General features: G+C 36.9%; 20 protein-coding genes, 3 long non-coding RNA genes and 1 other non-coding gene across 39 annotated transcripts; 15 read left to right on the forward strand and 9 right to left on the reverse strand.

The window, feature by feature from the left end:
* Positions 1-1,148: 1,148 nt before the first annotated feature.
* LOC121725884 (UHRF1-binding protein 1-like) lies at positions 1,149-29,492 on the reverse strand. 2 transcript variants are annotated; one of them, XM_042113042.1, is made up of 30 exons: positions 29,245-29,492; positions 28,876-29,077; positions 27,379-27,486; positions 24,474-24,551; positions 23,647-23,751; positions 22,180-22,306; positions 21,008-21,168; positions 19,962-20,112; positions 19,562-19,688; positions 19,060-19,165; positions 15,225-15,336; positions 14,829-14,920; positions 14,103-14,238; positions 13,614-13,783; positions 13,150-13,264; positions 11,985-12,119; positions 11,224-11,393; positions 10,777-10,952; positions 10,364-10,509; positions 9,827-9,967; positions 9,542-9,710; positions 8,799-8,916; positions 8,387-8,521; positions 7,587-7,598; positions 6,662-6,790; positions 6,132-6,275; positions 4,439-4,588; positions 3,739-3,872; positions 2,833-2,944; positions 1,149-2,222 (listed from the first exon to the last, which is right to left on the reverse strand). In XM_042113042.1, exons 1-30 carry the CDS (start codon positions 29,286-29,288, stop codon positions 2,187-2,189), a joined length of 3,741 nt encoding a protein of 1,246 aa, XP_041968976.1. In that variant the 5' UTR covers positions 29,289-29,492; the 3' UTR covers positions 1,149-2,186. The 2 variants fall into 2 exon arrangements, with proteins under 2 accessions (XP_041968976.1, XP_041968977.1); XM_042113043.1 differs by lacking the exon at positions 7,587-7,598.
* Positions 29,493-29,741: 249 nt separating this feature from the next.
* On the forward strand, positions 29,742-34,117 carry LOC121726189. Of its 2 annotated transcripts, XM_042113421.1 has the most exons (6): positions 29,742-29,853; positions 30,088-30,326; positions 30,571-30,809; positions 31,532-31,651; positions 32,467-32,569; positions 33,986-34,117. In XM_042113421.1, exons 2-6 carry the CDS (start codon positions 30,117-30,119, stop codon positions 34,040-34,042), a joined length of 729 nt encoding a protein of 242 aa, XP_041969355.1. In that variant the 5' UTR covers positions 29,742-29,853; positions 30,088-30,116; the 3' UTR covers positions 34,043-34,117. The 2 variants fall into 2 exon arrangements, with proteins under 2 accessions (XP_041969355.1, XP_041969356.1); XM_042113422.1 differs by lacking the exons at positions 32,467-32,569; positions 33,986-34,117 and adding an exon at positions 32,414-32,444.
* Positions 34,118-56,026: 21,909 nt separating this feature from the next.
* LOC121726417 lies at positions 56,027-58,201 on the forward strand. Its single transcript, XM_042113778.1, has 2 exons — positions 56,027-56,425; positions 56,560-58,201. The coding sequence occupies exons 1-2, from the start codon at positions 56,343-56,345 to the stop codon at positions 58,061-58,063; spliced, it is 1,587 nt and encodes a 528-aa protein (XP_041969712.1). The 5' UTR covers positions 56,027-56,342; the 3' UTR covers positions 58,064-58,201.
* A 5,077-nt stretch (positions 58,202-63,278) lies between these two features.
* Positions 63,279-63,930, forward strand: LOC121725942. The gene has a single exon (XM_042113141.1). It carries the CDS (start codon positions 63,361-63,363, stop codon positions 63,643-63,645), a length of 285 nt encoding a protein of 94 aa, XP_041969075.1. The 5' UTR covers positions 63,279-63,360; the 3' UTR covers positions 63,646-63,930.
* Positions 63,931-143,489: 79,559 nt separating this feature from the next.
* On the forward strand, positions 143,490-144,643 carry LOC121725935. The gene is made up of 2 exons (XR_006035462.1): positions 143,490-143,699; positions 143,812-144,643. It is a non-coding gene; the product is annotated as an uncharacterized LOC121725935 (long non-coding RNA).
* Positions 144,644-150,312: 5,669 nt separating this feature from the next.
* LOC121725934 (SWI/SNF-related matrix-associated actin-dependent regulator of chromatin subfamily E member 1) lies at positions 150,313-177,979 on the forward strand. 6 transcript variants are annotated; one of them, XM_042113130.1, is made up of 16 exons: positions 150,313-150,326; positions 151,950-151,958; positions 162,138-162,225; positions 163,775-163,819; positions 164,092-164,309; positions 164,665-164,865; positions 166,685-166,766; positions 168,543-168,647; positions 169,377-169,510; positions 172,823-172,963; positions 173,462-173,581; positions 174,403-174,562; positions 174,792-174,893; positions 175,623-175,676; positions 176,806-176,925; positions 177,686-177,979. In XM_042113130.1, the coding sequence occupies exons 3-16, from the start codon at positions 162,159-162,161 to the stop codon at positions 177,718-177,720; spliced, it is 1,584 nt and encodes a 527-aa protein (XP_041969064.1). In that variant the 5' UTR covers positions 150,313-150,326; positions 151,950-151,958; positions 162,138-162,158; the 3' UTR covers positions 177,721-177,979. The 6 variants fall into 6 exon arrangements, with proteins under 6 accessions (XP_041969064.1, XP_041969062.1, XP_041969067.1 ...); XM_042113128.1 differs by lacking the exons at positions 150,313-150,326; positions 151,950-151,958 and adding an exon at positions 161,789-161,868; XM_042113129.1 differs by lacking the exons at positions 150,313-150,326; positions 151,950-151,958 and adding an exon at positions 161,823-161,864.
* A 1,228-nt stretch (positions 177,980-179,207) lies between these two features.
* Positions 179,208-183,725, reverse strand: LOC121726436 (RNA-binding protein 41-like). Its single transcript, XM_042113812.1, has 5 exons — positions 183,629-183,725; positions 183,201-183,473; positions 182,284-182,836; positions 181,356-181,503; positions 179,208-180,028 (listed from the first exon to the last, which is right to left on the reverse strand). The coding sequence occupies exons 1-5, from the start codon at positions 183,631-183,633 to the stop codon at positions 179,910-179,912; spliced, it is 1,098 nt and encodes a 365-aa protein (XP_041969746.1). The 5' UTR covers positions 183,634-183,725; the 3' UTR covers positions 179,208-179,909.
* Positions 183,726-186,599: 2,874 nt separating this feature from the next.
* Positions 186,600-213,709, forward strand: LOC121726341 (cathepsin O-like). Its single transcript, XM_042113659.1, has 6 exons — positions 186,600-186,899; positions 187,331-187,695; positions 197,772-197,904; positions 211,403-211,596; positions 211,868-211,987; positions 213,316-213,709. The coding sequence occupies exons 1-6, from the start codon at positions 186,708-186,710 to the stop codon at positions 213,503-213,505; spliced, it is 1,194 nt and encodes a 397-aa protein (XP_041969593.1). The 5' UTR covers positions 186,600-186,707; the 3' UTR covers positions 213,506-213,709.
* Positions 213,710-219,536: 5,827 nt separating this feature from the next.
* Positions 219,537-226,509, forward strand: LOC121726161 (galactose mutarotase-like). 3 transcript variants are annotated; one of them, XM_042113396.1, is made up of 7 exons: positions 219,537-219,561; positions 220,081-220,217; positions 221,066-221,284; positions 222,051-222,310; positions 222,827-222,983; positions 223,235-223,550; positions 226,498-226,509. In XM_042113396.1, exons 2-6 carry the CDS (start codon positions 220,089-220,091, stop codon positions 223,547-223,549), a joined length of 1,080 nt encoding a protein of 359 aa, XP_041969330.1. In that variant the 5' UTR covers positions 219,537-219,561; positions 220,081-220,088; the 3' UTR covers position 223,550; positions 226,498-226,509. The 3 variants fall into 3 exon arrangements, with proteins under 3 accessions (XP_041969330.1, XP_041969328.1, XP_041969329.1); XM_042113394.1 differs by lacking the exon at positions 226,498-226,509 and having other exon boundaries at positions 223,235-224,048; XM_042113395.1 differs by lacking the exon at positions 226,498-226,509 and having other exon boundaries at positions 219,538-219,554; positions 223,235-224,048.
* On the reverse strand, positions 225,852-257,743 carry LOC121726160 (tryptophan 2,3-dioxygenase). Its single transcript, XM_042113393.1, has 10 exons — positions 257,609-257,743; positions 251,585-251,754; positions 249,413-249,546; positions 234,353-234,475; positions 233,313-233,404; positions 230,038-230,182; positions 229,603-229,724; positions 227,608-227,735; positions 226,945-227,038; positions 225,852-226,113 (listed from the first exon to the last, which is right to left on the reverse strand). Exons 1-10 carry the CDS (start codon positions 257,623-257,625, stop codon positions 225,921-225,923), a joined length of 1,218 nt encoding a protein of 405 aa, XP_041969327.1. The 5' UTR covers positions 257,626-257,743; the 3' UTR covers positions 225,852-225,920.
* An 8,590-nt stretch (positions 257,744-266,333) lies between these two features.
* LOC121726041 (craniofacial development protein 2-like) lies at positions 266,334-267,020 on the forward strand. Its single transcript, XM_042113259.1, is given in 1 exon segment — positions 266,334-267,020. A coding segment is annotated over 1 exon segment (687 nt).
* A 3,717-nt stretch (positions 267,021-270,737) lies between these two features.
* Positions 270,738-278,254, forward strand: LOC121726646 (ecto-NOX disulfide-thiol exchanger 2-like). The gene is made up of 9 exons (XM_042114095.1): positions 270,738-271,147; positions 271,389-271,562; positions 271,666-272,165; positions 273,375-273,518; positions 273,663-273,846; positions 274,705-274,811; positions 275,362-275,466; positions 276,686-276,820; positions 277,113-278,254. Exons 1-9 carry the CDS (start codon positions 270,937-270,939, stop codon positions 277,488-277,490), a joined length of 1,938 nt encoding a protein of 645 aa, XP_041970029.1. The 5' UTR covers positions 270,738-270,936; the 3' UTR covers positions 277,491-278,254.
* Positions 278,255-280,290: 2,036 nt separating this feature from the next.
* Positions 280,291-293,194, forward strand: LOC121726649 (probable protein phosphatase 2C T23F11.1). Of its 3 annotated transcripts, none has more exons than XM_042114098.1 (9): positions 280,291-280,389; positions 280,853-281,052; positions 281,456-281,553; positions 282,792-282,941; positions 283,563-283,743; positions 285,132-285,223; positions 287,058-287,225; positions 290,482-290,771; positions 293,183-293,194. In XM_042114098.1, exons 2-8 carry the CDS (start codon positions 280,866-280,868, stop codon positions 290,572-290,574), a joined length of 969 nt encoding a protein of 322 aa, XP_041970032.1. In that variant the 5' UTR covers positions 280,291-280,389; positions 280,853-280,865; the 3' UTR covers positions 290,575-290,771; positions 293,183-293,194. The 3 variants fall into 3 exon arrangements, with proteins under 3 accessions (XP_041970032.1, XP_041970031.1, XP_041970034.1); XM_042114097.1 differs by having other exon boundaries at positions 280,291-280,385; XM_042114100.1 differs by lacking the exons at positions 290,482-290,771; positions 293,183-293,194 and adding an exon at positions 287,925-288,058 and having other exon boundaries at positions 280,291-280,385.
* A 10,219-nt stretch (positions 293,195-303,413) lies between these two features.
* LOC121726645 (transient-receptor-potential-like protein) lies at positions 303,414-340,958 on the forward strand. 2 transcript variants are annotated; one of them, XM_042114094.1, is made up of 24 exons: positions 303,414-303,434; positions 306,036-306,114; positions 307,265-307,386; positions 308,135-308,372; positions 312,888-313,030; positions 313,819-313,999; positions 315,021-315,212; positions 316,155-316,389; positions 316,812-316,952; positions 317,099-317,354; positions 318,027-318,160; positions 318,569-318,692; positions 323,171-323,366; positions 323,563-323,724; positions 324,139-324,358; positions 325,079-325,277; positions 325,598-325,704; positions 327,639-327,776; positions 328,864-328,946; positions 329,152-329,248; positions 329,802-329,881; positions 338,424-338,534; positions 339,636-339,758; positions 340,434-340,958. In XM_042114094.1, exons 2-24 carry the CDS (start codon positions 306,088-306,090, stop codon positions 340,569-340,571), a joined length of 3,447 nt encoding a protein of 1,148 aa, XP_041970028.1. In that variant the 5' UTR covers positions 303,414-303,434; positions 306,036-306,087; the 3' UTR covers positions 340,572-340,958. The 2 variants fall into 2 exon arrangements, with proteins under 2 accessions (XP_041970028.1, XP_041970027.1); XM_042114093.1 differs by lacking the exon at positions 303,414-303,434 and adding an exon at positions 305,454-305,471.
* On the forward strand, positions 321,357-322,941 carry LOC121726648 (tektin-1). Its single transcript, XM_042114096.1, has one exon. It carries the CDS (start codon positions 321,550-321,552, stop codon positions 322,834-322,836), a length of 1,287 nt encoding a protein of 428 aa, XP_041970030.1. The 5' UTR covers positions 321,357-321,549; the 3' UTR covers positions 322,837-322,941.
* Positions 335,864-336,913, reverse strand: LOC121726650. Its single transcript, XR_006035564.1, has 3 exons — positions 336,885-336,913; positions 336,118-336,210; positions 335,864-335,876 (listed from the first exon to the last, which is right to left on the reverse strand). It is a non-coding gene; the product is annotated as an uncharacterized LOC121726650 (long non-coding RNA).
* Positions 340,959-341,705: 747 nt separating the features above from the next.
* LOC121725944 (transient receptor potential protein) lies at positions 341,706-390,235 on the reverse strand. Of its 2 annotated transcripts, XM_042113143.1 has the most exons (21): positions 390,153-390,235; positions 378,025-378,188; positions 374,789-374,933; positions 364,005-364,100; positions 363,522-363,664; positions 362,191-362,392; positions 361,524-361,697; positions 360,871-360,969; positions 359,621-359,756; positions 357,895-358,047; positions 354,195-354,340; positions 349,406-349,646; positions 348,198-348,321; positions 347,696-347,891; positions 346,614-346,778; positions 346,000-346,219; positions 345,404-345,569; positions 344,770-344,909; positions 344,342-344,506; positions 343,407-343,508; positions 341,706-342,930 (listed from the first exon to the last, which is right to left on the reverse strand). In XM_042113143.1, exons 2-21 carry the CDS (start codon positions 378,180-378,182, stop codon positions 342,299-342,301), a joined length of 3,603 nt encoding a protein of 1,200 aa, XP_041969077.1. In that variant the 5' UTR covers positions 378,183-378,188; positions 390,153-390,235; the 3' UTR covers positions 341,706-342,298. The 2 variants fall into 2 exon arrangements, with proteins under 2 accessions (XP_041969077.1, XP_041969078.1); XM_042113144.1 differs by lacking the exon at positions 343,407-343,508.
* A 12,215-nt stretch (positions 390,236-402,450) lies between these two features.
* Positions 402,451-418,326, reverse strand: LOC121726009 (FMRFamide-related peptides-like). Its single transcript, XM_042113225.1, has 3 exons — positions 418,268-418,326; positions 404,049-404,176; positions 402,451-403,390 (listed from the first exon to the last, which is right to left on the reverse strand). Exons 2-3 carry the CDS (start codon positions 404,174-404,176, stop codon positions 402,964-402,966), a joined length of 555 nt encoding a protein of 184 aa, XP_041969159.1. The 5' UTR covers positions 418,268-418,326; the 3' UTR covers positions 402,451-402,963.
* Positions 418,327-434,828: 16,502 nt separating this feature from the next.
* LOC121725821 (proteasome subunit alpha type-1-like) lies at positions 434,829-450,289 on the forward strand. 2 transcript variants are annotated; one of them, XR_006035441.1, is made up of 7 exons: positions 434,829-434,917; positions 435,589-435,839; positions 438,965-439,124; positions 439,652-439,861; positions 440,383-440,565; positions 445,817-445,923; positions 450,278-450,289. XR_006035441.1 is itself a non-coding variant. In XM_042112930.1 (6 exons), exons 1-6 carry the CDS (start codon positions 434,915-434,917, stop codon positions 445,835-445,837), a joined length of 828 nt encoding a protein of 275 aa, XP_041968864.1. In that variant the 5' UTR covers positions 434,829-434,914; the 3' UTR covers positions 445,838-446,060. The 2 variants fall into 2 exon arrangements, 1 of the variants encoding a protein (XP_041968864.1); XM_042112930.1 differs by lacking the exon at positions 450,278-450,289 and having other exon boundaries at positions 445,817-446,060.
* Positions 441,518-443,938, reverse strand: LOC121725819 (alpha-N-acetylglucosaminidase). Its single transcript, XM_042112926.1, has one exon. The coding sequence runs from the start codon at positions 443,894-443,896 to the stop codon at positions 441,557-441,559; it is 2,340 nt and encodes a 779-aa protein (XP_041968860.1). The 5' UTR covers positions 443,897-443,938; the 3' UTR covers positions 441,518-441,556.
* On the reverse strand, positions 445,047-445,118 carry Trnaw-cca. Its single transcript has one exon. It is a non-coding gene; the product is annotated as a tRNA-Trp (tRNA).
* Positions 447,049-565,432, reverse strand: LOC121725820 (ras association domain-containing protein 10). Of its 2 annotated transcripts, XM_042112928.1 has the most exons (9): positions 490,955-491,004; positions 490,571-490,586; positions 484,849-484,916; positions 466,400-466,435; positions 451,044-451,179; positions 450,248-450,372; positions 449,650-449,861; positions 447,670-449,089; positions 447,049-447,164 (listed from the first exon to the last, which is right to left on the reverse strand). In XM_042112928.1, exons 4-8 carry the CDS (start codon positions 466,421-466,423, stop codon positions 448,300-448,302), a joined length of 1,287 nt encoding a protein of 428 aa, XP_041968862.1. In that variant the 5' UTR covers positions 466,424-466,435; positions 484,849-484,916; positions 490,571-490,586; positions 490,955-491,004; the 3' UTR covers positions 447,049-447,164; positions 447,670-448,299. The 2 variants fall into 2 exon arrangements, with proteins under 2 accessions (XP_041968862.1, XP_041968861.1); XM_042112927.1 differs by lacking the exons at positions 490,571-490,586; positions 490,955-491,004 and adding an exon at positions 565,290-565,432.
* LOC121725822 lies at positions 468,272-476,612 on the forward strand. The gene is made up of 3 exons (XR_006035442.1): positions 468,272-468,283; positions 475,219-475,231; positions 476,530-476,612. It is a non-coding gene; the product is annotated as an uncharacterized LOC121725822 (long non-coding RNA).
* On the forward strand, positions 549,936-567,064 carry LOC121726042. Its single transcript, XM_042113260.1, has 4 exons — positions 549,936-550,343; positions 550,419-552,084; positions 555,586-555,816; positions 566,922-567,064. Exons 2-4 carry the CDS (start codon positions 550,542-550,544, stop codon positions 567,062-567,064), a joined length of 1,917 nt encoding a protein of 638 aa, XP_041969194.1. The 5' UTR covers positions 549,936-550,343; positions 550,419-550,541.
* The last annotated feature ends 9,652 nt before the right edge of the window (positions 567,065-576,716 follow it).

A 576,716-nucleotide genomic window follows, 5' to 3' on the forward strand; every position in this document is an offset into this window, starting at 1 on the left:
CACTAGTTATTTAAGACTTTAAGTACTTACTCATCTTATACGAAACCTTAAAATGAGCATAAATTTGAAAATAGAGAAATGTGTAGAGAAACTCTTGTGATGATGATATCAGTTCGTACCGAAATGCGACGCGGCGCAGCCATTTTAAGAGAGCGATTCTGGGTGGAACTTGCATTACGCAATATTCGCTTCACTGCGGCAGCTCGAAATTCAAACTCTGCTAATCCAAAGTCTTTATGTGTTTTGAACAGTGACGGATTAAGACTACTTGATGCCCAAAGCAATCCATGCCTGTGGGCCCACCTACCCGTATGTCAACGAGAATCGGTCTTTAAACGTTTACCGTCTAATAAAATTTTACCGTCGAAAAATAACTAAATTCACAACAAGAAGACTAGGAATTATATAAGAACCCATTCCTTTAGCGCACAGTGTACAATAAACTTTGGTACGCAGGCACCATAAGTAGCCAAACCATCGGTACCTAACTATTAATTACATAAAAAGAAAAAAAAAGAATGTAAATAATTTAATCTAACCTGGCCGTGTTACACTAAAATATATTACTTTCACTAACAAATTTGTGGCACACACAATAACTATATCATATTATGTAAAATACTTATAAAATTCCACTATTCTCACATGTATGTGATGTATCTTATAAAAGTATGTTCCTTACATTTACGTCAATTCAAAAGTTTTCTCACTATAGTTTTTTTTACGAAATGTTAGAATGATAATAATTTATTTTAAAGGCTTATTTCAACAGCGCATGAAATCCGCTTGTCGAGATTCGAGCCATTTTTTTCTAATCAACTACCTAAATCTCATTTTGAGTATGCATTTTAAAGGCTCTCAGATAAAAATAATTGTGATTTGTACTAAACTATATATAATATATATACTTTTTCAGTTATGGCAAATAAAATTGTTAATTTGTAAAATATTATTTGTATTTCGTTTGCAATATTTTACCCATGTATAACAGTTTTCTGATATTTCGTGATGCTTGTGTTCATAATATCAAATGGCATCTCTTATAAGAACAAATACTTTCAGTTGTCGGGGGTAAAATAATTACGAACTGCTTTTAATCAAAATATAGCAATAGGCGGGTCCACACCAAGCGAGCCGCGTCTCGCGCGGCATGCGCCGAACGCTCGCTTGGTGTGGACGTTGTTAGCCCGAGGCGGGCGCATGCTCACGCTCGGGCGAGCGCGCGCGCGTCCGAGCCGAGCGGTGTCGGTTTTTTGAAATGCTCAAAGGCGCCTCAGTCGTTTGCCGCGCGCAATGTGGACGTCACATGTTTTGGTACCATCGTGTCTTTGTGCTCAACTGAGCGGCTCGGGCTGTTCGAGCGAGGCAACCTTGCTGTGTACGCCCGTCCGCCTCGCCCTCGGCGAGCATGCCTCGGCCGCGGCGGCTCGCTTGGTGTGGACCCGCCTATTAACATCACAGTCAAACAATAAAAACTATAATTAAAAAAATAAAACAAAATCATTACATTCGATAATCGATTGCTAAAATTGGAAATGTGTGTGGCGTATTTTACAAATCGCCAAATCGAATAACTTTCAAAATAATGTTTACTACTTGAAAGTTCAAGAATATAATGTGATGGAAATCAGTAGCACTATATTTGGGTCGGGGATGAAAGAGAAATTTGGCTATTGACCGAGCGTTGCTCGTCTCTTTTACTCGCGCACGAACATATTGTTTACTCGTTTTCAAAGTTATAATATTTTCGTACGCAAGAGTAAAGGATCATCGATAGGTCAATGGTTGAATTTCTATTCCGCGATAGCAACAGTTACTAGCATTGCGACAAGTATAGCACTGTAATATTTTTAGTTTTCTTAACGGGTGCCTAAATGCGAAGATTTTACACTTGGACCATCTGCATTATTTGTAATCAATAGTAGCAGGAGTACTGGCGGCGAGTTTGAAGCATCAAAATAATTTCGCACTATAGCGCGTTTCATTTCGCATCATGGGCGCTTCATTTATCAATTTCGCACTATTGCAAGGGCGCCTTATGTATTTCACTGTATTTACAGCTGGTCACATGACGTATAAGAATAGGGCTTCACATAAAGTCTGTTTCATATAGCGGGTCGTGTTCAAGTGTTTTTGTCGCCGCAGCAGGCGGTGCAGTCGAGACACTGCGGCGCGCCGCGCGACCGCTACCTCTTGCCGCGACATCCACCAGATATCTGCTCCTGAAATATTTTACAACGTTGTAATTGTAGAGACAAAAGTTGTAACTGTAGAGATAAAAAAGGAACATTATTTTAACTCCCGTTTTGTGTATTTAGTTCTTGGAAAGAGAACCAAAAATCAATACATCTTAGAGGTGACGACTACGACTATTTAGTTTCAGTGTTCATTCAAGCATTCAAGTATGTCGTAACGCAGATTAATGATTTCAGACCCCTCTCTTCCCGTAACGCAATGTAACATTTTACCCCCTCTCCTTTGAAACATTACATAACATTTTTAACCCTTTTTAATTTAATGTTGCGAAAATTCTACATTTACACTTTGCGTAAGATATTGTTTATATGGAACAACATCCACGTAATTCTTGGAAAGATTAACGCCTGCCTTACATAAATAATACTCGAGCGCCCCTTCTTCGCAAAATTATCAAGCGCTTATCTCAAACTTAGCTGCTAAGGGCCTGTTTCACCACTTCCTGATAAGTGACGAATAGGCTATCAGATCAAGTATGGAGCATCTGTCAAAAAAAGTTATTAAAGCCTATTCGGCACTTTATCAGAAAGTGGTGAAACAGGCCCTAAATGTTCAAAAATATATAGCAACGTGTACCTGCAGCAGTCGCACGGTCTCTAGCAGCTGGTGTTTGTCGGCGAGCAGCGCGGCGGCCTCCTGCTGCGCCGCGTGCACGCACTGCCGCAATACGCTCGCCTCCTCCACTTTACTTTAGTTAAGTTAATCAGGGTTAGTTAAAATAATAAGTAGTTTCGGATGATTCAGGTTACCGCTTAGTCAGCAATTATTTTGATGCCTACAACCACGATGCGATCCACCATTTTGTCTTGGCACTGCATAAACAAAATACTTGCTGATTTAGCAACAACTCGAATTATTTGGACTGAACTGGAATGGATAGGTAAGCAGATGTTTGGATATTGAGTACCATATTATTTACCTTGCTCACCTTTACATTTTACTCAAGATTATTTGTAAAGCATTATAAGTTAACCTCTATTCTGCGTACGCCGTGCGAATCTGCGAAACGTCGTTTGCGAAGAGTTCACGTCGACGTCGACTGAGACGACGTTCGCGCGGCGTATCTCAGAAATTTATAAAAATATCCCAATATCAAACACACAAACATATATTTAGAATTATCATAAAACACGCACATTATATCTAAATCACATAAAAACGTGATATTTTGTAAATAAACTATGAAGTGTACGCGATTCTCTAACATTTTTTCATTTATTGTTTTTTACCCTTCTTCTTTTGTATAGACTAAAGTAAAAGACGTGTGTGGCAAGCTTGAAAAATTGTCTTTATTTCTGAATACTACACTCCTTTGCCTCCATACAGCATATATTTGTGAATCAATGAACAAATCGGTAAAAAAATAACTGGTTTTTATGTATGTGTGCGTGTGCTTCTCAACCAAGATGGCGGACAATACTACAACCAGACTCTCGGACAGTGTAAAACTCTAAGCTTAAACTAATTTTACAGATAACTTACGCTCTCAAATCCCTATTGTCCTCTGCGATCCGGCTCAGCGTGACCATCCTCTTCCTTAGCTCCTCGTTCTCTCTAGCCAGGCGCTCCACCTCCTGAGCCGCCTGATGGTTGACATCGGGCGTGGTGGGGGTGACCTGGGGTTTAAAAATTCAATAATTATACACTTTTCTTCCACTTTTCCACTTTATTATTTTAAATTTTTTCGACAAAATCATCATCAGGTGTAGCGAGACACCTGAAGACTATTTTGTTGAAACCGGTCGTGTAAAATAATAACTTTGTAAAAATCTAAAATAATAAAGTGGAAAAGTGTATTTTTTTAATTGAACATGAATTTCCACCAAGAAGTTATAGTACAGCTTGTCAAGAACTACTGGACGCCGAACATAATCATTTTTAAATCACATAAAAAGTTAAAAAAAAACCTTGTAGTACAGTCCTCGTTGACTACGGAACCCTATAAGGAAAGCCGACCAAACGACGTAGGTCCAGGCCTAGGAATCAACTTCTCTGATAGTAGTATGTACTATCAGAGAAGGTGATTCCTATGCAAATCGGGGACCTAAGTAGTTTGTTTGCGTTACGTCAAACCCAGCTGACAGATCACAATTAACATTGAATTGACATATTCGACCAAATAACGTTGGTCTGTCAATTGCACAGGAATCAACTTCCTCGATGGTACATTGAATATCGTGACCTGGGGGGGTCCGAGGTGGATGACCCCGTCGTCCGCGCGGCGCAGCTTCAGCGTGGTGAGGTCGAGGTCGAGCGGCTGCGGCGGGGGCGAGGATATGGACCGTGGCGCTCGGTCCTCGATCAGGTGCAGTCTCATGTTCTCTATTAACACCTGTAATAAATCAGATATTGCTACTACCAATAATAAAAACTAAGGAGACGTAACTCCCATACTTCAATCGTTTTGAATTTGGTTCTTTTTCGAACACTAATAAGTATGATAATAGCTACGAAACACAAACATTCAAATTTAGGAAATAAAATAAAGCCGTTGACAATAATTCTCACATTGTATAGAAATACAAAATTGTGTACCGAATACATGCATAAAGCATGCATGTATTCGGGTCACATTTTGTCGCGGACAAAATTTTTGACACAGTTACTCTTCTTTAGTTTTTATTATTCGTAGTATTGCTAGTTTTCGAACTTCAAATGTCGCCAGAACCGTTTGTTTTGCAGGGAAAAGCCTTTCCCGTAATTTATAAAACACAAGATGTTGCCCGTAAATTTGTTGCAAATGCGTGTGTGTAGTGTAAGGACTGGGCATTTGCAATTAAATATCTCTTATCTCCTTTCCCAGGATTCAAAGGATTGAAAATCCTTATTATAGTTTGTGCGTTTTATGATGATCTGGGTGACGCATTATAATTGACAATAGTAGGGAAGTTACCTAAGAAAATTAATCGATAATTTAAAAATATCGAATCACTTCGTAAAGAAATTGCAATCGAAATTATCGATTTCGTACTGAAGTTTCAGAGTGGCGACGGCGATTTAAAATGGCCGCCCTTTTTATCGATTTGATTTCGATTCAACAGTGTCAATCTCTATTGGCATAAGTTCCATTTCATGCATCTGACATTTTTCAAATATTTTCGTAACAATAATTTTCACATTTCACAATTATAGGAAACATTTGTTTTTGTAGATGGAATATAATTTATTTCATTTTAATTTTTTTTGTTTTCTTGTAAAAAAAAACCCGTAGCAAGAAATATGAGAAGTGTCACCCATATCATCTTAAAACGCACAAACTATAATATCATTAATATCAGTTCAGCAGTTTGAATGGCCTATATTACACGTAATTATCATGATTCCGTGATAATATTCATGGTGTAAGAGGCCGAATCGCAGAATCATGATAATATCACAGACATTTTAAAAATTCTTGAAATCCACGCGATACTGGGGGCCGTAGCTTCCACAGATTATGCGATACGCGTAATACGCCCCAATGTCACTCAAGAGATAAACAAGTAAGTATAGATTTGATGCCATTGGAGTTGGATGATCATAACACATGCAGGAACCGTAGCGTATTATGTATAGTTCACAAACAGAATGTCAGTAAGCAGTACTTAAAGTTTAAACTTGTCTAAGGATTATACTAAGAATGTTTGTTAAAGCGGCACCTATTGTAGTGTATAAAGCTGGTTTCAGACTACGCTACAATTTAATAGCATATAGTATATACAAATATCGCGCACCAATCACCATACATTGTTAAGGACACGTTCACACTGTACTGTACTATATATTATTGGCTTGCTGTACGCTAGGCATGTTGCGCGATATTCTTGTGCTATGAGCTATATACTATATGCTATTATATTAAAGCGTAGTCTGAAACCCGCTTATATGAAACTCACATCAAGCGGCATGGGCGGCAGTATGACCTCGTCCTCTATGAACTCGGAGAGAGCCAGCGCGGTGCTCATGTTGAGGTCGAGGCTGAGGTCTCGAAGACGAGCTTCCATCAGCTCCTCGAACGGCGCCAAACCGGTGGGTTCGCCCTTCGAGAGAAATTATTTGTTTTAAATAAATTAGAGACGACTCTGTGGGAGCTTTTAAGTAATACCTTTACGCAATTTTTATTAGACATCCCTGTATCATTTTCAATTAACGACAACATTTTTGATTATTTATTGTGCAGTCATTTAAAAAAAAAAAACGTTTTAATTCTTTACAAATAATTTTTGTGACAAATATTAGATGTGCAAGCTACAGTGGTCAGTGGCTATTCACCTATCACTATTCTTATAATTCAATAAATCCTTCTTACTATTTTTCAATGTTGGCCAATACTGCCTTATTATATAACAATAGCGAACAGATTTAAAAATAGATTAATAAAATATGATTTGACTATCTATTTTACGAATTTTGATAAATTGATCACCTTCTCATTAAGTATCCTGGGTAGCTCGTTTCTCGCGAGTTTCACGGCGATTTTGGGCTCAATCTTTCTCCTCTCGTACTCGTCCGTCGACGGCTCCGACCACGCGCGGGCACGCATCGAGAACTTGTTCTGTTGGGGTGATGTTTATTCAGAAAGATATTGACGTAAAATAGTAGGTAGCATGCAACACTAACATATATTATCAAGGCACATTCGATTGATACCAAAACCCTTTACAACATTTTGATGTAACTAAATGATATACGATTAAATACAGCGGTCGACGAATGCACCTCAAAATTATGCATATAAATTAGACATACTGGCTATTCTATTAATTGCTTATCAATTACATTTATCAAATACAAAAATTTATAAAAGCAAGAAAACGAATAATAATAGCAACACATTTTAATACAATAAGCTAGCTTTTATCATACAAAAATTAGCAGTTAAATAGCAAAATAATACCCATACATGCAACATGCTAAGAAGCAAAAAATAAACTTAGTTTTGAGCAGTCACAGAGAATACCTATTTTGGTTATTGTGTGGTTAGCTCACTTCTGTATTATTGCAAGTTTGATTTCCACTATTACAATTTCTATAATTGTTTGCAGCATTTTATACGTATGTATTTACATAATTTTTCGTAGAAATGATAAACTAAATTAAAAGCAAAATGTGTCAAGCAATGCATGCTACAAAAATAAATAACGCAAATTTTGAAAGCATTTTAAAAGATACATCTGACTTTATTTTCAAATGATCTAATAGAATTACAGGAGATTAAAGTTTACTACTCTATTCACATGTATCTTTCTCATTCATTCACGGACAAACCCCCTTGGCTACGACACAAAACCTCTACATCTAAATGTAACTCGCACTGAAAGAAACCACTACGGTGTCAGAGCTCCAAATACCTTGAGCCGAATCTTTCGTTCACGATAGCCGAGCGGGCGGAGTTGCCATAGAGAAAAAAGACACAGAGACAACATAGTTAGAAAGAGACGGATGCATTCGATCGAATTACATCGTCGACACATCGAGGTCTCATGAGATACAACGATTGTACGGTGATCATGCAACGCCGCTCTGCCATAGATTAAACGTGGCGTCGTACAGTGGACTAATATTTTAAATAAGTAAATAAAACTACGGTCGAATGAGACAAAACTAAGTAGGAAAAATATTCACTTTTTTATCACTTAATCCATGGCAAAAGCTTTTAAAAACAATGAACAAAATTGTGTTTATCACATGCTTGAAAAAACATTTTTTGACGATAGGAAATGTAAAAATATGATTGGAGAGACAAAAAATTATACTTTTTGACATTTGAAATGGTTTAAACAGTGATACAAATCATCATAAATGCGTTTTTTTACTGGCCCGTACTTTTTGTACCTGCGCACACATGATTCATATCAATGTTTGTGACATCAGTATGAGGTTAAAAATTTTAATTAATAATTTTGTACATTACAATGAATAATATGTAATTACTTTTTCGGTGACCTAAAATTGATAAATTTTATTTTAATAATGCCTATTCCAACCAATTAATTTTATAATCTACAGTACTTATTATGTATTGTTTATCTTCTTATAAAACGTTTCTCCGGACTGACACATTCTATGATCATTTAATATGTTTGCTATCATAATAATTTTTATCTAGAATGTATGTTTATGTATGTATGTTTGTATATCTCGTCCGTACCTGGAACTCGTCCCAGGGTATGGCGGGGCACTCGTCGATGGCCACGTCGTCGGCCACGAGCCGCATGACGGAGCGGCCGGTCGTGCTCTGCTGTACGAGATGGATGTTGGACAACCGGAACGTGCATGTTGATATCTGTACAAAAAGTTTATCTATGACAACGTGAGTAAAGATTTGCAATGATAACATTAGTACGCCTTGCTCACTGCCATAAATTAATCTGCCAGTCACCTACGGCTTATTAATTTTTTTCTGGCCTCGTCCAATGTACGTGATAGCCATATTTTCTATTTTCGCATCACACTCGCACGAGTAAAAGAGACAAGTAGCTATGGCTCATGTACTGTTTTAAATCTGCACAGTCAACAATGGCAACATCTTTTACTACTAACAGCTATGAGCTACCACTTACCAAGTCTCTCCGCTTGCAGGAGCTAGTGAGGGAATGCTCGCTGGGGGAGGAGGATCGCTCCACGACCTCCGCGGCCATCTCTACACCCACACTCGCCGCACGTCCGTGCTCGAATTCACTAAAAAAAAGTTTTTTTTTTTACCAGCCGGGCTGGCCAACGGTGGCGCAGGATGCAGAAAATGGAAGACTCTGATGGAGGCCTTTGCCCAGCAGTGGGACAGCATAGGCTCACGAAAACATGTTTTGGACTGATTTCCTCCTTGTGGACCTTTTTTTTATGAAATAAGGGGGCAAACGAGCAAACGGGTCACCTGATGGAAAGCAACTTCCGTCGCCCATGGACACTCGCAGCATCAGAAGAGCTGCAAGTGCGTTGCCGGCCTTTTAAAAGGGAATAGAGTAATAGGGGAGGGTAGGGATGGAAAGGGAAGGGAATAGGGTAGGGTAGGGAAGGGAATAGGGGAGGGTAGGGAAGGGAATAGGCTAGAGGATTGGGCTTCCGGTAAACTCACTCACTCGGTGAAACACAGCGCAAGCGGTGTTTCACGCCGGTTTTCTGTGAGAACGTGGTATTTCTCCGGTCGAGTCGGCCCTTTCGTGCCGAAGCATGGCTCTCCCACGTATAATACATTGGCTATGACGCGTAAGAATTATTACGACGTTCAATGTTTCGAGATAAAATTATTAAGGTCCCGCATCGCTTGTTAGTGCTGCAGTGACGTCACACCTGCCCCCATACTCACTGGAAGGCGAGGTCGGCCAGGTCGGGCGACTCGGCGGCGAGGCCGACAACCACGTAGCGGTCGCTGTCGGAGCTGGCGGTGGAGGCGGCGTCGCTGCGCTCGTCGCGCGTCAGCGCCGCGTCAAGCGACGCCGCCAACGACGATAGACCGCGACGCACCGACGTTAGACCTACAAAGTCAATAACTTGAGGCTGATCTGTCTTTCGAATGAAGCCATCTTCAAAGCATCATCATCATCGATAATGATATTTATTTATTCTTAATTTATAAATATTATATTAGTACCTCCAAAGTTAAGTCCGGGGCTTGGTGGGGCCACTTCCTCGGCGGGCAGCGGCGGGGCGCTGAAGATGTCGACGGATGCCTGCGTCGCCAGCAGCCCGCTATCCCGCTCCAGCATAGACGGCGCCATTGTTGACTCTGATCCTGCACATAATATAATATGGTTTTTGAGTTTTTCTTTATCTAAATAAAGATGAACACTAGTGACAATATTACATCCTTATGCGAATAAGAGATAAGTGAATTTTGACGTGAAATTCTGTAATGTATGGACATATGTATGTACATACTTTGGGCACGGTGGAATTATAAATGCTTTTTGTAATATTATGGTATTGGTATTTTACTTAGATTTTTTTAAAATTGATTATGGGAAGCAAAAATATACTATTTATTTCATCATTTTAGCAAGAGAAATAAAGACATTAAATAATATATCTAATCGACTGTTTCGGTAACATAAAAAAGTGATGCTTGAAATAGCACGACCAGGCTTTTCTTATCTGCGTCCCAACTTTTTCATCATCTGCCGTGACTTACCTATCCTCAAATCCTGCAGGCTGGAGGTGTCAAGCGGGACGCTGGGCACGCTGTCGACGTCCCGCGAGGACTCCTGGCCGGGGCAGCTGGTCGGCAGCACCAGCGTCAGCTCCACCGACGGCACTACCACCGCCGCTACCAGGGACCTGGTGGTAGTATTTGAAGCGGTCGTTTCAGATGTTGCTTGCAACTTTGTTGAGCCGAAAATCGTTCGCGCTAGACGTGCAATTTTCCAGAATTAAAACTACCATAAAATGACCCGAGGCTTAAAGGACCTATGTATTAAATTTTTTCGGAATCGGTTGACCGTTTTAACACTCGCGACGTTGCTCTGAGTATTGACCTTAAAACCTTTGATTTGACCTCGAAGGAAGAACGAAGGAGGAGGAGCGGCCGACGAGCTAGTAACTCACCCCTGGTCCGCGCCAGGCATCCTGGCGGCCTGGTGGGAGAGCCAGGCGGCCAGCTCGCTGACCCGCTCCAGCTGGCGCAGCAGGAACAGCAGCTGGTAGTGGTTCACCTGCACGCCGCACAGCCCGCCCGCGCGACACAGCGCCCAGATGCGATCGAAGCCGTTCTCGAAACATATCTGCAAAGAGTTTACACTTCAGAGTGCGCTGTGGTAGCCTAAAGTTTAGGTTACGTACGGCTTATTCCTAAAACTGTACGTAAACTATACAAATACCAATTTAAAATTAATATTGGATCATAAAAACATTTTATTTAGAATATTATACTGCTTATATTCATGGTTTTGTAGCGCACTTTGTATTCGTTAGGTATAACGAACAGCAAAATATGACAATTAAATTCTCTAATTTAAGTTAACATACTACCACTTATTTCCATGTGTACCGTACCCATGCAGTAAAGGGCGTGGCATCGAGCAGAGGGCTGGGCTTGTAGTTGGTGGCGCGCGCGCCGCAGAAGTCCGCCCACAGCGGTTCGGCGCGGGCACACCACACGCCGCGCGCCTCGCGCCACAGCAGAGAACCGTGCGTGGCTGTACCGCGATCTATGTCGTCCAGCTCTAACACATAAAGAAATTAGGATTTTTAAATTTCGCGACGATATAAATATTGAATAATTATTAATAATTACTTTAAAAAAATTTAAGGCATTTTAATGATAAAATAAGCTATTTATTGCATTATTTGTTGTGACCTGTAGCCTAGATCTACAGGCAATGAAGCTGCGCGTCCACCGGGCCGGAATCGGAGCGTACGGTGCGTATTTGTCAGGCGCAGAAATTACGTTCTAGTCACTAGTGCACGCAGTATCATAGAAATCAATACAAAGCAACAAATCCATCTGCTGCCGATTCCGATCCGATTGCACGTCCAACGGATTGGAAAACGGACGGAAGGCTCACTTGCGTCAGTCTTCCAAATGCTTTGTCAAAATTCAAGAAGAGATGCTCTCTCTTCAAAGGCCGGCAACGCACCTGCATTTCTTCTAATGTTTCGAGTGTCCACGGGCGACGGTAGTTGATTTCTATCGGGATATCCATTTACTCCCTTATTTTATTTAAAAAGTATCATACTTTCTCTTTGAAACGAATGAGAAAACGTGATAATATTTAATTCGCGTAATTTAAACTTAGATACACAATAGTACTCACGGTCAGCGTGCAGTAGGAACTGTTCGTGCAACGGGTCGAGATCGTCTGGCGCGCTCGGGAACTGCCCCGCTGCGGGCGCGCCGCGACGCACGGCCGAGATTATCGCCGCTAAGTCCGCACGCGTGCCCGCTCCGGCTGTGTGACATTTATGATATGACTTTATACACCCGCAAGTCCGTTGTGTCAAATTCGTTGCGCGAGAACATTTTCCGGGATAAAAAGTATCCTACGTCTGTTCCCGGGACTCGAGGTATCTCCATACCAAATATCAGCAATATTGGTTCAGCGGTTTGGGCATGAGGAGCTAAAGACACATTTTCGCTTTTATAATATTAAGTATGAATGTTTTTCTTCTTCTGTTAAAATATATGTGTAAAATCATTATGTAAAACTAATTTAAATAAAATGAGTTTTGAATACAAAAAGGCAAAACAAAAAGAACGCCCGTGCAGAGCAAACGCGTCAGAAGTGAAATTTGTGACGGCGTCGTGACGCAATTGTTTTTTATTTCGACTCTCTTTTTAACCGACTTCAAAAAAGGAGGTTATTAATTCGACGCGTATGTATGTAATATTTCCAGAACTGCCCAGTTTTCGTATATGTTAGTCTATATCAGCGCCTGAGCAAATGTGCCAAATTTCAAAAGTGTATGAGTATGTATGTATGTTTTTATGTTTGTGTTCGCACATCTCCGGAACTGCAAGTCCGATGTAAGTGATTCTTTTTTTGTTGTACTAGGCATTAATCAACTTATGGAATACTCAATACTGCAAGTTTCATCAAAATCGGTTCAGTCGTTTTTGAGATCGAGAATTTTAATTCTTAATTACGTACAATTTTGAAGTCTGTTTTATCCCTCGATCGTGGGAATCGCATCGCAGACAATAGATTCTCAATTGTTATGCGGCAGCCGGGTGCCACTTGGGGATTGATGGGTTAAAATACTATTATTCATGACGCGATCTGTAAATTTCACTATCAATGCGGTTTAAGAAGTTTGACGCCAAAAATACTCTACAAAGAGTTATGTCTTTAGAGTTCAGACAAAATACATATTATCTACATCACATTACATTGTAGCAAGATGTCTTGCAAGTAAAAACAGCTACGTTTGTTTCGGAAAAATAAAATTGAAAGTTTTTAGAGCTATGAATGCGTGACTTACTGGATCTGGCGGACTCGCGCACGTTGGTGAGCGTCGCGCGCGCCGAGCAGATGTGTAATTCTTTGGGCCGGTCACGCTGTTGCGATACGTGCTCTGGGCCCGCCTCTAGGACTATCTGTCACAAAAAAAAAGATAAACTATAACGAAAGCTATAAAAGTATATACGATAAACCTGTATAATATAGCGTACGGTGAACCCATGGTATAAGCTATATTATAATAGTTCGTCCTTATATGAAGGACGAACCGTTATAATGCTTATACCATTTTTTAAAGCGATATAATGGATTACATCAGGTGCGGTCAAGTTTGGTCACAGGGGTTCAACATACTCGTATTTTTCGACACGTGTATTCAATCAATAACAAATTATTCGTAAGCCTGAAATTGAGATGAGGTCTTCATTTTAGGCTGCGATCGCGCCTATATCCCTTTGCGTCATTGCCCACGCGCACGTCACTTACTTTTGGCATGATCGCCTCTGCTCGCACGTCGACGTACGTGGCACTATCCGAGGGATCGTCGGGCAGCGCGGCGGCGACGTGAGGCAGGAACGCACACAGCCACGTCACACTCGGCACGTCCACGCACACACGCACAGGCGACACCTGTACGTACAGCTTCGGCGCCGGCACTGAGGAACATTTGTCATTTGTATTTGTTGTCGGTACTTTGAAACGCGTCGAAGTTATTTCACGCTGTACAACTTTGAAAAATGGAGTGCCCAAATAAGTAAAATAATCTACGTGCTATGCACATCATAGGCTGTCATATCAACCACATAAAAAAAGTCAAAAGACACGTTTACAAAATGGCCTCAAAAAGACTCTTATGGTCAGTACTCACTATCGGTATTGCTCGATAGAGTAAAACCGTATGTGAGAACTTAGCGTTACGTTTGACTTGCCTAGCACTATAAATGGCATACAACTTTGCCTAAAATACAATCTTACCCGGGAAACACACGTCGCCAGGATAGTAGAAGAACGTGAGTTCGGCGTGCAGCAGGCCCGCGTCGCCAGGGAGCGTCGCTCGCTCCGCGCTCACCAGCGGCCGCGGCGCCTCGCGAGACCGGGAACCCGTCGACACCTGGTCACCCCCACAAGTTGTAGTAATTATTAGTAACTAGATGACTCCCAAAAGGATGGATGAGATTTGCCAGGGACAGAGACGAATGGAAGGAAATGGAGGAGGCCTATGTCGAAGGACAACCTGACTAAATGTGTTTTTCTTATTTTGCTATAAAAATTGTTGGTTATAATGGTTACATTCAGTGAATAAAAGCTTTATATATTATTTATTTAATAATATTATAGATGACACCCGCCACCTCCTTATCGCGCGGGAACCGTCAACTTTTCCGGGATGAAAAGTGTCCTATGTGATATGTCCTCTCCCGGAACTCAATGTTTCTTCATACCAAAGTTTTGGAAAATCGGTCTCTGGCTTGGGCGTGAAGACAGACAGACAGTTAGACAGTTAGAGATTATAATATCAGAATGAATCAATAGTCTTAACACGTCCTAACAAGAAGAACGTAGGGATTCGTAACACGTAGCGTCAGATCAGAACATTGATAGACAGATGACGGGCCTACGTACGTTTATTCAAAATGATTGTTTAGAAGCGTCATTTTTAAAACCACTAATATTGTTAATCAATACAATTATATAGCTCACCTTATTGACAGTGAAGTCGTCTATCCGCAGCACGAGGCACGTGGTCATCAGCTTGCCCAGCTGCTGGAGTATTCTAGTTCTCGTTGGAGATGCTGGAATGAAAAAGGATATTTAGAATAGTTTCAAAAATAAGTTAAGGCACCCTATTTTTGGCTCCTTAAAAGTTTACACGACAGAAAGTCCTATTTATTGATAATTTTGGAACAAAAGTCCCAGTTGCCAATAACTGGATGACATGCCAACGATTTTTTCCCTAAATAGCTTGCTTATTAAATTTTATGGGTTTTCCTTTGGAGTAACCAATGCAACAGCTTCAATTACTATTGTCAGTTCTAAATAAACATGTATTCAATATTATACTCAACTCTATTTGAAAGGATACATAGAACAATTTACCTTGTGAGGTAGGTGTGGTGGACGGAGCGTTGGAAGCACTGTTGTTGTTGGGAACACTCGGTTTGGAGCCGTTCGATACGTTCGTGTCACCATTGCCCATCGGCGGGGGAACCTGATAAAAATACTCTTTGTATTCTCGATTTCATGTCCATACTTCAATATTCATCGTTATAGTTTTTGTTCAAAATATAGTTAAAAGTTAAACCTATCCCGAATAAGCGAAAGGCTATGTGGCGGTACCCATAATTCACCTAAGATTCCTGCATCGCGCTATCGAAGTTTTCTGAGCGCGTCGGTATATATACGACAGCTAAAACGTATCACGTGGGCTCCGGCCTGACCGAGCATAACACCTCGCTCGGTCGGAAGATCTTCCTTTGGCCTCTACGCATTATACCCACATTGGTGACTCTCGACAGCAATTATGGACTAAAATATTACTTTAGACAAGTTAGAAATTATTTGAACTTAAAGGCAGTAAATATTATTTCATTTCTTTTTAAAGTTGTTTGGCGGGGGTTTTTTTAAATTTCTTAATTTAATTTTATTTCATACTTTTTAAACTTGTATTGGTTATAGTGCAGAATAATCATATTCTCATGATTACCATCTATCAATGTCCTTTTCAATGAGGCCGTTAATATGAGCCCAAATATAAAACCTCCACTTTGGGTTCATACGAAGCTCGGTTCCTAGGTATAGAATCCAGGTGATGCTGCAGCAGCAGCATGTAAATATTTACTGTCTATCTACATCTTACTGGTTGTCGCAATTAAAATAAGCCCAAACACGAAACCTCTGCTCTAAGTTGGCGAGGAGTTGGATATCCTATTGATTACCAGGTGATGCTGCAGCACCAGGTCAACTTTCCAGTAATATGTGTATATGTATATTGTATACTCACAAATGTCACGAACTAGAATGAAATATAAGACCTATCAAACGACAACAAATTGCTAACGGCCTTTCATGAACCAGATAAACCCTGATTGTCCAGCACTGAGCAGGCTGATGTTTTTTTTTTTATTTTATTAAATAAGGGGGCAAACGAGCAAACGGGTCACCTGATGGTAAGCAACTACCGTCGCCCATGGACACTCGCAACATCAGAAGAGCTGCAGGTGCGTTGCCGGCCTTTTAAGAGGTTATACGCTCTTTTCTTGAAGGTTTGCAGGTCGTATAGGCCCGGAAATACTGCTGGTGACAGTTCATTCCAGAGTTTTACAGTGCGCGGCAGAAAGTTACGCGAAAAACGCACTGTGGAAGACTGCCACTCATCAAGGTGATGAGGATGGTATGTTTTTCGCGTGGGACGATAGCGAAAAGTTGCAGGTGGTATGATTTCGAACAATTCCTCAGAGCACTCCCCGTGATACAACCGATAGAGGATGCAGAGTGAAGCTACATCTCGGCGTAATTCCAGGGGGTCCAAGCTGTTTGAAACACTATGGCAGTCAACAATTCGAGCAGCCCTTCGTTGGATACGATCCAGAGGGAGCAGTTGGTATTTTGGCGCCCCTGCCCAGAGATGAAACCAATATTCCATATGAGGCCGAACCTGCGCCCTGTAGAGTTGGTGATGAATTATAGCTAAGAACACTCTCGATCATGTCAGCTTTTAAACAAAAAAAAAACTAGATCAAAATCGGTCCACCCGTTTGGATGCTACGATGCCACGGACAGATACACACACAGACAAACAGACAGACAGACAGACATACACGTCAAACTTATAACACCCCTCTTTTTTGTCGGGGGTTAAAAATGAAAAAGTATGTGATTCGATATAACCTAAAATTGCATTATCAGTCAAGTCAATTTTATTTAAGTTGCATTTTATAAAGATATTAATTGAGTACCTAACTATCGTTTTAGTGTTGATGAATGATGAACCACCATGTTCTCAAAAACCCGACGACAAAACTTGCAGTGATAGTTTCATAGAATACCTATTTTATTTAAATCCAAAGTATCAGTGTTTTTGTAAATTTAGAGACTCCGATTTTCTCACAGAGTATTAATATTGTAAAAAATAAATGAAAACAAGATTTTTAAAACATTACATTTATTTTTTTCAAGTATAAAGTATTGCTTGTATTTTTGTTACTGATTAAAGCAGCAATGTTTGCACTTGCCGCTCTGGTTATAAACGCAGCTGCATTTTACTTCAGCAACAACCGATCATTATTATCTATCTGTAAAAATGAATAAAAATGTTTCGACTCCCTTTATCTAAATGCTTAGTTACGTTTTTGGTTGGTTCATTACTTACGTTCGAACTTGTTTTAAAGGGTGCTAAAGTCACCGATGTTCAACGAATTATATTGGCTCGTATTAAATAACATTGCCATTAGTTCTTAGCTCTTCTACATCCCTTACATGTCCTGCTAACACCAATTTATTTCCTTTTAGCATAGATTGGGCCTTGAAACTTATTGAGTGTTTTATACTTTCAAAACCAGTTTTTTATGATTATATTCATTTTCCACAAGCAGTTTTTAACTAAATCTAACCCAAATACCATTAATTATTGTTCTAAATATATTTTATTTGCAATAATATTTACAAAATAAACTAATTCTTGTTGTTTATTTTTTGACACATGCCCCTAAAACTTCGTTTGATATATGTCACTACTGACGTGCACGTTCCGAATATATACGACAGCTAAAATGTATCACGTGGGCTCCGGCCTGACCGAGCATAACACCTCGCTCGGTCGGAAGATCTTCCTTTGGCCTCTACGCATTATACCCATAACCACAGAATATATATTAGTAGTACCAACAGATTTCCCACTCGTGCAACCCGTTTAAAAAATAACAAATCATGCTACGATACTATTAAGTTCAAATTCCGACCGCGCAGTGCTATTTGCCTACAATTATATTTGCCTACATGTACGCTCTCTTTCTATCGCGTAAGAGGCTCCCTTTCTGACGAAATCAAGATTGTCACCTTTTAGAAAATAAAATAATCTTCTTTTAATTACTATAGCTACTAATAGCAAACTTTTTTATAGTAATAATCAAATAGTAACCCAACGTATATTTTATAATAGTTTTATATTCGATTATAGTGTAAGAGCTGGTCAGGAATTTTTTACAATTAAACATAGTAACTTGTGTTTATTTATGTGTAGTATGCTGTATGCGGTTTGTTTGTAACAAATTAATTTATTTGCTATGTTTGTGTATTTTTTTTAATCTTTTTTTTTGTATTTTAAAGTCTTAAATTACTTTATTGAAATATTTCTTTGACTTGTTTCAATTGTTCATATTTATCAGATTAATTACGATTATGTCACAGCGGTTAAATCAGTACGTATTTATATGCGACGAAAAAATCTTGCGCGCGCGTCACCGCTCGCTTGTGAGTCCCTTGTAATCTGCCCCTTTAAAGGGGTACTTACAGTTCGATACCTAAACACGCGAGTGGAACAGGCCTGCCACATCTACGAGCTTATAATATCAATCAAGTTACTATTTTACAAATCTATCGAAACTTCATTCGTAGGTATATTCATATGAAATCGGTAGAATTTACTGACATACAAACGTACACAATATGTCAAAATCGCAGTCGGGTAATGAGTAGGTCGTAATAGGGATTCAATATTATGATTACTATAAGTCCAAGTACTAGTATCGCATAAAAAATTTCATTCCACATTTTATTTTTAACACATTTTTAGGGTTCCGTACCTAAAGGGTAAAAACGGAACTCTATTACTAAGACTTAGATGTCTGTCTGTCCGTCTGTCTGTCTCCAGGCTGTATTTCAAGAACGGTGATAGCTAGAGAATTGGAATTCTTTCTACTTATTGAAGGGGTACCTTATTGACGGGCGTGATGGGTCTCGGGTCCAGTGTGTCTAGCAGGTCTGCGCAGAACGACGACAGCGCCTGCGACAACCACTGACTGTGCGGAGTTGCCGCCTCCCTACGATAATAATCATTATTGATTAGTGGCTGTTTAATGAAAGGAGTCAATTTTATAATAGGTGTTACTGCCGATTCATTGCACAATATAAGATAATCGAGTTTAGGTGACGTACATTTCAAATAGAAAATGTGCTGACGTTACGAAATAAATAAAAATAAAAAAGTCAGACAACGATATAGGTATTTAACTAAAAAAATAATATTGAAGACCTTTGATTTTGAGATTAATTTTTTAATGTTGCCGACTCACTCGTACTACTGACTGATAGACTGTGCGTCTATCGATTGTAAAACACATTTAAGATTTTATTTGTATAACTTATTATACAGCACTCGAACCAAATTTTTTTAAATACAGCTACAATCATTATAAGTTAAAATTCAAGCATCGAACCTGTATCCCTTCCAATGTCGCCTGTCGCCGGCGGCGCGGTGGTAGGGGAAGAGATCGGCCTGCATGCCCAGCAGAGTGACTTGCAGCGCGCCACCTCCCGCCAGACACGGCATTTCTGATCGCCCCACTGTAGATGGTGATGATGAATATATAATATATATTTTTTTAACATCAGGACTTCAATATAACAGAGAAAGTTAAATGAATCTCAACATAACGTACGTGATACAGTCCACACGTGTAAATCTTTACATGGGGCGTGGCGCGGTGCCTGCTTTGAGACGCCAAATGCTTTGGAGCTATCGCTATTGTATGTAAACTTTTAAAAGGTAAGATGACATAAAGATGTCATAAAATATCATGTTTCATTTTCTTGCGTTGATAGAAAAAGTGTACGTACGTCCAGGATCATCGCACAGATGTAAGTCTATCCGCGGCGCCAGCAGATGGTACGAGGTCTCATACACGTCGTGCTTAGCGAACATCCGCGCCAGTATATCCCTCTCGCTCCCACCCCCACGAGTCTGTATCTGCTCTCGCGGCTCCTCTATCTGTGGACAATGTTCGATAACATGAACATGAGAAAATATCCATGAACCACCTTTAACATTTTTGAGTCGGCAACACTATTTCATCAGTTGAGACTTGAGAGTTAATTAATGATTGCAACATTTTATATCAATATCAGAATTTTTTATCCCAGAATGCCAGTGGCATATTATGATTAGTGTTAGCAGGCAGGAGGGCCACAAGGATTTTTGGCACATGTCCAAAATGAGAGCTAACTACGAGCTAACGTGAACGTTTTTTCCTTGCTTGGTAAGGAATTTTATCACAGCGCGATGTTCAATTTTCTCCATAGTTGCAGTTTGCTTCCGGATTGACTTGTTTAGCAAGCAAGTACTCGTAAACGAATAGCGCTATAGGGTTGAAATTTTATATATATACTAATTATGAGTGCTCAATTAGTATGACACTAAGCGAGCTACCCTATCCCCACTCCATACCCTTCATTCCGCGAACTTTTGGACCTCCCCTCGTATTTTAAAGTCACTTCGAGTGACTCGAGTGAAGTTCTGATTTCTCATCAGTAGTTTACATCCACATGCGCTTTCAACGCCGTCCAAGTGCCGAAAGTTATCTGTCATTTCCATATATTTCTTATCCAAAATATATACTAACATGTTTATTATTTAGATTTTGACCATCATTCAATATTTTACATATTGAAAGATGGTGATGGACTGTGCTAACTAAACTTGCATTCCAAGTATGTCGCTGGCAACTTGTAAAACCGGGAGGCATACGCCAAAAGAAGCATTCAAGAAGCAAGAAGCACCGCCCACGCCAGCGGCTCCGGACGCACCGCTAGCCGAGAACCCACTACCGCGCAGTCTGGGGAATCTGCCTAGGAATCAAGTCTCTATATTATATTCTCTATAGTACCTTCCTGGCGGCCTTGGCGCGCGTGGCCTGGTCGGTCGCGCGGCGCACGGGGCCAGCGAGCGCGGCGGCGCACGCGAGCGCGGCGCGCAGCTGACCGTCCGTCAGCGCCCACGCCAGCGGCTCCGGACGCACCGCCAGCCGAGAACCCACCACCGCGCAGTCTGCGGAACAAACTATTGTTAAGCTTGGTTGCAAAACAGGCGTTGTTAGTTACCATTAAGAGGATACACCAGGGGCGAGAGAAATTGAAAATAGGTATTTGAAAATGTATTGCTGTCTCACCAATCTCAAGTCTCCCACCGCAGAGCGCGACAGAGACATCAGACAACACGAAAAAAGTTCTAATAAAAGAACAGAAAATCTTCGATTCGTTGTCCGCTGATTCCTTCTCCAAAACTTAACCGATTTAAGTATTTTTTTCATTAAGAATTAAAGCAAGGCTTGAGCTGTGTTCCTGTTTTTTTTTTTTGTATATTTTAGCCACTTTCGTTTTCTGGGTGTTTGAACACAGAGGAAAATCTGGCCTGTTTTTTTGGGTTTTTGGACGTTCTTATTCTTTTTTAGTAATACAATTATGAAAAAAAAAAGAAAACATAGGGACATGCTAATAGTGGCTATTGATATTTAGGAAAAAATCATAACTCTACCGGCATTATCCAGGGAGGAAAAACGACGGTGTGGACTCCTCTTAACGATAATCGACCAAAATTGAGCGGTTACAGTTGTGTACGTTTGTTATGTGTATGGTTGGTAAATGGTGCAATCCATTATTTTTATTATTGACCAGAGATTTGATTTGACTTTTTGATATATTTAAACTTTAAAGTAAGTTGGTGCAATCCACTCTTAAATTTAGACATCACTAGGTTGTAACGGACGCTTCACATGCAATAAGTACTGCAGTGCCGCGTAGTTTTGCTGCGTGTAGTGGGCGTGGGTCGTTGCGTCGCTGCACCTTAGTGTAATTTACGCTTTGATGAAGTTTGATGACGTGCAAATACATAGATTTTTTGACAATTTAAAGTTTTGTGTCTTCTTGTAAAAGCTTGGGTTTTTAAAATAAATTAAGTTACAAACTTTGATCGTGGTATCAAAGAAATATATTCATAGGCAGATGGTGTTCATGCTATACTTGGATGGGTATTGGGTTCCTCCTAATCACAGGTGTTTACCTGACAGTCGTTTCTTGATGACGATGCGGCAGTGCGTGTTCCCCAGCAGCAGCCGCAGCGGCGGCAGGTTGGCGGCTGCTGCTCCCTGCGCCTTCGCCTCTATACGAGCGCTCTGCCACTCCAACTCCTGTGCGATCATACATCTTAGTATCATTGCTTTGTGAGTGCTATCAGAGAAGTCGATTTATTGACTGAGCTACGTGATTTTGTCGGGTAACGTGAAGCCCAGCGATCCGACTATGAATCAATTGCTCTGATGGTACTTGTCTATCGAAATCTGTTAAGAATCCTATGATGGAAGATTCAAATTTTTGGCATGGATAAATGAATCATTGTGATATTCAAACACCGACTCCACTTCAATTCAACTTACACCATGGATGGCATTGAATTATCATCAGCTTCCCTTGTTACTTAGGAGTGATTTTTAGGGTTCCGTACCCAAAGGGTAAAAACGGGACCCTATTACTGAGACTTCGATGCGTCCGTCTGTCTGTCTCCAGGCTGTAGGTATCTCAAAAAATGCTGTAGCTAGACTTCTGAAAATTTCACAGATTATGTATTTTTGGTGCCGCTACAACAAATACTGAAAACGAAATAAAATTTAATATTTAAGGAGGGCTCCCATACAACAAACGTGATTTTTTTGCTCGATATCAATAACCGCAACACATAGAAGTGCCTATGTGTTGCGGTTATTGATATTCACGAAATACTTAGTTGTATTAGTACTTTAATAATTAATAATAAAATTTAAATAAATGAAATAATTAAGGTGGGCCTCCCATACAAAAAACACAATTTTTAGCCTATTTTTGCTCTATTATGGTACGGAACCCTTCGTGCGCGAGTCCAACTCGCACTTGACCGATTTTATTTTCATTTTACGTCGGTTGGACGAGTATGGTACGATTTCATAGGGGATTAAATTATTGTTATTCGTAAATGTAGGCTAACTTTTCATGATCAATATAATACGTAGAATGGGGATGATGACAAGGTCAAAGATTAGCGAATTTTGTTAATAAAATAAAGAAATCACGGTAAAAAATAAGTGTACCCAAAATTTCAGCTTGATAGCATTTGTATTTTTTTTGTTATGCGCCTTCAAAGTGGGATATTCAAGTCGATTTTTTTTTCAAATATATTTCTTAATATTTGTATACCAATCGATAACTTATGCAATTAAAAGCAACTTTTGTTATGAAACAACTTTCATAAACGCAATATTTAATATACCTGTCGAACAAAGTTGTCTCCTGATGCGTACAAACTACGAAAGACTGACGTCATACTTTCGTAGCACTTTGTATGGAGCGTTTCTGGCAGGTTTTTTTAAGAGATATTTGAATTGTCATATCTTGGTGAATTTTTAAGCTATCAGAGTCATTCTTTCAACGATGTTTCTATTTTTTAAGTATCTTTCAATTACCGATAAGAAAAAAAAATAGTCATCATGCCTATTACCTTAAATATAAGTAACTGGCCCGTGTCGGGAGATTTAATTCTAGTCAGTCTGAGATCCCCCTTCCTGCCGTCCGGCGTGCGGGACTCCACCGTCACGCGCGAGATCTGAAAATTGCAGTTAGTCCGCTAAGTCAAATGACTATATTACATTTTAGAGAAGCGGTTATACAAGACCAAATTTTTTTTTTCACTTTTGTATGGGGAAACTCGTGACGTTCGGGCGCTTGCTCATACAAAAGAGAAAAAAAAATTGGTCTTTCAGCGCTGCTACTTTCACAGTGAACTCTCTATAAGGAACACATGCACACCCTAAAGTATTATCACTTATTTTTGTTACACCCTGTATAACCGCTTCTCTGAAATGTAATATTGGGCATACAGGGCACTAGTAGTGCTAAAACCGGCACCGGTAGTATTCGCGTGTGAGTTCAGACGCTACTCAGCAAGTAAACTTCAACTTGAATAAGGACGATTTTCCTGTAGGTAATGCGTGCTGTAACACGGATCCGGTCCGCATGCGGGTGGCAACTGACAACATGCTCCTGATCGCGCACGTAATGCCATCACATCGGGTAAAACATCTATGAAATGATAGGATGCAGGCTACATGCGGATCAGACCATGACATCCATGACAGGATAAGCACCCTAATATCGAAAAACACACCGACAGTTTCAAATGCATGAAAACAATGATAGCCAATTCCATTCTACGTCATTTGCACACGGAAGAAAACTCGCACTTAGTCCTCATTAAATTTATGCTTCAAGTTTCAACGCTCTATACAGTGTACAGTACCTAAATTAACCACAAGAATATAAACTCACTTGAACACTACTGGTGAACGCATCACATCGGAAGTCAATCTGGACTAGATTCACAGCAACTGATATACCGTCTATTACCTGAAATTAACATATTCGATTAGATTATTCAATAACACTTTCAGATCTTATTAACGCATCAATCCCCAAGCGGCAGCCGGCTGTCGCATAACAATTGAAAATCTATTGTGTCTGCGATTCCCACGATTGAGGTATTAAAATATAACATGCTGTGTGTTACCTACATAACATAAAGAATAGTCCTACCAACGGTTTCGAAAATCACCCAGCCTGAAGAATCAGCGTAAGCTCCTACTGAGCCATTACCACCTTTAAGCAAAAAGGTGGTGGAACATTGTTTCACTAATACTTAAGACTTACACTCATACGAAACCATAATAACTTGTTTATTAGACAACTTATACCTGAGTCGTTAACAAATACATAATATGCAGGACCATGTATGTGTGAATGTGCGAGTGTCAGCAGCTTTGTGTATATAAGTCGATGTATGTTTGTGACGCGCAGTCACCGTGTAAGGCCTTGTCAGTATGTACGAGTGTCAGATTCGGGACAGTAAAAATGCTATGTTTAATGTCGAATATTTGTTTCATTGCTGTCCGGGGCACACGCTCCAGTTTACCTGCACGGGCCAATCTCTCAGTTAGTCAGTGTAAAGGTGCCCATACACGGGACAATTTGTCGTTTCGATCGATCGTCAAGAAATTCGTCCAATCGATCTTTTGAACGTAAAATCGTTTACGATATTGCCACATACGTACAATTTGTCGTTCGATTTTAACATCGAGGAGATAAATCGTTACGATTATAATTGTCCCGTGTATGGCCATTGGCCACCTTTAGCATTATATCCTTCATACTTCGGCACGAATGGGCCGGCTCGACCGGAGAAATACCACGTTCTCACAGAAAACCGGCGTGAAACAGCGCTTGCGCTGTGTTTCGCCGAGTGAGTGAGTTTACCGGAGGCCCAATCCCCTGTCCTATTCCCTTTCCTATTCTGCCCTATTCCCTTCCCTTCCCATCCCTACCCTCCCCTATTACCCTATTCCCTCTTAAAAGGCCGGCAACGCACCTGCAGCTCTTCTGATGCTGCGAGTGTCCATGGGCGACGGAAGTTGCTTTCCATCAGGTGACCCGTTTGCTCGTTTGCCCCCTTATTTCATTAAAAAAAATAACGTGTCCGCAATCTTATTACAATTGAAAACAATAGATACCTCGGCACATAATAATAGTTTTAAACAATGGTGGTTCAAAAATGCATTTGAATAGAATATCAGAATGATTCAATTTGAAATATGATATCAGCATTCATCATCAATACCTAAATAGTAAAGCAATAGCTTGTTAAGGGAAGAGTCATGAGGTTTTAAAGAGTGCGACATCAAGAGAAACAATAGCCATAATACCTACTTTGTCGAAATAGAAAACAAAGACACAACTGTATTGATACTTATTACCTAGACTCTAGTTTCCTGTAACCAATTCGGACCTCTATAACGTTGGTTCATTTAATCAAATAATTTATACTCCAATTGCATCGGCTATCTATAGTCAAAATAATTTAAGGTGGCACCAGTGGTCATTGACTTTTCTAGTCTAGGAGCTCGCACTGTATTCTGTAAACTTAAGAAAAAAAAGAATTCTTATAATGACACATACTATTATAGATTAATCGGAAAACATCTTGGTAGCTCTTAATATGATAATTTCGAACTGTTAATGAGTTCGAATTCACATAGAGTATAAAAAATACCATAAAATTAATATACCTAGCGGAATAGAGAAACAAAGATCTGAGCAAGCGAGATGGCACTATAAGTAACACTGCGTGGTAGAAAGAGATGCGTGATTTGACGTGGCAGAATCCTTTTTTTCATCTGTTTTGACATTCAGTCTGCACTTATCGGCACGTTGACAATTTGAGCTCTAAGAAAAATGTATGTAGGAACATAATTTTCACACACACGTAAACAGATTTGTACACACAGATGTAAATCAATTTTGGTTTCGTTTGACAGCTCGGGATTGTTTCTTTATTCCGCTAGGTTTATTAACTTTATGTAAAATACAATATCGCCCTTAGACTAGAAACATCTGTCACTTCCTTGTCAGTCGCAGTTTTGTATAGAAAACAATGAAATATGACAAGTTTTTTGACAGGAGGTTAATGACCGCTACAGACAGAATTCAGCAATTTGAGAATAGTATTGTTTCATTAGTACTAGGTATTGGCCATCACTATCTTGAGTAATAAATTACGGCCTGTTGACTGTTCTACTTACAGATAAGCCGAGAAGCCGCGAAGTACAACTATGGATATTATAGAAACAATCTAGGCTAATAGATTGTAGTTACAAGTAACAACTAAGCATTGCATGTTAAACAGCCTTTACGTACATGTAAAATATTAGTTAATTGCCTGACCCGATAAACTTTGTTTTGTCACATTATTATTATTATATGTCATCGTGAAGTATGGATAATGCATTATACATCATATTATAAACCTTTCTCTTGAATCAGTCGATTAATTTCTATAACTAATAGAGGTAGCATCACAATCCGTTGCGTGATCCATACTTCCATACATATTATAAATGCGAAAATGTGTCTGTCTGTCTGTTACCTCTTCACGCCCAAACCACTAAACCGATTTCGCTGTAATTTGGTATGGAGATACCATATTTGGTATGGAGATACCATACCAAATTTCAGCGAAATCGGTTGATTGTTGAGTCCCGGGAAAGGACATAGGATAATTTTTATCCCGAAAAAATGTAAGGCTCACGCGCGATAATCAAATTTTGACGAAAAGCATAAATGTAGGGAGGTAAACAGCGACTTTGTTTTATAATACGTAATCTTCTTCATATAAAACGCATACCTTGTGTATGTAACTGTATTTTCCGCCCATCGCCGCCGCTCCTGCATTTTGGCTCAATGGTCGCGGCTCCTCGCATACTTCTAGAGCTATATGCACTTCGTCTAAATTCTGTAATGAATAAAGAAATATTATAGGGGGGTTCCCGTATAAAAATACATTTTTGAAAATCAAGAGGAACAGGATTCGCTCGATATCGCGCGCGAGTCCGATTCACACTTGGTCTATTTTTACAATTAAAGACGAATAGATGACGAAAACCTTGACCAGTATCAGTAGTTAAAAGTAAGCCGCAAAAAACAAGCTGTGAAGTAAACAGCTACGATATGAGAGCTTTTGAAATAAATTAGTAAGCATTAGCCTGTAGCCAACGGAAAGGATCAATGTTGAGTCAAAACTAACATAATATTTACCTAGTTCAAGCAAATCAAATAACATTCAGAGGAACATTCATGAATTATTAACGTAATCGCGTGGCGTGCGCGACGCACGTGTACAATTAACTGATCGGTGATGAGAAGCTAACAAAACCAATGCCAAATATCCAAGGCCATTGCTCAATGGTGCGCATCTCATGCAACTAAGTTTCTTTGTCTTGTCCTTAATTTTTTATAGAAACAAAATGTTGCCACAACTTTTGTTTTGCTAACAGATTTGCAGATGGTATTAAATGGAAAACTTTGTATATTACGTGATAAACCTATTCATTTTACTCCCCGGGAATCTAAGAATCATTTAAAACTTTATAAAATAATTTCAGCTCTACAAGAGATAACATCTCTTCATGCTTTAGCATTTGTCATATTGATAATATTATTAAAAAAATGAAATGAACTATTTGCAAATTGCAACACATGATATATTGCTTAAGAGCATAATGCTCAAAAATGTAATGTAATGACAGCAGCATAAGATATTTTTTATAGCTGAACTGGTCATTAAAAAAATGTATAATATGATTAAATTACAGAATTTTTATTTATATGTTTCATATCAGTTTTATTTCACTGTTGTTCCATGTTTAAATTATTATGAACTGTTTTTGTGTTTGTTTGAACAAATATTGTTGTTGCAAGTTGTGTGTTGTAGTGTAGTTTTTTAGATCTGTAGATCTAAAAAACTACACTACAACTGTAGATTGTAATCTACATTAAATAAAATAAGATTAATATATTCATGGGGTACAAATAAAATAGATTGATATATATATGTATTTTGCAATAAATTAAGATTTTGTAATAAATTTTAAAGCCTCAGCTAGTGGAATCCCTAAAATGCATAAATTGTTAAAACGTAGTATGCTATTTTACCAACATTTTATATTTTACCAATTTTACCAACAATAAATCGAAAATTATTTGACATGGGTATGGAGTAATCCTCAGAGAGATATAGACTACTTTTGGAAAGGAAAGTATCTTTCTAGTGTATATTAAAACTAATTACTAAAAATAATTCTAAAAGTAATCATCAAAAATTATACATGAGAAAGGAACTTACCAGCACTATAGGAACTGTTTTGAGCTTGGTCCATTGTATTCTAAATGACGCTCTGTTACATTTGGCGGAAGTGAGCCTCACCCACCCAGGGAGTTCTAGTAACTCTGTGAGCAAGTCTTCCTCTAAGGTCAGGTCTTGGAGCTCCCCTGACCCACGAAGTGCCGACAATGAGATCTGCTCCGGTGATAGGTTCTTAGTATACCTGAAACCCGGTGTACTCGTGAGCGCCAACAATAAGACAAAGATGTTTACAAGATTTCAAAAGTCATCTCTTTGTCTTCTCCCTTGCTAGAGGACTGTAGATTGTATAAAAATAGAATTGATTCCTGCGTTGTTTTACTTTAGATAAACAAAGTATGTTGTACCCACCTAGATAAATGTTTAAGTAGCTGATTTTTTATTATAGTCACCATACTGAAGTTTAGTTCTTTTCTGTTCCAATTTGTTAAAATTTCCACTCGTTATGTTTTTCTACCAACATACGCCCCATAATGTAAGCTTTTCTACGTATCATCCAGACTTATTAATTAAATCGTCACGAATTTTCCTCCAAATTATCTGGAAATTGGAGTTCTACGATTTCTGTGAGATTTTAGATTTCTGTTTTCAATTTTGACACATTGACGACAAGTGACAAGTGACAACTCTGCTCACACTCTGACATTGACAGTTTCTTTGACTCATAATATTTTTCTTGTACACCACCGGCCACCAGCCACTGCGTATTTTTTTGAAAGCTTTTTGTTACTTTGCTTGTATCCATTTATTCTTGATGTCTTCAAACAAAAAAAATCAAATGGCGCTAATTTTGTTTTCCGTCGTTGCTATGGATATTGTTTTTAAATATTGATTTATTGCATACAGAATCGTAATAATTAAAAATATACATTTTTGTATTTAGCTATTGTTATTCGCAATAACTGAATATTAATTTTATCTACCACTTAGTTTTTATATGAATAAATATTTTGACAAAAGGTAAGGGTAATTTTGATAGTTTATTGTAACAAATGGAATGTAAAATATATTTAAATTTCAACACCTTGAAGGCCTTCCCGGGTTGAATATTATTGTTTATGTAGCACTTTCTAATTTCCATATTAAAAGTAGAAGGTGTAGTACCTAATACAACCTAAGTAGTTAAATTTGATGTCTTTTCGCATTAGATTTTATATCTTTAGACAATAATGCACAGTAATGTCTAATTTCTAGCTGCTGCCTTCAATAGCACGCTTCGCAACATGGCACTTTACAGCAGTAATGTAGATGCCAGTCAGTATATAGACGCAGAATATTCCTCTGGCGACTCTAATAATATAAAATCCAAACAGTACCAGGAGGAAAATAATAACAACATCGATGAGTTATCACAGCATCTGTCTGAGATGGGCTGTATCGTGGACGCTGTGAAACGACCTCCAAATACATGCATGGAGACCTGCGTTTATGAGGTACGTATTGTAGACTCGATGTACTGCAAAAAGTTGTGCCTCATCACAATAGTCCATGCTGGCCCACAGCCCACTACAAGCGCCGTCGTCGTTGTGTAGACGGGCACGGGGTAATGGTGTATGATGGCGGACGATTTCCAGGATTCGTGCGTATTGGCGTGGTCTGCAGTGGGCCACCATGAGCCATTGTGTGCTGGCTTCTTTTATCTATCTGAATAAAAATTTTTGACTTTTGACTTTTGAGGAACCCGACGAAAGACTGAGTAGAAATAATATTAGCTCTGAAACAAACGATGCCACCAACGAAGACAATTATTCAGACGAGTTCGATGAGGAATCGAGTGATAAGGAAGAAGGCATACAACCACAACCGAGCAAAATCACTGAACACAAAATTGACAAGCCTCCATTAAAATTGTCGAAAAGTTGTTCAGGCAATTTCAGTAAGCCACCGTCGATATCAGCGAGATCGTCAGATTTTGGGTAAATACCTATTTCGGAAAATTGAAAAACTATTAGTAGGCTTCGTACAACCTTTAGTTTGCTCGCTACAAACATAGGGAAACCGAACATGAGCTGTTGTAGATTTTGAGATCTCCTTGGTGGGCGTAGGACTCCTAGGCCCACCAAGGCTAGGAGTGACCTAGGCTAGGAGCCTAGGATAGAGCGGGGCGAGTACGCGCGACGGTGACACGCTATTGGACATTAGAGTAACTATAATAATCATTATTCATTACGCCCACCACACATTCCCACCACTGTATCTCCTGTGTCGCCAGGATCGACAGCGGTATCCAACCACGAAAACTCTTTGATATGATCTCAGGGAGCCCGAGGGACATGCTAAAAATGTGTTGGGTCCTGCAACGAAATTAAACAGAAGAAAATAGGAGGAGTAGGAAGAATTCCAATCTTTATTCATTAGTGATAACTCGAGTGTTTATTATAGATATTGTGGATCGCAATTAGACGGTTATGGTACGGTACATTATATTATACAGCTTACAGCTACCTTACCTACCTATTGTACACATGCGTTTTTGACCTCTCCAGTTTCGCGATGCGACCTTTAAGTTGTACGTGGTCTACAGATGAATAATGATTGTGTGAGATATTCTTATACTCTTTTTTTAAACATAAATTTTACTGCACCTGTGGCAGAACAACCTGCGCCATAGTCCTGCATCGCGCTATTTTATTTTCAGGTCCACCTCAACAATCACCAGGAGTCGTCGAGTAAACATGTCGTTTTCCAACGACAGGCTCCGCGACATAGAGCGGCACAATCACATACTACTCAACAAGATATTGAGCGCCAGGAACAGGTAATAATGCAGGGGCGGATCCAGATTCCAGATTGCACGTGCCCCCTTAGCCAAACCCCATCCCCCATCCTGTTAAATCTGCCGCTATATATACTTGCTATAGACAAGTCAGATTTTAAGGCTTTCACAAGTAATCGCATCGCATCGCATCGCAAATACCTGCGACAAAATTCATAATAAAAATGACATTACGATGCGATGCGATGCGAATTCGCAGTTTTGTGTGGGAGCCCTCACTGTCGCGCTGACCGCTAGTTGATCGTCGGCGCCAACACCGAAATATATGAAATTCCAGTGCAGGCCGCAGACCGCTAGGAGTTATTTCAAAAACGCTTCCTAGAGTTTCATACGTTGGCCGTCGGCGCCGACGGGCGACGCTCAGCGAGTTTCCACCAGAGATGTGTTGCGAGGAACGTGCTTTTGAGAATCAATAGAATCGCTTCATTGACGTGAGATTGCCGTGACATCGCTCAGCGCGGCGATGCTATTGGATCTTAAAAACACATCCCTCGAAACACGCATCTCTGGTGGAAACGCAGCCTATCAGCCAAATAGTGAAAACATAAACTTTTCTTCATTTTTAGCTGCAATAAGGCTGCACATTTTTTAATGTATTTGAAAATAATTTAAAAAATGTACCATCGAGCGGAAATTGATTCCTAGGCAGATGACAGACCAACGTTATTTGGTCGGGTCATGTCAATGATTAACTCAACTGTGATCTGTCGGCTGGGTTCGACGTTACGCGACCAAACTACGTAGGTCCCCATCTGCCTAGGAATCAACTTGTCTACTAAACTAGTAATACTAAACAGCAAGTCGTCGATCCCGCCGCGCGACCGGCCCGTGTGGAGGCCGGTGCCCGCTGCCGCCGTGCACAGGAAGGTGCAGCAGAGGAAAATTGACCATGACAATATGGTACGTACTGACCACTAGCTGTGCCCCGCCGCCCGCGGTGTTGCACGCGGTTTATTAGGGAATAATAAACCACGTCCGCGTCTAACATCGCGGTAGTAATTAACTAGCTATTAAAAGCCGAGCTTTGTGAGGGCTCGCGTCGTCACACCTTGACTGACTGATGATAACACATCTACGCATAAATATAAATTACTATGTTAAAGCACAAATCAATAGGCTTTTTCCGTAAAGTGTACCACAAAATGTAAAGGTTGTGGGATATACTAGGGCTCGCTTCGCTCGCCCTGATAAAGTGATATTGAATGTGTGACACTGGACATATAAATCTCAAAGTAAAAAGTAGCCTATGTGTTAATCTAGGGTATCAACTAACTTCAAATTTTATTAAAATACCTCCAATCCTTTAAACGTGAAGGAGTAACAAACATACATACTTACAAACTTTCGCCTTTATAATAAGTGTGATACTCCGCATATTATTTAAATATGCAGCTTATGCAAACGCTTAAGCTGCTAACTTTCGTACCTAAATTACAACTGTCTATATTCTTCTATAGACAGTTATATTTTACGAAAGCTGTATGCCAATTGCCAAATGCCAATAAAATAGAATTAATCCATCAATCCCCAAGCGGCACCCGGCTAGTGACGCATAATAAATAATAATTGAAAATCTATTGTGTCTGCGATCCCTACAAGCTTGAAAGCTGCACCCAGCACTCTTGTATTCTATATTAAAGAAATGACAAAAAATAGCGCACATGCCAAGCACCTATATATATGTGCGTTTTAAGATGATATGGGTGACACTTCTCATATTCCTTGCTACGGGTTTTTTTTACAAGAAAACAAAAAAAAATCAAAATGTAATAAATTATATTCCATCTACAAAAACAAAATGAATAAAAATGAAAAGTTGCTAAATGCTAACTTTTTAATATAAAATTATAAATTTTAACTGTGAAAATTATTGTTACGAAAATATTTGAAAAATGTCAGATGCATGAAATGGAACTTATGCCAATAGAGATTGACACTGTTGAATCGAAATCAAATCGATAAAAAGAGCGGCCATTTTAAATCGCTGGCGCCACACTGAAACGTCAGTACGAAATCGATAATTTCGATTGCAATTCCTTTATCGATTAATTTTCTTAGGTAACTTCCCTACTATTGTCAATTATAATGTGTCACCCAGATCATCATAAAACGCACAAACTATAGTTTGGCTATCGTACCTATAGTTTGGCAATAGCCAATAGCGTCGCACAGTTCATGAATTAAATATTTTTTTAATATTTTTTTGAGGCTTTTAAAATCTACGCAGTTCTAAAAAAATATCCAACTAGCCTTAACTTTCCTTTCTTTAAAAATAACTTAGGTATAAAAGTTATATCCTCTTTTTTATAATTGTAGATCCTCCTGAAGAAGATCCAGCGCGCCAAGTCATCTTCGTGCAGCGTCCGCCGTTGATACACAAGTGGCGTCCTCTACGCGGGCGCACCCTCTTTACATTTGTTTTGTTTTTGTTACAAATATGTGCCTTTGTTGAATAATAATATATATTTTTCACTGAAACAAGTCTTTGATTAAACTACGAACTGCTTAAAGCAGCCTGGAAAGAGACTGTCATATTTACCGGTAAGAACGAAACTGTAGGTACGTTTTGGCTTTCGATCCCTGATCGAGTTATTCGAGATAACTTCAAAGCTTTCGGCTAGTAAAATTAGCTATAAGTACAGTATTTGAAGTGGAAAATTAAAAAGGCAGATCAGCCATTAATATCTTTAGGGTTCCGCAAGCGATACATAAATTGTTTTTAGAAATGTTATATCCCACCAAAACATTAAATGTAAAAAGGAGCCAAGCAAAATATTGCATAGCCATGCAATATATCTATCGTAAAAAGTTTTCAGATCACATTCAAGCCAAGCCTTCAACTTATTTTGTAATTTAAATCAACATTCAGTGAATTTATCAATAGTTTTCTGTATTTTATAATTATTATAGTGGCTCGGCAATGAGCACAAGAAAAACAAATATAAAACTTCATATTTTGGGTAGTTCACACTTACACAAACGGCAAGCGTAAAGTGTTTTTTAGTATGTAACGACGCATGTGGACGATGGTACCCAATAAATCCAATCTGTAGCTGATTATTTCTCTAGTGCTCAGTAAATGAATTATTATGTAGTCGAAACTCATTTTTAATGTTCTTGCAAAGCCACAAACATAAAAATCTTTTCTTTTATTTAATAAAGTTATATTATACTTTTCAGTTTTTAGGTTTCCTTGCCTAAAGGATGAAAACGGGAGCCTATTCCTAATGAGTCTAGACTTCGCTGGCTGTCTGTCGTCCGTCCGTGTTTCACGAGGCTAGATCTCGAGAACCGCAATAGCTAGATAATAGATATTTTAATTTTTTACAAATTATGTACTTTTGTTGTCGCTATAAAAGCTAATAGTCCAATTAAAATAAAATAAATGATTAATGGGGGGTCTCATACAACAAACAAGTTTTTTGCCCTCTTTTGCTCTATATCCATAATGGTAAAAGTAAGGTTTTTGAAATGTCAGAAAATACTTGATTATATTTTAACTTTACTTGATTGTATTTTTACTATCTTTTCTACTGCTCTCTTCACACTCACGCCCGTCTTTCATATGCCGGGTGAAAAAGGACAATCGCCAAGTTAGCGGGCAGTTATAGGTATTCTGGTTTTAAAGGGTTTTTTATATTAAAGTGGTAAAAAGTAATTCCAACATTGTATAGACGACTTTCTCAACAGTACATTGTATTTTTTTCATACCGTTAAGACGTCAATACAATCCATAAACAGGTGATATTCTAAACCTTTTACAGCAAAAATCACAAAACTGTCACGGGTTTGAGTTGGATTATTTAAAAATACTTAAAAAAATAAAAAATCTAGCTGCAACATTAGATTATAATTGAAATGATCTTACATGTTGTGCATTAAAACTTATAGAAATACTGTATTTTAACTGTTAAATCACGTCTGTTAAATGAGCGAAATCGGCAAAATTTCGTATTCTATATATCTTAATAATAAGAAATAAAAAGTATACATAAACTTGTGATTTAAGGGGGGCTCCCATACAAATTTACGGTACGGAACCCTATGTACGCCAGTTGGCCAGTTTCATAATTTTTCCTTTCATTGTGGATAACGTCCTTGTTGCCAAATTTCAAGGTTCTAAGTCTGCTAGAAGTACCTTAGAATTTTGATGATCTGTCAGTCAGTGAGTGACAAAATGTAGTAACTTTGATTATCCGTAACGTTATGTAATTTGGAGGTTAAGCTAGTTTTAATACTTGCTCCTAGTCACCGAAATTCTAAATCCCTAGCTTATTTAACATCGAAGATAAAGGGGGTGTGAAAAAGCCGCGAACCGCTTCGAGAAAAGTATGCTACGGCCGTGCCTTTGCTAAAAAGCTTGGCTGGAGCACTGCCGTGCTCCCAGATCACTTATCAGACACTAGCATGAGGACAATAATTCATTCAAAGATAAAACATTATTTTTATAGGGGGCCAGCTACCAGCAGCACTGGATTTATGAATAGGCGTATAGGCCTATGGGCGGCAGCGTCCTATAGGCGTCTTAGGATGGCGGCAGAGCTCTTACATAGGGGCAGCAAAATTAAAGTGCCTATACTCATAAAAATATTATAAATCCGGACCTGCCTAAAAAGGTTCACCAAAAAAGTTTGAGTACCGCTGGCATAGATAGTAATTTTGCAACGAAAGGTAATAAATTATCACCCTATCGCTTGTCTCTTATTCCTTCGTAATAATTGGTTAGTTAAAAACGCGTCATGTGCTTTAATTGTATTTAGCGATAACAAAATCAAGGAGTAATGACTGGCAAAGGTCGTGAGATTGCGGGAGAGTAAACAACTTCTACTGTATACAATATTATATTCCTAGAATGTATTTCAATAACAAATTTTCGCGAGATAATTACTTAAGGTCTTCAATATGATCATATTACTTATTATATTCTGGTATGTAAAAATCCAATAAAATAACTCGCATTATTGGCAAGGTTAGCTAAAACAACGTAGTGATTATATTCTCTTTGGCTAAAACTATATCTTGTACCTATGTTGTACCTACTAGCGCCGAGCCAAGATGCGGAATTATTGGTAAACTCTTGGAGGAAATGTCAAATTTTCATATTAGTGTAGGAAAAGTGTTCATAGATGGCGTTGCAATGCAGTTATTTGGTCAAAATTATTCAAAAGTTCGATTTAGCACTTTTGGCAGTAATAAATCGAATGTATTTTATAACTAACTATTATTTGTTAGGGATTTGTTTTTTTATTATTGTATTATTATTTGTTAGGGAATTTGCATTATTATTTGTTAGGGAAATTCGTTATGTAGTCGGATCGTTTTAATTCAAAGTTGGCTGGGCGGAATAAGCATTTATTGTAATATAATCCCACTAAATAACGTAGACGTGCGCTATCTGCCTTTAAATAAAAGCATAGCAAGCTTACCTACATAGCACCTTAGTACATTATATTTAATATTATGATGCACTTTGAGGTAAACGACTGTTCAATACCTAAATATTTGTATCTAAGACCTGATAAACTTCAACAACCTATCTATAAGTACAGTGTTTGATAAGAATTGTTATTTATTCTCAATTTGAGTAGAGTTCAAGTTCATGTTAAATGTTTGTCAGCTATGTAGACAGAGGTACCTATAGTCTACGAAACTAACTAAAGAATGGACTCCTAAGTTAAGAATAAACGGTCTTACCACAAAAAACTAAACATCTGTTGAACAGTTGTTTTGTGACCATTTTGTACTAAATTTTTCTCTAATCAACTGTTCAACGGGTGTTTAAATCTTTTGTGGTAAGACCGTTAATGTTTTGTAATGGTTGATCTAGCATGTAAAACTTTAGGGTTTTAAACCTATCTATTATAACCTACGAGGCCTGAGTTGACGCGCAGTGCAAAAAAAGTGAAATTGAAAAGCACTTATAGGTATTGCATCGTAAATTAAATTAAGTATATATAACGTTTTACCATGATTCCTAAGTTTTGTGACAGGAGTTAAACAGGCATTAGGCTACGATTAGCTACATAACATAATACCTAGGTATAATATATTCCGGGAAGTAACAAATTACAGTAATATTATTATCGATAAAGTCGATGATTCGTCATGTTCTAGGTACATCATGTATGATCTAATCGGTATTATTGTTTCTGAACATAAATTAATTGTTTTATTGATAGTAATTCCTTAAGAATTAGTCGCATTTGTCACAAAGAGTTATCATTTAACATTGGATTTATTCGATATCATAATATTAATATACCTAATGCTGTTTCCTAGAACGTAATCGTGCAATTGACGATTAAAAGGGCAAAACGGTCAAGCAATTCGGAAATATGATTGTTTAAAAAACAAATATTACAATTTATCAAAATATTTAAGTAATGAATGTTTGTACAATGATATTATTTATTCCGAAAATAATTTTTAAGGGTAAATCTACTCCAAAGCAACCAGAAACGGAGGGTGCAACTTTTCCGCCTCAAAAACTGGTTTCATGCGACATACATATGGCGTCAACATATCGAGCGAAGTCCAGTTCCGATATCATCTTGAGGGTAAGGCCAAATTAGCCTCGAAGAAGCTTGGTGTTCTTAACAGAGCGAGACAGTACTTCAGTCCGGACCAACGCCTACAACTCTACAAGGCGCAGGTTCGGCCTCATATGGAATATTGTTCTCATCTCTGGGCAGGGGTGCCAAAATACCAACTGCTCCCTCTGGATCGTATCCAACGAAGGGCTGCTCGAATTGTTGACTGCCATAGTGTTTCAAACAGCTTGGACCCCCTGGAATTACGCCGAGATGTAGCTTCACTCTGCATCCTCTATCGGTTGTATCACGGGGAGTGCTCTGAGGAATTGTTCGGAATCATACCACCTGTTTTTCCTATCACTTTTACTCACCAACTTTTCGCTATCGTCCCACGCGAAAAACATACCATCCTCATCACTTTGATGAGTGGCAGTCTTCCACAGTGCGTTTTTCTGCCGCGCACTGTAAAACTCTGGAATGAACTGTCACCAGCAGTATTTCCGGACCGATACGACCCGCAAACCTTCAAGAAAAGAGCGTATTTCCTCTTAAAAGGCCGGCAACGCACCTGCAGCTCTTCTGATGTTGCGAGTGTCCATGGGCGACGGTAGTTGCTTACCATCAGGTGACCCGTTTGCTCGTTTGCCCCCTTATTTAATAAAAAAAAACATGTAAGTACAACTATTTTTTCTTTGATTTGCTTCTAAAACCGTAAAGTGGTTTCCACTTTTTAGAGTGAAAGTTGCTTTTATTTAAGAGTGAGTAATTTCGCCCCTGAAAGTCTAAAAATGATACAGCTTTTCTTTCTTTATTATCTAGCAACTAACTGCTTTAATTGGTCTATACCCCGCTATATCACTCTATTGATCCTTACTGTAGAGTATTGCGTTTCTATAAAACCGTTCGTCGTGTGAGTCTGCTGTATGGTACCTAACGAGAGAGGTTAACTGCACAATAATTTAGATTATAGCTTATCTATCGTTATCACAGTATCAAGTATGCCAGTTTGCTCGAGCACCTATTTATAGAATTGCTCATTGATAAGAGATAATAGTTGCAATTGTTTGTTTTGACTTTTGTAACATAATTGTATATCAATAACATTAATATCCTATATTGTAAGGCCAAGAAGACACGTTTAATTAAATCTTTTAAACTGACGCTGGCCAATTTTCTCGAGCTCCTTTTTTTTATGAAATAAGGGGGCAAACGAGCATACGGGTCACCTGATGGTAAGCAACTTCCGTCGCCCATGGACACTCGCAGCATCAGATGAGCTGCAGGTGCGTTGCCGGCCTTTTAAGAGGGAATAGGGTAGTAGGGGAGGGTAGGGAAGGGAAGGGAATAGGGGAGGGTAGGGAAGGGAATAGGGTAAGGGATCGGGCCTCCGGTAAACTCACTCACTTGGCGAAACACAGCGCAAGCGCTGTTTCACGCCGGTTTTCTGTGAGAACATGGTATTTCTCCGGTCGAGCCGGCCCATTCGTGCCGAAGCATGGCTCTCCCTTTAGGGTGTCCCTGCATGTTTATCTGGCGAATTTGATCGGTCCCCCGTATGTGGGGACCGATCATGATTTTAATGTGTCTCGCTAGAGGCACCAGCCTAGACAGTAGACAGTAAACAAAAAGTTTTGCTCGACGTTTGACAACGCTTCTCTCAATATTTTGATACAATATGTGTGCAACATGTCGGATTTGGGTCGATTTTTTTTTATGAAATAAGGGGGCAAACGAGCAAACGGGTCACCTGATGGAAAGCAACTGCCGTCGCCCATGGACACTCGCAACATCAGAAGAGATGCAGGCGCGTTGCCGGCCTTTTAAGAGGGAATACGCTCTCTTCTTGAATGTTTGCAGGTCGTATAGGATTATTTGCTGTATGTGCAAGTGGCGCCCTCTGCGTAATATCCCTATTAATCAGATTACCTAGCAACTACGGGACGAACCTGGTCGTCAATGAGAAGAAAGGTTATCGTAATAGTTAATTTCGGCCATACTTCCTCGTGCGGGAGATAATTTTAGACGAAATTTAAGGTCGGGCTATAAAATCTCGTTACCTTGTCTCTGTACAGAATACACATTAATTTATTTTTGCGATGTTATTTTTGGACAAAAGTATTGAAATAAACAATACTAGCTGTTGTCTGCAGATTCGTTTACGCAAAAATATACACATTACACACCCAATTATTACGAGTGGGGACCGAATATTTTTTTAATAAATATAAAAGCTATATTATGTCCAATTTTTCAGGTTACAAAAGTCAAAGTTTAACCTTTAATCAAAATCGGTATATCGGCTTGAAGAGATATAAGTATAACAGACATACACATTTACGCATTATAATATTATTATGGATAACTGTTATTTTTGGATAAAAGTCACCACTCACCATATTCTGTTTAATTATTATGAGCTTCGTCTCGTAACAAGTAACTGTTTAACTGATCATTATGGTATTAAGTTGCATAATATAATATGCTTGGAGATATACAATATTGTATTTCATTCATACGCCACTGTAAATGCGATAAAATGATTTATTTGTACATTTGTTGTATAACTATAATTGTCTCATGGTTTTTCTGGAATTAATTTAAAAATTATAAACATTACTTAACCTCAAACTGCGAATACGGAAAATCCGAAATTTAAATTCAGTACGACGCAAACGTTTGTGTCAAGGTTTGAAAGCAAAAACATTATTATACAAAAATGTTGGAAGACATCAGACGAGACGTACATTTTTTTACGACGACATTATCTTTTAACAAGTCCGTTGTAGAGTTTAAACTTTAAAGCTGTTCTAAAACTAGTGATTACTAGAGAGTAGAGGCCAATGAACTTAAATCTGTTGTTGGAATAAATTAGTTTATCCGACTTTTTAGGATTCCGAAAGGGAAAAATGGTACTCTATTACTAACACTTAGTTGTCTGTCCGTCTGTCCCTCTGTCTGTCTGTCTATCTGTCTCTAGGCTGTAGCTAAAGCACGGTAAAAGCTAGATATATGAAAATTTCACAGATTATGTATATATCTTACCGCTATAACAACAAATACTGAAAACAAAATAAAATTAATATTTAAGGGGGGCTCCAATACAACAAACGGGATTTTTTTGCCCTTTTTGTGCTCTATATCAATAATGGCAACAGATAGGTATTTGAATTTTTCACAAAATCGTTAATTACACGTGTACTTTAATATGTAATATTAATATTAAAATAAAATAAAAAATTTAGGTGGCCTCCCATACAAAAAACACAATTTATGGCCTAATTTTGCTCTATAACGGTACGGAACCCTTTGTGCGCGAGTCGGACTTGCACTTGGCCGATTATTTTTTCGAACGGACATCGTAAGCCGGCTTATGTTTATGCTTATATTTCATCTTTACAGGGTGCAACAAAAGTAAGCTATATTATACTTAAGAATATTAATTAGTCCTATAAAGGATTCAATGGGAAAGTAGCAACGCTGAAAGTGTTATCTTTGACTCCTAGTTACTATTCAGAGAAACGTACCAACGCGAACGTCATGTATTGCATACAATAATTAGCAGAAAAGTAACTCTTTTAGCGCTGCTACTTTTATAGTGAACTTTATATTACGAGACAAATACACACTAGAGATGTGCCGACTAGTCGGTAAACTTTCGTAGTTGGCGACTAGTTGGCAAAAAGACGTTTTTACTATTTTGATATTATTGGAATTACATTAAAGAAAAGCCTTAATTTATAATATATGTACATTTTGAAATTAAATGAATTGTTTCTAAAATTACTTACTATGCAAAGAAAATATTTTTTTAAATATATTTTTTAGTAACAAATTAAGTATTATTTAATCAAGAATAAGTACATAAAATATATGATGAAAATCGATATTATTATAAAAACAAAAAAAAAACGTACGCAAAGTAAAAAAAAAAAAACAGGATCCGACACGTACGCAGGCGAAACCATGATCGGCTTGGCTGACTAGTCGGCCGATTAGTCGGCTATTTTGCAACCGACTAATCGGCTAGTCGGTTAGTCGGCCATAGTCATGCTCGCTACATCTCTAATACACACCCTAAAGTATTATCTCTTAGTTTTGTTACAACCTGGGTAATATTTATATAAGTAATATGGTGCATTTCGAAGTCCCCTAAATGCTCTTTTTGTCTGTATCAAGACATAAATAATTCATGTGTCCACATAGACAAAACAAAGTATTATATATAACTATTGTGACTTTCTGTCAGCAATCGACACTGACAATGCACTATTAGTTTTATACAACTGATAACTGTATAATACTTAAATTATTCTGATAATAATACGTCATGATGTGAGTTGGCCGTTTGAAAATGAATATTCTTATCAATATAATTTATTACTTCCGTAAGTAGATGTTAGAAATTAAAAGGACATTGTGCAAAAAATTATTTCTCTCTCTCAAAAATCTTCTATTAGATAACTACGACGAAACCCAGTGGAAGAGTATTTTTTGCAGACTAAAATCTGCTGACCATAAAAGAAACGCCTGCGTCTCAAACTGCCTCAAGTGATAGGTTTATGGGATTTATAGTTTTCTACTATACCTGAAATAACTAGAGCTAAGAAACGAAATAATTATGAACTTAACCACAGAATACATAATATTAATACAAGTGACTCAACCGAGAAAAATACAAAATATTATTATTAATCCACCAAATACGTACATAGCATTGGTTTCACAAGGAGCGTATTGAAGTCCTACAAGATTTGTGACGGAACTTCTCAAAGACTTTTCTTAGATTACTTTCCTCTGACGCACATTCTTGTGCCCGCGTCACTGTGGTATAACATGGACATAATTTATGGAATTCGGACACGGTTGTTCAGTAAACGTACTATAATGAGTTAGCACCGAACGAAATGCATTTAAGATTCTATATTTTACTTTATTTACTACACAAAGAATTTTATGACAGTGCTTAGTAGATATTATTATGACGTTTACTTGGTAATTATAAAATAATTAAAATAATCAATTAAGCGGTTTTCAATATGAATCTACATCGTTAATATTACGTAAAGGCATGACGTCAAAAAAATTCTCATACATACTTTAGCTTACATACTAGCTCATACATTACTTTAGCATTATATTATGGTAGTTTGACTCTACCATGGGCTGGCATTCCAATATTTCAAATTCCGCTGAACACGCTTTGCAACGCAATGACGTTCCTGCGATGTTTTTTTTGTCATAAAAAATCATCGCATTTATGACAAAAATATCATCGCAGGAACACAGCAACGTTTTCAGCGGAATTTGAAATATTGGAATGCCAGCCCATGGTAGAATCAAAGTACCATAATATAATGCTAAAGTAATGTATGAGCTAGTATGTAAGCTAAGGTATGTATGAGAATTTTTTTGACGTCATGTCTTTACGTATTAACGATGTAGATTCATATTGAGAACCGCTTAATTGATTATATTTTAATTATTTTATAATTACCAAGTAAACATAATAACTATTAAGTACTTTTATGGAACTTATATAAAAACACACACACTATAAAATAATATTTTTGTTAGGTACTGATTTCACGGCTCAATAGTAGGTTCTGTGTTAAAAGCAGACTACTTTTGTATTGGTGCACGGGCCCTCGGCTACGCCGTAGACGTGCTACGCGAGGAGCTACACGCGTAGCTCACTTTATTTTATTCAAAGTTTTAATCAGGAATATTTAAAAAAATTAGTTACATTTTTTTAAGACGATTCTTGGAAATTAGGTGTAGTATAGTATAATTTATTAAAAGCTTTTATTATTTTATTTTTTAACTTGCTCTGTATGTATGTAAGTATGTATGTTACGGTGAAATTTTGGAACTAAATTTAAGGTAGATATATTTAACCGATTGAGCTGAAATTTTGCAAACGCGTTTAGTTTGGATGACCATGCACGATATGGTATGTGACATCACTCTAAATCCAATATGGCCGACCATCCAAGATGGCGAAATAATTATTTTATGTCTAGTTTGCGTTAAGTACTAATTAGAAAATTTAGGAGTTTGCTGTTTCCAAGCGGGACATATTTAAAGGCGACTTTTCTGAAAAGTATTATGCAATGTATTGTATGTCATATATAAATTATATGTGTAATAAATCTTATTCTTTATGTAGAAGGTGTAACTTTACCTAATCTGGATTTAGCCGGACATACCATTACAATGTTTCACGATGAAATTAATATTTTCGTTCCTACGCTATTTATTACCTATTCTTAATCTGTAATGATAAGAAAAAAGTGCGTGTTTATTTTATATTAGAATTTAAAGTTCTATATGAACCATTGGTATAAATCATAAGCGTTATAAGGCTTACTAACACAGATGTAGGATTAAAGTGAATCCAGAATTAAATATTATGTTATCTCTTTGCACGTCGTATTGCTAAAGATATAACCTAAGTAGATTTGACCCAGATTTGTGCACTTGAGCACGTAAGCATAAACGACAGAAAGCTTTTTGTGAATATAAAATTATAAAATTACATTTTGTTTTCCAGAAAAGAAAGTATATGTCACTCATAACTCTTCAACAAACTTTTTCCTAATTAATATGTATAGGTACCTAGTGATACTTATCTAGCAATGTTGTACCTACACATACAATGAAAGTCACAGGTTATCACGAGAGTCATATCTGCGGGCAGGGGGCTATCACTGTAAACAATAATTGAGTAAAAGTTTTCCACTGGTGGATTAGCAACTAGATATGGATGTTTGTGTTCTGATGACCATTAACAATGTTTGTATGGCAGATAATATTAATGTTCCTTTGTGTATAACATATTACGTAATCTATATAATTAGTTAAGGTATCTAAAAAAAATAATTGCAAAGGAAATAATATTCTTTTGGCTGACCGTCATCGACGCTGACACCGAAATGTATGAAAAATTTGCGCAGATCGCTACGTCCTATTCAAAAACGCTTCTTAGAATTTTATAGTTTATACACCTGGGACCACCTTAGAGCGACACTAAACTCAGCTTTAGGTATACGTACAGAACATACTGTATACCTATATAATATGCGTCCTATATGTATGTTGTCAAGTTATAAAAATATAATACTTATAAAATTCTCATTTACATTTCAAAAATAACTGAGAAAGATGGAGGAGTGCTTTACGCTTCTTCGTGTGATAAATCCGTCTCTTTGACATTAATTAAGACCTGTGTTTCTGCATTCTACAATGATGATAATTTGTAAATAAAGAAACATCTGTAAATAACTAGCAGGATTTTAAAATTTATATTATGAAAAGTATTAAAATAAAATAAAATCAACTCTAGATCATACATTACAAGATTGAAATTTTTTTATGTTATTCATTAACACTTTTTATTGGCTAACGATAAAGCGCTAACCAATCGATATCGCTCTTGGAAAGATAAATTCTTGACACAAAAATCTCAAAAGCCGGGCATTAAAGACGTATTATTTTTTGCGATGGAATTTACTCTTACAGACAGCAAAGTAATTTAAGGAAGTGAATACGTTATGAAGATACACAAAAGTACTAAATAAGGGTTCATGACGTCACGGCTCGTCCGAAAACCGTCTGCTCATCGCGTGCGTCTCGCGTACAAGGAGAGCCAGTGCGTAACCGGCCCCAAACGTCTTCGTATTGATTTTCACCCGATTGTGCCAGGAAGGTTATGGTTTCACCTGGTTTGATCGGGATCTGTGAAACCCAGACGACAGGTTTTTGACCTCACTAACACGTCCAACATATTTGGCCCTTAAATCGGTGAAGCTGCCGCCATTTCTCCCTGTCTTCAGCCTACACTTTCAGTTCTCTGCATGACATGACATTATTATTCTGCAAATATAGTTGACCGATATACTATTTTCTTGGTCTTCCTCTACCATTCTTTCCTTCAACACCCAACATAACCCAATCATAATAATATTATATCGTAGGTCGCGCCATCTGCCTATGAATAAAATTCTCTTACAATATAATGGCAAGCTTTAGGGCATAAAAGACTCGCCGAATTCAAGATTCGGAGGTTCCTTAGATTTATGCCATGCCAGCCATGAAAGTGACTTTGGATACGTGGCAGTTTTTTTAATTTTCGTAAAAAAAAATCCTCTATGCGTCGGTACTTTAACGGAACTTTTTCTAATGTTTAAACATTTTACTATAACAATAGTCAATACGTTTGTCTATGATGGTTGATTTCAAACGTAGAAAATGTCTCTAAATGTTCGGAGGATCTTTTTTACGGGCAATTTGCACAATACTATTCATACCGCAACTCTTGTCCCACCTGCACCGATCGGGAGACGTGAGAGAGCCATGCTTCGGCACGAATGGGCCGGCACGACTGGAGATATACCACGTTCTCACAGAAAACCGGCGCGAAACAGCGCTTGCGCTGTGTTTCGCCGAGTGAGTGAGTTCACCGGAGGCCCAATCCCCTACCCTATTCCCTTCCCTACCCTCCCCTATTCCCTTCCCTTCCCATCCCTACCCTCCCCTCCCCTATTACCCAACTCCCTCTTAAAAGACCGGCAACGCACCTGCAGCTCTTCTGATGCTGCGAGTGTCCATGGGCGACGGAAGTCTTTTTTTTTGTGCATCAGAATGCTTTCCATCAGGTGACCCGTTTGCTCGTTTGCCCCCTTATTTCATTAAAAAAAATCGGCGGTAGCTAGTAGGTACTAGTAGACAAACACCATTGACATGATATTAGGGGACGTGCTGATCCTTTCGATTATATTTTAATAATTAACAATGGTTGCTATAAACAAATATATTATTGTCTTACATTTCAACCATTAACATAAGTCATATTTTTAAATTACAGTGAATTTAAAGTGAATAAAATAAAATCCGTATTTTGATAATAAGCAACGACAACAGGTAATATTTTATTACGCTGCATATTTTATTCGCAAATCGCAAAGAATAATTAAACAACAGTGTTTTCTTGACTAACACGTATTTGATATATTTTGTAACAATTAGATTATAACATGAACTGTTTTGTATAATAACCAAAACAAACAATTTCCATACAATGCTACAGCTGTTACCGTAGCCACTACCCAGTGTGAAGTTAATCAGGCATTTGACGTCAGTTACTGACGCATTTTGGTGAAAATTCCAGTTAAAACCATAAACCTATAATGCTAGTTAAAACTATCGCATTTACTGGTATATTATTGTTATGACTTTTCACGTCAATTTTTTTGGTAGATTGTTTTTTGCGCTAAATTGTTTTGCCACTTAACATACATAATAACTTTTCAACTCTGTTACTAATTTAATACAACATTTAGTACATTAACTTCTACAGCAATGGTATAATTTGAGATTGTAACAGTATACAAAGTTATACCTAATAATCAGCTAAACAATTAATGGTGTAACTTTTGCGATGTAGATTAAAAATAAATTTTGTAAACGCTATTGTGTCTGCAATAATAAAGCAAGTACTTTCAATAATAATTATAATATACAGGGTGTAACAAAAATAAGTGATAATACTTTAGGGTGTGTACGTGTTCCTTGTAGAGAGTTCACTGTGAAAGTAGCAGCGCTAAAAGGCCAAAATTTTTTTCACTTTTGTATGGGAAAACTCGTGACGCTCGGGCCCTTGCCCAAACAAAAGTGCAAAAAAGTTTTCGTCTTTCAGCGCTGCTACTTTCTCAGTGAACTCTCTACAAGGAACACGTACACACCTTAAAGTATTATCACTTATTTTTGTTACACACTGTAGACATAATAACGTTAAAAAGCAAATTACGTTAAATATTAAAAAGTACAAATAATAAAGTGAAGGCTGACTTAGGCTTGAGGCTACGGTTGTCTATTATTATTGAGTAAGTTTATATTATAATATATATTAAATAACTTTCTTGAAAATATATACTCTAGTGCAAGTAGAGGCCTCTGGCACGTTGGCTTACTATTTACCAATAATACCTAATTTGCCTATGATTGGCCAAGATCGGTGTTGATTGTAATTTGTAATTGCTACCGAGTTTCGCAACCATGTTGGCGATCATAGTTATCCGTCGTAGGATAAGAAATAAACAAACAAAGTCGTTTTGTCATGTCCAAGAATTTTAGAGTACAACTAGATGATCCAATACACTTCATGTACTTTCCTCCTCTTATAAACTTCCTTTGGACTTCCTTAGGCTAATATGAGCCAAATCGGTTAAGCCGTTCGCGAGTTTTAGCGGGACTAACGAAGTTCATTTTTATTTATATAGATGTAATACTTTACCTGTTTGTGTAATCCTGTCAATTATCGTATTGTCACAGTATAGCAATATAGGGATATGTCATATTGCTATACTGTGGTATTGTTGTGAAGTTTACAGAACTCGTTCCCTCTTCTCTGAACCCGCCTCTTTGGGTGGAAGCCAACGAAAACTGCGTACTGATAATGTGTTATCCAAGAAAACAAAAAAAAATACGTAAAATAATTTGGGAATATGAGTGGAAAATAGGGATTTCCAAAGAAACAAAATATTGTAGGCCTACCGACTTACTTGGGTAAGGATGTATTTCGTAGTTGCGACCTTAGAAACCTTCGCTAGCGCGATTCAAGACTGTGGCGCCTAATGGATTGCCACCATAGTAATTACTAGAAACAAACTTGAGATCCTTGAGAAGTTAGATAAAAAAACGTAATCTGTCATAATAAATGTTAATTAGTTTTAGGAAAAAAAATTATAAACAAAAAACTTTTTGAAAAGAAGAAAATAAATTTCTCCTTAAAAATGTTAACTAACAAGTTATAATCCTCAATATATTATACAATTTGCATGATATAAATTTTTACGTGGGAGAGCCATGCTTCGGCACGAATGGGCCGGCTCGACCGGAGAAATACCACGTTCTCACAGAAAACCGGCGTGAAACAGCGTTTGCGCTGTGTTTCGCCAAGTGAGTGAGTTTACCGGAGGCCCAATTCCCTTCCGTATCCTCCCCTATTCCCTTCCCTTCCCATCCCTACCCTCCCCTATTACCCTATTTCCTCTTAAAAGGCCGGCAACGCACCTGCAGCTCTTCTGATGCTGCGAGTGTCCATGGGCGACGGAGGTTGCTTTCCATCAGGTGACCCGTTTGCTCGTTTGCCCCCTTCTTTCATAAAAAAAAACCATATCGTGCATGGTCATCCAAACTAAACGCGTATGCAAAATTTCAGCTCAATCGGTTAAATATATCTACCTTAAAATTGAGTTCCGAAATTGCACCGTAACATACATACTTACATACATACAGAGCAAGTTAAATAAAAGCTGTTAATAATAATAATAAAAATCTAATAATGAAATGATGTGTGCCAAATGCAAATTACCAGCACGTGATTTTTGTTTGTTTGGCAGCGAAGACGGCGGCCTGCATACTCCGCGTCAAGAAATTCGAACCAAATTGTATTATAGGAGATAAGCCTTTAGCCTTATCCTATATTATATTATACTTTGCCTAATCCACGCACATTTTTAGATATTCACTATGCGAATATCTAAAAATGTGCGTGGGATTACCTAATCCCAGAACACTGACCTATACCGAAAAGACGTTAGTGGATGATATGGATAAGAAGAATGAATAATGACTGATTTTTTTCCTAAGAGCAATGAATAATGACTGATTTTTTTCCTAACGATTATCGTTGCGAATGGTACCTAAAAATCAGTTAACGATATCATGAAATTTTATTTTATCACTAGAAGATATCCACAGACCACAACTCCGGTGCACTAAAATTCGTTTGTTCGGTTATCCTGAGACTTAAATTATCTCCATACCAAAATCAACGGCTTGGAAAAGAGGAGGTTTTTTTTGACAAGAAGAGGTTACAGAAAGAGAATCTGTCTGTCTGAGACACCCTTTCGTAATATTAGTATGTATTTGATTGTCAACATTTAGGTTTCTAGATAAGTATGAACATATTAAAAAAATTAAGTAGATATAAAATTTATTTCAATGAAACATTTTTAGAGACGTAAAATAACGATAGTATCTGTTATACGATTAAGTTCGTTATCAAAACGGCACGTCTGGGTCGATAAGACGTTACTGGGACATCAAAATAAATAGATTCTCAGCATGTGTTGTAATAGATAGACGACGTGATTTTCTCTCAAATATTTATCACCACATACATTTTAATGGCTGATAATGTTACAATATTCTGATGACAGTAAAATAGAAGAGATATACTGTCGAAGTTCCATGTATGTACGTATAAGAAGGTACTGTACCTTATGGCACAACGGAGTTGCGGGTGTCATCTAGTAAATATGTATAATATATTATTACATATTAAAATTTTGTTTGATAATGAAATACAATATCTTCATTTTCCATTTTTATTTTGCATGTACGGTTGAATAGTTGCTGAAAATATATTTGTTTAGATTATTCAATACATAGCTCCACTTTCACGTCGTACAGTCGATTACCTACTCTGGTCTGTGGTATTACTTTTACACGGATGATTCGTTCTCCATCATCATGGATTTCGAAGACCTCATGAACATGATTGCTTTGGAATAGTTTGCGCCCTATAATTTTTAATTAGGTAAACAACCTGTTATTAGTAATAACTAATAAGTAATAGGTAACTAATAAGATGATCTTACAAATAAATAAATACACAGTAAAAAATCATATTCAATGAATTTGAAAGAATATTTCATGATCGTGTATATTTAAGTAAATATAGCTTTCGATACAGATTTTCTGCGGAAAAGTCTGTGGAAATATTCTGAAATCCAAACTTAATAGTAATTTGGATCATTACTTTTTATTGTGCTAAAAATATAAACAATTACCAAAAAAGTGCAGTGACTTGTATGAGAATCATAATATGAGAAAAGCGGTCACGAGTTTCCGCCGTCAACCGACCCGCGGCGTTGTCGTAGCTTAGCAACGATATCCAAGAGGCCTATAAACGTCTGACGCCGCGCCCGTCGTTTCGCCGTAGTCTATATTCACCTTTATTTTTGCAGCTTCGCTCATTCCCAGTCTCATAAAATAGAATTTATGCAATGGCTTCCACTGAACTCTGTAATGAAGCGTTTTTTTGATGAAAAACATAATAAAATGAATTCGATAGAATATATCCCTATGGCAATTGTGCCGACTATAGATAGCAAAATTATATTATTTAATTCGTGTTACGGACAGAATCACAAAAAGTTTTGCAACAATTTTGATCTAATTTGAATAGAGTAGAGATGGTAGCTTATTAATTGGTTGTTATGATTACCTATGATATTATACGTGGGAGAGCCATGCTTCGGCACGAATGGGCCGGCTCGACCGGAGAAATACCACGTTCTCACAGAAAACCGGCATGAAACAGCGCTTGCGCTGTGTTTCGCCGAGTGAGTGAGTTTACCGGAGGCCCAATCCCCTACCCTATTCCCTACCCTACCCTCCCCTATTCCCTTCCCTTCCCATCCCTACCCTCCTCTATTCCCTCTTAAAAGGCTGGCAACGCACCTGCAGCTCTTCTGATGCTGCGAGTGTCCATGGGCGACGGAAGTTGCTTTCCATCACCCGTTTGCTCGTTTGCACCCTTATTACATAAAAAAAAAAAAAACCTATTAGCCCAATATAATCCTAAGCCTGTATTTCAGCACCCCATACCTCCTCAATAATAATAACTAAAAGTAGATGATTAGTACTAGTTGTACAATACTGGGTTAAGGATGCCATAACGATTGTGTTACTGTGCCGTACTGAAGGTTACAATAACCACAGATCAACAGATCTCAACTCTAGTTGTTACTCGCAACTTCTGCTCAAAGTACTCTATTAACATCTTCTTGTGTTATAGGCATATTTACAGTCGGACAGTTATAACTTGTTTACCTGTTTATGTAATAGGGATGATGACAAGGTCAAAGATTAGCAAATTTTGTTAATAAAATGAAGAAATCACGGTAAAAAATAAGTGTTCCCAAAATTTCAGCTTGATAGCATTTGTATTTTTTTTGTTATGCGCCTTCAAAGTTGGATATTCAAGTCGATTTTTTTTTTTAAATTAAATTTCTTAATTATTGTATACAATTATGTAATTAAAAGCAACTTTTGTTATGTGTGAAGTAGCAGCAAACTTAAGTTAATAAAATAATATGTGAAGTGGCAACACCGCGCTTCCGCCCGGCGTAGGCGCCATCATCTGTGTCTTGCATTGACATTGACCTTTTCGTTTCCGCGCTCTGGCTGGTACTTGTGCCAGCCAGAGCGCCGCGTGTGAACTCTCTCTCTTTCCAAAAATATATTTTGTCAAGTTCCTAATTAATTATCTTGGTTATTGAATACAAATCGTTATATAGGAATACCTTTTTCATTTAACGCCTTTACAAGGTTTCACACGCGGCGCTCTGGCTGGCACAAGTCTACAAGCTTCGTGTTCATATCTTGCTGCTACATCGCGGGCACCTCATCAACATCGGTCATCGTCATCACTCGCATTTAAGTATTGTTTTGATTTTTGTTGGCTGCATTATTATTGGTTCCAAATATGTCAGTTTCATGTGAGGATTCTAGTAAGCTCACTGTGGAGGAAAATGAAAGGAAACTTATCAGGAAGCGAGGTATTTGTAAACAAAAATTAACACATTTTAAAAAATATTTAGAAACATTAGAGTCATCTCTTTCAGCTGTAAAGATTTGTGAGTTAAATTTGAGATTATCTAAAATAGAGGAATTGTACACAGAATTTGATCTCATCCAATCTGAAATCGAAATTATCTCCCAAATTCCAGAGCATCAGTTCACGGAGCGGGAGGAGTTCGAACTCACTTATTTCGAAACATTGGCAACTGCACGCGAGCTGAGCGGCCGCCATGCAGAGGCTAATGCTACGAGCAACACTACGGGCAGCGAGACGGGTACAGTACTTGCCGCACCAACAGGTCTGAAATTACCCACTATTAAGTTGCCTACATTTTCTGGTCAGTATCAAGATTGGCTTGAGTTTCATGACACATTTACCTCTCTTATACACAACAATAACACAATACCAAATATCAATAAGTTTCATTATTTGAGGGCTGCGTTAAAGGATACAGCGGCTTTAGTCATACGTTCTCTTGAATTTTCCTCGGAAAACTATGAAGTTGCTTGGGACTTGCTGTGTGATAGGTTTAATAATGATCGAGTGTTAGTTAACAGTCACATCACTAATTTGTTTAATATGCAACCAATTTACAAGGAATCAGCCCAGGCTTTGCGGGGCATAATTGATAGTACTAATCGAAATCTCAGGGCTCTGAATACCCTGAAGCTGCCTACAGATCAGTGGGACATACTCATTATTCATTTTGTAGCTGCTAAATTGGACCCTAGCACAAATAGGGAATGGGAGGAAGAGAGAAACAAAATGAAAGTTCTTCCGACCCTTAAAGATTTTTATGAATTTTTGAAATCTCGTGCGGACATGCTGGAGGCTATGGGTGAGACAAACCTCAAACCTAAACAACATAAAACGTTTATTACCTCTCTGCAGCAGAGCAATGCTAATACTAGTACTAGTAGGTTTGCTTGTCCAGTATGTAAAAACAAGCACTCAATTTATAAATGTTTTAAATTTAAATCATTTTCCACTCCTATGCGAATTCAAAAGGCTAAACAATTAGATTTATGCATAAATTGTTTGCGTTCAGGACATAAAGAAAGGGATTGCAAATTAGGGCCATGTCGTATTTGCTCGCAACGACATAACTCGTTATTACATGGACAGCAGCCAAGTTCTACTTTGGATTCAGCTGCAAGTACCTCGTCCAGCGTAGTCCTCGCAGCGGCTGCACCACAGCCCGCTGCCCCTGCACCGTCGCTCGCACCCCCCGCATCTGTCTCGTCTCATAGTGACATAACTCTGTCGAATACAGGAGGTAAAGTTGTTTTGCTTTCGACGGCTCTGCTAAAGGTTAAAGACAAGTATGGGAAGGAACACCATGTGCGGGCTTTGCTTGACAATGGAAGCACGGCAAGCTTCATAACAGAAAGCTTATGCACTAAATTGCAATTGCCATTTTATTCTACTGCTGCGTCGGTAGAAGGATTAAATTATCAGTCTTCACGTATAACTAAACGTTGTGAAATAAATATTGCTTCACGCATGTATCCATACAATGCGAATGTCAGTTGTTTTATAGTCCCTCACATAACTCAAAACTTACCTACTATGATAATTGATGTCTCATCATTCCAAATCCCCTCTGAATTGAATTTAGCTGACCCGATGTTCCACACCCCTGAAAAAATCGAAATGCTGCTAGGTGCTGATATATTCTGGAATGTTTTATTGAATAACAACGTTTCTTTGGGTAAGCACAAGCCCACACTTAGCGATACGAAGCTGGGATGGTTGGTCTCAGGTTCTGTACCGAGTTATCAAGGTATCCCTAAGCACTTCACCGTCCACTGCCATCATTTGTGTGAGAATCAACTCCACTTTGAGATGTCTAAATTTTTCGAGTCTGAAACAATTAATAGACCTGAGAGTTTAACTCCTGAACAGAAACAGTGCGAACAAGATTTTGTTGCCAATACAAGGCGAGATAGTGAGGGCAGGTTTGTGGTAAAAATACCTTTTAAAGAGGATCCAGATACACTGGGGGACTCATACATTTCTGCTAGGGCTCAGTTCTTAGCAGTAGAACGAAAGATGGCGCGACAGCCGATTTTACAGGAAAGGTACAAAACCTTTATTAAAGAATACTATGACATGGGTCACATGAGTGAGGTAGGTCATGATATTACTAGGCCCACACCATATTTCATGCCTCATCATGCTGTGTGCAATGAGGAGAGCACTAGTACAAAACTAAGAGTTGTATTCAACGCTTCAAATCCCACATCAAATGGGAAATCCTTAAATGATTTACAGATGGTAGGGGCAACTGTCCAAGATGATTTATTCTCGATTCTAATCCGATTTAGATTGCATAAGTATGTTCTTTGTGGGGACATTGAAAAAATGTATAGGCAAATATTAATTTGTCCTTCGCAGCGTCATCTGCAACATATATTATGGCGTTTTAACACGAACGACCCAATAACAAAATATACCTTGAATACTGTCACATATGGCACAGCATCGGCTCCCTTCTTAGCCACAAGGTGCTTAAGAAAGCTTGCTGAGGAGTGCAATGACCCTCAAGTTAGCAAAGCCATTGCTAATGATTTTTATATAGATGACTACATTTCGGGTGCTGACGCCATAAGTCAGACGGTAGATATAGCAAAGGGTGTAATAAATGAATTAGAATCCGCAAAATTTAAACTAAGGAAATGGCGGTCTAATAGCCCGCAAATTTTAAATAAAATGCAAGGTGCAATTGGAGCGAACGAATCAATCCAATTTCATGATAATAGTACAAAGGCTTTAGGCTTGCGTTGGGCATGTGATGATGATCAATTGTATTTCACAACTTCTGACATTTCACATAGTCAGTCCATGCCGACGAAGCGGACAATCTTGTCCACGCTAGCTCAGATTTTCGACCCTTTGGGGCTCATAAATCCATATATATTACAGGCAAAACTTATTTTAAAAAAGGTCTGGGAGTGTAAAATAGGCTGGGAGGACCCACTACCTCCAGAAATTCAATTAGAATGGTCAAAATTTCTTAAAGCGTTGCCAGATTTAAACAATTTTAAAATACCTAGACGTATGTTAGGGAATTCGGCAAAAATTGAACTTCATTCATTTTGTGATGCATCTGGTCAAGCGTACAGTGCATGCATATATGTTCGCACACTCTCTGGTGATCAGACATTATCTGTTCATTTAGCTGCCGCTAAGAGTAGAGTTCAGTCAGCTCGAAAGACTACTATACCTCGGTTAGAGCTCTGTGGAGCTCTACTGTCGGCACGACTTACAAAAAAGGTGAATAAGGCGCTCAGTTTGTACAGGGTCATTGACCGGGTGGTATTCTGGTGTGACTCTACCATTGTTATTAGTTGGATTAAAACAGAGTCTTCAAAGCTTAAGGCTTATATTAGGAACAGAGTGGACGAGATAGCTGAATGTTCTGATCCTTTGTCATGGCGTTACGTGCCTACAGCTCTCAATCCAGCCGATATAGGGTGTAGAGGCCTCGATGCCACTCAGCTTCTGCACGAGCAGAGGTGGTGGTCCGGCCCGTCTTTCCTTAAATACGACGAGTCAACATGGCCAGAGAATCCTGTAAAAATAAAGGAAGAATTACTACCTGAGGTAAATAAAAGAAATTTAGCTTCGTCCATTCCTTGCGATGTCGCACTGTCATCTCAAGTAACTTCCAGCGTCTCTAGTGAGATGGGAAATTGGATAGAAAGGTTTTCAAATTTTTGCAAACTACAGAGAGTCATGGCATATATTCAGCGCTTCATATATAACTGCCGTCACTCACACAATAAATACACTGGACATCTAACAGTCAAGGAACTTGTGTCCTCTAATCAAACATTATGTAAATTAGCACAAATGGAAATATTTCCTAAAGAATATTCCACTTTATCAAAAAATAATAACTTACCTGCAAAAAATTGTTTACAGAATATGCGACCGTTTATGCATAATGACGGTCTGATACGCGTCGGAGGACGACTATCAAATTCGGAATATTGTTACGATACCAAGCACCCTATCATACTTCATGCTTCACACCATCTTACGAAATTAATCTTCCAACACTATCACATACTCACTATGCATGCGGGACCACAGCATTTATTATCCACTATTCGTCAAAAATACTGGCCAATCGCAGGTCGTAATCTAGCAAGAAAAACAGTTCATGATTGTATTAAGTGCTGTCGTTTCGCAGGTAGATCAATCCAACCAGTCATGGGTAACTTGCCAAAGGAACGTCTTTCTATGACGTATCCGTTCTTAAATGTAGCAGTCGATTACGCAGGCCCAATCTTGATTGCTGACAAGAAAGGTAGAGGGTGCAAATTAATTAAATCGTGGATTTGCGTTTTTGTTTGTCTGGCGGTAAAGGCTGTACACGTTGAGCTGGTGACAGACTTGTCAAAAGATGGCTTCCTCGCAGCGCTGCAGAGATTCGTTGCTCGTAGGGGAAAGCCCATCAGTATCTATTCCGATAACGGAACCAATTTTACTGCGGCTAGCAGGGATCTGGCTAGGTTCTTGAAGGCGAGTGGTGAGGAGATAGGTGTCTCGGCATCAGAGTTAGCGATTAATTTTAAATTTTCTCCCGCGTATTCACCACACTTTAACGGCTTAGCAGAAGCAGCAGTAAAGTCGATTAAGCATCATCTAAAAAGAGTTTTAACACTTACCAATTTAACATACGAAGAAATGTACACTCTATTAGTAGGGATAGAAGGCATACTCAATTCTAGGCCCATAACTCCTCTTTCTTCCGATCCCACTGACCTAATCCCACTTACACCGTCCCATTTCCTGATCGGAAGAACAATGACCAATATTCCAGAGCAAATAGATGATCAGAGGCCATTACACCTACAGACTAGATATGAAAGAATAAGCACATTAAAGGGCCACTTCTGGAAACGATTCTACAAAGAATACTTTGCTGAGCTGCAATGCCGCCAAAAATGGAAAGGTGATCACAGTCAACTTCATCTAGGCGAGATGGTGTTGGTCAAGGACGATCGATTGCCTCCGAACCGCTGGCTGCTTGGACGTGTGGTCCACCTCTACCCTGGCTCAGATGGCATCGCGCGAGTAGCAGACATCCAGACGACCTCAGGGACTCTACGGCGCGCCTACAACCGGCTCTGCCCGCTACCTGTTTTGGAATCTTCGCTTCCAACGGGGCCAGCATGTGAAGTAGCAGCAAACTTAAGTTAATAAAATAATATGTGAAGTGGCAACACCGCGCTTCCGCCCGGCGTAGGCGCCATCATCTGTGTCTTGCATTGACATTGACCTTTTCGTTTCCGCGCTCTGGCTGGTACTTGTGCCAGCCAGAGCGCCGCGTGTGAACTCTCTCTCTTTCCAAAAATATATTTTGTCAAGTTCCTAATTAATTATCTTGGTTATTGAATACAAATCGTTATATAGGAATACCTTTTTCATTTAACGCCTTTACATTATGAAACCACTTTCATAAACGCAATATTTAATATACCTGTCGAACAAAGTTGTCTCCCGATGCGTACAAACTACGAAAGACTGACGTCATACTTTCGTAGCACTTTGTATGGAGCGTTTCGGGCAGGTCTTTTTTTATGAGATATTTGAATTGTCATATCTTGGTGAATTTTTAAGCTATCAGAGTCATTCTTTCAACGATGTTTCTATTTTTTAAGTGTCTTTCAATTACCGATAAGAAAAGAAAATAGCCATCATGCCTATTATCGCAACTAGAGATCGCCCAATGGTCGAAATTCGACCTTACTTGCAACGACATTAGGACTACTACCTATATTTTATAAAAAATATTGACTTCATCATAGTTTTTTTCAATTCTGGTCTCTGGAACCCAGCTGATCTCAGACTGGCATGGCGTTTAAGCATTGTCTAATAGTATCTAAAATTAAATAAAAAAAAACAATAATCCATTTTCAATTTGTCAACTTGTTGTCAACAGACTTCAACCATAAATAATAAATAAAAGAGTATAATTCGTATGTATATGCTTGTCACTCAAAAATCTGTCATTTTTCCTAGTAGTATAGTGTCTTAGTGTGTGTAACGTTTTATTTGTTAAAATATATATGACAATAGCATCATTTTAAAATAATATTAGCTCGATGCACTCCTTCACCATATAAACTATAACTGTGCGAAATTTCATGCACCTACGTTTCGCCATTTTTCGTAAAAAGGGTTACAAAGTTTTTCTCTCACGTATTAATATATAGATTCTTGAATGAAATAATTACTGTTTGTGGTATTGATATCTCTCAATGAAAATCATGTGTCATTGAATTGACTGTAATAACATTATATTATATCTTGTGCAACATTTCATAGTATTTGTATCACACATAATGTTCTTCAATTCATATTATTTATACCTTTTATACGTGGGAGAGCCATGCTTCGGCACGAATGGGCCGGCTCGACCGGAGAAATACCACGTTCTCACAGAAAACCGGCGTGAAACAGCGCTTGCACTGTGTTTCGCCGAGTGAGTGAGTTTACCGGAGGCCCAATCCCCTACCCTATTCCCTTCCCATCCCATCCTTACCCTCCCCTATTACCCTATTCCCTCTTAAAAGGCCAGCAACGCACCTGCAGCTCTTCTGATGCTGCGAGTGTCCATGGGCGACGGAAGTTGCCTTCCATCAGGTGACCCGTTTGCTCATTTGCCCCCTTATTTCATAAAAAAAACCTTTAACGCAATTAAAAATTTTGAGTGATGACTGTATTATATTAAAAATAATTAAGAACTAGAAGTTAACCCCAACTTTATTGCACACCAATTCGTTAATCGCGTGGGAGCCGTACATTTTTCCGCGATGAAAACTATGCTGTATCCCGAAACCGAAAATATTATACACATCAGCGGCTTAAGTGTGCTAAGGCAGATACTTTCGTATATTTTATAAATTAAAAAGTATTTACAAATATACATTATAAAATATTGCGTCATATAGGCTATAGCTGATAGCTGATATAGGTAATAGTGGGAAACTGTGTTATCGGCAGAATTCGCACAGCTGCGCCATGAAAAACCAAAACATTAGTGTATAGTGTACATACGTCATATGGAGATAATAATTGATAAACGTATTTTTATGGTTGTATTACCGCAATGAGGAAAAATACCCGCATCAACGTTTAAAAGATAAGCAATCGTACCACCAGTTCGACCAAAGGCCACATTTTACAAAGCCAGAAGACAAAGTAAATTAATATAAAAATGGAATGCTATGGAACCTTCACGTCACGTCAGCGGTCAGTCTGATGAGGTCTGACCCCTTGGTACCAAGACTTGTGTTAATATACGGGTACCGGACAAAGGAAACTTATTTAACACTTTTGTACTATGCATATTATACTTATAACTATTCCCTTCCCTTCCCTTCCCTACCCTCTCTACCCTATTACCCTATTCCCTCTTAAAAAAAGATTTCTATTGCACATAATATTTAATACAATATATGCATAATCCAGAAACATTGAAAAGTTTTTTTGTTCCGTCGGTTGGATTAAAACCTGCGATCCCCAGCTTGAGCCACCCCGCGCTGTATCCACTGAGCCACAGAGGTCGTCAAATTGTACCCTAATTGCTATATTTTTAGTGCGTAGACGGAAACAAAATTATAACAGCAGCAGCAGAAGTTACGTTTCGCAGAGTCCTACAGCCTACTATGTAAGAAAAACAAATAGATTATGCAATAGCAATCAAAACATTAATTATTATTGTTATTCGGAAACCAAGAATACTCGTAGCATTTCCCAATACCCATTTATAATTTGCTAAGTTCAGACGTCACACAGGTAACCATAACTCGACGAATCGGGTCACGGTTCGCCGCCGACGTCAAACTGATCTTTCGTGAAGCAATTTTACTTACTTACCCTTACTCCCGTCACAATCGAGAATCGAATCAACTCGATCACAAAACGATTTGGTTTGGGAGTACTAACATAACGTACACTTTCTTTTCATGGGGAAACGCTTTACGCATCACTGGCAGATTGAAATCTACCCACTAAAAACCACCTCAACTCTACCAGCGACAAAATACATATTATGTTATACTAGCACAAGTTCTGCAGGTGGTGTCTCAAATTGTAACTAATGAGGATCTAGATATTTGACGTTTGGTCAATTCGATGTCGATCGATTCGAGTTTATTCGGAAGTACGAATAACAATCGACATCGGCTCGTTATCGAAAATGAGTTTCGGGAGTAAGGTAAAGGTTTGTTTGGATTCGGGACAAGTTCTAGAATGTTATCACACTAAAAATAGCACTTCCATTAATCCAGAATTCAATTTGATGCACATTTCAGCTCGGAGATATAGAAATAGTTAGAATTAATTGGACTTTATCGAAAACTAACAACTAAGTTCAAATACCAGATACCATAAGATAGAGTTAATGTAAGTACACGACAAAATATTGCTAATATGGGCAAAATTTTATGGGCAGACTTCGACACGATATTTGTGTGCGTGCGACTAGAAATATGCGCATTATAATTGCATAAGTTGATAAAAACTTCCATGCAATAGCTTCACCGCGGCAATCCTCGAGTGCTACAAGTATTTTTTGTAAGAATGTCTTCCTATATGCATCTAAATGGAAGCAGCTGTAGTCGGTAGATTTAATCGTTAATTTATTATAAGCTTAATTTGAAGCATAGCAATTAATATGATCCATACATTTTCTGACTAGGTATCGTTAAATAATAAAATAGGATATATTATTCAATTCGAAATACAAAATTTCCCCGGCGATTATTATCTGACATCAATGGAAACTTTGAAGGTAACAATGTTAAGCGCCGCACTATAAAAGGCTTCATTGTAATAAGTAAGTATTCCAATGACTCATGGAGGAAAATTGTGTCAACCTGCATAGTTTTGTAACCTTTTTCCTATTTAAACCTTTTGCTCTTATAATTTTGATGGAAAACCCGCTGCAAATAAATTTATCCTCAAATTATGATAGTCCGTTGTGGTTTCTATGAATAAACATTAGGAGCACTTATCCTTGTTTTGTAGAAAACAAAACAATTTGTAGTATATTTTGCCCTCATATTTCTTGGCGGAAACTGTATAATGCAATTTATTGTAACGGGAAATTAAACATATTTACCTATATTTACTAACATATTTAATATAAACTGTTACTTAAGCTATACATATAGTTAGTTTAAGGACAGACAGCTGTCTATGGGCTAACAAAATGCAGGTTACTCGTCTATGGAATCAAGTCTATTTGCGACAATCTGCCGGGTTATAGCTGCAAGTCCTGTGACAAAATCATGCCTTGTGTTTCGTACGCATCAATAAGGAAATTCTTCGTAGCCGGATTATATTTTAATATGTAGGAAACCTATATAAGATCCCCCTAGCTGTTATGACACGAACGAAATCTGTTAACTCGGCCTATGACCTATTACACCAAATTGAAGGAAATAGGGCCCCCGCCCGACTTACTACGCATTTGCGAACGTGTCCAGAACTTTCTGAGATTATATTATGTGAAAACTATATGAAATAGTTTTTTTATTTTTTTGTTTTTGACCAAAAAAAATTACACATTATAAAGACGTAATAAAATTTCCTAAATTCCCCTGCAACTCTTCTGATGTTACGAGTGTCCATGCCCGATGGTAATTGCTTTCCACTAGGTGACCATTTGCCCACATATTTTATAAAAAAAATACTATTAAGGTGTTTGATGGAATCTGGACTGGATCGAAGCTGTATTAATGTAAGATGAAAACAACAGAATTAGGGTGCAGGTCGTTTCAGGTAGACGAGGTGATTGGTCTAACCTGTTTCAAGCGCCGGCCGCTGACACACTTTTCAGGTCACAGAGTTTTCTTCGCTGGAAAAACAAGTAAAACATTCTCGGAAGGATGAGACGAGGTCGGATTTTCTTGGATGACTTTAGCTGTTGAGTTTCTTTTTAAGATGCATCAAAAAAAAATTAAAAAAAAATCGTTTTCATGAAAAAAATAATCTCGTTTTGACTTTTAAAACATATAATTTATTTCTTAATAATAGAGCGCTATTCGAGTCTTATAGTAACATGAGAGACTAACTATTTAGCCTAACGTTTCTACATAATAGAGTTGATTCATCTGATACGGCTCGAAATCAATGAGCGTATAGAGCACAAATTAAGTAGTACTCAGCGAGTTCTGAGTAGAGTCGGTGTTGTGGAGTACTACCTCTATTAATTGTTAACGATACTTTATCTTGTGATCGGCCACGTGCCTGGAAACGCCATACTGATACACGTACATCGGTAATTACATCGGAGCTATAAAGCCTGATAACAGTCGGCGTGCGGCCCGCGCACATTCGCAGCTCTGCATTCACACGCCGTGACGCCAACCGCACACATTCGCACTCCGCGCCCTCCCTATATAAGCGGCCCTCCCGCCGCCGCCCGCCACTCGGAGTCTCGCATTCGAACCGAACGCACGTCTCTCAGTACCCTTCAATCGATAACAATGGTCGTGAAACTATCTCCCGCCGCCCTGTACGCGGACGCTTACCCCGCGCTGGCCAAGTCCCGCGGCCGGCAGCCAGACTGCGAGAGGCGGCAGAAACAGTGTGCTCTGCCCGCCCTCGTCGAGGACGACTCGGAGGCTGAAGCGATGGAGGACGTCCAGGATCACAAGTACATCCTGCACGCCGAAGTCTTGCGGCGCCAGAAGTCCATCTCGCCGGCGCGCCGCGAGAGGATGCGGCGACAGCTGGCTCTGCCGTCGCTGTCGGAGGACGAGGAGCCCTGAGCTGCAGGAGGCGCATGATTTGGAAAGGATATAGATGCTGTGGTCGCACCGACCTCGAAGATCGCCGGTCCCCGATCGTCACGCTCGAGCCGGCTCCCACTGGAAGAGAACCCAGGCCCGGGGGAGCCGCAGGAGCTGCAGTGACCGAACCTCGTGACTAGTGTCGACACTGTGTCGCCATGAACTGTGAAGTGAAACCAAAATATTGTAAACAGCGTATTGTTACCAAATTGTATAGTGATAAGATATTGTTAAGGTTTTCCAAATAAAAGTGTTATAAACGTATTCAATCTTTTAATTTGACTCCTCTCGGTATGTATTTTATGAAACACAATATTCTAAAAACCATAAAATGTTAAATTTTGCTTCCGTTGCTGATTAAAATTAACAAGTAAAGTACCGCTACATAGAGACGTTGAACTGTAATGGTAGTTTCAATTATTTGGCTAATTACAAGTAAATAAAAATAGTAGTGTGTGTATAAAAACTGGTTTTCGACTCAGTCTTTTATTAATGGCATTGTTAAATAATATTATGCATAACATGACTGCATAATTCTGATAATAATTTAAAATTATCTAAATTAGGTACGTGTCTTATCAATCTCTACATAGTCTCTACATAATATAATTCAACTCGTTGACTCCACTCTTTATGTACACAAGCAAAAGCGTATAAGATGCTTTAAAAAAATAAGAGAGTAAAGGAAATATAATAATAATATTATATTATTGAAAACGAAATAAGACGATCATGGCGTAGAGCCTTGGAGGACGCCGTATGACATAATATTGTTGTGATGAATCATACTGCACAGTACAATACTAAGCTCAAATTACTTAAGATTACATTATATTTTAAAGTGTACTTAACAATGTAGAGACTTTACAAATTACAACTATTTAAATATCAATTAGTTTCCTTTTTCTATACTTACAAAATTATTTAAATTTTAATTTTTAACAGAATATAACAATAGATAATAAAGAACGCCCAAATAAATAATTCTGATATAAAAATAGCGGCTGGTTTAAAAAAAGTTTCTTTCCTATAGAAACTCAACCTTAGTAAAAGGTTTTCAAGTATATTCTTCTTAACGAAAAAAATGAGTGGAAGTCGTAACCATGTCGCATCATACAAGCATACAACACCAAAAATGTCATCTACGGAAACATAATCTAGCACCCTCACCTCGTTACCCGGCCCTGCTCACGGGGAGGAGGGTCACACCCTACTCCCTAGGGAAAAGGGTAATCTTACTTTTCCGTCTACACTCTACTGAGTCGCTCTTAACTTAGCTACATTTGCAAACAAGACTATTTAAATATAACAAATTGAAAACAACATGTTTTTTAACACGCTTTTATAAGCTTGGTCTGACGGAATCTTTGAGCATGATTTTTTTACCTATCTCCAGTAGCCTGATTAAGAAATTCGAACTTTGCATACGTATGCCAACACAATAATATTTTGTTGAAAAAAAAATTGATGAAAAATTGAATTCGAATAATTCTAATAAAAGGTGAAAATAAATAAAGCATGTTTTTTTAGTTTTTTTTTTAACTATTATTTTTCGATAATTATGGATGAAAATAAAAAATAAAAGGATTTCAAGTATGGTGGAATTCTTAAACAAAAATAATAAACAGAAATAGGTAATTAAGAATTTTCGTAACATTTTACAATTTGGACTTAAGAGGATACACCAGGGGCGAGAGAAATTGAAAATAGGTATTTGAAAATGTATTGCTGTCTCACCAATCTCAAGTCTCCCACCGCAGAGCGCGATAGAGACAACACGACAAAAGTTCTAATAAAAGAACAGAAAATCTTCGATTCGTTGTCCGCTGATTCCTTCTCCAAAACTTAACCGATTTAAGTAATTTTTTCATTAAGAAATAAAGCAAGGCTTGAGCTGTGTTCCTATGTTTTATTTTTTTTTGTATATTCTAGCCAGTTTCGTTTTTTGGGTGTTTGAACACAGAGGAAAATCTGGCCATTTTTTTGGGTTTTTGGACGTTCTTATCTTTTTTAATAATTAAATTATGAAAAAAAGAAAACATAGGGACATGCTAATAGTGGCCATAGATATTCAGGAAAAAAATCATAACTCTACCGGCATTATCCAGGGAGGAAACAGGGGACAGCGTTTGTATGGAAAAACGGCGGTGTGGAATGCTCTTAAGTTTTAGTACGGGAGGCTTAGAACAATTTTTTATATTGTTACATACTATCAAGCTAACTTTTTGTGAGTAGCTTCATTTTGAAAAGACGAACAACATTTTTATCTGCGAAAAATCTTGAAAGTGGTAGCTAACAGAAATGGATTGTTCTACTAGTTAGGACAATGTTACTCTTAAATTAAATAACTATTAACCTATCAATATACAAAAAATCAGGTTGTTATGGTTCCGTTTTAGGGTTCAGTAGTCAACCAAGTTTTGTTGATTTTGAGACCACTTTCGAGATTTTTCGCAAATAAAAATGTGGTTCGTCTTATCAAAATGAAGCTACTCACAAAAAATTAGCTTGATAGTAATAAAAAAAATTGTTCTAGGGAACCCTGACTATTTCGCTTGAAGAATTATTTTTTCTACTCTTACAGCAGTAGTTTTTATTATTTTACAGCAGTAGTAGAGTTGTAATGCTTTTAAACAAAAGTAAATATTTGCGTTTATCTGGACATTTTGTTAACAAAGTGAATACTTATGAAGTTATCCATAGGTGCTATCTATTAAACGCTTATTATGTATTTAGCAGTAAGTACTATCTACAGTCAAAACCATAAGACGTGCCATGAAACTTGTAATAAATAGCCTTTTCTCACGGCGTGGTCCGTACTCAATTGAGCACGCGTCAGTGTGTCAGCAACAATTGGCTGACCCGCGGCAGTCGACTGACGCGGATGATGCAACAGCCGTGACCTGTCGTCTGCCGCCTTCGCAGCAACTATGTCAGGTGTTAGGTCATACTATTGTTATATTATGTTATACTAGCTAAAAGCCGAGCCACCACTCGCGTGTTTAGGTATCGAACTGTAAGTACCCCTTTAAAGGGGCAGATTACAAGGGACTCACAAGCGAGCGGTGACGCGCGCGCAAGATTTTTTCGTCGCATATATCTACGTACCTACTGATTTAACCGCTGTGACATAATCGTTATTAATCTGATAAATATGAACAATTGAAAAAAGGCAAAGAAATATTTCAATAAAGTAATTTAAGACTTTAAAATACAAAAAGATTAAAAAAAAATACACAAACATAGCAAATAATTTAATTTGTTACAAACAAACCGCAAACTACACATAAATAAACAGAAGTTACTATGTTTAATGTAACTTTTGTTTATTTATGTGAATTGTTATTTTTTTAAACGGGTTGTTATGAGTTGTTATTTTTTTAAACGGGTTGCACGAGTGGGAAATCTGTTGGTGCTACTAATATATATTCTGTGGCCGAGCCTTGTGAGGGCTCGCGTCGTCACACCTTAGCTGAATGATGATAACATATCTACATATAAATGAAAATTACTATGTTAAAGCACAATTATTAATCAATATAATGTATGATAGTTTATCCGTAAAGTGTACCACAAAATGTAAGTAAAAATGTAAGCACGGATATACTAGGGCTCGCTTCGCTCGCCCTGATTAAACGAGACAGGCATCGAGACATTGGGTTAAACTTAATCCTAGCTTAAATATTGTGTTCGTATTTATGAAACAGGTTGCACGATACTTATCCTTGGGTTAACTAGAACTAATAATCGTCAAGATATAATATCAAAACGATTTACAGGATATATTAATCGGTGCAACGACGGGAAACATAGTGTAGTATATTATAACAAAGTTATCTAAAAGGTGAAACCTTATGTGAAAATTATCAGTAACTTTTCGATGTGACAAATATAATTATAGTACTAGTCAAATTTATTGAATTATCTTTTAAATAATATATGAATAATTAAAAGTATAAAAAATATAGATCCAGGAATTTTGATAACACTATAAATATTTCCCCTCTTCCAAAATTAAGCCGCCTTGGGCACTAGCCCCGACTGCCCCTGGTATTAATCCACCACAGCTGCTATTAAACTTTTCATTAAATTCAAGTTTAATCATTACTGAATGCCTCTGAGTGAGGAACATTATAATTGAAGACATTTTGCAAGGCAACAGCTTTAATTAGAATTAAAATGTAACAACGAACCATCAGCATAAAGGTGTAATATAATATTTCGATGTAATTTAAAACATCAAAGTGAAGTTGCATGTAGTTAAAATTTAATGGTGAAAGATTTTGTTTCAGTACTTTAGTTTTGCAATAAAATAATGTATTTTAATACGGCCTTTTTTTAGTTACCCACTTCATCCAATTAGGTTTTCAATTAGAAAACTTCTAGATAATGTTTTTAGATGACCCCAGTCACCTAATCCTTTCGACTTTGAAATGGCCTATCGGACTGACCGACACAACTGACCTAAGAACTTGTATTTTGGTCAAAGTTATGATGAGGTATTTAAAACAAGGTATAGCAAGATTATTGGTTTCATATCTTATATCTTTAAACGAGCAATTCTTGTATATATGTATATAATTGGAATCTCGGAATCGGCTCCAATGATTTTCATGAAATTTAGTATATAGGGGGTTTCGGGGGCGATAAATCGATATAGCTAGGAATCATTTTTAGAAAATGTCATTTTATTCATGTTTTATCGAATACCGAGCAAAGCTCGGTCAAATAGCTAGTTCATATTTAAAGTTTAAAACATTCAAGTGTAAAGGTTGCATTGTTTGTAAGATATTTTTTAATTTTTAAGCTTTTATTAAGCTACAGCTTACATTTACAATCATAATTATTTTATATTATAAAAAAGAAATTTCATTTTATATTGTTACGTGCTAGGCTTCGAAGGATTTGGAGAGAAAGACCTGGTGACTCTCTTGAAGACTTTATTAACACTGCACTAAACACTAAGTCACAATACTTAGCACTAAGTCCAAACACTAATCACTAGGTCCAATCACTAATCACTATCACTGTCCTAGGCCGTAGCCAAGTCGCAGGTTTCACTGGTTCACTCACTATTGATCACTTGTTTTCGCCTCGAAGATCGCTCAGATCGAACTGACTCGCCGGGCCTGCCTGCGGCTTTTTATATGGCGAGACGAATTAAAGAAAGTTCCCGATTCACGTAAACAAGTAAACAACTGTGGGAACTTTCTAGGAGGTTCGAGCATATACCACAATAAAACTGCCGTCCTTACGATAAGTGCAGTAAGTTGAATTTTTTGGCAAATTTAATTTAGATCCAAAATAAAACACGTAAACAAACATTGGACCTTTCTAGAAGGTTCGAGTATGTAATTGCGCACCTCATGCCATCTAGGAGGCTCTAGGAGTAGGGGATTTATGTTGCCTGTGCTCCCTCGGTAAGTTTCGCTGGTTTGTCGCTAGATGGCACCACGTGTCTGTATACCATGTACCGTAACAATGTTAATGAGTTTGTGGGTTTCGGCACTTTCAAAAAGAAAAAAACATGCCTACATATTTACTGAGATTACTATTTATCATCTGTTGGTTTTTCGGCTTAGCCTAACTAAATATATTTATTTATTTATTTATTTATATTATACAGTAATAATCACTTCATGAGCTAGGTGACTTACTAGTAACTTCTCACATCCTTCTTCTTATATATTATTATATCCTTTTGTCGTAACTCCTGTAGCCGTAGTAACTAGTAAAGATAAGAAAATGACAAGTTAATAACTTAATTTATAGGCAGTTATCAATCCAGTATATACGTACGTATATAAGTATGTTCTAGAGTATTCCAGATTCAAACAATTTGAACTCTTATTAACATTTAACTAGTAAATGCTGGTTTAGTTCAGTTATTTGGAGTTAGTTGGGCCAAAACGGATGCGTGATAAGTGATAACCTGAGGTCAAGAAAATAAACAAGTTGATTTTTTTTTTAATGAAATAAGGGGGCATGCTCGTTTGCCCCCTTATTTCATTCGGGTCACCTGATGGAAAGCAACTTCCGTCGCCCATGGACACTTGCAGCATCAGAAGAGCTGCAGGTGCGTTGCCGGCCTTTTAAGAGGGAATAGGGTAATAGGGAAGGGTAGGGAAAGGAAGGGAAGGAAATAGGGGAGGGTAGGGAAGAGAAGGGAATAGGGGAGGGTAGGGAAGGGAATAGGGTAGGGGATTGGGCCTCCGGTAAACTCACTCACTCGGCGAAACACAGCGCAAGCGCTGTTTCACGCCGGTTTTCTGTGAGAACGTGGTATTTCTCCGGTCGAGCCGGCCCATTCGTGCCGAAGCATGGCTCTCCCACGTATATTAATACAATCCCACGAATAAACATTTTAGACAGTGTCAAAAAATTGTTAGGAAAATCAACAACAATTTTGCCCCATAATGATGGGCAATGGCGAAGCTTTAAACCAGCTGATGATGACGAATTATTTATGAATACTCAAATTAAACTAGATCTATAAAAAAGGATTATTTCAGGAAGTACGTTGCCACTGAGACAAACATAATTATACACAAGCATACCGAGCTATTATTTTACTTCTGATATTAGTTATTACTTTAATATTAAAAAAGGATTACATTTCCAAATAAACTAGAAACAAATTAATTTCTCTACGCCCTTTACTTTTAAAAGTCCGTCATCGAATAATATTTAGTAAGCTTACTTATTTTTTAATTAAAACTAAGTATATGTTTAAAATATTATTCAAACAATAGATTAGAGAATGCGTCAACGAGAACACGGTCATTAACTTGTGAGCCCTTTGCGAAAGGTCAAACGGCGCGGCGTAACGCGTAGCTACAGACCGTAGAGTATACAAGTTATACAAGAAATACACATACCTCTGATCTCAAAACTATTATTACATCATAAATATATAGACTACAATTATTTTTACAATTAATGATATTATTTAAATTATCCTTGGTGCGAAAAAGAATACAAAGATAGCAAAAAAGGATATGGGCGCCGAGCCCATAGACGGCCCTAAATTAAATAAAGAAATAAAAAACAAACATAAATATATACCTAATTAATATGTAGCACTATATATATTATTGCGGTTGTATATTTGTCGAGTTATTAAGAGGATTCCACACCGCCATTTTTTCCATACAAACGTTGTCCCCTGTTTCCTCCCTGGATAATGCTAGTAGAGTTATAATTTTTTTCCTGAATATCTACGGCCACTAATACAATGTCCCTATGTTTTCTTTTTTTTCATAATTTAATTATTAAATAAGATATGAACGTTCAAAAACCCAAAAAAATGGCCAGATTTTCCACTGTGTTCAAACGTCCAGAAAACAGATTTGGATAGATTATACAAAAAAAGCAAAACATAGGAACACAGCTCAAGCCTTTTTTTAATCTTTAATGAAAAAAGTACTTAAATCGGTTAAGTTTTGGAGAAGGAATCAGGGGACAACGAATCGTTGATTTTCTGGATTTTCTGCAGTTGTCTCTATCGCGTTCTGCGGTATAGGCTTGAGGTAAGGGAGACAGCTATAGATATTACACGTACTTTTTTTTCATTTCTCTAGCCGCTGTGGTATCCTCTTAAAAAATATGTTTTCGCGCCGATTCCGCGTCGTTCTTTTCCGTGGCTTTATTCTCCCTCTTAATATTAGGTAATATGTGCTATGAATTAATATATATTAATTGTAAAACTTAACAGTGCCTTTATTTAAAAATATCATAAATTTTCAAGTTATTTTTGTTCAATTCGGCCTTTATTTACCAGACCGTCGGGTCGCGTCGGTTGGGCAATTACGCACTAACACATTTTGCACCTGTCATTGTTTGCGTACAAACAAACGATTTTATTAAAAGTAGGGTGAATACTCCAATAATAAAAACTGAACTGATTAAGGACAGTTAAAAGTTAACATAATTTTTTACTTCATCATATTTAAAACAGTTTTAGTTATTCTTAAATGTTTGTTATCTGCATTAATCTACGAAACTTTAATCGCGGCATTAAGTCGATGAACAATATTGACAGAACTTTCCTTCGTTTATCTGAAAAGGATGTTCAAAATCCAACCACAGTGAGTCACACTATGAATGAACATACACGTAACAAGCTCGTTATCAACATTATAATATACCAGATGTTGCCCGCGACTTCGTCCGCGTTAGCATAGTAGATCGCAGCCCAAGTATTATTTATTGTACAAAAATATTCAATATACAGAATTGACTTTCCTACGATTTTATTACATATACTTAGATAGATGTTCCGCTCACCTTCGCTTGCATAATTTAGGAATTTCACGCAACCGTATATTTTGCAGCCTATGTCCCTTCACGTGGTATATTCTTCATGTTTGCCAAATAACATAAACATTGCTCCAGTAGTTCATAAGATAATAAGCAATTCCATATAATTTACCCCGTTTTTTCCACAGTTTCATCTATTTCTTCGCTCTTATTAGTCTTAGCGTGATAAAATATAGCCCATAGCCTTCATCGACAAATGGGCTATTTAACACTGAAAGATTTTTTTTAAATTGTACCGGTTCCTGAGATAAGCGCGTTTAAATAAGCCCTTTCATATAATTTCCCACGTTTTTTCCACATTTTTCTCTATTTCTTAGTTCCTATTAGTCTTAACGTCATAAAATATAGCTTATAGCCTAACTCGATGAATGGGCTATCTAACATTGAAAGAATTTTTCAAATCGGATAAGTAGTTTCTGAGATTAGCGCGTTCAAATAAGCTCTCTCATTTAATTTCCCCCGTTTTTTCCACATTTTCCTCTATTTATTCGCTCCTATTAGTCTTAGCGTGATAAAATATAATCTACAGCCTACCTCGATGAATGGGCTATCTAACATTGAAAGAATTTTTCAAATCGGATAAGTAGTTCCTGAGATTAGCGCGTTCAAATAGGCCCTTTCAAATAATTTCCCCCCCGTTTTTTTCCACATTTTCCTCTATTTCTTCGCTCCTATTATACTTAGCATGATAAAATATAGCCTATAGCCTTCCTCGATACATGGGCTATCCAACAGTAAAAGAATTATTCAAATCGGACCAGTAGTTCCTGAGATTAGCGCGTTCAAACAAACAAACAAACAAACAAACTCTTCCCAATTATAATATTAAATTATAATATTAAGTAAAGATTTTATGATTGTGTTATTAATATTGAAAACGTCTATTGTTCGTATATTAAATCAAATCATTTATTTGCGGAATAAGTAGGTGAAAATATGTTACAGATATAATAAAGGAGGTACAACTTATTCTAACCTATCTGAGGCATGCTAATTATTATTATTGTCAAAGTTCAATTACATTATTCTATATTATATTACTAAGTTACTGAAAAAAATATTAGGTGCGAAGTGTGAACAAACTCTTACAATTTTGTACTTAAATGTAAGATGTAAATTGAATACTAAGCATTTCTTTTATCTGAGTCAATGTGATCATTATATTTTTTTTATTTATTTATTAAAAACAGTAATTAAAATGAAATAATTTACTAAATGACGACAAACTTTCTACCATTTAATTTCTTAATTTTCTCACCGTACAAACCTTAACGCTCCCTGGACTTTCACGAATATTTTTAGACTAAAATTAGCCAAATCGGTTCAGCCGTTCCCAAATTTTCACGAGACTAACATAATTCTAAATAACCAAACATGTAGAGCTCAATAAATTGAAAATTGCCCTACTAATGGTATTTAATTAGATGTCAACGTAAAACAATAATTTACACAAATATTTGATATCGCGTAATGGAAGTTTCCTAATATCCCAATTAGTAAAGTGATAAAATCGTATAGTTATTCTACATAATTAATCTTTGAATTACTTATCTTAAGTTAAACTCTGTATTTTATTACGTACTACACTATATTACAGGACTCAGTAAAAATATCTTACGAGTATTTTTCGCGGTTTATGTAGGTAAGTATATTATATTTGGAAAATTGATATTTTATTATTATAAAGGAAAATTGTAGTCGGGGAATAGGGATCCCTAGAACAATTTTTTTAAAGTCTAACCAGCTGATTTTTTGTATATTGATAGGTTAAAGTTAAAGAGCAACATTGTCCTCCAAATAGAACAATCCAAATTTTGGGACCATCAAATCCAAGTATGTAATCCTTTCTATTTCTGTTAGCTACCACTTTCGAGATTTTTCGTTCGTCGTTCGTTCGTCGATTAAAGTTAAATTAAACAGCAACATTGTCCTCCAAATAGAACAATCCAAAGTATGAAATCCTTTCTATTTCTGTTAGCTACCACTTTCGAGATTTTTCGCAAACAAAATTGTTGTTGGTCTTATCAAAATGAAGCTACTCACAAAAAATTTGCTTCATAGCAATAAAAAAAATATTCTAGGGAACCCGGACTATTGATATTTTAGTGGAATTAAATTATAATCAAAATTTTGTTTTTTTCCCTTGTAGTGTATACAAGGTGTAAGAAAACTAAGTGATTTTTAGGGTTTGTATGTGTCCCTCTTATAAAGTTTAAAGTGCAAGTAGCAGCAGTGAAAGAGGAAATTCTTTTTTGTAGTCGGGCGGGCGTCGGGCGAGCGTCATGAATATTCTCATACAAAAGTAGAAAAAAGTTACTCTTTCAGCGCTGATTGTTTCACAGTGAACTCTGTATAAGGGACCCATACACACCCTAAAGGTCACTTAGTTTTGTTACACTCTGTATAAGATAGTATAAGGATAGTATGTATACGATAGAAGATAAGCATGTGGAAGAAAACCCAGTAATATATTTTTCATCTGTTAGTGTCACTGTGGATATAAAAAATTGGAGTGAAGTGGAGTTATCGGAAGTGAAATCTATAATCCATACTAATAATTAATATGATACTTATTATTAATACGAACGTGTGTATGTTTGTCTGTCTGTTACCTCTTCACGCCCAAACCGCAAAAAATTTCAGACAAATTCTGGCGCAACGGAGTTGCGGTAGTCATCTAGTAAGAAAATATTTTACTCATCTATTTTACTTCAGTAAAGTATCCAAAAGTTACCTGCCTCATACACCCCAAACTGCACGGCAACAACAAAAGACGGTTCATTGACGTCGGGGCATTTAATTTTATCCAACGATCGAATAAATTATTAAAAAGTATAATGTTAAGGCGGGGGCAGACAGCGAGCACGGCGGAGACACATGACAGCGCCTAATATATTCAAAAATAAAAAGACTAATTTATTCAGAACATCACCCAGCTTCGTGTGACATACATGTTGAATCGGTGTTATTGAAATGTTATCTGCTTTTTTACCTGAAGAAACCTGCGTTTGAATATTAAAAACGTGATATTTTTAATATTCAAACGCAGGTTTCTTCAGGTATCGCATATCGCCTAAAACTTTTTGTTGTCCTGAAAATTCGTTTATAGCTCGGAAATCGACATTTTCTGGGATAAAACCTATGGTGTCTTTTCCTGACACTATGAAGTATCTATATACCAAATGTTATCAAAAACGATTCATCGGTTTAAGCCGGAGGAACACACATACACTATTTCGAATTTATAATATCCACTATGGATACAGGAATGGCGTTACCGACGAAGGTATTTTTTGCAATAAAACGCCTAGTGAAAACCTATCATTATGAAAACAATAGGTCTTTAATTAAAGACATAACATTAGAAATCTTGAATGAGGCATTAGGCAACAGATGCAACATAGTATATGGTTTTGGAGAATTTATAAGCAGCCACAGAAAAAGATCTTTAGCAAGTCACAACTTAGTTCATTAAACTCATTTACGTTAAACTGTTTTTGATGGAATTTGGTGTGGATATACTTTGAATCCCAAAAAAATCCATTAATAGTTTGTATTGGTAAACAAATTTCTGAGCGAACAATTTTGCGGACAACATAAAATTTATAGTTATTGGACAGGCAAAATGCGTGTAATAGCTAGATTGCCCGCGGGATAGTAAAAGTTCTCAAAAAAAGAAAACACTCCGAACCCGTATCATGTCCGACTCACCCGTTCCATAGTCAGAAGGGGTGCTCCTCAGGCAATTGCAGTAGCAGCAAGCCCGTTGGATCTTGTAGGGGTATGATGCTTGTCTTCTCAAGCACGTGGTCCACTCCGGAGCGTAGCTGAAGTACTCTTGAATTTTGATGCACTTTGGTCGGCCGACCACACAAAAAGTTCACAGCGATTATATTGAAAAACCAAAAGAGAAAGAAACTTGAAATTCCAGCTGAATTAAGCCTTTTGAAGGAAAAATTATCAGAACAAAATTTTCTCGTATACCATCAAGCCCGGTCCGCGGCAAAAAGGGCCAGCAAACACTTGTCATCTGTGACACGTGTGTCAAGTGTCAAAGATATGTATTCTTAGTCTTCTTCCGACAGTGGTGAATTGCCATATTATGTTAAGGGTTCATCCAACGGTTGATGAACAGAAACTCCTAAACTGAGCTACATCCCAACAGTGGAAATCAAACACAACACAAATCCAGAGTGTAATTTGAGAACTTATTATTTAAATTATTAAGGAAATTAAGGAAATATAATATGTTAAATTATAACAAAATTAAGTGCACAACCAGTTATAGACAAAAAATATTATCTTAGTTGATACTTGTACCAGTTGGAATTATTGCTACTGTGATTTTAAATGTCTGCTAAATTAAACGCATTAACATAAAATATAAGTGTGTTTACAAGCATTATCAATTGAATTATAAATCAATAATATTTACAGAGATTCTACAAGTTTCTAACAATTAATTAATTATTAGTATGATAATAACGTGTTGTTGTTTCGCTTTATGCAGTTATCACTCAATACATAGCCAATATACGAAAACAACGTTATCGCCAGTAAATTGTATATAAGTACTTGCTTGTTGTATGAAATTAAGAGCAGAATTACTAATAATATTATTAGTACTTATACATATATTATCTAAAAGTAACACGATTTTCGTTAGAGACATAGATTTATATATGTAATAATTATGCAATGTTTAAAACCAGTTTGGGAAAAAAACAAACGTAGTCAGATTTCCACTACTTCTGAAGAATTTAATGCAATGTTTTAAATATATAGTGATATAGGTTTGAGTGAACAATCTGAAGAAAATGAAGATATTAAACCAATATTCAACTAATATGAACGGTTTGTGAAATAATCAGATTCTGAATCTAGTAATTTAAAAAAAACGACCTACTAGCTACAACTAGATAATTGAAATTTGAATATGATGTAAGTATTAAGAAAATTAAAATAAAATACTAATAGACGTAGCTTGTAAATTAATTGCGTCGAAATTCGATTTTACGTATAAATTATCAATTCTTCCGGGATCAAAACTGTTATATAACCCTTTCCCGAAACTACAAATGTATCTCCACACCAAAATATGTATTAACTAATAAGTAAAAAAAAAAATCACTTCACATGTTTAAGTGTGTAGGTAACAAACTTTCGCAGTTACAATATTAGTACGAATAATCTTGTTATTTTAAAAGAATAAATACAATGTAAGTAAACAGGTTTATTATTCAGCGTAGTTTTTGTTTGCGTATATTTATAATTATTATTTAATATGAAAACATTATTTCTTGCGGCCTTCGCGACGCGGAAGCTCCATGCGCAGTAAACAATACTATTGCAACTCCACAGATTTTCCTCTGGGAATGTAATTAACTATGTTTCATTGATGAAATTATCATATTTTAATTTTTATTGTGCAATGAGATAGTTGGGCAAGCTGCTGAGTTTATGTGGTTTTCATTTTGTAAGTTATAAAGCAATGAAGATTAATGCAACAACGTATTGCGCCGAAATTTCAGTGCAAATGACTAATTACTTGTAGTTCTAGTAGAAAAGAAAGGCCTAAATGTTGCCAATTAAGTTTCTATATTGTAAAACTACGTAGTAGTCAAAACTGAAAATGATATAGTGCCTATATCTATTAAATAGAGAAAGGACTACCTTGTTACAAACAAGGCATATGTGTTTAGAGCACGCACGATCTCACACAATATCCAGTGTCTACGTGTAAGTCTAGAATCTAGAGCTCAATAGTCTATCGATTGTAATTAATATCTAGTACTTAAACGGTATCAGCTTCTAGGTCAACGTGCTATTGTTTGGCCTCAGCCAACCCTCACGCACCCGACAACTGACTGGGTACAATTTACATGGCTAACCAGCACACTTACAGAATATGTTTAATGATAAATTAGCTTTAATTAAATGAAGATTTTGACATTTACTGTTCTGTGAAATTCTTCATTTATTAATGTAACTATGTAACTTAATATATGTATCTGAGTGTGGCAATTAGTGGGTTTATGCACTTTACTATATACGGGTTTCCGCTTTTTCCTTCGATCGCAGATTCTTGGAAATCTTTTGTTCTCGCGGCCCAGGATAACTCCTCGAGGCACAGCTAGTTACAAACCGATGGACCGAACGCCGAAATTCGGCATGGAGATACTTTGTGTCCCGAGAAAGGACATAGGATAGTTTTTATCCCGGAGAAATGTACGGTTCCCGCGCGATAAACGAATTTTGGTGTAACGGAGTTGCGGGCGTCATCTAGTAACTAATAAAAACCTTTTCGTCTTTGAGGTTACTATGAAACATATCTATATTGTGCACACATACTGCCAAGGTAAAGATGCGCTATCGAAGGCTGAATAAAACATTCATAGCTAGTTTGGTATTAACATTATTAGCGTCTGCCTACTAAGTATCGCTCAAACGATGTAAATTTACCAAGGAACTATCGGAAATTATACCGGAAGAAGTTAAGTCATGCATTGTCTTAGATGCGTAACCTATTAATTATTTTGTAAATAGGAAACGTGGATGTATATTTAAAGAGCTATGTAACTTTCTGTAAACCCATAGCCATTTTTATTAGTATTTTACGAAAACAATATCGATTTTTCTCGAGGTTTTCAACAAATACCTACCATTTAAATTAAAAATTGTAACTGGAGATAAATACAATCTTTATGACAATCAAGTCATGATATCCAAGATAACTATTATGTAATAAATCGTTAAAAAGGTCGTTAAAGTGGCAAAATTCGATATAAGCAAAAATAATTGTTCGTCCGTTAATCACAGTAACAATAATTAAAACTTTTAAAAGCGAAAACTTCTCGTGGTAAGTAGAGAGTGAGCGAAGATGAAAGTTATTGCGTCTTTGCAGACGCCTGTACCTCAGATCAATATCTTTAAATCCTAGGTAGAGGTGAAGAATAAAAATTAACTGTAAATGAAGGTTCATTATCAGTGATTTTAGGCATAATTATCACTTAAAGTATACTTACATTCGAAGTCTTGTGTGTTTGTTACTCCATTATATCCAAAACTTCGTAATGAATTTTGGCCTTCGCATGGTAGTAGTTTACGCTTTAGATTATTAAAATATAGGCTTCTTTTTGTCACACAAACATTGGGGCCAATTACAAAAATATAGTTATGTTAATAAGCGATGAATATAAACGTCATCTCACTTAATATAATAAGAACCAAGAGAACAGACTCTTCATTTATTGTAAATGGTTAAAGAAGGTCATCGCTTATATCATTAAAGGTTTTGAGGACCTTGTACTTGAAATTAACAGCTAAGCTAACATATATTTAAATATTATATACTTTGTATATTAAATATTTTACATATTATCTTAAGGCTAGTTTTGTATGAGCCGAGGTGTAACACGACGATGCAAAATACGGATACAAAAAAGAAGTGTAAAGCGACGTTTACAGTAATTGGCATTTTTGTATTGCAGAATCGCATCATATTGTCTTTTCCCGTTGCAGTCTCAGTACTGACCCCTGTGTGTCGTGAAAGAAAAGATCAACTGTCGATGTCGTAGCAAGCCCAGGGTTCTGAAATAGCCAGCAACACACAGATTTCAAATTTTGGATGACTCATTTATACTTCTTTTTATTACCAGATTATGGTTACTTCCAGTGCATCTACTAAAACATAATACGAGTATTATGTGCGTACGAGTACGAGACCAGTACGAGTAAGACCAATCTAGGTACGCTATAAGGGGAATACCCTAATTTTTCGTTCTTTTTGAAGTGAAACTTCTTTAGGCACGATGAAAATTAAAATATGAACTGAAGACGTGCGTGGAATGTGGATGAACACGATAACTAACAGTAAAAAATGCAATTTTTTACATAAATGGAGGCTTTAGGGGCGGAAAATTATTTTAAATAAAAAAACTGTGCATTATATTATATGCCAAATACATTACCCAGGTGATGAAGTAAAACAGTTATAAGTTACAAGGTTTTGTTATAAGGGGCAAAAACGTAAATGTTACAAAATGTTACTTATCGTGTTCTTCCACTCACGTCTTCAATTCTTATGACTAACATCATGATAATACCATGTTAATTTTGCATTTTGTTACTGAAATGATCTAAGAAACAATCAGACAAATTACCTGATGGTAAGCGATAGTCGATAGATTTCAACGATTTATGACGTACAATATTCTCATGCCAACGTACTCTGTACATTTCAATTTTTCACTATATGTCTCTCCTTTCTTGTTCGTTCCCTGACCACGTGCTAAAGTACTTTTAACAGTACACTGTACCATAATACAGTCAATGCCCCTAGAATACCTTGAACTCAGCCTTGGCGATCAGGGGCTCTACATTATAAGGTCATCCACATTGCAATACAGACGTTAGCCGTTTAATACACCGTTTTATATTTTGAGTGAAACTATTAGACCCGGCAACGAATGTTTTGCCATAATTCATTGTTTCTAGAAGAATTGGTGGTGGACTCTTAACATTAAGGGATGTGAAAAAATTATGTGGGACGATTTTCCGACCCACTTAATAGGAATATGATATCAATATCGGTTCAGCCATTTCGGAGGAGTTCGGCGACAAACACCGAGCCGTAAGAATTTTTTTGTACATTAGGTACTTAATGGAAGAATCGCGATGTGGCATCCGAAAATGTTTCAACACAAAATTTTCCGAGTTTCCACCAATCCAGTGATCCAAACCAGCGCGGGATTGTAGTAATGTAAGCCGGCCATTAAGGTGCTGTGGCAATACCATAATAAGTATTTATCTATTAACTATTTAATAGCACTAATAAATATACTATTATCAGAATAGTCAAACGTTACGGATACTGTCTGAGTTGATCCTGCAGTACGGGTTTCCCGGCGCGTTGACAGCGGCCTTCGCCGTTCACCAGCTGACAGACACGTGGACAAGGATATTGTTACTGTATAATTAACTTGCTTAGCTACAACCTTTGCTTTTTTAACTCTAATTAAACGAAGAGTTTGACAAAAACATGGCCGTTAGTAAATGAAATTGATTGAGTAGTTGTATGAAATTTTTAGTTCTGTAGACAAATACCTTGATGGTACTCTTGATAATTCTTATGCAGCCTCCTCATTCGTCTATGATGTACCAATACTAGCGATTACGAACATCTAAACCAGCATAAGGCTGCGTTTCCACCGGAGATGAGCTAAGCTGCGTAGCGACGAATGTGTTTTACAAGAACCAGTAGAATCGTTGCGCTGAATGTTGTCAGGCAAATGAAGCGTTTCTATTGGTTCTTGTAAAACACATTCCTCGCAACGCAGCTTTGCTCAGCTTCGGTGGAAACGCATCCTTATGCTGCTCATGATCGACGTTATTTATGCTTGTCGTTACAGCTTCGTAATAGAGGCAGTCGTGGTTATCGCTCGTGACCAAACGTAAAGGCCCCTTTGTAAAATAAAAAAAAGAAAAGGTTTTATTACTATTATCAAAACACTTTAAAATCTTAAGCAGTTTACTTTCGAAACGTTTTACTAAGCAGAAATATAGACGTGTAGAACTTTATACTATTTAAAACTACCTACACGTTTTATGACAAAACCATTCAATTATCCTTTATAGTATCGAACTACATTGCACGCAGCCAGCACGCTGTTGCCATGTTCTGTGTGTGATAAAATTTCTATTTTTTGGTTTGTTTCCTCTCTGAGTCACTCGAACAACATGATACACATCACCATACTGTGGGAGCCGGTTTAGTCGTATTTACATTTACACTCATTATTTTTAAACATCATTTTCAACGTTTAATGTATGTTGAAGATCAAATGTTTATTTTAGGAAAAAGGCTATATGAATTATTGTTACATAGTTAATCAATTTACTTTATTTTATACATTTACAATTATATTAGTATGTGCTTATATACTTATGCTAAAGGTGTAAGTTTGCTAAATAAGTATAAGATTACCTAGAACGAAACAACGTGTTAAAACTTAAATGTTTTGATGCAAGACGTTAATCGACAAACTTATTAAGTTAATAGCAAGATCGCTTTTGATTATGTTATAGTTTATAATAATTAAAATTGTAGACTGCAGTTCAACGAATCCATTTTTTGTACTAATGAATGTTGAAATCGAAGGTCAACCTAGAATTTTCTATGTAGGTACATTGTACAAGGTTTGCTTACTCCTTTGCTTGATTTTCGAATTTTTCATTGTCTGACTTACATAGTAATTTATGGTCTTTGTTAACTTTTCGATATTACGTACTAGATGTTTCCAGCAACTTCGTTAATACAGAGATTAGAGTTCGAAAAATTGTACATTTCTGTGGGTTTAAAAGACTATCCTTTAACTTTTCAGGGACGAAATATCTGTATATTATAGTAGTTGTATATAGAAGACGGTATAGGTAGATGGTTAAAAGTTTCAGTGGCTTAAAATTGATAGGTAAACAGAAACAGTATTTACACACACTATAATATTAGACATGAATGTAGGTACATACATTATACATTTTAACATAATATTGCACAACGTTTTGGAGAAATACTTCCTACACTGCAAGGATATAATCAAGGATGTTTTGAACGGATTCTCCAACAAACAGTAAAATGAGGTTGCGACCTACTCGAGATAGTCGAGATGAAATCCAAATGTAAACAATGATTCAGTCGTTGTGAGTTGTGACTAATGTGTGGCACACTAATATACAGTTATGTGTGTCTGTCATGTCCTTACGAGTTACAATATAACTGTGTCCAAACAACTATTGTTGGAGTTAATGCAAAATCTTTCTATAGTCTATAACTCTATACCATTATTATGAAGAGAAAGTATTGTTTATTTGTGTTCAATATTATTATGTTTTGAAACTGACCGATTTCGGTAAAATTTGGTACGGGAAAGGACATAGGATAGTTTTTATTGCGTAAAATATAATTTCCTGTGAGATACTCTAACTTGCCGCGGACAAAAGCCATATTATTTTATTAAACAACAATTTATACAACTAGAAGGACTAATCCGGGGAAGATTCAGAAGGAAGGGGAAGTAGAAGTACAAAAGGAGACTATTTCCGTCTATCCGTTTGGAAATAAATCTCTCTTTCTTAAGTTTTAAGACAGAGATATTTATTTGCACCGAACTCTAGATACTGATTTTTCTAAAAGCACAAATTCTATACTTAATTAAATAGCCAAGCATTTGAGGATTGTTTTTGCCGCCAATATTCTTTCTGAAAAGTTTATGGCTCATTAAATTTTTAACGTCAGAATGGTCTTTAAATAATAGAGACATCGAAACCTATATTGTCACCATCATAATTATCACGATGATTATCATGCTACATGGATGTTCACATTGCATGACCATGAGGCAAACATCAAAATCGGTCTAGTAAAGCCTATTCGAAGTAAATATAACCTTTTATTATAAACGTATAGATGGATATTAATAGCAAAATAACATAAAAGTTCTAAATTAGAAGGTACCAAACAAGTTCATCATCATCATCATCACATCAGCCTATAGTCGTCCACTGCTGGACATAGGCCTAAACAAGTTATGCATAGCTAATTAAAAATAGCACGTTCTCACAGAAAACCGGCGTGAAACAGCGCTTGCGCTGTGTTTCGCCGAGTGAGTGAGTTTACCGGAGGCCCAATCCCCTACCCTATTCCCTTCCCTTCCCTACCCTCCCCTACTATCCTATTCCCTCTTAAAAGGCCGGCAACGCACAAACGCACATGCAGCTCTTCTGATGCTGCGAGTGTCCATGGGCGACGGAAGTTGCTTTCCATCAGGTGACCCGTTTGCTCGTTTGCCCTCCTTATTTCATAAAAAAAAAACACTTACTATATTGTGGAAGTGTGTCGGTTTGGCTGATCGTTAATTGCTTGTTACCTCTTCACCCATTTGGAGTACTCCCGTCTCCCATTCCCAGGAATGGGAGTAGTGAGTACTCTCCCGGGGGAGGACATAGAATACCTTTTCACAAAAAGACTGTTCCAGAACTGTCAGTGCGAGTTCCTTGTGATTGGCAACATTTAATAACTTAAGATACAGTTAGACATGCTCAAAACTACATGCTTAAAACAAGCATGCTGGTTGAACTCGATACATGCAATGCTCGTAATCAGCATTTGCTCGGTTTAAGCATGCTGCCTGCTTGAAATAAGCATGTGTAACTGTGCCTTAAATATGTACCTGGCATTGCTGTTTGACAATCCCGCATAAGCTGAATAGCCTGAGCGTTACCGATTTCGGTTATTCGGTCGGAGTTACTAGACTCTGGCCTTGTACCATGAAACTGTTTAGGGATTCCAACAATCGGACGAGAATGCCGCGTCCTATTCTAACAAACGTGAAATGACGTTGTTAGAGCAGGACGCAGCAGTCTCGTCCGATTGTTTGAGTCTCAAAACAGTTTCGTAGTAGGTCTACAGGCACCAAACCGTAATTTACAGCGTGACCACATAATAATAATGCAATTCCTGCTGCAGAGCGCACATCCTCATGCTACACGTCAACAGACAGACAGACAAACAGACATAATGCGAAAGCGTGTCTGTTTTTGTGTCTGTCTGTCTGTTACTTTTTACTCCCAAACCGCTGAACCGATTTTGCTGGGTATCGAGATACTTTGAGTCCCGGGAAAGGATATAGTTTCACAAGGTGTAACAAAACTTAGTGATAATACTTAAGGATGTGTACGTGTACTGTAGTGTTATTAGTAGTGAGTTCACTGTAAAAGTAGCAGCGCTGAAAGACAAATTTTTTCACTTTTGTATGGGCAAGCACCACAGCGTAACGAGTTTCTCCATACAAAAGTGAAAAAAAAATGGTCTGTCGGCGCCGCTACTATGACAGTGAACTCTATAGAAGGAACACTTACACACCCTAAAGTATTATCACTTAGTTTTGTTATACTTTTTATCCCGGAAAACGCACGGTTTTCGTGCGATAAACGAATTTTGGCGCAGCGGAATTGCGAGGGCGTCTTCTGGTACAAAATAAATAATAATATGTCCACATATGCGGGGCTAAAATGGTCGCTTTGGAGAATCATGACATGAATCATAATATGATTCATATTTTTTAATCGCAAAATGCAACTCTGCTTGCAATTCATATCTAGTAATTCGTACTGATTTGACATTTGTCAGTTGACAGTTTTGACAATTCATTTGCTGAATTGATTGAGAGGATTTGCTAATTATATTGTGACCATTTTAGCCCCGCTGATCTGTCTGTTGTTTTTGATCACTCTTTATTTCTGCAGGACGTAGGTGTCGGTGCTCCGAAACCTGTTCTAGCGAGGTTTCGCAACACCGCACAATGCTCACTGACTCACGAGTCACGAGTCACGACTTATGTCACTATCGCTTGTAATATGATCGATGTTATCGTAACATATCATGTCATTGCACAGTTACAGGGGTTAGAAAATTACCGTGTATATCTACCAGAACACAAGAAATGTGTTATAATAGTACAGTCGAGTGTTTTATGTCATGTAGTAGCCTTTTACCGCAGCTGCGCCCGGGCAAATACAAACTCACACGAGTTTTTTTTTCAGGATTAAGGGTTGATCGACTACACGTACCACAACCACACCACACCGTCGCGACAAAATATGGTCATAATATCTGTATCACACACGCGATTGATAACGACTGCAAAATGTGGTGCGTGTGAATAGTCCTATAAAACTTCAATACAAAGTATAAATATGATAATATATTACCTTTTTTTTACATGGGAAATGCTTTGCGCATCCCCGGCGGTTGGGGACATCGGCCGGGGTATGTGGGACTCTCCGAAGAACTGCTCACTAAAACCCCATGGTTTTAGTGAGTAGTTCTCCCAAAACCCCCAAAACTCCCCTAGGCACAGTCACGGGCACGATTAACCCTCCGCAACTGTACCAGCGGTTGTCCGCGTCCGCAGACTCATCAAAGCATGTAGCCTTATCTAGGTCGTCCTGCGGGGTGGCCTAGAAAAGCGCCCGACCACGTGGTGTGGTTGTGGTCGTGGTGTTGTTGTTGGAACAGCCCTTATTATAGCCCTTATTATAGACTTATTATAGTTATATAATATATATAATGCAAACCTTAAACTTCTACCATTCCAAATTTCGTCAAAATCAGTTCAGTTTGCGCGTAAAGAAGTAATAAACATACTTCAAACTTTCGCTTTCACAGTATGACTAGCTGACCCGGCAAATGTTGTTTTGCCATGTACCTAAATTATTTCTAGTATCAATCTCATCAATATAAAATGTAGATAAAAACCTATTCTCAGGCCTAATGTACATACAAAATTTCATTAAAATCGGTTGAGCCGTTTTGGGGGAGTTCGCGCACAAACACTGTGACACGAGAATTTTATATGTAAACTGTATATTAGTTATGTGTGAAGTGTCTTGTATCATGTATGGAGTAAAAAATTGAAGTATTTTTTGTAATATTTTGAGGGGTTTTTAAATAGTTACCTATCTCAAAATGGTTTATCGGCTACAGATTGGTAAAAAAATGCACACCTTTCCTGCAGATTTGCATGTCAAATCTTTGTGTTCTCGAAAGTTCCCCTCTACTTGACATGCACAATTTAGTATTCTCGAAAAAAATGTGACGAATCAACAAAGGACGACCTTATCGTCCGTTTCGTGCAAATATCATGTAATTTGCATTACATGTACCCGATATGTACACCCGAGGAAATTGATTCCTAGGCAGTTGACAGATCTACTTCGTTTGGTAAGCTTGTGTCAATGTTAGCTGTGATCGGTCGGATGGGTTTGACTTAACGCGACCAAATTACTCAGGTCCGTCATCTGCCTAGGAATCGACTTCTCTGATAGTACTAAAGAAATAACAGTTGCGTGATGCGTCACCACAGACATAGATCAAGATAGATACCGCATGTCCCTCCATTTGTATGAAAACGAGCGTGCCACTTTTTTCTTACTTACTGTGACGTACCTACCGATGATAAGAAACGTGTCCATTATCTAGGCCAACGTTTCTATTCGAATTTCTACAGCTCAATACGGCACAATTAGGCATTTAGACATTTTTAAAATTCCGATTGACGTCCGATTCCGATAGCAGACTAAAGAACAGACTTTCGAAATACGAGCATTGCTCGTCGTTTGGGAACGCGATATGGCACGCGAAGTACCATCGAGGAAATTGATTCCTAGGCAGTTGACAGACCAACGTCATTTGGTCGGATCATGTCAATTCAGTGTTAATTGTGAGTGGCTAGGTTTGACGTAATGCGACCAAACTAAGTATGTCCCCCATCTGCCTAGAAATCAACTTCTCTGATAGTACATACACATGCGGTATCTATCTTGATCTATGTCCATGTGCGTCACATATGGCGGACCTAACGTTAGGGGTCACCGTATAATATATTGAATTTGTTGTGTCTGACTTGATATTAATATCATTTCGAATTCTGGACGTAAACAAGCTTACGACACCCTTGAATATCAAAAAAATATTCTGGAATGTTTTTGAATTAAGTTGAACTGTTGTAAGAAGAATTATATCGTTTATCGAATAAACGGAAAAACAGGATATGCAATACATATACATTATACAGTCCTTCATTATCAATTTGTTTTTCAACCTCTGAAATAAAGGGTCTTATATGTTCGACACGTCAACATTAGAGTTAAACAGTAAAGTACAATTCTGATACATGGACTTTCATAGGTTAGGACAACATTATTATTATTTTTATGAATAACACTAGTCACTACGTTACTTATTAAGTAGCACATAGTTTGCGCGGTTATTTAGCTTTGATGAATATGATACAAGACTACTTAAGGCGAGGCCAGTTCGCAGATTCTGGGAAAAGACTGATTTTTAAGATTCCAGACTGAAGAAATTATGTGGAATTCTCTTACACCAAAATTGATGTAGACTCAAAAAGGAACAAAGTAATAAAATAACCGAGCAAAATATTGAAAAATGGCATGGTAATTCTGTCAAAACATCTTGAATATCACCATAAAAATACACTTCAAATTCGAATATCTCGTAATTTTCAATGACAATGATATGATTTAAAAAAAAAAGGATACCTAGCTTTTTTATAGTTCTAACAAAGTTATCGACTAGTTTTTTAATAAATGATTCGGTCATTAATAAAAAATAAAATATAAAATGTATAATTTTCTCCTATTTCGCCCTACCACGTTATACGTGGGAGAGCCATGCTTCGGCACGAATGGGCCGGCTCGACCGGAGAAATACCACGTTCTCACAGAAAACCGGCGTGAAACAGCGCTTGCGCTGTGTTTCGCCGAGTGAGTGAGTTTACCGGAGGCCCAATCCCCTACCCTATTCCCTTCCCTACCCTCCCCTATTCCCTTCCCTTCCCATCTCTACCCTCCCCTATTACCCTATTCCCTCTTTTTTTTTTTTTTTTTTAAATACTTTATTCACTTTATTACAATTGTTTTACAGTATACATTAATACGCCAAACTGAACAAGCAGTTTGTAGGCGTTCCGCTCAAACACAAAAAATTACATGCAATTGTAATACAATAATTACACAAAATATAATACTAACAAGTAACATAATTATGAACTAACTAAAAAGTGTGTGTTTGTGTGTGTGTGTTTGTGCGTGTGTGTGCGTGTGTCTGTGTGTGTGTGTGTGTGATTGCGTGTGTGTGTCGGTATTTGTGTGTGAGAATGAGACTACATTTTTTTTATTACATTTTCTTAGTATATCCAAGCATTTCTTTGAGTTTTTGTTTTAATTTCTTTTTACACTTTATTTTCTTTTCCTCTCTTAATAACTTAAACTTATTACATAACTTAGGCACTATATACTTCCTAGTTCTTTCCCCATAATAATTATTTACTTTTATTTGCTCTAATTTTCCTTTTTTCGACTCTCTAACACTATATTTATGCTTTATCTTTATTTTAAATTTATCACTATAATATGTTTCTATCGCAATTAAATATTTCACTTTTTCACTTACTGGTATAATTTCACATTCCTGGAATAGCTTACAATAGTCGTCTTTGTATTTATTTTTTGTTCTTTTATCTACCATTATTTTTAAAAACCTTATTTGTATATTTTTAATTTGCTCTATATACGTTTTAAACGTTAACCCATAGCAATTTAATCCATAATTAATGACAGACTCCACCAGAGCATAGTAAACCATAAGCAGAGTACGTTTATCTAATATTCTTTTTAAAAGATAAAATTTACTGAGTACTGATCTCAATCTGTTACATACTAATTCAATATGCGGCTTCCAAGTAAAGTTTTTATCTATAATCAGACCCAAATATTTTATATTATTTACCACTTCCAATTCGTTACAATGACAGTTATTTTTTTGATGTAAACAGTTATATATGTGTCCCACTATGCGTACATTTGCTCCTGCTGATCGATTGTAGGGTGAGCATATATGCATAACTTTAGTTTTACTGGTGTTAAGTATTATCCCATTGTCGTGGGCCCATTTTGTTATTTTATCAAAATCACTTTGCAATTGACTTTCCATCAGTTGCAAGTTTTTACCTACTACTACCAAGCATGTATCATCAGCATACATGTATAACCTACTATATTCTACTACATTAGGCATGCTATTTACATGCATTGTATACCCAGAAGGACCATATACAGAACCAGTTGGCACCCCCAACGTTATGTCCGCATCTGCGCCCGTTGTATCATCGACAACGGTGCAGAGCGTCCTGTTCTTCAAGTAGCTCTTAAAAGGCTGGCAACGCACCTGCAGCTCTTCTGATGCTGCGAGTGTCCATGGGCCACGGAAGTTGCTTTCCATCAGGTGACCCGTTTGCTCGTTTGCCCCCTTATTACATTTAAAAAAAAAAATCACTTTACGCGGCGAGCGTCGTAACCGCCACTGTACAAGGCGCGCTGATATGAATGTTATTTTAATGTCCTTTACGTCGATATTCGTAGACAGACATCGACCTGCTTATTTTAGGGACTACCTGGCCTTAAAAGAATAATGATGCGCAAAAACCGTCACGCATTACTAGACAAAACGCTTCCGGTATCTGAGGACTGAATGTCGTAACTCGTAACTGTGCCGTAATATTATAACAGGCAAAATACAACAACACTCGCGTCACTTCCTACCGTGATCACGACTTAAACATTCGAAAAGAAATAAAATCCATACCAACATTGTAAACGCGAAAGTGCGTCTGTCTGTAACATCTTCATGCCCAAACCGCTGAATCGAATTTAATTTTTTTATAAAATTGAGTATGGAGATACTTTGAGTCCCGGAAAATATATAGGTTATTTTTATCCCGGAAAAATGTACGGTTCCCGCGCGATAAACGATTTTTGGCGCAACGGAGTTGCTTGCGTCATCAAGTATTAAAGAACGCAGTTGACGCAATTATATATTATAATTGTACAAGTGTGATGGAAAATTTAAGTGTACTTAAGTACTAAGTCTGTAATGAAAAAATTGGTATATCGTCGGGCCAGAAACACTACTCTTGTTATTGCTAAAGGTGTAAAAAAGTTATTGCTAACACTGTAATGGCGCAATTTTACTGGTCGATAAGGTCCGCATGCGGGGTGCGGGAGATTTCTGAACCGCATTCGGGAACCGATTCGGTCGGCTAACCTAACCTAACCCCCCCCGTACGTCATTTGGATTTGGTAGATCATCAGTATTAGTTGTGACTTGTGAGCCATCGGCTGGGTTTGACGTAACGCGAAAAAGGAACGTAGGTCCGTCAACCGCCTATGACTCAACTTCCCTGATACTGCTATCAGAGAAGTTGATTGCTGACCTAGGTAATTTGGCATCCAACCGATCACAGCTATTAAAAGATTGAATTGACATAAACTGACCAAATAACGTAGGTCTGTCAACCGCCTCTGACTCAACTTCCCTGATACTGCTATCAGAGAAGTTGATTGCTGACCTAAGTAATTTGGCATCCAACCGATCACAGCTATTAAAAGATTAAATTGACATAAGCTGACCAAATAACGTAGGTCTGTCTACCGCCTATGACTCAACTTCCCTGATACTGCTATCAGAGAAGTTGATTGCTGACCTAAGTAATTTGGCATCCAACCGATCACAGCTATTAAAAGATTGAATTGACATAAGCTGACCAAATAACGTAGGTCTGTCTACCGCCTATGACTCAACTTCCCTGATACTGCTATCAGAGAAGTTGATTGCTGACCTAAGTAATTTGGCATCCAACCGATCACAGCTATTAAAAGATTGAATTGACATAAGCTGACCAAATAACGTAGGTCTGTCAACCGCCTCTGACTCAACTTCCCTGATACTGCTATCAGAGAAGTTGATTGCTGACCTAAGTAATTTGGCATCCAACCGATCACAGCTATTAAAAGATTGAATTGACATAAGCTGACCAAATAACGTAGGTCTGTCTACCGCCTATGACTCAACTTCCCTGATACTGCTATCAGAGAAGTTGATTGCTGACCTAAGTAATTTGGCATCCAACCGATCACAGCTATTAAAAGATTGAATTGACATAAGCTGACCAAATAACGTAGGTCTGTCTACCGCCTATGACTCAACTTCCCTGATACTGCTATCAGAGAAGTTGATTGCTGACCTAAGTAATTTGGCATCCAACCGATCACAGCTATTAAAATATTGAATTGACATAAGCTGACCAAATAACGTAGGTCTGTCTACCGCCTATGACTCAACTTCCCTGATACTGCTATCAGAGAAGTTGATTGCTGACCTAAGTAATTTGGCATCCAACCGATCACAGCTATTAAAAGATTGAATTGACATAAGCTGACCAAATAACGTAGGTCTGTCTACCGCCTATGACTCAACTTCCCTGATACTGCTATCAGAGAAGTTGATTGCTGACCTAAGTAATTTGGCATCCAACCGATCACAGCTATTAAAAGATTGAATTGACATAAGCTGACCAAATAACGTAGGTCTGTCAACCGCCTATGACTCAACTTCCCTGATAGCTAGTAAGTACTATCAGATTAAGTTGATTCCTAGGCAGATGGGGGACCTACGTAGTTTGGTCGCATTTCGTCAAACCTAGCCGACCACTCACAATTAACACTGAATTGACATGATCCGACCAAATGATGTTGGTCTGTCAAGTGTCAACTGCCTATAATAGGAATCAATTTCCTCGATGGTACATTGTACTGTCTGGATCTTTTTCTTGGTAAATCTGTTTACATCAATTTTTTTGAGGAAAATACAAGTTTCTCTTATCCCGGGCTTTACCAAAAATGTGACAAATTGACATTTGCCGAGAGATATTGTATGTTCCATCGAGGAAATTGATTCCTAGGCAGTTGATTAGACCAACGTCATTTGGTCGGATCATGTCAATTCGATGTTAATTGTGATCTGTCGGCTGGGTTTGACGTAACGCGACCCAACTACGTAGGTCCCCCATCTGCCTAGGAATCAACTTCTGTGGTAGTACATTGTACAGTTAAAGTAGGTTCTCTAAGTTGTATACAACAAAGTAACAAAGTCGACCTCACAGGGAGGTCTCCAGCTCGGTTTGCATACCGGATGAGTGTGAGCGGAGAGCTGCAATCCTCTAATTCTTCTGATAGCGGGACATCCGCGTGACGTCGACTTGTCTCACCAGTCACCGAACGTAGTTTTGACGTTAGGGTCAATTCAGACCGCAACGCGACGCGTAGATGCATTTCCAAATTTCTATCGATTAGACAGATTTGCAAGACGTCTCACGCGTCAACAATTGGTTAAAAGTACCAATTGGTTGGTGAAAAGTACCAATAATAGGGTGAAAACGGGACGATATCCTACATGGTTCTATAATGGTTTATGGTTTTTTTTATTAAATAAGGGGGCAAACGAGCAAACGGGTCACCTGATGGAAAGCAACTTCCGTCGCCCATGGACACTCGCAGCATCAGAAGAGCTGCAGGTGCGTTGCCGGCCTTTTAAGAGGGAATAGGGTATTAGGGGAGGGTAGGGAAGGGAATAGGGTAGGGGATTGGGCCTCCGGTAAACTCACTCACTCGGCGAAACACAGCGCAAGCGCTGTTTCAGGTCGGTTTTCTGTGAGAACGTGGTATTTCTCCGGTCAAGCCGACCTATTCGTACCGAAGCATAGCTCTCCCACGTCTAGGATGACGATGATGATGATGAATGTAATTTGCATATATGATTTGCGTTCTTAAAACGTCAAAACTCCCAAACTTGTATCTATAAACTAGCTGTTGCCCGCGACTTCGTCCGCGTTAGCATAGTAGATCACATCCCAAGTATTATTTATTGTACAAAAATAATTCAATGTACAGAATTGACTTTCCTACGATTTTATTATAAGTATAATAAGTATAGATGTTCCGCGCGGCTTCGCTCGCATAATTTAGGAATTTCACACCGTACATTTTTCCGCAAAAAATAGCCTATGTCCCTTCACGTGGTCTATTCTTCATGTTTGCCAATTAACATAAAAATTGCTCCAGTAGTTCTTAAGATAATAAGCAAGTTTATATAATTTACCCCGTGTTTTCCACATTGTCCTCTATTTCTTCGCTTTTATTAGTCTTAGCGTAATAAAATAAAATCTATAGCCTTCCTCGATAAATAGGCTATCTAACATTGAAAGTAGTTCCTGAGATTAGCGCATTCAAATAAGCCCTTTCAAATAATTTCCCCTCGTTTTTTCCACATTTTCATCTATTTCTTCGCTCCTATTAGTATCAGCGTGATAAAATATAACCTATAGCCTTCCTCAATAAATGGGCTATAAAACACTGAAAGAATTTTTCAAATCGTCCCAGTAGTTCCTGAGATTAGCCCTTTCATATAATTTCCCCCGTTTTTTCCACATTTTCCTCTATTTCGCTCCTATTAGTCTTAGCATGATAAAATATAGCTTATAGCCTTTCTCGATCAATGGGCTATCTAACACTGAAATAATTTTTCGAATCGGGCCAGTAGTTCCTGAGATGAGCGCGTTCAAACAAACAAACAAACTAACAAACTCTTCCGCTTTATAATATTAGTATAGATAGTCAGTAGTGCTCTCAGTACCTTCTGAACCATGGTATACTTTGGTACAAAATCTTACTTGTTGGTTCCGAAACCGAAGTCACCACATGTTTCCATATAAATTTTGAAGAGTTGCCTCGATTAAGTAATCCGAAAAAATAACCCTTCATCCGGTCACCACTTTTGTGAAATGGTACCAAATTAGGATGATGAAAATCGGTTTACAAATAATCGTTGAACTTAAAAAAACGAACATAAGTAATACCTCTTCCATTTTTAAAGTCGGTTCAAATTGTAGCCTGTCGGGACACATTGTATGTGATAATTCCAAGATAATTCAAGATTTGAATGAATGAAAGATTTGACGTGACCGTCGGCGTTTTGCTGTTAGCTTACTCTTTTTTGTGTATTCTAAATAAATACTTACACACAAGCAAAAATTTTGTAATTTAACTATCGCCTTTATGAAAGTTAACACTTAACTCTAACAATTAATCCGTAAATGGAAGTTTCTGTAATTTTCTCGAGTTAGTGGGATAGTAGGTCGATCTTTATGGGAGTATCGCGTGCGATGGGGTCAGATAGACAAATCTAGATCTGCCCAATTTGCCTACTTTTGGCACTATTTCCTGTATTGCACGTTAAAGGTTATTTTACCTGGGGGTTATATTATGAATTATGATAGTGATATATTTATGTCGACGGCCGAAAGAGTTACTTGATTGAATTAGAGACTTCTGTGCTGCTATTATCTAGAAATGTCCCAACATCATTAAAATGTCCTTACAATAATTATTTCAAAAATATATTTTGCAGTTCTGCAAGAGAATTCAATCCGGGATAATCGTTCTGATCCCGAGATTTTTTATTGTAAATTTTAAAAGCAATGAAGGAATCAAGGGAATAAATTCACGAGGCTTTACGCACTTACTTTCATAGAGACATTCAAAATATACTAATCTCATGGTTAGGACCTTCTAAAATCTCTGGTTAGGACCATAGTTTTAACTTTTAAACTATAGAAACATACAAACTAGATCGAAATAAATGATCAAACTAATTGGGTGATTACTGTTTAATTATATATTATGAAAAATAACTAACTAAATTAGTGATGGGCTATTTGACTAATGACAAAATGTAAAAGTAATGAGCTAAAATAATACAGAAATGTTTGAGGTCAAGGACTTGTAGATAGTAAGTAAATAAAGTAATTTTTAACCTGGTTTATATTATTCAACAAATGTCTCTATTCCGTTCAGATAATTAGTTTAGTTCCATAGGTTTATATAATTTACAACTAATCCGCTATACCGACTTCGATTAAAGTCCTTGGTATACTATACTAGGAATTAGGATACTTGAGAATAGTCGTTATCAAAATAAAATGATTATTAATCTATTATTTTTTTATCAAAACGCAAATATAGGATAAATAGCGGTAAAGCGAAAGGTTTTTTCTGTAGTGGGTTTACTCAAATTGTGTCTGGAATCTGGATGGCCAATAAAATAGATAAAGGACAATAAATTATTATTGAAATGCCTAAAAGTAGATAGATGGAAGGATCGTTAATGAACACCTTAAAACATCGTTATTCAATTTAAAAGCGTAAACCGCGCGTTCGGGCGGGCGCATATCCAGTCTCCAGATATAGTTGTTATTTCGGCTGCGAGGACTCCCCGTATGCTGTATAATATAGACCGAGCAAATGCGCCAGTGTGAAGGGCCACTATAGCGACTATCTATGTAGTGATAGTACGATTACGGAAGTTCAGCAGACAGTAGACACCGCCTCGACACCGCCTCGACACCGCCTCGACACGACTCGCCAAGGCCACTCTCCTGTTATACAACCTTTGTGCTGTAACTTATCAGTTGTCACGATTGTAGTAATAGTAGGTAACGATTGTCTGAACGATGTATATATATATAAAATTGGAATCTCGGAATCAACTCCAACGATTTTCGTGAAATTTAGTATATAGGGGGTTTCGGGGGCGGGGGAGGAATAATTTTTAGAAAATGACATTTTCTAAAAATGATTCCTAGCTAGATCGATTTATCGCAATCGAAACCCCCTATATACTAAATTTCATGAAAATCGTTGGAGCCGATTCCGAGATTCCAATTATATAAATATATATACAAGAATTACTCGTTTAAAGATATAAGATACACCGGTTTCGGTGACGACGGCTGGTTTGATTGAAACCAGGCCAGGTACGCATGAGTAATTTTATAGTGCCCAAGTGTGTGCGCAGTAAACAAGAGCACTCTCTATTGCTTAGCTTTTATAACCCAGTGGGACAGAAGACCGACACGACTGGCGAGAGATCAGGCGCAGGACCGACTTTTTACATGCCCATCCGACGCATGGATCATCTTACTTGTCAGATAATCAGGTGATCAGCCTGCATTGTCCTAACCAAACTTGGAAATAACATGTTTTCAACGCGGGAATCGAACCCACGATCTCCGAGTCAAGAGCCACGCTCTTAAGAGGAGTAAGAGGAGTCCACACCGCCCTTATTTCCATACAAACGTTGTCCCCTGTTTCCTCCCTGATCATTTTCCTCCCTCAAAAATTATAACTCTACTAGCATTATCATGCTAGTAGAGTTATAATTTTTTTTCTGAATATCTACGGCCACCAATACAATGTCCCTTGTTTTCTTTTTTTTTCATAATTTAATTATTAAATAAGATATGAACGTTCTAAGACCCAAAAAAATGGCCAGATTTTCCGCTGTGTTCAAACATCCAGAAAACAGATTTGGCTAGAAAAAAAATTAAACATGCCGGCCGGACGCTGAAAGGCAGCAAAATTCCCCTCTCTTTCCGCTGCGCAAAAAAGCACTCCGTTTTTGATTTTACTTCTGCCGGCACTTCCCGTAGTAGATACAACCTAAACTTTTACACAAAACGAAGCATTAAATATAATAATTATAGTCACTGAAAAAATTATTAAAATCGATAGCCTTTTAAAATCGATATCCTTCACGTGGTCTACTTCTAATCGGTGCCAAATAACATAAAAATTGCTCCAATAGTTCGCGAGATAAGCCCTTTCAAATAATTTCCCCCCATTTTTTCCACGTTCTCCTATTAGTCTTAGCGTAGTAAAATATAGCCTCTAGCCTTTCTCTATAAATGGGCTATCTAACACTGAAATAATCATCAAAATCCGTTGCGTAGTTTTAAAGATTAAGGAGAACAAAGGGACATGAGGGAAAAAAAGCGACTTTGTTTTATAATATGTATAGATAGATAATTAGTTTTTACACAATCAAAATTAAGCTTTCTGGGTTTAGTATTAAGTAAGTAAAAAAATGATTCACAAAAGTCCCCGGCATAAGTATTGACGTTAATGATCTCGGAGGGTCTGGCGACTCTGGCGTGTTTACCACAGATTATGATTCAATTTCTTGTGCAAAAAATATGGAAAAACAGGTCAATTGATTCATGATTTACGTTCCGTGTAAACACCGTGTTTTTCGGACAGTCATAAAACGGTTTATTTTCCTGTCAGCATTGTTTGAAACCAAGAATTCGTGGAAATTATGATGAAAACAAAAATTGGCTTCATTTTTGTAAAAACGTTATGCAAGACGTGCACTTGACAATGCCGATGGCTAAGCTGAAGTTCCAAATTTAAAAGTATGGGATTTGACCATAAAGTTAATATACCTAGTAGAATAGAGCGGAATACATAGCAGAGTACATAGCGGAATAGAGCAACAATCTCGAGCTGTCAAACGAAACCAAAATTGGTTTTCATCTGTGTGAAAAATATGTGTACACGTATACACTTACACAAGCATGATTGAACATGAATTCTATGAGATTAAAATATTGTCAACGTGCGGCTCGTGCCGACTGGACGTCAAAAAAAGAGTGCTGCTATCATGTATCACACGTCTCTTTTTACCACGCAGTGTTACTGATAGTGACATCTCTCTTGCTTAGGCCTTTGTTTCTCTATTCCGCTAGGTATATCAACTTTATGGATTTGACACAGGTCTTCGCCAATTGAGGGGACACTAGTGATATCGATTAATATTGTGTAATATCTCAACATTTTGTTTTCCAAATTCACTGTCGATAGATTGAACTTCGACAATACATCTGAACTACGTAATCGGGGAGGTCTAAATAGTCTCAGACAGCAATAGGCTGATGTGGTACACCTTTATATCATTATAAATATTGACTCTCTTCGAAGTTTCTTCCGGTCTAAGGCATTTTAAATTATGTGCATTTTAAATACACATGACACATCACATATTTCAAAGTGTGATGCGGCCTCTCCAAAGGCACATAAATCATGATGTACCAACACTAATAACGAACTTTTAGAGGACCATATTCCTCCATAAATTAATTGCCTAAAATCGAAATCGATCGTGCATGCTAAAGTGTTCACAATCATGGTCCAACGTAAACAGCAATTAACTAAGATCACGGCTAATCAAAACAAAATCAACAAAATGAAACGCAATCCTAATCCTAGACAAATCCGATAAAAAGTGACAATACGCAGAACCCCGTGATTAAAATCAACAGCGTTTCAATCGCAGCGTTCACGTGTAGCCAGGGGGTGGTGGAGGCGAGTGACGCACGCTCGCGCCACCACGTTTCCAGGAATGGCCTTCTATCATGGAAATAAGGATCACTTTAGGGATCAATTCGAGGTAAAATAATGATGAATGGTCTACAGAGATGTTCTCACTATTACGTGTATCATTTATGAGCGACGTTGTAAGGCGAGATTAAGCATGTTTTCAACACATCTTCCGCAAAACGATGGTATCATTGTGATAGCTATAAATATAAGCTATGCATATTTACGAGAACTAGTAAGTAACACTAAATCTTCGTTTGGATGAAAGTTTCCCACACTTATCTAGTCCCCGACCAAAGCTTCGGCTTGTCTTTGCCACCTTCGGCTAAGCTCCTATGTGGAATGGAATCTCCTTGAAGAAGCGACTCTTCGAAACATTTTGCGATTTTGTCCTTTGGCTTCGTCTTCCATAGAAAACTGCGGCAAGAATTCAAAATAAAGTGTTTTCATTTTTTATGCAACATTCTCTGCATCTAGGTATTTGACATCGTTCCCGTAACGTGAATTTAGTTCAGCAACAGCGCGGCGCGGCGTGTACCCGACAATTTGCACAATGGACCCGTGACGCAGCCCGCGTGCACCCCCCACCCTCCCCCTGCTGATAGCCCACTCTATAGAGAACAATAGGAAAATGCACGTGCAAGAGTAAAAATGTAAAGGGTAAGCGTGTATTACCGTATCACTAACTGCCGCATTCAGAGACGTTAAGCTCGGCCGCACATTATCCGAATTTCTGATCAGAAAAATTCTTACGCCCCGCCCGCATACATTTTGACACGTCAGAATTCTGATAGTATGCGGAGTCTACAACAAAATGTATGAACAGGGTGCGTTCCGGCATGGCAGGGCCGGGCTTAATTATGCTTAAGCACCTGACTGAATATCAAACATCGTCCTTCTCTCTTCACACTCACGCCCGTCTTTCATATGCCAGGTGAAAAAGGACGGCGCGGAATCATCGCCGAGTTAGTTTTACTTGAATAAAAGACGAACTATAATGATTATGAAAAAAGTGTTTTGAGCAAATTTAGGTTTTATCAATACCTTTTTAGATATTAAAAAATATTAAAGTAAAGACAGCAAACTTCGGAGATCCAAGCAAAAATGTGTCTAAAAAAAGGTTTTTTGTAAAAAAGAAACTATCGAGCATTTTTTGAGTAATCGTGTTTTCGTCTTGAGCATTTAATCTTTATGAACTGAAGTTACTTGTGTCAAAAAATCAGTTTTCTAGACCTTACAGATTTTGAGATCTAGGTTAAAGTATGTAGTCAAGTTAGGATCATATGGGCTCTTAAACTGCAATTTTATGAAAAGTTTGATAAATAATGTATGGGGTTTGTGTCAAAATCTTTATTTAATTACAGTTATGGCGCGGCCATGCGTCTATCGTACGAAGTTTCATGCTATGAGACGATACTATTGAATAATACACGCAGTTCGTCCAATGATATCGTTTTAAGCACGAAGCACTACGCAGGTGCGGCCCGGGCATTAGAAAAATATTCGTCTCTGAGTGCGGTAGTAGTGTTGCCAGCAACTTTGTTGCGCTATTTAACCAATTTTCAAGTTTTGTGCTTTATTCGATTCAGTCCCTTTGCTATTAAACTATTAAAATATGTAAAATATAACAGCCAAGTGGCAAGGAACCGTCGTAGACAGCATGTCACGACACGTCTAACGATATTATGCTAATAGGGCTTTTGCCAAATTAGGAGTAGGAGGTCAATTCTATACGCTACGAATTTATGTTCGATTCGAGCCTATTTCCACATGTTTTTTTTTTATTTTTATTTTGAAAATATTATATTAGTAAACCAGAAAATGTAAACTAAACACAAATTACAAAATTGATAGTACTTTTTTCTTGTTTGTTAGTGTTGTTGTTAGTTGTTCTGGCCCAGAGAAGGTTATAGCCGAGTTATATGAGCTCTGAGGTTAAAACTTTGACATCAAAATTCAATTCTCTTTGCATAACAATACCACACAAAATGATTCACTTGATAAAGGTAAAGTGGTTATGTACTTTATGTAGGTAGTCAAGTACTTAGATAGCAGACCGTACTCCTAGATAGTAAACATAGTCCACAGATGACGTAGGTGTGACGTCACTAGTCTGAGCTACATCGCTATTGACACCATGATCAAACATGGCTATCGTATAACCAAAGTTGTTTTAGTTGCCATGGACCATGCTCGCACGTTCTTTTAATAGGCAAGGCAAGTCAAAGAGCGTGGTAAAATAAAACCTACTTTGAGTTTTTAAGGACCATTCCTACATTGAAAGTTTGGTTCAGGACTCAGGTCATTTATATGCATATAATGCATAGACGTAACTTTTTGTTTTAAAGACCTAAAAGTTCTACAATGCTGTTTTGGCGCGTGCTCAGTTTCATAATCAGATCCAGCACCGCCCGCGCCGTCATTTGAGAGACAGGTTTTTCCTATGGGTTTTTCAAACTCACATTGGCATCGACGTGTCATTTTCATGAAAAGGCCATGCCTCAACAAATTTTTTTCTTAAATGTCAACATAATCTATATATATAAAAATCAATTGCTGTTCGTTAGTCTCGCTAAAACTCGAGAACGGCTGAACGGATTTATCTTATCTTGGTCTTGAATTATTCGTGGAGGTCTAGGGAAGGTTTAAAAGGTGAGAAAAATTCGAATAATTGCCGGGAAAATCCTCAAAACAGCATTTTTCTATTTCCCATACAAACGTTTTCTAAATAAAATGGAGAGTCAATTTGTAATTTATTACCGCTGCATAAAGTTCAAATTCGCGTGCGCGTTGGAGGACCTAATATCGCGTTCTGAAACTCAACAAAAGTGAAAGTGAATCGCGAACGCGACAAAATTGCATAGTCTCAAAATACATAGTATATAAATAAACACAATTTTAGCTAACTTCAGTTGTTACTCTGTCCGATTATTTTTTTATTTTAGCTAACTTAAGTTGTTACTCTGTCCGATTATTTTTTTAATAAGACTATATAGAAATCGAAAGATAAATCTATATATATAAAAATCAATTGCTGTTCGTTAGTCTCGCTAAAACTCGAGAACGGCTGAACGGATTTATCTTATCTTGGCCAATTTTGATGAAATTTTTTGTGTGTGTTCGTGGAGATTCGAGAATGGTTTAGATTTACAGTTTGGTCTACTGGAAAATGTTTTTTCAATTAATTTCTTATTTATAAGGAGTTGTTGATTTTGGAATGTTTTACATTAGATCCGGCGGACGGCGCTATCATCGCATTCAATATTATTCTATTTCAATTTTAGTTTGTCCTGACAGATGGTGCTACGATTAATTTGAAAAAAATTTTGTTATTCAATTCATGTGCTGATTAAAATATTAAATAAATAACACATAGGCTACAATTTCAACCGACTTTCAAAATGGGGGAGGTGTTATGTTCGTTTTCTTATATTCAACGATTACTCCGCCGTTGGTTAACCGATTTTAAAAATTTTTCTTTTGGTATATAGGGTATCATCCCAATTTGGTATTATATTCAGAAAAGTGATGATCTGATGAAGGATCCATAAGTAATCGAGGGAACTCCTCAAAACTTATAGGGAAACATATGGTGACTTCGGTTTCGTGAGAAGTATTCTAAGCATATGCTACCAACAAGTAAGATTTTGCACCGAGATATACCTGGTATACTGTGGTTCGGAAGGTGCTGAGAGAATTCCTGATTCTTTATAGATACAAGTTTGGGAGTTTGGCGTTGTTTTAAGAACAGAAAGCATATGCTACTATGCAAATTACATTCTTCATCATCATCATCATCATCATCACTACCATATCATAGTCTTTTAGATCGAGACTCGAGTTTGTCAAGCGATAATTAAAAAAAATCTATATCTACCTAATATTATAAACCTGAAGAGTATGTTTGCTTGAACGCGTCAATCTCAGAAACTACAGGTCCGATTTAAAAACTTATCTCAGTGTTAGATAGATCATTTATCGAGTAAGACTCATCATTTATCGAGAAGGTTATATTATATTATTACTCTAAGACTAATACGACAGAAGAAACTCAGGAAAATGTGGGAAAAACGGGGGAAATATTTTTTATGGGAAAATGTACCTACGGATTCTGTAAAATTTCTAATTTACGCGGGCGAAGCCGCGCGGGACATCTAGTAATATAATAATGTTTCCTTTGAAATCTTGGTTGGTATGTTAGTAAGATTTTTTCTTAACTTTTTTACTTAGAATGTAGTTCAACACTATCAAGTCACAGCTAGTAATTATCTCTCAATTAGAAGCACTTAACCTTACTCTCGCTAATAGCTAACTTACTAACATACTTTAGTTACTATGGTCTATTTAGCAGGTATTCTGTGTCACTATAAATTCATCATTTATATCCACCTATATAAATGGGATTAGATTTGCATTTAAGCATTTTCCCGTCTCTTGTAACCACTCACCCATACATGCCTTTCCAACATAACATGGATTATTTTTTTTCTTGTCAGATAAACAGATGATCAGACTGTATTATTGTAACCAAACATGAAATAAATATTTTTCCAGCAAATCGAACCCACGACCTCCGAGTCGAGAGCCAAGCTCTTTAACCACCGTCCCACGGAGGCGTGGCCAGGTTCACAATACTACGTAGCAGAAAATAACCATCATGATGGGCTGGACCCTGACCCCAGGAGGTGGGCGATATATATAGCAGCTCTCTATTGGATGATCGCATTGTTTCGCGCGACTTCCGCCGGGCCCATTTTCGTTTGTAAATAATATCAAGATATATATACGACATCCTATAATAAACGTATATATTTTAAAATATGAAGTCCCACTTTCATAAATCTTGGTTAAATTTAAACCTGGATTATAGATGTGATATTAACCCTAGCGTTGACTTTCGCACAAATCTGGATTTAAATCCAGATTTGTACGAAAGTAAAAAAAAACATTGCTTATGTTGTGCATCAACACGGTCGTAGCATGAATCTATGTATAATGTATATTTCAAAGAAAAATATTAATTTTCTAATGAACTGTCTTACTGCGCTTACACGCGTTTGGCGTGTGTAACCTTACGTATTAAAGGAAATTTATTAAATAGGTAATTTCGAGCATTACCCTGCAAGTAAGCTTTTTTCGAAAACACTATTTAATTTTATTCGAATTCGGCTAATTAATTGGCTTTACCCTTAAATGTTATTGCCCATATATGAGACTTAATTAGGACGTCTTAATGAATAATGTAAGGAAAGAACCATACCTAATAACAAGTTAAGGAAACGTTCAATACTCATACAGTAAACATCGACCATTTTCGTTCAAAAGTGATGCTGCAGGCATCATTAAGTTTTAAAGTCTATGCTACAATATACATAAAGCTGAACATAAGACCTTCTCCTTTATTGAAAGTCGGTTACAATATAAGTTGGCACAGCACGAGCCGTGGTTATTGACCGCAAGTTACTCATCGCTGGGCGTCAGGCGGTCTGCCAACTGGCCCACTTGAACATAATGGACAAAAAACAGACATACTTACTTTATTATTAAATTAATTTATTAAAGGAGTAATATGCTATAGAATATTTAAATTATTCCCATATTATGACTTTCTTTCTAGTAATTGCCAATGGAATCCCACAGTATAGGAATAATTATTAGTATCATACTCGTATTTGTTGGTAGAGACTCGAATGGGACATGACTCTTCCCAAAATCTGGGTAAAGTTTTGGTGATTTTCGGATTATGCGAAATAAAATACTTTTAAAATAACAATTTATTATGCCACTAAATCACACATCAATATCGCCCACCAAACATCTCAAAATTTCAGACTGCGCCTGATCCGACTTATATTTAGTTGGCCAAGTATAATTCCATAAAGGTAGGGAATGCAATCCCGCAAGATAATTTAAATCCCTGTATTTGCGGGACTGAACTATCACAATCCCGCTGGATCCCGGTATTTGCGGGATCCCGCAGGGTGGACTTGTAAAATAAATCATTCTAATGACTTTACTTGAAAGAAACCGTTTTATTCATAGAAACTCAAAAAAAAACAAACTTTGTCAGGCACTTTTTTACAAGGGTTTATTAATACTTCATTCTTTAGAATAAGTATATAAAAATAAAAAAATAAACTTTTTTTTGGAAATGGCTACGTAATAGTGATTGTTAAGAAAATAAAATAATTTATTTTTAGCTTTTATAAAAATTATTATATTTTTCCAAATATACGGAAAATTTTGCTAAAAGACTCCGTTACATACATACAGCCCAAGCTTATAAAAGTATGTTAAAGAAGTTGTGTCTGCTAAACGACTTCTGATATTCGATACAAGGTAGCCAGGAGCTGAAAAAGTTGGCTCAGCTTCAACGCTGGTTGCAGGTACATTATTGTCATTGAATTATTAGGTGAATTGAAGGAAAATTGTTTAGTGGGCACTGGGCTGCCTGTAGCCAGTTCACGCACCCCCGCGCGCAGAGTTACACGTATGAATCACGCTTTTTTGTAATCCCATCACCGCGGGATCCCGCTAAATTTTCGACCGGGATTAGTCCCGCAAAATGCATGCGGGATCCCGGTATTTCGGGATCCCGGTATCCCGCTATTGCATTCCCTATATAGAGGTAATCACACGAAACCAGCACTAAGGTTACACCTACTCATCACCTTAAACTTTACAATTTTAGATAATAGATTCGCTTGATAAAAGCACGTAACCAAAAAAAGGACCACATTGATCATTTTAATGTTTTCTCATAAAACCGCTAGCAGTGTTCAACAAAAAACCTCTTACGTAATTTATTGTCGCTTTCTAATGCTTTCTAATGCTTTGTTGGAGCTAAATGGATTAGGAAAAGGATTAGGGCTGCCGTCGATAAAAATATATTATTAGCTTTGTCCACACTGTGCCTTTTTCTGTTCATCAAGGGCATGCGTTATAGCGCAGTCAACAGCGAACGTGAGGCATGCCCGAGACGCATGCCCTCTGACTGAATTGAACTGAACTTCAAAAATGACAATGTTGGCGTTGTGTTCGTTGACGCATTCAAGTTGAATGAAAGAAAATGACGAAAATTGAAGACAAAAGCGCATTATGTGGACATAGCTATAGTTTCATTAAGAAGTTAACCGTAATCTTATATTTTGCAGTATGTCTGAATATTTTGTTAAAATTAACGCAAAAACATTATAAAACACGTGACTATAATATTATATTATGTAAAAATATTATGATGGTTTCATATTATGTATTAGACAGCCCTGAGCTGGGGCACCGGAAAATCCATTGAACATTGATACTGCGTGTTGGGCATTGGTTGGATTCTCGAACCGTCTTCATGTACTATTAGAGAAGTGGATTCAAAGGCAGATGGCGGACCTGCGTAATTTGGTCGCGTTATGTCAAATCCAGTCGACAGATTACAATTTACAGCTAACATAACTATCCTATAGGCTATAACATTGAATTGACATGATCCGACCAAATGACGTAGGTACGTCATCTGCCTATCAATCAATTTCTTCCGTGGTACAATGAACGTTTCAATCCACCGCCGCTAATAATAGTAGCACCTCCATCGTGGGTATCATAGACACAATAGATTTTCAATTGTTATGCCGCATAACCCCCGGCTGCCGCTAGGGGATTGATGGGTTATAGGAATTTTTAAATATCTGATTCTTTCGTTGTAAGCACTTTTAGTACTGTTCATACAAATGTGAAAATATATGTATGTATGTCTGTTGCCTCTTTAGGCTAAACCACTTAGCAATTTTGTTCAATTTGGAATGAAGATACTTCCAGTTCCAGGAACGGATATAGGATAGTTTTTTATCCCGAATAATAAACGGTTACAGTGCAATAAAAGTATTTCAGTGTAACGATAATAATAATAAATAAATGGGCAGTATAAAGTTAGGAATCATCTAAATTTACCCCACTTCAACTCCTTGTAAACAAAAATATTTACGCAAAATTTTATTATTCAAGGTTCTTTTTGTTTCTTTTTTTTTGTCTGTCATGTGATTTTTCTTCCTACTCCTCCTATTTTCTTCTGATTAATTTCGTTGCGGGTCCCAAGACAGCTTTAGCATGTCCCTCGGGCTCCCTGAGATCATAATATCAAAGGGTTTTCGTGGTTGGATACCGCTGTCGATCCTGGCGACACAAGAGATACAGTGGTGGGAATATTTGGTGGGCCAAAGTGTTGTGTGACTTTTTCAATTTGTTAGGCTTATTAAATCAAGATATTTACGACCTTATACAAGCAGAACTTGCAGTAGAGAAGGGGAGGGTGCTATTTTTGTAGTCACTCGAGCATCATGGAGACTTAGTAGGTTTTGTACATTAGATAAAAACTGATTAAAAAATAATAAGAGCGTTTTTTATTTTAGTGGTGGGTTCAGAAACTGCAGCCATTTCAAAGTTTTGAAATGAAAATATATTTAGAAAATTGCTTATTTAAATCAGTTATACTTAAATATATTTTAGATAGCAAGGACTAAATAATTTAATTTAGTGCAAAATAAAATATCTGCGAAGCTTAGTTAGGAAAATATGAAGCTTTACTTTTTTATATTTTAAAATGTACCTATACAGGCTTACCAAACCTTTGACTCGTCAGTGCTTTATATGGAAGCTTCTTTGGGGTATACTAAACATCCAGTATCTTAATCTGACAAATCCGATGATATTTCAATGTAAAAAAAAAATTAACCCACCACATGAGAAATCTGATTTCTATACCATGATAACTAGACATATGTCGGAAGCCTATACAAGCTTAATCTGACACGCTGGAGCTACTCCCGAAATCCTCTCTTCCCCTCCCCAACTATTGTATAAGTTCGTGAATATTTTAATTAGCAAGAGGGATAGAGCCTAGAATATCTCGAGCATTGTGCAGTGGTTCGTAGCGCATAGCTACGGGCTACGCGACTAACGAGACCCTCATCACGATATAAATAAACTTAACAGGCTTGAGCCTGTAAATATTGATATTTACAGCTCAAATAACTCAGGACAGGTCTTTGTAACGGCGTAGTATACCTATCACCTACTAAACTATACTCAGATTTTAAATCCGAAAGTGTGTTTGTATGTTTAATATTACCTCCTCATTTTGAACCTGTTACTTGTACTAATATGTATTCTGTGCCGCTGTACTAAGTTGAATGGCTATGCTTTATAATTGGTGTTTGAGTCCAAAAACTTTGCTTTTATATAGAATTAAAATTAACTAACGGCCGCAGTCAGAGATATTTAATAATTGTTTATTAAACTTCTATTTAATTAAGTGTTTCACAGGTAATGTATGGGGCTTATGTCGAATCTCAATTTAATTTCAGGTGAAGTGATTACTATATTATTATTGTCTCTGGGTGTGGCAACCGGCAGTTAGTACGTTATAGTATAGAGTACGATCGTGTATGGTAAACATGTGAACAATGAAAATCATTGATTAATTCTGGCAACAGGAAAAAACCGTTTCCTTATCATTTATGTATGCGGTTCGCGAATGCATGTATTTTTGTCGGTTTCCGATTGCTATATCTGTTTTGCTATTTTTAAACATGTTGTGATGATACGGTACTATGACAATAATTGTTGAAAATTTTCCATAAACGACAATAGTTTTACAATTTTCTGTTTATTCAAATGTCTTCCGTTAAGTTGTTATTATATTTTAAGCACGATTAATACAGCTATATCATAGTTTATTTTTAGCGCAATTTAAGCGCGATTAATCATCCTAACAGACTTGGAACAGACATATTGCCAATTAGCATGGCATTCTGCCAGGAAACTATCGATCGAGACAAAACAAAGATTTCAATACTAAGGCTGGGGCTATAACATTTGGCGATAGAAAAAAATACTCTATTTTGTTACCAAAATTTAAAGCGAGAGAGACCGCGCTAAAGTGACACTACGCGGCTGCGACGCTTCGCGACACAAAACATGGATGGATGGATGAGGAACCAGAAGTGAGGCGTCGCGCCACTGCCACGTAATGTCGCATAGTGCGGTCACGCCTTTATTGACATTAAATCCTTTATCAAAATCCCTTAAAAATTGGTACAGTTTAATCGGGTCATTTTGTACGATAATATGCCTTGTCTTTACAAAATGTACAGTGTTTTGATCTACGCTGCCAGTATTTTCAAACATACCATAGCCGCCACGATGTTATGAGTTACTCACGTGTAACACTATCGTGTCGGTGAACAATGGACCCTGATAAGGTGTGAATGGTCACATGAATACCAATAATAATAACTTGGAGACGGATGTATTCCAATAAGATTTAATTATAGTTTTGGTACTTACTTTATTAAAATCAGTTTATCGTTGCAAGAAAATAAAATGATTAATTTCTTATCATGAAAGTAAATTTTAAACTTTTGAATTATTTCAGGAAACATATTTTTTGTTACAAAAATCGTCGCGTAAGGGATGATTCAAACCGCAACGCGCCGCGTAGCTGAACAACTAACTAACTAACTCCACTGGCTCAGCGACCCAAAGTGGATCTTGGCCTCCGAAATAAGCTTCCGCCATTGAGCCCTGTCCTGCGCTACCTCTGCCAGTTACTGACTTGAAGGTCACGCAGGTCAGCCTCAACAGCATCTCTCCAGCGATAGCTGGGGCGTCCAACAGGACGACGGCCTGTTGGACGGCCCTTATACGCTCTTTTTACCCCGCGATCCTGTCCCATTCTTTCCACGTGGCCCAGCCAACGGAGTCGGTGAGCCTTTGTTTCTCCGACCACCAGTTCTTCAATTTCGGCATTCTTCCGGATTCGCCAACAGCCGTCATTTGTTTTGGCTGGGCCCAGGATTTTTCTGAGGACTTTCCTTTCAGCGACTAGAAGTTTGTTCTCCTCCTTTTGTGTCAGCGTCCAAGCCTCACAGCCATACATTACTATAGGCCGAATAATCGTATTATAGATTCGGATTTTTGTATTTTTGCTGAGAAGCTTGGACACGAGCACCTTGTGAAGAGCTGCGCTGCATTGCAGGGCATTTTTAAGACGCGTAGCTGCATTTCTATATCTATAATATGATTTTTGTTTAAATTTTCCCTTCGGGTCAATTCAGACCGCAACACGACGAGGCGAGGCGAGGCGAGGCGCGGCGTGGCGTGGCATAAATTTGTATGGATTTGACAGATTTTAATTGCGCGAGACGTCTTGCGAATCTGTCAAATCCATATTATAAGTTAATAAATGCATCTACGCGTCGCGTTGCAGTCTGAATCAACCCAAAATACGTATATCACGATCCGCGCGGCGCTGTAAAGCGTTTTTCATTTGCTGATGGTACTTGATGTAAAAACAACTGAAACGGGGTTATCGATTGGTCAATGTATGCCATGAACTGTACTAGACCCGTTACAAGTGATTCAAATGAGGCGCGCTTATGTAAACGGCGCGTAACGGGCTGAAAACCGTTCGCACTGAAATGGGGCCAGCATACATTACATAGTAAACAACTTACGTACTAAATATTATTATTTTCGCTCTACATAAACAGAATCCTTTATAAGGAATTTTATGGGCTGCATGAAGCCGCAATGTAATTAACGACAGGTCTGCCCTGCCAAGCCAATACACTGTAAGTTACAAAAACCAGTTTCGAGATAAATGACAAAACATGCTTTTTATTAATATTTGCCCATATTAGATGTATTTGGTGCATATTACATAATTTTGTGCATTTAATAGTTAAGTGTACATGTCTAGTATGTAGCCAAATAGTTTTTTTTTTTTTTAATTATTTTATTACAGAAAGAAGTTATTCCAACTAACTTGTGTTGACAAGACAATTATAAAAATTTAATGTACTTCCCACAAGGCAACACACTGTAAAACCGGATACAGTGTTAAATCCTTGTCTGAAACTCTAAACTCATTATGCCAAAACACTGTATCTAAGCATACAGCTTTTATAAGAGGATAGAATATTAATTAATGAATTATAATATATATTTATATAAGTAAATTATAGTATTGTTCACCTTAGTATGACGATTTCTGTGACACTTGTAAATGAAAAAGCATTAAGTTGGATGAGTAATATATGTCATTGTCAGTAAACATAAAACTGAAGCGAAATACAACGAAAAAGGTAGTTGTATTGATAATACCTGGTATTATCAATATAACCTTTATCGTTGTATTTCGCTTCAGTTTTCAATTAATATATTTTTTTATTTGCCTATAGTGTCCCACTGCTGGGCAAAGGCCTCCCCCAGGATCTTCCACTGTTCTCGCTCCTGCGCCACCGATAGCCAGCCTGGCTGGTATGCCTCCAGCTCGTCACGCCACCTTCTTCTAGGCCGGCCTCGGCTTAGGCTGCAATGAGCAATCAACATTTAAAACTGAAAATTTTGTCATAGTTTAAGAAGAGAAGCTAAGTTTGTTCTCGCTGAAAACTTCCCGAAAAGGCTGGCATTACCCTTCTGCATGGCTAAAATTAAAACAATGAAAAACAAGTACGTAACCCTTACGCTCATTTTGGGTAACTTTGACTTTAACTTTGAACAATACATTATTTATTTATTTATTTTTATTTATTTATTTATTTATTAAAGTTAATTAAAACGGGTTACCCCAATTACAATAATTAACTACAATCTTGACTTAAAATTAAAACTTAAAATTAATTATGACATTGTTACAATACATAAACAAATTAGATTAAATAGTAATAGAAGAAACCCTTTCGTACTTACTTTCACAAAATCCTACACATGCTCTCTTCATATCCAACCACTTATCAACAAACACATCACATTCAGGATTAGCCGACAGAAGGGCGTTGAGCAAGTTTAGTGCTCGGTACAGCGGGGACTCAGCTCTCGCGACAGTCCGAGATGTCGGCAGTGCGAATAATTTTGGCCGACGGCTAGGACGGTGCTTTAGATAGTTGTCAGGCACAAACAAGCGGCACATTAAGGCATGGAGTTCAGGGCAATCGATTATATTGCGAAGGATTTTTAAGGCAACCAATAGTAGGTCAACGCCTCGTCGGACCTCTAGAGATTGGTAACCTAAGGTACCCAAGAGATAGCCAGTTGGGTACATGTAAGGGTAGTATCCGTACACTTTCTTAAATAAAAATCTGAGAAACGCCTTTTGGATTTTTTCCAGCATCAGAATTGATGTAGCTGTGTAGGGAGCCCAGACACACGCATTTGTTTCTAGCTTGCTGCGTACTAGTGCGTTGTATAGCAATTTTATAACGGCGGGATTTTTAAAGTCCTTAACGTTGCGGAGTACAAAACCTAGACGTTTGAAACTGTCTTGAGCCGTCTCATATATGTGGTCCCTAAACGTAAGAGTTTTGTCAAAGTACACCCCTAAGTCCTTGATACTATGGACACGGGAAATAATATGACCATCCATAGAATAATTAAAGATGATCGGGTGTAGCTTCCGCCCATAAGTCATTACGCTACACTTATTCATATTAAACAAAAGGTTGTTGGAAATACTCCAGTATTGTACAGCATCCAAGTCTTTTTGCAGAAGAAGACAGTCATAAAGAGATTTTATGATCATAATAATCTTGAGGTCGTCGGCATACAGTAAACACTTAGCAAACTTAAGAATGGTTGTAAGATCGTTAATAAATATAAGAAATAAGAGTGGGCCCAACACTGACCCTTGGCTAACACCAGAGCGTGTATGATAAGGGGCACTCTCAAAACATCCATACCTCACAAATTGTTTCCGATCACGAAGATAATCTGCGAAAAAACGAACAAGACTAGGAGAGAACCCAAGAGCGCTCAACTTTTTGAGGAGGACATCATTATCGACTCTATCAAAGGCTTTGCAGAAATCAAAGTATAGAACGTCCACTTGATAGCCTGCGTCAAGAGCCTTAGAAATTATGTCAACGTGAGCTAGAAGATTCGTACTGACAGAGCGACCAGGACGGAAACCATGCTGGTTGTCAGAAAGAATTCCACGGATCTGTTTCATTAATATATTATGAAGTACCAGCTCAAAAACTTTGGCAACAGAAGGCAATACAGCTATAGGTCTGTGGTTTTCTACAGACAGTCGATCGCTCGTTTTGGGAATAGGTATGACCCTCGATAATTTCCATTGTTCAGGATATATTCCGGCTTTGAGTGATGTGTTGAACAGGTGACATAACGGAACGGTAAATATGTCTTTGCACGCTTTTAGGACATATGGGGGTACACTATCAGTGCCTATCGAGCTGTGTGCTTTTAGCTTGTCGATAGCCTTTTCTACGTCACCATAGATTAAAGACGGAAGAATTATATTAGTTCCCACTGTATTTACAGACTCCAAATTGGGATCTAGTTTAGGTACATCAGGGAGAAAAACGCTAGAGAAGTATCGAGCAAATGCTTCTGCACTTTTAGTTCCAGAATAGAAAGAACCGTTAAATGATACAGTTGGTTCAAACCCACCCTTAGATTTTAAATTGGAAATGTGCTGCCAAAATTGCTTTGGATATTTGAACAATCTGCTTTCGATGGCAGAGCAATGGGAGCTATACTCGGCCTTTACTTTCATTTTCAGTTCCGAACGCAGGTTCTTAAATTGAGTGTAGATTAGCTCAGAACGAGTACGTTTCCATTTATTATGCAGTCGTTTCTTTTGTTTTAGACCACTAAGTATATCTGCAGTGAACCAGACAGGATACCGCCTGTTGCCCGAGGATTGTCTTTTTTTTCATGGGAACAGAAGTGTCGAAAGCGTTATACAAGATGTTATAAAATGTATCGGTAGCAGAATGGGTATCAGTATTATCTAGAACATTGTGCCAAGGGGCAGTTTTCAGAGTATGGTATAATTGCACAAAATCAGCTCTGGTAAAATTATAATCATGCCGCTTGTTGACGTTACTAGGTTCCATAGCCTCAGTGGGCTTACACGAGACGATGAAGACAGTAACGTCAAGAGGAGGATGATATAGGTCAATCGGGACCAGTTCCATTCCCGGTACATAGTCACAACTAGCGACAGCGCCCTTCCGCGTCAAAACAACATCCAACTTACTCCCATGCATATTCATCACATCATTTACATCATACATATTACAATAACTTAAGAAATAACAATAATAATTTTTTATGGTAACAGATGCACTATTCATATTAAGGTCTCCCAAAATTATGAAATGTCCCTTCAAGTTAGAAATTATTTCTTCGACCTTGTAGAACCATGACATATACTCATCATCTGCTGCAGTTGGCTTGAGGTAAACAACGCAGACGTAAATTAAGGAGCCCAGATAGGAGAAAGAGGCCCATAAATCCTCCCCATGATCAGTTTCGAGTTGACGACATCGGTTCAATGATATGCCTGGGCGAGATGCAAGCAAAACTCCGCCTCCAAAAGATAATCTATCTCTGCGTAATATGCTCCAGTTGCCTGCAGAGATTTCATTATCATCAATCGAAGTGTCTAAGAACGATTCGGTCACTGCTATAAGGTCATGTTCAGTAATCATCATATTAGATCGCCACGTAGAAAGTTTTGTTTTGATACCTCTTACATTTTGGTACAGGATATGAACGTTTGTATTTCGGACTTTGGGAGTGGGCGTGATGGTAGGTATTTTGAATTCGGGGTGAGCTACTGGGCCTTTGTGTGTAAAAAATTTCTGCGCCAGTACTTAATACAAATATTTTCTGTCCAATTTTGGGGTGCCATAACTTTATCCACTAATCTAGTTGGTACCCCCAACTTGAAAGAAGCGTAATTGCCACGAGAATTGAGAGCATCTACAGTGCATGTGTTCTTTTCACCAATGATATTGTCAAGGTGTGCACGTATCTCTTCATCCGACGTCCCTTTTCTGACATAGTAGAGATGCAAATATTTCCATTTCTCACTAGCTCGCAGGTTGGTTGTTCCAGGCGCTGCCGTCCCTCGTAAGATGGAACTGGACGATGACCGAGTTCGCCTACCTTGAACTTCTGTCCAGCCAGTTTCTTCCAAGGAGGTAGTGTTTTGGGCAGTTGCTGGGGGCAGAGAGGAAGTGTCTTGCCAAGCGGATGGTATATCGTTTCTTTTGTCATCAATAGTATTGCCGGACAGAGCGACTGGCTGCGTTGCATGGGTGCTAGGCTGCAAAGTGACAGCATTTCGCTTAGAAGGATATGCATCTGGTCTTGGTCGGGCATTTTTAGACGATTTAGCTCGAGATGTTATGGTATCGGAATCAGCTTGGCCTTTCTTTGCAGCATTGGGGCATGTAGATGGTTGGGTTTCTGAGAGCTTCTTCGCGGAGGTCTCCATAGCTCTTGCACTGGAGGATGGAGTACAGTTAGCTTTATACCCTGACGACTGCAGTTGTTTTTGGAGACTATCTATTTTTTGATTTAATACATTCACTGTCTGTATAAATTTAGTATTAAAAGGCTCAAGAACACGAGTGATAATTTCGGGCACCTTTTGTTCGAAAATTTTCACTAGCTCTTCGTTAATGATTTCTCGCATTATGTTATGGTCGTTAGGGACATTTACAGCTTCAACATGAGCTCGACGAGATCCACGAACAGTTGTAACATTTTCAATAGACATTGGCGAAGAAAAAATACCTGGAGTCCCAATGGAAGGCTCGCTATGATGGGTAGTGCGAGAACGTATTGGGGTTTCAGAGTTATCCCCTCTAGGAATTTTGCACCGGCATTCCTGGCACGTCCAGTTCGAGGTGAACTCAGGGGTCAGTGTCGCCTCGCCTGAGATGTCTGCGCACACGGTGTCGTAGAAACGTCGGCACTTTGAGCATTTGATTTTCCCTTCGGTTATGTAATTATTACATCCTGAGCAGTGAAAAGATAACTGTTGTGACATTCTGCACAACTTGGATTTCTTGTGGCAAAAAAGCCTGTTTATAAGAAGAAGAAGAAGTATGGCTGGCAACACCGCTGCAATATAGTCTATGTGCGGTGACAGTACTCAAGGTGCGTTGTCACCTGTCAGACGTCAATCAGTTCAAATAATTCAGGCGGTATAAACAAAGTATGACAGCTGTTTTTACAAATTTAATAACGAAAAAATAGTTTATTTCGTTAAAATCTTTGCTGATTGGATAATTTTCAAAACGTCTTCTATGTGTGAGTAAGCCGATCAAGGACAAAACTGAAAATATTGTATTGTATTGTTCAAAGTTAAACCGCAATTCAAAGTTACCCGAAATGTCGTACAGTATATTTTACTTTTAATTAGTTCATATGAACTCATATCGTACTGATATATTGTGTTCCATCATGCTAATAATATAACTATAATACAAAATATAAATTAGATGAGTGGTGTTTCATTAGTTTCCCATCTTGCGGTCGTGCGTCAGAGCACTGCAGACGCCCAGCAGTCTGAGAACATCCATTTATTTTATTTCTATTTATTCCTCGAGAGTTGTGGGTCGAGTAATAAAACTTTGTCAAGCGGCTGGAAAATATTATGCGACTGGAAAATATTATTGCAGTAATAACTCACGGCGCCCTGGATATTTTTTCTGCGTCTCGAGGATCGCACTAAATTCGGACGTTTTATTGCCAAGATATATTTTTACTTAGGTGTATACTCTAAAGTTTGTTAAAAAGATATTGCCATTCTAAGAATTTAAGCCTTAGAGGATAAATGTGAATGTCATTTACAGGAAACTCAATCTTCAAAAGGTTATAGATTGAAAATTCTTCCAGAGTATTCATAATAATTATCATTTTCATGAATTAAAAACAGCTCAAAAATCTTCTTTGAAATTGCTCTTAAAGTGAAAAATTCAAACATGACGTGATGTCTGGTGTACATTATTCCAATCCAGTGATCCAATCAAATGATGGATACCATACATACATATTTTTAAACGGGTCCTCGTATTGTCCTGGGCCTCTATCATGAGCTCTTAAATTCATTCACTTTACGTCCTTATACAGTAAGTATAAGGACGTAAAGTGAATGGATTTAAGAGCTCATGATACAGGCCCTGGTCCTTGAATAATAATATTATGTGACTAGACTAAACAATGCTAAGTAAATTCTAATGCGTTCCAATTGTTTTTTTTTTTTTTATGAAATAAGGGGGCAAACGAGCAAACGGATCACCTGATGGAAAGCAACTTCCGTCGCCCATGGACACTCGCAGTATCAGAAGAGCTGCAGGTGCGTTGCCAGCCTTTTAAGAGGGAATAGGTTAATAGGTAAGGGGAGGGTAGGGATGGGAAGGAAAGGGAATAGGGGAGGGTAGGGAAGGGAATAGGGTAGGGGATTGGGCCTCCGGTAAACTCACTCACTCGGCGAAACACAGCGCAAGCGCTGTTTCACGCCGGTTTTCTGTGAGGACGTGGTATTTCTCCGGTCGAGCCGGCCCATTCGTGCCGAAGCATGGCTCTCCCACGTCAAAATTCACACAAATGAGTAAATGCGATTCAACCAAAACTGCGTAAATGTATTGACATATTGTAACCCCTTTAAACGTATCACCATTTGCGTCGTAGTGTAGCTATTTGTCAAGTTAAACGGTGTCTGGGTGACACTAAGCAAGTCCCCTACTCCTTTGATCAGATGTTGATAGATGCGATGGACTACTCATGTACCATGTGTCAACTGAGTCTGTTTGGTGTGTGTATGTTCTATTCAATTTACATCACAGTAGAGTTGTAAAGTTAGCGCAGCCTCGATTAATGGCTTTGATTTCAAATACGCTTCACACCACGTCAGTCTGGCTTCGTATAAGGGACTCGTGTTACGGGTACCAAATAACAGAAAATATTTAATACTTTTATTTCATACATATATTTAAGATTTTTATTATATCAAACATAATATAGTTAATACACATCCAAGAGTCAAGACCCAGGAACATTGAAAACTTTTTGTTCTCAATGTTCCTGGGTTCCTTTCGTCGAAGGGGATTCGAACCCGCGATCCCCGGTTACCGGTCGGCAGTCACCAACTGAGCTACAGAGGTCATTTAAATCGATAGAGTTGTAAAGTTAGTAGTTGCGTAGCCTCGATAAGCCTTGATTGGGGATGATTTTATTTTATCTGCCTTGTTTATCATATATATAAGAAAGAGAAAGCATGATATCGGTAAGCGATTAGCAATAACCTCCCAATTTTGAAACTTCTATGCAATATCTACAGGGTGTAACAAAACTAAGTGTCAAGTGATAATACTATATGTTTCCCTGTTAGCGTTGCAAGAGCTTTTTTTGTGATTTGTATGGGCAACCGCTCCAGCGTTATTATATGAGTATGCTATAATATCGATATATCGATATAGCCATGTACAGTGTACACCCAGTGTATAGGTGACTTGTGTACAGGTGCGAAATTGAGTCACATAATTATATTCGGGTCGCCGTCGCTGTGATGACAAGGCTTAGATCCTCGGTGACCTTTGTCCTAATAAGAAGGTCAAAGGATCTGGCATTGTTCAAAGGATCAAATTACAAGTAGGTACAAACATGACACATTATTATGCTTAGCGCCTTCTTAAATGAATATAGTATATTGAATAAATAAATAATAACACGAATGAAACTAGGTATAAGCTAGGTACTAACATATTGCATTCTTCAGCTCACCGATTTTTATATAGCAGATGTAAAATAACAATTAAGCTTTAGTGTTGGAGTGAAAAATCTGTGAAATGCGGGATTAAAATATTGTAAAAAGTTTAAAACTCCATATCCGTTCCATTTGGAATGGTTCCAGTATGCGTTTCACAACTGCATTTATTTCGGATTTCTATTTCTGGAATATTCTTATTCCTTTAATCTAAAAATTTTAACGAATACGACTTAAGACGTACATCCACAAATTACAAGGTTTGCTGGAAGAGATCTCAAAGAGATAAGTACCTACGCCGATGCATTAATATAAATTTATAATATTTAAATGTATCTTTGTAACTTTGTCCATAAAGAATAAATAAATAAATAAATTTTATTGCCTGTCCTACTACTAATATATATTCTGTGCTCCAGTTTCGTTGCAGAGTATTTTAAAAACACCCTTTACTATTGACTCTAACGAAAACTACGGAGTTGTACTATTGTACAAGTGCGAGTCAGACTCGCGCACGTAGGGTTCCGTACCGTTATTGAAAAAAAAATAGGCCAAATTTGTGTTTTTTGTATGGGAATTTTCCCCCCTTAATTATTTATTTTATTTACTTAAATATTATTATTAATTATTAAACAAAATATATATTAAAGGCTTTTTTGAAAATTTCAAGTGATTGATTACGAGCAAAAAAGACCAAAAAAATCATGTTTATTGTATGGCAGCCGCCCTTATATATTATAATATTATTTTGTTTTTAGTATTTGTTGTTATAGCGGTAACAGACATACACAATCTGTGAAAATTTCAGAACTCTAGCTATAGCGGTTCATGAGATACAGCCTGGAGACAGACAGGCAGACGGACAGACGGACAGACAGACGGACGGACAGACGGTCAGACAGACGGACAGACAGACCTCGAAGTCTCATGAATATCGTCCCGTTTTCACCCTTTGGGTACGGAACCCTAAAAACTAACATGTAAGCGCCAAATATCCATCAACGGGCCAATTTATCAGACACGAGGAAAATGTTTTTTTTCTCCGAAATGAGCATCAACGTGAATATGTTGACTTGTAGAGTTAACTCAAACATTTACAAATCGCCGAAACATTACGCGGACACTTGTAAGAGCGAAGCGATAAGCAGGGCGATGAGCGGAGCACAAGCGGATCATGATTGGTATTAACCTCGTATTTTTTGAGGTTTGTTATATTAATTAGAAATTATAACAAACTAGCTGTCCCGGCAAATATTGTTTTGCCATAAAATGATTTTCCCTATTTTCCTGCTTTTCTCTTGAAGTTTTTTCTATTTTTTTTTCTATAGACCTCACGGAACCCAAGACCTTTCCAACGAATGCAAAACCGTGGAAATCGGTTCGTGCGTTCTGGAGTTATAACGTCAGGAAGGAAACCCCGACTTATTTTTATATATTAGACATTTAATGTTGGGTACATATTACATTTGAATCATAATAAATTATATTGAATACAACTTCAAGCATCAAAAGTCGAAGCCAAGATTCCGATAATAATCATAAGACATCAAATAATGTTACTAGTTGGTCGCAATAGCTATATTTGCGATTTGGCACCTTTTTAGCAAGTGAGAGTGTTATAATAATAGGGATTGTCGTTAGTAGCGTTACGCGTACGTACGTAACTAGATATTTAGTAATCTGTGCAATACCACAGAATACATATTAGTACAGTACAAGCAATACTACTACTGTTTGCTTCTTGTGGTCTTTGGTAACTTATAAAAAATAATTAATTTAACACCTTTACTGTGGTATCTTCATATGTCGCATTTGTTGAAGTTCAAAAATCTTGGTTATTTTACCTAAAAAATATTACATTTACAACAAAGTCAAGCAAATTACGCTTCATACAGATGAGTCATAACTCATAACATTTTGCCGGCCGCTCCGCGCGTCCGTGTTCACAGCTTACTTCACTTCACATTGCGTTTTAATGTGTGTTTTGTTTGCAGTTGCATCTCATTTGGACGTGACGACGTGTTACCTTGTTCTGGATTCGCGGGTGAGGTAATATGCGATAGTGTAGGCTGGATTTGTACAACTTGAGACGTGCAAACAGAAAATATGGAGATAATTGTTTATCTGGCTGGAGGCCAGATTGGTAATGTAGAGTTTCGTTCCCTTGTTTAATATACTACGCCCTTATTACTTACCTAGGAAATAAAAGGCTTGGTTAATGATTAAAAATGGGGGCTCTATAAATATTAAATTATAATGTAAGTTGTATCAAAAAGTTATTCTTTCTATAGGTCGATTATAATGTCGTATAAATCTTCGATATTCTACAACAATTAATAATGATAACTTTTTAATAATAACTAGATAGTAATTAATGTGTGAGTCTGTTACCTCTTCATACTTAAACCGCTGCTTTTTTAGAAATTTAGATCATTTTTAAAGTTCCGTACCCAAAGGGTGAAAACGGGACCCTATTCATGAGACTTCGATGTCTGTCTGTCTGTCCGTCTGTCTGTCCGTCTGTCTGTCCGTCTGTCTGTCCGTCTGTCTGTCCGTCTGTCTGTCCGTCTGTCTGTCCGTCTGTCTGTCTGTCTGTCCGTCTGTCTGTCCGTCTGTCTGTCCGTCTGTCTGTATCTCAAGAACCGCTATAGCTACGAGTTCAAAATTTTCACAGTTTGTGTATATCTGTTGCCGCTATAACAACAAATACTAAAAACAAAATAAAATTAATATTTAAAGTTGGCTCCCATACAACAAACGTGATTTTGTTGGCCTTTTTTGCTCGATATCAATAATGGCAACAGGTAGGCACTTGATATTTTGACAAAGGCCTTAATTATATGTCTACTTCAATATTTAAGAATAATATTAAAATAAAATTAAAAATTAAGGGGGGCTCCCATACAGAAACACAAATTTTCGCCTATTTTTCCTCTATAACGGTACGGAACCCTTCGTGCACGAGTCCGACTCGCACTTGGCCGATTATTGGTATATTATAAAAGATACTTTGAGTCCCGGGATAGTTTTTTGGGACGAAGTGTATGGTTAGTGGTTACGTACAAATTACAATAAACGCATATTTCTGCGCAAATGGACATGCAGGCCTGAAGGCATCTCTTACGTAATATTTTATTGGGTAGGTACAGATAGGTATGGTTTGACCAATAATCATATACTAAGTATAATAATGTTACATTGTCAACATCATTAGTAGATGCTATCATTGCTGTCCGGTTGGATCATGTTTTTGTTGTTTATATCCAAGTTATTTTGCATTGACAAGGCCAAGTTTATATTGTAAACAAGTACATTTCCATAGCCATGGGTTCAAAGACGTGTTTTATCGAACGTACTATGAGGCTTCACAGAACCATTATCTTCGCATATTATGTTTACAAACACTATTTTACTTGAATGCTAGGAATTTCCTTACATCACTGCTCGCTAATTCGGTAAGGAAGGACTCAATCCAAAGATGAACTTCGTAGCGGTGGGTCGGAATTTGTATCCTACGTTTCCCATGCGTAGGTGCTCAATGGGAATTCCCAGTGATAAATGGGCATTCTTTAGAAATAATTAAGCCACCGACTTCTTTTAGTATTCACGACCAAAAGTTTTACGCAGGTCCCGAGAATAGCACGCATTTATTCAAGGATCTAAAAAGTTTGGTGACATCTTTTATGTAATCTATGAGGCGACAGTTTGTCTGCGTGTCCTGTGTAACCTCGGCTATAAATACGAGTCTTGCGTTTCTTGATATGAGGTGATCTTCTCCAAAACATTGGCCCGACGCCAGAGCGCGTATAAAAATCTCTCGCTTCGTTTAGATTAGTTAGTCACACTTAAACTGCGTATTATTTATGATTACCGAGAAAAATATACACTTTAAACGTGTCAATGACTTTCCAGAATTTTGGCAAAACCCTCTCGGCTGGAGGTAAATGTTTTGAAAAAATGAGATGAATAAAAATCTCTCGGAAAAATATTTCCATTAACTTTTTTATAGCATTTCCTCAGAATTTGATGGAATCACCGTGGATCGAGACGCTTTGAATTTATTGGTTCAACAATTCGTTTTTAGGAAAATAGTTTTTTCACATCAATCCCATTTAAGTTTTAAGTAAGTACATAAAATTATGTTGCAAATAACTTTCTTTACATGCAACTACTCTTCTTTAATATATCACCTGTATCCATCTATATTATTCTATACTTACTGACAATGAAAATATTATGTGTCTGTTTATCTGTTACCTCTTGTGATGTGAGTCCCAGGAAAGGACCTAGCGCGGATTACTGCTGTATTGTGTACGAATTACGATTGCCGCATGATAAACGATTTTACGCAAATTATCAAGTTTTCAATAGTTTAGATTTAAATCGCATTACAAACTCTTCTGAACAGATGCCAAAACTGTTCCTGAAATCTCGGACTCGGAAAACATATTTTAAAAGTAAGTGCTTTGAAGATAACGTATTAGAAATACATAAACATCAAAAGAATAACGGACTTGACGTCGGGTCAGATGAATTATGAAACGCAGTGAATATAGGTTACACCACGGCCTGAACAACTGAAATTATCAATGTGTGTCAAGGCGATCATATAGTGTGTCAAACGCAAGGTGAGGTTACAGTAATGAATTGGGTTTTGATTAAACCAACAGAAGTACGAAGGGCAGGTGATTTCACGTTACATTAGTATTAAAGACCTAGAGATTTATCAAAGGTCTTATGGTATAATATGCAGGTAGACTAGAGACACCTACATAACAGAAATATAGTGGTAGAGACTAGAGATAGTTTCAATTAGGTAAGTTACTGATTACTGCCCTAAAGGTATGCCCTTATTAACTAGTCAGTAGTGTTTCCTCGGAATAGAATAAATTATTCTGTTTAATTGTTGACTATTTGGTCAAGCTATGGTATTGTGATGTCAACAAGTGATGTTTTCAAAACACAAACATGTTACAAACCTCTATCAGTTACAACTTACAAACGAAAAAGTAGACTCTACTGTCCGTGACAAACCGAATAATCGATTCAGTAACTTCTTGTACTATTTTCTATTCTGTGCTAGTGATCTGTAATTGTGTGCAAACATTTCCTCTTTATAATATTAATAAAGTTATAAAACCTATATTAATCATTTTACCTATATTTTCTTTTCTCCATATAATAATCGGACGACATAACAAACAGAGACAGGTCATTTATTTCATTATGTAAAATAAAATATTATATAGAGAGAATTATCTAAAAACAGGCGCGTAGATTATGACACGATAATGTAAACAAAAAGTTCATTAAATTGTGTTAGCGTACGCCGAGTGTCCAGGAATAGTTTTTGTGAAACAAGGCCACTTGCAGTAGAGTAAATATTGGGAGAACCGCGTGACATGCTAAGACGAGACTAAAATTTACGCAGCGTTATTTACTACTTATGAAAACAATGCCACTACTAGGAAGCGTAAGGAAAACGTTGTAAATTCATCCTAAGTATACAAATAAAGTGTACTTTGTAGTCGGTTAATTTAGGAGTGCCTCTAGTAACTATGTACGGGGTGAATATTTAGTCCGTTTAACTTTTAAATATTATAAAATGATTACTCTGGAATATTATAAGCATTTCGAATGTTGAGAGCCTAGCGACTTTTGGTTCGCACTCGTAGAGGGTGCAAGTTCGATCCCGGGTAGAGGCGTGTACCAATGAGATATTTTCTGATCTCAAGTACATAATACGGACGCTCGTACGGTGAAGGAAATAACATCGTGAGGCAACTCGCACATGGTTGGTTCCAGACTTATTGATCCTGCTCGTTCCTCTGGACTAGGCCGACTATGTTGCGAGAATACCATGTGTGCTTGGGGAACCATCATTCAAATATTGTCCCAGGCACTACAGTATTTGAAGAGTACGTGTATCATCGACAACGGATGCAAAAGCCTAGTTTTTTTTTTCGAATGTTATTCGCGCGTCAAAACATTGATTGATTGAATATTCGTAAGACGAATTTGAGTTATTAAGACCTCTCGAGACTGGAAAGGAAGTCTAGTTTACCGCGCGGTGAAAATGTTTATGTTCTCTTTTGTTTTAATTTTGTGCTAGCAATGAAGGCCAAGGCTGTAAATAAAGCCTCAGTTATTTTTTTATAATATCTGTAGCTATATGTCGCCGAAAGATCTAATACCTATAACCTACCCCCATTAAAATGGTTCCCATCAAAATATTAGTACAAACACGTTTATAAATAGGAGATAGTTGATGGTATAACGATGACATAACCTCAGGCATCCGACCTGGAATCAGGAATAGCGCGCTATAACCAGAAGTGGGCTGCGCTATGCGCCTAGATATAACAGAGCCCCTAGCCAACACGTTTTCCTTATCGTTTCTTTAGATAATCACCGATCAAAAACGTGTGGAATTGACATAACACGAATTCGACATTCGAGTCATGTCAGGTCAATTCCATACATTGCATTAAAGAAAACATGTTGACTAGGGGCTCTGGATACTTAGACAACTCGCCCATGATAATTTAAACAGCGAAGCTCATAAAAAAAGTATGGGATTTGAGTCATTTGACATAACGCGTTGTAATGCTTTGTCAAATCCTATAAGATTTTTATTTTGTCGATTACCCAAAGCAAGTTGGCTAAGTTCCTTGGCCTATTGTCTTATAATTAGTTCAGAGCTATAAAATGTGGGCTAAATTGTGAAAATATTATGACCGTTATTCGAATTTCTGGGAATTATTCAATAAAAATCGTAAACGCGTAGTAACCCAAAAATTTTACGTTCTGTAAAACTTCGGAATTTATGTTCGATACAAAAATTTGTTTTGATCCCGGTAAAATGTACGGTCTCTGAGTGATAAACGAATCGTCACAACGGAGTTGCGGGCGTCATCTAGTAATAATACTACATAATAATAATCTAGTAATAACACTTTTAATACTAGTAAAACAATACAATATTTTATTAACACAATAATTGGCTCCACACTCCATGTTTCATATTAATGACCGCCTAATTGGGTCAATTATTCGTCATTGTTCCGTGAATGCCTTTGAATTTTTCATTCATCGCCCCGCCCATGTGACATCACCACCATTCAATACTCGGAAACATCGCTACCACGAAATAACACACCCATTCAACGTGAATATTGTACAATAATATATTCCCTAGAGCCCAAAATGTTATTTTCACTATTTGCTTTCCGGAAAACCGCGAGCGTATATTGAATTGAATGTAATATTTGAAATACTTTTGACAAAATTAAAATACTGAGTATTAATAAATTTATTTAAACACGAAATTACTCTTTTCCATCTTTTCAAGGTTTAATATTTGGAATACATAGATTTGTGTTCATTTACTTGATTTACTCCACTTTAGCAATGAAGGTATAAGCCTCTATAGCGGCCGCACTAAGAGAAATTTTAGTATGAGCACATCTAGTTAAGTTTACTGGAGATTTAGACATAACTATAATTTCGTACAATTTCAACCTCACCATTAAATTAAAGCTGTCGTAAACGTTTCAATAAACTGTAGTATCAAAAAAATCGCCAAAGAACCACATCGCTACAATGATCACTATTGTAGCTGCTGTCGGTTAAACTTTCCGTTTTATTATTGTCGGCCATTGTGTCTGCTATTTTCGGCCACCTATAAATAAATATTTAGGTTACACTACTCAGCTTCCGTTTAGATACAATAGTTACTGAGATCTGACGGTTAACTAGTAGGTGGTGACTAAAAATAACAAGAGTCGATAGAATACAGAAAACCCTCTAACCCCGAAAAGTTAAAAACATACAAGTCTTACGAACAATATTATTCTTTGAGATAGTGCTTTAGACTATGAGGTATGGCTAGCAATGTTTTATTTAAAAAAACCTAGCTTAGCCTCTGAAAGTCCAGCGAAATAAAAGCAAGAACGAAGATATTCGCTGAACAGGACAAAGGGTATAATGGAGCATCGTTTACAGCCCCGTGGTCCTGCCGCTGCGGTGAGCCGACTACTGCGAGACGAGACGAACTAAAAATCGATACCTGACGAGAGTTCACTGAACCATCTCGAGGGATGTAGACCCCTACAGTTTACTACCCTACCCTAGGCGTAAAAAATATGTAAATCCTTTAGTTTTCATTAGGGACCAACCCTAGGCGTTAAAATTGTAGTACATATTACATTGTAATTATACTTTGCGCTATGTATTTCGTCGTTTTTCTAGGCCTTTGATTTGGACCATAATGTTAGACTATGATGGTTAACGATGATCGTACTTTTGTGCAGATGTCTACATTGGTATGGGCAATTAAGAACAAAAAATCGCCTTTATTTGTCCATGAAAGCTGATGTTCCTATACTCATCCACGGTCAAGGACCTGCAATATTTCGTCAATAGTATCAACAATGCCGACGCTTTGCGACGTTATAATGTGGATTGACCCCTAGCGTCGGATGCAAACGTATTTCTTAAGTTTTATTAAATAATACGTTTACCTTCTTCAGCTGAGATTTACAAATGTATGACTAGCACACTTAGCTTTCTGCCTCGATATTTAATTCAACGTCGTTCTAGAAAGTTCGCTGCATTGAACAGCTGAGAAATGTAATACATTCGTGTTTTGCCCGTGTATCCATAGTGACGAGCACAATTGGGCCAAGGGCCGGCCTGGAAATTAGGCCAGCGATGAATGTTTCATAAGACCAGAGCGAATGCTATGCCTAGTTTACAACGACCAACGTTTAATGAAAAAAACATAAGGCATTATTGCGTAGTTGCCGCCACGCTTGCTCGCAGGACCTTCAAAGCAGCGACTGAAATGATTAAGTTGGCCAAAAATAATTACCGTTCGACACGAAATAAGAAGCTAACACAGAACCACCTTTTAACAAAAATATTGGTCATTTTTTTAAGTTTCATCTGAGTATCTTCTTTTGTTTGTTGCAACGCAAAGAAAGGGTAAACCGCACCTGTTTTAGATTTTCTTCGTTTTTCATTGAACGTCAAAAAAAATTACACGTGTAATTTTTTTCAATAAATACGTATTACGTATGTAATACGATAAACGAAGCACTGAAAAATGATCGTGACTTGAACCAATACACTACGACGCGTGTAGCAAATGAAATTCAATTCAGGGTCATGAACTTTACAACAAAGGAGTGTTTGTCGTGAGTTTTGGGGTCAGCTTGGATACACACGTGTCAAGGGATTTCTGACAATTTGTGATCATCAGTACCCTGATTCCACAATTTTAATGCGATATTAGTAGCTTCGATTTATTTAATTTGGCATAAATATGGTTTCGTTTCTTGTTCGATCTAGTCCGTTTCCTATAAAAGTAGAGAATGTTATTCTTACGAACGTCAATATTTTATTGAATAACGCTAAAATTCAGTCCTTCGGCCTTTGTGTGACGTGCATGAGAACTTTTGCTCTACTTACTAATATTTTATTCCAAGATTATGCAATAATGTTGGATTGAAATATTAGTCGGGGTACTGGTTTTAACTAGAGTTATGAGTTCGAAATAGTGATGGAAGATGGACATGGGCGCCGGCAGGGGGGTGCTAGGTGGTGCACTTGCACACCTTGGGAATCTCAGGATCAACAGGAATTATTGAAATAAAAAAGCCGTCTATTGGAAATAATTTTTTATTCAAAGATAGTTCGTAATGTTTCGGCACTAAATGTATTCTGTTGACGTAAATAGACAGTCACTGTTGTTTGTAAAACGTATAAAGAAAAGAAAATAAAGAAAACTAAAATCTGCACTCCTTGAAAATTAAAGCCGGAAGGAATATCTCAGAACAAATAGTTACAGAAATTATTACTAGTGTGTTTGTGATGGCCATAAAGGTTAATCAGGCTCAAACTTCTATTGTATTGTCTTCAATGGAAATGGACAAGACAAACGTTTTGTTGATCTGGTATGAACTAGTTCACTCACAGTCTGCTCATGTCCGGATGATTCCGGGCTGACAGATCATCATGCGTCATCTATTGACTGATCCGCTTAACGAGCTTAATAGTGTTTACTTTCGAGAGCGTTAACTTCGAGGCTCAAAGGTTACAGGTAATTTGCATGTGTGTATGACGCGTCAGTGAGTAAAAAAATTTCAACAGAAGTACGTCTGTAGAGACATGCGTACATTGCAAGATTGATATTTTTTCCATTTGCTTTAGTTTTTAGATGGTTATATATTTTCAGGTAAAGAACACTTCACCCTTGGAATAACCACGATTGCTAAGCTGTCTATAGCATGTAGCCATGTACAAACGGCGGCATATTGGCAACCGTAGACGAATGTGTCCCTCTACTTTCCACTTGTACGATTAGTCTACAGCTGTCACCGCTCTAGGCTTCGCAACTACACTGCAGCGAATCAACGCGACACTTACATCACATTGTATTGAAAAACGAACTGTCGCGGAATTCCGCTGCCGCAAAGTGCGGTGTGTCTCATGTAATTTCATACAAAGAATATTAGGACGTGATTTGTCCTGTCGCTCCGCTGCAGAGTATTTACGTTTATTGTATCTCACCTTTATAGGCCAACTAATGACGCCCGCGACTCCGTTGCGCCAAAATAGGTGTTACGCGCGGGAACGGTACATTTTTCCAGGATAAGAAGTATCCTATGTCCTTTTTCTTACTCAAAGTATCTCCATATCAAATTTTAGCAAAATCGGTTCAGCTATTTAGGCGTGAAGAGGTAACAGACAGACTGATACACTTTCGCGTTTATTCTATTAGTATGGATATAAAGAGGCTACAGTAGATTTTGCAATGTTGATAATCATGTGCTGACGCGGATAGTCAAATTGGTCAGTCACAAGTCGCTATGTCACGACTCTGAACTTGGTACTTACGATTAACACTTCGTGCGGGTCGCTACAGCTATTTGAGAGAATATTATATATTTAGATAAGAGGTTACTAAGTGCGAAATAAATAAGGACAACTGCGAGTGCTCACTGGAACTATATCGAGAGAAATTTGAAGCAGAGTTTAGGATAAGCCCAAACGATCTTGCCGTTTAAGATTAGCTAGGAGAACAGATACCGTACATAGTTTATAACTCTCAAATCGAGAACTAAAAGCATACAGATTAGATACATTTTACGGGGCAGAGAGTACATGTCGCTGCAGTTGGAAAATATTATGTCATATTAAGCACACGTCTAGTTGATTTTTTATATTTTCTTTTTATAGTTATGTCAATTCTATACATTTTGATCCGCGATTCTATAAAGAAGCGATAAAGAAAACGTCTTAAAGCGCTTACAGACGAACGGCACGTGTCGGCGGTACGCGTCGGCGGCAGTCGACGGCAGACGACGGCACGTGTCGGCGGCAGTCGACGGCAGTCAGCGGCACGTGTCGGCGGCAGTCGGCGGCACGTGTCGGCGGCAGTCGACAGTTTATCACGCTTGCAGTTGTGACGTAGCGCGTAAAGGTAAAGGTCCACAGGTCGGTATCGTACGCAACGAACGTCTCGCATCAAACGGATATTTTTTTTACAGTACGTTCACTGTATCGGCAGCGTACGGATTAACGACTAGACAGTATATTTATCTTCAAATTACTCCAAACAAAGTTTCTAAGTCAAAACTTCTGCTTTCGACTATTCCATCCACACCCCCTTTTGAGCATTCATTTATTAGGCTAGTCGATAATCCGTACGCTGCCGATTCAGCGAACGTACAGTGAAAAAATTATCTGTTTGATGTGAGACGTCCGTTGCGTATGATACCGACCTGTGGCCGCTTACCTTTAGGCGGTACGTCACAACTGGGGGCCTACCACCACCTCGACTAAGCGACACCGTTTGACAGATAAGCAATAATTACTTTAACGTCAAGCTAACGATCTTAAAAAAGTTGATATTTCACAGCGGATTTAACAATGTTTTGCATTTTTTACTGTTTTTAAGTAAAATTATATTTAAAAAGTGAGTACGGTAATGTTATTGTAATCTTACAACAAAGTGTTCTGGAAACATGATCGTTTTAGGAAAGGTCGTGGTAGGCCCCCTGCATGCGTCATAAACTGTCAACGGCTGCCGTCGGCTGCCGTCGACTGCCGTCAACTACCGCCGACACGTGCCGTCAACTGCCGTCGACTGCCGCCGACACGTGCCGCCGACTGCCGTCGACTGCCGCCGACACGTGCCGCCGACACGTGCCGTTCGTCTGTAAGAGCGCTTAGCTAGGGGGCTCAGCACTGAGATATCGTATGTGGTCTTCTCAGTCTTTACATTTCTACAGAAGGATGTAGTGATAACTGATATCATACGACATACTGTAACTACACTATATTCTAGCTGGTGTGTATAACCTCCTCAGTCCTGCTGCCTGCAGTAATCAGTGCAGTACACGTGCGGCGTGCCTCGCCGGCCCTGAAACTTTATAACTTCATTAAACCCGCACCGTTACTGCGCTCTTATCAATTTACTTATATAAACTTTTAATGACTCCCACTAAAACCTGCGTGGTTAAAACTTTACAGTTTATTAAAGTTTAGCACGAAATATTCCGAGGGAAAGAAGTTTCCAGAAGGATTTTCTTCAAGCGCTTTAGACTTTAGAGTTTAGAGCGTTCAACCGCTTAAATATTCTTACGGATATTTTATCAAAGGCTAGATGGAATATCTACAATGTGTTTATGGTATTCTACAGACTTTGGTTCATAGGCAAATGTACGGTCTTTGTAATTTTGTGCGTGTTATGTCAAGCCCAACTGACAGATCAGGACTAATCAGGACTAATATTGAGTTGACACTTGACGTAATACCACCGGATAACATATCTACACTACTATTATAAAGAGGAAAGATTTGATTTTTTGTTTGTTTGTTTGTTTGTTTGTTTGTTTGAGTCGAATAGGCTCCGAAACTACTGGACCGATTTGAAAAATTCTTTTACCATTGGAATCCTGCATTATTTCTGCTGAACATAGGCTAATTTTTATTTTGGAAAAATATAAGGTTCCGTAAGATATTTGGGATTTTCGGACGCAAGGTTTAAAAAATCAACCAGAAAAGTTACTTATTTTGCGTACGCTGCCTAAACTATAAAAGATAGAGGCATAAAATGTTCTAAGTAATTATAGATCTTTTAAATATCTACAAAAAAGTCCGCGACACACTATACCTATCTATGTTGAGTGAGGCACAATAACCATTTTTTTATTAAAAAATCTAGAATTTTTTTTGGACTATATTTAAATGCGTTTATTTAAATCATGCTATTGACCCTTATCAAAATAATTATTTCATCACTAAGTACAGTTAATGTAGATAATATTCGGTCTTTGAATGATTAAAATTGGACGTTTGGTTTTAATGTTATGGCGAAATTAAAATATTACGATTTCTGCTGCACGTTGCGAATTGGGCGTCAAGGCGCGATGCGCGGGTGTGCGTGCGGTCGGGGAGAGATTTAATTATCAGTGCCACAGACTCGCCCGGAGAGTCCACGTAAATGTTACCTCGATCGTGGGAATCGCAGACACAATAGATTTTCAATAGTTATGCGACAGCCGGGTGCTGCTTTATTGATTTGATATAGACTATCGTGCTTCATTATTATAATCCTAATTTCAAAAAAGCTTTAAAAGTTATGACTACGAAAGTAATATTTTTAGAACTTTTTAAAATAAGTTTTGAATGACTATTATTTTTGATTGCTATTATAATTAATTAATTTCTTTACCTATAAATCTCCAATAGCGGCAGCCGGCTGCCAGCATAACAATTGAAGATCTATTGTGTCTGCGATACCCACGATGCCGATGCACGATGGAAGTATTAATGCATATTTTTTAATCCACACTATTTTTGCTGAATATAGGCTATATTTAATGGGAGAAAAAAGGGAACCGTATTAAGTGTTAATAATTGTGTGAAAAATCTACCAAAATATTCCTTCTTGCTTATCCATACTAATATTATAAATGCGAAAGTATCTCTGTCTGTCTGTCTGTCTGTCTCTCTTGCTTTCACGCCAAAACTACTGAACCGATTGCAATGAAATTTTGTATACAGTTATTCTAGAGTCTGAGAAAGGACATAGGCTACATTTTGATGTGGGAAAATATCTTATTTCCATGAAAATTTCGATGAAAATGAATTCGCATTGCGCGTGGCCAGCGCTCATCCCGGGGGTCCTGGGTTCGAGTCCCGCAGGCGGAACAAAAAGTTTTCAATGTTCCTGGGTCTTGGATGTGTATTAAAATAAAATTTCAAAAATCTTAAACATATTTTATGTATAATATTATAAAAAATCCAGAAATATATCGATGGAATGAACATTTTAGTTCTAATACGATTCAACAGATGGCGTTTTATTTTTTACTTTATTGTAACATAGAACTAATCATACTTATTAGTTAGTATGTTTTTGTTTATAGTTTTTAATACGTTAGAATATTATGTTTAATAATATTATCACTTGGTATAATAATAATCAATCTATCTTATCTTATGTAGAACTCCTACTGCATTTCTAATCCATACTATCCATACTAATATTATAAATGCGAAAGTATCTCTGTCTGTCTGTCTGTCTGTCTATCTGTCTTGCTTTCACGCCAAAACTACTGAACCGATTGCAATGAAATTTTGTATACAGTTATTCTAGAGTCTGAGAAAGGACATAGGCTACATTTTGATGTGGGAAAATATCTTATTTCCATGAAAATATCGATGAAAATGAATTCGCATTGCGCGTGGCCAGCGCTCATCCCGGGGGTCCTGGGTTCGAGTCCCGCAGGCAGAACAAAAAGTTTTCAATGTTCCTGGGTCTTGGATGTGTATTAAAATAAAATTTCAAAAATCTTAAACATATTTTATGTATAATACTAGCTGTTGCCCGCGACTTCGTCCGCGTGGACTTTAGTTTATAGCGCGCGGTGTCAACAAAATTTGTGTCAAATTTAAAAACTTTTTAATACCCTGGTAAGTGCTTCCGGTGTAGCGCGGCCCTTAATTAATCAAAATACCCAAAAACAGCTATGCAGTGTGCACATAATCTATACTAATATTATAAATGCGAAAGTATCTCTGTCTGTCTGTCTGTCTGTCAGTCTCGCTTTCACGCCAAACGCCAAAAGTATCTCTGTCTGTCTGTCAGTCTCGCTTTCACGCCAAACGCCAAAACTTCCGAACCGATTGTAATGAAATTTTGTATACAGATAGTCTAAAGCCTGAGAAAGGACATAGGCTACTTTTTTACTGGAAAAAAGGGTTGTAAGGGGGTGAAAATGCGTAAATTTGTTCAAATTAAGTTAGTTCCAACAATTCATAATAGATGGCGCCGTGCGTCTTCTACATCGCGCTGACGCTTGCTCAAAAGTCTTTCTATAAGACGTGGTATCATCTTTTTAAGTTTAGATTTTTTTCGATTGTTATATCTATTCTACGGTATTAAATAACTCAGTACTTTATCTGCAGTGACGTAACCTTAAATCTATCAATGATAAATAGTTTATGGGTAAAGTTGTGTAATTGGAGGGCTAAATAAGCTTTAAAATTTGGCATAAAGTATAAAGTTTAATATAAAAAAATGAAATACTTATTGTGTGCACACTGCACAGCTGTATTGATTTAAGGGGTACCAGGGTTTTTTTTATAAAAGCTTTTGACACCAATTTTGTTGACATCGCGCGCTATAAACTGAAGTCCACGCGGACGAAGTCGCGGGCAACAGCTAGTCGAAAATAAATCCATATGTCGGACAATACATCGCAAGTAACTTCCTGTCTATTGTTTTCAATCTTGCTACAAGAATAGCCATGAATGATATTTAAAAAAAAACTCCCAAAGACGTTATGGACACAGTAGTAAGTGTTTTTAAGGGAAATTGTTAAGTAAAAAAGTGTGTTACACCAAAGGAAACTAATCTACATAACCAGTACGCAATCAGGCACAAGACCTTCGTGGCCAAGGCGACGGCCTCGCCTCCTGGCCCCGACGCCATAGAGGCCTCTTATCAGCGTTGCCAGACGTCCCGATTTTGGCGGGACGTCCCGATTTTTTCATCAAAATTAAATGTCCCGCGCGGGACAGGCTCAGTCCCGCTTTTCGGGGAAAGCCCGACGTACGTGCAGCGTCAAGCGTGCTGAGAAAGAAAGGAGCGTAATAAAAATAAGAGTGTGGGAGGTAGAGGGGTGGATTTTCTTTGGCTACATTAGTTATCTATATTCTATTGTCACGTAAACATTATTTTTACGCAAGTAAAAAGGTAAAAATTTAAAAAACTTTTGATTTTATACCTTTTTTTACTTTGTCCCGCTTTTGACTGAAGAATCCCGCTTTTTCACTCAAAAAGTTCCAAAGTCCCGACTTGGCAAAAAAAAATCTGGAAACGCTGCCCCTTATGTACCTCACCTATATAATATTGTGCTGTAAACATAATCAAGTATAAGGCCCACTAGACATTCCCACCACCGTATTTCCTGTTTAGCCAGGATCGACAGCGGTATCCAACCACGAAAACCCTTTGACACAATAGACATAACTACCAGTAGTTCGACTGCAAAGAAACGGACAGGATTCAATATCTGTGAAATTCGTCGGGTTTCACTAGGACTATGAACGGAATGTGCCTCGCGCTGGCTGATATAATTTATTTTTAAATATTTAAAATAAAGATTTCAAAATTGGATTCTGACAATTTTAATCGCATGTGCCAAAACACAAACAACAAATAACAATACGACCAAAGAGGAACACGTCCAGCGAATATGTCATAGTTTTAAATTCGTAGGTAATAAGTTAACAACCCTAGCGACGAACTTCGTCATAATACGTCAAATTTAAAAATTTAAACATCAGTTCTAAGTCCGCATACTCTATAATTCTGTCTACTCTGCCTTTGATATGATCTCAGTGAGCCCGAGTGACCTTCTGAAGCTGTCGTGAGACCCGCAACGAAAATAATCAGAAGAAAATAGGAGGAGTAGGAAGTATTCCAGGCCTACCACACATCCTCAAAAAGTATCGTCTGGCATCGACAATATAATCAATTTTAGGCATGTACTATCAGAGAAGGTGATTCCTATGCAAATCGGGGACCCAAGTAGTTTGGTCGCGTTACGTCAAACCCAGCTGACAGATCACAATTAACATTGAATTGACATATTCGACCAAATAACGTTCGTCTGTCAATTGCATAGGAATCAACTTCCTCGATGGTACCTTCAAATGAAGGAATTTTAATGTTTTTCATCCTGTAATTCTCAATATTCAGCTATTCGCAACCGAAACGTTTGGTGAACTCTGATTTTACAACACGTTTCGTTTCGCTAGCAATACACGAGAAATAAATAAAATTGCATTTCAATCAATCAAAAAATCATTTGCATTGCGTAAACCACACGATTCGCGTCACTATTACGTAGCCGATAAGATCATTAACGGCCTGTGAAATGAATGACGTGGTGTACTCATAAATGTACAGATGTTATTGCCAATTACCTTATCTTAACTGTGATTTCATACTGACTAATGGGTTTAAACATCGAAAAATTATGCTATAGAAAAGTAACTGAGTCAAAAATGATTCCACGAAGTGCGCTCCAATACCACCAGTACCTTAAAGATTAGGTGGTTGTGGTACTCGTGCCGGTCATATAATTTTCATTGCCCCTGCTCCAATTGGTTGACAGCAAATGCAGGAGTCATGGCGGTCCACCGTATGAGAGCTATAATTGTTTTATACGTTATTCGGTTACATTTCACATTGTATTTTGATGGGTGTAATAGTTTAGGTAGAAAGCGTTATCGACAAATCAACCGTGGTCCGTGAAAGACGTTTCGTGGACAGAATTAAAGTATATGATATTCTGAATCATGCCAGAATACGAAGAAAAATTAAAGCAATGTTAAGTGTAAGTATAACTTATGTTACTATATTTTAGTCATAGATGTGTTATAACTATGTTTATTGTTTATACCATTATTAGCTACATATTATTATCAAAGTATTAAGGCATGTCTAAATTGTTTTATTATTATTATACGCTTAGTTATACATACTAATCAATATCGAAAACGTTTAACAATTTAACTGCTACTCGTCTATTTAACTTATCTTGTTATCGTTGCTATTTAATCTTACAAGGCATGACGAGGCAAATATTTTTGTTAAGTACTCTATAAGAATTTATTATATTTTGAAGATCTATCTTACTTTTCTCATTCGGAAATCAACTAAAAATTATTTTGGCTAACAATAGCTTTGTCCACACTGCCTTTTTCTGTTCGTCAAGGGCATGCGTTATAGCGCAGTCAACATCCAACTTGAGGCATGCCCGCGACGCATGCCCTCTGACCGTATCCAAAACTTCAAAAATGACAATATTGGCGTTGCATTCCTTGACGCATTCAATTATTGAATGCACCAATATGTAAAGTTGATGACGAAAATTGAAGATGAAAGTGCACAGTGTGGACGTAGCTAATAAGCTTCAAATACAATAACCGCTAGCACGTTTCAGAAACTTTTGTTTTGGAAGTTCGCTACATAATTAGCTCGTACGCATACACGTCGACAACAGTAAACTACATTGTTCCACGAGCCCTCACCGCTCACGTGCGGGTGTCTGGAGCAGCATCACGTGTAGACATTATACAACACTCGTGTCACGTGGACCGTGGTATAATATTATACATAATATTACAAACTAGTTGTCAATCGCCCAGCCACCCACTGGTACGCAATATTATGATGGCGTACAAAAGGGCACATTTTCCATACACGTTTAATGACCAAGTGATAATTTTTTTAGGAGCCTATGCTGTCCCACTGCTGGGCAAATGCCTCCCCATTACCTTCCTTTTTTTTGGAACGTTGTTTATCTTACCGCGCGTTGCGCCTTGCGGGGGCTAGACTGAAAAAGGTGTTACGACACTTTTTTATTAGTACCTGCATGGTAGGGGCAGAGGGCGTTGATAGTTTAGTTTTTTTTTATATAATATTGAATCTTAAATACTGTTAGACAAATAATACACGGCCAATCTGTCATCATTTGACTTAATTAATCTGAGGCTTGCTTCTCACTGCGTGTGATATCACAAGCCGCGCCGCGCCGAGCCAGCTATTACGAGCGAGCACGAGCCACAGCCCACAGGCGAGCACAAGCCACCCCTTCTCACGGCGCGTTATATCACAAGCCTTTCAAGTAAAATTAAACTTTATTCACACGATAATAGATATCATTTTGCTCTAAGTCACTACGTTAAATAAGTAAATTTTAATGAAATGCAACTTTATTCACTAGGCAACTAGGTTGCATTTCAATATATGCCGCTAATTTTATTATATTAAGTTTAATTCCTTTATTGTTGGTGAGTGGCAGTCTTCCACCGTGCATTTTTTGTGTAACATCCTGCCATGCACTGTAAAACTCAGGAATGAACTGCCACCAGTATTTGAGGACCAATACACGCCATAGGAATTTAGTCCTAGACATCAGGGTATCCCACCCTGGGACTTAAATCCCTCTGGCGTGATAATTCTACAACACCAAGAATGAGTGTTAGTGAAAAGAGTTTCATATTAGTTAATCACCTATAATAAAAATCTTCGTGCTAGCTATAGCGCGATGTAGCCGCCAAGCAGCAGCATCTGTTATCAAATAAATGAATTACAATTAATTTAATAAAATTAGCGGCATAGATTGAAATGCAACCTAGTTGCCTAGTGAATAAAGTTGCATTTCATTAAAATTTACTTATTTAACGTAGTGACTTAGAGCAAAATGATAACTATTTTCGTGTTAATAAGTTTCATTTTACTTGAATTTTTGTCGGCGTGGCGCGGCTAGTGATTTCACGCGCTGTGAGAAGGGGCCACCTCTTCTCACAGCGCGCCTGCTCGCCTGTTTGCTCAAGCCGCGCCTTTGAAGTTACCGACTTTCATCGGGTCGGGATGCGCCTGCACGAGCCACGCCGCGCCACCCCTTCACACGGCGCGTGGCTCGAGCGGGCGCGGCGCGGCTCGTGGTAGCACGCGTCGTGAGAACGCAACCACGCCACCACTTTCTTCGGGCGCGAGGCTCGAGCTGGCGCGTGATATTAAACGCGCCTGCTCGAGCCAGCCCGAGCCACCCCTTCACACGGCGCGTGGCTCGAGCGGGCGCGGCGCGGCTTGCGATAATACGCGCCGTGAGAAAGCACCATGAGACTGTCGCAGGAATTATGTCCAAAAAATAATAAAGTCAATATTTTGATAATCTAATATATAAAATTCTCGTGTCACAGTTTTCGTTGCCATACTCCTCCGAAACGGCTTGACCGATTCTCATGAAATTTTGTGAGCATGTTGAGTAGGTCTGAGAATCGGCCAAAATCTATTTTTCATACAAAAAAAAATTATATGGCAAAACAGCGTTTGCCGGGACAGCTAGTAGAATATAATATCAATAGAAAATCGTTGAAATTTGAAACTTGTAATTTAATTATTTTTTTTTGAGGTCAAATTTCGACCATTGGGCGATCTCTAGTATTGAGAAATAGACTCCTATAATCTTATATATAAAACGCGGGCAACAGCTGCCCGCGACTTCGTCCGCGTGGACTTCAGTTTATAGCGCGCGATGTCAACAAAATTGGTGTCAAAAGCTTTTATAAAAAAACCCTGGTACCCCTTAAATCAAAACAGCTGTGCAGTGTGCACATAATATTTCATTTTTTAAAATTAAACTTTATTATATTATGCCAAATTTTAAAGCTTATAACGGCTTGACCGATTCTCATGAAATTATGTGAGCATATTGAGTAGGTCTGGGAATCGGCCAACATCTATTTTTCATACCCCTAAGTAATAAGGGTTGTGCACCCTTAATAATTTATATGGCAAAACAACATTTGCCGGATCAGCTAGTATTTTATAACTTCGTTCCATCCGGGTGCCCCACACCTCTCAAGTTTTTCCTTCCATTCATCCGCCAACGTCGGCCAACCTGGCTTGTATGTGTCAAGTTCATCGCGCCATCTTTTTTGAGGTCGGCCACGGCGGCGTCGTCCATCATCAGGTACCCAGTCTGTGGTCTTTGCCCAGCGGTCAGGATGCATGCGGTCAGTTTTTGATTTAACTTAACTTTAATTAAATGAAAAGTTAAGCAGAAAAATTAAATCTTTGTCAAAGTAATCATTAAATTTCTTTAAGTCCATTTATAAATTTGTCACTTAGAAGTCGCCCTAGCATTTCGATGATAAGTGTTTTCTACAATCTCTAAATCTACATATATACGTATAAAATACTTATTTTCAGCCAAATCGCAAAAGGAAGTTCCAAAAGTCATAAGCTCCTTTAAAGCTTTATAAGCCTGCGTGTCCTTCGTCAGCTTTGGTTCCGATGTGTCTTCTCGAAAAGCTTTCGGAGCTGACGAAATTTCACAAACATAAAACTGAATCTCGCGATTATTTTCTGGAGATGAATTAATATTTTTATTTCGGGAAGTACATAAATTGTCTGGATACGTGGTAGGTCTGAATCAACGTACGTCGAGATATATTTTTATACCCACGTCCCCACGTGATAGCACATGTAAAACCTGTTGAGTGATTTACGGTATTAACCCGCAATTTTTTACATAAATGTAGATCGTGAAAAGTAAATTGATATTAACCATATCAAAGGAAATAAACACTTCATTACAGTTTCCGAGAAAAAGTAAGGTGCAAAGAACAGATGACGTGCAAATTTTCAGCAAACACGATTTAATAATCCTAAATCTTAAGATTACTATAATATATCGTACAGGCTAGTCTAACCGATGGAACGATTGCCACTGGTATTTGTAGGTACACTTCTTGTAATATCGATTTAGTAGAACCTATAAGGAACGTGCCCACACAATATGCTGTTAAATAACCTGTCAATTCAGCCTAGTTCAGTTTTAAACTATAACTTTTAATTATGGCCTATATACATCATTAGTAATTCTATTATCTCCATGTAATATTAGCGTTATATAAATCAGTGTTGCAATACAAAAAATATGACCACTATCATTTCCAACGCTTTTAAACTGTGTCCCAATTTCGATTGACGTCAACTTCTTGAAACTGGCGCTGTGCGTAGGCGCATTACAATTTTACGACGGTTACCAGAAATCACTATTGATTGATATGATGTAAAAATATCGCGGGTTTTATGTGTGTTATCCTTGGGTGTTATATATATACATATATACTAAACTTTTAAGTGTCTGTCTGTGGATCACTTTATGCTGTGGATTAACTTCAAAGTTTAGGGTCTGGTATTAGTATAATCAGGTTTAATTCGTGATAGACAGATGTTTGACATAGCAATTAACAGGAAAAACCCTATGCATACATAATAAAGCCCCGCCTGGTGGTAGGTAGTAGGTACAAAAAAAAATATCGACAGTGTATTATTTTAGTACGGTCTGTAATTTCGGATGGAATTGCGAGATTCATGTTTTGATTACTTATACTAAAGTAAGAGTATTCGGAGGAGGAAGATAAGATCTCAGAAGTAAAAAGTATTTTTAACCGACTTCCAAAAACGAGGAGGTTATACGTTTGGCTGTGGGTATTTTTTTTTATGTATGTTCAACGATTACTCCGCCGTTTGTGAACCGATTTTCAAAATTTTTGTTTTGTTATATTAGGTTTCACTCCAATTTGGTCCCATTTTCTCAAAAGTGGTGACCTGATGATGGGATCCATGAGTAATCGAGGGAACTCCTCAAAATTCAAATAGTTTCCATTTTTTTTATGGTTGTTTTTTTTTGGTTTCATATGAAGTATTTCAGACATATTTTACCAAAAAGTAAGATTTTGCACCAGGATACACCATGGTTCGAAGGTAGTGAACAGAACTCCTTACTCCTTATAGATACATATTTGGGGGTTTTGGCGTTGTCTTAAGAACTGAAAGCTTATACTACTATGCAAATTTAATTAATCATCATCATCATCACCACTATTCCACCATACGTCCATGAGTAATCGAGGGAACTCCTCAAAATTTATATGGAAACATATAGTGATTTCGATTATATGAGAAGTATCCTAAGCATATGCTACCAAAAAGCAAGATTTTACAATTAGATAATATACTATGGTTCCGAAGGTGCTAAGAGAACTCCGGATTCCTTATAAATACAAGTTTGCGGCTTTCGGAGTTGGTTTAAGAACTGAAAGCATATGCTAGTATGCAAGTTACATTCATCATTATCATCATCACTACCACCAGTCACTAGACCATGAATCATCTAATTATAACCCTATTATTCGTACTTTTAATCGTCTTTAAGATCGAAACCCGAATTTGTCGAACGAGTTAAAAAATTATGATGTTATGTCAATGTAAATGATTCGACCTCGGTGTTTAGGTTACCAAGTTAGCTATTTGATCATGAGATCTTTGAGGTATGCTAATCTCCTTAAAAATTTATACGGACGATTATAGTTATATTTGAGCATAATATTATATTATGTTGAGCATAATATTGCACTGATAAGTTTTCATTAGTGTAATGATAGAAAGAAAGTCACTGAACAGAACTTTAGAGCCTTTAAAGACAGGCGTATGAACATTCCGAATTCGGCTAAACCTCAACTATTTCTGTACTCAATCTTCATCATTTTGAAGTCGGTGCCAGTTCCAAAAGTTTCAAATATTCTGTCAGAGAACTGAAGATTCAGCTATATCTGGTACCGACTTCAAAATGATGAAGATTGAGTACAGAAATAGTTGAGGTTTCGCCGAATTCGGAAAAAGGCACTATTAGATAGGAAAAATTATTTAATACTTTTTAGTTCATATTATATGGATGTTATTATTGTTTTTACTCTGGAAGTCGGTTTTAATTTTTTGTTAAAAATAATAATATACTATCCTCATAAATATTATAAATGCGAAAATGTCTATGATCTGTCAGTTACCTCTTCACGCCCAAACCGCTTAATCGATTTTGTTTGTTATTTGGTATGTAGATACCGTATAGCAATATGACATACTAATATTGCTATACTGTGGTAGATACCTACTTTGAGTCCCAGGAAAGGACTCAGGATATTTTTTATCCCGGAAAAATGAACGGTTCCAGCATGGTAATCGAATTTTGACGCAACGGAGTTGCGGGTGTCATCTAATATTTAAATAAAACTAGCTGTCCCGGCAAATGTTGTTTTGTCATAAAATGATTTTCCCTATTTTCCTGCTTTTCTCTTGAAGTTTTTTCTGTTTTTTTTTCTATAGACCTCACGGAACCCGAGACCTTTCCAACGAATGCAAAACCGTAGAAATCGGTTCGTGCGTTCTGGAGTTATAGCGTCAGGAAGGAAAACCCGACTTATTTTTATATATTAGATAGGCTTAAAAAGTTTTAAGCTACAACAGCTATGAACTGATCTGGTCACATCGTGTTAGCAGAAACCAAAACTATTGTTTAGCCCACTTTGTAACTTTTATGGTCTCCTCAAGAAATTAGAGCCAAGAATGCGCAGAGGGAACTTGGTGTTGTAAGTCGTACGTCACTCGCTGTGGGGCTTCGTGGAATATGTATTTCCGATGCTTATAAATCATGCTGCTTACGAGAGAGTAAGATAATAAACAAAACTCTGAAAGATCTAATTATACTGTCACAATAGTATGTTATCATGTCATAATAATTAGATTACAATAAATACTTCTGATGATTTTATTTTATTGAACACTACTTAAGACATTTAATGGAATCTGAAATGGTGTAGGCTCTAAGGTGCGAATACCACAGAAATTGAACGCGCTTAGTGCACACTAAACCGATTCTAAACTTTGACTGGATTTTCCAAACCGTAAGGGGGCTAATGGTGGAAACAAAAATTTCCACCAAAATTATAATATAAAAAATGCAAGTTGTTGAAATCCATCCACTCTTAAACGCGTTTAATAATAATAATAATAATAATAATAATAATCATTTATTTGCCAGAGTGAAATGTACAGTTAGATGGTCTTCATAATAAAATACATAATCATAACACTCAACTAAACTAATAGTATGCAAATGTCATATTTTATAAAGTTTAGTCTAAAAGGTGAAGGAAAGAAGTAGAAGTACTTAATACTAAATGTCACATGTCATTAATGGAGAACTGTCAGAAATAAGTACCAACGAAAAAATCTTTTACTTCATAAAAACAATTATTTAAAAGCCATTCATTTAATTTTCTTTTAAAAGGAATGAAACTTAATTTTTCTAAATCTTTTGGCAAGTTATTATAGATTTTAATAGCCATAGAATAAGGACTTTTAAGAAACGTTGTGCTGCTACATTTGGGCATGATTAATTTATTAGGATAACGTTGTGATCTTTTTGCAACATTGTTATCCTTGTTTTGTACAAAGTATTTTGGATGTTTTTTAACAAAGATGCACATGTCTCTAATGTACATACAAGGCAGCGTAAGTAATTTCAATTTTTGGAATAAGGGTTTGCAACTTTCAAGCGGCCCTACACCACAAATTGCTCTAACACATTTTTTTTGCAATTTAAAAACTGAATCAAATTCAACAGAGTTGCCCCACATTATAAGACCGTAAGATAAGATGGATGACACATATCCGTGATATGCACATAGAGCTGCCGATATTGATACAGTCTTTGCTAAGCGTCGCAGTGCATACACGAACTTGTCAAGCTTGCTACAAATATAGTCAACATGTGCTTTCCAGTTGGAGTGCTGGTCAAACATAAGTCCTAAAAATTTTAATGATTCCACTTCCTCTACAATAATGTTGTCATAAGTGATTTTCTTGGGTATCTGCATTGCATTATAATATTTAAATTGCATTATTTTCGTTTTATTAAGATTAACTTGTAAGTCATTTTTGATCAACCATGATATTATATCATTGAGTGCATTTCTTAATTCTTGTTCGTAAAATAATATGTTTTGGCATTTGACCAAGATTGTAGTGTCATCAGCAAACAGAATTTTTAGATGTTTAGTTGCAGTTGTGACGTCATTTATGTACACCAGAAAAAGAAATGGACCAATCATACTTCCTTGTGGAACTCCTATGTCTAAATATGCATACCTAGATTTATAAGTTTTTTTAAAATTACCAACAATTTTTGTAATTACTGTACACACCTTCCGATTACTTAAATAGGATTTTATCCAGTCATATGCCTTGCCCCTGATTCCATATTTTTCTAGTTTAGCCAGTAGAATGTCATGATTAACTAAGTCAAAAGCCTTGGTCATGTCTAAAAATATCCCTGTGATAGGTATTTTGTTATTTAAACTTTCATGTATTATTTTGCTCAAATAAAAACAGGCTTCTGTAGTAGAGCTATTGTCTCGGAAACCAAACTGTTCATTAGCTAGCAGATTTTCTGAATTGAAGAATTTTTTAATACGTTTTAGCATGACTTTTTCAAAGATCTTTGCTAAAATCGGAATTAAAGTTATTGGGCGGTAATTATTTATTTCAGTTTTATCATCTTTTTTGAACAGAGGCCTAATAATTGAAATTTTTAGTCGACTAGGAAAGACACCTTGTTCTAGTGATTGATTTATAATTTTGGTAAGTGGATAGCATAATTGTACAGCACACTTCTTAATAATATCTGTCCGTATCTCGTCATAACCCACAGAATTGGTATTCTTTAAAGATAATATTATGTTATAGACTTCACGAGGATCTGTAGGGTGTAAGAAAATTGTGTTTTTATTCGTGTTGATCGGACAAGTATTTTTTTCGTTTGTACTTTTCCCTTTCTTTGGTCTTATATTTCCTATATTAGTAAAATAGTCATTAAATATTTTGCAGATGTCATTAGGTTCAGTATACACATTCATATCTTTCTTAATATACGCAATGTCATTATCTTCATTATTATTTCCTAAGTTTTCATTTATTATCTTCCATCCTGCTCTGCACTTGTTTTTTTGATTATTTATATATTTAGTGTTTTGTATTTGCTTTGATTTGTATATACATTTTTTTAGTAGATCATTATATTTTATTAAACGCTGTTTTGTATTGTAATTATTTATTTTTGAGATTCTACATTTTAAATACATTTTTCTTTTTACCAAACATGATTTTTTTATACCTTTAGTTAGCCATAATGTTCGTTGTCTATTCTTGTTATTACGTACTTTTATCAGTGGAAAACATAATTTATAAAAAAGGACTATTTGATCATGAAATGTATTGAATGTAACTTCCACATTTTCTTCTTCCCTTAACTCTGAAAATGACAAGGCTGAAATACATTCCTTAAATTTACGAATATTATCAGCATTGTAATCTCTTCTAAATTCCCAGGTGATGTTTGATTTTGGAGTCTTCTTTACTTTAATAGTTAATGTCTGAGCAGTATCATGATCAGATAGAGCCAGGTGATGAATATTTGACTTTGTCATTTTGAGATTGCTAACGATTAGGTCTATGCAGGATGATAATCTCGTAGGGCATGTTATGTGTGATGTTAGATTGTAATTTTTTAGTAAACTTCGTAATTCACGGGTGTTTTTGTTATTTTTAAGAGTGTCTAAATTCCAGTCACCACATAAAACTATACTTTTTTCTTTTCTTTTTTTGTTTGCGTCATGTAGTAGTTTATCTAAGTTTTTAAAGAATGAATATGTATCACTTTGAGGTGTTCGGTAAATACAAACAACATATAATTTATGATCCAGTAATTCTATTCCACAGCATTCAAATTCATTCGCTATTCCCATATTTTTAATCCATTTTATTTCTTTACAATTTAAGTAATTATCTGTCAGTATGCATGAACCCCCTCTTTTAGCGTTTCTGCAGAAAGCAGCAGATAATTTATATCCTTGCAACTGAAGTAGATTTTCCGAACCTTTCTTAATAAATGTCTCTGTTAGACATATAACTTTTAGGTTATTTATACTTTGTTTTTTTAAATCTAGTAAGGATAAGTGAAGTAACTCTGCTTTATTTATAGCCCCAGCTATATTTTGGTGAAAGATTGTTAAGTTCTCATCGAAAAAAATCTTCATTGCTCGTTTGTCCTATATTTAAATTCGATAACTTATTACTATTATTAATTATTTTGAAGTAGTATGGTATTGTACCTTTGACATTTTCTTTATATTTATTTATATTTTTATCTACTACTTTAGGTGCAGAAACTTCTTTGTTAACCTTTTTAAAATAGAAAGTTATTTTATTCCTTTGTAAGTCCTCAGTTTTAGCCGTTGTTTTTGTATGTTTGATTTTATTTGTGTTGTAAAATGGCAAATAAGTATTAACATAGTCACTATAATCGATATTAAAATTTATTTGTTCTGTTATGTCTTTTATGTAGTCATTATAATTTTTGTAAAACCTTTGTCCTTTAATAAAGGTGGTGTTTTTGTGCAATTTTAGGAGACACTGTATATGGTTATTTAGTGTCTCGATCCTAAGATAATCATTTGATTGTACTTCTAGGACATAGACACGTGCTTTACGAAGCTTATCTAAAGCGAGTGCTAGATTATTTAGAAAGCTACATGGATTTTTTTCATTTGTACCTACTCCTAATATAACGACATCTCTCTCTGTCATTGTATATTTTAAAGATTCACAACTTCTAAGAACTTCACTACATAATGCATTAGGTTTTATAAAAGAAAATATGTTATAATAGTTGTTATTTTGTTTTTTATTTCTAGTGTATCTTAATCTTTGAGATAACCCACTTACATTTTGTTCACCTAATATATGTATGTATTTCCCTCTTTGGATTGACTTTCTTTGAATATCATTCACTGTTTTTTGTTCCCTTATGAGATCCTGATTTGTTTTTTCCTTATCATTAGTTTTATGCGCAGAAGTTTTTTCATCTTCTTGAAAGTCAATTTTTCTTTTAACAGAATAGCTATTTATGTTAGGACGCTTTTTATTACTTTTTTTGATACTGCTAATTGGTTCTGAGTGGATTTTACTCAATAGCTTTAGTTTCTTTTCCAATTCTTGTATTTTTTTTAAGAGATTGCTATTTTCTAATAATAACTGTTCTATTTCTTTATGTGCTATGTCTAGTTGAAGTTGTACATCTTTAAATTTATCACGCAGTTCTTGTAGTTCCTCATTCATTGTAACAGATAGATTTGGGAGACTGCTAATTTCTGGATCACGGCTTAATGATGTAGGTGAATTAAGTGAATTATAATACATTGAGTTGTCCAAGTTTGCATCCTCGTAATTCAGACTATGCCGTCTCCTTATTGTCACATACTCATCATTATGATTGGCCCTGAGTTCCATTCTTTGTGGTGTAGGAAAAGCAACAAGGTAAGCGACTATGATAAGCAGGAATGGTAAAAAGAAAAAAAGAAATGAGAAACAATTAAATGTATATTTCAAGTGGTTTCACAAATTAGGTAGGTATAGTAATTAGACACATGCAAGATTTTAATAAAACAATAAAAATAAAAAATAAAATACAATGTCAATATGTTACAATATAATTATTATTAATATAATAGTCAATTTGTTTATTAATATAGAAATTAGTAATAATAATTAGTAATGTCAAAATTAATTAATATTAAATAAGTATATTAATTAAAATGTATAACAAAATGTCATAATCTATAATAAATATTTCATGTCAATGTACTGTATAAGAAAATTAAAATATTTAATTACATTAAAATGTCACTAATCATAAAAATTATTAAAGAATTAGTAGGTAATATTAATTAGTAGTCAAAATTCATTAAATTAAAATGTAAAACAAAATGTCATAAGTAATTTATAATAAATATTTCATGTCAGTGTACATAATAAAATTAAAATATTTAATTAAGTATATTATATAATGTCACTAGTCATTAGGTATAATTTGAATCTACTTTAGTGTTTGCCGTTTCATTTATTATTATTTGTACTTACAAAATTTTATACAGCACAATCTCACGTCCAATTCTATGGTGAAATAATATAGCAAATAACTAATAATGGCTAGCGGATTTGGGTAGGTACTTACTTCTGATTAACAAATAAACAGGTACTTTTTATTTTAAACTAACAAAGTATGTTAGATAATATATTTTCAAATTCTAGAGTAAGATGTATGTGAGAGTATATTCCAATTGAAGACAAGTTTGTTTTTGCTTTGGCACTTTGCTTAGGTACACGCTTCCCTTATAGTATATTCTTGGTTTTTCTAAGTCCAAAACATGCCATTTAAGTAGTTTTCATGCTAATAATATGTTACAGAACATTCCATTACAGATTTTTGATGTGAAAGTACCATAATTATGTTACAATACAGGAAAAGTAAATTTTGTTTTAGATCACTTTACTACACACTTAACTTAAAACTTATTCTATTTATATAGGCTTTTGAACTTCAAACCACAAACAAGTTTTCATGCAAGTTATTAGTTTTAAAGTACTTAAATAATTTTACTTAGGTTTTGTTTTTTATTTCGTCATGCTTATTCCTTTAATATTTTACAAAATTACAATCTTATTTCTTAGGATATCAGATAGATCCGATTGCATGCATAATATTGTACAGTTCCTTTAGGTGAATTTTGTTTCACAGAATATTATTATCAATAATTTACCTTACCTCAACCTTTAACTGTATTTTAACTGTATGTACGGTACATATAATAAATGATAGAAAACGATGTCAACATAGTATGTACACCTATTTTTAATACAATAAACAGCAGAGTCCGAGAAACTGAAACGAAGCACACTGAAAAGCTGCAATGAAGGTTCTTTTGTATCTTGCAATTTTCTGATTCCTGTTGGATTCCTGTCTGTTTAGACTTCCTCCCGGTGTAGTTATATTGGATGGGGAAAAAAAAAATGTTTTCGCAAGAGCAACTGGGCTTCTGGGAAAGTTGTTTTTAAATACTTATTATATTTGTGATTGACCTCTTAGTAGGTACTTTCTCATCGAAGCAGCTGCAGTGTAGCATATAATAGTGATGAAATTATCTTGCGAGATATATATAGTTTATAACACCGGATTGCATTTCACTGACTTTTGTATTTACTGGTCTGTTCATGAACTAAACGCGTTCACAGCAAATCCGTAAATAAGCAATAAGCTACACTTGGCGCACTTGCTAGACGCATGATATTGACTGGCTCCTATCGTGTTTATTGTGTTTTAAATATATCCTAGTTTTTTATTAATTTAAAATATTATTTTTCTACGTCACATTTTCACCAATTTCTTATCGCCAATACATATTTAGTTACTCCAATTATACCATTTCCAAGTAAGCCTAAGCATACTCCTTACTTGGAAATTGTTTAGAAATTATACGATATAAAACGAGACACAATAGATATTCTATTGGGTCTCGTTCACCGGTGAGTGTATGGGACTTGATGAATTAATAATGGAACTATAAACGTTCTAAATTCTAATACAATCTGAACTTTCTAAATGTCTAAGCCTGGGTTTCAAGCTGTTCCATAATTTCTATCAAGCCGAGAAAGATTGATAGATTTTTTTACCTGTTTGATGTCTGAATACTACATCTAGAGTTTAAGAGGCGGTTATTTCAAACAAATATATAATTTCAACCATTTATTTCACACTCATCGCTAAAATATATGACACGATTATTTCCTATATTTTATATTGAAATTTACAAAATCACTACATCTCACAGTGCTTTGTATAACAACATCAATTACTATATCTTATATCTAAAACATCAATAAAATTAATACTTATGCAAATATCACAGATTTTTTACTATAGCAAATTAAAATATGTATTGTTATTTTACTATTTAGTATTGTAGTATAAAATAATAAGTTAAGTGTTTTTTTTCTAAAAAGACAAACCGTCTTTGGAACTATGTAAGATTGTTGTAGAGGCAGCTACGCGCTACGCGGCCTCTACGATGCTACGGCGCGTAGAGGCTTCCTATAGGAAACTTTTTTTTACTCTTTAAACAATGTTGTTAATTATTATCTTAAAATGTTATACATGACAGAAAAATAAAAATTATACTGTAATAAATATAGAACAATTTACCATTTCTAGGTTAAAAACTTCAAATATTTTTAATAGTTAGAAAACTCCAGAAAGTGTTTAAAAACGATTTGTAATAAAATATGAATATAATTATTGTTACAAAAGAGGTTCAACATTTAAAGGTTTTAGGAACAATTATGTTCTACATCGTACTAGGTCTTGGCAAGAAAAAGGCATACAATATTCTGTTTGTACACTTGTTGAATAAAAATTTAAATTCCAGTTATGTAAAATACACATGTACACAAACTATAAACGACATACAGATAGGTTGTGACTTGTGTTTGTACATAATCTTAATTACAACTTGATACAATACAGTACATGATACAATATTTTATGAAAAACAAAATAATTTTACGTCTAAATATTGTATACGTCGTATTTTAGAAGAAGTATAAATAGTTAATAGTGGTTGTACAAAAATTGCTTGTTATTCCTGATACCCACAGGAAAACATAGAAGGGTCCTAGAAATTCTGCTTTTAAGTTGCAGATAAACGCAGTTCCATCGCATTGATAGTGTTATCTCTTATCAAGTTATGGTATCGAGCTTTACAGAAATACAACGAACACTGCGTAATTACACAAATTATCGGAAACTGTAGATAAACTGTATCACTAATCCGAATTAAGATAATATTGTTTACTTTGATAAATGAATGATAAATAAGAGATACGCATAAACTATACCCTGATATACTAATAAATCATAATTAAATAGCACTCACTAACACTTAAATATAAACATCGAACTCTACACACCAAACGCTGTCTGCAGCAGCTTCAAAGAACCACGTATCTTCCTTGGAACGTAGAATGCAACGTCTACTCTGTGCCTCCACGGGGCGGTGGGTTTCAAAAATGGAACATCTTTTTTTTTAATTCTCGTCGTTCTCGGGCAAAGCCGGGAGCCTCAGCTGCCGCCGCTGCCGGCGTCTCCGGAGCACCAGCTTGGACTTCCGCTCTGTGCTGCAGCACTCCTTGTCCTCGGGCAGCGTGGGCAAGCTGCGCTTCAACCTTCGCGGCAGGGCGCACTCGTCGTAGGTGCTCCTGTACCTTATCATGTCGACGTCGTCGGATAAGGGCAGCTGGAGGGGCATTTTGATCACCATGGTGCACGAGCGCTCGGTACGAAGGCTGCGGGCGGACTGTTGTGGCGGCCGCTCGGTGCAAGTGCCACGCTATTATTAGACGTGCATTAAACAAACATCGGTTTCTATCGATAGGTGATCGGGGAGAGATGCCAAGTGCGCCTCATCTCCTCTAGGGCTGTCTAATGCGAGATATTTTTTTTATTAGTCAAGTTAAGGTTTTACGACATACTACCTGTGCTAGTAACTACTTGCTCACATGATTCCTTACCGCAATATGAGCTCAACGACGTTGAATCATAATGTCCAAACACCCAAACCAAATTACTAGGAAATAATGCCGTAAGAAAGTTTCAGAAAAAGTATTACATATTATGTAGAAATACCAACACTCATTAATATTTTACATTAGTAATTTTCTGGTATTCCTCATATCATTGATTGATAAAATATTGTGACATACTAGTTACTCGTCGAACTATTCTAATATTCAGGTTAGTATTTCCTCAACACACATTCACAAACAATAATCTTGGGTATGCTTTTAAAAAAGGTCAGAAATTCAATTTGTGACTAATACAATAGCAAAAGTATTAACTAGAAGACGCCCGCAACTCCGTTGCGCCAAAATTCGTTTATCGCGCCTGAACTGTACATTTTTCCGTCATATAAGACGCAAAGTTTCTCCATACCAAATTTCAGCAAAATCGATTCAGCGGTTTGAGCGTGAAGAGGTAACATACAGACAGACAAACACACTTTCGCATTTATAATATTAGTATGGATTTGATATCTACTTTTTGTTGTTAGCACATCCCTTTTATTGCTTCAAGGTCAGTCGCACGAATTTTCGTCGGAATAGGTATTGACGATCATAATTCGTCTGAAATCATCCAGACGCTACACATACATCATCGAGTTTAGTATCTTAGTCACATCCAGCAGATGAAAATTAATGCGACGAGTTTGTAGAATATTATGTACTTTGGAATGAGCATATTGGTGAGATCACTATGAGAACTGAGAGAACTCAATATTTTTTTGAAGAAAGTCTTCGTCAATAAGTTTGGTGAATTAATATTTTTATTCTTGTCGCTGATTAGGCACAACATTGTAGTTACAGTACACAAATGTAGTTGACGTAGAAATAGATAAAAAACAATGGTTTTTGTAGGAAGAGATGGTATCTATAAAGAACTAGAAAATCACACTTTTCATAGCTAGCCAAAAACTATCTTGAACCTGATTGAAGTTTCATACGAAAGAAGACTTTCAAGCAATTCATAGTTTACAAGCTATAACTATTGAGTTATTGCAAAATAAATTACTTCGTCAGTACAGTGAAGTTGCACGCGAAGACAGCATGACCAATAAAACCGCGTGATGCTATCATTTGGAGAATGATATTGCGATCATCAATCGTTTTTTTCCATTACATCTTTATTACACTCTATAAAATCGTAAAACTGATAGCACATTAATTATTGTGCGGTTTTTCGGCGGCAAGAGGCCGTAATGTTACGATTGCTTTTTAAATATAGTTTTACGTTTCTACTCTTCCACCGCTGCAAAGCCTGCAAGTGACAATATTTTGCAGCCTCTGAATGACTTTTCTAAAATGATGAGTACATGTTATTACTACAACAAAGTATCATTAACTATAATATTAGAATAGCTTAAATTTTTGGATAGAACTGCTCAGTGCTCACTGCATAATTACTAACTAACCTAACATAACTCTGTCTCTTGATAACAATTGTCTCAAGTCCACTTGCTCTTTTCTTCAACTAATTAAGTATTAATTAAATCCGTTAATACTATGCATGGTCTTGGCAACTACTGTTATAAGCTATTGCTATATTTAAAGTGTAACGTATTTGTTTTTTTTTAATGAAATAGGGGGGCAAACGATCAAACGGGTCACCTAATGGAAAGCAACATCCGTCGCCCATGGGCACTCGAAGCACCAAAAGAGCTGCAAGTGCGTTGCCAGCCTTTTAAGAGGGAATAGGGTAATAGGGGAGGGTAGGGAAAGGAAGGGAATAGGGGAAGGTAGGGAAGGGAATGGAATAGGGGAGGGTAGGGAAGGGAATAGGGTAGGGGATTGGGCCTCCGGTAAACTCACTCACTCGGCGAAACACAGCGCAAGCGCTGTTTCACGCCGGTTTTCTGTGAGAACGTGGTATTTCTTCGGTCGAGCCGGCCCATTCGTGCCGAAGTATGGCTTCCTACGTATACTATATTTGTTGATTATTAAAATCACCTGACACCTGAATTGGGCCATAAAAATGCATTCGTATGTTGTTTTTCCCCGATAAGGGCCGGACGGATAAATACTCGTTATCACTTATCGCGGTTTCGCGACTGTTTATCTGATGGCGCCGTCGCCAAAAACATCGTTTTCAGGTAAAAACAAATACTCGCCATGCTTGAATGAATCAAGCACATGACTTCTTATCAAACAATATCGATAAGCTTAAGAGGATACAACAGGGGCTAGAGAAATGAAAAAAAAGTACGTGTAATATCTATAGCTGTCTCCCTTACCTCAAGCCTATACCGCAGAACGCGATAGAGACAACTGCAGAAAATCCAGAAAATCAACGATTCGTTGTCCCCTGATTCCTTCTCCAAAACTTAACCGATTTAAGTACTTTTTTCATTAAAGATTAAAAAAAGGCTTGAGCTGTGTTCCTATGTTTTGCTTTTTTTTGTATAATCTAGCCAAATCTGTTTTCTGGACGTTTGAACACAGCGGAAAATCTGGCCATTTTTTTAGGTTTTTGAACGTTCATATCTTATTTAATAATTAAATTATGAAAAAAAAGAAAACATAGGGACATTGTATTAGTGGCCGTAGATATTCAGGAAAAAAATTATAACTCTACTAGCATTATCCAGGGAGGAAACAGGGGACAACGTTTGTATGGAAAAAATGGTGGTGTGGAATCCTCTTAACTACGGGAACCCCGGAATCGGGCATGTCCATATTTTGCAAAATTAAAACTTACTTTGAAAAGATAAGAGAAGCGTAGCAATGTTTACTGTAGGAAATGTGACGACTCTACTTCACATATTCCTTAGACCTTACCTACTTCCCAGATTCTTTACTAGTTCACACTTCATCAGAGATCTTGCGTGAATTCCGAGGTGTCTTCGGTGGATGAGCGACATGGCACATCACTTCACCGTGGGGAAGCTCTGGTATATGTAAAAAAATCACGGAGGAATTAGAAATAGTGGAGTACGATCCCTCGCTTCGTTCCTCCAGCTTCACTTCGCTACATTCATGAAATACACCAGGAATATTTTGTAACTGAAAATACTAACAACAATCTATACTAATATATAATTTTGCAGAGTTTGTTAGTTTGTTTGTTTGAACGCGCTAATCTCAGGAACTACTAGTCTGATTTGAAAAATTCTTTCAGGGTTAGATAGCCCATTTATCGAGGAAGGCTGCAAGCTTTATTTGATCACGCTAAAACTAATAGGAGCGAAGAAATAGTGGAAAATGTGAAAAAAACGGGGGAAATTATATGAAATTGCTTATTATCTTTAGATTCTTAAGAACTACTGGAGCAATTTTTATGTTTTTTGGCAAACATGAAGAATAGACCACGTTAAGGGACACAGGCTATTTTTTTGCGGAAAAATGTATTGTATGAAATTCCTAAATTACGCAAGCGAAGCCGCGCGGAACATCTATATAATATAAAAAAAGTAGGAAAGTCAATGCTGTACATTGAATATTTTTGTACAATAAATAATACTTGGGACATGATACTAACGCGGACGAAGTCGCGGGCAACAGCTAGTCATTCATATTTTTATTTGGATGGATTAGACTGGAGTGCCAAAGTATTTAAAAAATTTAAGTTGGATATTCCGAAGAAATCCTGTTATTTGAAAACAACTTCTCTTTCTTTCTCAATATGCGAACTTGACTATCTTTTAGCTAAAACTTCGATATTATACATTCTACATTACTCTCTTTAATATTGTAGATATAGACATAAAGGTTAATATACAAGTTTAATGCATTTCAATTGAAGCGAACACGTTACGCCTAGGATACATCAATGACGATTAACTGAAAGAATCCGGAACAATCCGACTTTAATCAGTGAACTAGATTCCACCGCTCCACGCTCTAATTGGTTCTTCCAGCCGCTGCCATGTTAATTAGGCAAACAGCTGTCAATAATTTGGCTCATTTCTGTTCATTTCAGTAACTTAATACTAGTGCAGTAAAGTAAACAAGCTCTACCCTAGGGTCAATTCAGACCGCAACGTGACGCGTAGATGCATTTCTAAATTAGTATGGATTTGACAGATTCGCAAGACGTCTCAAGCTGACGACATCTGTCAAATCCATACAAATTTAGGTCGCGTCGCGTCGCGCCTCGCCTCGTCACGTTACGGTCTGAATTGACCCTAAGATTTTCTTTGCTTATGTAATATTATACTCTAGCCCTCGCGCGGCGTTACGACGTCGTGGCGCCGCGCGCGGAAACCAATCGTTAATCTAAGCCTCATACTATAAAAAATATTTAAGAGCAGCACACATTGAAAATTTGCTTGGCTGACAAGGACATAAACTTTTTTCGCTCGTGCAGTTTATGTACTGTGATAGTAGAGACCAAAGATCTTTTACTTATGTCAATGGTTGAGAACATGACTGTGACATTTTTGTGCAATAGCCAATAAATAATAATCATTATTATTAATAATATTTTTCGTCAGTAAGCTCAAAGCTGCGTCTTCACGTTAGGTACCTACAGCCTAGTTGGTAACCTATAAGTACATAGTTAGATACTAGGCAATTTTTAATAGACGAGCATCATAATATTGTTGGTAAAGTTCTTACCAACAATACGATGCTTAGAATGGTATATTATTGCATTTTTCAACGTTAAAAGTAGATAATAGATATTACGTCTCAACAGAATAAAACACTTTTTATTTGAACTAATCTCGTCTCATTTAACTCATTTTAAATGCCACTCGGTCGTACTGCGATAGTAATTAATCACTAGCTTAGCTCGGTATTCGATAAAACACGAATAAAATGACATTTTCTAAAAATGATCCCTAGCTAGATCAATTTATCGCCCCCGAAACTCCCTATATATTAAATTTCATGAAAATCGTTGGAGCCGATTCCGAGATTCCAATTATATATATACAAGAATTGCTCGTTTAAAGATATAAGATTATATAATGGTAGTATATAGTACTATAGTATAGTACTTTTGTACAGCCACGGATCTAGGGGGGGGCAAGCCGGGGTCTATGCCCCGGGCGGCAAATTCAGGGGGCGGCCAAATTCCTACTTCACGGACCAATGGACAACTCATCATTGACCACGTAATAAAATATATTATAATAGCACAGGTACAGCAATTTCATGGCCATATCAACTTGACCGATACCCTGAGCGCGGACTGCGGAGTGAGGCGTGCTGCACGAACATATTATTCGCGAGGCGCGTAGGCATAGTTCAAAATACGCGCCCGGCTCTCGCACGCTTTTAAACCCTACCCTGTTAATTATATTATAATATATCCTACATAATATTGATAGCTGAAATTATATGGATGATAAAGGTGTAAATAAACATAAGTAGGTAGGGGGGGCGGCATGGGCGTATATAAGGGGGGGGGGGGGTCCTGGGGGTCCGGACCCCCCACTTTACTATCCATCTTACTTGTCCAATCGACAATATAATATTATGGTATTTAGGCTGCCCTTCATGGGCGAGTCCAACTCGCACTTGGCCGTTTTTTTACGTTAGGGACCCCCCCCCTTATCAAAGCTATATATACGCCCGTGGGGGGTGGCATTTTTCAGTTTTTGCCCCGCCTGAACAAAATTGAAGATCCGGGGCTGCTTTTGTAATAACGGCTCCAACCCCTACCTCAAATAACGGTACGTTTAGATAGGAAGAGACTGCTTTCAGCAGTAAGGCCGCCATTTCAAACTGTTTTGTTTTTCTCTTTCTTTGTAACCTTTGTCAACTGATTTGTTTCATCTCCATACCAAATTTCATCAAAATCGTTTCAGCCGTTTGGGTGTGAAGAGGTAAAACCGTAACACAGACAAACACACTTGCGCATTCATAATATTAGTATGGATATTAGTCAGAATAGTCAAAACAAAAATCGGCAAAGTGTGAGTTGGACGCGCCCATGAAGGGCACAGCAGCAATAAGGTTTATTTTTATGAAATTAAAAGGTTTTTATACCTATATTTCAGTTGATTTATTGAAAGTTAAATTGAGGTTTATTATTTATTACGTATAAAAAACTACTTCCTAGATAGAATAGAATAGAAAATTGATGATTGAATGTTTTTTTTGTTTCAGTAGTAACTAATTATTAAAATTTTAGGGGCCCCTTAAAAATTTTAATAATTTTTCAATTTTTGTAGACGACAGACAGATCAATCTTCACACACACATTTTTTGACAGATCAATCTTGATCTATGTCTGTGCTACATCTACTTACCAAGTTTCAATAGTATAACTCTTCTTCTTCTTCTTTTATTTACGGCAACCCATCGCTTTTTGCGACAGTATAACTATTATAGTTTCGGAGAAAAATGGCTGTGACATACGGACAGACAGACAGACATGACGAATCTATAAGGCCAACACTAATGAAACACAATTTTTCGTGCACTTTTTCCACTATATTAAGAAATTATTACTTACTTATAAATTTAAAATTTATAAGTAAGTAATTACTTATAAAATTAAAATAAAAACTAACAAATTACACGACCGGTTTCGAAATAAATCAAATCAATTCGGTTCCTTTATTTGCAAAATGTGTGTAAGTAAAGATGTCCTTAAGAATCTATCCGAAAGAATCTATAATGGTTCCGTTTTTTGCCATTTGGCTACGGAACCCTAAAAACATATTAGGCAACACAAAAAGCCACCAGCTGATTTGGCCCGTATCATACGGATAAACTGTTGCACCCACGTCTACGCAATAGTCAATACTTGCCAACTTCCGTTTATTATGGTTATGCCAACTGGGCCTATTTTAATTAGAACTAGATATTATACAGGGTGTGACAAAACAAAGTGATAATATTAGGTTGGGGAAAAATTTTCTTCGCATTTTATATAAAAATTCAAAATGTTTTTTTATAAAGTTTATTTACAATTGACTAAAGTATATAGGTGCCATTTTGTTCGATAACTTTTTGCCATCTTGTTCGTAGGGACATGATCCCATTGCTATAAAAATTTTGGGGCTTCTGATAAAAAAAACTGCGACCTACCTGACACTGCCTAAGGAATTCTGCAGCGACCGAAACAGGTGGAAATCTGATGGTGCAAGGTCAAGAATATACGGCGCGGCGGATGCATTAACTCATTAAGAGGAACGTCCACACTGCCGTTTTTCCATACAAACGCTGTCCCCTGTTTCCTCCCTGGATATAGTTGAGGGTAGGGAAGGGAATAGGGTAGGGGTTAGGGGATTGGGCCTCCTGTAAACTCACTTACTCGGCGAAACACAGCGCAAGCGCTGTTTCACGCCGGTTTTCTGTGAGAACGTGGTATTTATCCGGTTGAGCCGGCCCATTCGTGCCGAAGCATGGCTCTCCCACGTATATATATGCCGGTAGAGTTATGATTTTTTTTTCTGAATATCTATGGCCACTATTAGCATGTCCCTATGTTTTCTTTTTTTTCATAATTTTATTATTAAAAAAGATAAGAACGTCCAAAAACCCAAAAAAAATGGCAAAATTTTCCTCTGTGTTCAAACACCCAGAAAACAATACTGGCTAAAATTTACAAAAAAATAAAACATAGGAACACAGCTCAAGCCTTGTTTTAATTCTTAATGAAAAAAGTACTTAAATCGGTTAAGTTTTGGAGAAGGAATCAGCGGACAACGAATCGAAGATTTTCTGTTCTTTTATTAGAACTTTTTTCGTGTTGTCTGATGTCTCTGTCGCGCTCTGCGGTGGGAGACTTGAGATTGGTGAGACAGCAATACATTTTCAAATACCTATTTTCAATCTCTCTCGCCCCTGGTGTATCCTCTTAACGCCTCCCAGCCAAACTCCCGTAATTTTTTCTGAGTGGCTAAAGATGTATGTGGTCTAGCATTATTATGTTGAAAAACCGCACCCTTTCTGTTGCTTAATTCCGGCTGCTTTCTCTCGACTTCTTGCTTTAATCTCATCAGTAGTTTGCAGTACAGTTCAGAATCGATGGTCCTGACTGGCGGTAACAGCTCATAATGAATAATGCCCTTCCAATCCCACCACACACACATCATCACCTTGTTGCGAGTTAACCCGGGTTTTGCCACGGTCTGTGAAGCCTGCCCGGCCTTTGACCACGATCTTTTTCGCGCGTTACGTCATTACGACGCGACGCGACGTCGCGACGTCTTAATAAAGAATCACAAATGAGTAAGTCAACTTGGGGAAGTCCGTCTGGGGGGTAAGACCATCTGGCGGCAATAACTTCCATATTTTAACGACTAGATTCATATGGCTCAGTTGGTAAAACAGTATTGCCGAGTTAGTTTGATCTAAGATAGTATTTCCCAACTTGTGGTCCGCGGACCCCTGGGGGTCCGCGAGTATTTGTTTGGGGATCCACGGTGTCATCTCTGGACCATACGTAATCCGATTTTTTTGCTGTTTATTTTATTAAGGGGGTCCGTGAAAACTGTGCTTGACTTCCGGCGGGTCCGTGGCTGAAAAAGGTTGGGAAACACTAATCTAAGAAACAGGCATGTCGCTACTAACTACCTGTTACAAAAAAAACGATCGGCAATTTTTTTCCGTTTTGTACTCGTATTCGGAGTGACGGCCAAGTCTCTGCCAAAAAAAAAAAAAGGCAATACGAAGGATTTTTTGGAGTTTCTTGGATTACGTAAGTAATTTAGTAATCCTTTTACTTATTACTGGTGTTCAAATCGTTAATATCGCTTTAATTTGGTTATTACCACCTGCAAAATATTTCTTACCTAAAAGTGCAATAGTGTGGAAGTCCGTCTAGTTTGCATAAGGAAAGGCCGGATTACCCATGTTAAAAAAATGTTTGATAGGCCTGAACCCAAACACATGCACTATCCTGCATATAAGCCGGCGGACTGCACGGCGGACTGTCGTGAATGGGCCCTTTAAAATCAGCCAGATACAATTGGTATAGCCCAAGAGATTTTATGACAAGTTCATACATATTAGTTATTAACTTATTACATACTATACCTAATGCGAAAAGACTTTTTCCCAAACCTATTTCTTATGGGCGTGTATGTGTCCTTTGTTTAGAGCTGACTGTATAGTGTATAGAGTGCCGGTTTTAGCACTACCAGCGCCCTGGGCGAGATTTCGTCGGCGCCCAGAGTGCTGGTAGTGGTAAAAAGGGAACACCTGCTGCCTGCGGCGCTCCTTTTTGTTATCCTTTGGCCCCTTTTTTTATCCGGCGCTCTGGGCGGTTGCCCAGAGTTGCCCCGTTTTTTTATAATTTGCCGTAACACGGCACGGCCGCGCCACCATAATACAGGGGACCTCTCAAGTATTTTGTAGCCCTTGCTATATTAATTACTTGCCGTTGCCATGGCCATTAAATTAACCCATCAATCCCCAAACGGTATCCGGCCGCAGACACAATAGATTTTCAATTGTTACTTATGCGACAATTGTAAATCTATTGTGTCTGCTATTCCCACGATCGAGATATTAAAAATATATATATATCCACAGCCGAACATATAACCACCTCGTTTTTTGGAAGTCGGTTAAAAACATTAAGATACGATGCCATACATGTACAATTTGCTTTCCTACTTTTATGTACCGTCACGAAAACAACGTGCCAAAGTGACCAATCTGCGGGGCTAAAATGGTCATATTTAGCAATTCCTCTCAATCAATTCAGCAAATGAATTGTCAAAACTGTCAAACTGAAAAATGTCAAATCAGTACAAAAATACAGAAATGAAATGCAAGCAGAGTTGCATTTTGCGATTTTAGAAAAATGAATCATATTATGATTCATATCATGATTCCTCAAAGTGACCATTTTAGCCCCGCTGTTTCCTTATTCATTGGTAGTGTAGGCCTTTAGTAGCAATTTATTATCTGTATTCTGGATGAATGGTCTATTGTCTATTGCAAGTGGCAACAAAATGAAGGCCTGTGATTGGGCAAATAACAACATATTATTATATCAGTAACCAATCGTATTTGTACCGTTTTTGACATCTAATTGCTGACTTTAGTTTTGATTGGTCTAAATTAGTAAACATAGACAATATAGAGGAGACTGTAGAGTAGAGCTACGAAACGTCAAACTTTTACGTTTTCCAGTTGTGACGCTTGTATTTTTGTAGTTTTTATTTGTTGTTTCAACTTTCTATTGCGAAAAAGTTATAAAATTTGCTGAAAATCTATAAGTTACAAAAGTTTATAATGAAAATAAATAAAACAGTTGGAAAATAAGACATTGTAAGTACAGTGCAATATTCCTGTAAGAAATCCCATACTGTTATACTTTGGTCCTGTAGGGTTCGCGATTGTTTTTAGAACAATAACTAAATACATTAACTTTTAGTACCAATAAAGTAGGTATATTCTTCAAGTTGGCATACTTGATAATGTATTTATTGTATGTGGGCCAGTAAAAACTCTAAATTCCTGTCTTAGCATTGTTCCCTAACCTTAAATAGCCTGATGCTTAATTCTGTGTTAATAATCTTAAATTTCTCTATTTTTTTGCAGTTGGAGTGATTGAATATTAAAATGGCAGCACCTAACACCTATAAACCAAACCCAGCCATGTCTATGCCAAGCCCACAAAACAATCCGCGTTTGTATTCCATAAATATACACTTCGAACAGTACATTAGTTACTTAGCTTAGAACTTGGCCCAAGGAATGCCAAAATAAACATAAAATATGCTTGTTATAGTGGTTCTCAACAGAATTCCATGATTGTATTCTTGATTATTCTATAAAATATACATTTAACTGTTTGTCTATAAAATTACAAAATAATGGTACCTGTATGCTGGCCAGGCTGACCAACAGTGTCGCATGAGCATTAACCCATCAACTCCCAAGCGGCACCCGGGTGCCACATAACAATTGAATATGTATTGTGTCTGCCATTCCCACGATCAAGGTATTAATGGACGACAAGTTGCAGTTGGACAATATGGATTATAAATATGTTCTGTCACACTATTATGAGAGACATAAATTACAAAGCAAAAATGTAATGTGGTGTAAGTTTGTGATCTGCCAAATGAATTTGAGACAAATTCATGATTGTGGCCTAGACATATAGTTTGTAAGTCAACACTTAAATAAAATTATATTTTAGAAAAATGTACAGTTCCTGCAGAATAATTATACTTCTTTTATTGCAGAATTTACAGAATGTGTTATGCTCTTCACTTGACTGTGCCAGGACATTTATATTTTTAAAGTGAATAACAGGTTGTCAGACTCGTAACTTATTGTCATATTATAGTAACCTGTGCTAGTGATACTTGAGACATAGCAGTCTAAAATAATATTTAAATGAATAATAATACAATTAGCTTATTTCTATTTGACTACAAAAATAGTTCAATGGTAATGACTGCATTGCGGTTTAGCTTTTTAATAGAGTTGTTTTCTTTTTATTTTAAAAAACTTGCATGGTAGAGTTCTAAAATTTTATTTTAGATTTAGTTTCTATTATTTGTAGACATTTAATGTTGAGAACCACTAGTTTAGAATGTTGTTAGATACTAACATACTAAAATGTATGTATTTGAAAGCTTTAAGAGTCATTCATATAGCCTATTGGTTAAAATATGTTCAATAATAATTAATGGGAAAGTTATATTAGTTTCCATTAAACCAGCTTTAAAGTTTTTACTTATTTACCAAACTAAAGTACCCTTTTGTGATGGCAAATATTATGCCTCAGACTGATATTTTTTCTATTTGAATAGTGCCAACTACAAAAAAAAATATTTTAACAATATTATAAGAAATAATTTTAGTAACTTAATAATAATAGATATATTTGTAATAACTTTATCAAATTTAAAAAAAAAATTGAAAATTTACTACTAATCATCATCTAGTTACAGCAAAATAGTTTTATAAATTTAATTTTAGCAAAAACAGTTTTTATATGACAATATCTTGATGTGACAGCATGTTTTAACCATTGTGTTACTAAAGCACATAATATGAATGACGAATGTACTGTAAGCTGGTATCTAACTGAACCAATATAGACAAGCATGGCGCATTCTCCGCTTACTCAGACAGATTTTGCAACTTTTAAACTTTTATTTCTTGTTCCCTACGCATTACTCTTATGTTCATTTTTATTTTCATGTTTTGTTATGTTCAAACAGACTACATGATTGCGGGGCCCCCAATGAGTTTCGGTATGATGAAAGGTAATGCCCAACGATTTTTCTTTTATTCAAAATTGTCCAATCGTTCCGGATTTAGATTCTAGGCCTTCGGGTCACGACGCCAACGCGAGACACTCGCAATCACATCTGTTTTACTTATGCTATGTTAGAGCCTACTAAATTTCCGTCTTGTGAACTAATCTGTTTTTAGTTATAGTGCATTAATTATTTTAATTTGCCCCGCCCGCTCCCGTCCTATCCTTTACGCTTTTTGTTTTTTCTTTCATTGTATTGCCGCGCTGCTTGGCTTGAAGGCGGTATGAATGCACCGCCGCACCATAACCAATACCAGTACCCCCAGTACGCGGGGGGTTACGGATGGCAACCACAGCCGCGTTTCGCTACAGAGAGCCGGCGGACTGGGTCGGCGAGCGGCGGGGCGGGCCAGAAGGATGATAAGACTAGTCCCTTTGTGTCCACCTCGCACTCCCACCCCGGATTCCAGCCGCAGAAGATCGGGAAGGGTGGAGCGGTGAGTATTCTCTTGTTGTTTATGAATGTCTGTTCATATGTGACAAATCTAGCTATGCTGATCTATAATATATTCCTACCAACTATGAAAAAAATAAAGTGCTAAGCATAGTAATTTTAGTATAGGCTGCATACAACTTTAAAATCCTTCGGCTAAAGTGCAAAAGTAGAGTGTACCCCAGGGCGCAGCCTAGCCGCCCACGATCACCCCTTGTCCCTCCAAAGAGACCTAAACATTAAACCGCGGAGTTGCGGGCGATATATATTATAATATAACTATCTCAAGAAATGAGATTCATATCTAGCAGTGTTCAAATAACATTTAGATTGTTAATGACACATCCATACTATTCCAGGGTGGGCTCCCCAAGCCGCCGAAGGCCCCGGAGAAGCCCCTGATGCCGTATATGCGGTACTCGCGGCGCGTTTGGGATGCGGTGAAGGCCGCGCACCCCGAGCTCAAGCTGTGGGAGATCGGCCGCATCATCGGCGGGATGTGGCGCGACCTGCCGCAGCAAGAGAAGTACGCCTACGTCGATGAATATGAGGCCGAGAAGGTAGATACCACCTTTTTCTTTTTTTTTTTAATCGAATCCAAAAAGATAGATACCACCTTTTTTTTTTTAATCGAATCCAAAAAGATAGTTTTTCAGTTAAGGCAATTTTAGTTCTCAATTATGTACAATTTTGAAGTCGGATTTATCTTTTTATTTTTTATACTGGATGTAACAAAACCAAGTGATGATACTTTAGGTTGGGTGTGTACATGTTCCTTGCAGAAAGTTCAGTGTGAAAGTAGCAGTGCTAAGAGACAATTTTTTTTTCACTTTTGTACAAAACTTGTGACTCTGAGGTGCTTGCCTATACAAATCACAAAAAAATTTAGTATTTCAGGGCTGCTACTTTCTGTGAAATATCTAATGAAATCTAGTACGTACTACATAGATACTGTGAGTCCTAGTAATGGACATAAAATAGAAAACAAAGAAATGTACGGTTTCTGCACGATAGACGAATAAGTGGTAGCTTTTTTTGAATAAGCTAAGATTCTTATTTTTGACCTAGAAAATGTACGGCTTCCGTCTGTCTTGGACAATATGAAGTTATGTTATATTTAAGTAATGAAAATATGTGTGTGACTGGATATTGCAAAAACTTACAAAGTTTTAAACTTAATATTTTATTAGGCGGTGTATACAGAACAGTTGAAAATCTATCAGTCTTCGCCCGCTTATTTGCAATGGCTGGCACACAAGAACCGAGGTACACATCATATTCCCACTCTGGTCTGCATCTGTGTGTACATAACCCACCGATCACTGTTTGAAGGACCAAAATAACACTACCACATTTGGTATCTGTTAAGCATCAGTGTCCTATCCCACAATTTTTTTTGTTGTTAAATTTTGAATGCAGTCTTGTTCTAAATCATCTAAAGAACAACTGCATTCATAACTCAATACGTAATTTTTGCGGGTTAGTACACAAATGCTTAACAGCGTCCATTTAACATTAGGCATTGACATACCATATCAAGAAGTGAGCCATTCTCTCACAGATACCTAAAAAGGCAGAGTATAAAATACACAAATTTATACCTAGAAAGGCAGAGATTTTATAAGTATTTAGTTCCTGTTTCTACAATTTACATATTTTAAGTTGCGAGTAATAAGATAATTAGTATAGATATAAATCGTAAATATTGTGATTGCTCTGTATGGTTTAGGAGAATGTTACTAGGTATGCCAAATTGCTTGAAATTTTGTCACAGTAAAGCTTTATTTCTCCGGTCGCGTGGTATTTCTCCGGTCGAGCCGGCCCATTCGTGCCGAAGCATGGCTCTCCCACGTCTAAAATAGACGACGTCTAAAATAGAGAATATAGTTTATAGAGCAAAATAGGCCAAAAATTGTGATTTTTGTATGGGGCCCCCCTTCATTTTATTATAATATTATTATTAATTATTAAAGTACACATATAATTAAGACCTTGGTGAAAATTTCAAGTGCCTGCCTGTTGCCGTTGTTGAGATAGAGCAAAAAATCACGTTTATTGTATGGGGTCCGCGCGGCGGAATTGTGCTATGACGTCACACCGTTACCGGGCGCCCGCGTCGTACAGTTACAACTTGTTTTGCTTATAAACCGGAAACTAATTAAAGTATCCAAGTAATTTTTTCACTAATATTCTTTATTTTTGACAGAGAATGTGGACTGCTAATAATCAAAATTAGGTAACATTCTCCATTCTGCTCAACTAAATACACCAGGAAGAAGTTTTCATAGCTCCATTTCAGATATGCTATGTCAGTGCCATACCCATGTATTTTGTTTGTGACTAATATGCACTGTGTCTCCCCTCACTAACGCACGCTAGGCGGAGTACGAGAAAAGCTTGAAAGCGTACCACAACTCCGCCGCCTACCTCGCCTATATCGCCGCCAAGAATAAGGCAGTCGGTAAGGGTATTCATGTTTGCATGCGATTTAAGATAATACTTAAATCAATGTTCGAGCGATGTAGTATGATCATAAACTTAAAAATTAGATATAATTAAGCACTCCCTAGACGGTAATTCAGCATTACATGCGTTACGTGCACGCATGATCTTATATTGTATTGATTGATGCGAATGACATGCAAACTACGTGCTGTACATTGATTGACAACTTCTTTAATTGTTCGTCCTGCAATATGTGCATTACATGCACGCATGATCGCGGTCGGCATGTCATGCATCAATTATGTCACGTAAATGCATGTAATGCTGAATTACCGTTTAGGGAACAATTTACAGATGATGAATCATGAAAGCCCGATTTCTGTGGGGTTTTACCAGGTCGAGTATTTTCATTACCGTTATTGATTAGTTAATTTTTTAAGCTAGGTAATCCAAAGCGATAGTATATAGATAAACTCCTGCCAGAGAAAACTCAGAAACAGGCCATAAGTGATGTAGTAAAATCATAAAAATCGCACATAACTAAATACGCATGCGTCCATTGACATTCATTTCATAACATCAAGAAACGAGTAAAGTACGGTCGCGTATCAAAAGGAGATAAACTTGGGGACAACTCATAGTACTTATCAATTTATTTAACTCTCACGACACCTAGGTGAAATATAGCAATACATATTCGTGTACGAGCGAAAGAGACAAGTAGGTAAAGCAATTTGTGAACTTCTACGTTAAATTATTTTCCCGCGACCGTATTTTACCTGTTTTTCTCTCGAAAGCCATCAATTCATCACCAATAATACTTACGGTACTTTTAGAACACTGGTATTATTTGTTTTACATAAAAGCTTTAACTAATATATTTTATGTGTAAGGTCACATTTGGAACTAACAATTTGAAAACGTGACATTAAATCTTGGAGTTATTACAATCCAATTGTAAATTAACTAGTAAATATTGATTATTTCTATGCATGTTTGCCTTTTCATAACATTGCTTTTCCTTTACATAAATTGAAAAGTTTATTATTTTCTAAAAAGTTAATCCGTTAATCGTTAATTAACGAAGTTAACATTTTGATTAACGGATTAACTTTTAAGTTAACTTTTAAAAATATTAACGGACTCATTATCTTCCGTTAATATGCAGAAGTCCGTTAATCGTTAATCCAATGCCTACTATTTACCGCACGGCACCGCGGCGGCGCGGCGCGAAAACAGGTTCAGACCGTTAGTATGAAACGACAAGTGCCGGGCGAGCGGGAAGCACGGCGCCGCGGCACGGAGGCAGCGAAACAAAAACAATACTAGATACATTTTCAGGCGCATGCGAGTGAGAAGAGATTTGTTTCGTTTTATCATTTTATTACTCAGCGCCGTTCCGGTGCTTATAGAGAGAGGGATTTGTTTATTGTTATTATATAAATCATTTGCATGTTGATAAAGAAGAGTGCAGTATAATTTAGTAAGGTAGAATACAATGATTATAGAAGTATTTTGTTTTGTCCCTAACATGTTAACTTCCAAAACCTTAAACCAACAGATTTTGTATGTACACTAACCGAATGATATAAGTTACAACAAGGCCATATTACACATATTAGCGGATTAACGATTAACGTTAACTTGCGTTAATTCGTCCGAAATGTAACGCTTTAACGTTTAACGAAGCTAACATTTTTTTTAACGGATTAACGATTAACGAAGTTAACTATTTGATTAACGGTGCCCAGCTATGTTTAAGTAACATTTCTAATCAGCATTCGGTCAGTAGTAGGCAACTTGGACGAAGAGAGCTCGAGCAAGAAGGGAAGCTCGCAGAAGGAGCAGCAGCAGCAGGACAGAAGAATCGACATACAGCCCGCTGAGGACGAAGAAGGTAAGCCCCAACAATATAGTGTAGCTGTGTTTAGTAATATCAAGTATATAATACAAGTATTTTCAAGCTGTGCTGGATGGCATTACAATTTTGATGACCATAATAAAAGTCACAAATATTCTGCACTCGTAACTAAGTGATCGAGTATTATTATGATATTCTTTGTTGTAATTAAAATTTCTGCATCAAAAGAACTTTTATTTACAACAAGTAGACGTGGGAGAGCCAGGTTTCGGCACGAATGGGCTAGCTCGACCGGAGAAATACCACGGGCTCACAGAAAACCGTCGTGAAACAGCGCTTGCGCTGTGTTTCGCCGAGTGAGTGAGTTTTTTTTAATGAAAATAAGGAGGCAAACGAGCAAACGGGTCACCTGATGGAAAGCAACGCACCTACAGCTCTTCTGATGCTGCGAGTGTCCATAGGCGACGGAAGTTGCTTTCCATCAGGTGCCGCGTTTGCTCCCTTATTTCATAAAAAAACAATCTCATAATCGGCATTCTAGCATGTAAAAGTCGGCATAGGTCTGATCGGTCTCTCTTGCAATTAGTGTTGCATTGTATATTATGTACCACTGTGTTACACAAGTGAGGGATCAGAATGTTCGTATGTATTAACACATACTTGGGCACTTCAAAAAATGAATCCTGACTATTTCCTCGTATTCCGTGAAATCGACGACCAACATCGACATGGGTGTTGTTAATAAAACTCTTCGATACATTCCAGACCAAGACGAGGGTCTGTCGGTGAAGCACGTGGCTTACGCGCGGTACCTGCGCAACCACCGGCTCATCAACGAGATATTCTCCGACACCGTCGTCCCGGACGTCCGCTCCGTCGTCACCACCGCGCGCATGCAGGTATCGGAATTTGGTGGCTTTCTGTCGAACCCAGCCGACAGATTACAACCAGAGTAAACGGAACTAACGAGTAGGCTGACTCAGAAGGGATCTCGAAATTTATACGTTTGACTTTGCACGTCGTATATATCGGCCGGCGCGCGCCGTACTAATGCACAGTGTATTTTTTGTCCAAAAAATTGGCCATGCCGTTTTTATTATTTAATTTTAAAGGATTTATGATTATAAATGCAGGACGAGAACACCCGATTGCCCATTTCATATAGAAAAATGCAAATTAGCACTTGAAAAAAATTCTATGGTTTCCAGAAAAACTATAGAAACAGTTATAGCTCAAAAGTTTGATATTCTTTTAAGATTTTATTAATTGATCTTAATAGTGTCTTAAAAGCCCTACGATAACGAAAAACATCCAGGCTTTATTCTGTTCAAGATAACGTTTTTATGACTGATTTTGTAAATTTAGGTTTTAATTTTTTTAACGCCATGTCTTTTCATATTTGGATTTGAAACTAAGACTGAAATATTCTTTTTATTGTTACTTATAACTCAAAAAAAATGGGATCTAAATGAGGCGGGGCACTGGAGTTATTCAATTTTATATTATTTTGGATAGGGTTGTTACCGTATAGTTTAATAATATTTGAAGTAGGTTTTTATATTATGCTCATTTTTCTAATGAAGTTCATAACTTCCAAAACAAATGTAAGTCATTTTTAATTACTAGCTACTGCCCGCGACTCCGCCCGCGTGGATATTCATTATGGTATCCACAGTTTACATTTTCTTCGCGTTATACTTTACTACTCTGTTCCCCTTTGCTTCACTGCTGTTCCACTCTTATATTGAGTTTTGAAGTCAGTCAAAAAATCTAACATAGTAACATGCCATGAATATACTTAAATAATATAAATAAGTATAAACATATTGTCTTGTTTGCATGTACTAGTCGAAACACTGTGTGTTTGGTAGAGTATTATTTTATGGAATTTCAAGTAAAAACATAGTTTTATTCAATTACCTAGCTGTTGCGCGCGGCTTCGCTCGCGTGACATTCAATTTCTCTGGACCTTAATTTGATCGTTTTAGTATCACAAACAGACACTTATTTTTTAATACTAAAGATTTATTTTAAGTCCAATGAAAGTCTCATAATTTTTAATATTTTCTATACAAATTATTATCAGGCGTCGTTGTAAATATCTAATATTTTACTTGTTATAATACGTTACCCAATAAAATTATTTAAAATGTTCATTTTTTTAATTGGAACCCGGACACCCGGTTCACGTGACGTTTTAGGACCAGAATAAAATCCAAAACGGGACCCGGTCTACACCGGCTACCTATTAAACAATAATTTCCGGTTATAGTTAAATCTATATGAGACCATTTTATACCGGAAATATAATTATCAAAGATTTTAAATGTCACCATATTGTGTACATCAGAAAAGTTTTAATTTGTTAAAAAAATTCCAAGTTAGTATATTATATTGTAGGATTCAAATTAATATGAAAACTGCAAAGCTTTTGTAATAGCATATTGCTTTACTGAAGTATTTTTATATTTAAAAACTAAAATAAAAGTAACCGTTTTAAGAATTCGCATTGCATTATAATTAAAATTTACTAATCGGGACTTACTACTAGAATAAGTCGCGTTAAGTCCCGATTAATAAGTTTTGAAAAGTAGCCGTTTTTTTTTTGTTTCTGCTCAAAAATATTAGTTACTTTAGTGACTCAATGTAGTTTCTCTAACCTGTCTAAAATGTCTAATACTTAAACAGAATTTAAGTATTAGACATTAGTCAGAAATAAAAAAAAAAAACAAAGTTCAAATGAATAAAAAATTTGGTATAGAAATATTGATAACCCTAAAACCATAGTTACCATAGAAAACTTTGGAAGCCTCTAACTTCGGTGCCCTTTATTATTTGGATTTACACGAATTCTAGTACATTTAAGTAACAATTCTGTATAAAAATAAAATCCAAATAATTATAAATACGTTCACAAAAAATTAAAGAAAAAAAAACATAAATCGTAAATAAATCTTTAAAAACTTGTTTAAGAAATATGTAAATTGGGTTAAATTGTGTTTTTTTTTTTTATTATTGTCGATCAGAATAATCAAGAAGACAATTAAGTAAATGTTTAAAAAGTTACGGCAATTTTTAACTTTTTTGAAAAAAATAATTATAGTGAATTTTTATTGTTCATAATAAGAAAATAACGCATGTAAATACTAATAAATTATTTACATAACATTTCTGTATGAGATTTCCAAAAAAAAAAGGCATGGCCAATTTTTTGGACAAAAAATACACTGTGTAATTGGTTAATATACTGTTGTACACGGCGTAACATGGCGGTAGCGATCATTGACTCCCTGTCAAAAACTTGTCATTTTCTATACAAAACCACGATTGACAAGACTGTCAACATCTGATACTTCATTGTAAACAGGGACAGGGAGTCAATGACCGCTACCGCCATGTTTCGCCGAGTACAGTATAAGCATCGTGAAACATGTCGAAATTGACACTCGCGCCCAACTCGCGTATATTCGCCCGTTTATTTCAAGTCGAGGTACTCCTTACTTCTGTCTACTCTGTTACAACCATAAAGTTAATATACCTAGCGGAATAGAGCAACAATCTCGAGCTGTCAAACGAAACCAAAATTGGTTTTCATCTGTGTGAAAAATATGTGTACGTATACACTAATTACACTTACACAAGCATGATCGAACATGAATTCTATGAGATTTAATTGTCAACGTGCGGTACGTGTCGACTGGACGTCAAAAAAAGAGTGCTGCTGTCATGTATCATACGTCTCTTTTTACCACGCAGTGTTACTGATAGTGACATCTCTCTTGCTCAGGCCTTTGTATCTCTATTCCGCTAGGTATATTAACTTTATGGTTACAACTAACATTAAATCGACATAACCGGACCAAATGAAGTACGTCTGCTACTGTGCTAATGGTAGTGTCGATGTAAAGCAGATAATTTAGGACTATTTTAAAACGCTGAGAGCCCATCGGCTATAAGGGCCTATTTCACCAATTTCTAACAAGTGCCGGATAGGCTATCCACCACTTAACTTGACAGATAGAGTATGGAGAATCTGTCAAAAAAGTTGTGGATAGCCTTCCGACACTTTACCAGTAAGAGGTGAAACATGCCCTTAGAGTGGTTTATTAACACGGGTCTCAGTGTATCAGCTGATGGTAGATATGGTAGACAATGCGTCCTTCGGGGATGATGTTGGAAACAGATACACGAAACTTTATTTGCCTTTACAGATCCTAAAAAAGCAAGTGCAGTCCCTCACGATGCACCAGAAGAAGCTGGAGGATGAGCTGCAGCAGATAGAGGAGAAGTTCGAGGCCAAGAAGCGCAAGTTCATCGAGAGCAGCGAAACGTTCCAGGAGGAGTTGAAGAAGGTTCGTTGTACAATGTAGATGGTCGAAATGACCATAAAGCCCAAGACGCATTTTGGTACATATAAACTTCCAGAAATGCCCAACATGACCAGTTCAACAAAAAACGTTTAGCTTGGGAGATTTTCTGCTCAAAATACATGTTATGTTACTATGTTTTATATAAGTTTACTCTATAAGATCTTTAATATCATTGAATATTCAATAGAATATAATCAATCTCCCCTTTACACTCGATACACACAAAACTGTCTGTTAATGTGTGCCATGATAATGCCTGCCTTCCAATATTTTAATACAATTATTACAACTTCGTTTCTAGTTCGATCCTGCTCGATTCCTTTCTAATTTCAAAACGCTATTCTGGCGCGATGCGTGAAATTACGATTATTACATTTTGCTAGCATACCATATAATATCATAGACAGGAAACTAATAAGGGTACTGATGATTTTACTCTGGTGAATACACCGTATCGTTCATGATAAAAATAATATACAGCACTGCAAACCTGCGGTAGACGAAGAGACGTTCGGCCGCATGGTGGAGCGCGCGCTAGAGCAGATGCGGCGCGGCGCCAACCCCACTCCCGCCGCTCCGCCCCCGAACAAGCGGGACGAGGTAATATACACTTTACAATTAGGTCATCGATGTTAGGTTTATATTCGCGTACCAATATAGAGGTTCAAGTGGGATTCACATACTAATAAAAAGATTAGCTTATACAGACGCCATAGTTATACAATGTGTCCACTGTCCGTGTCTGTTAAGTGTCATAATATCTAAAACATCAAACAAGGATAAAACTTTCAAAGTCAAAGTCAAATTCGTTATACAGTGTGTAACAAAAACTAGTGATAATACTTTAGGGTGTGTACATGTTCCTTGTAGAGAGCTCACTGTGAAAGTAGCAGCTCTGAAAGACGAACATTTTTTTTCACTTTTGTATGGGCAAGGGCCCGAGCGTCACGAGTTTCCCCATACAAAAGTGAAAAAAAATTTTGGTCTTTCAGCGCTGCTACTTTCACAGTGAACTCTCTACAAGGAACACGTACACACCCTAAAGTATTATCACTTGTTTTTGTTACAACCTGTATACATATAACTCTAACAATGTGTGTTACCTGTTTGTAAATACACGATGTCTTCTTATAAGGAATTCTAAAGGAGCTAATTTTATTAGTGAAGAAGATAAGGTCGTATTACAAGAATTAATGTAAATTATAAAAGTTTGGAGACTTTGATTTAAACTACAAAATTGCATGTTACCCCCGCGTTCCATTTCATGTTTAAAACGCTCAAAATGCCTCCTATTTTGAGCGTTTTGATCGTTTTTAACATCAAATGGAACGCGGGGTATAACATGACTTTAGTCCATAGATCAAGATCAGGCAGCAATGTAGACTATAAAGCATTAAGCAATCGAATAACATTGCTTTTAGCCGATGGATCAAGATCAGGCAGCGATGAAACCGGAGCAGAACGGGCCGAATGCGCCGACGCAAGTCGACAAGGTGTCCACGACGGACGTGAAGCCCGACGGCGTCACTACCGAGCTCAAACCGGAACCAGAAACCAAGGACGCCCCGCCGGAACCTGAAGGTATTATTTTTATTAAAAAGGCTTATAAATTGTGATTTAGAAATAGATAAACATGTAGGTAGGTAATAATAGGCCTTCGTTGCACATTCAAGCTGGACCAGTCTTTGTAGAATTCTTCAAAATATTTCTTTCTACATTAAAGTAGTCACGGCGTCAATTACAATATAATATCTATCACGATTACGATCTTGATAGAATTATAATATTAAACGACTCCTACACGTTTTAGCTGAGCGCAAGGAGGAGAAGGCGGCGGATAAGCCGGCGGAGAATAAGGACACGCCCCCCGCCCCCGCCGCGCTGCCGCAGATCACCTCACCCCCGCATCCTGGTATTTTTGTTTTATTATAATTCCTCCCCCTAACATTATCAGGGCTCATTTTTTCATCTTTCTCATTCCACATTTATCCAATACTTTTCATTTATTTATATATTACCCCCGCACCCTGTTATTCCATAAATAAAACTTTTTAAAACCTAGCGATTAAAAGACCGAAATAGGTGATTAGTTCCAGTGCATGCAAATAAATATGATTTAACTTCTTAATACCCTGCTATTAAAAGCCCAAAATAGATGATTCCAATAATTATTCTGCTCAAATTTGATAATCGAAATAAAAGACTGCAAATTAGCTAAGTCTAATAGCACGTAATAATTGTCGTGCAGCTTGCTAACAAATAAAAAAAATTGATTAGAATATTTTTACTTACCCCTTGTCTAAACAGATTGTATGAGTTTTTACTCCTCATCCCTTTTAACTTTTAAGCTACGAATAATAAAAACTAAGGATGAGTAACTGTGTCAAAAATGTGTCCACGAGTCTACAAAATGGGACCTGAATACATGTATACTTTATGCGTGTATTTGGTACACAATTTTGTGTAAATATAGAAATGACAATTATTGTCAACAGCTTTATTTTGCAAAGAGTGTTAGTGAATCGTTGCTATTGCCATATTTTAGTGTGCGAAAAGGAACCAAATTCAAAACGGTTGAAGTATGGGAGTTAGGTTTCCTTAGTTTTTATTATTCGTAGCTTATAAGTAATATTTATTCCAGCTATGATGGTGCCGCCGGCCCCCGGAGCGCCTCACGCCGGTCCACCTCCTCCGGGTAAGAACTATATATTATTTATCACAACAATTTTAGTTCATAATAAAACTATTTATTTACTAATATTTACTATACAATAACAAAATTTATATAAAACTCATGACATAGGAATATTTTAAAATGCGTCGAGCATAATACGATGATGATGAGTGCTTGTATAACTGGTAAGTGTGGCTGTGATGACGAGCATAAGATGTAAGACGAGCATAACTAGTAAGACAGTTTGGGTACAACTGTGTCCAGAGTATTCTGCTGTCGCACTCAACTAGGATGTGGGTGCACTTGACTTTTGTATGCAGCGTGCGCTTGTGCTTAGCGTAACACTGTGGTTGTACCATAAAGTTAACATACCTAGCGGAATAGAGAAACAAAGACTTGAGCAAGCGAGATGCCACTATCAGTAACACTGCGTGGTAAAAAGAGACGTGTGATACATGATAGCAGAACCATTTTTTTTTTCATCTGTTTGACGTCTAGTCGGCACTTATCGACAGATTGACAATTTAATCTCTTAGAAAAATGCTTGTGTAGGTGTATACGTAAACAAATTTTTACACACAGACGTAAATTAATTTCGGTTTCGTTTGACAGCTCGAGATTGTTGCTCTATTCCACTAGGTATATTAACTTTATGGGCTGTACGTAATGCGTGTGGTTGTACTTGAACGGAGAGGGTGCACTAGTACTGAGCGTATGTGTGAACTCGTGCCGAGCGTATGTGTGCACTCGAACTGTGGTGAGGATGCAATTAAATTGATCGTATGGGTGTCGTTGAACTGAGCGTATAGGTGCACTAGAACTGCGATACGCGAGTACTCGTGCTGACCTTAGGTAAACTCTAACATTGATGTGGGTGCACTAGAACTGAGCTTATGGACGCACTTGAATCGAGCGTATATGTGCACTCTAACTGACCATAGGTAAACTCTAACATTGGTGTGGGTGCACTAGAACTGAGCGTATGGGTGCACTTCAATTAAGCGTACAGGTGCACTAAAACTATGCGTATAGGTACGCTCAATAGTATAGGTTGAGATGTGGGTGCGCTAGAACTGAGCGTATAGGTGCACTCGAACTGAGCGTATACGTGCACTCGAGCGTATGGTCTTACTGAGCGTGTGCGGCGCAGGCGGGTACGGCGCGGCATACGGCGCGCGCTACTACGGCGGCTACGGCGCGTTCGGCGGCGCTTACCCCCACTACTACCCCGAGCCGTACCACCATGCGCCCGCGCATCACGACGTCAAGCGTAAATATCTATTGACTTGTCAAGCCCGGTGGCAATGTGGAACATAAATAAAGAGGCCAATTTTTTTATAAAGTTTCGTGTAAAATTTTGGCCTGAAATATTTGTCAGTGATGCATCGCCTTAAGTGTTTTATACGAGAACGTTAAAAGTTTCATAAATGCTTATTTTTATTAAAAGTTGTTAAAACTTTAGATTTTATAAATTTTGCCACTGGGTGCGATGAGCGTGTATTTGGAAGCTGCCTGCCGTACTTGGAAGCACGTTACACCGGAGTTGGCTGACCTTGTTGCTTCCAGTCGCAGGCGCGGATTGGAGTCGTGGCGTCTTTACTTGTCTCTGTATTTTTTTTAACCTGTTGAAAACGGATAATAGATCTTGAGGGATCCTCGTCTGCGACGTAGTCAACGTGTAATCCCATAGATGTTTGTCGTTGTGTTGTTTTAGTAGAACAGACTCCTAACCCTGCATGGTTTGCTTCGCGTATTCCAGCTGTCAGATTGTTGTAGCGGATCGAGGCAAGTTGCATTTAAATATAGTGGAAAAAACAATTCCATAGACGATCGTCTATATTGTTATGCGACTTGGCTATCGATCCATAGAGGCTTTTTTGACATAGAGCCAGAATGCTGCACGACTTAACAGTTAGCCAGAATATACAGGTACGTATTGGCTAATGATTGAGGTTTTGGTTAGCGTTTGCTGTGGAGAATGCTGTAGTTATTTTATTTATGAGTAGGTGTTAATCAAAAATTTTTTTCAGCCGAGGAGCCGCCGGCCAAGAAGGAGGGCGAATGATCCTCGCCTAAACGCGTCGTCAAACGACGGCGCAAGTCCTCCTCGAAGGACGCCCAGTAACTCTGCTACATGCTCGGTAAAAATCTGTGAACTTCTAGTAGTCAACCTCCCGAAAAATAAAAGCGTATTCCCGTTATGCGTCCTATAAAGCTTAAGGATATTAGAGTCTCTATTTCAAACATCGTATCGCTTTTAGTATAAGCGATACGATATTTGAAATAGAGACTCTAATATCGTCTACTAAGGCTGCGTTTCCATCAGAGATGTGTTGCGAGGAACGTGTTTTTGTGAACCAATAGAATCGCTTCATTGACGTGAGATTACTATGACATGATATGAAGGTCTAAAGGGGGGCAGTGTGGGACCCAGAAAAAAAATGTGGGCGTTGTGTAGAGGCGGGATGTGATTTGTACTTTCATTTCATCTGGATGCATTTTAAATTGAAACAATGGGGAGCGCTAAAACATATTTTTTTCTCAAAGTGGGCAGTAGACAAAGTAAGTTTGGGAACCCCTGGCCTAGACGATCAATTTTATTGGTAAAAATCATTGAACATTTTATTTGACCATAATATTGAAATATCAACCGTTCCGGGCGCGTTCAATATCAACCCTTGACGGTCAACAATATTGCACAATACGTGATATTGCAGTTTGCAAATAAAACTAATCGTCTAGGCCCTAGGGGCCCCTTAAGATCTATCTAGGCTAAGATATAGTTAAGATATTATTTAGGCTAAGTATTGGTAAAGTGTATTTTCTAGATAAGAAGGCATGTCTGCAACGCCGCTATAAGCGCGATAGTGCACATTATAAGAATTTTAAATTACGATAGGTAAGCAAAGACTTCTATTTAAACTGAGGTTAAATAGAATTCTTTGTAGGTAAGTAGCTGTTAGTTTTGGTATGGTTGGGGCTGAATTGTAAGCTGTAAAAAGATTTGTTGTTAAAACGCGTAGGATAAAGACTTCATTAATATTATATTAGACTAAGTGAACACATATTATATATCCTTTATAAGTATGTACTATGTATATGACATAATATCTAGTTGTAAAATCACTTTTATATTTTTCTAGTAATTGAAGTTCACAGATTATACTATGCAGATTGTAAATGACAATCAAGGGTCCTACATATTATTATAATAAGAGCTAATTGCTAAACCAACGATTTGATATCTACTAATAAAAATATAATTTCTGACTTAAGAAATGACATGCCAATCTTACATTCATGCTTATATTACACATCTTTATAGTTCTTACATGTAGGTAGGAGGATGTCTGAAATTCTCTTACTCTTAATGCGAACTTAAAAAGTAAATTACTTAAGCCACTTTGGCAAGAATAAAGAATTTTGATTCAAATACTACAATTTGTGTACTCACCTATACTGTAACTGTAATTCTCACTAAAATGTCTCGTGGAGCCTGGGTACATTAGTAACATAAGTTAAAATTAAAACAATTAAGTTTAGGTAGATTTTAATAAATAAAAGTTTAATAGATTTTCTTGTAACTTTTTCATTGAACATATTTTTGTCTAAGACTTCATATTGTAAAATGTAAATGTAGGCAGTAAGGACGTAATACATGGCTAATACATATAACTATTTTTTTATTTCATATTATTTGTGCTTTGGGAACAACAATCAGGATGTACACAAGACATGACAAAATGGCGCATCTACATTAAAATGCTAATAGTTTAAGTAGAAAAATCTCATATTATAAACTATTTACACCACATCAACTTATACCACAGAATATATAGTTAGTACCTTACGGTACAGAAATTTCACTCCCGAGTTTAGGTATGATAAACGCAAGCGTCCGGTCACCGGACTAGTCTCAATTGGCTGGCACTTTTGTATTCTGTGGCTGACGAATCGCGCGCTCGCCGCCCGGCCGCCGCGCCGCCACTCGCTTGACAGCCCTAGCACTTGGCAGATTGAAGCGAGACGGCATACAGTTATTGTACTATGAATATGTTGTGTTCCAGAATAGTAGGTAAATATCTCGGCGATTTCACGCCGTTTGTATGGAAGTGAGACAGGCCTGCTTATATATAACGAAACTTAACTCTTCAAAGACCAATGCAAGTGTTCTTCATTCCATGAAGAAATCTCTGCTGCCTGGATACATTAAAATCTCTGTCCATTTGATGTGAACTTTGTACAACACATAATTTATCTATTTTCTTCCACCTGTATCCGATTGCTGTTTCTTCCAAATTGCGCAATAATAGGTTGCCCACCTAATATTGTTCCATTGATTTCTGCTAAAGCTTGGATAGCTATGTGTTCCTCTGAAAAGTGAATAAATACTTAGACTCATATTATAGAGATTATAGGGAAGAATGATTTTATTTATGCAAAATATTATTCAGTCATTTCAATTTTCAAAGCAATTAATAATAAGCTTTGAAAGGTCGGAACTAACTTTGATTAAATTTGGCTAAATTTTATTAATAAAATCGGCCAAGTGCGAGTCGAACTCGCCCACGGGTTTCGGATAGGGTTCCGTACCGTTATAGAGCGAAAGTTGGAAAAAAATGTGTTTCTTGTCTTGTCTTGCCCCCACAAATATTTACTTTAATTTTATTATTAATTACACAGGTCAACAAAATCGAAAAAAATTTGTATCCTGTGCAAACTAATAGCAGTTCCTATAAGAGTTTTGTGTGCACGATATATGTTTCTATGAAGCTTTCTTTCTATCAGCTCAAATTTTTAAGATATTTCATTCCAAAGTTTCAAAAATCTCGCATTTTAGCCCATTTCAGAATCACATTGCTGTTGAAAGTATTCATTTTTATTAGTTTTGTAATATGTATGCCAGAGGGAGACACTTCTTATTGAGAATGTAACTTGTTTCAATGAGTTATGACTAATTTCCCCAATATTATGACGGTTTTCAAAATGCTTTACCTAGCTCAAACTACTACGTGGAGTAACAATTTTTGTATGAAAAAAGAAAGTTTAGTTTACAACTCTCTTTTAATAAAAAAATATAATATGCAATTTAAATTGAGATCTAAATAATTGATATTGTGTATATTTACTAAACATATTTTATCAAAATTCATGAAAATAAATTATTTCAATAGTTGTAAAGCGATTCTGAAATAGACTAAAATTCTAGATTCTTGAAACTTTGGAATGAAATATCTTAAAAACCTGAGCTGATAGAAAGAAAATTTCTTAGAAACATGTGATCGGGGCACAAAGTTCTTACAGAAACAGCTTTTGGTTTTCAGCACCAAATTTATTGTTGACCTGTGTTATTAAAGTACAGATAAAATTTAAGATATTGTGAAAATTTCATGTGCCTGGCTGTTGCTATTATTGATTATGAGAAAAAAAGGGCAAGAAAAATATATTTGTTGTATGGGCGCTTAAATATTTAATTTATTATGTTTTTGTTTTAGTATAGCCTGTCAAGAAAGTGAAGAAATTAAAAAGTGGCAATGAATTAAAAAGGAATGACACTATGATGTTGAGAAATCAAGAAGTAGAGAAATTTAATCATGGGGCAAATTAGTAATTGATAGATATAATAATAGAAACTTTTAAGAAAAAGAGTAAAGATAATAAAAAAAATATAATATTATGTAATATGTATGTACTAATTACTTTGGAATGTTGCAAATGCTTGTCCATGCATGCGTCCTGACATCAATTTCAAATCCACGGGTCCACCATTTTCCATCTGAAACTGGTTGAAGAGCAATGCCAACTGTTCATGTTTCAGTGATGGTGCAATATTCTTGAGGAAAAGAACCTAATAAAAAATTGTGCTTTAGAGTAAGTAATATCTTGGATGCTACAACACAACATCTGTCTGGCCTTAGACTAAGTATCCAAATAACTTGTAAGTAATATTAATAATTATTATCTTAGATACTAATATTATAAAGCTGAAGAGTTTTTGTTTGAATGTGCTAATCTCAGTGCTAGACAGCTCATTTATCGAGGAAGGCTATAGGCTATATCTTATATCTTTAAACGAGCAATTATATATATATATATATATATATATATATATATATATATATATATATATATATATATATATATATATATATATATATATATATATATATATATATATATATATATATTACGAATAAAATGAAAGTAAATTTTATTCGTCGAATACCGAGCAAAGCTCGATCAAATAGCTACTATTATTAAGCTAAGATCAGTTGCAGCGAAGAAACAGGAAAATGTGGAAAAAATGGGGAAAATTATATGAAATTGCGTATTATCTTAAGAACTACTGGAGCAAGTTTTATGTTTTTTGGCACACATGAAGGGATATAGGCCTATTTTTTCCAAAAAAATGTACGGTTTCCGTGAAATGTCTAAATTACGCGGGCGAAGCCGCGCGAAACATCTAGTTTTTAATACAGAACAAAGGGATTCAAACATGCAGCTTGAGTGCCTATTGCCAATACACCAACCATTGAGCAGCAAAAGGTTATCAATAATATTGTCAGACTAGCATGAGCTTTTGCTCAATGTATTAAAAAATTTTTTTTTTGGAATAATTGGTACTCACTTTAGAAGGTATGCCAGGTTCATAGTCTTTAAATCTTTCTATCTTTCTTATGTCATCTATCTTCATTTGTGTGCCTTCCAACAACTGTTGTTCAGCTGAATTCACAGGAAGTACAATGTCAACAGCTTTATATTCTTCATTATTTTCTGTTGGTTCAAGTCGGACAATTTTGTTGTCTTTTACGGTGTACATGGTTTTATTAAATGGACCCATGATTGGTTTCTTGGGTTTAAGTTTCATCCTGTCTGGCATTTTTTGTACATCCCACAGACTTCCTGGCTTAATCTGAGATGGACCTTCCATGGGATCTATATTAGGTGTTTTTTGCTGAGCTAGCAACCTTTCTCTTTTTCTCTCGAGTCTCCTTATAATTTTACGGCGTTTGGTGATAGAAATTGTCTGGTCTTGCAAGTGACCAAACAATTCTTCCTCAAGTTTTTTTAAATCATTAATAGGATGCCCTGGAGCGTAGAAACATCCGGACTTGTTAATCCTCTTAATGTCATCTTCACTTGAAGTGCTTGCTAGAGCTTCCTGTTCAATATTTGGCTGTCTGACAACAAGATAATAAAACTAATATTAATCAGTTTCTGTTTTAGGCTTTGACTAATACTGTGAGTATGATTCAATAATGACATAAGGTCAATGGGTGTTTTATTTAGTAATTAATAGTTATCTTATATCTTTAAACGAGCAATTCTTGTATATATATAATTGGAATCTCAGAATCGGCTCCAACGATTTTAATGAAATTTAGTATATAGGGTGTTTCGGGGGCGATAAATCGATCTAGCTAGGAATCATTTCTAGAAAATGTCATTTTCATCGGATACCGAGCAAAGCGCTAGTTAATCGGTCAAACAGCTAGTTAACTTTTATACTAGAAGGCTGGTGACAGTTACTAAAAATGGATTTACCTCTTATTATTTTGGTTATCACTGATTTTCGCATACAATACTTCTAATTTCCTTTTTAGAGCATTTGATTCTACTTTAGTTTTCTGTGTTAGTAATCCGGCTTCATTCTCTTCATACAGTTTTATCTCTTCCTCACTTAAGCCGACTTTTTTCAACCATTCTAGGTGTTGAACATCTTTTTCTGTGTTTTTGAACTCTTCCAGTGATGATAAGCCATATTTTGAGAACGGTAATACTTCAGACGTTTTCTGAAATTCTTTAGGTAGTTCGGAACTAAAAAAATAAATTATAAAGTTTTAATCATAGTGTAATGCGCGTTTTAACATGTAATTTTAGTATTTAAAATATTAAAAATACACTGATGAAAATACACATTAGGATATACTTACATACTTATGAAATTAAAGAAATATAGAAATTAAACTTACCTCATAGTGAAATGTACAGAATTTATGAAAGCATTTAATATAAAAATATATAAGTAAGCTTATAATTTTTATTAATATTACCAAAACAGTAATTTTATTAAAATTTACACATGATTTATGTAGGGACAATTAACACAAGTACAAAACACGGTACTAAACTGAAAACCACAGCTGAAAACACCAACAAAGATATTATGTCAAATCATGTCAAATGTCAATTAGTAAATTCCTTCGTCCTCTACTTACCCCGCGTTCCAGATGACGTTAGAAACGCTCACGCTCAAGACCGTAGTTTTTCCCGTTCCACTAGCATGTGAGCGTCAGTGATACAAACCCAAGTGGAACGGATTATGTATCGTTTTGAGCGTTTTGAGAAAAGTTTAAAAAAAGAACTATATTTTTTTATACATAGGTACAATAGACATAATATATACGATAGGTACAATGAACCGAACTTGGATATTATGATCCTTTTCTTCAAGTCGTAAATAAAAGTAATTTTATTGTTTATAGTTACATTTAATTTAAAAATACATAATATTATATTTGTTAGGTTTTTAGTATTACATTTTTTTACTTAAGTAATCATATTATAATATAGTTAAACTTTTATTATATTTGAGTTTTCACATTGAATCATATTTTAATAACAAATCCACATACTTTGAATATTGACTATAATAATTGTCACAATATACATATAAACGTTAGGTAACAATACCGCATAATGTTTAGTCAAGTACGAATAAATCAACAGGTATAGGAGAGATGAAAATTAGTATTAATTATTATAATATTTTATAAGAAAACATTTGACCTTTCATTTAAAACAATTTATTTTCCAATCAAAATATTTCATTAAATGTTATTTAATTTATTTAAGTTATATAAATATTATTTGTAATGAAATAATATAAAGTTTTTTTTATCTACTCTCTCCTGAAAACTTTCCGAACATAGCTTTCGCGATATAGTTACGTTAAAATTAAAAAAAAAACTAGAACGCCCACTTTGACCCATCTTCGTCGAGGGTCGTTTTGAGCGAAAATGATGACGTCATGAGTGACGTTATAGCCGCGATCAAAACGACCCCGGTCGCCAAAGGGAACGGCAGAAGGGGACGTTTTGAGCGTTTTGGTCAAAATTAACGTCATCTGGAACGCAGCCTTAATTTTGTATAATGTGTGTATGTGTAATTGCCAGCACGAACCTGGCTTCAAATACCGGTATTTTTTTATAACTTTATTGCTTTGAGGGCTTAAATAACGGTATGAAAATTTACCCGATACTAGAAATAACGGTAAAAATTGTACGATTCGTGGCCACTGCCGCGCCCAGCGCGTCATTTAAAAAGATTCAGTGGGGCCGATTGCCCGCCAGGCGCGGCATACAAAGATTGTTAAAAAACACGTTAAAATTAATTTATTATACTGTAATTACAATTCCTTAGTCTGAATGTGCATAAAACACAACTAGTGGCCAATGCCGCACGTGGGGCGTCATCGTTTAGCAGGGCCGATGACGCTTATGGCGCGTCATTGAACAAACTGCTTGGCCTGTGGTAAGAAGTCGTGAAAATGAAGGTGGCAACGAATCGGTTAATACCGGTAAATGTTATAACGGTAAATAGGATATATAACAGTAAATATATGTTCTTCGATAACGTTACCTTTTGTAAAATAAGTCCTTAATTTAATCATTCAATTCAGTATGCAGTATGCACAAAATTTAACTAAATGTGTCTGGTGACCAGTAGGCATGGGCGTACCGAGGATGGGGGGGGGGGGGGGGGGGGCAGCTGCCCCCCCTGGTTCATGTTGACGTCCCTACTAAGTATATTATCTAGTACTTTCATCTATAAAAATTAAAAATAATAAAACTAATTTTGTTCCCAATACAATATTTTTACAACTAAAAATTATTAATTTTTTATTCTTTATAAACACCTTCCTTATAAAAAATCTGATTTGCCCCCCCCTGGCCCAGAATCTGCGTAGTTTGCCCCCTCCTGGTCCAGAACCTGGGTAACTTGCCCCCCCCCCTGGCCCAGAACCTGGGTACGCCCATGCCAGTAGGTATATATTATAGGAAAAATGACGTCTAATGAGAATGACATGGTCAGTACTCAGTAGTTCAGTGCTTAGTATCTTTGTTCACATATTACTAATTTATGGTTTGTATGTTGTATGTGACGGCGTAAAACAGGCGGCGCCGAGACCATCTGCATAGCTAGCACAAGCACGTAGACAAACGAAAGAAACTAAAGGGCCCGTACGAAGATTTTGGCCGACCTACTTTCGCTAAATGTGTTTTTTCGCGTTTACGAATATTTTTTTCAAAAATGGATAGCTAACATCAATACAAACAAAAAATAATCTTTCGTGAACGCGAAAAAACACATTTAGCGGACAGTAGGTCAGCCAGGCTCCATACAAAAATGTTCATACCCCTTTGACAGTTTTACCGGAAAAACATTGGAGAAAAAGTTTCTTTCGTATCTCGATTTCTTCCGCTTTTGAAATGTGTCAAGCATGACGATCCGCTTTTGACATTTAGTTTCTTGATACTGTTTTTATTTTTATTATGGCACTTGGCTATAAAACCGTGGCCAGTGTCGTCGATTTTTTTTAATTTGCCGCCATTTACTCGATAGTGCCATAATGCCATAATAAAAAAAAGAACCAAGAAACTAAATGTGAAAAAAACATTGCCGTTGCTATAATGGTTGCTATGGAAAGAGTTTCTTGACTTTGTCCACTGAAACTCAAGTCGATAGGTTACGCCATGCTCGGGAAAAAGATATATAGACATGGGAATTGGGAAAGAAACTGCCATTACCTACTTTCTTCCGAAGAATCGACTGGGAAACCCCGTGCTAGCTATGCTGGCAACACTGTTCTGACTACTGTCAAATGTCAATTTGAATTTGATTTATCGAGCGAGCGTAGTGATTATATTCTCTTTGCGAGCGAGTTTCAAGTTTTAAAATTAGAATTTAGAAACAAGTTTGTGTCGAAAAACTTGTGTGGAGTGTGGGTTCTAATGGTTCACAGTTTGAAATAATAATAGATAAGCCATAATGAGGAACTGGTGGAATTGGTTACTAATTTTTGGATTAGTTTGTTTACTTTTTCTAGCGATTCCCTTATCATATCCGAAAAGCAAAAGTAAGGAGCAATTACAGTTAATGTTCAACGATTACATTAAAAAGTTTAATAAAACTTATAAAGATAATGCTACGGAGTATGCGACGAGGTTCGAACATTTTGTGGTAAGTTTCATTTTTGTTAGTAAAATATATTATAAAAAGTAGGTAGATAGGTACTTTTAAATTCAAGCTTATTTGTTATTTATACTATATTATCTTATTTAAAGTCTACGTACTTATAACCTATTTACTATAGTTGCCTAAAAAGTACATTTGAATCATCTTGACAATTTATTATTTTCAATTTGTTTAAAATTATTTCTATAAAAAAATTGTATGTAGCTAATGGCGCAACCTGTTTATTAAAACATAAGCAGGAGTTTATTAAAACATAGGCTTGTAAGCTATAATTTAACCCAATCCCGAAACGGCAGCAGGCAGCGTAACAATTGAAAATCTATTGTGTCTTGACACTCACGATGGAAGTGCTATGATGTAACTTTACCGTTAATACAAGGAGTTAAACAAAATCTTTCTAAATGCTTGAATTGCAGGCTTCAGTCCAAGAAATTGAGCAAATGAATGCTGCATCTCGCGGGCCAGAGAGTCACAAAGCTAGATATGGACTCACTCACTTGTCTGATATGTCTAAGGAAGAATATAAAGAGATACATCTCTCCGATGAGAAGCCTCACAGAAGACGAAGATACAACTTGACTAAAACTTGGAGTTATGGACAAGTTACAGATATAGTCAATGTTGATGGAACCCCAAGTGACCTAGACTTAGACCCGGATTACTTTGATGATCATCATGTCACAGATTTGGGTAACAGGGGCTCTCATCACAATGTGTACAATATTTACAATATCGTCATTCGCAGGAAGAAAAGAGCAGCACTTCCGTTAAAGATGGATTGGTAAGTTCATATTTATTTCATGAACATTCTAATAGGATTTTGGATAGCCTTTTCTAAAACTTTCCATAGGTAAGTAAAAGGCATACGGAGTATATACAGGGTTACCTCGTAAGTCGACCTAGATCCTTTAAGGGGCTATAGTTAAGATAATTTCTGACTGATTTGACTATGAAACACCCTATCCTAAATCCAATGGTTTTCGAGATAATCTAATTTTAAGTATTTTTCATAAACAGTCTATTTTTTGCCTTTTGTTGTATCTCCTTTTTTTATTCTGAGGCTCTGGTATGTTTGTTTATACGTTTTATTTTAGAAAATGAATTGCTCTATCCATAACAATAAAAAAAAATACAATTTCAGAATAAAATGAGTCGTAAAAGATGGTGAAAAGTGAAAAATCAAACAAAAATAAAACCTAAGATGTGTCTTTCTTTAAGCGATACTTAAAAAAAATCTATGGAAGTCTGTTTGCAGATAAGCTTAAAAACATCTCCATTTTGTCAGCTATCCAAAAAGGTATAACATTATAGGGTAACATCAAAACCTCATAAAAAAAACTTTGTTAAAAGGCCCACAGGTAGCAAAAATTCCGGTCTTTTGTTAAGTATCCTTGTTTGAAATAGGATACGTGCGAGCGAGATGAGATACGTTTTGTGTATGTGGGAGTGAGAAAAAAGATAGTTTGAGTTACTTTGGAGTTTGGATGACTAAACAAAAGATTTAGCTTAGTCTGCTCATGCGATTCGTCCGTGGTAGATGCGATTCTTGCTCTGTGCTCTCTCTGTTTTTTGACTCGGCTTGTATTTCTGGACTGATCCCGTTTTATCTTCGTGACTACCTGTGCTTGCTTTGTGGACTTTGTTTTGTGCTTCTGATTTGGAACTGTTGAAAATGGCGGCCTATACGAACGAGGAATATGCTGACATGTTATTGTGTTACGGATATTGCGATGGTGTATCATCAAGAGCTCGTGCCGAATACACACGACGGTTTCCTAACCGCCGCGCCCCAGATGTCAGTGTGTTTGATGGAGTTTACCGACGAATTAGAGAGACTGGTTCAGTTTCAAGACGACGGTCTGACCTGGGTCGTCCACGTGTTAATGATGACGACGAACAAGATAACGATATAGTACAACGATTTAGATCAGATCCAACTACAACAACGAGTGTTGTTGCCCGAGATCTTGGATGCTCGCAGTGGAAAGTGTGGTCCACCGTCCATACAGCTGGCTTATACCCATACCATTACACGCCCGTACAAGTCATCGAAGAAGGCGATCCTGTGAGGAGATTGGATTTCTGCAGATTTATGCTGCATGCCGATTTAGAAGACCCAAATTTTTTTAAACGCATTTTGTGGACTGATGAGTCCAAATTTGACAAAGATGGTATAACAAATTACCACAATGCTCACTATTGGGCCTCAAAGGCAGACGGAAATCCAAAAAAGAAAAGAGCAAAGGGATCCCAGAGGCGATTTAGTTTGAATGTGTGGATGGGTATAGTTTGTAACCATTTAATTGGCCCATATTTTCTACCCGAAAATTTAAATGGAGAAACATATGAAAACTTTTTGACTGAAGAATTACCACAACTATTGCAGGACTTACCGGCGGAAATCACCCAAAATATGTGGTTTCAACACGACGGTTGTCCTGCACATTACCGAAGATCAGTCCGACAATTGCTAGATACGACGTATCCCAATAAGTGGATTGGGAGAGGTGGACCTACACCATGGCCAGCCAGAAGTCCCGACTTAACCCCCATGGACTATTACGTATGGGGACACATGAAGACTTTGGTGTATGACGACCCCAATCCCATAACGAGTGTAGAAGTTTTACGCCAAAAGATTATTGATGCAGCCGATAAAATGCGAACTACACTAACAACTGGAGTAGTTAAAAGTGCTTTGAGAAAAAGAATGCGAATTTGTGTCCGAAACAGAGGCGGACACGTAGAAAATGAACTGTAAAAACAAAATTTAATAAATATTTACTGTTTACATTTTTTTGTTTAATTTTTAGAACTAACTAATATTTTTATTTCAATGCCCGGGGAGGCTATCATCTGAGTTTTTTGTAATAAAAACTGCTATTACCCTATAATGTTATACCTTTTTGGATAGCTGACAAAACGGAGATGTTTTTAAGCTCATCTGCAAACAGACTTCCATAGATTTTTTTTAAGTATCGCTTAAAGAAAGACACATCTTAGGTTTTTTTCTTGTTTGATTTTTCACTTTTCTCCATCTTTTACGACTCATTTTATTCTGCAATTGTATTTTTTTTTTATTGTAATGGATAAAGCAATTTATCTTCTAAAATAAAACGTATAAACAAACATACCAGAGCCTCAGATTACAAAAAGGAGATACAACAAAAGGCAAAAAATGGACTTTTTATGAAAAATACTTAAAATTAGTTTATCTCGAAAACCATTGGATTTAGGATAGGGTGTTTCATAGTCAAATCAGTCAGAAATGATCTAAATTATAGCCCCTTAAAGGATCTAGGTCGACTTACGAGGTAACCCTGTATATAATAATATGGTATATTTTTATTTCATCACAGTATAAAATTATAGCTAGTATTCGGTAGCTTTCCTAAAAGTTGATGAATAAAATCATTGTAGAGAAAATATAGGTAATAAAGAAAACAGTTCATTCAACAGTTCAACAGAAATTTTGGTAATAATATTTTATCGCCAGGGCCCCCGTAAGGGCTACTGGCGCCAGTGTGCAAAAAAAAGATTTTGGCGCCCCTTTAGGCAAATTTTTTGGTACCTTGGTTTTGACGCCCCTAAAGATGGCAATTTGGCGCCCCTAAAGATGGAAATATGTCTTTATTTTATTTTAAAAAATCAGCTAATCTTTGACCTTGTCGTCATCCCTATTCCAAAGTGGATCTTCTAAAAAAACAAAAAAACTTCAGGGTATTTTCAAGGTTAGGACTTGGGAACAAACCTAATAACCCAATACTGTAGCCAATGAATAATATTCCACTATTTGACATTTGTTGACTTTGACCTAAAAACAATATTAAATAAACAATTTACTGCATATTTGTCCTTTAGGCTTTAATAGCATTCATTAACCTAACAGGTAATGCCCAAAGGCCCAACATGTAGATTGTAGGTTGTAAACAAAACTAGTTTGCAACAGGTTATTATAATATCTAATAGTACTACCATAATAATAATATTTTATCAGTAGTACATTTTCATACCAACCTTCACAAAGGCACATGCACAATATATTTAAAGCGCGATTTCAGAGAGCATGATAATTGATAAATGATAATTAATATTAATGCAGAATCATATCACGCGCACATGCGTTTAACTTGTCTGTATTACACGAATTAAAACTTTTTAATCGGAACTTAACGCGACTTATTCAAGTAGTAATGCTACTAATTCGAATTCCATTTGAAATACCCTGCTGAGTTATGCTTCTGTATGTCTTTGTATTGTAGTACTACCTAGTACATACCTATATATTAGGCTACAAGTATCAGCAATATAGTGCATAATATGCAACACCTAAGATATTGAAGGTTGTCTAATGTCTGCGCGTCATCTTATCGCATCATAGGATTTATAACTTAATTAATATTTGCATTTAAAGATAATAATTTTGCGATCCTGATATTAGGAAGCACTACAAAGTCGATTCGAAATAAAATTGGAAAAAGTTGCATGGAAAATGGTTTAGTGTCTAAGTCTAATTCCATGGTTGATAGTATTCTGTACATATTAGTATTATATCTGTGCCAAATATCGTAAGTCCAGACTCCAGCTGCAGCAGTTTCTTTCAAGGCAAACTAACACATTTTTTTCTTCGAATGTTAGTAATATAGATAAAGGGCTTATATAATTGCATCATAATTTCACGATTTAGCCGTAAGATGTTTGTTTTAATAAAGTATCGTATCACCCACACAAAAATTTCCTTTCCATTTTGTGGTCCGTTGTCAAAATCACATTCTCATCAAATTCTCATATGTATGTTACGCTCAAAGACCGAAAACGCTCAGTGAGCGAAAAAATGGCTCACAACGCGTTGTGGCCCTAGTGAAAACGGCCACGACGCGTTCTGGTAATCACAGAAATACCACATAGCGAAATTCGTGTCGTGGGCCGTGGCTGACGTGCTATTCGACCACAACGCGTTGTGGTAATCGAGAAAAGCCATGACGCGTTCTGAGCATTTAAAAACAGCCACGACGCGAATCCGTGTTGTGGCCCTAATGAAAACGGCCACGACGCGTTCTGAAACCAGGTTAGTTACTCAGGACTTCAGGAGTAACTAACCTGGTTTCAGAACGCGTCGTGTGCGCAATACACAAGAGTACTCTGGTTTCAATTAAACTAGGCCAGTTACGGAGGAGTAATTTTATAGTGCCCAAGTGTGTGCGCAATACACAAGAGCACGTTACGCAGGAGTAATTTTAAAGTGCCCAAGTGTGTGCGCAATACACAAGAGCACTCTGGTTTCAATGAAACCAGGCCAGTTGAGCAGAAGTCATTTCATAGTGCCCTAGTGTGTGTGCAATACACAAGAGCACTCTAGTTTCAATGAAACCAGGCTAGGTACGCAGGAGTAATTTTAAAGTGCCCAAGAGTGTGCGCAATACACAAGAGCACTCTGGTTCCAATGAAACCAGGCCAGTTACGCAGGAGTAATTTTATAGTGCCCAAGTGTGTGCGCAATACACAAGAGCACTATTCTTTACTCTCATAACCCAATGGAGCGCTGGCGAAAGATCAGGAGCAGGACCGACTTTTACACGCGCACACACGTAGGCACTATAAAATTACTTCTGCGCAACGATATCGAAATACTTAGATACGACGTATGCCGTCAAAACTGCAGCAATGTTTTTGCATGCAAAATGTGTATTGAGAAAATATTGTCGTCCTTTTTTGTGTCACAGTAATAGCATATACTACTTTCTCTTTCGCTCATTTTACACTTTAATCGAATCGAGAAAATGTTGTCGTCGTTTTTTGTCTTACAGTAATATCATATACTAAGTATTCTCTTTCGCTCACACTTCGCTATGGTTTTTCTCTTAATGAAGACAATAATTTAAATATTAATAAAATCATAGTAATTACATGTGAAATATTACACCTTTGGCTTTATTTGTATTCCTCGTTTTGTTACTGCACTGTCGGAAGGCACATGACGGCATTCTGGAGCGAAATGTAGCGAAAAACAACGCGGTAATTAATTAATTAAACACGTCCGGCTGTTACCGCGTCCTAAGGCACACTGCTCTCAGATGAGTGAGCTCACTCATTTCGAGGGTGACACATTTTAGCACTGACGATTGTATGGAATGACAATTTCGCGTCGTGGCCGTTTCACTATTACCACAACGCGTTGTGAGCCATTTTTTCGCTCACTGAGCGTTTTCGGTCTTTGAGCGTAACATATTACATTAACATTTTAAAAACGGGCCAAGTGCCAGTCGAACTCGTGCTCGGAAGGTTCTTTGCTATTTAGAAAAGGAAAAATGAAAATAAATTAATGAATTGTTAAAGCGGCAAGTCAGCAACAGAAATTTATTATTAGAGAAAATTTCAACTGTTTAACTATCGCGGTTTTTGAGATACAGTAGACCTACTACGAAATAATTTTGAGACTCAAACAATCGGACGAGAATGATGCGTCCTGCTCTAAGGGGGGGTATTACATTATCATTTATATATGATCATTTCTATGATCATATATAGGATCCAATATATATGATCATTTGATCATATCTGCATATTACATTATCATATTTCATTGATCCTATTTTACGTCATATGTGGTTTCAATAGCCAATGGAGAGCGCTAACGCTGACAGGTATTGACGTCAGGGTTACTAGATCTCAGAGAATTCGATTTGTCAAAAGACATCGTCATTTTTAATATGGCTTGTTTTTTGTTATTTCAGCAAGATTATCCAAGTATATAATTAGAAAAATAATTACATTACATTATTTGAAACATATTAACGAACAAGAAATTAAAAACTCTTTTTTATATTAAATAACTGGCAACACCTATTTGTATGACCGTATTGGATCCAATCTCTCAGCAAATGTCAAAAATCTATGATCAAGGAAGAATTGAATCATATGTCTATATTACATTATCCAATATCATTGACTCAATGATCTCGATATATGATAATCTAATATCACCCTAACAACGTCATTTCACGTTTGTTAGAGTAGGATGTGGCATTTTCGTACGATTGTTTGAGTCTCAAAACGGTTTCGTGGTACGGCCTCAGATTACGACCTTGTATCAGACAGTGAAGTCTTAGTAATTGCGTCCCTATTTAGGGTTTCGTACCCAAACGGTAAAAACTATTACTGAGAATTCTATGTCTGTCCGTGTGGCCGTCTGTCTCCAGGCTGTAACTCAAGATCCGCTAAGGCTAGACTTCTGAAAATATCACAGATTGTGTATTTCTGTTGCCGCTATAACATCAAATGCTAGTGTCCGACCGAAACTGATTTTTCAGCCGAAACCGAAACCGAACTTTCGGCCTTACTCTTAGTTTCGGCCGAAACTGAAACCGAAACCGAAACTTGGTAAAACATTCAAAATTACGATTATTTACTGAAATTGATTGATTTTTAACATAAATTACAATTTTTTAAACTAAAGAAAAAGTACCATATTGAATTTTTTACTTTTTGCGACATTTCTTACCATAAATATTATTATTTTATAGTTACTGACGACCTCTGTGGCTCAGTGGTGAGCGCGTTGGTAGCTCAAGCCGGGGGTCGCGGGTTCGAATCCGGGTTCGAAACAAAAAGTTTTCAATGTTCCCGGGTCTGGATGTGTATGATATAATAAAAATCTTAAATATATGTATAGTATAAAAGTATTTAATATATTTCCGTTGTCTGGTACCTGTAATACAAGTCCTTTAGGTACTTAGCACGAGGCCAGACTGACGTGGTGTGAAGCGTCCATAGATATTATTATTATTCTTAGACTCGATTAACTTTTTGTACTATATTCCGTTTTTTATACGATTCCAAGTAGACGTTTCGTCTCATTCACAGCAAATCCGATTTTTATCTTCTGAACGCCCAATATTCGAGTTTAAACTTCATAAAACACATGTCCTGTCAGTGTAGTGTATGACAGATCGAAAAATATAGGCGAAAAAATTGTTAAGTTGACAGTTTTCATAGATATGCGTTTGGTTAGCTTATTTATCGTTTCTTGCTATTTGTTACTAAAACAACGTGACAAGGCTCAAAGATGATAAAAATGTATAAAAATCATCAATCAAACGTATAACGTAAACTTAAGATTCATTAATCCTGCCAGTGTAGTGTCATGGCGAATCGAAAATCATAGACGAAAAAAATGATGCGTTTGGGTAGTATATATATCGTTCCTTGCTTTTTTGTTGATCCCCGTTGGAACGCGTTTAATGAGAACTAAGTTTTATAAAACGAAGTTGTGCGATTGGTGAAATCCTCCCTTAGACATACGTCGTTCAGAAGTATGTCTAAGGGAGGATTTACTACTATGGATGTACTACTGAAAACAAAATCCATAATTGCAGTATATTATTTTTATGGGAGACATGGACACGACCGCGGTCAAATTTCAAAACGAAATGACTAAGCAAACTTGCAGTTGATGTCACATTTTTTTCTCCAGAAGGCGTTTTGCCACTAAACCTGAAAAATATACTGAGAGCCGCAAGAGTGAAGCTTACGGGGAAGTGGGCTGATAAGATTCTAGCAGGGTAGGAACGGTCACGCAATTTCTTAGGACTTACCTAAGAAATTGCGTGTCCAAAAAAAAAAGAGTGAGGCGAGATGATTTACTAGATAAATCTCACAAGATATATCCTAAGATATATTTTAATCTCACAGACAAACAAAATTCTTAAGTAAATAAAGTTCACACACAATATAATCAATTTATCATAGCATTTACTAAATCGTTGGTTTGGGAAACATTGTTAAAATAGCACGTATATATTAAATAAGCCTGCTTTTATCATAGAAATAAAATTCAATAATATAATTTCGATAAAAATAAGTTAAGACAATTTAATGAAAATAAAACGAAGTGCTAATTTTTGATTTGTGACTAATCTGGAATACATAATCTCAAAACATGATTAAATAGATGGTGGCGAACTGAGCCAGGGCCTCGCTGGCAAGCAAGCTCGGGTTAACTGCGAAGTTTACCGAACTATGCACGAGTTTCGGTTTCGGTTTCGGCTATAATTTGGCCGAAACCGAAACTAAGCCCGAAACTAGATTTTTTGGCCGAAACTGGCCGAAACCGAAACCGAAAGTTCGGTCGGTCACTATCAAATACTAAAAACAAATTTCGCTCAATAACGGTACGAAACTTTGCCGATTTTTTTTCCTTTGGGTACGGAACCCTAAAAAGCTTGTTATTCTTTATGACAGACATAAATACAATATTATGAATCCCGTGGACGGTCACGTGAAGAATTCGAAAAAAGAAAATTATATTTTATGAAAATGTGTCTGTCCGGCGTCCGCGTATTTCTTCTTAGAAAAGTACTACCTCGTAATTAGGAGTTTTACTATAGATGCAATTATTGTACTACAAAACTATGTAACTACTACTAAATTATATGCTATCAACTATGAGTCTATGACCTTAAATATTGAAACCTGTTTGATAAGACAACATCGAGTGCGTTGTGATTTGTGACCAAAATACATTCTACAATGAGTAATATTGAAGTGGGACATCCATAATGAACCAATTCTAATTAAATTTATGTAAGCACTTTTTAAATATGATATAAGTATTTAGTATGGATCTATTTAGTATTTGTTTACATAAGTTAGTATGTAAATTATAATTATAAATACTAAAAAAGCAAAGACTTATAGATTACACTTATTGAGCATTAATTTCTTCCTAAAACTTACGCCCATCTTTGGATTGCACCATTGCTTATATGTATGTCGCAGCCAACTGGTTTAAATAGCCGTTCAATCAAACAGACAGCTCTTTGACTGAACAACGCGGTTTTGATTGAATAGCTTTTTTAACCAGTCGACTGCGACATGTAGATTACTATGGATTGCGCACTGTATATAACTTTCAAAGTGGGGCAGTAGAAGTGTTTGAAACCACTTAAAAAACGCAAAATTACACATGGGCACTATTAATCTTATATATAAAAATGAATTTTCAAATGTGTTAGTCGCGCTAAAACTCGAAAACGGCTGAACGGATTGGGCTGATTTTAGTCTTAAAATATTCGTAGATGTCCAGGGAAGGTTTTAAAGTGACACGAAGTTCACCGGGACAGCTAGTTATAATAATATATATGTACGCTTCACACCACGTCGGTCTGGCCCCGTGGTAAGTACCTGAAGGACTTGTGTGATAGGTACCAGACAACTGAAACATATGTATTTAAGATATTAATATATATTAATTACATTGTACACATATTTAATACATCCGGGAACATTGTAACCTTTTTGTTTCATCGGTGGGATTCGAATCCGCGACCCCCGGCTTGAGCGCTGACAGCACGTTCAACCACTGAGCCACAGAGGTCGTAAAATATAATTTATTCAAATTTCGTTACATTTATTATAATAATTATTTAATAAAGTTTTCCTGGATGCGTAGTAAACTAACGAGACGTGACGTAAATAGCTCGTTGGCAGTTTGTAATTTGTATACAGGGCTTGATCTAGGTCTATCTTATGTGATTTTATAAATTGTGATATCTTCTTTCACCGATGTTTCTATTTTTGATAGGTCCTTTGGTTACCTTAGCAAAAATAGGATAAATTATTTAATAATGAAAACACTTTGACTAGGGTCAGTCAGTCACGTACACGGTCAGTCTGGCATCAGTTCAGTCCATCAGTCACAGACTGACGCCAGAATGATGGCCGCAAAGTAGGTACATAATAAAGAAATGACCAGTCCGTCAATAAACGATCATTCTCCCATCAGTCGTCTTTATACAACTATTAGCTCCTTCTTATACACATAGTTCTATTAACTCACGAGTCACGTGAATATTGTAGGAGAGACAAGGGTCTGGTGGGTCCGGTCCGCGACCAGGGTCTGTGCGGCGCGTGCTGGGCGTTCAGCACCATCGGCGTCATGGAGACCATGGCGGCCCTCTCCACGGGGAAACTCGCCGCGCTCAGTGTACAGGTACGAAAAAACTTGAGAGGTGTCAAGGGACACCCGGATGGAACGGAGTTATAAAAAAACGCCATCTACTGACGCCCAGGAATACTAACAACGACACTTTTGTGGTATCGTAAAAAAATTTATTTAAACGTCCGGTAGATGTCGCTGTATATTCTCAAAAACTCCATCTAGTTGACGCACAGGAATCAACGCCCTCTGCCTCTACTAGGCAGGTACTAATAAAAAAGTGTCGAGGTCAAGTATCGTTCTGTCTAGCCTCCTTTCGAAACGCCGAACGCGCCATAAGAAACTTGGTTCCAATAATATAATAACGTCCATTATAATATTCTAGATAGGGTTATATTTGAAAAAAAGTGGCAAGCGACCTTTTTGATATTATCAAACAGGTCATATGCCACTTGTCATTGGTCTTAAAGACCAGTATAACCATAGCACTAGCTGCAAATAAATTGCCTAAGATCGGGCCTTGGCTCTCCTAGTACATTTGAGTCAAGAAATTCTATCTTGGGTAGTCGATTTAGAGCCAGTCCACACGGCGCGGTTCGTCGAGCGCTGCGTTGCGTTGTTTTACACAGAAATAACCAAAGTGTTCACACGGCGCGCTGCGTCGTTCAACGCACACATAACGGACAGCAGCAGCAGCCCGAGACGAAGCGCCCTCCCGCTTCGTCTCGGGCTGCTGCTGCTGTTGACGTTAAGACTGCTTCGTAATAACGCTGCGATGACGCAGCGCCCGTGTGGCGGCTATGCGTCAAACGGCAGCGCTGCGTGGACGCAACGCTGACGCAACGCGCCGTGTGGACTGGCTCTAAATCGTCAACCCAAGATAGAATTTCTTGACGCACATGTACTAGGAGAGCCAAGGCCCGATCTAGCTATTTAGCCGCCGAAGTTTTTTGTCTCCTGAAAACTTGTCAAACCTGACTTACGCGGTATTGTTACCTAAACGTGACAAAATGCGTTGTCGCCCTTAACTTTTCCTGCTAAAGAATTAATGAGGATAGCGAAAAAAACTTAATAAATTGTATAATGTAACAGTCCGAGATTAATAAATTGATACAGCATGTTGTTAGAACAGACCTAAAGTAAACAGTTAGGAATTTTTATGAAAAGCTTTCCGATTCAGTGTTCAATACGTCTTTTCACATTCAAAAATCGTTTTTGCATTCAGGCTATTGAACATATCCTTTATATTATTCCTATAATTGCCGATAATAATAATATGAAGCAGCAGTAGTCTTCGAATTTTGAATTTGTTTTGTGGCTAAATAGTTATGTTTTGGTGAAAACCTGTCCTAATTTCTGCATGCATGCAATGTGACCAAAATGTCTGACATTTGGTATTAGATACTGTGATAACTGATAGCAACCTGATTGAAAATAAAAGTATTTTTACTAGCATTTATTTGAAAAACAAATTTTTCGTTATTAAGTACTTAGTTTGTATAATTTACTTTATCAAAGATATCTATGATTTGGTTATTAAAGCTAAAATAGGAAATTCATAGATGGTATTATTACAAAGAGTTTAAATGTTGGGAAACCTGTGAAATGGTAATCTACTAACCCTATTAATATTAATGAGACGTCGAAGGAACTAATCTCAATTTGTAACTGGTTTTGAGATAATAGTAGTATGTATTTTATTAACGTGACTGCAAAATGTATTTATTTTAGGGGTCCGCATCGTAATCTTACTTTTTTTCTATATCTGTCTTTCTGTCTGTCTGTCGGTCGATCAGTGGGATCATTTACAGAATGAATCACTCATATTTTGCATCCTCGACTCCTCTCAGCGCCTGCTCTATTTTATTGACTTGACATAAAACGACAAAATAATCTATGCCCTTCGCATCTCAGGCCAGCACACCCTCGCAAACTGTTTCCTATATCGTAAGACGAGAGCACAAAAGTTTTGAATTTTTTTTGTCATTTACGCCTTTGCAGTGGCAGGGCGAGACTTAAATTTTGTGTGGGCAAGATATATCTTGCGAGGCCCCCTAAAATATATTTTGCGTGGCCCCCTGATGGATGACGCAAGAGGACGAATTTGTTGAGAGGAAGAATTTTTTGATACTCAAACTTTTATAAAAAGACTTTTTATTTATGAATATTTGACTCTCACGATTCGTGAAACCTTAAAAAAACCACGCGGTCCAAGAGAAGCGAGGCCCCTTGCACCGCGAGGAAATGGGCGGTCGCCCACCTATGTGAAGTTAGCAACCGAGTTCAAGGTAAATGATTTTTATATATGTCATTCGATTGTACCCGGAGTGTACCCGATTGTACCGCAATTAAAATCGTTTGTACCTCAATAGGGTAGAAATGGGGGGGGTGGTAAAATTTGCTTAGCAACCGACATAAAGATACCGGAATTTTAATGATGCCATCTGGAAGAGTATCGTTTGTACCGGATTGTACCCGTTTTTAAAGTTAATTTTTTTTTTGATTTTACGAAAAAAAAACAAAAAAAAATTTTTTCCCTAAAAATAAGGCTTTGTACGGAGTAGAAGGAAATAAAGTATATAAAGCAGTTCAAATGTGTAAAAGAAGTTATTTTTTGAGGTAGATTCGTTCGGTCTTGACGAATTTTCCAATATCTTACTATAAAAGTCGGAGTTATATTTTGCAGTTTTTTTGTCGTTTGTACCTCGCCAAAACAGAAAGATTATAAAAGAAGATACTATTCACTTCATATTTACACAAAAAAATTTGAGGTACAAACGATTTTTCATACAGTAACAACGTCAGAGATTCGATCGGTCTTGAAGAATTTTCGAATATCTTACTATAAAACTCGGAGTCAAATTTTGCAACTTTTATCGTTTGTACCTCGCCAAAACCGAAAGATTATAAAAGAAGATACTATTCACTTTATATTTACACAAAAAAATTTGAGGTACAAACGATTTTTCATATAGTAACAACGTCAGAGATTCGATCGGTCGTGACGAATTTTCGAATATCTTACTATAAAACTCGGAGTCAAATTTTGCAAATTTTATCGTTTGTACCTCGCCAAAACCGAAAGATTATTAAAGAAGATACTATTCACTTCATATTTACACTAAAAAATTTGAGGTACAAACGATTTTTCATATAGTAACAATGTCAGAGATTCGATCGGTCTTGACGTATTTTCGAATATCTTACTATAAAACTCGGAGTCATATTTTGCAACTTTTATCGTTTGTACCTCGCCAAAACCGAAAGATTATAAAAGAAGATACTATTCACTTTATATTTACACAAAAAAATTTGAGGTACAAACGATTTTTCATATAGTAACAACGTCAGAGATTCGATCGGTCGTGACGAATTTTCGAATATCTTACTATAAAACTCGGAGTCAAATTTTGCAAATTTTATCGTTTGTACCTCGCCAAAACCGAAAGATTATAAAAGAAGATACTATTCACTTCATATTAACACTAAAAAATTTGAGGTACAAACGATTTTTCATATAGTAACAATGTCAGAGATTCGATCAGTCTTGACGTATTTTCGAATATCTTACTATAAAACTCGGAGTCAAATTTTGCAAATTTTATCGTTTGTACCTCGCCAAAACCGAAAGATTATAAAAGAAGATACTATTCACTTCATATTTAAACAAAAAAATTTGAGGTACAAACGATTTTTCATATAGTAACAACGTCAGAGATTCGATCGGTCTTGAAGAATTTTCGAATATCTTACTATAAAAGTCGGAGTTATATTTTGCAGTTTTTTTGTCGTTTGTACCTCGCCAAAACAGAAAGATTATTAAAGAAGATACTATTCACTTCATATTTACACTAAAAAATTTGAGGTACAAACGATTTTTCATATAGTAACAATGTCAGAGATTCGATCGGTCTTGACGTATTTTCGAATATCTTACTATAAAACTCGGAGTCATATTTTGCAACTTTTATCGTTTGTACCTCGCCAAAACCGAAAGATTATAAAAGAAGATACTATTCACTTTATATTTACACAAAAAAATTTGAGGTACAAACGATTTTTCATATAGTAACAACGTCAGAGATTCGATCGGTCGTGACGAATTTTCGAATATCTTACTATAAAACTCGGAGTCAAATTTTGCAAATTTTATCGTTTGTACCTCGCCAAAACCGAAAGATTATAAAAGAAGATACTATTCACTTCATATTAACACTAAAAAATTTGAGGTACAAACGATTTTTCATATAGTAACAATGTCAGAGATTCGATCAGTCTTGACGTATTTTCGAATATCTTACTATAAAACTCGGAGTCAAATTTTGCAAATTTTATCGTTTGTACCTCGCCAAAACCGAAAGATTATAAAAGAAGATACTATTCACTTCATATTTAAACAAAAAAATTTGAGGTACAAACGATTTTTCATATAGTAACAACGTCAGAGATTCGATCGGTCTTGAAGAATTTTCGAATATCTTACTATAAAACTCGGAGTCAAATTTTGCAACTTTTATCGTTTGTACCTCGCCAAAACCGAAAGATTATAAAAGAAGATACTATTCACTTTATATTTACACAAAAAAATTTGAGGTACAAACGATTTTTCATATAGTAACAACGTCAGAGATTCGATCGGTCGTGACGAATTTTCGAATATCTTACTATAAAACTCGGAGTCATATTTTGCAACTTTTATCGTTTGTACCTCGCCAAAACCGAAAGATTATAAAAGAAGATACTATTCACTTTATATTTACACAAAAAAATTTGAGGTACAAACGATTCTTCATATAGTAACAACGTCAGAGATTCGATCGGTCGTGACGAATTTTCGAATATCTTACTATAAAACTCGGAGTCAAATTTTGCAAATTTTATCGTTTGTACCTCGCCAAAACCGAAAGATTATAAAAGAAAATACCATACACTTCATATTTACACAAAAAAATTTGAGGTACAAACGATTTTTCATATAGTAACAACGTCAGAGATTCGATCGGTCTTGACGAATTTTCCAATATCTTACTATAAAACTAAGAGTTAAATTTTGCAACTTCTATCGTTTGTACCTCGCGAAAACCGAAAGATTATAAAAGAATATTCTATTCACTTCATATTTACACAAAAAAAATTGAGGTACAAACGATTTTTCATATAGTAACAACGTCAGAGATTCGATCGGTCGTGACGAATTTTCGAATATATTACTATAAAACTCGGAGTCATATTTTGCAACTTTTATCGTTTGTACCTCGCCAAAACCGAAAGATTATAAAAGAAGATACTCATCACTTCATATTTGCACAAAAAAATTTGAGGTACAAACGATTTTTCATATAGTAACAACGTCAGAGATTCGATCGGTCTTGACGAATTTTCGAATATCTTACTATAAAACTCGGAGTCAAATTTTGCAACTTTTGTCGTTTGTACCTCGCCAAAACCAAAAGATTATAAAAGAAAATACCATTCACTTCATATTTACACAAAAAAATTTGAGGTACAAACGATTTTTCATATAGTAACAACGTTAGAGATTCGATCGGTCTTGACGAATTTTCCAATACCTTACTATAAAACTCGGAGTCAAATTTTGCAACTTTTGTCGTTTGTACCTCGCCAAAACCAAAAGATTATAAAAGAAAATACCATACACTTCATATTTACACAAAAAAATTTGAGGTTCAAACGATTTTTCATATAGTAACAACGTCAGAGATTCGATCGGTCTTGACGAATTTTCCAATATCTTACTATAAAACTAAGAGTTAAATTTTGCAACTTCTATCGTTTGTACCTCGCGAAAACCGAAAGATTATAAAAGAATATTCTATTCACTTCATATTTACACAAAAAAATTTGAGGTTCAAACGATTTTTCATATAGTAACAACGTCAGAGATTCGATCGGTCTTGACGAATTTTCCAATATCTTACTATAAAACTAAGAGTTAAATTTTGCAACTTCTATCGTTTGTACCTCGCGAAAACCGAAAGATTATAAAAGAATATTCTATTCACTTCATATTTACACAAAAAAATTTGAGGTACAAACGATTTTTCATATAGTAACAACGTCAGAGATTCGATCGGTCGTGACGAATTTTCGAATATCTTACTATAAAACTCGGAGTCATATTTTGCAACTTTTATCGTTTGTACCTCGCCAAAACCGAAAGATTATAAAAGAAGATACTCATCACTTCATATTTGCACAAAAAAATTTGAGGTACAAACGATTTTTCATATAGTAACAACGTCAGAGATTCGATCGGTCGTGACGAATTTTCGAATATCTTACTATAAAACTCGGAGTCAAATTTTGCAAATTTTATCGTTTGTACCTCGCCAAAACCGAAAGATTATAAAAGAAGATACTATTCACTTCATATTTACACTAAAAAATTTGAGGTACAAACGATTTTTCATATAGTAACAATGTCAGAGATTCGATCGGTCTTGACGAATTTTCCAATATCTTACTATAAAACTCGGAGTCAAATTTTGCAACTTTTGTCGTTTGTACCTCGCCAAAACCAAAAGATTATAAAAGAAAATACCATACACTTCATATTTACACAAAAAAATTTGAGGTACAAACGATTTTTCATATAGTAACAACGTCAGAGATTCGATCGGTCTTGACGAATTTTCCAATATCTTACTATAAAACTAAGAGTTAAATTTTGCAACTTTTGTCGTTTGTACCTCGCCAAAACCAAAAGATTATAAAAGAAAATACCATACACTTCATATTTACACAAAAAAATTTGAGGTACAAACGATTTTTCATATAGTAACAACGTCAGAGATTCGATCGGTCTTGACGAATTTTCCAATATCTTACTATAAAACTCGGAGTCAAATTTTGCAACTTTTGTCGTTTGTACCTCGCCAAAACCAAAAGATTATAAAAGAAAATACCATACACTTCATATTTACACAAAAAAATTTGAGGTACAAACGATTTTTCATATAGTAACAACGTCAGAGATTCGATCGGTCTTGACGAATTTTCCAATATCTTACTATAAAACTAAGAGTTAAATTTTGCAACTTCTATCGTTTGTACCTCGCGAAAACCAAAAGATTATAAAAGAAAATACCATACACTTCATACTTACACAAAAAAATTTGAGGTACAAACGATTTTTCATATAGTAACAACGTCAGAGATTCGATCGGTCTTGACGAATTTTCCAATATCTTACTATAAAACTAAGAGTTAAATTTTGCAACTTCTATCGTTTGTACCTCGCGAAAACCGAAAGATTATAAAAGAATATTCTATTCACTTCATACTTACACAAAAAAATTTGAGGTACAAACGATTTTTCATATAGTAACAACGTCAGAGATTCGATCGGTCTTGACGAATTTTCCAATATCTTACTATAAAACTCGGAGTCAAATTTTGCAACTTTTGTCATTTGTACCTCGCCAAAACCAAAAGATTATAAAAGAAAATACCATACACTTCATATTTACACAAAAAAATTTGAGGTACAAACGATTTTTCATATAGTAACAACGTCAGAGATTCGATCGGTCGTGACGAATTTTCGAATATCTTACTATAAAACTCGGAGTCATATTTTGCAACTTTTATCGTTTGTACCTCGCCAAAACCGAAAGATTATAAAAGAAGATACTCATCACTTCATATTTGCACAAAAAAATTTGAGGTACAAACGATTTTTCATATAGTAACAACGTCAGAGATTCGATCGGTCGTGACGAATTTTCGAATATCTTACTATAAAACTCGGAGTCAAATTTTGCAAATTTTATCGTTTGTACCTCGCCAAAACCGAAAGATTATAAAAAAAGATACTATTCACTTCATAGTTACACTTAAAAATTTGAGGTACAAACGATTTTTCATATAGTAACAATGTCAGAGATTCGATCGGTCTTGACGAATTTTCCAATATCTTACTATAAAACTCGGAGTCAAATTTTGCAACTTTTGTCGTTTGTACCTCGCCAAAACCAAAAGATTATAAAAGAAAATACCATACACTTCATATTTACACAAAAAAATTTGAGGTACAAACGATTTTTCATATAGTAACAACGTCAGAGATTCGATCGGTCTTGACGAATTTTCCAATATCTTACTATAAAACTAAGAGTTAAATTTTGCAACTTCTATCGTTTGTACCTCGCGAAAACCGAAAGATTATAAAAGAATATTCTATTCACTTCATACTTACACAAAAAAAATTGAGGTACAAACGATTTTTCATATAGTAACAACGTCAGAGATTCGATCGGTCTTGACGAATTTTCCAATATCTTACTATAAAACTCGGAGTCAAATTTTGCAACTTTTGTCGTTTGTACCTCGCCAAAACCAAAAGATTATAAAAGAAAATACCATACACTTCATATTTACACAAAAAAATTTGAGGTACAAACGATTTTTCATATAGTAACAACGTCAGAGATTCGATCGGTCTTGACGAATTTTCCAATATCTTACTATAAAACTAAGAGTTAAATTTTGCAACTTCTATCGTTTGTACCTCGCGAAAACCGAAAGATTATAAAAGAATATTCTATTCACTTCATATTTACACAAAAAAATTTGAGGTACAAACGATTTTTATAGTAAGATATTCGAAATGTCGTCAAGACCGATAGAATCTCTGACGTTGTTACTATATGAAATATCGTTTTTACCTATATTTTTTTTTTGTTGATATGAAGTGAATAGAATATTCTTATATAATCTTTCGGTTTTCGCGAGGTACAAACGATAGAAGTTGCAAAATTTAACTCTTAGTTTTATAGTAAGATATTGGAAAATTCGTCAAGACCGATCGAATCTCTGACGTTGTTACTATATGAAAAATCGTTTGTACCTCAAATTTTTTTGTGTAAATATGAAGTGAATGGTATTTTCTTTTATAATCTTTCGGTTTTGGCGAGGTACAAACGATAAAAGTTGCAAAATTTGACTCCGAGTTTTATAGTAAGTTATTCGAAAATTCGTCAAGACCAATCGAATCTCTGACGTTGTGACTATATGAAAAATCGTTTGTACCTCAAATTTTTTTGTGTAAATATGAAGTGAATAATATCTTCTTTTGTAATCTTTCGGTTTTGGCGAGGTACAAACGATAGAAGTTGCAAAATTTAACTCTTAGTTTTATAGTAAGATATTCGAAAATTCTTCAAGACCGATCGAATCTCTGACGTTGTTACTATATAAAAATCGTTTGTACCTCAAATTTTTTTATGTAAATATGAAGTGAATATAATATTCTTTTATAATCTTTCGGTTTTTGCGAGGTACAAACGATAGAAGTTGCAAAATTTAACTCTTAGTTTTATAGTAAGATATTGGAAAATTCGTCAAGACCGATCGAATCTCTGACGTTGTTACTATATGAAAAATCGTTTGTACCTCAAATTTTTTAGTGTAAATATGAAGTGAATAGTATCTTCTTTTATAATCTTTCGGTTTTGGCGAGGTACAAACGATAAAATTTGCAAAATTTGACTCCGAGTTTTATAGTAAGATATTGGAAAATTCGTCAAGACCGATCGAATCTCTGACGTTGTTACTATATGAAAAATCGTTTGTACCTCAAATTTTTTAGTGTAAATATGAAGTGAATAGTATCTTCTTTTATAATCTTTCGGTTTTGGCGAGGTACAAACGACAAACGTTGCAAAATTTGACTCCGAGTTTTATAGTAAGATATTCGAAAATTCGTCAAGACCGATCGAATTTCTGTCGTTGTTGTCTCAAAAAATTTTGTGTGAATTTAAAGTGAATAGTATCTTCTTTTATAATCTTTCGGTTTTGGCGAGGTACAAACGATAAAAGTTGCAAAATTTGACTCCGAGTTTTATAGTAAGATATTCGAAAATTCGTCACGACCGATCGAATCTCTGACGTTGTTACTATATGAAAAATCGTTTGTACCTCAAATTTTTTTGTGTAAATATGAAGTGAATAATATCTTCTTTTGTAATCTTTCGGTTTTGGCGAGGTACAAACGATAGAAGTTGCAAAATTTAACTCTTAGTTTTATAGTAAGATATTCGAAAATTCTTCAAGACCGATCGAATCTCTGACGTTGTTACTATATAAAAATCGTTTGTACCTCAAATTTTTTTATGTAAATATGAAGTGAATATAATATTCTTTTATAATCTTTCGGTTTTTGCGAGGTACAAACGATAGAAGTTGCAAAATTTAACTCTTAGTTTTATAGTAAGATATTGGAAAATTCGTCAAGACCGATCGAATCTCTGACGTTGTTACTATATGAAAAATCGTTTGTACCTCAAATTTTTTAGTGTAAATATGAAGTGAATAGTATCTTCTTTTATAATCTTTCGGTTTTGGCGAGGTACAAACGATAAAATTTGCAAAATTTGACTCCGAGTTTTATAGTAAGATATTGGAAAATTCGTCAAGACCGATCGAATCTCTGACGTTGTTACTATATGAAAAATCGTTTGTACCTCAAATTTTTTAGTGTAAATATGAAGTGAATAGTATCTTCTTTTATAATCTTTCGGTTTTGGCGAGGTACAAACGACAAACGTTGCAAAATTTGACTCCGAGTTTTATAGTAAGATATTCGAAAATTCGTCAAGACCGATCGAATTTCTGTCGTTGTTGTCTCAAAAAATTTTGTGTGAATTTAAAGTGAATAGTATCTTCTTTTATAATCTTTCGGTTTTGGCGAGGTACAAACGATAAAAGTTGCAAAATTTGACTCCGAGTTTTATAGTAAGATATTCGAAAATTCGTCACGACCGATCGAATCTCTGACGTTGTTACTATATGAAAAATCGTTTGTACCTCAAATTTTTTTGTTTAAATATGAAGTGAATAATATCTCCTTTTGTAATCTTTTGGTTTTGGCGAGGTACAAACGATAAAAGTTGCAAAATTTGACTCCGAGTTTTATAGTAAGATATTCGAAAATTCTTCAAGACCGATCGAATCTCTGACGTTGTTACTATATGAAAAATCGTTTGTACCTCAAATTTTTTTGTGTAAATATGAAGTGAATAGTATCTTCTTTTATAATCTTTCGGTTTTTGCGAGGTACAAACGATAAAAGTTGCAAAATATGACTCCGAGTTTTATAGTAAGATATTCGAAAATTCGTCAAGACCGATCGAATCTCTGACGTTGTTACTATATGAAAAATCGTTTGTACCTCAAATTTTTTAGTGTAAATATGAAGTTAATAGTATCTTCTTTTATAATCTTTCAGTTTTGGCGAGGTACAAACGATAAAATTTGCAAAATTTGACTCCGAGTTTTATAGTAAGATATTCGAAAATTCGTCAAGACCGATCGAATCTCTGACGTTGTTACTATATGAAAAATCGTTTGTACCTCAAATCTTTTAGTGTAAATATGAAGTGAATAGTATCTTCTTTTATAATCTTTCGGTTTTGGCGAGGTACAAACGACAAACGTTGCAAAATTTGACTCCGAGTTTTATAGTAAGATATTCGAAAATTCGTCAAGACCGATCGAATTTCTGTCGTTGTTGTCTCAAAAAATTTTGTGTGAATTTAAAGTGAATAGTATCTTCTTTTATAATTTTTCGGTTTTGGCGAGGTACAAACGATAAAAGTTGCAAAATTTGACTCCGAGTTTTATAGTAAGATATTCGAAAATTCGTCAAGACCGATCGAATCTCTGACGTTGTTACTATATGAAAAATCGTTTGTACCTCAAATTTTTTTGTTTAAATATGAAGTGAATAATATCTCCTTTTGTAATCTTTCGGTTTTGGCGAGGTACAAACGATAAAAGTTGCAAAATTTGACTCCGAGTTTTATAGTAAGATATTCGAAAATTCTTCAAGACCGATCGAATCTTTGACGTTGTTACTATATGAAAAATCGTTTGTACCTCAAATTTTTTTGTGTAAATATGAAGTGAATAATATCTCCTTTTGTAATCTTTCGGTTTTGGCGAGGTACAAACGATAAAAGTTGCAAAATTTGACTCCGAGTTTTATAGTAAGATATTCGAAAATTCGTCACGACCGATCGAATCTCTGACGTTGTTACTATATGAAAAATCGTTTGTACCTCAAATTTTTTTGTGTAAATATAAAGTGAATAGTATGTTCTTTTATAATCTTTCGGTTTTGGCGAGGTACAAATGATAAAAGTTGCAAAATTTGACTCCGAGTTTTATAGTAAGATATTCGAAAATTCTTCAAGACCGATCGAATCTCTGACGTTGTTACTATATGAAAAATCGTTTGTACCTCAAATTTTTTTGTTTAAATATGAAGTGAATAGTATCTTCTTTTATAATCTTTCGGTTTTGGCGAGGTACAAACGATAAAAGTTGCAAAATATGACTCCGAGTTTTATAGTAAGATATTCGAAAATACGTCAAGACCGATCGAATCTCTGACATTGTTACTATATGAAAAATCGTTTGTACCTCCAATTTTTTAGTGTAAATATGAAGTGAATAGTATCTTCTTTTATAATCTTTCGGTTTTGGCGAGGTACAAACGATAAAATTTGCAAAATTTGACTCCGAGTTTTATAGTAAGATATTCGAAAATTCGTCAAGACCGATCGAATCTCTGACGTTGTTACTGTATGAAAAATCGTTTGTACCTCAAATTTTTTTGTGTAAATATGAAGTGAATAGTATCTTCTTTTATAATCTTTCTGTTTTGGCGAGGTACAAACGACAAAAAAACTGCAAAATATAACTCCGACTTTTATAGTAAGGTATTGGAAAATTCGTCAAGACCGAACGAATCTACCTCAAAAAATAACTTCTTTTACACATTTGAACTGCTTTATATACTTTCTTTCCTTCTACTCCGTACAAAGCCTTATTTTTAGGAAAAAATTTTTTTTTGTTTTTTTTTCGTAAAATCAAAAAAAAAATTAACTTTAAAAACGGGTACAATCCGGTACAAACGATACTCTTCCAGATGGCATCATTAAAATTCCGGTATCTTTATGTCGGTTGCTAAGCAAATTTTACCACCCCCCCCATTTCTACCCTATTGAGGTACAAACGATTTTAATTGCGGTACAATCGGGTACACTCCGGGTACAATCGAATGACATATATAAAAATCATTTACCTTGAACTCGGTTGCTAACTTCACATAGGTCGGTCGCCCACGTCGCCCACGCCTTACGCAGCCTCTGCGCCTTTGTGTCTAAAGTCTAAACACACTAGGCTGAATTACGCCGGCGTTATTTCCGCCGCAAATGTCAAACGCATACAAAACGTGACGTAATAATGTGTCACCCCTCGTATTCGGCCCGTATTTTGTATGCAATTTAAACGCGGCGGAATTTACGCCGGCGTAATTCAGCGTGGTGTGTTTAGAGCCTTTGTCATACCGAAGGAGCGTAACACAATTTTATTAGCTTGGACTGAGTAACTAACGGAATCTTGGAACACGATCTTTACCTAGCTCCAGTAGTCTAATTTATTCGAAATTTTGAATATTTACTTAAATAAGAGCGTGTTTTTCTTTTGTTTTTTTTAACTATAATATTTTTCCTCCAACTGTAATCAGGAGGCAATCGACTGCGCGGGTCTGGGTAACGCAGGGTGCGCGGGCGGCGACATCTGTCTGCTGCTGGACTGGCTGGCGATGACAAAGACGCCCGTGCAGCCGGACAAGGACTACCCGCTGAAGCTGACCAACGCCGCCTGCGCCTTGAAGAAAAACGTGACAGGTGTGAGGGTGAAGAGCTACACTTGTGAGACGTGAGTATCTTTTTTGCATTGTAAAATTATAAAGATATATATAAATTGTTAATGCTGTGTACAGTGTACACTTTATAATTAACTTTTGTGTTAGAATAAGTATACCTGAATAGTTTTTTTTTTAAATTTTGTATGAAGAAAGTTTGAGCTCCGGGAAAGGTCATATGATACTTTTTATACCGGAAAAATATACGATTCCCACGCGAGTTTTAGCGTAACAGAGTTGCAGGCATCTAGTTTTATATTTACAAAGCTTTCCTTCCGTTTATAGTTTCGTGGGCTCCGAGGAGAAGCTGCTGGAGAGCATCGCGACGCACGGCCCGGTGGCGGTGGCCGTCAACGCGCTGTCGTGGCAGAACTACCTCGGCGGTGTCATACAGTTTCACTGCAGGTAAGAGTGGTAAATGAAACCCATGAGGGAGATCGCAGACGACAGACTTTTTGTGCGACTGTATGGACGCCGCAGACTCGATCGCACAAAAAGTCTCTCGTCTGCGATCTCCCTAAAGGTGATCGCACATGTGTCCGCACTGTTTTTTTTTTTAATGAAATAAGGGGGGAAACGAGCAAACGGGTCACCTGATGGAAAACAACTTCCGTCGCCCATGGACACTCGCAGCATCAGAAGAGCTGCATGTGCGTTGTCGGCCTTTTAAGAGGGAATAGGGTAATAGGGGAGGGTAGGGAAGGGAAGGGAATAGGGGAGGGTAGGAAAGGGAATAGGGTAGGGGATTGGGCCTCCGGTAAACTCACTCACTCGGCGAAACACAGCGCAAGCGCTATTTCACGCCGGTTTTCTGTGAGAACGTGGTATTTATCTGGTCGAGTCGGCCCATTCGTGCCGAAGCATGGCTCTCCCACGTATAAACTGTACGCGTCCTACGCGCCGCATCCCAGAATTTGTATTTGTAATGACGTCATGAAATGCGACGTGGAAGGATGAATGTGTCCGCACCGTATGCGCCGCATTTCGTGACGACATTTCATACAACGAATTTTATAATATGGCGCTTGCGGCGCATATCTATGTAAGATCACCTTAAGCCACCAAACGTTATGGTAAAGAAACGCTAGTGTTTGGAGCTCTTGTAGCTGGATTTCCTAACAACTAATAACCACAACATAGACATTGGACATAATGTTCCGATTCAATGATTGTATGTGTTCAACAAAATAGATAAATATGGCTATATGGCGAATTAAGTCTGAAAACCAGGATGCAATAAAAGCAGCCTTTTTTACTACAAAACGGTGGCGGATTTGGTTGATCTATCGCTACTTATCTCTTTTACTAACGGTTATATTGAGTAACTATAGTCAATAGGAATGGGATAGCAATATAAAGCGGGTGTAAAATAAACGTGTCAATTGATACACGTCGATTGTCGAATTACTCAATCAGACGGACCAGTCGTTACAACTATTCGCCATTCATTGTATTCCAACCTGCTCTACGACGCCTCTATACCAACATTCGAAGCTTCCGTCCAGCGGTTTAGACTCTAAAGCCTAAACCACTCGACTGACTTTAGAGCGTATCTCTCGTCTCGGAGGGAGAACTACGATGGTTTCGATTCCCGAGTGTGAAACATATTATTTCTATGTTTGGTTAGGACAATGCTGGCTGATCACGTGACCGTCTGACAAGTAAGATGATCCTACATGGATTGTTATTATACCTACATTTCACACTACTAATTAACGAATACCTCTTTTCAGCGGTTCGCCTGTAGACCTAAACCACGCTGTGGAACTCGTCGGGTACGATCTAACGGCCGACGTGCCTTACTACATCGCCAAGAACTCGTGGGGATCCGCCTTCGGTAATGCCGGGTACCTGCAGCTCGCTATTGGCTCCAACGTCTGCGGCCTGGCCAATGAGGTCGCACTTGTCGATGTGAGCGTGTGAACAGTGTTGCTATACTAAAGTTGGTGTTGCCAATGGAAAAAATGTGAGAGGGTATTTTTATATTTTTATTGTTATGGATTTTAGTTAGTATTTTTATTTTTTGTTTATAAAATTGGAATGTAACTGATTCGTCACAATTAATAGTTATGTTAGTATATATTGGAAATTGGAATATCATAAACATTTTAAAGGATACTCAAAAGTTTATCGTAATTCGTAAAGTGTTCAAAATTATATATAAGTTTATAATATTATATAATAAGTGGTTATAAGACTTTCTAAAAACTCTTAACTTAGCTCGTTTAAATGAAGACTAACAAATTATTTTAGTTGTCGTATGTAGTGATTTCAATAGATTTTTATTTTGTCGAGTGAATTCCTAGGGGACCATTTTAAAGTCTGCTACTTATTTTATTAAACTCTTTATAGACGGCGGGTGAAAATTTGTCATTGTCGTCAGAAATTGAAGACTTCCGTCCTTATTAGGGCACCGTTTGTAGTGTGATCTATTTTTATAAAATACTCGTAATATATACTTACTACAGTTTGAGAACTGTTGCCTTACATTCCAAATTGTAAGTTTTAATATCGCAGCTATTAAATTTAAGCATATAATTAAAATAAATTAAAATAAATCAGCCGTCCAACAAAAATTTTATGTATGCAGTAAGTAATTGTTATCAGTTATCACGCAAAAATAATAATTATTGCAGTTTAATCAATAAGAATTATTATATTTAGAGAATATTGTGAATCTAATTTTTTTATGGGCACAAAAATCATAACCCTCCTTTTTGCTTCGCCGTAGTCAGGTAAAATACTTCAGTAAATTAGTTTACTATTTGGTAGTCCATTTTTATGGTCGTGTAATGAGCACTTAGAAGTTAATTTTGATCCTTTATTATCTCCACTTATTTAGAATTCTGAGAACGCTCTATCTTGTTGATATAAGATATAAGATCATTTTCATAATTGATGCGTATTATTGATAAGAATAATAAATCCCACCAAAAACATTTCTTGTAAAATGTTACCGAGACGACCACATAAGGTTTACCCTGTGAAAAAGATATGAGATCTCATGTAGAGCCAAGCTTCTGAATCTACACGGCGTAACTCTACTGAGGCTTAGTTGAAGTAGAAAAGAACTTAAACAAATTCTAAATACCAGTAAAAAATATATATGATTTCGCCGTTTCGCTACCATCGCGGAGGTGATGCGAATATTTAGTTTCTGACCTGAAGTTAGTAACGAAACATCCGAGCCATACATATTTACTGATGTACAGTAGAATTTGTTTAAGTTAGGGTCAGTAGAGTTAGGCCGTGTAGATTCAGAAGCTTGGCTCTACTCATGTAGAGCCAAGCTTCTGAATCTACACGGCCATCTCATATATTTTTCACAGGGTAAACCTTATGTGGTCGTCTCGGCAACACTTTACAAGAAATGTTTTTTATACTAAACCTAGATTACATACCAAATTTCAGCTTGCTAGCACTTCAGGAAGTAGCCAAACATTTTATAATCATCAGTGTGTCAGTGATTGGTGTATTTTAGATATCAATAAAATCTAAAGTCTAAGAGCTATTCAATTGAGACTTTGTATATTTAATTAGTCTATTATTGACATCATATCCTGAGAATATGAACTATCTGGTACATGGGAAACCAACTCATGAGGGTTCAAAAAACGACGAAACACTTTAAAAAAAAAGGTAGGTAGTTGGCAGATGCGCTTCGCTTGGCTCGTCTCGGCAGGTGCACTACCGTGCACTCAGATAATAGAATAGTCAACCAAAAGGGTCGAATTCTATACTAGTGTTATAATTTTCTACTAGGTATACTAGTGTTAAAATATTTCTATGTAAAAATAAGAAAATTATATTAATAATAATGTTGTGATAGAATATTGTAAACAAGAAAATGTCAAAGTTTAAACAAAATCAACTACGTATTTGCCTTATTAAAAATTTAGCATAAGTCTATAATGCTATTTTATAGCTGTAGTTAATATTACGATTTACGTTCTCAAATTAAAATCTATCACGGTCTAGAAGTGATCTCTATTGTAATCTGATAAAGTTAGGGCCTGTTTCACCGCTTCCTGATAAGGCTATCCACCACTTAATTTGATAGATGGAGTATGGAAAATCTGTCAAATAACCCTATCGGGCACCTTATCAGGACGCGGTGAAACAGGCCATTAGTGTTGTAACTTAAACTGTCGAATTTATGAAATAAGCAAATGCAATTATAGAATACTCATAAGTCATAACAATACACAATATTATTCAAAGATTCATACGTAAACCTTAATTCTTTCTGAAATAAAGACTAGATTTACATGTGGAGATACGATACGTTTTTAGGAATAGACAAAAACTTCGTATTTCATTAAAAATCATTTGACATTTCATTTAAAGTGGTTTATTTTTCATTTTAATTTAATTCAAAACATTTAATAATGATTTCTTATGAAATGCGAAGTTTTTTTTTTCACTCCTGAAATCTTTTCAAACCTGACTCGCGGTCATTACCTAAGCGACGATATTTAAAAACAAAGTGCCTTTACGAACAATAATAGTGAATTGCAAGATACTCTTACGTAGGTAGCTAAAATAGTTATGTTAAGTAAACAATACTGTATATTTGTGAATAAAATGTTATCTCATTTTTCTAAAAATTGTTTATGTATTTTATTATATTTAAACCTTATAGTGAGGGAGCCCTAGAACATTTTTTTTTTATTACTAACAAGCAAATTTTTTGTGAGTAGCTTCATTTTGATAAGACAAACAACTTTTTTATCTGCGAAAAATCTTGAAAGTGGTAGCTAACAGAGATAGAAAGGAGTTCATATTTTGATTTAATGGTCCGAAAATATGGTTTGATTTATTTGTAGGACAATGTTACTTTTAAATTATACAACTATTAACCTACCAATATGCAAAAAAATCTGCTGGATAGGGTTCCGTTTTAGAATTCTGTAATCACCAAAACTTGATACAGTACCCTAAAACGGAACTCTAACCAGCTGATTTTTAGTATATTGGTAGGTTAATAGTTATATAATTTAAGAGTAACATTGTCCTAAAAATAGAACAATCCATATTTTAGGACCATCAAACCAAAGTATGAACTCCTTTCTGTCTCTGTTAGCTACCACCCCCAAGATTTTTCGCAGATAAAAAAGTTGTTTGTCTTATAAAGATGAAGCTACTCACAAAAAATTAGCTTCTTAGTTATAAAAAAAACATGTTCTAGGGCTCCCTGACTACTATAATACTTGAAGCCATATTGTGTCTGTTTAAAGATTGTGTTGTGTATACTATATTCTACTAGCTATTGATTTAATACCTGCTGCCCTAGCATGGCGTTGCCCAAACGCTTATTTGAAAGGAAGAAATGGAAGTTTCTTTCCATGTCTAAATATCTTTTTTCCGAGCATGGCGCTACCCATCGACACGGGTTTCAAAGTGGACAAACACAAACTCTTTCCATAGCAACGGTAATCCTACCACAGATTCTAATACTTGGACTTGGCTGGTTTACACGTATTAAGTTGATAAGTAGTCAACTAAATTTTAACTTAATTTTCCAATTCCAAAAATGTCCAATGTCCATACGTATTTAAGTAGGTACTGGGTAAGCAGTAAGCTCTTTAGTTAACTCAAGATGGACGATAAACAACGTACCTCTTACATTCCACAAGCATTCTTTCTTTAAATTGTATCTATAAGTATTCCGGAGTTCTCTTAGTATCTTTAGAACCATAGCATACCTTGGTGCAAAATCTTACTTTTAAGTAACATATACCTGGAATACTTCATATGAAACCGAAATCACCATATATTTCCATTTGAATATCGAGGATTTCCCTCGATTACTCATGGATCCCATCATCAAGTCGCCTCTTTTTTGAACATGGGACCAAATTGGAGTGAAACCTAATACAACAAAACAAACATTTTTAAAATCGGTTCACAAAAGGCGGAGTATTCGTTGAACATACAAAAAAAAAAAGGATATCCACAGCCGAATATATAACCTCCTCCTTTTTGGAGGTCGGTTAATAACCAATAAGCGTAATGGTACTGGCGACGTGTTATCTAGGGGGTCGGTGCCGACAGCTGTAATCGCGGTTTGGTCGTCACTCCGCAGCAACAATAAACTTATTAGTTATTATCTTATCACGCGATGCTCACCGCAATAACAAACATTATTTTGTTTATTACAACTTCATATTAATATGTAACTTTGCTATTCAGTAAAAAATTCATTAATTCTTTTTGCTATACTTAACCCAAATTGTTTTTATGAAATGTTTTAACAAAGATTAAATTTTTTCCTGCAAAACCTAATCGACGGAGAGCTGGCGACCAAATCAGTCATGTAGCTTCAGCTGTATTAAAACTCCGTTAGCTACTTCCCTAAACAACCCTTCCTGAAAATCTGCGTGCTGGCAGGCCGTGGGCGGTGGGTGTGGGAGTAGTGGGGTGGGGAAAAAAATATAGGTTCAGCTCTATTGAAACTCCGTTAGCTACTTCCCTGAACAACCCTTCCTTATAATCTGCGTGCTGGCAGGCCGTGGCCGGTGGGTGTGGGAGTAGTGGGGTGGGGAAAAAAAGAAAAAATAAAGGTTCAGCTCTATTGAAACTCCGTTAGCTACTTCCCTGAACAACCCTTTCTGATAATCTGCGTGCTGGCAGGCCGTGGCCGGTGGGTGTGGGAGTAGTGGAGTGGGAAAAAAAAGAAAAAAATGTAGGTTCAGCTCTATTGAAACTCCGTTAGCTACTTCCCTGAACAACCCTTCCTGATAATCTGCGTGCTGGCAGGCCGTGGCCGGTGGGTGTGGGAGTAGTGGGGTGGGGAAAAAAAGAAAAAAATTTAGGTTCAGCTCTATTGAAACTCCGTTAGCTACTTCCCTGAACAACCCTTCCTGATAATCTGCGTGCTGGCAGGCCGTGGCCGGTGGGTGTAGGAGTAGTGGGGTGGGGAAAAAAAGAAAAAAATGTAGGTTCAGCTCTATTGAAACTCCGTTAGCTACTTCCCTGAACAACCCTTCCTGATAATCTGCGTGCTGGCAGGCCGTGGGCGGTGGGTGTGGGAGTAGTGGGGTGGGGAAAAAAAAGAAAAGAAATGTAGGTTCAGCTCTATTGAAACTCCGTTAGCTACTTCCCTGAACAACCCTTTCTGATAATCTGCGTGCTGGCAGGCCGTGGCCGGTGGGTGTGCGAGTAGTGGCGTGGGGAAAAAATGTAGGTTCAGCTCTATTGAAACTCCGTTAGCTACTTCCCTGAACAACCCTTCCTGATAATCTGCGTGCTGGCAGGCCGTGGCCGGTGGGTGTGGGAGTAGTGGGGTGGGGAAAAAAAGAAAAAAATTTAGGTTCAGCTCTATTGAAACTCCGTTAGCTACTTCCCTGAACAACCCTTCCTGATAATCTGCGTGCTGGCAGGCCGTGGCCGGTGGGTGTAGGAGTAGTGGGGTGGGGAAAAAAAGAAAAAAATGTAGGTTCAGCTCTATTGAAACTCCGTTAGCTACTTCCCTGAACAACCCTTCCTGATAATCTGCGTGCTGGCAGGCCGTGGGCGGTGGGTGTGGGAGTAGTGGGGTGGGGAAAAAAAAGAAAAGAAATGTAGGTTCAGCTCTATTGAAACTCCGTTAGCTACTTCCCTGAACAACCCTTTCTGATAATCTGCGTGCTGGCAGGCCGTGGCCGGTGGGTGTGCGAGTAGTGGCGTGGGGAAAAAATGTAGGTTCAGCTCTATTGAAACTCCGTTAGCTACTTCCCTGAACAACCCTTGCTGATAATCTGCGGGTTAATTATAGGTACGAACTGGGAACTAAAATTGTCTCCTAAGTTTACGAATAGGTACTTACAGAAATGGTAAGCTGATAAAAACCTTATATAGTTAACAATAAAGCACACATTGCTGAAAATAAAAAAAAATATTGTTAGAAGTTAGCGGCGAGTCGCGCTATATATTTATAAGTGGCGATAACAGACTTTAGTTAACTTCAGTGCAGAGAGCGCGCCGGTTGTTTGTAACTTGTAAGTAAATATTTCTATATATAGTAGATATCGTAAATGTTTATTACAATAATCGAAATTGACTTGTCAAAATACTTGAAAATATTTTTTAAAATACGTCACTCGACAAGTGCTTATATAAACTGATAAAATGTATGTAGGTATCAACAGAAATAATATTTGTTCTTTATTGTGTTCAACAGCGTAAGCATAAGTGCTTATGTTTACAACCTGAGTGCCATTCAAAAATTGACAATAATTGTGTAGATTCCACAAAAGTGCGATTTAAATTGCTGATTGTTAACTTCTACTTGTAAAATACTGTCTATGAGTTATGAGTGATAAGAGTCGTAAGTCATAAGTTATGACTTACGACTCTTATCTTGATTATTAAAATTGACTTACTTTGGTAATTTTCATGGCACTAATAACTTACTTATTCACTTAACAAACTAGGTGAACTTGGTAAACTTGTAACAAATTGCAAGAGATTAATCTTTCATTAATTTACTGTCAATTCAATTTATATTATAATTTCAGGCAACAAGATGGTGTCACTTACCGAGGAGACAATTGGGTCGTGCAAGGACCAGTCTGTGAAGAAGTACACCTGGCACACTCCATCAGGGTTCTCCGTCTCTGTCATATCGTATGGCGCCATCATACAAGCCATCAGGGTGAGTATCAAGTATAAATAATCTCACTACATCTAAAAGAAGCTAAATTACTTACTAGTCAGCATTTGGTTTCTCCTAGTCAAGTAATCAATTAGAATAATCGATAATAATTACTAGACCTATTGTAATTTGTAACCATGCATCGCAGTGTCGCTATGGTGTCGCGCCTCGTCTTGTCTGATTCCGTTTCGCTGTGTACCTACTGTATAATTATATCTTATATTAATCTTATATATTTAAACGAGCAATTCTTGTATAATATATATAATTGGAATCTCGGAATCGGCTCCAACGATTTTCATGAAATTTAGTAGGTAAGTTATACAGGGTGTAACAAAAATAAGTGATAATACTTTAGGGTGTGTACGTGTTCCTTGTAGAGAATTCACTGTGAAAGTAGCAGCGCTGAAAGACTAAAATTGTTTTTCACTTTTGTATGGGGGAAACTCATGACGCTCGGGCGCTTGTCCATACAAAAGTGAAAAAAATGTTCGTCTTTCAGCGCTGCTACTTTCACAGTGAACTCTCTACAAGGAACACGTACACACCCTAAAGTATTATCACTTATTTTTGTTACACACTGTATAGGGGGTTTCGGGGGCGATAAGTCGATCTAGCTAAGAATCATTTTTAGAAAATGTCATTTTATTCGTGTTTTATTGAATACCGAGCAAAGCTCGGTCAAATAGCTAGTAATTATTATACAGTACACAGTACTCGAGTATTTGTCTTTGTCAAGCGTCTCTTGTAATGAATCTGAAAAGAAACTTACACTGCTTCGTGTAAATATTTTGAATGAAATGATAAATATATGTACAGTCAATGACAGTTTTTATTGCTTTCCAAAGGTTCCAGACAAACACGGTGAGGTAGCGGACGTGGTCCTCGGCTTCGACAACCTCCAAGACTACGTCAACAAAAACGAGCCGCACTTCGGCTCCACCGTCGGCAGATGCGCCAACAGAATAGGCGGCGCGAGCTTCGAGATTGACGGCACCACCTACACCCTCGCCAAGAATATTAGCGGCAAAGATCATCTTCACGGCGGCATCATTGGCTTTGACAAGGTGAGAGCGAGACAGGTGATATTCTGTCTCTTTTTATTATAGTTATTTGTGTAGTCGGATAGGGTTACTCGACTTTTCGTCGCTTTTGAGGCACCACTTACGCCTGGTCAAGAATATCAGCGGGAAATATCATCTATTATATATTATTGGCTTTGACAAGGTGAGAGCGAAACAGATGATATTCCATATTATGTACGCCATACACGCTACGGTTTACCGGAGAGGCCGCCTGTGCAGATATGCCTGCGCAGGTACCTATCAGTCGAAAGAATTGATTATCGATTTTGTTCAGGTCACTGCGCAGGCCCGGAAAGCTGCACAGGTCTATTCCCACCACGGAGGTAAAACATAGATAGCGGGTACTGTTATAAAGACAGCTATTTAGAAAGAGTAGATAAACCTTTCTCATGGGCTATAACAGATGTTTGGTTTTCATAAGTTGATGTGCCAACAGAATAGGCCTTAATAAACGTAAAAAAACCGCAACAAAATCAATTCGTTTACCTTTGGTTTTACTTATAAACTGCGAAACCATATCTACTTAAATGTCATACTTGTAACTATTTCTAGAAACTAATATAATGCTATTGGATCTTTCGACACCATACATATGCCTTATCTCTGCCACTTTAGTATAATGTAACTCAGACCAAATAAAAAGTCAAGACGGATCGCTATGAACAACGCGAATAAAGCTTTTTTTTATGCATGGTGGACTTTTTATTTGGTCTGAGTAATGTAACGATAGTTTCGATATTGACTTCAGGTAAACTGGGAGTCATCAGTGAAAGACAACACGGTGGTGTTCAGCTACCTCTCTAAAGACGGCGAGGAGGGTTACCCCGGCAACCTGATAACCAACGTCATATACGAGGTTAAAGACGACACCCTGTATGTCAAATTCATGGCGACCACCACCAAGAGGACGGTGGTCAACCTCACCAACCACTCGTACTTCAACCTGGCCGGACACGCCGCGGGTGCCAGGGAGCTGTATGACCACGTGATCAGCATTAATGCTGATAGGTAACTCTACTTTGCTTATCATTTAAGGTGAACTGCAGTAAGCGACACTACGCTGCAGCGGAGCGACGCGTCACGTCACGGCCAAATATTTGTTGTACGAAATCGAATGCGGTATGATACAAGCCGCAGTGCGCGGCAGCTATGCTACGCGAAATAAAACGTCAGTCCTATGAAATGTGAGGTGTCGCGTCGCGTCGCTGCCGCGTGGTGTCGTTTAGTGCGGTCTGACATTTATTGTGATTCTCCCGAAAAAGTATATAATAAGAGAATTACTTATACGAGACTTCTAACGAGTTGAGCTATTTCACTATTATTAATAAAATTATATTTCAATATTATTCAATTTAAAAATGTAAAATATTGAAATACAGTGCTCCAAGGCTTTAAATTAATGTGGACGGGGCGCTGCTGGTAAAGGAGAACTGTGTATGATAGAAGCGTTAGTTCCTTTTCTCACCACGTTCATTTAAAGCCTTGTTGAACTGTATCAATGACCTTTTTATACGTTAATTACAGAATAACTGAGACGAGTGCGGCTTCGATCCCAACGGGTCGTTTCACCAACGTGGGCGGTACGCTGTACGACCTGCGTATACCGACGCGGCTCGGCGACCGCATGGACAAGGACCCTAAGCTGTACGATGACAACTTCTGCGTCACTAATTATGATAAGGTGGGTATTTTATGTTACTATGGGGCAAATAAAACAACAGAATATCTGATAGAAAGCGACTATTGTTACCAGTGAGGCTTAAAAAGGGGAAAACTAACGGTTGCGTTACTTATAAGACAGCAGATTTTCTTAATAAGTAATCTGGCATTTGGCTGGTTGAGTTTAATTTTGACCTGCTTTTTATCTAATTAAATATTTAGTATTTATCATTCTATTTCTCTATTTTACTTCACTGTAAGTTTAACTTTCAGGGGCTGAGGTTCGTATCGCGAGTCCACCACCCATACTCCGGTAGGTTCCTGGAATTATACAGCGACCAGCCCGGCGTCCAACTGTTCACATCCGACAACTTGCCCGGTCCGAACGACCCAGCACTCATCGGCAAAGACGGCGAGGGTTACAGAAGACACGGCGCCTTCTGCCTCGAGACACAGAACTTCCCAGATGCCGTGCATCATCAGAACTTCCCGTCCGCCATACTCAGCCCCGGGGAAGTATATACGCACACGGTGACGTACAAATTCGGCGTGCTCAAAGATCGAAGTCCCGAGGTGGTTATTTCCTAATGTATACATGTTTTTTTAATTATTTATTATTTGATATAACAAAACTTTGGTTTAAGCCTAGAAATCGCCAAACTTCTTCGTCATCGCCAAACGTTGCCAGACTTCGTCACGGTGTTTGTGCGCGTGCGACTAGTCGTATGCGAATTATAATTGCATAAATTGATCAAAAATGCTATGCCGCGGCAGTCCCCGAGTGTCATACGTATTTTTTATCTTGTTTTTTTTTCAGGATAATTGTAGGAATCCCAATCCCACTGACGGACACTCACACTTATGACAGTTGCTTGGGAAGTCAGAGTCTAATCCTTTAAGGGCAGTGGGAAGGAACTGTTAAAATTTTCCTGCAGTGGACGAGATTCCTACAGTTATCCTTGAAAAAGTAAGATTTAAAAAATCTTTATACTTTTTAATATTCGCTCATTTGGTACAACAACGCCGTAATTACACTTTTACAAATTTTACAGGAGACCCAATCAAAGATTCGTATCCAATGTATAGCGTTTTGAAGATGGTGGATAGCAAGTTTGTTTTATTTTGTAATATGGGGGAAACATTGTACACTTTCTTTCGTTGGTTAAATTTCTTAGGTACATATATTGTGCTTTAGTTAGATCCAAATCAATAAAAGCACTCAATGCTTCTGTATCAGATAAAATCTTCATTTGGTTTGACTCTTTCCACATAGTCGAGAAAACTTTTTTCTTTTCGCTCTCAGAGTTTCTTAGCTCTTCAACAAGATGAGCCTCTGCATACTCACCTAAGGCCCGCAGTCCTTGCAAAAATGCGTTACAAATGTGCTCAAACCCATATTCTTCTAGTAAAAGAGTGTTTTTCCTTTTCTTTGTTGATTCTGAGGAGTCTCCATAAGCAATGCACGGTCTTCCTCGTTTACCAGAAGTTGATGGCAGTGAATGTGCTTCAGACTCCGGAAACTGTACTGAATATCCTGACTCCAGCCAGCTTGTATTATTTCGAATAAATTCGTCCTTTTTCCGTGATGCTTGAGCCCAGCGCTTATTGAAAGAAGGCAGAATATTTCTTTGAATGTCACCAATTACAAAACACAAGATGTTTTCAGAAACATTTAATGTTTGCTGTAGAACTATGGACAACGATTCCAAGGTTCTGCCACGCTCGATATAGGGAATGATGAAATCGCCCTTAGTACAGTTGAAAGTTGACATTTTAATGGAAATAACCAATTTAAATAAGTGTCACTCAATATGAAATACAATTTGAAGATATTTGCTTCCCTTTATATACTGGTTTTTTAGATATGAAATACGTACTAATATGAATGTTATGCATATTTACTCATGCACGACGAGTGCAAAATAGATGATAAGCTATTGCTATCAAAATATTGTGGTTAATATAGTTTTTGTAAACTATGTCAGCAGTAACCGCAAAAGATACCGAATTATCTACTCCGACCGCTATCACATTTTTTCCCATAACTTCCAGGACCGCAAACTTCCGCAGCTGATTTTTTTAATTTTTCATTTATAAATAGTTAGGCTATCAAATAACACATAAAGCTGCGCGTCGGGAGCCGTCGGTAAATGTGAAAACCTTCGACGAAAAAAAAAGAAAAGTGAAAAATAGGGTATGTCAATTTTTAAGTACTTACTCAAAAATAAAAAGCATATTAAAAAAAGTTAATAGCTCATTATTAAGAACATAAAATATCATTTTTAAAAATGTATAAAACCGCATGCATGAGCTAAATACTTTTTTCACAATATTCATTTGAATTACGTGTATGCAAACATTTGAATGAGCCATCCGCTACTTCAACTTACTTCAACCTATGAAAAAAAAATATTTATGCAGTTTTAGAACAAAAAAATGTCTGATTAGGATTATTTGGTTATTAGAGTATCGAATGCAATAAATATTTCATTCAAATTGTGATATTTTTAAAATAATATATAAAATCCATTTATGATATGCTCTAGTTCTACCATTTTCCATAGTGGGGCGCCCCGCGCAACTGGCTGTCCGGACGTTGTAGCACCAGAAATGGTGCCATTTCGGTAAATTCCACAATGACATTCGCGTCCCCTCGCGAAAAATCGCAAGAAAAACATTACGGTCGATGTTTCTCCGGGTATAAATATATTTTTGGAACATAGTGACATAATTAACACATTTTTGAAAAAATAGGTAATTACGACGTTGTTGTACCAAATGAGCGAATATGTAATTGAACTTTATATTTTATCCAAGTACGAACAAATTTTAATCATGTGCCTAAATTATACAGTACAAAATATAAGTTATTTCAATAAAGTAATTTCAGTATTTATGTATTTTATTTCATAAAGCAAAATCTCTTAACTTGATAGTATAAAATAGATTTTTATAAAGGTCACGATTTCAGCGATAGTTTGTTGAGCGCGTCTTCTACTCCGTTCTGTTCTGTTCTCTCCCCGTTCTCGCTCACATCACCCCACATGATATTAAGGTCCTTTTTCATCCCTTCGTCCAGGGGGGGTATTAACGATCGGGGGAGAAGGAACGTTGACAGGTTAAATAGATCCAGGAACACCTTGTAACGGTCACTGAAAAAAAAAGTAAAAAGAATATTGTATATCGATAAGTAGGTAAAAAAGTAAAAAGAATATTGTATATCGATAAGTAGGTAAAAAAGTAAAAAGAATATTGTATATCGATAAGTAGGTAAAAAAGTAAAAAGAATATTGTATATCGATAATTTGTTTTACGGGCTGCTGATATAGAGTATAGACCGAGCAAAACTTAAGAACGCTCGGCGAAACCCAATGAGTTATTCTGCTCATGTGTGATAACTACTTTTAATTTAAAAAAATCTCGTGTCACTAGTGTTTGGGCGCGAACTTCTCCAAAACGACTCAACCGATTTTAATGAAATTTTGTATGTACATTTGTTAGGCCTGAGAATATGCGTAAACCTATATGTGACCTAGTTATAATATTATACTGTGATCCATGCGTCGGATGGGCATGTAAAAAGTCGGTCCTGCGCCTGATCTCTCGCCAGTCGTGTCGGTCGTCCGTCCCACTGGGTTAAAAGAGTAAACGAATAGAGAGTGCTCGTGTACTGCGCACACACTTTGGCTCTATAAAATTACTCCTGCGTAACGGACCTGGTTTCAATACATCCGGCCACCGTCACTGAAACGGGTGTGGGAGTTATTATTATTATTACAGTTAGTTTTCCGGGCTGTAGCTAGAGTCAGATTTGAGGTAGGGCAGCATTGGTTACAGCCTACAGGTAGAGCAGAAGTAAAAAAATATCATTATTGGTTGATTTTATAGAATTTTGATATTTTTAAGGTAGGGCATTGTGATTTTAAGGTAGGGCGTTGCCCTCCAATACCTCTAGCTACGGCCGTGATTTATTGTGTACTGACCTGAGCGTGGAGCGCAGGTACTGGTAGCCGGAGGAGCCGCCCGTGCCGAGCTGCTGCGACCCGATCATGCGCTGTACCATTATCACGTGGTTGTCTGAAACACGCGTCAAACGACCACTTGAGAAAGACGATCGTGACCAAAATACAACTAGCGCAAAATATTAAGATATACCTGAATACTGGCCAAAATGCAATAGTTTACAGATCAGTCGTTAACTTCGGTCTCCGGATGAAGATAAAATGCACACAACTAAATAACCGCCGCGCTCCGGGCAAAGATCATTTTCGCCGTCCTTTACATTTATTACAGAAAACCATACAAGTCATAAGCTATAGTTTTGTTGGGAGATAATAGGGGGAATATTTTTGGTAAAATACTTAAATATTTCCACGATCCAACTTGAAGTAAATGGTTGGAAGGTAATTCTCAATTTGGGTGGTGGGTGGCTAGGTTGGAAGATAGGATACAATAAGTAAATTTTGCCGCTCTGAGCAAATGTCCGGCTCGATAAGGCCCTGGGTCTACGTCAGTTACATAATATTATTCTCGTCTGTCATCGTGGCGGAACATATTATGTTCCCACCCAAACTACTGTTGGCGTTGCTTGGGCTGTTCTAAAGTTATCGAATTTTTTTCAAAGCCAATCATGATGGTAAACTCACATCGCCACTTGGTGATGAGGCTGTCCATGTCCATGAGCAGCGTGAGCAGCTGGTGCGGCTGTGAGAAGCGCGGCTCGTCGCGGTAGAACGTGATCATGATCGCGCCCTGCAGCGCCTTGTGAGATAGCCTGAAAACGGAACCATTATACATCATCATCATTTAGTGCCCTCTTCATAACGAAGTTCGGCGGTCAGCTGGTTGAATTTCTTCCGGTCTTGGGCTAATTTCTTTAATTGTGGGTAGGTACATCTGGTCCATTCCTTTATGTCATCTATCCATTTTCTTCTTAGTCTACCAGGTGGTCTCTTCCCCGGAAATCTACCCTCTATGATCAACCGTATAAATTCATATTGGGATCCTCTTTGTAGGTGACCGAAAAAAGCGACCTTTCTTTGGATGCAGATGTTCATTAGTTGGCGTTCACAGTACGCTCTTTTTAACACTTCTTTATTCCATACAAATTGTGACCAAGAGATTTTTAACATTTTACGTAGTGTCCACATTTCAAACGCCTGTATCCGTCGACAACAGTCTATCTTTGTTTAAAACCCACCCTTCACAGGCGTACAAACATTATACAACGTATTGCATTCATAGGGAGTTATAAGTGTCGAATTTCGACTAGGAGAGGCATATTTTTTATACAGGGTGTAACATAACAAAGTGATAATATTTAAGGGTGTGTATTTGTCCCTTATAATAGGCATGACGAGATTTTTTCTTGTTGGTAAGTGAAGGACCATTCAAAAATAGGAATATCGGTGAAAAAATGACTTTGATAGCTTAAAAACTCTCTTAGATATCCATACAAAATGTTACCTAACTGTGACGTCACGCTTAGTTTGTTCGATAGCTATGTTAAATATAAATTGTGTTTATGAAAGTGGTTTCATAAGAATTTTTTTTATAAATTGCATAACTTATCGAATGGTATACAAAAATTATGGCATTTTATAAAAAAAATCGACTTGACTATCCAACTTTGAAGGCTCATAACAAAAAAAAAAATACATGACGTAAGTTATGACGCGTAATTTTAGAAATACTTGTATTTTATCGCTATGTCTTTATTTTATTTTAAAAAATCAGCTAATCTTTGACCTTGTCGTCATCCCTATCATTATCTTTTTTTATGAAATAAGGGGCAAACGAGCAAACGGGTCACCTGATGGAAAGGAACTACCGTCGCCCATGGACACTCGCAGCATCAGAAGAGTTACAGGTGCGTTAAGCAGGGAAAAGGGTAATAGGGGAGGGTAGGGAAGGGAAAAGGATAGGGATTGGGCCTCCGGTAAACTCACTCACTCGGCGAAACATAGCGCAAGAGCTGTTTCACGCCGGTTTTCTTTGAGCCCGTGGTATTTCTCCGGTCGAGCCGGCTCATTCGTGCCGAAGCATGGCTCTCCCACGTCTTATAAATGAGTCCCTTAATAGAAAGTAGCAGCACTGAAAGAGCGAATCTTTTTGCGATTCGTATGAGCATCATGAATTTTCACATAAGTATAAGAATAAATATAAAAAAAAACTTTCAGCTTGCTAGGTACTTTTACAGTGAACTCTATAATTATATAAGTGACACATCACACATCACCATCATAAAGTATTATCATTTATCACTTAATTTTGTTTGTACATTGTTTAGCTTAAGTCCCTGTTAGTGTATGCAATGTGTAAGGGTATGCAATGTGTAAGGGGTTAATACTCGTAATAATAAGTCAAAGACCTTTAAAACCTATCGGTTGTCTGGAAGAAATTTGCGCAAATCATTTATATCATTTATCGCAAAGATTTTTTATTATTATTATAAACCTAGTCTTTTAAATTAAAAATATAAACTTTATCTAGTAGCCCGATAAACTGCACACGGTTACCAACATATTCGCTGTGTCGTGCTTGCGGATACGGATGTATGTCACACCTTTGTGTTTGTGTATACGTGCGTATAACAATGATCTTCGCGTGTGTATAACCTTGCATGAATACGAGTTACTGACCGTCTCTCACCGCGGGAGCGCAGCGCGTCATGCACGGCGGGGTCGAAGATGGAGCGGTAGATCTCGCGACGATTCTCCACGTCCTGCAACCTGTGGCGACGCACCACCTCGTTCGTCTCGCGCTGGTGGAAAAAACATTCTATGTATAACATAACAAGAGTTTAGTAATACAACTTCTAAAACTTACTGATCGATTTTGACAACATCTGTGCAAGCTGGAGACGATTCAAGAATTAATTTGAACCCTGTAGCGCTTGTTCAACACTAGCATCACTACCATAGAGCTTACTGCTGAAGCTGTATTACGTATAGCCACTTTTACCAATATTATTTTGTGCATTTTTTAAGCTTTCCAAACCCTATGGTGAAATTAAAACCTACAAACATTCATCGTCCTAGCTATATCGCTTTATTACTATTATAAAATTATCCTACCATGGCCTCCTCGCTGTCCTCAGTGAGCATCTTGTTGACGGCGGCCTCGAACTTGCCCCAGAAGTTGAACCCGTACGTGTTGAGGCCGGGCGTGCGCTCCAACCACCGCTCTATCAGGGCCAGCAGTGCCGGCTCTTCTTCTGATCTGAAATTAATACGATGTGAAGACGTAGGTATATAAATTATTATGTATTAAACAATCTGCCAAGATGTCTATTCAAAAATCCGGCTCGAAGGATCACTATATTTTCGTGTACATGTCGCAGGCGGATTGTATAATCCGCCGCATTACATTACGGCTAACTGTTATCAAAAACCGTTTTGTGTGTAAATGTGTTCAACGATTACACACATACCCTCAAAACTTAGCAATTTAGCAACACACTTTCTGTATCCAACGCCATTTATTGTTGTTATTTAAAATATGTTACAGGCAGCCACGAATGTGAAGAATCGGAACAAAAACTGTCAAAGAGGCGACTAATCTCTCGCTTTATTACATAATATGACTAGCCGTGTTGGCGCGGCGGCTGAATTCCGGCGGCTTTTTATCCAGCCGCACACACAATCCGGCTAATCGTTTAACCGCCACATTTCAAAACGGCCCTGTTTTGATAACAGCTAGCCGTAATGTAATACAGTGGATTATAAAGGGTGTAACAAAACTAAGTAATAAAACTTTAGGATATGTATGGCTCCCTTACATAGAGTTCGCTGTGAAAGTAGCGGCGCTGAAAGGCCAAAACTTTTCTCTCTCTCTCTCTCTCGACGCTGGGGCGCTAGCCCATACAAAAGTGAAAAAAAATGATTTTTCAGCTCTGCTACTTTCACAGTGAACTCTCTACAAGGCACACATACACACCCTAAAGTATTATCACTTAGTTTTGTTACACTCTGTATAATAAGACTGCGACATGTACACGATAATATTATCCAGTGATCCTTCGAGCCGGATTTTTGAAAAGATGTCTTGCCAAATTGTCTAATCTTAGAATAGAATAGAATATACTTTATTGTGCACACAGTTTATTGTAACTGTGTGCACAATAAAATGTCGACACACATACAACAGAAACTCATAAAATGACGAGTACACAAAGGCGGTCTTATTACTATATAGCAATTTCTTCCAGACAACCTTTGGAAGAAAGGAAACAAAAAGCTGCTAGAGAAAGGGCGTTGTGCTTAAAGTATAATATTATTATTTAATTATTACAATAACATCTAAAAGTAAAGCTTAAAGACTTAACATTAATACATTACATATAAATGAAATAAATACGACATACATAATACATATTATGCAATATTACATACAAAATACAATAAAATAAATATTTTATCAGCAATATATATTTGAATAATAATAATAATAATAAGCCCGCAGGGCAGCTTGTGGCGAGCTGTTGGGGAGTAGCGACCCCACGTACCCGAGTGCTCCCAGGGAAGCCCCTGTTCTCCATCTCCGGCTTGCCTTCACTGGCCGGCTGGAGTGAACACTGACGGAGAATCAGGCCCTACCTCTGCCTTGCCTTAACCGGCCGGTCAGAGTGGAGTCGCGAGAGCTTCGGCTCGGAGGAAGGATGTGAAGCGTAAGTGGCGAGTGGGCGACGTGATGGGACCCTCTGAGGGTGCAAATGATCGGCGTTTTCCAGCGACACCTCTCCTGCCTCAAGCCGCTCTGTCAATGTTGCCGCCTTGGTGTACCGTGCGTGCGACCATTTTGAGGGGCCCATTCAAAGAGTTGGCGAGTCACCGTCTGCCAACTTTATGATACATATTTCTACGTTGTATCGGCAGACGCCATAGTCCTTCCATAGCTCCCGGTTACCCAGTCCACTAGCACCTCACCCCCATAGCCCGGTCTCATTTTAATTTTCCATTCCCTGCAATAGTCCTACACTGGCCGCTGGCTCTCCTTGGGCGTACTGTCATAGTGCGGACAGGGAGAGTCGCCGGCTAGTGTCACATTACATTTAGATTAAAACTGTGTTACGGGGCCTCTACGTGTTGGCTTCGGCCCCACGCATGCCTTCCAAAGGTCCGGGATTTAATTGCCCGTGAGCAAGGAGTGCTTAACACAAACATAATAATAATAATAATAATAATAATAATCTTTATTTAAAACTTTTAGCATCTGTTACAATGTGTAGTTATAATATGACCTGACAATAAATAACAGACTTTACACGTATTGTATAACTTTGGCGCCTGCACTAGGCTGAGCCTGTCCTGCAGATCACCAATATATTTTCCTTCTTTTAGACATATTATAGTTTAGTTAAGATCTAAATTTAAAAAAAGGTATAATATTTGAAAAACAAATAAAAGAGCCTCTGGCTACTCATTAAAATTAAATTGATTTTAAATTTTAAGTGCGCGCTGTGTGTGTGTGTGTGTGTGTGTGTGTGTGTGTGTGTGTTGTCTATCTATATATCTCTCGTAGCAATTGTTCTTTTTCTTGATAATCTAGAGTTTTGAGCCAGTTTTTAACTTTTCTCTTTACTTCTATTAATGAACTATCTTCTAGGACGCATTTTCGTTTTACATTATTGTATATAAATGGGTGTAAATATGGACTATGTCGTCTTGAAAAACTAGAGTTAGTTTGTGGTAGAGGCAGCTTTCAAGTTCTTTTTTTACGTAGTACATCATAATTTGGGGATTTAAGAAAAGCATGATGCTCCTTAACACAAGCCTGAAGTATAAAAATGGCGCGAACTGTGAGTACATCTGAATCTTTATATACACTTGATGTAGGATACCTCCCATTTTATATTATAATATAATACATATTATACATAAATAAATACTACATATTTAATATATACACGTACATAAAATATATACATAATAATATAATGTCATGCCATGCTATGAGCACATATTGAGGTAGTACTCCTTAAGGGAGGACTTAAATGTATTTAAAGTTTTAGAGAGTCTCACCCTGGTAGGGAGGGAGTTCCAGAGTAGAACGGACTGTACGGAGTAAGAGCAATGGAAATATTTTGTGTGGTGGATCGGGATATCAAGAAGGAGATTTTTAGATGAACGTAGCTCCTGTCTGTCGGGGAGGTGGAAGTTAAAGGTGTCCTTCAGGTATTTTGGACTGTGAGGATCAAATAGGATGGTGTAGAGGAAGGAAAGTGCATGGGCATTGCGTCGAAGGCGGATTGGTAACCATTTTAGTTTAAATAACTAGTCTTCAATAACTAAATCTTCAATAACATTAAATAATATGTATTGACATTGCTAAATTATTAATAAGAACTTACTTGCTTAAGGCATCCATAGCCTCTGGATCATCTCCGAAAACTGTCTGGTAGCTTTGGTTGTATTTCACCCTTAATTGTTGTTTGAGGCCCAGCTGCAATGTAAAATTATAATATTGTCATGCTAACTTATTCTAAAACGACGTCGCGCTGCGTAGCTTGAAAATCTAACTTTTGCGGCACGCCTGGCCTTATGCTAATTTTATTGCCTAGTAAATAAAGTTCAAATTTGAATCACTCTCAGGAAGTTTCATTCTAGGGTCGCACTGCGTTTTAGTGATTATTGACACAAGACTTAAAATTGATTGTACAACATCGTTAAAATATTTGGTTTTATTTATTGCCCAACACCTTTATTACCTGCAGCAGGTAGAGTAACTAACTCTACCCGCTTTTGTTGCCTCAAGTTGCTTATATACCTTTATGACTTCTTTTCATGCAAACAATAATTCTAAGTTCTAACTGTAAACTACAAGTCATAGCTCAAATAATAAGATGTCATTGCTCTATATTGGCCTCTCAAATCGATCACGCTGGCATCCCGTGATCTCACAAGAAACTCGTGACACAAGATAGTATAATCAATTTTAGTCATACTAGTCATGACAGCAAATTAATGACTTAAATGGTAATCAATAATTATTTTATGGTATGTAGAGATATCAACTCAATTTACAAATTATGATGTAAAAACCGTGCGGTTTGTCACCATTTGTTTTCATTTGAATAACGTGATAACAGTAGGTATGTAAGTTATAACCACATAACGTAATAAATCATATTAATTATATTGTAATTCTGAGTGTAATTATAACAATAAAATGCTAATTATCCATATTAAGTTACTTCGGAAACAAAAGCATCAAACATTTTTGTTTGAAATTAGATACCTACTTTATTTGATCGTCCACGAGTCACGAGTCACGAGTTAACAATAATGACTACCTTCGGCTCGAAGAACTGGCGTAATAAACTCGCTCGGGGCCGTATTTTACTCAAAAGATGATCAAATATCTTGACATTAATCAGCTTAGCTATGTTACCTTATTCTCCAGCAGTCGGAACTGCAGGCTCTGGAAGCCGGAAGCGGGCCGCAGGTAGTGGCGGAAGTCCATGAAGTCCAGCGGCGTCATCGTCTCCAGGATCATCACCTGGTCCACTAGCAGCTGGAAGAAAACGGCAGTTTGTTGAGAATAAAATAGTATATAGAAGTAGATTCATTGCAGGCCAAATTTCATTTCATTATCATATTTTGTAGAGATTCTAATTACTGCCAAGTATTGGTATTGTTATATACTTACAGTGTGTAACAAAAATAAGTGATAATATTTTAGGGTGTGTACGTGTTCCTTGTAGAGAGTTTACTGTGAAAGTAGCAACACTGAAAGACGAAAAAAAATTTTCACTTTTGTATGGGCAAGGGCCCGAGTGTCACGAGTTTCCTCATACAAAAGTGAAAAAAAAATTGGTCTTTCAGCGCTGCTACTTTTACAGTGAACTCTCTACAAGGAACAAGTACACACCCTAAAGTATTATCACTTATTTTTGTTACACCCTGTATAATATATAGACGAGATCCTCTTAGACGTATCTTCACTCATCAGTCATCATCAGCCCCGCTATTTATAAATAGGTCGTTAATCGTTATAGGCCACTTTATTTTAGCCGCCCATGTACGTAGTCTGCACGGCCTCTATGTCTATGGACGCTGCCGCCCCTAGGCTTCTAGGGGCGGCAGCGTCCATAGACATAGAGGCCGTGCAGACTACGTACATGGGCGGCGAAAACAAAGTGGCCTACACTCTATAACGAATAGAAAAAATCTGTTTATTATTCGTAGCCTACACTCATAAAAAAAACGAGTAAGCTTAAGGGACCACACAACAGAAGTTAAACCAAAGCGTGCAGTAAAGTTTTACTTCAAAATATGAATTCGGCACTGGTCTGTAGTCACCATCATTAAGGCCATCCCCTGAGCAAACGACCTTGACCATACATTTGCCGCGTTGCCGATATAACTATATAGAAATCCTATTTTTTTACTTATCTTAGTTTAAAATTGACCTAAAAACGTCCAGTATGTAGTTTATGAAATTGTTGATCTATTGGCGTGTGTTTCAAATAACCATAATTTGTAAATACTATGAAGATACTGAATGTATGCTTGAATTTAAATAACTTGGTCGTACTTTGGCTGATATCATGAGTATAAAAAACAAAAATAGGAAATTAATAACTATGAAAGGAACGTTATATACTCGTAGGTACTGAAGATTATAATTGCTGTATGTTTATTATTTAAATTTTGTAGCTTTCAAATTATGAGTTAATAAGGCTCTAAAAAGGGTAAATTATGGCATCTCCGTAGGGGGAGCGCCTTAAGGCGACGCCTTGATAATTTGGCTGTAGCGATATCGATTTTTCTCAGCAATAACTAAAGCTAAGAAATTAAAGTTCATTGTCAGTATTCATCATGTCTTTGTCTTTGAATTACCCATAGCATATTGATAATAAAATTGGTCAACTTTTATAACACAGAATAATCAATCAAAAAGACCTCTTACGTGGGACCTTATACGTGGGAGAGCCATGCTTCGGCACGAATGGGCCGGCTCGACCGGAGAAATACCACGTTCTCACAGAAACCGGCGTGAAACAGCGCTAGCGCTGTGTTTCGCCGAGTGAGTGAGTTTACCGGAGGCCCAATCCCCTACTTTATTCCCTTCCCTACCCTCCCCTAATTCCTTCCCATCCCTACCCTACCCTATTACCCTATTCCCTCTTAAAAGGCCGGCAACGCACCTGCAGCTCTTCTGATGCTGCGAGTGGCCATGGGCGACAAAAGTTGCTTACCATCAGGTGACCCGTTTGCTCGTTTGCCCCTTATTTCATAAAAAAAAACCTCTGTAAAAAAAGGGATTCCTGTTTTGCCAACAGAGGAAAGTGTTTTAAGCTTCCAAAATTTATACATAAATTGGTTCAAGCATACACTTTAATTTGCCCATAATATGTAGCTTATATATTAAATGTATTTATGGTTTTTAAATTACGCGACAAAAACCATTTTGTCGCTTACGCCCTTTCCATTTTTTACTGTTTCGGGGGTTACTTTAAAAACTCAAGTTGGATGGCTTATAGTAGAGTCAAGTGAATAGGAAAGTATAATAAACGGTAAAAAGAAATCAATATTTTGTTTGATAACATTCGTTACAGCGAGAGTAGGCCTGCGATATCTTAATAGGGTGACATTTGACCTGGCGCGATATTGTTTGTTACTCGATAAACTGGTCCGAACTAGTGACGTTAAGAGTTGGACGCTCGTCATAGTGTCGTCGAAAATATTTATCGATAATTTCGTCAAAAACAGGTCAGGGTTTCGTCAGATGCCCGTCTCTTACTCATTGTGAACTTTGACCTGCTTTTGCGACGTAGGCTCTAAGTACTCATGAGTACTTAGGGTGGGTTGCACCAACTTACCTTAACTATAACTGTAACTTTAACTATAACTTTAACTACAATGCAAAATGTTAAATCTTTGGTTAACGTTAGAAATGGACGCCATCAAGACGCCATATTTAACCATAACCATAGAGCTCGACAAGGTTTTAAATGCACGTGGCAAAAAAAAGGAACTAACGCTGTCATCATACAAAAACGCCATTTCTGACAGTTTCCCTTTACCAGCAGCGCCCCCGCCCACGTTCTTATAAGGCCTTGTCGGACCAGCAACGTCTTCTGTCAAATTCTGTGGTCAAAGTTAAGGTTAAAGTTAAATTAACCTTAACGATAACCATAACTTTGACCACAACTTTAACTTTAACCACGCCTCTGGTGCAACCCAACCTTAGAGCCTACGTCGCAAAAGCAGGTTGCAATCCCTTCACGAGACGAGTATGTTATATGTATAACTAAAGGTTGTCTGGCAGAAACTGCTGCTAGCAGTAAGACCGCCTATTTGTACATATTTTTCCTTTATTGTGTTTTTTAAGTTTAAATTTAGTTTTAAGTTGTACAAATAAAGTATTTTCTATTCTATTCTATGTAAAAATGGTAATTTCGGTAGAGTCAGTATAAGAGTCTAAGGGTTAAATCAGACCGCAACGCGACGCGTAGATGCGTAATTCCTAAAATATGGATTTGACAGATTTCAGTCAATGTGCGCTGCTGGTAAAGGAGAACTGTCAAAAATGACGTTTTTGTATGATAGAAGCGTTAGTTCCTTTTCTCGCCACGTTCATAAACAGCCTTGTCGAACTCTACGCGACGCGTTGCGGTCTGAATTAACCCTTAGACTCTTATACTGACTCTACCGAAATTCGTCCGCGTGGACTTCAGTTTATAGCGCGCGGTGTCAATAAAATTGGTGTCAAAAGCATTTTAAAACCCTGGTACCCCTTAAATCAAAATACCCAAGACAGCCGTGTAGTGTGCACATAATATGATTTTTTTTTATTAAACTTTTTTAATTTTTATACCTTTTGAAGCTTATTTAGCGTTACACAACTTAGCTGCATAATGCATCACACAACTTTAGCTTTGCCCAATACCCATAAACTATTTAATATTTATTATTGGTAGACTGTTGTTTCTGATTTCTATGTTGGTACGTGAGTTATTTAGTAACATGTGTTACGTGCTAGGGTTCGAGGATTTGGAGAGAAAGACCTGGTGACTCTCTTGAAGACTTTATTAACACTGCACTAAACACTAGGTCACAACACTTAGCACTAAGTCCAAACACTAATCACTAGGTCCAATCACTAAGCACTATCACTGTCCTAGGTCGTAGCCAAGTCGCAGGTTTCACTGGTTCACTCACTATTGATCACTTGTGTTCACTCCGAAATCGCCCCGAAGATCGCTCAGATCGAACTAACTTTCCGGGCCTGCCTGCGGCTCTTTTTATATGGCGAGACGAATTCCAGAAATTTCCCGATTCACGTAAACAAGTAAACAACCGTGGGAAATTTCTAGGAGGCTCGGGCATGTGCCACAATAAAACTGCCGTCCTTGCGATAAGTGCAGTAAGTTGAATTTAATTTAGATCTTATGGACTCAGTCATAAGGTCTAAATTCAAACACGCTAACAAATAAAGGGTAAACACGTAAACAAACATTGGACCTTTTTAGAAGGTTCGAGTATGTACTTGCGCACCACGTGTCCGTATACCATGTACCGTAACACTACTCCCCTCTTAGAGATGCTCGTCCCGAGCATCATTGTTACTGCCATGGTAACGCGCCAGACGGTCTATGTGTACCACTTTGAATGTCCCTCTTGGTTGCTTTTGAATCCTGTAAGTCACGTCATTCAATCGGGTAACCACTTTGTATGGGCCGTCCCACTTGGTCTGCAACTTTGGAGATTTGCCTTTTCGGCGAGTTGGGTTATGCAGCCACACCAGTGACCCTTCTTCGAAGCCGCTTGTATTCGATTTCCGATCGTATCTGGTCTTCATGTTCTCACTTGACTGTAACCCATTTTCCCGAACCATGGCGTGTATATAACGCATCTTTTCCCTTAAATCGCAGACATAATCTGGTACGGCCTTTGGTTCTTCCGGTGATCCTCCTGTCAAAAGGTCTACTGGTACTCGTAGTTCTCTACCGTAATTGACATACGCCGGGGTAGCTTTTATGCTCTCATGCTCGGCGGTACGGTACGACAGAAGGAAGAGCGGTATATACTTGTCCCAGTCCTTTTGTTTGTCATCTACCAATTTCGCCAAATGCCTCTCAAGGGTTTGGTTAAATCTCTCAACCATTCCATCAGACTGTGGATGGTACGCGGTGGTCCTCGTTTTATGCATTCCCAAAATTCTGCACACTTCCTGGAAGACCTGCGATTCGAAATTCCTGCCCTGATCGGAATGGATTTCTAGAGGCACACCAAAGCGAGATATTACTTCTTCGACTAGCTTAGAAGCAACTGTTGTAGCTTCCTGGTTTGGTATGGCGAACACTTCGGGCCATTTGGTGAAGTAATCCATGACAACCATGAAATACTTGTTTCCTGATTCCGTTACAGGAAATGGCCCAGCTACGTCAACTGCTATTCGTTCCCACGGTGCGCCAACGTTATACAAGCGCAGGCTCCCACGGCTCCTTGTCTGTGGTCCCTTCACTGCAGCGCAAGTAGTGCATTTGCGGCACCAATCCTGTACATCGTCTCGACAATGCAACCAGTAGAATCGTTCTCGCACTTTCGTTAACGTCCTCTTTACTCCTAGATGACCTCCTGATACGCCATCATGCATTTCACGGAGAACATCCGGTACTCTCGTTCTTGGGACAACTATCTGAAGATGGAACTCTCTGCCGTTGGTCTTCTCCCATTTCCGGTAAAGTATTCCGTTTTGAAGAATCAGACTGTCCCATTGCGCCCAGTACGCCTTAGTGACAGCGCCAGTGGGTGCAACCTCACTCCAGATTGGCTTTACGTCATCCCGTTTCTTCCATGTGATGATGTGTCGAAGGTCGTCATCTCTTTCTTGAGCCTCTCTCATACCATCATTCTCCCATGGACCCAAAGGACTTGTTTTCGTTAGCTTTAATGTTACTTCATTAGATTCCTGCTTAACACAATGTCTGCAGTCTTCTGAACACGGCCTTCGTGAGAGTGCGTCGGCATTCCCATGCGACTTTCCGCTGCGGTGTTCCGTCTTGAAGTCATACTCCTGGAGTTGTTCTATCCATCGAGCTACTTGGCCTTCTGGGTTCTTGAATTGTAGTAGCCACTTCAAGGCTGCGTGATCAGTTCGCAGTAGAAACTGTCTGCCGATGAGATACTTGCTGAAATGTTGTAGCGTCTTTACGACAGCCAAGAGTTCTCTTCTTGTCACACAGTAGTTTCTCTCTGGCTTAGATAAAGATTTGCTGAAATATGCAATTACAACTTCTCTTTCACCCTGTTTTTGAGATAACACCCCTCCAATGGCCGTGTTGCTTGCGTCCGTGTCGACTATAAACTGACCTTCAGGTTGTGGATATCCCAGGATTGGTGTTTTACACAGATGTTTCTTTAGTTTCTGAAAAGAATCTTCGGAAGTCTCGTCCCAAATAAACTGTCGTTTATCTTCTGTCAGCCGATGTAATGGCTTGGCTATCTCTGAGAATCCCTTAACAAAACGCCTGTAGTAGGAGCATAGGCCGAGAAATGCCCGCACTTCGGTTTTGTTCTTAGGGGTTGGCCAATTTTGGACTGCTTTTAGTTTCTCTGGGTCCGTCTGAATTCCATCACTGGAGATAACATGGCCGAGATAGTTCACCTTACTCCTGAATAAACGACATTTTTTCGGATTCAACTTTAACTTGGCCCCCTCTATTTTGGCGAAAACTCGTTCTAAGTTTCGCAAATGGTCCTCGAAGTCGCGGCCAACAATGATGACGTCGTCCAAATAGACTAAGCAAGCCTCTCCAACTAAGCCTGCCAGTACACACTCCATAAGTCGCTCAAATGTGGCAGGTGCGTTGCACAATCCAAAGGGCATGACGTTAAACTGCCATAGACCTTTACCGGTGGAGAACGCTGTCTTCTCCTTGTCTTTTGGATGAATTTCCACCTGCCAGTATCCAGATTTCAGGTCCAGGGTCGAGAACCATTTCATGCCACTCAAGGTATCCAGAGTGTCGTCGATTCGAGGTAATGGATAGCTGTCCTTCTTAGTGACATCATTGAGACGTCTGTAGTCCACACAAAATCTTCTGCTGCCATCTTTCTTCTTCACTAATACAACCGGTGAGCACCACGGACTTGCAGACGGTTCAATTATCTTATTCCTTCTCATGTCCTCCAAAAGGCCTTCAACTTCTTTTTCCTTTGCAATGGGTATCCGTCTTGCTCGTTGACGAATTGGGTTCTCGCTTCCGGTATCTATCCTGTGCTGAACCATCGACGTTCTTCCAAGGTCGTCTTCCTGACTGGAGAAGATATTCGCGTGGCGTTGTAAAAACTTCTTAGCTTTCATGCTCTGCGAATAAGTCAGATTACTCTTGCAGTCATCGAGTAGCTCAGTCACTATTCCATAGTTGCTGGTGTTTGCTGAGTCTGAGCCTGTGATCGAATTACACTTTCTCATCCAGACAACTTCCTCGCACTTTCCAATGACGTCACCTTTGTTCAAGCAGATCTCGCGATCACCAAGATTCAAAACTCTGACCACAGCGTAACTGCTTCCACTAACAAGGGTTCTTGCCGTCATCAATTTTTGCGCTGATGTCTTGGTAGGTGTGTCTTCGATCAACACACATCTATTTAACTTCTTCTTTCCAGCTGGCGGTAGTTTCACCAGCACTCTAGCTTCCGCTCGTCCAGGTATTATGACTTTCTTTACACATTCAACTTTCCCGCAAGCGCCTCCAAGGATGAAAATTTCTTCTTCGCCACACTTGAACACTCCGTCGGCGACATTAATTCTGCAGTTGTGATTCTTCATGAAATCCAAACCCAAGATGCAATCATCCATAATCTCAGCCACGATAACGTCATGAGGGTATGAGGATCCCCCTACATTAATCGTAACTGACATTTCTCCCAGGACGGGTATTGGCTGACCGGAGGCAGTAAGGAGCCGACAGTTAATTCTCCTCTTGTGTCTTCTTGCGGCTTTTACCAGATTTGGGTTAACTATCGTTCTAGAGGCTCCTGTATCTAGAGTCATTTTGCAATCCGTCCTGTTAATAGTCCCCTGAATCACAAGACTGTTCCCGCTGCATGCTTGGGAGATAACAGTTATCGGGGCTTCCTCCGTGTCAGCCAGCACTCGCCCCTTAGTCCTGGCTTTTATTCGTTTCCCTGATCCCGGGCAGGGAACGAGGCCCCTTGCTTTTGCAGCTCCTCCATTTGTTCCAGACGTTCCTCGAGCATTTTCATCCTTGCCATTTGGGTCTCTTTCTGCGGGCAGTTAAGCTGAAGATGGCCCCTCTCGCCGCACTTGTAGCACATGGCTCCAGAACTTCTCTTCGTAGGAGCCTTAACCTCCTTGACTTCCTCAGAGACCTCGCGGATCTTATATGTCTGCCGTATGTCACGCCGAACAGCCTCGACCTCTAAAGCATGCGCCAATGCTTCCTTAAGCGAGGTGTGGTGATGTAGCCTCACTGCAGCTCTGACCTCCAGGTCCCTGATTCCGTCGACAAATGCTTGCACAATATTCGTGTCGACCATCTTGGCGTCAGCTCCTGGGTGTGCCTTCTTGACGAGTTTTTCAATTTCCAACGCCCATTGTTGTAGTCCCTCTCCTGAGCGTTGGACTCTGTCACGAAGTTGAGCACGGAACACGTGCTCCAGGTGTCGCTCCCCGTATCTGGATTCAAGGGCCTCCATCAGGTCTTTGAACCCATTTCCTGTATGTGCTTCCAGGACTGACAAGGCTTGCCCTCTGAGCGCGACAGTGAGAGCGGTCAGGCATTGTTCGTCAGTCCATCCGTTGGCAGAAGCAACCGTCTGGAATTGCTGACGATAAGCGTTCCAAGAAGTAGTACCGTCGTATGGTGGCACTTTAACTCTTGGTCCTTGTACCACTACGGAAGCTCCACTAGACGCCGCGACTCCTGTGGTTTCCAGGCGCACTACTTTCTTCTGAAGTTCAGTGAGGCCGGTTTTTACATTTTCCACATCCACTCCTAACCCGGTAACGCGTTCGTCCATTGTGTCGACATCTTTCCGAAGCTTAGTCACCGTGTCACTAACATCCTTTATAGCTCCAAGTGCTTTTTCTTGGAGGGCTTTTTGCTGCTCTTGTGATTCTCGAATCGCTCTGATTTCAGCCTTCTGAAATTCTTGCAAAGCGCCGAGCTTGCATTCTTGTGCCTCCATCATTGCCCTTTGAGAATCTTTCAACGCCTGACTTTCAGCTTTTTGAGACTCCTGCAAAGCCTGAATTAACTCAATTATGCTTTCCAATTGAAGAGCCATTTGAGGGGGCGTAGAAACTACGGGCGTAGCAGGATAGATGGAGCTAGTCGACGGGGCCTGAGCAGGCAGGGCCCAGTGGGCGGGGCCAGTGGGCGTGGCCTGAGTGGGCGGGGCCTGGTGGGCGGAGCCAGTGGGCGTGGCCACGCACAAAGTGGGCGGAGCCTGAGGGGCGTGGCCAGTGGGCGTGTCCCGGTGGGCGGAGCCAGTGGGCGTGGCTTCACCCAAAGTGGGCGGAGCCTGGTGGATGTGGTCAGTGGGCGGAGCCAGGTGGGCGGGGCCAGTGGGTGGGACCTGTCCCTCAGTGGGCGGAGCATGGTTCCCAGTGGGTGTAGCCTCCGCAACTCCCCTCTCGGAGTCAATGGCAGCAGCTCGCTGCGCCCTTGTCCTGACACTCCCCTTGAAGTCCTCTCTCGGAGTCAATGGCATCTCCAAATCGCACTTCTGACACCAGTTGTTACGTGCTAGGGTTCGAGGATTTGGAGAGAAAGACCTGGTGACTCTCTTGAAGACTTTATTAACACTGCACTAAACACTAGGTCACAACACTTAGCACTAAGTCCAAACACTAATCACTAGGTCCAATCACTAAGCACTATCACTGTCCTAGGTCGTAGCCAAGTCGCAGGTTTCACTGGTTCACTCACTATTGATCACTTGTGTTCACTCCGAAATCGCCCCGAAGATCGCTCAGATCGAACTAACTTTCCGGGCCTGCCTGCGGCTCTTTTTATATGGCGAGACGAATTCCAGAAATTTCCCGATTCACGTAAACAAGTAAACAACCGTGGGAAATTTCTAGGAGGCTCGGGCATGTGCCACAATAAAACTGCCGTCCTTGCGATAAGTGCAGTAAGTTGAATTTAATTTAGACCTTATGGACTCAGTCATAAGGTCTAAATTCAAACACGCTAACAAATAAAGGGTAAACACGTAAACAAACATTGGACCTTTTTAGAAGGTTCGAGTATGTACTTGCGCACCACGTGTCTGTATACCATGTACCGTAACACATGTATAACAATCGAAAGAATCGAAATATTAACTCAATATGGTACCACCTCTTATTAGAAATACATATGAGCAAGCGATAGCGCGATCTAGGCGACTCTTGGCGCCATCTGTTCCAGTTTTTGGAACTAACTTAATTTGACCCCCTTACAACCCCTTTCCAGTTAAAAAGTAGCCTATGTGCTTTCTCAGGCTTTAGACTATCTGTGTACAAAATTTCATTACAATCGGTTCAGTAGTTTTGGCGTGAAAGCGAGACAGACAGACAGACAGAGATACTTTCGCATTTAGTATAGAAGTTCAGATTCTGTGCTAAGTCAGATATTAATAGAGTCATGATATTTTTTTACTTGAATTTCGTTTTTTCAACTTGCCGTTTTTGTAAAAGCTTAAAGCATAGAATTGGTGATAGGGTATAATTATTTTAACAAAGTCTAAGTAGTCATTATTTAAAAATAGAGTTTTGCTTCATTTAGTAAGAGTCATGCCATTAATTTAGGAGAGTCATCAGATAAAAATAGCTGTGTCTTCTGGGACCCCTTATTTTCAAGGTTTTTTGTAACTTCCTCAGTTATACCGCCAATTAATTTTTTGCATAATAATATGCAGGTCTTTATTATCGCGTTATTGAAAAGTTGTATGCCGTTAAAGTTGGCAATTGGCATTGAACTTGATTTTACGGTTCTTATCGTATGTTTTCAGAAGAAATTAATCTCCATTGACCATTTCATAATAATAACAATGAGTTTTTAATATTCGCAGGCAAACAGTTATATTATCTATAAAGTTAATAACATGTATTTAAATATTTATCTTAAGGAAAAGAACATTGACGTTTTCATCCGACTTCCAAAAAAGAGGAGGTTGTGGTTCATCACAAATGAAAAAATATTCATATTTTTAAATATCTTTTTCTGGTGCAAGTTGTAGATTGTTTCTTCTGTGTGTGTATGTACTATGTTGTGAAAAGAAGGAATAAAGCTTTCTCCCTTTTTACGTAAAGTAACATTACTACTATACATGTTATTTCATATTTCATATTTGTCATATAATATTACTTAATATGTATTACCTATCAAATAGCTAATGTAATGCGATATACCTATAACTTATGTATCTTATGCAACAGTCTTCGGCAGTTACAAATCAGTCTCGACTCTTTGGTGATAAACACAAAACATCAGATTCATTTTATATTAGATTGTTTTGATTAGATTTTATTGGTCCAACCGGATTGATCTGGTTTTATACTTTTCTATAAGAAAACATGTTTTTTAAGCCGATAAGAGCGGTGAGGCGGCAGAAAGTGCGGTAGACATAATAATGTTATAGTTCTGATACTGCAGGGATCTCAATAGCGCTGTTGCCTGTTAGTGTTGATTTGGGTTGATAAATTAACATAACATTCTTTCATTCATATAATAATCGAGGAAAAGAAGATAATTAATGTCGTAGTAGATTGGCAATTAACCGAAGCAATTAAGTAAGTACTTAACTTATTAAATATTGTGTGTCGACACATAGAAAATATATTGATTTTATTATTAATATTAAGGTCTATAGGCGTGGGTGCCAGATTTAGTACTGGGAACTACCAAAAGGGATGCGCCACTGCCGGTAGGCAGAAAATGAGAACTCAGGGTGTGGTTTCAGGACTTTACTAACGAAGCAAAGTTGTGGATCAGTGGTCCAGTTTGTTACAGTATTTACACTTTACAGTATATACTTAGTTACTACGATAAAGATTAACACAAACGGAAAGACGATGTCGCTTGCGGTGCGAGCGTCGTGTGTATTGCGCGGGAGACTGAAAGGTACGTACGCGCAGTCTCACGGCTCGAAATCCACTGAAAACAAAATGGCGGGCGGTGCGTGCCGTCCGTTTTCAAAAAGGGGCGCGGGAGGCGAAAAGGGGAGGTGCCGCGTTTACAGCGCATTACACTGGCACCACACTCACACTCGCAGCATATCTAGCTGGCATGCGTCGTCGGGAGGCCCTCTTGGGCAAGACGCGGTTATGTGTCTTAAATGTGTGGCGGTATTAGTTCACAAACTTATTTTGAAAAATATAAAAAAGACAATGTAATATGATTAGTACAGACAATAAATTGAAATCAGGCAATTTTGAGATAAATAGATATAAACAATTACACAAATAAAGAAACTATAAAATAAAACTATTCAGAATAATATGGAAGAAGCAGAGAGGTTTTACGAAAGAGTCAAAAACGGAAAACACTTATACATGTAAAAGATCATATGAAATATGGCCTTCCAACAATATTGTTGTACTTTTGCTGTTCCTTAATAAGGAAGTCTTTAAGATGACATTTGAAGGTGCCTAGAGTTTTGAGAGTCCGTATGGGGGGAGGGATGTTGTTCCAAATTTTTGCAGCTGCATAGACTGATAGAGCTGCCGCGGATGGCCTCAGTACGATGTGACTTTGTTGACAGTCTCTGCGAACAATGTCTACGGGAGTCGAGCCAGCTTAACTTGTCGTATAAATAGGATGGTTCTTCATATTTTATGATACTAAACATAAGACACGCTAAATGATATTTACGCCTAGACTTGATTTTAAGCATTGCGAGTGTTTAAAAATGGGGTCACATGTTCTCTGCTTGGGATCGTGTAGCAAAACCGGGCGCAGGCATTTTGAATTCTTTGAATTAATTTATCTGTTCGAGCCAGGAGTCGAGGGCCGTAAACCACGTCAGCGTAGTTTAGTTTATAGAAAACTAGAGATTCCACCAAATTCTCTCGTAATTCTTCTGAGATGTAAGGCCTGATTTTATATAAAATTCTTAAACGATAGAAGCAATTCTGGACAGATTCGGCTATATGCTTTTCGTACCTAAGGTGACTGTCCATGAGAAGTCCTAGATTTCGGGCTTCCTGTACTCTATCGATTTGCTGCCCAAGAACCGTTATACCTAGCGAAGTTGGTAAGTTTTTTAATTGTTGCTGGCTGCCCGTTGCTAAGTATTTCGTTTTAGAAGGATTTAATATTAAATTATTTTTTTTGCTAATGCAATGTACTATATCCGCACAATATATGCTAAAAAGATCCTGACCCAAAAGCGACCCTTGCGGTACTCCCGCCTCAACTTGCTCTAAAGTAGAGCAGCTAGAGTCACCATTAATGTGCTGGATTTTAACGAATTGTCTTCTATTTTTTGTTAGTTTTACATTAGTTGGAGGTAACTGTGGAACCACCGCCGAGTTAAATCGCTAAAACCGTAATAGCTTAGTTTAGATATGAGTAGATTTACATCGATTGAATCAAAAGCTCGCGAAAAATCTAATAGGATAAGCAAAGTACACATTCCATTATCTTGTGCGGCTAGGATGTTATCGGTAACGTCAAGTAGAGCTATAGAGGTGCTCCTCCGCTTCCTAAAACCTGATTGTAGGGGAGGTAATATGTTATTTGATTCTAGGTAATGTGTGAGCTGCGTACGTACTACCCTTTCTAAAACTTTTGAGAGACACGGTAAGATGCTTATCGGTCTGAGATCGCTAACATCTAGTGCATCCTTCTTTTTTGGTAAAGGGCGCACTTTTGCGATTTTCCACAAATCACGAAAAGAGGAGGTTACAATAGGCTGGTTTACAATAGCTGTAATAGCATCAAGGGAGTTGGAGAGCGTTAACATTAACATGCTTAAACTTATACCATCATGACCTTCTGCATTAGATTTAAAAGTGTTAATTATACGACTTATATCATGGTTGCGTACTGTTTCGAGTTTAAAAGTGGCAGAGCCAAATTTGTGAAATTCAAAATAAGTTAAGTGGGATAAGCTAGTGATTGTATTTATCGGAATATTTAGGAAATGACTGTTTATTAAATTCGGGTCTGTGAAGTGGGTAGGCAGTTCATTATTTTGCTTCGTATTAATTGATTTCTTAAGATTTTTCGATAATAATTTAGGTTCTGTCAATTTATTATTGATATGGTGAGTGAAGAATGTTTTTTTTCGTTGTGAAGACTTTTTTCTACGAGTATCTTTAACTGTTTATAGTAATCTTTCTTTGAATCTGTTCTATGTTTACAATAGTCTGCTAAAGCTTTATCTCGAAGCTTCATCATAAATTGAATCATAGGCGTTATCCAGGGATATGACGGCTCCTTTATTGTACAGGTTTTGATAGGTGCATGAAGATCGAACAGGGAAAGCAAAAGAGAATTAAACGTGTGACCCATCTCATCGATATTGCTAAGATTTATTACGTTCTCCCATGAAACGTTATATAAATCGCGTGAAATTTTTTCCAAACATATGTATTTAATAGGTCTATAAGTTAAAGTGACTGGTAGGCATTTCTCACGTTCAATACGGAGCTTTGAAATTACTATGTTGTGACCGTTTGTGGCTCTATAAGCTTCGACATTTGTGCGCTTCGCATGAAGATTTGTACAAATTAAGTCTATTAGAGTCTCGCTAGTTTCGGTAAAGTGAGTTGGTTCTTAAACGAGCTGTGATAACTTAAAGCACTTTAGAAAGTCGGTGAGCTTTTTAGTTTTTACGTCATTGGTTAAATAGTTTATATTAAAGTCGCCCAGCAAGACGTAGAAATCGCAAGTACTGAGACCGATCATGGCGTCGCAGAGGGCATCGAAGAAGACGTCTGGCTCTAGCCAGGGTGGACGATACGCGGTACCTATGGCAATTGTTTTTCCGTTACACTTAAGTGTCAACCACATTTGCTCTACGGACTCGAATCTCGTATTAGTTGAGCTCGACCAGGTTCGCGCCTTGAGTCCCACTCTTAGGTAGCCTACACCACCACCTCGGCCGCTGCGAACGGTCGCCGGACGCGGTTGGTGACGGAGCCGATAGCCGGGGACTACAGGTGCGCGTCCCTCCTCTCCTGGCTTTAGCCATGTTTCGTTTATTGCCATAATGTCAAAACTATGCCTTTGGACTGCGTCTATAAAATCGTCATGGTTAGTTCCTAGCGATCCTACGTTGAGTAGTCCAACTTTTAAAAACTGGACTACTGGGAGTAGTTGTACTGGTCATAAATATCCGACCTTGGCGAAATGGGCACGAAAATATTTGTCGGATTATTCCGACCTTGGCGGCTAAAGGGTTCAAGGATCAATATATCGAAATTCGAAATTTGGCCGGAAGGTTTAATTGCACCCTCTATGGTATGGGCGGTATGGCTCACCTTCAATATGAGTACGATTCTGTTGAGCCTCTTGAGTATCTCCATGGTGTGGCTCTCGTCCAGCCCCTCCACGTCCAGTAGCGACCGCACGGAGTCCACTTCGAATATTATCTGCTTGAACCACAGCTCGTATGCTGGAATACGTCAAATGATTAAAACCTATAGCTCTTGTTCAGTTATGGTTACTATCATTAAAGTGCCCAGTGCCGAATTTATATCTTTTATGAGAGAGAGCAATTTATTTTCGCCGCCCCATGTACAAAATATGTACACACCTAGGCCGTGGCCTGTAACGGTCTATTTACAAATCCGGGGCTGATAGTGCATAAGCCTTAGAAGACATTAAGCTAAGGCCCACTTGCCCGTCTGGGTAAAAGCTAATCCGATATCAAAATATTATAACAATATCTTTATCGTTCTTCGTTGTGTCATAACTCATTACCTGGATGACCGAGCTTTGCTCGGTATAGCAAACACTCATTGACTTCGTGTTACTTAATAACGCCATCTGCTGGTCGTTAAAACAATTAGTTGCTAACAAAATAGTATTATTATTCGCCAATAGATGTCAGGAAAAGTCATATTTTTCAGTTTATCGATTATCGATAAAACACGAATAAAAAGACATTTTCTGAAAATGATTCCTAGCTAGATCGATTTATCGCCCCGAAACCCCCTATATACTAAATTTCATGAAAATCGTTGGAGCCGATTCCGAGATTCCAATTATATATATACTCATTTAGAATATATATATACAAGAATTGCTCGTTTAAAGATATAAGATAATAACCTAGACGGGCGTAAATGAGCCTAGTAGACCCATCAGTGTCTCGTGTAACTTCAATTTACATAAGTCAAGAACTTCAATTTACATAAATAAATAAAACAACTGGGTCACCTAGGCTCACTTATGCAAAAAAATCAAAACTGTACGCAAATTGGAAGATTGTCAAAAACGGGAATTTGCTATAAAATCTGCCAAGAGGAGAATGCTATGTCTTTTGGTAGTGTCTCAGTGTAATTTCGGTTAGGAACTCAAATTAAAAGGGCGTCCGCTAAGGAAGTGATCTCAACGACTGCAGACGTATAAAGTAAGTATACTTAACTGAAGTACCTGTGTATTTACAGACGAGCATGTGCGCGTCCTATCGTCGTATGTCTTGTCGGTCGCTTTGTGTGTGTGTATGTATGTGTTACTTTGTGTGTGTACTATAAAGTTAATTTACCTAGCGGAATAGAGAAACAAAGGCCTGAGCAAGAGAGATGTCACTATCAGTAACACTGCGTGGTAAAAAGAGACGTGTGATACATGACAGCAGCATTCTTTTTTTGACGTTCAGTCGGCACGTGCCGCACGTTGACAATTTAATCTCATAGAAATCATGTTCAATAATGCTTGTGTAAGTGACATACGTACACATATTTTTACACACAGATGAAACCAATTTCGGTTACGTTTGACAGCTCGAGATTTTTTTTTTTTATGGCCCCTATATGGGACCGCTTGTTCCCCCTTACATAATAAGGGACAATTACTTACATGAATTTAACTTTTTACATTTGTATTATTTTTTGACTTATTATTTACTACCATTTTTTACTTTACATTATGTTATCTTATGTCCTTCTAGTATCTTATTGTATTTATTCTAATTTTTACTACAGTTTCTTTTGTAACACTTATGATTTTGGTATATTATTATTTAACTTTTATTTTTATATTTAGTACATTTATTTTACATGTTTTATCACATATAGTTTCTTCAAAACATTCATGGTACAATTTCTGTTTTTCTGTTATTTTCATTAATTTACATTTATTTTTATATATTGAATAAATTGATTTACATTTTTATTAAGTATATACAATTCCCTTACAACATTCATGGTTCTTAGTACGAATTCTTTCAAATATTTTCATTAATGGATTTACATTTATGTATATATTAACTATATTAACATTTTATTATGTCTCTCCTTTACATAGGACTTCCCAGTATCTTTTACATTTATTCATACAGTCTTATCGCTGTTTCAAGCTCAAATAAGGTACAGGTTTAATATATGTGCGTCATCTAGTCCGGATTGTCCGGCCGATCTGAATTATCATTGTGACAGCTCGAGATTGTTGCTCTATTCCGCTAGGTATATTAACTTTATGATGTGTACCTTGATGTGTGACAATGAAGAGGTGCTCATCATGCACGGGCTTGTCGGACTCGGCGCTGAGCATCCTCTGCGCGGCCAGCAGCTTGTCCAGCATGAGATACTCGCCGTACAGCATCCCGGCCTCGTTGCCCAGGCAGTTGCCCGCCTGCGCCGGGTCGTCTGCTGCGGACCTGATGCCAATATGTTTTGTACAGACTTTCCAAAAAAGTGGCCGCTATAGGTACATGGGCCATCCATAAAGTATGACACACCTAAAGAGGAGGACGACGAGGTGGTGTGATGGTGTGACAAGTCACAAGAGACTCCTCCCCCTCCTTGTCACACGGTTACACCTAAGTTTAGTTACACGTACAAATGTGACCACCTGTGACAAGGGGGGTTCTAAAAGTCATGAAAAGAGTGTGAAGTACTTTATGGATGGTCACTAAACTAAAGTGAAAACACTTTCGAGTTTAGGGTGTGTAAGTGTCACTTAATGTATTATAACAGTTCTCTGTGAAAGTAGGAGCACTGAAAGAGCTTACTTTTTAGGGTTCCGTAGCCACATGGCAAAAAAAGAATTGTAATCCTATTGATTACCAGGTGATGCTGCAGCACCAGGTCAACTTTCCATTATTATTACGTATATTGTATATTCACAAATGTCACGAATTAAATATACCCATCAAACGACTACAAGTTGCTAACGGCCTTTCATGAACCAGATAAACACTGATTGTCCAGCACTGAGCAGGCTGATGATGATGAATTATAGCTAAGAACACTCTCGATCATGTCAGCTTTCAAACAAAAAAAAACTAGATCAAAATCGGTCCACCCGTTTGGATGCTACGATGCCACGGACAGATACACACACAGACAAACAGACAGACAGACAGACAGACAGACAGACACGTCAAACTTATAACACCCCTCTTTTTTGTCGGGGGTTAAAAATGACTTACATTTGTTTTGTTGAAGTTATGAACTTCATTAGAAAAATGAGCATAATATAAAAACCTACTTCAAATATTATTCAACTATACGGTAACAACCCTATCCAAAATAATATAAAATTGAATAACTCCAGTGCCCCGCCTCATTTAGATACCATTTTTTTTTGGGTTATAATTATAAGTAACAATAAAAAGAATATTTCAGTCTTAGTTTCAAATCCAAATATGAAAAGACATGGCGTTAAAAAAATTAAAACATAAATTTACAAAATTAGTCGTAAAAATGTTATCTTGAACAAATAAAGCCTGGATGTTTTTCGTTATCGTAGGGCTTTTTAGACACTATTTAGATCAATTAATAAAATTTTAAAAGAATATCAAACTTTTGAGCTATAACTGTTTCTTTTTTTCTGGAAACCATAGATTTTTTTTTTAATACTAATTTGCATTCTTCTATATGAAATGGGCAGTCGGGTGTTCTCGTCCTGCATTTATACCTAATCATAAATCCTATAAAAATAATAAAAACGGCATGGCCAATTTTTTGGACAAAAAATACACTGTGCACAGTAATGCGAAACATTGCTAAAATTGAATGACTTACCCCAAATTTCACCAACGTCTGTTAGTGTTAACAGCTTGTTAAAATGTCATGTCTTGTCTTTCATTCATAAGAAAATCAAAAGAGGTAACGTGATACGAGCGTGATACTAATTCGAGAGTTAATATTAATAGTTGTTGGTGATATTGAGGTTTAAAATATTATGTAATCCGTAAAATTATCGTTTTTTACTGGATCGCCGTTATCAAAATACAAATAAAAAGAAGTATTTATATTTTGATAGTGTCAAAAATTGTATGGTCAATAAACTATTAAGTAGTTTATTGAAAAAAAAATTAGATAAGATGGAACTACGCAAGACGTCTTTTGAAGGAATTTCAGCCGATAGAAGTTCAGGAAAATAATTGATATATTCATATTCATCTACTTATCAACTTTAAGATAACGGCCATAATAAAATCTTATTAATTAATGTAAGTCTTGCATATGGTCCTACAGCCGTAATTTACCACCCAGTCCCACGGAGCGGTAAACGCGAAAGTGCTATTATTAGATAATAATGAACGAACACTTTATAATATACTAGCGACCCGCCCCGGCTTCGCACGGGTTAAAATATATAGCCTATATCACTCACTGAATAAATGATTAAAATCGGTTTAGTAGTTTTTAATCTATACTAATATTATAAAGAGGTAAACTTTGTTTGTTTACTCATAGATCTACTACGACTACTCGACTAAGAGCTGGCGACCAAATCGGTCATGTGGCTTCAGCTGTGTTAAAACTCCGTTAGCTACTTCCCTGAACAACCCTTTCTGATAATCTGCGTGCTGGCTGGCCGTGGCCCGTGGACGGTGGATGTGGGAGTAGTGCGGTGGGGGAAAAAAATGTCGGTTCAGCTTTATTAAAACTCCGTTAGCTAGGTACTTCCCTGAACAACCATTTCTGATAATCTGCGTGCTGGCAGGCCGTGGGCGGTGGGTGTGGGAGTGGTGGGTGGGTTAATGAAAAATTAATGGAAAAAATATGTTCAGCAATTTTGATTTTTTTCGTCTGTCCGTCTGCCCGTCTGTCCGCTGTTTCTCTAGGACCGCTAAAGATAGACTTCTGATTACAGATTATGTATGTCTGTTGCCGCTATAAGACCAATATTAAAAACAAAATAAAATTAATATCAAAGGGGGGCCCATATAATAAACGTGATTTTTTTGGCTTTTTTGGCCTTTTTTGCTCGTAATCAATATTGGTAACAGCTAGATAATAGGTATAGTAAAAAGTGGCAACATCGTCGTGTCATCCCTTTCAAATTAATCTAAGAAAAAAGGGATGACACTACGATGTTGCCACTTTTTAATTTCTTCACTTTCTTGACAGACTGTACTTACTTAATTTTTTTACACAATCCTTAATTATATTTGTATCTTAATAATTAATAACAAAATTAAAATAAAGTTAATATTTAAGGGGAGCTTCCATACAAAAAGCACATTTTTTTTGTCTACTTTCGGTCTATACCAGTACGGAACCCTACGTGCGTGAGTCCGTCTCGAACTTGGCCGATTATTCATTATTATTTATTATCCATGTGAAAAAATTATAAATGTACATTAATTTATCATCGCAAACACTATTAAGTCGCTGAAACTACATTTTTCCCAATTTTTAACCCAACCCTACTACACCCACCGCCCACGACCTGCCAGCACGCAGATTATCAGACAGGGTTGTTTAGGTAAGTAGGTAGTTAACGGAGTTTTAATACAGCTGAAGCTACATGACTGATTTGGTCGTCAGCTCTCCGTCGATACTACTGATAGATATATTATTACTACTCAATAGTCAATAGTTCAATACTCATAGATTTAAACTCCGCTCCCGCGAGCGCACCCCCCCGCCTTGGTAGCGCCCACTTCGAAACGGGCGTAAATCGCAATATTTTAATTTCGCCATAACTTCTAAACCAAACGTCCAATTTTAATCATTCAAAGACCAAATATTGTCTACATAAACTGTAATTAGAGATGAAAAAATTTATTTTGATAAGGGTTGTTAGCATGAGTAAAATAAATGCGTTTAAATGTAGTCCAAAAGAAATTAAGATTTTTTAATAAAAAAATGGTTGTTGTGCCTCAGTTGACATAGATAGGTATAGTGTGTCGCGGACATTTTTGTAGATATTTATAAGATCTACATTTACTTAGAACATTGTATGGTTCTATCTTTTATAGTTTAGGCAGCGTACGCAAAATAAGTAAATTTTCTGGTTGTTTCGGAAAAACTGAAATATCTTACGGAACCCTATATTTTCCAAAATAAAAAGTAGCCTATGTTACTCGTAAATTAAAAAACTCGTGTAGCTTTCGAATGGTGAAAGAATTTTTAAAATCGGTCCAGTACTTTTTGAGCCTATTCATTACAATTAAACAAACAAACAAACAAACAAAGTTTACCTCTTTATAATATTAGTATAGATATTTAGGTTAGGTACAATTGTAGGTAGAATAACATAACTACTAAATTGCAACTAATTCCAACCATCAAAGATTTTTTACGACTATTTTGTTTTGTTTTATAACTTATCCCCGGTGTGTCCGCCAAAGGCCAAGGGAGTGATAACTGGCAATTTTGTCAGAAGTAAGATACTTAACCGCAAAAATAATAAAAAAAAAAAACAAAAAACACACATCCACACACACACATTTCCACAGCCGAATATATTATAACCTCCACGTTTTTTGGAAGTCGATTAAAAACATCTCAATGGCAAAAGCCCTTTAATAACATTCCCCATTACAATATTTGCTTCGCTTTTACAATATTTATTTATACCATCTCTAGCTGCTCTATATTCTCTACCTTTAGGCTAGTCCAAGTTTTCCTAGCCTAAGCCACAGAATATAATAGGGATGATGACAAGGTCAAAGATTAGCGAATTTTGTTAATAAAATAAAAAAATCACGGTAAAAAATAAGTGTTCCCAAAATTTCAGCTTGATAGCGTTTGCATTTTTTTTGTTATGCGCCATCATGGTTGGATATTCGAGTCGATTATTTTTTCAATTAAATTTCTTAATATTTGTATACAATTCGATAACTTATGCAATTAAAAGCAACTTTTGTTATGAAACCACTTTCATAAACGCAATATTTAATATACCTGTCGAACAAAGTTGTCTCCCGATGCGTACAAACTACGAAAGACTGACGTCATACTTTCGTAGCACTTTGTATGGAGCGTTTCGGGAAGGACTTTTTTATGAGATATTTGAGTTGTCATATCTTGGTGAATTTTTAAGCTATCAGAGTAATTCTTTCAACGATGTTTCTATTTTTTAAGTGTCTTTTAATTACCGATAAGAAAAAAAAATAGTCATCATGCCTATTATAATTATAGTACTCCGTACCTAAGCAGCTCCTAATTTCACCAACACCTGCATCTTCTTTCACGATCATATTAAGCGAAAGATCGAAAGAACATTTCGTAGTGAATTTTGCAAATAAGACTGTTAACTTTTGATATATTTTAGGGTTCCGTACCCAAAGGGTAAAAACGGAACCCTATTACTAAGACTTCGATGTCTGTCTGTCCGTCCGTCTGTCTGTCTGTCCGTCTGTCTGTCTCCAGGCTGTATCTCAAGAACCGCTATAGCTAGACTTCTGAAAATTTCACAGATTATGTACCGCCGCTTATTCTGTTGCCGCTATAACAACAAATAGCTACTTACTAAAAAATCGGCCGTGCAAGTTGGACACGCGCACGAAGGGTTCCGTACCACAATAGAACAAGAATAGGCTGAAAATTTTGTTTTTTGTAAGCCCCCCTTAATTAATTCATTTATTTAAATTTTATTATAAATTATTAATGAATAAATAAAACTGAGTACCTATCTCTTGAATATTTAATTTATTTTGTTTTTAGTATTTGTTGTTATAGCGGCAACAGATATACACAATCTGTGAAAATTTCAAAAGTCTAGCTATAATAGCGGTTCTTGAGTTACAGCCTGAAGACATACAGTCAGACAGACGGACAGACATCAAAGTCTTAGTAATAGGGTCCCGTTTTTACCCTTTGGGTACGGAACCCTAGACGTGGGAGCCATGCTTCGGCACGAATGGGCCGGCTCGACCAGAGAAATACCACGTTCTCACAGAAAACCGGCTTGCGCTGTGTTTCGCCGAGTGAATGAGTTTGCCGGAGGCCCAATCCCCTACCCTATTCCCTTCCCTACTCTACCCTATTCCCTCTTAAAAGGCCGGCAACGCACCTGCAGCTCTTCTGATGCTGAGAGTGTCCATGGGCGACGGAAGTTGCTTTCCATCAGGTGACCTGTTTACTCGTTTGCCCCCTTATTTCATAAAAAAAATATTAATTAAGTACTTAAATTACTTTAAATCGTTTAATAAAAAAACTGCTACTAATAAAATGTCCTAATATCGAATACCAATACAATAGGTAGTGTTAAAATACTTTCCATCAGGCGAAATGCGAATAGACACTATAAAAAATAAAATAAAAACTTACCTCATTGGACAAGCCATTTTAATATTTATTTGTTATTTGTTTGATTTCGTATTAAAAAATTATTTCACAGCGCACTTCACACAGGTCCGAAACACGAGTAGTCCGTACAAAAAACCAAGCCGGTTTATGTACAAAGTTACAAACTACTGTCACTGTGGGAGAACTCTATTTGGTGTGGCAGGGTAATTTATTCATTTTCCCCACAATGTAGCTTAATAAGAGCTTTGATAGAGTATTATTTTATTACAACTTTAAGTTTTGTCGTTCATTTGTTTAGTTTACTTTAATTACTTAAATTACTTTTAGCGTTTAGCTTAAATTACTGTGATAGTAGGGAATAAGGATGTCTCCATCAAGTCTCTACAACCGGGCAACTTAAAAAATTTTTTTTATTTGCTACAAGGTACTTACCTAATATCTCATTCGTCATCATAAAGAAGACTCCAAAATGTTTTCCGATACAGTCTTAAGTCTTATGCAGTAACAATTTTTGTTTGTCCCGCTTTAATTAAAATTTAAATGTGGTTTAATAAATATAATGTCTCAAACAAAGGTATTGATGACTTTTAATTTTTAAAAAATTTAAAAACATTGCTTATTTAGCCCAAGGCTTGTTTATCGTTAAAAAAAATTTTCACATTGAATTTTTTTTGACTTGTTAGTTGCTATTGCTAAGCTACGTTATATAGCTGAAAGCTCTATCCCGTACAATATTTGCCTAAATCCTGGTGAAACATAAACGAAGGCTGGCCACACCGGACACACGCCAGCGCACATGTGGATTTCATCAGCCGCGTTCGAATCGCCGATCACGTCTTGATATTCGATCCCGCCGCGGCCCGCGCCACTCAAGCAAAACAATATCACATTGTTTTTAAAATTTAATGACTCGTTACTATAAGTATTCATTTTATTAGGAAGCTCAAAGGGATCTATCAGATAGAGAGCATTCACGTGGTCAAGCGTTGAAGCGGTCAGTTCTGCGTTCTCTATGTTGTCACAACTCACACAGAAGGCATTCTGATTTCTGACGCGGTCAGTAATTCAGAAAGTGAGCTTCCTGTGTCATATGTACCTAAGTACATTCTGTACCTCAGCTCTGGTTTCAGCTAAAATTCTGTACCTAAGTACATTCTGTACCTCAGCTCTAGTTTTTTTTTTCATAATTTTAATAATATTGTCCTTTATGACTGGAATTTTATAAAAAAATGACAGTGTCTTTATTATTTATATTTATTTATTAAAGTACTTATTTAAAACGGGTTACCCCAATTACAATAATTAAGTACAACTAAGCATTATCTTATTTATTCTTTAGGTAAGTAAAAGTTAAAATCGGCCCCTTATAAGTCCTCATCCATCATTGTTAAGCATTAGGGTGCGTCCGATTTTTTTTTTATGAAATAAGGGGGCAAACGAACAAACGGGTCACCTAATGGAAAGCAACTTCCGTCGCCCATGGACACTCGCAGCATCAGAAGAGCTGCAAGTGCGTTGCCGACCTTTTAAGAGGGAATAGGGTAATAGGGGAGGGTAGGGAGGGGAAGGGAAGGGAATAGTTGAGGGTAGGGAAGGGAATAGGGTAGAGGTTAGGGGATTGGGCCTCCGGTAAACTCACTCACTCGGCGAAACACAGCGCAAGCGCTGTTTCACGCCGGTTTTCTGTGAGAACGCGGTATTTATCCGGTCGAGCCGGCCCATTCGTGCCGAAGCATGGCTCTCCCACGTATAAATTTCGCGTTACGTAAAAACGATTACTCATTTCACCTCTCTTGTAGGTAGTTAAAATTTCATCTAAATCAGCATTTGAAGTTGAAGCTGCAGTGAGCACTTTAATATGCATAATGCATATTGAATATTTATATGCGTATGAACATAATTCTCACGGTTTTATATACTAAAATCATTATAAAAAGTTCTTACGGCAAATTGCGACAAATATTAAACTAAGTATATAAATCCGTTATCGCCATTATAACCGGTTGGGTAATTAATTTTATGTGATATTGATTGATATAGCTGCTAAGACAGGTTCTATGAATGATGAGAGCTCGCATTCCAGTGAGCTAGAGCACAAGGTACTAATTGTCGTATGTATTCTGTGGCTAGAGCTACTTAGTTACTGTCTACGATCTTCGAGCCTAGAGACCGTAGACTGGAAAGTTCAGGCCCGGATCCGGAGGGGGGGGGGGGGCGAAAGGGTGCACTTGCCCCGGGCGGCAAAGATTGGGGGGCGGCCGGAGGCCACCTCCCAATCTTTTGCTGCTTTCTTCACCACCGCGTGCACCGTCAACGTTGCTTCGTAGAATTCTATCTGTTGCTAAAAGACTTGGAGGCGTCCCTTGTTGCCAGGGACCTCGGCGTGACTTCTCACTACCGCCACTTCAATTCAACAAAGTTTCGTAGAACTCGTTCTGCGGTTAAAACCTATGTGACCATGACAATTATTACCTATTTTTGCTTGGAGGGCGGCAAATTGGGATTTTGCTCCCCCCTTTTTAAAACGTAGATCCGGGCCTGGGAAACTGGGTCGGGCCTCAGCCAATTAAATTGGCCGAAAGCACCGAGAGGTGCCGAGAGGGCACTGTCTCGCCACTCGACTCGGTAGAGCCTGTAATCAAGGCCTAAACGAAGGTATACCCTCAGGCTTATTACATCCATTACAGCCTAATCGGCGTGTATCCGCATTCCGCGGAGAATCAGGGGTTCCGGATAATTATGTAGACTCGCTGAGTCTGAAGAGATTGCAGTTCTACCCAGTAAAACTTGACGGAAGGTTCAAGGTGGTTTTATTACCACCGATCATGCAGCATGCCGAAACCACGAAACATCAAGAAATCCGCGAGTTTAGCGACAGCCTTTGTTGTTATTCGTTCTAAGTTCTAACCTAAGTTCCTAACCTCTGTGGGCAAATAAAATAAGGGGGCAAACAAGCAAACGGGTCACCTGATGGAAAGCAACTTCCGTCGCCCATGGACACTGCAGCATCAGAAGAGCTGCAGGTGCGTTGCCGGCCTTTTAAGAGGGAATAGGGTAATAGGGGACGGTAGGGTAGGGTAGGGAAGGGAATAGGGTAGGGGATTGGGCCTCCGGTAAACTCACTCTCTCGGCGAAACACAGCGCAAGCGCTGTTCTACGCCGGTTTTCTGTGAGAACGTGGTATTTCTCCGGTCGAGTCGGCCCATTCGTGCCGAAGCATGGCTCCCCCACGTGTTAAATCACCAGCTGATTACTGACAATAATAATATGTAGAAAGTCGGTTCGTCTGATCTCTCACCAGTCGCGTCGTCTCGAGTCGTGTCGGTCATCTGTGATCTGTCATCAGTCCTAATCGGTTATGACTTATGAGCATATGACTTATGAGAGTAAAGCAAGAAAGAGTGCTTTTGTGTGCTGCGCACACACTTGGGCATTATTATTTTATACATATATAAATAAATTCTGCGTAGTTGGCCTTGTTTTAAACATTTCAACCGTCCACCGTCAATGAAACCGCTGTGATTGCAAGATTTTTTATTATTTTATTGTTAAACCCACATAATTATTTAAATAACCATGCTTACACATTACACACTACTTGACCTGCTATTCAGCACAAAAAATGCTTACCTACACACTTACGTACTGCGTTGGTACTTGGCAAGGTGAAAAGTCACAATCCATACTATCCATACTAATATTATAAATGCGAAAGTATCTCTGTCTGTCTGTCTGTCTGTCTCGCTTTTACGCCAAAACTACTGAACCGATTGCAATGAAATTTTGTACACAGTTATTCAAGAGTCTAAGAAAGGACATATGCTACATTTTGATGCGGGAAAATATCTTATTTCCATGAAAATATCGATGAAAATGAATTCGCATTGCGCGTGGCCAGCGCTCATCCCGGGGGTCCTGGGTTCGAGTCCCGCAGGCGGAACAAAAAGTTTTCAATGTTCCTGGGTCTTGGATGTGTATTAAAATAAAATTTCAAAAATCTTAAATATATTTTATGCGTAATATTATAAAAAATCCAGAAATATATCGATGCAATGAACATTTTAGTTCTAATACGATTCAACAGATGGCGTTTTATTTTTTACTTCATTGTAATGTTACGGTACATGGTATACGGACACGTAGTGCCATCTAGCGACAGACCAGCAAAACTTACCGAGGGAACACAGGCAACATAAATGCCCTACTCAGTACGAGATGGCGTTAGGTGCGCTAGTACATACATACTCGAATAGACTGTGCTCGAACTTTCTAGAAGTGTCTTGTTTACGTGTTTACCGGTTTATTTTGTTTACGTGTTTACGTGTTTAGTTGTTTATGTTTATTGTAGTACATGCTCGAGCCTCCTAGAAAGTTCCGACATTTGTTTACTTGTTTACGTGTATCGGGAACTTTCTGGAATTCGTCTCGCCATATAAAAAGCCGCAGGTAGACGGCGCGGCAATTCAGTTTAGTCTGAGCGATCTTGGGGACGACTTCGGAGTGAACACAAGTGATCAATAGTGAGTGAACCAGTGAAACCTGTGACTTGGCTACGACCTAGGACAGTGATAGTGCTTAGTGTTTTGGACTTAGTGCTAAGTGTTGTGACCTAGTGTGATTTGGGTGAGCTAGTGTTAGTGAATAAAGTCTTCAAGAGAGTCAGCAAGTCTTTCTCTCCAAATCCTCGAACCCTAGCACGTTACAGTAACATATAACTAATCATACTTATTAGTTATTATGTTTTTGTTTATAGTTTTTAATACGTTAGAATATTATGTTTACTTAATAATATTATCACTTGGTATAATAATAATCAATCTATCTTATCTTAGAGAACTCCTAGGCCCAATTTACACGTAGATGAGTCTTTTTACATTTTATTATGTAATAACAACTAGGAGACCATATTTCAGCCCAAAAAAAGACATCTGGAAATTCAAGTTCTTATGTCTATGATTCTCGATTTTCGATCCACTGTGCACCGCCCGTCCATCAATGGAAAGTGCTCGCGGCACCTCGCGACCCCTCGAGGTGCCTCGAGGTATAGTAAACACTCATTGACTTCGTGTTACTTAATAACGCCATCTGCTGGTCGTAAAAAACAATTAGTTGCTCAGAAAATAGTATTATTATTCGCCAATAGATGTCAGGAAGAGTCATATTTTTCAGTTTATCGATTATCGATAAAACACGAATAAAAAGACATTTTCTGAAAATGATTCCTAGCTAGATCGATTTATCGCCCCCGAAACCCCCAATATACTAAATTTCATGAAAATCGTTGGAGCTGATTTCGAGATTCCAATTATATCTATACATATCTATACTCCATACATGTAAATAAACTTGGAGTGTCTGTTTGTAATATTGAAATAACTGTTTTTTACTACATGCATATGAATGTATGTAGGGTACATACACCAAAACAACATTTTTTAAAATTTTTGTCTGTATGTCTGTCTGTCTGTCTGTTTGTTCCGGCTAATCTCTGAAACGGCTGGAGCTATTTTGCCGGGACTATTTTAAGTAGATAGCTGATGTAGTAAGGTGTAACTTAGGCTACTTTTTAACCGACTTCCAAAGGAGGAGGTTATATAGGAGGCGGACTATCCATCTTTGTTATTAATTATTATACTATGTTGACGCGGAGAAGTTCATTGGTATTTTATTGAACACATTGAGGTACTATACACTGGAGAGAGCCTTATATCGGTGTATAAGCGTCAAAAGCGTGTAATGTTATGTCCTACTTAGTAGGACATAACAAAGGAGTCGGTCTGCATATTTCATGTAATAAAAGTATTAATAAAGGTTTTTAGTGAACATTTAATGCTAGATATTGTTGAGTTCTGTGGTTCCGCTAAATAATAAACCATAAGAATGGTCAAAGAATGTCTCAAACACGTGGATTTAACATTAAATACGTAAGTTTTGAACAAAGTTTTTTGGACTTTTCAATCGGTATTTTTGTAAGCTAAAAAGATAATTTATAAGTTTATTAATCCCTTATTCGTGCTATGTAAGGCATTAGTGCTAAAAATGTCACATCAATTAATAATTTGGCTATAAAAATTGCATAGCTTTTTACGAGTGTTTACGGATTCTAATCACTTGAACTATAGTTAATCGATATCATGCAATAATTGACTTTCTTTCCTGTATCATAATGTGCTTCGAAATAATCGACAAATAGAAATATTCAAGAAAATAAACGCCCACTACTTGTATGAAAAAAAGCACAAAATGGCCACGCGATGACGGGCTAATCGGCCGTTCCCAATATTTGATCTATCTCTGGTTTTGCCCTACTAGAGATAGGAATAGCTCACATTAGACATTAAAGACATATATTTTATGTCAATTGTGAGCTATTCCTATCTCTAGTAGGGCAAAACCAGAGATAGATCAAACATTGGGAATGGCCGTAAGACTACATCTATGACTATAATACTTTATCTATGATTGAACATGACACTCAATTATGAAGTTGACAGTCAGCAGCCAAACTGCGAATTAAAAATGAAACGAACACGGCATAAGTGTCAAGTGGTGTAGTGATGGGACTCGAATCAAAATTGAGTATTCGAATCCATTCGAATCACCACGAAAATAATCGAATCGTGATTCGAATCAACCTTTGCGAATCAAAGGTTGATTCGAATCACGATAGACTGTTGATTCGAATCAAATCTTTAATTCGAATAGATTGTTGATTCAAATAAAATCCTTGATTCGAATCACGATTTAAATCAATAATCATACAGAAAGACATAACTACAAAGAAATGAAGCTGTCCATTTATCATTCTGTCTATGTCTGCTATGCTTTTACGCTTAAGCCACTGAATCGTTTTCGATAGGAGTTAGTATAGACCTTTGGAAAGGACATAAGCTACTTCTTTTATTCCACTGCTGGGAACTATATCACGTGGTAGCCAACGGGTGCGGAAAGCTAGCACCTTACGGCCGTTTTCAATAACGTATCTACAGTTAAAGATAGATATCTATCCTCGTACTAATCTTTCGCGGGGCGTTGCATTGACGTGATACGAATCAGCTCTTGGAATCGAATCAGCTCGTGAATTCAAATCAGCTCTTGGATTCGAATCAACTCGACAATTCGAATCAAATTATGTTCGAACCCATAAACTTATAATGCATAGACCAACAAAGAGTGCGAGAGAGAAGAAAATCCTTTATGGAATTATAACAAGATTATTTGACAGGTCGTCAAAAGTTGTCAATCGTTTTTATACCCTTTCGGTATTTGCAATTTATTATTTAAATCGTATGTTTTTTTTTCAACAAATACTATTATATATAACAATAATAACTTGTGCTGTGAGTGATTGCAGTGTAAATCATAGGAATAATCCTGAAAAATATACATTTCACCCGTAATTAATCTTCATGTCCTAATTGCTACGATGTCTTTAGCTCTCTATTTCAAATAAAATATTGTGAATCCTCCCTTTTACTTTCATATTTTGCGTAACTAAAGTTACTATTGTTCTTATATTACACAAATTTTGAAGAAAAATTTTTCATTAAAATTTTTTATATATACGCTAGTACTTGAATCAAATTTATCGATATGCTTATCGATATTTTACAATAACATAAAACTAAAATAAAAATCATTTACCTTTATATTTATCACCTTAAAAAGGACATATTATTATCTTATTTTAACGATTATTTTTAAGTAATAGTTATCTTTTGACATACCTAGTATAAAATCAAGGTTTCACAGATCAGTCACTTGAATCTAATACTCATTGAATGCAGCTTTCAATAATATAATAGACAGAATAGGTATAAGTGCAACTTATATTATACTTATATACAGCAGAAAAAGATAAAAGAAAATCTAATCTAATCTTCTTTGGAGTCGAGGAGAAGGGTAAATCTGAAGCCGAGCTTGTAGACCACGTGAAGGATATAATATTAAAATCGGGAACGAAATTTGAAAACTATGAGGTAAACAATATATACAGAATTGGGAAGCGTAGTAACGAAAACCGACCAGTTGTTGACATCACATCAATATGGAAAAAACACACAATCCTGAAAAACAAAACTAAATTACCACCCGGCATATACATAAAGGAGGACTTCCCAAAAGAAGTGATTGAACGTAGAAAGCACCTACAACCACAACTAGAAGAAACAAGAAAAAAGGGAAACTGGGCATATTTAAATTATGATAAACTAATAGTTAAGAAACAACGTGAAAACGTTCGCGAAAAAAGGAAAAGAGAAGACACTAGCCCACGCCATCCCTCTACGCAGAAGAAAGTAAATACCAAACACGACAAATCTCCCCAATCTCCAGCCACAACATGACGCGAAATTTCGAGACCAAATCTTCTCAACTACGTGACACGAGACAGATCGCATTCGTTATCCGAGCTGCCAAAAAACTAACTGAGATCCGGAACCGAAACATAACGAATACCAAAACTGCAATACCAAAACTAACTTTTGTAAGATGCACCCCAAGCCGGCTGGTCACCATGGGGGAAGCGGACCACAACCCTCCAAGAAGCCTCCACCTGCAACAAAAAATCCAAAAACCCCAGAACTATGAGAAAAAGACGAACCCCAACAAAATCAAACAAAAACAAAGTACTGACTGCCTTTATATATGTACATTAAATACTAGAACCCTAAGAACAACGGAAAGTCTACAAGAACTGGAGCTAGCCCTAGAAACGGTAAAATGGGATATACTGGGAATAAGTGAAATGCGAAGAATGGGAGAGGGAATAGAGGAAAAAAGGAACTACATTATGTACTATAAAGGAGAAACTGCTGGTCAGAGAGGAGTAGGATTTTTAGTAAAAAGCAAATTAAAAAATAGAATCGTAGGATTTGAAGGTATATCTGACAGAATAGCAGTAATTCATATCAACTTATCCGAATTTGCAAGAAATTGGACAGTAATACAAATTTATTCACCGACAGAAAAAGCCACTCAACTAGAAACCGATGACTTTTAGTGACATCACTGCAAAATACGACGAAAACAACCTAATAGTAATGTACGTAATAAAGGCGAGGAAAGGATACTAGGTGAGTTTGGAAGCGGTAAAAGGAGTAAAAATGGTGAACGGCTGATAGAATTCCTACTAGAACATGATTTAAAGCTGCTAAACTCTATGTTTCGCAAAAAACACAAAACTAAATGGACTTGGGTATCCCCAGATGGTAAGGTTAAAAACGAAATTGACTTTATAACAACAAATAAATCTCGGTCGTTAACGGACACTGGGGTTATACAAAATTTTAACTTCAATACTAATCATCGAATGGTTCGAAGCTGCCTCTCCAAGTCCAGCCAAAAAAACCCTAGACCAAAATTAATGACAAATAACCGGAAACGGATGCTCTACGCCATTAAGGAAGGAAGAGAAGACACAATAAAAACCTAAGCGAAAAGTATAACGAAATAGAGCACAAACTTAAAGAGTTTACAAACAGCCAAAGGGCAACCACCAAAAAACCCTGGTTAACGAAAGACACTTTAAAACTAATAGAAGACAGAAAAGCCATAATAGCAAAAAAGTGCAGAAAGGAGAACATTAAACTGATAGAAAAACTTAGCAAAAAGATACGCGAAAACATGAGGAAGGACAGGGAAACGCATAGAAAGAAGACCCTAGAATATCATATCAATAAAACAGGGGGTACACGCCAAGCTCTGAAGAAACTTCGCGAAAATGGAAATTAATGGATACCGAAACTGAAAACTAAGGAGTCATTAACCACAACAAGACCTAAAATCCTAAACTTAGCAACAGACTATTTCCGAACCTTATACTCAACACAAGAAAATAATGGATCACAAGAGAAATCACCATTCCATGATATCAACACCAAAGAAAAAGAATTTATTCCAGAAATATTCAATTCGGAGGTTATGAAAGCTATTAAAAGTCAAAAAACTGACAAAACACCCGGTCCGGTCAAAATCCCAAATGAGCTAATGCGCGGGTCAATCGAGTATATAAGCCCGATACTTGCAATGCTGTTTAACGAGATACTAACCACAGGCACTATTCCAAGACAGTGGTCCGAATCACACATAATATTAATTTATAAGAAGGGGACAAAAGATGACATCGGGAACTATAGACCCATATCTCTGATATCGAATGTGTACAAAATTTTCGGAAAGGTAATTCTAGATAGGATTTCCAAAAAATTAGACGAGAACCAACCAATTGAACAGGCTGGCTTTAGAAAAAACTTTAGCACTATTGACGACATACACACCATAACACAAATATTACAGAAATACAGAGAGTACAATATGAAAATTTATCTAGCTTTCATCGACTTCTCCAAAGTCTTCAGCACGAAGCAGTCTGGCAGAGTCTTTTAGAACAAGGAGTAGAAGTGACTTATGTGGACATCATTAAAAATCTTTACATCCAAAGCGCAGCCAGATTCAAATTAGAAACCGTCGGGTGTGCTTTTCCTATCAACAGAGGAGTCAGACAAGGTGATCCGTTATCACCGAAACTATTCTCGGCCGTGCTAGAACAAATTTTTAGAAAGCTAGATTGGGAAAAACTAGGTCTAAACATAAACGGATCTAGACTGAACCATCTAAGATTTGCTGACGATCTGGTCATAATGGAAGAAAACCCAAAACAGCTGGAAAAAATGATACAAATGCTGGTGGAAAATAGCAGAAATGTAGGACTAACAATGAACGATGAAAAAACGAAATTAATGACTAACTCAACTGAAGTTGACATAATCATCGAGAACAAAAATCTAGAATACGTAAAGGAGTTCGTTTACCTGGGCCAAATCATATCACCTGTAGACCAGATGTCTAAGGAAATTAACAAGAGAATTACAACCGGATGGAAAAAAATTTGGGCTCTAAAATAAATAATGAGGAGTAAAGAACTGGGTATGCAAATAAAGAAAAAAACTTTTGATACCTGCATTCTCCCTTGCATTACATATGGATGCGAAACCTGGGCGCTAACTAAAAAACACAGGGATAAACTAGCGAAATGTCAAAAAGCCATGGAGAGGAGCATGCTAGGGGTAAAATTAAAGGATAAAATTAGTAATATTAACATAAGAAATAAAACAAAACTAACAGACATACTACGGCGTGTTGATCAACTCAAATGGAGATAGACCGGGCACATGCTTCGATGTAAAAACTAAAAATGGAGTAAACAGGTAACAACCTGGATCCCGAGAGACGGTTTCAGGAGCCGAGGCCGTAAAGTACTTAGATGGGAGAATGACCTAAAGCTAACCTTGGGCCCGCTATGGCTAAGAATTGCATCCGATAGAAAGCAGTGGAAGGATCTGGAGGAGGCCTTTGTCGTAAGACACACCGACCGTCGCGATATACTATAAATAGTTTTTAAATAATGTATAACCGAAACTTGTAGCTGGTCCGGAAATAAAGGCTTTATTTATTTATTTATTTTTATATTATACTTAATAGGACTGGTACCGACTTCAAAATTATGAAGATTGAGAACAGAAATACTGAATACAGAATAAGGATTATTTAATACTTTTAGTTCATTTAAGTATAATATTACTATTGTCTTTACCTTCAAATCGGTTCACAAACGGCGGAGTAATCGTTGAACATACATAAAAAATATTATATCCACAGCCGAACGTCTAACCTCCTCCTTAAAGTCGGTTAAAAATGATTGTAATAAAAAGTATTAGGGAGTGCCTCCGCTTCCGGCGCCGGTTGCCAAAATGACTGCCGGCGCCTTTTTCCGAACTCCGAAGTTTGCCGAAGTCACGCAATGTTTGCCGAACAGGCTGCCGGTGCCTATTCGGCAAACATCGCTTGTCAAACAGAATAATGATCAAAAACATCAGACTTGAGCTAAATGACTATGAAAAGTACAAATAATAAGGTCATAATAATTGTAAGGATGCCTAATTATTTGAATCCTTCGATCGGGGATTCTCGGGAATGCTATTGTATTCTATTGTTGTCGCGATCACCGGTGCTCGTATGGGGCTTGAATCTTGGATGGGTTAATGGTGGTGATGATGAACATGCTGATAAATGTGATCTGTATAGTAGCATTTAAAGACAATATCTTTGCTTCTTTATACAACGCTGAAACTCTCTAACATGTATAAGGAATCTGAAGTTCTGTTCAGTACCTTCGGAAGTATACCACGGAGTTTATAACTGTAGCTGTGGTGCAAAATCTTACTTTTTGGTAGCTGAAAAAAGATAGCTAAGATAGATAGGTAAGGTAAGAAAATGCATCACAAAAACTAAAATATCCACAGCCGAACAAATAGGTACCAAACCTTCACCTTCGAAGTCGAATATATAAATTGAGATTATAATTATAATTTCTTTTTCAAATTTGTGTATCGGCACTGGAACCTAGCGCTTTACGCATTATCACCGGCTCCCATTTTAAGTGCCAGCGCCGGCAGTTGTTGTTTTATATCTTGGCTGCCGGCAGTATACTTACCGTAGTTCCCATTACTGATATTTTTGGGAGCCGGCGCCGGCAGCGGAGACACTCCCAAAAGTATTATGATATTTTATGATATGTATTTAATTTAAGAATAAAATATAATATACTATGTGTGTTGTTTAATTTCAACGTTTACTTGTCAATGCAGCAATGTAAGGGCTGATTTACCAGATAGATTTTACCTGAGTAATAAATAAGTAACTTTATAATGTGTTATGTGTATATTATTATTTACCCCTATAAGAACCTCATGTCATAAGTCATAACATATCCGACGAATGACGATTGAAAAATCATTCCAAACGAAAATGTTACTTTTCAATCGTTACCTTTTTTGCCAATTAAAATTTATGATAGCTAATTTGAAATACAAAATCTGTCAAAGTTGCATATTATTTATTTCTTATAGAAACTAATAACTCGAACGGACTAAACTATCGATAGCAAAATACTATACTATCGATAGTAAAATATACACGCACACATTGACAGATCAAAAATGGTCACGCATTTTCGGGTTGTCAGGTGGTCTATACGACAGTATAATATAAGTTTATGGTTCGAACCAATTTAAAAACTGACTCGAATCGAGATATAAATGTCATGATTCGAATCAAATGTGATTCGAGTCCCATCACTAGTTTTCTGTTTTGCGTTGTTGTGTAAAACAGTGTAAAATCTCAAGACAAAGGACAAAAGTGTTTTAGGTCGGGATGTCCTGAATTTTTCTATAATTTATATTAAAACGCATCTTTTGCCTACCTTAACTCAGTAGAGACATTTTTTTTTATCTTAGAAAAACAACAAGGGTACCCGTGTACTGTTGTTGAGCATTGTGCAATCAAATACAATGAGAAGACATCAACCATTATTGAATGTGCCCCCCATGAATCCGCCACCTATGCCCTTGATAGGGCCTATAGCTCCGGATGAAGGGATGGGCGCTCAAAATGTATTGGCCGAAGCTGACAGCCAGGAGGACGTAAGCAGCTCACACAATCAGAGAAACCAACGGGCGCGAGACCAAACGAATCGCAGGGAAAGAGACAGAAATGTTGCAGGTGAACACTATAATGTGCTAATCTTGCTACAGCATTACTTTTACATTTTACTTTTTACTCTTTGCAATCTATTTTGACTGTAACTGGTACTTAATGATTAACATTGTCACGGAGCTAATTATACAAAGTTAGCTCCGTGATCATTATAAAGTATATTAAAAAATCTTTGATAATAATTATTTGTGTTTTATAATACATTGTTATTCTTATTGTGTGAAGCAAATTTTTCTTGTATTTCTAGAGAGAAGGCGATCCCGTTCAAGGGAAAGACATGATAGAGATAGACACGACAGGGGGAGGCGGGAGAGAAGGAGTAGAGAGAGACGCACTAAGTGGGGAGATGCAAATGAACCTCAGTTAAATCAGTCAGTTATTGGAGTGCAGATGATGCCTATGTCTGGTCAACCTATGCCAGGTATTTAGGAATATTGCTATAAAATATTTTTTGCTTACATCATGAGGTTTTAGGCATAGAATAATTTTTTTATATTATGTATTCAACAAAATCTTTTTATCAGGTATAATGCCCTTTATGAACATGGTTGGCCATCAGCCCACAGACTCTGCAATCCATGGATTGGCAGCAATGAATATGATGCCAAATATAGCACAGAATATGATGATGATGAATCCACAAATTGATCAGAACATGATGATGATGAATCAGCAAATAATGCCCAGCCAGCAGATGTCAAACCAACCTATATACACATCAGGTGGTATATTCCTGCCACCCATACCCGGAGTATCCACACCGGCGAGACGTCAGAGACCGAATGGCTGTCGCACCATATTTGTTGGCGGGCTACCACACAACATAACTGAGGAGACTCTCAATGAAATTTTCCAGAGGTTTGGTGATGTGACAGAGATCAAAACAGCCCGACGTGGGGTGTTTCATGTGCGATTTGAGAGGCAAGAGAGTGTCGAGCAGAGCTTCAGCGTCTCTGGGTACAGATTTAGATTCCATGATCAAGTGGACAGAGAGGCTACAACTATGTTCATTGATTATGCTTTGGTGAGTATATAAAAGTCCAAAAAAAAGGTTTCTTCTTTAATCATTTTATATTTTGTCATCATTATTATAATTATACTAGATGTCCCGCGCGGCTTCGCCCGCGTAAATTAGGAATTTTACAGAAACCGTACATTTTCGCATAAAAAAATAGCTATACTCCCTTCACGTGGTCTAGTCTATAGTAGTTCGTGAGATAAACCCTTTCTAATATTTCCCCCGTTTTTCCCACATTTTCCTGAGTTTCTTCAGTCGTATTAGTCTAGCGTGATAATATATAGCCTTACTCGATAAATGAGCTGAAATAAGTTTTTAAATCAGACCCGTAATTCCTGATATTAGCGTGTTCAAGCAAACATATTCTTCAGGCTTATAATATTAAGTATAGATAGATTTTTTAAATTATCGCTTGACAAACTCGAGTCTCGATCTAAAATACTATGAAAAGTACCAATAACAGGGTCATAATAGGCTCATAATCATGGGATGATGCATGGTATAATATTATGGTAGTGATGATGATGATGAATGTAATTTGCATAGTAGCATATGCTTTCCGTTCTTGAAATAACGCCGAAACTCCCAAATTTGTATTTATAAAGAATCAGGAGTTCTCTTAGCACCTTCCGAACCACATTATACCAGATATACCTCGGTACAAAACAAAATCTTACTTGGTAGCATATGCTTAGAATACTTCTCACGAAACTGAAGTCACCACATGTTTCCCTTTTCTTTCTTTCATAAATTTTGAGGAGTTCCATCGATTACTTATGGATCCTTCATCAAATCGCCACTTTTGTGAATATAATACCAAATTGGGATGATACCCTATATAATATCAAAAGAAAAATTTTGAAAATCGATTAATAAGCAGCGGAGTAATCGTTGAAGATAAAAAAACGAACATAACGCCTCCTCCATTTCGAAAATCGGTTAAAATAGTAGCCTATGTGTTATTCTGATGTATAAGCTATATTATTGTAAAGTTTCATTAAAATCCGTTCAGTAGTTTTTGCGTGAAAGAGTCACAAACATCCACACATCCATACATCCAAACAAACTTTCGCCTTTATAATATTAGTAGGATTTTTATAACTTTATAGTCTGGTTAAGTTTCCAATGTTACATTATAATTATTGAATGTCTTGAAGTCTGAACTTTTTTGCCATGAAAACTGTTTAGTTACGCATAAATAATATTATTTTTCAGAATCGAGATGATCAAATGGATTATGAAAGAAATTCACATGACAGGGCTCAGTCACCTCAGAGAGTGGAGCCCTTTACAACTTCGGCGTTGGCTGCCATTACAGACAAAATAAAAAATGAAAGTGAATTTCCAAAAGTTGCACCTGTAAGTTTGATTTCCATACTTATTAGTAACAGTTTTCTTTGTCAACAAAGCAAACTTTACAAAATTGTTTTTCTAAAAACTTATGTTACATATTATCACAAAACTAAAGTAGAATTAAAATAAACAAGACACATTTATTTCTAGACTTTGGCATCATGGTTGGAACGGGGCGAGTGCAACAAAAAGAATGCAAATTCATTTTATTCTCTGATTCAAGCAAGCAACAACCAAATACGTAGACTGTTCAATGAGAAGATGCAGTTGGATGAAGATTTCATGAACATGAAAACTGCCATGAAAGAAAAGTTTACTGTGGTTATAAAGCAATGTAAGTTAACATATTGTAGTGAAGTAGCTAAAATAGCCGGTAAGTGATATGATTTCAGATGAAGGCAGACAAACAACATTATGAGGTAAGCCATTAGAAGATGGAAAAACTACAACCGGAGAAACAGCCAAAGAGTAACCTATTATATTACTCCATAAATACTCCTATATCCTTATCTCCTATACTAGGACCTCATCGGCAGAATTTGTATTTTAGGAGGAGATGTGCTGCATCATAAATTTTAGTAACTATGGTGAAAGTAAAACAGAAGTGGAAGGTAGGACAGGTGACCATAGTGCTATTCAGTACTGTCATAATATAGTCTATGCCAGTGTTCTGCAAATTTTTAGTGTTCCAAGTTAATATAAGATGTAAAGTTGATTCATGTGTAGATGAGGGTCCTACATAGTTTGGTCGCATTATGTCAAATGCAGCATTCAAACATTCAATTGACATGATCACACCAAATTATGTGGTTCTGTGAACTGCCTATGAATCAATTTCCTCAATGGTACATCTAGGAAAATAAAAATATTTGGAGGTACTGCACCACAAATTAATCAGTGTGCAGGCTTACTCTGAGCCCCTACCCCTTCGTCGATCGTCCTGACATGTCCCTTTTTTGGCACTTAGCATTAAGTACAATGACCTTTTCTGGGGCACACAAACTGACCACGGTAAACCAGTGTGCCACCACCTGCACCACCACACCATGGCACACACTTTGCGGATCACTGGTCTATGCTACAACATATTATATTTGGGCGATGCAATACAATTCGTTAACTCGTCTCATGTAATCTACATGGCGGCAAGTTACTTCCCCAGTGAGAAGTCAATAGATTTTCTCGTTCGCAGTCGAGGCGGTGGCCAAAATCCTCTCGGCTGCGAAGCACCAGCGCGTTTCCGATCACTTCACGAAGCAGCAACGCCGTAACATCGACATGTGGATGAAAATGACCGAGGTAAATAATTTGATTTTACGTTCACGCGATGTTGAGTGAAGCGGCCGCGTTGTAGTGTGATTATCATTAAATGCAGCTGTGGTACAGTTCAAGATTTTACTTGGGCACAATATTATGTAAGTATAAATCATAGGAGTGAACAGTAGTTTGATCCTGAGGTAAAGTATATCTGAAGGAATTGAGGTAACTAGATATTTTAAAACTTATATTTTCCAGTAAAGTTTGAAGCAGAAGTTTGCAGTTACATGGTACAAATAAGATTTTTTTTTTAATGTTGACCAAAAAGGTAGGTACAATTTTCCAGCTATGAAAAACTGCCACTACTTACATTATGTTTGAAAAATTAATGGCTACACTGAAGTCGTAAGTATGTAATATCTAGCGGTATTATCTGTTAAAGTTGGTTCTTGGTAAAGATGCAATAGACATCTGAAATAATATTTGATACGTGATTATTTACTTTCATTCAAATGTAATTCCGTTTGTATGAAAGTATTAAAAAGTCAAACACAATGGAAAACAATGTCTCAAAGTACTTATAATATTTCAGGAACTTGACAACCTGAAGGAAGAGTTTAATGCCATGTTTGATGAAGAGGAGATCGAGCGCCCTAGCAAGAATATGGTATCTCTGGAAAAATACGAAGACTTGAAGGTATATTTTGTTAAGATGATAATTTGACTGGATATACCTTTTTCAGATATGCATCTTAAAATTTGTTGGTATTTGTCATTAGGTAATGAATTTTGCAGATTATGTACGTTAAGCACACGATATGCTTCATAATAAAAGTATTTGTTTGCATTGAATTAAACTATTATATAAATAATGCGAAAACTTTGTAATTGGCTTTGTTTCCTACTATTATTATTGTACTCATACTGTAATTTCTGCAGGCTGTAAGTTTTCGGAATAAAATAAAATAAACTAGATGTCCCGCGCGGCTTCGCCCGCGTAAATTAGGAATTTTACAGAAACCGTACATTTTCTCATAAAAATATTTCCCCCGTTTTTCCCACATTTTCCTGAGTTTCTTCGGTTGTATTAGTCTTAGCGTGATAATATAATATAGCCTATAGTCTTACTCGATAAATGATCTATTTAACACTGAGATAAGTTTTTAAATCGGACCTGTAGTTCCTGAGATTGACGCGTTCAAGCAAACATACTCTTCAGGTTTATAATATTAGGTAGGTATAGATTTTTTTTAATTATCGCTTGACAAACTCGAATCTCGATCTAAAAGACTATGAAATGGTATAATATGGTGGTGATGATGATGATGATGAATGTAATTTGCATAGTAGCATATGCTTTCTGTTCTTAAAACAACGCCGAAACTCCCAAACTTGTATCTATAAAGAATCAGGAGTTCTCTCAGCACCTTCCGAACCACGGTATACCAGGTATACGGTGCAAAATCTTACTTGTTGGTAGCATAAAATGCTTAGAATACTTCTCACGAAACCGAAGTCACCACATGTTTCCCTATAAGTTTTGAGGAGTTCCCTCGATTACTTATGGATCCTTCATCAGATCACCACTTTTGTGAATATAATACCAAATTGGGATGATACCATATATACCAAAAGAAAAAATTTGAAAATCGGTTAACAAACGGTGGAGTAATCATTGAATATAAGAAAACGAACATTTTGAAAGTCGGTTAAAATTATATACATAGGCTACCTATGTGTTATTCTGATGTATAAGCTATATTATTGTAAAGTTTCATTAAAATCCGTTCAGTAGTTTTTGCGTGAAAGAGTTACAAACATCCATACATCCACAAATCCATACATCCAAACAAACTTTCGCCTTTATAATATTAGTAGGATAAAATATAAATAATCGGTTTTTGCTAAAATTTCAGAGAGAGAACGAGAATCTCACATATGAGTTAGAAGGATACAAAAATGAGGCGTATCTCGCTAAAGACGAGGCCGAGAGAAAATTCGAGACATTCAAAGCCCATTTCATCGCCCAACAGGCCTTGCAAAATAAAGAGGTTTGTATAATGCTTTCAGCATTTCAGCATTAATTGCTGAAATGCTGAAAGCATATTCTCCTCAGTTTGTACCATTGCATAGAGGAAATACATTCCTAGGCAGCTGACAGACTTACATCATTTGGTTGGCTAATGTCAATTCAATACTATTCATGATCTGACTTCTAGATTTGACGTAATCGACCAAATTATGTAGGTCCCCCATCTGCTTAGGAATCAACTTCTCTGATACGACATGAGTTTTTTTATGCCCAAGTGTGTGCTCCCTAAATTTTCAATTCCTCCGTTTCAGGTGTACTCACACTCACACATGATGGGTACAATGGACCTGCAAAAGCACAAGGTCGAAACTATAACTTCCGCGAGCTCTGAAGTGGCAAAACCTTCTCCAACTGTCAAGGAAACCAAGCTCAATGTAGATGCAATTGTACCCTTGTCAGACGCTAAGCTTATCAGTATCCTGACTGCTTTCCTCATGGTTCACCCGCTAGGCGCTTCCCTGGACTACCTGGTGTCGTACGTCAAGTCCATGGCTCCAGAGGTGACGCAGGCCACCGTGTTGTCTACTCTTCAGAAGTACAATGATGTTTTCGCGAGCAAATCCACTGGCGTCGGCGCTAGCATTGAAAACAAGTGGAGCTTCGTCACATTTGACAGTATTAAATCATAACTTTATTAGTTTAGGATGGTTCATGGTTAATTTAGCTTTTATCTTGTTTTATTATTGTTCGTACACTTGTGTTCAAAATTACTGTTTATTTTTTAAGGAATTTTAATAATGTAATAATGTGTAGTTACAAATCTCCTTATTTTTTTATTTATATTATATAGTTTTAAGTGATAAATTACACGAGAGTTTTAAATCTAGTATTACGAGGTTGTAAATAGTCTATGTACTTATATTGTATAATCTACAGCTTGTCAAAAAAGAGCAGACGCCGAACACAATTTTTAAATCGCATAAAAAGTACTAAAACCTTAGTAATGGAAATAAATGTGTCAGAGTGTTAATATTTAAAGTTGTTCTTAATATTTAATGTTCTCTGTGAAAATACAAGGAGCTAATTACCATTCGATCGTGATTATTTGTAGAATTTAGTTCAGTCATTCAGTGTCGACTCTTTCTTGACATACTGTATGTTTAGTACCTAATATTATTATGGTTATATTGGTTCACAGTGCAGTGCAACGAAACGGAACTGAACATTTTTCAGAAGCTTATTTTAACCGTCAACCTTTACTCTGCACAAAACTGTGCTGTGGCATGTAATGTTCAATATTTAAATACAAAATTAATATTCCGTAAAGTTTTGTCTCGGTTTTGTGTGAACTGAATTTTTGAGAGTATGTTATAAAAAACTTGGTTGTACGATGTACTCCAGATCCAATCAAAAATTATTGTAAGTTAAGTATATTATGAGTGAATTAATTAATATAAAGTGTAAAAGAATTGTAGCTTTATATTTCCTCCCGTATTGTAAGTTTATTGTGTTGTGTGTGTAATCACTAATTATTATCAGAGAAGTTACCCATAGTCTGTTAAGAAAGTGAAGAAATTAAAAAGTGGCAACATCGTAGTGTCATCCCTTTCAGATCAATCTGAGAATAAAAATCGCCCAAGTGCGAGTTACACTCGCGCACGAAGGGTTCCGTACCGCAATAGCGCAAAAATACGCAGAAAAATTTGTTTTTTGTATGGAAACCCCCCTTGATTATTTCATTTATTTATATATTATTATAAATTATTAAAGTACAAATAAAACTGAGTATTTTGTGAAAATTTTAAGTGCCTATGTATTGCCGTTACTGATATCGAGCAAAAAATAGCAAAAAAAATCACGTTTGTTGTATGGGAGCCCCCCTTAAATATTTAATTTATTTTGTTTTTAGTATTTGTTGTTATAGCGGCAACAGATGACACAATCTGTGAAAATTTCAGAAGTCTAGCTATAGCGGTTCTTGAGTTACAGCCTGGAGACACACAGACAGACAGACGGACAGACATCGAAGTCTTAGTAATAGGGTCCCGTTTTTACCCTTTGGGTACGGAACCCTAAACAAGGGTGACACTACGATGTTGCCACTTTTCAATTTCTTCACTTTCTTGACGGACTATAATTTTATAGGCAGAAGGCTATGTAATTTGGTTCCTGTCCAGCCCAGCCTAGCAATAGGGATGATAAGGTCAAAGATTATCAATTTTTTTTAATAAAATAAAGAAATCAAAGTAAAAAATAAGTGTTCCCAAAATTTCAGCTTGATAGCATAAATTTGTATTTTTTTTGATAAGCGCCTTCAAAGTTGGATAGTAATATTCAAGTCGATTTTTTTAAATTAAATTTCTTAATATTTGTATACCATTCGATAACTTAAGCAATTAAAAGGAACTTTTGTTAAGAAACCACTTTCATAAACGCAACATATAATATACAACGAATACTATATTCACAAGGAGAATAATATACCTATCGAACAAAGTTCTCTCCCGATGCGTACAAACTACAAGAGTGACGCCATACTTTCGTAGCTCACTTTGTATGGAGCCTCCATACATGGAGCGTTTGGGCAGGTCTATTTTATGAGATGTTCCGGTGTATGTTTATTTTTCTCTATGGACGTCGTAGGTCTAGGCATACGTAGTATCCCTAAGTAGTCTGTGGTCTAGGCCAAGAACACTGATGACTGACGTCCACTAAGTAACAATAATGGGGGTCAGTGAGGTCAGTGTTCAAGTCCCAACTCATTGAGGTACTATAGACTGGAGAGAGCCTTATATCGGTGTATAAGCGTCAAAAGCGTGTAATGTTATGTCCTACTTACTAGGACATAACAAAGGAGTCGGTCTGCATATTTCATGTAATAAAAGTGTTAATAAAGGTTTTTATAGAACATTTAATGCTAGATATTGTTGAGTTTTGTGGTTCCGCTAAATAATAAACCATAAGAATGGTCAAAGAATGCCTCAAACACGTGGATTTAACATTAAATACGTAAGTTTTGAACAACGTTTTTTGGGCTTTTCAATCGGTATTTTTGTAAGCTAAAAAATATTTTATAAGTTTATTAATCCCTTATTCGTGCTATATATAATATAGTGCTAAAAGTGTCACATCAATTAATAATTTGGCTATAAAAATTGCATAGCTTTTTACGTGTGTTTACGGATTCTCATAACTTGAAGTTAATCGATATCATGAACTAATTGACTTTCTTTCCTGTATCATAAAGTGCTTCGAATTATACGACAAATATAAATATTCAAGAAAATAAACGCACACTACTTGTATGAAAATAAGCACAAAATGGCCACGCGGTGACGGGCTAAGACTACATCTATACTATAATACTTTATCTATGTCCCAACTGCTACGAGAAAAAAAAAATTGACAGTTGACACTAAAGTTTGACAGTTTATTTGTCAAATGTCAAGAGGACAGAGGCTGTCAGTTTTGCTCAATTTTTTTATTTACGCCTACGCACAATCTAATATTTTTATTTCAAAAGATAGTAATTTGGATTTTTAAAAGCAAATTAATAAAGTAATAAAAACTCGTTTCACGCCTACGTAAGTATATCTTTAAATTTATTTAATAAAGTTAAAAGTTTGTATGGTGTATTATGAGTTGTGACTGTGAGGTTTGTTTTTGTTGTTTTTAACTTGTTTAGTATTTTTATGGTCTTATCGAACCTTCACTTCTTTTTAATATGTTATTATAACACTTAACTGTATATCAAGACCTGTGCGTCAACAATTCATTTCGAAACTTGTTTACTAAATCAGAAAAATACTGCTCCAAGTATTGCGTGACATTGAGTAAAGAAAGATAATAATTGTAACTTTAAAATTCTTTCATATCCTCTTGATAAGCTAGTCAAACGACTCTTATTTTTAATTTGGGATATTTTTCTGTTCTAGAATTTTTTAATTTTCCATAATATCAAATTATATTTTGTTTAAGATGAAAATATAAAAATCTTGGTAGTAAAGTATTTGAAATATAGTTGTATTTGATATGAAAATGATAATTTCAGGGGCGTAAGAAGTATGGGTCAAACCCTTTCAGAGCCAGTGACGGACAAGCAGTCTTCAACGGTCCAGGACTCTCGGTATCTGGTAGGATCGTCATGTATGCAGGGATGGAGGGTGTCCATGGATGACTCACATACACACATACTGTCTCTGCCCGATGATCCTGGCACAGCCTTCTTTGCTGTATATGATGGACATGGAGGTAAATGAGTCATAATACTTAATCTTACACTGTAGAAAATATGCAAAAAGCTGCAATATCAAGTAGCCTGTATCTCCAGTGTCCATTTTATAAACATGTAAAAATTTTATTAAAATTAGCTCAGTAGTTTTTTAGCTTATTTCAAGCCAACAACTAAAATAATTCTGTTGCCTTTATTTGTAGGTTAGTGTGCATACCTGACGGAGCAGTCAGTAGCGAGCGAGCCATGTACGCATGTATAGATATGGTCACTCACACAACTAAGGGCGCCCCATGCTTGTAGATTGCAAGATCTGTTGTAAAATAAGCCTACAACAAAGATATTGCAATTGCTCTTTGCAATATAAATGTTGTAAAATAATATTATGTTTCATAACAAAGCTTTTGTCTTTTTTGTTTTAAGGTGCAAATGTAGCAGAATATGCAGGCAAACATTTGCATAAATTTATCACAGCTCGGCCGGAATATCACCTTGGCAATATTGAAGAAGCAATGAAACAGGTAATGTTCGCTGGAAAATTAAAATTAATTTATCATTGACTCATAAGTCACTACAACCTTGAGCATATTTGGTTAAATTACAATGAGTCGTTAACTTTATTGTATAATATTTATATATATGTATGTCTAATGTTTCATTCAACATTATTTTGTTATTATCCTAATTTGAATATTTTTACATTAAGGGATACTATTTTGGGGAATAATCATAATAATATTATTAATATGCGAACGAAAAACTTTGTAACCCTTTTTACGAAAAATGGGGAAACATAGGTACATGAAATTTTGCACAGTTATAGTTTATATTTTGACGACCTCTGTGGCTCAGTGGTGAGCGCGTCGGTAGCTCAAGCCGGGGGTCGCGGGTTCGAATCCCGCCGACGGAACAAAAAGTTTTCAATGTTCCCGGGTCTGGATGTGTATTAAATATGTGTATGATATAATAAAAATCTTAAATATATGTATAGTATAAAAGTATTAAATATATTTCCGTTGTCTGGTACCTGTAACACAAGTCCTTTAGGTACTTAGCACGGGGCCAGACTGACGTGGTGTGAAGCGTCCATAGATATTATTATTATTATTATTATTATTATATCGTGAAGGAGTGCATCGAACTAATATTATCTTGAAATTATGCTTTTATCATAAATTTTTTTAACAAATAAAACATTACACACACTACAACACACACATGAGAAATGACAGATTTTTGAGTGACAAGCCTATGGTTGGTATGGTTGAAGTCTGTTGACAAGTTGAAAATGGATTTTAGTTTTTTTTATTGAATCTAAGATACTATTAGACAATGCTTACACGGCCAGTCTGAGATCAGCTAAGTCCCAGAGACAAGAGTTGAAAAAAAAATGATAAAGTCAATTTTTTTTTCAAAATATAGGCAGTAGTCCTATGTCGTTGAAACTAAGGTCGAATTTCGACCATTGGGCGATCTCTAGTAATAATCAATGTTAAGCACATTAATGAAGCTGCACAGAAGTGGCTGGTACTTAGATTTGGTGGTTATAACTTCAACCACTTGGATTGGAATATAGTGAAATTGTTGAAATTGAAATCTTCAAGATCATGATCATTGTCTGGTTTAGTTCTGTTCAGCGGCTTTAGGCCAATGATACTAGTGTCTATTAGTGTAAGTAAACAGCTTGTGAAAATGTCACTTTTTTTCAAAATAAGCACTACCTCCCCTACTATTATTAGTGTAACTCCTCTTTCCTCAGGGTTTCCTGGACTTGGACCAGGCGATGCTGGAGGAGGACATGCAGGAGAAGGTGGCGGGCAGCACGGCGGTGTGCGTGCTCATCAAGGACAACACGCTCTACTGCGCCAACGTGGGCGACTCGCGGGCCGTCGCCAGCGTGGCCGGGGAGGTTAGTGTGTTCCGCTATGGGAAAAATCAATAACCCTTGGCATCTAATGTGGATTTGTGGGTTACTGCCCATAGATTTGATATTTATTTCTAAATTGTAAAAAAATAAAGTGACAGTACTCTAACTACGCTCGACTTATTCGACCTTTAGCGAAGCCTTTAGCAACAAAGCGGTTTTCACCCGCGCCCGCCATATCTAAGACAATCGAACTAACGGTAGTAGGGTCGCGATTTTTGATTACATTTTTTGCGTATTGCGGACTGCTACCCGCGGCTGCGCGCGTGTTAAAATCATAAAACTGGCCTATAATGACTGTTGTTGCTTGGAGCTGTATATATTTTCATTGTATTGTGAAATCTGAGAGCTACTCATCTGTAAAAGCTCGTCAATATAATGATGTAGCGGTGGGTTTAATCTTTCCCGCAACTATGCCAAAAGCGGAGAGTGAAGCACCATTGGGTTTTGGTGGAGGATTGAAAGATGTGCGCGTGCACCACTCTGTTCGCCTCACCCGATCACACTTTTCGTAACGCTCTCGTCGCGCATTTGCCAGCTTACTCCTCAAGTCGAGCGTGCGTAAATAAGTATTACTTCAAAAAATATAAATCCGGCCCCGTCCAGGTGGAGGTGTTATCGTACGACCACAAACCCAATAACGAGGAGGAGCTGCGGCGCATCACGGCGGGCGGCGGCTGGGTGCAGCTCAACCGCGTCAACGGCAACCTGGCGCTGTCGCGCGCGCTCGGCGACTACATCTTCAAGCGGAACGTCAAGCTGTCGCCGCGAGACCAGATCGTCACAGGTAGAATGGCCCCGTCGTGGAGCAATTACAGATCCGTAAAGCTGATCGCACATTTGTCAGCACCGAAAGCGCCGAAGGCACCGTATAGGACACGAAATGCGGCGCGTACGTTGCGGACGAATGTGCGAAGTTTCACATCATTTCATACAACGAATTTTAAAATGCGGCGCGTTTGGCGCGTGCGTGCTGATAAAAAATGTGCGATCACCTTAAGTCACCGGTGTACATAATATTTTGTCCCTTTCACTCGCACTTAGTACATAGCCTTATAAGTTATAATTGAAGTATACTCCGGTCTCGAAGCATTTAGAAATTCATCCATTCATCCATACTAATATAAATGCGAAGTGTGTCTGTCTGTCACCTCTTCACGCCCAAAACCGCTGAACCGATTTTGCTGAATTTTGGTAATTCTCCTTAGATAATTTGAGTCCCGCGAAAGGACATAGGATATCGGTGCGAGCTACGAATTTTGACGCAACGGAGTTGCGGGCGTCATCTATTATATACTCATCTATTGTCTATTTCACTCATACGAATAAATAAGACAGGTACGCCTTACAAGTTACAAGTGACAAGTAGGGATTGATACCCTAATGTCTCTTTGCTCACAATATTATTATGTTGTAACTTGTACGCAATAATTATGTAATATATATATATAAGTAATGTATATGTATATTTGGTACAGGACATTGAATTATGAACCTTGCCTGAGCCCATGGTTTAAGGGCGCAAACATTTCTAGGACTAGCTTGGCTGCGGCTATGAGGATGCGATCAGGACACGTTCCACTCAATAACTTTAGTTTATGATAGGAAAGAAAGAGTCCCCTCATTGTATTCACTGTAGGGTTCCAGAAGACTTAATGCACTTGTAGCTGTAACACAAGTCCTTCAGGTACTTATCACGGGGCCAGACTGACGTGGTGTGATGCGTTATTATTACCTATTATAATATTATTATTACTTGTTAGTGGATTGTGGCCAAAATAGTGATCTCAGAAACCAGTTGTTCCCAGAATTTATTTGGAGGGCAAATTAATATTATTTTGTCGTCGCAAGAGGCCCGTACTATAATAATACTAATAACTAATACTTATGGATGTGTTGTCCGAAATAAATGATTATTATTATTATTATAATCAGGTTCTATTTATTGTCGATGAGGGGTCGCGTAGTCTAATTCTGAATGATACTATGAGGCTGACATAGATGGCAAGTGCATTACAAGCCTTGTGAAAGTTTTGATAATAATCGTTGAACATATAAAAAAAAAAATATATCCACAGCCGAATATATAACCTCCTCGTTTTTTGGAAGTCGGTAAAAAAAAAACTTGCCTATCCACAAATTGAGGTATCCGGTGACATTGTAACGTTGTTGCAGCGTACCCGGACGTGCAGATCCGTCAGCTGAACGAGTACTGGGAGTTCATCGTGCTCGCCTGCGACGGCATCTGGGAGGTGCTCTCCAACGAGGCGAGTGTTACAATATCTTTAAGTTTTGAGTAAAGACAAAGGATGGTTTTCGACACGGAAATACTGTAAAAAGAGTTGCTGTTGCTACTAAATATTTGGATTGAATAAAGTGTGGCAAAGTGCGCCTACCCGGCAAGTGCGCCATATAGCTATTTTTCCATACTCCTGATTGATTGGAGATTTCCTATCAGCAGTATGGAAAAATAGATAAGATAAGAGATACTGCATTATTGTAACCATTTTATTTATTTTATTGTTTTGAGATTTTGTAGCATCACAAATTAAAAACGAGGCCTTTGCATCCGTTTTGGATAGTTTATGACAGGGCTTCCCAATCTTTTTAAGTCTGCGGCGCAGTTACACGTCGCGATATTTTGTCACGGCGACCTACTCTACCTAGTTATTAGAAAAATTATGTGTATTTTTTTAATGATTTTTTGATTATAGTTAGGTTAAGTAGGTAAATGATACTTAACAAATATATATTATTATGTGGTTTCGGATAATGGTAGAGGATCGACTCACGGTGCCTCTTGCCTTTCCACGGCGCACCACAACGCCGCGGCGCACACTTTGGGAACCCCTGATTTATACAGTATTTTCAGAGCGAAGTACCATCGAGGAAATTGATTCCTAGGCAGTTAACTGACGTACGTTATTTGGTCAGCTTGTGCCAATTCATTGTTAGCTGTGATCTTTCGGATGGGTTTTACTTAACGCGACCAAATTAGATCCGCCATCTGACTTTTTTTCCATGAGGAGATGCTTTGCGCATCCCCGGCGGATTGGGGCATCGGCCGGGGTATGTGGGACTCTCCGAGGAACTACCCAATAAAACCTCATGGTGCTCCACTCCCCGCTTAGATATAGTTACGGGCACGATCAACCGACCACAACCCTACCAACGGTTGTCCGCGTCTCGCAGACTCATCAAAAGATGCAGACCTTTCTAGGCCGTCCCACGGGGTGCCCTAGAAAAGCCTACACGGGGGCCGCGATGTGCAGGGACCCATGCTCATCACGGCTCTCTCTGGGACTCAATGCAATGGGCGGCGGCAGCGTTGCCAGACGTCCCGATTTGTTCATCAAAATTAAATGTCCCGCGCGGGACAGGCTCAGTCCCGCTTTTCGGAGAAAGCCCGAATGTACGTGCAACGTGCTCAGAAAGACACGTACTGCGTAATGAAGATAAGAGTGTGAGAGGTAGAGGGGTGGATTTTCTTTGGCTGCTTTAGCTACCTATTGTTACGTAAACGTATATTTCAATTTTTAACGTAAATAAGAAGATGAAAATCCAAAAAACTTTTGATTTATACTTTTTTTTACTTTGTCCCGCTTTTGACTGAAGAATCCCGATTTTAACCTCAAAAAGTGCCAAAGTCCCGACTTGACACAAAAAAATCTGGCAACGCTGGGCGGTGGTGTCCCGACAATGCCACCCCGAGTATCCCGGCTAAGGCAAGGAGCTGTGGCCACTTCGTGATGCACGTCTTCTCCTCGGCCGTCTCAAGGAGTCGAGCGCTTCCCGTTCTCTCCTGCGCTCGGCCTCCTCCTGCAGTGATGACATTCTGGCCAAAGTCATTCATCGCCTGCCACGCAATCTCGCTGCTCAGCATTGCCCGGATTATTGCTGGCAGGGAGAGGTCCACTCCAATGGCAGCCGTAAGGACGCGCGTTGTTCCGTCCAGGATTGACAGGTCGACAATGTGTGAGGTCCGCCATCTGCCTAGGAAATAGGAATCAACTTCTCTGATAGTACAAACTCCTCAAATACCGTAGTGCCTAAGACACGATTTTAGGTTTAGATGTGAAATGAACTCAAGGTGTAATGCAGGAGGTGGTGCAGTTCTGCCGGTCGCGGCTGGCGGCGGGCTGGGCGCCGGCGGCGGTGTGCGAGGCGCTCATGGAGCTGTGCCTCGCCCCCAACTGCAGCACCGGCGGCCTGGGCTGCGACAACATGACCGCCGTCATCGTCTGTCTCCGGCCCGCGCACGACCATATGGTAAATGCACCCACTGTGATTACCGACCGTTTGCATAGCGAAGAATGCGTTCCTTCCACTTGACACCACCAAAACGACACATTGAATCTCCAGTCCATATGACACCATATGATGTCAAGATGACCATTTGAAATGACACATAAATATAAACTTTACTGCTTGAACTTAATTCGAGTTTTCATACCAACAACTAAGCAACTATGTTACATCACTAATGGTCGGTGGTGTCCCGTGTCATAATGTCATATGAATTCTCTAGTCCATATTATTGACTAGAGATTTCATATGACACCACCGGTGGTGTCGTTTTGGTGGTGTCAAGTGGAATGATCGGAGGAATGTATTCTTGACATCCAATAGATCTGCTGCACTTAGCGAGGTCAGTCAAATAAATCAATTTTAATGCTTTTCAAAAACACATTCCTCGCATTGCATATGCGGCGGTCGCGCAGCCTTAACGACACTCTCTTTACTTCTTGGGCCCCTATTAATGGATCGCTTAGATCATATTGGAATACAGTTTTTTTGTTTAATTGACTTCCTACTAATTTACTGTAAAAATAAAATAAACGAAACTGTACCAACCCGTAAGGGCTTGTGTAAAGGTAAAAGGTGACGACGATCACAGTATATTTAAATAAATAGAAAGCTGATAAACATCCGAATGCAGGTAGTTAATTAATATTATGTGTTCAACAGTCGCGCGTTTCGGTAGTACCGAAACCGTATCGCAGCGTGTCCAGGATGTCCACTTCTGACGTTTACTTTTAGACGACTGTTATATACTTTGTTAATGTTTTACCGATTTTATATACACGATTTTCTATATTTTTTACAGTTTTACGTTTTGTTGAATAAAACTGCTTGTGATTTTTAATATTTTTAATTGTCTCATTTGTAGTTAGTTCATCAATTGATGAAACTCTTTTCCAACCATTTCAAATAGAATTGCCAATTAAGCCTATTACGCCCAAAGAATTGAAAAATGTAATCAGCAATTTAAAAAAAAAGGCAGCTCCTGGTTTTGACCTTATTACTCCTACTGTATTAAAAGAGCTACCACGCAAGGGAATAGTTTTTCTAACGTCGCTGTTTAATGGAATCCTAAGAACTTCTCACTTTCCTAACCAATGGAAAGTCGCTGAAATCATCATGGTACACAAACCTGGAAAACCGAAAAATGATGTTACGTCCTATAGACCCATTAGTCTATTACCCATCTTATCAAAGATTTTTGAGAAACTCCTTAAACGCTTATCAGCAGTATTATCAGCCGGTAACATCATCCCCAAACATCAATTTGGCTTCCAACGTGGTCATGGAACAGTCGAACAAGTACACAGGATTTGTGACAGTATATCATCTGCCTTAGAAAATAAAGAATATTGCTCGGCAGCATTCTTAGATGTCCAGCAGGCTTTTGACAAATTGTGGCACAAAGGCCTTCTATATAAAATAAAGAGGCTTCTTCCTCATAATTACTTCCTTCTTCTCAAGTCTTACTTAAAAGACAGAGTATTTCAAGTCAAAGAATCTGACTCAAGGTCTGGCTTCCATGAAATCAAAGCAGGTGTACCGCAGGGATCAGTCCTCGGCCCCTATCTCTACTCTATCTTCACCTCAGATATCCCGACACCAGGCCATATTAAAGTGGCTACCTACGCAGACGACACTGCTATCTTGGCTAACCACACAAACCATAACATGGCTTCAACTATGCTCCCGACTGCACTAGATGAAATGACTAAATGGTTAAGCAAGTGGCGGATAAAAGTAAGTGCAACCAAGTCTACACACGTGACCTTCACCTTAAGAAAGGATAATTGTCCCCCCCATAACCTTAGCCGGTGAACCACTCCCACAGGCTGACTCTGTCAAATATTTAGGTATTCATCTAGATCGTCGCATGACATGGAAACAACACATAAAATCTAAAAGAGATGAATTAAACATCAATTACAAAGATCTCAAGTGGCTTCTTGGACAAAAATCTAAACTAAATATAAACAACAAATTATTAGTATACAAATCAATCCTCAAACCCGTTTGGACTTATGGAATTCAACTATGGGGTAGTGCTTCCGACTCCAACATACAAATATTACAAAGATACCAAAACATTTTTTTGAGAATAATCTCCAACGCACACTGGTTTATACGTAACAGCGTTTTAAAAATTCCATCCATCAAAGAGGAAATAACAAAGTCTTGCACGAAATACAAGCTTCGCCTGGATATCCATCCCAACGATCTTGCTCAGAATCTTCTCAATAAAAGATGTCACAATAGACTGAAACGTCATAACATTCTAGACCTTGTTAAGAGATTCAGAAAATAAAGGAAAATAAAATAATGTAGAGTTCCTGTCACTGGATAGGAATCACTGAACCGCCAATATCAGCTCACCACATCTGCTTATAATCCGTGGATTGATCGCAGATAATACTCGGAAGAAAAAAAAAAAGTTCTTATTTGTACAGCGAAATAATGTTTTCACATTGTTCCTGAATTGATGTGGTAGCAAAAACGCGAGCCCAGCATACATGTTGTCTATACTGCACGTTAGAAAAGAAAACTAAAAAAATACGGTTTCAAAAACAAGATATAATAATATTATTATGATAAAATTTATGTTTTATGTAAGTACTTGCCTACTTATTACTTCGTAGATAGGAATGAATAAACATTTTATTTCGGTACATGCAAGTTCTATTCAGATCAGATCCAGTCCAGACGGGCGTTGCGTCAGCGTTGCGTCGACGCAACGCTGCCGTTTGTCGCATAGCCGGCCACACGGGCGCTGCGTCATCGCAGCGTTATTATGAAGCAGTCTTAACGTCAAAACCCCCTCCCGCTTCGTCTCGGGGGCTGCTGTCCGTCATGTGTGCTTACGCGCTGCAGTCACGACGCAGCGCGCCGTGTTATTTGTATGTAAAAGAACGCGTCGATGCGTCGACGCAACGCTGACGCAACGCGCCGTGTGGACTGGCTCTAGCAGATGTTACGCAGCGTGCAATGACTAAATCGTCTTGTGTAGTAAATACATTTCACTGTAAATGCCAAATATTATTTACTTCGTACTCTTAGAAGGCACACGCTGTGACCTGTACAAGTATATTTGCTTTACGTTTTTAGTATTATTAGAGTGAGATAAAAAAAAATCTAAGAAAGTAATTTTTTTTCATTTGTAATGACGAGTTATTAAAAAGGCGAATGCTGTTTATAAAAACTAAAGCGGCATTTTAATAATTTCCAGAAACCCCTCCAAGAGGAGGCGATCCGCAGCCCGTTCGCGAGCGACATGAAGGACATACTGTACGTAGAAGACGACGAGGAGGACCTCAAGTAGTGCGCCTGTGTGTGCGTCTAGTGGACGGTACGCATAGGGCTCAATTCAGACCGCAACGCAACGCGTAGAAGCATTGCTTAATTTGATTTATTGAATTGACAGACTTGCATGACCACTGACCTCTATCTTATAATACGCTGGACAGGCTATGCCGTACAAAATGACAGCTATTTGTTGTGCCGATTTGAAGCGCTGCGGTGAGCGTACTGTGAACTAATTACATAGAAAATTTCAACGGCCATTTGCAAAATAGTAGTTCCAAGTACACTCACTACTGCTATCACTACAGCAATCAGCGCCAATATGGCGACTTTCAAATAGGAACATTTTATTGATAGCGATCGCCGGTCCAATAGAGGTCAGTGCGTCTCACGTGAAGTCTGTCAAATCCATACAAAAGAAATGCGTGGCGTTGCGGTCTGAATTGACTCTTACGTGTACAGAGCCAGCAGGCTGACTTCATACAATCTGACGGCTCGGTGCGGGTATATCGCTGTGAGCACTACGAACGGCTGAGCATCGCGCGTGCGCCGGCCGATATGACACGCTACGTCACACGTCTGCTAAGGGTCAATTTAGTTCGCAATGCGACGCGTAAATGCATTTCTAAATTTGTATGGACTTGGCAGACTTGCATGACGTCTCACGCAATTGAAGTCTGTCAATTCACAAATTTGGAAATGGATCTACGCGTCGCATTGCGGTCTGAATTGACCCTAAGTCGGCCTACTGGTTCGTTCTGTCTATTGCGATAGAGGTTTCTTAGACAAAGTCCCTTTCGTTAAAAACGATGACGAAATTCTAAACACAAACAAACACAATTAAAAAGTGGGACCCGTGCGAGTTTCTTACGCCGGTTCTTCTCGCCGGGGTAGTTCCCGAACCGGTGGTAGGCATCAGGTAGACATTCTGAAAAAAATTGATTCAAATTTACTTTAAATAAAACATTTTTTATTTTATTTTATTTTATTTATTCGTTATCAAAATGTATGGGATTTGACATTAGTCTTCGCAAGCGAAATGTCATTTAGCGATGACTTATGTCAAACCATATACATTTTGATAACGAATTTCGTCATCGTTTTTAACGAGAGGGACTTTGTCTAAGGGGCCTGATATTGCTTCGTGGGCTGAGTGTGAGTATTGGTCATTTATCACCGTAAGAATATTAACTAGGTATGCATTTGTATGGTGTCGAATTAGTTGTCATTGCTTGCCACAAGGGCGCTGAATTCATTCCATACAAATTCTAGTTTTTTTTTGTGAGAAATGACAAAAACTTACGTTTGGTACACTAAACCTGTATCATAATTCATATTCTGCCACACTGTCTCATATTATATTCCATTCCAAATGCTATGTAAAACTTACCAACTGCTAATTGACTCGCATGGGGTAAACAAAACACACTTATCTTACTCTTGACGACCTCTGTGGCTCAGTTGGTGAGCGAGTTGGTAGCTCAAGCCGGGGGTCGCGGGTTTGAATCCCGCCGACGGAACAAAAAGTTTTCAATGTTCCTGGGTCTTGGATGTGTATTAAATAAATGTAAAATATAATAAAAAGTATTAAATATATATTTCCGTTGTCTGGTACCTGTAACACAAGTCCTTTAGGTACTTAGCACGGGGCTAAACTGACATAGATATAATTGTTGATATTATCTTAAGACATTTGATGAAAAGAGAATCGGTTCCATAAAATATAATATTATTCTTATGTGCATATATAATTTCTATGTTACTGGTATTTTGTCTATAAATCTAAATAAAATGTGTGCTTCTCAAATTTAAAACCTTAATGCATTTCTAAATTTGTATGGATTTGACAGTCTTTAATTGCGTGAGACGTCATGCAAGTCTGTCAATTCAATACAAATTTAGAAATGCATCTACGTGTCGCGTTTCGGTCTGAATTGACCCTAACGTCGATTCTCGACGTCTCGAGTACTGGCCAGTACAAAAGTATTATACCAGGGGTTCCCAATCTTTTTCAGCCTGCGGCGCAATTACACATTGCAATATTTTGTCACGGCGCCCGCGCCCAATCTACCTAGCTTTTGGAAAACCTTGCCTTTAAATGGCGCACCAGGACGCCGCGGCGCACACTTTGGGAACCCCTGTGTTAAAAAGTAAAAATATCAGTTGCAGTCAATGTTTTAGACACAAGCTTTTGGAGTGGTAAATTATACTTGTTGTTTGTTTATTATATATTTCGCAAAATGAAGATAAATTATATGAATTGTATTTTTAAAATTTTTATTTTTGCTACGCGCGGTACTCGGTAGCTATTTTATTGTTTTTTTTTTTAAATATTCCAATAGTATTTGAAACTCATGGTTGTAGTCTCCACTTATCTCTATGATACTGTTTTATTTAAAAATATTTTACCCCCTTTCTAATATAACTATTTACACATCTGTTTGTCTGTTTGTCTTGTATGCTACATAAGAAAAGTTACTTGACAGACAAAAACAGCGGATCTGGAAAAGTTATATGCAGGGTAAATATTTTTAGTAGGGAGAGGGCAAACATAACTTTTCTGTGTATGATTCGATGATACTATTTATATAAAACGTTTGTAAATTAATGAAACTGTAACGAAATAGATTTTTAAAATAACATAGTTAAAATTACTAATTCAATGTTAGAAGATTTTTTCAAAGAAGCAATTGTCAGGCAAATCGAGTTAGTGTAAGCGCTAGTTTTGCTAAATATACCTTTTGGCTACTGTCGATACATACCTTTGGACTGATTTAATAGTAGAACAAAAATTATTTTTAAAATGAAGTTCAAAATAAATTATTTTAAAACAACTTTAGTAACTATTTTTTATAATTAACTCATGCGTTCTAGTACTGGTTCCCTCGAACATTTTTTAACTTGATTACTATCAATATTCTAGGGAACCTGTAGTATTCTTTCGACAGACAGATTTCTAATAAGACTTTGTATATGTGTCAAAAATTTTTGTTTATCTATTTTTTGATTTTTATTAAGTACCGTAGCTTTTGTTATCGTATACGACATTTTTTAGATTTTTAAATACCGAAATATTTTATTTTAATAATCTGTACTCATGTATTTAATAATAATATGAGTGCCATAAGAAAGAATGAAAATTATGTTTTATGTTAGTATTTTTATCATGTTTTTATTGTATTACATAATATATTATAGTTATGACTTATAATATAGCAATGCTTTCTTCTTGCTTCAAGAAATGCTACGAAGTTAGAGTGAGATGGGAATATGCAGTTGTTCGTAGACAAGCAGGGACAAAAGACAGAACAAACTTTCAAAAGTAATCAAAAATTGTTATTAATGCTTATGAATTTTTATTAATGCATAATTCACTTTATTAATGGTTGTAAAAGAAATATTAAGGTGCTTCCTCACTGGGAGCATTCGCCTGTAATGTAACATTACAGAGTCGAGAATTTCATCAGTGAGAGAGGAGAACCGAACATTACAATGCGCAACTTGTAATGATACAATGTAATATCTTGTAACATCAATGCTACGTGACAGTGAAGTCAACTTGCAATGTAATGCTCAAAGTCGAATCTATAATGTTACATTACACGCGAATGCACCCGGTGAGGTGAGCACCTTTAAGAATTAATTAATATTATAATGGCGAAGCGGTCTTGCTTTCGCAAAATTTTGCTATTTTTATTATAATTATTGTAGCAGTCATAATTGTAAATAAAATTTTTAATGCATTTATTTATCAATGCAAGTTTATTGCATTTTGTTATAAATTATAATGCTTGATGTTATAGTTAAATTGTATTCCGCTTCTATTTAGTTAAATATATGTTAGGTAATAATATAGTAATTATATACACTTAAATTGGATACTTATATATTCACCCCTTACTAAAAGAAAGATCCAAAATGTGTATCTCGTCGTTATAGATATACAATGTCGTTGTATGGTCAGTTTGGTCGTCAGAAAACTAGCTAGATTCTTGTTGATAGACAAAGACAATACATTGTAACTAAAACATCAGTATAAATAGTATGGATCTTTTTGTTAAAAGGGTTTAATTTAGATAATAATATATTTAGTGTAAGTACAAGGAGAGCGCAATATTAGCTTATTATTATAAAACATCCATGGTTTTTGGCGTTAAGTTCTTGAAATTAGCGAAGAAAGGAACTTCTTGAGATGAAATCTCGAAAAAATGGTTTGCAATTATCAAATCTTGGCTTTAGTATCGGTTGTAAAATTCTTGTACCTTTTAATTGTAAAGTTACAAATTACAAGTGACTACATTTTCGTGTGTGAAAAACATTACGTGATTTGATTGAAGCAACAAGTTTAAGTTTTTATATTTTTGCGTACTGTTTTTAAAACAACCAATAACACCGAGCAAAAAAGGTGCCTGTATTTCATGCTTTATATTTTTAATTGCAAAGTAAATAATTTAAATTAAATTTTAAGCAAGTTTTTATCATAATGCGTTGTGTTCCTAGTCCAATGTAACTGTTAGTGAAGTGAACTCGAAAATAAAGAAATTATTGAGAATAATAGGTCGTTCATTATAATATAAAACGTTTTTTGAACTACAGAACACATAAATATTACATCGTATTTTACATCCATCTTTCAGGATGTAAAATACGCCATGAAATATGTTTCAAATTGTATTCGTTAAGTTGTTTTTCGCTGTATAATATTTAACATATTTTGTACACATAAATTACTAAACTACTCTTATAAACATATTACACTCCTATTATGTGATATAAACTGTTTAGCAGAACGACTAATTGTATATTTTTAAATGATTTCTTTATATTTGAGTATATCTGTAGTGTAGTTGGTGATGTGTATTGTGCACTAGTCATGTTTAGTTGGGGTGGTAGTGTGTACAGACCTTATGTTGTAAAATGTAAAGAAATAAAGTTTTACATTTTTATTTGTGTGTTTTTTGGTCCTTAACATAAGAGATTTAAAAAAATAGGAGGTACATTTTTTAGGGTTCCGTAGTTATAAATTATTATTATAAACGTCTGTAAACTTTAATTAAAAATGTTATATTTACGATACAAAATATATAATATATAATATGTGCGATTGAAGTCACATACATAAATCTTATATCTTTAAACGAACAATTCAATATAATATATTGAATTGCACTTCTGCACTGTAATAAAATTTATTGTGAAGTGGTCCAAGTGTCAACAATGAACATGGATTACTTCTCTACCGAGTCCAAATCACTGGTGAAGTTGTCCAAGTGACATACAAGTCACTTGGATTATAACTCCACTAACAAATTATGTTTTTAATGGCCATGCAGAAATGTCAAACATAGGACTTTGTTCAGAAAAATGGCTCGTATCACTTGGATTACTTCTGCACTAACTAAGTTTAGTCCCACGGAGGGCAAAAAGTGACTTAACTCTGTTTTGACAAAAAGGTCACTTGGATTACTTCTGCTCTCAACTAGCCATATATATATATGTTTTTTTTTTTTTTTTGGAATCTCGGAATCGGCTCCAAAGATTTTCATGAAATTTAGTATATAGGGGGTTTCGGGGGCGATAAATCGATCTAGCTAGGAATCATTTTCAGAAAATGTCTTTTTATTCGTGTTTTATCGATAATCGATAAACTGAAAAATATGACTCTTCCTGACATCTATTGGCGAATAATAATACTATTTTGTTGGCAACTAATTGTTTTAACGACCAGTAGATGGCGTTTTTAAGTAACACGAAGTCAATGAGTGTTTGCTATACCATCCAGGTACTATATATTATGTCCTGACCGATTTCGGCCTCGGCGACTTGACTTCACAGTCACCGGCGTATATATAGCTTTCATAAGGGTAAGGGTAAGGGTCCCTGATGCCAAGTGCGAGTTGTAATCGCCCATGAAGAGTTCCGCAGCAGCAAATAGGAAACGTGTTTAGGAAATCAAAAATATTTTTTAAAATACATTATGTACCGCACCGATTTTAATCGGCGAGGTATTATTGTCGATTGGACAAGTAAGATGGATAGTAATGGGGGGGGGGTCCCCCAGGCACCCCCCTTATATACGCCCATGCTTCGCACTATGTATTGCGGCGACGATCGTGGGCACGCATATGACTAAGGTATCCTATACATCCATACAAAGTCTGTGAAATACATTACCCCCAGGGCTGTAGCTAGAGTCAAATTTGAGGTAGGGCAGCGTCGGTTACAGGTAGGGCGGAAGCAAAAAAAATCGGTCAAGTGCGAGTCGGATTCGTGCACGAAGGGTTTCGTAGCGTTATAGATAAAAAATAGGCCAAAATAGTGTTTTTTTAAATTGAGCCCCCTTTAAATATAAATGTTGTTTTAATTGTATTATTAATTAATTAAGTGATTTCGCAAAAATGTCCAGTGCCTACTGTTGCCATTAATCAATATGCAGCAAAAAAGGCCAAAAAACACGAATCCTATATTGATTTTATTTTGTTTTTAGTATTTGTTGTTTTGATTTATCTCTAGGTCAATGATGTATTCAATTCATTCAATAGTTATTCTTAGATACTTAAAAAAATTATGTGACAAAGCATGAGCACTATATCTAAGAACTACATATTATTAAATCCTCAATTACGAAGAACAAGCGAACAATATGGTTAAACTTCTGGATGTAGCGATCCACGTGTGAGTGAGAGTGAGGAAATAATAATTAATTGTTGGGTTGGGTGATACGAGTCAATAGATACGACTAAAAATATATTTAGATTATTATTGTATCTGCAAACTTATTAAAATAGTAATTAATAATAAAATAACATAAAATATTTAAAACAGCTGAATTCTACGATTCGCCATATTATTAAAAATGCGAAGAACTTCGTTCAGATCAACTTTTTTGTTCTTTTTTTTCAAAGGCCAGAAATAACATACCAGCCATTCTTTCGTGACCCATTGACAGTCTTTGAGGCCTATTAATTGCAGTTAAAGTTGAAAACGTGGCCTCGCACACTGCAGTACTACATCTTTTTTTTTCATCTTAATCCGGGGGACGCGGGTTCGAATCCTGCCAACGGAACAAAAAGTTTTTAAAGGTATAATAAAAATCTTAACTATATAATGTATAGTTTATATAAGAATAAAGTATATTTCTGCTGTCTAATACCTGTAATGCAAGTCCTTTAGGTCTTCCTGTTAAGGGTTCCGTACTCAAAGGGTAAAAACGGGACCCTATTACTGAGACTTCGATGTCTTTCCGTTTGTCCGTCTGTTTCCAGGCTGTAACTCAAGAACGGTAATAGCTTGAGAAACGAAATTTTCACAGATTATGTATTTCTGTTGCCGCTATAACAACAAATACTAAAAACAAAATAAATTAAATATTTAAGGAGGGCTCCCATACAACAAACGTGATTATTCTAATATTTTTTGCTTAACTATCAATGATGACAACACTTGAAATTTTCACAAAGGCCTTAATAATATATGTAATTTAATAAATAATAATAGAAGTTAAAAAAAAATTAAGGGTTAGGTAGGTAGGTAGGTCCCATACTATTTTTGCTCTATAACGGTACGTGCGCGGTATAACCCTTCGTGCGCGGGTCCGACTCGCACTTGACCGATTATTGGTATTTTTAAGGTAGGGCATTGTGATTTTAAGGTAGGGCATTGCCCCACTATGCCCCCCCCTAGCTACGGCCCTGATTACCCCTCCTTTTTGCTTCGACAAGTCTCATCTAACCAGGCACATTATAGGCCGTAACACTGGAATTGTGGGCACTCGGGCCGCATCGTTCAGCAGCTTTATAAGTGTCGATAAACCGAAAAGGTATTAATAAAATGCGTCGTAAAGTGTTGTCGCTTGTCATCAGAAATAAACCACTCTATAAACCTCTTAACTCCGGTGTTTTATTCACCATGTTTATGACAGCTCGCGCTTGGCTTATCTCGTTCTATACGATTGCATTCGGTTCTATTTGGTTCTAGATAGTTTCAAGAGGTGTTCTCGGTACGTGTACTTATATAAACGTGTAACACTGATCGAGTGTGATATACTTAAACACATTATAAATAATAATCAAGGTTTTTCTTTAATGTTATTTCAATAATAGCAAAAAAAGTAAAAAGCCGATTAGTCGGCGCTTCTTGCCGACTATTCGCCGACTAGTCGCCGACTACAAAAGTGGCCGGATAGTTAACTCTACCGACTAGTCGGCACATCTCTACATTTTACACAAGGAGTCAAATAAGTAAAAAACACAAATAAATATAGGTACACTTATATAGTATGTCTAGTCGTAGCCTCAATCTTAATTTCATTGTTCGTTATTATTATATTTATTATATTTTCAAATTTAAATCATTCTTCGTACGAATGTAAAAGAAGGCTTGATTAACAAACAACACAATAGCTGTTATTCAAAACTACGAGATGAAGCGCAAATTAAGCCTTAAGGTGCCCATACCCGGGACAATTTGTCGTTTCGATCGATCGTCAAGAAAATCGTCCAATCGATCTTTTGAACGTAAAATCGTTTACGATATTGCTACACACGTACAATTTGTCGTTCGATTTTAACATCGAGGAGATAAATCGTTACGATAATTGTCCCGTGTATGGGCACCTTAAGGCTTAATTTGCGCTTCATCTCGTAGTTTTGAATAACAGCTATTGTGTTGTTTGTTAATCAAGCCTTCTTTTACATTCGTACGAAGAATGATTTAAATTTGATATAATCCACCTTTACGTCGTGTTATGAGAGTTACATCCATGCCACACGACGCGGTGCGGTGCCGCACCGGAGGCCATCTCGCCGGACTACCGGCCACACGGTGAGTGCGGCACCGCAACGTTTGGTACTGTAGCAGCGACGGACTCGAGCTCCACCAATACATATTACATACACCCCTCCTCGCCTCATCTTGATTCCGGAGCGCACCCGATGGCGCCGTGTGCGGTGTGCCATACCATACATTTTTATATGTAGGAAACCGGAGCGGCACCGGTCAGGCGCCGCACCGCCACCACACTGCATCGTCTGGCATGGTAGGTACTCACAAGTTATCAAAACAAACATAGCAGCTTAATTTAACCAGTACAGTTCGGATCTCAGGATGTAGATTCTAGGTATCCTACCCGGAAACAATCTAGAGAAGCCGGACTGTCGGCAAACAGTACAATAAACAGTCCGAACATTATTCTAAATCCAATTGCAGGGATTACACTTGACATTGTCACGACATACACCGGACATGTCGACCGCGAAATTATAAATGTGAAAACCTAAGCGGGCCCCAAGACCAGTGGTCCTCAATCTTTTTTTCAAACGGGCTACAAATATGTTTTGGTTTTGTTGTCGCGGGCCGCAACAAAATTTTGTAGGAAAATAACGTTCTTCATATTAACGATTTAAAAGTGGAATAAATTTCACGACTTTCACGACGACTATATTATTATTTTGCCGGTGGGCGTGAATTTTAAAATGGTTTAACATTACGCGGGCCACTGATAAAGTCCCGGCGGGCCGCGGGTTGGGGATAGCTGTCCTAGACGATAAATTTTACTGTGCAATATCACGTATTGTGCAATATTATTGACCGCCTAGGGTTAATATTGAACGCGCCCGCCTTTCAATTTTATTGTCAAATAAATTGTTCAATAATTATATTGTACAATAAAATTTATCGTCTACGTCTAGGAGCCCACTAAACTCGTATGTTAGGTATGATTTTCAGCATAATAATTATTGTACAGCTGTTTACATTTGGCTAAAGGACGTACCTAGATTACGATAATTTATAGACGAATATTCACTATATTATGTAGTTTGTATAACTATTTTCCCATTGTGGGCCAAAGTGAAATTCCGTGTAATCCCAAGGAAGCATAGGATATGAATTTATTTGCCACTAGACTCTGCCCGCAACTCTGTTGCGCCAAAACACGTTTATCGAAATGAATCGTACATTTTCCGGGATAAAAAGTATCCTATGTCCTTTCTCGGGACTCAAAGTATCTTTATGCCAAATTTCAGCAAAATCGGTTCAGTGGTTTGAGTGTGAAGAGGTAACAGACAGACAGACAGACAAACAGCCGGACAGACAGACGCACTTTCGCATTTATAATATTAGTATGGATATGGAAGTATGGATGTATGGATTTTATATTGTATGTTGCAATAATTATTATCTTTTGAATTTAACGACATTACGATACATAATATTATATTAAGCCCATAACTTGAAGCTGTACTGAGTAATTTCTTTAGCCGTCACTTTTGTGTCCATAGAGATCGTGAAACGTTAATCTTAGCCTTTGGGAATTGTACATCACAATTTGTACCTACACATTTTCTCATTTTGAGCCTTATTTAAGTAAACAAATTGCAGTTTAACAAAAATATTTTTGTGTTAAAAATGTTTTGTTTGATATACAGTTCAGTGACGTATTAATCACTGACGAAGCTAACAAGTGCCTCATAACAATTTTTAAATAAATCTAAAAGTAACCAAATGACTTAATTGCGTAGTAGTAGTTATTATTAAAATCGTGTCAACAAACAATAAAAGGTGTAAGAAAAACGTTTTAAAGTCATAAAACTCCTAGCGCAGCGCTACGCAACGCGCCGGCTATTCTCACCACAAAGTTTTATAACGCTACGCCTACGCTAGGCTAGGTCTGGAGCAAGGCTTAGAGCTACGCACCGCTACGCCTAGAGCTACACACCGCTACGCCTAGAGCTACGCACCGCTACGCTTAGGGAGCATACCCATACTACGTGACCCATTTAGGGGGGGGGGGGGGGGGGAGGGGGGGTCTTCAAAATACTACGCTCGGTCACGAGAAGGGGGGAGGGGGTCTAGAGTTTTGTCACGTAGTCAATTTCGCCGAGAGAAACGTCATACGAAAAATTTTTTTCTCGTCATTTAATACTTAACACTGGCATTTATTATGGTTATTTATAGCCAACAGTCATTAATAGGCTGTCGTCACTTATCAGGCATTTTGAAGTTTGGTGAAGCTGTCAAGCTTGGTGATCATATTTACTATATATTTTAGTGTTCGATTACAATTTGAACTACAGTCGTGACTAAAATAGTAGGTACCATCGAGGAAGTTGATTCCTAAGTAGTTGACAGACCAAAGTCATGTAGTCGGATCATGTCAATTCAATGTTAATTGTGATCTGTCGGTTGGGTTTAACTTTAAATGCAACCAAATTACTTAGGTCCGCCATCTGCCTAGAAATTAATTTCTCTGATTGTTCTATTTTATTTTAGACTATCACTAAATATTATAAAAAAAAATTTCACCCATGTCCCTTTGTATCCTTTAATCTTTAAAACTACGCAACGGATTTTGATGCGGTTTACTTTAATAGATAGAGTGATTCAAGAGGAAGGTTTATAAGTATAATAACATTCCTTAAATAGTGAAGACATACTATTATTGTTGGGGTTTCTAATGTGATGTCGTAAATAATTAAATTTTTTTCCGCTTACCCTACGAGATTTATTAAAATAATGTACCAAGTACTGTACACATTGAAAAGGTCTACAGAAAACTCCGCAATGGTATAATATGTCTACCTCTTATGGATATCCCACAATAACAGTTTTTTTGTCATTTACTTTTAATGACAAAATATTATAATGGCTAAATTTCGAAGCGATTTTAACCAATATGGCATTAATCCTTATTCAATAAAACCACTTTAAATATATTGTAAATTGAATATCTATACTAATATTATAAATGCGAAAGTACCTCTATCTGTCTGTCTGTCTGTCTCGCTTTCACGCCAAAACTACTGAACCGATTGTAATGAAACTTTGTACACAGATAGTCTAAAGCCTGAGAAAGGACATAGGCCGCTACGCCAGAGCTACGTGCCGCTACGCCTAGAGCTATGCACCGCTATGCCTGCGGTACGCACCGCTACGCCTGCGGTACGCACCGCTACGCCTGCGGTACGCACCGCTACGCCTGCGGTACGCACCGCTACGCCTGCGGTACGCACCGCTACGACTCGAGCTTCAAAAAACGCTACCAAGCGCTAGGCATTATACATGAGTTCAATTTTATTAACAACTTTTACGCCACAGACTTGTGTATACGTCTCAATAATTATTATTATATTTAGTGGCCATGTATAAAAGTGTATGTGTCGATACTTTTAGTTTTTTATTTAGTTTTAGTTTAAGACTTTCTAAACGAATCAAAAAAATCTAGATAATCAAACGTCATTACACTGTCGGTGGCTATTGGATTAGCATTTAGTGCGTCTGATATAAATAGATAAATAGTTGAACGTGATCGGTGATGATCGCTATCACGTTATAGCGCCTACGTACTTAAACTACTTTAACGTGAATGAATTCGATGCTACGCACGATGTTCTATAAAATATAGACACAAAAATGTACTGTATGTTGTTTGAGGAGAAAATGGAGCATTGATTGTATAAATATGATTTAGTACCTTACGACCTTATTTCTACAGGACTGAGTCTTGAGGGAATGAGTTTTAAAGGTGGTATGCTGGGTCTGCCTTCGACTGTGCATGTTTGTGTTTTGGCCTAACATTACGCTAAAGAGACATTGTTGGCCGAATAAAAGGTATGTGATGATCCAAGCCACAATATTATAAAGATACTTTGTTTGTGATTCATTTCGTGGCTAGGACTACAGTGTTATCGAATATCTATAATATCGATGTTTAACATGTGTAGGTTTTAAGCACATGAATCTAGAATTATACATCGCTGAATATATCACTAGCAATCCAGTTTCAGTAGGCCATAATGGGATTAGCAGGTGTTTTATATAAGTGGTGGGCCTCATAGCTGAACCAGTGCCGACTGCCGCGTCAGCCACAGCGAATGATCTGTGAGTAGCGATTTCATGTTTATTTACTTTTAATCTACGAATAATAAAAACTAAGGAAAAGTAACTCCGTCAAAAAACATACTCCACAATACTTGTCAAAAAAGTGTACCTTAGGGTAGTTATGTCTATTGTGCCTCAGGTACACATTTCAATACATTTGCAATATTTAGGTGACCTTGAGCGGTACTAGGCTGACGTTACATGAGAGATCAAAAGAACCAAATTTAAAACGGTAAAAGTATGGGAGCGATTCCTTAGTTTTTATTATTCGTAGCTTTTAATATACCTTTAAAAAAGTTTTTTTATCGATTCATTTGTGCTAAAGTATTAGGTCTTTGAGGTCCAAAAGTAGGACAGTAAGGTGTTAGTTGAAGTATTTTATTAGGATTATATTTTTTAAGTTGCCCGAGTTTTGATGTCCTTGATAAAAGTTTGAAAAATCTATTCAACAGAGTTTTACCTTGTACGATCTGGGTAATAAACATTATATGGACATAATATAAAATATAACTGTAGTCAAAATATAATAATATACCTAGTCTTTGAATTTATTTTTTTAATTAAATATATTACAGTCATAATAATATTATGAATTAATATTATAGACTGTAGAGTCTAGCAATAATAATAGATACTCATGTAATATAACTGGCTGACTTTTCTTGTAGTTTTTTGTTTAAAAAAGTAATAAGTAATTTCCTCGTTTATATACTGACAATATTGTATCTACCAACTATCACTAATTTATTAACATATTTTGTACTTTGACCGAATAATATACGTATATATGTTTGACCGATATATATATATATATATATATATATATATATATATATATATATATATATATATATATATATATATATATATATATATATATATATATATATATATATATATATATATATATATATATATATATATATATATATATATATATATATATCTTATATCTTTAAACGGGCATTGCTCGTTTAAAGATATAAGATTATGTTATTGGGTGCGAATCATACGTTGTTAGCTAGATGGGGTATTATTATATGCTTGGCCCAGCATATAATAATACCCGACGAAATCATATCATACTACATAATATTTATATTATGTACTATGATATGATTTCGTCGGGAACCAGGATTTTTTCCTGCAGACAATTTTTCAACTGTACCTCTATCGTCGAGCAGATTTAAATTGGCGCAAAAAATTCCGGATTAGCATACTTGTACTGCTTCTTACCCGGGAAAAATACAGTCCCCAAAGGATACATAGATTTTCGATTCCGCCGAAATTAAATTGCGGGCATGTGGGTGCATAAAGTTTATTCTGAATTCATTTTAGGTTACAAAATTGTTGTGGGATATCCACAATAGAAACATAATAATATTACAACAAGTTACTAAATTAAACGTTGCTCGTTCTATGAGTAAATTAAAGTTATTCACCTTTATAAAAATAACATGATGTTTCTTTAAAATTTGCCTCACGCAATGAATAAAAATAATCGGTTTAAAATAAGGTAGTTCTCAAAATTCTTGGAAATATAACGTAGTATCTATGTTGAGAAAATGAAATAATTCGAGGCTTATTTTCAAGTAAGTATAAAAATGAATTATAAAATCTTTAATTTTGGGTTAGTCACCCCCTTAAAGCAGCGCGTGCGAATCGTAACGGTTAAATTCTTATCATATTAACTATGTTTTCAACGAGAGCATTCTATGCGTACAGCGCAACCATCCTGCTAATAAAGATTTTTCCAAAAAAAAAATAATAATTAAAGTGCACTAGTTTTGTAGTTTTAGGCACTAGTTTTGTATACTATACAAAACTAGTTCAATGCCAAACGTGAGCATTTTCAGGCAGATTAATGTAATCTACTTATATCGGAACTGGCTCGTATTACTGCTTAGTGTTAGTGTTAGTATGGCTTCCTAATTCTGCTTTATATCAAAACGACGCGACGTGTTTTTGTATATCTATTAATACCTAGAATACAAGACTACTTAATTGTTTTATTTTTTGTAGACTTTTGTGGAATAAGTGTAAGAATTTATGGAATATCTTCTTGATTTTGCATCGACACAAAAATTTTTAGGAAACAGCTTGATAGTTTTATTTAGCTGTAAAAGTTACTGTAACACGGAGCCGAGTGAATCTTAAAATCAAATTAAAATGTTACGCAAGCGGTCCAAGCGAAAATTCAATATCAAAAAGTTGAAGGAGCTCTATTTTGCAATACAATACGAAATTGATCTACACAGTTAATGTGTGTGTGGAATTTTATGTGTTTGTAATGTTAAAGGTTGAAATATTAACTAACTATAGATCACGCCCGCCGATAACTCCGTTGTGCTAAATTCATTTATCCCGCGGGAACCGAACATTTCTCCGGGACAAAAGTATCCAAGTCCTTTTCCGGGGGCTCAAGGTATCTCCATACCAAATTTCAGCAAAACCGGTTCAGCGGTTTGGACGTAAAGAGGTAACAGACAGACATACAGACAGACGGACAGACAGGCAGACACACACTTTCGCATTTATAATATTTTTATGGATTAGTAAGTATGGATGCTATCATTAATCTGTATTTTACTCTTCTACTAGGCTAACATCAGCCAGCTGGGGGGACGCCGATCTACCATCAAATATAACAAATATGGCTGCCAAAAAGGATTTGGAGGCGGTAAGTATAACAACCAGCTAAAAGCCGAGCTTTGTGAGGGCTCTCGATGTCACCTTGACTGACATGATAACACAACTAAACATATAAATAAAAAATTACTATGTTAAAGTACAAATCAATTAAAGGCGTGAAAGCGTACCACAAAATGTAGTTATGGGATAGACTAGGCTCGCTTCGCTCACCCTGATAACAACATTAGAAAACCCCTGCTTTGTCTAGCAGTTAGTAAGATGATATTCTAACAAATTTCTACAAAATGGTCTATAGGCGTTCATTTCAATTAAGTACTGTAAACAATATTTAAATACTTCTGTTTTAAGCAACCCACCCCAATTCAATCTAATATGCAATATATATATATATATATATATATATATATATATATATATATATATATATATATATATATATATATTTATATATTATAACTTTATATTATAACTTAGAGGTATAGTTTAAATCTTTTCTTTTTATAACTCCACAAGACGTTTTCTTTATCGCTTCTTTATAGAATCGCCGATTTTGGTGAAAGAAATATATAATATAAAACTAGAGGACGTCTGAATCTCCGTTGCACCAAAATTCGTTTATCTTGACACTTTACTAGTACATTTTTCACAAGATAATACGAATCCTATGTACTTTCCCAGGACTCAAAGTATCTCCGTACCAAATTTCAGCAAAATAGGTTAAGCGGTTTGGGCGTGAAGAGGTAACAAGGCAATATAAATACTTTTTATCCCGGAAAAATTCCACTCGATAAACGAATTTTGGCGCAATCATAAAGTTAATATACCTAGCAGGTATATTAACTTTATGGGCGCAACGGAGTTGCGGGCGACATTTAGTTTATAATATTTGTATTAATATAGATGTGGCTGTAGTAAATAGGTTAGGTCTTAGGATGTAGGAAATAGGTCAGGTTTCGACTAGATTAACTCACAATAATATAATCACAAAGATATATCTAATATTAAAACTCACGGAGAATTTTCCAATAACCACAACATGTAGCATCATTTCCGAGATGCCATATTTATTGGAAAAGGGTAATTTTAAAATTTCTATACGATATTTTAAATTAAGTTGGCTCCGAGAAGATCACGATGAAAATACTATGAAGACCTAAGGTAAAATTTGTTTTGTCCAGGCCGAGTCCGAGATTGCTCGATCGCAGCCGCAACGATTGCCGACTCTGCCCAAGGCTCTGTCACTGGAAGAGAAGAAATACTTACTAGCTGTGGAGAGAGGGGATAGTGCTAATGTTAGGAGGTATGTACCATTGTAATACTCGGTTCTCCTCCCTCACTGATGTATAATGCTCGACTCTGTAACGTTACATTACAAGCTAATGCTCTCGGTGAGGGAGCACTTTTATGTTACATTACACGCGAATGCTCGTCAGTCACGGACTTACTATCGTAATGTAATGCTCAAAGTCGAATCTATTAATGTTACATTACACGCGAATGCTCCCGGTGAGGGAGCACCTGTATACCATCGAAGAAATTGATTAATAGGCAGATGACAAACCTGCTGTCGGGCTATGTCAATTCTATATCAGTCTTAAACTGTAGAGCCAGTCCTCACGGAGCGTTGCGTCGACGGAGCGCTGCCGTTTGACGCATAGCCGGCCACCTACTATTACTTATTACGAAGCAGTCCTAACGTGAACACCCCCTCTCGCTTCGTCTCGGGGGCTGCTGTCCGTCATGTGTGCGTTGCGACAACGCAGCGCGCCGTGTGAGCACCTTAGTTATTTGTATGTAAAACAACGCAACGCCGGCGCTGCGTCGACGCAACGCTGACGCAGTGCAACCAAATTACGTAGGCTCGCCATGATTCTGATTCTCAGATTTTGTAAGCTAGGGGCCTGTCTTACCACTTCCTGATGAGTGCCGGATAGGCTATCCACAACTTTTCTGACAGATAAAGTATGGATTATCTGTCAGATAAGTTGTGAATAGCCTATGCGGCACTTATGAGTCAGTGGTGAAACATGCCCTTTAACCCTTTCTAGATGTCTTCAAAAAGCGCACCGCAAGAAGCACATCGATATCAACTGTGTGGACGCGCTCGGGCGCGGCGCCCTGACCCTGGCCATTGAGGGGGAGAACCTGGAGATGGTGGAGCTGCTGGTGGTGATGGGCGTGGAGACACGCGACGCGCTGCTGCAGGCCATCAACGCTGAGTTCGTGGAGGCGGTGGAACTGCTGCTCGAGCATGAGGAACTTATATACAAGTACCCGCAACCTTATGTGAGAGTTTTTTTTTTCTAGATTTTAGTTACCAAGCTACTTTTGGAAAGTCAATAAAATAATTTCTACGGCAGTGGTTCGTTCCTACGCTGAGAGAAGCTTGGGCGAGCCTAATTTTTGGGTAAGATGAAGACGCAGAAGCATTTAGAGAACAAGCGGTTTCTTTCAAATAACTATTACAAAATATAGTTTTTATTATTCCTAGATTACAAAATATGTATTTCTATTAATTACTAAAGAAGTTGCACTACTACATTGAATGAAATTTCATGTCGCACGATGTGGTGCTAGCAAAGACTCTTTGATATTATGAAATATATTGTATCGATGTTACTATTGAAGACCCACGCAACTAGAAATACACTTGAGAATTATTTAAAAAAGAACAAAAAAATGCTGACATATACCTACTTATATTGTCTTTGAATTCGATTTATCACATACCTAATATATAACGTGCATTTTACAAAACCTTTTATCTCGTTACAGTAATAAGCTTGTTTTTTGTAAAAGGTATTTCGTATTCGCAAGAAAAGGAAATCATTACGGCTTACACCGCCATTTTAATTATCTCCGAAATCGAAACGTATGCGTAGATAATAAGAAAAACAAATAAACAATTCTATAAAGCTGGTTTCAGACTATGCTATAATATAATAGCATAATATACTATATAGCTCATAGCACAAGAATATCGCGCAACGTCACGCACGTTGCGCGATCCATACTAATATTATAAATGCGAAAGTATCTCTGTCTGTCTGTCTGTCTGTCTGTCTGTCTTGCTTTCACGCCAAAACTACTGAACCGATTGCAATGAAATTTTGTATACAGTTATTCTAGAGTCTGAGAAAGGCTACATTTTGATGTGGGAAAATATCTTATTTCCATGAAAATTTCGATGAAAATGAATTCGCATTGCGCGTGGCCAGCGCTCATCCCGGGGGTCCTGGGTTCGAGTCCCGCAGGCGGAACAAAAAGTTTTCAATGTTCCTGGGTCTTGGATGTGTATTAAAATAAAATTTCAAAAATCTTAAACATATTTTATGTATAATATTATAAAAAATCCAGAAATATATCGATGGAATGAACATTTTAGTTCTAATACGATTCAACAGATGGCGTTTTATTTTTTGTACTTTATTGTAACATAGAACTAATCATACTTATTAGTTAGTATGTTTTTGTTTATAGTTTTTAATACGTTAGAATATTATGTTTAATAATATTATCACTTGGTATAATAATAATCAATCTATCTTATCTTATGTAGAACTCCTACTGCATTTATTTTCTAATCCATACTATCCATACTAATATTATAAATGCGAAAGTATCTCTGTCTGTCTGTCTGTCTGTCTGTCTGTCTTGCTTTCACGCCAAAACTACTGAACCGATTGCAATGAAATTTTGTATACAGTTATTCTAGAGTCTGAGAAAGGACATAGGCTACATTTCGATGTGGGAAAATATCTTATTTCCATGAAAATATCGATGAAAATGAATTCGCATTGCGCGTGGCCAGCGCTCATCCCGGGGGTCCTGGGTTCGAGTCCCGCAGGCGGAACAAAAAGTTTTCAATGTTCCTGGGTCTTGGATGTGTATTAAAATAAAATTTCAAAAATCTTAAACATATTTTATGTATAATACTAGCTGTTGCCCGCGACTTCGTCCGCGTGGACTTTAGTTTATAGAGCGCGGTGTCAACAAAATTTGTGTCAAATTTAAAAACTTTTTAAAACCCTGGTAAGTGCTTCCGGTGTAGCGCGGCCCTTAATTAATCAAAATGCAGTGTGCACATAATCTATACTAATATTATAAATGCGAAAGTATCTCTGTCTGTCTGTCTGTCTGTCAGTCTCGCTTTCACGCCAAACGCCAAAACTTCCGAACCGATTGTAATGAAATTTTGTATACAGATAGTCTAAAGCCTGAGAAAGGACATAGGCTACTTTTTTACTGGAAAAAAGGGTTGTAAGGGGGTGAAAATGCGTAAATTTGTTCAAATTAAGTTAGTTCCAACAATTCATAAAAGATGGCGCCGTGCGTCTTCTACATCGCGCTGACGCTTGCTCAAAAGTCTTTCTATAAGACGTGGTATCATCTTTTTAAGTTTCGATTTTTTTAGATTGTTATATCTATTCTACGGTATTAAATAACTCAGTACTTTATCTGTGCAGTGACGTAACCTTAAATCTATCAATGATAAATAGTTTATGGGTAAAGTTGTGTAATTGGAGGGCTAAATAAGCTTTAAAATTTGGCATAAAATATAAAGTTTAATATAAAAAAATGAAATACTTATTGTATGCACACTGCACAGCTGTATTGATTTAAGGGGTACCAGGGTTTTCTTATAAAAGCTTTTGACACCTATTTTGTTGACATCGCGCGCTATAAACTGAAGTCCACGCGGACGAAGTCGCGGGCAACAGCTAGTATAAGAATAAGAATGTATGGTGCGCGATATTCTTGTGCTATGAACTATAATAATTATTATACTATAATATGCTATTATATTACAGCGTAGTCTGAAACCAGCTTTAGCTTCCAGCCTCGAGCCTTGCATAAAAGTTAATCAGCATCATCATCCGAATATGACATCTAATAACATATAGCATGCTTTGATAGTAAAGTCTGGTCATCGAATATGACAAATTTTTGATACGAGCTGAACGCTATTTGTCTCTTTAAATCGTGTATAAAGTACCAATGTTGCTATCTCGGTCTTTACAAAGAAAAAGGCGCCAATAGCGTGAATATCATTTGAAGATATTCACGCTATTGGCGAGCCATGCTTCGGCACGAATGGGCCGGTTCGACCGGATAAATACCACGTTCTCACAGAAAACCGGCGTGAAACAGCGCTTGCGCTGTGTTTCGCCGAGTGAGTGAGTTTACCGGAGGCCCAATCCCCTAACCCCTACCCTATTCCCTTCCCTACCCTCAACTATTCCTTTCCCTTCCCTTCCCTACCCTCCCCTATTACCCTATTCCCTCTTAAAAGGCTTGCAACGCACTTGCAGCTCTTCTGATGCTGCGAGTGTCCATGGGCGACGGAAGTTGCTTTCCATCAGGTGACCCGTTTGCTCGTTTGCTCCCTTATTTCATTTAAAAAAAAAAAAAAAAGATTGATAGAAAAATAGACTAGAACTAACAAAAAACAAAGGTAGTCTATAGAATTTGTAAATGAACTAAACCTGTATTCTTAATTTAATGATGTGAATTTTAGTAGGTATTACTTTAATCATGGGTTTATTATACTGTCCCAGTCATTGTGGACCACGGAAGCATAAAAATGTTATAACATGGAGTTACGACTGCTTCGGTAAAATGGACCAACTTGAATCAGGTTTATCAGAGCGCTCAGCTAAATTAGTTGTTTGGTATTAAACATTTACCTGACTGACGATTGCGGGTTTGGTGCTACGTAAATAGAATCGTATAAAGTTCTTTATGTACACTATCGAATTTACAACACACAACGATCAAAATGTAAACCAGCCTGTCTAGCATACGCCAACGAGATATCTCACTCTACATTTTTTCTCGATGTTTGATGGTTTGTCTCTTCATCTCTATTGACCCTAGCATGATAAACATTTTTCTCGCGTAGATCTATCATCGAAATAACACATTTTTATAGAGTTTTGTCGAGATTATGTCGAGATTTTGACATTATGAGACGAGTAGTTTTTAATTATCTCGAGAGTGAGATAACTCGTTGGCGTATGCTAGGCATGCGGAGGAACTGTATCTACTCGTACCGAATACGGTCTCAGCTCCAATAGGTTAATACTTAATAGTATGATAAAACATTTTAGTTCTTATGCGTTATGCCATATTGCTTTTAATGATAAGACACTCGTAAAAATGTTAATAATTGATTGCTTATCATAATTTACAAAAAACTTTGAATGTTACATGCAACTACTTATTTCATCTTGAGTTTTAAACAAATTAGAATAAAAAAATGGGCCAAGTGCTAGTTGGACTCGCGCTCGAAGGGTTCCGTACCATTACAGAGCAAAAATTGTGTTTGTATGAGAACCCCCTTATCATTTAGTTTATTTTAATTTTATTATTAATTATTAAAATATAAATACAACTGAGCATCTTGTGAACATTTCAAGTGCCTACCTGTAGCAATTATTGAGATCGAGCAAAATCACGTTTGTTGTATGGGATTGGGACTGGAAGCCCCCCCTTGAATATTTAATTTATTTTGCTTTTAGTATTTGTTGATAAAGCAGCAACAGGTGTATATTATAATCTGCGAAAATTTCAAAAGTCAATACAGCCTGGAGATACACAGACAGACAGATAGACAGACAGACGGACAGACATCGAAGTCTTAGTAAAAGGGTCCCGTTTTTACCTTTTTAGGAGTTTACCGTAACGTAGGCTACTTTTATCCCGGCATTCCCACGGAAACGGGAACTTACCGCACGCTGTAAGCCGAAATCCACGCGGACGAGGCCGCGGGCAACAGCTCGTAATGTATATTTTTTACAGAGCTGGCAGAAAGTGGACACGAACACGTCCATGTTCACGCCCGACATCACGCCGCTGATCCTGGCCGCCCACAAGAACAACTATGAGATCATCAAGCTGCTGCTCGACCGCGGCGCGACGCTGCCCGACCCACATGATATACGGTGGGTTCTAGAAATATGTGGATCTGGTCATACATTCGGAACTGTATTATTAAAGGCGAACGCACACTTATCGGAGCCGAAAGAATTGAACGAGCTGAAAGAAACGAATTTTAGAATTTTTTTATATGAAATCCTATGAAACCTAGCACATTTGCCTGCGTTGAATCGGTCGAATCTGGCAGGACCCCAGAATTCCTAGACGAATTTGGATGACGTCACCGGATTCGGTTCGGGCGTTGCGGTCGAATCGGCCGATGCGCTTATATTTCGACAGTTAAGTACGACAGAGCGACGCCTGTGCTGTTTCTTCCATTAGCAAAGCATTCACAATAAGAATCCTATCACGCTCCATCATAATTCACGTTATTACAGTGCAACAGGTGTAAGGAAATAAAAAAAAAACGATTCTTTCGGCGCGGTCAATTCTTTCGACGCGGTCGATGCTTTCAGCGCGGATAGGTATGCGAGACCTTGTGGAATTCGATTCGATCGGTTCGTTCGGTTCGGCTAAGTGTGCGTTCACCTTTAGTGTCTAAACACACCATGCCGAAGTTCTGCGGCGGGAGTTCGGCATGATTCCGCCTGCAATGTGTTTTAAATTACATATTGTATGCGTTTGACATTGCTGACGTAATCATGCCGAACTTCCGCCACGGAACTTCGGCATGGTATGTTTAAGAGCTTAGACATAAGATTCCGCTCAGTCCGCAAGCGGGCTTACATTCAAGAGACGATCAGTACAAGTAGATCCCAGCAGCTATCCGGTTTCAAATTCAAGTTTTTTCCAGGTGTGGGTGCGACGACTGCATCAAGGACTCCTCGGACGATTCCCTCCGTCACTCGATGGCGCGGCTGAACGCGTACCGCGCGCTGGCGTCGCCGTCGCTGATGGCACTCTCCGCCACGGACCCCGTACTCACCGCCTTTCAGCTGTCATGGGAGCTCCGGAACCTCGCGTCTTCGGAGCCGGTAATTAGAGTCTTTAAAGCATATTAAGTATCAACTGAACCTTTGACCAATTTGGAGTAGATTAGAATAGAGTTGGAAAGTAAAAACATTAACGTATTCTTATTACTAATCTATGCATAATATTATAAAACAAAGTCGCTTTTTTCCCTCATGTAAAACTACGCAACGGATTTTGATGATTCCTTCAGTGTTGGATAGCCCATTTATCGAGGAAGGCTATAGGCTATATCTTATCACGCTAAGACTAATAGGAGTGAAGAAATAGAGGAAAATGTGGAAAAAACGGGGGAAATTATTTGAAAGGGCTAACTTGAACGCGCTAATCTCAGAAACTACTGGACCGATTTGAAAAATTCTTTCAGTTTTAGATAGCCCATTTATTGAGGAAGGCTATATTTTATCACGCTAAGACTAATAGGAGAATGTGACAAAAACGGGGGAAATTATTTGAAAAGGCTTATCTCGCGAACTACTGGACCATTTTTTAAGTTATTTGGCACAGATAAGACCGTGAAGGATCATAGGCTATCGATTTTAATCTTTTTTTCAATGGCTGTATATTTTATACCCGTGCGACGCCGGGACGGGTCGCTAGTAATTTATAAAAAGTAGCTATTTGTTTCATAAAACACCAAAAGCGTAAACACTTGATAAAATATTTTTGCCTCTTCGCTATTTTCTTAAAATCTCTTAGTTTTTTGGTTTGGGACTCCTCACGATTGCTGCCACTTTGAAACTAATAATAATAATAGACGTTATTCAAGAAAACCCTCCAATATCGTGGACTCAAGGTTGCATAGTATTTTATCAGTGGTACCTTATGTCATACCCCATGCAATCTATATTATACAATCGAGTACATAATTTACTGTTTAAAGCAACTGGTATAAGGCTGGTGCAACTTTTGTGGTTTATCAAATCATCAGGATAATATCAAATAGCAACCCGGGTGTAGGCTTTAGAATGAACATTGCTTTTACGGGTAATGCCTTTAAAGGGTTAAAACCACCTTATTATTTAGGAAAGCAAAGCGGAATACCTGCAGCTCCGTCGTCGGACGCAGCAGTTTGCGGTGGACCTGCTGCACCAGTCGCGCAGCACTCGCGAGCTGGCAGTGCTGCTCAACCACGACCCCGACGAGCCGCCCTTCGAGGACGGCGAGCAGATGAAGCTCGCGAGGCTAAAGCTGGCCATCAATTTTAAGCAGAAGAAGGTATGATGATGTTGTAGGCGGTCCCTCAACCTACAATAATATTGATACAATAATATGGTGCAATAAAAATTAATCTAGCTCAATCAGTTCCATGCAATGCACAATACGTAAAATTGATTATCGAGAGGCCTCCTAACTCAAAATTTATCGATAGTAGATATGTTTCCCGCGACTTCGTTTACACAGAAATTATTATTGCAAGGTATAGTAATTTTACCGCAACTATCCTGATTTCACCCAAATCGGTTCAGCAGCTTACAAATGAAAAAGTAACAGGCAAACTTTTGTATATACTTCCGCATTTATAATATTAGTGGATGACGCCCGCAACTCGTATGAATCGGTTCAGTGGTTTGGGCGTGAAGAGGTAACATAGGTACAAACACACTGTTGTACTTATAATATTAGTAGTACCTGGATGACCGAGTTTTTTAGTTTTTTTACCGATTATCGATAAAACACGAATAAAAAGACATTTTATATACTAAATTTCATGAAAATCGTTGGAGCCGATTCCTATATATATATATATATATATATATATATATATATATATATATATATATATATATATATTGCTGGTTTAAAGATATAAGATGTATGGATTAGTGTGTAAAATGAGAATGGAGTATTTTGCTCCGTTGTTTGCGGGTATAGGTCATTATAACAACGCGGTAGCGTGTCAAGCCAAGTTCAAGTATAACAGAACTGCCCCCTAGACAAGTGGCAAAACGCTAACGCTAGCGCTAAAGCTAACGTTACAAAATGTATGGATTTGACATTAGTATTCGCTAGCGAAGCGATGACTTATGTCAAATCGCATACATTTTGTAGCGTTAGCGTTAGCGTTAGCGTTGTGCCACTTGTCTATGGGGGCTGGCGAGCAGCACCGTCAACTTTTGACCGGCTAGGTAACTCATTAACAAAAGTTTTCATTAACAGTTCGTAGCTCACCCAAACATACAGCAGCTGCTAGCGGCACTCTGGTACGATGGTGTGCCCGGGTTTCGCCGGAAGAGCGCCTTCGAGAAGCTGATGATACTCTGTCGGGTGGCGCTGCTGTTCCCTCTGTATTGCGTGCTGTACATGCTCGCCCCGAACTGCGCTACTGGCAAACTCATGAGGAAACCGTTCATGAAGTTTTTGATCCACGCTTCTAGCTACCTGTTTTTCTTACGTAAGTATGCTTTTTGTTTCCTAATAGGACCGCACATTTTACTCAGTTAAGACTGCTTAAAGTTAATTAATTTGCTAGCTATTCGATTTAATTATATAATTAAAATAATTGGTTTACAAGCTTTGTATGAAAATCCGTCATAAGCTCAATACAAAGTCCAAACATGTGTAGATACTTTAATATTTTCTTCTGTATATTAATTATTAATATTTCTTCTTTTTCAATTAGTTTATCTATGGATTACTTTATAGATAAAAATAATGCCGGTGTCTTATAAATTAGCTAAAGTTATAATAAGTTACACTAAGAACATAATTTTATATTAGCAAAACTAGTCCGCTAGCAAATAAAACTAGTCCGCTAAATTTTGCAGCCCTATTTTGTAGTCTATAATATATTAAAATTCTATATATTTTTTTCAGTTATACTGATCCTGGTGTCCCAAAGAGCGGAGGTGCAAATAATGCAGATGTTCGGCTCTGAACCGCTAAAGCAGGTTCAGGAGGCGCAGCGCGGACACGGACCTACGTACCTCGAGTTGCTCATCCTTGTTTATGTTCTAGGTAAGGTTCTCGTACACAAGTCATCAATATTATATTATGTATTTTTCGATTAAAAAAAAAACAAACATACTGTTCGCAATTAAGTTATTAAACAGCAAATATTACTGATATTCTCTTTTAACTGTTGACAATTCTTTTCCACCCAGGTTTCATCTGGCAGGAGACGCACGAGATGTACGTGGAGGGTATGCGCTCCTATCTCCGTAACATGTGGAACTTCATCGACTTTACGCGCAACTCGTTGTACGTGGCGGTGGCGATACTGCGGTTCGTGGCCTACCTGGAGCAGGCGGCCGAGATCCGCCGAGACCCGCAGACGAGGTTCATACCGCGGGAGCAGTGGGACGAGTTCGATCCGCAGCTGATATCCGAAGGATTGTTCGCGGCTGCTAATATTTTTAGGTACGGGAATGCGAACTCTTTGAATGGTACCAGTAGTGGCGCCAGTAGGGTTATTTTTTGGAGTGTATGTTTGTGGATACAGATTTGTTTGGTACGCTTTGCAGACTGAACGGCTCGATAGATTTTATCAAGATTTTATCTTGAGAGGTATAGTTGTAATTGTGTGTTGTTTTTGTTTTTTAAATTACCGTCTTGTCACTAGATAAATTCAGATTAGGTTAACAAAATTTAAATACTTACGTATATTCTTTATCTCGCACCTCAAGCGATAATAAAGATCTCAGAATTAAATTGTTATTGTTTGTTTTGAGTCAAAGTTACTTTTGATTGCGCAAGCACGGGCTTTCATGAAAATGCACACACACAAACAAGTATTTTATTTATTTTGCAACAGTCTCTCAGCACTCAGCACTCGCCTTTTCTTATAAGAAATTCGGATAATGTGCGGCCGGGCTAAACCTCTTCTATTAAGTAATATTGCAATATACTATTAGAGAAGTTGATTTCTATGCAAATCGGGGACCTAAGTAGTTTGGTCAGGTTACGTCAAACCCAGCTGACAGATCACAATTAACATTGAATTGACATATTCGACCAAATAACGTTGGTCTGTCAATTGCATAGGAATCAACCACCAACTTCCTCGATGGTACTTTCTTTAATTGTCCTCAGCGCCCTGAAACTAGTGCACCTGTTCTCAATCAACCCGCACCTGGGCCCGCTGCAGATCTCACTGGGCCGCATGGTCATCGACATCGTCAAGTTCTTCTTCATCTACAGCCTAGTGCTCTTCGCCTTCGCTTGTGGTAAGTACGGATTAACAGCCTTCGGTGCTCCACTTTCGGGCGAAGGCCTTCCCTCTTTTCTTTTCATAGTTAACGATATATAAGTAGTAAAACTATGTTAGAGATATAACTAGACAATAACTGTATAAGTAGCTGGTATAATACATTTTAATATCGATCAGCCTATTTTTTGGACATGAGGTCACATTTAGGTCTCAAAATACGTGTTAGATATAAAACATTTAAATTACTTATACTTAATAGACTGGCTCTATTAGTGATTAATCAGTGATCGTCTATTATTTTGTATTTAGTTATCTACATTTTGTGTTAATTTCCTTCAATTTATAATATTATCATAAATAGTATTAAAAGCTTTCATATATTTAAGACCAGAAAATCAGTGTATTTGTGCCTCCAATCGGTCAGGTCTGAACCAACTTCTCTGGTATTTCGCGGACCTGGAGAAGCGCAAATGTTACGTGTTGCCCGGTGGTCTGCCAGACTGGGATAACGCTGGAGACTCATGTATGAAGTGGCGCAGCTTCGGGAAGTACGTCCGAGTGAAGTAGATGGCTAGATTGTCCGAGTGTATTCCGTTTTAGATTCAAGAGTCGCGGAAGGAAAGTTTCGCAATGCTAGTGTTGAACATGCAGTCTACTTAAATGGCTAATCGCTAGATGGTTCGAGTATATTCCGTTTCAGAAATTAAAATTCGTCGCGACATGGATTTCGAATTCAACATTTTGTGAAGCATCTATGGAGCATCCTAGATGCTTCACAAAATTTATTATGTTAGTTTGCTAGAATATTCCCAAGTAATCGAGTATGTTAAGCAACGACGTACGTGCATGGGTGCACCACGCCAAAGGTGTAAAGATTAGAAAGTCGAGCTATTGGTTCAATCTAAATGTTTCATCATATAATAATTTAGGGTCTAATTTGTAAATCGTATTGCTAAACATTTCTTAGTCCGGGATTAAAATGATACTTACTTACCTAATAGAATTATGGAGTAAGTGATTTTCTAGTAGGTACTAATCTCCTTAGTAAGTATGCTGATTTTATTATTGTTTAAGGGATTAGGGAACGTTGAGGAACTATACTGAAGGTACGTATGGGCAGCATAATATTATGTCAAATAATTATACAATGTGTCCCGACACCGGTGTCCGATCATAATTTATGGCATATTTTATCAACAAATTGCCTCTCATTTTTTTTTCTCTCTTACGGTTGCAAAATGGAAGCCATTTTAGTTTTTCTCGGGCTTTCACACTAATCTGACCAGTACTTCTCATGTAAATATCCTATGAACATAAAATAGGTCTCATTTGATAGCTAAACTTATGAGTACGCGTACACAGGAAATATGTTTTAAATTTCGTGGAATTAAACATAAAAAACTCAAAGTTTGAGGAAAATAAATTGTGTATATTTTAATTAAGTAATGGCTTTTTTATGAATCAGATTAGTATGAAGCCAGAGACTTTTTTTCAAAAGTTGTAAAAAAATTTTGAAAGCCAATTTGTCACTAAAGTATGCCATACATCATGACATTATAGGATCGGACACCGGTGTCGGGACACATATTATATTCGTACATGTTTCGGATTTATGACGCCAGTATGCGCGCACGGAGAGAACGTGCAAGAATTTTAGGTGGTAGTAAATGCCTCATACCAGTAAGTACTAGCTATTTGACCGAGCTTTGCTCGGTATTCGATAAAACACGAATAAAATGACATTTTCTGAAAATGATTCCTAGCTAGATCGATTTATCGCCCCCGAAACCCCCTATATACTAAATCATGAAAATTGTTGGAGCCGATTCCGAGATTCCAATTATATATATATATATATATATATATATATATGTAAGTTTAAAACTTCTTATTTAGAGTAGGCTGGTATGTTTGCGACAGAAAAGTAAAATATTTGAATTTTGAAGGACGACAATGTCAAGTTTGTAAGAACTGAAAAAAATGTTTTAAGAGAAAATATATTTTGTGTTCAATTTGGAGGATTTAAATTATAAACGTAATTGTCGTTTTATAAGATTATTACGACATATAGGAGGAAAACATAAACAATTTTGTTTCTCTGTAAATATAAAGATTTAATGTATAAGCAAACAGTAAAACATTTAAAACTATAAGAACTAAGTAAATAAAATAATAATGGAATAACATAAGTACCTGTAAATATAAAGAAACGATTTTGACGGATCAATATCCGGGAATTAATTCGAAAGCATTGGGATTTTAATGTGGGAGATCTAGTTTATGTTGAAAATGGAAATAGACTGAATAGATATAAACTAGAGGAAGTGTACATTGGACCATTTCGGATAGTAGAGAAGGTGTCGAATTCTATATATAAGATAGACACAGGTCATAAGAAAGCAGAATCAAATCTATTTCATTTGACAAAAATGATTCCTGTACCTATGTTAGATCTAAGTTAGATTTAGGTAGATGTAATAATGTAAAAAAAAAAATTTTTTTTTTTTTCGTTTTAAGGGGGGAGATGTAAGTTTAAAACTTCTTATTTAGAGTAGGCTGGTATGTTTGCGACAGAAAAGTAAAATATTTGAATTTTGAAGGACGACAATGTCAAGTTTGTAAGAACTGAAAAAAATGTTTTAAGAGAAAATATATTTTGTGTTCAATTTGGAGGATTTAAATTATAAACGTAATTGTCGTTTCTTTATATTTACAGGTACTTATGTTATTCCATTATTATTTTATTTACTTAGTTCTTATAGTTTTAAATGTTTTACTGTTTGCTTATACATTAAATCTTTATATTTACAGAGAAACAAAATTGTTTATGTTTTCCTCCTATATGTCGTAATAATCTTATATATATATATATATATATATATATATATATATATATATATATATATATATATATATATATATATATATATACAAGAATTGCTCGTTTAAAGATATAAGATTACCTCTATGCTGATACATTAAGTTAAAGTTTTGTTGTGCACATTCCCTAAAACTAGGCCTTTACGGTTTTCCCTTCATAAAAAATTAAACATCTATCTATAAAGTAAACGCGTTTATAGGCAACGTCGCATTGTTTCTACAGTAAAAATATTTTTAACTTGAGAAATACTTGAGAAAAGTAATAATATTTTATCCCGTTTAGAATTGTAATAAATTGAATTATACATAGCAGGTAAGTATGTAGAATGTAATCTACCTGCGCCATCCCCGCCGCGTGTGTCTATCAATCTGATTGGAAACCGTAAAAAACTCGTTTGTTTGATCGAACGTGTTCGGAGTTGCTATGACGATAAACAGTTTTGTCATTTTGTGAAGTTTGCTTTCAATAAGTTTTTTGAGGCTTGGGAAAATTATTTTGTTTAATTCTAAAATCGTTTTATAAATATGGGGGAAGCACAATTCGGTATACGGAACTTCATCGGAGCACCCGTAGCCACGACTAGACTATCAGAGCAGGCGCTAGTATGTATGCCGCCGAGATGTGCCAAGTTTACATTCGAGGAGTGGAAAAGAAGTAACGAGCAGCGATGCAGAAATACAGAGGATCAGCAGCAGCTCGCCGATCGCGTTCTCGGCGAATGCGAGAGACTCCGGGAGGAGACCGCAGAGCGTACGGCTATAATGAAAGCGACAACCGATAGGCGCATCGAAGAAAGAATAGGTGATGTCGAATTCAACAAAAACGAGCTGCAACGACAGAGAAAAGAAATCTGCTTAGAACTCGAAGCTTTGGGCGTTTATAAGACTCGTTTGCAAGATTGTCTGGCATCTTTGAAGGCGAATGCTCTGGCTATATGTCGAAAATGTTTGATGTTGCGAGACGGACGTCTTGGAATAGATTTAGTTGTCGACGATGTAGAAGATGCTTTGCAACGTGAGATTACTGTCATACTTGGAGCGCAGAGTCTCCTCAATCGCGCACTGGAACAGTTAAACGAGCAAATGAGAAGATTGCGTTCCTGCCGATACCTTCTGGATCGTGATCTTCAGTACAAGCAGTCCGCCATCGATATAGACAAAAACTGTTTGTCGCTCAAACCTACAGACCTATGTTTGTCAATATACGAGGGATTTTCTAACCTGGACCCAGCTAATATTTCAGCGTACGAGTACAATGCATATTCTGCTAAAAATATTCAAGCGGCCGGCAGAGAGGTGACTAGCGCTCGACCCATCCGAGTTTATATTGACACCCTCCTGAAACAAGTTATCGATGATCTCTGGGACGCGTACAACAAATGCAATCACGCATTTAATGTTCGCATAGAACAGACGAAGATAGCCAAAGGAAACTTAGAGGATATGCACCGAGAGACTAGCAGGAAAATTTCTGAGATGCAAAACAATATACTTGAGTTGCAAAAGGCTTTGGCGGCTAAGGAGGGAAATATAGGACTAGCGCATACGAGGCTCGGAAGACGGGCTCAGAGGGTAGAGGCAGAGTTAGTTCGGGACCCTCCAGGGCAGGCTCTGTACTACGAATGTGAGATGCTACGTCACAGTACCAAGCAGCTGCAGCAAATGCTTCACGAGGCCAATGCGTCCCTACGCTACTTGCTACAAACCCAGATACAACTTGAAGAAGACATCAATATTAAGATGAATACGTTGAAAATTGACGAAGTGGACTGTATGACTTTGAGAGCTACTATGGACTATCACGCATACTAAATACTATAGAGTCTAGACAATGTTTCTAAATAATATATTGTTAAGAAGTTTATTGTCATGTCGAAAAATATGTATTCAATTATAATAAATGGTACTTTACAATGCGTTATATTGTGTATATCTAGAATTTTCTTTGTACTGTAGACATATTTAACAGCCATTGCTGGTATCGTTTGCTACTGCACAAATTATAAAAGGAAACAACGCCACGTTTCTGTAGTAAGTACCTAGTATAAACTCAATAGATGACCGTATTAAGTTTTTTCAATAAGATGCATATATATAAGTATATGCGATTATAAATGCGATTATAAAAACCATAACCAATGTTTAGCGTGTTCGAGGCGTCACAATCACTCTTCTGGGCGTCATTTGGCATGGTTGGTCTGGAGAACTTCGAGCTGGCCGGCATCAAGAGCTACACGCGCTTCTGGGGCCTGCTAATGTTCGGCTCGTACTCCGTCATCAACGTGATCGTCCTACTGAACCTGCTCATTGCCATGATGTCCAACTCCTATGCCATGATCGATGTAAGTTATTTATTGTGTTGTATTACATGTGTATTGTGCACAAACATGTAACCGTGTTTGTTCACAGTAAAATAATATTATCTATGGACGCTTCACACCACGACAGTATGGCCCCATGCTAAGTTCCTGAAAAAAATATAATATTTCATCAATTTCATTTATTTTAAAAAGTTCAAGTCACATCATATCTTTTTAGGAACATTCGGACGTTGAATGGAAATTCGCCCGAACGAAGCTGTGGTTAAGCTATTTCGAAGAGACGTCTACACTGCCACCTCCGTTTAACATTTTCCCGACACCAAAATTGGTGATGACTATGTTTGGTATAAGGAAGAAGACAACATCGCAAAAGATACAGGTAACGTTTTTATTTCTAACTCAGCTAGGCTTACCTAGCTGAGCTAAAACATTCAAATAAGGATATTGCAATATATTGTATTACTGTCTCTTTGAATGATAATAATCTATAGTCCAGACAAGATTGGACAGAATTTTAGCAGTCTTGACCCGAAACTGATACGATTTTGATATACGAGTCTGATTAGTTTCAAATTGAGCCGCAGCACGATCGTGCGCTAGTATAGCTGTCAAGAGTGGGAAAAGCCGTTGATATAGTACCAAATAGAGCCGCAGCGCGAATTTGTCCTAGTATATATGTCGGAAGTAGCAAAAGCTTTGAGATCGAGCTGATTCGATTCTCGATTCCATTCTAATTCTGTTGGAAGTAACGCAGCAGATACGAGATTAAACATAAAATTTCATGTTTTAACAGGACCAGAAAGAGAAGGAAAGCGATGAAAGGTACACCGCAGTCATCCGAGCTTTGGTCTGGAGGTACGTGTCCTCCATGCACAGGAAGATGGACGACGAGCCGGTCACAGAGGATGACATTAACGAGTTGAAGGGAGACATTTCTGCCCTGAGATATGAACTGCTGCATGTCTTCGAGAAGAACGGAATGGATGTATCCTTCACTGATAAGAAGGAAAAGAGTAAGTAGGCGCTATTTTGTTAATGCGAAAGTGTCTGTGTCTGTCTGTCTGCCTGTTAATGTCTAAACACACTATGCCGAAGTTCCGCGGCAGAAATTCCGCATGATTACGTCAGCAATATCAAACGCACAAAATATAACGCGACGGAATTTCAGCATGGTGTGTCACTGGTAATTTAATATACATTGCAGGCGAAATCAAGCCGAACTTCCGCCGCGGTAATTCGGCATAGCGTGTTTAGACACTTGCCTCTTCACGTCCAAATCGTTGAACCGATTTGGCTGAAATTTGGCATGGAGATACTTTCAGTCCCGGAAAATTACATAGGATACTTTTTCCGGAATAATGTACGGTTCTCGTGTGATAAATGAATTTTCAACGCAACGGAGTTGCGGGCATCGTCTTGTTGATTATAAAATAATGCTCAAGAGCCGACTCAATAAGTTTTGGAGACAGTGGATGTAAAAGAAACTTTCTCTATTTATTTTGGGGTACGTGGGAGTAACGAATATTCTAGAAATTTCTTTACACCTGATGCCATTAAAGTAGAAGTGACCACGGTTCTACCTTTACCATCCAGTACTATGAATATCTGCATTGCCTTTTTTTAGCTTAATTTAACTTCTGTTTTATCTAGTCGGATTATACATTTCAACGTTTATTATTTTTGTAAAGTTCCGTACCTTATTCTCCCAAATTGTAAAGCACCTCTTGTTTCAGCGCATCTAGCGAAACGCATGAAGGTGTGGGAGCGTCGCCTGATGAAGGACTTTCAAGTGACGCCAGTGTCGGTAGTCGAGGACGACGGGAAGCCGGTTCACGAGGACAGCCTGGCGCGCTTCCGCCGCATCGCCAGGATGGTCGCTGCCAACGCTTCGGGCTCCAAGTGGGACGTGACGCTAGCTGCTGCTGGGATCTCGTGAGTGCTCAGATGTTGAAACTTACGTAGTTGATAGTGACCGGTGCCCTTGGATTTCGAATAAATTATTCATTACACTCATCGTGGTCTAGTAGTTGAAGCATGACTAGATTGTCGCGATACAAAAAATGTGTTGTATTTTTTCTAGTTGGTAAAAAGTCTACTTGTAAACATTGCATTATAAGCTTGTCTAATATTAAGAAGGTTGCTCATAAGTATGATCTATCGCTAGTCATGCCGTGTATCCCTTGATTTAACGAGTTTAACGAGTTAAAGTTAAACACCTTATCCAGTTAACCTCATTATGGCATTGTTAACAGATCACAGATAGGTAGATGTCGTACACGCGAGTCGTTCAAGAACCGCAAGAATCTCCAGCACGCGATGGAGCAGGCGCGGAAACTGGTGCTGCACTCGCCTGTTCCTGGTTAGTATAAGGGCTATAAAGCTCTGGTTTCCTCCAAAAGCGGCGCCGTCATGCAGCGGCCGCAATACCCGCTGTATTGCGGCCGCTGCATGACGGCGTGGCTTGTTTCACGTCACTAGATCGTTGTCCATGTAAGCAATATGGTGCTGTTTCCTAGAGACGGTATTTGACACCGTTCTCTAGGACACCGCGCCATACCGCTGCATCACGGTGTTACCATGTCACCTCTACGTCGCCGCAAAGCGGTGTTTTTAAACATAACTTTAGAGAAAAACAGCGACGCCAGATGTTGCTTGGACGTTGCCATGGTAACGTCGCTGGAAGGTATTAAGCACCACTTTGAGAAACTGTAATAGATACTTAGATATAAAAGCATAATTTGGATGCTTTTTTAATACTTTATTTTATTTATTGTAAAAGTAATTGTAAATCATTTATAATGATTCCTACTTAACCCCTCATCGTTTCTGGTTGACGATGAAGAGTTAAGTAGTAAATACTTCCGTGGCCAGTTCTCATGTGCCTCTATAACACAGCCTGTTATAAGTAATAGGCCTGGAGATACTGACACAAAATTCTTGGTCATTTGTACCAGTATGGCGGTTTTACAGGGGTATAATTACGTAAAGGCAAAAAAGAAAATGATGGTCATAGCGCTCGCACTGGCAGCCCAAACGCGTGGGCGTTAATCGAACGTGTCGGATAAATACCGAGTGTCGAACGATTTGTTCCACAAAAATGCTTGTATTTTCAGATAGTCGAAAAAAAATAAGTAGGCAAAAGCGTAATGCCATACTTGTCGGGTGCGGCTTACAGCCCGCCATACCGACGCGAATACGTTATTTTTAATAAAAAAATTGAACCATTTGTACCAGGCTAATTTTTGCACAGCTAATCATCGTCGAGTAGCCATTCACGGAAATCACCTTGCCATACTTTTCCGACAGCGCCCAATGGCCGCCATACCACTGCAAAGGTGTAATTTTTTTTTCGCCAAACGATTTGTACCAGTATGGCATTTAAATTCATGGAAAGTATTTGACAAAATATGACAGTTATTATTTTTCCCATACTTCTAGTAGCTGGAAAAAGTGCTGCCATACTTACTTGAAAATCATTTTTTACATCATGGCATCATAGTAATCTCGTCATTTGGCAATTGTACCAAAAAAAAATTGTTACAGATTGTAACCATGGGGCGGGATGACTCTCGGACTTGAGCAAAAAAGTGATAAAAATTGGACGATTTGTACCAGTATGTCATTTGGATTTTTGGTAATTATACGATACAATGTGACCATTATTATATTTGCTTGTAAGCCGTTTGAAATCACGAATAAAATCTTAGGATTTTGAAATAATATTGTTCATATTCGCTGCCTCCCACAGGTATGGCATTATCAGGGTCCTATTTATGATCATACAGGGATCTGTTAAAAAAGTTTCAGGGTGGTACAAATCGTTTGGCGAAAAAAAAAAATTACACCTTTGCAGTGGTATGGCGGCCATTGGGCGCTGTCGGAAAAGTATGGCAAGGTGATTTTCGTGAATGGCTACTCGACGATGATTAGCTATGCAATAATTAGCCTGGTACAAATACTTAATTTTTTTTATTAAAATTAACGTATTCGCGTCGGTATGTCGTCGGCTGTAAGCCGCACCCGACAAGTATGGCATTACGCTTTCGCCTACTTATTTTTTTTCGACTATCTGAAAATACAAGCATTTTTGTGGAACAAATCGTTCGACACTCGTTATTTATCCGACACGTTCGATTAACGCCCACGCGTTTGGGCTGCCAGTGCGAGCGCTATGATGGTCATAGCGCCTTTTTGCCTTTACGTAATTATACCCCTGTAAAACCGCCATACTGGTACAAATGACCAAGAAATTTGTGTCAGTATCTCTAGGCCTATAATAACATTCGTACACAGAAGGATCCCGGGTACCGTCACCTATCGAGATGCCGGCGACCCCGGGCCGGTCGCTGCAGGAGCTCATCAATGACATGTCGCAGGACGTCGGCGCGACCGTCGACGTGCGACCCGCCTCGCCATATAACCCTGCTACAGGTATGAGTTTTTATTACTTATTTTATTACATCTAAAGTTTACAATTCTGACAAAAATTGTCTTTAACCCGTAACCGAGTAGTGTAGACAATATACACGAGGCTCTCTAATCATTTAAAAATATAAATGAGCCACAAAAGGAAGACAAACATTATGGCTACGTACTAACGTATTTAACACAATAATTATAATAAACTAAATTACACAAAACATAACGAGTAACAACATAGTAGCCATTCATCCATCGTACTCCGCGCTCACGCCAAGGTGCGCGGCGCGGAAGATAGCTGATAGACTGCTCAGGACAAGTAAACAAGTTTGCTTAATGAGTATAACTAGTTATAGTCAGTGACGGATTAAGACTACTTGGTGCCCTAAGTAATCCATGCAATAAACTAGAATCGGTCTTTAATTTTTTACCACCTAAAAACAGATTACAGGTTTTTGGAGACGTGAGAGTTGAGACGTGATGCCCTAAGGACGAATGTTTTTTGTCCTTCTTCTGGGGCACCCTCAGTTGGTCAGACGTGAGAGTGAGCCGTGATGCCCTAAGGAGAGATGTTTTTTGTCTTTCTTCTGGTGCCCCCTCAGACGTGATGCCCTAGCTAGGCAATTGCTTAATTTGATTAAGGGTTAATCCGTCACTGGTTATAGTATAGTTATATAGGGGGTCCATATATGCAAAGTAAGTTTTGAGTGACTTCTTTAAATTTAATTTATTTATAGTCTCTTTAAACTTTATAATATGCAGTTACGTTATGAAGACGGGTCTGGTAGACCGAGTGTGTCAACTAAGATATCGCAAATCGATAGAACAACTCCGTTGCGCCAAAAGTGGATAAAAAGTATCCTATATCTTTCCCGGAACTCAAAGTATCTCCATACCAATTTTCAGCCAATGCGATTCACCAGTTTATGCGTGAAGATACAACAGACAGACAATTTCGCATTTATTATATTAGTAAGTATGACTTACCACGAATTGGTTAAAAGACCCGTGTATTTATGGTGGGTGGGAAAATTGCTTAGTATTTCGGAAACCTATAGTTTTTGGGTTAATCTCCTTTGTTTAAAACCTTTTTTGTCAGATAACCTGTCGGTGCCAGTCGTCCGTCTGCTGTCCCCAAGTACTGTTGTCAGCAGAGCCGCATCTCCTGGACCAAGCGCTAAGGTAATATTTATTTGTGGTGAAATTAATCATCAATCCATACTAATATCGCATATTATCTATACTAATTTTCATTTTTACACTTTCGTATGTGACGCGACACACGACACTTTTGTGTCGTTACAACTTTTTGTCTTAATTATTTCTGCTAGACAGAAACTTTCGCAACGCGCGATAAGAAATTTCGTTCCAATAATATTGTTGACAGATTACAACAGGAAGTCAGTCGAGAGCGCGAAGCCCGAGTCCCAGTTCTACGCCGAGGGCGCAGTCCCCAGTATGTAGTGTGGTCTCTAACAATCCAGGTAAGTAAATATATTTTATGAAATTCTTGAAGACAACTTTATTTTATAACTTTATATGGTATATAATTAGGAAAGAGGCAACGTCCGACGATGAACGACAAAACTCTTCAATAAATAATTTTTTACAGCTACAATCAGGTCTTGAAAACGCCCATTACGTAGGTGTGGAGTATTTGATCTCGGAATTGCAATCAAAGTAGCGTTCACGAAAATTCCGGCAATTGTGACAAATTCCGACAATTTCTGGCATGATATGACAGTCCAGTCACCAGTGTCACATTAAGTTCTTTCTTACCGTAATTAAATAATACGTATTGTAATTTGTACTTAGACGTAGATTACACGTTCTGTTCAGCAATCTGGGAAGATCTAACCAGTTGATTGACGGACTGATAATTTCTTTATTACCTACTTAATTTATGTACTTTTTAGCAATCAATCTTATAGTCCCAGACACCAATCTGGCGTCTCAGACTGACGCCAGATCGGTGACAAACTGAACGTGTAACTTACGTCTTATAAATAGATAACTCAGTCTTATAATATGCAACAGAACCAAGTCCGCTGAAGTCGGCGCGAGTCGGCGTGTCTCCCCCAAGGGTGATGAAGAAGAAACACAGTGGGGATACTCATGTGCGTACTCACATTTAAGGGTTAATTGTTACGATAGCATTTTACTAACATTGTTGTATCGAATAGACTACGAAACTATTAGCAAAATTTTTAAAAATAAAAATATATACTCTTATATGTATAGACGAACATAGAACCTCATTTTTGGAAGTCGGTTAAAATGTATTGCGCTGCTTTCTAGTTTATTAATAATACAGTCAAATTGTACGGTGTGTCGACGCATCACATCATCGACGTCACACGCACACACGCAGGGCTTACGTAGGCCTGCGCCCGGGCTGCGCGGCGCGCCCCCTTCACTCGATATTGGACCACCGCCGGTGTGCGCATGTCAAAGTGTCATACTTTAAAGTATCAATAAATCGTATTGAGTCTAAATCAGGTTTCATTCATCACCATCATCGAGGCACCTTCCAGTAGACGGCTCCAGGCTCCAGCCCCATCACGGTGTCTGCATTTCTTTTAATCCTTACGGCCGCGCGTGGAGATAATATTATCGATTAATGATTATTGAACTTTAATTAATTTGTACCATCGAGGAAGTTGATTCCTATGCAATTGACAGACCAACGTTATTTGGTCGAATATGTCAATTCAATGTTAAGACGCTGACAACTGCCAATGACCTTGAGGATTCGCATTTCTAAGCCACGCCCCCTAATTGTCCGATAAGACAGCGCCAGCTTTGCTAGCGGCTAAACCGGGAACTTCTAAAAGATAGGTTTGATTAATATTGAGCTGTCGCATAGAGATTTCAATAGATGGCGCGTAATAAATAAATACTATGTACTATACTTCCGTGAGCGAACTATAAGAGTGCGGAAGATTAGTGCAGAATGCAGATAGAACGGAGCACAGCGGAGAGGTAATATTAACGCACTTGAAAATAAACTTTATAATCATTAAACTAAAGTGCATAAATGCTTGAACCTTACAAAAAATGCACGTTTGTCCTCGAGGATACGCGGGAATCTTTAAAAGTTTGAAGTCGATATTATACTGATTCGTTATGTCTATTGTGGTAGTAATGTAAGCCATACACGTTACGCAGGTAGACCGGAATGTGTGAGGGAATATACCTGTGCAGTTTTTTGGACCTGCGCAGGCGACCAGGTCCCACACACATACCGGTATACATGTGCAGGCATACCTGCGTGCTGTACAGGTGGAGCTCTCCCGTCCCCGGTAGACGTGTAAGGCTTACTTATGGTAAATAAAACACAGTTATTCTTTTATAATATACCTATTATATTATAAAATAATGACAAAACCCAACTGCGTAAAAACATTCAATTTTTTTCATAAACATTTTTTCTGTTACATTACAATTTACATTAAAATTACAATTACATAAGTACAGCAAGAAATAAAACAAAATTCAGGAATCGTTTTTTACTGTCCCGGCAAACGTTGCTTTGCCATAATATTATATTTACGATAATATTATTATTTTAATTAAGTGACTAACGGCCGTTCCCAATATATGATCTATCTCTGGTTTTGCCCTACTAGAGATATGAATAGCTCACATTAGACATTAGAGACATATATTTTGTCAATTGTGAGCTATTCCTATCTCTAGTAGGGCAAAACCAGAGATAGATCAAATATTGGGAACGGCCGTAAATAGGTAAGTATGTCACCATGGCAACGTTGATCGCTATCCCGTCGCACAAACTTAATGGTCGCCGTCAGTCTCAGGTTATAATAATTTACTATTATTTATTCAACAAATGCACTTATCAATATATATATATATATATATATATATCATTATATATATATATATATATATATATATATACATAGCTGGGCACCGTTAATCAAATAGTTAACTTCGTTAATCCGTTACAAAAATGTTAGCTTCGTTAAACGTTAAAGCGTTACACTGCGGACGAATTAGCGCAAGTTAACGTTAATCGTTAATCCGTTAATATGTGTAATATGGCCTTGTTGTAACTTATATCATTGCGTTAGTGTACATACAAAAACTGTTGGTTTAAGGTTTTGGAAGTTAACAGGTTAGGGACAAAACAAAATACTTGTATTCTAGGTAGAAATTACAATACAATAATTATTATAGATATAGTTTATTGTTATTATAAATAATTTGCATGTTGATAAAGAAGAGTGCAGTATAATTTAGTTAGGTAACTAAATTATACTGCACTCTTCTTTATCAACATAATGAAATGATAAAACGAAACAAATATATTCTCACTCGCATGCGCCTGAAAATGTATATCTAGTATTATTTTTGTTTCGTCTGAACCTGTTTTCGCGCGGCGCCGCGGTGCCGTGCGGTAAATAGTAGGCATTGGATTAACGAATAACGGACTTCTGCATATTAACGGAAGTTAACCAGTCCGTTAATATTTTTAAAAGTTAACTTAAAAGTTAATCCGTTAATAAAAATGTTAACTTCGTTAATTAACGATTAACGGATTAACGAGTTAATGCCCAGCTATGTATGTATATATATATATATATATATATATATATATATATATATATATATATATATATACAGTATGTAACAAAAACAAGTGATAATACTTTAGGGTGTGTACGTGTTCCTTGTAGAGAGTTCACTGTGAAAGTAGCAGCTCTGAAAGACGATTTTTTTTATTTTGTATGAGATATACAAAAGAAAAAAAAATTAGGTCTTTCAGCGCTGCTACTTTTACAGTGAACTCTCAACAAGGAACACGTACAAACCCTGTGTCGAGAAAATTGAATGCCGAAATCACCTACTTCGGAACTTCTGTAATAGGCTAAAAATTTACAAACTGATACGAAATATCCCATCAAAGACACAAATTTGACCCAAAGCGTGATCATGATGAAGTTATTAGAAAATTATTAGAAAACTTTGGCCGGGTGATAAAAAGAAGACCCAACACTGCAAGTGCTAACCTAGTAAAAGACATTTTATATTAAAAAAAAATAAGCTTCGTTTCTTCTATCAAACATGGCCAAGAAAATTAAAAACAAGCAATAAGAGATTTAGAATTACAAGAAGGAATTAAAGTAAAGCCTTGCGGGCTATTTATAGATACAGACTTGCCATTTTTAGGAGCAACGCCCGATGGAATTTGCGATGAAAAAACTATTTTAGAAATTAAATGTCCCATCACAGCATATAACATTGGAGTAGACGCTGCTATAACACAACAAAAAGTTACATTTTGGAAAATAGATAAACAGGGCAAATTAAATATAGACAAAAATCACTCCTGGTTTTATAAGGTGCAAGGGCAGCTCCATATTTCAGGTTACGAATATTGCCTTATTATTATTGATAGGCATGTAATGGTCTTCATTTGAGTCACTATCAATTATCAATATTAGATTGCAAAGTATGCATAGAAATGTGAATTTTGAATTGAGGCCATCTTGCTTTTCACCTACTAGTTCTATGTCAGTTAAAGCACATCCAAGAGGACCATGATGAGAAATTTCTTGCAACCTCTTATAAAAATATGAAACACTTATAATTCTTCTTCCGACATCAGGTTTCTTCTGAGGAAGTGCAGTTTCAACAATAAGCTTTTCAGCATCACATTCAGCCTCCAAACTACATAGTCCAGTGTCATGGGTACTTTTTTCTTCCAGCCTGTAAGTAAGTTTATACTTTGAGACATCGACATTTAACAACAGTTTAAAAACTGGATCACCACAAAATTTCATAAATTAAAATGATTAACTTTTCGATTATTGGGAAATAGGAATTAGGATAAAATTATACAGAACTCAATATTTAAAAAAGCCTTTTGCTCGTTTGCCTTCTAATTATTAGGCTAATACGCTGCACTCCGCAGTAGGGGTGGGTCGTTATGTGATTTTTAACCGACGAAACAAGTTGTAACCGTACGACGCGGGCGCCCGGTAACGGTGTGACGTCATATCACAATTTCGCCGCGCGGGCCCCATACAATAAACGTGATTTTTTGCTCTATCTCAATAACTGCAACAGGTAGGCACTTGAAATTTTCATCAAGGCCTTAATTATATATGTACTTTAATAATTAATAATAATGTTATATTATGTTACTAAACTTTTCGATTATTGGGAAATGGGAATTAGGATAAAATTATACAGAACTCAATATTTAAAAAAGCCTTTTGCTCGTTTGCCTTCTAATTTCATTAAAAAGGTATACTAAAAAAATTATTAGGTTAATACGCTGCACTCCGCAGTAGGGGTGGGTCGTTATGTGATTTTTAACCGATGAAACAAGTTGTAACTGTACGACGCGGGCGCCCGGTAACGGTGTGACGTCATATCACAATTTCGCCGCGCGGGCCCCATACAATAAACGTGATTTTTTTCTCTATCTCAATAACTGCAACAGGTAGGCACTTGAAATTTTCATCAAGGCCTTAATTATATATGTACTTTAATAATCAATAATAATATTATAATAAAATAAAAAATTAAGGGGGGCTCCTATACAAAAATCACAAATTTTGGCCTATTTTGCACTATAACGGTATGTGTATTCATAAGTGAGTCCGATTAGTAACATAATATAATATTATTATTAATTATTAAAGTACACATATAATTAAGGCCTCGGTGAAAATTTCAAGTGCCTACCTGTTGCCGTTATTGAGATAGAGCAAAAAATCACGTTTATTGTATAGGACCCGCGCGGAAAAATTGTGATATGACGTCACAAGCGGTCGCGGGACTGTTAGCGGGAATCGATATTTTTCGAAACTTTGAATGCCTATAAAATCAAAACTACAAGGTATTTTTGACTGCAACAAAAACTAGTGTATTTGTATACATACAGGCTTTACTGTGACAAAATTTCAAGCAATTTGGCATACCTAGTAACATTCTCAATTAAACCTTCCTGCCCAATTATTCCAGCGGGGCTAAAATGGTCGCTTTGTTGAATCATGAGACGAATCATAATATGATTCATTTCTCTAATATCGCAAAATGCAACTCTGCTTGCAATTCATTTTTGTATTTTTGCACTGATTTGACATTTGTCAGTTTTGACAATTCATTTGCTGAATTGATTGAGAGGAATTGCTAAATATTACCATTTTAGCCCCGCAGGGCTTAGGTATCATTAGGAGAGCCCATTTAATCAAAAAAATGGGTGTTATTTTTTTTTAAATGACAATATTTTATCCCATTTAAAATCGTTGCAGAAAGGTCACTCGCGGCGCGGGGGAATGAAAGGGGGTGACGCCGGGATGAGGCGCGCGCGCGGGCCTATAGCCTATAGCCTTTTTTCAAATCGGACCAGTAGTTCCTGAGATTAGCGCGTTCAAACAAACAAACAAACTCTTCCCAATTGTAATATTAGTATTGATATAAACTAATTAATATTTTTGCTAGGTAATCTGCGCGGAACTAGTTGGCCGCGCCGCCGGTATGCTCACATACCGGCGGCGCGGCCAACTAGTTCCGCGCGGACTATAGCAAACTCGCTGTCGCTCGCTAGGTCGACCGGTGCAGTGGGCGGCGGGCGCTAGCTGCGACTCCAAACGAAACAACGCGACGATCGCTCGACGGTACTTCATACCACCCAATGCAATAAAAACGTTACAAAAATCACTACTCTACTATATAAATACGACTCGAAACTAGTTATTCGGTTACTGTATGTAGCTAGTTATTGTAACTATAGTGACGTGAAATAACGCTCACCCCTACTCCGCAGTGAAGCCGCACCCTATTAGGGCCGGGACACAAAAACAAGGTCCGGCGCCGTACGACGTCGCGTCGTCGTGCCGTGATTTTGTGTCCCGGCCCTTACGGAGCATGTCCTTGAATAGAGCTGAAAGAATCGCGCAATCGCATCGCGCTCAAATAGTAATAAACTTATTATATCTATATTTACCTAGCCTATCGTAATTGTAAAAATATACTTGCCTTTTTAAAATACTACCCGTCGCTATATTGCGATCGGCATTTGCTACATTTTCCACTGTGTTATTATCTAATAATAACACAGTGGACGTTTTCGGTCGACTGGAAAAAAATTAAATCATAATAATATCATAAAAAGGCTAAAATAGCTTGTAATAGATAAACTGGATCATAAAAAATACAATGAATGAGCCATGCTTTGGCACGAATGGGCCGACTCGACCAGAGAAATACCACGGACTCACAGGAAAACCGGCGTGAAACAGCCCTTGCTCTGTGTTTCGTAGTCGTGAAGGACGTTTGGTTACAACTTATAATAAGTAGATAAATAAACTTATATTACCTTTCCAACATACTACCTGCCGCTGGATCTGAATTGGAATTTGGTGATTCGTTTGGGTTATCAATAATTGCACTATCCATGGTTTTCCGCCGCCTGAAATAAAAATTTAAATAATAAAGGCCTAAATAAAACTTCAGATTCAAAGCAAAATGAACTTATAGTACCTAATTATAGTACTTGTACTATTATTTATTCTGTGCTAATAGTGATAAAAAAAAACCATAAAAAGTATTACGAAAATTCTCTGAAACTCGATCCATAGACCGATTGAATATTGATTTATCAGAACGATCCCCGACGCGCGACGCTAAAACTTATTTAGGCTAACGAAATAATCAACTTTATGAGTGGTGATTTTTTAAATTTTTGAACATTTATTTTGGAGTGCAAAACTCCAACATAAATGTTCAGATACAAAGCAAAATTATTATCAGTGATAAAATAAAACATAAAAAACTGTATTACGATTTACGAAAATCCTCTAAGATTCGAACCATAGGCCGATTGGAAATTGATATAATGTTATCACAACGATTGTGATAACATTATTATGTCAATTTCCAAGGTCTATGGTTCGAATCTTAGAGGATTTTCGTAAATCGTAATCAATCGTAATACAGTTTTTTTATGTTTTATTTGACACAGCGATCCTGGCTATCCTAAAACACATTGAGAGTGACGAAATATTTTGATTCGGGGTCGTAATTGTTCGTTTTTTTTTTTAATAAAGACGTACGCAACTAGAAAGTAGATAAAATTGAACTTACTTTTACTTCCATCATGTATTTGTGGCTTTCACGAAGCTGTCGCTTTTTTGCTGGACGTCTTTTCTTTTTCTTGTCACCCATTTTTACAGACGCGCAATATAATTTCAAATATTTACAGGAAAATATTTACAGAATAAACTTAATATACTATAAAACAATGAGAAATACCTATATACAAATTTTAAGAACTAAACGCTTCAATTACACTAAGGCTGGTTTTATAGTAGAGCGTTTCGCAGCGCCGTTGGAGCGCGCGCGTTCGAAGCTGTAACAAACGTATGGACGAACGGCGCTGCTCAAGCGCGCGACTTTAAAACGCTACTACTACCCCCATATATCTTCGAACGCGCGGCGCTCCGACGGCGCTGCCGAAACGCTTAACTATAAAACCAGCCTAAAATCACAATATCGGCAGAGCGAAATCCGTCACACGTCCACATAGCACCGCGCCTCAGCGAACACTGTCGGTTTTCATGCGAGAGAGAGAGATGTGAAATGTTCACTCAGAAGCGTGGATATATTTTTCGTTTGTTAGAGGAAAAATAAATATTGTGGGAAATCTAGATGTCAGAGCCGAAAATTAAATCGGGCAATCTTTGGATTTTTGTAAAAGGTATCAAATAAACAAATTTTTAAAGCATAGATTGTATTATTACTTTAGTTAGAACTGTTTAAAGTTCCCGAAAGATGTGACTTTGGTATTTTTTTTCATCCAGTAGGAGTACATTATTTTATTATTTAAATCGGACAAGCTTTTCCAAATATAATCAAAAATCACATATATTTTTTTTGTGCCAATCAATGAAATACATACGTCTAGAAAACTGCACAAAGATGTCAAATTGGCAGCTGTCTGCGCCTTAATAATTGTGATCTGTCAGCTGGGTTTGACGTAACGCAACCAAACTACTTAGGTCCCCGATTTGCATTGAGATTTACATTTTTGTCAATCTATTCATTAAAATTAAGTTTTTTTTTTTTTTATTATAAAATTGGGGCCGTCTATGGACTGTTCGTCCAAATCCTTTTTTTGTTATTGTATTATTTAGATTTTTCGCACCAAGGATAATTGAAATAATTAAAATTAAGTTAGAAATATCTCTAAGATTACTATAGAATTATTGTGGGCTCAAAATAGCCTTGCAAATTATTTTAGTTGTCCTCTCGGAAAATTGGTACGGTCACTGGTCAGGCCGGGTGCAGCCTGCAGGAGAATTTTCAAGTTCTATTTTTATATTTCAGATCTATAACAGTTTCTGAGATTAAAAAGTCGGAGCCGTGATAAAAGTTGGACTTAGATAAACCAAAAGTTTTCAAATAAAAACTATGGACATTTTCCACGCTCGTCTTTTCTTTTGTAAGAAAATAAAGAAAGAAAACATATTGTGCAATGGTATAAAGAAGCACAATTTCTGAGATATCGCTTGTTAAAACATTAAAGTTAATAAAATTACCTTCGTAGTTTATAAAGTTTTCTTAGTGAGAGCTCTGCGTTTTATACGAATTTATTATATTAATAATTTTGAATTACTCTTTTAGGCAGTGGAAAATGAGAAATCGACTGACGTGAAGGGTATCGCGAGGCCGGCAGTTCCTGACATCAAACCCTCTGGCAGTATACCTCCTCCGCCTTCTAGCAGTAAAACTAAGGTAGAGAATAATATTTCCTACAACTGTGTCGTATAGTATTACAGTGGTTGATAAATGTTAGCCACCAAAAGCAACACAGCTAACGTGGTGAAACTATCTATGGTGACAGAATATGAATGACGAATAAATAAATAAAATAAATAATCACTCTTGTCGTAATAGTATGATGCAATTCTAAAAGACCTCATCCTAACAGCATTTGCATCTGATAATACGATAGAAAGAGTTAAATTTAGATATAGAAACGTTTGTATTTTGTAATTTAAGCTACTTATTACAATATTTATGTATGTACTATCAGAGAAGTTGATTCCTATGCAAATCGGGGACCTAAGTAGTTTGGTCGCGTTACGTCAAACCCAGCTGACAGATCACAATTAACATTGAATTGTATATGACTGTCTTCCCAATTACATCCCTCGTCCTATCAATTTTAAATCGGTTTTAAGTTATGTAAATACCCCTTTTATTGAGATTTTGTGTACATAAATACATGTTAACAATATTAAATTATGGTGTCTTTACTAACACTTGTTTTTGTTGTAGGTGAATCAACTTGTAAATATGTATTAATATAATTAACCATACCCTTGTTGCTTCACCAGACCTACAATAGAGCAAAGTCTATCTGTCTATTGACAGATAGACTTTGCTCACTCTGACATTGGCAATCCACGAAAATGCCATTAAAGAAGAGAAGAACATTGAATTGACATATTCGACCAAATAACGTTGGTCCGTCAATTGCATAGGAATCAACTTCCTCGATGGTACAATCCGCGTTGAACGTTATTTTACCTCCAGTATTTTAGGATGATATCTACGAATAATAGAAACTAAGGAATTGTAACTCCCATACTATTACCGTTTTAAATTTGGTTCCTTTTGATCTGTCATGTAACGTCAGCCTAGTACCGCTCAAGGTCACCTAAATATTGCAAATGTATTGAAATGTGTACCTAAGGTACACTTTTTTGACAAGTATTGTGGAGCATGTTTTTTGACGGAGTTACTTTTCCTTAAGTTTTTATTATTCGTAGGTTGATACCAATATCATCGACATAAATCTCAAAACTGAAATAACTAATTGTAAATGTTAAGGCGCCGATCGCGCCCACGATGGAGGTGACGCCTTGCACCCCGGTGCTCAAGCCGCCGCGCAAGTTGGCCGCGCGATCACGATCCACTTCGCCGAAGTCACGATCGTCTTCACCTAAGCCACAGGTTTATAAGACGTCATATTAAAGAATACTAAGAGTATTTAGGGTGTATCGTTCTCTCCGGTATAAAGTATATCTCATAATATGTCTTTTTCTGGGACTTAGGGCCGGGACACATAAACACGATACGACGTCGTGTCGTACCATGATGCATCGTCGTAGATTGCGATGTGTCATCTTTGAATTTTGAATAACAACTGTGGCAATGACACAGGAACGCATCGTGAGTTTCTATGATTCGACGTCGTGCCGTGATCCACGATACGATACGATGTCGCGACGTAGTTTTTTACAATGCTCGTCGTAGGTTCCCACGACGCGACGCGACGTCGTATCGTGTTTATGTGTCCCGGCCCTTAGGGTATGTCTATAACGACTTGCATCTAAATCGGTTCAGTGCTTTAAGTATCAGACAGATACCCAGACTGACTGACACACTTTCGCATTTGTTACTATTGATTTATACAAAATACTAATTTCTTTGTTTATTTCTTTGGCCTTGAAAACATCTTTACCAATATAATATACTTTCGAAAGATTTTAATGCAATCTAGCTAAATATTACTAACTTCTTACAAATAATATTATCTTCAAATGACAGTATTTTGATATTTTATTTCCGTCCTCAAGTTCATTTTTACAGACAGTTCACTTAAAAATAATATATTTGCTACCTCAGGGCTCAAAGAAACCACCACTCACATCTACGTCCAGTACGGAGTACCTCATACCCACCTCTCCCACCAGCGGCCGCTCCGGACAGAAGATTGAGGACGTCAGCACCATCAAGAGACAGCCTAGAACCGGCTGGCTATGATCACGTGGTCACTCAGACAAACCAAATGACTCACGATCACGTACTCTCTTCGCCTTAAACAGTTAACATATTATTGTGATCACGCGGTCATACCGTTTTAAAATCTTTAATAAGACCTTACAAAATGATCGCTACGATAATATAATCAGTTCACTTCATACAGTTAACCTAGTATTCTAATCACGTGGTCACGCCGTCAAGTCAAACTTTAATATGATCACGTGATCACTCTAATTATTGTAGTGCTCTGTACTTATTTTCCAGTTCGAGTAATTTTCAACTATTAATATTATTGTTCTCGTGAATATTACCCTATTTTAGTAATATTAATCAAGCTCATAATTTATCACTATTTAATAACTAACATTATTTATTTTATCGTTTAATGTATTCAATAATTAGTATGGATTTAGAATAAACAGTTTAATTATAAAGTATAGCTATAATAATTAAATATGAACAATAATATCTTGTCTGGAAAATTATGTTTAAATATTTAATATTTAAACATAATTTGATTACATAATTAATGTAATATAATAATTATGAATAATGTATGATATTACCTGAGAGGCCTTGAATAAGTAAAATGTATCTCATATTTAGTATTTAGTATTTTATACCAATAAATTATGATACGCGTCTGTGTTTGTTTCATTTAATAAAAATGCCAAAATATGTAGAGCTCTGCCGAGGCTTTTCTCAGAGTACTAATCAGGCCCGGATCTAGGGGGCGAGGGGGGGGGGGGCGAGAGGGTGCACTTGCCCCGGGCGGCAAAGATTGGGGGGGCAGCCGGAGGCAACCGCCCAATCTTTTAGCCGCTTTCTTCACCGCCGCGTGCGCCACCGGTGGCCCACCGCGCTACCCCGTCAACGTTGTTTCGCAGAATTATATCTGTTGTTAAAAGACATGGAGGCGCCCCTTGTCGCCAAGGACCTCGGCGTGACTTCTCACCACTGCCACTTCAATTCAACAAAGTTCCGTAGAACTCGTTCTGCGGTTAAAACCTATGTGACCATGAAAATTATTACCTATTTTTGCTTGGAGAGCGGCAAATTGGGATTTTGCTCCCCCCTTTCTAAAACGTAGATCCGGGCCTGGTAAATTTGGGTAAATTAATACACATAATTTATTAAAAGCAACATAATGGTTTATTAAAATTAAAATAACAACAATTAAAATATGATTGACAATAAATAACATCTTATTCTACTTACATCACATACTTAAGTTAGACCTAATTATTGCCTTATCCTATCTCACTAGTACGTATACCGCCTACTCCACTAAATGCGGCCCCTACATAAGGCACATACATGAAAATAAAATAACATTTTCATAAGATTCTCTCTCATATTTCCTGCTACTTAAAAACTATTTTTCAATGCACTTCAAATGCAGTTTGTGGAATAAATATCAGTACGCAGTGTTTTATGGCAGACTAATGAGTTGCTATTTCCTATCGACTATCACGTTGTGATTAATTTATTTTATAAACTAATCTGTAGTATTTCTTTCGAGTCCGATAATAGGAAAAGTCTACGATGAGATCTGTTTAGGAATATCTGATAGTTCTCAGGCGGAGTTCTGACTATTCGAGGCTGAGTAGATTTTAATGAATTTGCAATAAACTGCTAAAATCAGTTTCACAATTTTTTGCGAGCTCAAGATACCACTATTTTGGTGTGTAAAATGTACTAAGTTCCTATAGTAAACTTCTTAACATCTATAACCATCCAGATACCATTTTCCCCGTAACTTTAGATTTACCTTTGTCAGTTATTTGTTTGGTCGGTGGCGGGGGCGCAGCCGCAGGTGCGGGTTTCGGTTTTTTAGGTTTCTCTGGCTTATCTGTCTTTTCAGCTTTCTCTGTTTTCTCTTCTTTGGGTTTATCTTCTGTTATAGTTACCTTTACTTCTGCTTTCTCTGCTTCTTTCTCTAGAGCTGATGCTGAAAGAATTTGTTCCTGCGGTCCGCTCTGGGTCGGGGTCATCGGTTTCTGTAAGTTTTTATCCTCCTCTTTCGTCATATACAGATTCTTAGAAGGAGATCCCGGTTCTTCCATTTGAATAACTGTTTCTTTCTTTTCCTCTGGTTTAGCGGCCGCTGGTTTTTCTGGTGGTTTGTCTGGTTTTGGTTCGGGTTTGGGTGCAGGTTTTTCTGCTGCAGCTGCGGGCGGCGCGGCTGCTGGCTTAGCAGCTGCCGGCGCCGGCTTCGGTGCTGCTGCCGGTGCTGCTGCTGGAGCTGTTGCCGCAGCCGCTGCCGACGTAGATGGTTGTGGTGTGGTAGGCTTGTCAGTTGATGATGACGGTTGTGGTTCGTCTGCTTTTTCTCCTTCAGCTGCTTTGGCTTGAGAGCCTGTAATTTTTATCAGATTTGTGAGTCTCTTATCATAATCTGATTAATAAAAATATTTAGTCCACATTTTTTATTATTTATGTTGCTGTCTTTGATAATATCTTAAACATATTTTTCAACATAATATTATAATCAGACTAAGACACATGGATTAGCGTTAGCTTGCAGCAAATATTTTTATTAATTTGAGCGAATTTGATGTTCTGTGTTATTTCAAGTTAGTTTCATTGAAATTTTGGTACACATTATTTGTAAATAATTATAAATTATGTAGCAGATTTACGTATATCAACAATATAAGTGAACCACTGATTGTGTAGGTTGGTATTATGTACACTGTATTAGACTGAAATAAATTTTGTATGTTAAAGTAGCCAAATTGATTAACTACGATGATTAGTGATGCAGTTTTAAAATTTTAACATAAGCCAATGATCTAGCGACGAAATTTAAAGCCAATGTAATTGTGATGTTACCTTGTTTTTCTATTTCAGCTTTAACTTTAATAATTTCCTTAATATTAACCGTTTCTTCGTCTGAACCTTCTGGAATTGGTGATTTGACTCTAATCGGAAGTGCTGAAATGTGTAAATAATTTTGTTGGAAATTTCGACCTCGACATCCAATTTTCAATCTGATAAACGTCTGAAAATCATCTCATAAGCCAATACATTTTGTTAACGTGTAAGTAGAAGGAGAAAATTAGTGTTACAGTTGAGGTTACAGTAATACATGCTCTTAAGATAATAATATATTATGTAAATACGTTACTAATATCACAGAATAGATAATTTATAAAATATTATAATACTATGTGTTATCAAGAACTTGAATAATTATTGTATTTACTCGTATTATAAAAATAAACATACTTACTATTATCTACAAAGGGAACGTGTACGTGTATAAAAAATATTTAATTTCAAAGGATTGAAGGCGAAATAGGAGCTATCGAAGAATGTAAATAGTGCATTAGAGTTACAAACAGAGAAGCGGTCTGAGCGATGTCGCTTTAGGATTCACCTGAGACATGCGACTTTATAATTATTTTCCTCACTACAGTATATATTATGTCAACATGGATAAATAGTTGTGTAATAGGACTGGTCTCCGAAATTTAAAATAAAATTTTATGCGATACCCGACTAAAAAAAAATATTATCGGCAAGTCCCGAGTTTCGCTAGCACGCGATGTTACTTGCGTTGTTTTGCTCCTGATATGGGCGAAGAAGTATGAAATGGTTTTGTATCCTGCTGATACAGAATTGGTTATTTCATATTATGTTTGCAAAAACAGGCTCTACAGCCTGTTTTTGCAAATGTTTTCGGCTATTAGTTTTAAAGTTACTGGTATTTAACATTTGCGTTAGCCATTGAATAGTCATATTTTGTTACATGGGGTTTATCTTACGTAGTTTGATCTTGGCGGCTGCGGCGGCGGCTGGCTGGGACGACTTGGCCGCCTCCTCGTCAGATTTTTCCTTCTCCGAGAAGTCCGACTTTATCTTCTTCTTCATGAATTTGGCGTACGCCACTCTCGTGGTGGGCGTTACAGTCTCTAGTTGTGGATTGTATTCTGCGAAAAAATAAATCATTGTATCATCCATCGTTTAGTAATTGTAAACTTAACTTTTTTTTTTGTTTTTATCATTGTCATTTATTATTACGCGCGGTATAATATATAATTTTAAACTGGAAACTCTGGTTGGCTTTTGGACTCGCATAAAAAAACAGCAACGACTTAAATCCCGTCCAGTTGAGACTGAAACTTGACACTATGTCCAGTTGCGATAGAGGTCCATTATTTTAATTATATTCCGCTTCTTGTTTTCAAATTACCTAATAGTTTCTGTGGGTCGATAGTTCGTCCCTCGACGTTGTCGAGTATGTGCTGTCGCAGCGACTGGCGGTGCGCGGCGCTGCCGATGGGGTTGCGTCTCAGCGTGCTGCGACGCACTTGGGCGTTCCAATCCTTCTTCCTGTTAGGCAAATGATAAATTTAAAATATATTTTTGTTTAGAAGATGTTTAGTTTATATAGCAAAATACTGCAATACTTGTGTCATGGTGTAATAATGTTACCAAGATGAACAGTTTCAGCAGTTTCTCATAAAGTGCCGAATATGCTATTTAAAACTTTTTTGACAGATTCTCCATACTTCATCTGTCTAGTTAAGTGGTGGATAGCCTATTCGGCACTTATCAGGAAGTGGTGAAACAGGTCATAAGTATCTAATTTGATTTTTGTGTTACAAACGTCACCTACTCTATCCTTTGTACAAACGTTGTCTAAACGTTAGTACAACTACATTCTGTTAAAATATTTTCTTAGATTCCCTTTTCCAAGTAAATAATATTATTTCCTAATCTTCTAATGGCAAATAATAAGAGACCACCCAAGATACAATAATACCAAGTGAGAGATAATATCATACCAATTATGGTGCTTGTTTAAATACCAAAGAAAGTCTTACTTCTCCTGTTCGCTGCCTTTCCTCTGGATGGCCTTCGCGATCTGACTGAACACGTCCTTGGGTTTGCCCTCCTTCGTGATCACGTCCTTTATTATCCCCTCCACTATACCAATCTGGAAGTCCTTCAGGATTCTTCTCTCCATCACTTTACCCTTCTTGCCCGCAACTAGAACATGTTTATCGTTAAAATTTCTGATACAGAAAACAAAGAAAGGCATGATCTACTTTTTTATCCCTGCGAACATTTAAATTACAAGCTATTTATTATATAGAAATCCGTTAAGATTCTAGCGGCTAGCCAGATTAAAATTATGATCATTTGATTAAAATTATGATTGATCAGAGACTCTATAAAGAAACGATAAAAAAGGTCATAGCTATTAAAGGGCCAGGTCTTCTTTACGCTGGATAGATCAGGACAAAGTGTCTAAACACACTAGGCCGAAAATACGCGGCCGAAGTTCGGCATGATTACACTAGCAATGCGCTACGCATACAATATAACGCGACGTAATTTCGGCATGATGTGTCATCAGTAATTTAAAAAATAAACAGGCGTAGTCATGCCGAACTTCGGCCGCGACACAAATACTCACTCGCAGCCTGATCCTTAACCCTGGGCGTCTTCATGCCGTTGGTGGCGAATATGTCGAAGAGCTCATAGCGCAGCGTGGAGATGTCCTGGCGCACCTCCATCACGTCGTCCTCCGTCACGCCAACCTCGTCTCGCGCCCGCTGCTCCGCTGTCACGTATCGCCGTACTAGCACGCGCATCACCGCCTCGTGCTGTTGCCGCGCTTTCTCGCGTGACTTGTTCTGTTGATGATGATTTCAAAGTGAAGGTTTTCAATACACTCTTTAAACTTTCAGTCTATGTAATGCCACCACTGGTTGGGGGGCGAAAATACTAGTATAAATGCAAATGCGCTTAAATCGCTGACCCGATTTGAAGGTGTATGGAGATGCTTAATTTTGGATGTATCTTACGTTATAGTTTTTATTAGTTACAGCAAATAATATTACCGCGAATAAAGAGTATAGCAAAAACCAGCAATATTGCTTACTAAGCGTTTGTAAGACTGTCTTTCAAGACTTTTCGAGTAGCAAAGGTTATCATTCGCTGCCATAGAAAAGAGACTATTATTTTTTATAGAGGGAAATCAAAGAAGAAATGTAAGGTGTTCATGGGCAAAAAGATGGTCATAGTTACAATGATGGAGCCTCTGTCCCGCTTGCTGCAGACGTTCTTGATCCAGCCGTTGACGTGTTTAGGGGTGGGGATGATGTTAAATGGCGGCGGCACGGTGTCCCCATCCTCGAAATACGACATCCAGAGGTTGCTGCGAGCGAACTTCCACTCGATGTCCGCGCGTTCCTATTTAAATGGGATATCAAGTTTTTATAGAACTTATTAGATACTCTGTAAGGAAAACTTCACACTAAAGATACACTTTTTATATATATAAATGTCAGGTAACATGCAAAATGTAATATCTATTCCATCAGCGTATTGGTTTTAGTAATATATAAATGTCAGGTAACATGCAAAATGTAATATCTATTCCATCAGCGTATTGGTTTTAGTAAGACAAAGTAATATTATGTTGAAATTCACTAATTTTTTAGTTACCTACGTCAAGTTTTTGAGCTATAGCTAAAGTGATATCGCAAACTGTTACGAGCATGTTTAAGTATTTTGTAAAAGTGTTTACGTCTATTGCGAGCAACTGTTTTTCAAAAAATATATAAGGCTTCAATTGAGTAATTAAATAAAGAAATAAGTAGACGCCTGTCCACCTATTGGCTACGTTAAAACATGCGCGCGCAACTATTTTCCAAGGACATATTTTGACCCATCAATCCCCAAGCGGCAGCCGGCTGACGCGTATCAATTGAAAAACGATTGTGTCTGCGATACCCATGATGGAGGTGCTACGGGACTTACTTAAAATAATACAAAAATCTGAAGTTACGTTAAAAGGAAAGTAAATTCAATCTTCGAAAGCCTTTAAGTCCGACAAATCCACCAGCCTTCTAATATGACATCCAAATCTTTATTTTAGCTCATCAAGTTATTCCTCTACGTAAATATTTAGTATAATTATATTCTGTACCTATTCTGTACTAAATATTTATATTAAAATTTGCATGCTTCAAAAGCAGAATGTTTGATACTTAAGAATGTTTGATGCTATATACAGGTGTAACAAATATAACTTACTATAAGATCTTTGTAAACAACATTCTTTGCAAATAAATGATTATGATTACGGTAATACACTATATGCTCACCGAAATGATCTGGTAGGAGTTGGACATCATGGCGATGAGCATGTTGAGCAGCACGATGATGTTGATGACGGAGTACGAGCCGAACGTCAGCAGCGCCCAGAACCGCGTGAAGCTCTTGATGCCGGTCAGCTCGAAGGTCGTCAGGTCTACCAAGCCGAAGGATGCCCAGAAGAGAGATTGCGAGGTCTCGAATAGGCTGTTGACGAAGAACATTGTTAGGTTAGGTTAGGTTAGGTTAGGTTTGTATCACATTTCTTGAGAAGAAATCATAATTTTGTAGCTGAGGGAAAACAGTAATATTTCATACTATGTAACTTATTATACTGGCAGAAACTAAAATGAGAGTTCGGTTTATGTGAAACCCTGAAGTATTTCATTGAATATTATTAAATGACGTAAGTCGACTGTACTGCAGATACTATTTCAATTCAGGTAACAACTAATTTTTTACGCCTAAGAAAATTAGACAATAATTATCATTTATGATAATGAATATTCTCACTTGGCAAATCGTCTCCATATAGTACAAGCGCGTTCCTGGTTGTCGAAGTCGGGGAGGCCGTTCGGTAGATGATAACATTTCCGTTGTTCCAGCTCTGCGTAGTACCACATCAGTTGATTCAGACCTGCGAAATCATTGTCTAATCAATATGAAATATAACTTCGTGTCAGAAACTTTAACTTGAGAAGCTTTAAAGTCACATAACGACACTATAATATTATATATATTACATTCAAATTAATGATATACTGACGACTGACATTGAAGGACTATGCTGACTTGAAGAGATGACGGCGGCTTGCCTATCCTAACTACCCTTACATTAGTAATATGCTCAGCCAGGCTCGGATTAATTAATTATATGCCGTGGCCTAGGGGCGGCAGCGTCTTAGGGGGGCGACAGAACATCCATAAGGAGCCATAGGAAATAAAGTGGCCTACCTAAATAAAGTGGAAACATAAAAATATAAATTCGGCATTGTGCTTAGGCTCATTTAGGTTAGCGTTAGCCAACATTAAACATGATTTGTACGGCAACAATTATGAAAAATCTGAGTTGTTTAGAAAAATCTTAGTTGTCTTACGGTAAGACTTCATCCTACTAGTCCTACTAATATTATAAAGGCGAAAGTTTGTTTGGATGTATAGATGTATGGATGTGTGGATGTGTGGATGTATGGATGTTTGTTACTCTTTCACGCTATAGTATATGTCATAATGTAGGATATTATTTGAATTTTTAGAACTATAGTCTGTCATAAAGTGGCATTTTAATTGCATTTTTCGGAACGAAAAAAGATCGGAACGGCACCTTAGGTTTATTTCCACAGTTTGTCCATACATTTGCATTTCCGCTGGTTGCCGTGCTAGCGCTACAGGTCCGATTAGAAAACTTATTTCAGTGTTAGATATCTCATTTATCGAGTAAGGCTATATTATATTATATTATCACGCTAAGACTAATACGACCGAAGAAACTCAGGAAAATGTGGTAAAATCGGGGAAAATATTAGAAAGGGTTTATCTCACGAACTACTGGAGTAATTTTTATAGCAATATTTGGCACTTATATAGAGTAGCCCACGTGAAAGGAGTATTTATAGCTATTTTTATTCGAAAATGTACGGTTTCTGTGAAATACCTAATTTACGCAGGCGAAGCCGTGCGGGACATCTAGTTAAGATAATTATATACGTTGAGACTCTTACCGCAACCAAACGCGAAGAGCACCAACATGTAGACGAAGAAGAATTTGATGATGTCGATGATCATTCTGCCCAGGGACACCTGCAACGGCCCAAGGTAGGGGTTGATGGAGAAGATGTGCACCAGCTTGAGGTAGGAGAAGATCATGCCGGCCGCGAAGGCGCCTTCGGACAACAGCATGGGGTCGAAAGCGTCCCACCGCTCCCTCGGGTACCAAGGATCTTTGCCCATGTGATAGTCTCTCTGCATGGAACAAAATACAGGCGTATTATATTTGTATTTATGAAAGTGTACGTAAAAGAAATCCACCGACTACCACGACTACCTTGCATAAATCATAATACCGATCAAAATGAATCAAATCAAACGATGGTACATCGTTCATTGGCAACTGCCTATGAATCAATTTCTTCGCGTCAACTGACGGATCTAAGGGTCAATTCAGACCGCAACGCGACGCGTAGATATTAGGGTGGAGCGAAAAATGTTTTTTTTGATATTCGTTTCGGCATACCTATAAAAAGTTGCTCTTACTGTTCACAAATACACGTACAAAATTTTATTTACATCATAATAAATTTAGAGGTGCCCCCAACGTCATGAACTTTAGAGAAATTCGAAAAACTTTGTCAAAAACCATCAACTTCTAATATTGCGAAATTAACGCTGAATTATATTCTGTGTATTCATTTACGTTCGTAACTGCTTAAGCTTGAATATTGCTTAGATAGATAGGGAGATTGAGGCAGGAGAGGTGATATTTTCATTGCACTTTTCAATCGTTGTCTGAACGCCATAAAGTGCGCGCTATTTTGTAATTCTGCTTGTGAGAAACAGTGATTTTAAGAACTACCCACAAGAAAATAAACTCCTGTAAGTAATATTTTTAAATTCCTGTTCACTTATTGTTGATAAATTACTATTTTCGATATAATTTATACCTAGTATTTCTCTTTATTACAGTCATAATAATATGTCGTCAAAACACGAAAAGAGACATGTTATCCCGTTTTTGGTTTATCGGAGAAGTAACCAGTTTTTCAACTACCAACTCATATTTCTGTTATAAAAATTATATAATTATTAATTAATATAAATCAAAGCTGGATAAACCAACAAAAGAGCCGACAGTTCATGATTTATCCCAAAGACTGGCTACGGAAATTTCACATATCTGGCGAAAAGCGTCGGTTCCCAAAAAATAGGTACTTTATTATTTACTTAATTAAAGAACTGCAAGAAAAATGATGATAGGCCGTGGAGGTTTAAATGCGACTAAAAAATATGAAGAAAATAAAAATACAAGACAAAGAATGACTTCGTAACCAAGAGATAATGGATCCTAACCAGACGTCATGTTCTCGTTCTTTGCATGATGACTTAACAACCGAAAGAACGAGTTCCAGCGATTGTAGCTTCTTCTTGTAGCTTCTACAAGCTAATCAATCGCCAAAATAAGTAGCTGCTCAGCCACCCAAGAACAAGAGATTCAATTTTCCATCATTAGCTCTCGTATGCGATTGTACCTGAGTCTCTGACAGAGCAGCTGCTATTATAGCTTTATCTGTGTTAAAAGATGTTGATTGTTAGTATTATTATATCAAAAGATTCTAGTGCTGTCACTGATCGTTAAAAATACGATGAGAAATAATGAAAAACAGGTCAGCACACACGATGCAGATCGCAAATGTAAAAGTATACGCAGAATTTATTTTGATGGCAGAAAAGGTGGCTGTGATGGTACAGTTGTGAATATAGTTTTCAAAGGAGATGTTATTCGTTTTATGGAAGAAGTAATTAACAAACTTACAAAGTGGTTGTTGGTTGGAAATGCCTAATTGTGAAATAAAAAAACAATTTAATACCAAACAATCTCCTTTTTTCTGATGATCATTCCTTGATAATATATAATAAATATTTAAATTTTCTCAATAAAAACATTGATACCACTAACCAGAGCCTGTAGTCAAGACCTTTTCTTTATCGATTCTTTATAGAATCGTCGATCAAAATGTATAGAATTGACATTAGACGAGTCGAACGTCAACGTCATATTCGCGAATTTTTAAGTCAATTCCATACATTTTGATCGGCGATTCTATAGAAAATCGATAAAGAAAAGGTCTTGGCTAAGGCATCAGGCTTTTTATTTAACGTATTATAATGTAGTTTTTTTTACAAGGAACAGCAAATATAGAAACATACTATTTGTCAAAACTAAACCAATGTTTTCAAAAATTCGTATTTTTCGAATTTTCAATTGGGTTGGGGCACCTCATAACATCAAGACAAGTAAACTATATTTTGTATGCAGAATTTACTCATTAAAGAGAAACTTTCTATTGCTATGCCATTAAAAAAAATAAAAATAAAATTTCTTCATACATAATAGCTCCACCCTAGTAGATATGCATTTCTAAATTTGTATAGATTTGACAGATTCGCAAGACGTCTCACGCAATTGAAATAATAAATGTCGATTTAGTAAGCATTTAGAAATGCATATATCTACGCTTCGCGTTGTGGTCTGATTTAACCCTAAGTGTAAGTAGTACGTCATTTGGTTGAGTTTCAATTCAATATAATTCGTGATCTGTCGCCTGTCGGCTGGGTTTGACATAAGGCCAACAAATTACGTACACGGTCCGCCAACTGACTTTTCTGATACGATATTTATACTCGCGTCGAAGCGCGAGTGTAAACACAAAGCTCACGTCCCCACGAGCTCCTTTGGAAACCGCACCCGACGCGAGCCCTGCGAGCCACGAGCCGCGCCGCGAGACGAGCCGCGAGCTCGAGTTTACACTCAGGACTCGCGGCGCGTCTAGCTGCTCGTCTCGTGGCTCGCGTGCGAGTGTAAATCGAGTATAGTACATGTATCAGTACCATAAAGTTAATATACCTACCTAGCGGAATATATTAACTTTATGATCAGTACACTAGACAGACAGACGTACATTTAGACGCCAAAGGTAATAAAAAGTCCTTTTTTTATAACAGGCCCTATAACCTTATTTATAAACGAGTAAAAACACAAAATAATTATTTTTATTTCACTCATTGTTTTTAACGTCATTATTAAACAATTATTCTGTGTTTATTCAACATAAACATTTTATTTTCCGTATAAAGAATTCCTTTGTTTTTAACTTTTTACGCGTTATAACTTTATTACGGTCTTGGACAATTTTGAAGTTGTTATAGGAAAAGTTGCATTGCGCTACATGTCTCTTGGGTGATATTAAGATGCGTCTTCCTTATACAGACAATTATTATACAATAATATGATCTCACTTATTTACACGGTTAGGCACAGTACTGTAACGGTTTCATACCTCATAAAGAAAAATACTTTTTACTTATAGAACCCTTCATTTAGGAAAAGTGAGGATATCTTGGTATTATGTCTGTGACTCAACTAATAGTGAGACGGAACTATACTTGCGCGAGTGCGACTAGCACTTGACCGGGTTTTTTAACAGGCTTTGAAACACCACACATTCCCACTTCTGTATTTCCTGTGTCGCTAGGATCGCCAACCGTGTCCAGCCACGAAAACCACGAAAAATAAGGGAACCCGAGGGATAATGAAAAGCTGTCTGTCTGACCCGCAAATACATTATTCAGAAGAAGATAGGAGTAGGATGTATTTAATTTTTCCTCCCCATAAAGACAGCACAAAGTTGTAATGACCGAAAGTCTAAGAGCTAAAAGGAATGTACCATAGGAATAAATGGTAATTATGACTACTAAAATAGATTTTTTTTTATAATTATGAAATAAGGGGGCAAACGAGCAAACGGGTCACCTGATGGAAAGCAACTACCGTCGTCCATGGACACTCGCAGCATCAGAAGAGCTGCAGGTGCGTTGACGGCCTTTTAAGAGGGAATAGGATGATAGGGGAAGGTAGGGATGGAAAGGGAAGGGAATAGGGGAGGGTAAGGACGGGAATAGGGTAGGGGATTGGGCCTCCGGTAAACTCACTCACTCGGCGAAACACAGCGCAAGCGCTGTTTCACGCCGGTTTTCTGTGAGAACGTGGTATTTCTCCGGTCGATCCGCCCCATTCGTGCCGAAGCATGGCTCTCCCACGTATAGAGATCTCTATCTAAGTTAATGTTAGAATTTGTTTGGATTTTTATCAACCCAAATATTATGCAAAACTACAGCTTAAATTCTGCGCGATTTGTCCGTGAATGCTGGCGACCTCTTATCAAGTTCATTCACAAGACCCCCAATTAGTTACTTTTCGGTATGAAGGGCTGTTCAGTGTTCACGTTGAATAGAACGGTTCTAAAAATTTGCTTGTTTCTGCTCGCGAGTCGCCATTTTAAATATTTTTAATTTGGTGACTACTTTTACTAAAAATACTTCAGGTTGTAGCTCTACTGGTTGAGAGTGAATGAGTTAAGAAGAGTTCTAAAATATAGAATTTAATGCGTTTATTTTTTACGCTTTTGATTTATTGTTACATAGGACAGTCACTGCAAATGCACACCCGTTGCAAATTAGCTGATTTCTTGGTAAGTAAATATTATAAGAAATCAGTTTTATTAATTCTTTTGCAATGTTCAAATCTGATAGAGGTAGATTCTGATAGAGAGATAAACAGATCGTAACGAAACGTAACGCGGTGCTAGCGAGTTTGTGTAATAATTAATAGCGCCTAGGATAATAACGAAAATATAGAAGAAAAGACTTTCCTGTGTGAACTATGCTTTTGTGTATACTATCCAGTCAGCTTGGGAGACCGGACCCTTATTAAGTTTCCTTAAAACCTGTACCCACCTGCACAATATACCATGACGTGAAGCGGAGGCTGATCCAGCCGACGTAGAACATGTTGGTGATGAAGTCAACGATGTTCCACAGGTCGCTGATGTACTCCAGCAGCCCGCCGTTCCACAGCGACCGGATCTCGCCCCAGATTAAACCTGGATGTTACAGAAGTCTCGGTTTGTTGGAGAGGAGTTTAATTGCAAAAGGAATACGGCACAGTAAGATAAGACGTATACGTATAGTCAATTGTCATATAATTTAAGTGCCTACTTACAAAATGTTTGTCGCTCTATATATTTTACTTGGGAACGAAAAATATCATATAAGGTCTTTGCGGTTAGCTAACAAAATCTGACAACTCAGGAACTGCGTCAGTACTCAGTAGTGCTCGGAAAAAGTAAAAGAAGAAGATGCAGTGCTCAATTTTTAGGTCTCTTTAGCAAGGTCACGTTATTAGCGGACCAGTATTATGTGACAGGTCATTATTGGGTCATTCTATTCTACAGCGAAAAATCTGTTACTTGACAAAAAAGTACTTTTAACAATCTTGTATCAATAAATTTATGAGTGTAAATAATAGTAACCGATGTGAACTATAACATAATAATACTTTTAAGTATATAAATTAGCATTTTCTTAGCAACTTGATGGCTCAAAGTACCCAAACGTCACCCTTGTTAACTGTTACTTTCACACCTTAGCACATTGGGGCAACTTAAAAAAATACTTCTTGAAACAATATCTTAGTGTTATAGTTAATATAGTATTGAAATATAAGTTGGCTTTATGATTTAATGAGTATATTCTTCTTCTGAAGTACAGGCACGTTTTTATTCTTGATTCTACTCCTGTTACCAAAATTTCCGTCATTTCTGTTATCAACTGTAATTTACAAAAAAAAATATAGTGACACATTTAATTTCAAATAAATTTTGCACGTAGGCAGCACCAATTCACTTGTAGTTTCTATATTAGTAACAAAGAGTTTGATTATTTCTTTCGTTTTGTAACAAAAGCAAAATTTGTTCGTGATTTTTCCATTGGTTGAGATCGCTCATCACTTCTGCTAAGTCTATAAAAAGTTAATTTCTTTGTTAAATATTGTAAAAATCCTTTGTTTACATGTATTTTTAGTCCTTTTATTGTAAAACATAAATAAAACTCAGTTAAATTTGACAATTTTGAAATAAAATAAAGATTATTTGAGTTTTATCATTTCTGTTATCATCACTTCTGTTAACCGGCTGATAACAGAAGTGATTTTTGATCACAGAAATGACGTTTTTCTTATTAAAATATAGTAAAGTTAATACTTTTTGTTATTTATTCTGTATGTCAAGTTTTTTTCAATTGCAATAAATTTTAAGTAGCTAAATTGTTGATAACAGGAATAATCATTTTCATAACAGAAGACATCATTTCACTATTCTTGCAGTGTTTTATTAAACGTATAATAAAATTTTTAACTGCTTTTATTTTTTTAATGTTAGAAAAGATAGTAAAAATACAGCAAAATGACTCAAAAACATTATGTTGGCCTTTGAACGACAACAATCCTAGAGCAAATAAAATCCTGTGATTCCTCAGACGAAACAAATTTTTTGATCATTATTTTTTCTTAAAGCGTTGTAAAAATGTACATATTTCTTTAAAAACATATTTTTCGGAAGTTTCTAATGTTGCATGATTATAGATTTTTAAAAACTATTTTATAGATACCCATTTTGTTGTGCTAGATATTGTTTAATGTAGACCGTATTTTTTTACAGTTTTTAACAAATTCTTAATTTCGATCAAAATAAATAATAGTTAAAAACGAAATAAATTAAATAAATCAAATATAATATAATATTTAGTAAATAAAAATATTGATAACACAAGTGGTGCATCACTTCTGTTATCATAAGCGACGGCAGTCAAATTACGACGAGGTAAATAGTGCTCTCTCAAAAATAGTACATTGGTTTAATGTTAATAACTTACTTTTAAACTCTAAGAAAACCAAATGTTTAAAATTTACTTTGCCCAATGTTAGGCAAGTTCAAACCAATTTACTATTAAATGATGAGAAAATGAATTTGGTGGACTCCACTGTATTCTTAGGCATTACATTAGATAGTAAATTACAGTGGGGTCCTCATATTGCTAATCTTGCAGGTAAGCTCAGTTCTGCAGCATATGCAGTCAGAAAAATTAGGGAAATTTCTGATGAAGACACGGCAAGACTAGTTTATTTTAGTTATTTTCACAGTAGAATGTCTTTTGGTATCCTTTTATGGGGAAACGCTGCCGACATCAATACAATTTTTGTGCTGCAGAAGCGAGCTATACGCTCAATTTATAAAATGTCAGCTTTTGAATCTCTGAGAGAAAAGTTTAAAGAAATTGGTATTCTAACTGTTGCTTCTCAATACATTTTGGATAATGTATTGTATGTTAGAAAGAATTTAACTAAATTTAAAACTAAAAGTGATAGTCACGGTAGAAACACTAGAAATAGGCACAAGCTGGAAATACCAGTGATCAGACTTAGCAAAATAAGTAAATCTTTTAAAGGTCAATGTATACGCCTTTACAATAAAATCCCGGAAAACGTTCAAAATCTATCAATTAATAAATTTAAAAAAGTAATTAAAGAACGTTTGTGTGCCAAAGCCTACTTATACGGTCAAAGATTTCCTAAACGATAGCACATCTTGGGAGTAGGATGGCTGCTTGCAAGGCTGCTTCTACATTTATTATATGTGACTTACAATTGTGTATTCATATTGTATAGATTAAGTTATTTACATTGTAAATTTTATTTTTTTAAAAGACAAATTTTCCACTTTTTTACTAAAAAGTGGCCCCGTGCGAGTTTCTTACGCCGGTTCTTCTCGCCGGGTTAGTTCCCGAACCGGTGGTAGGAAACATGTAGTTCAACATTCTGAAAATATTTGATTCAAATTTATTCAGAAATAAAACAATTTTTTTTTTTTTTTTTATAACGATATAATTTTTTTCTCTTAAAATTTTAGAGCTTTGATAAATCTGTTTATTACTATCACTAATCTACATTACATGTTTTAAATATGCATCAGAATTATTGTTGTGGGATAATATGATAAAGGAGGCGTGTTCTGTCGAGGGTCACCAATGTGGGATATGTGCGTGGCGGCCAAAGGAAGATCTTCCGACCGAGCAAGGTAGTATGCCCAGTCAGGCCGGAGCCCACGTGATACATCTCAGCTGTCGTATATATACCGACGCGCTCAGAAAACTTCGATAGCACGATGCAGGATTGTTATGCGAATTGTGGGTACCGCCACAATCGTTATAAATGTTTACAATTAGGATTTATTTTGATGTTCATCACCCCTGTTAGGCACAGCGTCATTTCTGTTATCAAGTAAAAACTTAAATTCTTGATTTTTTTAATGATTATTGGCAAACGAAACTATTTTTAATAGTTTTATTACATTATAATTATTAATTTTAAATAATAAAAATCTTAAATTTCACCAATTTTTTTTGATTTATTTTTTTCGGCTCTAAACTAGAATGGCCCTCATATTAGTAAATAGTTATATAAGTATAGTAAAAAGGTATAAAATTCAGTGTTGCCAAGCGATCGTAAAGTTGTAAGTGGCTAATATTCGCTCGTTATATGTCTCACTATTAGTACAAAGGGTAACATAATATTATATCGTAGCATGCAGATATAATTTACTTGCTATGTAGATGATGATGGTGAACTCTATGAGGCCGGGCAGCGAACCGCGCTCCCGCTGCTTCCAGAACTCCACCAGCTCCTGCAGCCACGAGATCCCAGAATACTCCAGCACCAGGTACTCCGCACGCTGCGATGCTAGAGATAGTAACACTGAAAAAATATATGAATACAGTTAACTCCATACTTATTAGTATGTTTTATCCACGGCTACGCAATACCACACGGGAATATTGTACTATCAGAGAAGTTTATTCCAGAGCCTTTACTACTATGTCAAGCTACTACATGCATACAAATCCATGGTAATTACGTAAAGAAGTAACCTTCTGCCTTTTAGCATTAGTACGAATGTGTGATATTACATTAAAAACCAATAACGAGGCAATATTTATAGTGTTAAATGTCGTGGTGCTAAAAACCGCATTCGAAGATTTAGTAAGTTAAACTTGTCGTTTTAAAGGAATCTAATAAAAATACTTTCAGCTCACCAACACAATCTATACTAATATTATAATTGGGAAGAGTTTGTTTGTTGGTTTGAACGCGCTAATCTCAGGAAGTACTGGTCCGATTTGAAAAATTCTTTTAATGTTGGAAAGCCCATTTATCGAGGAAGGCTATAGGTTATATTTTATTACGCTAAGTATAATGGGAGCGAAGAAATAGAGGAAAATGTGGAAAAAACGGGGGAAAATTATTTGAAAGGGCTTATTTGAACGCGCTAATCTCAGGAACTACTGGTCCGATTTGAAAAATTCTTTCAGTGTTAGATATTTCATTGATTGAAGAAGGTTATAAACTATATTTTATCACGCTAAGACTATTAAGAGCAAAGAAATAGAGGAAAATGTGGAAAAAACGGGGGAAATTATATGAAAGGGCCTATTTGAACGCGCTAATCTCAGGAACTGCTTATCCGATTTGAAAAATTATTTCAATGTTAGATAGCCCATTTATCGAGGTAGGCTATAGGCTATATTTTATTACGCTAAAACTTATAGGAGCAAAGAAATAGATGAAGATGTGGAAAAAACGGGGAAAATTATATGGAATTGGTTATTATATTATTAACTACTGGAGCAATTTTTATGTTATTTGGCAAACATTAAGAATAGACCACGTGAAGGGACATAGGCTATTTTTTGCTGCAAAATGTACGGTTGCGTGAAATTCCTAAATTACGCAAGCGAAGCCGCGCGGAACATCTATAAGTATATAATAAAATCGTAGGAAAGTCAATTCTGTAAGTATATTGAATATTTTTGTACAGTAAATAATACTTTGGATGTGAACTACTATGGTAATGCGGACGAAGTCGCGGGCAATAGCTAGTAATTATTATACATGGTTAAATTGGTAAAAAAAATAATTTTCATTTCACACTTTAAACGCTTGTTTTGGATAACTATACAAAAGCAAATTAGCTTCTTTTATTTCTCCTACAAAAATCGATTTTTGATATTACCGCTTATTGCCTGGGGCCAGTGATATTATAGTACAGTTGAGGAAATATAATTCTGCAGACAGCTATACGAATAAGGCCGCAAGACCTTTCTTCGAGAAAGAGAATTTGTAAAAAGCTGTCTTTCCCTTCTGACTTCCGACTGTGCAATGAGCATTATAAAGCCTTTACTTTCGCCCATCTCACATTATCTGTTGCCTTTCTTGGTTGAAAACATGCTGTCGCTTAAAACTTTGTATGACAATTAATAATCGCACTAACTTAGGAAGAACATGTATGATGAGCTGTGGCAGATGAACTTGACGAAGGGTTTCTTCATGTACTGGCCCGTCTCCGACTCCGGCGACATCATGTAGATGGAGCAGTACACGGGGAACATGGCGCCCAGCTTCGCTACCTGACGAGAAACAAATGTTTACGTCTAGGATTTTCTCGTACAGTACGTTTAATTCAGTAAGTCGGGTATCTCTTACTCTTCCTAGCTTTTTTCATATTACGGGTCCCGAGACAGATTTAGCTTGTCTCCCGGGCATTCCTGAGATCATATCAAAGGGTTTTCGTGGTTGGTTACCACTGTAGTGGATTTTATAAAGAGTTTTGTTATGTTTTTGAAATATTGTTTTTTCTCTATGACATTTTAGACATTTTTTTTAATTTCTGTGAGAATTTTTCCTATGTATTCCGTACAACAGCAATAAAATATTTACTTACAAAACCGTGGATATTTTAATATATTAGTAGTTTTGAAGAATATCCACAACAACCACTGTTGATCCTGGCGACACAGGAGGTGGAGTAGTGGGAATGTGTGGTGGGCCTTTTGCCTGTTTTAAAAAAGTAGGTCACTCGAAACACAGCGCTTGCGCTGTGTTTCGCCAAGTGAGTTTACCGGAGGCCCAATCCCCTACCCTATTCCCTTCCCTACCCTTCTCTATTCCCTTTCCTTCCCTACCCTCCCCTTTTACCCTATTCCATCTTAAAAGGCCGGCAACACACCTGCAGCTCTTTTGATGCTGCGGCCTGCGAGTGTCCATGGGCGACGGAAGTTGCTTTACATCAGGTGATCCGTTTAATTCGTGAAAAAGGACGCCGTTATAAAAACATAATAATGTATTCTTAAAAAATTTGATCTAATTTTAACTCGCTATCTTATTTAACTGATTGATTTACAAAATATAGAATCCTTACCTATAAACAACTTCTGCACAGTTGCAGATTCTGCGAGGAGGAGGACGAGACAGCTATACACCTTCTCCTTGACTTTCCTGCTCTACTACAGAGCAGAAACAGGCACCTTGATCGCTACGAATACTCATCCACCGAGGAAATTCGTGGCACCAACCCCAACCACATCGTTCAATTTATGAGCAGCATTGGGTTGGGGACGGTACTCTAATGCGAAGGAGTCACAATAGATCCTCAAGGGTCGCAGTGACATCAGGGCTACTTGACCTGCCTTCAACATAAAAAAAAACCTATAAGCAAAATTAAAAAAAATAAAAAATATTTACCTGTATGCATTGTCCAACCATGCTCTTTCTCTTGAAGCCGGGCAGACCGTCGTACCAAATCGCGCCTAGCAACTGTTGTACGTTTGGATGCGCCACAAACTGTAAAAAACATTATATTTAATGGGCTTGAATTACACCTACCGAGTAAAGTGGTGAGCCAGTGTCGAGACTTTAATTGGCCGAGAGCAAGCTGTCTAGTCACTGACGCGCCTGTCTACTCCGTTCGTCTAATCAGGCCCAAAACAAAAATTTGACTGTACTGTCTGGTACCAATTTTTGTAATGCAGTGTTTTGTGTTTTAATTAAACGGTTGCTTAAAAGAGTTGTATAATTTTACGAGTAATAGCGGTACAATCCTGCACGTTTTTTTGCAGTATACGTTATAGTGCATATACAATATATTACGTATATTGACATTAATATAATGACACAACAAATCGTGCAGTACCACCGTGTGAATGATTCTTTATATAAATACATTGTATGCGTCACTGTTAATTCGTTAAGACGTACTTATACTGCCAAAAAAAAACGTGCAGGAAACGTGCATAACAACGCCGTGTGAACCTAACCTTAGGGTTTAGTTCCTTACTAGCATAAAACTTAAATATTATCTTTCGCTTGTAATTTCAGATTGGCCATCACTGACTTACCATCTTCTGCTTGTAGTTAATGGCTAGCTTCAGTCTGCCCAGCGTCTGTCGCTCCCCTGGCTCCCAGCTGTCCATGTCCCACGGGTTGTAGTTCAGCATAATCTCCAGCTCAGTGGAAGTTCGCGTGTGGTCCAAGAGAGAGGTCGAGAACTCTTGGACTTGTTGTCTTAAACTCTGTAATTAATACATTTTGTAAAACAATACTGTGTAATACTATGTTTAATTAAAGTCTGTTAAGGTGTTATTGTGTTATTGTGATATTCATCAATAGCTAATATAATTTTTGTTAGCATTCAAGCAAAATTTTGTAAGTAGGTACCACCAAAAATTTAATTGTAACTTTACACAGATACTGAATCATGTTAATATGAGTAGGTGTCATAATAATATTATTAACTTACACAACCCTAAAGATTGTGTATTGTAAGTTGTACAACCTGCAAGCAAAGACTTCTATAAATAGAATTCTTTGCCTGCAAGGTTGTATTTGCTGTGCTTGTGCATTGTGTTGGTTAAATCCATTTACTCAGTACCATTCCAGTTAGGACTAAGTAATGCACATTGTATTGAATATTTTATTAACGTAAGTAAATATTACGTTTTAACCCAATCCTGTCTACATCAATATTAAATCAGTACATGAGGTGTAGTATCATAGAATACTTACCCTATATTCTATCCTAAACTCAGTCTCGAGGACGCTCAGCTTGGCGAGCTCCCAGGACAGCTCGAAGGCTGTGAGGACGGGGTCGGCGGAGGACAGAGCGATGAGGGAGGGCGACGAGAGGGCGCGGTAGGCGTTGATCCGCGACTGGGAGTGCCGCAGCGAGTCCTCCTCCGACGACTTCACGCACTCGTCGCAGCCGCATCTAGGGAAATTAAAAAAAAACGTTGAGTCGAGAAATTTTAGACAGAAGTATCAGTCTTAAAAATATCGCAAGAAAGTTAAATTTTTTATTTAAAATGTTAGTATGAAATGTTGTGACTCCTTGTTTAGACTAAGCTAATATTATAACAAACTTTAGCCGGGCTCAGAAAATATTATGTTAATTGAAAGGATTTTTAGACTTTTGTCAAGACGTGTAGAGTGTAGACTGAGTTTTTGAAATTTAATCTAATAATGAGTTTTTAAGAAACTGCACGCTAGAGAATGAGTAAGTGATACAGTAAGAGCCAGCGGTAGACAGACCTATGTTATTTTACAAAAAGCTGTTTTTTTCTGTAGATGTATTGAGATAAGAATGACCAGCGGCTATAGAGTAAGTGACAGAGTTACCAGTTAGCATTGGAGCGTCTGTACCTACTTGTCGTGAGAATATTACTAGAGTCAAAGAGTAAGTGACAGAGTTACCAGTTAGCATTGGAGCGTCTGTACCTACTTGTCGTGAGAATAATATTACTAGAGCAAAAGAGTAAGTGACAGAGTTACCAGTTACCATTGGAGTATCTGTACCTACTTATCGTACAGACGCTCCAATGCTAACTGGTAACTCTGTCACTTACTCTTTGACTCTAGTAATATTCTCACGATAAGTAGGTACAGATACTCCAATGGTAACTGGTAATTCTGATTACCAGTTACCATTGGAGTGTCTGTACCTACTTGTCGTCATGAGAATATTGCTAGAACCAAGGAGTAAGTGAGTACAGAGTTACCAGTTACCATTGGAGTGTCTGTACCTACTTGTCGTCATGAGAATATTGCTAGAACCAAGGAGTAAGTGAGTACAGTGTTACCAGTTACCATTGGAGTGTCTGTACCTACTTGTCGTCATGAGAATATTGCTAGAACCAGAGAGTAAGTAAGTACACAGTTACCAGTTACCATTGGAGTGTCTGTACCTAAACTTGTCGTGAGAATATTAGTAGAGTCAAAGAGTAAGTGACAGAGTTACCACTTACCACATTGGAGTCTGTACCTACTTGTTGTGAGAATATTGCTCGAGCCAAAGAGTAAGTGCCAGAGTTACCAGTTACCATTGGAGTGTCTGTACCTACTTGACGTCGTGGGGCACGGGCAGGGTGGCGCCGCGGTCGAGCAGGATCTTGAGGATCTCGTAGTGGTTGCGGTGCGCGGCCAGGATGAGCGGCGTGATGTCAGACGTGAAGGTCGCGTTTGCAGTGTCTATTGATTCCCAGCTCTGTGAAGTTCAATGTTAATAAGAATCTGTGGAAGTAATGATGACCTCTGTACCTCAGCGGATGAGTGAGTTAGCTCAAGCCGGGGATCGCTACGGAAATCGATACGGAACAAGTTATACGTTGTACATACTACATATTAGTCTGAAAAGACCTCAGCGGGTTTCGGCCTGACCGAGCATGCTATCTCGCTCGGAAGATCTTCCTTTTCGGCCGTCACGCATATCGCTAAATCCGTAGAGGAGTTATGCGGCACTGGTATACAGCCAGCGTAGCACCTCTACGAACACGCGTAGACTCACACACTCATGCTCAGACGCACTCACACCAACATGCACTCACATAAGGCTCGCCGGGAACGTGGTGTGTCTCCTCCCACTGCAGCAGCATCTCCACCGCCTCCACGTACTCCTCCTTGATCGCGTGCAGCAAAGCGTCCTGCAAGCATTTGTTAACTATAATAATAATAGGTTGGGGAATAAGTCTTTTCGCATTATAGTATGTATGAACTTGTCATAAAATCTCTTGGGCTATAACCAATTGTATCTGGCTGATTTTGGTATCATTAAAAAGTTTTAATTTTACAGAAGACAATTCCAAATTCAAAACAGGTAAATGTGAGATTTTCATTTGTTTTTCTTATTGTTAAAATTAGTGATTCATAATGAAGAAATTCGATACATTTTAAAATTTTATTACAAAAAGGTAAAAATGCAACACAAGCCGCAAAAAAAATTGTGATATTTATGGACCTAACGCAGTATCTGTGAGAGTAGCGCAAATTTGGCTTAAGCGTTTTCAATCCGGAAATTTTGATATCGAAGATGCACGTCGCTCTGGTAGCCCTGTTACGGACAAAACTGATGCCATTTTTGAAAAAGTGGAGCAAGATCGGCATATTAGTAGTTGTACGATGTAGCTGAAGAACTGGGGATTGATCACAAAACGATTTTTGCGCATTTGAAAAAAGCTAGGTACACAAAAAAGCTCGATATTTGGGTGTCTCATGAGCTCACTGAAAGAAACCTAATGAACCACGTGTACTCATTTGTGATACTTTATTAAGACGTAATGAAACCGAACCATTTTTGAAGAAGCTGATAACTGGTGATGAAAAGTGGATCACGTACGACAAGAAAAACATTTAAAATTATTAGTTAAAACTCGTACTTCTTATCACACAACAAAGTAAAATATGTCCTGAAACAAATTTCAGATTTCATAACAAATGTATGAAATATTGCGTGTGGTGTAAAGTTAAAGTGATGGATAATGCAATATTGGCGATCCCTCGAGGAATCCTAATGCATTCGAAGATTTGTGACCGACGTGAATTAATAACGCTGTGAGGACAATTGTGACGTCATCACTGCTATGTCACTAATAATAAATACGCGTCGCACTCGGGGACTGCCGCGGTAAAGCTATATTGCATAGCATTTTTTATCAACTTATGTAATTAAAATTCGCATACGCCAAGTTGCACGCACACAAACACCGCGCTGAAGTCTGGCAATGCCACACCGATGAGTTACCATTAGGGTTACCAGGGGTTAGGTTTTTTTTATGAAATAAGGGGGCAAACGAGCAAACGGGTCATCTGATGGATAGCAACTTCCGCCGCTCATGGACACTCGCAACATCAGAGGAGCTGCAGGTGCGTTGCCGGCCTTTTAAAAGGGAATAGGGTAATAGGGGAGGGTAGGGAAGGGAATAGGGGAGGGTAGGGAAGGAAATAGGAGAGGCTAGGAAAGGGAAAAGGGTAGGGGATTGGGCCTCCGGTAAACTCACTCACTCGGCGAAACACAGCGCAAGCGCTGTTTCACGCCGATTTTCTGTGACTCCGTGGTATTTCTCCGGTCGAACCGGCCCATTCGTGCCGAATGGTTCTCCGACGTTAAAAGGTTAGGGTAGTTTTTTTCGTTACGGAATATCTTGATTCGGTCACCGCGCTCAAAGCTCGCGATAAACGCTTAAAAACAACAACAGTGATCTCGTGTCTTGTGACAGTAACATAACGCAAAAATTGTACGTCATCTGCTGACAATTGCCTGTGGCATTGCTGCCGTATGAAATGTAATCATCCTACGGTTTTATCTCCGGAATTGCCAGCAGAAATGAAAACTTAAGCTTTAGGTGAGAGGAGAGTATATTATTATACTGCCTTTCCAATGCCGCCGTAGCCGCCGCAGCGGTCTACTTCCCCTACGTCTTACAAATTGTCTGTCAGGTCACATGTGCGATGAGATGTTAAAAATGTTTACCCATACTGAAAAAAGAGTACAGCGGAAAAGTTTTCACTTCAAAAAAAATCGTCTAATTCGTATGAGTGGGAGTTGTTTGGATTTTTTGATACATACATATTCAGTTGACGCTCGGCTCTTGAACATTTGCATTTTAGTAGTTTATTCTGTTTTAAAAACTTGACATCACTATTCACTATGTAACAGGCCTTTCCTAACTTTAGTTTGTTTTCAAACTGAATGAAGGTAAAAAAAATGGATATATTAGTTTTGATAATACTTACCCTATTACTAATTATTACAAGAAAAAAGTTGTAATGTGGCCCATGCATATTATATATTCAATAATCACATCCCACTTCCATCTTCGACGACTTGCAAACATACCGTCTTTCACACATTCTCGACATCATCTCTGCAGTCGAAGACCTAAACTCTGATCTCGAACGAATAGCTAACTGGGCTAAGTCTTTCGGTTTGTTGGTTAACCCCAGCAAATCGCAAGCTATGATTATAGGTAGCAGATACATGACTCAAAGGTTATGTAATGTGCCTAGTGTAATTTTCGATGGTACTGTAATCAATTACACAGATTCGGCCAAAAATCTGGGCATAATTCTAGACAGCAATCTGACATGGAATCCGCAAGTGACCGAAGTGAGCAGGAAAGTACATTTTTCGCTACACACGTTGAGGCGCCAAAACTTTCTTCCTATACAAACTAAAATTTTCCTTGTCCAGTCTCTTATCCTTCCCATCCTTGACTACGCCGACTCCTGTTACCTGGACGCCACTGAGGAACAGTTAAATAGACTCGAGCGTTTACAGAATCTTTGTATACGTTTCGTGTTTGGTTTGAGAAATTTGGATCATGTCTCGGCCTACCGTTCTAAACTCAAGTGGCTACCAATCCGTCTCCGCCGTAACTCCCACATCCTTTGCTTACTTTACATTTACGTTCTCCCGATCTTCCATGTAGGTCCAACGTCCGGTTAAATCTTTCCTTCCCCTCATATCGTTCCAACTTTTACTCCTACTCATTTTCTGTTCATGCTGTCAGATTGTGGAACTCGCTCCCTCACACCGTTCGTGACAGTCCCGCTATCGCTGTTTTTAAAAGACGCTTGAAAGAGCATTACCTCGAATCTCAATCCATTTAAATACTAGTATTATATTTATTTATATTTTAAGTATTTATTTTTTTGTATATTATATAATACCATAATTTAAAAATTTATTAGATTTATTTACTTCATACAACAATATTATATTTTATTATATAGATATATTAAGTAATATTTATTTTAAGTATATAATTATATTATGTAGTTATATTTTAGTGTTTAATTAGTATAATATCAAAATATCTATTTTTTATCTGTTTAACTAGTACGAGTATTGTGTTGATATAATATATATTATATATTCATAATAATAGTGCACGTTCTATCTGCTGTCTCAATCCTATCTCTCTCCGTAGGGCTGCTGGAAGAGATTTCTATAAGAAATAAGCAGATCCTTTGTGTCGTTTTACTGTGTATATTGTCTTATTGTAATTGTTTCTTGTGCACAATAAATCGTTAAAATAAATAAAAATAAAATATATATTGGCCTCTTCAATATTTTATTGTTTAAACAACGCGATCCGGTATAATTTTGGTGCAACGGGATAATCGCGTCATGCTGCTAATTTTGCACCGTACATATCCAACACAGGCTGTGACGTTCGATTGTCATTTGATCGAGTTCAAACTTGCGACCGGCGAAACTTTTAATATATTTTAAGTGTGTGTCATTTTATTTCGATAGTTGCTAAAAAACAAAAAGATTTGACGCCAGAAAGACAATAAAATATCCAGCAGTAGCTCTGAAACTGACGAAGACGCCGTAAATACCGATTATGACGACTCATATAAAAATAATATAGTTACTAAGAATGCGGACGTGCCGTTTATGTTCTGCAACACAATTTATTCCAATGACAGGGCTGGAGAGCCATGGGTACAGTGTCAAAGTTGTGACTTATGGGCTATGTTGCCTGTGGAGGCTCCGAAGGCGACTATTACATTTGTTAAGTTTCACTTGTGCAATACATTTAATGTGACCAACGGGTCACATTACTATCACTTGATCTCAAAATACCAAATGTGATTAATTAGGAATAATTAATAATTTCGATTCTCCTATACGAGTTTTATATTTAATTCCCTAATAACTAATAAGACATATTTAAACAAATGAATAAGAAGTCCCTTATTGTATTTTTTAGGTTTCTAGCTCCTGAATTTTTTAAATAAGGCTTGATAAACAAAGTGGGGGCCACATTTCCACCTTCTCCTTTATTATTATTTTTCAAGTATTTACTACATAATAAGATTAATCCGTAAACGCAGAAACGTGACCTTGATAAGTAAATAGTAAATACCCATAGGAAATACACGTAACAGAAGATTAAATATTCCCAGAGGATTCCCAGGTACCTATTTCTTTCTTGATACATGTCGACAGAAAATGATGTTATGCGATCTGATAAGATCTTTTGCTTAACCTGAGCGAAACAAATTCTTTATGACTTTATTTGTCATGCCTGGTGAAGCGGCAAGTTTATCGATAGTACTATCAGATACAGGTTGGTTCATAGATGCGGACCTACGTAATTTGTTCGCGTTATCAAAAACTTTAGGGTCAATTCAGACCGCAACGCGACGAGGCGAGACGAGGCGCGGCGCGGCATAAATTTGTATGGATTTGACGTGGATTTGAGAGATCATTTCAATTGCGCGAGACGTCTTGCGAATCTGTCAAATCTATATAAATTTATAAATGCATCTACGCGTGGCGTTGTGGTCTGAATCAACCTCGACCGATCACGTCTAACATTGAATTGACTTCATTGACATAACCCGACCAAACGACGTGGGTACGCCTTCTGCCTATGGCTTGATTTATATGCTTCCGCACGAACGAGTGGTTTGGCTTCGGATTTATTTAAATAGTGTTGCGTTCGCGAATCGCGCTGTCATTTACATACATTGCTTGTGAATTGTGATCTCGCGGCGTAGCCTTAAAACCGCGCGTTTGGGCGGACGCATATATACAATTAAATCGATCCTAAGAATCTTCGATAGTACCATCGAGGAAATTGTTTCCTAGGCAGTTGACAAACCAACGTCATTTGGTCGGATCATGTCATCATCATCATATCAGCCTATATTCGTCCACTGCTGGACATGGGACTCTCTCAATGAACGCCAAGATGACCGATCTCCTGGTACCCGGATCATGTCAATTCAATGTTAATTGTGATCTGTAATTATCTTATATATATAGAATTCTCGTGTCACAATGTTAGGCCACGTACTCCTCTGAAACGGCTTTACTGATTTTAACCAAATTTTATATGCATATTCAGTGGGTCTGAGAATCGGCTACTGGCTACTTTTTATATTGGTAAGTGCATTTGTTGAATAAATAATAGTAAATTATTACAACTCGAGACTGACGGCGACCATTGTTTGTGCGACGGGATATGATGATGCGATGAGCGCTGCCATGGTGACATACTTATTAAGTCACTTCAATAAAATAATACAGGCGAAATACTTTATTTGGCAAAGAAACGTTTGCCGGGACAGCTAGTTATTGTTATATGTTATTGTAATTGTCATCTGGGTTCGGCATAATGCGATCAAACTACGTAGGTAACGTAGGTCCGTCAACTGCCTATGAATCAATTTCTTTGATGGTACATCGACTTGTATTCGTTTCTCTCTGACGTATCACGGAGATGCTGTTGAAACTGACCCGCTCTAACTCAATATCGCCGACGGTAATGAAATCTGCCTACAGGTGGCCTGCTAAATAGGCTGCTTGCTACCGCCATGTGAAAATATAACAATAATTACGAATTTTGCGTCATTATGACGCGTGCTTGTGACGTCATAAGTATAATCAGTATCAGTGTAAACGCACCGTAATTTAAGGAGAGTTTTTTTTAGTTATAGTTAGACATTACTAAATAATTACTAAACATACAGGTATTTTACGGAAAAGTAGAAGAATTTATATGTGGATGCTATGTGAATGTGATTAATAAAATATATTAATTTCCAAGATAAGTCGTCTTGACTTTACTGCGTACTTGACGGCTTTTTAATAATTTTATATACGTAATGATATCCTCTTTATTCCCTAGGTAAAAGCTGTTTGCTGTTTGAAAAATCATCCTAAGTGTATGATAAAAATAAATCTGTGTCAATATTTAATGTCCATGACATGACACAGATCGATATTAATTCACTTACAGTGCACTCCGACCTTGTAAATATAGGGTAAGACTGTAGGTCGTGCATTTATTAGATTAAGATTTTTAATGTGCATACTGACCCTGGCTGTAAATCCATGGATTACGCCTTTTGTTGGACACAATCCGGTAATCTCAAGGGAGGTTTCATATGGAGTTCATATTAATTTGTGCCATATTATTGTATATTTAAAATTTATTTAAAAAAATATTATAAAAATGAATATTTTTTTAAATAATGGGGCAAAAGAGCAAACGGGTCACTTGATGAAAAGCAACTATCATCAGAAGAGCTGCAGGTGCGTTACCGGCCTACTCTCTTCTTGAAGGTTTGCAGGTCGTATAGGTCCGGAATTACTGCTGGCAACAGTTTGTTCCAGAGTTTTACGGTGCGCGGCAGAAAGTTATGCCAAAAAAACGCACGGTGGAAGACAGAATATTATATACGTTTAGGTACTAGAGATATGGGCATGAATCACATTTTCGGGGAATATTTTTCTTTAATTAGAGTCATAAAGTTAATATACCTTGCGGAATAGAGAAACAAAATATGCCTGAGCAAGCGAGATGTCACTATCAGTAACACTGCGTGGTAAAAAGAGACTTGTGATACATGACAATTGACAGCAGAAAAAAATTTTTTCATCTGTTTGACGTCCAGTCGGCATTTATCGGCACGTTGACAATTTAATCTCTTAGAAAGATGCTTGTGTAAGTGTATACGTAAACAATTTTTTACACACAGACGTAAACCAATTTCGGTTTCGTTTGACAGCTCGAGGTTGTTGTTCTATGCAGCGTCACGCTATTTATAATTTTGCATTCCTTTTGCATGGCCATGCCACGCCTCGTCTCGTTTTTGTATGTATGTTTGAGTAATTAATCACTATACTGTACATAATATATATATATATATATATTTTTTTTTTTTTATCATTCTACCTTCATGTCACTTAACTCTATATATTGTTATAACATAATAACATGATCTTATTGTTTACGATACAGTAGATATTATCACACCGGGTGTTGTCACGTCTTGTTACGAAAAACTTACAATGCAACAACACAGAATCTTAATTCAACAATAAATTATTCTGCAAGGCATTGGCACGAAATCAAAATACTAAAAGCTTTAAAATTTAAGCGCTAAGAAAACTTGATTTTCTTTTTAATTAATGACCAAGAAAGCGTTTTCATTAAATTAATTTTAAGCACATATTTTGTTCATAATGTGCCTTAGTTCCTTTTGTGTATATGTTTATAGATTTTGATAGATGCATTTACACATATCCAAATATTTTTAAACTTTGTTGAAACTAGCTCAATTTAGGCATTATCATCAACAAACACATTGTAGAACTATAAAAACAATCTACCACTAAAATATTGACTATCAGCGGTGATGATGGTGATAGTATTTGAAATTATTAAACCTTTTAGCAAAGTGGTGTCACCACAACGTATCGTAAAAAGTGAATACGAAAAGTTGGACAAATTCACGCGACGCACGGGGATGTTATCGGCTCTTATAAATAGAATTTACTGTCTCCTTAGATTCGAGCTTCTAAAGATGTCAGTTATTGAAATATATCACAAACTATTGCCGGTTGATTTCCTGTGGGGTTTAAATTTGTCGCGGTGAAGGTATTCAGGCTTTTGTTGCGACGATGTGGAGAATAAATCGCGGAGCTTTCTTTGTATTACTTGTTATATAATATCTTTAGAATTATTGAGACAATGACTGAACGAGAAAATTATATTGATGCTGGCCTACTTTTTAGGAATAATTAGATTAATAAGTTTTACTATAGTAAAGACGTTGTTCGTAGAGTCCTGAGGATGCTCCGGTGTTGGGGCGAAACGCGCGTCGAGGTTTTCAACCTGCATGGTGGTGAGGAACCTTGCACGGATTTGCCAACATTATTGCTTGTGTGGTGGTGGTGTTTGCAGGTTCTTGGGAGAGGAGGGACGCATGCATGTGCGTACACTCACTCATCTACTTAAAGGTTGAGGTTTATTTCGCGGAATATTGCTAAAAATAATAACAAATTACATTTTTATAGTAATTTATTTTTATTTTCCGCGTACCGAATAGTATAAGACAGAGGGTGTACGAAATGTAAATTAGACATGACACATGAGGCAAATAAGACATAATGACACTGAAGAAACAAGAAAATTAAGCTCACTAACTGCTGCACTCAGTAGTAATGGGAATTAATGCTATTTGCTATTAATTTCATTAACATGCTAATTTTGATGTCACAGCATGCTAAGTATTATTGCTTTGCTATTTGCTAAAAACGCGGCATCGTGAATTATCGGTTCGCATCGCACCGCTCGCGTCGTGTATTATTTCGCATCGAGTGAAAAATACCAATTCATTAACAGTTAGCACCGTGCTGTGAAACAGCGCGCACGTGATTTTTATCATGATCGCAGACTGTTGCTGCGCACGATAATATTAGCAATCATATTTTTTAGCAAGTATGATTAATTTAATTATTGCTAATGCTATTTTTACCAACACTAGCACTCAGAGATATTTAATGATGATTAAACTTCAATTTAATGAAGAATTTGACAGTGGATGTATGGGGCTTATGTCAAAATTTTGAATTAATTACATTTAAGTAATTATAATATTCCACTCTTAGTGCGGCTGTAAGTGTGGTACAGTGATGTTCTTTATTAATCCGTGATTAAGGTGGTCGTTTCGAAGACTAGTCATTAACAAGCTCACCTTCCCAGTGAGCTTTCTAAAGTGTTTACCTACCAGGCCCTTTAGCCAACATCTTCATCAATATGTATGGAATTGACATAAGCGTTCGTTAATATTATGAAGTTGACGTTCGACTCGTCTAATGTCGATTCTATACATTTTGGTCGGCGATTCTTTATAGAAGCGATAAAGAAAACGTTTTTGCTATAGGCTCTGCATCGTTAAAAAGGGTATTCTCGATCAATGCAAATCAGAATAACATCTAATGTCCGTCTTCTATATGATAATGTGATACATGAGAGTCGAATATTCGAGTATAACAGATGTATCGACGACAGAGGGACGGCGCGGCGGGTCGCCGTCGTTTGTCAAGATCGTCGTCAGGCCGATTATGTCCGATATAACGTTACATTATTTATGCCAATGGCCGCCTTGGGATATTTGTTAATTTGTGTTATTTCTCCTTATTATAATTATTTTGATATTATAACAATATGAAACGTAGTATTAAAATATCAATATCGATATTAAAATTTAACCTCATCAAAAATGCGCTGTCACCGTTTTGTTTTGTATTCGTGTGTAGCGGCAACGCACCCATGTGACTTTCCGTTCCTACAACCGACAACGCGAAGGTACGTACCGCAATGTTACGTAGTTTAGATCTCACTCTTAAGGTAGTTTCGCATTTCGTCCGATTCAAATGGTTCCCGACCGTTATTTTATGGCTTTTTATTCGCATGAGAGACGTATTTAAGACGTCGTAGCAGTACCGTAGCGTAGACGTAGTGCTGTCTATGATAGCCCAGCTCCCATACAAAATCTTACTAAAAGCCAAACGCGTTCATGACATTCGAGTCAAACAAAAAACTCACACTCGACACACGGACGTAGTGCGAAACTCAGTCTTAGAGCCCCCACGCAGACTACAGACTTTTAGTCGGTCGATAGTTTGACTAAATCGGGGTTTCAGTACATTATTGTTATCGGCTGATATAAATCTTTTATCGTGCGCACCTTCATACATAAATTCATACTAATAATTTAAGCTCGACTAAAAATCTGTAGTCTGTAGTCGGCTCTTAACTGGGATTTTACGGTTACATTCAAAACTTCGTTTTATAAAACTTAGTTCTCATGGAACGCGTTTACGCGGTGACGTAAATCTCGTTCTATTTCAAATGGATTTCACAAACTTCTTTAATCGCGATTAATAAATCTAAGTTTACGTAACATGTGTGTAATAGACTTGATCGATTTGTTTATGCCTTGCGTAGATTGCGACAAACAGCAGGTATTGAGGCAGCCCTAACCGCTTACCATGGCTACGTATCCTCGGTCCTTTCGTATGGCTTGTTGTTGTGGGGTAATTCAGTGGATATCGAAAAAGCATTCCGTGTTCAAAAAAAATGTGTCCGAGCTATTTGTGGCTCCTGGTATTTGGAAAGTTGCAGACCACTTTTTAAGAAGCTGCGCTTATTACCGCTAGCCTGTATGTATATTCGAGAGCTTAGTATGTTCGTTAGGTTGCATCCAGAATACTTTAAGCTCAGTTCAGATGAAGGTCGGAAAAATGATAGATATAAGTTCAAACTTTATCGTCCTCGTAAACACGTTCATTGGGAACAAAGTTTTATAAAACGAAGTTTTATGTGTGATTGGTGAAATCCCGCCTAAGCTTTCAGAAGAAAAACTTGGATTAGCTGTGAACGCGTTCAGTTTATGTTGGTGAAATGCAATTCGGTGTTATAAACGCGTTTTACGTTTTAAACCGGTTCAGTGTGCTCTGAACGCGTTCCGCTCCGATAAATCGCCCCTTAACCCACCATATAACAGGGGTGAAGATCCGACTCACGTTAACTTTGATCCCCGCCTCCAGCAGCAGCCTGATGAGCTCGATATTCTCGTTCTCGATGGCGGCGATGAGCGCGGACCGGTTGAGCGGGTCCACGCAGTTGATGTCCAGCAGCTCCGGCTTGTTCTTGTACTGCTGTATCAACCTGGGGACAAGTTCCTTAGTATCAGAGAAATCCATACTTCCATAATAATATGCGAATCTGTCTGTTACCTCTTCGCGCCCGAACCACTGAACCGATTTTGCTGCAACTCGGTATGGAGATGATGTACACACCCGTCCCGGGAAAAGACATAAGATGACCCCAGAAAAATGTATGGTTCCCGCGCTATAAGCGAACTCTATCGCAACGGAGTTCCGGGCGTAATCTAATGGTACTTACCTAAATGTCTACATTATTTGGATTTGTGAAATCTTAGTGCATTAAAACCGTAGAGATACAGATACAGATGGAATATTGTCTGCAATGGAACTGGAAACCCATCAAGCCCCAAGCGGCCCCCGGCGGCCGCATAACAATTGAATGTCTATTGTGTCTGTGATTCCCACGCTACAAAACCAATGTTTGACTTGTTGTTTATGGTTTGGTGGACAACAAAAATCCACAACTTTATATATCGAGCAGGATATATTTGTTACCCACTAATAGTGAAACTTTTGTTAGACATTTTACAAATTTAATGTAAATTAACCTTTTATAATACTTCAAAACGTATGGTCTCTAATGTTATAGATCTGTAAGTTTAATGTTATCACATGAAACAAAATTCGTGTAAAGTTACTATCGGCCATTGTATTCGCTATTATTCCTGTATGCGCCCTTATATATCTTACAGGAACAAAGGGCTCAGAATTAGTACACAGTAGGGACACGTGATGATAATCCGTTTCTACACATGATAACACCGGAGAACGTACATCTAATGACCTAGTAAACAGAACTTAGCTAATAACAAGATTAGAATTTGTAGTGATTCCCTTTAAAACTGCTTAACGACAGCCCAAATAGTTATAGCAAAAGGCTTCTCCGTAATCCAATGGGTTTGATATCATTTCTTTGATTGGTGACACTTTTTTTGGGACCTTGAGCTTGATGTCAGGAGGTCACGTTTGAATTTTAGCTTGTAAAATACTAGCTTAATAAATATACATCATATTTTATAGGTGTGAAACGTGGAGGCTGTATTATTTTAGTACTTCAAATTATCAAATAGAATGTATGTCCGTATTAATATATCAAAAATGCCAAAATGTGTTTGTTTGTCTGTATGTCAGAGCTATTGGACAAACATATTAAGTTGGTCTATGGCTATATCTTCATGTCTAAAGACGCCGTATCTATGAAATAATTGGTATACCATGCCTCTTAAAAGTGTATAATAACTTAAAATCGTGAATCAGAAAATAAATCATCATCATGAGAAAGAAAATCCCGATAGCTGGTTTTCTCCCTTTAAGAGGTTCCTGCACGATAAACGAATTCCGGGCAACTTCTAGTTAATAAACCTTGTGCAAGAACAGTAGACACGGTAGCCTTAAATGCAATTAAAGGGGGACGGATATTCTGTGATGTCTGAACGTCGGTTTTGCCCAGTCTGAAACTATTTGCCTTAGATTTCAGGTGAAATATTATCGATAATTTGTCAGTAAACTGTAACTGTAAATAGAGTTTAACGATAAAAATATATAGGTAGCACCAAAATTCGTTTATCGTAGGGGAATCGTATATTTTTCCAGAATAAATGTATCCTGTAATATCCTTTCCCGAGAGTGCCCGAGACTCAAAGTATCTCGATACGAAATTTCAGCAAAATTGGTTCAGCGGTTTGGGCGTGAAGAGGTAACAGACAGACACACTTTCACATTTATAATATTAAGTATGGATAATATACAGGTTGTAACAAAACAAAGTGATAGTTTAGAATGCGTTGGTGCGCGTGTCTCTTATATAGAATTAATTAACTGTGAAAGTAGCACCGCTTAATCCTTAATCGGGTACAGGGAACTATTTTCCCACCCTCTCAGAGTTTTACGGGTTTTTTGTACGGGAAAATCCATGGTAAGGCCAGGTTTACACGGCACAACCTAGCACGTTTCCTGCACGTTTTTATGCAGTATACGTCTTAACGAATAAATAGTGGCGCATACAATGTACATATATAGAACCATTCACACGTCGTTTGTACTGCACGATTTGTTGCAGTACAATCGGCGTATCAATGTTAAGACGTATACTCTACGAATAATAAAAACTAAGGAATCGTAACTCCCATACTATAACCGTTTTAAATTTGGTTCCTTTTGATCTGTCATGTAACGTCAGCCTAGTACCGCTCTAGGTCACCTAAATATTACAAATGTATTGAAATGTGTACCTAAGGTACACTTTCTTGACAAGTATTGAGGAGCATGTTCTTTGACGGAGTTACTTTTCCTTAGTTTTTATTATTCGTAGCGTATACTGCAAAAAACGTGCAGGATTGTGCCGTGTGAACATACTCTAAGGGTAAATTCAGAACGCAACGCAACGCGTAGATGCATTTCTCAACTTGTATGGATTTGACAGATTTGCAAGACGTCTCACGGTCACGAAATCTGTCAATTCAGTACAAATTTAGAAAATATGCATCTACGCGTCGAGTTGCTGTCCGAATTGATCCTAAGACAAAAGTTAGTGTGTAAACTCTAAGCACACTAGGCCGATATTAGTACATCAGTCGGAATTTCCAGGAACTGCTATTGTATTCTATTGTTGTCGCGATCACCGGTGCTCGCGCGGGGCCTGAAGGATTAATACGCGGCCGAAGTTCGGCATGATTACGCTGCAATGGGCTACGCATACAATATAAGGCCGTGTTCAGACCAAACTGACTATACGCCGCTGAATGTGAGCAGGCTCACTGTGAGCCCCAGAACGTGAGTGAACGTGAAAATATACGGTATCGAATGTCCGCGCCTACGCCTAGCGTAATAGCGTATTGTCGGTTAGGTGTGAACGAAAAAGTGAATTTGTTTGGAAATACAATAAACTGCGTAACGCTCGCTCACATTCAGCGACGCATGGTCAGTTTGGTGTGAACACGGCCTAACCTGACGTAATTTCGGCATGGTGTGTGATCAGTTATTTAAAATACTATACTAATAGTAATAATGCCAAACTTCGGCCGCGTATTTTCGGCCTAGTGTGTTAAGAGTTTAGACACCTCTTTCAGCGCGTACATAAGATCGGTACTCACTTCTCGACAGTGCTGTAGTCTCCCCTGTCGGCGTGCAGCAGGAACGTCTTCTCCTCCCTAGTGAGGGGCCGCTCGTACGTGTTGCGCAGGTCATTCTGGCTGTTCCTGAGCCCGTCCTGAGAGTTGCCCAGTAACTCTTCCCGAGAACCGCTGGTCATGTTGCTCTGGAAATTAAACAGGTGTTAGATCAATGTAATATAATAAGGAAAGAGAATGCAATTTAATATTATGGTGGCTACCGTTTAACTATAAAAAATATTCCTTTTTTATTTTTTTTATTAGGTTCACAAAACAAGATAAAATTCACAATACATGTAGCTTTAAATAATCTTATATATAAAAATGGATTTTCAAATGTGTTAGTCGCGCTAAAACTCGAAAACGGCTGAACGGATTGGGCTGATTTTAGTATTAAAATATTCGTAGAAATACAGGGAAGGTTTTAAAGTGACACGAAGTTCACCGGTACCTAGAGTATAAATTAGTTATAATACCAGCGAATGTATCTCTCTAAGGAGTAAACACAACTAACTACTAATTCTAAAGCACATATTTAGAGTTAATTACAAAAACTTTTTAAAGAAATGTTCCTAATATAATTATTTGTTTATGGTTAAAATTATGTAATCATAAAATTATAATTCTATCATAAAATCTCTATCATAAAATTTTTATCAAATAATTATAAAATTATTTCATAAAAATAATAATTTTTATCAAATAATTTTACAAAACATCGTTAAAGGTTTTTATGGGGTTACCTAAATTCAAAAGTTGCAGAATATTATTTTCAACGCACTTGTTGTTCACCCAGAAACATTTGAATGGTGTGGTCTTGGACGTAACAGAAATCAATGTTACCAAAAATAATGATTTGTAAATAAACCTTTAGAGAGATCCTTTGTCACTCCAATAAATTAGGGTTCTGTGGTTTTCAGTACATTCATTTATTATTATTTAGGTTCTGTAGAAGGCTGATTTAACGATTTCAAGGCACATTATAATAATTTGTAAGCTCGAAAATTTTAAAGCCAAAATAAAGGCTTTTCTTTACAGCGTAATCAAAAGTATCCAATCTAATTACGGCGAATTGGTAGTTTTTTTCTCTTGACTGTTGAAATTGTAAAACGGCCATTCTCCGGTTTGGCATTATTTGCCTAATTACCGTTACCATTTTTTTTCTTCGCTAATTTGACTTAAACTCATTAAAATATGAAAGTAATGAAAGATACGAATACAATAATAAATTTGGCGTGGTACAGTTAATTATAGTTTTTTAGATAATACGATTTAAAATTTTTATGGTAAATATAATTAGAAAGCATTATAATTCTATCTAAAACATCATAGAAAAACACTGATTAATAAGTTGCACATGTATAATTGTCACAAAAGGGGTAGAATTAACGATGATACAACCATAACCTGCCAATAGTAAAAAATAGACACTTTGAAATAAAATCTGAAAAATGAGAAAATAACAACAAACATTTTTTTAATCGGTAGATATTTATTAAGATCCAGGTACGATGAACCGAAAAATAATTATATTCTAAATCTCTTTGGACAAAATAGCAACTGTAGCTCACAGCTTTTACAGCTCGAAATTTACTTATTTTTGTTTTCTCGTAATTTTACAAGTTCATCTCTATTTATGAACACTTATTTGTAGATTTTTTTCAATTTTTTTCTTTTCTTTTTGTCTTCTGTAATAAGCTCTAAAGTTTAACTCAATTCTTTTTTGAGTTTTCTTCCGCCGTTTTGTTGGAATTTCGCTGATATATTCATTATGATTCATTCACTTTTTTCCTTTGATCTCTGATATAAAACTGGGTAATTTTAAATTTTTACTCGACGTTTCCAAGGAACAAGCCTTCTTTTCTCCAATTTCTTCTCTGGCCATTCCCATCGAAAAAAAAATTGTATATAATTATGAATACTCAGCATATAGATATTGTATATAATTATGAATACTCAGCATATAGATAGCTAAATATTATATATCATAAAGGGACTAACTGACATAGTGATGTATCAACGCACAGCCCAAACCACTGGACGGATCGGGCTAAAATTTGGTATGCAGGTAGATGTTATGACGTAGGCATCCGCTAAGAAAGTTTTTTTATCAATTCTACCCCCAAAGGGCTATGAAACTTTGTAAATTTTAATAATAATAATAATAACAATTTATTTCGGATCACAGGAAATCCATAGTGTTAGTAGAAAGTACAATTAAAATTTAAATTATGTTAGTACATTACATTGCAATTCTTATAGTATAAAATTATTTATAAGTTCACTTTTCTTAGAGTTATACCTGAGTCCTTGGGCCTCGGCATACGCTTGACACTTGCCTAGCAGTTTTCTGAGGCCACTGATCGAGGGACTGAGCAACACCATATCATCAGCATAACTAATCTTGTTCAGCATTACTCCGCCAATGGAACAACCGACATTAGTGCTGCTCAGCTCCTCGATCAGCTTATTTACGTAAAGGTTGAACAGACGAGAAGATGTTAATCCACCTTGTCGAACTCCACACCTTAATTTATACTCGCTAGAGAGAGCCCCAGACCACTTTACAACATAATTTTAAACCGATTGGGCTAATACTTTTCATGCATAAAGCTACTATGACGTAGGCATCCCCTAAGAAAGGGTTTTGATAAATTCTATCTCTAAGGGGATAAATAGGGGATGAAAGATTGTATATAATAATACTTTTAACGCGGGCAAAGCGCGGGCAAAAGCTAGTATTATTAAAGACTCATTCATGATAATAATAATCTATGAAAACCGCGAGAAAACTTCAATTGAAAAAAAAGTACGTATTAGTTTTTCATACAACGGTAATTAGTATACGGTAATTAGAAAAAGTTAGATTTTCTTGAAAAATTTTAAAAACCGACACAGTTTCCAAAAAACTTGCTTAGGGCAAAGTACGTAGGCCAAATTACTTTCTAGATTGACATGATCAACATACAATCTTATTTAAAAACCTAGTAGCAAAATAAGATTACGGTAATTAGAAAAGTTCGTTACCAAAGCTACGGTAAGTAGATACTCTCGTGCTTCATCGGCGGCACACTAAAATTAACGACGTGGGACCGCTGATGGGCCGTGGAACACGCTAAGGAGAAGTGGCCCGTGCACTTGTAATGTGCCAAATCCTGTTATTTTTGGGTGGGCACCCGAAAACAGCATGCGTTACGGTAATTAAAACTTTTGATAGGACAAGCGATTATTTCATGATAACTATTTATAGGATGGGCCTATTGAGTCGATATTTTCCAATATGATAACCAATGTTGATGAGCATTTAAAACGATGAATAGATCATGGTTAATATGTATGTTATAAAAATTACAAGCAAGTTTCGAGATCAAGTTGGCGTGGGGACACGTCACGGTAATGAGAAAAACATGATTTTTGAACACGACTTAAATTAATTTAGTCTGAATTACTTAAACTAGAAGCCTGTGTTTAAGTTTGTAGCTAGTTACGGATGCTATCTACCGTTTAAAAATATTGCATACTTGAATAAGATAATATTACAGAGTATACAAGCCCGGGACACTTAAATTTTGCTCTCCTGAGAATGGCCGAAAATATCTACAGTCTATCCATACTAATCCATACTAATATTATAAATGCGATAGTGTGTCTGTATGTCTGTTACTTTTTCATGCTTAAACTGCTGAACCGATTTAATTGAAATTTGGTGTGAAGATAGTTTTGGTTCCGGGGAAGGACAAAAGATACTTTTTATCCCGAAAAAATGCACGGTTCCCGCATGATAAACTAATTTCTGTACAGCGGAGTTGTGGGCATCGACTAGTCTTTTTTACCCTCATAAGCGCGTAGCTAGTCCTTAGGTCCTATATTAAGTGTCGTCAGAAAAAGTAATGCAGAGTTAATGTTCAGTATTTTTTGAGATTGTCACGCTGACGTGTGGTGCGGGCGTGACGGGCAAATCTGATGATATCTGTATATAATCCGGCAAGATTTATTGCTGCTCATTGTGTACGATGTTTTGTGCTGGACACATTCGTTTTTGTCCGTTTCTACACTTTTTAGGAGCTGGTAGGAGCTGGAACATCTAAATAGCCTTTGCAACCTCGTCTTGGTAGACGACTATTAAACTAATAATTTATCAAAACAATATTGATTATGTGATGTGTGGGTGATTGAAACAGTGAAGTTAATAGGAACAACTACCGTGTTAAGTGGGTTAAGGGTTATTCAAATTGCGTTTTGATGATTTACTTAAGTAAATTGCTACGCTGCAGTTGTACTAGTTAATAAGTAAGCTAAGCAAAATATAAAATTAGTCATGCGTTAACGTATAATGTCAGTCTTCAACTTGTACTTAATTCGATTGTAGCCAAATAAATACAACAAAAGGTATTCCCTCAAACTAAAAAAAGTAAATACAAATATATCGTATATATTTGTATTTACTTTTTTTAGTCTATTAGTCATCCATCTAACATAGTTAGTACTATATTCGAATAAATGTTTTTTTACAGGCCACATACCCTATCCGACATGTCGAATCGTATGCGCGGTCGGCGTGTTTTTTTCCGTTTCTTCATTTTGAATCACAATATCACCCACAATCACATTTAAAACACGTCACATTTCCAAAAAAGCTTCAAACTAAAGCCAGAACATTACGGCCTCTACACTGATATATTATGTAGCACCTCCATCGTGGGTATCACAGACACAATAGATTTTCAATTGTTATGCGGTAGTCGGCTCCCGCTTGGGGATTGATATGGGTTAAATATTTTTCTGTATTTTAGGAGTCACTTAAACATTTAAGACATCACTAGCATTGAGTGACGCTGCACTCTTCAATCTTGAGGATATACAAAATTCACTCCATGTAGGACGCGACGCGTGCGCATCTAATTTAGGCAAACTACGCCAGGCAACTGTCGAGCAGATAGCTATTTTTAATGAGTCTGCAAATGATTTTTAAATGAATCACTCGGAATAGATTTGTATATTTTGATTCGATTTACGGCTGCGTTGATAGAACGGCCTAAATTCTGTTGATGTATCGCGTATTGCTCTAATGGTATTTACAACTTTTTATAAAAATGCATTTGCTTAAAAGACAAAACAAGTAAGTAGTTATAAAATTGCAATAAGCAATGCAATTTTATACGTACGTATTAACCCATCAAGCCCCATGTAAGCTCACCGGTGAGCGAGACACGATAGATTTCCAAGAATCCACGATCGAAGGATTAAACTATTAGTTATCATTTTAACTTAACGGACACAAAGAAACACTTTTTGACTGTTATCAAATGATTCGAAAAAATAAAAATTATTTTATATGCATCTCTTACAGGAAATAATATGGTGGACTTCTGGTGGGTACCACCTTAGTAGTGGGTAGTACCACAATTATTGTTCATACAATGGTAGCGGCTCTCGAGAAAGTAACATAATATTATGTTTGGCAAAATATTTTTTCAACAATACGTCGCCAAATTTAGGTTACTGCTACGTGGCTTCCTATTGTAAAATAAAACTATTTCATAGAAACCTGCATTATTTTTGTGAATTCAATGGCAAACTAAAGTAGGTAGTGAATCGGACCATGATTTTTATAAAAAAATTAAAATATTTCAAAGTCAATAAATATTTATTTCATTTAATATCATAAATTTACTAGGAGTATCGTTTATAGATAAAGAATATGAAGTGTTATGTCATCTAGTAGTAATTCGTTAATATCGCGCGAGAACCGTACATTATTCCGGGATAAAAGTATCCCATGCCTTTTCCTGGGACTCAGATACCAAATTTCAGCACAATCGGTTTACTGGTTTGGGTGTGAAGCGGTAACAGACAAACAGATAGACACACTTTTGTATTTATAATAATATTAAGTATGGATTAGAATTTATCATTGTAATTTTGTTGAAAATCGCTTGCTGTAAAGTTCTCTTAAGTTCTAAATAATAAACAATGCAAAAAATATTATACTAAGATAGTAAGCATAGGATTGACAGAGAAAAAGGCCGAGAGAGAATAAGAAGAAGTAGAGACTGAAATCAACATTCTTGTGAATTATTCCCACTTCATCAAGTATATTCGCGATGTATCCACGTATGATGCAGATGACTCTCATCTCATCACCTATCGATAAATGACGATAGCTGGCTTTGATCCCGCGCTGCCGATGACTTGTTGTTTACACTGTAAAAACACCAGACGCCTACGAGGTGCGGTCTCAGTGATTGCGATTAGCGATTGTATCAGCTTAGCTCAGCCTTTCCCAAAAAGGGCGATAACCCAGGAAAAAATGGGAGCGTATAAGTGTAGAGGCTCGGGGGTGATTTGTAATTTCATTTCATCTGGATGCATTTTAATCCTTCGATCGTGGATTCTTGGAAATCTATTGTTATTCTATTGTGTCTCGCTCACCGGTGAGCGTAGGGGCTTGATGGGTTAAATTGAAACAATGGGGAGCGCTAAAACATAATTTGTTCTGAAAATGGGCAGTAGACAAAATAAGTTTGGGAATCCCTGGCTTAGCTGATTAGCGTTAAACCATTAGGAATTAGGTCTGCTTGCTTCTATTAGATGGAATATTGCTCATCGTTCGGTGCAATATGTTTCCTTCTCTTTTATTACGAATAACAATCTAGAGATGGGCTATGAATATTGTGTTAAATTTAATCACAAAAGTTTGTGTACAAGAGCGGTTCACGATGCTGGATGCAGATTGCCGCAAAATCCGGATCCATTACGAATACATTTTTCTTGTAATTATAACCCCATAATGTATATTTGCAAGTTGGTAGAAACATGTTTCTTAAAAGCTGCTAAGTTCCCGTCCAACTCGACCCCAGGGACACGTCAAAATATAATTGCTAATCTTGTGCAATAGAACGCTTAAACTCGCGCCAACTCCGCCCAACGCGCGCTAAACTATGTCAGCCAATACTAAATTTATGGCCGAATTTAACAGTTGCACCATTACATTGACATTACTAATTATTCAAGACTGTATCATTTAGTTGGATAAACAGGAAAATAGAGGTAACAATAACGTGGGTACTCGTAATAAAGTTTGGTAATGTGACATCAAAGCAAATTTTCATAAAAGTGGGCATGGTATCTTTAATTTTGAAATGCACCAATTGAGTTTTGCCCCAGTATTAGATACTTCTGATGTTGAAAACTATAGTAAATCGTGCTTCTATACGTACTACTTTTACACTTAAACCGTTGAATCGATTTGGATGGGTTGTAGATACTTTGCGTCCCAGGATAGGACATACAGATTCATTACGTAAAATGTGAGTTAAAAACAAATTACTGTGTAACAATATGCGGGTAATAAAGTTTATAAAATCATTTTGCCATTTGTTGATTGTAATGCCTGAAAAAGAGAGCATTTGAGAGCATCTTTAACTATTTCTTTTAACACTTTATATTTTTTACATTTGGTATTATAACAATTACAATAATACCAAATCAAATTCTGTATGATGTATCTTCATGATTTACATCACCCGAAGTCAAAGGATCAACAAGTTTTTTTTAAAACTACGCACAGCTGAAGTTAATACAACAAAGCAAAGTCATACATGAGAGTACAATAATAAGTATAATTGTAACTTATGGAACACCTGTTGCACTAACGTGATCGCATCTTAGCTTTTACAATTTATCACACACACAATGTAGAGAATAGTGAAATTACTTATTTTGGCTATTACGTATTCAAATTAACAGCTTTACGAATTTCTAATAAAATGTTACCCTTTGTGCCAGTAATTATTTATTTTTTTACTTATAAAACTTTTAGATATAAGGGCGCGTTCAGAAGTGCGCGTTGTCTGCGCTCGTTGATTCAGACATAATGATAAATTAAGCTACTTAAAAACAACCCTCGATTCAAAACTAAGTATAATTAGTTTCTGTCATCTGTTAGGAACAGATCAGAACGCAAAATATGAAACCGATCACATCTATTTGTTTGTTTGTTTAATTGTAATGAATAGGCTCAAAAACTACTGGACCGATTTCAAAAATTCTTTCACCATTCGAAAGCTACATTATTTACGAGTAACTTAAGATACTTTTTATTTTGGAAAATATAGGGTTCTGTAAGATATTTCAGTTTTTCGGAAACAACCAGAAAATTTACTTATTTTGCGTACGCTGCCTAAACTATAAAATATAAAACTATAGAATGTTCTAAGTAAATGTAGATCTTATAAATATCTACAAAAATGTTCGCGACACACTATACCTATCTATGTCGAGTGAGGCACAACAACCATTTTTTTATTTAAAAATCTTGATTTTTATTGGACTACATTTAAACAGATTTATTTTACTCATGCTAATAATCCTTATCAAAATAAATTATTTCATCACTAAGTACAGTTTATGTAGAATATATTTGGTCCTTGAATTATTAAAATTTGACGTTTGGTTTAGAAGTTATGGCGAAATTAGAATATTGCGATTTACGCCCGTTTCGAAGTGGACGCTACCAAAGCGGCGATGCGCTCGCGGGAAGCGTATCACTATTATACATCGCCCGCGTAATTTAGGAATATCACGGAAACCATACATTTTTCCGCAAAAAAGAAACCTATGTCCTTTCACGTGGTCTATTCTTCATGTTAATAACACAATAGACAATTATTAACAGAGTAGATAATGTACCAAGTATTAAACACATTGAAAAGGTCTACAGAAAACTCCTCGATGGTATATACATAATACGTATAAGGATATCCCACAATAACATTTTTTTTGTCATTTACTTTTAACTTCAAATAATGGCTAATTTTCGAAGCAATATTAATCATACGGCAATAATCCTTATTCAATTAAATACTTTAAATACATTATTGATTATGGCCCTTTACAGCATTTTTTTTATGAAATAAGGGGGCAAACGAGCAAACGGGTCACCTGATGGAAAGCAACTTCTGTCGCCCATGGACACTCGCAGCATCAGAAGAGCTGCAGGTGCGATGCCGGCCTTTTAAGAGGGAATAGGGTAATAGGGGAGGGTAGGGGAGGGAAGGGAAGGGAATAGGGGAGGGTAGGGAAGGGAATAGGGTAGGGGATTGGGCCTCCGGTAAACTCACTCACTCGGCGAAACACAGCGCAAGCGCTGTTTTACGCCCGTTTTCTGTGAGAACGTGGTATTTCTCCGGGCGAGCCGGCCCATTCGTGCCGAAGTATGGCTCTCCCACATATGAAAGCGTATAAAGCATATAATGATTTGAATTTTAAATGAATATTTTCGAAGATATTACAGATTTAAAAATTGCCGGACGTAGCTTTTGCGGCAGTAGGTATCGACCAATGCGGGCCACGGGTAGTAATGAATATAAATTATTTATCAAAACTACTAAATCGATTTTAATCGTTTTTTAGTGACATAGGCTGTAATATAATATTTTATACCCGTGCGAAGCCGGGGCGGGTCGCTAGTCTTTCATAAAGAAGATAAACACAATTTTTCGAGCACTGAGCAGGCTGATGATAATCAAGTATAGAGGCTCTAAGAACACTCTCAATCATATCATCCAAAAAAAATATATCAATATCAGTCCATCCCTTTGGATGCTACGATGCCACGGACAGTCACACACACACACACACACACACACACACACACACACACACACACACACACACACACACACACACACACACACACACACACACACACACACACACACACACACACACACACACACACACACATGACACACACACAGTCAGACAAACAGCAGACAGACAAACGTTACACTTACAACACCTATGTTTATTCGTGGGGGTTAAAAATTGGATTCTATAATTTGTAGGGTTCTGTACCCAAATTTTTGAAATTTTCACAGGTTTCGTATACCTGTTGCTATAACAACGAATTCTAAAAACAAAATAAATTAAATATTTCAGGGGGGCTCCCATACAACAAACGTGATTTTTTTTATATTTTTTGCTCGATATCAGTAACGGCAATACATAGGCACTTGAAATTTTCACAAAATACTCAGTTTTATTTGTAATTTAATAATTTATAATAATATTTAAATAAATGAAATAATCAAGGGGGGCTCCCATACAAAAAACACCATTTTTAGCGTATTTGTGCGCTATTGTGGTACGGAACCCTTCGTGCGCGAATCCAACTCGCACTTGGCCGATTTTCTTTATCATACAAAGAAAGAAACAAATCTTTATTTTCACTTTAATTTTACATGCTAGTCTTGCACAGTCGTGGAGACCAGTCTCTTTCATACGACTCAAATACTGAGCGCTGTGTACTTTGATCTTATAACCTCACTAATTGCCTTTCAAAAAAGAATGTTGTAAAGTGGTCTGGGGCTCTCTCTAACGTGTACAAATTAAGGTGTGGAGTTAGACAGGGTGGATTAACTTCTCCTCGTCTGTTCAACCTTTACATAAATAAGATGATCGAGGAGCTGCGCAGCACTAATGTTGGTTGTTCCATGGGCGGAGTGATGGTAAACAACATTAGTTACGCTGATGACATGGTGCTGTTGAGTCTCTCGGTCAGTGGCCTCAGAAAACTGCTAGGTTTACTGCTAGGTCAAGGGTATGCAGAGGCCCAAGGACTCAGGTATAACTCTAAGAAAAGTGAACTAAGTACTTGTTTTCCAACGCCGTGAACATAAAGTAAGCACAATACCACCAGTGTTCCTAAATGAAGTTCCACTTGCTAGAGTTCACAAATTTAAATACCTGGGTCATTGGAGAACTGAAACGCTTGCGGACGATTTAGACATTGAGAGGGAGCGAAGAGCGTTGGCCACATGTTAGCTTCCCACGCACGGCCAACGCTCTTCCCTCCCTCTGCAAGATGCTCTGATGAGGTAAAAGTGACTTTATTTAAAGCTTACTGCCAGTCCTTTTACACATGCAATCTATGGGCGAGCTACACCCAGCGCGCGATAAATGCTCTTCGTGTTCAGTACAATAATATCTTTAGAATGCTGTTAGGACTACCAAGGTACTGTAGCATGTTTGCATAAAAGCGCACTGATGACTTTAACGCCATAATAAGGAAAAGGGTGGCGTCATTGATGCAGCGTGTCAGAAGTAGTAATAACAGCAGTCTAAGGGTATTGACTGATAATCTTGATGGTTTGGTAAGGCGTTGGGTAGAGGTTCACGTTAAATAGGAATAGGCTCATTAAAAGTTCCAACGCCTCACCATTCCTAATACACAAATTGTTACTATTGCTATTTGATAATATTGTGATGTACTAACATAGTTTTAAGTCTCAATTATATTTACGAACACTATGGATTCTTCTTGTGATCCAAAATAAAAAGTTATTATTATTATAAGGGGAGTTTTTTTTTGGTCGGGTTATCTTTAGTTTCATTTTAGCACATCGCTAATTTACAGTTCCCTAAAAATTATTGCACTGTGGAAAATTCCACTTAAATTAAAAAATACTCAATTCACTTATTGTACATATTTTTGCTTTCATTTTCCTTTACGCATTTTTTGTCCTCGTACTTATATTATTAACTGACTGTTAAATAATAATTAATATACTATCAGAGAAGTTGATTTATAGGCAGACGGGGGACCTAGGTAATTTGGTAGCGTTATCTTAAACCTCAGATCTTAAACCCAGCCGACAGATCACGATTAATATTGAATTGACATGATCCGACCAAATGACATGGGTACTACGACTGGCTATGAATCAATTTCCTCGCTGGTACATGCACGATATAAGGATTTTTTCCTACTTATTTTAAACCGACATGGAAAAATGATCATACATTTTTCATTTAACCCATATTTACCTTAGATGTCGCACTTTTTTGTACGACATCAAAACATGGGTTAAAAATAATAATAAAAAATGATGTAGGACTTACCTATTGCAGGAGCATCAATTCAAGTTAAATATTAATATTCACACACAATAATTATTATAGTATTTCATTGAGTGATCAACATCATAATTATCATTTTTTTCACTTATTTTGATCCGACTCAGAAAAAGTATTTAAGTATATAATATTTAACCCCTGCACTGGATCTTCCTAGAAGTATAAGTATCCTACTAAAAGGTGTCACTTACCTATTGCAGGTGCATTATCAGGTGGTGGTACTGTCACTCGCGGCGCGGCGTGTGTCCGGTCGTCCTGCGGGACACTGGCCGACAATATATTAAGTGAATACCTTAATCGAATTTTCAAAGTGGGTTTGTCGCAGATATAGGGTGGGGCAATGTCGATATGTTTTGTTATCGATATGTTCGTTGTTAAGTTTTAAATGTTGATATTAAAATGTTGTTAGTAAGCTCGAATAAAAAAAGTTTTCATGTTTCTTAAGACCCTGAAAATTCTGTCATAATTAAGTAAATTATGTTATTATGTAGTAGCCATTCAATAAAAATATTTTTCACTATAGGTAATTGTTGAGACTGACGGATTGTTCCGCGAAGCGATTGTTTTATTTACGACGTTTCGTTTTCATTAAAACATATCTCTTAAATTCTCATTAGTAATATTATTATTTGAAATATAAAGTAAAATATTTATTCCTGAAATTGTAACAAAGTTTTCTCGCATCGAAGAAAACCGCAGCATTGTTTAACTTTTCAACAAGATATTTTAATGCTCATGTTAATTAAATTTTAAGTAAACATGACATTTTTGATAAAAAAACATTTGTCTTGTTAACAAAAGTTCACAGAGTAATTATATTAAGTATATGTTTTTCTAAGTTTCAAGAATATTATGTACCTACTTATTATATTATCCACCACCATTTTATTTGTTCCTCCTTTTATCTTTTATACGCGTTTACCTTTATACGCGTAACCGGTAAACTAATTAAGATGAACTTTGTTAGTTACATATTTGGGAGCTTGGGAAAAGAACATAGTTTTTCTCTTAAAATATGTACAGTTACAGATATTCAACTTTCTACTCAAATAAGTTGGAAACATTATTTAGTAAACAAATAAATTAAAAGTTATCGACAAAAACAAAATATCCCATCACTAGCGGTCAAGCCACGCTAATGCCATTAATGTTAGCTCGTCACTTTGTACTATATTGATAGGTTAAATGCAATATTTCGTTACCTTATGATACAGTTTCGCCTGCGTATCGGTATAAATGTAGCCTAAGTCCTGCTAACGTCCAATTTTAGGCAGTAATCTATGCGAAGTGAATAATTTTGAGGTGAGCGAAATAATTCATTTTGTGTGTTATAAGTTATAACTTCATTTCCCATATAACAGTTCTCCTTTATTTTCATTCCCGTTCGCTTACCTCATCACTTATAATTGAAGATCTTCATCCAAATACATATACGTATAAGGCTGTAGATGTGTAGTTTGCGTGTTTAGTTTAGTTTAGTTAGTTTAGTTACGTTCCTGTTTATTTTATTACTAAAACTTTTAAAATCTTAAATGCATTTTTCAGAAGGTTTATATAAGTTTAATTCTACTTCCAGTTTATCTTAGTTTCACTTGTCGTAACTACCTCAAAGCATGGTATTATGATACATCACCTCAGAATCCTCTCAAACATGGTTCGTTCAATACAATCAGCTGAACAACATAGCATGATATATTTCATGTCTTTTTTCAAGGTCTACCTATGAATGATTAATAATATATGGCAGTTGAATTAGGTTAATCGCGGGCAGAAAAATCTAGGTTCCGCCATTGACCATTACCCGGTGGGGTAATCTAATAACGTAATTGTCACAATGTCGCCGATCGCTGCCGGCCAAGGGCCTGTTTACAGCTTAACTGGTCAAGCGACAGTGGTTCTCAAAATACAGATAGATATCTTACACATTTGTGACAGTTGCCAGACACCCTTAAACTTTCCTGAAGTATTGGTGTGGTAGGTGTCTAGCAGTGAGAAGGAACTGTCAAAAATGTCCGGCACTGGAAGACGAGATACCTCCACTTACCACGAAGAATATAAGCTATGAAATTGAGTTTTACTCTTTCTGGAAGGTCAGGTAGACCTTCAAAACTGGATACCTCCTAAAGTAACCGCGACCGAAACTCCTTAGTTGCAGGTCGTTCTTACATCTGTAAATGCCACAAACAGGTAAACTTTCAGCTTTACGAATCGGAGGAAGGTATGGCCATCTAAGGCTTTTGGTCCACGATAGTCGACGCGTCAAAACATTCTTGTAAGTGGAATATTTGAGAAGCACTGTTCAATAAATGAGCTTAGTGCACAGTCGCGGACATGTGCTTCCACTCGCCTGTTGTGATGCAGTGTAATGGGATTACACATACACAAATACAGACATCACCATCATACACTTGGTAAAGAAATATGGGTCACTAGTTGATGCGCGCAACTCCGCTGCAAGTTTGGACATGAAGAGGTAACAGACCTACAGGTACACAAGACACATTCACATAAATTTTTAAATAATACTGTCAGTACTTAAAGGACTGTAGGTTAGCTTTCGCGCCTCCGAAGATTAATCTAAGAACGGGCAAGCTAACCAAATGTTAGCACCATGTTAACATCAGTTAAATATCAATCAAACAATATTTGAGTACAAAATCGAACAATTAACCTTCTTTTATTGAGAATTTGGTTTTAATGGTTAGATACATGATTATTCTTCTACAGTAATTTCAACAGCTAGTAGTTGAATGCGGAATGAGCCGTAACCTATAAGGACAAGGGATTGAAATTGGGGGTTAAACGCAGTATACTTTTTTTTAAACGCAGGAGAAACTCTTTATAGGTGTCCTGGGTTGAGGATGTGCCTCAGTTAAGCTGAAGCACCCCAGGGGTATTTGGACTGGTCGACGAGAAGCGCAAAGTTTACCCACTAAAACTGTTTGACATCTGATCTGATTTGCCGTGAACCGTATACGGAGTGATATCCTGGATCTGTCAAATACAGGACGCCCTCCCTCCTACAGCCCTCCACGACGAAAAAGGACATGACTTTCACCAAAGTAAGGGAACGCTGTAGGAACAAGCACGTGTAAAAACCTGTAAAGGGTAGATCACTTACGATTAAAATAAACCGCTGCTCATTGACGCTTTAACGAGATTTGCCCTGAGAATAGGTTTATACTAATACATGTTTATTTATAGCGAGCACGTGCTCCTACTCTCGTGAGCAAACTCGTATGCTGTTTTTACTATATCTTACCGGTTTATATTATTTAGAAACTAGCAGATTGTAAGCAAATACTAATGTTCTAGGAGACCCCATTGTTTATACAGGACAAAACTAAGTGTTATGCTTTGTCCTTTATTTTGTCCTTGACGACCTCTGTGGCTCAGTGGTGAGCGCGTTGGTAGCTCAAGCCGGGGGTCGCGGGTTCCAATCCCGCCGACGGAACAAAAAGTTTTCAATGTTCCCAGGTCTGGATGTATATTAAATATGTGTATGATATAATAAAAATCTTAAATATATGTATAGTATAAAAGTATTAAATATATTTCCGTTGTCTGGTACCTGTAACACAAGTCCTTTAGGTATTTAGCACGGGGCCAGACTGACGTGGTGTGAAGCGTCCATAGATATTATATTATTATTATTTATTATTAAAATACTATTTTTTTGATAACTGTTTATTTTAACTTTATTAGTTACGAGCTTTTGCCCGCGGCTTCGCTCGCGTTAAGAAGTGTTATTATATACAAACTTGCAGCCCCTATTTTAATCCCTTGGGATTTATCAATTTAGAATTTATCAAAATCCTTTCTTAGCGGATGCCTACGTCATAACATCTACCTGCATGCCAAATTTCCGTCCAGTGGTTTGGGCTGTGCTTTGAATTTAGGGTATGTTATTCGAATATTCGAATACTCGTTTTATTCGAATATTCGACGATTTTATTATTCGAATATTCGCCAAATTATTTTTCGAATAATTCGAATAGTAAAAATATTTTTTTATTTTTGTTTAAAATGCTATCAAACATAAAATTAACATGGAATAAGAACATAATTAAGTTTATTTCATAAAAATAATATTATTTATGAATATTCTACATCTTTAATGATAATATTATAATATATAAATCTGTTTTTAGTCTAATTAATGAGTATACGACCATTCATCATTTACATTTTACATCCTTTCTTTTATTTAAGGACGCTATCACAAAAATTACGACAAAAATTAGCACTACGAATATCGACGTTAAGGACATTAAAATAACATTCAATATCGCCTTTCTCTCTCCGCTTTGTTGATAGGGCGAAAATATATGAAGAAATTTGAGAGCATTTTTTATTTTTCTTATAAATGGAAATGTTACTTATTTTTATATAAAATATTTAGCTATTCGTATAGGGGACTAAATAAGCATCATTTTTTTGTATATTTATTTTCCTTAGTTCAGTGTATTTAGCTATAATGGTACCTAATCAGACCCCATTTTTTATATTTTGCGATTATTGTGATGGTTAAAACGTATTTTATGTGAAAATTTTGTATGCGGCTATAACATTTTTATGGTATAGACGTGGAGATGAATGAATTATCTTTCATTTGGAACCAAAATATCCTCGCAGTGTGACTCCTAATTCTTTAAAATGGTACCGGAAAATTGCTGATATTTGTGAAAAAATGTGATAGCGTCCTTAAAATATACATTTTTAAAGTGTTTCACGATAAAAATTAACTATGTCATTTACAAAGATTTATGTTGATAAAAGTAAAAATTAGAATGCTTACTTCGTAGTATTGACGTACGAAGTTTTTTGTTACTTTTGTTCAGAGTTTTCAGCATTTTTCAAAAATGTTGAATTATTCGAAAACTTTTGTAAAATATTCGAATTATTCGAATAGTAAATTTGTCGAATAATAACATTCCCTAGCTTTCATAGATCACCATGTCAGTCAGTCACCTTTGAGTTTTATATATATAGATTACATAAGACATGTATAAAATACTCATGTTAGACGCAAAAACAGGATCAGGAAGTGTCTGTTGACAATTGACATTATGATCATGACAGATGTAAAATACAGACTATATAATAATACTAAGCAGGTAAGTTTTGATAAAGTAAGGCACAATGATAGCGCAGTCTATAATAATGATAATAATAATGATAATTAGACCGCCTTTAATAATAATAAAAAGTGAAGTCGACCCGCTCACTCCATTGTTTTCGAAGTATTTTAAAGTTTTACTTGTCCTACAAGTATAAAAAAATATATATTACACATCATTGAAGATGGTAACACTGAATAATTTATTATTAAGTAAATTTTTTTTGTCCAATGAAATCATGGCGAAATGCAGTTTCCAGTGGGATTTAGGCATTTAAAATAATGTTATAAACTAATATGACGATGTTAAACTATAATATAATCCTCTCCCTTTGAACTCAACACTCTGATGTCTTTTTGTTTTAAAGCAACCCAAATATTTCTAAATGTCGTTCGACCCTTTTCAGAAAACCCCACTTAAACTTATCTGTTCAAATATTAACCTACCCTCCTGAAGCCTAAGTGTTAAGTGTCTTGTGTTATCATATTTTCAAGTTTTTTTTCATAATTTTGTGTTTTTTCAATAATTTCTATTAACACTTTCGCTGCGGCACTTGAAAATGCAATATTCCATTCTTGAAAATGCAATAGAAAACTTTACAGTACCTTACAATATCGTCCTGTAACGCACCAGTTACAGGACGATATTGTAATGTACTGTAAAGTTTTCTAGTGCGAAACAAGACTGATTTGTCCGGTATACAATTATTTTTAAAACTCGTATTTCTCATTCAATTTTTATTTTTCGACATTTCTTTGACTTTAATCTATATCTTAAAACCTTGAACTATAAACATTTTTTCTGGTTCTAAAATTGGACAAGTAATTTTTTACTTATAATGTAAAATATCTTACCGGACTTATATATGTCATGTAACGCACCAGAAGTGGTAAAAGTTTTCGAAAAGTCGATAAACAGATGAAAACAAATATTTATCGATATAATTTTTATTTATAAAGAAAATTAAACTTTATTTTCAGGGGCTTTATTAAAACAAGCAAGACAAAAAACTTTTTTACATTCGGCGCACATTAATTTAACTTTAGGCACCTTTTTTGCTTTGCATTTGTCTGGTCAATCAAAGTATGTAGGCCCAGGTGACGTAGTATATATATCCTTTAAAACTTTCATTTTCTTAGGAAATATAACTGGATAAATATAATATAGGATAATGATAACTTACTAAAAGGTCGCTTTTAGTAAGTTATCATTATCTTCCACTGTTTCTTCGAAAATTCCCGCTAATATGCTTAAGGAGCGCCCTTTTATTAACAAAACTATTACGTTAATAAAAGGGCGAGACAATGTAACTAATATCGATAAACATCTAATTACTAATAAGATCTCCTCACCAAAAAATACGCCCTCGCCTACAGTGCGATACCGGACATGCACATACAAGTCGTATTCGTCCGGTAACGCATGGAATGCAAAATGTTTTCTTTCTGTACGTACAGGGCAAATATGCCATGTACCTTTTTTATTGAAATAAGACCGTCTGAAGTAAGAAGCAATAATGTATATTTATCTCTATTCAACTCACAGAATATTATGCCTAAAATGGCGCCGCACCAGCGCGCAAAACTAGTTTTTTGACGCCCGCACCAGGGGAGAGTTCATTACCGGCTAAATGTGTCCGGTGCCGCAGCGAACGTGTTAAGTACCTATTTTAACACTTATGCTTAGTACTTATTTTAAAACTCTCTTAATTCAATACTTTTTAATAGAATATGACGCCCACAACTCCGTCGCGCTATAATTATTTCATTTATCGCCCGGGAACCGCACATTTTGCCGGGATAAAAACTGGGACCCAAGTATCTCCATACCAATTTTCAACAAAATCAGTTGACCGGTTTGGCAGTGTCTGTCTGTCTGTAACCTTTTTAGGTAACAGACAGACAGACACACTTTCTCGTTGATAATATTAGTATGGATTTACATTGTTGTAAAAAAAATCAATTTAAAAATATTATAACGAATTTGTATTTTCCTTTGCGTTTGATGTGAATTATTATTAGACTTTTTCATAATAAAAGAATTGATTGTTTTGGGATTGTTAATTATAAATCCAATAGCATTTATATTAATAACCAATAGCTGTAGCCTGTAAGCCGATTAGAACAACTAACAAAAAACATCGTGCGATTTGTTAGAAATAGAAAAACAAATTAATTTCCCTGTATAACTGCGAGTATAATATACTTAATATAAATATAATTATTTACATTGTCATTTGTTGAAATATAAGCGGTCAAAGTTGTAGTAGTAGTAGTACAAACAATTATGAAGGAATAAAAAGAAGGTAAGTATTTCAGCTATTGAATATCAAAAGTTAGGTACTTCATAAATCTATGGTTTATAAATTATGTTTCAAATAGGAAAGATTAGGTCGATTTTGCTTTGAAACTACAAGACTAACCACGCACTCAGAGACATAATATATAATTATGATTAACCTTCAATTTAATGGACAGTTTGATAGATAGTGTATGGGGCTTATGTCAAAATTTTGAATTAATTACAATTATGTAATTAATGTTCCACTCTGAGTGCGGCAGTAAGTTTACTAAAATTAGGCACCGATTTTTAATTTTATAATATAGAATACAACATAGAAGATCCTTTTGCATTTGAAGCCGCCATCAACTTTTTTATAGAGCGGTTAGTAAGCTATCACTAAGCATACGTAATAGAACACTAATAAGTAATAACTATATATGCTTTACGAATGATAACGTATTTGGTTTTTAATTCAAATATGAAAATAGTCCACAAAACTTTCTTCACAATGGTAAACGCGTGGGTGAGGACTGAGGACTGAGGACAGAAATATCCAGCTAAGTATCAAATCAATTTACAATGATGGACAGCCTCATAATAGCTACCACACGGATTTCGATGACAGTGGTCGATAAAACGTCTGCAGAACTAATAGGGTCAATTCAGACCACAATGCGACGCGTAGATGCATATTTTCTAAATAATTTGTACTGAATTGACAGATTTCGTGAGCGTGAGACGTCTTGCATCTGTCAAATCCATACGCGTTGGGGTCTGAATTGACCCATAGCACAATAGACATAACTACCAGTAGTTCGACTGCAAAGAAACGGACAGGTTTCAATATCTGTCAAATTCGTCGGGTTTCACTAGGATTATGAACGGATTGTGCCTCGCGCTGGCTGATATAATTTATTTTTAAATATTTAAAATAAAGATTTCAAAATTGGATTCTGTCAGTTTTAATCGCATGTGCCAAAACACAAACAACAATACGACCAAAGAGGAACACGTCCATCGAATATGTCATATTTTTAAATTCGTAGGTGACAAGTTAACAACCCTAGCGACGATTTTCGTCATAATACGTCAAATTTAAAATTTTAACATCAGTTCTAAGTCGGCATACTTTATCATTCTGTCTACTCTGTTCCTTTCCTTTCCTTTCCTCAGTTCCTTTATTCTCATTACCCAGTGGAATGAGCAAACTTCTAAGTGATAAGTATAACATTGTCCCAAATAAACTTGGAAACAACAGTTTTCGTTGTTCCGACGCGGAAATCGAACACATGAGCTCTATCGATATACTTATATTTAATATTAGAATATAGCCATGCATAATATAATCTATCTTACGAGTGTGTGATCCATCGAAGTAACAGAAATCGTCAAGTGATACGTCAAGCCGATCTCTGTAACATCGATAATGCAATTCATGATTATAATGAGATCAATCTATTTGTCTTCGTTTCTCCACTTTTTGTGGAGCTATTAGACAAATTGTCAGCTACTCATTGTGACGCATACAGCCATGAAAATATAGCTGGACCTATTGTATGTGTTGGAAAAGTTTGTCTGTTCACACAAAGCGTTGATGAGCATTTTTTCGCTGATTCGCAACGTAAAGGGTAATTTTAGGGTTCCATACCCAAAGGGTAAAAACGGGACACTATTACAAAGACTTCGTTGTCTGTCCGTCGGTCCATCTGTCCGTCGGTTCGTCGGTCCGTCTGTCTGTCTGTCCGTCTGTCCGTCCGTCCGTATGTGTGCCTCCAGGCTGTATCTCAAGAACCGCTCTAGCTAGACTTTTGAAATTTTCATAGATTGTGTATATATCTGTTGCCGCTATAACAACAAATACTAAAAACAAAATAAAATTAATATCTAAGGGGGGCCTCCCATACAACAAACGTGATTTTTTTGTCTTTTTTATCGTTATCAGTAATGGAAACAGGTGGGCACTTGAAAGTTCCTGGGTCATGGATGTGTATTAAATATGTGTATCATATAATAAAAATCTTAAATATATGTATAGTATAAAACTATTAAATATATTTCCGTTGTCTGGTACCTGTAACACAAGTCCTTCAGGTACTTACCACAGGGCCAGAATGACGTGGTGTGAAGCGTCCATAGATATTATTATTATAAAATAATATTAAAATAAAAAATTACTAGGGGGCTCCCATACAAAAAACTCAATTTTGGGCCTATTTTTGCTCTATAACGGTACGGAACCCTTCGTGCGCGAGTCTGACTCTCACTTGTCCGATTATTTAAATAGTTAAAAATGCTCTTTCTAAATTCAAATTCAAATTCTTTAGCATACAAAATGCGAGAACCAAAATCAGTTCAGGTTTAACTAACACTTTTTTTTACGTTTGGAAATGCTATCGGATAATTTATTTCTGGAGTTATTTGTAACATTAAATCTTTGTTGAATAAGTATTAATTTTTTGAGGATTGGTTAATTTTTTCATTGACACTGATGGTCGTTTCTAAAATTAAGGTCAATATCGAGATGTTTTCCCAATGTGTGTGGAACTGTTTCGCATACAGGGACGAAGGAGTAAAGTGTCGTTTCGATCGATCGTCAAGAAAATCGTCCAATCGATCTTTTGAACGTAAAATCGTTTGCGATATTGCTACACACGTAAAATTTGTCGTTCGATTTTAACATCGAGGAGATAAATCGTTACGATAATTGTCCCGTGTATGGCCACATTTAGAGAAATTATTTGATTTTATTTCTCTGGCTTAAAATGACAGAAATATATAACTGGCCATTAAAATGGTATTTTCACTTAAAACTTGTTTCTAACGAAAAATAGTTTACAATATTCTGTGAAACTAACAGCAATGAGCATTATAGTAGAGTGTATCTAATTATATAAAATTAATTTGAGTAACGAGGTGCTAATAAAATATAAAACCTGGCAATAAAAGCAGTATAATGGGCAATCAGCGGCTACATAAAGGCTCAATTACACTCTGCTATGTTTAATATGACTCGAATAATGGCAACACTTAAATTACATTTACTAGGTATCTTTTTTCTCCTTCCCGAAGGCCCGTCGTTGCAGTGTCGTCTTTACGACCCTTGAGCATCTATTGTGACTCCTTCGCATTAGAGTACCGTCCCCAACCCAGTGCTGTTCTTTATCTTGCTGATTTGTATTAAAGGAGTCAGAATGACCGACACAGAGCAGTTCTTCGGAAATATTTTATGAAGGCTTTCTCACATGTAAAATCTACCGCAAAGTTTTTGAAAAAGTGCATAGTATAATATTAAGCATATTAATTCTTTCCGCGTTCTCGTTGATACAAAAAAAAAGTGTGGAAACTTGGAGTTGGAGATAATTCGTATTGACAACAGCAACAGGAAAACCACACCTTGACATACGCTAGTCCGGTTACCGGTATAGATTTTTTCGACAAATGGTTTGATATGACGTCATTGAAATAGTCGCAGACGACGCTGCTGACTTGTCACGTAGGTATAGTAAAAAATATATGACAAGCGGCAGCTTTCAAGACCGTCTAGTATTACCACGTCAACTCTGTTTTTTTTAATGAAATAAGGGGGTAAAAGAGCAAATGGGTCACCTGATGGAAAGCAACTTTCTTCACCCATGGACACTCGCAGCATCAGAAGAGCTGCAGGTGCGTTGCCGGCCTTTTAAGAGGGAAAAGGGTAATAGGAGAGGGTAGGGAAGGGAATAGGGGGGGTAGGGAAGCAAGCTGTAAATAGCATTTTTTGCGCCCTGTGCGAGCTTCTATAACTGCGCCCTTGGTTTTTTTAGATAATATTATAGGTACCCAGAGCAATGCTATATATGCATAGGCCTCACTGGTCTGGCCATTCTTGCGCCCCCCAGAGTCTACGCCCTGTGCCTGGGCACCGGTGGCACCGCCCTATTTACGGCACTTTAGGGAAGGAAATTTAGGGGAGGGTAGGGAAGGAAAACGGGTTGGGGATTGGACCTCCGGTAAACTCACTCACTCGGGGAAACACAGCGCAATCGCTGTTTCACGCCGGTTTTCTGTGAACCCGTGGTATTTATCCGATCGAGCCAGCCCATTCGTGCCGAAGCATGGCTCTCCCACGTCACGTCTGGTATTACCTTATACAGTTATAGATGTCCAGTTACTGTGACCGAGATAGAGTGTAGGCTAGAGTATACTGTATCTTTTGGTATTTCCGAAGCGTCCCAGGTCTTGTCACTTTAAAATTTATATCATTGCTTATTACTAGCGAATTCTGAACTGATAAGGAGAAACAAAATTTAATATGTCTAGTGTAACACTAACGTTTAGTCCTTAAATAGTAAATTTTTAGTGTAATTTGCATTATCTGATGTTGTTATCAAGATTTTCTTGAAAGAAAACTCTGATAAATAAAAGGAATGCATGTGCGACTGTGGGTTATAGAATATGAGCTTCCGGTATTTGTAACAGATCGGATACTTAATTGTAAATAATATTTATTTTGTCCATAAACAATTGGCGACTTCATTGCTATGCAGCTCAATTCGTTTTTTGCTGGTCTTATTTTGTAATAGAGCATGGTTTTGACTTTGTGTTTCTTATTTCACCTCTGTCGAATGTTCAGACAATGTTCTTGACTGTATCAATACATTAGCACTGATAAATTCAATTAGGACAAAATAAATGTAAGTCAAGTTTGACGTTAACTTTATTTTCAAATAAAACTGTTATAAATTTCTCACAAGTTATATATTGCTTAATATCATAATAATTATTATATTAACATGAAGAAAGAACATATAATAATATTAACATGAAGATAATTTGAAGTGAAAGCGTTCGAAAATGTTACCAGCCTTTGTTTCGAACACTTTCAACGAGCTCATACATTTAGAATTACACAAAATACAACAATAATAATGATATAAAGCGTAAAAAAGAAATAAAAATATATGAATAATAGAGGTAATACACGGAAATAAAGAAGTATAAAATAGGTTTAAGTAATTTAAGGGATCATAATAAAACTAAGCTAGAATAAGTAAAAAATTTAATACAATTTATACAAGGTAAAATAATTGTTACTTTAACAATATATATAAGTATAGTTTTAAGCGCATCTTGCTAACCGTAACAGATTATGTACTGTTAAACAGACATATAGACATTCGTAACTATTATAAACCTTTATATACATTGAATTTTAAAATATGTTCCAATATCGAGGGCACACTACTAAATATTAGAATACTCTTTTATATTACTTAAGTCAGTCAATAACATGCGACGAAGAACGATCTAGCTTCAACGTTATCACAAAATAAAGCAAACTTTTTCATCATTTGGCGTCTGCACATGTTAATGCGAGATTGAAAATGAGCGGGAAAATCCAAACGTCATAAAGTATTTACCGTCGATTTTTGTGCATCAGTTTTGAGCGTACTTTGAGAGTCTACCCGAGAAAACCTTATTCTCTATCAGAGTATAACATTAGAAGTTAATTGACCAAGGATCGGCTACGGCGACAATTAGAGTGTTAAAAATAGTAAAAACAACCATTTGGTGAGTCGTAAAATATCGTATCATTTGGCACTATCAGACTGATATCCCCTTACGACTGGCAGTCGGGGCATTCGGCGGATCGCTTTTTCCTTTCGTCGAGGAATTCCTCCGAGTTGGTGCCGAGTTCCTCGCTGTCTCGGCCGAGCCTGATGAAGTGGTCCCTGGCGCGGTGCTTCCTCTCGGGGTAGCCGCTGACGTCGGAGGTCTGCTCCACGGCCCTCTCGTTCTCTTCGGACCTCCCGAGCCGGATGAACTTGGGGTCCCGGCCGAACCTCACGAAGTTGGACACGCGTTTGTCGAGCGGCGAGTCGTAGTCGTTTTCAGAGGCCCTCAACAGGGACAGGAGGTCGTCCGCCGTGAGGGCGACGGGTTGCGATCTGCCGAAGCGGAGGAAACTGTTGCCCTTGCGGGTGGGCCTCTGGAGCGCCTCTCGTATATCCGCCGCTGACGGCTGTGCGGGATACGATCGCCCGAAACTGTAAAGCGATTTAAAATTATAAATGTGTACCCCTTTAGAACTAAATCTTAAGGTATAATTGGAAGTTTTACTTTATGTAATGTAATAAAATTTGTACTTAATAATATTTTACTTCTACGTATAACTTGTACAATTTAAATGGCTTTATTATTCAAATTTTCTAATCAACTTTTTGTAAATCGAACATCGTGGGAGTGTATTAAAATGATTAATACGCAACCCTTGTGAATACTCTATAGGTCCATGCGGTCCGACCCCGTATAATCAAGAAAGTTGGATTGTGTAATCTAAAATATATTCTCTACAAATATAACTAGAAAATCTTTGACAAACAGCTTTAACTTAATATAGTTCAGTGCTGTCTTTTTACGTTTCGTATTTTTTAAAATATCATATATTTCGTGATTTCATCTTTTGACTAGATGTCGCCCGCAACTCCGTTCCGCATTAAAAACTATCCTTTGTCATTTTGGGTCTCTCAATGTATCTAAATACCCTTGAAGAGCAAACACACAGACTCGCATAAAGCATTAGTAAGGATAGAATCGCAATTTAGTGTTGCTAATTATTATCCCTCTACATTTTTAATTTTTCTTTCTTGTTATAATTATAAAAATAATATGATAAAGTCTTTTATCAGAACTTACTTAACATACCGTATCATGCTTCTGTCGATGGCGCTTCTCCGCCGGGCCTCCAGGCCTGGTGATCTTCTGACTGGGTTGCTGACGACACCCGCGATGAGGCACAGCACCAGCGACAGTGTTACCACTCTCGAGTACATCTGGAAGAGAATTACACAATTTAGATAAAAACTAAAAGCAGTGATTAAGGATAAAGCAATGGTCTTTGGCGTCTCCTGAAAAGGGGAGAAAATAATCCGTTGTTATATTGTGGCAGAATAATAATAATAATCAAGACGAACTTGCTAACATCAGTATCGGGTAAGTTCTGTCTATATTATATTATGTTAGTTACTTTTTCACGCAAAAATTACAGTGTTCCGTAACACACACATATTATTTACAAGGGCGGAGCCACGAGTAAAACATAGTTTAATCCGAAATGTTCGAAAATGTCCGGTGGTAAAGGTCACAAAATTCAATTCCAAATTCCATAAAGGTCACAAATATGACGTGATAAATGACAATATAAAACTATAGCTAAAACACGTCCTCAGCGAATGAAATAATCAATTCCCTTTCACAGAAGGTAATGTATTTCCCGAAGCGTCTAGATGCATTAAAACAAGGTTATTGCTACAGACTTTTCGGCGCCAACTCCCTGCAAATGTCAACTGTTTCTGTTTTTCACTTGAACTTGCTAACTTAATTTTAGTAGCTCTATGAGAAAACGTTTTTCTGACGTCAAAAAAAGTGAATACGACTAAAACTAGCTGAAAGCCGAGCTTCGTCACATCTTGACTGATTGATAATAACACATCTACATATTATATCATTATGTATAAAAAACTTTGACTGACTGATGATAGCACATCTACATACTCATCTACATAATATAAACATAGACGAAGGAAATATCTAGTCTCTGATATAAATTAAAATTACTATGTTAATAGCACAAATCAATAGGCGTGATAATTTTTCCGTAAAGTTTACCACAAAATGTTCAGGTTGTGGGATATACTAGGGCTGACTTCGGTTGCCTTAATAATGTTTAAATCACGAAAATGCAAAAAAAAAACAAATAAAATATGTTAGTGTCAATATTATTTAATGTCTAAGTTTTCTGTGGAAATATGAGGCGAAAATTCACATTTTTTTCCATATTTCTTCAAATTTTATTCAGCGTCTTCTTGTCGGACTGTAATACTTACAGTCCGACAAGAAAAAGTAGATGCTGTTACTACTCTCAGGCGTTAGACAATATTGTATTGCTCCAACAGATACTTATATTCCTTTGTTAGCTACTGCTAATTGCTGCTACTGCTCATTATTTATTTCAAGTTAAAACATAATATTACGATTGATCACAATAATTTATATTATACTTTATAAACATTACAGTGACACATTGTGCAAAAATCTAACTAGAAAGGATAAAGAGATTTTAACTCATTCTTTCGAATGCATATTTAATGTAGCTTCAGATTTGAAACAAAATACAAAGCAGGAATCCGATGGAATCTTCTGTCGTAATATTTCACAATATAAATGCAAAATGTTGAATGATTGTGCCACCCCGAACGAAAGAAAAGCATAACCATGCTGTATTTTGCTTCCATTTTTATTTTAACTTGTAGTAGAACAAAGAAATCAGCTGTTAAATACTTTATTTATTTTAGGCTAGTATCTCCATTTCACAAATCTTGTATCGAAAGAGTTTGATTATCAACCTTGTAAAGAACGAAGTTGTACATAAACTTCCTTTTAACCGAAAAAAGTAAACTGGTCTCTGGGGGAAGGGAAATGGTGCAACATAAGCATATCCACTTTTATTTTTACTTTACCCTAAAACTATGGCAATAAAAACTTGCCTACGCAATTTCTGCTCGTATTATTGGAATATTGCCTTATTTTTTTCCAGGTATCCAAAGACTACTAATATGAAAATATATTTTTTTATTAATGAATATTATAGTGTGTTTATGTGTATATTATAGTGTGTTTATATTATAGTGTGTGTGGTTATATTAAAAAAAAAGGGCAAAAGTCGCGCTAAAGTACAAGTCCTGAATTTGAGAAATATTTAGAAGTTGTAAAGAGACGCAAATAAATTAAAATCCATCCTTTGTTTACTGTAAATCGTCAGATTTAAATAAAATATCGTAACTCGATCGTACAATGAAGGCTCAGCCTATTGTCTGTCAGCGGATATGTCTGTCTGTGTGTAGTCTATTGTACGTGTGACCCGACAGCCTTACAATGTTTTATTGTTTTAGATATAGCCTTAATAACTTAGTGTTACTTAAATGAACTGCCTACACGTCTTAAATGTTGTTACTACTTGGAATGGTAAAACCTTTATTTTCGTTATGTCTGTTGTGTACCAACCGAGTAAGTGACTGTACAAATTGGTATATCTCTTCTGTCAATATGAAATTGTTTAATCTGATGTTTATACGAATTGATGTATCCGTCACTGGATGTATGAGTAGATATTTATTTCAGGGTAAGTAATAATTGATTATTCTGGTAATGCTAATGATAGTACTATCGTAATTTGTTATTTTTGTTTCGATTACGTTAGTTATGAACAGAGTATACTTCATTAAACTTTTTAATCGGGACTTAACGCAACTTATTTAAGTAGTAATGCTACTACGAGTACATACTTTTTCTCGACGTTTCGGCGGTGTTGCAACGGTATACTTCCTTCATAAGGTGAAAAGACGCTTTTACCTGACCCTCAAATAATATGTATTAACTATTTTTTTTAAATTCAGTTATTTGAATTATTAAAAAAGTAATTTTTTATATTTCAAATAGAACCCATTTAGACCCACTGTGAAATAAAACACATCTCTAGTATTTATAGTGGACTTTATATTTAGGTAGAAGTGTTTTTTTCCATAACACATGATTATATTATGGTCATTATTCATTAATTACCATAAAATCAAAATAGTTCGCAACTAGACCGTATGTCTAAATAGCAGCTCGGCAGTTTCGGGAATAACCACATTTAAACGTTTTCGCGTCCATTTGAGTGTTTCCGAACGCGATATATTTTGTTCGAAGTAATTTGAGTATAATGCTCTTAGCGGTTTAGTGGGTTGAAGTAGCACGGGAACTCTTAATGTGCCTAATTATCAACAGCCAAAACTGTTTTAATGACAAATTTTAACAATCGTATCGTGCGCCATTTTCTTCGTAGCTAATAACAACATAATAACCATTTAAAAACACAAAGACTAAATAACGTTTAATAGCCTCTCGAGAAAGACAAAAGATTATTAAGAAGCCACACACAAAAGAAAATACATACGCTTTTTGTACTAAAAGCGGAGACACAATTTATTGCAAATTGTTCTCTGGCTTTCTGTGATTCGCTAATTTATTATTTAATTTAATTTCTGCGGAAAATTTTGAAACCGTGATTAATTTTGTAATCAGTTTAAATTGTGGCGCGATGTTTATTAGATTAAAGCTAAGTTATTTATTAACTGATTGAAAATAGCCTGAATAATAAACTTTAAACCGAATGATTGATTTGGGCGGTAATCAATACCGTGAACAAGAGGGAGTTAGTACTACTTAAGTGTTCTTTTTACAGAATTTCTAAGTTGGGATTTATTTGCTCCCACCGTAGAGTCGAGACAAAAAAGTTACTCATTTAAAATATGAAATAACCTATTTTAAAAGAGTCATTACGCATTTTTAATGCAATGTAAAATACAACGATCGTTCTTGTAAGCAACTTAATTTAATTTACAAGTTACAACATCATCCGTTTTCAAAAGTTGCTCCTTTTTATAGAACGTGGAATTTAATCATACGAGACGCAGGAGGGCTTCAGATTTCAGGATGAATATTATGATTAAAATTGTCGAAACATAATTGGAGAAATATGCTGACGTTGTCCGATTGTAATCCCGACGTTCGAAGACGTATCGTATTTAGATGTATTAAGTCTTTTATACACGAATGTCCAAAATATTTAATTTTTATACGGCTGATATTGAAATATATTTCGGCATCGTTTCAATTTTAGGCATTATATCGAAATTCACGTGCCAAAATGTTTTTATTAAACAGTATGTAATATAATTCACAGCTGGTTATCACTCATATTATAATAACCAGCTGTGAAACCGGAGGCAGAGCAATACACGTTGTTAATAGATTCGCTAATTAAATAATTTTAATAATCTTTAAAATTTATTTGCAAAACTGTCGCGGGCCGCACTGATGGCCATGGATTGCTCGTATCAAAAACGATAGCCTTCGCCCATGGACACTTGTAACAACTGAGAAGTTAAAATTTTAGATTGTACAGTTTTATCATAATATGTGTGATCCTGAATTTACCTCACTCACTCCGAACATAGCATAATATTATTATCAAGTGTTCCAAAGCATAGCCCTTCCATATTTGAAAATGTTTTTCTGACTTTTTAGTTCATACTATGAGAGCGACCGCAGAATTACAATTTCAAGTTGGCCAACTAAATCGCATGTATACCAATTATAGCTATAGCGACATATGAGAGCTCGCACATTTTCTAAACTAAATTATACAACTTAATAATTGGACACCGATCATATAAGAACCGCGATACCTTTCCGATTACCTACAAATAAAAAGCTGTCCAATGAAATTGTGAAACTACGCAATTATAGTCGGCCAACTTGAAATTGTAAGTCTGCGGTCGCTCTAATATTGTAAGTAGCACTAGTTTATTAGTTCAAAAGTTTTGCACATGACAGTCTATGAATGGTTATAACATGTTTCACTACCCATTGAGTGAAATTCCAAACATGATATGAAATTAAATTCAGTCATCTTATAATATCACAGGTGAAGTTTTCTTCAAAGACGTATTTAGAGGTACAATATTATGGATCACTTTTAAACATAGAAATGTGTTCTATTTTAAATTTATAAAGGTAGATCAGAAATAAAAAATCTATATTCCAATTTATAAAAGGTCAGTACATATATTTTAATAATAACCTTTCCTATTAACCTAAGGAAGCTCTACCTACATGCTTTTAGGCTATTTTAAAATACGCTAGCTCGCGATAAGCAAGCCATAAGTAGGTTGTAAAAATAATAATAACATCCGTACACTTAAGATACAAATGGTTTAATTTATTTTTCGAAACTAAATTCGAAGGTCGAAACTGAATTTTGCATCTAAATAAACGTATTTATTAAACGCAATAGTTTGTTAATAGCTTAATTAATTGTTAATAGCATAATATGACCCAAATATGTATCGAATTAAGATAATTACTATGTCACAAACAGAAGTATAATTAGTTTTATAAAGGCATCATAATATTATATTTGTTACCTCATATATTATAACGAGCTTTTGCCCGCGGCTTCGCTCGCGTTAAGAAGTATTATTATATTATACAAACTTTCATACCCTATTTTAACCCCTTGGAGGTAGAATTGATCAAAATCCTTTCTTAGCGGATGCCTACGTCATATCATCTACCTGCATGTCAAATTTCAGCCCGATCGGTCCAGTGGTTTGGGCTGTACGTTGATAGATCACCATGTCAGTCAGTCACCTTTGAGTTTTATATATATAGATATGAGGTAACAAATATAAGCCATATGAATACTTTTGACTTGTCGTTAGTTTTACTAAAAAGTTATTTCTTTAAACACCCAAGAGCTTGCTAGTGATAAATGAAAATAATGATTATTCTATTCATTATTTTGTATTGTAATTAAATAATTATTTTGGCTATTTTGTAACTTTATTTATATTAGGTCTTTCAATTAAATAAAAAAAATTAAATACGACGTTTGGAGGTGAATCTCGAATTTTTAAGTTGATATGATTAAATACTGCGATTTAATATCCACAGCCGAACATATAACCTCCTCCTTTTTGGAATTTGGTTAAAAATACTAATGTAAATTAGTAAATTGGTCGCTAATTTGAGCTACTTGTTTGAGCTACTTAAAGAAGATAAGTTCACAAAAAATATATAATCCATTTTTTTCTTGTCTCACCTACCACTGTAACTTGCCACACGATTGTCGTCGCAAATTAGTGTTTATGATACCGTAATAAAGGTATTGTCCAAATTATGTGATACGAGGGTTTTCTTCCCTCAACCTCGAGTTAAGAGAGTTTACTTGAATGGGCTATAAAGCTGACCTTTTCTAGCGCGTAATACGTTCTATTATAAGTTTTCAGATGAGAACATATTTGTATGATTTCAAATCAAAATTAATGTGATATTAAAAGATATTAGTTTGATGAAAAAGCGTGCTAGTATATTCAAGTAAGCTCGTAATAAATACTTCAAAAATACTAGATGAGGCCCGCAAATCCGTTCTGTAAAAATTCATTTATCGCGCGGGAACCGTACATTTCATCGGAATAAAAAGTATCCTTTGTCCTTTCCTTAAACTCAAAATATTTCCATACCAAATTTTAGCAAAATTGATTCAGCGGTTTGGGCGTGAAGAGGTAACAGACAGACAAAATTTCGCATTTATAATATTATAGTATGGAATGTACTGTTTTCACGCTAGTGACTATTAATATTGTATTGAGATGAACTATAAAATTAAGAATAATAACATATTTGAATAAATTAATGTCCTTGCACCCGCGTAGCAACTACGTAGCGGTCGCGTCGCAAACGCCTACGCGCTCTGTCCGTCCGCGTAGCAATCGACGTAGCAGCTGTAGCGTAGCAACCACGTAGCGGTCGCGTCGCAAACGCCTACGCGCTCTGTCCGTCCGCGTAGCAATCGACGTAGCAGCTGTAGCGTAGCAACCACGTAGCGGTCGCGTAGCAAACGCCTACGCGCTCTGTCCGTCCGCGTAGCAATCGACGTAGCAGCTGTAGCGTAGCAACCACGTAGCGGTCGCGTAGCAAACGCCTACGCGCTCTGTCCGTCCGCGTAGCAATCGACGTAGCAGCTGTAGCGTAGCAACCACGTAGCGGTCGCGTAGCAAACGCCTACGCGCTCTGTCCGTCCGCGTAGCAATCGACGTAGCAGCTGTAGCGTAGCAACCACGTAGCGGTCGCGTAGCAAACGCCTACGCGCTCTGTCCGTCCGCGTAGCAATCGACGTAGCAGCTGTAGCGTAGCAACCACGTAGCGGTCGCGTCGCAAACGCCTACGCGCTCTGTCCGTCCGCGTAGCAATCGACGTAGCAGCTGTAGCGTAGCAACCACGTAGCGGTCGCGTAGCAAACGCCTACGCGCTCTGTCCGTCCGCGTAGCAATCGACGTAGCAGCTGTAGCGTAGCAACCACGTAGCGGTCGCGTAGCAAACGCCTACGCGCTCTGTCCGTCCGCGTAGCAATCGACGTAGCAGCTGTAGCGTAGCAACCACGTAGCGGTCGCGTCGCAAACGCCTACGCGCTCTGTCCGTCCGCGTAGCAATCGACGTAGCAGCTGTAGCGTAGCAACCACGTAGCGGTCGCGTAGCAAACGCCTACGCGCTCTGTCCGTCCGCGTAGCAATCGACGTAGCAGCTGTAGCGTAGCAACCACGTAGCGGTCGCGTAGCAAACGCCTACGCGCTAAACTAGCCGTGTAGCAAGCGACGTAGCATGCTACGGATCTACGAATCATGTACTATCAATAAATAGATTCATAGGTAGATGGTAGACTTAAGTTATTTGGTCGGATTAAGTCAAGACCATGTTAATCGCTATTTGTCGGTTGTTCCTTACATAACCCGGCCAAATTAGGTAGATCCGTCATCTGCTTATGACTCAATTTCTCCAACAGTGCATTCATTTTCATAGTTTCATAGTAATTCTCAGGGTCAGTCAGGGTCAGATATACCGAGACACGGTGGTCAAGTAAGATATTTTCTCTGACGACTCACAGTGTTCTTAACGCAAAAATATCTTTATTTTTTTTCACTCGTACATTTAATAAATTATATTCCTAATTAAGAGCATGGCGTTAAATAATTTGTATGAAGTGTTGATGCAGCTAAGGGCCTCCACACACCAATTCCGACTTCGTTAACTTCACCCAATCCTCACTGGAGTGTTTGCTCGCACGTCACTCATTTAAATACTGAAACAACCTTTTAAAAAAATGTTGTACCAAGATTACAGGGTAATTTAATCGCACTAGACATTAAACTTAAATATTTACCAGTGTAGATGTACAAATAATATACTTTGCCGATTCCATACAATTTCTGTATATTGTGCGACTAAAGTGCATTACTGTCGGTTATCTGCTACAATCAGTCAACTCCCGCACTTATTACTTTCATTGAGCAGTACACACAAAAATATACCATCGTCTAAAGGATCATTTATGAATCAATTATTATGTCATAAAATGGTGTAGTTGAGTAAGTAACTCTCAGAATTGGCTTAAGATCGAAACCAATAAGCCATATTTTAGTATCTACAACGTGAATAAATATACACACATAATTGAAAAATAGAAGCCTACATCTGGCTTCAAATAGCCAACATACTTTGTGCAAAAACGTTAAAGTTTAACATTTTATAATCTTGGCATTAACCACACCGTTATAATTATAATTATTATGATATATTTTTTTAAATGAATGAATATATTATATTATGTGTGCTTAGCACTAGCGTATTCAACAATGAAACAATAACTTATGAAAACTGGAAAGTATAAAGCTTTCAAAAACTTTTATTAAACAGTAGAAAAGAACTTAGCGCTTTTTGAATGCCTCGGTAATCCAAAGTTTTTGCACTATTTCTGAACTGAATACAGAAATAAGTCCTATGGTTTGAAAAAAAGCGATTGTAAAGTTGTTATAAAGTCATAACAGAGAGGGCTTGTGTTACAATGTATTTAGGGTTCTTTGATCAATTTGTACATAATATTATTTTTTTACTTATTAAATAAGGGGGCAAACGAGCAAACGGGTCACCTGATGGTAAGCAACTACCGTCGCCCATGGACACTCGCAACATCAGAAGAGCTGCAGGTGCGTTGCCGGCCTTTTAAGAGGGAATACGCACTTTTCTTGAAGGTTTGCCGGTCGTATCGGTACGGAAATACTGCTGGTGACAGTTCATTCCAGAGTTTTACAGTGCGCGGCAGAAAGTTACGCGAAAAATGCACTGTGGAAGACTGCCACTCATCAAGGTGATGAGGATGGTATGTTTTTCGCGTGGGACGATGGCGAAAAGTTGCAGGTGGTATGATCCCGAACAATTCCTCAGAGCACTCCCCGTGATACAACCGATAGAGGATGCAGAGTGAAGCTACATCTCGGCGTAATTCCAGGGGGTCCAAGCTGTTTGAAACACTATGGCAGTCAATAATTCGAGCAGCCCTTCGTTGGATACGATCCAGAGGAAGCAGTTGGTATTTTGGCGCCCCTGCCCAGAGATGAGAACAATATTCCATATGAGGCCGAACCTGCGCCTTGTAGAGTTGTAGTATACTTTTTATGTAAAAATTTATCAATGAATTGATTTTAAAGTTTTCAGATTAAAATTTGATTGTGCTTTAAATAAAAATATAGGTTTAGGTAGCTAAAATATTTAGTTGTGAAAGATAAATTAAATGTTAATTATTTTTAATCTAATAAATTTACCAGTAACCCGTTTTATTGAACTTGAATTAAATAAATAAACTCTTGCTCCTTTCTTGTAAAAATATCCTGTGCACAAAGATAATATTATAGCCTATTATAGCCAAACAATTTTTCGTCTTTATACGGTACGAAAATGGATTAACCTTCGTTAATCCATTACGAGTAGGTAATAGGTCGCTACATAACCTAGGTATTCTTCGGAGATGTCTCACAATTAAATAGGTATATAAAACTTATATTAAAAGAAGATACTTTTTTACTTTACGCCGACGGAACCATTTTAGCAGTCAGTGGTGATTCACTAGGCTACTTCCATTTATTTCCCTGTAACCGAGTTATATACGACTGCTGTTCGTCCAATGTTTATTGCCGTACAATCGCTACATTTGAATCCTATAAAGATAGACCAACAGGGTATCTGTGCATACTATTAAAAATGCTTTAAACTTCAGTTTGCAATGCCCCGTTTTTGATTGACATAATATAATATCTATTGACTTCTATTATTAATAGTCATATTATTATATTGACTGAGACTTTTGATTGGCTAGTTAAATTGTTAGTATTCAAAATATGTACTAGAAACACTGTTAAATAAACGAAATCCTGTCAAAATACCTCAGAAAAAAAGTATTTGCATCAGTGTGTTTAACTTCAAACAGCCTATGCCATGACTTCATAATGGTAATATTTATTGTGTACCTACTCATACTAGAATAAGAATATTTTAAATAATGCATAATATTTTATTACCGAGTAACTTTTTTGTTAAAACAAATGATGCCATCACCCTTTCTTCATTGTCTCTTACATTTGAGACATTCACGAGTTTTTGAAAGGGGTAGATGTAATTTATTCGCATTCCAATGTGTCATTTCGACTCGATAGAAATGTCCGTCGAGTAGCCGACACCTCTCGTCAAGTAGTCGACGTAACTCGTCAAGTCGTCATCAAGTTACAAAACGTGGGTAGTCTGATTAAAATCACGATTCACTCGTCACTGATTCTGTGGCATCAAAAAATAATAAAGGTGCCGGTTAGCAGCGGGCGACATGACGCAACGGCAGACGACGTGTCGTCGCGACACTACTGGTTTGTATGTATTTCTATGAAATACCCTCCGCAGCTAGCGATACTTATTGATAGAAATACATAGAAACCAGTAGTGTCGCGACGACACGTCGTCTGCTGCAACTTCATGTAGCCGGCTTCCAACTTGTGCCTTAAAAGGGCGACTAACCCCAAAAATTAAACATTGTCCTTCTCTCTTTTTACACTCACGTGCCCGCCCGTCTTTCATATGCCTGGCGAAAAAGAACGACGCGGATTCATCGCCAAATTAGTTTTTTCTCAATAACTCGATAAATATACAACATTTTAAAAATTCGCTAGGTCGATTTCTCAATGATAGAATTTTATACAATGTGTTAAAATATTAACTTAGTTTAATGCACGGTTACGGAATTAAATGAAAAATTCGTGAAAATTAGATACATCTTTGTGATATTTTTCTATCGAGAAAATTTTAAGATATCGTGTTTTTGCTCAAATCGAATTCTCGGAAATATAATGTAGTATCTAAATTTAGAAAATAAAACAATTCGGGGCTTATTTCCAAGTATAAAAATGAATTATAAAATCGACACTTTATTGTTAGTCGCCCCCTTAATACGGCCGCACTCAAAGACGTTAAGTGACTGTTATACTTTTATTTAATGAGGACTATGACTACTTTAAGAAATAATTAAGTAATCATTCAATAATCTAAAAGTTGCATTGACAGCTTACATTTTAGAAACAATGGATTTTTGATTGAAAATGAATTGAACATTTTGGAATCTGGATATAATATTATATAATATATTATCCGGATGGTCCCATTGTTTCCATGTCTTCATTATATTATAAATTTGAAGTTTTGCCTCTTTTTGCGTCATATAAATACTTATCATGCTTGATGCAGATGCAAACTTCTGAGTAAGCCTTCTGAAACTTGAAGTAAAATGTGTGAATTATTATAATAGTGGCAAATCACAATTTTGCAATTTATAAATCAAGTTGTAAGAGATAAAAATATAATGTAATGTTAATAAGGTTAAATGATCCGAAGTAATCCATAAAGAAATACCTTAAAATAACTCATCTCGATGGCTGTTACTATATTAATATGATGGCACTCAATTTCATGCTCTTAAGCGTTTAAAATTTAACATTAATCGAATATCTTAATCGAGTTCATGATTGCATCCGATTTCGATTAAATGTAACATCATCAGAATAAACTGTCGTATAAATAGAAATATTCTTATTACACAGTTATTTTTCCATACAATTATACCGATATGTCAATTATACCAAGTGTTGCTCGCCACTTCTAACATTCGTTTATAGTGCCGAAAACTGAATTTATATTCTAATAATAACACCTACATACTCGTACTCACACATCATACAATATGTTAGAAACCGATCATACCAACCCTCAGCATTATACCAACAGCTAAAACATAAATTACTTTAATTTTTGTTCCGTCGGCGGGATTTGAACCCGCGCCGACCCTCGCTTGAGCTACCAACAGCCCACCAACTGAGCCACAGAGGTCGACTTCTGGGTCGACTTCTTTGTTGTTTGTGGAGATCCACACCAAAATTATTTACTAACTTGCGCCAAAACTCGTTTATTGGATGGATTTACGCAGAAACTGTACATTTTTTGTAACAGCCAGACAGACACTCTTTCGCATTTAATAATATTAGTATGGATATTGTGGAGAAGAAGATAAAAAGTGTTTTTAAGCTACACGGGTGATTTTTGGTTTAGTTTCATTATAATTTGAGGTTCGGTAGTTTTGATCTTAATTAAGTTTGTGGCTCCAACTTGTTAAAGACAAGGTAATTGGAAATCAAAAGTAACGGGTACAAATATTAACACTATTAAAATTTTATTAGTTACTAGATGACATGGTGAACTTCGTACCACTTTCTTCCCAATATAAACCTTCCCTGGACTTTCACAAACATTTTAAGACTAAAATTAGCCGAATTGATTTAGCCGTTCTCGAGTTTTAGCGAGACTAACAAAATTTAAAAATTATTTTTATTTTAAACTAGCTGTCCCGGTGAACTTTGTGTCACTTTAAAACCTTCCCTGGACTTCTACGAATATTTTAAGACTAAAATTAGCCCAATCCGTTCAGCCGTTTTCGAGTTTTAGCGTTAAAAACACAATTGAAAATCCATTTTTATATATATAGATATTTTTTTTAATATTTCAGTACTCTTGATTGTTAAATAAACTAAACGAACTAAAAATATACTTTAAGTACAATGATTACGACTTTCCGTCGGTACTGCATGTTTTGTCATTAAAAAATCAATGTTTGTTATTTCAGTAGGTCTAATCTATATTTGTGCCAAATTTTATCAAAATCGGACAAACTGTGATTTCAGCGTCCTATCAAATAAAAAAAACTTTCTTAGTTTTGAACAAAAATGGATCATATTATGAAACTCTAAGCTAAAGATTAAACTTGAGAGTTCTAATCTTAGTGTAGTTGTACGAAGTGATAATTTCGGTCGACGCCGAAGAGACAACAAACACAACAGTTGGTTGTCGGTGATTGTGCAGGAAATTGTTTTCCTCGCAATATCCACCAACAACAACCACACTATTGTCACTATAATATCATAGAACCTGAGATTACTTGGTTGTATCCTATATACACCTAAGTGATAAGATAATATGACTGTGTATAGTGTTCCTTATATTGACTTCACTGTTTTGTCGTATAAAAGTTTAAAAAGTTACTCTTTTAGCGCTGCTACTTTCACGATCAACTCCATACAAAGGCCACATGTATGGAGTTGATCGCACACCCTAAAGTATAATCACTTAGTTTTGTTACACTCTGTATAACATTAGTTATGTATACTGAATAATAAAAGAAAGCACACTTGAATATTTAACAGTTTAAATAACAGTAAGTTATAGATTTCGAATTAGTTATGAAATTTTTATCTTTCTATAGTTTTTTTTAATTACCTGCATTTTAAAAAGTGTAGTATACATTTCTGATTTCATTGAATAATTTAAACATCAAATAATAATTTGATGTTTTCCGATTATTATATTCATTTCATTTTATTAAATTATCACTACAATTTTAAAATTCGTAGCGCTTATTAACTTTAAAATATTTAATTTTAAAACAATTTTGTAACTGTAATATTTCTAGATATTTTTGAAATGAATAGTATAAATACAAATTTCTAATTATTGTTTGACTGCCGCATTAATAAATTAATAAAAAATTGGGTATAAAATATATTTTCCATTATTAAGATATTTTGAAGAAGTGTATATAGTTTCAAAACTAAATTTAAAGTTTTTTCATGATCCAATTACTAAAGTAAGTATATTCTATTTAAATGCACGAATATTGCAGGGATTTAAAATAGAAAATATTAATTATATTTTATTAATAAATAAGTAGAACTTACAACAAAACAACAAAGTATGCAATTTTGTTTTGACGCGAAATAAGTATATTTTTAAGTCGACAAAATTGCAATGTCGCATTAATATAATATTAATTGCAATCATATTATTATCGAATAACAACTTAATTAATAAAACTAACTTTATTTTACGTCATCACCTACCTTCGAATCACTAGCACTCGCGAAGTAAGTTCGACCGCGTAGAGCGTGTACGGCGTAACGCTAGCTCTACGGTTTTGGTGTCGCAGCCGGTGCTACGGGGCTTATATGTGGCCACCCCATGGTGACGTCACTTGGAAGATCACCAAGTGGGCTGGTGTAGTGTTGCCAATGATAGGTGTTGCAGATTTATTGTATTAATTTATTGTTTTCTTGAGACCAAGATGACTTCATTTGAATATGTGGAGTAATTATTTTAGTGGAGAGAAGATTAAAGTGCTTACAAAATTCCTAATGTTCCTAATTATAATTAAAATTTTATTAAAAATTAATGCACACAAAGGTATGTACAAAAGCGGACTCAAATGCAAATCTTCATAAATAATTTTATAACAACGTAAAATATAATATTGTCGCTTCGGAACTTATAATTATATGATTTAACATTAACATAAATTACTTTTGGCTCCGACCGCGTGAAATTAGGTCTACTTATGATCTATTTGCTTTAAAAAGGTGGCTAATCTTGCCATAATATTATATAGCCTTTTTATTGCAGTATTTTATCATTAGTCAAATAAATACATATATATGCACGACTTACCCGCAACTCCGTTGTCAATCGGGAACCGTAGATTTTTCTGGGATAAAAATTATCCTTTGTCCTTTCCCGGTACTCAAAGTATCTCCATAATATCAAATTTCATCAAAATCGGTTCAGCGGTTTCACTTTTCAGCGTGAAGAGGTGACAGATATACAGACAGACACACTTTCGCATTTATTAGTATGGATTTACGCAAACTTTCCTTACTTTCCTGACTTTCTTAACGCAAAAATATAAGAGTAGGTATTCTTTCAAAACAACTTGTACCGCCATAAAAAGTTGATTGCGAGGATTTAGCCGCAAACAACCCAACCAATTGTCTTTTCATCAGCCTTGTTTATTAATAGAAATAAGGGTCTTATCACACTGGCGATTAGCGAGCGATTTGAGAGCGACGCGACTGCGCAGCGCACACGCCGTGATGACGCCGCGATTGCGCGGCGTGCACGCAGCTTGCCTTCGACGTTTTGGACACTCAGCAGCAAACTGGATTCTGACGTCACTCCCTAGACGAGTCTACTATATATAATAATAATCTGTGTAGACGAGTGTACAAAATGGCGTCCACACCACGTCGCCACGACGCTGCACTGTCGCGACGTGCACGCCGCGCAACCGCAGCGTGTGCGCTGCGCAGTCGCGTCGTTTTCAAATCGCTCGCTAATCGCCAGTGTGATAAGGCACTAAATAAGCCAAAAAGTAATGTTATACCACCGAGAAAATTATTTCTCAAAGGATTTGGGGAGGGGGAATGGGGAGATATAAGACAGAGTGACCTTATAAATGGTTTGTTTTTTTTTCGGGAAACGGAAGCGTACCGTGTCAAAAAAGTGTACCCTGATGTCACTAATTTTGGTGTGTAATTTAATAATAATAATTAGTGTTGATGTGAATGAATGAGATTTTAAAGTATCTAAGTATAATATTGCTTTGTGGACTCAGTGCCAGTTTTAGCATTACCAGCGCCCTGGACGAGAATTCTTCGGCGCCTAGTGCTGAACTACTGCTGAAAAAGTTGACGCCCCTTTTCTTTGCCTTCAGCGCTCCTTTTTATCCGGCGCCCTGGGCGATCGCCCTGCGTCGCACCCCCTCTAACGCCGCTACTGGTTGTGATGGTGGGCTGCAGTCCGTTCTTTGATTGAGGATGTATGTTCCACAGATGATTATATTATATTATTTATCATTTGTAGGAATAATACAACATATAATAATTATAGTCTATCTCAAGTTATATTATTTTTTAAATCTGCTGTTAATTATTGTACAACTATTGTTTTCGACAAAGATTAATTTGACACTTAAGTTATATCAGACAAAAGAGATTTCACAAGAATGTTTGCACATTTTGAGAATATTTTCAATATTTTATACTCATCGTGTCATCTTATGAATGTTCTTGAGAGGAATTCTTTTATCCCGTGCCCCGGAGGACGCGCGTTGTTTTACGATTTAGGAGCTGTTGAGATACCCGCGGCTTTTACATGTCATAAATAAATGGTTCCCAGGTATAAAGATATTCTCACCTGAGTTCAGTGGCTTTGGAATGATAAATATTGTTTAGTTCTAGAATTTATTTCACGTTGAATAGGTTAAGAACCAATATCATCAATATTTGTGCTCGGAAAGTTTTTATTTAAGTTGACTCAATGATATTATCAGAGTAGACAGAACTAAGGAGTGCCTCGACTTCGAACAAACGGGTGAATATACGCGAGTTGGGTGCGACTGTCACTTTCAACATGTTTCACAATGTTTATAATGTCGTTTTCGGCATCTAAAACTGCCCCGGGGCAGGGTAGGCCGACAGGCTGCCGTGGTGTAAGCTCACGTGATCCCGCGGCCCGCCTAGGGAAAATAGTGGAGTGCAGCCGAGTTTTTAGTGGGTAGGGGCTACGTCCACTACCATCTTTCGGGCGCAGCAGAGACCCCCATACTTGCGGGCAGGACCCCCATCCCCCGCAAGATGCTTAAAAGCATTTTCTCGGCGAAAAACAAAAAAAAAGGGTAGGCCGACAGGATACGGATGTGGTCGAAGTTTAAATTAAGAACAATATAAACTACGTATTGCACTGTTATTTTTATTGCACTAGTACTTAGTCCACGTCCTTCGTGGATTATCGAATTGCATCTACGCGTCGCGTTGCGTTCTGAATTGACCCTTATATTATTATGAACTACAATGAATATACTGTGGCTTGCACAGTATAACTACAGATAGTCTGTTACACTATACTGATCAATATAAGTTTTACATAAAGAAATTAAGCTTTTTTTCTGGTGTCCATGTTGCCGATCCTCTACTGTGCTCACAATCTCTATATAAAAATCACCATAAAGGGAAGTTTCTTGATTGTTATTCACATAGGTTAGGTAATGTAGGTGGCAGGTGAATATTACCTAAGTGGACTTCTGCGTGTGACTCAGCCTGTGGGAGTAGGGTAGGAGTATCATTAAACTTAAAATTGGGACACTGCCAAGCCGAACGTTTGTTACATTGGTTGAACTTGTCATTTTTAATATGGCCATGGTGGAAATCACTAGAGGCGAGTCATAAATCTTCATCCATACTTGATATTATAAATGCGAATGTGCGTCTGTCTGTTACAATTTCATGCTTAAACCACTGAATTGGTTTTAATAAAATTTTTATGAAGATACTTTAAGAGATGCAAAAGACCATAGGATAGTTTTGTTGCTGAAAAATGTACGGTTCACGATAAAAATAGCGGTGGTTTAAAATGTGGTTAATTACTGCGTATAAATAGATCAATGTTGCTGTCGAGTTGATAACTAAATAATTTGTTTTAATCTCCTTGCCTTCCCTAAAATAGTTCCTGACTTTTCTACACTCAATATTATTTAATTTATTTATTTATTTTATTTGGAACACTTACAGCTACTTAAAAATAACTATAACAAAAATAACTATAGATTATGCTATCAGAGATGATGATTCCTAGGCAGATGGGGCACATATGTAGTTTGGTCGCGTTACGTTAAACCCAGTCGACAGATCTTGGACAAATCACAATTAACATTGAATTGACATGATCTGACCAAATAACGTTGATCTGTCAACTGCCTAGGAATCAATTTGTCGATGGCACATTCGTAATGTATGTATGTCACGAGTCGAGTCACACGTCAATTTCACGCCTCATCAGCGGGCGCTATCAGTTCGAATGAAAGTCCTACGTCCTACGTATATCAATTTGTTCGAATATGTATCAATATTGAAGCATTTTATATAAATTTTGTGGACATGCTGAAACGTGATTGTCGTTTTTTGAGTGATGATAAATTAAATAAATTAATGACATTTTCCTTTTTAATAAATTGTCAGAAGTTAAAAGAACCCAACAGTATGCTACAAACCCCGCGTTCCATTTAATGTTTTTTTTTTTTTTTTATTAAAAAATTGTGGCCGTCTATGGACTGTTCGTCCATATCCTTTTTTTGTTATTCATTATATTTTAAAAACGATCCATCCATTTAATGTTAAAAACGATCAAAACGCTCAAAATAAGAGGCATTTTGAGCGTTTTGATCGTTTTTAACATTAAATGGAACGCAGGGTTAGTGTGTCTATTAAGAATGCACCTAACCCTAACTTGACTACATACTTAAACCTAGATTTCAAAATCTGTAAGGTCTAGAAAACTGATTTTTTTATACAAGTAACTTCAGTTCATGAAAATTAAATGCTCAAGACGAAAACGCGATTACTAAAAATGCTCGATAGTTTTATTTTTACAAAAACCTTGTTTTAGACACAGTTTTGCTTGGATCTTCGAAGTTTGCTGTCATATCTTTAATATTTTTTAATATCTAAAAAGGCATTGATAAAACCTAAATTTGCCCAAAATACTTTTTCATAATCATTATAGTTCGTCTTTTATTTATAGAAAACTAACTTGGCGACGATTCCGCGCCGTCCTTTTTTACCTGGCACATATGCCAGGTAAAAAAGGACGGCGTCCGTCTTTCATAAAAGACGGGCGCGAGTGTGAAGTGAGAAGGACGATGTCAAGGATTTTTTGGGTTAGTAGGCCTCTTAATTCCAATAAATTTAAAAAGTTTAAGCGCTACTGTGGAAGAAACAAACATGTACGTAAGTACATGTACGGTATGTATCTTCCTAGACTTTCCTTCTTCGACTTTTTATTTCCCTTGTTCGAAGGTATTGTTTGTATCCAATATCCATATCTACCTTTCTTTAAACATCAATTTACACACCTACTTAAATATAAGAATCTTTAAAAATAAGATTTTTATCCGTCTGTGCGAACGAGCGGTTTAGCTCTACACAAAGAAATTGCAAGCAATTGTATGTAACGATTTCATTAAACAGCCGTGCGGATGCATTACATATATTATAAACTGAGCCTTAGAAATAATACAGTCAGCACTTATACGATGTTTAATAATCTAAGTCTAAAAAAGACTTAATATTCAGGGTTGCCACAAACAAAAATAACGCTCCCCTCAAGTCGTTAACGATAGAATACATTAGCTTAATTTAATCTCGGCCCTTGTCGTGTTACTTTTCATCCCTTAACCTACAAATTATTTTATTGCTGACCAGCTTAGTGAAAGTTAAAACCAAGCAACGTATATTATAAGTTTATGAGCAACACAAAATATTAATGTTAAATGTCGGACTGTTGCGACAACGTACTTCTACATAACTGAGCATTGTGGCAAGACAAAATCGAGTCCCATTAAGCTCATTTTATAAGTTTTTTTTTCTTCTCTGTCGCTTGATTGACTAGACTAAAAAAAGTAATCAACAACGCTAATAAAAAGATAAACTCCTGTCGAAATACCTCAGAAATCAGGCATTAGTCAGTCACTAGTGCAGTCAGTGCTAGGCGCGTAGCACAGTGGCTACGATGCTACAGGTCTCTACGAACATCGATGGTAGCATACTTGCTGCGTTTAAGATTTTCGTAGCTAGACGCGTAGACAAACAGCTAAGAATACAGATTTATTTCTCTACTGTTTACCAGCAGCAAAATTGCAAAGCAACAGAGAACGTGTGGTCTCAGAGACCCCGCGATCATGGATTTAATACTATGTCATCTTTCCCATATTATTTCTTAAACAAAAATGGACGACGTTTTGTCGAAAACTCTACAATAACCAAAGCAAATGGAATCTACCATAGTTTCTGAAAGCAACTTGAAAGATTACAGTGTAGTTATTATACGACTTAGAATAGATGGTCTCTCAGCAGTGTCATTCCGGTGTAAGGTATCGGCGAGTTGGCGCCACTAATTATGCACTATATAATTGCCCACTCCCGAGATATATAGCCGCCATTACAGCTCGTCTTTCACCTACATCTTGAGACGCCAAGGCCTTCATTTTCAACTTTAGTTATTCAATGACCAGGAGAATAATTAGCAGTTTTTGGTGCTAGGGCTTATACAGGTATGAGATACACGTTTAAAGGTTATATTAGTGGTTCAAGCTTATAAGTAAGTTAGTAAGATATTGTATTAAGCTAAAGAAAATGTGTACATCTGTTTGTTACTTACATAATTATTTTAAGTACTTAAAATACTTAGCTAAAAGCCGAGCTTTGTGAGGGCTCGCGTCGTCACACCTTGACTGACAGATCTAGACACTATAGAAAGATTTTTATGACTTCTAAGTGATTACATCGTACTCAGTTGTCATCGAGTTGTAAATTACGGTATCGCCCTTAGTCTAGAAACTGTCACTTCATTGTCAATCGCGGACCGCGGTTTGTATAGATAACGATGAAATATGACAAGTTTTCTGACATGGAGTCAATGACCGCAGTGGAGGTTACGAGAATAGTAGGGAGAGAAACGATTTTTAGACAGGAAGAAATTGAGATATTTAAAAATAGAAATGCTGACATATTTTTAGTTTGACAAAAGAACAGATTTCCTTTGTCAATCACTTTTATCTTATATTCTTCCGTCAAAAGAAACCTTTATTGTTACCATGTTAACCGTGTTGGAATTGCTTGAAGTCACAACTATATTTCTATATCCATACTAATATTATAAATGCGAAAGTGTGTCTATCTGTCTGTCTGTTACCTCTTCACGCCCAAACCACTGAACCGATTTTGCTGAAAATTTGTATATGTATGAAAATGTGTATTTGTATATGGAGATACTTTGAGTCCCGGGAAAAGACATAGGCTACTTTTTGTTGCAGAAAAATGTACGGTTACCGCGCAATAAACGAGTTTTGGCGCAACGGAGTTGCGGGCATCATCTAGTCATAAATAAGATATCGACACTGGAAAGGAAAAGTCGCTGAAGCACCATTTTGTTCATATAGAGTAATTTATATTTGGAATCAGTAGATTTTTCTGCGTCGAATGATCGAGGTTTCAAAGTAATCAGAGTAATTTTGTGGTCAGTTAGCAAAATGAAAATTGGCATTATTTTATAAATGTTTTCACTGAACGACGCTCAAAAGGGTCTTTTTTACACCTATGTCGCTTAAGTTATTTTTCCATTACTTATTTGGAGCATGAATAACACTTAAGCGATTATTCCACTAGCTCGTATTGTTTACTATGGCGCATCAGCAATTTTTGCTTTCTCTCAAAAGTTAAGCTATGGCGGTTAAGCTAAAAGGTCCTCTGGTTATTTCAATAAAGTTATTGTTAAGTCAAAAGTGTCTACTGATAAGAGGAAAATGCTGCGTTTTAATCATTTTTACCTGTATTTTTTTTAGTTTCTGTGTGACAATAGCGAAAATAATGCTAAATTCAAGACTTTATAAATGGACTTCAGACATTGATTACTGTATCACTCAAGTAACAAAGTTCTCCTATAGTGCACAGTTTATAGGCTTGCAGCACTAGTAACTCTCTCTTAGTGGTTCCAGGTTTTACTACCAAGCTTATAACAGGTTACACGGAGTTCGTTTGGGTTTGTAGTAGACGTTCTTATAAGTTGACTTATATAGTCGTGTATAGAACGAGATTATAGGCGCAGTATATGCTAAGATGGCCTATATGTTTCAAAGGTGTAAAATATATACTTGAGAAAACTTGCTCCAGTAAGTTACACTTGTAATAGACTACAAGAAATAATTACAAATCCGCTATAAGGTCATACGCCAGTAATATATAGTTATGTATAGAACGAAACGCACTTAGTACCATTTGACCTTGTTACTTGACCTTATAGTGGTGTATAAGTCAACTTTATGTGCCAATTATAAGTGAATTAGTTCTACAGTGGTTTATTCCCAGAGTGAGTGTACTTGGTATTATTGTGGGCACTCGAATGCTGTTATAGTCTTAATTTCTATATAAAGGTTTCTCGAAAACTATAAGTGTCCAAAGTATTCTTCGTGAATTCCATCTAAGCTTTTAAAAAAATATCGTACTGATGTTGCACAATGCTGTTAGGACTAATATTGTTTTTAAACACAACTTAGTAAATACGCCGTGTTCAATGGGCGAACAAAAATTGTTGTTGAACACAATATACTTCACCGGAAATAATTACGCGTTTGCCGTTCAAACATGTATGCACGTATAATATGACGTGCGAAATACTTTTTATTTATTTATTTATTTAATTTTAGAAAACCAACAGCTTAGAATTTTACTTAAATAGCTACAAAATAGAAAAAACAAAAAGCCAATGACAGGTTTTCACCATTAGCATTAAGGAAGTGACTAACACGCAAACGTGATTTTTTAACACTTACAAACAAAAATCTGTGTAAAACTTAAATAACGATATAAACTAAATTTTTCGAAGAAGTTAAGGTTAAATTACAAAGAGCAATATAAGATTTACAAATCAAAGAAGTCAAGGTTGAGTTTATCTCTCGCATTCGAGGATCAAAAAATATTTTTTTACAAATATGGTTAAACTTCTCAATCCTCGGTTGTTCACTAGAAAGCCTGGAGATGGTCCTAGTTAATAAAAACGTTTTTGTCTTCTCCGATAGTCAAGCTGCACTTAAAGCACTGACTGCCGCAGAAGTCTCGTCCAAATTAGTTCTGGAATGCATTGAGACGTTAAACATACTGGGAAGGAACAACAACATCCGCCTAGTATGGGCCACAGTAACGTCCCCGGCAATGAAACCGCTGAAGAACTGGCTAGGCTTGGGGCCGAGAGTCTCATATATCATACATGGCCCAGAACCACTCTGTCGTATGCCTCCCAGTACCACAAAGCAAGAGCTCAAGGAATGGGGTCACAGACTATGCAGGAAGCAATGGGCTGAGACCCCTGGCTTTGAACATTCCAAGGCACTAATTCCTGGCTTCAACAAGAAACTATCAGAATAAGTGCTCACCTTAGGTAGGAACCAATTAAGAATCCTTACCGGAAGCCTAACTGGGCACTGCAAGATCAACAAACACCTAAACAGAATGGGTATTTGTAGCATAACGACTTGCAGATTCTGTGAGGAGGAGGATGAAACACCTATTCACCTTCTCCTCGACTGTCCTGCTCTACTACAGAGCAGGAACAGGCACCTTGGTCGCCACAAATACTCATCCACAGAGGAAATTCGTGGTACCAACCCCAATCATATCGTCCAATTTATGAGCAGTATTGAGTTGGGGATGATACTCTAGTGCGAAGGAGTCACAATACATCCTCATGGGTCGCAATGACGTCAGGGCTACAGTGACCTGCCTTCTTTAAAAAAAAATAATTGTTAAAATTACTTACTTGTTAATACATTTCATAAATGTGTCTGTCCGTCTGTTACATCTTCACGCTTAAAGCGCAGAACCGATTTTGCTAAAATTTGGCATGGAGATACCTTGAGTTCCAGGAAAGGACATAATATTATAGTTTTTATCCTGGAAAAAGTGTACGGTTCCGGCGCGATAAACAAATTTTGGCGCAACGGAGTTGCGGGCGTCCTCTAGTCCAGCGGTCAGCAAACCCCGAGGTCGCGACCCCATGTGGGTTCGCGGAAGATATTTATGGGGTAGCCGAAAAAGTCAACAAGGTCCTGTACTTATCGAATTTTATTTACGACGAAGTTACCTGAACCAACCTTTGCACTTATTACCTTAGTGTTTTTTTTCTGGGGTCGCTCATTACTCTTTTTTTAATTTTGGGGTCGCAATATCAAAAAGGTTGCGGACCGCTGCTCTAGTCTATACAAATAACATAAAAAATAGAGGAAACCTTAGTATTTTTGTGTCTGCAATTTTGTAACGAATAAACTCAAAAACTACAAAAGTTATTTCACCATTAGATTGCTTTATTATACCTGAGTAACAAAGACTACTTTTTACCGCCAGAAAATAGCTTTTCCTAAGGGAAAATTTATTTTTGCGGTTGACGCTGTGACAGGTTAGTTTTTTTTTTAAATAAATTGCTTAAAAATGGTTAATTAAATATCTTATGAGTATATGTAATATGATAGATAAAAAATTAAAATATTTTTATTTACAAAATATAAAGGTTTTTCTAAACTATTATAACTAGATCCTTCTCGCAAGCTTTGTTTCAGAAGGTTCCACTTTTCCAATGATAACAAAGACTAACCTATATGTCTAAAAAAGTATATGACTAAATAAATTTCTCGTTTATACTTTTTGAGAAAATAATTGCTTACCAAAGGACAGAGTCATGTAACAAAAGAAAATACGATCTTGGAGATAACAGCGAAGGAATCAAGTACTTCTTCTAAACCATCTTCACCTGCAAGGATAAGTAATGGTCTAGCTGCCTATGAAGAGTCAATTGACGAGATTTGTAGTAATGCTAAAATAAACTACAAAACCAACTGGAAACATCTGTGAATAAATCATCTACCCCTTCAAAACCATTGTCACCTAAGCATATTTCGAAAAGCACTGTTAAGGAATCAGTTGACGGGAAATGTATTGATGACGACAAGACTAAAACAGGAAATTATACGTCAAAATTGCATTTGTTTTCAGGTCGCTAAGAAAAGAAACAGTTATTTAATTGAATTGCTTGTACTTAAGTATTCGATTACTACATTTTAAAATATCTTAAAACACTTTAGCTAATTTAACCAGGTCATGTTGGTTCATTTTGGACGTTAAGAATATAGTTCCAGCTGATAAGAGACAATAATGGATGGTAAGCAAAAATCTCTGTTAAGAAATATATAAAGTGATGGTAGTTCAGCAAAAATGAACTTTTCTTTTTTGGAGGTTAGCGACTTTTCCAGGCTCTAAATTTTTAAAGTTAGTAGGTACTGATATTCGCTGAAGCGCCACTTATCTTCTAAACTAATGCGATATTAGATTGAGTATTAGCTTCAAAAAATGATAAAAAAATCATCCATCCAATAGGTTTTGGAATTTCCAAAATCGGTCAATAGATTGTAAAGTTATGAATTTTTTTCCAAAAATTAAAACTTTAAAACGCTCTCTCCTAAAGTTGCCTATATGGAGGTTAGCGACTTTTCCTTTCCAGTGTCGATATACTTCTTATTTATAATATAATCGGAGGTCCTGGGTTCGATTCCCGCGTTGGAAACATGCTATTTCCAAGTTGGGGTAGGACAATGCAGGCTAATCACCTTATCGTCTGACAAGTAAGATGATCCATGCGTCGGATGGGCATGTAAAAAGTCGGTCCTGCGCTAGTCGGTCGTCCGTCCCACTTAGTTATGAGAGTAAAGAAATAGAGAGTGCTCTTGTGTACTGCGCACACACTTGAGCACTATAACATTACTCCTGCGTCATAGGATTATAGTTTCAATGAAACCGGCCACCGTCACCGAAACCAGTGTGGGAGTTAAATATTATTATTTAAGTCATAAAACCTTTATAATCCTTAGAATCATAACCCTGTAAGGCGTAGTTATTAACCTTTACAGTGGAAACAACTGTATACTGTATACTGATTTGAAGCATTTTCTTTCTGACTTTGTGAAAAATTACCTGTATGTGCAACAAAAAGCAACATTGGTATTTATATTTCTCATATTTCTTATCAAAGCCGGTTTGTAGGAGTTATTATAAAATACGTACAATAGATTACGGACTGAGACTACGTAGTCTACGTCAGTGTTTTTCAACCTCCGGGGATGTCGCGAGAATTCTATGGGGAGTCGCCAGAGGTCGAGACTAGAGAAAGCTTGATATTCATCTATAATTATGAATGACAATTTTAACACAAGGATGTATATACTATATTGTGTTATTAATAAAACATGATAAACATACCATGATTATGATAAAGGGTGTAGTGGGGTCGCGAAGTATTTTTTCGTACCCAGGTCGCATAATAAAAAAAGTTGAAAAGCACTGGTGTACGTGAGCGGCGTACTTGACCGCGGTCATTTCTCAGACTCGGACTACCGACGGAAGGTATGTCACGTCGTGTACACCAATTATTTTTACTTTGCTTACACCTTAATTATTAACTAGCTATTTGACCGAGCTTTGCTCGGTCACAGTATAGCAATATGACAACTAATATTGCTATACTGTGGCTCGATATTCGATAAAACACGAATAAAATGACATTTTCTAAAAATGATTCCTAGCTAGATTGATTTATTGCCCCTGAAACCCCCTATATACAAAATTTCATGAAAATCGTTGGAGCCGATTCCGAGATTCCAATTATATACAAGAATTGCTCGTTTAAGGATATAGTTACCAACCTACAACTAGTAGGTAGGTAGTAGTAGCTACCTAGTAGGCTACTAGGTAGTCAAATACAATTCATTCCAATATTACAGATGCGAAAATGTATCTTTTTGTCGGTCTATATCTAATTTTTATCGGTTACCACTTCTTGCTAAACTACTTAACTGATGTTGTTGGGTACATACCAAAAGAGACCCCAAGACAACTTTTAAAACACGCACACGTACCTACTCACCGGAAGTTACGAGCTACATACCTAATATTACTTAATTTAGTCGAGTTTTATATAATTTTTATTCACATTTAAATTAAAATAAAACGGAGCGAAAATAAGTTTTTTTTTACAATATAATTATGTTAAATGATTTTTAAATATAAATTTTTAACTAATTGAGATGTAAGTAATTTAAGGCAACGCCTTGATAATTTGGCTGTATCGATGTCGATTTTTCTCAACAGTGATTAAAGCTAAGAAATTAAAATTCATTGTCAGTATTCATCATGTCTTTGTCTTTGAATTACTTACCTATAGCATAACACGATTGGTCAACTTTTATAACACCTCTGATCAAAAAGACCTCTGTAATAAAGGGATTCCTATTTTGCCAACAGATTAATTTGCCCATAGCTTATAATATTATAAAATGTATTTATGGTTTTTAAATTACGCAACAAAAACCATTTTGTCACTTACGCCCTTTCCATTTTTGCTGTTCCACTGCTTGTTTTCTATGACAGGCCGGGCCGGCCTCTCATAGAAAACAAGAAATCTAAAACATATCCAACACAGTTTTTTACTTTAACGCGGCGTCACCATAATTCAAAAGTTTATTTACCAGAACTAATCGGTCAACTTGTGGAAGTTTCTAAAATCTAAACTCTACAAACATTGTTGAGTGGAACTGCAAACAAATTCATGGTTAATACAGATTGTAACACAACTAATTAGTGATAATACTTTAGGGTGAGTAAGTGTTCCTGGTAGAGAGTTCACTGTGAAAGTAGCAGCACTGAAAGACCACATTTTTTTCACTTTTGTATGGGCAAGCGCCCGAGCGTCACGAGTTTTCCCATACAAAAGTGAAAAAAAAATGCTCTTTCAGCGCTGCTACTTTCACAGTAAACTCTCTACGAGGAATACGTAGGTACCTACACACCTTAGCCCCAATTTCACCAACGTCTGTTAGTGTTAACAGCTTGTTAAAATGTCCTGTGTTCTCTTTCATTCATATGAAAAACGAAAGAGCTAACGTGACACTAATTCGAGCATTAACTTCACCAGTCGTTGGTGAAATTTGGTCTTATTTTATTATTATCACTTAATAGCGTTTTCGGTATCTGGAGCTGCCTCGGGGCAGGGCAGGCAGGGCAGGCCGAATGGATACGGAAATAGCCGAACAAAACCGATGATCCACGAAGCACATTGACTGAGTATGAATGCAATACGTAGTTGATTAGTTGATGTTCTAAGGCTGCCATCACATGAAGTCGCGAGTAGTGCGGCAGCTGCGCGACTTGTACACAATGAGCCGCGCGACTCGTGTGAAGGCAGCCTTAATATAAACTTCTGCTATTTTCGTATCCATTCAGCCCACCCTGCCTGCCTTGCCCCGGGGCAGTTCTAGATGCCGAAAACGCTAGATATTAGTTATGTTACACCCTGTTTATAATGTTTATTCAACACTGTACCGACAGAAATTAGCAACTGCCGATAAGTCCCTATTGTCAAAAGACTTCGCTACCTGCCCGTATGTCTGTCTCCAGAGTTAAGACTGTATCGACGGGTGCAAAGTAAAAAGAGTCATCTACAAAACAGCAACTTTTCAGGAGAGCGCATAATAGGAAAAAATGCTCCCATTTTGTCAATTTCCGATCAAATTTATTGAAATTTTCATCATTGTTTCATTATTTATTAATGAATCCACATGTATATTTAATTTCTTCTAATTATGTTTAATTTACGAGATATTGTAGTTGTCTGCATCTACATTGCGCTTGAAAATATGACAACTGAGTTAACTACCACTTGGTCGTTTCTACGTGGGAATTAAAAATTATATTTATTAAAGTATTTTTACCGATTACTAGTACGATTATCAGTAACTACGTAAAGTGTAACACTTTATATTATTAAAATTATTATTAAAAGTAAGTTATATTATTAAAATATGTAGTTAAACGTTTTACATCTTAAACACACCAAGTTCAGAACATAATTGCGTAGATATCTTTTTCTACGTTGTCGATTCGGTGCAAGGTACACGATTTAGAAGGAAGTTAAAATATGAAATACTAGCTTTTGCTCGCGGCTTCGCTCGCGTGGAATTTGAAAATCGCGTAAATTGCAAATATTCCCGTAAGCTCCCTTAGAAACATGATGTTTTTCCAAGACCAAAAGTAGCCTATGTTACTTTTCATCCTTTCAATTAAGTTTATGCCAAAAAACAATACGATTTGTTTCTTCGTTAGAGCGTGAAGGAAGGACAAACAAACAAATAAATAAATAAACATACTTTCCCATTTATAATATTAGTATGGATATACTTAGGAATCATTCATTTACTTTCGTAAAAATCGTATTTTCTCACAACAAAAATGAAATTCTGTGTCAATACTTTAATTATTTTAAACTAATTTAAAAATTATTCAGTATCATTATCAGTACAGGAACTATGTTGTAAATTATTATAATTTAGGCAGAGGCTTATTAAGTCTTTGTACTTGGCACTTGTAAGCATGATGGGTTCATTATAACATCATAAGCATCGCCGGACGTTTTACACCATCGGAGGGGTGCATACGATTCTTCAGAACACAAAATGAAATTTTATTTCAACGATTTCTCAATTGCTTCTCGTGATCACAGAGATCCCAAAACCGGTCAAAGATAAGTTAATAGAAAAACTTCGCGAGAACTTGCAAATGCCGGGATATGATGTTACGCAGGTTGCAATTTACCATTTCTGGACTGATGTAATTGTTTACCTAAATTTTGTCGTAATTTACGTCTCGTATCAATACACGTGTCTTTATTTCTCAATCGCCTTTTCTTTAGATCAATATTTAACTGACGTCTTTTTCTACCGTTTAACGAGGAAGGCGTAGAACATTCACTTGATGCCTCCACTGCCGAAGAAGCATCAATGGTGTTGTCTATAGAAGATTTAAAGTTTGAGAGGGACAATATACTCGATGGCCTGTTTGAGTTAATAAACTCAAGCAGGTCATAGATTATATGAGATCAAAGTATCTGTTTAATAAAAAAGAATATATAATATTTTGATCTAATACTGATAATGGACGCGGCGGACTTGAAATGATGAACTGTATTCTGAGGGTGTTGGCGTATTTGTTAATTTGCTGAGATCGACAAATTTTCAAAATCATTTTATATTTCAGACTGAGAGTGAACTGGTGTGACTGGCCTAGAGTATTCAGATCATGGGGACTTATCTTACAAAGTTAACTTATATTCATTTGTCTTCATCGGTGACACATCAAGGTTTTCTATAAGATGTTCAATAATTTCATCGGGCAACACAGTATTTTGCTCTATAAATCTATCACTTATGTTCTGGAAACTTTCAACTTCTTTAAAAAGTCGTTTTGGACTTTCTGAACATGAAAAAACAGTAAAAAATAACAGTAACAAATTAGAAGTCAATTAATATAGCTAACAATAAGAATTAACATAAATAGGTACTCATAAACATAATAAACAATACTAATTTGCAAAAGTAAATTGAGACATCTAAATCACAATCGCAACGTAGAAAAAGCTATATGGCAGATAGCCGCTTATGCCGCATAACATGACCCCCGCGCGTCCCGCGTATAGACGACCAGCGGTAGTTATCCGCATCTACATCGTGCAATTTCACAAAACAAGAGTAGATGTCTTCTTTTACGTGACAAAAGTACCAAAAATAAGGTGATATTTGAATTTTTGTTTTTGGTATGTTGTAGAACATGATATTTTAAGCTAGTTTCTACAAAAAAACGAAAAACTCAAAATTGCAGATGACTTTTTTTACTTTGCACCCGTCGGTATATCATGTACGGAGAGTTGTAATTTTCACAAATTTGTTGCATTGTAACAACAAACACGAACGAAAAACAAAGAAGAGATTTGCTCAATATTTGATTTACTGTTTACACTGTTACGTTGGTTTACACGGAAACCTATATTTATTATACGTGTGCACCACGTCCGATTAGCTGCACTTGGACGATTTTTTTACTTGACAATGGGAATAGTTTACATAGTCGTAGAGCCATAATATTAAAAGAAAAAAAAAGTCAAGTGTGTAGTGTCAACTGTCAGTTGTCACTAATGTCATATAACACTGGCAAGCGTTAGTTAGCATTTTTGTTTTTTGGGTTTTTGTAATTTTGCATTTGTAAAGCCTAAAATATCTTTTTAAATATTTAAAAATGGTAAGTTAATGTTATTTAAATTGGGTCGGCTTATCGCTAAAGTAAGAATTTAATGTAACTTTTGATATATTTTCATGTAAAGTTTAAATGCAATGTCATCAACCTTTATTTTCATTTTGCTAGCCCATTTTTAATTAAACGTTGCGAGTATCGCATTAAATTTCAAAGAATATATTTATTCTAAACTACTTTTACTCCAACTGGTATATTTTACGTTAAATAAATTGAAATTTTATAACCTATTCATAAAGTCGCCGAAATGCTGTACATGTACACAAATACTTCCAGAAACTTAACAATAATAATAATAATAATAATATCTATGGACGCTTCACACCACGTCAGTCTGGCCCCGTGCTAAGTACCTAAAGGACTTGTGTTACAGGTACCAGACAACGGAAATATATTTAATACTTTTATACTATACATATATTTAAGATTTTTATTATATCATACACATATTTAATACACATCCAGACCCGGGAACATTGAAAACTTTTTGTTCCGTCGGCGGGATTCGAACCCGCGACCCCCGGCTTGAGCTACCGACGCGCTCACCACTGAGCCACAGAGGTCGTCAATAATACATAAATTAATACAGATTAATGTTTACGGTCTCGTGTATTGCCAGAGTATAAGTTATCATCGTCCATGTTTTCATTAACTTCCAGTTCCGCAACCAGTATGACAGTGATGTGACAGTATGGAGTCCCCAAGGTCGTCTTCACCAGGTAGAATATGCCATGGAGGCGGTGAAGCTGGGCTCAGCAACGGTTGGCCTGAAGAACAAAGACTTTGCTTTGTTGATAGCTTTAAAGCGGGCCGTTAGTGAGTTGTCAGCTTACCAAAAGAAGATTATTCCTATTGATGACCATATTGGAATTTCCATTTCCGGTCTTACAGCTGATGCTCGTATGCTCAGGTATGCTTGTGCATTACTTGATTTTTGTGTTATTTTAAATAAATTTGAATGTAAGTCATTGTCTGATCTATTGCTCATTTTATTATCATGTGTAATAATATCAATTATACTTACAATCATAAATGTTAATACAATTTATAAAGAAGACTAGATGATTCAGTGAACTTTGTACAACTTTCCTCCTAATACTACGAATAATAAAAACTAAGGAAGAGTAACTCCGTCAAAAAAAGTGCACCAAAAGGCTACAAAATGTGACCCAAATACATGCATATTTATGCATGTGTTCAGTACAGATTTTTCGTGTACATATACTCGAGTGACATTCAACCAGGTTGACATGACAATTTTGTCAAACTCATTTTACAATTTGTTTACTTACTTTTTACGTAGCTTTTTACAATATTTTTGTTGTTAAAATGCCTAAATGCCCTGTGAAATGGTGAAGAAGTCATACAGATACGACTTTTAATACAGGAATAACCTTTCATCTGTAAGTGAATTGTTTAAAACTATGATTAAACTAGCTGTTGCCCGCAACTTCGTCTGCGTGAATGTATGAAGCGTCCATAGATATTATTATTATGTTATTAAAATCGAGATTTACAAAATTGAACACCCATCTATGACTATTTTATTTGGATCTACATTACACACGAAATTTTTAATGCACTACGAAAATAAAATATAATTATAAAAATTGTAACTGTACTAAGTATAGCTAAATTAATATTGGAATTTGTTGTGTTAGACTGTTGCCAATAATAATTATGACAAAAACGCTTGAAGGCACGGATTAATTTCCTGCTGTCCACAATCACCGTAGTATGCATCATCAGATTTACACTGTAGGTTGTCTAGCATTGTAGTTCTTTTGTCTTGGCAGAAAAAACTCTCCCAGAGAACATGATTCAAACATACTGCCTTCGGTCGTACATATTCTACCATTTCTACCTATGTGCTCGACCAATGTTAGTAACTTAGATCCGTAAAGTTTGACTTTAAAATTTCCATGGCTGGTAACGAATTGAAAAACGCAGTGGTCAATATCCATCCAGTGTTTGGATAAGCGTTTACGAATATTAGGAAAAGTTTTAAAGATCAACCTTTGCTAGAATTGGTAATCACTTTGGTTGTCGTTGTAAATTCCGAGGAGTTTCTTCAATTCCATTACTTATCAAGTCACCGTTTTTAGGGTTCTGTACCCAAAGGGTAAAAACGGGACCCTATTACTATAAGACTTCGTTGTCTGTCCTTCTGTCTATCTCCAGGCTGTATCTTAAGAACCGTTATAGCTAGAGTTCTGAAATTTTGATACAATTATAGCGGCAACAGATATACACAATACAGATTGTGTATATCTGTTGCCGCTATAATTACAAATACTGAAAACAAAATAAAATCAATATTTAAGGGGGGCTCCGATACAACAAACATGATTTTTTTGGCCTTTTTTGTTCGATACCAATAATTACAGGCAGGCAGTTGAAATTTTCACAGTATCCTTAAATATATGTGTTATTTAATAATTAATAATAAAATTGGAATATAATTAAAATTTAAGGGGGGCTCCCATACAAAAACACAACTTTTGGCCTATTTTTTCTCTATAACGGTACGGAACCCTTCGTGCGTGAGTCCGACTCGCACTTGGCCGATTTTATTGTAAACATGGTATCAAATTCGGGCAATCTATACAACAAAAAAAGAATTTTGAAAATCTGACCACAAACAGCAAAGTAAACATTAACTCCTCCTTTTTTTAAAGTCGGTTAAAAAAAAGTATCTAAGATGTTGACCAGGGATGTAAGGTATCATCATGCCAAATTTCATTGAAATCAGTCCAGCGGATTCAGAGATTAGCCTGTACAAACAGACAAACAGACAGAGAAACAAAAATTTCAAAAACAGTTAAAATGTATTCTACTACTCTTCTAATATGCCCCTGACTCGTTTTTTCAAGTTTATTTATTATGTATATTATGTAATTGTATATATGTATATTATGTAAATGTATATTATGTAATAAGTATAGATTTCTTGTATTTTTGTCGACACAAAAAATATGGTTTATTTAAGTTGGATGCTAGGGTATTTGCATAAAATTAAGCTGGTCTCTTTGTGTTTGTCTTATTAAATATACATGTTATCCTAAAAGTGCAATAATCAAAAAATAATATGATTACAAAAATTTTACAAAGTGGCCATGGACAGTGTTATGCAAGATGTAACAATTTAATCATAAACAAAATTTTAGGGTCTGGCTTACATTATACTAAATGCGTTATAAGATGGTATGGGTATTCTCATATTTCTTGCTACGGATTTTTTTTACAACAAACCAAAAAAAACATAATGTAATAAATTACGTTCAATCGACAAAAACAAATAAGTATTTCCTTTAATATTGTAAATGAACAAAAAAAAAACTGCTAACTTTTATTAAAATATTATATTAATTGTGAGTTATGAGTACAAAATTTACGTAAGTTTTTAATTTCAATTCTGTAATAATTTAGCACATAGATTTTTGTAATCTGAAAACGTCTTCTCTAGGTGCTCGGATAGTTTTAGATTCGCCCGAGTCGTACAAGGTTTGTTCATAATTATTACATGTATATTATAATTATTATCGATGTCTTAAGTATCAGAGGAAAATGTTTGATTTTAAAATAATAATATATATAGATATCGATAGTAGATGTGCTTGGTGTATACTGCAGAATACTATCCGCTTTTGACAATTATTTGTTTCATAACTATGACAATGACAATAACCGCGCAGGCTGTCGTCCGGCGCGCAATATTATGATACGTTACCTGTGACACGACCTTGGCGAAAATCTAAATTGTCATATTTTAGTGTTCGAAAAGGAGTCAAATTTAAAACGGTTGAAGTATGGGAGTTACGTTTCCTTAGTTTTTATTATTCGTAGTCCTAATATAAATCTTCTCTGGACTTCTAGAAATATTTGAAGACAAAAATTAGCCTAATTATTGTGTGGTTTAAAATTAATTTTATTTTTTATCTATGTAGAAGATAAATTACTATCAATATAAGTACTTGGTTTAATGTATGGCATATCTAGTATTAAATAACTAATCCAAAATTTTAATAATTCCAGTCGTTACATGAGAACAGAGTGCCTGAATCACCGCTACTCCCATGATGCACCCATGCCTGTTGGGAGACTGATTTCGATGGTTGGCAATAAAATGCAAATATGCACCCAGAGGTACGACAAGAGACCCCTTGGTGTCGGATTACTTGTAGCTGGTTATGATGTAAGTAATCTAATGTTAACTAAACAAACAATAGTGCACTAACATCCACATTTCTAAATGTCACTTATTTACCAAGTATAAAGAAACAAAGTGAAAAGCTAATTATAAAAAACAACTTTTATAAGTTTTCAAACATAAGTTATGGCTTAGCATATTAGCTATTTTTGTTGTCACTATCAAAAAATTAAAAGGACCCAACAGCTAATTATTGTACCTTATTCTTTAGTTATTATTAAAATTTATATATATATATATATATATATATATATATATATATATATATATATATATATATATATATATATATATATATATATATATATATATATATATATATATATATATATATATATATATATATATATATATATATATATATATATATATATATATATATTTTATTGTTAATTATTAGTATTAATGATGTTTTTCTGCTCCTTTGAAATTATATTATTAGCTAACGAAAAGTTCTTACTATATAGTGTAAATGTTTGTTTTCGAATTCTTTATTTCAATTTGCGTTACAGGACCAAGGACCGCACATTTACCAGACTTGTCCGTCCGCTAACTTCTTCGACTGCCGCGCCATGGCCATCGGCGCACGCTCACAGTCAGCTCGTACGTACCTGGAGAAACATCTCAACACCTTCGCCGACTGTGATCTCCAGGAATTAGTGGCGCATGGATTGAGAGCTTTGAGGGACACACTGCCCAATGAAGTAGATCTTAATACCAAGGTAAATAACATCCTAAACTGTGGAATTAATGCCCATCTTTTTTTGATAATATAATATGTTAGCCAATCAAAAGCGCTAGTGAAAATATGAACTTCTGTCAAAAACAAGTATGCAATTAAATATAAGCTCAATAACAGATAAAATAGAAACTTTAATTTATTACAATTATTGTCAGTCACATTGTGTCTTGGTGATGTTTTACGAAATGCTATTCCCCATACTAATATTATAGATGCGAAAGGGTGTCTGTCTGTCTGTTACGCCTAAAACCAATTTTGCTGTGGTATAGAGATACTTCAAGTCCCGGGACATATAGCAGGACACTTTTCATTCCGGAAAAATGTACGGTTCCAGCGCGATAAACGAATTTTTGCGCAACGGAGTTGCAGGCGTCATCTAGCTCATCTAATTAAATATAATTTTTTAAAATCATCATGACAATTAGCTATTTTTTCTGTTTTTACTCCCAACCTCACCCTCTCGATTAGCTAGTAGTTCTTTAATTTAACTGTACATTCCAGAACGTGTCCATCGCTATAGTGGGTCCGAAGACGCCTCTGCGCGTGTGCGACGAGACGGAGTTGGCGCGGTACCTCTCCCTGGTGGAGGGTGAGGAGCGGCGCGGCGGAGGCGCGGCCGCCAGCGAAGGCGCGGGGGGCACGGGGGAACCCGCGGGGGAAGACCGCCCGGAGCCCCAGCCGCAGGTATGTAGCCGCACACTCAACGCCTGGGCAGACCCTTGTACTCCTGACTGACACATACCACGGCCCCTGGAGGCATACTACGAAACCGTTTTGAGACTCAGACAATCGGACGAGAATACCGCGTCCTTCTCTAACAAAGTCAATTCACGATTGTAAGAGTAGGAATCTCGTTCGATTATTTGAGTCTCAAAACGGTTTCGTGGTAGAGCCCCAGGCTTATGTCCAGAGGCGTAGCTACCGCCGAATATGCTGTATCTTTTATATTATGGGGGCCCCGGGCCACTGCAGGGGCCTCCAACGTACGTAAGCATAAATTAATAAAATATTTCCGTTTCTTAAAAGTGAAAAACGCAACCTTATCTTAAAATTTAAACGATTTTTTAAACGGGGCATATTACGCTTCTGCTGATAACCCCAATTGTCCGGGGATGCGAAAAACATTTCCTCGTGTATGTAAGAAGCTTAAGGTTGCCCTTTTCTTTAAGAAAAAGTCAGATTTTCAAGTAGGAATAACCAGGAAAATTAAGCAAAAAAATGGGACGCAGTCATAGTAGAGTGGCTGTTGCAGAGTTGTTAAGTTAACAACTACATAGTTGCAATTGAACTGGAAACGAGTCATTTGTCATATTATATTAGAGTCATATATTTAGAAATATTGAAATTAAATTTTACGACATGAAAACTTGTTCTAAAATATAAAAACCCAGGAACGCGGCCCTGAAAAAGTATCCAGGATATTCAAAAAGTTAAAAAATGAATAAATTGCACACGTTTTGGGGGGAAGGCTCTAGACACCAGCTGTAGTGGGTTTAGTTTTAAATTAACATTTTGTACTTGTTATATTATTGGTGTTTATATTTAAATAATGTTAAACTTAGCTAAAAAGTTAAGTTACAGTTACTGAATAAATGTTAATTTATTTTATTTATTTATTAAATAAAATCAATACAATCATATATTTGTAAGTAATTAAAAAATATATATTTTTGAATTATTTGCTGATATACTTTTCAGTAACAACGGTAATAATATCATCCTCCGCGTTTTCCTCTAACGCAACGTCAGCCAACGTCGTTCTCTTGTTCGGGATCTCTCTGATGACTGATATCGGCAAATCCTCGAGGTCCGATACGTGGGCCCACTTCTCGTACAGCCTCAGGGCGAGCATGTTAGCGTCCTGCCGCGGGAGGGCGTCGATAGTGACGGACGGGAACTGCTCCTCCACAGACGCCCTCACGACCCTCTGAGCGGTCTTCTCGTCAAACGTCTCCCCTCTCGCCTTGGCGTCCAGCGCCAGAGACAGAAACTTGCTCCACCGGGGTATGTAGTAGTAGTGGAACATCTCCGCCCACTGCTTGCAGGCGTAGTCGGAAATCTCCCCGGTCGGACCCCACAGCGTTATCTGATTCCGAGCGTTCAACTCGTACAAGTAGGACTCCAGTCGGTTCGAAGCTACCTGTCTCGCCGCGTCGAAGAAATTCTGCGTGCTGAAGTCGCCGTTTGTCGCCAGAATGCTCTCCATGTCTCCCATGGCGTCCAAGAAGCGATTTATTGACGAATTGAAGACATACAATTGAGAGGATCTGTCTTCTAATATTTTGAGATACAGCTGATCGGTTCTGTACTGGAGGGCCTGTCTGGTGACGTCGACTAGGTCGTGATTATATCCGTCGGAGTTGCAGGCGTTGGGGTCGCTGAACACGAAATATTTGAGAGCCTCGAAAATATCGTGCCCGCTGTACCAGGCCCACGGCCTTATTTTGAAGCTCGGCCGACGCGTCACCGCGTACTTGCCTCTCATTCTATTCAGACCGTCGAAGCTGTACACGCTCCTCAGCAGGTACCTCCATGCGAGAGAAGTACCGTTGCACCCGTACCTCCGCTCCGCGTAAGCCTCGACCCAGGCGTTCAGATCCTCTATCGGAGTTTTTCTCCAGGCGGACTCCAGCATCAAATCGTACACCACGTAATTCTGATTGATCCCCTCGGGAGTCAGGCCGACTCCGATCATCGTGCTGTTTCGAAGATTTCTTGCCTCGTACACATTTTTGTTGATCGACTTTGTATTTCCGAACATTCCGAGGGTGCCGCCGAAGTTGTGGAGCATGCACCAGACGAAAGGCTGGCCGTAGTACATGTCGTACAACTCGTACTGCGGCCACTGCTCCGACTGCAAATCGAGCACGAGCATGCGACCGTTGGGGACCGACGTCAGGAACGTCCGAACTCGGTCCAGCGGCCACAGAACGGGGTCGTGGACGAACATCCAGTTTTGAATCAGCCACACCGCGTTCCCGTCGACGCCCTCGATTGTGGAAAATATGGCTTTCGATGTTTCCCGCACGACGTGGTCGGACCAGGGCTCCATGATGACCTCGTTGAAGGGATCCGCCGCGTAAATGTTGCTGAATCCGTGTCTCGCGGTGATGTTTTTCAGGAACATCGTCCCGAGCTCCTTGAAAAGCGGCTCGGTCGGCTGCAAAAATAGGTTGCAGCAGTAGTCGTTGTTGAATTTGTTCCAAGGCTGCACCGTGGAGAACGTGGCGTTCGGAAAGATCCTTCGGAAGGCTCGCGGTACGTGACCATTAAACGCGGGCAGCACGGGCACCATCCCGAGACGGTACATGTAGTCGACGACTTTGTCCTCTATGTTCCGCTGACGGTCGTGCCAGGACCGCAGGAGCGGGCCGCTCCAGCCGTGCACGTTGCCCATCCGGAGCCAAGCGAGGAACGCCGGTCCCGTGAAGTGCTCGGCGATCTCCTGATCGGTCATGCCGAGGCGCTCGTATATCTCGGCCCAGACGGCCTCCTGCGCGACAGGCGCGAGACCCACGTTGATGCCGTTCAGGGCCATCCACTCGACGTGCTTTACCCAGTCGTCGACGGTCCACCACACGAAGCTGTAGGAGGCGGTGCACACGTTCTGGTAGTACCGGAACCTGTCGTTGGCGACGACCACCTCGTTGACCTCGGGCAGCGGCGACGGCACGCTGACGCGCCGCACCTGCCAGGCGATCTGGCTCCGGCAGTACTTCTTGAGGTAGTAGTTGAAGCCCCACACGGCGGCGACGCCGGTGCTGGCGCGGATCTGCAGAACCCCGTTGACCGTGCGCAACGTGAACACATCCTTGCTGTCCTGGAACAGCACGGGCTGCACGACCACGGTGAAGGTCCCGGAGCTCAGGTAATTGCCGATGATGTCGGTCGCCGTCTGCTGCTGTATGTCTGCGGAGGTTTTGGTCTGGAGCACCGTCGGATCCAGATACGTCAAATTGAGACAGAGCACGGATAGGAAGTTGGCGAGAAATATTAAATAATGTAGCGCCCTCATCGTTGTTCCCCGGCCACCGTCGGGCGCGCTCTGCTCGTCGCGAACAGCTCTCGTCTTTATAAGGCGCGATCTTTGACCCCGGCGCGATAGCGGTAATTGAAAGCCGTCCGAGTCGTTTGTTATCTACATTGTAAACATTTCTCTTGCAATTCTATCTGAGTCTAATGCTTGAACTCAATGTTTTTGTCAATATCTTATAACTGCTTAAGTAAACAATATTTGGAACTTAAGTGAAGCCATTAAAATATAGTTCCTTCTGAAGCTCGACGAAAATCTTAAAAAATCAGCCAAGTGTGAGTTGGACTCGCGCACGAAGGGTTCCGTACCACAGTCCACAATAGAGCAAAAATAGGCTGAAAATTGTGTTTTTTGTATGGGAGCTTAATTATTTCATTTATTTAAATTTTATTCTAGATTATTAAATTACAAATAAAACTGAGTATTTCGTGAATATTTCAAATGCCTATTAGCCTAGTAAACGAATGCCCATAATGGGGGTCTGCTTGGAAAAGTCAAAAGCAGAAATTTTAACTTTGGTACTTTATTAAGAGTAGTTAGGAGATAAATATGTTTGATTGATTGGAGATAAATACAAAGTGTAAAGGACGAAGTTGTAGAGAATTTAATTAGCTTTTATTGTGTAGTACAAGAGAATTTCGTACGAAGCACCGTTTATGATGAGTAAGCAAAAAACGGGACCTTCTTTGCCCCCCCCCCTCCATCGGGCTCACCTCGGAGGGGTCAGGACTTTTTGTATGTTTATCTCCTAACTAGTCTAAACAAGGTACCAAAGTCAAAATTTCCGCTTTCGACTTTTCCAAGCAGAATCATTCGTTTACTAGGCTATATGTATTTCCGTTATTGATATCGAGTAAAAATAGCAAAAAAATTCGTTTGTTGTATCCCGAACAACAAACGATTTTTATCCCCCTTAAATACTTAATTTATTTTGTTTTTAGTATTTGCTGTTAAAGCGGCAACAGATATACACAATCTGTGAAAATTTCAGAAGTCTAGCTATAGTGGTTCTTGAGTTACAGCCTGGAGACACACAGACAGACAGACAGACGGACAGACATCGAAGTCTTAGTAATAGGGTCCCGTTTTTACCCTTTGGGTACGGAACCCTAAAAAAGGCAAAAGAAAGTTTTGACCCCGACGTGATTTGAACACGCAACCTTCTGATCTGGAGTCAGACGCGCTACCGTTGCGCCACGGAGTCGATGACCTATACCTCGAAAATGGTCTATTAGTTCAACATAAATAACGTCAAATTTTATATCTAGAGAAATTAAATAAGTGTTTTGCGAAGTAAACGTAGATTAATATTTATCAAATGCTTATTTAATAAATAAGAGTTAATATACATTTGTAACGATCTAAAGCAGTTATGTTTCCTGGTTTTGTTCGAGTAGGATAAAATATGTCTTGTGTTCTTTTGTCCCATGATATACACAAAATCATGGAACTCCCATGACGATATATTTTGTGTATATGTTATATGCCTATATTTTGTGTACCTCGACTTTTACTGCAATAGCATTTGCCTACGGCGTCGACTGCTGTTTTAAATTTGACTAGTAATATCTAAATTACCTATATAAAGTTTCAGACTAGACAAGACAAATATCATAAAATTTCAGAATTTTATGTAGGTTCTACTTCCCAAGTGAATATTTGTTTCTAATTAGTACCTACCCAACTACCTACCAGTATTATCAAATTGCCAATCCTGTCCCTAGCGATCATTGATCCCCTATCAAAAAACTTGTCATATTTCATCGTTTTCTATACAAACCGCGATTTTCAATGAAGTTAAAGTTCAGTGAATGGATTACACCTTATTTCATTTTGACTTTAGTAGTACTTACATCAATAAACAAGTCATATTTTCTTTAATTGGCATTCTTCACATTGCAGGTGGCGATGGACACGGAGTAACCATTCGACTGCAGGACATAGAAGGTGCGGGTGACGTCATAGCCACCTCTGATGTCACTGTCAATATGGAGACACTAAAGACCTGTGTGTACCTTCTTATTAATGCCGTCTTGGTACTACCTTCTTCCTTCTGTCTTCAAAACGGTTGCCAAGGCCAGTACTTAGAGTCACTTATACGTTGTTTTCAACCTACTTGACTTACTAAAATGACCTTAAAAAATGAGGAGGTAACTTATTTCAAAAACCTATGTTTTTAGTTTGAAGTTATTCGAAATGAAAAGGTTTAACAGATTTTAAACTAACTCTGCTAAAATACAAATAACAAGGCACATAATTACATTTTAATAATAATATTAAAACAAAAATTAAGGGGGCTCATATACAAAAAGAAAACACAATTTTGGCGAAATTTTGCTCTATAATGGTACGGAACCCTACGTGCGCGAGTCCGACTCGCCCTTGGCCGATTATTATTGGCTGATGTCAAACGTTACCCATTAACAACATTGTAGAAAAGATAAACTGTTGCCGTAAGTAGTTTTAATACTGTGATCAGTATTAAAACTAGTTACGGCAACAATCTATAGATATAGATACAATCTGAGTCTAAACTCTAAGTACTGGCCGTGGCGAATGTCAAGAAGATAAAGTGTTTTAGGTATTTCATAATCATATTTGTTCAATAAAGCATTTTTATATATTAATTTGAATTTTTCGTCCATACAACTATAAGGGCTTCCACACGTAACTGCGAATTCGCATCGCATCGCAAATATCTGCGACAAAATTCATAATAAAAATGACATTACGATGCGACGCGATGCGAATTCGCAGTTTTGTGTGGGAGCCCTAAGTGTAATCAAAAGATGTCGATTTTCCAAATCTATGAGACAAAACTGCAAGATGTTGATTTAACTATAGTCTTAACTCTGAGCTAAACTGTGTATACAGATGTTTTAGTGACCTGATATTTTGTAGTTTTTTTTATATTTTGCTGTTTATTTATCGGGCGACTTTTCTAACGTATCGAAGTGAGACAAAACATTGTATTATTACTATAATGTCTGTATACACAATGTGGAAGTTTCTATTGATAAGGTTGAGGACTGAGGTAGACAGAGTGTTTTTTTTGCCAAATCATTGGCATAGTTTAATTTAAAATTGGAAAAACGGAGAGGTTAAGGGATATAAAAAAAAGTTTATTACAACTTAATTTTTCAAATTTTTTATTTCTCTTTTAATGGGTTTAGTACGTCACTATCTTTCTAATTCGTTTATTAGTTTGACTAGGTCTATAGTCCGGTCGTGCTGTATGGAGAAATTAGTACTATCAGAGAAGTTGATTCATCGACGGATTGCGGACACGTAATTTGGTTGCAGTATGTCAAACTCAGTTCATGACTGATATAGAATTGACATAATGCGACCAAATGGCATAGGTCCGTCAACTGCCTATAAATCAATTTCGTTGATGGTATTATCAGAGAAGTTGATTAAGAGTTTTGTCCACACTGTGCCTGTTTCTATTCGTCAAGGGCATGCGTTATAGCGCAGTCAACAGCGAACGTGAGGCGACCACTGACCGTATCCAAAAAATGACAATATTGGCGTTACGTTCAATTATTGTATGCGCCAATATGAAAGTTGATGACGAAAATTGAAGATGAAAGTGCAGAAAACAAGTGTGGACATAGCTAATAGGCAAATGGCGGATATACGTATTTTGGTCGTGTTATGTCAAACGCAGCCGACAGATCACGACTTTCATTAAATTGATAACCCGACCAAATGACATAGGTCTGCCATCTGCCTTGCAATTTCTTTGATAGTACATTGACCCATTGGTGCTTGGCTCTTCTAATGGCGCAAATATTGCTATTGCATATCCGTTAAAACAATTTAGCAATATGTATATTTGCACGCGACTGAAAGAGACATCGTTATTTCGGGCAATCGGCAACTTACGAATTTCTACATGTTCTACGACCGTACTTTATATACATGTTGCTTGGTGGTTCTGTTGTACAATTTTTTGGTTTTGTATTTCGTATATATAAATATATTTTTCCGCTATCACTATGTTAGTATATTGTCTTATATCTTAGCACCATTATATTGCTTATAGTTAATTAAACACATGTATACAACTGAATAATTGTAATTGGTAATTTCAAAAGATCACCATAGAATGAGTTCCGCCAAAACTAAATTAATTTAATTGTAAATCTTTTCGGGTCACTCATACTATGGATACAGGGGGCCAACTACATCTCGTAGCATAGACAAATATTTACAAATAAAAATACCACAGAAAGCTATTGTCCTAAAAGAAGCCAATACTCATTTATACAAATAATTATTACCAAGGTAATAACAAAATTTTATCGATTTTTTTAAATAATATTGCTACAAGATTGTATAAAGGCGTCTTTGGATTAAAATTGTACAAGGTTTAGTGTATGTCATACGAGGGTATCCAACTCGTAGCCGTTAGGATTGTACTTGAATACAGGCGGCGTCTGTTCTAGAACTGGTACGTAGCTCTCATTTAGAACTATCGGCTGTCTATTGTAAGCCTCGTTTAGCTGTCTCTCCAGAATCGTGTTCTGGAGCTCCTCCTCCTCCAACTGTAGCGTCAGTTCCTCGAGCATTTTCCTCCGAAACTCCAGTTCTCTGTCCGCTTGTTCTATCTCCACGGCGTTGTCCTTCATCTCTTTAGCCGTCTTCGTTAGTTCCTCCTCTATTTTGTCTATGAGGACTGCGACTTCGGAGGTGTTTTCGCAGCTGTTGGCCCTATCCTCGTCCATGTACCTTTTGACCTTGGCCGTTAGTCTGACCACCAGCTCCTCTTCTCGATGTAACCTTTTGTTGACGATCGCGAGTTTTTCCAGCAGCTCGATTTCTTCTCTGATTTTGGTTAGCTCATCCGCCGAAGCGTCGGAGTCTGTGTCGTTGGGAGGCTGCATCAGTCTTTCGGAGTTGACTTGGCATATGTGTGTTAGTTCTTTAGTGAAGTAGTGCTCTCTCATGAGGTGTCTCTCCCGCCTGGACTTGTGTTTGGTGTGTCTTCTTGGTGGGGTGCCGCTGCCGACTCCGACTCCACTATCACTGTTCGCTGTCTGACTGTCGTTCACTTCGCTACACCTGCCCAGGTCCCGAAGGTACGACTCCAGAAGGTAGTTGGTCCCGTGCTTCTCCATTCTGCTTTTGTGTGTTTGGTCTTCTAGTTGGTCGATGAGTTTCTCTTGTTCTCTGTAAAATGAAAATTGTATTAACAATGAGTAGAAACTTAGTATAGGTAGAAACATAATAACTACTTTTTGTGCAACCAGGTATTTACTTTAGCCGTACTAAGCTACAAACGATTTTTCTATATCGTTTTTATAATCATTCCTTCTAAGTCATAGGTTCTGGCATCAGTTCAGTCCATCAGTCTGATGTAGACTAACGAAAGAATGATCGTGTAAATGTCTAAACACACTAGGCCGAAAATACGCGGCCGAAGTTCGGCATGATTACGTCTGCAATGCGCTATGCATACGCTATAACGCGACGTAATTTCGACATGTTGTGTCATCAGTAATTTAAAATACATTGGTAATTAATAATCATGCCGAACTTTGGCCTAGTGTGTTTAGACACTAACCGTGTGATTAACAGAATGATCATTTTTTATTTTGTATTTTCCGGCCATCATTCTGGCGTCAGTCTGAGACTGATGGACTGATTTGATGCCAGACTGACCGTGTAACCCTAGTCTAACTAACCTGTCTACGAGCTGTCTATATTATAGCTTATCACTCCCAACCAACCTGAGTTTATCCAACTGCTGGTGTATGGTTCTGCTTTGGTGGTGTATGACGGAGACGAGACGAGCCGCTGGATCCTCGCTCTTAGCTCGCGGCGGCGGGGTGCCGGCTCGCGTCTTCCGGCGTCGCCTCGCCCGGGATCGGCCTCCACCGTCGCTGTCACGACCCGAGTCGTCCTCCCCGCCGCTAGACATACGCCGCAGGGAGAGGCGGACCTGATAAAGGGATAAGCATGATAGTTATACTCAACAGTGTATTATAGCCTATTACCCGGGCCATTTTATGAGGGTACTCTATATTCTTTGAAGTCAGATTCTGTGTTGGGACAAACGCACACACAAAAATATTACTTTCCTTTAACTTTGTTGTAGTCTAATGAAAAGTGTCTAAGATTTTAAAGCTTGTAAATCATTGAAACGTTAGGAATTCGATTTATAAAACAACTAACAGCTGATCTGCCACAGATCGTACTCGATGTAATTATATGCCATCAAACTTCATCGTTTATGAATCAATAGTTTTGAGTCAAACCCAGTCGTATGTCATCACGTGTGTTGCCCACGAGGTATACATCAGTCACCCATTCACCTTTAACACTTACCTCGTGCCTGGCATCTCCCCATGCGGCCAGCACATGTAACACGGGCGCGTCGGGTGGTAAAGGCCTCTCCACACCGCGCCACCGCTCCGCCAGCACCCATGAGCCTGACGCTATGTAGTCTGATGCTGGAAAAGGACATCGATATCATCAGCAGACGACGTAGAAGAGCTTGTAGATAAGTACGGGCTTATTTCATAGGAGGGATATTGACAAAATATATAAGCGGGTGATTTCTTTTATCAGTCATCTGACCCTTAAAACGACATTTAAATACACCATCTGGTGTATTTAAATGTCGTTTTAAGGAAATTTGTTGTTACTTTCAAAAATCAAAATCAAATCAAATTAGGTGTTATTTGGCTGTGTTTTCCAGTTTCCGTTAATTCACAATGACGTCAACAAGTCAGTTTCCCAATGACGTCACTAGTTAGTGTCCCATTGACGTCACTAGTCAGTGCCCAATGACTTCACTAGTCAGTGCCCTAATGACGTCACAAGTCAGTGTCCCAATGACGTCACAAGTCAGTGTTCCAATGACGTCACATGTCAGTGTTCCGATAACGTCACAAGTTAGTGTCCCAATGACGTCACAAGTCAGTATCCCAATGACGTCACTAGTCAGTGTCCCAATGAAGTCACTAGTCAGTGCCCAATGACGTCACAAGTCAGTGTCCCAATGACGTTACAAGTCAGTATCCCAATGACGTCACTAGTCAGTGTCCCAATGACGTCACAAGAGAGTGTCTCAATGACGTCACGAGTTAGTATCCCAATGACGTCACAAGTGAGTACCCACCCTCGGGCGCGTCTTGCAGCGCGCGCACGATGTCCGCGCACGTGGTGTGCGCGCGCACGCCCCGCACCCACAGACGCACGCCGCGCGCGACCACGCCCACCTCCTCGTCGCTGTACTCGGACGAGGACGTCTCCATCTGGAACCAGAGGTAGCTGGATGAGTATTGTATGGAGTTGCCTGTATAATTATTAAGTATAGTACCTAGTTTTTACTACATATTTAATTTAATGTATGGCAGTAAATGCGTTATGTACTTGAGTTTATAGTAGTAGGTGCGTAGAAAACGATTATGCACGAGTGACGAGGGTAAAGAACTCTTATAATACTGTATCTCTTAAACTGTTAGATTTTAAGAGAGACAGTAGGTACTAAAAGAGCCAAATTGTGGTTTAAATCTTTGCTTGCGCAGCGTATAACTACAACGTTCATACAATAATAATATCTCTCAATATAATAATGTCTCAGCTTTAAAACGATTTGAAATGAATCATTATTGCATTGGCTAATAATACCTAGAGCATGTTCTGATTCAAAATAAAATTGTAGAGGGTGACAGCTGATACTGATGTTGACTACCTGCTAAGAACATCATTTTCATTTATACAGCTCAAACAAAAATCAAAATTATTTGACGAGCCAAAGTACAAATAAAGTTTCCGTATAAACCTAGCAAAATGGTTGAATGCATGAGGGTGTCGTTGTGTTTGCGCGTGGTATCGCGGCAACAACGATTCAGCAAACGTTGCATAACCCGCAGGGGGGAGGGGCAGCGCCTGGCACCACCCTCGCCAAATCGGCAGACATGCGTATAATGTTACACGAAATAGGTTTTGCAAATACCTTACTATAAACCCAAATATACTTTGTTTTAAAACAGTAAAGATAAATATAAAATACTATTGTGCTATTCAAGTATTTCTTTCAAAGCTGAATTAGTTTATTGTAGGTACTAAATATAAACTTTAAGGATTACATTTACGTTTCATACATTTTAAAACGAAAGATATGCTTTTTATATGTATTTTGTGGGAGGGTGGCAAATACCGTAGCTGTTTAATGAATACAATGTAGGTCTCCGTGGTCCGCCTCCATGGTCCAGTGGTTATGAGCGTGGCTCTTGTCTCGGAGGTCGTGGGTTCGATTCCCGCGTTGGAAACATGTTATTTCCAATGAAACCGGCCACCGTCACCGAAGCCGGTGTGGGGGTATTATTAACCCGGCGTCAATGACGTGAAAATAATTACATGGACTATGACGGGTCATTTTGACCCGAACTTTGTAGATACATTTTTAATGAAACTAAGTAAACTACCACAATTTTGTTTATAATTTATTTAAAAAGGGGACTTTAATTATGCATAAAATAAAAAACCCTGTGTTATATAATAAATATTTTTATTTCTTGGCTTTTTTCACGGCAGACGCAAAATCAACCTTGAAAATTTAACGTGTACGTTAATTTTATATATTCGCAAAATTTTCTTACCTATGAAGGAAAAAAATTACTGATAAATTTAAAGAGAGGTTCTTATAAGTCACTAACATGAAAATAAAAAGAAATCAGTCTTCTACTTCCCCATTCAGAGTTATATAACTACTACAATTATTATCACAATATGTAATCATGCCCTAGCATATAAAAATTGGACATGCTGGGCATGTGTGAAGTGTTTTTTAATTTTTTTAGATAAACAGACTTAACATCTTTTGTAAGTTCCAGGAATTCTGAAAAACAGGTTAATTGATATGTCATTGTCGCCGGGTTAAATGCAATGTAGGTAAGTAGTTTGAGATTTTAGCGCCTGTGACAATTAAAAAGCAACCTCAATTCATGACAATAAAAGAGAAAATATAATACATTTTATACGTTTAGTCAATTAATCTGTTGCCTGAGTGCGTAGTCAAACTGCATTCGCTAGATTCTATGGCGAAGTGAGATATCAAAAATGTACCTATGGGATTTGACATAACGTTCATCGCAAGCGCCATGAGTCACACCACAAGGAGGCGAGTCGAATCCCACACATTTTTTAAATCTAACTTCGCGAACTATAGAAACTAGCGAATGCTTTTTCACTGAGCAAAAGTGCTCTATACGAATTCATTTCTCTTACACACCACGTCCCTTGAATTCAGCAATTACTTTATCATGCTGCTACTATTTTTTATGATTTAATGTCACCTTTCGCAACACCCATAAACGGGCTGCATCAAAAATAATACCATTAGCGCTGGCGCCTACGTAATTTGCGTGCGTTCGTGACTCGCCACCATTAGGCGCTTCCGTCACCCGGACCCCCGAGCCGGTACCCCCAACACCACCGAGCACCCCCTAGTTCCTCCTGGCGGGGAGACCTCCACCCCTACAACCTCCCCGTGGCATTTAGCCGCACCCTGCTATTTATATTAGCTGATTTTTCGACTTGAAAGTATTTTAAATGTGCTGTTTTTAGCAGTGTTATTATATAACAGCAGCAGGAGTTCCATCATGTTTTTTTTTATGAAATAAGGGGGCAAACGAGCAAACGGGTCACCTGATCGAAAGCAACTACCGTCGCGCGTCGCCCATGGACACTCGCAACATCAGAAGAACTGCAGGTGCGTTGCCGGCCTATGTTTTATATTAGTTTTAATTTTTTCTTTAGACTTACATTAATTAAATTGGAACGGACTATTGAAACTTCACTTCGTGTGACATGACGTAATAATATTATGTGGATGGCCCAAAGGCAAAAATTTAAAATATGACTACTTTTGTCGTCGCTGTAACTACATCGTGTACAATTTGTGGAACGTGTTATGTGCAATAAGCAATTGGACATAATGAGAGCCCAGAGCGGTACACGGGCAGGATGCAGGTACACGTCATAATATTGTAGAGTAGGTATTTACTAATAACCTACTGGCATAAATACACTTATTTACCTATCAAAGCAGTTTTAAAGGTTCATACCTAAAATGCGATTCTAGTGTTTCTATAGTTGAATTTTTAGCCGGACACTTTATTTTACTTTATAATATATGCCGGCTCGACCGGAGAAATACCACGTTCTCACAAAAAACCGGCGTGAAACAGCGCTTGCGCTGTGTTTCGCCGAGTGAGTGAGTTTACCGGAGGCCCAATCCCCTACCCTATTCCCTTCCCTACCCTCTCCTATTTCCCTCTTAAAAGGCCGGCAACGCACCTGCAGGTCTTCTGATGCTGCAAGTCTCCATGGGCTACGGAAGTTGCTTTCCATCAGGTGACCCGTTTGCTCGTTTGCCCCCTTATTTCATAAAAAAAAACCCAACACCCAATAGAGACTGTAGGACGGGCCACAACACATTCTCATCACTCCGATGTCCTGTTTCGCCTGGATCGACAGAGCGGGCGGTATCCAACCACGAAAACCCTTTGACAAATGCGAAAGTGTGTCTGTCTGTTACCTCTTCACATCCAAACCGCTGAACCGATTTTGCTAAAATTTGGTATGAAGATACTTTGAGTACCGGAAAAGGACATAGGATACTTTTTATCCCGGAAAAATATACAGTTCCTGAGCGATAGACGAATTTTAGGGCAACGGAGTTGCGGGCGTCATCTTGTTTTGTAATATAAATTAAATTACAAAACTAGATGATTAAATAAATTTTTATTAATTTATGTTTTCTTTGATGTTTATTTTATGTTTTTTTCTTTTGTACTTACTCTAAGTACTTATTCTTTCGATTCGATTTTATGTGGTTTGTGTATAATGTTTAAAAAATTGGAATAAATATCTTATTTAAATAAATAAGATATTTATTCCAATTTTTCTGTAAATTTAGTTTTCTGAAAATTTGCGACTAAATAGTCGCAAATTTTCAGAAAACTAAAAGTAAGCCGTAACTTTAATTTTCCCGCAATCTAGTTTTCTTAAAACTACTATTCCTAGTACCATTATCTAGGGTTTTATGCCATAATTATATCCTAAATGGTCTATTACCTGATTACACCTGTCGAGTCTTAGACCAGATGTTAGACGGAGAGCTACAATTGTCAATTGCGCCTTTAGGACTTAAGACGCTCCCCCTACGGAGATGCCGTAATTTACCGTTTTTAGATTTATTAACCCATAATTTGAAAGCTACAAAGTTATAATAAAAATACAGCAATATGTTCGGTATATGAACATTCCTTTCATCGTTATTAATTTCCTATTTTTGTTTATTATACTCATGATATCAGCTTCCAAAGTACCAATTTAAGTATTTAAATTCAAGCATGTAACATTCAGTATCTCCCTAGTATTTATAAATTACGGTTATTTGAAACACACGCCAATAGATCGACAATTTCAGTAACTACATACTGGACGTTTGAATTTTTTTTAGGTAAATGTTGAACTAAGATAAGTAAAAAAATAGCATTTTGGCGCGATCTCGGCAACGCGGCAAATGTATGGTCAAGCCTCAAGGTCGTTTGCTCAGAGGATGGCCTTAAACGCAGCCACCGAGTTGCTCCATATTACGCCTTCAGCACTAGCACACAATAGTGTTGCGCTCTTATCGATATATCCATCGATAGTTTATGTGGGAGATTTTTAACGTGAGAAGGTTATTCTAGACGTAAAACATTGTAGATGAATCTTGAAGTAGTCACACGTGAGTTATAAATTTATAATTAAGGTTTACCGTTAAGCTGGAATATATTAGACTGTACACTTTATAGTTATACCTACATGTACCATCGAGGAAATTGATTCCTAGGCAGTTGACAGACCAACGTCATTTGGTCAGATCATGTCAATTCAATGTTAATTATTGTGATCTGTCGGCTGGGTTTGATATAACGCGACCAAACTACTTAGGTCCTCCATCTGCATAGGAATCAACTTTTCTGATAGTACATTGTATATGTTACGCTCAAAGACCGAAAACGCTCAGTGAGCGAAAAAATGGCTTATAACGCGTTGTGGTAATAGTGAAACGGCCACGACGCGAAATTCTCGTTTACGCAGGGGTAATTTTATAGTGCCCAAGTGTGTGCGCAATACACAAGAGCATGTTACGCAGGAGTAGTTTTATAGTGCCCAAGTGTGTGCGCAATTCACAAGAGCACTCTGGTTTCAATGAAACCAGGCCAGTTACGCAGAAGTAATTTTATAGTGCCCACGTGTGTGCGCGTGTCAAAGTCGGTCCTGCACCTGATCTCTCGTCAGCGCTCCATTGGGTTATGAGAGTAAAGAATAGTGCTCTTGTGTATTGCGCACACACTTGGGCACTATAAAATTACTGCTGCTTAACTGGCCTGGTTTAATTAAAACCAGAGTGCTCTTGTGTATTGCGCACACACTTGGGCACTATAAAATTACTCCTGCGTAACGTGCTCTTGTGTATTGCGCACACACTTAGGCACAATAGAATTACTCCTAAGTAACTGGCCTGGTTTCGCTAAAACCAGAGTGCTCTTGTGTATTGCGCATACACTTGGGCACTATAAAATTACTCCTGCTTAACTGGCCTGGTTTCATTGAAACCAAAGTGCTCTTGTATATTGCGCACACACTTGGGCACTATAAAATAGCTCATGCGTACCGTACTATTTTTATAAGTATAAAAATCAATGACGGAATAACCCAAGCTGCCATCGATTATTATTAGCAGCAACAGATGCCTTTGTTCCGAGCTCATAATAAATGCATTTCAAAGGAACCATCCATTCTTGCAAAGTCGTTTTCCAACGTTATTTTCTTTATGACTAGTTTTAGGAATAAAATAAATTGTAGCTGTTTAGCTACAATTTATTTTATTCCTTTATATTCTATATATTAACAGGTAATTTTAATGATTTCTGTGACGTTATTATACTAAGTATCACTAATTTTGTTTTCAATTACTATGACTATAACGACTTATCTCTTCATCACTTTGTACTGCAGACATCATCATGGCAAAAATATTACATAAATACAAATAAAACACAAAATACAAATAAATTATTAAACCACAAATAGGTTCGGACTAATCGTTTTGATTTAATCGTTTTCAGATTAGTTTTTAATCGATAGAATATTTTTTCATCACTAGACGCTGCAAATTATCGGTAGCCTTTGCTCGGGGTGTAATTACAGGAGCGCCCGCGCCGCTCGCCAGCGCCGCCTCTCCCGCCGCCCGCACGCAAGGACGCACCAAATTGCACACTACACACGGTCGCGCATCATGACGTACAAATGGTTTTAATATAATATAATAATCGTTTAATTCGGGCAATAGACCCATAAAATAACATAATATAAGATAAAAATAAAAGTAAAAAAGTCATAGAATGAAAATAAAATAAAAAATGTTAAAATCTAAAATTATCACTTTTGGTTACTGCCACGATGCACCGAAAGCCAGTAGTGCCAGTAGGCTGGGGTCGAGTTTTTTTTCGTTGATTTCGTTGCTTTAAACTCAAACTTAAGTCTTTTTTACACGTACAGGATCATCTCCGTACTAATAAAAAATATGCAGCGTATTTCCAGGTAGAATAAAGATGAGCGGAAGAGAAGCGGAAATTCTATTCATTATGAAAGGTAAGTAAATTTCGGCAAACTAGCAAGATCTGTCCTAAACCTCTATACTTCTAAGCTCTGGGACATAAAATAAATACCAAAGTACCTACTTAATTTACATTTTTAAAAACGTCTTTGTTCTAAACAGCAGTCTCCCCCGAAACGATTTTGATTAGGTTTTAGGCTTAAATACTAAACTAAGAATAGAAAGGTTCGCAAACCACTTATGCAGTGAGTTGGTTGATCGAGATGAGCAAAAGATACGGTCTATGTTATAATAGTTTTAACCACCTAAATCGTCCGCGCGGACTAAAACATCAACTTTTTGCCCCATCATCCAATTTCAACCGATTGCCGTTGAAACGAGAAACATCATCTGATTATTCACTCAATTTGCTAAAATTATGGTGTGTTTCATTCAATTTTATATTGCATAGTGTTTTTTCATGTAATTATCTTGTCAAAATTAAAGTAAATACGTACAACATAGTACGTACAGCTAGTAGGTAGTTAGTAATGGTAAGAAAAAACATCTACAAACGGTTAGTTTTGGATTGGTTCAGAAATAATTATTGAAAAAGAGTAATAACTAATATAATAAAAAGAGTATGTCATAGGTATTGAATCATATTAATCTGGGAGCACGGCAGTGCTCCAGCCAAGCTTTTTAGCAAAGGCACGGCCGTAGCATACTTTTCTCGAAGCGGTTCGCGGCTTTTTCACATTATTATTTTCTTTATAAAGTCCCCTTGTAAAGCGCATAAAAGATCCACACAATTGAAATCAAAACCACTTAAGCCCGGCGTCTCAATCGTTCGCAATCTTTATTAATTTAAAATTTTGTTCCGAAGAAACGCGACGTGTTATTTGGCACGGGCCAATCGTTAACTTATTAATTTTTTACCGAGAAACGATCGACGGTTTCGGCACAAATCAATGAAGGAACAGCATTAAATCATTTCTGTTGCTCAATATAATTTCATTTTTTATTGTTCGTCAAATTATGATATTTCGATATTTGGCATTTTTATTAAATTAATAGAGCCAAATGTCAGGTCGGTTGCGAAAACAATTTTCTGTATAGATTTGTTTGACAACGAAACGAATACAATTCTATTCTTCGTTGATTTACTGCCAATTCTATATATTTTATGTATTATACAATATACATCCTGAATTGGACACGCAAATTATGTAGAATTAAGGTTGGAATTGTTCGAAATTCATTGATATTATCCAAATCTTTTATGCAAAAGTTATACAAATTTTATTCTAATCTATTTATTTTACTTCTACATAACGTTAAATAAGTATTTTTAAATACCTCTCCTGTAAATAGTACCAGCTACTGCTGTATCTAGGAAAATTCAATATAATTATTTATCACGATTATGACAATCAAGCTAAAGATAAATAACAAGACAAAGATAAATATATTAACAGTAAGTTTACTTGATTATTATTTAGGTGAATACTTCTTGAAACCAATGGGAGTGGATTGGCATGAGTCATGCAAACCCACACACGGTCAGTTCTAACTGATCCAATCGGTAGCGTCATGCCGATTGCACGATAGGAAGGATGGTGTAGGTATAGCCAGCATTAGATACAAGACTTGCTTTCATAGGTTCAAACTACAAAGTAAGACACTAACGCTTGGCTTATGGTGTTCATTTAAATTGAATAGTGTTAGAAATTGAACTAGTTTTTATATAAACTTCGTTAGTGCTGCTTATGGGGTTCGTTATCTTGCCGTGATAATCTCGAGAATGTGGTACGTATAGGCGATAGATCGGGGACAGTGGTATTTGGAGTAAAAACTTTGATGTCTTCGTTTCAACGCTTGGTAGCTAGTTGGTAGTAAGCAGTAGTAGTTTGTGTAGACACTTTGCTGTGCACAAACTAATATTATAAATGCGAAAGTGTGACAGTCTGTCTGTCTGTTACCTCTTCACGCCCAAACCGCTGAACCGATTTTGCTGAAATTTGCTGAAACTTTGAGTCCTAGGAAAGGAGATAGGATACTTTTTATCCCAAAAAAATGTACGATTCCCGCGCCATAAACGAGTTTTGGTGCAACTTTTCCCACCCACGACGGATGTTTCGAGTTTTGAGCTTTCGTGTTACGACTAACGTGTTAATCTTTTTAAGATAGGTTTCGGTGACGGTGTCCAGTTTCATTCAAAATTAGGTCAGCTATGGAGAAGTATTTTTTTTAAATAGTTAATGGAATCAGGCGTTACTTTGCGGTAATCCATAGTTTAAATTCAGCCCGTTCTTATTTTTAGTAATATTTAAGTGCTCAAGTGTGTGCGCAGTACACTTCTTTTCCTCTTATACGTTATAACATTCGGGGCTCTTGATCGACACGACCAGCGAGAAATGCGCAGGACGATTTTTACATGCCCATCCGATGCATCAGGCCATTTAGTCAAAACTTTTTCATTGTCGCTTCGTTATATAGAATCGCCGATCAAAATGTATGGAGTTGACATAATCGTTCGTTAATATGACGTTGACATAAGACGATTCGACGTCTTATGTCAATTCCATACATTTTGATCAGCGATTCTCTAAAGAAGCGATAAAGAAAGGATCTTGGCTTACCCCCCAGGTAATACGATTCTAATAGCCCTCGGCAATCATATTCTAGTTGAATGTGCATCATGTCTCTATACATTTTCATAAGTACGTGTCACGCACAGGTCAGTGACCGTTGGGGAGTTTTTGTCACTGTCTTATGGGAGACGCGAGACAATGATGTGACTGCACATTATCTGATAAGATTGATCGCTCTAAACTGAACTAAAAGAGGAATTTCATTGCACTTTTGTGTTGAATTTTCTTTTTTTTATACTTAACCATTATTTTATAAGATACGTGCATAAAATTTACTAAATGCAAAAAGTAAAGCTTCCCGCTGTCATTCTTGGCTTCAACAGTCAACACACAAACATAAAATCTAGATTATAATTTATAGCATCATTGTAGACAACTTATATTTTTACTACCGAAATAATATACCGTTACTAAGTATGTACCTACCATCTAATTGATTCCTAGGCAACTGCCTACTCTACTGTACTATCTGCACTACCGTCAACTGACGGACCTACGTTGTTTGGTCGGGTTATGTCAATGTTAATTTGATCTGTCAGCTGGGTTTGACGTAACGCGACCAAACCACGTAGGACCCCCATCTGCCTAGGAATCAACTTCTCTGACAGTACCTACATACATATTATAACATAATATTGTGTAAAAGGTAAACAAAAGCTGTAACAAATAAATGTATCTATATAAATGTATATGTATTTAATTTATTCACATCTTATAAATTATAAAAAAACATAATCCATCAAACTGTGGTATAATATTTACCTCATCTCAACTAGTTCATAGCTAACGCGTGTAACGGTAGCATAAGCGTCGTTAAACGATTCATTACGTATGGATTACCGCGCGGATTGTTCGACGCGATCAGTAACAATATACATGCATAACTGTCACGAGCGCGCCAAGACACGGGCGAGAGCGATTAGCGAGTAAAATAAAATAATAAATACATTAAAATAAAATAACAACAACAACACACTTAAAATAATACATTATTTCCGTCCAATATCTACTATAAAATAAGCGAGGCTGTTTTGACGACATGCTTTTTATGTTAGGTTTTCACAAATATCTGATATGTAAAAATGCTGGCAAATATTATTAACTGTTGGTAGTCCATAGTAATATTATGAACGCAAAAATGTGTTCATCTATTTGTTTGTGGTATCTTGTCCAGCTTTTGAAGTATTACGCTACAACAATTTTTAATGAAAACTTGGATGGAGATATTTAGAATCCTGTAAAAAGACATCTGGGATATTTTTTATACTGTTCATTCGCGATATACGAATTCCTCTATAAGTTGTTACCAAAATATTATAATAAGGTCTAGAAATTGTGTTTTACAATATTTACACAGCAAAATACTCTGGAGTCTGGACGTGATTTAAAAATCGCTACGCTTGTCACTTGGAGGTCGTGTCGGGAATTATGTATTCCGCGATAAAACAATGTAACAGGAAGTAGTGTGTTACCTCCCAACATCAGATCGTGGCATTGTGCCGTGTGCGGTATCCTGTTAGATTGATACTTCGCTACACTTCCGGCGAAACATAAGCTAGCTTCACATAAAAAAAAAATATTATGTATAATTTATATGTACACTAGTTGTTGCGACTCTGTTCATGCAGACATTCGTTAAATGTGACTTTGGCTGCGATGATAGGTATCCTAGGTATGTATATTCTTTCCGGGGCCCTGGGCCGGGATATAGATTAAAGATATCGATACCAAATTTTATCTAAAAGGTTTAGTGGTTTAGCGCGAAGGGGCAACAAACAGACATACATACTTTTATATTTATTATATCAGTATAATCTGCATAAATTAGGCAATTGAATGCACAGGTAAACTCAGGCAAAAGGCAAGACACGTTGTTTTGGTAGTTATGAATATGAATGATTATTACTTGTAGACTGTAGTTTTTAATTTACGTACTTAACTAGTTAAATTCATATTTTTTACTATATTTTACAAACGCCATAACTGTTGAGTAGTGACTTGTGACAAAAGACACACCTTGGTTATTACCTACGAATAATAAATAGGTGTATTACTTAAGTATTTGTATGTAAAACAACGCAAAGGCAGCGCTGCATCGACGCAACGATAACGCAACGCGCGTGTGGACAGGCTCTTAGTTTCAATCACTTCGATTACCCAGATGTATCTGATACAACAATTCAAAATATTACGAATAAAAAAGTTAATTATTTAACGTCATTTGCTATGTAAAACACGGTGGTGTTAAAAATCCCGTTGTTCATAACGTTCGCGTTCGCAGGCGATGTAAAAAGTGTCGTGATCTCGAAAACGTTTTTCACTGCGTACTCGCTAAGTCGCTACTCTGTCGATGACTTGCTAAAACTAGACACTGTTCGAAAATAGAGCAGTGGACGAGAAAAAGTTTCTAATTACAACTGAATGTATAGCAGCCACCACAAACAAAATAATGGAATTCTTTCCACAAAATAATGGACAGAATAACATTAATGGGCATGCCCTTTTCTACAATAGTCATCTTATGTAAAGTATTTTAAAAATATATCAGTTAAATAATTAAGAAGAAATTTTTTTAACGTATTTTACACAACGAAACTCGAGTTTGTAACTTTTGAACTTTGAATATTCTCCGATACACATAATAAGCTACGCTGTTAGTGAGTCTCCGTATGTTTATATTTTTAGGGTTCCGTACCCAAAGGGTAAAAACGGGACCCTATTACTGAGAATGTCTGTCAGTCTGTCCGTCTATCTCTAGGCTGTATCTCAAAAACCGCTATAGTGAAGTCTAGCTAGACTTCCGATATTTTCACAGATCGTGTATATCTGTTGCCGCTATAACAATCAATACTAAAAACAAAATAAAATAAATATTTAAGGGAGGCTTGAAATACTCACAATATTCTTAATTATATTTGTACTTTAATAATTAAAAATAAAATAAGTACTTAAGAGGGGCTCCCATACAAAAAACACATTTCTTTGCCAACTTTCGCTTCATAACGGTACGGAACCCTTCGTGCACGAGTCCGACTTGCACTTGGCCGATTTTTTTCTAATTTTGTAATTTTTTGCACCAAAAATAAGGTTAAATTTGATTCTTCAGCTTCTCTTCTTTTCTTCTTGTTCGACGACTGACCACATTCGGCTAAGGCATCAGGAAATTCACGGGCTAAACGCTTACTCCTGTGAATTCTCCCAGTGCCAAGACCAAACGCAGCCAAATCTTATCTTCAATCTTCATTTTCGGTAATCGGCAACGTTTCATAATAATATTTATGTAGTTATAATAAGTACTTTAGTTTGTTTTTTTAATACTTTTTAAACGGCCAAAGTTATCTATTATTTAATAACCACGAGAATCTAAGATGACTCGATTTATTATCATCATATCTCTACGTTTAACAATTTTATATTAAGAATCTAAGAGTTTTTTTTAATATTTCTTAAAGCTGAAATTTGGTATGTAATCTCAGTTTAGTATACAACCGACAAAAAATTCATAAACTTGTAACGCCCCCCATCCCCTAAAATGGGGGGAGGTTTATATTATACTTTGACCAATTTCATGAATTAGGATATAAGAGTTTACAAGGGACTGTAGACAATAATTAAAAACCTTGAAATAAGTACTTACAAAAACCAACTTACAAAAAGAACTGAAATCCCACCAAAAACATTTCTTGTAAAATGTTGCCGAGACGACCACATAAGGTTTACCCTGTGAAAAAGATATGAGATCTCATGTAGAGCCAAGCTTCTGAATCTACATGGCCTAATTCTACTTACCCTAACTTTAACAAATTCTACATATCAGTAAATATGTATGGCTCGGCTGTTTCGTTACAAACTTCAGATCAACAATCGGCCAAGTGCGAGTCGGACTCGCGCACGAAGGGTTCCGTACCGTTATAGAGCAAAAATAGGCCAATTATTGTGTTTTTTGCATGGGAGCCCGGTTATTATTTTATTTTAATATTAATATTATTTATTAAAGTACACATATAATTAAGTCTTTTGTGAAAATTTCAAGTGCCTACATGTTGTCATCATTGATACCGAGCAAAAAATGTTTGAAAAATCACGTTTTTTGTATGGTATTTTGTTTTTTGACCGACTTCCAAAAAGGAGGAGGTAATACGTTCGGCTGTATGTTTTTTTTTATCTATGTTCAACGATCACTCAGCCGTTTGTGGTCCGATTTACAAAATTATTTTTGTGTCGTATAGGGTTTGATTCGAATTTGGTACCATGTTCATAAAAGTGACCTGATGATGAGATCCATGGGTAATCGAGGGAACTCCTCAAAATTTATATGGAATCATATAGTGATTTCAATTTTTTCTGAAGTGTTTCAGGCATATACTACCAAAAAGTAAGATTTTGCACCAGGATGTACCCTGGTTCCGAAGGTACCCAACAGAACTTTTGAATCCTTATAGATACAAGTTCGAGGATTTTGGCTTTATTTATACTACTCCAAGCAAAAGCCAACGAATTCTACAATATTTCTGTTGAATCTAGGCTAAATTTTATCTTGAAAAAAATTGTGTTTCGTAAGATATTTGGGTTTTTCGGACGCCAGGTGTAAAATCAACCAGAAAAGTTACTTATTTTGCGTACGCTGCCGAAACTATAAAAGATAGAACCATAAAATGTTCTAAGTGATTGTAGATCTTATAAATATCTACAAAAAAGTCCACAACACACTATACTTATCTATGTCGAGTGAGGCACAATAACCATTTTTTTATTTAAAAATCTTGATTTTTTTGGACTACATTTAAATGCGTTTATTTTACTTATGCTATTAATCCTTATGAAAATAAATTATTCCATCACTAAGTACAGTTTATGTAGATAACATTTGGTCTGTAAATGATTAAAATCGGACGTTTAGTTTTGAAATTGGCGAAATTAAAATATAACGATAGTGGGCGTCACCAAGCGGGGGTGCGCGTGCGGGAGGAAGACAATATTCTGTGCAGTGTGCACTATGCAATATGCATCCCTTTGGATAATGACTGCGTCCGCGTCGTCGATGTCAGTGTTGGAGTCTGTGAATCGACCTGGGAATTATTTTGCTGACCGAGTCTTTCCTGGGTAGGCTTTTTGCAGCCGTAATCGACTGCTTGCTGCTTTTGAAGTCGGTACCAGCTAATACCTTAGCGTAAGTTCTATGTGAAGGATCTCAGAACTTTTCCAGGCTGGTAGCGACTTCAAAAGGACGAAGATTGAGTACAGAAATAGTTGAGGTTTAGGCGAAGTCTGAAGACGGCACTATAATAAGGAATAAGAATTATTTGATTCTTTTTAGATTATTTTTAAGAATATTACTTTTGTTTTTACCTTGGAAGTCGGTTTTAATTTTTTGTTAAAAAATAATAATATTTGATGTTATAGCGGCAACAGAAATACATAATCTGTGAAAATTTCAACTCTCTAGCTATTACCATTCTTGAGTTACAGCCTGGAGACAGACAGACAGACATCGAAGTCTCAGTAATACGGTCCCGTTTTTACTCTTTGGGTACGGTACCCTAAAAACGAAATATTTGCATCAACTCCGCGACGGTAGCGAAACGGCGAAGCCGTACACATTTTACTGGTAAGCATGTAGAATTTGTTTGAGTAAGGGTCAGTAGAATTAGGCCGTGTAAATTCAGAAGCTTGGCTCTACATGAGCTTTAAATTTTTTTCACAGGGTAAACCTTAATATATTATGATTTATGGTCATCTCGGCAACATTTTACAAGAAACGTTTTTGGTGGGATTGATTTTGTCGAAATCAAAATTATTTCGATTTTGATCTAAAACCTAAATAGCATAAAATTAATATTAAAAACCAAATATCGGCCATCTTCGTCAGCTTCATAACCCGAAATCGTTTTCGACTTGTGCGGTCGGTGACGGACGAAACCGCAAGTGGTCCTCACCGTTTCCCGCCAATTCGCGTGTCATTACTTTACCGTTCTCATTTGACGGTCTTTACGCAAATCACTAATGACATAATTCTGTATAACTACCTTGAAATTGTTTTTAATGTTAAACCGTCGAATGATGAGAAATCTTTCAATTATTTTTGAGATTGCATTTTAAGACTTTTTTCTTTATTTAACCGAATCGGTCAAAGAATTTAAAAGGTGATATTGACGTGGTTAGCGTAAGCTGTTTCGTGTGTGTCCAGCATTCGGTTGACATTAATAAAACAAATGAACTTACTTCATTCGTGGCTGGATGTGTCATCGCTCATCAAATCTGCAAAGAAAAAAATACAAATTACTTAATAAAAATAATTTAAGTTACATAATATAAATTCGTAACTAATTTAGATTTAACTTCATATAAGACAAGAAATAGAAGAATGGGCCGGCTCGACCGGAGAAATACCACGTTCTCACAGAAAACCGGCGTGAAACAGCGCTTGCGCTGTTTTTCGCCGAGTGAGTGAGTTTACCGGAGGCCCAATCCCCTACCCTGTTCCCTTCCCTACCCTCCCCTATTCCCTTCCCATCCCATCCCTAGCCTCCCCTATTACCCTATTTCCTTCTTAAAGGCCGGCAACGCGCCTGCAGCTCTTCTGATGCTGCGAGTGTCCATGGCCGATGGAATTTGCTTTCCATCAGGTGACCCGTTTGCTCGTTTGCCGCCTTATTTCATTAAAAAAAAAATAGAAACCCTATTATAATATTTCCACTCTCTTTGTCTGAAACAATCGTTTACATAGAAACGAATAAAACGCTCGTGACGCAGCATTTTCTAAACAAAAATTTTTAATCCCACTAATGACCATTTTCACGTATTTGAATAACTTCCATTTTTTACATAAAACTCAATTATGGTAAAAGCTACCTAATTCCCATGAATTAGAGTACACATTTCAATGGTTTCGGTTTGTTTGGTCTCCGTTGCCATAGTGACGTTTATTTTTACACGCTGCTAAGTATGTTTGGCCAGCCAGGTTCGTGTCAGATTTTAATGGTATTAAAATTGTTATTTTAATACTAATGATGTTTAGATTAATGGTTGATTCATGAATAATCAACGTTTTCAGTAGTTTGAGGGGTACTTTGTGGTTTATTAGTGTTATTTACATGTTTGTTCTGAAAACCTAATTTGTGGTCTCACTTAGATGATTATCGTTTTATAATTTCATACGAAATTTGGAATATAATATTTCAAAATGTTTCATAAAAAGAGAGCAGATCTGTCTTTTACCCCATTTCAAACCGAATGTGAATCTAAGTTAATAAAGAGTAGGTATATACACTGTGCAGTAAACAGCGTTGCCAGATTTTTTTTGTGCCAAGTCGGGACTTTGGAACTTTTTGAGTCAAAAAACGGGATTCGCCAGTCAAAAGCGGGACAAAGTAAAAAAAGGCATAAAATCGAAAGTTTTTTTTTTTATTTTTATCATTTTATTTGCGTGAAATAACGTTATTTAACGCAAATAAAATGATAAAAATAACGGGACAATAGATAGCAATAGAGCCAAATTACGGGACAATAGATAGCAATAGTAGCCAAAGAAAATCCACCCCTCTACCTCCCACACTCTTATCTTCATTACGCAGTACGTGTCTTTCTCAGCACGCTGCACGTACGTTCGGGCTTTCCCCGAAAAGCGGGACTGAGCCTGTCCCGTGCGGGACATTTAATTTTGACGAAAAAATCGGGACGTCCCGCCAAAATCGGGACTTCTGGCAACGCTGGCAGTAAACATATTATACCTTAGAGTTAGTTGGTGCATAACGTCTCTAATTACTGCAGTATGCGTTCCTTATTGGCCCTTGAATGCGATAAATATCCTAAATTGAGGTCTAAGTACTTAATTAAATTCTAAGGACTAGCTTTCGAATGAAACCTACTCCATCAACCTGACAAGTTGCTTCAATGATTAAACAGTGACCCGATAATGATGACCATAGTGATCACAATCATGATGAATACCAAAATGTAACAGTAAAAGTACGTTGTTTTATAAAAAGTTCGTAATGAAAAAAATATGTTCGTAAATTATATAGCACAATTTGGTGCAAATTCACACCATGAAGTTGCACCAAATACACACACAACACCTATTCCAGGTAATAGTCAATTATAAAAGTTTGTAATAATTGAAACACGAACTAAAACAATTCCTCGACAATCTGATCGCGTGCCCAGTATCAGCGCCCTGGCTAACGATCGTACGTCATGCGATAGATCAGGTCACACTTGGAGTAAGGGTCACAGCAGGGGACAGAGTGGCCTTAGACCTGAGTGCTTTATCAAAATATCGAGAGTGTGAGAGAGTGTCAACGCGATTGCAATGCGTTAGACCAAATCCCATATATTTTCAAAAATATATGGAAATTGACTTAACACATCGTTGATAACGATAGCGAAGAAGCACTCAGGACTAAGTGTCATAATAATACTCCCCACACCGGTTTCGGTGACGGTGGCCAGTTTCATTGAAACCAGGCCTGTTATAGTTTTATAGTGTTTTATAGTGCTGTTGTAGTTTTATAGTGCCCAAGTGTGTGCGCAGTATAGAAGAGCACTCTCTATTCCTTTCACTCTCATAACCCGTGGGACGGAAGACCGACACGACACGACAGATCAGGCGGAGGACCGACTTTTTACATGCCCATCCGACGCATGGATCATCTTACTTGTCAGACAATCAAGTGATCAGCCTGCATTGTTCTAACCAAACTTGGAAATAATATGTTTCCAACGCGGGATTCAAACCCACAACCTCCGGAGTCGAGAGCCACGCTCTAACCACTAGACCACGGAGGCGTTAGTAAGTGTCAGGCAGCGATTGGCATTATGATTGCAAAAAAACAGATTGGCATTATGACCGAGTTCTCCCCTGTTCAAGGTCAGTCCCGTCAGCAAGGTGCTATTGGAACTGAGCTTTGAACAGGGGAGAAATGTGAAAACTAACGCAGGAAAAAGAAATTACGATACCAAGAAAATAAAACACAGAAACAATACCAAAATATACTTACCTAGTAACGAAAAAGATAGTTACACAAAATATAAAAAAAAGGGTCAATTGCTGATGGTGTAGCAACAACAAGGGCTCTGAGATAGAGGAAACATTGAGAAAATAAAAACCATTTAGTACCTTAGTAGGTAAGTACCAATGATGAGAAAAAATAGGAAAGTGTAAAATATTTACAAAATAACAGCATTGACTTAAAAACAGAATTTTTTTAACCATAAATAGATTGGACATGTCTTGCCAAAACAAACGGCATGAGCCATAAATTATCCAGATAAAGATGGCCATAAAAAAGCAGGATAAAAGTCATTAACAAGATTAATCACTGAGACATCAAATATAGATTAGGATTACGACTGCAATTTGACTTAATCGTTATATTAGGTTGGGTTGGGGAAATCGCTGTATAAGAGCGCTAACGGCTTCATTTTGTTCCTCCTAAAGAACTATCATCGTTTTGGCATTAATCATCCTCATCATCACTGTTATCAGTTATAAGTCGTAACCTTCTTCATCTTTTGCGGGCCATTGTTGAATGATTGATGCAACTTCTCAGGTTGACAGTAGGTTTCATTCGAAAGCTAGTGCTTAAGTTTTTAATTAAGACGACCTTAATTTAGGATCTTTATCGCATTTATGGACCAATAATGAGCATTTACTGCAGTAATTAGAGACATTATGCGCCAATTTTGTGAACGGTACGTAATTAATGTTAAGCAAAATTATGTTACTAGAGCAGTTTTAATTAATTTAACCTACGAATAATAAAAACAACTTTTTTGGACATCGTTGTTAAGGAACAAATTAATTATAATTGGATGCTGTTAAGCATTGGTGTGTCATCCCACATCGAACTAGTTTTGAGTAATCGGCGTTTTAAGTTTTTTTTGGATAATCTTTATTCTCTGTTTATTTTAAGCAAAAAAAATGTTATTGTGCGGTATCATTTTTTTTGTTGAAATGCGTAGACTATGATTATGAAAAAAGAAATTTATTTTACATTCGGTTTTAAGAGAAAAAGTATAAAAATGGTTAATGCTATATTGCTATAGGGCTTTTTACATATAACATTAATGTCCTATTGTACTCGTATAAAATTTCCTCGTCACGCCCACAACGCTGAACCGATTTTTCCGAAATTTGCTATGGAGATACTTTGAGTCCTTGAAAAGGACATAGGATCCTTTTTATTCCGAAAAAATGCACTGTTCCCAGGCATTCAATAAAAATGATTTCTGCTTATACCGCTACATGGATTTCAACTTGACTTGCTGAACCGATTTTGATGAAAATTGGTGTGCACATACTTTGACTCTCGTGAAAGGACATAAGATAATTATTGTCTTGAAAAATGTACGGTTACCGCGTTATAAAGTTTCGTATTTTGCGCCTAAGCTGCTGAACAGATTTTGATGAAACTTGGTATGGAGATACTTTGAGTCCCGGAAAAGGCCATAGGACCATTTTTATCTCGGAAAAATGTACGGTTCCCAGGCGTTAAATAAAATTATTTCTGCTTATACCGCTACAATGGATTTTGATGATATTTGGTATGCAGATACGTTATGTCTCGGGAAAGGACAGAGAGTTCCCGCTTCTTCTTCCCTTCCCGCGCTTCCCGCAGAGTACTCTTGTGTATTGCGCACACACTTGGGCACTATAAAATTACTCCTACATAACTGGCCTGTTTTCATTGAAACCAGAGTGCTCTTGTGTATTGCGCACACACTTGGGCACTATAAAATTACTCCTTCTTAACTGGCCAGTTTTCATTGAAACCAGAGTGCTCTTGTGTATTGCGCACACACTTGGGCACTATAAAATTACTCCTTCTTAACTGGCCTGTTTTCATTGAAACCAGAGTGCTCTTGTGTATTGCACACACACTTGGGCACTATAAAATTACTCCTGCGTAGCTGGCCTGGTTTCATTGAACCCAGAATGCTCTTGTGTATTGCGCACACACTTGGGCACTATGATATTACTCCTGCGTAACTGGCCTGGTTTTATTGAAACCGGCCACCGCCACCGAAACCGGTGTGGGAGTTTTTTTATTTATTATAATTACCAGCATTGGACATTCGGCATAATTATTGAAATACTCGTTAGTCTAATTAAATTATTAATCTGATTGCAAACTAAAATTAGAATACATTTTATACATATTATTAACTAATTAACTTACGGGTAATTTCAGATGCACAATTACTTCATCAATCTGATTAATTTGTAATCTGATTGAAATTACTAATTACTTTTTGCCCAACTCTGCACGTGATAAACTAATTATTTCTACATTATCTAAATTTAATCAAAATCGGTTCAGCAGCTTAAACGCAAATTAATAAAGTTTATTGCGTGAAAACCGAACATTTTCCATGATAAAAAATATTATTCTAAAAAAGTAAAAACTTGTTTATCGCGCGGGAACCGTGCATTTTTCTGGGATGAAAAGTATTCATGTCCTTTCCCGGGACTCAAAGTATCCCCATGCCAAATTTCAGCCAAATCGGTTCAACGGTTTGAGCGTGAAGAGGTAACAGACATACAGATAGACAGACGGACAGACAGACAGACACACTTTCGTATTTATAATATTAGCATTTATGGAAGTATGGATATCCTTCTCCAAAACCTTACGTAATATCTACAAGTACTCAATATCGATATCATAAGCCAAATTCATTTTTGTTGACTGCGCGGGAACCGTACATTTTACGGGACAAAAAGTATCTAATGTCATTTTAATTGATTCAAAGTATCTGCATACAAAATTTTATCAAAATCGGTTCAGCGGTTTAAGGGCAAATCATTTTAGAAACATAGTACATAAATTCTATATATAAAACCTCACTTACAGGAATAAGCATTAACCATTTATGTACTCTAGAATATGATACAGTTGGTTTTCAAAAAAATGGATTTCACAGTCGTAAACCTTATGTTATAAAGAACAAAACTGCATTATTAACTCAAAATCCGATTTTATGTGGGATGAAACACTAATGCTTAACAGCAGCCATATATAATAATTAATAAATAATTAATTTATGTCATTTTATAAAAGATCTTCAGAAATTGCGACTTCGAGTAATTTTTATTATCTAGCATTTCTACACTTATACATAATGTTAATAAATAAATAATAAAGAGGTAAAGTTAGTTTTTTTTTTGTTTTTAGGAGGTAATCTCTAAAGCTACTGGTCCGATTGCAAAAAAATTACCTAACACCTAGATAGCTGGTGTCCCTAAGAGACATAGGCTATATTTTTTGGAATATTTAAATCTAAATTGCACAAATATCTTTTAGATAAGGTATAGATTGTAACTTCTTAATTTAATATTCGTAGGAATATAATATTTTTATATATCTAAGTATTTATCATATTGTGTATGTATCTATATAGTTTTAATAATTATGTAACTTACATGTTATTTAATAATCTATACTAATATTATAAATGCGAAAGTATCTCTGTCTGTCTGTCTGTCTGTCTGTCTGTCTGTCTGTCTTGCTTTTACGCCAAAACTACTGAACCGATTGCAATGAAATTTTGTATACAGTTATTCTAGAGTCTGAGAAAGGACATAGGCTACATTTTGATGTGGGAAAATATCTTATTTCCATGAAAATATCGATGAAAATGAATTCGCATTGCGCGTGGCCAGCGCTCATCCCGGGGGTCCTGGGTTCGAGTCCCACAGGCGGAACAAAAAGTTTTCAATGTTCCTGGGTCTTGGATGTGTATTAAAATAAAATTTCAAAAATCTTAAACATATTTTATGTATAATATTATAAAAAATCCAGAAATATATCGATGGAATGAACATTTTAGTTCTAATACGATTCAACAGATGGCGTTTTATTTTTTACTTTATTGTAACATAGAACTAATCATACTTATTAGTTAGTATGTTTTTGTTTATAGTTTTTAATACGTTAGAATATCATGTTTAATAATATAATCACTTGGTATAATAATAATCAATCTATCTCATCTTATAGAACTCCTACTGCATTTCTAATATATGTGACAACAGTTGACAACAGATTAAGGCGCTCTAAAATAAAGGAGTTCGAGTGTACCGTGTTGGCCTATATTCCATCCAGAAAATATATCAATGCAATCAACATTTTAATTCTAATATATGAAAACAGATGGCGTTTTATTTTTTACTTTATTATTGTAACAGAACTAATCATACCTACTTTACTATATAATATTGTTTTTATTCATAACTAGCTGTTGCCCGCGACATCGTCTGCGTGGACTTTAGTTTATAGCGCGCGGTGTCAACAAAATTTGTGTCAAATTTAAAAACTTTTTAAAACCCTGGTGGTACCCCTCTTAGGGCCGCGCTACACCGGAATGGCAGCGCTGAAAGTGCTCGCCTCGCATGGCAGCTCCATTCCGGTGTAGCGCGGCCCTTAATTAATCAAAATACCCAAAAACAGCTATGCAGTGTGCACATAATCTATACTAATATTATAAATGCGAAAGTATATATGTCTGTCTGTCTGTCTGTCAGTCTCGCTTTCACGCCAAACGCCAAAAGTATCTCTGTCTGTCTGTCTGTCTGTCTGTCTGTCAGTTTCGCTTTCACGCCAAACGCCAAAACTTCCGAACCGATTGTAATGAAATTTTGTATACAGATAGTCTAAAGCCTGAGAAAGGACATAGGCTACTTTTTTACTGGAAAAATGGGTTGTAAGGGGGTGAAAATGCGTAAATTTGTTCAAATTAAGTTAGTTCCAACAATTCATAATAGATGGCGCCGTGCGTCTTCTACATCGCGCTGACGCTTGCTCAAAAGTCTTTCTATAAGACGTGGTATCATCTTACATTTAAGTTTCGATTTTTTTCGATTGTTATATCTATTCTACGGTATTAAATAACTCAGTACTTTATCTGTGCAGTGACGTAACCTTAAATCTATCAATGATAAATATTTTATGGGTAAAGTTGTGTAATTGGAGGGCTGAATAAGCTTTAAAATTTGGCATAAAATATAAAGTTTAATATAAAAAAATTAAATACTTATTGTGTGCACACTGCACAGCTGTATTGATTTAAGGGGTACCAGGGTTTTTTTATAAAAGCTTTTGACACCAATTTTGTTGACATCGCGCGCTATAAACTGAAGTCCACGCGGACGAAGTCGCGGGTAACAGCTAGTATTTATATATTTCGTCCCTACTTCTTATACAAATAATGAAATAACTATACTTCCGCTTACATTAAAGTTCTCCAGTTAACACAAAGGTTGTCTGGAAGAAATCACTTTTAACGATAAGACCGCCTTTGCCCACATATTTTGGATAATTGTTTTAATTTGAGCTTGTAATTTCTTATGATTGTGAGCAATAAAGTGTTTATTATTATTATAATATTTGATGTATAAAAAGTTAATTTTCCTATTTAAAGTTTCTTTTTCCTGAAATTATGTCGTTATCAGAATTCCACGCGGGCGATGTTGCGGGCAAAAGCAAGTATCTTTAAAAAATGAATATCTCCTACTCCTCCTTTCTTCTGATTAAATTTCGTTGAGGGACCCAACTCCCAAGGCAGATTAAGCTTGTCCCTCGGGCACCCCTAAGATTATTTATTATTGTCAAAGGCTTTTCATGGTTGATTATCCTGGCGACACAGGAGCTGCAGTGGTAGGAGTGTATGGTGGCCCAATTGCCCGTCAAAAAAAACTAGCTTTTATTGAACGTGAAATATTTTGTATCCTTAAAATAGAACGGTTTTAACTGTTAATAATTAATATCTATTTTAAAAGTTATTTCTATCTTGATCATTATCTGTAGGTCTAGGTATCAATTAATTCTGAAAAATATCTAGGACAAACCTTGATACCAATAGCGTGACAAAACTTCGTGATACCATTTATATTCAATGTTAGATAAACTGTAATTATTAATAACAGCGTTTTTCATGCTACGATTTATATTTTAATCCATTTTCTTGTTAAAAAAAATAACGTTTAAAGTAATAAATAATAATAGAACCTAGGATGACATGATAACTTATTCCAGTTATAGTTAAAGTAAGTTGGTGCAATCCACCTTTAGTTAGCAATATTACTTAAAAAAATGCAAATTTTTCCAATCCAGTAATTCAATCCAGCGCCTGATTGGATCACTGGATTGAAACAATGTAAGCCGGCCTTTATATAAAGCTAAATCTCTTTTTGTTCATTAATCTTGGGCTTTATACTATATAGCTGAAATACTCAACGGAATATGACATTAAATCAGTGCAGCCGACAAAAACCCTTTTAGCTCCTAACAAGCGGTTAGCGTGTCGAGTCATTTTATACCCCCATCCCCAACCTCCACGACACCCCGTGTTTGTATAGGTGACCCCCGAACTAGGCCACCCCTGTCTAACCTTACCTTAATAGCGTTTATAGATAAGAAATTGTAGACCTGCCCTTTGAATCCAAAGACGCTTCGAGTTTTAAAAATATTTGGTATGTATTTTTAAGCACAAAAACGCAGCTATGGTTCATTGAATGGATATACTTAAGATTACAATATCTTTTGTCGTGTATAGTATATTCTACCTATTTTGCCTATTCAAAGCGGTCCAGTAGTGTCGATGTCTATATTTTGAAGCTATCTATCAAAAGATACAGATGTTTCTTTTTAGTATTAACTAGCTATTTGACCGAGCTTTTTTTATTTATTTATGAAATAGGGGCAAACGAGCAAACGGGTCACCTGATGGAAAGCAACTTCCGTGTTTCACGCCGGTTTTCTGTGAGAACGTGGTATTTATCCGGTCGAGCCGGCCCATTCGTGCCGAAGCATGGCTCTCCCACGTATAAAGCTTTGCTCGGTATTCGATTAAACACGAATAAAATGACATTTTCTAAAAATGATTCCTAGCTAGATCGATTTATCGCCTCCGAAACCCCCTATATACTAAATTTCATGAAAATCGTTGGGGCCGATTCCGAGATTCCAATTATATATTATATACATATATTATACAAGAATTGCTCGTTTAAAGATATATATTAAAGATTTTAAATAAAAAATATTGATGAATGTAGTCAAATTCTTAACAGCTACTGATAACTTAATATCTGGATATTTTTATATTATATTTACTTATGCGTATATAGTGTGAATGTAATATACCTACTTAGTACTAAGATAGTATGTCATAATATCATGATACAATGTATACAATGACAGTTTATACTGACGCAGGGAGTAGGGACTCCGTTTCGTTCCCACGAGGGTCCCGCCCTACTAATTAAAGGAAATGCCCTTAATGACTAACATTTATCACCCCATAGACAAGGTTTGATGCCGCTAGTTTTTACCGGACTAAGTCAGAAAGAGTGTGCTAAGGTTTATTATAAGGTAACTAATTTTCTCAATGATAGCACACCTTGGGAAAAATAAGCTGACAAACCATAGGCCGCTTCTATACTATAAATTGTACTACATTTTTACATACTAAGTATAACCGGTTCTTCTCGCCGGGGTAGTTCCCGAATCGGTGGTAGGCCTCATGTAGACAATAGACATTCTGAAAGTGTTAACTTTGTTAACCTATTTAGCATTTCATTTCATTTTATTTCATTTCAGAGGGTTCTGTTTTTGCTCACGTGTTTACTCACTATTCTCAATACAAGCAGGTAAGGAGAGATTGCAACTTTTTAAGAGTATCTTGATAGTTTTGAATGGGGATAAATATTTATAATTTAACAAGCCATATCATTAAAAAGTTTATTAATAAAGGTAGTTCTTAAAGTAAGACCGCAGAGTAGGTATGCTAAGTTATTAGGTCTCCATACTATGTCAAGATATAATGAGATTCAGCGTGTATCATTAAGCTGACAAGACATACTATATTCTCAATTAACTATGATAGTGAGAGGTTGCATAGCCTGTGCCTTGATCTTTTCAAGGCACAGGCTATGTTCAAATCATAAGGTATCATAAATAAATAATGTTTTGTCAATCAATGTAAGCATTAATTTTAACAATAGCTTATTCGAGACCAAAAAATGCACTACCTATGCTTGCGCTTTGCAAATTGTAATCTCAGAAAAACTAACGATTTCATACACTTCGACTGTTACTTATATATCGAAACAACTTTTTATCTCTTAACCTTTTTCCGGTATCTGGTTGCATATAAAACAAGTTAAATTAACGTGCCTAAGTTTATTCAAAAGAACACTGTTGCTGTACTTTTATAATCCGACCCGATCTAGCGGAGAAAATGACTCGACCGGCAAGCGATCAGCGAAGGACCAATTTTTCACATGCCTATCCGGCATGCAAATCAAGTACATATTATAGTGTCTTTAAGGGGGGTTGTACAATGTACGACCACCCAGGGCGCTGGCCGGCGCTGTGATACATTTTGATTTCTCACTTCGCTGTTCAGTTGCCTAAGTACCCTTCTTCTGGCGCACATAATTTAAGTCCGTTTAGCACAAAGTACAGTATCAGCTTGTACAAAGCTGACAGTTTATTAGAAAGTCCCGTAACCATATATTACGGCGCATACACCCTGACTGACTGCCGATTCACCTGTCACTAATGACCCTGCTACACGAGCCATTGTATTTATTGCAGATGCTTTAAAATAGGTACGCTGTCAAAGTGTTGTGAAGGTAGGTTGTCTTAAGAAAGATCGGATAGTCTATGGACCGTACCCAAGCTGTTACACACCTATAATTTAACAAATAAAACGTCTTAAAAAGTTGAGCATTCCAAAAAGTTGTCTAAAGTGGTACAGTGGTGGGTACGATGTGCCCCTCTTTCCTTAATAAATGCTCCCACACCTAATTTGGTGAATTATTTAATAGAAACCAAGGCAAATAATAAGCTATGCTGTTATAATTTTATAGTGCCCATATGTGTGTGTATTCCAAGAACATCATATTCTATTTCTTAATGACTCTCATATCTTGGTGGGTGGAACTTAAGTTAGTAATTAACTAATTACAACCGACACCACCGCGCCCAGGACTAAATTTTAGATGTATAAATCATAGGCACGTCATTTTAACTGTATTTTATATGGATGGAATATTTACATTTTATTACATTTCTATCATCAGCATCCAAAAGACAAAACTAATTTCGAGATGCAAAGAAATAATAAGCAAAGGTTGGCTTACAAAAAAACATTAGCAATCCTAACGTATAAAGTAATTCTAATTAAAAGAAACGACATTTAAGATGTAAGATATAAAACGAATTAAAGTAATAAAATAATTAAGAGAGATTAGAGTTGAGAGCGTGTGAATTATTTGAGATGTTGGTCGGGTACATGTGACCAGTCGGCAGCTTATACGTATAGTATACAGGGTGTAACAAAACTAAGTGATAATACTTTAGGGTGTGTAGGTATGTGTTTCTTATATAGAGTTCACTGTGAAGTAGCAGCGCTGAAAATACAAATCACAAAAAAAGCAATTTTTTTTGTGATTTGTATGGGCATTGGGCAAGCGTCCGCGCGTCATTGATTTTTCCATACAAAGGTGAAAAAAAGTTACTCTTTCAGCGCTGCTACTTTTACAGCGAACTCTATATAGGGAGCCTATACACACCCTAAAGTATTACCACTTAACTTTGTTACATCCTGTATAACAAGTAGCGCTATAACATGACTCAAAGTGTCTTTATACCAAATTTCAGCAAAATCGGTTCAGCGGTTTTGCCGTAAAGAGGTAACATACATACCGACAGACAGATAGACACACTTTCGCATTTATAATACTTCTTTATTTTAATACAACATAATTATACAGATTCTTTCTTTGTTAGATCCAATCTGTTATCAAACTACGAAACGTTAAAACATGAAAATCATGAAAATTGAAACAAACGTAATATTATATTCTGATTGATAAGAAAAACCATATTATTACGAGTATGGTGTTTGTTTGACATAATACAAACTGAACAGGTAAGAAAGATGTTATAGTGCATTTAAATAGAATAAGGATACTGAACTTTGATCATAGCAAATAACAATTAAGAAACAGCTAGGAGCAAAAACGTAACCTTTCTAGGCTTTCTGTAACAAAGGGTAAGGTCACACTGTCACCTGTAGTAATTAGAGCTACATCTGCCACTGTGGCTCGTGTTATTATGTCACCTTAACAAAATAACTTTGAAAACTGTAAACACCTACTTTTACAACTTTTTACTTACAAACAAAACTGATTTTTCATTTAACAAAATTCTTTATAAAAAATAAAACTTGCCCGGATTTCCGCGAATATTTCAAGACTAAAATTAGCCAAATCGGTTCAGCCGTTCTCGAATATGAGCGGGACTTACAAAATTTATTATTTAATAATATTTTAACAAACAATTAAAACCGACTTCCAAGTGAAAACAATAACATTACTTATTCTTCAATGAACTCAAAAGTATGAAATAATTCTTACTATTTAATAGTGTATTTTTCGAAACTCTCCTAAACCTCAACTATTTCTGTATTAATATTATGTTAAAACTACTTAAAGCAACGTTAATATAAGTAGATAAATATTAAGATTAGATAGATATTAAGATCTATGCTAGATTTCATGATCAAATTGCTACGTTGGTAACCACAACACCAAAACTTTGAATCATTTACTTTGAAACAACATTATAATTTTCAAAATCGCTCGAGAAACTCGCGTTTCCATCTTAAAGACGATGAAAAGTACCAATAATAGGGTCATAATGTGATGATGCATGGTGTGGTGGTAGTGATGATGATGATAATGATGAATGTAATTTTCGTAGTAGTACAATATGCTTCCAGTTCTTAAAACAACGCCGAAACCCCCGAACCTGTATCAATAAGGAATCCGGAGTTCTCTTCGCAACCATGGTATAACTTGGTGCAAAATCTTACTTTATGGTAGCATATGCTTAGGATACTTCTTATAAAATCCAAATCGCCATATGTTTTCATATAAATTTTGAGGAGTTTCCTCGATTACTCATGGATCTCATCATCAGGTCATCACTTTTGTTAACGTAGTACCAAATTGGAGTAAAACCCTATACAAAAAAAGAAAAAATTTCCAAACCGGTTCACAAACTGCCGAGTAATCGTTGAACATACAAAAAAATCCACAGCCGAATATAGAACCTCCTCCTTTTTGGAATTCGGTAAAAATTCAATTTTATATGGATTTTCATCTACCGAAAAACATTAAAACATATCGCACATCTAATTAAATTAACATAATGTTATCGTTACGTTACATAAATCTTAATTACGAAGCAGCAATAAAATCGGTCAAAACAGTAATTTAAATTGAAGTGTGTTTGTCTAATAAATTACCTCTAAACAATCGCCTACTTTTAAATGCTTGTTTCATTGATAAATTGTCTACGCTTTTAATTAATTGCCAATAGAATTACAAATCAGTCTTTTCGGTGAAGGTTGGAATTAATCCGCTGGCTCTTGTTACTTGTTAGTTTTTTTTACCACATCGAAGTGAGCGTAAGATTCTTTCTTTAATTTAAGCGGGCCCCTAGACTTTCAATTTTATTGCGCAATATCACGTCTTGCATAATTATATTGACCATCTAGGGTTGATATTGAACATCGCGTGCCTATCTAATTGTCAAATAAACTTTTTAATAAAATTGAATTGCACAATACAATTGATTGTCTAGGGGCCGGCTAAGACTTGAATTCTTCAAAACGTAAAAAATATAAATTTAATTCGACAAATCTCCATCTAAATATAACATATTACTTAATTTTAATACGACATATTAATAAGTTAAACTTAGATAAAATAAATCGCATATTTATTATGATTGAACTATTTTTTCCGAAAATTTATTGCAAGAGAACCGTTTTTTTTCTCTGGACATTTTAATTTATCGAAAATGCATTTCCAAACCAATATAACAATATTATAAATGCGGAAGTGTCAGTCTGTCAGTTACGTCTTCACATTAAACTAATTTAGCTGGATATGAACATACATTGAGTCCCGGGTAAGGATGTAGCATTCTTTTTATCCCGGAAAATGTACAAATTCCGCACGATAAACAGGGGTCACCTAGTAACACTATAGTTAATATATTTTTTAAGATTAAATTGGATTTATACCGGGTATAGATCGGTGATATTTCACACTTGCCATATACGGAGTTATCTACGCATTTCTCAACCGCCAAGCCAATTTATTTATATATCTGTCATTCAAACTGACTTCAAGGCTTGTGTTTTACTCGTATTTAGATGTAACCTATATTAAATGTGGTTTACCTTTACGGTTCAATTATGTAATAGCCATGAGACACAGCATTTTAATAATTTTGTATGCGCTGGACTAGAAAGTTCAGCATATACAAAACTATTTAAAAAAAGTAAAAACCCATAGATCCCAGACATAAGCAGGATACTTATTTCCGGTTTTTATGGAATTTTTTTGGACTGTTTCCGAGGATTTTATCTAGCGCTTTTGATTTCAGACTTTGCCCAAATAATAACCAAATGCTGTCGTGTGATAAACCATGTAGTAATATTACATTTTACTACTACACGGTTTATCTATTCTAGTAATGTTATAATCATCAAATATTAATTATTCAACATTACTATAGGCCTAATAATTTTGCTGTACTACATTATATTATAATAACTATCTCCTAAAACTCATGAGTCATTTGATTTAATATTAGATAAGTATAATTTTATGATTTTATGACAATTTACAGTACATTTCTTATTATAAAACGATACTTGCTAGATAACTCTTACAATAAATATAAGAGGCAAGTGAGAAAATACATAGCCGAACATGGCCAGTAGATTCATCTTAATTTATGGTAAAGACTCGAGTGTTAATTAATATAATTGACCCTCGTTTACGGCGATCTAATTAGAATAAACGTTATTAGATTCCAGCAGAACTTGCGGAACCCTAAATAACATCAGCGGCTATACATCCTCCAGTTAATTAAGTATGAAGTTGGTTCTGTACACGCGGGGCCGGAAGACGACAAACGTATGGCTTCCGCTCGAGTCAAATGACTTACTATTATAGTGAGATTTACTAGAATAACAGCTTTTAACTAAGTTGCCGTAGCTGATTACGAAAACAAAAATTAGATTTCGAATAAAAAAAAAATTGATTGCGCACGGTCTGAGTTACAAACCTAGGACTAATGCTTCATAAGTTGCTTGTTAATTTTGTGTTATTTTACTTACTTACACAAGTTGTTGTGATGTCATCCAGCCTCAATGTTGATCGTAGAATTTTGTATATTTTTATGTAATGTGATTTCATGTAAACGCTTGTAGTGACAATTTATTAAGGCGCTCCCCCTACGGAGATGTCGTAATTTACCGTTTTTAGAGTATTATTAACTGATAATTTGAAAGCTACAAAATTGTAATAAAAATACTTTAGCATATGAACATTTCTTACTCTGTTATTAATTTCCTTTTTTTGTTTATTACACTCATGATATTATCAGCTTCCAAAGTATTACCAATTTATTCAAATTCAAGCATTCCTTCAGCATCTCCCTAGTATTTACAAATTACGTTTATTTGAAACACACGCCAATAGATCGATTGACAATTTCACTAACTACATATTTGCCGTTTGAATTTTTAGGTCAATTTTGAACTAAGATAAGTAAAAAATAGGATTCTGGTGCGTTCTCGGCAACGCGGCAAATGTATGGTCAAGGTCGTTTGCTCAGGGGATGGCCTTAATCTGTGGCACGCCACAGAGCGTATCGCTAAAGATCACGATCTTTACAGTGCGTATCGCTAAAGATCACGATCTTTAGCGATACGCACTGCATTCTTCACGCGAATATCGTTAAGTATAAAATATAAATAATATATTACTTATAGTATACTATATTTACAGTAGAATCTATCGCACGCACACATTAGAATGACTTCCAACTGGGTGCAGAACAATGCAATATGCGTGTTACACATTGTTTCTGTGTGCGCGAATTTGATTTCAAGAACTTGCGTACGCTACTGTGTTTTATATAATAATAATATAATAATAGCTCCCACACCGGTTTCGGTGACGGTGGCCGGTTTCATTGAAACCAGGCCAGCTACGCAGGAGTAATTTTATAGTGCCCAAGTGTGTGCGCAGTACACAAGAGAACTCTCTATTCCTTTACTCTCATAACCCAGTAGGACGGAAGACCGACACGACCGGCGAGAGATCAGGCGCAGGACCGACTCTTTACATGCCCATCCGACGCATGGATCATCTTACTTGTCAGACAATCAGGTGATCCGCCTGCATTGTCCTAACCAAACTTGGAAATAACATTTTTCCAACGCGGGAATCGAACCCACGACTTCCGAGTCAAGAGCCGCGCTCTATACCACTAGACCACGGAGGCGACTGTGTTTTATAGTGCTATCGGTATACATACTCGTAACTGTCGGCAAAAAGTGTAATGGCCTTAATCCCAGATAAGTATGTAGATGTAAAAACATAGGCTCGCTAGTAATTACTCACGAGCGGTGCAGCCTTGGATACAGTTACTAAAAACTCTTGGACATCGATCGCGGGCGCGGAGGAATGGTGAATCAAAAAATGCAGTATTAAGACTGCGCTAGTCGAGTCTTTTTAGCTGACAAGGAAAAAGAGAAGGTTATTGATACGACGATTATGTTTTTTTGTTTCTTTTTTTTAGTTTTCATTACGTGCTAGTTTGTCCACTAATTGAAATAATTTTACCACATACAATTATATTGTCTAGTCTGTTCTTAAACTAATAAGGGCTATTCACTATTTAGCATTTTATACAATACTCAACAAAGCACATTGATTAGCAAACTAAATGTGTGCACAATAATTTTAATTTATTTTTGTCAAAAAAAAAAATAATCTTTGTTTTTATCATGAGTAAATCCTTTTTCTAGTGCAGGGTAGAACTACAAACATTCTGTCACATCTGTCATTGGCTCGTCGACTAGCGCGCTCTTCAGCACAGTTCATTCAAAGTTATTTAACCCCTGAGAAGACCTGTCCATGAAATAAGGATCACTCTCATAATATTATACGCTCCATGGCCAAATGTGACTGTAAATAATCGTAAAACAATTATTTAATTATGATTGTGCAACTGCCAATTTGTGAGCGATTGGCGTATATTACGACATTCCTTGTGCGAAAAAATGCCAACTTCGAAGGGAAATGAAGACCGCCAGGGCAGTTACTGTGGCATTTCCGTAGCTATAGTAGGTAGCGCAATATGAGTGAGAGGCTTCATGAAGGTAATTTGAAAGGAATGTTGTTTCATGTTTGAGAATTTCGTATTTTATTGAACTTATTTTTTTAAGCGGAAACTTCTTTAGCCTTTATATTTTGACATGTTCATTGTTCACTTGACCTGACCAAAAATTTGTGAGACACATGGACGGCGCAGGAAAGGAGTATATTATATACCTAGTATATAATATATAGTCGTATTTCATTGAACCCCCTCCCCTTTCTTCGTTTTTTCTATCGCACGAAGAAAATGTACGCCTGGTCTGTATCATTACTTTCGACAGCACACCCAGATAAGAGTGCAACTCGTTATTTAATAAAAATTTATTAATTTTAATATTAAAAAAGATTTGTTAGTTAGTTAGTAGTAAGTTAACCTAATTTTTAACTATAGTATAATGTTTAACAGATGGCTTACCTTATGCGGCGTTGTAGTCGCTGTGACGCTGTCATGTGAACATTTTCGGCCACTCTCGTGCGAGAGATCTGGGGACAAAATAACAAACATGTTTACTATCTATTTTGGAAAACATAGCATTTTGTAAAAGGGGATGTCCCACACATGTTTGTAAGTTACGCAAAGGATTTATATTTTAAGTTATCAGTGAATAAGCTACATCTGTAATTAATTTTTATTTCTCCCTGTAATTGTAATTTAACAGTTTAGTGATTTTTCCCTGTAATTTAATTACTTACTTTTAAAAGAAATAATGTCTATTTTATACTTAGGTAAAACTTTTAAATTAATTATTACTTAAATCAGACAATAAAACTCCCAAAAGGCATCCTCCTTTCGGTATCCTTTTAAAAACTTCTCAGAAAGTGAGAGGAATTATCTAAATAGGCAAGCGGAAATAGTTAAATGATAAACCATAAAAATATTTAAGATTACTTAGATAGCTATGGCCTATGTGTAAACCGAGTACTACTCAGTATTTAAGTAGCTAGGAGTTTTTGCGTGGATAAAATTTACCGTTTCCCACGACTGAACATATTCCCAAATAAATATCAACGAATCGAGTCAAAGGAAATCAATAATAAAAATCTATCCTTCTTATAGATACTATATCAGAGAGATTGATTCATTTAAATATGGTCCTACGTTATTGGATCGGGCTTTGTCGAATCAATGTTGGTCTGTCGACTGGGCTTGACTTACGTAAATCAGTCTGATTATGTCAAGCACGGCTGACAGACGAAATATTATACAAATTACGTCATAGCTGGTTGATCTCAACCATCTAGCCTATGATTAAATTGTTGATATTCCCTTCTTTGATAGTACCTTCCATAAAAGCATATAATCGGAAGTAGGAAAAAACAAAAACGTTTGCGGTTCTATCGTTTTAGAACTATTGCATTGCTTTTATTTCGGGCTTTGATCGCGGTGCTCGAATCATGAAATTCCGTAACGAGAAAACCTTACATCCCACTTCGGCAACGCCGCACCGCTGTGCCGGTCGGTGCAGCGTTGCCAGAATTCGGCATGGTGTTTGTATGCGTGCGATTAGACATATGCGAATTATAATTGCATAAGTTGATAAATAATGCTATTCAATAGCTTTTATACCACGGCAGTCCCCGAGTGCCACACATATTTTTTTAATGAAAAATTTTATTGCACCTGGCTCTAGCTTTGATTTAATCTAGCGCAAGGTTCACCAAATGGCGGACCGCGGTCTGCATCCGGACCAAGCATGTTCGAAGATGAACTTCGTCAAAAATTAATTTCGGTCTCGACTCTCGACATACTTACTGATGAACACGTAGCAGCAAAAATTGACACTTTTGTCATTGATACTTAAACAAATACCTTTGTAATTTCCGTAATTTGTTTAAGTAGTAGTAATAGCAAGTAGGGTCCGGGGGCAAACTCCCCCGCATATTAATCCAATGACACTTGAAAACTGTATTTTAGTTTAGGGTAGAATAATTTCACTTTTAATAAATAACTCAGTTTGATCCTAAAGAAAGAGAATTAAAACTCAACACTAACGACGCAACACCATTTTGCTAAGCACCCCAAATAGGGGCAGGTGTAAAGACAACGACACGCAAAATCTGCATGTTTAGTTTTGGTTAGATTCATTTCACTTTTAATAAATAATTTAGTTTGATTTTAAAGAAGGAGAACTAAAACTAAACACTAACGACGCAACAACGTTTGAAATGTGTGGACCGTGAGGTCATTTTAATTCTTAAAACGGACCCTGAGCGAAAATAATTGGTGACCCCTGCTCTAGCGCTTTTAAAAATCGGTTCAGTGCTTAAGAGCAATTAATATTAAACACGTAAGGTCCATATTGCGCCACGTGTCCACGACCCAATACCACAAAAACTAGTTTACTGCTTACGGAGCAATAGTTTTCTATAATTACCCCGGTTCGATTCCGGCGAAGACATAAATTTGAATGGCGAGCATCGCCGCCGACGCCCGGTTAGGGCATAACCCAAATACTAGACCTAGCCCATACGGTACGGTCAGCGACGCACTTGTGGGAAAATTAAAAGAAGGTTTTTAGGTTGAGGAAAAACAGGTACATTTTGTTACATTTACTCATTTTTTCCCTTACAATTTGAACAAACCTTGTAACTTATCTACTTCATCACCTGGATAATATATCTGACTACACATAAAATATACAATTTTTGTTTATTTCAATTCATTTTTGCGGCTCTAAAGCCTCCATTTACGCAAAAAAAACGGCAATTTTTTTACTGTTAGTTATTGTGTTCTCTCTCGTCTTCATTTATAAAAACACTATTAAATTACATTGCAATGACATCGAAATTTTATATTGTTTTTACAAACGGTCTATGTAATTCATGTTGTATTGCACCAGACCCTCTAATATGTATGGTATTCGATCACGGCGAGCCCAAGCGTTCATAATAGTTTAATTTTGTTGCAGATCTTACATAAAATATGAAGTCGCTAGACCAGCTTTTTTGTCGCTAAGCTAATAGCGTGATTACAAAATATCGTCAACTCGAGCTTGTCCCAAACTGACGCACACTCGGACTCTACTGCGCGTTTCAGAGCTGCATCGCGTATTGACTTTAGACTATAAAATATCTGCAGAATCGGCCACAATAATCATTCATTCAACATGTAAACACATTACACCACATTACAATAAAGATTACGCAAGAGAAAAAAACTTTAAGTACCTACTTAAATGAAATCAAAATGAAACAGAAGATACCAAAAAAACAATCAGTACAATAAGTAGTAAAATTATTTTTTTGTTGTAAAGTTGTAAAATATAGAAATAAAACATGTGAATCTTTCGAAGCCCACCACCATTAGTTGCATAAACGTTAATAACACGTACATGGACAATATTACCATATACAGTATATAAGGACAAGTGTTGGAAAGTTCACAATCGGATGGCAGTGGGAAGTGTGAATTGAAAAGGAAAATTTAAGTTTATGTCTCCATTGTAAGTTCGAGCCGCGCGTGTAAAAGACTTCAACGACAGTGTTGCTCTCGTTTTTAAGTTTGACTAAATTTTTCATTGTAAAATATAATTAATAATTATGTCACATAATTACAAAATTTTAATAAAAATACAACAAAAATCTAAATATTTATTTCTAAATAGGTTTACAAAGTTAACCCTTTTGGAACGTCTAAATGAGACCTACCACAACCTTTTAGACATATTATTCTTACTGCCTTAAAAACTTATAGTTTAAAATTCAAATTCAATAACACTATTTATCTTTATGATCTACGATTGTTATATATGAGTTATATAGTTATATATTTTTATGTATATCGTAATATCGGTGTCACGGCCGGGAGACTTTCAAGTGCGATAACGATCTATCACTTGTCGTTTGTCTACGATTTGTTTTTACAATGTAAATTAATTACCGCCTTAGTACTGATTTCTTAACCTACATTTTGATCATTAACTATTTTAAAATTGCTACAGATTATCATATAGTATTATTTTTATATGCGATAGTGTTAACTTCACTCATAAATACGTACCGAGTTTAATGAAATTTTATACATTAAGTCCTGAAAAAGAGATTGGAAGTTTGGAATAAAATCTATATTTTCGAGCAATGTCAGACAATTTTCGACGTAACTTAGTGACGGACAACACCTAGTTAATATTGTAATTTGTAGTACGAGTCCATGACAAGTTTCATACCTGAGACATATCCATCATCGGATATGATTCATAAATTTTTAAACTAACAAGTACGGTAGTCGCTTATTAATCAGCTAAGCTCGATTAGCTTCCAGATTTAGCTGTAGGCCAATCCTGCCAAACCTGCCTGCCGGCCAACAACCAAATATATCACTTAATCTGGCAAAGATCACCATTATCTACCATTTTAGTTAAAACGTCGTTGTAATTTTTAAAACTTGTGGGCATAGTTTAACTTGGTTGAGTTAATGGTTATCAAGTCATTAATAATAAATATAATATAATTTACAAGGTGAATAGGTACTTTGTAAAAATGACACACTCCTAAATAATCCAAGCAACTTTCCTGCTTAAAAATTGAAAAACATGCATTTTCTAAAATCTATTATCATCCTGCAATAAAAAAATATTTCTTAGATTACGTCTTATTTCACTTTAGTCCTCAACAATGCAACAGAAATAAGATTTATATAAACGGCGTTTATGCCGTTATATAAATCTTAATTTTATATTATTCGATCAGCTAAATTATTAAAACATATTTAGTGTCATATAAATTGAGTGTCTTATAATGATTTACAACAAAACATGTTGTATCAGTTTACGAGGTATTTAATGGACGGGGGTCATAGGATAAACGCATGAATAAAAATGAGTAATAAATTAAGCGAGGCATAAAACGGCGCACGCGTCCACCCACGATCTAATAAAACGTCTGTAATGTCTGTAGGTATATTGTACTCCAGTTTTGGTGAATCAAGTCATTGATCCTCGGCTGATATAAAGGCGCTTGTCATGTCAAGCGTGTAACCCGCACATGGATTTAGTCCGCACGCGGGTGACAACATGCTACTGGTGGCTCGCGTGTTGCCCGCATGACAGGAAAAATGTCTATAAAATGATAGGATGCGGCCAACTTTCATGCGGGCCAGCACCACGCGTGGGCGACGATACGCATGACAGACAAAGCCTAAGCAATTCCTTTAGTAAATGGTTAAACAATTGGTTCACTACTTTAAGTTCAGTTAACCAAAATTGACAAAGATTTTGAATCTAGAAAAGCCTTGTATGTTTTAGGGGCTGCCTGAGGTACGAGCTAAAAAATAATAAGAATACTAAACAGCTCGTAACGCAGCCTATTCATTATGAAAATTTCATAGACATTTTGATATAGAAGGACTGCAGTGCGCATAGTAAAAATATTAATATTAATATCGTATTTCACAATTTAGGAAAAAAAAAAACAACAAAACATGTCCGAATCGATACTTGTCCTTGTACCTACCGTCCAAATACACTTAGTTTAATTAAATTTACCTTCTTTATTTACAAAAACATAAAAAGTGCGTTAACCACTATAAGTAATTAGGTGACGTGGCAGGGGTGACGCAAGGTGGGGCTGCAACACCGAAATAGTTTGAATCGATAACTTATGAATACGATTTGCATGGTTTAACCGACTGCGCTGGGTAATGATTTTTGAACACTAGATCCTAAAGAGTTGTATTTGAGCTGAGAGGTATCATTAGATTAGACTGAAGCGGAAGACTGGATACATCAAAGCAAACTCGTAAACGAATTGAAAATATTTGTTGGATTCCAAAAAGTTATGGGTTTCATAAAATGTTTTGCAAACACCCCGCGTCTGAGAGTACAAAGATTTGATGATCGATCAAATATTTCGAACCATTATAATTTAAATTTTATAGTTACACTAAACATTAAATGTTTCGGTAATTCAAAAAATACTTTTGAACTTCGAGCTAAACAAATTCAATTTATTCTTACAATGTAGTGCTTTCTTATTTAAGTCATTCTATATCAAATAAAGTCAAATTTTAAATCTTACTGGGTGTAAGCTGATCCTAAGGGTGAGGTACAGTCAGACAAAAAAGCGTGTGAATAAAGCGTGTTTATTGTAACATGTGTGTCCATATCAGTACAAGCGAAGCCTCTACACACTGATCTTACCGGCCAGCGACAGCTCCTGAAGAAAATGAAGATATCATTAGAAAATTTAAACACATGGTATTACTTGATGGGATAGTTTGATAGATGAAATGGATTTAACATTATTGTTATAGAACTGTTACCTAACAAGTTTACGTTAACTCTTATAAGTGTTATAAAGGGTTAGTATATTATAATAGAGGCAATGAGCAAACGCATCACCTGACACCTGCAATACCGGAGGAATCGTTAGAGCGTTGTTAGGCTGCGAATTTAAATTTATTAACTATTTTGAATTTTGGCAAATAAATATTAGTATAGTTACGAAAACGATTTTAATATCCGTTCGATAAAAACAAAGTTATAAAGATGGTAGTCGTGGAATTTTACTGGTGGTGAACTCACATGGTGGTATCCAGTACATGGTGGTCCCCATCTCGACTGGTCCGCGCGAGTGGTGGTGGCGGAATGGTGCGTGGGTACCGTGGGTTTCCCCAGCCCCGGTGCCACTACCACCAGCCGTGGGGCGCATGCGTGGTGAGGTGGGGCAGAATATTGATCATGGGGCTGTGGGGAGATGGGGCGATAAGGCCGATTCATGGCAGACAAATTGGTGTGGGGATGGCGACGAACTATTAATTATGTACCACGCGTAATGATTGATCGTGATCCGCGATAGCCTAGCGCTGGGCAAAACCTAAAACTAATGTCCAGGCAACTGGACATTAGTCTAGACCAGTCCAGACCATTAGTTCAGACACTGAGTGCGTAAGAATGCCTGGGCTTACACAGTTAAAAAAGCTCTGGGGAATGTGGTATTTAAGATCTAATAGGATCGTAGCGACGAACGACGTCAGACAAATGAAGGTATTGGTATTCGAACCACGTTCCTCGAGACGTAGCTTAGCTCAGCTTCGGTGAAAACGCAGCTAAGCGTCTAAGCCATGGGAGAGCATTCTGAGTTCATGACGGCTAGCTTATGGTACAGTAATCGTAATGTTATTGATACTTAAGTACTTATATTTTGTAGGAATATTTTGACGGTTTTTTAAGAACTTTGCTCTCCTGCAGGAGCATTACGCTCCGCTCTAGTTTTAACCAGATTTCTATAATCGATTTCCAGTTGTATTTGTTTCAGCATCAGCTATGGTGTAGTGCTCTTCAACGCATCGAATATCTGCATGGAAACCTAACCGAGTATATTATAACTGTATTAGATACAAGGTAGACAGTTTGCTCACCCGAAGGGAGCTCTTAGATTCAAAAAACTTTTCTTTACTTAAGACAGTTCATTCATATTGAGATTTTTTAGTATAGTAAGTACATTCCTGCGACAAATCAAACATTTTCTGAATAAATGTGCTTGTATATTGTGTAACAGCAGTCGCGATAGTCGCCCGTTTGCTTCGTGCCTTACTTTGTAACGTTTACATAGAAATACAGATGTAACAAGACAGACAATCGATACAGCTTTATTATTAGCGAGCTATTTCTGTTCGGGGAGACATTATTTTTTTATTCATACTGTTTCCATCAAAAACCAATACCATTACAATAGTAATTTTTTCTTGAATTTTTAACTATTAGATCCTTACAAAAATAGATAAAATACGGGAAAGAGAATTTAAAAAGTACATGAAGAAAATAGTTTAGAACATTACACTGTTTTTGCCTAGATCCAATAAAAAAAAATACTAAACAAAAATACATAGTTATTTTAACAACATAAAACATGTTCACGTTTAAAATCCACTTTAGTCCACAGTAATTTAACAAAATCTGATAAAGTATAGGGTAATAAAAATAATAACGTATAAACTATAATAAATAATATTTTTAATATTTGAGGTTTTCGTGTCGTGGCTGCCAGTGAAGCGCATTGCGGTATACCGAGCTTGTCCCACTGCATTCAGCTTTGTTTCAGAAAACGATCTGTTATCTAACCTGATGGCATGTGTATTCAAGACTTTAGTAAAGCTACGAAGACTAGCAATCACGTCGCTTATTTAATAAATCATTACATACATTTACTTGTAATATCGCGGTGCAGCCGCCATTAGAGCGAACGCATAAGGGTCAATTCAATCAATTCAATTCATTCAAGATTTGACATACTTAATTTAATTGCGCGAGGCGACATGGCTATCTGTCAATTCAGTACAAATTTAGAAATGCATCTACGCGTCGCGTTGCGGTCTGAATCAACCCTTAGGGGGCATCCACAAATTACGTGAGGTGTCTTTTTAATTTTCTGACCCCCTCCCCCTTAAACACCTCACATAAATTGTGGACGCCCCTTATATAAATCTGGGCTAAAATAGTTATTAGGGAATTTGTAGTATTCTTAACTTAAGCTGTACGGTTATCGGAATTGCAACATACGTAGACGTACATGATAAATATTCTATGGCAATCAGGCAATCATTACAGTGGTTGGGGATTTTTGCGGCGGCAGTACAAAGGGCTGCGTCGCTGTTCGCATACTTAATACGTGTTTTAATTATACTTTTTACGTTTATGGTTATTCCTGGGCGTAATTAAGCTCATCCGTTTTCGGATGGATGAAGTTAAGCTAAAGAGCTTTATGTAAGCTTTAAAATATCATAATAAAGCTCATTATTACCCGCATTACTCAGGAAAGAAGAGCCTAGCTCACGACGCCTTAGATAATAATCAATATCATTTATTAGAATGCAAATAATATTATGTAATGCAAAACAATTATAGGTACCTTGTTTGTTATTTTTTGGTAACTTTAGGGCTATATTCTTCCTTATAAAGTTTTTACATTTACTTTCGTTACTAATGCCTACTGGAACTAAAAGATTAAAGTTGAAACAGTTTTCTAAGGCAGTCACACTATAGCAAGGCTGGCTTAGTCACAGGCCACAGCACTTAACAATCACTACATCTATTGTACACGGTCGTGGTATGATAAGGAAGGAGCGGTCGCCAAAAATGGTGCGACCACATTACACACTGACATTAACAAATGGAGTATAGCTTTAATCATAGTAATATTGTAGATACGTATTAAAAAGGATAAATAACATACATTCATTAAGACAATCCCCCCCCTCCTTAAAGTCAAAGTCGGTCTGCACAGAGTAATGATAAAGAGCGATACTGCATTGTTTTATCAGTCAAGCGGTGATAGTATTATAGCGCCTCTATTGTACCATCGAGGAAATTTATTCCTAGGCAGTTGAGGGACCAACGTTTGGTCGGATCATATTATCAATTCAAAGTTAATTGTGATCTGTCGGCTGTGTTTGACCTGACTCGACCAAATTACTTAGGTCCGCCATGTCCCTAGGAATCAACTTCAATCGGTCCATATCGAATTGAAAGGTCAAACATTTCAATTGGGCTTTTTTATGCATCGACAAGTCGCGTCGTTTCATCTCTTCACGGCAGCCATTTTCAAAGTATGTCCCACGGAGTCCTGGGGCTACGCAAAGGCTTTGTGGGAGTTCCGCGAGCGATACATAAATTGTTTTCAGAAATGTCATCAGACACCACCATGGAGACAATTCATTCAAATTCTTTTTTAGGGTTCCGTAGCCAAATGTCAAAAAACGGAACCCTTATAGATTCGTCATGCCTGTCTGTCTGTCTGTCCGTCCGTATGTCACAGCCACATTTCTCCAAAACTATAAGAGCTTTACTATTGAAACTTGGTAAGTACATGTACGCATTAAGATTTTGATACAAAAATGGAAAAAATTATTAAAAATTTTAGGGGTCCCCATAGGTACAACTGAAACAAAAAAAATTTTTTTTCATCGAACCTAAGCGTGTGGGGTATCTATGTATAGATCTTCAAAAATCATGAGGTTTCTAATATCATTTTTTTCTAACCTGAATAGTTTGCGAGAGAGACTCTTCCAAAGTGGTAAAATGTGTGTAAAAGTTAGAGGGGGGCTCTAACTTCTAAAGTAGGGTTCAGGATAATTAAAAAAAAAATAATGATGTACATTACTATAAAAACTACAAACGAAAATTGTTTTGAACGAGATCTAGACTTGCTAGATCTCGTTTAAAATCGTTTTTTTATACGTCATAAATGGTAAACCTTAATTTAACTTTCGTTAAATCAACTGAAATATAAAAATAAATCAAAAACATTTTAATTTCATAGAAATAAACCTTATTGCTGCTGCGGAACCCTTCAAGGGCGAGTCCAAATCGCACTTGGCCGGTTTTTTTGTGGCTGGCCCTCGCGTTTAACCTTCGTTGTACATTCGTAAGATAATTAGCCACGTCGGCTATGCGACTACAAATATATCTGCTTCCTTAAAAGCCCCGCAGCTGTCATACGAACGAGTTAATTCTATGAACGACCAATTATAAATAATTGTAGTTTTCTTACCGATTCGTGCATTGAGACCTTGCCGCTTTGTGATCTTAATACGTCTTGAGGTTCGGCCTCACATGGAATACTGTTATCATCTCTGGACAGCGGTGCTAAAATACCAACTACTCCCTATAGGATAGTATCCAACGAAGAGCCACCCGGTTTGTTGACTGCCATAGTACTTTAAACAAGCTCTTTGAAATCCTTTGGAGTTACGCCGAGATGTGTCTTCGCTCTGCTGGCTCTGCATCCTCTATCGGTTGTATCACGGGGAGTGCTCTGTCAAGGAATTGTTCGAAATCATACCTCCAGCAACTTTACGCCATCGTTCCACGCGAAAAATATGCCATCCTCATCACCTAAATCAAAAGTAGCCTTCCATCAGGTGACCTGTTTGCTCTTTTTTCCGCACGGTTAATTTCACACACGTTGTAATTGATCGACTAGTTTTCAGATACCGAATAAAGCGTCGTAAAGTAATAAGAATAAACCAGATATTATAAGTATTACAAATACATAGTTAAAACCAGTCGCAATAATTACCTTCTCCTTTTTAGTGTGTGAAACTATAAACCTATATAGATCATTCAATGAAACAATCACATAATAATTACAGAGCAATAAATCTGCTTGTTACTACTTACTTCAGTATGAATTCATTGCTTTTATAATCATTTGATTTCTGTGGCGTATTTATTTTGTACATCGAGTAGTTTTTAGTTAGGGCTAACATATTTATATCACGTAGGTTTAATACATTTACTATGTTGATGTCGTACCTGTCACTTAAGTGTTATCTTTATTAAAATAACAATTAAAAGTCTCCCATTGCTCATTGGTCAAATGTCTGTAAAGTGAAGATCGAATCAAAATCGACCAAAATATTCACCTATAAACTGCCTCATATGCTTCTTCTTATAGTATTGGATCCGACCGTAAATTCCTGCAGGAATCGTTTTTTTTTCGATCAAATATATTTTAAAATAATCTTTAGAACGTATAGAATGGATTAATGTTGGGTTGCCTTGTCAAAAGTAGCCGCAAGTACCTCTAATTAAGTTGAATGTTCGTGAGATAAATGCATAATTTGCATGAATATTTTTTTTCAGTAAATTTTACTTCATTTGAAAGAAAATGACGTGAGAAAATAAGGTATAAATGGTTGCCAGCTCTAAGTCGGCCGCAACCTAGGGTTGCCAGCCCGTAAACAGACATAGTTCTTCATCAAAATTGAAGCATCGATTTTTTTAATAATTTTGATACCAAATTGAAGTTTTATGCATTTTGTACATGAATATTCATGGTTGCCAGTTGCACGATAGCCGCAAACTGGGGTTTCCATCACTTTTGTATATGACAAATGTTCAGGCCTACAAGTATTATGCCTGGCATTATTTGAGGACGTCGAGAACTCGCAAGATTGCTATTTTTATTTAACAGGCGTTTTTATTTGAATGTGTATTGTCCTGTTATTCCTTCTTAATTCTCTTACTTTTCTATTGAATGCAAGTTTGTATTACGGGCTTTCATTTTGCTCAATTAGAGGTACTTGCGGCTACTTTTAACAAGGCAACCCAACATGTAATAGATGTAATCCATTCTATACGTTCTAAAGATTATTTTAAAATATAATTGATCGAAAAAAACGATTCATGCAGAATTTTACGGTCGGATCTTAGGATATTATGGCGTTATATAAAGAGATAGTTACTGAAACAGTCAAGTGTCAACCGATTTTTCTTGAGAATGAAAAGTATCCATGCGATATCCGTAACTATAAATAAACCATGCTAAAAATTGCCCCCATGCGAGTTCCTTACGCCGCGCCGGTTCTTCTCGCTGGGTTAGTTTCCAAACCGGTGGAATTCATGTAGACGTTCTAAAATCGTAAATTTTAATTAAAAATGATATACCTATATTTCCATTAGTGATAGTACCTACCTAAATACTGTTCATCGGTTCAATCACATTTTTATCTGGTAAAAGGACAACAGAATGTACAAAAGGCATAAAAAAACATATTATAGGTACTTACCTATAATATTTTTATTACGATCAATTTTAAAGATTAAAATAAGTTATAAAGAAAGTTATAAGAGTATATTATAATAGTAAGAAAGCCACTTAATTATACCTACAAACTGCAAAGCTTAAAACCTAAGTAACGAAATAAAGATCTTCTGGCGTCTAGATCTAGCAGCTAGACTTCTGAGGTAATCAGTTAGGTCACAGACTATATTAATTTAGTATTCAATTATTGTGTACATAAATACTCTCGTTATATTTATGATATCCAATTAGTGAGATATTTATTTCACTTTCAAAATAATTTATGAATTTATTGATTGTATGAATTATTATTTACTTATATAGGATTTCTATTTTGTTGGTTAATGGTTATTAATTTTCTGACACGTTTTGCTTTGTTTTAATTTATTATTCTCTCAAGTTAGTATTAATTTGTTTGTTACCTGTTAATATATTACTAGCTATTTGACCGCGCTTTGCTCGGTTTTCGATAAAACACGAATAAAATGACATTTTCTAAAAATGATTCCTAGCTAGATCGATTTATCGCCCCCGAAACCCCCTATATACTAAATTTCATGTAGGTACTCTAACGGCCGTTCCCAAAATTTGATCTATCTCTGGTTTTGCCCTACTAGAGATAGGAATAGCTCACAATTGACATAAAATATATGTCTCTAATGTCTAATATTCCTATCTCTAGTAGGGCAAAAACAGAGATAGATCAAATATTGGGAACGGCCGTTAGAGTAGTTGATTCATAATCAGTTGGGGGATCCACGTAATTTGGTCACGTTACGTCAAACCTAGCCGACAGATCACAATTACCATTGAATTGACATGATCCGACTAAATGATGTTAGTCTGTCAACTACCTAGGAATCAATTTCCTCGATGGTACACAGTTTTTTTTAAACATTTTAAAAATCTCTCCAATTTGATTTTATTTGTAAAACTAAACGATACGTATCGAATGTCTAATGAGTCATGGCATAAAACTCTTCTAGGATAAAGGTTCCTCCAATTTTGTTATTATGTCTTATTACATTTTTTGTAGAGACATCCTTATTAGCTTCACGACCCAAAAAATGACGTGCGTGTCCTTTTTTGGGTGAGCGCGCTTCACCTTTTGAAATAGGGTAAATCGCGTTGCACCATCACGTATATTATAGGACTTCTTGACCTTGATAGTGCCTTTTTGTCAGATATTTTACCGGAGTAGGTAGTTTACAATCCTACAAGGAACATCGCCAATGCCATTTTGTACATAGTACATTATAAGCAAACTGTAACATGAATTATTTTAACGTAGGCACACCTACCCCGCCTCATCGAAATCAATGTATCCATATTATGAACTCACACGCCAAAATATATTTGGTATACGGGATAGGATAGGATACATTTTATACCTGAAAAATATACGGTTCCTGTGCGATTTTGGCGTAACGGAGTTACGGGCGTCATCTAGTAGACCATTATTTATCGTCTGAATCATATGATTGATTGGTTTAATTAATATGTCCAATAAGCGCAATTTACTATCATGTCACCTTGTACGGGATTAGAAATTTGCAAATTAAACTTCTCACTTTCTATTGAAAGTTTTAATAAACTTTTGTCCAAATTGATAACTCTATACTAAGTTTAAAACACTTTCACAACATTGTTTACATATAAATAAACGTTACTTTGGATGCACTAACGCGGTGAGATTATTTTGTCATTGATTTACCAAATAAAACTGATAGCAATGACCACTTACATCATCCAATTTCAATCCGTAGAACATTTTAAAACTCGTCTTGTAATTTTCAAATTATAATTACTTTATTTCAATAAAGTAGTACTTTTGTAGAAAAAAGAGATTTTGTAGGTCTGTCACTTCTTTGTGGTAGCTTCTACCACACCTACAGCTCTGCCTTAAGCCGGGAGTGGAGTCACCATGAGGTCTTAGTACGTAGATCTATTGAGGAGTCCCACATACCCCGGCAGATCGCTCCAAGCTGCCGGGGATACGTAAATAATTTTCCCATGTAAAAAAGTTTCGTCACCCCGGATCGTTGCTTTTTAACCGACTCCAAAAGACGAGGAGGTTATATTTTGTTCAGCTGTGGATATTTTTTTTTACAGAGCATCTATGTGTAGAGCCTATCCTTGCGTAGCCCTATACATATATAGTATCTATCCAATGTAGATTATGATAGTTACTCAACTTACCCCATACCGCTCAGCATCAACAAGATGTTGAAATAACATAATATATCAGTAGCTGTCCAATTATTATTTTATTGGACTTGTAATTAAATCGATAATCGAAGCTGGAGTCATAATGACTACAAACTAGTCCGCAGGATTACATGCTAATACGTCGATTAAAATGTGATTATATCGATATTTATGTTCTCGATTATTGGCAGTCTGGGTAAACTAAATACTAATTTAAGTGACAGCAATTTATCCTTCCTGTATTTATTCGTTATCTTTGTTGAAATGGCTCCCTTATTTTGTTCGCGAAGCATCTGTGTATTATGTAGAAACTGTACATTTTTCCAGGATGATAATATTATGTGTAGTATTTACTAATAAAAATCTGCACTTTATGATTGCGTACTTGGCAGATCAGAACAAAACATTGTACCAGCATAACGGTTGTATGCACAGTGCGTATCTATCTATATCTATCTATACTTATTAAAAAATTATCGAGAAAGGATTTAGATTTTAGCTAGGCTATATTACATCATGCAGCAGATTTTTGTGTTGTTTGACACAGATGTAAAAATGACTACAGTGCAAGACATAGGCTACTTTTTCCAGGATATTGTATGGTTTATGAGAAATAAAGAGAGATTGTTTAGAGCAGTCTTTTCCAAAGTAGGCGATAACGCCCCCTTGTGGGCGCTGAAGGTCTGAAGGGAGCGGGGAGGGGGAATAAAAAGTGTTAGACCCAGAAAAAATGAGGGCGTTATGTAGAGGCTTGGGGGTGATTTATTTCATCAGGATGCGTTTTAAATTATTTATTTATTTATTTCAAAGGCACATCTACAACATAAACACAATCATTACAATCAGTTACAGTACTCAGATTAAGGGTTATGCGCTTATGTCAATTACAGATATGCACAACATTATTATTACAATTCAATATAAACATCGTCAGTACAATAGTATTATATAAAAAGTGAAATCAGGTATATAATTGATCCATAAAAATAAATAATGTTTTGTTTAAATTTTTAAAATAAGCTTACTTAATTACTTGAAATAAAACTTAACTACTAAAATGCCATTTTATAAGACAATAATTCATCTTAATAATAAAATTAAAAATATCTAAAATGTCCCTTACTAGTTACAAGTTAAAAATTATCTAAAATACATAATAATTATTTAAATGTCACAAAATAATAAATAATAAGGTGTATAAATTTAATAAAATAACAATAAAATCCCAAATTAAAATAATGGGGTCGCTAAAATATAATTGTCGGTAGACAAAATAAGTTTGGGAACCTCTGGTGTAGAGGGCTATAAAATATCTATCGCGCATTAAATTTAAAACCGTTTCATATTTTGTTTTGAAGAGTACAAACTTTCACAGATATTGCATTTAATTCATATACCTCTAGATTACGCGGTGGACCAGTTCCACTGGCAACACTTAATTACGATAAGAGGCCGCTTATTCAATAACCACACACTTAGCAGTAGCCGCTGACGGCTCGTTTATCCCGCACTTTATGACTCCACTTTATGACTGATACAAAGTATTTGACATGATCTCTATGTAGACGAGATAAGGCTCATATTCATAGTGGCAAATGAACGCCTAGTTCGGGAATGTTTTACCCGATAGGCTCTAAAAGTGATCCTTTTGCTATGGGCATAAAGGTTATTGAAAAGAGTAAAATTATTCCTGACTGTATGTGCCATGATAACAGATATTTTATCTACTGTTCACACCATCCGTTTAGGTGCTAAGTGAGAAGCATAATTCGCAGAGTCGAGATGATGTTAAAGCACAAAATTTTCAATTACTTAAGAACTGCCCTGCGACTGATTATAAAAGATCCTATAGTTATAACGTAACTACTTAAACTCTCCCTCGACTACTGAAAAAAAAAACGCTGCGTAAATTACCTATAGTATATATCGAGGAAAGTTTGGTATGGACATGCCTTTGCTCGAGACGTGGCTGGGGCATTGCCGTGCTCCCAGATTAATAGATTTTATAATTTGTAAGAGGGTTTAGTTTTAAAAATCAGTGAATTTCTAATCGATTCGGTATAAAAACACTTATTTTGGGAAAAGTTAAGAGTTAAGACAATTTAGTTACCATATCTTAGCAAATAAAAATTATGATTATGATTGATGTCATAAAAGCACTAAAGTTTCAACAAGGAACGAGGTGATTACGGAACCCGACGTGACAGCTTATTTGGTGCAATCACGCTGTCACTATCGCGCAATTATGACACCACTATGACCAGCCGACTCCGTTATTAGCTGGCGCTGAATTACTTACTACGTCACACCTACGCACCGATTATGTTCGGCAAATATAATCTGTGATAGTGAGGCAATGTGGTAGCGATAAACCATACAGTGTGTCCTACTGCCTTCGAGGTACTTAGTCAAACTGCATTCGATAGTTTTAATAAAGAATTTAGACGATTTCTTAGGTTTACGCGAGTATCACTCATTATATTACAAGGTTTAAACACGGATTCTGTCGCGGAGCACTTTTATTCATCCCGACGTTTCGGCTACTTTACAGCGGCCGTGGTCACGGGTGGACTGAGGTGACAGGCGTCCAATTTATTGAAGTTATTCAACTACCCGAAGATTCATCAATTTTTGTTTGCGTTCCGATCTACGCAGAACGAACTTAACAGTGTCATGAAGCCGAGGTTTCCTAGATTTGTGTTTTAGTTTATTTATCACTGGATCCCAACTAGATGGCAGCACCCAACCATCTTCGCGGTTAAAATTAGGGTGTTTTTTAATTTCAATGGCCTCGCGTATCATTCTTGGACGGTATCTTGCTTCTTTTTCCAGTACTTGTGACTTATCAAATCTTATGTAATGGCGAGGTTGATCCAGTGTGTGTTTACAAATTGTGGACTTGGTGTTCCTATGGTGTTTGACATCTGCAATGTGTTCCTTGATGCGGGTTTTTATGGCCCTTTTGGTTTGCCCTATATAAGAGAGGCCACAATCACAGTCGAGTTTATAGATTCCTGCATCTTGAAGGGGTAAGTTGCATTACACTGGTGGTAAAAATTGGCTGATCTTTTTGGGCGGCTTAAAGTATGTTTTTATTGAAGCTTTCCTTAGAATGTAGCGGTTCGGTTCAGCGGTTTGGGCGGGAAGAGGTAACAGACAGACAGACAGACACACTTTCGCATTTATAATATTAGTATGGATTTGATTTCACGAATCATAACACACAATATGTCAGACAGCGAACGCTAACCTAACCTAACCTAACCTGAAATTAGGTATGGAGATACTTTGAGTCTCGAGAATGAACATAGGATACTTTTCCTGGAAAATGTACGGTTCCTGAGCGATAAACGAAATTTGGCGTAACAGAGGCGTTATCTACTCATTCGTATTCAAAAAACCTAAATCGCCAAAAATATACTAAATACATTCAAAATGATACTGACAGTACCTACTTAATCATATTTGGGTTGATTAAATCGTGTTTGTTTATAATGCGTATTACGCAACAGCCTGTATAACCCAGTAGTGATTGTATCTCATCATCTATCTTAATTATGGCTACTACACAGTGCACTGCCAGGCGCCTAAATATTATTTGCATACTATAAATATTTATAAGCATTCGGTAAACATTGTTTAGTAAGCTTCGAATGATTCTGTAAATCCGAACATTTGTGATGCAAATGCGTGCATAGTATAAAAGTAAAAAAAAAAACTATCAGAAAAATTTATTAATGTCAAGTAAACAAGTACAAGTTTTGGATTAGAGCATGGAGAAATATAATGATTAGCGACACCTTCATAACATCTTTGTTGCGCACGTATAACTATAGAATAGAATAGAATGATATTTTATTGCATAAATGTAGTACAAAAAGGTCTTACAATGCAATAAAATATTATATTAATCAACTAGTTCGTTATGCCTGACTCCGCCTGCGTAAATACGATATTTCGCGGAAACCGTACATTTTTCCGCAAAATTTTCTCTATCGTTTCCCACAATATAATAATAACACAAAAATCGGTCCAGTAGTTCGTAAGATTAGCGCGTTCAATTAATAATGTTTCCTGTTTTTTTCCAAAAAAATCCTCATGAATCTCACACGTACTTGGAAGGTTGTTGGCAGGTTCTATTTACATTTTATACAACAACGTGAATTTATTTTAAAAGCCATTTAGAAGTAGGTATCTAAGTTGTATTTGTAATTACTAAGTAACGCATTAACCATGTCAGTGTAAGTACTAAGTACACTAAGTATCTACTTACGCAGTTTTACTTTCGTCTGACAATCAGCGGAAGTGCGTTCTACTTGGGAACTCCGCGTGACAACTTGCGAAATGTTACCAGCAAGCACATTTACAACACTTTAACAATAAACATACTAGTGCTTAGAATAATAATTTTTACTCAAGTACCTAAGTGATTAGTAAATCACTTAGGTACTTGAGTAAAAATTATTGTTCTGGATGATAGCTAGCTGTGAAAATGCCAGCAGCGATGAAAGTATAACATTTTTTTTTTACTTTTGTATGGGTACATTCATAACGCCGCCCTTTTTTGCTCCGAAAATTTCAACGCTGCACTTTTACAGTGAACTTAGTGTAGGACCTACACACCAAAAGTATTACCCTTTATGTTGTTACAACCGTATAAGTCTACTCACTGCGCAAGCGATGAAAAAAAAAATTAATAGCAAATAAAAATATTCTCTAGCTGTGCGATCTGGTAATACATCGATCGTAGGAATAGCAGACACAATAAATTATCAATTGTTAGGCGACAGCCAGCGGGGCTAAAATGGTCGCATGGCAATTCCTCTCAAACTCACGAACGTAAGACCAATTCAATTGGTCTAAATTCGTACTAATTTGAAATTCGTGACTTTGACAGTTTTGACAATTCATTTTGTGAATTGATTGAGATGAATTGCTATGCGACCATTTTAGCCCCGCTGGTGCCGCTTGGCGCTTGGGGATTGATGGGTTAATGTGCGGGCGTCCATGTGTGACGTTGGCGGAGACACGGGAGATGCACAGTGACGCAACAATAGCGTACCACACCATGAAATGTATGGTTTCGACACTGCTACGTGGTGCGATGTGGACCGCGATTGAGCTAGAAAGTTAAGGTACTTGGTTCAGATTCAAAATATCCACAGCTGGACATAGAATCGCCCTTTTTGGAAGCCGGTTCAAATGTAAATGAAGGATTCAAAACAGTACTTACACCAATTAAAGGCTTGCTTGTCGTGAAATTGAGAGAGTTAGCCCGCCTTAGCGCCAGACTGGGTTACTAATACTCCTCAATCCTAATCATTATTTTATTTATAATATTATAAAACAAAGTCGCTTCTTTTCCCTCATGTCCCTTTGTTCCCTTTAATATTTAAAACTACGCAACGGATTTTGATGATTCTTTCAGTGTTAGATAGCCCATTTATCGAGGAAGGCTATAGGCTATATTTTATCACGCTAATACTAATAGGAGCGAAGAAATAGAGGAACATGTTGAAAAAACGGGGAAAATTATTTGAAAGGGCTAACTTGAACGCGCTAATCTCAGGAACTACTGGTCCGATTTGAAAAATTCTTACAGTGTTAGATAGCCCATTTATTGAGGAAGGCTATAGGCTATATTTTATCACGCTAAGACTAATAGGAGAATGTAGAAAAAACGGGGAAATTATTTGAAAAGAATTATTCTCGCGAACTACTGGGGTAATATTTATGTTATTTGGCACAGATAAGAAGTAGACCACGTGAAGGATCATAGGCTATCGATTTTAATCATTTTTTCAGTGGCTATATATTTTATACCCGTGCGACGCCGGAGCGGGTCGCTAGTTATTTAATATAATATTTTTATGCCAAAACACATAATTATATTTCCCCAACGGACACGGTCTCTAATATGGACCGTATAAAAATCATAATAAAGGTCGTTTTACATGCACGTTTAAATGAGCTAATAGCCTCAAAAGTACCTCCTCGTTATGACTTCGATTGACGGTGAACTATTCATAACATTGACTATTAATTACTAACCTAAACTGCCCTTTAGAGTTTAGCTTTAGAATCTAATGAACTAACAAGTACAGAAATCTAAATAAAATAATGAAATGTTATTGGCGTTAATTGCCTAAGTTAGTTATCGTTTTATGAGTCAAAAGTAACTTTTTTAAATTTTGTTGTTTTAACAAATTCATTACATTGGGGTATTTCTCATACAAACATAGAAGTCAAAGTCACAAGTAACTCTTTTAGCGCTGCTTCTTTCACATTAAACTCTACAAGGTATAATAATACTAAGTGATAATATTTTAGGGTGTGTATGTGTTCCTTATAATATTGAGTTCACTGTGAAAGTAGCAGCCCTGAAACAGCATTTTTTGTGATTTGTATGAGCAAGTGCCCGCGACATGAATTTTTTCATGCAAAAGGTGAAAAAGAAACTCTTTCAGCGCTGCTACTTTCACAGCGAACTCTATATAGAAATTAGAAACACTACTACACACCCTAAAATATTATCACTTAGTTTTATTACACTCTGGAGAGAGTTGAAAAAATAAAAAGCGCGGCTCTAGCACAGTATAGCAATATAGGGATATGTCATATTGCTATACTGTGGCTCTAGACTGTCGCCCCAGGCTAGACAATCACAAACGTTAAACAGCGACTAGTGCCATTCCTCCACCATTTTATGACGTGTGCGTTATTCAAATTATCAATAAAGCCTTTAATAACTGTAAACATAAGCATAAAATTTCCTTAAGATTTAAATTACAAATTACTAACTGTACTGTCGCCGGGTCGACTCTGCCGACTCCTACAATGTAGTTCTGTCCTACATGCTTCTTCCTTGTGCTTAATTCCTATAATATTAAAAGTAAGAATCTTTGGTTATCATTTTACATTAAAATGCGGGTTTGTATTTTGGTGATTGTTTACTCTTTTTGTCTGGTATTATCTTGATCGTGAGATTTTCAATGGTTATGCGACAGCCGGGTGCCTATATCTGGTGGTCAGTTTATTATAAGCCATTCAAAAATAAAGCTGAATCTACAATAGATAGAATCATACATCAACGTCCACCATAACCCTACAATTACCTCTAAAGCCTGTCACCTCGGGTGAACATTTGGGGTGAATTGTACCGCTAGAAAAACTTATGGTAATCTCCCTAATAGTTATAAAGGCTAGGGATTGCAATCCGGAAAACCGGGTCCGGTAAATCACCGGATCCGGCATAATTTTAGGGGTACCGGATCCGGTCCCAATATACCGGATCCGGCGACCGGATCCGGTGTTAGTAATTGGTGGCAAACTGATATGGCTGTTGCATGAATAACTTACTTTAAATGCGTTACCCCTAGTGAAAAAGCCTTTTCACGCTTTTTTATGATTCTATCTTGCTGACAAATGACAATGAGGCTGATTAGTACACTAGTCTTTCATGAGAAGCTGAAAAGGCCTTTCGGCCATAAGCAACTCTATATTTTTCGCTTATTAACTACCCCCACGATTGTCTTGCAAAAAGCCAGGAAAATTTCCCTTTCTTTGCCCCCCAGGATGGATGGCAGATTTTCACCCGTTATCGATATGTCCAATTTCTGTTCAATATTGAGCACTCGAGTGAAGTGAGGAACCGTTTCCTCGACTCCCGGCTAACACAGACACGATGGATCCACATTCAACTTGAAGTAGAAGGCGAATCCACCGTGGCCGATCAGAATCTGTGTGGTGTAGTGTGTGATGTCTGTTTTCTTTACTATTTTGTATGCAGCAGCAGCACGTCTTGGGAAAAAGAGCTTCGTGACTCCAGCCGTCCCGCCCACTTCATATTTTCTGTCCCATTCCTCAATCGTATCCACTCTTAAGATACGTTTGACGAATGAAACAGGACACAGATCGTAGTCAGGCTTCCTTTTCAATCCCAACGCGGCCTCCTTGGCTAATTGGTCATCCCTCTCATACCCTCTCAACCCTGCGTGCACCTTGATCTAAAACAGTGAAACCTCCCTCCTCTGCGATGCAGTTTTTTAGAAGGGCCGCCCTTGTTTGCACTGCCAGGTGATGAGAGGAACTAAGGGTGAGAGCCTGGACAGCCGATTTGGAATTGCTAAGGATACCGACCTTCGCCATTCCACTCTTGCAGGCTATACTTACTGCTCTTTGGAGCGCTAGAAGTTCGGCAAAGCAAAAATAGAATGATTTCCGCTTCTTAGTTCAGTTTCATCAATCCGACCGGATCCGGCCGGATTGATGGGAATCCGGTCAAATCCGGTCCGGATTGAAAATGACACCGGATTGCAATCCCTAATAAGTAGAGGCCCAAATTTTTTTCTTACGCCCACAATCAGGATCATATTTTAATGATGAATGAAAAGATCTTAAATTATATATTTTTTTAAGTAGAGTAGGAAATATGCTGAATTTAAAAGGAAAATTATCACGGCTAAGAAGACTTCATAAGTTATTGAGTTATAGTCGATCAACTAAAAAAAATGTATTCGGAGAAGTATAAAGGAACTTTTCATTCAAAATCCTTTAAACGTAACTAAGATGATGTTGTTAGTAATGTAAAACACGCTTTAAAATATAACATTAAAAAAATATCAAAAACCATACTATCAGGCCATAACTAACCCATGATATTGCGCGTGGCCCGACACGCACTTGACCGGCTTTTGTGTTTGATTTTGTTTGGGGTAAAACAGTGATTTTCAATCTGTAGAAGGCGACCCCCTTGATATATTTAAAAGAGTATACTTGTAGTCAAATATTACTTTTTACATTAAAATATTTATTTAAACAATAAAAATACTTTGCACGCGTCATTTTGTCTCAAAAATGTGACGGGCATTTCGAAAACATATTGTTAAAACAACAAGTGTGACCATATTTAAATGAAGCTAGTTTTTTAACAAATTACAACCAGCTTGTCTTAAAATAAGATTGGCATTGGCTTTAATTACAGGCAAAATGTTAATTAACTTTTGAAGGATGTATTGTTTCTTTTCGTGTAAACTACTAGAGCATCTGCCTGTCTTTACCGTGATAGTACATTACCGAAACGTAAATTATCAGAAAGTGTAAGCAAAAAGCTTACATAGTAACTATTTATTTAGTAATATTATATAGTAAGTATTTAGTGATCAGTGGTATTGTTTAGTTTTATAGCTTTAAATATAATTTTCTTTTGTTACAAATAATAATCCCCAAAAAAGTAAGTAAGAAAATTAGTTTCAACAAATGTTTTAATTATTTCTTTGGGTGTGGAATTGTGGATATGTTTATCTATAGAGATTCTGTCGGTCGGTCGTCCGTCCCACTGGGTTATGAAAGTAAAGGTATATAGATTATAGAGTGCTCTTGTGTACTGCGCACACTTGGGCACTATAAAATTACTCCTCTGGCCTGGTTTCCAATGAAAATTTATACGTGGGAGAGCCATGCTTCGGCACGGATGGGCCGGCTCGACCGGAGAAATACCACGTTCTCACAGAAAACCGGCGTGAAACAGCGCTTGCGCTGTGTTTCGCCGAGTGAGTGAGTTTACCGGAGGCCCAATTCCCTTCCCTATCCTCCCCTTTTCCCTTCCCTTTCCATCCCTACCCTCCCCTATTACCCTATTCCCTCTTAAAAGGCCGGCAACGCACCTGCAGCTCTTCTGATGCTGCGAGTGTCCATGGGCGACGGAAGTTGCTTTGCATCAGGTGACCCGTTTGCTCGTTTGCCCCCTTATTTCATAAAAAAAGCGGTCACTGTCACTGAACGGTGTGGGAGGACTGGGAGTTATTACTATAGAGTGTTGAGATTCTATTTCATCGTCAACTTGCATGGTCACCCTTGTACCGAATCGTAACATTTCCTAATGAAATTCAACGTCTTACAAATGTTTCGGTACTCTGGGAACTACGAGTATTACATTTATACGCTATTGACAAACGCTTTAAGTCATGGGAATAAACAAGTGGATGTATAAACGGTACGCGAATATCATCACTATGTTCATGGTCCTATAGTCTAGAATCGCATAGACAGGATTTGCTCGCAATGTACTTTAAGGTCAGTATAGTGAATTATTTTACGAGGGTATATTTGAGACCTGATTTATTATTTGGAAGTTAATCTGAGCTTTTAGGCTCTGTCGTTAAAGTTAATAACCTTTACCATTATAAATGTTTATTTATGAGAGACTATTGTTAGCGGAACATCTTGGCAACACCTATAAGCTGTCAAGTTCGATTACTTGAGAGCTGTCAACTGTCAAACTAGTGCTGTGACAAGTGACATGCTCGTGACCTATATAAGACGCTAAGTGCTGTGATTCGCTCTCTTTTTGCTCGTGCAACAACGATCAGGTGATATTAGGGATTGTATTAGTGCGTGTAGGATAGGACTAGTGAGCCACTGTGCTTATGTTAACGGTAAATTGTGCTGTGATAATTATTTTTTAGTTTAAAAGTGTAGTTGGGTAGATTTTATAACTTTTGTGTACGAATGTTAACTCTTTTCTTTAATTGTTTATCTAATTGTTAAGTGTAACTTGTTTTCTTAATTAAAATCATTTGTTTCTGACTCTTGTTTAATAATATCCTTAGCTTAAGGCTTACACTATATTATAATATAATGTCGCCCGCAACTCCGTTGCCCCAAAACACGTTTATCGCGTGGGAACCGCACATTTTTTCCGGGAAAGAAGTACCCTATGCCCTTTTTCGAGTTTCAAAGTATTTCCATACCAAATTTCAGCAAAATCGGTTTAACGGTTTGGGCGTGAAGTGGTAACAGATATACTGACATACTTTCGCATTTATAATATTAAGTATGGATGTAAGCTTATTGTACTACGAATAATATAAACTAAGCAAAAGTAACTCCGTCAAAAAACATGTTCTACAATACTTGTCAAAAATGTGTACCTAGTACCTACCTAGGTACACATTTTCAATACATTTGCAGTATTTAGGTGACCTTGAGTCGGGGTCAGGCTGACGTTACATGACAGTTCGAAAGGAACCAAATTTAAAACGGTAATATTATGGGAGTTACGTTTCCTTAGTTTTTATTATTCGTAAATGTAGTTATTGTAAGTATAACATAGCGAAGAATCGTCAAAAGTAACATGTTAACACTCAAACATTTTAGGTTATGTTACTCCAGCTAAGTGGAGGGGGACACAGGTGTACAATGTTAAATGTACATGTTTGTGGTAAGTGTTAGTGACGTTCGCACCACGGTGACAATTTCGTCACTGTCCGCACTTCAAGCACTTGATCATTTTAATGTATATCTAATACATAAAACTCTCATGTCACAGTGTTTGTGTGCGAACTCCTCAAAACGGTTCAACCGATTTTAATGTGTATGTACAATGTACATTCGTTAGGCCTAAAAATAGGTTTTTATCTACTTAGGTTATGAATATGTCATAACTCATAAGTATGGCAAAACAATGGGTCAGCTAGTCTATATATATATATATATATATATATATATATATATATATATATATATATATATATATATATATATATATATATATATATAAAACTCAAAGGTGACTGACTGACATGGTGATCTATCAACGCACAACCCAAACCACTGGACGTATCGGGCTGAAATTTGGCATGTAGGTAGATGTTATGACGTAGGCATCCGTTAAGAAAGGATTTTGATAAATTCCAACATCAAGGGGTTAAAATAGGGGATGAAAGTTTGTATATAATAATACTTCTGCTTAGTGTTTAGACTTTAGTATTAATTTTAGTATAAAATAGGTATGTTAGTCTGTAAGGTATTTATAATATGGCCGTAGATGCCTGCAATAAATAATTATAAAATTAAATTAATGCAACTGTATGAAAAAAAATTGTCCGAGGCGGGAGCTCCGTTAAATAGTTTAGGAAATATGGCCTGGACCATAATAATTATAACCATACATTATTTTTTAATTTGAATAATTTATATTATGATTTATGATGCATGATAGATATACGAAAATAAATTATATCTTGTCTATAATAATAATTTAAGCAGATGCACCACTGCCTGATACGTTTTTATTTAAATATCTAGAGTCCCTACATTGCTTCCGTCCAAAGTCCGGAGGCAGTGGAAAGTTACGTTCATTTGTCTTGTCTGTTGACGCTGGTTGTTAGAGCCCGAGTATAAATATTAATCTTGACAATTACGCTGTCAAAATTGGGGCTTGCTACAGTTATCGTGGTACCAAAATTTAGGACCCGCATTGAAATTATTACAAAATGATTGATTGTGTTTTATTAATAATGTAATATTACTATTAAATACTGAAGGCATTGACTGACGGCCTGACTATCTGAGATATTGTTATATTAATTTATTAATTTTATTATGACAATTTTAAGTCTCTCTAACGTAGTTGGGTCAAATTACTTAAATAAGGGGCATTTAAATTAGATTCTATCCTATAGCGCGGTCACAGATCACTTATTGTATCTTTAATTTAGATGCGACAATATTAATAAGTAGGTATTGCTCCTAGTAATAAGGAAGAAGCGAAAGATCAATAGTCAAATTTTCAGGTCTTTGGTGATCAGACTGTATTTTATTTTGATCGAACAATATCTCTATTAAAGAGGATGTCTTTAAATATACGAGTATTTTAACGGGACTTGACTACTCTCTGAGAGTTCGACAGTTCTTGCACACTCTTAATCCGTCAATTCGGTAGTTTAACCTAATTAATGTCGTTGAATATGCATGGCGTAGCGGACTCAATGGGTATTGTGTTGTCTATGACAAACGCGGGCCGTATTCCCATCCGTCCGTCCGTCCGATTGTCCGCCATTAATTCGCGTCTATTGTGATTCACAAGGTCGGATTTGATCGAAATTAATCGTTGTGAGTCACCGAATTGTGTCAGTCAGTGTTACTGCGCTGCGAGCATCGTATTTTGTTTTCAAATTTCTTAAAGAGTGACAAAATACGCTTGTTTACCCTCACATAACAATATATTATCAAAAAGAAACATATATTTAAATATATTATGATTTATGATAAGTATTTTTTTTTATTTATTTATACTACATAGGCCCATACAATATATACCTTAATGACTAACATACATATAAATTATATACACTTAATAACTACACTTTATCACGAGTTATCGGCGACGTGACGCGCGCTTCATTCCGGAGTCTCCCTCCCCCGAAACCTTCGGTAGACCACATCAGTTGGCCAGAATTCCTCCGCTTCAAAGGTCGACAGAAGATGCGTCGGTACTCTCACCACAAAGGAACTGAAGTTGACCTTGTGGCGAGACTGCAGACGTTCGACCCTCAAGTGGAGGGATGTCTTCTTACTGATGTAGTTCACGACGTCCTACGATAATACATAATATTTTAATGATAAATTATGTTTAAATGTAATGCCAAAAGTTGACCCCAGCTAAGTTGTAGTGACGTATGTGCAGGCGTAGACTTCGACTTGTAACGCGATACTTCCTGAACGACTCCTGTAGCCTTAGCACGGCCACCAGTAGAAATGCGAAAGTATGGACAAACTGTGGAGATAAACTTAAGGTAGCGTTCCGATCTTTTTTCGTTCCCAAAAATTCTATTAAAATGCCACTTTATGACAGACTATAGTCCTAAAAATAATATCCTACTCTATCACATAATATACTATAGTATGTCATAAAGTGGCATTTTAATTGAATTTTTGTCGGTCGCGATTGGGCGCGGTAAAGATCGGAACGGCACCTTTAGTTTTTGTCCATACTTTCGCATTTCTACTGGTGGCCGTGCTAAGACTACTGGTAGAGACACCACTGTGTCAATAGGAAGATGTACCTTTAATAATTACATTTGAGTAAAATATGTAACCATACTAATATTATACATGCAAAAATTGTGTCTATCTGTCTATTACCTCTTCACACCCAAACTGCTGAACCAATTTTGCTGTTGGATATCTTCATCTTTGAGTTCCGGAAAAGGACATAGAATACTTTTTATCTTGAAAAAATGTACGGTTTCCGCGCGATAAACGAATTTTGGCGCAACGGAGTGACCAGCTGCGTCGTCTTAATAGTTATTTCTTTAACTTCGTATCACATCCCTCCTAATATTCAACCTTCAAAAAATATTAAAATTAACCAAATCGGTTCAGGAGTTCTCGAGTTTCAGTGAGGCAAACATTAAATTTAAGTTCATTTTTATTTATATAGATGAAACATTAGGCACATTTTTTTTATGAAATAAGGGGGCAAACGAGCAAACGGGTCACCTGATGGAAAGCAACTACCGTCGCCCATGGACACTCGCAGCATCAGAAGAGCTGCAAGTGCGTTGCCGGCCTTTTATGAGGGAACAGGGTAATAGGGGAGGGTAACGAAGGGAAGGGAAAGGGAATAGGGGAGGGTAGGGAAGGGAAAAGGGCCTCCGGTAAACTCACTCACTCGGCGAAACACGGCGCAAGCGCTGTTTCACGCCAGTTTTCTGTGAGAACGTGGTATTTCTCCGGACAAGCCGGCCCATTCATGCCGAAGCATGGCTCTCCCACGCTTAACACATTACATACTAGTACATTTACACAACTTTACATCGTACATTTTAGTTCATTAATTTAAAATATTCGGGCGTAAGGCTCGGAGTAATGCAAACTTCGCAGAAGCGAAAAAACCTTTGCGTGCCATTTGACTAATGCAGTACCGGGAACCTAGGCTGTGGCGGACATTTTATTTCCATTTATATTGCTTTTTTATTGTTTGAATAGCTTATTAATTTTTTTTAGGTCAAGCAATTAGAAATTTTATTAGAATTGTTAAAGAAGTAATTTTAACATTATGAAATTTCTAGTTGGATAAAAGTAGAACAATAAAGTTCTATCACAGAATAGATAATAGTTGGTTCTATACACAGATTTTACTACAAATTGAAAAGTGTAAGCCTTAAAATAAAATTTAGGCTCTTCAATTTAGCACAACGATAATATAGGCTACACTTTATCGCAAAATCTCCTACCTTTTAAATTGTGTAAGTCCTAAGACTACAGGCATTTAATATTGTCTGACTCGTAACAAAACTGGGAGACAACATAAACAGTCACTAAAAGTCGTAGAGCTCGAAACTTTAATTGATATCTCAAAACCTTAAGGGACGTAATGTATTCTGTCACAATCTCCTCGAGGATGTCGACAGGCGGACGGACAGACAGATGAATATTTATGTGCAGTTCATCATACGCGACACGACGGGAGACGCGCACAGGTGTTTTATTCAACCATTACACGGACTCGACATAAAAAGAATTCCATATTCTGAAGTGTGTGGTCATTCATCGAAATAAAAAAAAATTAGTACTTACATTACAATTATTATTATTTACAAATTTCAGATTAGTGTATACTGTTTGTCTGTTTGTACAGGCTCATCTTTGAATCCGCTGGACCGATTTCAATGAAATTTGGCATGATGATACCTTACATCCCTGATCAACATCTTAGATACTTTTTTAACCGACTTTCAAAAAAGGAGGAGTTAATGTTTACCTTGCTGTTTGTGGTCAGATTTTCAAAATTCTTTTTTTGTTGTATAGATACCACCGAATTTGATACCATTTTTACAATAAAATCGGCCAAGTGTAAGTCGGGCTCGCGCACGAAGGGTTCCGTACCGTTATAGATAAAAAATAGGCCAAAAGTTGTGTTTTTGTATGGGAGCCCCCCTTAAATTTTAATTATATTCTAATTTTATTATTAATTATTAAAGTATACATATAATTAAGAATTCTGTGAAAATTTCAACTGCCTGCCTGTTGTCATTATTGATACCGAGCAAAAAAGGCCAAAAAAAAACATGTTTGTTGTATGGGAGCCCCCCTTAAATATTTATTTTATTTTATTTTCAGTAGTTTTTGTTATAGCGGCAATAGATATACACAATCTGTAAAAATTTCAGAACTCTAGCTATAACGGTTCTTGAGATACAGCCTGGAGATAGACAACGGAGTCTTAGTAATAGGGTCCCGTTTTTACCCTTTGGGTACGGAACCCTAAAAACGGTGACTTGATAAGACGTAATGGAATTGAAGGAACACCTCGAAATTAATAACGACAACCAAAGTGATTTCCAATTATAGCAAAGGTTGATCTTTAAAACTTTTCCTAATATTCGTAAACGATTATCCAAACTCTGGATGGATAATGGATATTGACCACTGCGTATCTCAATTCGTTACCAGCCATGGAAATTTTAAAGTCAAACTTTACGGATCTAAGTCACTAGCATCAGTCGAGCACATAGATAGAAATGGTAGAATATGTACGACCGAAGACAGTATGTTTGAATGAACCTCTCATCATGACATGATGAGAGGTTTGGCAGAAAAAACTACAATGCTAGACAACCTACAGTGTAAATCTGATGTCGCTAACTACTAACTTAGTCCGTGCCTTCAAGCGTTTTTGTCACAATAATTATTATTATTGGCAAAAGTCTACAAATTCCAATATTAATTTAGCTATACATACTGTGGCCCCCATCCCCTGTCCACGCCAAGCGGTCTTCGAAGAAAGGGTTTTTTAAAACGATAAGTATCTGAGGTTCAAGTTTCCTGGGTCTTTGATGTAAATTAACAATTTCGTGTGTAATATAGATCCAACTAAAATAGTCGTAGATGGGTGTTCAATTTTCTAAATCTCGATTTAACATACATTCACGCGGACGAAGTTGCGGGCAACAGCTAGTTATTTATAAGCGATCAGTGTTTATTATCGTAGGCCGATCCAGCCCGAATTCACTCACGCGCAACCAGTTAGGATAACAAGTTGCAAATTAAGAGCTAGTTCTGTTCGCGTCCAGTTTTTGCAATGTTCAGAATAAGTACGTCTCTTAGAACTTTTTCTATAATTTCTATTTTAAACCTCACCAGCTATAGAAACGGGTCGATCTGGTGTGTTTTGTTAATTTAATCTATACTAGTGTGTCAGTTGTACGAGTAATCACTATACAAAGACCATAGTGCCTCGTATTGTGGCGCCATACCTAATGAAGATCATAGTTATACATTATTGTTTGGCGTAGAATAAATAATAATTGAAGTAGCAAATAGCATTAACTTGACATTAAATATATTGGAATATTTTAAAAATTCAAAATTAACTTTATTATTTACATTAATGCTACCTCGGGATGCAAAATTTTCCATGTTTCTGCGCTTATTATATTTGCGAAGTATATTTGTATCTTCTTCCAAAAAAAACTCACATTTATCATACAATTGTAACAAAATATAATGTAAAACCGAATAAATAAAGTATAACACAGTAATTATGTAAATTATATTTTGGCCTTGCATTTGTTTACAATGGCCTGAGAGCTGTGCATGAGATTAACCCACTATATAATAGTCTATACAGTCTACACTGTTTTAATATTATACCACGCGACTCGCACTGGAGCAATGACCCCTAAATCGGTTGTTATCGTGCTGAAAATTACAAATATCACAATAAAATGTGCTGTGTAACATAATCTGACATGCCTTAACGCCCTTTGAATTGTACCACCCATAGATAAGGGAATCCAATATATTAATTAAGTCATAGGAATCTTCTTAAGAATTTCAAATGTTGAATTCATATGTCCAGAGTAACAGATAATTCCATAAATAACACAAGCATAAAAAAAAATCGGATTATATGCGTTTGCATTTTGCATATATGCAATAAAGTTTCTTGAAACCCGTATATAGATATAAATATAATATCACTGACTTATTACTGTATTGAGATACTCAATGATTATAGTAATTCAGCGATGATGAAATGCAAAAGTTTTGAACCATAACTCGATATTGTAGACACAAAAAAGATTATGCTTTAATCTTTCTCAGTATCAGAAGCTATTGAAACCTTGAAATATTGATGTTTTACTACCATAGAAAGTACCGGTTAATCGTAGTCGGCGTATTGTACGTGGGAACACGTCGGTTCACGAAACGCCGCGAATTTCACACGACGACCGAATGTTAAACGGCTATTACTAGAAGAATGGCAAAATATTTTATTTATAGTCATAGCTTACTCGTATTCTAGTCTGCCATATTATAATAGCTGAATTTTGAAGCGATTCATATACATTTATTGACGTTATTCTAATTTTTGGCTGCAACTGGCTATGCAGCTCGTTTTGAAGACATTTCTCATTTTCAAGTATAATTTTATTACGAAATTTCATACTTACATAATATCGATGGTGGAGTAGGATATCATACGGCAGCTCTTCTTAGATAAAGATTTTTCTTTCCCTTTGTTTTGGAGCAGTCACAGATTGATCATTGATTACTTACGAAAAATCCATCTCCAAGGCCAATATAGCTTACAATTTGTTTGTCTTCGGTTGCATGCTTACCTGCTAAAGAAATATGGCATTTAATATACGAATAACTCTATAAAACTACCATTAGTATGTTACAAGCATACGTTCATCCGACTAGCATAAAGCTTGCCTGTGCTTGCAATTACGGACTGTTATGGGCGCTGTAAAATTCATGCGGTGGCAACTTGCCAGGGCCAGGCGTGGTTTTAACCCCTAAAGGCCAAGTGCGAGCTGAGCCTTATGAATTATTATTAGGAAAAACGTATTGTCTAATATACAAGATTGTCGTGTGGAGTTGTTTGTTGTCAGACTCCTCTGAAACAGCTGGACCGATTTTGATTAAATTTTATGTGGTTATTGGGTAAGAACGGCAAACATTATATTTTTCATACCCAAAGAAAATATGTATTTCGCGTGACGTGACGTTTCACGTGACGTTCGGTTTGACATTTAATGCACCAATTAGAATGGTGCATTAAATGTCAAACCGAATTCAATCACATTTTGATTGGTCGAAATCAAATCTCCAATTTGTGGTTGACGTTTTATGCAAGTGGTGTGAAGGTAGTTTAAATTCATACAGGGAAGGCAGTAGGGCACTTAATTCTCTATCCACGGATCGTTCGCACACCGAACACCAAACACGGGGTCACCGACCTCACGAATATCGTTATGGCTCTATGAGTGAAGTTTATACGCCAGCGATGGTGTAGAATAGACACAGAACTAGAAAATTAAAATTCGATTTTTAAATTAAGCTCATACTTATTTTGAAGATATGAGTGAAAAAAACAGTTAAGCAACAGTTAAAAAATTGTCGTTTTCTTGCATATATGTAGGCTTTAGGGCTGGCAAAATAATTTAAAATCAAATTAATGTGGATTTTATGTATAGCCAGATATATTAGCTAGATGTATAAGTAGGTGAGTTTGTATTAGTATCTAGTAGGTATTGGTTTGTTCAATAATAGGGTCAAAAATTTGTAATTTTCCTTATGTTATGAAATGTAAGTTCTCTAGTTCTTTCATCCCCACCTTTATTAATGTAAAGATAACTTGAGAAATCAATGTATTAACTGTCGTGAATCGTAATGTCGAAAATCATTTTCCATCCATCCAACTTGCATGGATGGAAAATAAACATAGGGACTTTAGTTAAACTTTTATAAAATGTTTGTTTCTAGCGTAAAAATGTGATAGGGGCAACTAAAAAGATGTAACCTATTATTGTAATTAAAATAACAGGCAAAGTTATAAATATGTATGGCAATGGACTTTTTATTGGACACGTCTTTACATTGCCTGTTTGGTAATTTTTAAGTATTTCAATATTTATTAATATCTTCATTTTGTTTTAAATACTTTAGCTACTGAGAGATTAATCAACGTAGAAAAAAGCCTATCCGTATAAACCTACTGAATTATGAGACACAATCATTGATAATGGCTATAATATTTTACAACACCTTAAAGTTAAATAGGATGTAAGTGATTTTTCTTTGTAGCGTAAACATCGTAATCTATTTAATGATATATCATTGGTCATGGCAATGTATGTAGAGCGAGTGCAAGCGATTTTATGTCTTATAAAGTTGACTTTAAGCTTATTATTGCTATGCATTATAAAACACTTAAATTGCCGTGATTTAAGCTGAGTTAAATCCGTTTTAAAATTATTTGTTGTTGCGTGTGATCACCCATCTTGTTGGGGATTTGTTATGACAGCCGTAATAGAATCGTAGTACACTTGACTTTGTAGCCTTTTTTTTTTGTAAACAGTAAATAAATGTGTACAATGAACATCTACGATATCTCATTATGATACATCAGAATAATAATAGTTTCATTTTGTCATCACACAACACATACAACATTAATTACAAACACATAATATCAGGTAAAATCGCACGATGTCATAGTATTGACTCTATCTTTCATCATTCTAACCGTACATATACTGTATAGCTAGTCTTGATTTTGACCTACCGTCAAAATAAACTTGTAGCGCTTTACAGAAAAACGATGCTCGTATTCATTTACTATACAGAACTGCGATTGATAACATCTGACACTTCGTTGTCAATCGCGGTTTATATAGAAAATTACAAGTTTTTGACAGGGAGTCAATGACCTCTACCGCCGTGTTTCGCCGAGTACAGTATAGGTCGCAACAACTGTTTTACTTCTCTAGTTGTTTATGTAGTTTGTTAAGTTTGGCATTATATTAAAGTCTACCTGTATACTGTATAGGCTAGGCTAAGCCCGGCCGCAGATTGTCCGAATTCTGATCAGAAACAGTTGAATTTCGCCGGACCGCCACCCCGCACACTATCCGAAATATCCTTCCGGCGAGTTCGAGCTCACTCGGCTCAGTACAAAATGTAAGAGACAGCGCGGACGTTCAACTGTTTCTGATTAGAAATTTCGGACAATGTGCGGCCGGGCTAAAGCCTAAAGGTATTTAAATACTACCACACACACCAAAGATGTTGGTAAAATATACCTTGCCTTTGTTTTGGCCGATTTCAGTAATTTGTTTCTTTCTCTTTTATCTAAACATATTATTTGGGACCCGAGGCGTGTCGGGGCAGTGATTGTCAAGTACAATGGCGGACATTCAAATTAGTTTTCACTTCAGCGACCCGCGTAATGACGGGCCGTGGACCGGAGAGAGCTTCGCCCGTGACTTAAAGCTTTGTGACGTTACTGGGTTTTTTAAGCGCGCTTTACCCCATGACTGCTAAAGCTCTGTCACATTACTGGACTTTAACGGGCAAGCTGTGCTGGCCACTAGTCCTTAACTTCTGTGTAGTCGGAAAGAGCTTTTCGGTAGGAATATGTCCGCTATCTCTACGCTTTTGAACTCCAATAATAAATTTAAGATCCAGGCTTGTAGCTTGTAGAACCTACACGTGTGCTAACAGTTGGCCTTCAACGGCTGGCAAAATCTTTTTGTTTTCTTAATATTTTTATAATTAAGGTTGGGTTGCACCAACTTACTTTAACTATAACTGTAACTTTAACTATAACTTTAACTACAATGCAAAATGTCAAATATTTAGTTAAAGTTAAAAATGGACGCCATCAAGACTCCATATTTAACCATAACCATAGAGCTCGATAAGGTTTTAAATGCACGTGGCGAAAAATGGAACTAACGCTGTCACCTGACACAACCTAAATGTCCGCATTTTCAATTACATAGAAAAAAATCGAAGTTCTCTTCTCGAGTCTCGACTCATGGTATCAAAATTGGCTTAGCGATTTAGCTTTATGACAGGTATCAGACAGATAACTTCGCATTCGTGAAAATAAAACAATAATATTGCGCTTATAACATAGAAGACGGTGACGGTACTAAAATTATTTAGTTTTACATAAAATATCTCATTTTCAACATTCAATAGTACCCCTGCTAACAGGCATAATTATCATTTAAGGTCAAGTACCTTAAACATAAAGTCTAACAGGATCTTAACAATGGGCACAAAGGGCTGCCCTGCCGTCGTCACGAGCGGTCGGAAACGACAGGTGGCAACCGTACCATTGACGGCAGTCAGTTCCTCTGGATAACTTATTAGCTAAAGGAACTGTAGTGTAAGTATTCTATTTTGAATCTTATTATCATAAAAATAAGGTGGGAATGAGGTGCATATAGTGCGTAAAGATACGCGCTCACTATGCAGGACCGCAGCGTAGAAATCTGCTTAAATCGGTTGAATATACATGTGTGAAATATGGCATACTGTATAGGGCTTACAAATCGGCTGCCTCCGCTTTGCTTGGGATTGGATATCTCCTACTTCTCGAACCTTTGTTGCTGATTAATTTCGTTGCGGGTCCCAAGACAGATATGTAGCTTGTCCCACGGGCACCCCTAAGATCATAATTAATTATCAAAGGGATTTGTGTTTGGTTGTGGAAAGTGGAAATTGGTCTACCACTGTTGATCCTGGCGACACAGAAGTTGCAGTGGTGGAAATGTGTGGTGGCCCATTTGCCCGTCAAAAAAAAGAATACTATATCGGGCTGTTCACATTATTACGAGGCGGATTTGCTTCCAGTGCGATGCGGTTCCGTCAACAGTGTTCTACAGCAAGTTTTTAAGCAAATAGCAATACACTGCGCCAAGCCCAAATAAACTGCGGCCCAGTACATCTAAAAATTTATATTGTATTTTTGTTTCTTTTTTTCGCTCACTTGTTAATATTGAGTTAACCAGTGTGAGCATTTTGCGCTGCGTTGCGCGACGCTCCGGCCCGTCATAATATTGACGAACCTTAGCCATCGAAGCCATAATGTTCGTCAGACGCGCGGACCGTAGCGGTGGGAGCGTCGAGACGACTTGCGGTTTAAAAATGTAGCGTTAAATTTCTGTATTATCGTGTAAATTGCTCTGCCATTTCCGCGTCCGCGTCCGTCCGTCTGTACGTATAAAATTTGATGAAACATTAACCTCTATCCTAAGAGCACTTAGGCCTAATTTCACCAACGATTGTTATAGTTCATATAACAATCATTGGTGTTGTATCACGTTACCCCTTAAAATAAGAGGTAACGTGATACAATACTAGAATTGTATCACGTTACCTCTTTCGTTTTCAGCCCCGGATCTAGGGGGGGGGCAAGCCAGGGTCTGTGCCCCGGGCGGCAAATTCAGGGGGCGGCCAAATTCATACTTCACGGACCAATGGACAACAAAAAAAATATATAATAGCACAAGTACAGCAATTTCATGGCCATATCAACTTGACCGATACCCTGAGCGCGGACTGCGGAGTGAGACGTGCTGCACGAACATTTATTATTCGCGAGGCGCGTAGGCATAGTTCAAAATACGCGCCCGGCTCTCGCACGCTTTTAAACCCTACCCTGTTAATTATATTATAATATATCCTACATAATATTGATAACTGAAATTATATGGATGATAAAGGTGAAAATAAACATAAGTAGATAGGGGGGCGGCATGGGCGTATATAAGGGGGGGGGGGGGGGGGGGTCGTGGGGGGGCGGACCCCCCACTTTACTATCCATCTTACTTGTCCAATCGACAATATAATATTATTGTCATCGATTGTCATCGGCGAGGTACATATTGTATTTTTTTTCTATTTACAATATAATAAAAAAAATTATACTGTGGAGCGTGTCCGTAGGCAGAGTAGGTATTTAGGCGAACTCGCACTTGGCCGCTTCTTTACGTCAAATCCCCCCCCCCCCCCCCCCCCTTATCAAAGCTATATATACGCCCGTGGGGGGTGGCATTTTTCAGTTTTTGCCCCGCCTGAAAAAATTGAAGATCCGGGGCTAGATTTGTTTTTCATATGAATATAAGACAAGACTTATAATTTAACAAGCTATTAACACTAACAGACTTTGGTGAAATTGGGCCTTAAGCTGTACAAAACTTAATCATCAGCGCTAAGTGAATTTACATCATTATTGTAATACACCAAAAGTAGGTACACCAAATTTTTCTCATGTTTTATGTGTGTATTGTTATAAAAAAGTATAAAAAGCAACCGTTATATTCTGATTTATGAATGATTCATACTAAAGCATCAATCCCCAAGTAGCAGCCGGCTGCCGCATAACAATTGAAAATCTATTGTGTCTGCGATATCCACGATGGAGGTGTTAACGAAAAGCTATTATACTTAAGTGACTGAAAAGAAAACTTTTTTAATCAAAGAGACGTAAAAAGATCTTTCTTAAATAACGTCTAAATACTTGATCTATCCTGAGTTTTGAAATCCATACAGATATTTATTGTCTGTCCGTGTCATCTTTTCTTTACGTCTTTATTTCTTTACGCAATCCCTAAAGAGATTAAGATGAACTTTAGTATGAAGATACCTTTGAGTCTAGTTAGTTTTTATTTGCGGGAAAATCTATGGTTCGGAAAACGAAATATCGACGCATAAAAGTTGAAGAAAATAAACATTGTATTTAAGTAAATCATAAGACAGTAACTAATAGTACTTTGTGTAGTTACTACTTACTACTTAGCAAGTAGTACTTAGTGTAAACATTACTTAGAGATAACGTAACAGTAGCAGCAGTCATGTGTGCGCAGGATGTGCCGGCGGATATGACGTCACGAAGCCCTCTAACGGTCTACCGCACTAACAATAATTATTATGGTAATTGCCAACTCGTTTTAATAACGGAAAACTGGAAAAAAACGGCGAAATTTGACTTAAAATAGAACTGTATATACGCATTTTTCTTACAAATATAACGCGACGGACATTACAATATTATTATGAACACGAGAGTCCTCTTGTAGCCTTCTGTATAGTATACATTTAAAAATAATAATTTAGACCTTAAGAAAAGATACAAAAAATACAAAGCGTGGTGCTTTATATCTTTTACATAAAGAAAAGTCTCGTGTCGCGGTATTGCTTGCCAAACTCCTCCGACACAGCTGGGCCGAATTTGATAAATTTTTGAGTACTTATCGGGCATGTTTGAGAATCACCTAACATTCTATTTTATATACTTACCCGAAAAAACATAAATGGCAAAACAGCATTATCTTGAATCTAGAATGAGCTAAAACAATTTAAAATGTTCTATGTTGCATTATTAAAATTTAATCAGTTATTCCCTCCATTTAGTCCTACATGTAGGGTACTGTTACCTAGTGACCACGTGATCACAGATGGTATAATCGCCAGTACCGTTGAGAGGAAGGCTTGGACTGATGAAACCTGTAGCCGGCTGATGACGGACGGCTTGTAGCCGGATGTCCGATGCGGCTATTGAGTAAACGAATATTAGTCGCTATCTCTATTTAAAACCAGCTGTCCCGGTGAAGTTCGTGTCACTTAAAAACCTTCCCTGGACTTCAAGGATTATTTTTTAAGACTAAAATTATCAGGATCGGTTCAGCCGTTAGCGAGTTATATATACAGGTAAGAACATTTTGTATGGGGAAAATTACATTATCGTTGTTAGCGTATTATTCGCAATTTCTCCATTATTTCTCATCTTTAAAACCTTCCCTGGATTTCTACGAATATTTTAAGACTAAAATCAGCCCAATCCGTTCAGCCGTTTTCGTGTAGTGTTAAGCTTATCTTAATAGGTACATTTTGGTAAGGTTTATAATAATTAACAATACATAAGAAATGTTTGTTTGTTGTTTATGTTGAGTCGCCTGCAAAACTAAGTACTATAACTACGGTATTGAATTGATCAAAGATTTTAACCTTTCTTAGCCCTGGAAAAATGTACGGTTCCCGCAGGGTCCTTTGCAAGTAAGTAAAGTAAAAAGTATTCTATTCTTTTTCTACTTAATTTTAAATCGCCGAGCTTTTTACGATGACCAAAGTAAACTCAGTCCTATAAAAGATTTCAACGCGTGACGTCTTTGCTCATAAAAAAGTTTTTCAATGTACACACTACACAAGTAACTTTGAAGTTTGACATTTTTTAACAAAGTTTTTAAAAACTTTATAATAAAAACTCAATAAATCTTACTACAAACGATAGATATCAGTCGCCATCGCTATTAAATAGAGCCGGATTTTATTGCATAAACCATAAACCTATCATAGGATTTAATTTCAATGTGCATAATGATAAAAATAATCTAAATGATGCAATAGATTATACATTTATTAGATCATTGAAAAACAGCTTAGTTCAAAACGTTTACTGGACTAGCCTGGCCATGCTCCCAGATTATAATATAATGTTTTAGGACATTCGAATTATGATACGAAAAGGGCACCCAGCCTATTTATTTATTTTTTAACTAGATGATCCGGTGAACTTTGTATTCCTCTTAATACGAATATTTCAAGACTAAAATTAGCGAAATCTGTTCAGCCGTTCAAGTTTCAGCGCGACTAAGAAAATCAGAAATTTATTTTTATTCATATATATTAAAGCTTTTTTGTCTTTCTTCCATTAAAAACTTAAAAAAATGAAATAAACCAAAAAAGCGAAGGTAACAAACATAACACAACATTATTTTCTCCTTTTGTAATTACTAAGTATGTACTAGTAAGTATCAGTTTTGTGGTAGACCTACAACAATACTGATACTTACTAGTACACACTTAGTACCTTACTACCTGCAGTAATTTTCGCTTGTCATATTTTGTTTAATTCCAAAATTACTTTATGTAGGTGTTATATTTAGATTAATCACTATGACAGTATGATCGCCCTATAATCAGAGGTAGTTTATCGTGGCTGTAATCAAGATCAGTCACCGAATTCTGACGAAATAGATCATTAGCCTAGACTTAACGACACCTATCTTTAATCACTAGGTTGATTCGGTGGCGGTTTGGAACTCTGATTTAGGGCCTGTTTCACCACTTTCTGATATTAAAGTCGCGAATAGGCTATTATTCACAACTTTTTTAACAGATCACAGATTCGCCATACTTGATCTGTCAAGTTAAGTGGTGGATAGCCTATTCGGCACTTATCAGGAAGTGATGAAACAGGGCCTTAATCTCGTTACAATAAGATTAACTTATTTAAGTTATCATTGAACAACCCATCAATCCCTAATAAAAGAAACACCTGTTGAAAATTTTATTATTATTATACAACTCGTTCAATAAAAGAAACACCAATAAGCAAGTCTATATTTAATAAACAATCACTTCCCTCTTAAGAGTCCGTATACGAAATTTTGCCGATTTCGCTGATTAACAGACGTGATTTAACAGTTAAAATACAGTATTTCTATAAGTTTTAATGCACAACATGTAAGATCATTTCAATAATAATCTAACGTTGTAGCTAGATTTTTGTTTTTTTAAGTATTTTTAAATAATCCAACTCAACCCGCGACAGTTTTGTGATTTTTGCTGTAAAAGTTTTAGAATATCACCTGTATATGGATTGTATTGACGTCTTAACGGTATGAAAAAAATACAATGTACTGTTGAGAAAGTTGTCTATACAATGTTGGAATTACTTTTTACCACTTTAATATGAAATAGTTGAGTAAAAAAATATGTAACTCAGCAAAATTTTAGAGAAAATGGGCAAAGAACTGCTGTTAATTTTGGCAACTTGGAGCTGTAAGTCATAAAAAAAAACGAAAGAAATAATCTATAGATATATAACCACCTAAATCTCACATTAGCCTTTGTTTTTTTTTTTTTTCTCGAATTAGATAGAATTTTATCTATATAGATTATTTCTGTCGTTTGCTTCAAAATTTCGGCAAAATTTCGTATACGGACTCTTAATAAGTTAATAACTTTCGATGAACTTCAAAAAATATTTCAAGACTAAAATGAGCCAAGTCGGTTCAGTCGTTCTTACAGTTTGTTCTTTCAGTTTAAGTGAGGACAAAATTTAAAATTATTTTTTATGTATATATATTTATACAAAATTCGTCAATTTATATTTATCATCATGATGGAATATAGACAGCCGGATAGATTACGGACGGATTATTAGAGTTACCATAACTAAAAAAGCGGCCAATTACGAGTTGGACTCGCCCATGAAGGGTTCTGCAGCAATAATAAGGTTTATTTTAATTAAATTAAAAGGTTTTTGATTTATTTTTATATTTCAGTTGATTTAATGAAAATTAATTTAAGGTTTACCATTTATGACGTATAAAAAAAACTACTTGCTAGATCTCGTTCAAACCAATTTTCGTTGGTAGTTTTTATAGTAATGTACATCATATATTATTTTTAGACTTATCATGCCCCTACTTTAGAAGTTAGAGGGGGGGCGACACAAATTTTTCCACTTTGGAAGAGTCTCTCTCGCAAACTATTCAGGTTACAAAAACATTATAGAAGAAACTTCAATATGATTTTTAAAGACCTATCCATAGATACCCCACACGCATAGGTTAGATGAAAAAACATTTTTTCATTGGTTTAAGGTTTACCATTTATGACGTATAAAAAAAACTACTTGCTAGATATCGTTCAAACCAATTTTCGTTGGTTGTTTTATAGCAATGTACATCATATATTATTTTTAGACTTATCATGCCCCTACTTTAGAAGTTAGAGGGGGGAGGGGACACATTTTACCACTTTGGAAGAGTCTCTCTCGCAAACTATTCAGGTTAGAAAAAAATGACATGAGAAACCTTAATATGATTTTTGAAGAGCTATCCATAGATACCCCACACGTATAGGTTAGATGAAAAAAAATTTTTTTTGTTTCAATTGTACCTATGGGGACCCCCAAAATTTTTAATAATTTTTCCATTTTTGTATCAAAATCTTAATGCGGTTTACAGACTACATCTACTTACCAATTTTCAATAGTATAACTCTTATAGTTTCGGAGGAAAGTGGCTGTGACATACGGACGGACAGACAGACAGACAGACAGACAGACAGACAGACAGACAGACAGACATGACGAATCTATAAGGGTTCCGTTTTTTGCCATTTGGCTACGGAACCCTAAAAAGATGTTTACTGCCAAAATATACCTCATATTCCATATATTCATACTAGAATATTTTAGGTACAAGCTTAGGTACAGTCGTGTTGATTACCGATTTGCTTCTACAAGGAACGAATCGGTAATTCCCGACGATAGCCAGCGTGCGTGACATTGATTTTTGGAAAAATGTGCATTTCGTGCGCGATATTACCCGGACTAGTGTTGCTAAGGGCCGCCACACACGTGAGCAGAGGAATTTTAATTACCATAGGCTCGTTTCAGATTAATTATTATTTTTACCCCCGAATTATCCTATTAAACCAAAATTATAACAAAATATTGACGAGCTCTATGACACAATAGTTGAGTGTGTGGCAGCTCAACACGGAAGTCGCAGGTTCGAATTCAGAAAGAAAACGTTTTAAATGTTCTAAGCAATATGTAGAATAATTGTATTTAATAAACGTTTCGTTTACAGAGTCACATTTCTACTTAAAGAGCTGAAGAAAATAATCAAGTCAGCACGCGCTACAATTTCCAGTGGGTAATTTCACAAAACACTTTTAGTTCTCAGAATGAACGGTTTTAGAACTTGTTAAAATATATATCTTGCTAACATCCAGAAGTTACTGCAGCAGTTAGCCACCGCCTCCAGCACTTAACGAGCTCTCAATTACTGACGGCTTCTCAAATAAACGTCACTTGAGGTGGTTGTTTGTAACTTTGGTATTATAATACGGTTGCTTTAACAATCTTCGTGCGTTGAATTATTTAAAACTTACGTTATGACTGGTAGTTGTTTCCCGTAAATGTTTATACGTAAATAAAATCCCGTAAAAACTGCACAAAAATAAAAGTACTTAGCCTAAATTTCATAACAATCAGTTAAGTCATTTTAAAGCTTGCTCGATACAAGCACATTTTTCTATATCAGGACATAATTTTATATTATATTATATCAATAGTTTTAAAGCTACTAGAAATTTAGGGCAGGATTAAAACAAGCTGAAACCTAGACCTTAAGCTTATATTTGCCCGTAACACTGCAGCTAATAGGTTAGAAGTAGGTGTATTGTGTAAGTTTGGCCGGTATAATAAAGAGTTTTCCAAGAGGGACATGACAATTTTGAATTTGGTTTTTGGACGCACCCTTGCACTGAACGAACTGTCATTGTCAGTTTACTCAGTAGACATAACATTTTCATCATGGTGAAGTACACGAACGAACATCGTCCTGCAAATTTTAAAAATTTACTACAGACAGACAGAAACTCCGAGTCGGTGGCCGCTACTTATGAGCGTTAACTCCGAATTTCGATTTTCGATTGGCCATAATTGTGGATTATTTTTAGCCCGAATTAACGCCTCTAGATTTTTGCTTTGGGGCTTCGTCAAGTCGCTGGATAAGCCGACGCCGTTGGAAGAGCTCAGAGCCAAAATTAAACACGAAATAGCCGAAATGTGTGGCCGAGTCATACAAAATTGGGTTCAACGAATTATCGATGCAAACGTGCCTGCGATGACGAGTTCCATTCAAAAATGTTTTCATTGTACTTCAATTCGATGCTAAAATTTTTGAAATATCTCAAATGGTTTTAATTTTATTTTGAAAAAAGTTGTCACGTCCTTATTGGAAAACCCCTAATAAATTAATAATTATTCTGAAATTCAAACATTATCAGCTATTAACTATGGGACAGAAAACAATTTAATTTAGAACTATAATCTACGTATGTTTCCTTGCACCAACATTGTATTATTTTAAGGATTTTTTTAGTGATTAAGATTATAATTTAGTTTCACTTTACTTAAAAAGTTTCTTAATTTTTTTTCTAGATGTGGATCATCATTCATCCCGCATGTTGTCTGATACAGACTTAAGCCTACTTGGTAGCTTCCATCATAGTACTTTTACTTTTGTTAATGAAATAAATATTTTTATTACCACCACCAATTTTATGTCAGTTCTTAGGAAGGTCGGTCACCTAGACACCACGTTTTGGCGGTTGGTTAATATTTAATCACACTCACCCTAACGGACTACCCACATGTCCGACACACTGACAATCCGTTACACAAAGTCACATTAATTATTTAACAGCTTTTCCAGAATAACTAATTTTAATATCGTAAGATTACGAAGTTGTCTTTTTGAATTATTTAGTAATATATAAAGTAGGTAACCCTTACTAAAAATATGTATTTTACTATAAATTTGTCTATCCCACGGCTTTGACGTTAATTAAGCATCCCGCGGAAACTGTATATTCTTCATGAAAAGTATCCTTTATCCTTCTCCGTCATTTACTCTGTCTGCAAATTCCATCTTAATTGATCCACTAGTTATGGAAGTTGTACATTCAAATAAAAATACTTTTTCTTTATCATATGAAAATAATTAACTAATAGCGTTTTCGGTATCTGAACTGCCCCGGGACAGGGTGGGCCGACAGGATACGGAAACATCCAAAGTTTAAATTAAGAACATAAACTACCTATTGCATAGTACTAGTGCAATACGTAGTTGATGTTCTTAATTGGTCGCTGTTAAGCATTCATGTCCTAACCCACAATTTTTTTGTTGTTAAATTTTGACTGCAGTCTTGTTCTAAATCATCTACAGAACATAACTGCATTCATAACTCAATACGTAATTTTTGTGTGGGTTAGTACACGAATGCTTAACAGCGTCCAATTTAACTTAGGCTGTTTCCGCATCCTGTCGTCCCACCCTGCCCCAGGGCAGTTCAGGTAATAGATATAGAAAAGGAACGATATAAGACTTCGCAAGAACTTAGAACTGCTGGATTCGTATTCTAATGGAAGATTTGCTGAACAAATAAAGTGTTTGAAATATAGCCAATATTATTTGTATTGGTATAACAGTTTGCGTCGACGTAGACTGTAACTTAGTTACTTTGTTTCAAACAAATTCCTTACATAGAAACACTGCTATGTACAAGGGTCAGTTCACATAAAGACGAGACGCAACACGATGCTGTAATGTTAGTGATATCATAAACTAGATAAAGTATCAAGTATCCCTTATATAAACTTTCCCTGGAATTGCACGAATACTTCAAGTCTAAATTTAGTTAAATCGGCTTAGCTGTCCTCCAGTTTTATCAAATCAAATCAAAAAAAAAATTCGGGCATCAGAGGCCCATAAAACAAATACCTTAAATCTAAGATACATAATATAAATTATATAATAAATACTTTAAAACTAACATACATATTTTATATAATATACTTAAAAACTAACACTGTCACGTTTTGCCGGCGACGTGACTCGCTTCGTTCCGGAGTCTCCCCCGGAACCCCCGGTAAACCACATCCATCGGCCAGAACGGCCAGAACGGCCATTTTGGCGAGACTAATAAAATGTTCATATTTTTTTTGTAATAGAAGAGTTTGTAAGGATTGAATGCATGCAATGCAAAACTACACGCATTTTGATAAGACTTATCATAATAGTAGGTTAAGCTCTGTACTAATACAAGCTGGTAGGTGGAGTATGGTGGGTGGAAGAAACGCTAAAGAGCTATTAAAATTCTACAAAATTACTATAGCGGTACGATACAGCGAACAGCAACTGCTTTGTTAAGTTTTGCCGCGTTCTGTCTTGCTTCTATATGAACTGACCCTAATATACAGTGAGACCAACAGCTACCTACGCTTTCATATTGAAAACAGTTATTATTGTATAATAAAAATAATATTATGTTGATTTAAATTATTTATTCATACTTACTTTTATGGTATTAAGTATTACCTTGCTAGCTGTTTATTCACTTTAGTTAGGTACTTATATTAATTATTTAATTCCAAAAGATTTTTTTAATCTAATCAAGAGATTACTCATTACGAGTACGTGCAAGATTTTCGCGCTGTATGTTCAGTAGTCTCTGTCGTTAACTCTTTTATTTGTAATAAGTAATGACTAACTAAATCAACCACCAATCTAATGACATAAGTATCTTGAGTCATGGCTGATTTCTGAGGCTTTGACAGGGTTATATATTCTCACTCTTTTGAGTGGGTAACAACTCATAACATTTAGCCCGGCCGCACATTGTCCGAATTCTGATCAGAAACAGTTGAATTTCGCCGGACCGCCCGCGCCACCCCGCACACTATCCGAAATATCCTTCCGGCGAGTTCGAGCTCACTCGGCTCAGTACAAAATGTAAGAGACAGCGCGGACGTTCAACTGTTTCTGATCAGAAATTTCGGACAATGTGCTAAACCAATTAACAATGCTTTTCATTAGATTAAAAAAATACTTTAGAATCCGGGCAATAATAAATTATTTATATAATGAATAAATATAATAAAATACTATTTAATTTCTACATTAGAACGAGCAACTCTTGGACATGAAACTTTAAAGGCGTGACCGCACTGAAGCGACACGACACGACGGTGCGACATTTTACATTCGTAATAATTTAAACTTTACAGATTTAAATATACTGGCGACCCCCTCGTGTCATAGAAAGCCAAAGAAATAATTTGTTAAAAGGCTTTTTATTAAACCTAAGTTAGGTAAGTAATGTTTTTTTTTGTAGTTTGGTATATATTCATCTATTATACGTCAGCTTTTTCTTTCTGTCGCCGACCCGCTGAGTAAGGCTTCGCGACCCTACTAGGGGTCGCGACCCACAGATTGAAAAACACTGCATTAAGGTAAGGAAGGCATGTAACAGGAAAGCGTGTACTCAGTACTACCTTATCAACAACAGGTTTCTTATTGATTATTAATTATTAAGATACAATATTATTTAATATCGCGATAACTTCATTAATTAAATATGTTAATATTTAACGATAAATATTTAAATATTCTCGATTAAGTATCGTTACAAATACATATTGCGCAATATGCTCCTCTACCTTCCTCTACTCTTAATAATTTTGTACAATTTAGTTTAATAACATCCTGTGTGGTTGAGTAATTGAAATATTTCAACTCGAATTTTAGTGTATAGTACGGGAGCCCTAGAACTATTTTTTTTTTTATTACTATCCAGCTAATTTTTTGTGAGTAGCTTCATTTTGATAAGACGAACAACGTTTTCATTTGCGAAAAATCACGAAAATGGTAGTTAACAGAGATAGAAATGATTTCATACTTTGAATTGATGATCCTTAAATATGGACTGTTTTATTTATAGGACAATGTTATTCTTAAATTATTAAACTAATAACCTATCAATGTACAAAAAATCAGCTCTTTAGGGTTCCGTTATAGGGTTCTGTAATCAACAAAACTTCAGTAGTCAACCACTGAACCCTGAAACGGAACCCTAACAAGCAAATTTTTTGTATATTGAATATTGATAGGTCAACACTTAATAGTTATATATATAATTTAAGAGTGGCATTGTCCTACAAATAGAACAATCCATATTTTAGGATCATCAAGTCAAAGTATGAAATCCTTTCTATTTCTGTTAGCTACCACTTTCAAGATTTTTCGCAGATAAAAATGTTGTTCGTCTTATCAAAATGAAGCTAGTCACAAAAAATTAGCTTGATAGTAATAAAAAAAAATGTTCTAGGGCTCCCGTACTATATAAGAACAGTCAAAACTTGTATGATATTTTATAACTAAAAGTATTAATAATATATTCATTTATTTTTATATTTAAAATTATAAAAAAATATTTTAAAAATTAAAATGTTTTAACGCCATGACTATTTCAAAGTACAGTCACATGACTATTTCTGAGATAATTCAGCACAGACGTATAATTATACACGTAAATAATACCAGAGACAAACTCAAGCCATCACTGAGTGTTGAAGGAATATTTTAAAGCAGATAATAATTACAAACAGTCCTAAGAGGATTGTATAATGACGGTCATTATAAAACATTTAAATTCGTCATTTTCATCATAGTCGTCATCATTTATGGTTTTATTCATTTTTTACTTAAGTGTCATCCTTAATAGTATACTATTAGCAGGTCTACAAGACTTTATAATAATAGTTTATTGTCTCAGTAAATGCATAATAAGAAAATGATACAAAACAAAAGATAGATACAGGGTGTTACAACAATAAGATGCACAACCCCTACACTAAGAGTCTTGTGCTGTAGGGGTTGACTAAATTCAATGTTTACATAATTATTGGATATTTAAATATAAAGATGACAGAGAGAGGGCTTAAGGTAAGTATTTACTATAATTTTAATATTTGTATTTTGTGTGTGTGTGTGAGTATGCATGTGGATCTTATTTTATTATTTGAACCACTAATATCCTTACTAATATTATAATTTTATGCGATAGTGTGTCTGTCTGTCTGTTACCACTTTACACCAAAATCGCTGGACCGATTTTGTTGAAATTTGGTATATACCTACTTTATGTCTCGGGAAAGAACATTGGATACTTTTTATACCGGAAAAAGGTACAGTAAACTAATTTTTTGGCGTAACGGAGTGGCGGGCACCGATTAGTCCAAGTACAATTATTAATTATACATAGACGCAGCTTTTGTAAAAGTTTCTACTTATACTACGCCAAAGAAACTTCTAAGGCTTTATTATCAGTCACTTAGACCAATGCGCGCTGTCCACTATAAACTACTATATTTCTAGTAATAACTTCCTTATTTTCTTAACATAATTATAATCAATTATGTTCTCATTGCGACGGCTAGACCCCCTAGGTAATACGCAATATTAATTGAATTTAGATTTTATTACTATTGCTTTAAGACTGGTCTTAGAGTAAATGATTGGAGTAATAAAGATTAAATTAAAACATAGTATGAGATCTAGGATCTCAACAGCTTAATAAAATCATGAGTGTCACATCCATACTGTCTGTCAGTTACCTCTTCACCCTGAACCGATTTTGCTGAAATTTGGTAAAGAGATACTTTGAGTCCCGGGAAAGCATATAGGATACTTTTTATTCAGGAAAAATGTACGGTTCCCGTACAATAAACGGAGTTTCGGGCGTCATTTAGTACTTAACTTTTTGGGTTTAAAGTATATTAGGTTATACGTTTATAAATCACACTTTCATTATTGCAAACCTTAACACATATTCATTATTTATGTATGTTTTAATTAGAAATCTAATTATAAGAATAATTAATGTACTTTGAAATTAGCATATATAATAATATTATAATTTATATTTAAACCATAATATAATAATCAGATAGTACGTTTCAAAATAAAGTTAAGTTCGTAATTATGTAAGATATTCCATAAAACTACACATATTTAGAAGAAAAATGTATTTTTCTTCTAAAGTTTCATATGTACTCGTAGTGCGACTGACACGACTTCTAAGACACGTGTTTTGGTTAAAACAATAATTGAAGACGTACTAGTACCTAAGTGGATCAAGTTGCTAAAAATTTAAGGTTTTTTTTTCATAAATGGAGGCTTTTGGTTCGGGAAAATGGTTTGACATAAAATATGTTTGGAGATAGTTTAAGCCCCTGGAAAGGACCAAGGATATTTTTATCCCGGAAAAATGTGCGGTTCTTGCACTTTAATCTAATTTCTGTGCATCGGTTGCGTCACCTATTTAGATTTCAATATCTACAATTTTTTTTAAATGAAATAAGGGAGCAAACGAGCAAGCTGTTCACCTGATGGAAAGCAACTATGGTCGCCCATGGACACTCGCAACATCAGAAGAGCTGCAGGTGCGTTGCCGGCCTTTTAAGGGGGAATACGCTCTCTTCTTGAAGGTTTGCAGGTCGTATAGGTCCGGAAATACTGCTGGTGACAGTTCGTTCCGGTTATTAACATCTTGCATATTTTCGTGATTTGAATCACATTAAAATCGACCGCTCTAAAAAGTTTCAATATCACTAAAAGCGGACAAATCATTTTTTAAATTATACAATTTTGAGATTGTCAAAACCCCAACATTTGGGTTTACAACTTAGGCCATATAAAATAAACCATATGTTAGCCAAATGAGTAATCGTTGAACATACAAAAAAAGATACATACAGCCAGCAAGGAGGAGGTAATAATGCGTTCGTATTACCTCCTCCTTTTTGAAAGTCGGTAAAAAAGTAATGTGACTAATGTCGGATCCGGGTGTAACGCGCTTTTTACCACTTACTCACTCTCTTGAAAAATATCTTGATTTGTAGTGTAGGTACGCAACACATAAACTATAAAGATTATAAGGCTTTGACGGAGTGTTTGAGGTTGGTAAGTACCTCAAATATTTCGTAAAAGCTTTTTAAATACCTTCGTAAATGTATTTTTGTAATGAAAATCAATATTTCTAGATAACATAGTATAATATAGAGCTCTGCTCTAACGTCATTAAAACTGTTACGTAGTGTATATACTCTTTGATTAGAACGAACGAAGAACGACGTTGCTAGTAAATAATTATCTTCTTTTTATACAAATACTAGCTGACCCGGCAAACATTGTTTTGCTATATAAAGTATTTCGCCCATATTATTTTATTGAAGTGACTAAATAAGTATGTCACCATGGCAACGTCCATCGCGGCTATCCCGTCGCACAAACAATGGTCGCCGTCAGTTTCGAGTTGTAATAATTTGCTATTATTTATTGAACAAATGCACTTATAAATATAAAAAGTACCCAGTAGTCGATTCTCAGACCTACTGAATATGCATATAAAATTTGGTAAAAATCAGTAAAGCCGTTTCGGAGGAGTACGGTGACTAACATTGTGACATGAGAATTTTATATATAAGATGAAGTTTAGTGCCAATTTTCACGGTTTTAACGATACTAGACGTTTTTTTTTATTAAATTGGTGAATATTGAATGGCCTTATATTGATTTGCTGACATTTAGACCAAATCGTATAGAAACACCGTAAACACGCCACGCAAAAGCTCGCCGGTCGGTGTGCCAGTGAACGATATAGCCGGTGCGGGGTAAACGAACCGGAAGCCGGCGGCCGGAAGTAGCGTAACGTAGATCAACGACTCAACACGCTACTTATATGCAAGTTTCATCAAAATCTTATGGAGAATATTTTACTGTATTTTGGAGGTTTTGAGATATTTAAACTTGTCTTTCGAATGGTAGACAAAATACTATATTGGAATACAAATCTCCAAGTAATCAACATCCATAATATTTAAGTATTACTAGCTGTCCCGGTGAACTTCGTGTCGCTTTAAAAGCATCCCTGGACTTCTACGAATATTTTAAGACTAAAATCAGCCCAATCCGTCCAGCGTTTTCGAGTTTTAGCGCGACTAACAAATTTGAAAATCCATTTTTATATACTTATATAGATTTTCCATAAACTAATTCATAGTTACATGTTATTTTAAGTTTGGTAAACTTAAAATAGCATGTAACTATGAATTATTAGTTTATGGATTTTTTTTTTTACTATTTTAAGGTTTCTTTGATAAGTATTTGCTTTTAAGCTAAAAATGTTTGATTGAACTAAGTGGTTGTACTTATGAATCTGACATTTACCTACTGCAGTTAAATATTCTGCTACCAGTTGATCCTGTTTAATGTTAAACTAAGTTAAATCTAAGCTATAAAAAACTGAGCCTCATTTTTGTTTTATTTTGTAAAAAAAATTGGCACTAAGATTTAAAGTGCCATTATTTTTATATCATTTTTACGACTCCACCCATAAAACTCACACTCAGTCATTAATACAATGTGGGATTATTGTAAATATTGTTGACTTAACGACCATTTTATGCGACACCACAATTCTTTGATCGCAACTCAAAAAAAACATCAAAAAAATATAAAAAAATCATCAAAAACACCATTCGTATGTCATGATTTAAGACCATATTTAAATGTTCATATGTTATTTAAATTCTTTTTTATATTCTAACAAAATTGCCATCTAATGAAATAAATAGGCTTTTAGGCTATTTTATTGCTTTATACAGAATATTTGATTTTCCGGGTTTTATTAAAAAATAGGCAGTCAATTGCTTCGCGTTAAAAAATTCTGGCACTTTGATTTTGCTCGTCTAACATGTAGTATATTAAAAAAATAAAACCGACTTGAAATTGTTACTTAGAATTCCCTAGCTAGAATACTACTGGACCGACTTATTAAACTTGCACTATTCCCTAAATTGAACAATACACGAGGTATTGTTCAATTTAGGGAATAGTGCAAGTCCAACAAAAAAAGAATTACAGTTTAAAACGGACTTGTAGTTCGGAGATATTATGTGAACATTAACTTTTTTTATTTGGCATAATATATTTGTTCAGACCCTGATATACACATAGACAAAACCTGGGCAGTTCTGGAAATATTACACAAACATGCGGGTCGGATTGATAACCTCCTTTTTTTTAATCAAGTACGTGTCACAAATTTTAAAACATAATTTTAAACATACATTTGTTAACTACGAGTACCAATTGTATTTCTTTATAGTGCGGTCAATACCTGACGTTAAATTTGGCAGCATTTATAGCCGCCTTTATCTTTGTTCCATTTTAATGAAAATGAATAAGTATACAGAATAACTAAAGATTGTATTAACAACATTCCGGTAAATACCAAAGCACTGAGACTAGGTCATGGTCCAAAAACAATAGAAGCGTTTCTCGGTATGATCGATACAGAAAATGATCTTCACGTCTGTCTGTTTATGTAGATATAACTCGTGACTGCGGGCCCATTATAACAGAACGCAAATCGGTATTATATTGTAGAAATCTAGAGATTGTACCGCTGCGCTCCGATTGTGAGCTAAATGTCACCTGAACTAGAGCTAGCATTATAATATGGTGTTAGGTAGTAAATTTGGACGTAGTAGAGCTATGCTTCGGCACGAATCGGCCGGCTCGACCGGAGAAATACCACGGGCTCACAGAAAACCGGCGTGAAACAGCGCTTGCGCTGTTTCGCCGAGTGAGTGAGTTTACCGGAGGCCCAATTCCCTACCCTATTCCCTTCCCTACTCTTCCCTATTCCATTCCTTACCCTCCCCTCTTCCCTCTAAAAAGGCCGGCAACGCACCTGCAGCTCTTCTGATGTTGCGAGTGTCCATGGGCGACGGAAGTTGCTTTCCATCAGGTGACCCGTTTGCTCGTTTGTCCCCTTATTTCATAAAAAAAAGTTTACTACTTACTCAAAGTACTAATACCTACGTAAAAAGTGTATACCTGCATCTTATGACTTATTTTTTTATTTATTTTACCATGACTTATGATTTGTGTGCTTCAATACTAATACTAGAATCTAAATTAAACAAAACAAATCTAAATTGAAACTATACATTTTAGTCTCATACCAAATAACTTGTAAGAGTTGAATTAAAACTAACATAATAATATTATCCTGCACATGAGCAACAAAAAGTCCATTCAACAATCCGAGGTGGCAATTACTTGAGCAAGAACAATAAGGTCCTTAATTGGGCGAGAACAATACTCTGTTCTCACACAACACGAGGTTGCACAGGGCTGGCACGTGCCGGAAAATTGTTAACATCAAAAAAGGTGAAGGTTGTATGTTCGGCTGTAAATATTTTATTACAACCTACTCCGGCTTAATACACATAGAAAAATAAATTCAAAGGCAGATTCGTTCGAAATTCGGTCGTGTTACTTCAGTGTAGGTTGACGTAAGATTTTTTAAATAAGATCTGTCGGCCTGGCTAAACTAAGCCCCGAAAGTTGGTCGGATTGTATTGATATAATGGACCAAGAGCCCGCGAGGGCCAGACTTTCCTTCGTTTCGTAAAGCTGAAAGTTTGTCTGTTTGTGGCCTTTACAGAGGTAAAAACGACCAGCAACTAGGGAGTCACGGTCACTTTAGGAGGTGTCCAGTTCTGAAAGTCTACCAGCTTACCTTCGAATAAAGCTCAATTTCATAGCTTTAAGGAATCTCGTCTTCCAGTGCCGGACATTTTGGAAAGTTGCTTCTCAACCTTAAACTTTCTTAAAGTAAAAGACTTTGAGGGTATCTAGCAGTGGGAAGCAACAACGAAGGAAGATCTGGCCCTCGCGGGCTCTTACTCTATAACTAAATAGAATTACGGTGGATTTTTCTCTGTTAAGTGACTGTTTTGTGAATTGAGTTTTGTGACTTATAATGAGTTATTTATACTTAATAATTAATGTAGTACGTTAAAAATTAAGCATATTAATTAGTGAAGTTAAAATTTTGTATAAAATTAAAAGTAGTTATTTAGAAGCTTTATGATATAAATTCATGATACCTACTTGTATATATTTTAAACTTATTATATTTTAATATTGTTTAGTATCAAATTATTTTAAAAAATATGACACAGCCCTATCTTCTCGTCAGCGTTATTGAAAAACTCTATCCAAATTCCAAAAATATATTCGTAACAAAACTTAGTTGCCTAATATTTTTGTGATTAGAATCACGAAAATCTTAAAACAATATAGTTAGTATGAAGAATGAATAATAATTAATTACCAGAAGAATATTAATATTGTTCTATATGCATGGATATTGTTTTATTAATATTTTAATAGTAATTGCACTACCTCAGTTCTTATTAGGTATTCTTGTTGTTATTTTTTTTAAACGGCTCTAAGCGAATACAGTAGGATAAAATTATTAAAAAGCTGCAGTAAAAACTCGATAAATTGTAAAAAGCAATTTATATTATTGCGGTTCCTTAATTTGGATGATTTTACTAATAAAAACTTATAAAAGTAATTACTAATTAGTAAAAGCCTTATAAAGTCTGTTTTTTATACTTAAAAAAATATAATGAAAAGAAAACTTAATTCTTAGCGTTCGAAGAATTTCTCAACCTCTTCCGTGTCGAATTGGTGGGGGTGGCGTGGTACCCCGGTATTACGGTGTATTATGGGGTATTGTACCACCCCAAGAAAGATCTCCGATAAGATAAGCCGACCCACTGACCCCCGCCGGACGTTAGGGACGGACAATGTCGATATAATATAGTTTATCGATATAAAGTTACATCGATACATAGAGATCATACAATACTATATAACCTATATAATATTTATACTATAATATAGTATATACTATTAGGTGTCGACCCAAATTCATGTTACAGGTAAGTAACATCATTTTTAACGGATGGAAACTCGCCATAAAAGTCATATAGCCCTTTTTGGGTACATGTCAAAGCATCATCAATATCGAAATTGATTAAAATTCAGTTTAGCGCCTTAAGCGTGCAGAGGTAAAAGTTAGGCAAAGCAGCAGGCAGACACTTTAATTTGTATTATATTAAAATAGAATATGAATATATTAACTTTTTCAAAAATCAAAATCAAAATATTTATTTCTAAATAGTAGGTTAACAAAATTAACACTTTTAGAACGTCGTGTCTACATGAGGCCTACCACCGGTTCGGGAACTACCCCGCCGCGCCGAGAAGAACCGGCGTAATAAACTCGCTTTGCTTTACTATTTAATTATATAATATTATTAACCGATATAAACTTGAGAAGTCAAACATTATTACAATACCGACTTATGTATGGTTTTGTCGACTACAACACATCACTAATCTCTACCAAGAATTACCTCCATAGACGCCTTCTATTACATTTTATTAGATCTACAGCCTATAAGGCAGTGGGTATAAAAGTGGTTTAATTTTCCTATAAATAAACTTTATATTAAACTGCATTAGTCAATACCGACATCCATATTCCATGATAGCTTTATGAATTCTAAAGTGAGTCTGTCTGATAATATCTTCAAAAAGGCGCAAAATCAATTTTGAGAAATTGATGTGGTGATATTTTGTGCCCAGGGAGGGAATTAGCGTAGTAAATCCTGAAAAAATGCACGGTTTTTGTGCAATAAACGAATTTTAAATAGCGGACTACCTACATCAAATTATTTAGAATTTAGAAAATATAATAGAAACTAACCGCCATAGTAATCACGATGGCATTAGATTGCGAATAAAATAGCGATTTTAACAGCATAGTAAAACAAATCGTAATGTTACGTTAGGACTTAAGACAATTAAATATTAATTTTGCAAGAGACCTTTAACGGTTTAACACATTGTAATTACACATTTTGCCGGAATTCATTGTTAGTTTCGTAAAACTTATATAATTTACAGTTTTAATAATTAATTATAATAATTTGAAAGTATTACTAGGTCAGAAGTTGCACAGCATTTAATATTAAATATAGAAACATAGTACCTACCTATGACAAATTTAATTAATAAAAAGGTTGGTTTAATTATCTTCCTTGGTTTGTTGGTTGGCTTGTGCACTTGAAGTATTGTGTCCAGGAAAATTAAAAAAAAAAAACACCGACGTGGTCGGCGATACTAGCTGCTGCTGTGCTGTTTTTTAAATGTATTTGTTACCGACTTCAAAAGAAGGAGGTTATCAATTTAAATTCAAATTTCCTACTAATATTATAAAGGCGAAAGTTTGTTTGGGTGTATGGATGTGTGGATGTATGGATGTTTGTTACTCTTTCACGCAAAAACTGCTGAACGGATTTTAATGAAACTTTACAATAATATAGCTTATACATCAGAATAACACATAGGCTACAATTTTAACCGACTTTCAAAATGGGGGAGGTGTTATGTTCGTTTTCTTATGTTCAACGATTACTCCGCCGTTTGTAAACCAATATTCAAAATTTTTCTTTTGGTATATAAGGTATCATGCCAATTTAGTATTATATATTCACGAAAGTGGTGATCTGATGAAGGATCCATAAGTAATCGAGGGAACTCCTCAAATTTTATAGGGAAACGTGTGGTGACTTCGGTTTCGTGAGAAGTATTCTAAGCATATGCTACCAACAAGTAATATTTTGCACCGAGATATGCCTGGTATACCGTGGTTCGGAAGGTGCTGAGAGAACTCCTGATTCTTTATAGATACAAGTTTGGGAGTTTCGGCGTTGTTTTAAGAACGGAAAGCATATTATGCTACTATGCAAATTACATTCATCGTCATCATCATCACTACCATATTACACTATGCGTCGTCGAATATGAGCCTATTATGTGTTATTTACTTTTCATAGTCTTTTAGATCGAGACTCGAGTTTGTCAAGCGATAATTAAAAAAAATCAAATTATAAACCTGAAGAGTATGTTTGCTTGAACGCGCTAACCTCAAGAACTATAGGTCCGATTTAAAATCTTATTTCAGTGTTAGATAGCTTATTTATCGAGTAAGGCTATAGGCTATATTATATGTATCTTAGCGTGATAATTCACGCTAAGACTAATACAACCAAAGAAACTCAGGAAAATGTGGGGAAAACGGGGGATATATTAGAAGGGGTTTATCTCACGAACTACTGGAGCAATTTTTATGGCAATATTTGGCACAGATATAGAGTAGATCACGTGAAGAGAGTAGGGATAAGATATTTTTTATGGGAAAATGTACGGTTTCCGTAAAACTCCTAATTTACGCAGGCGAAGCCGCGCGGGACATCTAGTATATAATATTTCCAGAACTGCCCAGTTTTGTATATTATGTTAGTCTATTTCAGTGTCTGAAATTTGGCACAAAAAATATGTGCCAAATTTCAAATGTATGTAAGTATATTTTTACGTTCGTATACTTCCGGAACTACAAGTCCGATTTAAGGAATTCTTTTATTGTTGTACTAGGTATTGTTCAACTTAGGGAATGCTGCAAGTTTCATCAAAATCGCTTCAGTAGTTTTTGAGAAAGGGAATTTTAACTCTCAATTACGTACAATTTTGAAGTCGGTTTTATCTTTTTTAATAAATACTATTTTTCTAGGTTAGTTAGTAGTAGATAGTTTAACTTTTAATTGGCCATCTTTTATTCTTAATCTGACTCTATATTTTATATGAAAGCTGCTAGCTTTCCTATGCAAAAAAACCTCAAAGCCAACAAAATCAACCCAACAAAAAAGGAAAAAAAAGCAACAAAATAAAAAGTAATAATTTGGAATGATGTACCTCACGACGGCGGCGCTCGGAGCGGAGAGATTTTGGTCCCTGCGCCCTCGGGGTGTACCGTGTAGGAGAAAACGATCGTAAGTCGTGATGTACCTGAGTTATGTGATATGTGGGACGAGCCTACTGATTACTGAACCACAATTCTTGTAACTGTTATCCATACTAATAATATTATAAATGCGAAAATGTGTCTACGTCTTACCCCTTCATGCTTAGGGTGAAGCCAAACGAGGGTAATTTGTGAGTTGTGAGTCGCAGAATTTCGGCTGGCAGAAATTCTGCTGCATTCAGTTTCATACAAAAGTCCTGTTTGATTCACACTAGCGTAATTTCGTGAGTCATGATTTGTATGAAAAAACTTACGCAACCGAAATTCTGCGACTCACAACTCACAAATTACGCTTGTTTGGCTTCCACCCTTAAACAGCTAAATCGATTTTGCTGAAATTTGGCTGGGGACACTTTGAGTCCCGGGAAAGGACATAGGAGACTTGTTATCCCCCAAAATGTATGGTTCCCGTGCCATATACGAGTTTTGGCAAATCGGAGTTGCGGACTTCATCCAGCTTACATCATTACTACAAATGAATTATTTCTATGGAAATCTACATGAACACCGAAATTACAAAACTTACATAGCTCTATGTAGAAGACAGATAAATCAATATTTGATTCCCGCCATAAATATTTCCTCGGCGTATTGGTCTCATTCACGTCACACTGATTTATAGTACATTTCCACTGATACATATTTCAAACAACCTGTCTCATACAATGGACACACAGACAGACCACCGCTTTCCACTAATGTGGAACATGCGTTAATAAATTATTATGTTTCCGATAAACAGTGTTGTGAGCACTCAGCACGTGGTGTTGCTCGGTAGCCAATGGTTTTGTAGCAACATAATATTTTCTATGTTACATTTTTAAGCTCATAACTTTTATCGCGGACTTTGAGGGCGGCGCCCGAATCAAGAAATTCTGAATGGTGTTTGTATGAATGCATGCGAATTATAATTTTGTTAGTTGAAAAAAAAATGCTATACAATAGCTTTACCGTGGCAGTCGCCGAGTGCCACACGTATTTTTTCTATTATTAAATTTTGCAGCCCTATGGCTTAGGCGCCTTAGGCCTTAGGTCCATCATTTGATAATGTCGCGTGGATATGTAGAGATATAATATTTGTCAATGATTCCCTATGATCGATCTCAATTGTGCGAGCAATACCGTTTCGCAATCATTTTGGCACTCATGTTATCCATCATATTATTTATTTAACCTAAGTCCTTACGCGCATTTTATATAATTTGTTTCTCAGCATCAGATGAAAAGATTAGCATGATATAGTGTGGGACCTTTTGAGTTTATATTGTTTTTTTGTTTCTTTGAACTCCAAGCAACACTACTTTGCAGGTGCTGAGCTTATACATATTATTATTAAAAGCTTTGGAATAGAAATTGTATTTCACAGCTAGCTTCTTTTCATCTTTTCCACAAAGTCCAAACGACGAATCGAGGCACAAAATCATTATAAAGAGTCGTGTAAAATTCTGTGTCTCGTTATTTGAATGACACTAACAATTTTTTAGAAAAACTTAATTTTGAACGTGGTTTTTATATTTTGGGCTGATAAGATCTCTATTACACCATGGCCGCTGTGCCGCACGGTTCAACATCCGTGGCTTTCACCTCTGTACCTATACCGTACGCTGACTCACTCGCCCACATGCGTTTCATACTAATTTGATAGTAAAATATGGAAATAGCGATATACAAAGACACGTTGTCTACTTATATACGACGTCTTAGGGTCAATTCAGACCGCAACGCGATGCGTAGATATATTTCTATCGACAGATTTGCATGACGTCTCACGCACTTGTATCATGTTAGCAGGCAAGTTAAGTAAAGGCAAGATGGTCATTTATTTGGATTTTGGACCTGCCATTGCAAGATTAGTCTTGTGAGTCAGGACTCAGGATCAATAGTAACCAACCAAAAAACCCTTTGGCATCTCGTGGTAGCCTGTGACAAATATTTTGGACTCCAAACAAAATCAATCAGAAGAAAAGTAGAAAAAATAAGTTATTATGTTCAGGAATGTCCCTTCACACAATTCTTTTCTCACTCCCGGAACCGTGACGGATGACAGATACGGGCCACAGAAAAACATGCGCAGGAGTCAGGACTTCCTTTTTACACCTCCACGCTTGAGGCACCACGACACCTGCCACTGTGAGAGACAATGTCACGTCACGATGCTATGTTAAAAAAATTTAAGCTATTTACGTGACTGCCGAAAAAGTGAGGCCTGTTTTTCCGATCGTCTTCATGTAAATTTTGTTTAGAAATCCCAAAAACATTTCTCGTTTTAGCCATTAGCATTAGCCCATTTTGTATCCTTTTTTTGTCAAGTGTCTCTTCTATTAAACAAAGACAACCTTAATGAGCGTTAGCATAAAATATATATTATGTACATAATACATAATATAATACAATATACATAATATACGTCATACATGCTAATATTGCTATATAATGCAAAAGTTACCTCTTTATACGCCCAAACCGCCAAACCGATTATATATGGAGATACTTTGAGCCCCGGGAAATATGACATAGGATACTTTTTGTCCCGAAAAAAAATACGATTCCCGCACGATAAATTTAAATCAACGGAGTTATATACGTCATCTAGTTTGCGATAACAAAGGGGGCAAGACTCAAGAGGCCCTAAACGGTCTACGAAAACCGTCGGAATTCCATAAAGAACCTAGTCTAGTCGACAAACCGGTACCGACGTCTGTCGCATATCTTTTCATATCACTTTCGTTATTGTCGGAAACCTGTTCGTGTGGGATGGACTAAATTGAATTAGAGATGTTTATAAACAAAGTTATGAAATTCGTCTGGCTGTTCGCCATCAATCAAGGATTACGGAGAAGTTAAAGTTACTTAACTAGCTAGTTAACTCTGGAACGAACTGTCACCGGCGGTATTTCCGGACCTATACGACTTGCAAACCTTCAAGAAGAGAGCGTATTCCCTCTTAAAAGGCGGCAACGCACCTGCAGCTCTTCTGATGTTGCGAGTGTCCATGGGTGACGGTAGTTGTTTTCCATTAGGTGACCCGTTTGCTCGTTTGCAACCTTATTTCAAAAGTTACGTATTTAAAGTATTAAGATTAAATATAAGTTAAAAAGATTGCAAGCTTTTAGCTATGCTAAAAATTACAATGCGCTTCCTCTACTACAGAGAACTTAAAAACAGAGAATTGAAAATTCTAGCGGAAGACAGAGACAAAAATTTTATAAATAATAATAGACATCACCATCGAAAAGAGCGAGTAGAAGAAGAAAAAATAATCCTATAAGTGTTCTATTAGATTAAATAAAAGAAGAAAAAACAGTTATAATATAATAGTGTTCAGAATATTTGATTATTGGAGAAATTAACCAAATTAAACGTAGGCTACGTTATTTAGTCGAGTTAAATGAAAATAATAATAATTAATGTATTATTAATGGCACTGGCACCTAACAAATAATAAAAATAAATAAAAATTGTTTTATTTCTAAGTAGATTTTTAAAAAATGCCTTCAGAATGTTGATACTACTAGTGCCCACCACCGGTTCGGGAACTAACCCGGCGAGAAGAACCGGCGCGGGCGTTAGAAACTCGCACGGGGCCCACTTTGTACCAAAAAAGTGAGAAAAAATTATTCTTTTAAAATAAAATTTACAATGCTGTAACTTAAAATTATACAAAACCATACATAAAACATATCAACATAAATATTTAAGTGTGTTTGCGCTTCACAGAACTAATACATTTGGTCCCCTTGTGCAAACGATGAGACATGCATTTTCAAGTGTTAGTACATGACAATAACATTTTCCATGTCATTGGGACCAGGTTAATGTGGTATAATCATTAATCATAGTCAGCTGATGGAAGTTATGAAGCAATTCTTGACTCTGACTTGTCTGCATTATGATGTAAATGGATCTTTATACAGGGCTATAATAAGCCTCTAATCTTAGGCTTAAAGCATAAACGGTATCTAAGCATTATTTGCTTATTATACTGTATTCGGCGAAACATCAAACATGGTAGTAGCGGTCATTGACTCCCTGTCAAAAACTTGTCATTGAAGTGTCAGATGTTGTCAATCGTGGCTTTGGCCTTTGTATAGAAAAAGACAAGTTTTTGACAAGGAGTCAATAATAGCTACCGCCATGTTTCGCCGAGTACAGTATAGCATTGACATAATCTAGGTCTTTGCAGAATAGTAAGTTAACACCTAATTATTAATTAAATCAAATGACTAAACTCAAAGTAGTAAAATATTATTTAGTATGCAGAAAACCATATTATAAAACAATTAATAATTGTACTTGTATATTATATAATATAATAAAATCAAATTGGTATGTAGAATATTCTAAACCTAAATCTCATTTCACAAGCACGAATTTCAAATGTTCAAAAAGGCTATTCCTTCTTTAAAATTCTGTCCACGTATAGAGCCTCCTCAGTCCTCCAGAATCGTAATATGACGATTGACGGTTGACGGTAATCACAATCCATTAGTCGCCTAATGTTTTGGTAAAAAAAATTAAAAAAAAAAAATATTATAAAAATTAATGTGTACTAACTGAATGAAATTTACAAGAGTTTTCCGTAAGTATACAGAAAATCACGATTTTTCACTGCTGTGTAAACATTAAATCACTCTTACAACAACAACGTTAAATCGTATGTTTACTGTTAGTTTCGAAGCAAATAATATGTTATTTTTATATTTATTTTGTAGTGTTTGTGCGAAATAGGAATATTACAGTGAGATTTATAAGAAAAAAATGATGTCATGAACCAAGGCATTTATAATAATCAAGGAATAATTATTTATAAAAATACTAGATGTCCCGCGCGGCTTCGCCCGCGTAAATTAGAAATTTTACAGAATCCGTAGGTACATTTTCCCATAAAAAATATATCCCCCGTTTTTTCCACATTTTCCTGAGTTTCTTCTGTCGTATTAGTCTTAGAGTAATAATATAATATAACCTTCTCGATAAATGATGAGTCTTACTCGATAAATGATCTATCTAACACTGAGATAAGTTTTTAAATCGGACCTGTAGTTTCTGAGATTGACGCGTTCAAGCAAACATACTCTTCAGGTTTATAATATTAGGTAGATATAGATTTTTTTTAATTATCGCTTGACAAACTCGAGTCTCGATCTAAAAGACTATGAAATGGTATAATATGGTAGTGATGATGATGATGATGATGATGAAGAATGTAATTTGCATAGTAGCATATGCTTTCTGTTCTTAAAACAACGCCGAAACTCCCAAACTTGTATCTATAAAGAATCAGGAATTCTCTCAGCACCTTCCGAACCACGGTATACCAGGTATATCTCGGTGCAAAATCTTACTTGTTGGTAGCATATGCTTAGAATACTTCTCACGAAACCGAAGTCACCATATGTTTCCCTATAAGTTTTGAGGAGTTCCCTCGATTACTTATGGATCCTTCATCAGATCACCACTTTTCTGAATATAATACCAAATTGGGATGATACCCTATATACCAAAAGAAAAATTTTGAAAATCGGTTAACAAACGGCGGAGTAATCGTTGAATATAAGAAAACGAACATAACACCTCCCCCATTTTGAAAGTCGGTTAAAATTGTAGCCTATGTGTTATTTATTTAATATTTTAATCAGCACATGAATTGAATAACAAAATTTTTTTCAAATTAATCGTAGCACCATCTGTCAGGACAAACTAAAATTGAAATAGAATAATATTGAATGCGATGATAGCGCCGTCCGCCGGATCTAATGTAAAACATTCCAAAATCAACAACTCCTTATAAATAAGAAATTAATTGAAAAAACATTTTCCAGTAGACCAAACTGTAAATCTAAACCATTCTCGAATCTCCACGAACACACACAAAAAATTTCATCAAAATTGGTCCAGTCGTTTAGGAGGAGTTCAGTCACATACACACGCACACAAGAAATATATATATTAAGATGTATGTGTTCACGCACAAGATATATCTGCTATCCTGGTCTAGCTGACGTATAATACCTGTAGCAGCCCATTGGTCGTCCATCACGCGACAATTGCAGCGATTGGCCGCCGATGACGTGATACGCGGTCGAAGCTGCCGTGAGAACCCCTCATACGCACCTACATTCGTTTTTCATTCTCCATCTTGAAATACGCATTGTAACCCCTTAACGTTTTTTTCGCATATTGTAAAGAGTTTAGCTAAATATACGCAAGAAGTCAAACCAGCAGTTTTTTCTTCACTCCTCAAGTAAAAGGCCAAACCAAAATACGCAAAGCCAGCCAAATACGCATACATAAAGTGTGGTCCTTCGAGCCGGATATTTGGAGAAGCTAATTATTTGAGAGACGCTATTTGGTGGAGAATACAGTGCATCATCGGTAAGACGTGCCAGCTAAAATCTCCTAAACCTTTACCTTTTCGCCTTAGTGATTCCGCATTTTTCTCAATTTCAGTGCTTTCGATTGAACCTGCCTACTGTCTGCTGACTTGCAATTTCGAAACACCAGCTAAAGGTTTCTTATTTACGCTTCATTGGCAAATTGTAAGTACTTACAGCTTTTTACTACAGTGCAATCATGACTAGTGAACTAAAAGTTGAGGATATTTTAAAAGATTTAAAGAAAAAACGAGGTTTCATTAAGTGTAGGTTAACGAACTTTAAAAAATATGTTTCCTCCTTTGAAAACGTCGAGTTATCTGTTCATCAGCGAGCAGAATTAAAATTACGTATTCCGGGAGCTCAAAATTTATTGAATGATTTCAATCAAGTGCAAAATAAGCTTGAAGATCTTGCCCCAGCTTCAGAATTCGAAAAATTGATCGAATCACGCGCAGAATTCGAAAAAGAATACTATGTTGTTCTTGGTATGTTAGATTGCATGGTAAATCCCGAAACCTCCGGTGAAAGGTCGGTCAATAGGTCTTTTGAGTGCTCCTTGGTACCTGAATGTAATGCGCATAGTGGTGAGTCTGTTAAATTACCTACTATATCTATTCCTAGCTTTGACGGTTCAAATGAACACTGGATAGAATTTCGCGACACATTTATGTCCCTCATTCATAACTCTAAAACAATACCTGAAATTCAAAAATTTCACTATTTAAAAGCTAGTTTAAAAGGTGATGCTAAAGAGGTTATTGAAAATGTCGAGTTTTCGTCTAGCAACTATCATGTAGCATGGGAACTTTTGTTACACAGATTTAATAATACTAGGTTGATTATACAAAGTCACATAAAGGCTATTTTTTCTATTCCACCTATTACAAAGGAGTCTCCTGCTCAATTAAATAAATTAATTGACACTATTTTAAAAAATATTCGTTCTCTAAAGATTTTAGGCGAGCCGACGGAGAGCTGGGACGATTTGATTATTTTTATTGTCGTGTCGAAGCTGGATCCCGCCTCAGAACGTGAGTGGGAACAGTATAAAAATACATATTATAAATTAAATACAGAGGCTAAAATACATTTAAGTGACTTACTAGATTTTCTTAAAGAGAAGGCTGACTTATTAACTACACTTACTGTTAGCCACTCGAGTAAAATTAGTCATTCTAACTTTAATAAAAAATCTAATTATAATCATAAGGCATCTAAAGTTCATTGTAATTTTACGGCCGAAAATAGTAACGCAAATAGTAAGTCGCAAAACAAAAAAGTACGCTCGCAGTTTGTTAAGTTGTGTTTTTTCTGTAACGGTCAACATCCTTTGTACTCATGTCAAAAGTTTCTGGATCTTAGTGCACAAGATAAATTTAATTTTATCAAAGATAAAAAATTGTGCATTAATTGTATGCGTTTCGGCCATTCAGTGGAAACTTGTGTCTTTGGGGCATGTAGAAAATGCGATCTAAAACATAACAGTTTGATTTGTGATGCTGTTCAGTCGAAAAATAATACTGTAACTTTAACTACGAGTACTTATGGACACGGTATAAGTAAACTTCTTCCTCCCGTTTCAGTTAGCGATCCCAGTGTAAACAGCTGTTGTCAATTGCAGCCACACAATAATATTATGCACGCACACAACGATTTATATGATAAAGGAGATGCGATATTTCACTCTGATCAACTCGTCATGTTGTCAACGGCTATGGTCGAGGTATGCGGACAATCGGGTGAGTATTACCTAGCTCGTGCAGTTTTAGATAGCGGAAGCGAGCGTTCCTTTATCTCACAATCGTTATGCAATAAATTAAAAATACGCATATTACAGTCCATTCAGCATATTCACGGTGTAGGCAATTCTATTACGCTATGTTCGCAATCGTGTAACATTGAATTAAAATCGCGCGACGGGAGCTTTAGTGCCCGGGTTCAATGTTTAGTGTTGCCACAAATAACTTCCAAGTTGCCTACGATTACGCAAAATTTAAAACATTTTAATATTCCTCATAATTTATTATTAGCAGATCCTACTTTCTATGAAAAACAAGATATCGATTTGTTGTTAGGCGCAGATTTATTTTGGGATCTATTGATCGATGGTAAAATTCGCCTCGACAATGGTTCGTACATTCAAAATACGAAACTAGGCTGGATAGTTTCTGGTGTCGTTCAGTCTACTCCGCGTAAACAAAAGGTTAAACATATTAATTGTAATTTACTATCGCAATCGACAGCTGATAATAATAATAATATGATGTCACTCGATCAGCTGGTTGGGAGTTTCTGGGAGTTAGAGGAATTACCTTCGACTTCTAAGGATATTATATTATATTCGCAGGAGGAATCTGCATGTGAGGAACATTTTCTAAAAACTGCTAAACGACTTTCGGACGGACGTTACTGTGTTAGTTTGCCATTAAAAATGTCTCCTAAAACTTTAGGTAATACGCGCGAACAGGCGACTAAACGTTTCTATGCACTAGAAAAACGTCTCGAATTAAATCCTAGTTATAAAGCTATGTATCGCGACTTCATTCACGAATATATAAATTTAGGGCACATGAGTCTCGCTGATACCTATAGTGATACACATTATTTTCTACCGCACCATGGAGTGTTTAGGCAGAATGCTACGACAACTAAGTTGCGCGTGGTGTTTGATGCTAGTATGCCATCCAGTACTGGCATATCTTTAAACGATTTACAAATGATCGGACCTGCAATACAAGGCGATTTAATTTCGATATTATTAAGGTTTCGCGAACATAGATATGTCGCTTCAGCTGACATCGAAAAATTCTACCGGCAAATCGACCTGGCTGAAGAGGATCGTGACCTTCAGCTTATCCTATGGCGGGATAGTCCCTCAGAGCAGCTAAAGGTGTACCGACTGAATACCGTAACGTATGGTACGGCGTCAGCGCCTTATCTTAGTTGTAGGTGCTTAAAAGACTTAGCGCAAAATTATTGTAAGGATCCGCACATAGCATCCACTATTAACGATTCGTTTTACGTGGACGATTTAGTAGTTTCTGCTAATTCTACAGCAGAATTAGACCGCATTTGTAAAGGCATAAGCAATATTTTAAGCACAGCCTGTATTAATTTGCGCAAATGGGTTTACAATTATGATCGTGACAGTCTAGGCCCGTTAGTTTGCACAGACAATAATAATGCGCAACAGTTATCGTTGTTTGATAAAAACGTTCAAAATAAAACTTTAGGTGTCGGTTGGAATAGCATAACTGATGAAATTTATTATTTGTCCCAGATTCATGGCGGTAATGATAATGATAATTTAATAACTAAACGTCTTATATTATCATCCGCAGCTCAGATATACGATCCGCTAGGGTTACTGAGTCCGGTCATTACAGTAGCTAAAACTTTATTGCAAAAGTGTTGGTTATTAAAATTAGAATGGGACGAACCGGTTCCCGACGATATTTCACAAGTATGGAATAAATTTATCGATGGGTTGTCTCATTTAGATTGTTTACGTATTCCGCGTTACGTAATGTGTATTGAACCTACGCGCACGGAGTTACACATTTTTACAGACGCGTCGCAAATTGCATACGGTGCCTGCGCGTACGTTCGGACTATCAGCTATGGATCAGCTGATGCTACTATGCGCTTGCTATGTTCCAAGGGCAAGGTCGCGCCTACTAAACCCGCAACTATACCTCGCTTAGAGTTGTGCGGTGCTTTGCTAGGGGCGCGATTATATCGCAAATTAAAGGAATCGCTACGTTCAAATTTTGATAAAGTTGTGTTTTGGACGGATTCTACCATCGTTCTAGGTTGGTTAGGTATGCCTGTTAATTTATTAAAACCTTACGTTCAAAACAGGACGGCAGAGATCCATGAGTTGACCAAGGAACATGCCTGGCGTCACGTAGCGGGCAAAGACAACCCATCCGATCTAGTCTCACGAGGCCAAAATTTACCCGCGCTTATTTCTTCACCTTTATGGTGGAATGGCCCGACATTTTTAAAAGATTTAAACTTCGAAATTCCGAATTTAAAACGATCCAATTTAATATTTAACGATTTACCGGAAACTAAATCATCTAATGTATGTTGTCATGCCGTCGATCAATGTGATAATAATTTGTTTAATTTTTCTCGGTTTTCGCAGTACATAAGACTTAAACGAGCCGCTGCTTATGTGTTACGATTTATCTATAACGCTCGCAATGTAAACAATAAGCGGACCGGTTTGCTATCTGTCGAGGAATTAAATTGTGCAGAGTTGACGTTAGCAATGTTAAGTCAACGGGATTCATTTGATGATATTTTTAACTTAATTAAAAATAAGCAACCATTGAAAGGTTGCAGTCAACTTTCAAAATTGAATTTATTTATAGATTCAAATAATTTAATTAGAGTAGGTGGACGTATTCAAAATTCGCCCCAATTTAATTTTTATAAGAAATTTCCTATTTTAATTTCCGCTAAACATGATTTTTCTACTTTGATTTTCCGGTTCGAGCACCAGCGTTTATTGCACGCGGGACCGCAACTCCTTTTATCCTCTCTGAGGGAGATGTGGTGGCCCGTCGGAGGTCGGAACCTCGCGCGGAAGGTGGTGCGCAGTTGCGTGCGGTGCACACGATTGAGACCGACGACGGTCACTCCTATTATGGGGAACTTACCCAAAGAACGTTTAGATCCAGGGTTTCCGTTCTTGCGTTGTGGCGCCGATTACGCTGGTCCAATGTTTACGTTGAACCGTAAAGGTAGGGGCGCTAAATTACAAAAATCGTATATATGCTTATTTATTTGTCTAGTTACTCGCGCAGTTCATTTAGAGCTAGTGAGCGACCTTTCAACGGATGGGTACCTTTTAGCTTTGAAGCGATTTATTGGTCGCCGTGGCAAGCCGCGAGACATTTTCTCGGACAACGGGAAAAACTTTGTTGGCTTGATGAATGATTTCAAAAAATTTTTGGACTCTTGTTCTGATGAAATACGAGAATACGCAATTTCGCAAAATATTAACTTTAGAATGATTCCGTCTTACGCTAGTCATTTCGGGGGATTGTGGGAGGCTGGAGTAAAAAGCTGTAAGCATCACTTACGACGCGTGGTAGGTAATGCACATTTGACGTTTGAGGAATTTAGCACAGTGCTCGTTCAAATTGAAGCAATCCTAAATTCCCGTCCCTTAACTCCTCTCTCCACCGATCCCAACGATTTTCTTCCCCTTTGTCCTGCCCATTTTTTAGTTGGCCGTCCACTGACTGCACCTGTAACGGCCGAGGTACACGACGTGCCTGCTCATTGCCTCACACGATACCAGCGTCTTGAGCAAATCCGACAGCATTTTTGGAAGCGATGGTCCCAGGAGTACGTGTCCGAGCTTCAGACGAGAAGTAAATGGCAGCAGAACAAGGGAGCCCTCAAGGAGGACATGCTGGTCCTCATCAAGGACGACCACTTGCCGCCGATGAAGTGGAGTTTAGGCCGAATAATCAAAACCTATCCAGGCAGAGACGGAGTTTCCCGAGTTGCCGATATTCGCAAAGCAGACGGCATTGTACGGCGAGCCTTCTCCAAGATTTGCCCACTTCTTCCTCAAGAATCTTAATACCTGAACTGTTGGAACCTGCAGATGCTCCAGATTCCAAGGCCGGGGAGTATGTTCACGCACAAGATATATCTGCTATCCTGGTCTAGCTGACGTATAATACCTGTAGCAGCCCATTGGTCGTCCATCACGCGACAATTGCAGCGATTGGCCGCCGATGACGTGATACGCGGTCGAAGCTGCCGTGAGAACCCCTCATACGCACCTACATTCGTTTTTCATTCTCCATCTTGAAATACGCATTGTAACCCCTTAACGTTTTTTTCGCATATTGTAAAGAGTTTAGCTAAATATACGCAAGAAGTCAAACCAGCAGTTTTTTCTTCACTCCTCAAGTAAAAGGCCAAACCAAAATACGCAAAGCCAGCCAAATACGCATACAGTATGTAATAATCACTTTTCAGTACCTAATAAAGATAATTCTTGTACAAACAAATTCAAAACCAACCTTATTGCTTTAAAAGTAAGTCGTAAAGTACTTCAATATCTCGTAAAACCGTAAACCGCGTGCTTGCGCCATGGTAGGTAGAGTACATTGGCATTATAAAGCTATAAACCGAAATATAAAATTAAATAAATAAACCATAAGTTCATTAAAATTAATTGGTAAGGAGATCGCGGACCTAGGTTGTTTGGTTGGTGATGAGTGATGACTGGTGTGATACATAGTTTTAATTTTTTTAATCTAATTAAAAAAGTACGTGGGAGAGTCATGCTTCGGCACAAATGGGCCCGCTCCACCGGAGAAATACCACGTTCTCACAGAAAACCGGCGTGAAACAGCGCTTGCGCTGTGTTTCGCCGAGTGAGTGAGTTTACCGGAGGCCCAATCCCCTACCCCATTCCCTTCCCTACCCTCCCCTATTCCCTTCCCTACCCTCCCCTACCCTATTCCCTCTTAAAAGACCAGCAACGCACTTGCAAACCTTCTGATGCTGCGAGAGTCCATGGGCGACGGAAGTTGCTTTCCATCAGGTGACCCGTTTGCTCGTTTGCCCCCTTATTTCATTAAAAAAAAAATTGAATTAATCGTAACTGTCCTCGAAGGCGCAAATTCTCAAAGATTGCTTTTGAAGTTTCGTGGACCAGAGCTGATGATGATTATAATCCGTGGAACAGAATTCGGTGAGCTTTATTAGTGGTAAGTCCACATCGGCACGCTGCGCACGCGCCGACAAATGACTTCACCTCACATGCCTCGGCGGACTTTTATTAGCATTCAAAACAAATCCAAATATTTATACACTTTTGTTCTCGGTACAATGCACGAGCATCTGAATGTTATGTACATGGGAGAGCCATGCTTCGGCACGAATGGGCCGGCTCGACCGGATAAATACCACGTTCTCACAGAAAACCGGCGTGAGTGAGTTTACCGGAGGCCCAATCCCCTAACCCCTACCCTATTCCCTTCCCTACCCTCAACTATTCCCTTCCCTTCCCTATTACCTTATGCCCTCTTAAAAGGCTGACAACGCACTTGCAGCTCTTCTGATGCTGCGAGTGTCCATGGGCGACGGAAGTTGCTTTCCATCAGGTGACCCATTTGCTCGTTTGCCCCCTTATTTCATAAAAAAAAAAAATGTCGACTTAGCTATATACTAAAGGCCGGCCGCTGGATAGAGAGAAGTTAAATCGTTAACCTATTTAAAGTAGCTTGTCTCTTTTACACGCTTAATACGAACTTAGTACCTTATTTAAAACATATTTTATGTTTTATAAAAAGCAGATACTAATATGTATTTCGATTATTTCGACCTTTTATTTCGATTATTCTAATGATATCGACTTAGCTATATTCAGAAGTGCGGTTGCTGGATAGAGAGATATTCGGTCATTATCCTAGTATAGCTTGTCTCTGTCGCACTCTTCGATATTGCAGTATCTCTATTCTCTCGTTTCCATACATTTACGTCACGCGAGCTAGACAGTTCTTGTATCATAGTTTTTGTTCTAAAAAACAGATGCCTATCATCAGCTGTAATTGTAATAGAACAAGAACCTCACTCCACAGATATTAAAAGCCAGCTTCATGCCGCTTCAAGCTTCATGGAAACAACATGACTTTGTATTTGGTACACATTTTTTCAGAGTTCACTTAACGATTCTTTAAGCGTCTGAATATCGATTCTGAGTCATGGCCATATTACACTTGATAACATCTAACGCTACTGACACGCGGGGTATACAAACAGGTACTTGTATACTTGTATAGATTTTCATAAAACAGTAGCTGATTGAATTGAATTTAAATTTGCTAAACGTTTCATTTCCAAGGCTGAACAATGAACATTTATAACTAAACTAGCTGTAGCCCGCGTCTCCGTCCGCGTCCACGTCAACATTTTTTTGTCGTAATTTTTTTTCAATAAAACCTTTATTACTTCTGATACCTCCAAGAGTATGTGTACAAAGTTTCATAATGATTCGTTAAGTAGTTTTTGCGTGAAAGCGTAACAAACATCCACGCTTTCAGATTTATAATATTAAGGGCCTGTTTCACTACTTCTTCATAAGTGACGAAAAGACTATATCTACCAATTAACTTGACAGGTCAAGTATGGAGAATCTGTCAAAAAAGTTGTGAATAGCCTATTTGGCACTTTATCAGAAAGTGGTGAAACAGGCCCATATTATAATATTAGTAAGGATTAAGGATAGAGCTATTTAACCTAGGTTTACCTAATACTACTAGACAATGCCTGCAACTCCGTTGCGCCAAATTTCGTTTGTTGCGCGAGAACCGTACATAATGCATTATTTGGGATGAAAAGCATCCTTTGTCCTTTCCCGGGACGCAAAGTATCATACCAAATTTCATCAAAATCGGTCCAGTGGTTTGGGCGGTAAGAGTTAACAGACTGCAGACAGACACACTTTCACATTTTTAGTATACGAATTGATTTTAAGGGTTCTAGAGATAACGTAAAACCTTATTATTGGTTTCATACAGTAAAATAATAAAATAGATATAACGTTGTAAAATACTGCTTCAAAGTGAAAATAAATGATGTACCATTAAAGTCTGACACATAATATGAAAGACAAAACACCGTTTCGCCAGAACCATCTCTTTTCAATTAATAATATTTATTGGCGTTCAGTTAATAATCGTGAAATAACTAAACACTTAAAACCTTAGGGTTGATCGCTTCTAAAACACGACATAAAAATAAATATGATGTTCGAAAATATTTATTTAAGTCTGTTTTACAACTCTGACATAGTCAAAACGATCATATTTTGTAATAAAGATAATATAATATTATTATGATTAACGAATATTTAGAAATAATATTTTTCAAATTATTTGACAACCCTATCTTTGGTAAATTTCGTTTTATGCCAATATCGCAATAAAGTGAGGTTTGACAGTAAATTAAGGAGACGTTTATGAATCCATAAACAATCTGAGAAGACTCCGACCGTTCAACTCCGCAGTGTCATACCGTCTTTAAAAAACAATCACAAAAGGATATATTGCAATGTTTTCACGCTAGACGGCAGCACCGGCACAGTAAACAAAAAGTTTTATTGGATGTTGGGCAAAGTTTCCACAATATTCTGATATATAACGTGTGCAATATGTCGGATTTAGTTTGGACACAGAATATAATATATTAGTTGTACCAATTCGGATTATATTTACTGTATCTACAAGTAGCGCCCTTTGACGTAATATTCCCTATTATCTTAAAAGTTGAACAAACATTTTTGCTTACTGTCTCCATTCTACAATTATTATTATGCTGTCTATGCTATAAAATCTATTCTTTTAATGTCCTATAAAAACAAGCAACGTGACTAACGTTAACCAAGTTTATAAATCTTCACCTAGATTATTCTGTCGCTTGTGGTTTTATTTGACATGTCGTATTTATCAAAACATTACTACTATTCATAAATATTCTTACAGTTTTTATAACCAAAAGAACTAATAAATACAAGAAGACGTATTTTTTAATTGCTTACAGATATTATACAGATATTATATTATACAAAATATTAAGGTGCTCCCTCATTGCTTGTAATGTAACGTTACAGAGTCGACCATTACATCAGTGAGGGAGGAGAACCGAGCATTACAATGCGCAAGTTGTAATGATACAATGTGTAATATCTTGATACAACTAGTAATATGAATGCTACGCGACAGTGAAGTCAGTTTGCTATGTAATGCTCAAATAGTCCATTCTATAATGTTACATTAGTGTACATGCGAATGCTCGTCATAGTATTATATATCGAGATATTAACACTGATCTCCATTATACAAGTTGGAGGTCAGTGTCTCCTAATCATAAATATTAGTAAAAATGTGGTTACTGGTTGCGTGTACTCGATACATGTACAATTCTGCAGTGGGATCATAGGCTGGTATAAACAGTCAGTACCTACTCAAGATGCATCTCGGTCTCAAGACACGGTTCAGGCTCTGTGATTGGTTGGCTGTCAAAATTTGGACCAATCATAAAGCCGAACCGCGTCTTGCGACCGGGTCGCATCTTAAGTACCTACTGACTATTTATACCAGCCTTAGACTATCAGTCAAGGAGGTAGTATTGTAATGTAATGTTCAAAGTCGAATCTAAAGTGTTACATTACACGTGAATGCTCGCGGTGAGGGAGCACCTTTGCAGATATAATATACAAATATTCATTACGTTATATTGTAGGAGATATAATACACACATTTTATAATAATTAGTTTAAAAACTGCAAAAGTCGACTTAAGTTTTACATAGAAAACAATATTTGCCAAACATCAACAAAGTATCGAAAACCTGTTGTTTTGGACTCGTTTCCATCTGATCTCAGGTAGAGAATTTTTATTTCGTATTTTATTATACATTTTGACCATCGACCTTATTATAACACCTTGTTATTATAGTAATAAAAATAAATGTTCAGAAAATGATACCGGGGGGGAGTAAACAGCAATATTTTTAATATTTGCAAGAGATCGTGGTAGGTTGGCCTGATAGGTTTGTACAAGTAATACGTCAGATTCAATTCACTTTTAAATTTTTTCTGTGAAACAAAAAAAAATAAGAAACTTTTTTTATTTTTATTAATAGCCCACAAAATTTGTCAACTTTAACTTGTCAACTTGTCATTTTCTATACAAAGATATCATGGAGTTGTAGGTATCGTCTAATTAGCATTATTATATCATTTTCTGATATTTAAATTATCATTATAGAGATAAAGATGTCTTCTTAATCAAAGAGTATTCTAATATTCAGTTGTGCCAAAATTCTCATTGCGTTTTTTAATGCAATTTTTTATATACTAATAAAATCATGATCAGTGGTCATGATTTCCTATTCTTAAGATAAATGTAGGTATAGCAATGTTTTATATTCTGAATATTTTACAAAACGCGAATGTGAAAATAAACATTATGTAAATTGCGTCATATTAATCAAGTCGCGATCCAATTTTATTATAAATATAATAAAATACACGAATACACTGACTTTCAATGAATTGTTTAATATTTAATGACTTCATTTCTTTAATTTTCGGTAGCAATAACCTTGTTTGGACGCTGACTGCAGAGAATAGAAATCATTCAATTATCCTTAATGCTCTCGTTTCTCTTTAATTTCGTGCTTCTGTATTTATAAAACCATTTGAAGGATGTTTTTTTTTTTTCATAAAATTAGGGGGGGCAAAATATGTAACCTGTTACCTGATAGAAAGCAACTACCGTCGCCCATGGAGTCTCGCAATATCAGAAGAGTTGCAGGTGCGTTGCCTGCATTTTAAGAGGAAATATAGTCATGTAATAATGCTGTAACATATGTAAAATTCTTACAATGAATTTTACTAGAATATACACTATTGAATGCCTTATACAGTAAGCGATACGATTTTTCTTAAACGTCATACGATTTGAGGCCTTTATCATTAATTCAACGTTGCATACATGATTGGTGTCATCGTATGTGAAAACGCTCGGCAAGTGGCAACGATATCGTATCGCACAGTGTGAGAAGCGCTAGCTATTCGTTGTAGTAGTTAGCGGCCTCGCCAGAACTTTTTAATCATACAGACACTTTGAGCGCGTGAATTATAGATATAATATATCTTTATATAGATATAATTTATATTATAGAGGTGTAATGTCAACGACTGTACCTGAGATACTATTAAGGACAGTGTATCAACTTGTGCACTTAACAGTCCCAGGAATAGGATCCATACATCCTGCGATGACAAAAAGACACCTCTACTACTCTATACCTGTACCAAATTTTAATTTTACTAACATCGATCCAAGGGTTCAAATTAAGCTTAAGGGGGCGACTAACCCTAAAGTTTCGATTTTATAATTCATTTTTATACTTGAAAATAAGCCCCGAATAGTTTCATTTTCTAAAATTAGATACTACATTTCCGAGAATTCGATCTGAGCAAAAACACGATATCTTACCATTTTCTCGATAGAAAAAAATCACAAATATGCACCTTATTTTCACGAATTTTTCATTTATTGCCATAACCGTACATTGAACTAAGTTAATATTTTAACACATTGTATAAAATTCTATCATTGAGAGATCGACCTAGCGGATTTTTTAAATATTTTAAAATATTTATCGAGTTATTGAGAAAAAACTAATTTGGCGATGAATCCGCGTCGTCCTTTTTCACCTGGCATTTGAAAGACGGACGTGAGTGTGAAGAGAGAAGGATGATGTTTGATTTTTGGGTTAGTCGCCTTCTTAAAGTAGCAATTTTAAGGTATATTTTCTGTCGTTTGTTTTTTCCATTATATTATAAGTCTATGGTTTTTTCCGCCCTTACCTTTTTTTAGTCAGCCAGTTTTTTAAGTAAAAATAACTCTTATTTAATACTAATATTAATCGTATCACGTATAGAGATGAAAATTCCCCGGAAAGTTTCCATTTCTAAGGAATATTTCCTGAAAACATCCTGAAAACTTCCAAATTTGGAAGTTTTGTAAACTATCATTTTTATAAAGACAGTTGCGACGTTTATTTTTAAATGCAAATAACGCTAAAATTAGGTACTTTTTATAGTTTTGACTAAATTGAACATACTATAGGTATAAAATATGTGATATGAAAGCAGATTTGTCTACTTTATTATTCAGTCACATGATTTAGATCTTTTTTATTATAAATATTTATCTTTAAGGGTCGAATTAACGGCTAAACTTCTTTCTAAAGTCAATCAGCTGATTTGATCTTACCCATACTTACTTATATAAAAAAAAATTACGTATTGAATTGAGTACCTCATCTGTTTTCGTCATTTTATAGAAGAAAAACCATTTTTAAAAAATTTGCAAATGTTCCTGAAAGTTTCCAAAATTTCGGAAACTTTGGAAGTTTTCACGGAAATTTTCCGGTAAACTTCCTGAAACTTACCAAAGTTTCGGAAACTTTCCGAAATTTTCAACACTAATCACGTATGGCTCACTGAAATATAAAGGATTTCGATATTCCGCATAAGATAAGGTTAATAGACCGTTCACCCAAAATGAATCATTCATCAATTCAGGCGGTATTCATTATTTACTTATCTCTTTGTACCCACCTACACTAAACTTTAGTTAACCTCAATTTTCCAATAATTTTAAACAATTGATATTATATAGCTGAGACTGTCAGCTAACTGTATAATATTAGATTAGAATATATGTTTATATTTTAAGGCCACCTAAAAATTTGTAGGTATGTTTTCCTCTGGGAAAATAAGAAACTGATACTACTAAAACCACTTATTATCAGTGTAGTTTACCGACTAAAACTGCTTTACCAAGAAATCTGATGTAGTTCGAGAACTTGTTAATAGTTATTACGACTTCAAAACAAATGACAGTGTTTTATTATGTCATTAAAACGCTATAAAACGGCAGTAAATTATGGCAACACCAACAGAAGCTATTTAGAGCATTATCATAATTAAAACTTCAAGCTGCTACTGGTATTATAGCATAGCACTTTGCTCTGTACAGATTCAAAAACTGATTTAATTGCAACAGAATTCCAATAAAAGTAAGAGCGTTTATTATTTTATGTAAAATTATGAGTTGTGCAAAATTCAACTGTCTAATAAATACACTTTACGTAGTAAGCGCTAATGACCTCTAGGCTCTATAAGACTGTAATCAAACATAAAACCTTTTTTTAAAGGCGTCGGGTGTAGTACTCTGTACTAATAAAGCCTTTATTTTTGATAAAGCCTTTAATTTTATAAACGTATTTTATTTTACTTGACCTGTCATTCCAAGTACCAACGCCTCACAGAAACCGCTGCGAAATGTTGCAAACGCCCTTTATAATCAATGAATTTAGGATGGTGGTCTAAGGGGGTTTGAGACTAGGAACACACTATTTTCAGGAGGTTTTAGGGTTCTGTACCCAAAGGGTAAAAACGGGATCCTATTACTGAGACTTCGATGTCTGTCCGTCTGTCTCCAGGCTGTAACTCAAGAACCTATAACGGTTTTAGCTAGGTAGCTAGACTTCTGAAATTGTCAAAGATTGTATATTTTTGTTGCCGATATAACAACAAATACTAAAAAAGCAATAAAATTCATATTTAAACGTAAACGTAAAAAACGTAAAAAAATCACGTTTGTTGTATGCCCCCCGCATACAACAAACGTGATTTTTTTACGTTTTTTCGCTCGTAATCAATAATGGTAACAGCTAGGTACTTGAAATTTTCACAAAGCCTTAATTATATTTGTAATTTAATAGTTAATAATAAAATTTTAATTAAGTAAATATTTATGGGGGTAATTAAGTAAGTAAATACTTTCGCTCTATACCGGTACGGAACCCTTCGTGCGCAAGTCCGACTTGCACTTGGCCGATTTTTTATGGCATTCATCATCTGACAGTTTGTCCATCAGTTTCCTGGACTATGTCATAAAAGTGACCTTCTAAAAAACATATTTACGAAAGATTGGAATGTGCTCTACATATTTAAGCTTAATGTTATAACTTATAACCCACATGTTCACTTATGTAATTTCATCTATCGAGTAGGCAATAAGCAAATTATTTAGGAATTTGAAGTTTATAGAGGTAAATTACAAACTAAAAACTGGAATGTTTTGAATAAATATTGAAAAAACCTGACATTTAACGTAAGTTATACTCGGGGAGTCGCTAGTCGTCACGAGTCGTAGGCTGCAATTACAGCCGTTATGGAGAATACTTAATTACCTGCTTACACCACAAACCTCTCCATAGCTCCATCGATCTCTAGCGGACCTGTTCGCGGTAATGCTCAAGTGATTTTCGTCTAAAACTACGACCTTGGAAATCCAAGATCGGTATCGCCGAAAAACAAACTCACCGAAAATAATTCCGAACGCGTCAAATCCAAACACACGTGCACAGAACACCTCTGTTTCACAGCACAGAAATTCCGAACACAGGTAAATTTTCCGAGTTTTCGTAAAATTTGTGTAGCGAACGCGCACGGCCGACTCTCGCGCAGGCTGTGTGGGGACTGCGCGCGCGGCGGCCGACGGACACCTGTCACGGGAAAAAACAATAGAAATTATGAAGTGAGTAGCCAGTGGTTATGGCACTGACAGCTTTTTAAAGTTCAAACAATAATCGTCGAGCTTAGAGTCACTCCGTACTGTATATATTCCGTTATCAAACAACCATTTTTGTGAGTTACATGAATTATGTGGGAAAATTTGGACGAGCGCGAAACGAAACTTAGCTGAGGTTCCGCAGCTTTTTTTAAATATTCCTATGAATTTTAGGATTTTAATTTTTTAATTTTGTAGATTAGTTTTTTTCTTATTTCCTTAAAAGAACACTTTGCTGTAGCAAAACCATGAAATGTAAAAGCTTTCATGGTTTTGCTACTTAAAACAAAATAAAAAAATGTGTAAAACACAAAGCGGGTATGTAATATTTAATTTCTTTTCTGTGAGCTGTGGAAGTGCTGACGATAAACGTTTTATGACAAGTGACTCATCGGCGTAGGGCTACCCCACGTCAATTTTCTTATTGAGTGTTGAGATCACAATAATTATAGTAGGATTCCTGTGTTATAATAAATACACCCGTGTATCAGAATTTAGAACTATGTTAGTATTACTAACCACATGAAAGTACATTTTTGTGAATTTTAAATTTTTCAGAAAATCGCAGGCAAACAAAATGATTCTAATTTAACAGTTACTACTATTTACTTCTCATTTTACACTATGTAAACTTTGATTGCAGAAAATACTATTCTTTACTTTTGCATAAAATCCAAAAATTTTATAAATATTCTAGTAAAAGTGAAATTAACGTTTAATTCGTACCTTCACAAAAACCTGACTCAAAATAATTTTCATGTTTTACTAACTATTTAATCTGGAACAGGCAACCCTAAACTGAACAATACAAACACACACCACGCGCGTTACACAACGTCCTATAGTTGGGAACTTGCTCATAGTCGCTACTTGCCAGGTTGACTACTACCTAATATTTTTGACGTGCGTAATATATGCCATGAAAAATTATTAGACTATTGTGCCACCTAGAGGTCTAGTCAGTCAGTCCGAAAAGTTATTGATATACTTTTAGATATATTTTGTGTTTTTTAAATTCCGCGTTCTGTGGAGTTTTGATGCCTGTGTCTATATTTTTAGGTATCATGCTTATAGTATAGATTCCCTTAAACAATTTTTTTATTACCAAGCTACTTTTTCGTGAGTAGCTTCATTTTGATAAGACGAACAACAATTTCTTCGGCAAAAATTCTCGAAAGTGGGGCTAACAGAGATAGAAAGGATTTAATATATCGATTTGATGGTCCTAAAATATGGATTGTTATATTTGTAGGATAATGTTGCTCTTAATAAATTAAATAAAGTTATTAACCTATTAATATACAAAAAAATCAATTGGTTAGTATTCCGTTTTAGGGTTCTGTAGCTCTACCATGAGTTTAAAGCTATAGTTTTTATGCCCTCAGATGCCCTGACCCAGACCAGAACTCAACTCGACAACAAAAACCCAATCCAATCGGTGTTATCCGACCCGTGCCGAAGGATGCGTGGCTGGGGGAAGTCAGCCGTGAACGGAGGACCCTCGATACCAGGCGACCTCGAGGTGTAAATAGCCTTACCCTTGCAAGCGGGGCTCTGTGGGGGTGGACCTTTTATTTCCCTAGCTTCTCGTGGGAATTCTATGGATTCTGATAAAGACCAGGATATTCTAGTGGCCGAACTGGAAGCTCTATGCTCCACGGAGGCGATGGAAGTCGGCGTAGCCGAGGACCATTTATTGGCTGGGTCTGTCGGGGCAGAGGACACTACTGTGTCTGGCCCCCCCCTCCGACCCCGCAACAACTAGCGCTTCTGCACCTTCCTCTTCTCAGGCTGGGGCACGCTTCCGCTAACGCCCCTAAGAGAAGAAGAAGGCAACTCAGTGGGGCGGCCAGGAGACGCATTGAGTGGTGGATGGCGAGGGGTAAGAGCCTCGAAGAGGCGAAGACCCTTTTTCAGAAACCACTCAGTGAGTTTCCTGAGTATGCCGAGGAGTTGGAGAAGCGTACGAGCTCCAAACGGCAGCTCTCTGACACCGCCAACTCACAAGAAAGACCGACGAAGGCAGCCAAGCACAATAGTGCTTAGGCGCCCAAGCCGAGTTTCAGTGAGGCGGTGAGTGCAATTCGTGTGGGCATCCTCGATGCTGGGGGCCCTCTCTCGCAGGAGAACGCCGAGGAGTTGAAGAAATACATTCTTCGAGTCATCGACGACCAACCGGAGGGAGAGGGACCACAGTTGATAGGATGCGCCCACAGATCTGGTGGACTTGTCTTCACCTGCGTCGACGCTGCCTCTAAGCAGTGGCTGGCGCGGTTGATAGACATGATCCATCCCTGGGATGGAGCAGTCCTCCGCGTCGGACGAGGCGGAACTGCCCAAGCCTCGTTACGCTACGGCGTGGGTTCCTGATCTTAAGGTTGACGAGGTAGGAATCCTCAAGTGACTGATCTCGCAGAATGGTGACATGGGAATCCCGCGATGGAGAGTAGTCAGCAGGAAAGTCGATGGAAAGGGGCAAACCTTCACTTGTCCCTTCGCCGAATCTGCGATTAAGCTACTCTCCGAGCGGAACTCCCAGCTTTACTTCGGCTTTAACCGAGTTCAGCTTCGCCTGAAGGGACCAAAACCGGCACTCTTACCAGACCCTGTAGGGTCTGCAAGAGCAACGGCTACACCCCTCACCTCACAAAAGGGACGACAACCAGCGCCTCTCCTCAACCCGATAGGGTATGGAGGAACGGTGCCACCACAAGCTGACAGCAGCGCCATATCATCTGCCACTCACACTGCCCAGCCCAACACTCCAAACGTGCAAACACCGCACATGCACGCACACACTAGCAGGGGAGGCGGGCGCCCGGCTGCGCAGACTAATCTCAGACCTCAGGTTCCCCGGCAAGGGGCAACCGTGAGTAGGGGTAAGCCTGGGCAGTCCCGTGGCGGACGCGGACGCGGCGGCACTGGAGGCGCCTGCGCGGTAGGTAGCCAGCTCAGCTACCCTCACTAGCGCAGGAGCACTCCAGTCGCAAAGCATCGCGAAACCCCCTGCTCCGTCTACCCAATATACACCACTCAACCTAAACACACACACAACACATAAACACACAGTTCGCAGCACACTCCACAAATACACTCCACAGTTACACTAAACAAAAAAAAAAAGATTAAAGTAATACAAGTCAACTTACGACACGCGAAGGCTGCCACCGATGTGCTCTGTCAGAAGTTCATTCGCGAGGCGCTCGATATTGCTTTAATCCAAGAACCGTGGGTTAATCGGAACACGGTGATGGGCCTTGGACTGGCAGGTAACATACTTTATTTTCAGCATGGCCAGAGGCCCAGATCCTGCATCCTCTTTAGCAAGAGGATGAAATTTTTGTGTGTCTCTTGCTTATGTACAGATGACACAGTAGCTGCGTTTATCGAGGAGCCCGGCGGGACTGCAGGCAGACTGATGGTTTGCTCCGCTTATCTTCCTGGAGACACTCAGGACCCCACAACGCAGCTATCACCGGTAATAGACTACGTCGGGAATCAGCGCATCCAACTTATCCTGGGAAGCGATTGCAACTCACACCACACAAGTTGGGGCAGCACCGACGTAAACTCCAGAGGTGAGAAACTATTTGACTTCTTGCTTACTAACAACCTCCACACCTTGCATCAGGGTACTAAACCAACGTTTATCAACCCACTGAGACAGGAGGTCCTTGACATTACAGTTTGTATGGCATCGCGCCTGCAACTGGCATGTATCGGACGACAACTCACTGTCCGATCACTGTTACATCAGGTTTGATATACACAACAGTATGCCTGGTGAAGAGGTGACTTATAGGAACCCAAAGGCCACAAACTGGAGTGTATTCAGGGAGGAATTGCAGTTAAACCTCACTGCAATCAACAAAGCTGTTAAGACCGAAGAGCAACTAGAACTAACGGTAGGAGAGCTGGAGATCGGTTTGAATGATGCCTCAGAAGTTGTCCTGTTAAAAAGACGTCAGGTAAACGTAACGTACCTTGGTGGAGCGGTACTCTGGCACGACTCAGGAAAGAGACTCGAGCTCTGTTTAACAGGGCCAAAAGAGACTGGGACGCATACAGAACCGCCCTGACGACGTTTAATAGGGAGTTAAAGAGGCCAGATGGTACTTATACTAAAACAGCGGAAGAAACGCTAAGATTACTAGCCGACGTACACTTCCCCAACAGTATCCATCTCGAAAGTAACGAAGCCTTCTCCCATACGACTATTAAAACCAGACCATCCTCTGACGAGAAGAGCTTCTACGATCTTCAAGCCTGACCGAGTCAAATGGGCGATTGACAGCTTCAAGCCTTACAAGACCGGCGGCGAGGATAACATATTTCCGGCCCTCCTCCAACAGGGCAAGGACATTATCCTCCCAGTGCTACTGAAAATATTCAGAGCAAGTTTCGCGTGGGGCTACATCTACTGTACAGTGGATCAAAGCCACGCTCGACAATAGGGTAGCCTCATCGACTATCATGGACCTGACACTCTAAATCAGGCTGACGCAAGGCTGCCCTCAAGGAGGTGTGTTGTCACCTGTGGAATGGTCCCTGGTAGTGGACGACTTACTAAGGGAACTGAACCTCAGAAGATATTACGCTCAAGGGTACGCTGACGACCTGGCGATTCTAGTGGTGGGCAAATGCGCATCAGTGGTCGCTGGGTTAATGCAGTCAGCACTAAGAGTCGTCGAGGATTGGTGCCGAAGGGTCAAGCTAACAGTAAACGCTGACAAGACGGTATTGATACCTTTCACCAAAAAGAGGAAGTTGGAGGGACTAAGACCCCCAACACTCTTCGGGAAAACTGTTAAGTTTGTCAAATATTTAGGAGTAATCTTAGACAAAAGACTCACTTGGAATAAACACATCGAGTATATTACGAAAAAAGCTAGATGTGCTCTGGGCTCCTGTTGGAAGCTTGTCAGCTCTAAATGGGGTATTCGGCCTAAGGCAATGCTATGGATATATACAGCCATAGTGAGACCGATTACCACATATGGCTGCGTAGTGTGGCAAAAAAAGGCTGAACAAGTAAACTGTCGTAAAAATCTGAACAGCGTTCAGAGACTGGCATGCCTAATAATCACGGGTGGGCTCTCGTCAACACCCACCGCTTCCCTCGAGGCCCTGATCAACCTAACTCCGCTACCTCTGCTTGTTCAGACGGAGGCCAGAAAGGCGGCTCTCAGGGCCAGGACGGCGGGCAGAACAAATTGGGCCTCCACCCCATTTAGACAGCTAGAACAGTCTCTTCGTGAATCACCCATCATGGACATGCCATCAGATGCCATGATCAAGGTGCATAGCTTTTCGAATCAATATCAGGTTCTTATACCTACCAGGGAAGACTGGGAAGGAAAAATCCCAATTGATGTTCGCCCTAGCGATATAGTTTGGTTCACGGATGGATCAAGGAAAGACAACCGTGCAGAAGCCGGATTCTACGAAGGCAGGCCCCCTAAGAGGCAAACATGCCAGTTTGGGGGAGTTTGCGACCGTGTTTCAGGCTGAGGTCTTAGCAATCATCGGTTGCTTACTAGAAAGCCTAGAGATGGCACTAGTTAACAAAAATATTTTTATCTTCTCTGATAGTCAAGCTGCACTTAAAGCACTGACTGCTGAAGTTTCGTCAAAATTGGTTCTGGAATGCATTGAGACGATGAACATGCTGGGGAAAGGACAACAAAATACGCCTAGTATGGGTCCCGGGCCACAGTAACGTCCCCGGTAACGAAACCGCGGACGAACTGGCTAGGCTTGGGGCTGAGAGTCTCATATATGGCCCAGAACCAGTCTGTGGAATATCTCCCAGTACCACAAAGCAAGTGCTCGAGGAATGGGTTCGCAAACTGAGCTCCTGCTCAGCAATGGGTTGAGACTTCTGGCATTGAACACTCTAAGGCACTAATTTCTGGCTTCAACAAGAAACTGTCAGGAATAGTGCTCACCATGGGAAGGATCAATTAAGAATCCTTACCAGAAGCCTGGGCACTGCAAGCTCAATAAGCACCTTAACAGAATAGGTGGTAGTAGCTCAATGACTTGCAGATTCTGCGAGGAGGAGGATGAAACACCTATACACCTTCTCCTTGACTGCCCTGCTCTACTACAGAGCAGGAACAGACACCTTGGTTGCTACGAATACACATCCACCGAGGAAATTCGTGGCACCAACCCCAACCACATCGTTCAATTTATGAGCAGCATTGGGTTAGGGACGGTACTCTAATGCGAAGGAGTCACAAAAGATCCTCAAGGGTTGCAGTGACATCAGGGCTACTTGACCTGCCTTCAGCAAAAAAAAATAGTTTTTATCGATACTCGATACCGACTACGTAAATATTTCGTATGGCAAATTTTACAGCTAAATATTTAAAATCGCCATACTAAATATTTACGAGTATCGATAAATACTATAGCTTTAAGCTCATGGTAGAGCTAATGTAATCAACACGTCCTCGTTACACTAATGTTTTTAAAACAAAAGCAGACATGCTTTTAGCAGTCTTTTGCATTTGGAAATGCACTACATTAAAGATGAACCGCTTTTAATTAAATTATCTATGTAATGAATAATGATACTTCGAGTTGCTTAGTGCTTTAAAGTTGTATCATTGCTATTAGATTTTAACAAGCTACAAGCAATTTCTCTAACTCTTAAACTCGAGCTAATAATTAATTCACATCAACTGATGATTACTATAAAAACTCCGTCTAGTTTGGTACCGTGACTGGTGAATATATTAAGCCGGTATGGCGGTAGCTTGTACAGTAGGTAGTGGAGGTAGTGAGTAACTCCGGTAGTGCTCCTTATATTTTTTATATGAGCTCAATTAGCCACTAGATAGATGTGGTTTTAGGCCATGCACACGTTATACGACCAATACCCAGTGTTGGAGGTTTTTTGACAACAGTAAAACTACGGTTTCTAAGGATGTTTGACAGGAGTTTAGTTACTATTAATTATTAGCGTTGATTGGCTTACGCAGTTGAAATGATAAACTTCAGTCAAAAACCCTACGAAACTGGACAACTATTATTAATACAAAATTCTCGAAAAAAATCGTTAATAGCAAGTTCCTGAAGTGGAAGGTTGGTTGTAAATTGAAATTGAGTATCATTTGGAGATTGATCTTTAATATACTATCAGAGAAGTTGATTTATAGGCAGATGGTGGAACTATTTAGTTCCATTGTGTCAAACGCAACCGACAGATAACTACTAACATTAACGGCCGTTCCCAATATCTATCTCTGGTTTTGCTCTACTAGAGATAGGAATAGCTCACATTAGACATTAGATACATATATTTTATGTTAATTCAATGTTAGCTGCGATCGGTTGTTTGTCAAACCAGAGATAGATTGAATATTGGGAACGGCCGTAAATAGCCAACCCGATCAAATGACGTGGGTATGAATGTCACGAATCAATTTCATAGATGGTACATTTTATTGTGAATTATGATTACTGATTTGTGAGGGCCGGCCCTATTTCGATACCAAATCGCGATGATTCCAATCCAGTTAAAGGCAAGTTTCTAATCATCACGAGCGACTAAATCATTATTTAATAATTATGTTTAATGTGTGTAGGTTAGTTTTAGATAGCGGACGTATGTGAATTAATTGCTCCCGATAATATATTCCGACTTATTAATTACATATAACAGATTTATGATTCTGATTTTTAATTTGTATTTATGATTCTGATGTTATTTGTACCGCTAGCTAGTTAGTGAGATGTTTGAAATACCTATAACGTATAATATCTGTGTATAATTTTAATAATAAAATAAAGTTCTATGTGACTATGTCGTGCGTGCGCCTGCCTTTCTGTTCGCAATAAATTACTCTATGTAGGTAGTTACCAAGCGAAGTTCTATACCTTTTTGGGAAAGTACTACAGGCTTCAGGGCTTATTGAGAACTAAATTATTTTAGTTTTAAATAAGTCCTAAAGCTACTATTACTAAACTAGTAATTTAGTTTTAAATTAGGTAAAAAGGCATTAGAAATTAGGATATTATAGAACAAAATTATTAATTTAGTTTTAAAAATAAGTCCTGAAGGGGGTTTAAAAGGGGTTCGGGCACGATAGTCTGAATGCGGATGTTGTAAACATTGGCCCATTATAACCAATACAAGGGATTGATAAATGCTTGATCAGCATAATCGTCTTTCCATGTTGGATCATGATAAACAGCCATGATTGTCACAATACATGGATATTGTGACAATCATGTTAGTGATGCTAAGTATATATTATTTTGCAATTATTATCCTGCAACTCAGTTTGCACCAAATTTCGTTAATCGTGCAGGAACCGTACATTTTTCCAGGATAAAAAGTGTCCTTTGTCATGTCCTGGGACTCAAAGTATATCCATACCAAATTTCAGCAAAATCTGTTCAATGATTTGGGCGTGAGGAGATGACAGACAGACACACTTGCGTATTTGTATATTAATAAAATTTATCATCATGGTATGATTGTTCAAAATTTTTTGTCACGCAGGTTCTCACTCATACGGCTTCAATAGAAAAACTGCCAAGGTATAAATGAGTGTGGAACATTAATAGTATAGCACGCACTGCCCCCGGCCGCGCTGATGTTATCGCGAACAATCAAACCGCTCTACAATTAGGACCACGATATACTAACGGCTTCTCGAAAACTAAGGATGGACGCACAATATGAAGGTAGTAGGAATAGGACTCTATTCAGAAGTTTAGAGGAGCCTTAAGAGGAAATGCTAACATTGTTTTTCCATACAAACGTATTCCCCTGTTTTCTCCTTGGACATTGCGTCTAGAATGATTTTTAATACAAAATTGGGACCTGTTAAAGCTATGCCTCTACGTTCGATTTTTTCTAAATTTACTTATAAATAAAAAAATATGACCCTTCAAAAATCGCAAAAAATGATTTCCTCGTACCCCGCCAATCCACCGACTATAAAACAAATTTGAAAGATTTTTAAGATAAAATAAAAACGTAGAGGCATATAAGACTCACTCTTCCTGAAGATATTTATAAAAATAATTATTAGATAAGCTCTATTTTGAAGGAGGAATCAGAGGAATACGCTACCTCGATTTACAGTATCTGTCTCTATCACAATACACGTGCCGGCGCAGCCTATGGTGAAGCGTGATGGCAATAGTTTCTTCATTTAAATTCTTCTGCACTAACTTTACTCTTAACAGTGACCCTGCGGCTGCTACCCTATTCTTTTAATATTTTCCATAAACAAACAAGTTTTTTTTAATTCTTTTATTTCAGTACCCGCCCGCCTCAACATAGCACGCGAGTGTGGTGATGAATGGACTAGCGAGCTTTGTGCTCACGGCATACGGTATACCTCCAGCATTTCCAGCAACCACCGCTTAACTCTTAAGTCATGGTTATAGCTTCGCTTGTACAGCTTATAATACCATTAAACATTACTACCCTCATATTATATACAATAGATACGTTATAACTTTATATCCCATGATTTTTTCCTTCGTATTTATTGTGTAGCGAATTGCGATGAAATATTTTTTGTGACTCGGTGACTTGTATTCTGAAGGAAGCTTTTCAAAGCCTCGGAATCCCAGTTTCATTAAATACGACGCAAATGCATTTCGGTAATTTCGTTGTCTTTATCTATAGCTACATCTTGTAATTACTTTTAAAATGTATCTCATCGTACATGTTTCATTACAGTCATAAGCATTAGGCCTTTATATTAACAATAGAGTAAAGTAGACCAAATATTATGTGGGCTAATACGATATTAAACGTGGTCGCCTAGACCTGGCATTTTCAACCTTATTGCTTTAGTGTTAAGATCGAAATATAGCCTATCAGTAGGGGGGGAGGTGGGGTACAAGTTACAACTGATGTGATGACAACGGCGATTGTGTGAAAGTCGAAAGCAGAAGAAAGCCTAGAAAAATAACCGACGAGGCCTAATGTGCTTATAATTGTTTAGCAGAGTGCTTATAAATAAATTACAGAAATCGATATAAAAAAATAATGATGATTACGCTAAGGGCCCAAATTTTAATGTACTTACCTACCTACTTATAGGTAGGTAGAGCCTATTGAAATATGTTTTTAACATCAGTATAACACAAAAACGCTTTTAATAAGAAGCTAAAGAAAGAAAGCTCTTTTAAGAAAGCTATACACCGTGTGAATTATTATGATGCTGTTCTTGTGATGCAAGGAGCGTGTCCCGAAACCCTAACCAGTATGCTAGTCCAACGTTTTCACGAGGTTCAATTGGCTACCGAAACGTTAGTTGGACACACACACACACACCATAATGATACGAGTTTAAGAACACATCCTCAACAATCAACATAATGCCTAATAATAATATGAGATGTACTATCAGAGAAATTGATTCATGGGTCGGTGGCGAACCTACGTAATTTGGTCGCATGTTTTCAATGTGACGACTGGGTCTGGTATACCCAGTCGTCACATTACGATTGAAATTTTTTTTTTTTTTTTTTTATTATAAAATTGTGGCCGTCTATAGACTGTTCGTCCATATCCTTTTTTTGTTATTTTATTATTTAGATTTTTCGCACCAAGGATAATTGAAATAATATTATGAATTTTAATTAATTGTGGTCCATCAAGCCATGGACCCATTTTTTTTTTTTTTTTTTTTTATATATATGTTTATACGATTAAAATTTAACATTGAACATAATATTATAATATTTAATAACTAATAACAAAAACAAAACAACGTACCTACCTAAGTTCGCCACCTAGGAACAGAATAGATAATAGTACAAGTAACCTAGGCCTATTAAAATCAGTTTCCTCGATGGTACAATGCAATTTGCGATCAGTATTTCGGAAGGCTTTTGAAAAGTTTGCAATTTTTCCTACGACGTCGTCGACGACCCTCGCTGAGGGTCACGTTTCCACCAGCTGCGCGGTTCGCCGGCAGTCGCGGTCCGCTACACACAGACAGACATAATGACACACGTAACATTACTGATTTGCGAAACACCATTATGTATTATTTGGGTAATATTCACACGTTTCGTAAAGCTCATAAAATTATAGTTTTGGTATATGGAAAATGATGATTTCGTAGAGTAATATCATCAAGAGCTGTGAAGTTATAGGACTCGGATATAAGTACATAGCTGCTATAATTATGTTCAACTCA

Source organism: Aricia agestis, chromosome 4 (assembly GCF_905147365.1).
Source record: "Aricia agestis chromosome 4, ilAriAges1.1, whole genome shotgun sequence".
Classification (NCBI taxonomy): domain Eukaryota; kingdom Metazoa; phylum Arthropoda; class Insecta; order Lepidoptera; family Lycaenidae; genus Aricia; species Aricia agestis.

Bases quoted from the DNA above. Each gene is read 5' to 3' on its own strand.
- LOC121725884 (XM_042113042.1), bottom strand. From the start codon at position 29,288: ATGGTGACTATAATAAAAAATCAGCTACTTAAACATTTATCTAG. The intron at 13,784-14,102 runs GTAAGATTGTAT...AATGTTCCTCAG, and splicing joins TGGCGACGTGTGTTTCCCGG to TGCCGGCGCCGAAGCTGTAC. The intron at 4,589-6,131 runs GTGAGTTTCATA...GATTTATTACAG, and splicing joins TGCCGCCCATGCCGCTTGAT to GTGTTAATAGAGAACATGAG.
- LOC121726189 (XM_042113421.1), top strand. From the start codon at position 30,117: ATGGCACTTTACAGCAGTAATGTAGATGCCAGTCAGTATATAGACGCA. The intron at 30,810-31,531 runs GTAAATACCTAT...TTTTATTTTCAG, and splicing joins GCGAGATCGTCAGATTTTGG to GTCCACCTCAACAATCACCA. The intron at 31,652-32,466 runs GTAATAATGCAG...AATACTAAACAG, and splicing joins ATATTGAGCGCCAGGAACAG to CAAGTCGTCGATCCCGCCGC.
- LOC121726417 (XM_042113778.1), top strand. From the start codon at position 56,343: ATGCCACTCAGCTTCTGCACGAGCAGAGGTGGTGGTCCGGCCCGTCTT. The intron at 56,426-56,559 runs CCTGTAAAAATA...TTGGATAGAAAG, and splicing joins AGTCAACATGGCCAGAGAAT to GTTTTCAAATTTTTGCAAAC.
- LOC121725942 (XM_042113141.1), top strand. From the start codon at position 63,361: ATGGTCGTGAAACTATCTCCCGCCGCCCTGTACGCGGACGCTTACCCC.
- LOC121725934 (XM_042113130.1), top strand. From the start codon at position 162,159: ATGGCAGCACCTAACACCTATAAACCAAACCCAGCCATGTCTATGCCA. The intron at 162,226-163,774 runs GTTTGTATTCCA...ATGTTCAAACAG, and splicing joins AAGCCCACAAAACAATCCGC to ACTACATGATTGCGGGGCCC. The intron at 163,820-164,091 runs GTAATGCCCAAC...CTTGGCTTGAAG, and splicing joins GAGTTTCGGTATGATGAAAG to GCGGTATGAATGCACCGCCG.
- LOC121726436 (XM_042113812.1), bottom strand. The intron at 182,837-183,200 runs GTAAATCCATTT...TCTTGTTGTCAG, and splicing joins GATAACCAAAATAATAAGAG to ACAGCCAAATATTGAACAGG. The intron at 180,029-181,355 runs GTAATTAGTACA...TTCACTTTTCAG, and splicing joins AGCATTTGCAACATTCCAAA to AGGAACACATAGCTATCCAA.
- LOC121726341 (XM_042113659.1), top strand. From the start codon at position 186,708: ATGAGGAACTGGTGGAATTGGTTACTAATTTTTGGATTAGTTTGTTTA. The intron at 211,597-211,867 runs GTGAGTATCTTT...TTCCGTTTATAG, and splicing joins AAGAGCTACACTTGTGAGAC to TTTCGTGGGCTCCGAGGAGA. The intron at 211,988-213,315 runs GTAAGAGTGGTA...ACCTCTTTTCAG, and splicing joins GTCATACAGTTTCACTGCAG to CGGTTCGCCTGTAGACCTAA.
- LOC121726161 (XM_042113396.1), top strand. From the start codon at position 220,089: ATGGTGTCACTTACCGAGGAGACAATTGGGTCGTGCAAGGACCAGTCT. The intron at 220,218-221,065 runs GTGAGTATCAAG...TGCTTTCCAAAG, and splicing joins CCATCATACAAGCCATCAGG to GTTCCAGACAAACACGGTGA. The intron at 222,311-222,826 runs GTAACTCTACTT...CGTTAATTACAG, and splicing joins ATCAGCATTAATGCTGATAG to AATAACTGAGACGAGTGCGG.
- LOC121726160 (XM_042113393.1), bottom strand. The intron at 234,476-249,412 runs GTGAGCCATACC...GTTTTCTTCCAG, and splicing joins GAATCGTACTCATATTGAAG to CTGCTAGTGGACCAGGTGAT. The intron at 227,736-229,602 runs GTCAGTAACTCG...TTCCGTTTTCAG, and splicing joins CGCTCCCGCGGTGAGAGACG to GCTATCTCACAAGGCGCTGC.
- LOC121726646 (XM_042114095.1), top strand. From the start codon at position 270,937: ATGAGAAGACATCAACCATTATTGAATGTGCCCCCCATGAATCCGCCA. The intron at 273,519-273,662 runs GTAAGTTTGATT...ATTTATTTCTAG, and splicing joins AATTTCCAAAAGTTGCACCT to ACTTTGGCATCATGGTTGGA. The intron at 276,821-277,112 runs GTTTGTATAATG...CCTCCGTTTCAG, and splicing joins AGGCCTTGCAAAATAAAGAG to GTGTACTCACACTCACACAT.
- LOC121726649 (XM_042114098.1), top strand. From the start codon at position 280,866: ATGGGTCAAACCCTTTCAGAGCCAGTGACGGACAAGCAGTCTTCAACG. The intron at 285,224-287,057 runs GCGAGTGTTACA...GGTGTAATGCAG, and splicing joins GGGAGGTGCTCTCCAACGAG to GAGGTGGTGCAGTTCTGCCG. The intron at 287,226-290,481 runs GTAAATGCACCC...AATAATTTCCAG, and splicing joins GGCCCGCGCACGACCATATG to AAACCCCTCCAAGAGGAGGC.
- LOC121726645 (XM_042114094.1), top strand. From the start codon at position 306,088: ATGGCTGCCAAAAAGGATTTGGAGGCG. The intron at 318,161-318,568 runs GTAAGTACGGAT...CCAATCGGTCAG, and splicing joins GCTCTTCGCCTTCGCTTGTG to GTCTGAACCAACTTCTCTGG. The intron at 338,535-339,635 runs GTAGAGAATAAT...GTAAATGTTAAG, and splicing joins CTTCTAGCAGTAAAACTAAG to GCGCCGATCGCGCCCACGAT.
- LOC121726648 (XM_042114096.1), top strand. From the start codon at position 321,550: ATGGGGGAAGCACAATTCGGTATACGGAACTTCATCGGAGCACCCGTA.
- LOC121725944 (XM_042113143.1), bottom strand. From the start codon at position 378,182: ATGACCAGCGGTTCTCGGGAAGAGTTACTGGGCAACTCTCAGGACGGG. The intron at 360,970-361,523 runs GTAAGTCAGTGA...TGTTTTTTACAG, and splicing joins TTAACTACAAGCAGAAGATG to TTTGTGGCGCATCCAAACGT. The intron at 348,322-349,405 runs GTAAGAGTCTCA...ATGATTTCGCAG, and splicing joins GCTCTTCGCGTTTGGTTGCG to GTCTGAATCAACTGATGTGG.
- LOC121726009 (XM_042113225.1), bottom strand. From the start codon at position 404,176: ATGTACTCGAGAGTGGTAACACTGTCGCTGGTGCTGTGCCTCATCGCG. The intron at 403,391-404,048 runs GTATGTTAAGTA...ATCGCTTTACAG, and splicing joins ATCGACAGAAGCATGATACG to TTTCGGGCGATCGTATCCCG.
- LOC121725821 (XM_042112930.1), top strand. The intron at 439,862-440,382 runs GTAAATAACATC...TGTACATTCCAG, and splicing joins AAGTAGATCTTAATACCAAG to AACGTGTCCATCGCTATAGT. The intron at 440,566-445,816 runs GTATGTAGCCGC...TTCACATTGCAG, and splicing joins GCCCGGAGCCCCAGCCGCAG to GTGGCGATGGACACGGAGTA.
- LOC121725819 (XM_042112926.1), bottom strand. From the start codon at position 443,896: ATGAGGGCGCTACATTATTTAATATTTCTCGCCAACTTCCTATCCGTG.
- LOC121725820 (XM_042112927.1), bottom strand. From the start codon at position 466,423: ATGACACATCCAGCCACGAATGAA. The intron at 451,180-466,399 runs GTAAGTTCATTT...CTCTGGTTCCAG, and splicing joins CACATCCAGCCACGAATGAA to ATGGAGACGTCCTCGTCCGA. The intron at 449,862-450,247 runs GTAAGTGTTAAA...TCCCTTTATCAG, and splicing joins GGGGAGATGCCAGGCACGAG to GTCCGCCTCTCCCTGCGGCG.
- LOC121726042 (XM_042113260.1), top strand. From the start codon at position 550,542: ATGACTAGTGAACTAAAAGTTGAGGATATTTTAAAAGATTTAAAGAAA. The intron at 552,085-555,585 runs GTGAGTATTACC...CCCATTTTTTAG, and splicing joins CGAGGTATGCGGACAATCGG to TTGGCCGTCCACTGACTGCA. The intron at 555,817-566,921 runs GTTTAGGCCGAA...TTATGCCCTCAG, and splicing joins CTTGCCGCCGATGAAGTGGA to ATGCCCTGACCCAGACCAGA.